Consider the following 551,082-nt stretch of genomic DNA (forward strand, 5'->3'; position numbering starts at 1 on the left):
AGTCTAACCCTATTGTCTCTCCAAGTTATATACTTTGCAGGAAATGTTACTTGTACAATATGACAAATAACTATTCCATGTGAATTAAAACAGGTGATACAAATTTCTTGATGCTGACTTAATTGTCTGATTTCAATATCTTTAGATAAAGAGGTAATTTCGGTTCAGATAGTTTTGTTTAATCCACCTGAGTCACCTCAGTCTGGGGTCAGGTGGTCATGGTATCCATTTTAAGTCAGTATTTGAAGTTTTCTATAAATCATTTTAATTCAAGAAACGTTGTATGTAAAACAATCAAATTATGAAAGTTAAAGTGCCAGGCTTGACCACTACCATAACATGTGATAAACTCTTTTTACTTCACACAATTTAATTTTGCTTTACTTTACATGGTTGAACTTTACACACTTAATCTCAAATCTGTACTTACAATGTTTAAGAATGCATGCTGAAAGTAAATTCTCGTGCATCTATGTGTGCCTTACTGAAACAGCTTCTGGCTGTCATCCATATGAATTACAGGATGCTTAGGTTATTCATAGATGACTTTTCTTACTTAAGCATAGTCTATTTGTGATAGTGATCACTTTGCTAAAATTAAACTGTACATTTCCCAAGTTAGACTCTCCACACATGCCATCTGCAGAATACATATTCAGTAAAATCTCAGGAGATACCAATATTGTCTGATTCTGGAGAAAATAGCAGAGTGATATTATAATTGCTTTATTGTTGTACAATGAACTGGATTTTCTGGTAGTGATGGAAACTAAATTGCTAGAGCAGTCCTTCATTTTTCTTTGTAAACAGACACCAATCTCTGGATTTCATACGTGCAGTTCATCCAGAATCTGCTGTCTGTAATTCTGCTTTTGACCAGAGGGTGCACTGTTGAGGTTCCTCCTGCAATCAATTAGAAATCGCTCAGAACTGATGAGCACATTCACTTTCTGTTTTTAGAATATACTGAAAAAAATCCTTTGCAAGAGTTAAACTTTTTTAAAATGAGGTGGAATTAGGATTTTAATGACATACTAAATCCATAATTACTGATGACCAGGCTCATTAGTGTGGAGGTGCCGGTGGTGGACTGGAATGGGTAAGGTCAGAAGTTACAAGGCACTAGGTTGGAGTTCAACAGGTTAACGTAAAATCACAAGCTTTCAAAGTGCTGCTCCTTTATCAGGTGAAGTGGAGAGATGATTTGGAGATGCCAGTGTTGGACTGGAGTGTACAAAGTTAATAAATCACACAACACCAGGCTATAGTTCAACAGGTTTAATTGGAAGCACTAGCTTTCTGAGCGCTGCTCCTTCATCAGGTGGTTGTGGAGTACACGATTGTAAGACACAGAATTTACAGCAAAAGTTTTCAGTGATGTAACTGAAATTATACAAAGAAAAATTTCTTGATTGTTTAAGTCTCTCATCTGCTAGAATGACCATGATAGTGGAGAGAGGCGCACAGGCATGGAATACATAGTTAAAATCACCCAACACCAGGTTATAGTTGAACAGATTTAATTGGAAGCACACTAACTTTCGGAGCGGCGCTCCTTCATCGAGTGGTTGACTCTGACGAAGGAGCAGCGCTCCGAAAGCTAGTGCTTCCAATTAAACCTGTTGGACTATAACCTGGTGTTGTGTGATTTTTAACTTTGTACACCCCAGTCCATCTCCAAATCATGGAATGCATAGGCAGAGAGATAATGGCAAGATAATTCCAGGTAATTAAGAGTATCTAGAGATAAATACAAATAGTGTGAGTAGAGTGTAGACAGGCTGAATAACAAGCCTTTGCAGGTAATCAAGAGTGTCAACAGATTAATTCAAATAGTGTGAGTAAAGTGTCAACAACTGAGCAACAAGTGATGACTTATGAATTGATTAATTAAGGCAGAGAGATAATGAGAAAACCATCTCACTTTTGATTATCTTTCTGCCTTTATTAATCAGTTTGTAGGTCATCCCTTCACTTGTTATTCAGCCTGTTGACACTTTACTCACATTATGTGTACTTATCTGTGGATATTCTTAATTATCTGGAATTTATCTTTCCATTATCCTCTCTGCCCAGACATTCTGTGCCTATGCACCTCTCTCCACTTCACCTAATGAAGGAGCAGTGCTTTGAAATGTTGTGATTTTAAATAAATCTGGGAGAAAGTGAGGACTGCAGATGTGGAGATCAGGGTCAAAAGTGTGGTGCTGGAAAAGCACAGCCGGTCAGGCAGCACCTGAGCAGGAGAATCTACATTTTGAGCAAAAGCTCTTCATCAGGAATGATTCCTGATGAAGAGCTTTTGCTCAAAACATCGATTTTTCTAGTACCACACTCTCGATTTTAAATAAACCTAAACCTAGTGTACTGTGACCTGACAGACTCATTAGATCTAAAGGACTACTTTTATTGAATGCTAAATCTCTACATTAATTTTAATTAAATGTACTTTTAAAACAATCTTATTTTTAGTTTTTTTATGATAGCTAACTTTCAGTTTAATTTTCTACTTATTTTCCAATATTTGTAAAATATAAAAATTAAAAGTGAATTATTTCTTAAAGAAGAATTATTGGTGATTATTTCTTGCTGGTTTGATTGACAGTGTATCCTACTTGATGACATCATTGTTGCTGAGCACTTTAAGATCCCCTTGAATTGATGCTAGATTCAAACTGATGCTAGGAAAGGAAAAATGTGCATCACAGAGAATGCTAGACACTTGTGGGCAGCTTTCATTGAGGTCTGTGGCAAACACATTGCTCTGCAGCTGACTGCAAAATTGAAAACATGGCTGGATAAAATCAAGTTGTATTGTGTAACACTGTTGCGCCAGTCAATGAAGATTTCTCCAAAATGAGTTAAGGATTGTTTTTTGTAAGAAAAAAGCCCAATTATTTAACTGGGATAGTATTTACCCACAGAGATACAAAGGGAAGAGAAATCCCTGCCTTCTGTCCAAATCAGACCATCTCCTTTGTTGACACTTCCTTTGTTCCTACATTAAACAGATATTTGGACCAGATACATGAATAGGAAAGGTTTAGAGGGCTATGGGCCAAATGCAGGCAAATGGGACTAAGTTTGGGAAACTTGCTTGGCATGATTAGGTTGGACCAAAGGGTCTATTTTCATGCTATACGACTCTATGTCTCTGCCTCTTCGCCTGCTCATAATGTTTTATGTCTCTTACATTTTCCAGTTCTGATGGAAGCTCATCAACCTGCAAGTTAATGGTGTTTCTCTCTCCTTCGATGGTGCCAGACCTACTGAGTATCTCTGGCACTTTATGTTTTAATGACAAGCCTCTCAGTTATATTAAGTCACAACAAAGAGTAGTTCAAGAAGGTTATAGAGGAAAATAATGAATGGGAAGTATATCTAGTGCTGGTCACTGACATTCACATTTCATAAATTAATTTTAAAATGTAATTTTCTTAAGAAGAAACCAAAAGCTGGTGATCTACATGTTCTGTTTTTATTTACGTAGTGGTATATAACCAGTTAAAACTTTCTGCTTCTCTGTCTCACCAACTTGTGTATTGCTAACATAAATTGACAAAAGATTGATCTGCTGACATTTTCAGCATGACAGGATGAAGCTTCACATCACCTGAATTATGAAAATCCAGAAAGCTTTTCTTCATTCCCAGTATAGTTCAAATGAATCAAAAACTATTCTATCTTACATTCTTTTCCAGAATTCCGATTTAACCTCAAAATTTCCCTTGATGCACGTCATCCAAGCAAGAGACATCTTTCTAAAACTGAAAGAACCACGGCTGCTGTAAATCAGAGACAAGCATGGAAATTGCTGGAAAAGCTCAGCAAGTCTGGCAGCATCCAAGGAGAGAAATCAGAGTTAACGTTTTGGGTCTAGTGACCCTTCCTCAGAAACTACCAGAGTAATTGACAACAACAAAATGCCAAAATGTAGAATTAGAATTCTTTAAAATTGAATGGACATCTTTTTATTAAATAGTATTGTTATGAGAAATTAGTGATAATTAAGAAACAAGGAGAGTACTGAAAATTGCTGACTGAGTGACTGTTCAAAGAATAGTTTCATTACTGAGAGTCATCCTTGAGTTAGTGACATCCATAAAACAGGATAAAGAGAATAAAACACATTTGACCATGCGTTTACTTTTTCATTGTTTCCTTAAAACATATCCATAAACTCATGCATGGGAACAGGAGGAGGCCATTCAGCCTCTCACACCTGTTCTAGCATTCGCTTTGAGATTAGCTGATATTTATTGCGATTTCATTCACCACCTCACATATTTTGGTGTAACTAATAGCCCTACTCAATCTTACCAATATTTATTCTTTATGAGTACTTTGCAAACTATTTTGAGGCTCAGTTGGGAATAATGAGAACCTAAAGGAATTTAGGCAAGGGCAGTGGGGAGTTGAAGGGGAAGGATGTTTTAGCATCACTGTTGAAGTTAATCCTTCTTGTCCCTTATCCTTCTCCACATGCATATACATTCCAGATGCCCATCAATGGATAGTCAAGTCACTATATCTACAGGACAGAGACAGAGCAAGCCTGAGTGCCATATGCAAACTAAAGTGATATTAGAAGTATATCATTTAAGGATACATGAAACAAAACATGTGTTAGGATGCAACCAAGTAACCTTGGTCAAAGAAGTCATGCCTAGGTCATCTCAATCAAGCAGAAGAAAATGAGGACTGCAGATGCCGGAAATCTCAGAGTTGAGAGTGTGGTGCTGGGAAAGCACAGCAAGTCAGGCAGCATCCAAGGAGCAGGAGAATCAACGTTTTGGGCAAAAGCCCTTCATCAGGAATAGCTTGAGGCAGAGAGATTAGAAAATAGATCAAGGATCTTGAAATTGAATAGCTATCACTCACTGCAGGAACAACACAAGAATGGGACTCATGGATATGTGGTGTTCAGTTTGAAAGAACTTGGGCATAATGAACTGAATGTACAGAGCTGAAGGGCTTTTGCCCGAAACGTCGATTTCGAAGCTACTTGGATGCTGCCTGAACTGCTGTGCTCTTCCAGCACCACTAATCCAGTACATTCACTGAAAGGAACTTGAAAGAAATAAATGATCAAAATACTGAAAGCATGGTAGTTTCATTAGCAACAAAGAGGGAATCAAGGAATTTAACGCTGCTCAGGTGGAAGGATGCAGAGTCTGACATGGACTGGTTTAAGTTAAAAATCACACAATACCAGGTTACAGTCCAACAGGTTTATTTGGAAGTATTAGCTTTCGAAGCACTGATCCTTGCTGATTTTTAATTTTTTCCACCCCAGTCCAACACTGACACCTCCACATCATGGACTGGTTTAGGTAGACACCTGAATTTATTGTTACGGAGAAGGTCAAACTGTACAGTATGAGCTTCGGATAATGAGGCTAGAATAAAACACACATTGAATGTGGTGAAAGATGTACTGAAACTTTCTTTCAGATCCTTAAAATCTAGTTTGTAAACAATCAACAAGGACAACTCTGGAATCAGAGCTGGCAACAATTCTAGGCATTATTCAGCAACATGAAATCTGATCATGTTCATGAGAATGGCGAGTGATAGAATGTAAATACAATACTGAATAGGGTATGTACAATAATATAGCCAAGGATACATATTGGAGGTGAAATTACTACATTCAGACATATGAAACATAAATCATGAGAGAACAGTAATACCATTAGAGGACAATGGAAAATCAACAGTGGATCAATTGAAAAGGAAAGTACATAATACTCATAAAATGAAAGAACGCACGTAAAATGTTTTAGGAATTTTTTTTAAGTAAACAGGATTTTTCATACAGATAAAAACTCAGAATACTTACAGATCATAATCCCATCCTGAGGGGTCCCCACCACCCACATGTGGCTGCCACACTCTGAGCCCACTCTCCAGCTTGTTCCAAACTGTCAACAGCTCTCCTGTGGACCTCAGTTTCGGACCTACTGAATGAAAAAGTGGAAATGGGGCCAGTGACCTGGGATCAAATGAATGTAGAGGAGCACTGAAAACTCACAACACAGAAGGAAAGCATTCCTGTCTGTACTGGCTGATAAAAAGTTACAGGATACACACCTTTCCAGCTGTTGGTCATTAGTTCCAAAGGTTACAGGACCGCAAGGCCATATTAAGCTGTTTTAAATGGAATGAAGGCTTCTGACTCCACCACCCTTTTAGACAAGTTCAGACTTCCACCACACTTTGCAGGAAAAAAAATTCTTACCTCCACTTTAATCCTTTTGCCAAGATTTTCAAATCTGTGTCCCTTGGTTATTGATCCCTCTCTTCTCTTCCATCCATTTTAACTAGGCTCCTCATAATTTTATATCTTCCAATCAACCTGTTCAATTGTGTTATTGCACACACAAAAAACAGAAGTTGCTGGAAAAGCTCAGCAGGTCTGGCAGCATCTGTGAAGAGAAATCAGAGTTAATGTTTCGGGTCCCTCTTCTGAGGAAGTGTCACCAGACCTGAAACGTGAACTCTGATTTCTCTTCACAGATGCTGCCAGACCTGCTGAGCTTTTTCAGCAGCTTCTATGTTTGTTTCTGATTTACAACATCCGCAGTTCATTCAATTTTTGTGGACCAGGTGGGACTTGCACTCAGGCCTCCTGGCTCAGACATTACCACTGTATCATGAACTCTCATTCATAATTGTACATACATCATTTAAAACTGCTCATAGCTGCCTCTGTTCCAAAAACAACAATCTTGGACTATCCTTCACTAAAATCCCTCATTCCAGTAAATTTCTGCTGTACCCTTTCTAGTGCAACAACAGAATAGCATTGCTACCTATCACCAGGATTTCTTAAATTACAGGAGTGGTTAGCAGATCATTTGGAGCAATTCACATATGAAGAGATTAAAGGTAACATGTAGTTGTTTGCAACTTTCTTATTTAAGAATCTTAAAAAATATTAATTTGAGCTAGGAAATAGAGAAGGCAGTCCAGGGAATTGAAAGGAGTAATTTATAAGGGGTTTGGAAACAAGCCTTGATACAGATTAATCACATCAGTAATAAAAACAAATAAACTGCAGATGCTGTACACCCGAAACAAACACTGATGATGTTGGAGAAACTCAATAGGCCTGGCAGCATCTGTGGGGAGAGAGAAACAGTTATGATCTTATTGGAGGAAAATTCATAGAACAGGCGTAAACAAGAGTAAATCGGAATCGAAATGTTGTTTGCATATCTCTCCACTGATAGACCTGCTGAGTTTCTCCAATTCTTTCTGCTTTTATTACAGATCTCTTTGTTATTTTTGCCTTGAGGAGATGATGGTGACCAGGACCCAAGACAGAGGGGTATATTAAGTACCTATAACTATGGCCCCAGGGTCTTACTAAGCTCCGGTTAGGGGTGGGGTCGCTGTGCTGGGGTAGAATAGGTCAGGGGTCGCATTGGGGCCCTTCACTTCTGTCCCAGGTGGTGAACCACCTTCTGGAACCCCTGCTGTCCACAGGTACAAGGACCAGGGAAACCAGGCAGCATTTCCTGGATTTTGACCGCACAACAGCGAAGGGAACTGAGATACAGTTCCAGGTCAGGATGGTGTGTGTCTGTGTGGCAATAAGAGGTGAGTGTGCATTTGGTGGCACCACCTTGGGACGCTTCTACTGCTAGAAGTGTCAGTTCTCGAAATGCCCGCTGTTGTGGTCAGATTGGTTGCAACAGGGTTTGGATTAGAGTGGTGCTGGAAAAGCTCAGGAGGTCAGGCAGCATCCGAGGAGCAGGAAAGTCGACGTTTAGAGCAAAAGCCCTTCAAAAAGCCTCATTCCTGATGAAGGACTTTTGCCCGAAACGTCGATTTTCCAGCTCCTCGGATGCTGCCTGACCTCCTGAGCTTTTCCAGCACTACTCTAATCTTGACTCTAATCTGCAGTACCCACTTTCGCCTGCTACAGGATTTGCATTACTGGACTATCTCCTCCTTCAAGGTAAAAACAATGACTGCAGATGCTGAAAACCAAATACTGGATTAGTGGTGCTGGAAGAGCACAGCAGTTCAGGCAGCATATCTCCTCCTTCAGTTGGACTGGCTGGGATACTATTCACATGTCTGACTGACAACAGTTTTGACTCCACGTGCGCTGGTTTCACTGCTCAGTTCCAAGTTGCTCTGAAACCAATGACACCTTGGACCTGCCTCAGTCCATCCCAGGCCCCCTGGCTGCCTGCAGATGGCAGCTGTGCCCTTGTCCTTCCACGGCAGTGTGTCGGCCTCGCACGGTTTGGGGTTATCCACCCAATGTCCAGCCGGACTGTCACAGCAGCTCGGAGCACCGCTGGCATCTGATTTCGGAGCACGGCTCACCGGCCCGTTTCCAGGGGGGTTGTGTGTGTGTGTGTGTGTTTGGTTTTCGAAATAAGAAATTCTGCGCCCCTGCTACAGCTTAGACAGAGAGCGCCAAATCGTAGAAAAATGAGTGAGAGGCAGCCAAGAGGCGGGGTCTGCAGCAGACTTTCGGTTTGACAGCAGAGAGAGCGAGAGAGAGAGAGAGAGAGAGGGGGGGAGAGAGAGAGATCAGGACAAACAGATACCAGAGGTTGGAAGAGTTGACGGCAGGGTTGGGGTGGGGTGGGGGGAGGGAGGGATGGGGGGGAAGGTTTACAAAAAGGAGGTTCTAAGTTTTGACATTACAGCGCGGCAGTAAGTGGCCCTGCTCTTCGAAACCCACCGCGTCCCTGGAAGGCCAACGGCGATACCACCGCGGGTAAGTACAGAAACGTCTAGTGGAGTTTTTGCTTGGCCCAGGGAAATGACACAAGCTCGAAGTGAGGAGATTGAGTTTGCCAGGCGCGAGGTGCGGTCTGTCCTCCCTCCCTGCCCCCCTAGGAGATTTTTGTTTCTTGTTAGTGACAACGGAACTTGCTACAGTTTTCCAATCTTGTTACATTGCCCAATTTCCTGAATTGATACTTTGTCTCTCCCTCGTGTGTGTTTTCCTAACTTTCTGTTTGAGTGATAGACACACTAACAAGTGTCACTCGCTCTTGTTCGCTGGTTATCGGAAACCGAATGACTTTTTTTGTTGTTGTAACCCTCCCAACTTCGTGTGTGTTTCTTTTTTTGAAAAGTTGGGAATGATATAGTCCACGCCAAGGCTTAAACCCTCCCTCCCGCGGCTCGCATTGGCCCTTGAGAGAGAGGTACACAGGGAGGCTCGCTGTGTTGAATTTCTGCCGAGGGCTGCGTGTTGACAGTTCTGTGGGAGATTGATGTCAGTGTCCGCTGCTCGTGAAGGTGACAGAAATAAAGCCACCACATTGTGGGAGGTGGGGGAGAGAGTTCAGAGGAGTGTCTCACCTCTCGCGAAAAAAAAAGCCATTAAAGACTTCTTTCCAGATGCTAGCACAACTGGTGTCTTATTTCAGATTTGCAGCCCTTCATCTACTTTTCCTCTTGCCCCCCCCCCACCCCCTCGCCAGCCCATAATGCCAACCATTTGCTTCTTTCTATCTGTCGCCATGGTTAGTTTTTGTTTTATTTCCCCCTGCCCCGGGTCTGTCAGGGATGCCACACTGCCTAAGGCCCGGGTTAAACGGCAGTTTATCCAGCTCTTGCTACCTTCACACGCAGATTGTTACATTGTCACAGGCTGACCATCGAACTGTTTGGTCAAGTCATGAAGGCACCTTGAGCTGTCACTAAACCCTGGCTCGGGGGCATGAACCTGTAGCTCCCAGCTCAAAGCAAGGGCCGCTAGACAAGATGATGTTGGCACTGACTGGTCCATCATTTTATAAACCAGATAATGTGTGATTCTGCTGCTAAAGGATGAGGATGTGTACAGTTGTGATGCCAGTTTGAGGCTGCTGGGGAAAAGAATTGCTCTCAACATCGGTTCTCAACATTATTTAACCCTATTGCAGAGAAATTCTGACCCTTCTTGAGAAAAGAGATTTCTGATACCAAACGTGTAAATTGATTGATGCGTCAACAGTCTTGGATGTATATTACATTGATATAGCACCTTATTCTGCTGAAGTTCTGCATGCCAGGATTGTAGATATTGGATGCAGCTCTGCTGGGAGAACTCACGCCCTTGGGTTGGGAGGTTTCTGGGTTTGCAGCCCACTCCAGAGATCTGAGTCTGAAAGCAAAAGGCTGACAGTCCTGTGCAGGACTGTTGGGTGCTGCGTTGTTGTAATTGCTGTCTTTCAGGCAATGTGTTAAACTGAGGCCTTGCCTGCTCTCGCAGGTGGACACGAAAAGATCTATTGGTGTTAGTTTGAAGAACAGGAGGGGTGTTGTCAGAAATAGGACACAGGACAAAGAATATTCTGCTCAGTGGCAGCAACACAAAAAAAATTAGGAAACGGTTGGATTCTGATGGATGAACAGTAGCTATTTCTTGGATTGATGATTCAAATTGCCTATGTAATTTGCAAATACCCTTTGAATAACACTAGAAGTTGATTACAAATGTTAAATTTGTCTGATCTCAATAAAAAAAGGTACTGACACCAATGGAAGGCTCCTAGGGTAATATAATCAGGTATCATATAACTAACACTTCATTCAAATTTTGCAGGAAATGTCAAAGTATAAAATCAGAACTAAAACCGTAACCCCTTACTAATAGTAAATCATAAATTCATTAAGACTGTTTCATAACTTAGCGGCCTGATGATTGAATTCTTGCATTTATGTTCTCATGCTGATACATCCACGGACTGCTGCATGGAAAAGCACAGCGATTAGTGTTATAGAGGGAAATGGTCGCTGCTGAGTAGTAGTTACTGCTTACTTTCAGCTTAACTGTTACCTGTTGTAGTATCTTTTCAACTGTTTGGTACTTAATCTCAGTGGGGTCATGCAGTCACCAATTTTGACACAAAATTAAGTTGGTTTTCTAAAATTGAATAATGGCTCAATTTTCTGCTCATTGACATAAGCACAAATGTAGCGTTTTCCATGAACCAGCATGATGGGACAATAGAATAGAATAGTTTATTTCCTTTTCTTGCATGCTAAGGTATTGATTGTATTAAAAAGTGATGTGTTGGTGAGGTTTTACTGATAATGCTAAAAATGGGTTTATCATTAAATGTAAGCATTTTTAATAAGTGGGCTGGCCTCTACTTGAGAGTAAGCTGATATTAAATTGCTGAAAATTACTTTTAAAACTATACTGAATCATTTAACAGCTTTATTAGTGCATGCCAGTTTCCTAATACATCAATTACTTTAATATTTAAAAACCTGTAAAATTTGTTTTTGCATCTAAAAGTGCAAGATTAATTTGAAGTTTACTCAAATATTCAGAACTTAAAGCATTAGGTGGAAATTTACCATTGTGCATTATTTATGCTTATACGAATTAGATGCTGAAGTTGGCCATTCCATCCTTTAATCCTGTTGTGCCATTCAATAAGATCATGGTTCATATGTTAAAATTAAAATTTCTACATTCCCACCTACTCCCATTGCCATTAATTCCATAAATTCCCTTGCCTACCAAGAAAAATCTACCTCTGCGTTGAAAATAATTAATGGCTCTGCAGTGATTGTAACAAGGTCAGCCAGGTGGACCTCATAGAAAATGAGTTCCCTGGTTGGAGCTGCTAATCTGGTCCAATCAGGGAGCCCTGGCTGATAGATATAAACAGGAACATCATGACATGGGTACGTTGGAGCTGTTAGGCAGTAGTCTGGGAGAAAATCAAAAAAAAAGAAAAAATAAGCAGGAGTTTCCATTCACTCTGAGGGAGCTGGATCAGTGGTGACGGACTCTCCATTTTGTGTTAGGGAGGGGACTGACCTCTGTGCTGTCTTGACTACAGTCAGTGCTTTATTATTACCATTGGGTTTCCTACTGAGGAGGACAGTTTTCTTTATTCTCTTCCCCCTTGCTTCAGGCAGACATTTTTGATTTTTGGTTCTCCTTATTTATTGTGTGATTGTTTTTTCTGGGTTTTCTTTCTGTTTATTAAATAAAACAAAAGAAAAAGATTTTAAAAAAAGAACAGGTATGTCAGATATCCTGTACATTCTGAGAGCTGGCTCTGAGGGAGCTGGATCGGTGCCAAGGACTCTCCTCGTGTAAATAAAGGTGACAAGGCACCGGTCTCTGTGGAGTTATTTGAGATTCCATCTCCACCTTCTTCTGAGCAGAGAGTTCATGAGCTGCTTAACAACAAGAGAGAAAAAAATTTCTGAATGTCTGTTCTAGCAGGGTGTCCCCTAATTTTTAAACAGTGCCCCTTAGTTCTTCACTCACCAACAGGAGGAAACATCCTAACCACATGCGCCTTATCATCAACCAAGGAACCCCTCACACTTCTAAACCTCAATGGAAACAAGCGCAGTCTGTCTAACCGTTCCTCATAAGACAACATATTTCAACTGGGATATAGGTGAGGTCAGCTCTTTATGCCATGTTTTTAAAACCAGCGTTCGAGATCACGGAAACTCAATTTAATCTTGACATAACATGTGCTTACGATTCCTCTATTGCTTACCCTGGTTTGGATCATTTCAAACTAATTATCAGCCACTCTAGGTGTAACTACAGAGAAGAGAACTATTGATCATTTGAGGATGCAAACCACTGTGAGAATGTGTTAATACTTTGTTAAAGCAAGAGGGTTTGCAGGTTGATCTGGTAAAAGAAAGGACCTGCATGTAAAACTTAATTTTCTTCAATTTTTCTTGGGATGTGGGCAATGCAGGTAAGGCTGCATGAAGCTCCTGTCCTTAGCTGTGTTGGGAGTTAGTACTGTGCTTTATTGAATAAGACACTCCCTGTTGTGATGGCGCTCCCACATTATATTACGCAAGGAAGAAACTTTTATCTAGGAGAATACTTCAAAAATACATGTGCCATAGGTTTCTGAGGGTTGTTTGGTAAGTACGTTGCCAGGTTGCTGAAGACCAGGTGGACAGTTATTTGGCAAGCCAGCTGTTTGTGGGTTGAAATATCTGGTAGCAGGCATGCTCAGCTGGGAGAATTCCCACATCTGAAAGTCATAGGTTCAGGCCCCGCTCTCGGACTTGAACACACAACCCAGGCCAGTACTCCAATGCAGCACTGAAAGAATTGTGCACGATCAGAGGTGCCATTTTTTGCATAACCAATGGTGTTTCAGGTATCTGTAAAAAAAAATCCTGATTTCAAAAAGCAGCACGCTGTAATCCAAATGTTGAGGCTACTATTTATCCCTTATGCAACATCCACAAAGCAGACTGGTAATTAACTGTTGTAGAATCTTGTCATGTTAAAATAAAATTCCCACCTTACAGCAATGGCTATACTTAAAGTATTTTAATGGCTGTTAAATGCATCAAGGCATTCTGAGGCCGTGAAAAACACTGCATAAATTGAATCTTTTGGTTTACTTTTCCTTTCTGTCCATTATTTGGATAATAAGGAACACAGTTTTTGGCCTTTAGGTTCCTTTAGGTCAAGAAAGAGAATAACCAATTGAATTCCCGCTGACTGCTGCACAGTGATCCTGGTGAAAAGAATGTATGCAGCTGAAAAAAAAATTCAGGTTTGGATGAGAAACCCATGATGAGTAGATAGCCCGCAGCACTCATTACGCAGGTTCACACACCTGTTGAACTACCTTGTGGGCAAAATATGGAATGACTGAACTGTGGTTCAATATAAAAATCAATACCTTAAGATAAGACAAGTAAACTGGAAACCTCTTGTTAAATAGGACAGATTCTGTGACTTAGCAACAAAAGCTATACTCTGATTAAATTCAAAAGTAAGATATGAGAAAATATGAATAATTTTGATTAATGACATGTGTGTGTTTATTGCTTGAGTTTTGAAAGGAGTGTCAATCTTTAATGCTTCACCAGAACATTTTAGCATCTGTGACACCCAGGGAAGTGTTCATCATATACACTGAAGTTAAAAATACATTATATTAGCTATGTTACCCTTGCTAAACCAGATCTCAGAAAGCACAAAACCAAATAGGATCTTCGATAGTATACTCATGCCTTTTTTTGCAAACCACACAATATCTGATGCATATCAATTATCTCACTATATCCTGGCTTCTCCTTTGATGTGGAATTTGTAATAACAAGTGTTTCGGAGCAGGGATATCTCGAGCTTGAGTGCTCCTTCTGTCCGTGTGATGTTGTCCTAAGTTATGACTGAACAAAAAACAAAAGAAGTTCCTGCTCCCTTCTGCCAATAACTAACCCCATGTTTGGCACAATAGTAATGCAACCCATGCTAAAGTAACCTGACTTACAAATATAAAGGAAAACACCACAGATGTTGGAGGTCTTAAATAAAACAACAGAAAGTGCTAAAGAACCTCAGCAGGTCTGACAGCATCTGTGGAGGGAAAACAGAGTTAACATTTCGAATCAAATGTGACTTTTCTTGGATAGTCGTCTGACTTACGATCTTGGTTTGACCATGAAAAATATCATTGGATTAGGTTAGGTAAAGGAATGCATCTGTGACCAATGGAGTTATATCCCATCAGGAGAAGAGAGCAAAAGGTTGGAATGAAGTAAAACTCTTTCCAGCCACAAACCCACCTGTATTATGAAAATGACACTTACTGATAGCACAGTTTTGCTTAAAATAATGTTGATAAAATGCATAAGTTGAATTCAGTGTGACAGTGTACAACATCTTCTGAAGCCTTCAGTAGGTTGCTGCATTGAAACAAACCCTGGACATGTTTTGTTTGGGAACTCAAACAAAAACATTCTATTTATTTCTTACACAATACACCTAGAAATTAACATTGATATTTAGTCAAATGCTTAGTGCATTTCTAGCATTTTATTTGTTATTCCAATGGTGTTACAGACATCTTTGTTGAGAGTGAACAACACATGAACACCTGAAGCCATCAGCCATCATTACTGGCACAATGATTTCCAAGCTGCTTTTTCCAAAAGACGTCTGTAACTTCGATAAGCAGAGTGACCACACCATCTTGAACAATAACGAAAGGGAAGACTTGAGAAAAATTTTGCCCAGAAAATTATCCACCTCTCACTTACTTTTCTTTTGCATTCCTTAAAACATTGACAAATCTGGGGTACAATTTGTCAGGCGCCTGGCTTCCTGTGGTGCCTGGCTAAAATAGTTATTGTTCTTGTGTAAGTCTTGATAATGACTGTTTCCAAAGTTGGCATCAGAGCCAAGCCAGCTCCTGTCCTGTTCAACATCATCACTGCCTTTATACCTGATGAAGGGCTTTTGCCCGAAACGTCGATTTCGCTGCTCGTTGGATGCTGCCTGAACTGCTGTGCTCTTCCAGCACCACTAATCCAGTATCAGTAGATGCATGCTCACCAGTAACAGCTGCTGTATAAACATAGGTTACTTTCACCTCCTCATAGTTAGTCGAGGCAAGGGATATCAAGACCAATTTCAGTACCTTTTATTGCCACAATCCCCTGGCACACTTTGCTGAACTGGCACAAGCTGGACATCAAACATGGGACATTCCTAATGTGCATCTGCTCCAAACTGAACAGTGCATTTACAAAAAAAGCCATATTGTGTTCCCACTGTTGTCTTATAAGAAGAGTCTATTATAACCAAATCTGAAAACTTACACTTGCCAAAGCTGTTGGTTTAACACTGTTTAATCTGAATAGTTTAATTCATTTAGCAGAATAATGCATTTCTCATTCCTTCTGGATTATTATATGCATTTGCAGTTGATTTCTTCCAAATCATCACATTTCTATACAAATGCCTATAAACATTTGTCATAGTATATTTATATTTTCACATTTCATTCCTCTAGTTCCAAATTCAAAAACTATATTAATTTGGAAACATTTTTAAAGATAAGGGTTTGGTACTGGGAAAAACTAAATAAGAACTGGCTGCATTTTAATTTATTTACAAATTCTCCTCCGATATTATAGTACAGAATTTAAAAAAAAAGGTTGGCAATTCACAAATCATGTTCCAGACAAATCACATTTAATAAACACACGTTATAGGAGAACTACCTGCATTGTTAGTTATACTAGTCCCACTTGCCTGCATTTGGCCTACATCGCTCTAAACCCTTCCTATTCCGATACCCATCCAGATACCTTTTAATTGTTGTAATTGTACCAGTCTCCATCACTTCCTCTGGCAGGTTATTCCATACACGCATCACCCTCTGCATGAAGAAGTTGCCCCTCTCACCTTAAACCTATGCCCTCTAGTTATGGACTCCCCAACCCTGGGAAAAAGACCTTGAATATTCACCCTATCTATGCCTCTCATGATTTTATAGACTTCTTTGGCCTCTGACACTCCAGGGAAAACAGCCTCAGCTTATTGGTGTTTTTAAGAAGTAATATTTTTGAGCGAATATCATGATCCTGAATGTGGTGGCACTGTGGCTCAGTGGTTAGGACTGCTGCCTCACAGCTCCAGGGATCCAGGTTCGATCCCTGCCTTGGGTAACTGACTGTATGGAGTTTGCACATTCTCCCCGTGTCTGTGTGGGTTTCCTCCGGGTGCTCTGGTTTCCTCCCACAATCCAAGGATGTGCAGGTTAGGTGAATTGGACATGCTAAATTGCCCATAGTCAGGGGTGAATATGGGGAGTTGGTCTGGGTGGGCTACTCTTCGAAGGTCGGTATGGGCTTGTTGGGCCGAAGGGCCTGATTCTATACTGTAGGGAATCTAATCTATTCAGCCTCTTCCTATAGGTCAAACTATCCAACCTCGGCAATGTCCTTGTAAATCTTTTCTGAACCCTTTCGAGTTTCACAACATCTTCCCTGCAGCAGGGAGAGATGAGGGTAATTTTTTTCTCTGAATGTTGTGCAACAATGGAACTCTCTTCCTCAGAAGGTGGTCAAAGCAAGGTCATTGATTATTTTTTGAGATGGAAGTAGATAGATTCTTGATAGGAAATATAATGAAAAGTTATCACCAAATAGGGATTTGAAATACAAACAGATCAGCCATGATCTTAATGAAAGGTTAAGAAGGATTGAATGGCTGAGTGGCTTACTTTTTGCTCCTATTTCATATACTCATGTGGGTAGGAGAGATTATGGACCATTTTAGACAAAGAATGTTTAGTCAAAGGAAATGGGAGAAGAGAAAGACTTGTATTTTTGTAGCTTTGTTTTGTGACCACAGGAAAATCCCAAGTGCTTTACAGTCAATTATATATATTTTTAAAAATGTAGTTACTAATATAATGTAGAAAACACAGCCAATTATTCTTAGGGAGAAAATCGCCACAAATAGCAAGGTGTGTTTTGAGTTGTTGGTTCATTAATTGGCAGGGGCAGTGTGGGTAATACCTCATTCTTCAAAGTGGCATCCGTGACTCTTTTTATTTGTATCCACTCAAGATGGCAGATGGAATCTTAGACAAATATTTCATCTGAAAAATAGCACCTCCACCAATGCAGTACCCTCTTGGTGTAGTGTCAGCCAGATTTGTTGCAGTCAGGCCCTGGAGTAGGATTAGAACTGAAGACCTGCTGATTTTGAGGCAACACATGCCACTAAGTGAGCCATGGCTGACATTTGATTCCACTTGCCTGTGTTAAGTACGATAGTGGGAGAAGCTTGCAACGTGGTGGATCATTTCTACTCACATTACTTTTACAAACCTGCTGAAGCATTTTGCAAGACATTTAAGCACATATGTCATTCTATCCAGAAGATACTCAGGCACTTAGACTATGCTATTTGTGTTCAAGTAGTTTCAGCACTTGGTGTTCCACCGGACAGTCACGAAGTTAAAACTCCAGTGGTGCTTGCATTTCAAATTCATCAGGTTCTTGTTGTCTCAATCCTTCAAATTAGGTTAGTTTTACTGGATGAATAACAATGCCATTGCCTGTCTTAACTGTTCTGTTCCCTTTCAGTGTTGCATAGCTACCTTTCAATTGCCTTGGATTGAGTACTTGACATCGATTGCAATCTTACCTTTTGATTTGATCAAGGTAAGACTAACTTCCAGGATGTTCGAAATAGAAATTATAAAGATAGATTAAATAGTAGTTTAACAGAAAAAAATACAGAGACCTTAAATGAATTCAAGACTGGCGCAGAGTTCACCCCAAGTACCCGTTGGGAGTGAACATTACATAATTAAGCAATGTATGTAAGAATCCCTCAGAAGGCAATAAATCTTGGTTCACCGATAATGTACCATACCATAGTGTCACAGAGGTGTACAGCATGGAAACAGACCTTTTGGTCCAACTCATCCATGGTGCCCAGAAAGCCTAAATTAATCTAATCCTATTTGCCAGCATTCAGCCCATGTCCCTCTAAATTCTTCCTACTCTTCCAAATGCCTTTTGAATGTTGTAATTGTACCAGCCTCCATCAATTTCTCTGGTAGCTCATTCCATAAATGGACTACTGCATGAAAAGGGTGGTCTTTAACGCCTGTATTAAAGTGTTTCCCTCTCAACTTAAACTTATGCCCTCTAGTCTTGGATGCCACTTCCCTATCCATGCCCCTCATGATTTTATAAACTTCTATTAGGTCACCCCTCAGCCTCCGATGATCCAAGGAAAACAGCCCTAGCCTGTTCAGCCTCTCACTATAGCTCAAACCCTCTAACCCTAGCAACATCCTTGTAAATCTTTTCTGAACCCTTTCAAGTTTCACAACATCCTTCCTTTAGCAGGGAGACCTGAATTGCATGCAGAATTCCAAAAGTGGCCTATTCAATGTCCTGTAGAGGCCTCAACATGACCTCCCAATGCACTCTCTTCACTCAATGCACTGACCAATGAAGTAAAGCATACAAAACACCTTCTTCGCTATCCTGTCTACCTACGACTCTACTTTCAAGGAAGAATGAAACTGCACTCCAAAGTCTCTTTGCTTAGCAACACTCCCAAGGACCTTACCATTGTGTGTATATCCTACCCTAATTTGCCTTTCCAAAATGCAGCACCTCACAGTTATGTGATGAAGCTGCTCCTATAACAAGGATATGTTGTCCTTGGCTATTTTCTTTCACAGACTCTGAAAAGTCTGGGGTTGAAGGGTTTCAGGGCCAATTTGATAATAGCTAACAGATACTGCCTCAGGCAGAAGGCTTTCGAGTTTAAAAAAAACTGCTTGTACAGTGAAAGGGGAATGGCCAGTTCCCCCAGCTTGGCTTTCTCTGGTTTGGTTTGGTTTGGCTTTTAGCAGTAGTGGGGGAAAAGCTGCTGGACCTAAAGAAGCAGGTCCAGGCTGGTAATCTCTGACTTCTGTTCTATGTTTGATTTTACCTTTTGTGCCAAGGGGTGTTTATGGGGCTTGTCGCAAGTATTTGGAACAGCATCATTAAGTTGGGATGATCTGTTGGGTTTTCGGAGAGGCTGTTATTTGGTATTCTGTTTTCTGTTGTTTGTGTTTTGTTCAGTAATCTTGTAAATAAATTCTGTTTTGTTTAAAACTAAATGGTTTGACCAGCAGCATCTCTCCTGGAGAATCTGCTGTACACCTGATTTAAACAATTGGCAAAGTTAGGGTCTGGGCTACCTTACATAAAACATAGAAAAGTACAGCACATAACAGGCCCTTTGGCCCACAATGTTGTGCCAAGATTTAATCCTAATGTCAAATATAGTAACTTAACCTACGCCCCCCTCAACTCACTGCTATCCATGTGCATGTCCAGCAGTCACGTAGTTGTCCCCAATGACTCTGCTTCCCCCACCACAGCTGGCAAAGCATTCCATGCATTCACAACTCTCTGCGTAAAGAACCTACCTCTGACATCTCCTTTATACCTTCCTCCTAATATCTTCAAACTATGATTTCTTGTACCAGTCAATCCTGCCCTGGGGAAAAGTCTCTGGCTATTAATTCTATCTATTCCACTCATTATTTTGTACACCTCAATCAGGTCTCCTCTCTTCCTCCTTCTGTCCAGAGAGAAAAATCCAAGCTTGTTCAACCTTTCTTCATAAGGCAAGCCTTCCAGTCCGGGCAGCATCCTGGTAAACCTTATTTGCACCCTCTCCAAAGCCTCTGTATCTTACCTTCTTGAAATGTTTTGAGGGGGTCTGGCCTGGTCCATAACATTTATCTAAATTAAATTCCATCTATCACTCCTCAGCCCATTGGCCCATCTGATCAAGGTTCAGTTGTACTCTGAGATAACCTTCTTCTCTGCCCACTTCCTCTCCAATTTTGAAGTTTCCAATCTGGAAACTTAATAACCATACCCCTATGTTCACAACCAAATCATTTCCTGTATTTAAATGACAAAAAGCAGTGGACCCAGTATCAATTCCTGCCCCTGAGTGTTCATTCAATGAAGCATTTTGTTATAATTAACTGCAGTAAATAAATATTTGGTGTAAGTAACTAGAAATTAAAATATGCTAAAGCATGTTTTGCTGGGCCCAACGTTTGACCTGTGTGGAATTGAAACCATTGTGAAATGCATCCATATTTCTATAACGCCACATAATGCTACCAAATTTGTTGTTTGCGTTCTGCATGTGTGTATTCACACAGACACACAAATGCACATGCACTTACGCAGATACACACATGTGCACATATGCACAAACTCTCTAAGCAAAACAAAAGACAATTCACACTCTTTCCTCTCACTAAAATGATTAACAAGTAGTTAGTGTCAGTTGTGAAATCATCTCCTGATGAAACGCCAATCAAATCAGTTGTGACTTAATGATTGAGAATCCAAGGCACACGTGTGAAAACTATTGGAGTTGTGTTGCAAGCAGCACACTTTTGATACCTGTATTGCATTTGAGAAATTTCAGGGCATCCCTTTCCAATTTGTGCTGTTTAGCCAAAAGGCTAGCTGGCACCCGATCCTGGTGATTGAGAGAAATTGGCAGGAGGAATAGCTTGATCTTGGACAGCAACAATTGAATAGGAAAATCCGAAGGCATCAGTTAAGAGGTTAAGAGGGGCAGATAAGGAATAAAACAGTGTGTTCAAGGATGCAATCCACCTTTGGTGGTGTGCATTACTAATTTAAGTCCAACATGTCATAATGGTTTATGACACCAGCTGTATCCCAAGCAAGTTTTAAAGTCTTGTAACACGCACTCTGCCACTTGTTGTTTTCTATCATGCAGTTGATGTGTGGACCAGCGCAATTAGATTATAATACTGACTCTCGTCCTTGCTCCTGTCAGAGTGCAGCTCTGATGTTCATCTTTTTGTCCCACATCCCTATTTGACCTTAATATCCCAGTTTATTTTCGAAAAGCAACCACACATCTTTTAAATGGTATTGCAGTCTGCGAGAAATTTCTCATGACCTAGAAGGAGTTTTCTCCAACTTATCTGGCTGACCTACATTAGCTTTTTGTCCCAAGGAGCTCAAAAACAAATTTAAAGCAAAAACAGAGGTTGCTGGAAAAGCTCAGCAGGTCTGGCAGCAGCTGTGAAGAGAAATTAAAGTTAATGGTCCGGTGACCCTTTCTCAGAACGTTAACTCTGATTTCTCTGCACAGATGCTGCCAGACCTGCTGAGCTTTTCCAGCAACTTCCACTTTTTTTGTTTCTGATTTACAGCAGCCGCAGTTCTTTCTGTTTTTATTTAGCAAAAACAAATTTAGTCTTGTTTCTCAGCATATTATTGGAAGGTGCTGCATCAAAGCTCAATCCAGTATTTATGGCACCATCTTCTGTTTGGATCTCTCTCTTGGCTTAACGATGAGGCCAAACACAGGCCTTTGGTTATTGTGAATTTTAGCTTGATAGAATGAAATTGTGAATAAGTAACAGTGCATAAACAGTCAAGTGAGGTGCAAGTCAAGAGTATCTCCTGTTTCATGGAGTAAGCTGCAGGACCAGATTGGTAAAATAGGTTGGAAGCTCAGGAATAAAACAGTGAGGTCTCCAAAAAAAGTAACGTCAACAGATAGCTTTAAGTTCTGTAATGAAATTCTCCCACAGGAGATCACAAGATTACCTTAAAATAAATCTTCAGTAAATAACATTTAAAATAAACAGGAATTTGGATTTTATGAGCAGCAATCTTTGCTTTTGCCAGCAACGTTTTCATAATTGTAGCCTACTAAACATGTGTTCGGCCAGTCTTGGAGTATGCAAGTTGTGTTTGGGATCCTTACGTGGCAAGAGATACAAATGGGATGAAGTGATCCAAAGGTCTGCTATATGTCTCTGCACCACATGATATGGGATACACATCAATGTCAACCTTTATCAAATTGAAATTGGAATCAAGAGTGTGGTGCTGGAAAAGCACAGCAGGTCAGGCAGCATCCGAGGAGCAAGATTTCTGATGAAGGGCTTTTGGCCAAAACGTCGATTTTCTTGCTTCTCGGATGCTGCTGATCTCCAGCATCTGCAGTACTCACTTTCGTCAGAAATTGGAATCATTACAGCAAAGATGGGAGAAAATAGACAGTTCATGTTCTGTAAGATATAATCTGGGCACATGGGAAGTAACTGAAAAGAAATAACTGGTGCCCTCCAGCAATGACAAACCATGAGGTATTCATCCACCCAACTGTAAAGACCGTTTATTTCCAAGAGAGTAGAGCACCAATCTTGCCAATGAAGGAAATAACAAGAAGGAAATCTGCTGCCTGAAATCTTCACTAGTCATCTTTAGATTATTCCTGTCTGGAGGCTTTCACTTTCAGGACTGCTTTCTCAGCTAGCTAGCCAGCTAGCGTGAACTATGTAATTGTTGGCAGGATACAGATATGAGGCTGCAATGCTGGAACAACCAAGACAGAAGAAGCAAAAGCAGTGGTAACAAATGCAGTGGACGTCTCACTGAAAATCAGTCAGATATTCTGCTAAAACACCCAAGTTTGGAACAGGCAAAAAATAAAATGAGGAATTGTAATTTGGTAATCGGTGGAGAAGGTGGGGGGGGGAGGGGGCGGGGATATGAATGGCTAACTTTCTGCTATCCTAAGGACCTCCAGAATCCAACTAATGCTGTTCATCTTTTTGCAATGTGTCCTGTCTCCTGCTTCCAGTGATTATTGGAGTGAGTGATGAGCTAACATACTCTGCTTTCCAAGTCTGAGTGAGAAAATGACTTGTTCTTCACTCTTCTATCGTCTGTTCTTGGGACCCACAACACTTCCCACTGGGGCCATGATGGTCAGTCCATGCCAGCATGGAATAAGTAACTTTGGAATGATGATATCTGGAAGTGAATGCTATGTAAGTTACTCTGTCTCAGCAATATTCAACCCTGAGAACTGAAATCAGGTGGATTACAACAGAGTTTGGATCTTTTAGACTGTCGAAAGTATATGTTGATCTACAGGGAGATATAGCTGTTTGCCAAATCTTTCAGGCAAGTTTCACAATTCAAAGCAAACGTAACATCATTTAAAAAAAAACTTCTCAAAGCATAGAGATAAGAGGTTAGTGGCATTATAAATAAAACAAAATAGACCACAATTTATATAATTGTCCAGATATCAGCTTGACAGAAAATATTACATGCTCAAATGCAGACTAGTTTATTTTAAATCAAACAGTTCATGACTGGATGTGCAAGCAGTTAACATTTCAATTGGTGTTGTAAATACTGGAGACCCTGTGTGCAAGGCTGACTCCAATTGTTTACAGATATTTCGTCCATTGATATATTCTAAGTTGACTCCGGCATACAGGTGAGCCAGTGTAACACAAACGTTTGGTCAGATATTGAGATGAATTGTAAAGGTTGAAAAAGTCAGGCTTAAGATAGAACCTTTTCATAAATCCTTTTTGGACTATATGTTGAACTTGGAGGATAGCTAATGGATTGTATGGTATCGTGTTGTAAAGCTTTGCTCATCGGTTGGCTGGGAATGAAAAGAAAGCATAAACGGTGATCAATAGAGATTTACTGTGAAAGGACAGATTGAGCATTTGGACTGGGATAAAGAAAGGAAATGAATGGAAAGATGAACCTGCAGAAGAGTGGAAAGCAAGTGCCAGGAAGGTCAAATATACATGAAGAAGGAACAACAAATGATGTCACATGTTTTATCCAAAGAACATCAGGTGATATTATTCTCAACTGTCCTCTGTAAAAATTCTGTTTAAATACTGTACTGTTTGTAACTTCATAACTACTTATTTGACATGATGTAGAGGTGCTAGTGTTGGACTGGGGTGGTCAATGTTAAAAATCACACAACACCAGGTTATAGTCTGATGGGTTTATTTGGAAGTATAAGCTTTCAGGGCACTCTGAAAGCTGATACTTATTTGACATCAGTATTGAAGAATTGAACAATGTAGAACTTTTATTACTTAGAGTATTCAGATCTACTGAAGCAAATTTCATGGAAAGAGTTAAGGTACAGAGAAGCCATTATTGAATGGTGGAGAAAGCTTGAGGCTGAATAGTCCCCTCCTGCCCTATGTTTATTTCTAGGGTTTGCCCAATCTGGTACACCCTCACGCAGTTACTAAGCTCTGCAGGAGATTGGTTTTTCCCTTGCACCAGATTGCAATATTTCAATTTGACTAACCTTTATGATATTATTGATTTCTAACTTTTTGGAGGAGGTGGGGTCTAACTGCAACTTGGGAAGTGTCCAGAACACTAAAACACTGATCCGAGCATAGGGATCAGATTCAACAATTGCTTACCCAGGGAAGATTGAATCACCACTGATGAAAGAATTACTCCAGTCATGGACCCAAGAAAGAAATGTAACATTCTAAAATTAAAAATGGAATTTAAAAAGGATTGAGAAGAATTTAAGAGAATGGATGAATCAACAGATTGGGTGAACACATTCATAACTGGAGACAAAAGGATTTGCACTTTGTATGTTTTTGAAGTTCGAAGACCTTATGTTATTTGCAGAAGTTAAAGCATAGTTTTCATGAATTAATGTGTAATAGAGTTTCGTGCAACTGAAATGGAATGAGGTATTTTCCAAGTTATTCATATTTGATGTGCCTTACAAGAAAATGCAGGTGTTTATTGTTGCTGGTTGGCAATGGCATTAGCTCCAAGGAAGAACTAAATAACATCTGACGGCTAAGTATACTGTACACTGTCTCTGTACACAAATAGCATAGGTTTCATTAGAAGAGGGCGATGACTTCATACTTTTGAAAGTAGAAGAGTTAGCCTGAACGTTAAAAAAACATGTTTTTCAATGTTGGTTACGGCATTTAGTATCTGCTGGTGATTATTACCATATGAACTTGTGAAAAATTAGCAGAGGTAGACCATTCTGCCCTTTGAGGCTGTTCCTCAATTCTACAATATCATAGCTACTCTGTTTGTTGCAAATTCCACATTCCCATAGAATCATAGAATGCCTACCGTGCTAAGAGAGGACATTCAGCCCATCAAGACTACACCAACCCTCCAAAGAGCATCCCACCCACACTCAGCCCCCTACCCTATAACCCCACAGTTAACATACCTAGCCCACCTAGCCTGCACATCTCTGGTGGACACTACAGGACAATTTAGCATTGTCAATCCATCTAACCTACACATCTTTGGACTGTGAGAGAAAACCGGAGCACCTGGAGGAAACTCGAAAGTGTTTGTATCTCCAGTAATATTTGTAGTTTGTGATAAAGGGGCAACAATAATCAATGAATAAACAATGAATATAATCATTTATACTAGAAAAAAAGAGATTAGCAGTTGAAGCCTGGATGAACATTCATTGAATGCTCTTGAAATAGTTTCTTATCGCAGCATGCTCTGGGAACTCATTGTTTCAGATTTGGTATTGTGTAATGTGATAGGATTAATTATTGACCTCAGAGTAAAGGCACCCCTCAACAGCATCCTGAATTTTATATCCAGATTGAATGGGAGTAGATTGGGTCTGAGATTAGTATTTCAAACTTAAAGAAAGAACAATAATTAGATTCCCTACAGTTGGAAACAGGCCCTTCGACCAAACAAGTCCACACTGACTCTCCAAAGCGTAACCCACCCAGACCCATTTCCCTCTGACTAATGCACCTAACACTATGGGCAATTTAGCATGGCCAATTCACCTGACCTGCACATCTTTGGACTGTGGGAGGAAACAGGAGCACCCGGAGGAAACCCATGCAGACACTGGGAGAATGCGCAGACTCCACACAGACAGTCTGCCCGAGGCTGGAATCGAACCTGGGACCCTGGTGCTGCGAGGCAGCAGTGCTAACCACTGAGCCACCGTGCCACCCTGACTGAGCCACTGTGCCACCCTGTGGGCATAATGTGGGCATGAAAGCTGAGCTAGATGAAGTGAACTGATATAATAAAATAGGGCTGGTTCAATAGATGCAAAAGCAGAAATCTAAAAAGGTTTTTTAGAATACTTAGAATACGCTTATTCCTAAATTCTAAAAGGAGGACCCACCATCCATCGTAAAAGCAGTCAGGGAAAGCATCAAATTGAGGGAAAATTAACTTCACAAGGATGAGAAACAGACAATTGGTCAGAATATGAAGAATGACACAGAATGACGAAAAGCTTAATCTGGATGAAGAAATTAGAGTATGAGGAGAAACAAGCTATGCATGTAAAAAATATTTTCTGTGGGTATTTATAGAGGTGGCAGGTAAGTAAGCTGAGTGTTAGTCCTCTAGAGAATTACTGATAGGTAACAAGGAAATTATAGATTGGATGAATGAATATTTCAGTCTTCCCTTTGCAGGATTTTTTTTAAAAATCAGGAGATGGAGGGGAGAGAGGAACTTAGAAAAATTACAATCACAAGGAAAGAGGTACCAAACAAACTGATGGAATTGTGAGCTGACATAGTGCCTGGTTCAGATGGATTTCATCCTAAAATCTTTAAAAAAAAGGCAGCTAATAAGGTAATAGATGTGTGCCATTAATCTTCCAGAACACTCTCATTTTGGAAAAGGTTCTACCAGATTGAAAAGTAGTAGATATAATGCCTCTATTCAAGATGAGAGGCATGCAGAAAACAGGAATGTATAGGTTGGTTATCTTGACATCTGTAGTGGAGTGGGTGTTAGAATGAATCATTAAAGAGGTTATTGCTGGACACTTTGAAAAACTCAAGATAATCAGGAAGAGTGATCATGGTTTTGTGAAAAGGAAATTAAGTATAACCAATTGATTGGAGTTCTTGGAGGAATAGCATGCGCTGTGGGCAAAGGCAGCCTGTAGGTGTACTATGCTTAGCTTTCCAGAAGGCATTTATTAAGGTGCCACATCAAAGTTTTGGGGAAGATAGATGTAATAACAAGGGGGGAATCGTTTTAAAAGATTAGCTGTCTGGCAGAAAACAGTATGCATGAATGGGTCTGTCTGATTGGCAGGTTGAAATGAATGGACTTCTGTAGGGATTTACTGCTGTGGCCTCAATGTTTACAAATTACATCAATGATTAGACAAGGGAAGTGAAGATATGTGAAATAACTACACAGAGGCTGGTATCCCATCACCAAGTCACCTTTTATTGACATGTGCAGAGTACATAGGCTCTGACCAGCCAGCTCAGAGCCAGTCCCTAGAATCAGGAGACTCTCTGAATCTCCTGTTTATATCTGTCAGCTAGGGTTCCCTAACTGGTCCAGGGTAACAGCCTGAATCATTGATCTCATTGTCAGTGAGATCCACCTGCCCCCATTCCAATCAATACACCTCATAGCTAAATTCACAGATGACACCAGGATAGGTCAGAAGACATGAGGTTGCAGACAGATTGAGTGAGTGAGCAAGAATCTGACTTTTAGAGGAATGTGGGAAAATATGAAGTTGTTCATTTCGGTAGGAAGAATGAAAAAGCAGGTGAAGGAGAATGAGGAATCTAGGTGTGCAAGTGCACGAGTCACACAAAGTTAGTATGCGGGTGCTGCAGGTAATTAAGAGACCCATGCTCCTCTTCATTACAAGTGGAGTACCTTGTGAGGCAAACTGAAGTTGGACAATCCTCTGGGAGAAATAGTTTCCTCATCATCTCTATCCTAAAAAGGTAACTCCTAATTTTAAAACAGTTCTTCTAGTTCTGGATGGATCCTCAAGAAGAATTTTCCTTTCCAGGTCCGCCTTGTCAAGACCGTTCAAAAACTAATATAGTTAAATCATGTCACCCTTTAGTCCAGAAAACCCCAGCGGAACCAAGCCCATCCTGTCCAACCTATCTTCAAAAGACCATCCACTCATTCCAGGTGTCAATCTATTAAACCTCCTCTGAACCACCTCCAAAACATTTATATCTTTCTTTAAGTAATGAGAACAAAACTGCAGACAGTATTCCAGGATGTGGTACCACCAGTTGTCTGTATAATCGAAGCATAATTTTGTTACTTTCATGTTCAACTCCACATTGTTCTGCAAATGGTGATGGAGGCAAAATCTTTAAATAAACTTAAAGGCAGAGGTCAGTAGATTCTTGTAGACAAAGGAATCAACGTTTATAGTGGCCCAGTGGCTAGCATTGCTGCCTCATAGCATCAGCCCAAGTTCGATTCCAGCCTTGGGTGACTGTCTGTACGGAGTTTGCACATTGTCTATGTGTCAGTGTGGGTTTCCTCCCACAGTCCAAAGATGTGCACACAAATGTCAGTCGTGGTTAACAGAACTACCCTTCCACCTTCACCCAGATTTCTATTCATCTTGCATGTTGTGTATACCTCAATAGTCAATACATCTAATTCTGCAGCCGCATCCCTGTAATGACCATCAGATCATATTTATTTACTTTAATATATGTTATCAAATAGTTTGCGTTGTTATGAATGCTGCTCACATTAGATATACAGCCTTTAGTCAGTTATGTTGTTACCTCTGTAACATCTAGTCTTGATTATTGGTGCATTCCTACGTTTTCTCCCTGTGTCCTTTCCTGCCATTCTCTAATTCTCATCTCCCATAATACTATTTTCTTCTCTTACTTTACCCCAATCATTGACATGCTATATCTTTCCATATTTGATCCCTTGCCCCCATTGTTCTGTGTAAAACCCTCTCTACTTCGCTGGTTATGTGGTTCATGGGTACACTGGCCCCAGCATGGCTCAGGTATAGACCATCCCAATTGTGCAGCCCCACTATATCCGTTACTGATGCCAATGGCTTATGAACTGGAGACCACTTCTTCAACATGGTATTTGAGTCATGTATTCATTGCTTTAATTTTATGAAGCCTATGCCAATTTGAATTGTCAGGCTGAAGGCTATATTTCCTAACTTTCTGAAACATTCAGACATTGAGCATTTCTTATATTCAAACGAGCAGAAACGTGGCCAGAGATTTTTGACTACCTAGATAGAGTCATAACAGCCTTTCCAGGAAAAATTATGATTTAGTAGAAAATCCTTAACGAAGGCTGCTGGGTTCAAGAATGGAAAAAATATGGCAGCTGTTATACACTGGTTATACTAGCGACATTTATGTGTTCCCAAAAGACCAAACAGAAGTTTCATCTAGTAATAGACACAGGATAAGCTGTGCATTAGTGTGCTGAAACAATCTGTATATTTTATTGTCACAGTTTTGAAGAAGTGCCAACAGTTCTCCCTTGTGCCCAGACCAATATCTTTCCTTCAGCCTGCATAACTTAAAAATATTCAGATTATCTGATCATTGGCACATTGTTATTTATGAGAGTTTCTGATGTGTAAAGTGATTGGGGTGTGCCCCGCATTATAACTGTAAGTAAAAACAAAAGTGGTCTCAGTAGCTACAAAGCATTTTGAGATGTCATATGGTCAAGTGAAAGGTACTACATAAATGCAAATCTTCTGTTTATTTTCTTCCATGTTCATTGACATAGTAGACATAGGTAAGTTAGTAATTAAACTTGGAAAATAGAAACTGAACTCATAATGGAGTCATACTGGACTCAAAACGTTAACTCTGTTTTTCTGTCCACAGATGCTGCCAGACCTGCTGAGTTTTTCCAGAGTTTTCAGTTTTTCTTTCAGGTTTCCAGTGTCTACAATATTTTGCTTTTAATACAGATAGGCCAGGAGAATTTTGTGAAAAGCGAATGCCTGTGGTCATACCATCAATATCCAAACAGACTACAAGTTGATCACTTTATATGGTTGCTAAGTAATTGAATTGTTGTCCTTTTATAAAACCACAGAATTATTATATGTTAGACCTGCGATCTGAAGAAATCAGATTGTGAACACTGATGTAAAGGCCTAACAATTGAGTTATCATTTTCTTATAACCATCACCTGATATAGTTGTACGCAGGACGGTCTGTATCGCCATTAAAATAGAAATGACACACAATAACACTACACAATAATACACAATAATACATGAGCAGGGGGGGAAATGATGGCATAGTGGTATGATCATGGGATTGTTAATCCAGAGACCCAGATGATGTCCTGGGGACCCAGGCTCGAATACTACCATGGCAGATTGTGAAATTGAATTCAATAAAAAAATCTGGAATTAAGAGTCTGATGATAACTATAAATCCATTGGCAATTTTCAAGAAAAACGCATCTGGTTCACTAATGTCCTTTAGGGAAGGAAATTGCCATCCTTACCTGATCTGGCCTATATGTGACTCCAGACCCACAACAATGCAGTTGACTCTTAAATGCAGTTAGGGATGGGTAATAAATTCTGCCTAGCCAGTGACACCCTCATTCTGTAAATGAATTTTAAAAATCTGTATTTTAATAAGCTTCTTTCTTGTATATCCATCTTTCCTTCCCTCCCCCTTCTCCTTGGCCAAGAGCTGGAGCAATCACAACATATTAGCTATTCCCTCAGGAACATTACTGCCTATATTTTGCATAGTACGTTTAAGCGAATTATCACTGAGCTTGAGCAGGAAGAGGCCTTTGGGATTGTCGAAATTCATAACATAGGGATGGCCATATTTAAAACCACATTGCTCTCTATGGATTCAAAAGTATTCAAATAGCAATAAATAGTTTACAGCAATAAGTGGAATACAGAAGGAAGGGAGAAAAACAAACTACTGCAAAAAGTGCATCAGAGTATACAGAATGGAAACATGAAAGGAAATCATGAGGTGTGAGATCATACATGTAATGTAATTAATTTAGACAATTGTTTATGTTGAAATGGCCGAAAATATAAACCAACCCAATAAGCAGAACCACTGACAGCTCACTCTGTGCCATACCGCTCTACAGAAGCGTTTGTGCAGATTCTAATCAAGCTGTCGGGAAAAGACAGTTTCTGCCGATGCAATATTTGAGGAATTGTCAGTTGCATCCAGTTAAGTTTGAATTGTACAAAAGTGATCTTCTCCAGCTCGAAACTACTGCAGAATCTTTAGTGAGAATCACCTGTGAAGTGCAAATTTAAGCTGAGGCAGCATGGTGGCTCAGTGGTTAGCACTGCTGCCTCACAGCGCCAGGGACCCCAGTTCAATTCTAGCCTCGGGCAACTGTCTGTGTGGAGTTTGCACGTTCTCCCGGTGTCTGCGTGGGTTTCCTCCCACTGTCCAAAAGACGTGCAGGTTAGGTGAACTGGCCAAGCTAAAATTGCCCATAGTGTTCAGGGATGTGTAGGTTAGATGCTTTTGTCAGGGTAAACGTCAAATAATAGGGTAGGTGAATGGGTCTGGGTGGGTTACACTTTAGAGGGTCAGTGTAGACTTTGTAGACAAAAGAATAAAGAAATGCAGACTGATTATTTTCAGAAGCCAGGATCAAGAGGATTGCAGAGTCTCTGGCATGACTACCTTAGATTTGGTTTCACTGATTGGCTGCGACTTGGCCCACTGTTGATTTAAGCCCAGTGGGTGGATTCTTGAGGTTGAAGTTCTGATCTGAGTTCTCGCAGCCTTAGAGGCCTGGCAATGCTACCTACTGGGAGAACTGGGGGCTTGAGATGGTATGGGGTGGGGGGTGGGGGTGCTCCTGAGACAGTCTGGGATCTGTGTGGGAACCTGAAAATGGTAGTGCTCAAAATAAGAAGGATGCAGGCTGGTATGGGCACCAGAAAGAAGATAAAGCCCTCTGAAGAATTGGCTTCAGCCGCAGGCGTGGCCATTCATGCTCGCTGTCTGTTCCTGAGGCATGGCAACTAATTCCCTCGCCCCAATTCCCATCCCTCCTCGTGTACCACTCCATGAGCTACTGTTCTTGGCACTCAACACAAGTCCTCTCCCATGGAGTCCTCTGTGTTCCTCCAGTTGGAGATTAGATTCCCTACAGTGTGGAAACAGGCCCTTCAGCTCAACAAGTCCACACCAACCCTCCGTAGAGTAACCCACCCAGACCCATTTCCCAACATTTTCCCCTGACGAATGCACCGAACATTATGGGCAATTTAGCATTGCCAATTCACCCAGCCTGCACATCTTTGGATTGTGGGAGGAAACTGGAGCACCCGGAGTAAACCCGCACAGAGATGGGGAGAATTTGCAAACACTACACCGACAGTCAGCTGAAGCTGGAATCGAACCTGGGTCCCTGGTGCTGTGAGGCAGCAGTGCTAACTACTGGACCAATTGGCCACCAAACACTGGACAAATAACTGGTATGAAACTAACCCTGGCATGATCTTCTGGAGGTAGAAATACATCATGCTGCCAATCTCACACCTTATTTTCAATTTCTCACCCAGACCCACCTTCAGAGTCTCCTCTCTGGTGCTGGTAAGATTCAATCCATTAATGTTGCTTCATTTTCTACAGATACTGCTTGACCCGTTAAATATTTCCAGCATTTCTGTTTTGGTTTGGAACAGATAATCCGCCCACCTTCACTACAAACATATTGTATTACAGAATTCCTATTAATGTCTGAAAGGATAGCTGTGAATCATTTAGTTATAAATAAATGTACTCCTCTGTTTTGTAGAAAGGAAGATGTAAATGACAAGAATTTTTGAATTTTGAAGTATTCCCTTAACAATGTTGTTGCTGTTGAGCAGCAAACAGTTCATTCAAATTGGCAATATCAAAAAGCTGAAAAACAATGTTGCTCTGGATCTGAAAGAAAAGATAGGATGTTATTTGTGCAAATTCTGAGACAGGTGGCAGAATTGTAACATTGCCAGCTACATAATCTTGCACATTAGATGGAATTAAATGTAATATAGTACAATGTTCAATTTGCATCTAAGAAAGGGAGCTGGAAGAAATGGAAGCCGAGATCAAACAATGTGTGAAGCAAATAATTAAAGGGAAGGTAACTGAGTCGCAAATGCTATTATCATTATTATGTAATATTATATGTATATATATATACACAATAGAAAATACAAGAAAGTGAGAATCAAATTAGTCATGAGTTTCTTCCAGTATCCAATTTGAAACATCCTTTATCCAAATCTTTTCTCCCATGCTTGGCAAATCTTATCTCTAGCACAACAAAAATAATTTTCAGTTTGATCCTATCACAGCAAATAGTGCAATTTAAATTCCATTGAATTGTATTGTAATGATAGTTTTGTCATCATTTATTGCAAAAATACATCTCATTCATTTGCAACCTTTAGGGAAGGATATTTTTCAGCCTTACATGTGACTCCAGAACCACAGCACTGTGGCTGACTCTTAGCTACTTTCTGAAATGGCCAGGCAAGCCACTTGGTTCAGTTATAATGAGTAACAAGCCTTGTCAGAGATGCTCACATCCCATGAAAGAATAAAGGAAACAAATAGCAACATATCTATTTCAAAACTCTTGTCCTTCTTTCCAATATGCTATCCCTTGCATCTCCCTATCATTGTAATCTCCTCCAGCACCACACCTCTCTGAGATATCTGCACTTCTTCAGGCATGACATAATTCTAATCACTCTGCTATTGGCAGCTGTCCCTTTGTCTCATTGCCTTTCTTTTCTCTTCTAAGATGCTCTTCAGAGTCGAATGCTTTGACCAAGCTTTTTATTATGTGCCTTAATATTGTCTTAATGTGAGGTTTCATTTGATAATGCACCTGTGACACATACTGGGGTGTTCTACCACATTTAAGAGCACAATATAAGTGCAAGTTATTGTTGAAGTTACTGACCACACAAAAGAATCCCCCACATTTTATTACGTTCTCTTGAGCTGTTAGCATAGCTGTTCACCACATGGTAAAATGAATATAATATGCACTACTCTCACTGTCTTACTGTCAGAATAGAGCCCTGATTGATATGAAAACAAAAGGGAAGAATAATGTTGATAAAAATGGAAGAATATGTTCAGAATTATATTGAGTAATAATGATCCATAGAGGATAGAGCTTGTCACTTAGTATGTTGCTGATGGGGTTGTTATATGTGCAACTATTAAGTGAAGGTTTTGAGCTGAGATCACATTCCTGGTGTAGCTAAAGACAAGCTAAGAATCTCTGTATGTTTCAACTCTTCTTATCAGCAATAATTGTCTCTTCTATTTAGGAAAGTGAATTGTTCTAACAATTTATTTTCAAAATTCTCGATGTTGTACTGTCTGGTGAATATTGTGACTTGCCTTTCTCTCTCTGTAATTTGATGTTTTGCACAATAGAATCAGTGATCATTGGTTCAACCACAATTCTGCTTTTTGTAGTTGTCTGCGAAGACATGACATCATCCAGAGGCACTGAAAAGGGAGAGCAATGGAATTCTGTAGATTTGGCTGAATATCAACTTTGTGAACTTTTTTATATAATGGCTTTCAGTTTCTTTAAGTTACTATTGATTTTTCTTACCTTTTTCACTGTTCTCTTCTTTTGATCTATGATTTTGCCTTACAAGACCTCCTTTGGAAATTCACTTGGAAACCAAACAATGCAGCACAGGGACTTTCTACTGTTTTCAATCATCCTGTTATCACCAGCTATTAGTTCTTTGACAGCATTTCCCAAACTTGAAAACTCTGTCACTTTGTTGTAAAAGGTCATACCACGACTGCTTTAGCAAGTCACACACCACCCCGACTCCGATGTATTCTACCCTTGCTTCACTGTTGTTGGGTCAAAACCTTGGAACCCCTTACCATATAGCACTTTATGAGTACTTTAGTGCAAGGACTGCAGAAGGACTAGACGCCAGCTCAACTCCACCTTCTCAGGGATAACAGCCTTACGGACAATGCCCATATCCCAAGAATGGATTAAAAAAAATTGTACATGCCAATGTTTGGAAGGAAGGAATCATCAGTGACCTAAAATTTGCGAGATATTCCCTCAACTTAGTGGTGACATCGCACTTAGCTTCACTTTGAAACTAAGTGCAGTGTCTCCACTGATAAGCAAACTGAGCATGAATGAGAGGTTGGATTTGAGCCTTTTCTGGTTACCAACAGAAGAAAATTGCATTTCAGTAATAATTATGACACAGTAAAATGTCTGAGTGCATTTTAGAGGAACATTAACAGACAGAATTTATTGTTAGATCACACAATGTGCTATTCGGAGAGTGAGCAAAACAGTTTTTAAGGCGCAACAAGAAATGAAACATTTCAGGAAGGAAGTTACACAGCTTAGCTCCTTAGGAAACGAAGGCATGACCACCCATGATAGAGTCATAGAGATGTACAGCATGGAAACAGACCCTTCAGTCCAACCTGTCCATACCGACTAGATATCCCAACCCAATCTAGTCCCACATGCCAGCACCCGGCCCCTATCCCTCCAAACCCTTCCTATTCATATACCCATCCAAATGCCTCTTAAATGTTGCAATTGTACCAGCCTCCATCATATCCTCTGGCAGCACATTCCATACACATACCATCATCTGGGTGAAAAAGTTGCCCCTTAGATCTCTTTTATATCTTTCCACTCTCACCCTAAACCTATGCCCTCTAGTTCTGGTCTTCCCAACCCCAGGGAAAAGACTTTGTCTATTTATCCTATCCATGCCCCTCACAATTTTGTAAACCTCTATAAGGTCACCCCTCAGCCTCCAACGCTCCTTTTTGTCATTTACATAAATGTTTTGGATGCGAGCATAAGAGGTACAGTTAGTAAGTTTGCAGATGACACCAAAATTGGAGGTGTAGTGGACAGCGAAGAAGGTAACCTCACATTACAACAGGATCTGGACCAGATGGGCCAATGGGCTGAGAAGTGGCAGATGGAGTTTAATTCAGAAAAATGCGAGGTGCTGCATTTTGGGAAAGCAAATCTTAGCAGGACTTATACACTTAAAGGTAAAGTCCTGGGGAGTGTTGCTGAACAAAGAGACCTTAGAGTGCAGGTTCATAGCTCCTTAAGAGTGGAGTCGTGGGTAGATAGGATAGTGAAGAAAGCATTTGGTATGCTTTCCTTTATTGGTCAGAGTATTGAGTACATTAGTTGGGAGGTCATGTTGCAGCTGTACAGGACATTGGTTAGGCCACTGTTGGAATATTGCATGCAATTCTGGTCTCCTTCCTATTGGAAAGATGTTGTGAAATTTGAAAGGGTTCAGAAAAGATTTACAAGGATATTGCCAGGGTTGGAGGATTTGAGCTACAGGGATTGGGGAGCTACAGAGCACTGCTGTCCTGTAGATGCATATGCCTGGAGGAGATTGCAAAGATAGGGAGAGAGAAGGCCATGGAGGGATTGGAAAAGCAGGATGAGAAATTCTTCCATTCAGCAACAAACCCAAACAAACAGACAAAATGCGCCCAGAAACCCATGCCACTCTCCCCTACATCAAAGACATCTCAGAAATGACTGCCAGACAACTCAGACCTCTTGGCATCATGATAGTCCACAAACCCACCAACACACTTAAACAGCAGCTAATGAACTTAAAGGACCTTTTACAGACAACAAGCAAAATGAATGTCATTTACAAAATACCATGCAAGAACTGTAACAAACACTACATTGGACAAACAGGCAGAAAACTAACCACCAGGATACATGAACATCAACTAGCCACAAAAAGACATGACCTGCTGTCACTAGTATCCTTACATACAAATGAAGAAGGACACCACTTCGACTGGAACAACACAACCATCCTTGGACAAGCCAGACTGAGACACGCATGAGAATTCCTAGAAGCATGGCATTCCAACCAAAACTCTATCTACAAACACATTGATTTGGACCCCAAGTACCAATCTCTCAGAATAAGAACCAGAAATGACATCACCAAACACCCAAAGAAACCTAAACACATAAATAGAAAATAGGACATAACACCAGTGCTTCACTGGAGGCTCACTAATGATGTGACCTAGGATGGTGACGAAAAGACTGAAACCAAACCTTCCAGCTCAGTGAGCAACCCTACATCCAAAACCTCAACCTGAGCTACAAATCTTCTCAAAACTCACTAATTCTTCCTTCAAACTCTGTTCCCTGCCCACCAGCTTCATCCCTCCCTCAGTAAATGTTCGAGGCTGAATCAGATTCCTCGTAATCCTTGTGTCATATGATGAAGTTTCAACCACATATCTGTATATTTCCAACCAACTCCTGCATTGTAACATTAATTTCACCCTCGACTCATTTCATCTGATACTGTAACCTCCTTATCAGCGATACCAGGCTGTACATTTTGAAAGATTTGACAAATTAGTTTCACTAATGGGCTGACTGCCTGATTTTGAAATGTTCACTATTTGAATTATTTCTAACCAATCTTCTCGTGGCATGCCAGAGATTTCTGGCAAGCGTGTTTTGCATTCTCTTTAATAACTTGGCTCATAACAGGCCCAATTAATTGATTGGTGCTGCTTTATTTACATTGGCTTGGGTGAATGTTCACAGTAATACAGCACGGTGATGGACACATTAACTTAGAGACTCGAGTTTACTCTGGCTCAATTTGAAGGGAGCATGTCAATGGATTCAACTGTGCTGACAGATGCAAGATCTGGAAAGGGTGTTCATGTCCTTGAGAAAAATGAACAGAAATCAAAAATAAATGTTGCAGTTAATCATAATTATTTATTGTTTTCCTTCCTAAAGAGCGGACTCTTGAAGGTTGAAATAGAAAAAGCTTAAAACTGTAATTTCACATTTTCATCTGTGGCTGACCTACGCCAATGGAGGGTCGTTTGTCACACTGTGAGCTTATGCTATGTAAACACTTGACAAGGGTATGGAAACTTGCAGAATTTGGCTGTTGGCGGTTCACTCTGCCGGCCTCTGCACTCCACAGTGAGTGAAGTCACTGGGCTCACGCTGCAGAGGGCCAATGGTACTGTTATATAATACGGTTATGCAAGAGCTAGTGCAGTTAATGCTCCAGCTCATTCAAATGTTCAAGGTCACCAGTGGCTACAAAGTAAGCACCGTGCTGAATGAAGCAGTTCATTGGACGCTGTGGGGAAACACGTTTGGAGTGGTGCTTTTACAACCAGCGCTGGGATTCAGAGCAAGCAGCGATTTCTGCAATGTTTGTACACCATCTGACCACTTTCTTATCTTCTGCAGCTGGCGACGTGAGGATAGGGGTCAGAAATGCATCCAGGTTTAAAAGCCTCCTGTTATCACGTTAGTTTTTACAAGAACAGCTTGTGGAAAATGATGTTCTAAACAGTCTCAGACCGCAGCTTCCTTCTGCCCGTGAAAAACTCATTAGTCTGGCAGTGTTTCACCTCAGAGATTTGTGGAAAATCTTCAGGTTATCAAGGCATTCAGTTCAATCTTACCGCACAGTAACTGGTTCCCCGATTTGGTTCAATAGGGATGTGCAGAGGGCGAGTTCTTAGATAATTTAGTGAAAAATGTCGAAACAAGCTTTAGACCGCTGCTAACCTTTGTTTCCCTCAAATAAGAAATCCAATCTGTTTTTTCCTCGTCTCAAACAGGGGCCTCGCGTTCTGCTCCAATTCCAGACACTTGGCAAAAGTATTCTCTCCCCTTGCCCAATGTTGCATTTCCATTCAACTGCTGTACGTCTCCGCCAGTATCCTGGACCACACATAATCCCGACTGTGGACGAGCTAGTTTTTACCTGTTAAAATACTATAAGTGATTTTACAAGCAGAGGTGCTCAGTAACTCCACACATCATCGCCACTCGCTGTCAGAAAGTGGGGAAAGTGTGCATTGCTGGTGTTGAGGTAGTCCCAAGGACCCTGTTGGTTTTCTCTTCTGGGAATATTTTCCAGCCAATTCTACCCCGATGTCCTTACATAGCCCCCTCCCCTTTTCTTCTGATGGTTAACAGCTAGATCGTGAATTGGCAGTATGTGTGGTTTAACTTTTCATTTTAAAAAAAAGATTAAACAATACAGTTGACAAAACAATTAACATTAACAGCTGTAGACAGAGAAACAGCAATTTATAAGGGAGAGGATTGGCAAAGCCAGGCCCCAAACTCTACCGTTCAACCAGTTTTCAGGGAAATGAGGACAGGCCTGGAATCCCACTTTCCGTCGTCACAAAACAGTAACTATAACAATTACATATAAGACAGTCTAATGACATTTTAAAAACAGTGCATCAATTCCTGACTCCCCCGCCCCCAGCAACCCAACAAGCCATCTGTCCCTCCCACCTTCTAGCCACTCTTAAGGCAGCCTACCCTGACACACCTTCTGGCTCTCAGACCACCCTGACACACCTTCTGGCTCTCAGACCACCCTGACACACCATCCGGCTCTCGGACCACCCTGAAATACCTTCTGGCTCTCAGACCACCCTGACACACCATCCGGCTCTCGGACCACCCTGAAATACCTTCCGGCTCTCAGACCACCCTGACACACCTTCTGGCTCTCAGACCACCCTGACACACCTTCCAGCTCTCAGACCACCCTGACACACCTACCAGCTCTCAGTCCCCCCTGACACACCATCCGGCTCTCAGTCCACCCTGACACACCTTCTGGCTCTCAGTCCCCCCTGACACACCTTCTGGCTCTCAGACCACCCTGACACACCATCCGGCTCTCAGTCCACCCTGACACACCATCCGGCTCTCAGACCACCCTGACACACCTTCCGGCTCTCAGTCCACCCTGACACACCTTCTGGCTCTCAGTCCCCCCTGACACACCTTCTGGCTCTCAGACCACCCTGACACACCTTCCAGCTCTCAGACCACCCTGACACACCTACCAGCTCTCAGTCCCCCCTGACACACCATCCGGCTCTCAGTCCACCCTGACACACCTTCTGGCTCTCAGTCCCCCCTGACACACCTTCTGGCTCTCAGACCACCCTGACACACCATCCGGCTCTCAGTCCACCCTGACACACCATCCGGCTCTCAGACCACCCTGACACACCTTCCGGCTCTCAGTCCACCCTGACACACCTTCTGGCTCTCAGTCCACCCTGACACACCTTCTGGCTCTCAGACCACCCTGACACACCATCCGGCTCTCGGACCACCCTGAAATACCTTCCGGCTCTCAGACCACCCTGACACACCTTCTGGCTCTCAGACCACCCTGACACACCTTCTGGCTCTCAGACCACCCTGACACACCTACCAGCTCTCAGTCCCCCCTGACACACCTTCTGGCTCTCAGACCACCCTGACACACCATCCGGCTCTCGGACCACCCTGAAATACCTTCCGGCCACCTCTAGGACAGCTTGTCCTGTTTCCCCAAACCCACCAGGATGACAGCGATCAGGAAGGCCAATGGTTTTCATTGGAAGTTTCACCTTTGTTAATCGACTTTATTGAATTTCTGACTCATAGCCATGGATTACATGGTCACTTAAGCATCCAATATGGAAGGCAGTAGCCTAATGGTATGATCACTAGATTATTAATCCAGAGACTCAGATAATGTTTTGGAGATGCAGCTTTGAATCCTGCCATGTCAGATGGTGGCATTTGAATTTAAGGAAAGGATATCTGGATTTAAGAGTTTAATGATGACCAGCAAACCATTGTCAATTGTCACAGCATTCAGTTCAATATTACACCACAGAACAGTAACTGGTTTCCCCATTTGGCTCCAACCCATGTTTGGTAGGGAAAGAAATTGCTGTCCTTACCCAGTCTAGTCTACACATGACTCCAGAACCACAGCATTGTGGCTGACTTTGGGCCATTTGGGCTGGGCATTAAATGTAGGTCCACATCTGAGAATGAATAAAAAAAAATTTGCAGAAGTTGTCAAAGGCTCCTCGTGGATCTCTGACCTCTATTACCTGGAAGGACAAGCAGCAGATGCACAGGACCACCATCACCTAAAAGTTCCCCTCCACCCATTCACATCCTGATTGGCTGCATTCCTGTTGCTCCATTATCACTGGGTCAAAAGCTTGGAACCTCTCACATGATTGTGGGTATATGCACAACACCTGGATTGCAGCAGTTCAAGAAGGCAACACCCCACCACCTTCTCCAGGGGAATTTGGGATGGGCCCACACTATGTAAAAAACTAAAACTTCTCTCCCTTCAGACTGCAAACTTCCAATCATGTCGTTTTACATGTACACTTAACTCTCGCCCTCACATTTCTGTCCTCAGTCTCCTACACTACTCCAGTGAAACTCAACATCAACTGGAGTATCTCTTCTCCTCTGCAGATGCTTCCAGATTTGACCACTTTCAGATTCTAACTTCCAAACCCCCTCACCTTGCCCTTGTTTTCCATTTGTGTATCTTTCTTCAGTTTTGCTTTAGGACGGCAACTGTTGGTGATAATTCTGCTTTTCCAATACACACTATCTCTAGATCCATCCCCTGTATTTTATCCCATTACCATTTCCTTTAGCCTTGCACCATCATCCTTTTTATCAATTAATTTTGAGAACTCACCCGCAGTGTTTATAAGAACCAGGTATTAGGGACGGAACTTAATTATGGCATTGGGGGCTGTGATAATGAAGCTAAAATGTCAGGCAACTTTGGACCCTTCACCGCCTGCCCCCAAACCAAGCTATATTGTAATGTCATCTGGGGCAGGATGTTGTGATGTTTCTGCCCATTGGCACTGGATGGCAACTCCATGAGGTACAGAGTGCCAGATCAGGAAGGTCTTTCCAAGTCTGCAGGAACCCTGTCCAGCAGAGAGCCAATCTGCCAATGATAAATTGCCTGCAGTAAAAAAAGATTCTTAACTGACCTCTTGCATGGTTCAGTCAGCCTCTGGGGGTGAGAGGTGTAGTTCCATCTCCATCTTCTTCATAACTTGTGGAAAGCCATTGAAGCAAAAAGGCATCTTGCCACAGCATTTTATCACGCCCCCACTGCTTCCACTACCACCACAGTACTTTGAATCTGTTCCCCGAGGGAGCAAAACCCAGCCCTAGGAGACAGCACCATCATTCCCTGCAAGTACAATCAACCTTCCAAGCTTGAACAGCCTGTTTTGTCAGTGAAAAAAAAGTTAATTAGGATGTCATGAAATACAATGATCCCCAGTTCCAGAAGCTCTCTACCTGTACATTTTCACCTCAGATTTGAGGTGAAAAACTCAAGGAGTTGCTTATCAGAAACAGCACTTTGGGTGGAACACGAGTTTCATGTTTATTTTCATATGTTCTGGCTCAAAGAAGTTGATTTTCAAAAAATACCTTTCTAACTTCTCGTTTAAATTGCTGACCTATAGCCTAGTGTAGACTCATGATAACCTGAATTGTGGGGTGAGTTTCAAAACCCATTCACGAGGCAAAATTTTGAAAGTCTATGTTTAATGTATATTTTAAAGATTTAAACTTTTGCACAACTTAACCAGTTGAACACTAAAGATTAATTCAGGTCTTGGTTTAGGCAGCCCAGTTGTTACTGCATTGTGGCAAATTACTTACATTTAAATTTCATTTCTCACAGTAAATAATTAAATGTGATCAAATATCAGTCCAAGGTAAGAGGACATGTCCACTACTCTCTGATCTTTTCTTCCATACCTTTTTGAGAAAATGCCAGTGGGAAAGAAAAAAATAGAAATTGAAGTGAAATGCTAAGAATATGGAAGACATTTAGCAGAAGGACAAAGAAATCCATATTTACTTTGGAGAAGGACATGGAAGCTCGGGAGCTTGGAAAAATAAATAGTGATTTCTAGAGAAGTGTCCACATTACAGAAGAGGTGCTGGATGTCTTAAAATGCAAAAAGGTGGATAAATCCCTGGGACCTGATCAGGTGTATCCGAGAACTTTGTGGAAAGCGAGGAAAGAGATTGCTGGACCCCTTACTGAGATATTTGTATCATTGATAGCCACCAGTGACGTACTGTAAGACTGAAGGGTGGCTCACGTAATGTCATTATTTAAGAGAGATGGTAAGGAAAAGCCAGGGAACTATATACCAGTAAGCCTGACATCAGTGATGGTAAATTGTTGGAGGAGATCCTGAGAGATAGGATTTACACAAATTTGGAAATGCAAGGAATGATTAGGGATAGTCAATGTGGTTTTGTGTGTGGGAAGTTGTGTCTCACTAACTTGAGATTTTTGACAAAGTGACAAAGAAAATTGATGAAGGCAGATTGGTAGATTTGTCTATATGGACCTCAGTGAAATGTTCAGCAAAGTCCCACATGGTAGACTGGTTAGCAAGGTAAGATCACATGGAATCCAGGGGGAGCTTTCCAATTGGATACAAAATTGGCTCGAAGGTGGAAGATAAAGGGTGGTGCTGGAGGGTTGCTTTTCCAGACTGGAGGTCTGTAACCAGTGGTGTCCCGCAGGATTGGTGCTGCATCTGCTGCTTTTCGTCATTTATATGAATATTCTGGATGTGAATATAGGAGATATAGTTAGTAAGTCTGCAGATGACACTGAAATTGGTGTTATAATGGATAGTGGTCAGATGGACCGATGAGCTGAGAAGTGGCAGATGAAGTTTCATTTCGGTAAATGTGAGGTGCTGCATTGTGGTAAAGTAAATCAGGGCAGGACTTACCCAGTCAATAGAAGGGCCCTAATTTGAAAAGCCAGGGTCTTTTTCCCAGAGTCCAAAACAAGAGGGGATGGGTTTATGGTGAGAGGGGAAAAATTTAAGAGGGACCAACTTTTTCACACAGAGGGTGGTGCATGTATGGACTGAGCTGTCAGAGAAAGTGTGGAGGCTGGTACAATTACAACATTTAAACTGCACCTGGATGTGTACATGGATAAGAAAAGTATAGCAGGATATGGACCAAACATAGGCAAATGTGATCAGTTCAGATTAGGAAACGTGGTTGGCATGGATGAGTTGGGCTGAAGGGCCTTTTTCCATGGTATACGATTCTATGACTTGTGCCGGTCATGTTGGCCAGATTCTAAGTTATTGCAGTCAAAATAAGACTTGAAGGCAGAGGTATAACTACTAAAGAGATGTGAAGGACAAATAGAAGGGGTTGCATCTCCTTTCTTGCTCTGGGTGCTCTGTAAAGGACTGAGGCATTGATGCTACAACCTTCTTGTTTAATTTTTCTCAAATATACTAATTTTTTTCAACAACTTTCAGAATAATAACTCGTTCTGTCAAGATATTGCAAGCTGAGAGTTTAAAGGGTATATGAGAGTGTTACTTGCTCAAATAACTTCGATAGGTAAAGTGTCCATGTGCAAGTTGACCTTTCAGTTCTCAAAGCCAGAAGCATTGAACTTAGGAGCACTAAATTCCAACCGTTGATATTTTCTCCAGGCGTAGAGTTTTGCAAAGGGTATGTTCATACAACAGTTTCACAGGGTGTGGGTGCTTTGTCACCCAGTGTTTGTCACCCATATTGAATTACCTTTTGAACAGAGTGGCTCCCTTGGCCATTTCAGAGGACAGGCAAAAGTGGGTACTGCAGATGCTGGAGATTTGAGTCAAGATTAGAGTGGTGCTGGAAAAGCACAGCATGTCAGGCAGCATCCAAGGAAAATTGACATTTCAGGCAAAAGCCCTTCATCAGGAACGAGCCAGTTAAGAGTTAACCACATTGCTGTGAGTCTGGAGTCACAATTCGACCAGTCAGCTAAGGACACCAGATTTATTTACTGAACAGGCATTGCAGGAGAGAATTATATATTTTTGTCTGGTTTTAGTGTCAGCCTCACTAAGTGGTAGCACACTGAGATCTGAATCAGAATGCTGTTTGTTCAAGCCTTAGTCCAGAAACCTGAACACTTCACAATTCAGTGCAGTGATGAGGGGGAGTGCTGCGCAGTTGGGGATGCTGTGGAGGAGACATTAAACCAAGGTTCTGCCTGCCCTCTTACATAGATATAAAAAATCACAGGAACTGTTTGGAGAACAGCAATGCAGATCTTTCCAGACTCTAGACCAATGTCTAGAGGATTATAAAACAGACCCCACCACCGAGGATATATTTCCCTCCCCTCCCCTATCAGCATTCTGGAAAGACCACTCCCTCCGTGACTCCCTCGTCAGGTCCACACCCCCCACCAACCCAACCTCCACTCCCGGCACCTTCCCCTGCAACCGCAAGAAATGCAAAACTTGCGCCCACACCTCCCCCCCCCACTTCCCTCCAAGGCCCCAAGGGATCCTTCCATATCCATCACAAATTCACCTGCACCTCCACACACATCATTTACTGCATCTGCTGCACCCGATGTGGCCTCCTCTACATTGGGGAGACCGGCTGCCTACTTGCAGAACGTTTCAGAGAACACCTCTAGGACACCTGCACCAACCAACCCAACCGCCCCGTGGCTGAACACTTTAACTCCCCCTCCCATTCCGCCAAGGACATGCAGGTCCTTGGCCTCCTCCATCGCCAGACCATGGCAATACAATGCCTGGAGGAAGAGCGCCTCATCTTCCGCCAAGGAACCCTCCAACCACAAGGGATGAATGCAGATTTCTCTAGCTTCCTCATTTCCCCTCCCCCCACTTTATCTCAGTCCCAACCCTCGGACTCAGCACTGCCTTCTTGACCTGCAATCTTCTTCCTGACCTCTCCACCCCCACCCCCTCTCTGGCCTATCACCCTCACCTTAACCTCCTTCCACCTATCGCATTCCCAATGCCCCTCCCCCAAGTCCCTCCTCACCTTTTACCTTAGCCTGCTTGGCACACCCTCCTCATTCCTGTAGAAGGGCTTATGCCCGAAACGTCGATTCTCCTGCTCCTTGGATGCTGCCTGACCTGCTGCGCTTTTCCAGCAACACATTTTTCAGCTCTGATCTCCAGCATCTGCTGTCCTCACTTTCTCCTAGTGTGGAAAGAGATAATTTGGTCCATCACAAAACAAGAATTGAACCCCTGCTCTTGGTGTTCCTCAGCATTGCAAACCAATGCATTGCTGGCAAACCAATACTCTGCATTGCTGACAGAGCTAACTGAACCCTGATCACGGTAAATTAATGTCAACTGTACCCATCGCTTTCATGAAATTAACTTATTATCTAAGACAAGTCCGTCTTCTATTCAGACTCATCAGTCATCCACCTTCTATCATTCAAATTAGACAGGCCCTTAACTCAGCACAGAGGGAGAAGGATTGGTGGCAGTGAGCTATGCAAATTGAGTACCGCATGCTGGTGTCAGAGAGACCTGAAAATATAATGCAAGGTGATATCAAAATATCACTGGAACTGTGTTCAAATGTCATCATTTCATGTGGCAAGGAGAAACTGGTGGTATTCGTCCACTGTCAGCTGACTTTGATTTGGGATAAGGCTTAATCCCCAAAGAGGGAAGGTGATGACAAGGAAAGGAATGTAGATCTGTCCAACTTTTTTTTAATTTCAAAAATATACTTTATTCATAAAATAATTTGATGGTCTGTACAGTTGGACATGCCATACATATGTAAACATTCCATTTCTTTGCATCCCGAAACAGAGTAATCATTCCTATTTACAGGTCTGTACAATTACATTTTTAGCTGAGGCGTTAGCAGAGCCCAAATGACTGTGTGGGCCCCCTGTTCTTCTTTAGGCAGGCAGATGTTACACAGTGGTCTTTCCCCACTGCACCTTGGGGACAGCTACCCCAAGCTTCAGCGCGTCCCTCAACACGTAGCCCTGGACCTTGGAATGTGCCAGTCTGCAACACTCAGTCGGGGTCAACTCCTTCAGCTGGAAGATCAACAGGTTTCGGACTGCCCAGAGAGCGTCCTTCACTGAGTTGATGATCCTCCAGGCGCAGTTGATGTTCGTCTCGGTGTGTGTCCCGGGGAACAGACCGTAGAGCACGGAGTCCCGCGTCACGGCGCTGCTCGGGACGAACCTCAACAAACACCACCGCATTCCTCTCCAGACTTCCTCTGCATAGGCACATTCCAGAAGGAGGTGTGTGACAGTCTCGTCCCCACTGCAGCCGCTTCGAGGGCAGCGTGCAGTGCGGCTGAGAGTCCGGGCGTGCATAAAGGATCTCACAGGCAGACCCCTTCTCACCACCAGCCAAGCCATGTCTTGGTGCTTGTTGGAAAGTTCTGGCGATGAGGCATTCTGCCAAATGGCTTTGACAGTCTGCTCAGGGAACCGCTCGACAGGATCCGCCCTCTCCTTTTCCCAAAGGGTCTCAAGGACACTACGTGCTGACCACTTCCTGATGGACTTGTGGTCAAAGGTGTTTTTCTTCATAAACTTCTCCACGAAGGACAGATGATATGGAACAGTCCAACTACTCGGAGCGTTCCGCGGCAGCGAGGCCAGGCCCATCCTTCGCAACACCGGGGACAGGTAGAACCTCAGTACGTAGTGACACTTGGTGTTTGCGTACCAGGGATCCACGCACAGCTTGATGCAGCCACACACAAAGGTGGCCATCAGGGTGAGGGTGGCATTGGGTGTATTTTTTTCCCCATTGCCCAGATCTTTGTACAGCAAGTCCCTTCGGATCCGGTCCATCTTTGACCTCCATATAAAATGGAAGATGGCCCGGTTGACTGCAGCTACACAGGTTCTGGGAATAGGCCAGACCTGTGCCACGTATAATAGCAATGACAGTGCCTCACACCCGATGACCAGGTTTTTTCCCGCGATGGAGAGCGACCGTAGCTTCCATCTGCCCAGTTTCTGCCTCACTTTGCTGATACGCTCCTCCCAAGACTTGCTGCACACCCCAGCCCCCCCCGAACCATATACCTAGCACTTTCAGGATTGGTCGGCCCAGTTCCTGAAGAGCATGGCCTCGCTCTTGCCTCGGTTTACCTTGGCCCCCGAGGCCTGTTCGAACTGGTCACAGATGCACATGAGTCTGTGCACGGACAGCGGATCCAAGCAGAAAATGGCGACGTCATCCATGTACAGGGAGGCCTTAGCCTCCAGGCCCCCGCTGCCAGGAATAGTCACCCCTCTCAGGCTCGCATCCTTTCTGATGGACTCGGCAAATGGCTCTATGCAGCACACAAACAAGGCAGGGGAGAGAGGGCATCCCTGTTTGACTCCAGATCTGACTGGGAAGCTATCTGATTCCCACCCATAAATTGAGACTGCACTGACAATGTTGGTGTAGAGCAGTCTGATCCAATTGCAGACTCACTCCCCAAAGCCCATTTTGGAGAGAACATCTCTCATATACCTGTGTGATATCCTGTCAAAGGCTTTCTCCTGGTCCAGGCTGATCAGGCTAGTGTCCAACCCTCTGACCTGCACGTAGGCGATCATATCCCTGAGGAGTGCGAGACTCTCAGCGATCTTCCTGCCTGGTACAGCACAGGTTTGGTCAGGGTGAATCACCGACCCCAGAGAAGACCTGACCCGGTTGGCGATTACCTTTGACAGAATTTTTAATCTGCATTCAACAGTGAGATTGGTCTCCAATTATTGAGTTCCTCCCTCTCCCCCTTCTGCTTGTAGATGAGGGTGATGATGCCTTTCCTCAAGGATTCACTCGTGGTACCTGCCCGAAGCATAGATCTGTCCAACAGGTTAGAATTAAGCATACAGTCCAGGAAGGTCAGAGGTCAGTTCACACAATGGAGAGAATTACACAAAAGTACAACCCAGTCACTTGTTTTCCCTTTGTTACTTAGAATTAAATGCAAAACTTGGTGATCCTGGAGAGATATTTAATTTAAATTTGAATAGACCGAACAAATTGTCAAGGGTTGGCAGATTTCAGGCAATGAATTTGTAACTACTGGATAATTTGCAAATATCGGAGGTCGCCACTGATTTTTTTTTCCCATTTGTGGTAAACTGTTCCTGGTGATGTGGCTAATTCTGCTTCATGGCTCACCCACTCTGACACCATACTTTATTCTGCCATTAAAAACTGACACATTTCTGCACTGTGCCATTAGAGAAAGCTGTACCAAGAGAAATCCCCTTCAGTGCAATGGACAAGTGCCAGAAAAAAAATATTTTGAAGAATTTGTATGGCTGGGAGTCTTAATAGCATCTTGAAGAAAATGCAGAGATAGATACTAATTTCTATTTCTAGGGGATGTGGAGGTGCCGGTGTTGGGCTAGGGTGGACAAGGTCAGAAGGGAAAAAGTGAGGACTGCAGATGCTGGAGATCAGAGCTGAAAATGTGTTGCTGGAAAAGCGCAGCAGGTCAGGCAGCATCCAAGGAGCAGGAGAATCGACGTTTCGGGCATGAGCCCTTCTTCAGGGCATGCCTGAAGAAGGGCTCATGCCCGAAACGTCGATTCTCCTGTTCCTTGGATGCTTCCTGACCTGCTGCGCTTTTCTAGCAACACATTTTCAGCTCTGATCTCCAGCATCTGCAGTCCTCACTTTCTCCTAGAAGATTTTAACCTACTGTGAATCCTCTTGCAAGGATGCCTTCCTTGAAGAAGCTCTCTTCCTCCCTCTACAAAGGATTCCTGAAGAAGGGCTCATGCCCGAAACATCGATTCTCCTGCTCCTTGGATGCTGCCTCTACACCTCCAATCCCTCTACACCTCCATCCACCATGACCAGGGCCTCCAAGCCCTCCATTTCTTCCTCTCCAGACGCCCCAACAGTACCCTTCCTCCGACACTCTCATTCGTTTGGCCGAACTGGTCCTCACCCTTATCAATTTCTCCTTCAAATCCTCCCACTTCCTCCAGACCAAAGGGGTAGCCATGGGCACCCGTATGGCCCCCAGCTATGCCTGTCTCTTTGTTGGCTACGTAGAACAGTTGATCTTCCGTAATTACACCGGCACCACTCCCCACCTCTTCCTCCGCTACATTGATGACTGCATTGGCACCACCTTATGCTCCCGCAAGCAGGTTGAGCAATTCATCAACTTCACCAACACATTCCACCCTGACCTTAAATTTACCTGGACCATCTCTGACACCTCCCTCCTCTTCCTGGATCTCTCCATCTCCATTTAATGATGACTGACTTGACACCGACATCTTTTACAAACCCACCGACTCCCACAGCTACTTGGATTATACCTCTTCCCACCCTACCTCCTGCAAAAATGCCATCCCGTATTCCCAATTTGTCCACCTCTGCCGTATCTGCTCCCAGGAGGACCAGTTCCACCACAGAATACACCAGATGGCCTCCTTCTTTAGAGACGGCAATTTCCCTTCCCACGTGGTTAAAGATGCCCTCCAACGCATCTTGTCCACATCCCGCACCTTCGCCCTCAGACCACTCCAACTGTAACAAGGACAGAACACCCCTGGTGCTCACCTTCCACCCTACAAACCTTCGCATAAACCAAATCATCCGCCGACATTTCCGCCACCTCCAAACAGACCCCACCACCAGGGATATATTTCCCTCCCCACCCCTTTCCGCCTCGCGAAAAGACCGTTCCCTCTGTGACTACCTGGTCAGGTACACACCCCCTTACAACCCACCCTCCCATCCTGGCACCTTCCCCCGCCTCCGCAGGAATTGCAAAACCTGCACCCACATCTCCTCCCTCACCTCCATCCAAGGCCCTAAAGGAGCCTTCCACATCCATCAAAGTTTTACTTGCACATCCACCAATATCATTTATTGTATCCATTGCTCCCGATGTGGTCTCCTCTACATTGGGGAGACTGGATGCCTCCTAGCAGAGCGCTTTAGGGAACATCTCCGGGACACCCGCACCAATCAACCAAACCGCCCGTGGCCCAACATTTCAACTCCCCCTCCCACTCTGCTGAGGACATGGAGGTCCTGGGCCTCCTTCACCGCCGCTCCCTCACCACCAGACGCATGGAGGAAGAATGCCTCATCTTCCGCCTTGGAACACTTCAACCCCAGGGCACCAGTGTGGACTTCAACAGTTTCCTCATTTCCCCTTCCCCCACCTCACCCCAGTTCCAACCTTCCAGCTCAGCACTGTCCCCATGACCTGTCCTACCTGCCCATCTTCTTTTCCACCTATCCACTCCACCCTCCCCCCCCAACCTATCACCTTCATCCCCTCCCCCACGTACTCTATGCTACTTTCTCCCCACCCCCACTCTCCACTCACTTATCTCTCCACCCTTCAGGCTCTCTGCCTGTATTCCTAATGAAGGGCTTTTGCCCGAAATGTCAATTTTACTGCTCCTCGGATGCTGCCTGACCTGCTGTGCTTTTCCAGCACCTCTCTAATCCAGACTCTGGTTTCCACCATCTGCAGTCATTGTTTTTACCCAGATAGATCAAAAGGTCATACAAATGGTGTGAGTGGAGAGTTGATAGGTTGGATAATAAGTGTCTGCAGGTGATCAAAAGTGTCAGATGGTGTGAGTAAAGTGTCAGTAGCTGAACAGTAAGTGAAGGGGATGACCTATAATCCAATTCATTGAGGCAAAGAGTTAATTACAACAAAATAAAAAATAAGATGCTGCCAGAGGTGAACCAAGCAGCTGGAATAAGGTAGAACAGTCACACGTCAAGGTAACAAGTAATCCGAAATAGTACAATCTAATTAAGATAGAGTGATCATTATAAGTTATCAAGATGACAGTGTTAAAACATGACAATAAGGAAGATTTTATAAATACAGAATAGCATGATGGAGTCACATGTAGCACGACATGAACCCAAGATCACGGTTGTGGCTGTGCTTATGGGTATGCAACATGGCTATAAGTTTCTGCTCAGCCATCCTGCATTGTTGTGCATCTCAAGAACCACCTTGGTGGATGCTTACCTGAAGATCAGAGGCTGAATGTCCTTGACCACTGCAGTATTCCCACCTGGGAGGGAAGATTCATGTCTGGTGATTGTTGCATGGTGCTATAGCGTCTGCATGGTCTTGCCAATCTACCATGCCTCAAGGCATTCTTGCCTGTAGCATACGAGGTTGACAACATTGGCTGAGTGGCATGTGTATCTGCTATGTATGTACTGGTTGGTGTTCCCCTGTTGTGATGGTGGTATCCATGTCGATGATTTGACATGTCTTCCAGAGGTTGCTGTGGGAGGGTAATGTGGTGTTGTAGTCGATGTTGTACTGAAGGCTGGATAGTTTGCTGTGAAGAATGATCTCTTGAGGGTTTGGCAATTGTTTGATGGTGAGAAGTGGGGACATAGGGATGATCTGGATGAGATGTTCATTGTCATCAGTGACATGTCGAAGGTTGTAAAGAACATGGCATTGGTTCTCCACTCCGGGGAAATACTGCGTGACAAAGGGTACTGTATTGGCCGTGTCCTGTGTCTGTCTTCTGAGGAGGTCCTTGCGGTTTTTTGCTATGGCTCATCGGAATTGGTGATTGATGAGTTGAGCATTGTATTCCTTTCTTATGAGGACGTCTTTCAGCAACTTTCGGTGTTTGTCGCATTCCTCCTCATCTGAGCAGATCCTGTGTATACGCCAGGCTTGTCCATAAGGGATGGATGCTTTAACATGTTTAGGGTAGAAGCTAGACAAATGCAGCATTGTGAGATTATCCGTGGGCTTGCAGTAGAGTGAGGTATTGATGTGTCCATTCTTGATGGAGTTGCGTGTGTCCAAGAATAAAACTGATTCTGAAGAGTAGTCCATGGTAAGTCCATGTTGCTATCATTGCGTCGTTGTTTCAGTGATTCCTTGCCAGGAGTCCAAAGGGAGAAAATGTCATCGATGTATCTGGTATATAATGTTGGTTAGAGGTTCTGTACAGCAAAGAAATCTTGGTCAAACGTGTGCATGAAAATTTTGGTATATTGGGGTGCAAATTCTGTCCCCATGGCTGTTCTGTGTATCCCCATGAAAAATTGGTTGTCAAAGGTGAAAACATTATGGCTGAGGATGAAGCAGATGAGTTGTAGGATGGTGCCTGGAGATTGGTGGTTATTAGTATTGAGTACTGAGGCTGTTGCAGTGATGCCGTCATTGTGGAGGATGCTGGTGCAGAGTGCCAAAACATCCATTGTGACGAGGAATGTTCTCGGTTCGACTGGTCCGTGGGGGCTGAGTTTCTTAAGAAATCTGTAGTGTCACAACAAAAGCTGGGGTTCCTTGTACAATTGGTTTCAAGATGCCCTCGGTATAGACAGAGGTTCTCACACACTGTTCCATTGCCTGATATAGTGGGACATCCAGGTGTGTTGGCTTTATGTATCTTTGGAAGGCAGTAGAAGTCTCCTAGGCGAGAAGTACGCGGGATGAGAATGCATGGGATACTCTGAAGGACTGCTCAGTCTGTTGAGTTGACAGGTGTGTTATTTGGTCAGGTATCTGTCTGGTGTGTCCCTGGTTGTTCAGTTGTCGGTATGCCTCTTTGAAGCAGTCCATTCTATTCTGTATGGCAGTGGCGGTGGCGACGAGAGAAAAGCATGCTCCCAAAGTAATTCACTCACAACTGTCATCTTTGACATGGGGTAAGCATTTCTGGCATCATTCTGTGATTTAGGAAGCTTGACCCATCCATCCCACTCCTCTCAGGTCTGAAGAAGAGTCATAGCGGACTTGAAACATCTGTTTCTCTCTTCAATGCCAGACCTGCTGAGTTTCTCTAGTGTTCTCGGTATTCTTCCTCTTCCTCACCTTCTCTCGCCATTGTCCTGCAACGTTTTTCTCTCCATATTCCTTTTCATCGACTTTTTAGGCAGTGCATTCCAGCTTCTAAACTGCCTGCAGAAGAATTGCTTCCCTCATGTCATCTTTGCTCCTTTTGCCAATCACATTACATTGGTGTTCTCTGGTTCTTGGCCCTTCTGCCAAATGAAACAATTTCTAGAGCTCTCTCAATTTTTATCACATCTATTAAATTTCCACTCAAACTTTTCTAATCCAGGGAGAACAATCCTAGCTTCTCCAATCCACCTAAAGTTACTGAGGTCCTTCATCCCTGGAAGCATTCCAGTAAATTTCTTTTGCACTCATCCGAAAGCTTCCACATCCTTCCTGAAATGTGATGTCCAGAATGGGACATGTCAGAAATAGCACCACAGACATGAGGGATAATTTTGCAAGGTTCAAGTGCCAGTGTGAAGCAAGTACAAATTGGGAAAACAGGAAACAGTATTGTTGCTCTGTCCCACCTGGCCCTACAATTGTAACTGGAGCCTCACAAAGTAACAATACTTCAACACTCTACTCTTACTGCCTCTCTTATTGCTGTTACACCAACTGAATGTCCTTGTCCCAATGAGATCCTCATAACATTACTAAATCTGGATTGAAGGATATCGCAAAATGGTCATCTGATTAGATTACCTACAGTATGGAACCAGGCCCTTTGGCCCAACAAGTCCACACCAACCCATTTCCCTCTGACTAATGCACCTAACACAAGGGGCAATTTAGCACGGCCAATTCACTTGACCTGCACATCTTTGGACTGTGGGAGGAAACCCACACAGACACTGGGAGAACGTGCAAACTCCACACAGTCACCCGAGGCTGGAATTGAACCCAGATCCCTGGCACTGTGAGGCAACAGTGCTAACCGCTGAGACACTGTGTCTTCTGGGTGATGTACAAAAAATCTAGAATATTTTACAAATGGAATATCTACTGCAAAGAAATTCACAACCACTGTCCCACCCGTTAGTCCTGAAACCCCTTCTTTTGAAGCATAGGTCAAAATGTGGGAAGCTGGCACACGTCTTACTCATTAGCCAATCCAGTTGGCACGAACATTTGGTGCAATTAAGATCGTAACATCAGCCAGCATACTTGGCATGTTCCTAAGAGCGACATGGTTAGCGTTCAGAATTAGGAGCAGGTGGGTATTAACAGATTTGTAATATGTATGCAAATATGAAGGTGCTTCTCACGCACATAAGTGCATTGATCTAATTCTATTCAGGATAATTTAACCTGAGTGGCTTCTGTTGGTTATGATTAATCCATTCTGTTGTGTGGTTGAGATCTTAAGCTGCTTCCATGTTTATTAATTAGACAGTAATTGTTTATTTTCTTTCCTTTTGCTGACTTATAAAACAATCCATATTTTCCTTTGAATAATGAAGATTAACATACTCGAAAACAATTCTGCTATTTGATTTTCTTAATGTATTTGTGGTGAACATTAAGAAATATTTGAGCTGGGTCTGCCTGCATATCTTCAGACATTCAGGACACACTTTGTAATTATCGCAATTTGCCTATAATATGACTAGTGTTTTATTTGCAAGGGTATTTAGGACATGTACACTTTAATGGCACTATCAAGTGTTGGCATGTTTCCTGTTGTAAGTCCCAAATATCCAGTTTACACTGTCAGCTGATGACAATTGGCAAACCCACACAGATGATATGTTGTCTATTGTTGTTTTACATTTGTTTGACTGTGGACTCCAGCGTCCCCAGCCAGATAACATTCCACTCTTCCCAAATCAAGCCAAATTCCTCAATCACAGATTCATACAGTGCAGAAAAGACCCTTCAGCCCATCAGGTCTGCACTGGCATACTTACCACGAAAGGTGCACTCATCCCAATTTCCTGAAATTGTCCCAATCATTCCTCTGTTTTAAAACATCAAAAAAAACACACAAAATCTCATTGACACAGGAGACTAGAGGAAGTAAGTTTGAATTGTCACTCCAAAGTTAAATAAACATTATCTTTTATAGAAGCTGTTTAATTTTACCCCTCACTATGTGACCCACAATGACAGTGCTGGTGTTTACCCTTCAGTGGTAGGTTGATTGTTACTTGCTGAATGTCTGTAATTTTTGAATGATCATGGGGAGAGAGCTAAATTAGTAATTGTAAGGGATATTAATGTATTCAGGCAGTGGATATTCAACAGATACTCCCCTCTGCTATATATATTGGAGCAGACTGGAACTGTGCTTTGTATTAAGTTGTGCATGTTTCTCTGCAAATAAAAAAGTGTGGAAAGGGTAGGCTCCAGTTCTCTCCTTCACTGTTTGGTTCTCTCAAATAGAACAAAATGGGCCCTATAAATGACTGAGTAATGTCAAGAATATCACACTTTAAAGGTAGCCATGACTTGCAGGTGCCAATGTTGGACTGGAGTGGACCAAGTTAAAAATCACACAACACCAGGTTATAGTCCAGCAGGTTTATTTGGAAGCACTAATTTTTGGAGCGCTGCTCCTTCATTAGGTGGTTGTCCGAAAGCTAGTGCTTCCAATAAACCTGTTGGATTATAACCTGGTGTTGTGTGATTTTTAACACTTTAAAGGGACCTACACGTGTTCCCACAGCAGAAGTAAACTCCATTGTTTATTACAATCTGCACCTCACTGGCTCAATGCTAAATCAGGCCAAGCCTCAATATTGGATACACTTTGGGCTCACCATTCTCCCAGTGCATGGGGTCATAATTTCTTGGCTGTAGCGTGTTACAGTGCAATGCATTTTGTAACTTACTACAAGCAATGGCACTGGAGATCTGCCAGTTGGGTGAAAATCTTGAACAGCAATCTCTTATGGATCATCCTTTCTATTAAATGCATTTCTAGTTATATTTATGGTACTTATTTGAGTATGATCAGATAGCACCACAGTACAATTAAGTTGTAACATTTTGGTAACTCATTTTTTTGAGTTTAGCTCCAGCTGGTTATTTCAGTAGGTAGTACATTTCAAAGGTAGGTGTAGTGAGTGTAATGAGGTCAGCTAGGTGGACCTCATAGTTCCAACAGAGTTGCTCGTGGGGAACAAACTTAAATGTGATCTTCCTGGACCTGAGGGTGAGGGTAAAGGGGTATCAGGAACATCAATGCCAACAGAAGACTTCTCTAAGCGCTTTACCTCAGGGGATGACGATTAATGTAGGAACAACAGGAATGGTCCTCCATGGATAAGAGGTATGGTCATTGCAAGGTCAGGCCCAATGATGTATAAAATTTGGGTCAGTGCATTGGTCCTGAAGAAGCACGTGGACCATATGAAAGCTGCAAACTCGCAAACTTCCATGGTGTGGGAGCAAAACATGTCCTGCGCCTTGACTGCCTTCCAGAATTCCGGAACTGTGGGCTCTCTCTCTCTCTGTCAAGCGTTGAAGATACCTCGGAATCTGAGATGGACACATCTGAGTGTCACCACTTTGATGCCTTTGCTGCCTGAAGAAGAGAATGAATTTCTTCTGAGCTGCTCCAGGTGCAAGAGATGAGATACTGTGCATTACACACCGCCCGTATCAGAGGCAGTGTTGGAGGAACCTGACCCGATGCTAAAACAGCCCGGGAGAAGCTACAAAAAAAAAGAACTGGCCTATGTCCTTGGATTCAGAGGGAGAGGGATGTTGTGATTGCAACAAGATCAGTCAGGGAGACTTCATAGAATATGAGTTCCCTGATTGGTGTTGTTAATCTGGTCCAATCAGGGACCCCTGGCTGATAGGTATAAACAGGAGTGTCAGAGGTTCTGTTCACTCTGAGAGCTGGCTCTGAGGGAGATGTATTAGTTTCAAGGACTCTCCATGTGGAAATAAAGGGTGACTTGGTGACAGTATACTGGCCCCTGTGGAGTTCCTTTTGTCAGATGTGGCTCTCTGCACACACTTAGGAAATAACGTGCTTCATATCAAATCTCCAAAGGTTTTTGAAGGTTGTACTAGTCTATCTTAATACTGATTGAAAATGATGCTTTCTGGTTAAATGAAAAGTCTGAGCTCTGAAAGGCAGAGCTAAATTTTTTTATAGAGGCTGCACACCATGGCTCGAGAGAATGGGGGAGTTGCTCACACTGAGGGACTTGCATTTTGGTGCAGGTATATTTAATCAGCCTATTCAGACATGCCATGACACAACTCTAGAGCAAGTGGCACTTGAATTAATATCCTTTACTTTAAAGGTAGGGACTGTACTACTGCACCATAAAAACTTCTGCATTTTGGTGCATGCACTGTCTGATTGCTTATCTGACAAATTTTAGATCTGAGAATTCTAAATTTTATTGCCTAAACTTTTAATTGAAATCTCTGGTGGCAATGCATTATCTGCCAATAGTTTCCTTTGGACAAAGGATGTGTTTGTTTCTTTACAGAGAAAAAGCACTGAGATTACTGCCATCTTTCTCTCTTTAATCTTCTTCTGCAAGGCTGTGTCTCCCTTATATCAGCCTTTAGTTTCACACATGCATGGAACAAACTCTTTGACTGTTCATGAACAATATGAAGTTGTTGCATCAACAAATTTTTATTTTGCTAAACACTAAAATTGCATTACACTTTTTCAGATATTTCTATCCATTTGACTTATCCCTTTTGCAATCTGTGTGAGAATTGAGACTGCTTGAATATAAGAATATTTTGGAATATTGTGTGCAATTCTGGTCTCCTTCCTATCGGAAGGATGTTGTGAAACTTGAAAGGGTTCAGAAAAGATTTACAAGGATGTTGACAGGGTTGGAAGATTTGAGCCAAAGGGAGAGGTTGAACAGGCTGGGGCTGTTTTCCCTGGAGTGGCAGAGGCTGAGGGGTGACCTTATAGAGGTTTATAAAATCATGAGGGGCATGGATAGGATAAAAAGAAGTCTCTTCCCTGGGGTGGGGGAGTCTAGAACTAGAGGGCATTGTTTAGGGTGAGAGGGGAAATTTATAAAAGAGACCTAAGGGGCAACTTTTTCACGCAGAGGGTGGGTCATGTATGGAATGAGCTGCCAGAGGAAGTGGTGGAGGCTGGTACAATTGCAACATTTAAAAGGCATCTGGATGGGGATATGAATAGGAAGGGTTTAGAGGGATTTGAGCCAGTGCTGGCAGGTGGGACAAGATTGGTTGGGATATCTGGTCGGCATGTACACGTTGGATGGAAGGGTCTGTTTATGTGTTGTACATCTCTATGACTCTATAAATGTTCCTGAATTGAAAAGCAACTTTGCTATAGGGGTAGCTTTACTAATTATGCAACAGTGAAGAGAAATTTGTGCAGGAATTAAAATTTAGAGCTGAAGAATTTTGTATTGAAAATCTGAGTGTAATCCTTCAGGCAAACTTTTACGGAATAATTATTGAAAACCTCAATGCATGTTTAAAAGCTGTCTTGTCACCCGTGGTCAGGAAATCTCACAATTGTCAGCTGGCATTCAGGCGGGAACACACAAAGGAGATTTATGATCAGCAGGAGAGTTTGAGATTGGGGAGCGAGAGCAAATTATGTTGCTTTATGCTACGCTGCTTTGTGAATGATGCTCTGTAACTAGAAATACAGCAGCAAAAACAGAAATTGCTGGAGAAGACTACTATATCAGAGCTTTGTCACTAGACCCAGAATGTTAACTCTGATATCTCTCCACGGATGTTGCCAGTCCTCCTGAGCTTTTCCAGCAATTCCAGTTTTTGTTTCTGATTTAAGGCAACTGTAGTTCCTTTAGTTTTAGATTTACAGCAGGTTCCCCTGTGCTGGAGGCTCCTAATGTCAGCACACTGCTCTTAGAGAAGGCTGAGTTTGACCACTGCCAGGTAGCACCTTTTGTAGAGTCTGGTGGAGGAGGGCTGTAGCTCCTCACTGTTTCTGTATTGAGCCATTTCCATGTCCTTGCTCTCTGGAACCACATTCAGGGAAATACTTTGTTTCTTTTTACTCACTTTTGTGACAGCTTCCACCGATCCCTTCACCTCACCTAAACAGAGGTCCACTTCAGAACATACTTACAAACCGCAGTCTGTGAGGTGGGTGATAGTGACAGAGTATTTGAAGGGGCTTTGGACTTGCGCAGGCAATGGGTCCATATGTATCAGGAGGCATGCAACTGTGGTCACTGGCCCTCACAATATGACATATTGCCCACGCTGCCTGCCATATTGGACCATATTTCACCTGCTTTGTCTCACCCAGAAAGTTGGTGCTGAACAATCCCATTTCCAGGCTACGCTATTGAGCTGTCAGAAACTGTGGATGTTATTTGAACTCATTCAGGACCTAGCCGCTTGCACATGTAAGATCTGGTCCATCTTCTTTGAACCGACCTCAGTTCATAGTTTCAGACATTTGGTACCCAGTACCGTTTCTTAAAGGAAGGAGCCCGAATGTGAATAAGACAAAATGGTATAATCTGCCTGGAAAGCACGTAAGACAACACTTTTCACTGTTCATCAGGACATATGACAACAATAATTCAAATCGACCAGTGATCCTCCACTGACCTCAGACATAGATTACAAGCCGCAATACCCCACCCCCATATTGAAATATAAAATGTATGTGTTTCCATTGGTGGATGTAGTCAGTTTTGTTAACAATAAAACTTGATCCCTTGCACAAAAACCCGTTCTCAACAAAGACCTCTCTGTTTTTGTCTCTACTCTAATTATTGTGCTGTTACACAAAGCCACTCGCTTAAAAGAACAAAGGAGTACATGTTTTCTTTTTGTGCTGTCTTATAGCATTCCTGTCACTGTGTCACACCAACATCTGCTTAAGCTACTGTCTGCAATGTTGGAATCTTGCAATTACTTATGAAGGGTCACGGAGGAGTACAAGTTGCAAAGACTTGACAGATTCCTTGAGGACGGGATTTGAACGCTACGAGGATCTCTGGATTAATAGTCTAACAATAATACTCCTAGACATTTGCATGCACATGAAGAATTTCTGCAGGCAACCAAAATTGAGAAGGGCATGCTGAAGTTTCTCCTGTTTGACAGAGTTGAAGGCCATTGTGAGATCAACGAAGACCATGTATTGAGGTTGCTGTTGCACCCTACACTTTCCCTGAAGTTATCTTGCTGTGAAGATCATGCCCACTGAGTGAGTTGTGTGGAATCTGCATTGTGACCCTGGTATGAGCTCTTTCATCACTAAAAGGAAGTGACATAAAGACGAATTTTCACAATGAGCGTTCCTGTAGCAGACAGCCAGGATATCCCTGTAGTTATTGGTTTTCCCTCTATCCTTGAAGATGCCAACAATTACAGGAGTTGGAAGATCCCTTAGCGCACTCTCCTCTTTCCAAATGAGAAGGGAGAGGGTGTTGATGCCATGTTTGCAAGAGTGCTTCTCCAGCTTATTTTAGTGTCTCAGAGGAGATTCCATCAGTGTTTACAGGGTCTCATGTGTTCTCAGCTGTCAGCTGACCTTTTCAGCCTCATGTTGGACTGTGGTTGTGCTGAGATAGTGATGGGTTGCAGGCTGTGGGATATGGTTGAGGGCACTCACAATGAGGGCAGAGTCTCAGTTGAGAAAGTCCTTGAAGTGCTCCTGCCAATGAGCACTCACCATCTCTCTGTCCTTGATGAGCTCCACTTCATTCTTAGCTCTCAGTGGGGTTGATTCCTGTGGTTCTTTGATCTTGACTGAGCTGAAGAATTTGCATGTGTCATGGTGGTTGGCTATTTTATGTATTTCCTGCACTCGTTATCTGTTCTAGTACACAATTAACCCACTTTAATTGAAACATCATTAATTAGAACAAAATGAAACAATCAAATTAATTGCAAGGAATCCTAGAGTTAAAGAAAAAAGGAATCTTATTATTTACCATCCTAAAGACAAAATAGAAATACAATTTCAACATACACAAATACAGTGAATGAATTTACAGGGAAGGGCTGAGGTGAACATCTATACAGATAGGAGGGCACAGCAGTTCCACGTTAAAATTGTTAGTGTCCTTGAGTTGTGAGAATGGTCTAAATCCTAACTCTTTAGGTGTTGTCTTGTTTCTTCAGCAGTGGCAAGTTTTGCAGATCTTGAGTTCCCAATGAATGCTAATTCTTCCAAGTTGCTTTTCCACCAGGTATTAACCTTTAAGGGTAAAGAGAAGAACTTTTGGTACCCTAACCCATTTCAGCCCATGTTATTTTCCTTTCTTCACTTCGCTCCTGAAATATGGTATGTGTTCCAGTTCTTGATCCATTGTTGTTTTCAAACCCAATACTCCAGAGTAATCTCTCCTCTCTCAATATGTGAAGTTTTCATGCAATATGAACAAAACAAGAAAGTTGAATATTTGTAACCAAGACTGATTACCATCATACTCCAGATATGGCTTAACCACCACTCTGTATAACAATTGCAAAATCTTCTGTTTCTATATTGCATTCCCTTGTAATACTGTAAGTGTCAACATTCCATTTATTTTCCGAAGAAATTGCTTTACCTGAATGTCAACCTTCTGTGAACTGCAACGAGGAGGCATTATGGTTAGACTGTACATTAGAGTGGTGTTGGGAAAGCACAGCAGGTCAGGCAGCATCCAAGGAGCAGGAAAATCAACGTTTCGGGCAAAGGTCCTTCATCAGGAATGAGGCAGGGACCCTCCGGGGTGGTGAGATCTCTCCACCCCAGAGGCTCCCTGCCTCATTCCTGATGAAGGGCCTTTGCCCAAAGTGTTGATTTTCCTGCTCCTTGGATGCTGCCTGACTTGCTGTGCTTTTCCAACACCACTCTAATCCAGATTCTGATCTCCAGTGTCTGCAGTCCACACTTTCACTTATTATGGTTAGACTGTCAACCGAGAGACCCAGATAATGCCTAGGGACCCATGTTTGAATCCCACCACAGCAATGGTGAAATTTCAATTCAATGAAAATATCTGGAATTAGGAATCTAATGATGAGTCGATTGTTGGGGAAAAAAAATCTGGTTCTTTAATGTCCTTTAGGGAAGGAAGCTGCTGTCCTTACCTGGTCTGGCTGACATGTGACTCCAGACCCACAGCAATGTGGTTGACTTTTAACTGCCCGATGGGCAATACGTGCTGACTGGTCAGTGACATGCTCATCCTGTGAATGAATAAACAAAATTACCCAGACACCTGTACCCTCTGTACCTCAGAGTTATGTAATGTCTCTGTATTTAAATAATATGTTGCTGTTGTATCATTTCTAGCAAAACTGAGAAGTCCACATTTTCCCACATCATACTTCATTGCCAAACTTTCACCTGCTCACTTATCCTAGCTATGTTCCCCTGCAAGCTCTCCGTTTCCTCTTCATAATTTACTTACCTAGCTAGCTTTCTGTCATCAGCAAATTTAGCACCATACATTCAGTCACTCATCCAAGTTGTTGATGTAACTTGTGAGTAATATAAATAAACAAAAGTCCAAGCTGATCCCTTGGGACTTAATCATTGAGTTTTACAAACCTGAAAATTGCCCACTTATGTCTACTTTGGTTTCCTGTCAGCTAACAAATCACCTAGCCATGCCAATATGTTAGCTCCAATGTCACGAGCTCTTAATTTGCATAGTAACCACAATGTGGCAACTAATCAGATGCCTTGTGAAAATCTGGTTTTCCATTGTCTTTGCTGGTGGTTACTTACTCGAAGAATTCAAATAAATTAGACAAACATGATTTCTTTATCACAAGAACACACTGATGTTACATGACTATGTTGAGATGTTCTAAGTGTCTCAGAATAATTTTTGTGAAAATAGATTCCAGCAATTTTTTGATAGATAGAGTCATGGAGATGTACAGTATGGAAGCTGACCCTTCCGTCCAACTTGTCCATGCTGACCAGATATCCTAAATTAATCTAGTCCCGTTTGCCAGCATTTGGCCCATATCCCTCCAAACCCTGCTTATTCATGTACCCATCCAGATATGTTTTAAATGTTGTAATTGTACCAGCTTCCACCACTTCCTTTGGCAGCTCATTCCTAGCATGCATCATCCTCTACGTGAAATAGTTGCCCCTTAAGTCCCTTTTATATCTTTCCCCTTTTCACCTTAAACCTATGCCCTCTAGTTTTGGACTCCCACACCTCAGGGAAAAAATCTTGCCTATTTAGCCTATCCATGCCCTTCATGATTTTGTAAACCGCTATAAGGTCATCCCTCAGCCTTTGACGCTCCAAGGGAAAATAGCCCCTATTCAGCCACCCTCTGTAGCTCAAACCCTCTAACCCTGGCAACATCCTTGTAAATCTTTGTTAAGATAACTGGCCTGTGGTTTCCTGCTTTCTGCTTCCTTATTTTGAGTTATATTTGCTATTTTCCAAGTTAACGAGGTCTTTCCAGAATCAAGGAAATTTTGTAAGATTGAAATCAATGCATCTGCTATTTCTTCTTTGGAAACTGTATGTTGAAGATGTGAGTGAATTCCTAGGTGAATAGGCTAATGATAAGCCTTATAATTTCAATGGTGACCAGTTGAAATTGGTTACTGATGTCTCCAAAGAGATAAAAAGGCATTGGAGGATACGCTGAGAAGAGGGAAAATGAATGAATGGACAGAGTGGATGTTTTGGAGTGAGCTACTGTGTTGGTGAATGAAGCTGCAGCCATCTGCAATTTGACAAGATGTCAAGCATGGATTAGTGGTGCTGGAAGAGCACAGCAGTTCAGGCAGCATCCAACCAGCAGCGAAATCGACGTTTCGGCCAAAAGCCGGCTTTTGCCCGAAACGTCGATTTCGCTGCTGGTTGGATGCTGCCTGAACTGCTGTGCTCTTCCAGCACCACTAATCCAGTATTTGGCTTTCAGCATCTGCAGTCATTGTTTTTACCAAGATGTCAAGCATGGCATCTGGGGAAAGGATTAATTTGACCATACTGGTGAGCCATGCATTTTGTTTCTGATTGTAAGGGTCAATTGGATTGGAAAAAATGGCTTTTCGTCCAGATTGACAAAATTGGTTTCTTGAAAAATCATGATGCCAGGTGCTGAATTGTGATGACATAAATAAAATTTATAATCCTAACTGTCATCATAACATACACAATAATTAAAATAAAGTACATATTATTATCAGGAGTGAACAATATATAAATAATCAGTCTTAATTTTAAAACAGAGTAGAAATGAAATTTCAGCTTCAATCTGCATTTTGTTTTAATGTCCATAAATCAAATGTTGTCAGGTTAAGTTTGTTAAATTCTCAATCATTTGCTTACTATTTGTGACTTTTATCCACTAGGGGATTGTCTCTTAGATTAAGTAGATACTTGTAGAATTTAAAATTTGTGTTTTTTTTTAAACTTGCATTTTATAGCTTTCATACCCACAATGCCCCAAAGCTCCATGAAGTACTGGCGAAGCACAGCCTCTCTTGTAATGCAAAAACTGCAGCAACGAATTTAATCAGAACAAGTTTCCATAAACATGAAACATAACAAGGAGCTGATAAAGTATTCTCTATTCGTGTTGTTAGACATAACTAATGCAAATGCGACTAGATTAATTTAGAATACGTGGCATGGATGAGTTGGACTGTAGGGTCTGTTTCCGTGCTGTACATCTCTATGACTCTAAGACATGAGGCACAACACTGCCTACCACCGACCTACCCCTATCCCAACCTTTAGATTCTGCGTTTTAGATTCTAAAACTATCTAAAACTTCACCGTTCATTTGGTAATCTACCTCTTACTAAAGTTCAGTTAAATCTACTGGGGTTACATCTAATAGTGCAAACTATTGATTGTCAACTGTAGCATGTTCAAAGTCTGATCTGTCGAAGACAGCTGTTGATGCATTGCAGTACCTTCTGCGCTTTGATGCAGGCTCCACTGACAGTGAAGCATTAACGCGGATTTTCAGTGAATGTTTTGCTATTATCCAGACTCACAGTTCCACTTGTTCAATTGTGTGCAACTTCTGCTTTGGAGGTGAACAGCCTGCAGTTCCATTAACTCGGTACGAGCACTATCAAGACTGACCAAAGGGTCACTGCCTGCCACGCAGAACTGCTGGTATCAGCAACACTCCATGCCGGCAGTGAAATGGCATTGAGTACTTTTTCAAATCTGTCCTGTGTAACTCTTTGTGAGAGCAGTGCACTGCTTTCACGCAGTGCAGTGAGCAAATCATGTATGGTGTGCAGAAATTGGAGGTGTCTGTGGTGTACCACGAAGGAAGGGGTGGGGACATATCACTGGCAGAACTGCTTCATGTTCAATGAACATTCTGTGCTCTGACATGTTCAGGAGTATCGACATTCTCTGACAACAATTCACCTTAAGGCAAGTCTTAGAATGAGTGGCAATTGATTATCTGATTATTTGATGCTGGTGAGCACACTGTTGTTGCCCTGATCCACATAGATAGCAGCATAGCCGCGGTGATCTCGCTGATTTGCCTGGTGAGGTGTCAGCATCACTTTAAATCCAGTTTGCGGGAAATTCCAGCGACCTTTTCCCCTTTGCCACACGTTACACTAGCCTGAGCAAAATGATCATTGTTCTTAAGAAGCACTCCAGTTTTGATTCTTCTAAAAATCCGTATTGAGTAAAAAAGAGAGCTAAAGAACTTTGAATTTTAATATAATCTTTCACGATCTCAGGTGATCCTACAGCACCTTGCACCATTTAAGTAGTTTTCGTTGTAGTAATTCTGGTAATATAGTGAACAATTTACACAGAGTATAATATATCTAAAATGTGGATACATTGCAGGAATTTGTTTCTTTTTTTTTCCTGAGTCACGACTTTTTCATGAAAAGTTAATAATTAAAATACATGAGCCAGTTAGATCCCTGATCGGTGACGGAAAAGGTAAATAGTTGTTTAAGAAATCGCTTGTACTTTTACATATCGATATGACGCTTGGAAAATGTAACTCTTGAGGTGTCAGAAGCTAGCAAATGTACAACATTATGGCAATATGTTTAGGTTCAAGATTCCTGATAATGACCTTGCAGAAGTAAAAATACCTGGAACAGAATTGGTGACTTAGCTTCAAGACCATAGGGCCAAAACATTTCAAAGTCTCCCAGTTGCATTCTTGATTTGCAGTCACCTCATTGAGGAAGACGGTCAGGAAACTTTGTGCTGATTTCTCTTTTCAGTGCTCACAACATTCAGTCAAGTGTTAACCACACTGCTGTTTACCTGCTCCTTATCAGTCTAATATTCTTAGTATCATTGTACTGCTAAAGAACTTTTACAGAGTCTGTTCTGAGGTCAGGAAATGCATTAACTTTATTAAATAATATGTGTTTGAGCCTTTTGCCGCTAGGCTACAGGAGAAAGCAAGATCACATGACATTGCTTCATTTCTTGTGATGACCGATATCATGCCTCATTAGCTTTGATCATAGTCATATCTATAATGCTGGGAGAGTCAGATGGTACTAAAATAGAGAATAATAAATTAATGGGGGCATTGAGTATGGTAGAAAATAATGAAGTCTAAATCAGGCTTACATTTCATGTATGCGAATGCACGGAGAACAGTTAATAAGACCAGGGAGCTACAGGCACAGATTTCCTTGCTGGATCATGATGTTGTGACGATAATGGAAACCTGGTTTAAGGAAGGAGAGGTCTGGTATTCGTTGTTATGAGGTGTTTAGAAAGCAATAGGAAAGAATCAAAAAAAGGAGAGATGGCTTTTTTTGGTTAAGCAGTAAAAGAATGTTTCAGAGGATTCAAGGACTGAAACAATTTAGCTATAGCTAAGGAAAAAGAAGGATGGAATTACATTGCCTCGTGTAATCTGTAGACCACAGACTAGTGGGAAGGACATCAAAGAACATATCTGCAAGAAAATTACAAAGAGGTGTAAAGATCATAGAATAGTTAAAATGGGGCTCTTCAATAATCCACTCACAGACGGAGCTAAATGGTGGTGCGTGGGGGAGGAAGGGATTCTTAGACTGTGTTCAGAAGAACTTCCGGCAGCAGGATGTGTCCATTTCAACAAGAAAGGGAGTACTGTAGAACCGGTTTCTGGGAATGAGGTGGGTCAATTAGATCAATGACAATGGAAAAACAGAAACCATTTTACATTAAAAATTATGATGGTGGGAGAACATCGCATTGGCCAGTCTAGAATAAAATGTACGATCAACTAGTAGCAAGAGAAGACTTCAATGGAGCAAGAACAACGTTGGACCGGAGACACTGGAACCAAAGACTGTAAAATGGAACAGTAGCTGAGCAATCTACGCCCTTCAAGGAGGAGATCTTTTGGGTTCAGTCATGGTAGATTCCCTCAAAAAGCAAAGGTGGGATGAACAAATGCTTGCAAGCTTGTTGGGTTGGATATACAATTGGGAACCAAGCTAAATACAAATGTTTCAGAGGAAAGTGATAAAGGCAAATGCGAGAAACAAAGGGGCTTTATACAAAAAAAAGTTGGTAGCCAACATTATTAGAAGTCCCAAAGCACATTGACAATAAAAGATGGTAATGGAGGTAATTAGGGATCAAAAAGGTGAGGAAAGAGGCATGACTAATTGGCCACACTATAGGAAGGATGTGTACACACTGGAGAGAATGCAGAAGAGTTTCACAGTACTGGTTTCAGGGAACTAACTTCAGTTTGAGTTACAAAGATAGCTTGGAATTGGGACTGTTCGTTAGGGAGGTCAATGCTAAGATGAGATTTTATACAAGTTTTCAAAATCGTGAGGGTACTGCACAGAGCAAACAAGGACAAACACTCATGAGAAGAATGAGAGCCCGAGAGCATAGTTTTAAAGTGTTTTTCAAAAGAAGCCAATCAGAATAAACTTCTTCACACAATGAGAAGTTAGGGTATGGGATGCACTGCCTTGACATATTGGGGGGGGTCAGTTTCAAATGGGGCATTCAAGAGCGAACCAAGTGATTATTTGAAGAGAAACATGTGTGAGGTAATGGGGAAAAGACATGATATTGGCACCAAGTTAAAATGTTCAGAGAGCTGGTACAGACAGAATGGGTCATTTCTTCTACATTGTAACAATTCTGTGATTTTGCGATTGTGTAAACCTCTTATAATACAAAACAAGGGCTCTGGTCGTGTTCTTGGCAAACTACAGTTTACCTGCACCTCTGAAAGGAGAGCTGCACTGATCGTAAGGAAGCTGCTGCTGACTCTGTGGGAATTAACAGGAAAAGTAAGCACACTACTTCCAAGAAAGGAGAGGTCTTCTACGTTGCTGGATACAGGATTGGAGACAATATTCCAGGAAGTTGAAAGTAGAAGATCAGTTGTGCTTTGGAGGTCCAGGAGGACTTAAAGGGATTCCCTGAGAAAGGAATATGGGAAAGATGGCAGTTCATTGACCCTGAGGAGCTCACAGCAGTGTTGAAAGATAGATAAGGGTAGTCAAGGTCAATGAATGCATTTTCAGATTGCATTCCCTACCCTTTGTGCCAACAATGTCTCACTTACATAAATTATTTGAATGTGAATATAGAAAAAGTGGTTAGTATGTTTGCAAACAACACCAAAATTGGAGGTCCAGTTGACAGTGAAGAAGGTTACCTCAAAGTACAACAAGACCTTGATCAGATAGGCCAATGGGCCGAGGAATGGCAAATGAAGTTTAATTTAGATAAATATGAGGTGCTACATTTGTAAAGGCAAATCAGGGCAGGACTTATACACTTAGTGGTAAGGTATTGGGACTGTTGCTGAACAAAGAGACCTTGGAGTGCAGGTTCATAGTTGCTTGAGATTGGAGTCCCAGGTAGATAGGATAGTGAAGAAGGCATTTAGTTTGCTTGCCTTTATTGGTCAGTGCATTGAGTATAGGAATTGGGAGGTCATGTTGTGGCTATATAGAACATTGGTTAGGCCACTTTTGGAATACTGCATTCAGGTCTGGTCTCCCTGCTTTAGGAAAGATGTTGTGAAACTTGAAAGGTTTTGAGCTATAGGGTAAGGCTGAATAGGCTGATGCTATTTTCCCTGGTGCATCGGACGCTGACGGGTGACCTTATAGAGGTTTATAAAATCATGAGGGGCATGGGTGGAGTGAATAGCAAGGTCTTTTCCCTGGGATAGGGGTGTCCAAAACTAGAGGGCAGAGGTTGAAGATTAGAGGGGAAAGATTACCTAAGGAGTAACTTTTTCATGCAGAGAGTGGGGCATATGATTAGATTAGATTCCCTATAGTGTGGAAACGCCCTTCGGCCCAACAAGTACACACCGACCCATTTCCCTCTGACTAATGCACCTAACATGATGGGCAATTTGGCATGGCCAATTACCCTGACTGAGCTTCCAGAGGAAGTGGTGGAGGCTGGTACAATTACAACATTTAAAAGGCATCTGGATGGGTATATGAATAGGAAGGGTTTAAAGAGATATGGGCCAAATGCTGGCAAATGGGACTAGATTAATTTTGGATATCTGGTCAGCTTGGACAAGTTGGATCGAAGGGTCTGTTTTTGTGCTGTATATCTCTATGACTCTAAAATCTTGTTGAGTGTATCACCGCTCATCTGTCAGCTAGTAACAGCATCTAACAGTCAGGGCTTAGGCTCAACACTCAAAGAGTCAGAGCCTATTCCATGCATGCACCACCCTCTGCATGAAAAAAGTTACTCCTTAGGTCCTTTTTAAATCTTTACCCTCTCACCGTAAACCTGTACCCTCTAGTTCTGGACTCCCCTAACCCAAGGAAAACTTTGTCTGTTTACCCTATCCATGCCCCTCATGATTTTATAAACCTCTATAAAGTCACCCCTCAGTCTCTGACGGTCCATGGAAAACAGCCCCTGCCTACTCAACCTCTCTCTATACTTCAAACCCTCCAACCCTGGCAACATTCTATCTCATCCTTACATCTGACAGAGGAAACATTGAAAGCTATCTTAACATATGATCCAAATATTAGATACTAACTGTGTTTCAACTGAGGGACAGTTGCACTGTCTGAAGTGCCACCTCTTGGAAACATTGTTAAACTGAGGCTCCACCAGTTTAGATTTAAATTATTAAATAGTTCTGCTTCAAAGAAGTAGAGAGGAGTTGAATGTGGTGTTCCAAGGGGATATTTAACCTTCAGTTACCAAAGAGACCTTGGAGTGCAGGTTCATAGCTCCTTGAAAGTGGAGTCACAGGTAGATAGGATAGTGAAGAAGGTGTTTGGTATGCCTTCCTTTATTGGTCAGAGTATTGAGTGCAGGAGTTGGGAGGTCATGTTGCGGCTGTACGGGACATTGGTTATGCCACTGTTGGAATACTGCGTGCAATTCTGGTCTCCTTCCTATCAGAAAGATGTTGTGAAACTTGAAAGGGTTCAGAAAAGATTTACAAGGATGTTGCCAGGGTTGGAGGATTTGAGCTATGGGGAGAGGCTGATCAGGCTGGGGCTGTTTTCCCTGGAGAGTCGGAGACTGAGGGGTGACCTTATAGAGGTTTACAAAATTATGAGGAGCATGGATAGGGTAAATACACAAAGTCTTTTCCCTGGGTCGGGGAGTCCAGAACTAGAGGGCATAGGTTTAGGGTGAGAGTGGAAAGATATAAAAGATATGGGGCAACTTTTTCACACAGAGGGTGGTACGGGTATGGAATGAACTGCCAGAGGAAGTGGTGGAGGCTGGTACAATTGCAACATTTAAGAGGTATTTGGATGGGTATATGAATAGGAAGGGTTTGGAGGGATATGGGCTGGGTGCTGGCAGGTGGGACTAGATTGGGTTGGGATATGTGTTCAGCATGGACAGGTTGGACCAAAGGGTCTGTTTCTGTGCTGTACATCTCTATGACTCTATGGTAATCGTCACATTGCTGTTTTTGGAAGCTTGCTGTGTTTGAATTTGCTGCTGCATTGCTAGTATGATAATAGTGTCTACACTGCAAAAGAACATTATTAGAAGTGAAATATGTTTGGAACACCTCAGTGGCACAAAAAGCACCATGTAAGTGTCTTGTCCCTTTCAGATGAAGAACGATGGGAGTCATTCAGATCCAAGCCAGCTGGTGAGGCAGAAATGAGAACTTAGTTCTTTCTCGATGAAGTTTATTAACTACTCAGCCTAACTGCTCCTTCCACACCCTGTGCCATCTGTGTACCTCTTTATATAAACACTATAAATAAATAAATAAATAATTTAATCAACTGATTAATTTATAGTCTGTATATAAAGGTGTTTTATTTAAAATTAATTAACCCTAATCACTTAACTACTTACTTTAGTAGCAATGGAATGCTCCGATTATCTTGTGACATGTAGAGATATGTTATGTGGTAAGTTGTGTTGATTCTGTCAACTCGCAGCAATCATATTAAATATGCAAAAACTGCAGGGTGCTGTTAGCTGCTGATTGATGGCATTCTTTGTTCTACAATTCAAGCCAGCTAGTTCCATTGAAAACCCCCGTAAGCTTGGTTTTGCAAATGGTAATTGCTTATTTGCTTACATGTTCTGGTCCAAGAAAGCAATGAATGACTTTGCATTTAATAACATATATTACAAGGGCATTCTATTTGTCTCACTGTAACTAGTCCAGCCATTGCAACAGCAACCCTTTACCAAGGAAAAATAATTGTCTGACTGCAAATTAATACACTTTTAGTGAAAGGAATTCCTTTTCCATTTTACCATTGTGCATTTTCATGCCCTCCCCACTCTCTACCTCCATGTCACCCACCTCTATCTCTAAACAGGAAACCATCACCCCCTTTGCCCTCGAGAATACACTATCAAATTCCTCTGCCGTGCTATATTTTTAAATAACTTAAACTAGCTCAGCCATCTGGTTACTTTGTAACTTAGGTAATAGAATCCATGCAGGCATGATGGGCTGAATGGCCTCCTTCTACACCATAACAATTCAGTGAATTCTGTGAACGTATTCCGTATTCGCTGCTCAATATCTGATTCCTCCACTAAGTGTAGTGTCTTGGGCTGCTGATGAATGTACAAAGATAATTGTTAGGAAACAAATCCACCAAGCCCACCCCAACCTACAGCATTGTGGCTGAAAGTTTCCTGCTTCCACAGACAAACTGCCTGGAAACTTGACCAGTGCTGGTAGGTTCCAAATTACCCTGCATCCTTTCCTGAGCCTCCCTTTTTTTGGAAACGAACCAACACATGTCTACCTGATAATTGTTCAGTCACTAATATCCTCAACGGAATTTCTAATTCTATGATTCTGTGAGATAAATAGCTTCAGGTCTTTGCAGAAACAGGCTGCAGCTTCTCTGGTTCTGCTTCCGATCCCAATAACACACACACCAATGAAGAGATTGTACATTTAAAACATCCTTTCACCATTTTAGCTAGATTCTGTAGCTGGAATCCAGAATTGTTCGTCACAGGCAAACTCAGCATCAGTGCTTCGGGATCGCCCCATTATAAAAGAAATAATTGTGTTTGTTTGGGGGCTTAGATTATCGCAAAGAACTTTTACACCAAACTGAACACTTTGGTGTTGCAGGCATATCAGCCTCTAAGTGTACAGCAAAGTCCCACAACCAGTGATGGAATAATGATGGTACAGTTTAGGGAATGTAGATTGAGGCATAAAAGGTGGCCAGGGCTCTGATCAAAACAGTGACTTGGGATCTTTTATATTCTCCTAAAGGGATCCCCAGTTGAAAGTTTCATGTTAAAGATTGCACCTCTGGCTTTGCAGCACTCCTACAGTACAACACAGATGTGTTGCCCAATGTTTACACTTCAGCTCTGGAAGTGAGATTTGAACCCACAACTTTCCGACTCAGAGACTGAACTGCTATCGTGTAGTGATTGGAATGAGGTCAGCCAGGTGGATATCAGAATATGAGTTCCCTGATGAGGGCTGTTAGTCTTATCCAATCAGGGAGTCCTGGCTGACAGATATGGGCAGCACGGTGGTTAGCATTGCTGCCTCACAGCGCCAGGGACCCAGGTTCGATTCCAACTTCGGGTGACTGTCTGTGTGGAGTTTGCACATTCTCCCCGTGTCTGCATGAGTTTTCTCTGGGTGCTCCGGTTTCCTCCCACAATCTAAAGTTGTGCAGGTCAGGTGAATTGGCCATGCTAAACTGTCCGTAGTGTTAGATGTAATAGTCAGAGGGAAATGGGTCTGGGTGGGTTACTCTCCAGAGGGTCGGTGTGGACTTTGTGGGCCAGAGGGCCTATTTCTCCACTGTAGGGAATCTAATCTAATATAAACGGGAGTGTCAGGGGTTCTGCTCACTCAAGGGACCAGCTCTAAGCTAGCTGGGTCCATGTCATGTAAATAAAGGGTGACTTAGTGATGGGCTACCAGCCTCTATGCAATTATTTCAGCCACCAGCTGATAATGTGGCATCTATTGTCTGAATTCATTCAGTCTCAACACTGGTATTAAAATATTGGGCTTGCATTGCAACAGGACATTTGTCAAATGCTCAACCTCTCCTTTAAAGTTGAAAGACACCAAGAAGATAAGGCTTAATGCAAAAATCATTTTTGCTATCTTATGCACTGAAACATTTCACATTCTATGCAAACACGTTTCTTTTTTCCACCGTTGGCCATGAACTAAATGCCTTACAATTTTTCTCAAAGAAGACTTGGAATGGATTTCAGAGTGGGGTATTGGATTCAATTCAGGAATCTTTTGGGAGAAAGAACATTGATTTTTGTGGGGAGGCTGGTGAGCTAAATGGCCCACATTGCCTCTCTGACCCGAAATTTATTACTTTGAGATAAAGCATAGCACTTGAGTCTGATCAGTCTGTTATCCCGGTTCCTGACACACACTGGCCCAGAGTTTCAGGGTCATCCATGAATAGGTTTTTGGGGCAAAGTGCAAGGGCCAAATCTTATTATTTTGGCTAAGTATCTGTTTTGTCAAGTATATTGTAGGGTTTTTTTGTCATGCAGCCTAGCAAGATCTCATGCCATATCTTACCTAAGCTCACCTTGTTAACTACCAATGTTGCCCCTTGGCTTCCCTCTCATCCAATTCTAGCCCCATCTTACCAAGTGTCATTTCTGCAACGACTCACCACTGCCAGTATATCCTGGGATTGATCAACATCCCTGGCTTGGCTGCCATCTTTAAAACACTGTCAGTCCGGTCCCTGACATGGAAGACCAGGTTTGTGGGCACAGATGTGAAAACCCTCATGGACTGGGTGATACCAAGTGGGATGTTACATCGGAGATGCAGTGAAGTTGCTTCTGACATCAAGACAGGGCTCACCCGATTTACATCTTAGTTTGCCACAAAATGCGCCGTTACCTTTGTCACTCAGACCCTTATAAGATTATGTCGTAAGCATCTTGTGCAGGGTGAGTGACGTCCAAGGTGCTCTTGGTATTAGAACTTGGGCATTGTTGTCAAAATCTAGGCTGGCATGGGGCTGTAGGAGTGACCTAAAGAGTTGGACAATTTGAGGCCAGTAGGTTAGAAAGACTGTGAAGGAGCAGGCTAGGTCAAAAGAGTCCTTTAATGTTAAGTTGGGATGAAGCCTACTGTTCCTCGTGGCTCTTCATTTTGCTACACCACTTATATTCGTCAGCAGGCTAGTTTCCCTCAGTGTAGTCCATAACAGCACTGATATTCTAAGATAAATCGCTCTTGGAGTGGGTCTCTCCAAGTAAGGATTGGGCCCTTTATTTGCAGACTTGGAGAGTGTAAACACGCTTCAAGTGTGAGTAGAAGTCATCTGTTGTTGTCTTTATTCACGCTTCCCATCCGCTATTTCGGTGTCACGAGAAATGAGTACCCTGGAATGAAGTTTCTGCATTGCTGTTATTCCAAGGAAAGTGCTTGAAACAGAATCTATATCCACATTGGTCTGACTTCAACTTGTTCAAAGAACACTAAGAACAAAGAAAATTACAGCAGGAACAGGCCCTTTGGCCCTCCAAGCCTGCACTGATCCAGATGCTCTATCTAAACCTGTCTGTATCCCTCTGCTCCCTGCCCATTCTTTTGTCTGTCTAGATAAGTCTTAAATGACGCTTTTGTGCCTGCCTCTACCACCTCCGCGTGCCTGGCAATGCATTCCAGGCACCCCATCAGTAGGTAACTTATTTTTGAAGGAAATATGGCCCACTGGACAACCATTATCTGTTTTTCTGTCCTGATCCTGTAGAATCAAAACAGGTCAGATCTCATTTATTTATGACTTCTCAGGCGACTGACTGCGTGGAGTTTGCACGTTCTCCCCATGTCTGCGTGGGTTTCCTCCGGGTGCTCCGGTTTCCTCCCACAGTCCAAAAATGTGCAGGCCAGGTGAATTGGCCATGCTAAATCGCCCATAGTGTTAGATAAGGGGTAAATGTAGGGGTATGGTGTGGGTTGCGCTTCGGCGGGGCGGTGTGGACTTGTTGGGCCGAAGGGCCTGTTTCCACACTGTAAGTAATCTAATCTAAATGAAGATTCTTAAAAACATATGGCTGTGCAAAGTGTTCAAATTTGACTTTTTAACAAAAAAATGTTACGGGATCTGAGCATTGTTGATGAGGCCAGCATTTATTGTCTATTACCAGTTGCCCTTCAGAAAGTGGGAGGTGACCTGCCTTCTTGAACCACTGTAGTCCACGTAGTGTACATACACCCATTATACCATGAGACAGAGTTTCAGGATTTTAACCCAGTGATACTGAAGAAATGATGACATGTTTCCAAGTCAGAATGGTTTGCAAGAGGACTTGCAAGTTGTGCCATGCATGTGCTCCTAATGTTCTTGTAGGAGGTAGAGGTCTTAGATTTGGACGATGATGTAGATGGTATCTAAGTGAGTTGCTGCAGTCTGGCTTGAGCTAGTAGACATTGCTACCACTGTAAAGGTAAAGTAACCATAGTCCTTCAGGACCATAATGTGCCCTCTCATTACATATACATATATTAGAGAGAGAGAGAGAGACATTTGGTGGTGGTTTAACCTGAGGGTCATCACCCCTCAGGTGAGGGGAGTGATTGAGAGGGAGCATCCTTCACAGCAACACTAACGGTGTGAAAATTGAACCCACACTGTTGGCTTCACTCTGCATCACAACCTGACCATTCAGCCAACTGAGTTAACCAACCCTCATCTATCCTGGATGGTGTCAAGCTCCTTGAGTGTTATAGGAGCTGCTGTCATCCAGGCAAGTGGAGAGTAATATTCCATCACACTCCTAATTTGTTTTTTGGATGGTGGCCAGGCTTCAAAGATTCCAGAGTGACATACCTACTTCCAGAGTGAATTCCCAGCCTTTGACCTACCCTTGAAGACACAGAATTTAAATGGCTCGACCAGTTAATTTTCTGCCCACAGTAACACCCAAAATGTTGATGGTCAGGGATTCAACAAATGGTAATGCCAAAACATATTTGTGTTCCTGGTTTAATGATGTCGGCACTACAGACAAATTTTACCAATGTTCATATGATTAGTGCTAGTTAAAGCAGACAATTCAAGCAGAAATGTTTCTGTATACCTGGAGATGGTCATTGCCTGGCACTTGTATGATGTGAATGTTATTTGTTGCTTATCAACCAAAGCTCGAATGTTGTCTCGGTCTTAGGGTAGTCCTTGTCCACATCCATTATCTGAGGGGTTGCAAGTGGTTAACACTGGTCGGTCATCAATGATCTCACACACAGATGGATAATGGGGTACACTCAGGGTTACTTGTGACCTTACAAAGGAGGCAAACTCGCTGAAGAAGCACTGGGCCTTGGACACTACCCTGAGGAACTCCTGCAGGGACACCTTGTGCTTGGTGTGATTCCAAAGAGTGGAGAGCTCCCTCCCCACCCCACTATCCCCCTGATTTTCATCTGTCACCTGTACATGCTAGATTGTACAGATTGAACCAGGAATGGCAAATTCTGTTGGTCTGGCTGTCTACAAAACCAATAGAAGATGTAGTTTCATTTTCCCTCACATTCCAGCCAGTAGCTTATTTACGGAATGTTTTGGTTTTGAGGTTTCGGTTGAATGACCTGAAACTTCTCGAATGTTTGCTGCAGCCTTTTGTAGGACTGGAGAGATTTACCACAGATATGAAGGCTTAGGCTTTCATTAGTTGTATAGGAAGTCAAGATCAGAATTTGGGATCGGGAGATCCTATTCATCCCTGAGGCAGAAATGGTGCATTGACAGCAGTGTTTACACATACTCCTCCGGGCTTCCAGCACAGTTTGACTTTGTACAGTTTGTGAGTGTACCCCATTATCCACCTGTGTGTGAGATCATTATGAAGAAATGGTTTTCCTGTATCACTATGCTTACTGTGAAGGCTTTTACAACCTCATGTGGTCATAATAAATCTAAATGGAGATCCAAAGGCACTTTCAACAAAGTAATGCTACTGGAGCAACCCTGAGTAATTTCTTGGCTCGCATTGTTTTGTCGCATATTGATGCAGTATGTCATGAGTTTTATATAAACATGTGCCACATACAGCTCTCCACTTAAAACATTGGAACAGATGAGGTCGTTTGTCCCCTCAAACCTATTCTACGAAATCTTGTATCCTTCTTGTATTCGCCCACCTTGGCTCCATACCTGTCAATGCAGTTGACTGGCAGTAGCACAGTTAAAATTTCTCCACTGAGCTGGTATTTACTGCATTTTGTGAGAGTGAGCTACATGTTTAGCATGTGGAAGACATACTTCCCAAAATAACTTGTTTGTTATGCACCCAGTCATTGCAATTTTTCCAACTCCTACGCCTCCTTCTACCTGGAGCATAGGCCTTCCAAGTTCACTCAAGGCTTTCTATTTTTGCAAGCTGGTGTGTTGTACTTTATCTATGTCTGATTAATGTCCCAGAAATACAGAGATGACACTAGCTGTAGGTCCACAACAAGTTTATTTACAGTGCTTGAAAAGACCAAAGAATTCCAAATGCATGTTCACAGCTTCTTTCCAGAGTTTCCATTGACTTTTTCTCTCAGAGGTTACACATAGGCTTAACCAATCAAGCAAGGTAAACAAAGATCAATCAGTAGACTAACATATTCAAACACAGAATAATTGAACCATTGAACACAACACAAGTCTTCTTCTGTTACCCTGGCTGCTTTAATCCCAACACTGTTGAAATGTTGTTCACCAAATCCAGGAAGTGAGTTTGCAGTTTACATTTAATTATTTAGGGGTGACTTCCAGCCATCAGTTGTTCAGGAGCAAGTGTCCCATAAGGTAAATGAATACCCATCGCTTGTTAATAGGGCCCCTGTGAAAAGCCATCTTCTGTAACTTGAAAGTATTTGAGTTGACCTCATTGAAGTTCATGGTGTTTTGGTTGAGGCTGGCACACAGGTCATTGACAACCCCATGGCTGGCATGCCAAGAGGCTATGCTCATAGAGGTCATAGAGTCTTACAGCATGGAAACAGACCCTTCATCTAACTCGTCCATGCCAAACAAAACCCCCAACTAGACTAGTCCCAATTGCCTGCTCCTGTCCCATTTCCCTCCAAACCTTTCCTACTTTTCACCTCACTTTCTGCTGTGGCTTGTTTGGCCACAGTGGATGGTTTTGCTTTTGCTGACGGCCCCGTTGGTGTGTGCCAGCAATCAGACGTGATGGTTTAGTTTGCCGTCGATCTTTCGGTTTCGGTTGCCATGGGCACCAGGAGCCCACAGGCTGGATGTGAAAGCGGCAAGAAGTCCAACCACAATGCCAGCTCTGTGAAGCTCTGCACTCCCAAACGGGTTCACTTTCCTTCGCTGAGTTTCATACCAGGAATTTGGGATGCAGCGCAGCCAAAATGGTTGACAGATTGATTGCCACATCGGCTCCATTCGCCCTGTGCCGCCTCCAGCTGTCTGCTGGCCGCTGGAAACGGAGGAGGTGCATGAGTTTTAAAAGGCAACAGCAGTCACACTGCTGCTCTGCAGTAAGCTATCCATTTCATACATAATATATGTATAATGTAAGTGAACAATTCTACTCAATCCACACACATATTGAGCCCAGATTACTGTTTTTGAGACTCTTGAATAAACAGGCACAAGATAGATGGAGTTTCCAGTGTCTGCAGAAAAGAATCCAAGAAATCTTAATGCGGAACAGGATCCTAGTGAGGGTGGAGTGTTGACAACCACAGTGTCTGCTCTTTGACGTTACTCGATTCAAGGAACATTCTTATATAATTTGCTGCTAGTCAATCCCTTGCAGTTAGGCAACAATTAATTCCTCTTTGCCAACTGGGCGGTTGCTGCGCTAGTCTTGCCTGCAGTGACACTACGCGATAATGCCGGAGTCACGTCCATTTATTTTGGGGGTGATTTGGGTTGCAGGACCAGCTCGCCTCTTTGCAGAGAGGTGGGTGGGTAGGTGAACTGGAGCCAGCCTTGCAGAGATAATAGTATGATCCACGTCTTTGTTTAAGGGGCACACTGTGCCGAGGCTCACTCCCAATTTGAAGCCAGTGTGGACCAGTTAAGAGGAGGAGCAGACCATTTCTCCCGTCAGTGCTGCTGTGGCATTTCATCCAATTGCGGCTGATCCCATTGAGGCCTCGATTTTACTGTTTGCCTTTTTTCACCTGTTAATGCCTGTGTAACTGTGCCTTGGGGCCCCTTGGCATGGTGGTAGTGTCCCTAACTCTAAGCCAGGAGACCTGGGTCCAAGTCCCAGCTGTTCCAGAGGTGTGTGATGACATCTCTGAACAGGTTGGTTACAAAATCGCTTAATTTTAAAAATATCCTACGACCCTGCCTCCACTGCTTTTTGGGTGAGAGTATTGCACCATCTAATAACCTTCTCTCTTCACTTCTTAAATGGGAGGCCTCTATTTTTAATCTGTTCCAGATTTTCCAACACAAGACACCATTTCCTCAGCATCCACCCTGTCATGTCTTTCCAGGGTTTCTATATTTCAATACCATCTTGCCTCATTCTTGTAAGCTCCAATGGATGTAGGTGGAATCAGTCCAACCTCTTCTCACTAGAGAACTTTTTCTTCCTGTTCACCATGACCAACTATTTGTTTACAAATGTCCATATGGCATCTCAGAATCCAGAGCAAGATCACTGATCGAGTGCTGATGTTGATAATTATCAGGAGTCACTTGTAAATTCACAACTTAAACGCTCCCCCTGACACCCCCTTCCCCTTTACCAATCTGTTCTCAATCCTTCTGAATGCAATCTTGCCCTTCTATCATCGATTACTGTCCCTGTGCAGCCCCCTGTCCTCACTTATTTCTGTGTGCAAAAGAAGTGTTTAAAAAAATATCCTGCACACATGTTCCATATAGGCAAACATTTGGTGAATGCAGTGTGTGTGCTCATTCACACACACAGAAAGCGTTAAGAGACTGGCCTCTTACCTCCCGAGACCTGGATTTTTTATCCAGCCCAGTTGATGGGAAGAGAGACTCCTTTATCTGTCTGTTGACTTTAAGGGTCCTACCTGAAACAGAGTTGAACAGTCTCAGCTTAGTTCAGCCCAGTCCTTGATAGGTGCGGCACTAATTTAGCTCTAATAGTGTTTGCACCTTCTCATGAACAGAACATGACTCCGACCATGAACCTCTTGCCTGCTGAACTGCAGTGGAATTGCAATTAATCCAAACTAGCAAACACTTACCATGGATGGACTGAAGGAGGATTCGTTTCCTTAGAGCAGTGAAGGCTAAGAGAGATTTGGAAAATGATATTTAAAATCCTGCGTGGTTTAGATCCAATAAAGGGTGAGATACTGTTTCCAATGACCTGAAGGCACAGATTTTAGACAATTATGACAAGAGGAAGGACATTGAAATATACACAGTGAGACAAGAGGGTGGAAACATTCATAGGTAGTCTTCCAATGGAGATTGGATAAATATTAGAAAGAAAAGATTCCAGGGAAATGGGGAAAGGGCTGGAGGAGTGGGATTGATTTCATTGCACCACGCTTGATGGATTAAGTGGGCTCCTTCTGTGCTGTGTCAGTCTTTTTTCTTCCAATAGATTAGCGCCGGCAATGTCAAGTTATTGATTATGTACCCTTGCCAATGCCACAACAAAATATATATAGCTTTAAACCTTTATTGACTCTTTTGCCTGGCAATATAAAATGTTTCCTTCAGACCCACAGAATCACATCTCTCAGTACATTCGCCCATGTGAAAACTGAAAAGGGACTGCACGCATTTAGCCTTGGTGCATAGTTGAACTGCATTTAAGTCAGATGTAAATCAATAATGTAAATGCATCAGTAATAAACTGAGGAAAAAACAGTTTGGACCAGTACTGTCTGATACTTAACTATTATTACAGTCAGTCCTATTGGTCTACTGTTGGTATTAACCTATTACCAGTAGTACTGATACTATAACCAGTATTACTGGAAATCAATATTGGTTTACTGGTCGTCTTCTGGTGGAATAATCATTAAAATGATTAAGAGCTTCAATACAAGAATTGCTTTCTCTGGTAGAAGAATGTTGCAAATTGGATGAGCACTTGAAATGTCAAAAACACTCAAGGCTATGGGCCAAGTGCCAGAGGTGGTACTAATGTAGATTGGTCAGTACAGACTCAATGGGCTGAAGGGCTTCTTCTGTTCTGTATCACTCAGCTGTAGAGCAAGAGAGCCCAATCTCAGTATTAGAGTTGGGCCATTGGGGAATAAAATCAGGAAGCACTTTTTTCATTTTCAGGGCTGTTGAAATCTGGAAATTTTCATAAGGCTGGGTGAAGTGACATTTTCAATAATGAGAGTGACCGATTTTAGTTAAATACGGATGTCAAAGTACTGCAACAATGATGGGTTGAGATGGAGATTAGCCATGGTGTAATTAAATGGAAGAACATGCTCGACAGGTTGACTTCTTTTACTACGCATTGATTTCTAAAAACTTAACTCAGCAAACTATTGGTTCTATGAGTTCAAAAAAAATACTCTTGTACTTTGAAGTAGATATCAGCAGAGAAAATTCCAAGTGCTACAAATCCGAATTGGGCGGCACGGTGGCACAGTGGTTAGCACTGCTGCCTCACAGCGCCAGACGCCCGAGTTCAATTCCCACCTCAGGCGACTGACTGTGTGGAGTTTGCACATTCTCCCCGTGTCTGCATGGGTTTCCTCCCACACTCCAAAGATGTGCAGGTTAGGTGAATTGGCCATGCTAAATTGCCCGTAGTGTTAGGTAAGGGGTAGATGTAGGGGTATGGGTGGTTTGCGCTTCGGCGGGGCGGTGTGGACTTGTTGGGCCGAAGGGCCTGTTTCCACGCTGAAAGTAATCTAATCTAAAAAGAATACGATTTTCTGGAGATAGACATTAATGACTGGGAAGAGAAAACATTGGCTCTAATTTTAGGTGCATTTTTTAAAAATTCACTTGTGGCAGGTGAGCATCCCATTCGTAGTTGCCCTGATGAAGGTGGGGGTGAGCTGCCTTCTTGAATCACTGCAGTCCATGTATGACAGGTAGACCCACAATGCCATTATGGAGGAAATTCTGGGATTTTGGCTCAACGCTAATGAAGGAATGGCAATATATTTCCAAGTCAGTTTGGTGAGGTGCTTGGAGTGGAACTTGCATGTGGTGTGTTCCCACATATCTGCTGCCCTTGTTCTCCTAGATGTAAGTGGTTGTAGGTTTGAAAGGTGCCATCTGAGGATCTTTGCTGAATTTCTGCAGTGTATCATGGAGATAGTACACGCTGCCACTACTGAATGTCGGTGATGGAAGGAACAGATGCTTGTGGATGTGGTGCCAATCAAGCGGGCAGTTATGCCCTGGATGATGTCAAGCTTCTTGACTATTGTTGGAGTTGCATCCACCCAGGCAACTGGGGAGTATTCCATCACACTCTTGACTTGCGCCTTGTGTACAGTGGATAGGCTTTGGAGTGTCTAGGGTAATTTAGCAACTAAAACACAAACTTATATTAACAGACAGACATTGCCAGAATTTGTCAAGTTTATTTCAGAAGGACTATATGTGATTCACATGAGGGTGAAAATACGTGCAAAATCTAATGGTATGTCTCCAAGCTCATTCATCTCAAAATCTCACGGTACCACACCTCAGTGCAACAGCACTTTGTACTTATCTTTATAACGCCATCAATGATAAGTCCAAATACTTCTGCAAGAGGTGACTGTTGAGCCTTATCGTGGGAGAAATAGACAAGGCCACTTGGTTGTGGAGATTAGTTTTGAGAATGCTTTTAAAGGTGATGAGCGAATGAGGAAGATGCAAAGATTAGCGAAGGAGCTTAAAATAGGAGTTGAAAATGCTTTCCCACTCTCAGTGGAGAAAGGACAGTGAGTTGCGTGAAATGTATTTGAGATCAAAATCAGAGCACTAGAGAACAGGGAAGGTAATGTAAGGCACTTGGACAAAGACATTGCTGTCATCACATTGAATTGCCAAGGAGAGTGCACAGAAGACTCGAGAACTATGGTCGTGGTTGGGAGGGACATTTGTACACGATGCGAGAAAGGTAAATCCTTCTACATAAGTGCTGTGATATTTTCACAGATCTATTTGCAGAATCAGGTTCAACTGATGTAATCAAAATGCGTTGTTAATGTACTTTCTTCATGGTTAATGCAGATCAAAAGGCTAGCTGGAGTGAAGCCAGTCTCAGTCTGTTTGAGAACATTAAAAGGCATTTTTGTTAACACAGAGTAGGGGAAGGGGCATTAAAGCTGCAGCAAACAAACATTTCCTGTGACATAGGTTTAAACCTGGATTGCTTCTGATGTTGGTTTGTAAATTATTGTACATCAGTCTCTAAATTTATTTGCTCTGCTAATCAGTTTAAAAAGCACTGCAATTCCCTAGGATGAGGAGGAGGCAGATTTCAAGACTAGAGGGCATATTTTTAAGGTGAGAGGAGAGGGATTTAAAAAAGACATGAGGGGCAAATTTTTTTTACACAGGCAGTGGTTCACATATGGAATGAACTTCCTGAGGAAGTGGTGGATGTGAGTACAATTACAACTTTTAAAAGACCTTTGGGTCTGTACACGAACAGGAAAGTTTTGGAGGGAGATGGGCCAGGACTAGTGGGACTAGTTTAATTTGGGATTATGTTTGGCATGGACTAGTTGGACCAAAGGGTCTATTTCTGTGCTATATGACTCTATGTCTGTAAAATTAAATATCTTATATATGACCGGTGAGAGTAATAAAATGTACTGTAGTTAATCCTTTGTGCGGTAAACTCAGTGCAGCGATTGTAAAGAGGTGAGCCAAGTGGAACTCATAGAATGTGTGCTCCCTGATTGGGCTGTTAATTTGGTCCAATCAGGGAGCCCTGGCTGATTGATATTAACAGGAGTGTCAGAGGTTCTCTTCACTCTGAGAGCTGGCTCTGAGGGATCTGGAGCAGTAACTCCACATGTAAATAAACGGTGACGAGTGACCAGATTCTGGCTTCAGTGGAGTTACTTCACTGAGAACTAATAAAATGGAGTATACATTCAATGCCAGGATAAAACTTTGTATTAAAATCTCATATTTGGATGTGAAGTCTATGCAATATGAGAAAATGGGAAGCAGTTTTGTCTATTGGGATTTTGCAACTGGATCGGAATTTTCCTTCAGCTATTTGTTTGCCTAGACTCCACTGTAATGCAAACAAGAATTGTATTCAGTTTACGTCTTTGCTCTTCAGATTCCGTTCTCATTTTAAACTAATGTCGCCTTCCCTTCTTAGGGATTCTGATTCTTTTCCCTCTTTCGTTACATCTCCTAGTATCTTACGTTCTGCTGTAGAGGCAAGTCAGGCAGCATTTGAGTAATGGACACAAAGTTGCTCCTTGTATTCTGCACTGATTGGTACAAGCTTGGCAGTCACCCTACAGAGAGGCCACATTCTAGTCTGGATGGGAAATGAAACATTTCACACCAGTGCAGCATGGGGCACTGTTCTGGGGTTGGAGCTGAGGTAATTATTAGGGTGGAGCTCGGAGGACATCATTCCAACTATTCTGACGTACCTCAACACTGATTCGGCACCATATCTGCCTTACCTTCAGCATAAGTCTCAGGAAAAGTGATAAAATACACACCAGCAACATCTTGTATTTTTTTTAGATTACTTACAGTGTGGAAACAGGCCCTTCGGCCCAACAAGTCCACACCGCCCCGAAGCGTAACCCACCCATACCCCTACATCTACATTTACCCCTTACCTAACACTATGGGCAATTTAGCATGGCCAATTCACCTGGCCTGCACATCTTTGGAGTGTGGGAGGAAACCGGAGCACCCGGAGGAAACCCACGCAGACACGGGGAGAACGTGCAAACTCCACACAGTCAGTCGCCTGAGGCGGGAATTGAACCCGGGTCTCAGGCGCTGTGAGGCAGCAGTGCTAACCACTGTGCCACCGTGCCGCCCAAATTACTGCACCATATTTTAAATGTAAAATTCTGTTCAAATAACTCATTAGAAATAATTAATAGGAAAATTATGGTGAATAGACCATCTTCAAATCAAAATGTGATTGACTTATAAAACACTGCACAATTTTTAGAGGAGAAATTAATCTCATTAAGACATATTTATCAGGACGTCAGTTCAATGCAAGGCTCATCATTTTAGCTGTAGGATGACCTGTGGCTAACCTGGTTCTATGGTGGTGATCACATGGACCTTTCTTTCTGACTTTGGTATTCTTGAAAGGGTTAGTCTAGTTGGTTGGTGGTGCAGAGTGATGCCAACAATATGGATTTTATTCCCACTCTGGTGGAGGTTGTTGCGAAGAATTTTCCTTCACAACCCCTTGCCTGAAGCATGATACCTCTCAGTTTTAAGCCAGTATCAGTTGCCTTTCTCTCATGGGAGAGTAATCCTATAGTCTGGTAAGATTATGGCGACTTTCCCTTGAATGAATATTAAATGGCACTTATTCAACCCCTTGGACAAATAAATCAACTTATGATTCTCAGGATTGTTCAGCAGACCCCTGGGGCTGCCAAGCAAAGGTCAGTTTATGATTTTTTTTTAGTGTTGGAAGTGCCATCCAATGGAGGGAGGAGATGCAGGACTCCTTCCCTGATTCTCCCTGTGATCGCACTTCAACGACACTGCTGTGGCACACCCCCTCCCCCCTGCCCAATATCCCTCCTGCTTGCTGCGGTCAACTCCTACTCCCTTCCTGGGACTTATCAACACATCTATGAGAGTGAGGTAAGCTCTCATAGTGAGGTAAATGTGAGGTAAATCAATGTGAGGTAAATAGGCTTGCAGTGTTGAAAACACGCTCTAATTATTCTGATTAACTCATGGCCTAATTCCAGTAGAAACGTGAACCACTTAACTTGGGCAGGTACTACCTTTTATGAAAAGCATTTTGTTCTAAAGGCTATTGTGGGACAGTGCAGTATTCCTACCTCTATGCAAAAGTGAGGAATGCAGATGCTGGATATTTGAGTCGAGAGTGTGGTGCTGGAAGAGCACAGCAGGGCAGGCAGCATCTGAGGAGCAGGAGAGTCGACGTTTCAGGCAAAAGCCCTTCATCAGCACTTTGCCCAAAACATCGATTCTCCTGCTCCTCAGATGCTGCCCTGACCTGCTGTGCTTTTCCAGCACCACACTCTCAACTTCCTACCTCTAGGTCAGGAAACCCACTTCTTCCAGAGGCGTGTCATAAAAAGTCTGAGCAGGTTAATTCAAAGTATCTTCCCACAGTCTAATCCCTATACCTTTGTTCTTCGTGTCCTTAAAGGACTTTTTGAATTGTATATCAGTCACTGTGCTTAATAATTATTGCACTATTGGGATCAATAAAGGGTGATGAATTAAGGGTTCCAGACAAGCAAAGTATTGTATAACATAGAAGTGGATGACTTTATTACTGTGTATTGTCCACTGGTATCAGTAACAACTGTAGGAAGTTGTGTTTACCTTGGCACCAATATACTGAGCAATATCACTCAATAACCCAAATAAAATGTGACCCTGGGCCATGTAAGGAGATAATCAGACAGATTTGGTCTTTGTTTTCAGGACCAAAGGAGGAAGAGCTCTAGAGGGTGGAGACAATTGGGAGAGAATCCCATAACTTAAAGCCCGAGGCAGTTGAAGATCGGATGGCAAGTTTTGAGGCCAATTTTGGTTGAAAATCGTTAATGACCAAGAGGCCAGAATTCAGGAGCACAGAAGTCTTGAGTCTTGCCCATCTAACAACGGCTACAGAAATTGTTGAAAAATGAATACTCTCGTTGGTCACGTAATCTGACTATGACCCTAAATTTCCACCAGATCCACTCAACCTCCTCCTTTAGTTCCAGGGGAGATCCACAGATATCTCCCCTAGTTAAAAGTACATGAAAGGCCATTGTTAGACATTTCACCATTTTTAGTGTTTGTTTGTGTGTGTGTGTGTGTGTCCTTCTCCTGCTGAACACCCTAAGAATCGCAGAGTATATTTATTTTCAGATAGCTCAATAAAATTCATGGGAGTTGCTGTTAAATTGTAAGAAGTAATCTGAAAGATCGATCTGAACCACACAGGAAATCAATGAGGCTTTGTCCAGGGCCAAGGAACTATGTAATGAAGTAAAAGTATCGAACAGGAGGGAAGAAAAAAATTGCCAGAGCTGCAGCTCCCACTAGGAAAAAGACACGATTGAAAGAAAAGTGGCCCTGAACCTTTCTTCCATCAGTTTTACTGGCAGTAAGGTTCACATCTCCAGTATTATTAGACCAAACTTATGGTGCAACACAGAAAGGATTATTCCCTTTCTCCTTGTGTCATACATTGCCAAGGCCCGAGTGTATTTCCACTGAACAATGTATGTCATTAGGAAGTTCTTTTCTGCCTTGTTCTCATCCCCATGGCAATGAAAGGTTATTGGACATTTGGTGCCTATTGTTGCTGTGTAATTCAATGTTGGGGTGAATCCAAAGCTATCTTCACTCATAACGCTTTAGGTGTGGTTCATACTTTTGGCCTGTTCTTATGTAAGGAATAAGCTCCCAATAGCATATCTGCAGATGCCCCAGGATGCAAGGTGCAATTTTGAATTTTGAAAGAAAATGCGTACTTTTTCAATGCTATCAAATACCTGATGTACAGTGAATATTTATGTAATAGGGCGTGTTCTATGCAGTATATTTTACTGGCAGAGACCTACAAAGCAGCTGCAATTAAATGAGTAACTTCATTGCAACCAGGACTTTTTTTGTATATACAGGATTTCTACTTATTCTTAAAAACTGCAATTCAAATGTCTCATGCCTGAAAAACCTACATAAATCTGTTTGAATGTACAAACGTGACCAAGAATATAAAGCTAAATATTGTCAAGATTGCTACCTTGTGGCTTCTTTCTAGTCACCTGATCAGGTGTGCCCTCGAGCACTGTGGGAAGCTAGAGAAGTGATTGCTGAGCCCCTTGCTGAGATATTTGTACCATTGATAGTCACAGCTGAGGTGCCGGAAGTCTGAAGGTTGGCTAATGTGATGCCACAATTTAAGAAAGGTAGTAAGGACAAGCCAGGGAATTATAGACTGGTGAGCCAGTCGGTGGTGGGCAAGTTGTTAGAAGGATTCCTGAGGGACAGAATTTACATATATTTGGAAAGGCAAGAACTGATTAGGGATAGTCAGCTTGGCTTGGTGAGTGGGAAATCATGTCTCACAAACTTGATTGAGTTTTTTGAAGAAGTTACAAAGAGGGTTGATGAGGGCAGAGCAGTGGACATGATCGATATGGACTTCAGTAAGGTGTTCAACAAGGTTCCTCATGGTAGACTGGTTAGCAAGGTATGATCACATGGAATACAGGGAGAACTAGCCATTTGGATACAGAACTAACTCAAAGGTGGAAGACAGAGTGTGGTGATGGAAGGTTGCTTTCAGACTGGAGGCCTGTGACCAGTGATGTGCCACAAGGATCGGTGCAGGGGTCCACTCCTTTTCGTCATTTATATAAATGCTTTGGATGTGAACATTGGAGGCATGGTTACTAGGTTTGCAGATGACACCAAAATTGGAGGTGTAGTGAACAGCGAAGAAGGTTATCTCAGAGTACAACGGGATCTTGATCAGATCGGCCAATGGGCTGAAAAGTGGCAGATGGAGTTTAATTTAGATAAATGTGAGGTGCTGCATTTTGGGAAAACAAATTTTAGCAGGACTTATACTCTGAATGGTAAGGTCCTAGGCAGTGTTGCTGAACAAAGAGACCTTGGAGTGCAGGTTCATAGCTCCTTGAAAGTAGAGTCACAGGTATATAGGATAGTGAAGAAAGCGTTTGATATGCTTTCCTTTATTGGTCAGAGTATTGAGTTGAGGAGTTGGGAGGTCATGTTGCGGCTGTACAGGACATTGGTTCGGCCACTGTTGGAATACTGCGTGCAATTCTGGTCTCCTTCCTATCGGAAGGATGTGATGAAACTTGAAAGGGTTCTGAAAAGATTTTACGAGGATGTTGCCAGGGTTGGAGGATTTGAGCTACAGGGAGAGGCTGAACAGGCTGGGGCTGTTGTCCTTGGTGCTTTGGAAGCTGAGCGGTGACATTTCAGAGGTTTACATAAATCATGAGGGGCATGTATAGGATAAATAGACAAGTTCTTTTCCCTAGGATGGGGGAGTCCAGAACCAGAGGGCATAGGTTTAGGGTGAGAGGGGAAAGATTTAAAAGGGACCTAAGGGGCAACCTTTTCACCCAGAGGGTGGTGTGTGTGTGGAATGAGTTGCCAGAGGATGTGGTGGAGGCTGGTACAATCACAACACTTAAAAGGCATCTGGATGGCTATCTGAATAGGAAGGGTTTAGAGGGATATGGGCCAAATGCTGGCAAATGGGACTAGATTAGTTTCGGAATCTGGTCGGCATGGATGAGTTGGACTGACAGGTCTGTTTTTGTGCTGTATATCTGTATGATCTATGTCTCTATAATTGGCAGCTACTTCTTCCTGCATTGCAAAGATTACATCTGGGCTCAATATTATTCAATGAATATAACTTCCTTGAAATCTGTTTGTGCCATCTCAACATGTGTCATTAGAGGTAAAAGCTTCCTGAGTTGTAGTCCTGCTCCACAACAAAGTCCTTGATTTTCCATAGGAAGTGTAACTGCTCCTTTCTTGATCTAGGTTTTCACAGAGATGTTGTGGTGAGCAGAACCAAGCTACAGAAATCTTGCCTCTGTTTCAAGCATGTTCAATATTTAGCTGCCTCTATTTAAGAAAGGTAGTAAGGAAAAGCCAGGGGATTATAAACAGGTGAGCCTGACATCAGTGGTGGGCAAGCTGTTGGAAGGATTCCTGAGGAACAGGATTTACATGTATTTCGAAAGAGAAGGACTGATTATGGATAGTCAGCGTGGCTTGGTATGTGGCAAATCATGTCTCAGAAACTTGATTGGGTTGTTTGAAGAAGTAACGATGATGATTGATGAGGGCAAACCAGTGGATGTGATCTATATGGACCTCAGTGAGGTGTTGACAAGGTTCCTCACACATGAGGGAAAACCAAACTCAGCAGGGCTAGTTCAACATATTGTTGAGTTTAAGCAAACTTTGTTTTTCTTGTTGAGAGTTCCTCAACCTACAGCAAGGGAGTCACAAACTGATGGGGGTACGTATAAATGCTCATAAAGTGGAAGTAAGGTCCGTCATTGTCTGTGGTGTCATGTTCTGAATGTTTCTTTTTAAATCCCCTGCTCTTTAAATATGAGAAAAACAGCTGAAACTGTCAGTGAGAGTTTTTTTTAAGATCTTAAAGACAGCTGGCCGAGAATAACCAAAAAACATTGCCATCTGGTCCTGCAGTTTCAATAGAGTTCTTTTTGTGACACTTCCCTTAGGACTACTTTTATGCAATTATGAATTCTTGGCTGTCATCTCAGCAGACGTTTCTGAGTTCACAGTTTGATCAACAGTTTAAAGAGATGATTCAAAACAAGTTGCCTTTGATATGCACCTGAACAAAAGTTTGAGATCTAAAAAACTTTAACTGCATTTTTTGAATGGTAGTCTTTCATTCTCAAGAATGTACGAGTGAGAGGTGAAGTACATTGTTGAAAGTTTATTTATTTTCATCGCCACATGGCCCTTGGGGTACACGTATGGTGAATACAGAATGAGTGCCAAGAAGAGGGCTGTGGGAGCTGGTAGAGAAAGTGAGTTGGCATGGAAAACAGTGTTGAAGTTGGCAGAGACCTAGACAACCAAAGTGGGCTTACGAATCAGAGGGGCATGGGAGGACTCCCCCACCTCGCCCCAACACCTTGACAATCATGGATCTGCTTCTTGTGTTGGAAGGCTGTTCTCAATCCAAACCCCAACTCTGAAAAAAGTGAATTGGATCTAATGGGACCTTTTAAACTGAGATGGTAAGCTCATGTTGGGAAATTACCTGACTCTGCAATGTTCTCAGAAGCCACACCCTAACAGTCGTAGCCACAGTTTACTTTCAAAAGTCTTTATAGGGTCTCCGTTTTGAGGGGCCTTCTCAGTCTCCCAACTTTATAACCCCCACCTAATCCAAGGGATGGGGTTTCCAGGCTGTCCAAAGTACCTCCTATTGGTACTTTGGTCTGTGTAGCCCGCCCGCCATTCTTAATTGGACAAGGCACCCAGAGGCAGGCTGCTAATAGGCCATAGGTTTATGTGGGCGGGCAGTTTCTATAAACCATGGGGTCGATTCCAGTCCTAATGGTCCTGATTCAGGTTTAAAACCTCAGGCTGTAAGATTCTGCCCAAAACCTCTGTTATCACAGTAATGTCCATCCATATACATAAACAAGTAAGTACACATATAAATGCCTCTTCAGGTAGTCCCATGAGAGAGTGTCCCTACCACTGAGCTGGAGCCCTTGAACATCTTTTGAACTTCTCTGTACGTTCATGTCTCATTTGCCCTGGAGGTATGTCATAACAGATTGACTAGAAAATTAGTGACATATTCATCTTTGGCCTGGCACCACAGCAGCTAATGGGCATCTCCCCCACAAGAATTATATTTGAGTTTCATGTATTGAACCATCCCCTAAAATCTTGGTTTTCATCACAGTAATCTTGCTATTTATGTAGTTTATTTAAGTACTTAACGTAATATATAAAGGCATTATTGCTGGGGAGCCTGTGGGCTGGAGTGCAAAATTATTTTAACTTATTCACATCCAATTAAAATTTTTGCTTTCATTAACAGTTTTTCCTTTTTGTTAAGACCTTGATCAATATATAAATTGCTTATTTTATTGGTACTGCTCAAAAATGTATAAACTCATCTTACTCTTTAATGGCTACTCTAATGATGATTGTGTAACCATTGTCAATTGTAGGAAAAGCCCATCTGGATCACTTTAAGGAAAGAAATCAGCCATCTTTACCTAGTTGGGCCTACATGTGATTCCAGACCCGCAGCAATATGGTTGGCTCTTAACTGCCCTCTGAACCAGCTTAGAGAGCCAACAGTTCAAAGGCAACTCACGATGTGACAAATGCTGGCTTTGCTAGTGATGCCCACATCCCATAAAAGCCTTAAAAGTACAAATTTTCAATCATTATTTATTACAGCAACAAATTGTGCATTATAATGTATTAGATTTAACGTGGAAACGGTTGCAAGACATAGCATAGAAATGTTTTCCGAGGCATCAATAGGATTGACTAATTCCTTTATTCGGAATGTGTGCTTTGAGGATAGTCTTAGAGGATCATTTGGAGGCTTTAAGAAGGGGATTTATGGAAAGGATTCTAGAGCCTGAGACCTGGGCCTCTCAAAGCATTCGAACTAGTGGTGAGTTGAAAGTGGGGAATGAACAAAAGACAGGAAGAGAAAGTTCATTGTGTGTGTAGTAGAAAAAGGAGGAAGTTATCAAGATGAGGAAAAGAAGAGGCAATGGATGAATTTACACATAATGGTGCGAATTTTAATTTAGAGATACTAAGGGACTAATGGCCAGTATATCTCAGTCAGAAATTCAGGACGAGCATGTGAAACTCAGTGTGAGTTCAGATATAGGCTGCAGATTATTGGATAAATTGAGGGTTACAATGAATTGAATAGAGGGAGGAATGTTGGCTTGGAGGTGACAGCAGTCAATGGTTTGAGGGTAATGCTAATGGCAATGGTGGGTGGTGCTACAGAAGCAGTGGAAAGGAAATGGGGTTGGAAGCTCAGCTTGTGGTCAATGGTGGAAGTTGAAAACAGACTTGTTCAGTTTGAGGTAGCGGCTGGGAAGGAAGATGCAAGAGTACAATTGTTTCTGGCGAGAACAAAGGTAAAGACTTTGCTCTCCCCAACATTTCATTGCATGGGCATATTAGAAACATAGCCAGGCTGATTCTGCTTTTGTGTACGAAGAGAGTTCCGTTCAGTCCATCCCAATGTTTTTCTCAAGATACTGCAGATGATGTCCGATCACCAGAAAGCGGCCGATATGGGGAGGTGGTAACTTTGTGGTAATGTCACTGGACTAGCAATCCAGAACGCCAGGTCAATGTTCTGGGGAACAAACACAGTGAACGCTGGAGAAGATCAGCAGGTCTGGCAACAGCTGTGGAAAGAGAAACAATGTCAATGTTTTGAGTATGGTATGACTTTTCTTCATAACTGAGGACTGCAGAAGAGTTACATTAGGTTCAAAACATTACCTCTGTTTCTCTTTCCACAGATGGTGGAGTTTCTCTGTTGAGTTTCTCCAACATTCTCCGTGTCTGTTTCAGATTTCCAGCATCTGCAGTATTTTGCCTTTATTCCAGCATTTTGGGGATATGTGATTGAATTCCACAATAGCAGGGGGTTAAATTAGAATTCAACAAAATCTCAAATACAGAATTGGCCTAATGGCAACTATGCCACTACTGTTAATTGTTGTTAAAACCTACTGGTTTCACTAATGTCCGTTAGGGAAGGAAATCTGCCGTCCTTACCTGGTCTGGCCTACATGTGGCTTCAGACCCACAGTAATGTGGTTGGCTATTATGCTGGACAAGCTAGTGACATCCACATCCCATGAGCAAAGATTTAACAGCTTGTGTTAAGTATTATGGTGTGAACATCTTTTGCTGGTCTCTTCCTACCAGAAGAATACATGAATAAGTCCTGATTTGGAGATGCCAGTATAGGACTGGGGTGTACAAAGTTAAAAATCATACGACACCAGGTTATAGTCCAACAGGTTTAATTGGAAGCACACTGATTGGAAGCATCGCCTGATGAAGGAGCGTCGCTCCAAAAGCTAGTGTGTTTCCAATTAAACCTGTTGGACTATAACCTGGTGTCGTGTGATTTTTAACCATGAATAAGTCCAGCAGAGATTGAAAGAAAGTCACCCTGGTCATGCTCACTATTTGGGCTGCTTCGGGAGGAAATAATTAACAGGAGTGATAATTAAGGGAAGGGATAGTTAGGGACATTAGGGAGGTTGAATCATGAAAGAGAAGCACAAAACAGTGCATGAATCCATGCAAGATTAAGTTAATTTTTTGAGAAGGAATTTCCATGAGTAGTAACTAAGGGGAGGGACAGCCAAAGAAATGAAACAGAGTGAAGGCCTATATGAGGATGATATAGAAATATTAATAAAAGAACGAATGAGGTCACAAACAGTACAAGAGAATTTAAGGAAGTCTGAAAGATTATTGAGAAAGGAAAATTGTGTAACTGTACTGGAGGTTCAGAACAGAGTTTAGACAGCACAGAAGAGCAACATCTGGCTGACTGAATAAACAATGAGCAGACTTGTTGGCATTCTCCACATCCTCCAGCTGTGACCCACTTTACTTCAGCAAGTGATTCTCCTCTGATTGGTTGAAATCTTCCTGGCAAAGCACCTCAGGTCACAAAAAGACCTCACCCCTATGTACATGGTCTATGCTGCAAGCTGTATCTTTGCAGGAGAGCATCCGTTCTCTTGTACCACGATTGAGAGTTTTGGGGAATCCCACAATAACTTGGCCTCTGGTTGAACCTTTGCTTTGGGGCATGAAATAGGAGCCAGGTCTGCTCCAGGTGCCCCTGGCAGTGTGGTGAAGATGGCACGCTTTTGCTATTTTGACTCAGATTAGGGCAGACGATGGCCTAGTGGTAATATCACGAGACTGTTCATCTAGAAAACCAGTTAATGTCTGGGCACCTGAGTTCGAATCCTGCCATGGCAGATGGTGGAATTTGAATTCATTCAAAATCTGGAATCAAGAGGTTAATGATGACCGTGAATCCATTGTTGATTGTCAGGAAAATCTCATCTGGCTCACATTGATGTCCTTTAAGGAAGGAAATTATCATCCTTACCTGGTCTGGCCTATATATGCCATGTGGTTGAATTCTAAACTGCCCTATGGGCAATAAATGCTGATTTAGCCAGAGATGCCTTCAACCCATGAATGGATTTTTAAAATGCCTACTTAATTAGAATGGGGACTAATTCTGAAATCTGGACGGACAATCTGAGGCCATACCCCATTGGAAGAAAAACAGACTATTGAAAAGCTTTCACATAAAGCTGCCTCTCCCCACTCTGTTCAAGGCAGGTCTCTCACTGCCCCTGTGCCCAGTCAGGCATGGAGCTGTCAGGGGTATTGCCAGGCCTTCCATCACATCAGAAAACTAGATGCCCATAGCACCGATCTTCACCCCTCCTGCCACTAACACTAATACCGCCAATGCAAGGAACGGGGAGTCAGCGAATCAGAATGTCAGCCCATGCTGATATTTGTGGTCTTGGCACAACCCAGAATTACTACTCTGCATTTACGTAGCCCCTTATGGGGGCTGAACCAGAGCTGTGACAAATAACTGACAAATTGGAGAGCAGACCCACTCAGGGAGACATTCACCCTCCTGCTTCAGTGTGGCATCTGCTATGATGGGCCTAGGCTGGTATACTGTACTTGTGGACTTAAGGATAGGGGTGGGCCCCAGTCACGGGATTCAGGTCAGACAAATGCTATGGACCATTAATGATCTCCAGTACTGTTGCCTGATAAAATGCTTTAAAGATTGGCTCAATTATTCAGCTTGGAATGTAGTGACTTTAAAATGGACATGGGTCTTTACAAAGCTGGGTTGTTAATGCTGTGTAGTACATATCAAGAGTTTGTGATTCAATTTCTACTTGTCTCTGAGCTCCTCTGGATGTTGTCAAAACTTAAGAATGTCAATGACCATCAGACTGGTTTCTGAATAGTTGAAAGCAGGAGAGATGATGTCTTAGAAGTGATGCGATGATCTTATTGTTGAACCTAGTTTAAGAATTGTGATGGTTAATTGAAAATATCATGCTGTGACACCCTTTGGCATTTTCACCTTGCCAAAGAGCTCAAACCCTGTCAGAGTATTTATATTTACTGTGAGAGTAAATAGTGATGTTGGCGGTGGAGCAGTTTGTGAATGGTTCCACACGCCTCCTCTATCAACACTCTGTTGGCAGGAAGATTTTTGCAAGAGTTGCTCATTTTATTTCTGATTTACTTTCAGTGTCAAGAGGCTCTGACAGTTGGCAAGTTGTTGATTTTTGTATCTGTCTTGCTGGGTGTAATTGTTGAACAAAACTGAAAACAAAAAGACTGATACAAATTTAGGTTAGAAGACCAGAAAGAATGCTAAAATTTCATCTGAACCAATAGGAATGCTGAAGTATTTAAAGTGTATTGAATTTTTAGCTTCACTAGAGATGTTCGTTATTTTAAACACAAGTAAAGATTTGAATGCTGATGCATATTCAAACAGCCTTATTTAAAAGCAAAATAAATTAGTCCAAATATTTCTGTTATTACATATGGTTTTATTTTATTTTAAAAGCTGTTTTCTATGATTTTTACCTCGCTATCTGATGCCTTGACAATTGTAGTCTTTGGCCACATATATAATCCTAGGATAACTGAGCTTTCTCTGGTTGGGGAACACCAGACTTTTATGGTTTGTGTGGGATTAATGAGTTTGCAGGAGCACAGGATGTGCTGCTAATCTGTAAAGTCATAGCTTGTCAGGAAAATCAAAGGAATGCAAAAGACAGTAGACTTGGCAATTACCAATTGGCGGCACAGTGGTTAGCACTGTTGCCAAACATTGCCAGGGACATGGATTCAATTCCACCCTCAGCCAACTGTCTGTGTTGAGTTTGCACGTTCTAACCTGTGTCTGCGTGGGTTTCCTCCAGGTACTCCAGTTTGCTCCCACAATCCAAAGATGTGCAGGTGAGATGGATTGGCCATGCTAAATTGTTCACCCTGTCCAGGGATGTCCAAGCTAGGGTAATAGGCAGAGAGGAGGTGGTGGGTCAAGGTGCACTTTGGAGGGTTGGTGTGGGTGTGATAGGCTAAATGGCCTGCTTCCACGCTGTCGGGATTCTGTGATTAGTTGGCTGCTGTTTATCACTAATTAGTTATTGTTACTTTTTCAATTTCAGTGTGCTCTAGCTGAAATGTTCGTCGAATTTGGCATCTTGTTAACAAGGAAGGGGACATTTATTGGGACCATTTCAGACCATTTATTTTCTGTTGCTGGCTTTGCAATTTTGAAACTCAATTCGACCGAAAGCAAAACGATCATCCTCAACTCTCACACTTCATAAAGAGGCACCATAAACAAGGGCCTTTCCAACAGACACTTTAATGTGAATGGTTTCAATTCAGACCCTCTATTGCGAGCAAAAGTTGTCTTTGAAATGGGAAATGCCAGAAAAATACAGCAGTCAGATCGTAAAAGGGAAAAGACAAACTAACATTACAGGTGGAAGCTGCATGAGCAAGCCTGTGAAATCTTTTTATTACACCCAGACTTTTCTATAAAAGATTTTGTGCTCTTAAATCTGCTGAGAAATGTCACAAGGTCTTTATTAAAATGAGAATAATTTTGGTGATATTCAAATCTTACGTTTCAAGGGGGAGCTTGTATTTCATTTATTCTTTGCTTCTGTAATTCTGGCATTAACCTACTTTATTGGTAGTCGGTATTGAGCAAAGCCAGTTACATAACTGTTGTTCCAATGCCAGACTATAATCTAGGAGATTCTCTTGTGGTACAATTTGCTGTTGGGATTAGTTGATTCAAGAATTGTAACCTTGACTAATAGCTCAGTAATTGCAAGCCTGTGAGATGCGCTTTACTGAAGGTTTCCGGAAAAAAAAAACACTCATGAGGAATGGCTGCAATAAGTTAGAATGTATTGCGTTAGACTGACTGTGTGGAGTTTGCACATTCTCCCTGTGTCTGCATGGGTTTCCTCCAGGTGCTCCGGTTTCCTCCCACAGTCCAAAGATGTGTAGGTCAGGTGGATTGGCCACGCTAAATTGCCCGTAGCGTTAGGTAAAAGAGGTAAATGTAAGGTAATGGGTGGGTTGCGCTTTGGCGGGTCGGTGTGGACTTGTTGGGCCGAAGGGCCTGTTTCCACACTGTAAGTAATCTAATCTAATCTAATTATCAACAGACTCTTAATTCCACCACCTGCCATGGCAGGACCCAAACCTGGTCCCCAAAACATTACCTGGTCTCTGGATAAATATTCCAGCAACACTACCATGAGGCCTGGCCTTGTTTTCGGTTATGGCAATCCACATCGTTAGAATACAATTGGGGTGTTAATTCTAAAATTGGACTGTCTTAGAGTGTACAATATTTTAATGTTTGCTTGATGCGGGAATATAATTGCCCAGTTTAGGCATGACACCCACGCATCCCTCAGTGAGCCAAGTTGTAGAAATAGACTGTAAGTATTTTCAATTAATTTGATAGCTCGTGGCTGCATCACTTCATGAGCATGTGACTTTTAACTTGTCAGTGTTGCTCCAAGCAATGCCATGCTAGCCCAAGAAGAATATTCCAACTGACAATCTGTCTGGAATTCAGATCTGAACTCTATTTTGCTGTGTGTGGGTTTGATTTTGCATTTTAGTTTGCTTGCACCTTGGGAAAGCAGGGAGACAGTATGTGTTTTGTACCACATGTTGAGAAGTGAGTGGACAGCAGATTGTCCAAATGTAATTTGATGCTAAATTTCCTACTTATTGCTGATGAGACTAACTCAACCTGTTTGTTAAAGTTTGTAATCTGGATCACATTTGTCATTTTCATTCCTGAACAATTACTCGAAGAACCCAATGTCTTGAGCAGTCTGTTGCCTCTGGGATATTGAGACAACTTTCAGGCTGTAGTGGTTAGTGTTCAGTGTTGCGTGCATCTCTCTACAAGAACAGAAGGGATTTATACTGAGACCTCAACCATGGAAGTTGCCATGTATGGGTTTGGCTTGACCAGAACCTGTTTAGTGAGGACCACCCTGCCTGTTTATATGTGGTTCAAAGCCTGCCATTTCACAGATGGGATCTGACACAAAGAGCTGGTTAATGACTTTCTGCTGTTCTTATTTCCTTAATCCAAAGGAATCTCTGCTGGTAGGTCTTGCTCAGGAAGGCCACACCAAATGGGGCACCCAGGTGGAAGGCAGGCAGTAGGTGAGTTCAGCAGGTCACTATGAAGTGGAGAACTGAGGTGCAGCATGGGTAGGGTGTCTGTCAACTTCTGAGTTTTTGTGGTTATTGGTTTGCTCGCCAGGCTGATGGGTTGTCATGCCAACATTTTGTCACCATTGCAACGTGACATCATCAGTGCTACTTTGATGAAGCACTGTTGTTCTACTCTGCTTGGTATTTCTATGATCTGGTCTGTTAAGGTGGGTGCTGTCATTTCCGGTTTTTCTCTGCAATGGTTTGTACTTGGGGTCTATTTCTACATGCTTGTTGATGGTATTCCAGGCTGAAACCCTGGCCTGTAGGAGTTCCTGTGCATGTATCTGGTTAGCTTGTCCTCAGATGGTTACGTTGCCCGAGTCAAAGTGGGGGGTCCTCTTTGCCTGCATGTGTTGAGATAAGGGAGAGTTGGTCATACCGTGCTACTGCTAGTAGGTGTTCGTGTACCCAGATTGCTCATGTTCTGCCGGTCTCCGGCAATGTATATGGCTGTTGTTACACGGCATTTTGTATGTTGTGTTCATTCTGGGTTTCTGGCAGGCACCGAGGTGCTGGGGAATGATGTTTGCAAGATTAGGAAACCAGGAGAAGGAAGGGGGGAGGGGGGTGGTGTTGAGTAGACAGTTCCAGTTTTTAGTCAAGATTAGAGTAGTGCTGGAAAAGCACAGTAGGTCAGGCAGCATCCAAGGAGCAGGAAAATCGATGTTTCGGGCAAAAGCCCTTCATCAGGAAGTCAGGTTTCTAGTTGAAGGGCTCCTGCCCGAAATGTCGATTTTCCTGCTCCTCGGGTACTGCCTGACCTACTGTGCTTTTGCAGCACCATTCTAATCTTGACTCTAATCTCCAGCATCTGCAGTCCTTACTTTTGCCTGTTCTACTTTTTATACATGTTGCTGCATTCAATAGAGTGTCCTTACAATGTGTGTGTGTGAGGATCTTTACCAGAAATGTATGTGGTTCTCTTCAGTGCGGAATGGCAGGGCAAGGTCTGTAGCACTGTCAAGCAGACCCAGCAAGTTTAGTTAAGTTTTATATTAACGAGGGTTCATGCAGCTTCAGCAGAGTATATAAGAAAGTTAAGAGGTGCTTGTGTTCAACACATCGGATCTGAAGTAGGCCATTCAGCCCATCGAGCCTACTCTGCCATTCATTGAGATCACGGTTGATCTGATCGTCCTTAACACCACTTCTCCCCATATTCCTTGATCCCTTACTGATTAAAAATTTATTTCAGGCTTTTCACATTCTCAGGAATTCCCACATGCATTGCAAGTAATGAATTATTATAAAAGTCCATGCCATCATTTTAATGGAGGAAAATAAGACAACCAATTGAAACATAGTAAGGTCCCATAATAGCAAGCTCCTCTGATGATCAATCTTCAGTAATGTTAGTTGGGAGAAGTGTTGTGGCCTGGTCAGCAGGAGAACGCCTGTTGGAATGGAGTCCAGCCGCCAAGTGTAACCTTTAGGGCAGTAACATCACCTAATGGCAAATAACCTGGTGAATAGGCTTTGACATGAAGTGTTTATGTATTATCCTCTTCAACAAACATATTTTCAAATCAGGACAAGATTCCTTCTGAAAATCTCCCTGTTCAGTCATAATGAAAGATTGTGCACGTGAACCCATTTGGCAATATGGTGACCAAACATTGTTAGGCAGGTTTCAGACTGGAATGTCCTGCTGCATTGATTTACAGATGTGGTGTCAGGGTTTGAAAGTGGTTCTACCTGTAAATGACTGTTAATCAGAAGCACTCACATCAGTGTGCACCTGGTAGATGTTCCTGTTGTCCCACTGCCTGTGTTTTTACATGTCAGACCATGTCCATATCCCCTGATAGGAATGTGAGTTTTAATATATTCAAAAAATGAAATTAGAAAAGACAGAGGGCCATTGATCTGCAGAGTAAGGCAGCTTGGTCTGTACCCCTTCTGATTGTTCCTGAGCTGTTTAGCATTGGGATCTGTTTATCTGTTACAGAGTCAAGGAGAGATGTACAGCACGGAAACAGACCCTTCGATCCAACCTGTCCATGCCAACCAGATATTCCAGCCTAATCTAGTCCCACCTGCCAGCACCCAGCCCATATCCCTCCAAACCCTTCCTATTCATATACCCATCCAGATGCCTTTTAAATGTTGCAATTGTACCAGCCTCCACGACATGGAAACAGACCCTTTGGTTCAACTTGTCCATGCTAACCAGATATCCTAAATTAATATTGTGTGCAATTCTGGTCTCCTTCCTATCGCAAAGATCTTGTGAAACTTGAAAGGGTTCAGAAAAGATTTACGAGGATGTTGCCAGTGTTGGAGGATTTGAGCTATAGGGAGAGGCTGAACAGGCTGGGGCTTTTTTCCTTGCAGCATTGGAGGCTGAGGGGTGACCTTATAGTGGTTTACAAAATTAAGAGGGGCATGGATATGATAAATTGACAAAGTCATTTCCCTGGGTTTGGGAAGTCCAGAACTAGAGGCCATAGGTTAAGGGTGAGAAGGGAAACATATAAAAGAGATGTAAGGGGCAACCTTTTCACACAGAGGGTGGTATGTGTATGAAATGAGCTGCCAGAGGAAGTGGTGGAGGCTGGTACAATTGCAACATTTAAAAGGCATCTGGATGGGTATATGAATAGGAAGGGTTTGGAGGAATATGGGCTGGGTGCTGGCAGGTGGGACTAGATTAGGCTGGGATATCTGGTTGGCATGGACAGGTTGGACCGAAGGGTCTGTTTCCATGCTGTACATCTCTATGACTATGACTCTAATCCAGTCCCGTTTGCCAGCACTTGGCCCATACCCCTCCTATTCATATACCCATCCAGATGCCTTTTAAATGTTGTAATTGTACTAGCCTCCACGACTTCCTCTGGCAGCTCATTCCATGCACGTACCACCCTCTGCGTGAAAAAATTGTTCCTTAGGTTTCCTTTATATCTCTCCCCTCTCACCCTAAACCTATGCCCTCTAGTTCTGGATGCCTGCACAAAGTAGATATTTTGCATTTAAACACAAAAGAAGCCTTGAGGCATTTTGTTATGTGGTTTAAGTAAAGTCACAGTTATTAGGAGAGGCAGAGTAAGTATATCCATTGTGCAGTTGACACCTGACTGAATGCAACAGTAGTGCAAGAGAAAACAGGCGAGTTCCAATGGTGATGATTCACAATCCTTTGGGGATCACCTCTACAGTTGGCAATATCCCAAGAAGAATATTCTAATCCAGAATCTCACCTACTTTCTATTGTTCTGGACTGTTGTTATATTTTGAAGAATTTACCAGCTGTTCACCTTAGTCTCGACACACCTTGAGAAACAAGCCAGTGGAGGGTAAAGCGGGGCTAGAACAGGCTTCTGCTCCTGGTACCTCTGGTGGGGGAAAGAGCAAGCAGTCCAAGTGATATCCGTCTTATTGATTTATTCACTGTTTAACATTGATCAAACTTACTGAGTCTGTCTGTAGGAGTTTGTAAACTGGATCATTATTATTCTTCTTTCCATTGATTTGTGCTTCTTGCTCCTGGTGCAGGTCACTGAACTATTGAACATTCGGCTGTGAAATGAATGCATGGACAATGTAGAGTTTGCTCAAATCCCTCCATGACCTCTCCCACTGTAACCGCTTCAAAAATTACAGCTCTCCCAAAACTCTGTGCTCCTCCAATGATGGCTTCTTGTACACTCCCAGATTTTCGCTGCCATATCATTGGTGGCTATGCTTTCAGATGCATAGACACTGAATTGTGGAATTTCCTCTCTAATCCTCTTTTCCCCTCCTTCAAGATTTTGTGTAAAACCTAATTCTTTCGGTCATCCACTCTAATATCTCATTATCTGACTCAGAAGTAATCATTGTCAAGAGCGTGTTGCTGAGAAAGCACAGCAGGTCAGGCAGCATCCAAGGAGCAGGAGAATTGCTGTTTCAGACATAAGCCCTTCATCAGGGTTGAGGCTCATTCCTGATGAAGGGCTTATGCCTGAAACGGCAATTCTCCTGCTCCTTGGATGCTGCCTGACCTGCTGTGCTTTCCTAGCAATACACTCTCAACTCTGATCTCCAGCATATGCAGTCCTCACTTTCTCCTCAGAGGTAATCATTAGCTGCTAACCTATCTGCAACACACCTTAGGACACCTTATTAAGTTAGACCACAGTTGAAATGATAATTGTTCAGGTCCGAAGTCACATTAATGTTTTTGTTCAATTGCATCTTCTTTTGCTTAGTTGGTATGATACTTGCTATGAATCTGCCTCCAACCATTAATGTAGTGCTTATATTAACTTCCATAACTTAAGGAAGCAGATGTAGATAGTGCTGTAATGAAGAATCCAACAGACATTTTCTACAATTACTATCGTGTACAATAATTACATTCCTTGGGCATAGAAGTGTCTGAGCTAATATTAAGCTATTCAGTTACTGACAGAGAAGCATGTCATGCTTCCAGAGATTAAAGATATGGTGCAATTTGTGAACTTTATATCATCAGGTCACATGCAACAATACCATGACAATATCTTATAGACTTTCTTTATTCATTCATGGGATGTGGGTGTTGCTGGCTAGGCCAGTACTCATTGTTCATCCCTTAATAGCCCAGAAGGGAGTTAAGATTCAATCATATTGCTTTGGGTCTGGAGTCACATGTAGTCTAGACCAAGTAAGGATCGTAGTTTCTGTCCCTCAAGACCATGAGCGAACAGGATTTACTGACAACCAACCCGTGGTCATCATTAGACATTTTATTCCAGAAATTTATTGGATTTAAATTCCACCACCTGCCATGGTGGGATTGAATCCAGATCCCAAAGCACTACCTGGGTCTCTGGATTAACATCCCACTGATATTACCACTAGGCCATCAAGTTCCCTCTTGAAGGCATCTCTTGAAAGTACACTGACATACTGACTGTGATACATAATGCGTCAGCCCTTGTCACAACTGTCCATCTCTCAGCATTTGATGTGCAGACGTTTGTGCAATGTTTGTGGCGTGGCATTAACATCTTGGAGATCTCATCCTAGAAAGTTCTTATAGTCAACAATAAAAACCGGAAAGTGCAAAAGAAACTTGGAAGGTTTGGAAAAATCTGTATTGTTAAGAACAGAATTAATGTTTTGAGTCTAATCTGACCCTTCATCAGCACCATTCGTTGGAATACTACCCTCTGCCACTTGATCAAATTCTCCTTTAACTTGTTCAGTCTCCTTCAAATAAAATCTGTTCCTATGAGTACCTCGCCCTCGTTGTGTCTGTCCTTTCGTAGGGTCAATGGATCATTCCCACATCCAGTCTTACTCAGGGCTTGTCTCAAATTTCCTTTTGGTACGTCAATGAAGGCAAAAAAAGAGTTACGAAGAACAGTCATATCGGACTCAAACTGTTAACTCTGTTTCTCTTTCCACAGATGTGGAGGTGCCACTGTTGGACTGGGTTGGACAAGGTCAAAAATCACATAACACCAGATTATAGTCCAACAGGTTTATTTGACAACAAAAGCTTTCGGAACCTTGCTCCTTCTTCAGGCGCTAGTGAGACCCGAGGAAAGAGCGGGGCTCTGAAAGCTTGTGTTTGATGCTGACAGGCCTACTGAGTTTCTCCAACACGTTTACTTTTACTTCAGATCTCCCAGCATCCACAGTGCTTTGCTTTGATTTGCTTACAGTCAGCATGTTTAATGAGTTTTATATTTTAAGTCACTGGCACCCTTTCCTCGAGCTGCCCACGTTAACATTGGTGTTATAAACCAGTATGGTGTTTCTGTAATATGGTCATGGACTGGTAAGGGGCAGTGCATTTGATTACAAGGTTACCTTTCTTGTCCTTTCTGATTGGCTGTGGGAAAGCATAAATGAAGCATAATAATTCTGTTTCATCATTCCAAACACTTACTATTTGAACGACAATGAGTACTGTTTTTACTTTACTGGTAAAAGGAGTATACGAGTGTAGCAGGATTATTTTTCCAACAAATGTGTGCCATCTGTGAACAAAAAACAAAGAATTGTGTCAATGGGCTGAGGAATAGCAGATTGTTTTGGATATATGTGAACTATTGCATTTGGTAAAACAAACAAGGGCAGGACTTATACAGTTAATGGCAGGGCCCTGGGTAGCATTGTCGAACAGAGAGACCTCGGGATTCAGATACATAGTTCTTTGAAAGTTGCATCATAGGTAGGTGGGCTGGTGAAGAAGGCATTTAGCATGCTTATCTTCATTGCTCCGACCATAGACAATAGGAGCTGGGAAGTCATATTGAGGTTATACAGGACGTTGGTGAGACCTCTTCGGGAGTTCTGTATATTGATCTCTTTGCCCTGTTGTAGGAAGGATATTATTAAATTTGAGTGGATTCAGAAATGATTCACCAAGATATTGCTGGGACTGAAGGGTTTGAGTGATAATGATAGGTTGAGACTTCTTTCACTGGAGCATAGGAGTTGAGGGACAACTTTTTCGCACAGAGGGTGGTTCATGTGTGGAATGAATTGCCAGAAAAGTGGTGAATACAGGTAGAGTTAAAACATTTAAAAGACATTTGGACAGGAACATGAATATGAAGGTTTTGGAGATTTTGGAGCTGAAGGCAGGCAAGTGGGACTAGTTGAGTTTAGATTAGATTACTTACAGTGTGGAAACAGGCTCTTTGGACTAACATGTTCACACCGACCCTCCAAAGAGCAACCCACCCAAACCCATTCCTCTACATTTACCCCCTCACCTAACCACGGGCAATTTAGCATGGCCAATTCACCTAACCTGCACATCTTTGGACTGTGGGAGGAAACCGGAGCACCCGGAGGAAACCCACGCAGACATGGGGAGAATGTGCAAACTTCATACAAACAGTTGCCTGAGGCCGGAATTGAACCCGGATCTCTGGTGCCATGAGGCAGCAGTGCTGACCACTATGCCACAATGCCGCCCAAAATTTGGGAAATTTGGTTGGCATGGATGAGCTGGGTCTGTTTCCAAGCTGTATGACTCCATGGCTCTATAACTGCAGATGCTGGACTTCTGAAACAAAAGGTAAAAACAATGACTGCAGATGCTGAAAACCAAATACTGGACTAGTGGTGCTGGAAGAGCACAGCAGTTCAGGCAGCATCCAACGAGCAGCAAAATTGACGTTTCGGGCAAAAGCCCTTCATCAGAAATAAAAGCTGATGAAGGGCTTTTGCCCAAAACGTCGATTTCGCTGCTCGTTGGATGCTGCCTGAACTGCTGTGCTCTTCCAGCACCACTAATCCAGTATTCTGAAACAAAAGCGTAAAACGTTGGGGATGCTCGACAGGTTTGGTAGCTGCTGCAGAGAGAAAGCACTCTTAATGTTTCGGGTCCAGTGACTATTCTTCAGACACAGCACCAGCCGTGTTTCAGTTGGTAGCACACTTGCTTTTGGCCTTCCCAGTTAAGTTGAAGTTCAAGACCCTAGCATTAAAATCAAGGTTGGTATTCCAGTGCAGTACTGAGGGAGTGCTGCATTGCTAGTGGTGCTACCTTTCGGAAGGGTGTTTATGAACAGAAACCTCTCCACTGAATGTAAGAGCTCAGTTTCAAAGAAGAGCAAAGGTGTTGCTGATGGCCAATGTTTAGCCCACAATACCACAGAGACAGATTCACACTGAGACCTTGCTGTGTGCAAATTAGCTCTTGTGCTTTCTAAATGGAAACAGTACCTCCAGTTCAAAATGCTTCATTAGCTGTGAAATGCTTTGTTGTAAGACATGCGCTATATATAAAGGCAAGAATTTTCTTTTAAGTTGCAAAGTACAGGAGTAGGGGTTAAAAGAAAATCAGGGCCCATCCATCTTACCGACAGTTATGAAAGAGTTGCTCACCAGGTAACAAGGGAAAGGGATCTCACACACCACCATAACCACTAAAGTAGCAGCTGAGACAGAGGTGGAGACCACCCATTTTCACTTCTCCCCTATTACAGTCATAGAAATGTACAGCATGGAAATGGACCCTTCAGTCCATCTTGTTCATGCTGACCAGATATCTGAAATTAATCTAGTCCCATTTGCCAGAACCTGGCCCATATCCTTCTAAACCCTTCCTATTCATATGCCCATCCAGATGCCTTTTAACTGTTGTAATTGTACCAGCCTCCACCACTTGCTGTGGCAGCTCATTCCATACACGCACTGTCCTCTGCGTGAAAAAGTTGCACCTTAGGTCCCTTTTAAATCTTTCCCCTCTCACCTTAAACCTATGCCCTCTAGTTCTGGACTCCCCCACCCCAGGAAAAAGACCTTGTCTATTTATCCTAACCATGCCCCTCATCATTTAATAAATCTCTATGAACTCACCCTCTCCAGGGAAAACAGTCCCAGCCTTTTCAGCCTCTCCCGATAGCTCAAACCCTCCAACCCTGACAACATGCTTGTAAATATTTTCTGAATCCGTTCAAGTTTCACAACATCCTTCCAAAAGGAAGGAGACCAGAATTGCATGCAGTATTCCAAAAGTGACTTAACCAATGCATTGAGTGAAGAGAGCTAGCAATGGCCCATTACTGCAGGAACTATAAAGAACTGGGTGGCCTTGAGCAGAATCTCAGCTTCCACTTGACAGAATGCTGTTACAAACCTGTAATTTGGGCTGAGTGACTACACAGATTCTTTTATTGAATGCTTTCAACCCAGAATAACCTAATGGTTAATTAAGTGGCCTGCACTGCAGGAAGTCAGCAATTGTTAGCATTTACCAGCAATTAAGTCTTCAATTTGGCAGACCTTTAATTACAAGATGATTGAGCTCCATGCTTAATATTCACTGGTCGACCATTTCCCAGGTGAGTTGTATCAGAGCTGGCTGCAACACTGAGTCAGGTCTTAGATTCCTGAACCCCAGTCAATTCACAACAGTTTTGCTTTTTTATTTTCCATTCAGAATGTGACTTATGAATTTTCATCCTGAATTGAATTTTCTGTTTGAAATGAGTTCAATTTGACCTGCCCTAACAAATTCTAAGAATTGCTAGCATAATTTAAACACTCAACATGGAGCGATCATAATGAATTATGTTACATGTCCCAGCATGATGTACAATAACAATGTCAATTGATGCTACTTTCAATTGTCAATCCACACTCTTCTTAATGGTTGAGTGTCTCAATGTTGCTACCCTTTGAACAGCATTGTTGTGGCTATGAAGCCCCCATATGTCATTGTCAGCTCAGTGGTAGCATGCATGCCTCTTCAATTGAAGGATGGTTGGTTTAAGAATGTAACATTGACTTCTTTTTCCCACTTTGACCCCGATTATGAGGCGTGAGGATTGTCATGATCCCTAAACGAGTGGGGGGGATAAAACCTGCAAGATGGTGGGGTGCTTTTTAAGTTGGAAGTCTCCCTGTGGATGTCGGATGTGGTTATTATTACTCAGTCAGAAATCCATGGAGAAAGTGAGCACTGCAGATGCTGGAGGGTCAGATTTGACAGATGTGGCACTGGAAAAGCACAGCAGGTCAGGCAGCATCTAAAGAGCAGGAGAGTCGATGTTTCAGGCATAAGACCTTCATCAGGGATGTTGAGCTTATGCCCGAAACGTTGATTCTTCTGTTCCTCGGATGCTGCCTAACCTGGTGTGCTTTTCCAGCACCACACTTTCTAAGTCAGAGATCTGTCAAAGTTTTTGACAGTGGCGACCCCAAATCCACCTGGTTCACTTCAGGGAAGGAAATCTGCCATCCTTACCTGGTCTGGCCTACATGTAACTCCACACTGACAGCACTGTGGTTAATTCTTAACTGCCCTCCAAATGCCTTCTTATTGCAGACTTGTCAAGTGGTCAATGCCACGCAGTTCTTTTTAATTCACACAGTAATGGCCCAATGCTCACTCTCACCACTCCATAAGGATGTGGGATTGGAACAGAATTGGGATCTGCAGTAATGTCCTGCCACTGACAGGGTGGTCTGTCAGTATTAAAAGCTGGAAATTATCTTATTGGCAGATTTACTAACTTTCAAGCTGTTAGTGGTATAGTGATTGTTTTGTTTGGTCGCTACATGTTCCTCAGCACTATTATTACACTCTGTAACTGAAATATGCAAAATTGTGAAAGGGCTTGACAGAGGAGATGTTGAGAAGTTTGATTCTCTTGGCTGGGGAATCTAGAATAAGGTGGCGGGGGGGGGGGGGGGCAAAGTGTCAGAATGTGGATCAATTATTTCGAAAGATGAGGAAAGCTTCTACACTCAAAAGGTTATGAATCTTTGGAATTCCCTCTCCCTAAGATGTTGGGGATTTCCCTTGTTGACTGTATTGATGTTGCATTGGGGTGCAAAAGTCTGAAAGGGTTAATACTGGGTAGTATTAACCTTAAGGGCTACCTGCTGAGTTAATATCACATGGACTTGTGGACAGAACTGTGGAGGATCTGGAAACAGAGAATCCCAACATTCAGGTCTTCCTCATAGTCTGTCCAACAATGTCTGTTGAATCAATGTAGCATGTAACTAGTTGCTGCCAGGTACTAAACTGCTTATTTTTCAATACAAGCACCTCTTTAAGGACTGTTGTGGTGCAGTGGTAGCGTCCCTACCTCTGAGCCAGGAGGCCTGGGTTCAAGTCCCACCTGCTCTAGAGGTAACATTGCTGAGCAGGTCGATTAGAGAAAAAAAAACCCAAGAGAGTTTTGCTTCATGAAGCCAGCCAATGCTTTTCCTCAGCCTCATGAAAGCAAGATGGATCCACAGTTCCTTGTATCTAGGTAACTGCAATCCCAGCACAAGGTAAGGTACAGCCTCCACTTGGCCACACTGTTAACAACTGAAAGCTGAAAGCTGGTCGCTCAGGGAATCGAGGGGAATGCAGAGTGAGGGGGAAAGTGTAGTTGAGACACATGGTGAGCCATGATTTTGTTGAGTGATGAATCAGACCCAAGGGGCCATCCGACCTATTCCTGCTCCTACTCCGTGCAGAGAAAACCCAGTCTCACTTTCCCTCTCTCCACTGGAGGTTAGGGCAAGTCTTCAGGAACCCCCAACCATTCTTTTCCGGAGGAGATCATGATTTTTTTGCAGTGTAGTCTTCCCACAAGAGATATCGATCCATTTTGTCAAAGACAGGAGAGGTGCAAAATGATTTAAACTACATTGACGGGGCGAGTAAGGAGTTGCAGCATAATTTCTGAGAGTTCCGCTGGTTGTGAAGGAAAGCTACAACTCAGCAGGTGTCAGAATCGAATTTGTTGCCAAATGGGGAATTGTGATGGGAGGGCTGATTTGGCAGCGTACTTGGAACTTACTCAGTCAAAGTCCCTCATCCCGAGCTGTGCTTGCAGCTGTCTGGCAGCTGCAGGAGTTCAATTCCAGCTCTGTGAGCGAGGGTTTCTGAAGCTCTGTCCGTGTATCATGACTGACTGCTCCTGCAGGCGTGAAACCAAAGGACTGCAGAGGCTGGAAATCAGAAACAAAAAATGGAAATAGCTGGGAAAGCTCAGCAGGTCTGGCAGCATCAGTGGAGAGAAAGCAGAGTTAACATTTCGGGTCCAGCGACCCTTCTCCAGAACTGATTGTCACTTGGAAAAGTTGAGGTATCTGCTGAAGGGGAGGGGGTGGAGTAAACAAAAGATGGAGGTGATGCCTAGAGAGAGAGAGAACCGTTGGACAGATGGGGGATGAAGGGTGACTTTGGGGAATCAATAGCTGCTAAGGGTCATTAGCTACCTTTCCACCACCTCTAGCAGAATGCCACCACTAGATATACATACCCCGCCCCTTATTGTCAACCCTCTGCAGGGACCTCTCCCTCCAGGACATCCTGGTCCACTCCTTCTCCGAGTGCCCCCACAGCCCCTTCCACTGCAATCGCAGTTGGTGTAACACCCCTCCCTTTGCTTCATCCCTCCTGACTATCCGAGACCCCAGACACACCTTCCAGGTGAAGCAGCAATTCTTCTGCACTTCACTCAATCTAATCTACTGCTCCCCTCTACACTTGGGAGATGAAATGCAGATGGACAACCATTTTGCGGAACACCTATGTTCCATCGCAAAAATAACCCTGAGCTTTCCACTGCCTGCCAATTTAACATACCGCCACGTTCCCTGGCCAAGACCTGTCTCAGGCTTGCTGCAATGTTCCAGTGAAGCTCAGTGCATGCTGGAAGAACAATACCTCATTTTCCACTTGGGGACCCTGCAGCCTTCAGGACTCCAGATCGAGTTCAATAATTTTAGAGCCTGAGCACCTTCATTCTTGTCTCTACCCCAACCCCCAAACTCCAGGCCTTGTCTCCAGGGCTGTGACCACACAACACATTGACAGTCACCAATGGTCCCCATTAGCAGTTCTTGATTCTCCCAGGCTGACATTTACCCATTCCTTTGTCTGTCTATTCTCTTTCTCTGGGCTCCATCGCCACTTGCCATTTACTCCTCCACCCACCCCTCCTTCAGCAGATATACCAACCTTTTCTGAGCTACAGTCAGTTCTGAAGAAGGGTCACTGGACCTGAAATGTTAACTCTGCTTTCTCCCTCCCCAACCACAACCGATTCAGTGGCCAATCAAAACCCAGTAAAGGGCCTCAACCAGGAGTAGCCGCATGTGGGTCTGCTGATGCGCAGCCGTCCCAGACGCTTTGGGCTGGGAGGGGTCACGGGACCATCAGTGCCTGATCGCCGGTGTGAATCTGTCCTTCCCAAATCTTTTCCCTCTGCAACTCCACTTCGAAGCTTGAAAGCTGACACCACTCCTCAGCGTGGAGTGAGGGAGTGAGAGGGGAGCACCATGAATGTAATAACTCTGTCTGAGTTCCTTGGGGTCTATAGCTGCCTCAGAGTTCACAACCCCAAAGTTTCAGCTCAAGACTCCATTTGGGGCCATGACCCTCAGTCTGGGAATGTCTTAGATTAGATTACTTACAGTGTGGAAACAGGCCCTTCGGCCCAACAAGTCCACACCGCCCTGCCGAAGCGCAACCCACCCCTACCCCTACATTTACCCCTTACCAAACACTATGGGCAATTTAGCATGGCCAATTCACCTGACCTGCACATCTTTGGACTGTGGGAGGAAACCGGAGCACCCGGAGGAAACCCATGCAGACACGGAGAGAACGTGCACACATTAAGATTCACCCCCACCTCTGCAAACCACATGCAAAGTTCCTCAGTACACGAAAAGAAATTGCTGGAGAAACTCAGAAGGTCTGACAGCATCTGTGTTGAGAGAAACAGAAGTAATATTTTGAGTCCAGTATTCTGAAGAAGTCACACAGAGTCACATTGCAGTCCATGTGCTATAGGAAGACCCATAATGCTGTTAGGGAGGGAATTCCAGGATCTTGACTTAGTGACAGTGAAGGAACAGTGATATATTTTCAAGGCAGGATGGTGAGTGGCTTGGAGAAGAACATGCAGCTGGTGGCACTACTATACATCTGTCCTTCTAGATCGAAGAGGTCATGGGCTTCTTGAACTGCAACATTTCAGGGCAGCAGCCCAGGGCCAACTAGAGGTGGGCAATATATATTGGTCCAGTCAGGGATGCCTTGAACCCATAAATGAATAAAAATGTAGCTAGTTTGCCCATAATTTTGGACCATGAATGGGAATTGAAATTTTCATTGGACAGTGTTTCAGATTATTGGTATGTGTTTGACAAGTTTTCCCTTAGACAAATAGAAGCCGTATCGTGGATGTGGCTGTTAAGAAAAAGGAAACTTTCTTTCAGTTTATTAATTTGAACAAGTCTAAGAGGTTGTATTAATCCTTACACTTTGAAAGTCGTCAGTGGAGGGCAAATTAAGAGCTTTTCAGAACTCCCCCAATGTTCTAAATTATTTTTCATTCTGAATTTGGATCCAGACAATCTGTGGCTGGGATTTTGCTTCTGAAGCCTCTGTTAGAAAATGGAGCAGATTGGCACTGAGTTAACCTCCTTCATTCTTCACAAAGATTCAGTATGTTGTTGTGCTGAAGGAACACCGATAGTAATGAAGGAGAAAGTGTTCTTTCTCTGCGAAAGGAAAGTGAGACATGTTCTATATTTTGAATGAGAGAATTGCTCGTTTCTAGGCAACGCATTTTGTGGCTTCATAAATATCAATGTGTGCAGGGACAGATGCGCGTACAAATGTGCTTTTAAATTCTTTATTTTTTTTATTGCAGGAGGTTGCTTCCGAAAGAAGAAGGAAGACTCGGAATATCTGAAGGTTTGCAGTCAGAAGGTATGTTTGTGTTTGAATGCAGTCTGCTTTTGTTCTTCTGAAAGAACGTGGAATGGGAAAAGGCAATTCAGCAACCAAGCCTGCACTTTTCAAAGAATGTGCATAACCCATTTTAATCCAAACAAATGATCTATTGAGTGGAGGTTTGTCAAATTTCTGCTGATGCTGATGCTCTTGACGAGCTGTAAATGAAAGAAAAATTCAGCTTTGTTACTTTTTTGATTCACCATGGTTTCAATCCAAATAATTTAAATTGAGTTCAGTTTCCGAAGTCTGATCTGACATTTTCGATGTCAAGCCATTGTTACTTTAGAATTGAGCTCTGGTGGTGCATTGGTAGTGCCTCAGCCTTTGGGCTAGAAGCTCTGGGTTCAAGTCCTACGACAGGACTTGCTGACCATTGAAGGTGCCTTTGTAATGTGGCCAAACAGATTGGTTGCCAGCTTGTAAATCCCTCCGATACATTTTGATGGTGGGTGGTAAGAACGCCATAGTTTCCGGGGTACTGCAGTTTTTTCCAGGGGAAAAAATTGCAGTACTTTGCTCATAAGCATGGACCAATCTCATGAATGTCTGTGGCCCAACCTTTTGAAATGAAGACAAGAGAAAAGGCAAACTTTGAGATTGCCCGGGGATGATGACATCCTGTTTTGCTGTTGTACCAGTTATTCCCTGGTTTTCCTTTAATGTGTGAGCCTAGAGACATTGTGCAATGAGTGGGGAATATTGCCTTCATTGCTCAATCCTTTGAGTATAGGAGTTGGGAAATCATGTTGAGGTTATACAGGATATTGGTGAGGCCTCTTCTGGAGTACTGTGTCCAGTTCTGGTCGCCCTGTTATAGGAAGCATATTATTAAGCTGGAGAGGGTTCAGAAGAGAGTTAGCAGGATGTTGCTGGGTGTGGAAGATTTGAGTTATAAAGAAAGCTGGACAGTCTGGGGCTTCTTTTCACTGGAGTGGAAGTGGTTAAGGGGTGACTTTATAAATCATGAGGGGTATAGATGGATTTAATGATAGGTGCCTTTTCACTAGAATGGGGGATTTCAAGAGTAGGGGGCATATTTTTAAGGTGAGAGGAGAGAGATTTAAAAAAGACATGAGGGGCAATTTTTTTTACATAGAGGGTGGTTCGCATGTGGAATGACTTCCCGAGGAAGTGATGAATGCAAGCGCAGTTACAACATTTAAACTTAGATGAGTACATGAATAGAAAAGTTTTGGAGCGATATGAGACAGGAGCAGGCAGGTGGAACTAGTTTAGTTTGGGACTATGTTCGGCTTGGACTGGTTGGACCGAAGGGTCTGTTTCTGTGCTACATGACTCTGTGACTGTATGACAACTGAATGGGAGATCTTATCTCATCCTATACATCGACCTTGGCGAGAATGGGACCTTGATAATTATACAGTTCCAGATTAGATTCCATTCTCAGCTATTTAGAACTTTAACACTACTAATTGGCGGTGGTTGAGTCACTGTTTGGACATTGGTGGACAAATGAACAAATATGGTATCAAAGAGAACTCATTTTCATCTTTCAGGGCATAACCAAAAAGCTCAAATAGATAATCTTAATAGTATTGAAACTATTTTAATTTCTAATTAAATGGACACTGATGCCACTGTCTGTGATACAAATGTAGAAATTTAGAAAACAGCTTGAACATATAAAGAAAATAGTCATTTAAAATAAAATTAAAATATAGGGATTGCTGTACACCCTATTCATGTCTTTTGGAATGGAATCACAACATGTTGGGGACTGTAGGGTCCCACACTGTTGAAAGGTAAGAATGTTAACTTTGGGGATCACTGCATTGCTTTGAGTGTGATTCAAGCAACATTTTATCAGTTTGGTACAGTGAGGATGTGCAGTGTGACTTTATTTAATAGTATGCAACTCCAAAGCTCGCTCTAGGACATTTTAAGACTTTGTTGTGAAGTGTTTAACATTTAATTTGATTTGACTACTTTGGGATGTGAGGACAGTTTTTTTTAAAAATCCTGTATGAAAAGTCTGTGTGAATAGCATGTTGTCTATCAAGTCTGAAAACAGTAAAACAGGAGAAGAGGTAGTGGTGATTAAATGACCCAGGGCTTGGCTTTTAAACAAACCTTTTCTTGATAGCTAATTATAAAGCGGCTTTGTCTGAAATGCGGGATTCAGCTGCTTGTTTTGCTTTTTGGCTGGAAGATGCTTTGGATAGAGAAGACACCCCTCTCCTCTTTCCTTCCCCTCCTCTCCATTCCATCACAACTCTCATCTCCCAAAAAAACCCTAGAGCGACACAAGGTCATTAAGGTAATATATTTCAAAGTCATCCCCAAGAGACAAATTTATTCTGAAAGAAATATTCCTTTCTCAGAATTTTGATTCAACAAATAGTGTATTAAGGAGATAGAACTTTACTAATAAGGAAAATAATTGAGTGCAGTTTAAGGTGGTATCACTGGATATGGTACATACTTTAGCGAATCCTAGTTAATCTGATGAGAGTGTGACAGGGCAGATTTAATTTGCTTGATCAAAATATTACTGTGTTTGTGATCTCAACAATTCAAACTTTTTTTCGGGATGAGAGTGCCGTCTTTTCTATTATGCTGCTTCTTCTGAAACTTAAAATTCCCCTCTTCCCGACCTACCTTTTAAAATAATTACATAAAACATTGGTTACTGTATGATTTTCTATTTATTTAAAGCATACTAAGTTGAATTGCTTTCAGTTAGATTTTTGTTTTAAGTAAATTGTGACTGTGGCTGATCTTTAGAACCACTGTGACTCATGGACTCTCACACTCCTGGTTTAACAGGGTGGGGATTTGGTCAGATATTAGTTGGATATATAGGGCTCTTTCCATAGCCTATATCGCCTTGCAGACATAATGCACAACACAGTGAAATTACCTGGAAAAAGCCCGGGCTTTGGATATTTTAGTGAAATAGAAAATGCTATCCCTCCCTACTTTCAGGCCTTCACACAAAATCAGCATTCACCCATGAAAAATGCCCATTTGCAGCAAGTGTCCAGCAGTTGCTAGGCAGCTGTGGGAGGTATGACAATCTTTTTCCATCACTTTAAAACAGGGGAGTCTCGGCTCGAAAGGATGCTTTGTGAGTGCTTCTGTGAAATACTGTTTCTGGCACCACCAATTGGTGAAAGGGTTTTGTGCTTGCAAGCTCCGATAGTCGGTTTCTTTCTGGAGAATTTGCACTTGCACTCTCTCCAGCGTAAGGAGACAACTGAGATTGCTCCAAATGAAATCTGAGACCATCACTATCACCTTGCCAACCAAATAGTCAGGGAGATGTCAGCTTTACCTAAAGAAACATTTCCCTATTAGGTAAGATTATTCAAATAAATACATTTACAAAACAGCACCTTTCAGGATGACAGGACTTCCCACAGTACTTACCAGCCACTAATGTACTTTGAATGTATAATGGTTATTCTGTTGTATGTAAAGAAATGCAGCAAGACCTGGAGAACATCCTGATAAGTGGCAAATAAAATTTTTACCATACAGGCAATGATCAAATCAGGCAAGACAGACTTTAGCTATCTCCAATTGGCTATCATTGGCATTACCATCATTGAATTCCCCTACTATTAATATCCTGCATGTTAAAATTGACCAGAAGCTGAACTGGACATGCCATACATGATGTAGCTACAAGAGCAGCTCAGAGGTTGGGAATAATGCGGCGAGTAACACACCTCCTGTCTCCCCAAAGTTTGTCAAACGTCTCCAAGGCACCAGTCAGGAATGTTCTGGAATAATTCCCACTTGGCCAGAATAACCATATCTCCAACAACACTCAATAAGCTCATACCATCCAAGACAACTCAGTCCACTTAATTCACTTTCTTCACCATGGATAAATTATGGCAGCAGTGTGCACTTTTTGCAAGATGCATTGCTGTGATTCAAAAAGGCTCTTCCAACAGGACTTTCCGGACTCACAACCTCTATCGCCTAGAAGGACAAGAGCAGCAGATACAGTGAAACAATGACCAGTAATATGCATAAGGATCCTGGGATCTGGTACCTCTCGTCTAATCGAGCAAATACCATCACAGGTCAATCTTGCTTCCTACCAGTTCCAGTTACCAACCCAATTGGCTCCACTTGATCAACTTTATTGAATGAGCCTTTCTAGCAACTTCAGTTTTTGTTTTAGATTTATATAGCATGTTTAAAAGTAAGGTGTCAGGGTGCTTCGCAGAACTGCTATGAAGCAAAATTCATCACCAAGTCAATAAAATGAGATTAGTCAGTCCGATCACTAAAAGCTTGCTCAAAAGAGATGGTTTTAGTCATTGCCTTAAAGGAAGAAAATAAGTTATGATTTAGATTAGATTCCCTATGGTATGGAAACAGGCCCTTCAGCCCAACCAGTCCACACCAACCCTCCAAAGAGTAACCCACCCAGACCCATTTCTCTCTGACTAATGCACCTAACACTATGGGCAATTTAGAATCGGTAAAAACAATGACTGCAGATGCTGGAAACCAGATTCTGGTTTAGTGGTGCTGGAAGAGCACAGCAGTTCAGGCAGCATCCAAGTAGCTTCGAAATCGACGTTTCGGGCAAAAGCCCTTCATCAGGAATAAGGCAGTGAGCCTGAAGCGTGGAGAGACCAATGGCCAATCCACCTGACCTGCACATCTTTGGACTGTGGGAAGAAACCGGAGCACCTGGAAGAAACCCACGCAGACACGGGGAGAATGTGCAAACTCCACACAGACAGTCACCCGAGGCTGGAATGGAACCTGGATCCCTGGCGCTGTGAGGCAGCAGTGCTAACCACTGAGCCACTGTGTCGCCTGATTAGGAAGGAAATCCCATAATTTGGGAATTGGGACTTATGTCGCTGAAAACTCAGTTGCCTATGACAGAATAATTAAAGCGGAGGTTCAGAAGTAGAGGAGATTCTCAGAGGGTTGTAGGCCGGGAGAAGATTTTAGAAACGGAGAGGAGTGAGGCCATGGAAGGGTTTAGAAACGAGGATAAGAACTTTAAAATCCAAATATTAAAATCAAGAATATACTATATTTTATTTACTCTGGCTAATTTTATGTGTGAATCTAGCAGTTTTGTTGCTGAAATTTGAGGTGTGAGGAGGCTGGATTTTATAGTCAGTAAAGCAGTCAGCTTCACTGTCCCCATCTCTGGTGGAGGGCCTCTTCCTTGGAACAGCTCATTGTGTCTGAATCCCATGCCAAAACTGAGCTGAGCTGTGGCTAAGGGTGGAACAGTCAACTCAATAGTACTATTCAGCTGCAGAGAAAATATTCAAGATTGTTGTTCCCTGTAGCCATCAGCTGAGGTACACAGGAGTTTTGATCAATGTGGCTTGACCTAGAATGCGACCTTATTCTTCAGTTCTTAGTGAGGAACTAAAAGCAAACAATGCACTACATCAGACTGTACGCCTCGGCTACTTAGGTAGATAATGTGTACATGGGTTATACATACAAATAGTCTTAATTTCTGACACAATAAAAGGTGTCAGATTGTGTGTCTAATCTAAGAGTATCTAATATATAATCCAATTGATTGTGAATATTCATCCGTGAAAAAACAACTAAAAATAATAATTATCAAGTCATTATTGCATCACTGACTTGGCTGCATACAGATTGACTCTGGTGTTTCCTATATAGCACTTCAAGACCACTTAAGTGATTGAAAAAGCACAAAGGGATGTCCTAAGCCTTCAAGTGCTGTTAGATGGATGAAAACCTTTCCCACTTCAACACAACATTTCATTCAGAATTAGCATTTATGCACCAATTTGGGAAAAATGCTTATGTTCAAATTCTGAAAATTTCAATGAGCTGCAACGTGATACAAATTAATGCAAATTCGAATAGCCACAACTCCTTAACTTAAGGCTGTAGTTTTCACAATGTACAGGCCAATAAATTTATGGATGTGTCTGGTCAGGCACATGTTTTTTCACTTCAGCAGAATCCCTGAATGAAAGTTTTAGGGATCTTACTCATCAAAGTGAAGTTTCTGGAAAAAAGTCACCAAAGAACAAATTTTACCAAATGAAGAAAAGCAATTACAGGAAGTCCCTGGGTTACGAACGAGTCCCGCTTTTAAGTCTGTTTGTAAATCAAATTTGTATGTAAGTCGGAACAGTTATGTGTGATTCACATCTATCATCAATTAGTCAAATGTTTGTCTTCATATACAGTATATATTTTACCCAAAACATCTTAAATATAATAATAATAAGTGTAACTACAGTACAGTATTTATAATTGAGAGAGAGAATGTGTGTGTCTGTATAGGTATAAAAAGAATTAAAGAAACATTTCTTACTGTTTAGATAGAAAAGATAATGATAAAAGGTTTACACATGCTCTCGTTCCAATTGATGTCTTGCATACCGAAAGGAGCCTGAAGTAATAATTAAGATGACTTTATTAATTGGATGATGGGCCCAGTGCTGGAGAGGATGGGCCTGCTGCTGGAGAGTCAGGGTCTGATTCGGCTGCTGGAGAGTGGGACAAACTGCTGAAACTGTGCAGTGTTTTGCGCAAAGTGGTCCGCCCATTCTTTAGTACAAACCATTGTATGTGACTTGATTTTTTAAAAATAATAGGCTTTACGGACGTCAATTTGTAAGTCAGCCGTTCATAACCCAGGGAAAGCCTAGGTTGATTTTGTTGTGTTTTAGGTTCAAAGTTCATATTTTGTCTTCTTTACTCAACCATGTGAAAGTGATTTGGAGATGCCAGTGTTGGACTGGGGTGTACAAAGTTAAAAATCACACAACACCAGGTTATAGTCCAACAGGTTTAATTGGAAGTACACTAGCTTTCGGAGCGACACTCCTTCATCAGGTGATAGTGGAGGGCTCGACCGTAACACAGAATTTATAGCAAATTTTGCTATAAATTCTGTGTTACGATTGAGCCCTCCACTATCATCTGATGAAGGAGCGTCGCTCCGAAAGCTAGTGTACTTCCAATTAAACCTGTTTGACTATAACCTGCTGCTGTATGACTTTTAACCATGTGAAAGTGGTTCACTTGAGTACAGATCATTTGGACACTTCATCATGCTTATATAATTTAAATATTTTAGATTTATTCCATATATGTCAAGTAAAATTCTTTATTAAAGAAACTTGCAAAAGAAATACCTCAGGTTGGTCCGAAATACTGTTCAGTCACCAAAGCACTTGTGTTGTATCATCACTGTTTTAAGCCGTATCCCCTGAACATCATTGTTTTTAAACACCATTGTTGTTCACAATCTCTTCAAAATCTTGCTTTCTCTTATGACATGTGTTCCAGCCACTTGGTTGTAAATATCCTTGTTAATATTTCAATACATTGCTTGCTGGACCAGGTTTTATTTTAAGTTTCTCTTTATTCAGTTTCATGGAAAGGTTTACTCTTTGGCAATCTGAGACTGTATTCCTCTAAGTGCGATTAGACAACAATTGGAATACAAACATGAAGCTTCATTCGCTGGTGTGGTAAAATACCTCCAAAGTGATTTGTACCTCTATCATTGCTCATTCAAATGCAGATTCCATAACTGACCTGTCCATTTTTGCAATCCTATTGTAAATGTATTCTGCTTTAATTTAATGGTCGTGTGGTGAGCCCTAATTTTGAACAGTATTGCTATTGACCATACAGAATTGCTGAAGATGGCTATCTTATTATAATACCACAGGTTGCAAACGAATTAGTATTTATATCAACAGATCAAAATTTTGAGGTATCAATTAATTGCAAATTAGAGAAGTTTGGTGTTCTTATGGTTGACCTTATAATATTCCATTCTTATGATTAATTGCATTTTGAAAGAATGAAATTCCTCCATGTTTGACATAGGCACTGGAATTTTCACAAGGGACATTTCTTGTGATAAATGCATTTCGAACGCACCCTACGTTTTAGCACTTCTACCTTCCTACTTAGAATTTTTTTGAGGAGAAATTAATTAAATATGATGAGTACTTCTGGGCATTCCGCTCTGAGCACTGCCAGGACACATCAGCCAAAATGTGGAAAGAAGCCTCTTATAATAACAGTTCGAGCTTTGTAGCTTTTGCAGCCTCAGAGCAGTAGAGTCAGCATGAAATGGCATGCATTCCTATAGAAATCGAAGAGCAATGTTTCTGTGTTAACCTCCTCTCTAATCTAAGCCTCTTCTCAAACTCCTGATGGAGTACTTAATCATTAACCTGTCATTCTTTCCAATCTTTGTTCTAAATCATTCATGGATTGAGGGCTTCAGTGGCTGGAGCAGCATATATCACCAATGCCTAATTGCCCTTGAGAGGTGATGGTCAACCAGCTTCTTGAACCACAGTAGTCTGTTGGTGTAGCTAGACCCACAGTGTTGTTGACAGGGAATTTCTGGATTTTGGCCCCATCACAGTGAAGGAACAGAGTCGTACTTCCAAGTCAAGGTGGTTGGTAACTTGCAGCTGGTGGTGTTTGCATGTATCTGCTACCCTTGTCCTTCGAGATAGATTGATGCAGCACGTAAACAGACCCTTCGATCCAACCAGTCCACACCGACACGTTTTCAAACTAAACCAGTCCCACTTGCCTGCATTTGCCACATATCTTTCCAAACCTTTCCTATTCATGTACTTATCCAAATGTACTTTAAATGTTGTAACTCTACCCGCATTCATCAATTCCTCTGGCAGTTCATTCCACACACGAAACACTCTGTATAAAAAAGTTGCCTCTCACTTTCTTTTTGAAATTTTCTCCTCTCACCTTAAAAACGTGCCCCCCCCCCCCCAGTTTTGAACTCCCCCAACCTAGGGAAAGCATCCTTGCTATTCACCTTATCTATGCTCTTCATGATTTTATAAACTTCTATAAACCTTGTATGTTCCCAGCCAGTCCAGCTTATTTTTATAATGCAAACTCTCCATTCTCAGCAATCTTTACTGAACCCTCTCCAATGGAATAATATCCTTCCTATAACAGGGTAACCAGAACTGTCCACAGTTCTGCAGAGGAGGTCTCATCAATGGCCCAAACAACCCCAACATGATGTTCCAACTCCTGTACCTAAAGGCTTGAATAATGAAGGCAACCGTGCGAAATGCCTTCTTAACCACCCTGTCTACCTGTGATGCAAATTTCAAAGAATTATGTACTTGAACCCCTGGTCTCTCTGTTCAACAACACTACCCAGGGCCCTATCGTTAAACTATATAAGTCCCATCCTTGTTTATTTTACCAAAATGCAGTACCTCACATTTATCCAAATTAAACTCCATTTGCTACTCCTCAGCCCATTGACTCAATTGAGCAAGATCTCTTTGTAACCTTAGATAACCTAACTGTGGGGCCTCCATTTGCAATGGCTCTCACCCTTTCACTTAACTGAGACTTGCAGACAAGCTTCATGGATTTGTGTCTGCACTAAAGGGTAAAGCTATGTTGTAGTACCGTGAGCCACATACCCCTGACAAAGAGCAAAAAAAAAGCAGGGCAAAGCAGGGATGCTTTGAGCTTCCAGGTTGTCTCAGAGGGAGTGAGCGTGATGACAGTGAGTGAGGAGCCTGGAGCTACAGCTTGGTCCAGTCCATGAGCTGGGAGTGTGTCCCTGAGCACATATTATAATGTATTACAGTAGTATTGCAATAAGAGTTACCAGGGCACCCTGAGGTGCAGGCCTGAAGTGGACTGGAGACATTCTATGAGGGTTCATAGAGGCTGGCACATGTCAAATGCCAATGTCTTGGGAGATGGAGCCAGTGCCCATTGTTGTCTAGTGCTTCCTTAAAGCAAGTTAGACAACTCCAACTCAAACGTTGTGAATACATTTGCCCAGAGGTCATAATAGCAAAGCAGTCAAATCACCACAGACACAAGCCAACACCAATGCAAAACAGTCCCAACTTTATTAGGAAACAAGTTGCAGTAGTTTTTACTATAAAAAAAATTACTTCTAATCCTATTCAGCCCCTTCAGCTTCAATATTTCCCAAGTCTCTTGTAGATTTGCGCAGCCACACTCTCTCCATCCCTGTGGGACGGCAAAGCCCCTTTCTCTCCTCTCTCTCTCTTTGGATGCCCAGTGGGTGTCTGCCTTTTGCCATGCCGATCTCCTCAGAAGGTCCAAGAGGGTCGAAGTGATTGTCGTGATTGTGGGTTTAAAATACGCTAAGTGTATCTTGGTGAAGTGCTTGATGAAATCTAATCCTGTGTCTCTTCAATATCAGAATGCAGACAAATTGATGTGAATATTTCCAGAGATAAGTCTCAAAGCAGCATAACCTGCTGTGCTGTGGCTTTGAGGAAAGACTGTTGTTTTGAATAAAAGAAAGCTTGTGTTTAAATTTCGCATCTTTCATAACATCACAAAGCACTTCATAAACAGCAAACAACTTTTGGCTTGTAGTCACTGTAGTAAGAAATTACGGCAGCCAATCTGTGGATTGGAACTTCTAACAAATAACATAGAGATAAATAACCACAATAGTCTCTTGGCATTGCTGACTGAGAGATAAATGATGGCCAGTGTCTCAGGAAATCACCATCTTTCTTCTGTGAAGAATATCATATTTTACTTACATTGAGGGTGCGGAGAGGGCTTTGATTTAATATCTCATCCAAAGATTTGATTTGATTTACTATTGTCCCATGTACCAAGATACAATGTTGTTTTGTGTGGCCTTACATAAGCTCATCAGGGTAATGGAACAGAATGCAGAATATAGTGTTACAGCTACAGAGAAGGTGAAATGAATGATCAACTCTAATATATAAGAGGTTCAATCATAAGTCTGAGTACAGTGGGGGAAGAAGCTGTTCTCAAAGCACAGCACTCCCAACGATGCAGCCCTCCCTCTGCCCAATAGCAAGACGCTGGCCTAGATTATGTGTACAGATTTCTGGAGTGAGGTTTGAACCCACAACCTCGTGATTCAGAGCTGAAAGTGTTAGCACTGGACAACAGCTGACATCCTAGATCGGCTGTCTTCAGTCAGCTGTAATGCGAAGAAGTTCGAAGATTCCAACAAGTTTGAAACTGATTTGATCCGGCCTTTAATGGTTGGCTATGTGCCAGGCTACAGCAGCGGAGAAAATGTTGTGCACCCACACAATCCAAGGCAAAACCTTCAATCCAGAGGATCTATCAAAAAACTGAAAGAACTGCGGATGCTGGGAAGCAGAAATAAAACCAGACGTATCGAGTTTGCAATTGAGTGCAAAGTGGGCAAAGAATTTACTGACACCTGAAAACTCAGTAACTACTGATAAACATTTTCTTCTAAGTTATTTGCAGACCATAGCCATTAACCTCTTGTTTTTCTCTTTCTATTTTCAGAGAGGGCAGCTATTCATAACTTTGCCATTCATGCCTCCTCCAGATGCTTTTTTTTGTTTCTTTACTTGTTCTTTTACCACTCCCTTTGGCCTTATACCAATTAGTCTTTCATTATTTCATCTCTCCCAGCTTCTATCTTGTAATAGATTTTTTTTAGATTACTTACAGTCTGGAAACAGGCTCTTCGGCCCAACAAGTCCACACCGATCCTCCGAAGAGCAACCCACCCAGACCCATTCCCCTACATTTACCCCTTCACCTAACACTATGGGCAATTTAACAAGGCCAATTCACCTGACCTGCACATCTTTGGACTGTGGGAGGAAACCGGAGCACCCGGAGGAAACCCACGCAGACACTGGGAGAATGTGCAGACTCCACACAGACAGTTGCCTGAGGCAGGAATTGAACCCGGGTCTCTGGCGCTGTGAGGCAGCAGTGCTAACCACTGAGCCACCATGCCACCCTTTTGTTACTTTTTTCCCAGTTTTCACCCATCATCAACACCTCGTCTTCCATCAATTGTTCCAAAATCCATGACATTTCTGACTTTGTCACAGTTCTGATGAATGATAATTGCCCTGAAACATCAATTCTCTCTCTCTCTCTCACCTCAGGCACTGACAGAACTACTGGGTATCGTTTGGCAACACAGATTGATGCCAACAGCGTGAGTTCAATTCCCACACTGACTGAGGTGACCATGAAGGACTCTCCTTCTCTCATGTGACCCTCAAGTTAAACCATCACGTCATCTCTGAGGTAAAAACAATGACTGCAAATGCTGGAAACCAGATTCTGGATTAGTGGTGCTGGAAGAGCACAGCAGTTCAGGCAGCATCCAAGGAGCTTCGAAATCTCCTTAGATGCTGCCTGAACTGCTGTGCTCTTCCAGCACCACTAATCCAGAATCACATCATCTCTGTCTAGTGAGAGGGCAGCCCTATTGGGCTATGATGACGTTACCTTTACTTCTGGATATTTATTTTGTTTCTTTATTTGTCCCTTTAGCACTCCCTTTGGCCTTACACCAACTATGTGGTTGTCATTAAATCTCTCCTAGCTTCCGTCTTATCGCAAACCTTCCCTTTTTATTCTTCTTTCCAGCTAGCACCCATCTGCTCGCCACAACCAGTTGCTCAAAATCCATTACATTCCAACTTTTCCACAATGCTAATGAACAATAATCACCTGAAACACTGATTATCTTTTCCTCGCACAAAACGCTGCCAGACCTGTTGTGTGTCTTTGGTATTTTCTGTTCTTACCTCAGATATCAGGCACATGCTGTGCTGTTGTGGATAATCAGTTGACATCATAAACTATAGTGGAAAAGTTGATCAGTTCATGATCATTAAAAAGCACGTCAGTAACTCACTGGAAAATGCAGTTCATTCGGAAGAATTTTGTAGCAGAATGTCACATTTATTCATCCCCATAAAGGATTCTTCCTTTTTTCAGGAACTAAGGTGGTATTTACAGAGCCTGAGTTTATGATGTAAGAACTCTAATATTGACAAAGTGTTTCTATTACATACTGTGATGTAGAAATTGTAGAGTTAGTTAACATAGCAAATGTAACTCTTCTCTGCAAACTACTTTTGATCAAGATTGGAATACCTCAGTATTTCTATTCATCCGGTCCAAGCAGTAACTTGCCAACACTTAATTTAACAAGGAACTCTTAATGAGCACTCTGTTACCACAAATTGGCAGCAAAGTGAAGCTTGATGCATCTACTGCAGTGTGTTTGCATCACTGAAGTACTGTACACATTCAGTAAAACTGATAGCTGACCGTTTTATTGGTTTAAAGCTTTGGAAAGTTTCTTAGAAACCCCAGGTCAGAATGATCAGAGTGGGGTTGTTCAATAAAGTTGGAACACTTACATATTCTTGAGCAGCATGTTTTGTTATATACTTGGATCCAGTGGTAGAATAAGATCAGGTCTAACAAGTTTAGTGGAATTATTTCTTCTCATGACTACTTTGAAAGGTATTTGTAGGGGAAACGTCGGCATTTTGTCCTTGAACAGCTTTTAAACTTAATGCACTACTCTTATGTTTGTCGAGGATGGTTCCAGATGAGAGTTGTTATAATGTGTTTTTTCTTTTTGTTGTGCATCATCTCACTCTTCAATTGTCTCTTTTCTCAGCCTTTTCGGTCCATCCTTATAGTCATAACTTCTCAGGTCTGGAACCATCCTTGACAAACATAAGGGTAGTGCGTTAAGTTTAAAAGCCGTTCAAGGACAAAACGCCAACATTTCCTCTACAATTGCCTTTCAAAATAGTCATTAGAAGAAATAGTTCCACTAAACTTGTTAGCTCTGATTTTATTCTTCATACCATCTATCCTAAAAGTGTAATACCCTGTTGAGTAATGTAAAGATAACTTTACATACAAATGTGGAAGGACATCACTTTGACTGAGACAACACATCCATCCTAGGACAAGCCAATCAGAGACACGCACGAGGATTCCTAGAAGCATGGTACTCCAACTATAACTCTATCAACAAACGCATTGACATGGATCCCATTTACCACCCCCTGAGACAAAGAACAGGAAATGGACATCCCCACAGGAATTGATATCACCAATCCAAGGAAACCTAAGCACATAAATAAAAAGTGGGCCATACCACCAGTGCTTCAATGGAGGCTCACTGATGATGTTATCTAGTGTGGTGATGAAACGTCTGAAACCAAACCTTCCTGCTTAGCAAGCAAACTTATATCCAAATCTTCTCAAAAGTGGGAGAATGTTCCTAAAGTGATTATCACAACTGAATTTCACTAACTATTGTGAACGATTGCTGGAATATTACCACTACTTGCTGTTATTTGTGAAAGGCATATTTTGCTCTGTCTAAATGTTGACCATCTAAAATAGTGTTCATGGTTGACTCACTTTCCAACTATGTCTGAGCTACAAATGATTTCATCTCCCAGGGGCTCCTCTCATGATATAGAAGCCAATAAGGATTGACACGGAACCCAGAGAATTGGCAGTGCACATATATCATGTCTCCGATAATAATTATGCAATTTTGCATTACTCAGCAAGGTAATACGCTTTCAGGATAGAGGGTATGAAGCAGAATAAAAAGAAAAGACACATTCTAACCACTCTCATGGATTTCGGATAAATGGTGCCTAGTTTTGGAACCACCCCCAAATGGAGCATTTTCTCCAAGTTTAACTTTACCAGATTCTTTCATATTTTTAAAAGATTTCTATTATGTCACTCCCCAATCCTCTCTTTTCTCAGCTTGTTCAGTCCATCCTTTATAGTCATAACTCCTCAGGTCTGGAACCATCCTTGACAAACATAAGGGTAGTGCATTAATTTTAAAAGTTGTTCAAATGCTTTTCAAAATAGTCATTAGAAGAAATAATTCCGCTAAACTTGTTGGATCTCATCTTATTCCAATTGCCTGCCATTTCAACACATGACTGTGTTCCCTGGCCAACATTTCAGTCTCAGCCTGCTGCAGTACACCAGAGACTCAGGTAGAAGACCAGCATCTCATTTTCCACATGGAGACCCCACAGCCTTCAGGACTCAATAACAAGTTCAATAATTTTAGAATCTGAACACCGTCCATGTCCTTTAAACAATTCCCACCCAGGCCCTATCATCACATGGGCTGCTTTCAGCACAGCCAACCTATTTTCACCTACTATGGTCCCTGTTATCACCATTCCCCCCCCCCGCCCCCCCCTCCTCCTGGCTTACCATTATCCAAGCTTTTGACTGCTTTAGTGTCTTTCTCCTTCTCTGGGCTCCATCTCCATCTCCACAATCACTCATTGTCATCACATATCCACCACCTTTTCCTCGTCACTATCAGTTCTAAAGAAGAGTCATTGGACTAGAAACATTAACTCTGCTTCCTTTACACAGATGCTGCCAGACCAGCTGAGTTTCTCCAACAATTTCTGTTTTTGTGTCACATTTATCATTGTTAGTGCTTGAGGCCATCTGGATATCAAACCTACAGCTCAGCGAGCAAACCTACACCCTAAACCTCAACCTGAGCTACAAACCTTCACAAACCTTGCGAAAACCTATGGGCGCAACACACTACAACTGGCCCGAAGATGGGAAAGGAATGCCATCCGAGAGAGTTCCACCCACGAACAACTGTACTTCCTGCATGAATGTTTAAGAAAACAGGTACTGCCAAAATGTCTCCAATATAAACCGCCGATAAAAACACCTCAAGCCAGAAGTTTAACAGAACAAAATGGCCGCAGAATGCTCCAAGAACTAATCAATGACACCCACCACAGACTCCGAAAATACAACGGAGAAATTGAGCGCCAAAAACCGTTATTCAAACAAGCAACAAATCAAGAATGGACAGATACAGTAGAACGAGGCATAAACACCAAACAACGATAAAGAAAAATCGGGACCTGAAGAAAAAACTTGACAAACTCACAAACAAAGACAAAACCCATAACACAGGGGCATGGATAAAGAAGTTATCAGACCGGACCCTATCAGACACAGAAAAAGCGGTACTAGTAAAAGGACTAAATTTCCATTACCGAGACGCTGACAAGAAGGATTTCCTAGTGGCATTAGAGACCACATTGAAGGACAACAATCTCATGGAAGAAACACAGCAAACGATCAGACAGACAGTTGCACCTACTCTGAGCCGAAAGAGGGAAGGAAACAAACTGAACACACAAGAAAAGAAAGCCCTAGAAACCTCAAAAAAGACAAAAACATGGTTATATTACCTGCAGACAAAGGTTGGCTCACAGTCATCCTGAACAGAAGGGACTACATCGAGAAAGCCAATGCACTACTCACAGACACCAACACCTACCAAAAGGTGGCGCTAGACCCGACCCCACAATTAGGAAACAAAATTACATATCTTCTAAGAAAATTACACAATTCCGGACAATTAAACAAGACGGAATTCCAGAAAATGAAACCCGACGGGACCAACACCCCACAATTCTACGGACTACCAAAACTCCATAAACCAGGAGCCCCCCTCAGACCTATCGTCTCACTACCCGGAACACCAACTTATAGACTGGCCAAAGAACTACACGCAAGACTGAAGTACCTAGTAGAAGAGTCACGGCACTCCATCCACTCCACCAAGGAATTCCTGAAAATCATCAAAAACACCAAAATAGAGGAAGACGAAGCAATGATCTCATTCGACGTATCAGCACTGTTCACCTTCATCAACATTGACCTAGCAAAGGGAACACTCGCCACAATCTTAGAACAGACCACCACACACACACACACCAACCACCATTAATCACATTACCAACAAAAACATCATGAAGCTAGTGGACCTGTGCCTCACCACCCACTTCACTTTCAACAACATAGTCTACAAACAAACCAACAGCACACCCATGGGATCTCCGCTATCAGGATTCATAGCAGAAGTGGTAATGCAAAGGCTAGAACAAACAGCCCTACCAATCATCAAACCAAAAATTTGGGTTCGCTACGTAGATGACACCTTTGTCATCACAAAATGAAACAAGATAGAAGAGACATTTAACATCATCAACAACACCCTCACAGGCACAAAGTTCACCAAGGAGGAAGAAACTGACAACAAACTCGCATTCCTGGATGTCACAGTTGAAAGAAAGGACAACGGAGAACTACAAACCTGCGTATACAGAAAACCGACAAACACTGACCAAATACTTAACTACACCAGCAACCATCCCAACACACACAAATGAAGCTGTATCAGAACACTATTCCAACGAGCCACCTCACACTGCAGCACAGACAAACTTCGGAAAACAGAGGAGAACCACCTATACAACGTATTCAAGAAGAACGGATACTCAAAAAATACAGTGCGCAGATTCCTCAAGAACAAACCACGACAAGCAGACCAAACACAGACAGAAACCCTAACCACCTTACCATACATCAGAGAAGTTTCAGAAATGACAGCCAGACTACTGAAACCCCTCGGAATCCTAGTAGCACACAAACCCACCAACTCTCACAAACAAAAACTAACAAACTTAAAAGACCCAGTACAACCCATGGACAAAACCAACGTCATCTACAAAAGAACTGCCACAAACACTACGTAGGACAAACAGGAAGAAAGTTAGCCACCAGGATACACGAACACCAACTAGCCACAAAAAGACATGACCCTCTCTCCCTCGTAGCCCTACACACAGATGAAAAAAACCCACCATTTCGACTGGGACAACACATCTATCCTGGGACAGGCTAAGCAAAGACATGCCAGAGAATTCCTAGAGGCCTGGCACTCCAACCACAACGCCATAAACAAGCACATAGATCTAGATGCCATCTATCAACCCCTCAGAAAATGAACAGGAAATGACATCACCACAAACCCCAGGAACACCATCCAGGAGAAAGATATAAATAGAAAGCAGGAGACAACAGCTTCGCTTCACTTGGAGGTCGCCACTGATGATGTTACCTAGCCAGGTAATGAAACATCTGGATATCAAACCTACAGTTCAGCAAGCAAATGTACACCCTAAAGCCATCTATGTAGCCATAACATCCCTGGCGTTCCACTGGTTTCTTTTATTCATTCGTAGCATATGTGTATCACTGACTGCGTCAGCATTTATGGCCCATCCCTAGTCGCCCTTGAGAAGGTGGGGCTGAGCTCCCTTCTTGAACCACTGCAGTCCATGTGCTGCAGGTTGACCCACTATGCCATTATGGAGGGAATTCCAGGACTTTGACCGAGTAACATCGAAGGAATGGCAATATATTTCAAAGTCAGGATGGTGAGTGTTTTGGAGGTGGTGGTGTTCCCATGTATCTGTTGCTCTTGATGGATGTAGTCATGGGTTTGGAAGATACTGTCTAAGGAGCTTTGGTGAATGTCTGCAGTATATCTTGCAGGTGGTACACATTGCTGCGACTGAGTGTCAGTGGTGAAGGGAGTGGATGCTTGTGGATGTGGTGCCAGACAAATGACTGCTTTGTCCTGAATGGTGTCAAGCTTCTTGAGCGCTGTTAGAGCTGCACCCACCCAGGTAAGTGGGAAGTATTCCATCACACTCCTAACTCATGCCTTGGACAGGCTGAGATGTTTGATAGACCTTGAAACCTGCTGAAATGGATTACAATGCTTGCCTTCACAAGGGCCAGACAATTGCAATGTTTTCTCAAGGGAAATAGCCTGCGATGCAGAAGTTTCAGCAGGTTCATTTTTAAGATGTCCTTTGCATTGAACTCCTTGATACCATTTCTCCTGAGTCAGCTCCTTATAGAAGATCTGCTAGAGGAATCAGTAATCATCCATGGGAGAATCGTGGAGCACCCATCACTATTGAATTTTCTGAGCAGTGGTCCCCATGCTGTTGACCCCAGCTGGATGGAAAACCCCTTGTTTGTGATTCTCTCCTGCCATTGAATTCTCATGAAGCATCTCGTGGAAGTGTTCCAGACCCTGATGTCTGCGCCATACAGCAGGGTAGTAAGGCCAACAGCTTGATTTTACTAATCAGTGCCTCAAACCAAGGTTTTATTTCTTGGCCAAATCCAGGCATTACAATGTGAAAGGCATTCAACATTGAAAGAGTCTGTCGGTGCTCAGAATGAGACATTGCATATTTTTGAACCCAGGCTTTGATTTCACCGGTAAAAAATGTTCTGTTTGGATTAAAGTGGAAGGAAAAGAAGTTGTTTGCCCATTTGGCAAGCAGAGTGTGGAAGGGTGATGGTTTATATAAAGCAGGTAACAAAACAGAGTTTGCTCTTCCTATGCCAGATGAATGATGTTTAACTTCCTTATGGGGTTGGCCAGGGCAAGGAGACCCTTCCTTCACTTGTTATTTTTATTGCTTCTCTTCCCATGGGGAAGAGCCTGCCGACCATTCAAGTGCTTCCTCATGAAGGCGTGGTGGGAATACAGGACTTCAGTGAGTGGAGAATGGGGAATGTGGATCCGCACCTTGCCTTGATTTGTTTCAGCTCCAACTCAGTCCTTTGGTTACTTCATTGCTTGTGTTTTCTGCTTCCCTTGTGTTAGATGACACACTCGTTTGTGAGTTTTTCTGTTCGCCAAGGTAAAGGCTGACAGTGTTAAGAAATGAAACACTTCCACACAGAGCACCTGGTGTCAGCAGTAAGGTCAACACAGTTTTGAACAGAGACTTTGCAATGCACTTCTACCCCCAAACTCAACCTTGTGTGACATTTTTACTTTTAATAAAGCAAACGCTGTTGTCAGGTTCATCACATTTTTTTCTTGGTTGGGAGTCTGTGCTCACTTTCTTATTTGTTTGGATCAGAGTGAAACCGCAGAGATCCAGTGATTAAGAACACTCACATTCAGCCTCAAACTAATTTTTTTTTAAGTCCAGTTGTTTCCATTTTAAAATTCTCATCCTGTTTCCAAATCCTTCCACAGCCCTTGCCTTTCCTAGGTCTCGGAGCTCCTCCAGCACTATAACAATCTGTGATCACTGTGCTCCTCCATTTCGGGCCCCTTGGCATAACTCCAATTGTAATCTCTCCATCACTGACGGCTGTGCCTTCAGCTGCCATGGAATTAAGCTCTGAATTTGATCCGTTCTGCACCCCTGATTTACCATAGATGCAGTAATGAACTTTTTACCTTCAGCAATACTTATGTTAGTTCCCAAATATAAAAGCTACACATAGTAACATAGAATTGAAAGACTCAATATACTTTTCTTGCGCTTTCCTGGTATCTATATCTACATTATAATCACAGGCACAGTATTGAACAATTTGGTTACGAACAATAGCGTGTTTCCCTCAGTGTGTCATGCTGCAGGTGACCCCAGTAAGATGAAAGCTGAGACCTTGATACCATTAGGTCACATGCTATGATACGATTATGGTATCTTAAAGGTATATTGCATATTGATTCTGAGACAGAACATGATAGATTCACTCCGTAAATCTCTTATTCCTTCTACTTCTGCTTCCGTACTTTAAACCTCCCTCTTCAACCGAGCTTTGGTTATCTTCCCAAATACCTCCTTATGTGGCCTGTAAATTCCTTGTAATGTTTTTTAACAGTATTTATATATATGCAAAAAAAAACAAACATTGTGGATGCTGGCAAAGACTGTGGAGAATGAAACAGAGCTAAACTTTTAAGTCCTTTATAACTCTGTTTTGGAACGGGCCCTTCTGGAGCAACAACTTCACAATAAAGCACCTTGACAACATCTGTTTTGTCTGTCTTAATACAACATTTGAGCACAATATCCAAAGTCACACTAAGACCCATTTCCCTTCAGCACTGAGGTCACTGATCTATGTTAGCTTCCAGATTCTGGATTAGTGGTGCTGGAAGAGCACAGCAGTTCAGGCAGCATCCAAGTAGCTTCGAAATCGACGTTTCGGGCAAAAGCCCTTCATCAGGAATAAAGGCAGTGAGCCTGAAGCGTGGAGAGATAAGCTAGAGGAGGGTGGGGGTGGGGAGAAAGTAGCATAGAGTACAGTGGGTGAGTGGGGGAATTCAAGGAGGAGAGGGTGGAGTGGATAGGTGGAAAAGAAGATAGACAGGTAGGACTAGTCCGGACAAGTCATGGGGACAGTTACTGAGCTGGAAGTTTAGAACTAGGGTGAGGTGGGGGAAGGGGAAATGAGGAAACTGTTAAAGTCCCCATTGATGCCCTGGGGTTGAAGTGTTCCGAGGTGTTCTTCCTCCAGGCATCTGGTGGCGAGGGAGCGGCGATGAAGGAGGCCCAGGACCTCCATGTCCTCAGCAGAGTGGGAGGGGGAGTTGAAATGTTGGGCCACGGGGCGGTGTGGTTGACTGGTATGGGTGTCCCGGAGATGTTCCCTAAAGCGCTCTGCTAGGAGGCGCCCAGTCTTCCCAATGTAGAGGAGACCACATCGGGAGCAACGGATACAATAAATGATATTAGTGGATGTGCAGGTGAAACTTTGATGGATGTGGAAGGCTCCTTTAGGGCCTTGGATAGAGGTGAGGGAGGAGGTGTGGGCACAGGTTTTACAGTTCATGCGGTGGCAGGGGACAGTGCCGGCCTCCTTCACCGCCGCTCCCTCACCACCAGACGCCTGGAGGAAGAACGCCTCATCTTCCGCCTCGGAACACTTCAACCCCAGGGCATCAAGGTGGACTTTAACAGTTTCCTCATTTCCCCTTCCCCCACCTCACTCTAGTTCTAAACTTCCAGCTCAGTAACTGTCCCCATGACTTGTCCGGACTTGTCCTACCTGTCTATCTTCTTTTCCACCTATCCACTCCACCCTCTCCTCCCTGACCTATCACCTTCATTCCCTCCCCCACTCACCCATTGTACTCTATGCTACTTTCTCCCCACCCCCACCCTCCTCTAGCTTATCTCTCCACGCTTCAGGCTCTCTGCCTTTATTCCTGATGAAGGGCTTTTGCCTGAAACGTCGATTTCGAAGCTACTTGGATGCTGCTTGAACTGCTGTGCTTTTCCAGCACCACTAATCCAGAATCAGGTTTCCAGCATCTGCAGTCATTGTTTTTACCTCGTATGTTAGCTTCCAACTAAGTGACACCTGAATTTTAAAGCTCTTCTCCTTGTTTTAACAGGCCTGTAACTCCCCCAGTCGTACACCTCTACAAGACCTCTGTGCTTGTCCAGTTCCGATCATTGTATATCCCTGATTATAATCATTCCATCATTGATGACTGTTCCTCCAGTTGCTTTGACCCTAAGTTCTGGAATTCCTCCCTAACCTTCTACCACTCATTCATTAAGATGCTAGTTAGGGCTGACACTTTGGCCACACTATTGGTTGCCTGTGTTAATGTCTCTTTATGGGGTCATGACGCAAATTGTGTTGTTTGCACATGATGTCAACATAAATAAAAACAAAATGATATACAGCTCTTTGAATTTTATTTCCTCCCAACCAAAAGGAAATATTGACCAAATACTTATATTTCATGAAGACTGCATTTAATTAAAGGGCTGTTTGGCAAGCCTTTTGTTATTAGTAAAAAACACATTAACGTAATTGCATAGTTATGGGGCCTGTTATGTCAAAGTGACATTATTGTATTCCGCTGTGGTTCGAGTACTGTGACTTTGCGCAATTTATACAAATTGATTGGGTTTATTGCAATAAGGAAAAATGTCTCTGATGCCAGATCAAGAACTACGCTGAGCTGAAACCCAAGAGCTTCCGAATGACACCACAACATGAACAAAAGTCCTGTTTTAATTCCAGGAATACTTTACATGAAGATGTTAACCTATTTACTCCAAGGACTCAGAGTCTGGCCCTCAAACCCAGGAAACTCAGTCCCATTTGTGCCTATATTTCTCTAGTTAGTTCATCCAGTTTGAAAATTACTAGACTTGAAGTTTTGCAACAGGGATACTTCCTGTACATTGGCGAATGCTTCTTGAAATCCAGAGTTTATGTAGTGTTCTAGAGTAGCAACAGGCCATTCAATTTAACTGGTCCATATTGCTGTTTATGTTGCACATGAACCTCCTGCCATCCTACTTATTCTAAATGTAATAATATATTTCTTCTATTGTTTTCTCACTCATGTTGTTATTTAGATTTCCTTTAACCATAGAAAATAGCAGCAGAAGGCCATTCAGCCCTTCAAGCCAGCTTCACCATTCAATAAGATCACGGCTGATCATCCAACTCAGTCCCCTGTTCTCTTTCTTTCTCAATACCCTTTGCTCTCTCCATCCCGAAGGACTATATTTAACTCCTTCTTGAAACCTTCAGCCTTTTGGCCTTGACTGCTTTCCACACGCTCTGGGTGAAGAAATTCTCCTCATCTCAGTGCTAAATGGCTCACCCCCAGCCATGGGGAACATCCTTCCTCATTTACACTGTCTGCTCCTGTTAGAATTTTATAGGTTTCTGTGAGATTCCCCATCATTCTTCTAATCTTCAACAAATATAGTCCAAACAGATCCAGTCTTCCTTCATATATCAGTCTTGCCATTCCGTGAATCAGTCTGGTAAGCTTCCATTGCATTCCTTCCATAGCCCAAACATCCATCCTCAGATAAGGAGACCAAAAATGCACACAATACTTTGTCGTTCACCTCAATCACTCCTTGGTATGTAATATTTTCAAACTAATCTGTCCATAAAATATTTTCTCCTGCATTCCTTTTTTGGATTTGACTATCCAGTCATCAGTTACTTTTTAATACCAGTGGAAACGTCTTCTTTAAGCCTATAACACTACTGAATGCCTTCATAGTTTTAGAGATGTCTCTTAGATGCTCAGCCTGCTCACTTTTGAAGGAGGGGTGGTGATTACAGTTCAGTCAGTGTGTTCAAATTGCTGTACCAACATGCACTCCTTTGTGCATATTGGATTTTGGAACAATAGGGAATGATTTCTGCAGCTCTGATTTTTTTTTCCCCCCATTAGATAGTTGACCAGGAAACTCCCCCACTCTCCCCACCAGTCATTGATGTGGATTGGAAGGATTTTCAGGATGACATTTAACCTCTTTGGCTGTTTCATGAGTGCACCTTCTTAGACCATCAAATTCTCAAGTGGGGCTTGAATCTCTGGCTCAGAGACACGCACAATATCGACTGCAGCACAAGATGGAGGAGCCAATCCCAACCTGAAAGCCTTTACTAATCGTTACAAACTCTTAACTGTGCTTTCAGTCTAGTAATTATTTTTTGCACATCCTACAGGCACTTTTATATCCTCTATGTAATCAGGAAATCAGATCTGTGCACGGTACTCCAAGGTAAGAGTTCATACAAGTCCCCAAATTTATTATGATTTCAGTTGGGATACCACAAATTGTCAAGCTCTTGAGTGAGGAGGGATGAATTAAATCCCCTTCTTTATTCACCCGCTGCCTTGTTTGGTCACAACAAAGTTAATTTAGAAAGGATTCCTTCCCTTGTGAATGACCCCCTTCCACACTAAATAAATATATGTTTGAAAAGTTAGCCAGACCTTCTTGAGTTAATGAAAGAGTTAGTTTATCAGTCTATTTGTTTTTATTTTAGCTTATTGGCTTATTAATGCAACAAACACAAGAATAAATAATATGTGATACACATACAATAGAAACTAGGGGTGAGTCCAAAAAATAGAAGTTTATAAAGATATACACACGGGTGTCTAACTCTGTGAGATTAGTCAATGGAATATTGCAGCTGTTCCATTGATTAGGCAAGCAATCGATTTTGTGTGGCTTAGTTATGAGGAACAACAATCCTGTTTTATTTTTACTGTAGTTTCACTTGCTTTAATTCCACTTGCATTCCAGCAAAAAGTGAGAGTTCCTTTTTTTTAACCTGCAGTGCCCATTATAACCCATCTTTAGTATACCCAGACCAGAGTTGGAACTAGTACTTAAACCCTATTCTGGTGTATTCTTGAAATAGCCCAGACTGAAGTATGTTCCCCCATTAGGTTAATAGTCTGAGGTGTACACAGAAGATTACAATTTAGCTTGTGGTGCACTTCTCGCTTTGCAGTCCTCCCTTCTCTTGGAAGCTTCCTTGACACTGATATGGCATGACATTCAGGATCTTCCTTCAGACTGAGGATAATCCTGCCTTCCAGATACTCACTGAATTACATTGCTCAGAATTTACATTCACAGTTGTTTATCGGATTTTTTTTAATATATAAAAGAGCGTGTTTTTTTTAAAGGTTCCATAGTTAATTCGGAGTTATGATTGTTGTCCTGACCTTGAATAGTATACTGTTTCAATCCAGTTCAGTTATGTAGGTGCCCTGGAAGCTGCCTCATACATATCAATGAGCTATGTGAAAGCAAAGGCATGGAAATTTAGAGGTATAGAGTCATTGAGATACACAGCACGGAAACAGACCCTTTGGTCCAACCCGTCCATGCCAACCAGATATCCCAACCCAATTTAGTCTCACGTGCCAGCACTTGGCCCTCCAAACCCTTCCTATTCATTTACCCATCCAAATGCCTTTTAAATGTTGCAAATGTACCAGCCTCCACCACTTCCTCTGGCAGCTCATTCCATACACACACCACCCTCTGTGTGAAAAGGTTGCCCCTTAGATCTCTTTTATATCTTTCCCCTCTCATCCTAAACCTATGCCCTCTAGTTCTGGACTTCTATTCGACAGGAGCAAACTTTATAAATACTTGCAACATAAAGCAACAGACAGGTTCCTGGCAAAAGCTGACTCTCTATGGATGTTTGGGAGTTGAAACTTTGTTGGATATATCTTAATGATCAATAATTAAACACAGTGAGGCAGCCTTCATTCTAAAACCATGGGCCCTAGTTAGCTCACAAGACTTCTGTGGCAAGGTAGAACTACTGATACATTCCAGAAGAAATCCCCTTGCCTAACAAACCCTACCCATTATTTATGAGAGAGTTGTCTTTTAAAGAAATCTCAGATATAATAAGCTGACTACCTCATGGTGGTATAATTTTCCTTTACATGCATTTTCCACTTTACCGCATTCTAAATCGCTGTTGTTGTAGGTTGGCATATAGTACTTGTTTACTTTGGCTCTATTCTTGTTAAAAGTCAATTTGTAATGATGCCAGAAGTGAAATGCATCCAAACATCCTCAAATAAAACAATATACAACTGCCCATATTAAGATGCACTCACTTTTTTTCTGATGTGAGCTCTCAATCCTTTGAAAGTGGGCGATGCTAGTATTCAGAGGGACCTGGGCTTCCTAGAGCAAGTGACACAAGGTCAATGTGTGTCTGCGTGTGTGTGTGTCTGCGTGCGTGAGTGTGTGTGTATCTGTGTGCGTGTGCGTGTCTGGGTGCATGAGTGTGTATGTGTGTATCTGCGTGCGTGAGTGTGTGTGTGCGCGCGTTTGTGTTCGTGTGTATGCGTGTGCGCGCGCATATGTGTGTGAATGTGTGTGTTTGTGCACGCGCATATATGTGTGTCTGTGTGTATGCTTGTATGTGCACGCATGTGTGTGAATGCATGTGTGTATGTGTGTGTTCATGTATATGTGTGTGTGCACGTGTGTGTATCTGTGTGAGTATGCACGTGTGTGTGTCTGTGTGTGCACGTATATGTGTGTATGCGCGTGTGTGTGTCTGTGTGTGTGTTCCACTTTGATCAAGGAGTCCTCAAGGCTCAAAGAGTCAGAGTTTTTAACAGCACGGAAAGAGGACCTTCAGCCTGTTCTGTCCACACTGGTCATCAACCATCTGCCTATCGGAATCCCATTTGCCTGATACACTTCAGCATTTCAACTGCTCATCTAAATAGTTCATAAATGTCTTCAATGTTCCTGCCTCTACTACCCTTTAAGACAGTGAGTTCCAGATACCCACAACACTCTGAATTTTTTTTCGTCAATTCACTTCCTTAAAATTATGTCCCTTGTTATTGCCCCCTATACTGAAGGAGACAAGCTCACCGCTCCCCCCCCCCCCCCACCCACACCTACCTTTTTTAATATCCCACAGGCCTTAGTACACTTCAAATCAGGTCCTGACTCAGCCTTCTCTGTTCTAAGGAAAACAACCCCAGCCCCTCTCATCTCCCTTCATAGCTGAATCGCTCCAGTCCAGCCAACATCCTGGTGAAACTCTTCTGCACCCTCTCTCATGCAATCACATCCTTCCTACAATGTGGTGACCAGAACAGCACATAGTACCTCAACTGTGGCTTAATGTTACATTCAGCTCCAACAATCTCTTCATCTCAGCACAAAAAAACTCTCCAGTCTTACAGTTTATCATCAGCATATGTTGGAAGGATTTCAAGGTTGATGGTCAACCTGTTTCACCACATTACCAGCACACCATCCTTGGTCATCAAGTCCTGGGATGGTCCTTGAATCCACTGTTTCTGGAGTTGAATTCCACACACTGTGTCACAAGACAACATGAACGTTGGAAAGCACATGATAACTTAGTCTTTACTACAAAAGGATTAGTTGTTTACGAGTGAATAAATCTTAATGCAATTGCAAGCAGCCTTGATGAGGCTACATCTAGAGTAATGTGCACAATTTTGGTCTCACTGTCCAAGGAAGAATGAGGAAAGAGTGCAGGAGAGGTTGGCTGGATGAATTCTTGGAATGAGGAGAGGTTGAGAAGTTTGAAACTATATTCCCTGAAATTTCGGAGAATGGAAGATGATCTCATTTGTACATACAAAAAAAACATTTAAAGGGAGTTATTGTGTAGATGCTGGAAAAATGTTTCTGTTGGCTGCAGAGTATGGACAACATAAGGGTCTCAGAATATTAGGTTGGCCATTTAGGACTGAGGTAAGGAGACATCTCTTCACTTGGAGAGGTGTCATTCTTTGGAATTCCATATCCCATAAAGAGTTGTTAAAGATCTTCAAAATAGATAGATTGATAGATTTCTGGAATCTGCAAATGATGAAGAAATACAGAGATCAAAACTTGAATGTTGCTGTACAGCACGGTATGCTGGCAGAGCCTTTTGCCAGCACAATTGCAATTATACCAAATTTCAAATGATTTCAGATCTGATATCAACAACCACTACAACCAATGCAAAAGCTGAGGCTAGGTGCCCAACATACACTGGGCCAGCAAACAAATGCACTCCCAAAATCCCCAACTCCCTCATGAATACTCACTCGCCAGGGTGAGCAACCAGAGGAAAATCACGAGTCAGCCTACCGCTCTCTCACCACCAGACGCCTGGAGGAAGAGCGCCTCATCTTCTGCCTCGGAACACTTCGACCCCAGGGCATCAATGTGGACTTCAACAGTTTCTTCATTTCCCCTTCCCCCACCTCACCCTAGTTGTAAACTTCCAGCTCAGCACTGTCCCCATGACTTGTCCGGACTTGTCCTACCTGCCTATCTCCTTTTCCACCTATCCACTCCACCCTCCCCCTGCCCCCGACCTATCACCTTCATCCCCTCCTCCACTCACCCATTGTACTCTATGCTACTTTCTCCCAACCCCCACCCTCCTCTAGCTTATCTCTCCACGCTTCAGGCTCACTGCCTTTATTTCTGCTGAAGGGCTTTTGCCTAAAACGTCGACTTCGAAACTCCTTGGATGCTGCCTGAACTGCTGTGCTCTTCCAGCACCACTAATCCAGAATCTGGTTTCCAGCATCTGCAGTCGTTGTATTTACCTCTATCAGTAACAAATGTGGGAGAGAATTAATGTGCGATTGGAGGAGCGGTGAGCAGTGAGGGAAGGAAGTCTTGGCAGAGATGGAGTTGCCGAAGAAGGGCTTGGAGCTGGAGGCCAGGCCTGGGCTGATAGGTATCTGCTTGTTTGTGAAGAGTCAAACATTGTGGAGCTGGAGAAGCACAGCTGGTCAGGCAGCATCCAAGGAGCAGGAGAGTCAACGTTTCGAGCATTAGCTCTTCATCAAGAATGTGGGGGTGAGCCCAAGGGGACTGAGAGATAAATGGGAGAGCAGTGGGTCTGGGGGAATGGTAGCTGGGATTGCAATAGGTAGATGAAGGTGAGGGGGGGATGATAGTGATAGGTCAGAGTGGATCTGGAATAAGGTGGGAGGAAGGGAGATCAAGAAACTGGTGGAATTAACATTGATCTCATGTGGTTGGAGGGTCCTAAAGCAGAGAATGAGGCCTTCTTCCTCCAGGCGTCAGGTGGTTAGAATTTGGCGGTGGAGGAGGCCCAGTAGTTGCATGTCCTTGGTGGAGTGGGAGGGAGTTGAAGTGGTCAGCCACAAGGTGGCGGGGTTTTTTTAGTGTGTGTGTCCTGGAGATGTTCTCTGAGACATTCCACAAGTTGGCGTCTCTCACCCCAGTGTAGAGGAGGCCACATTGAGAGCAACAGACACATTAGATGAGGTGTTTAGATGTGCAGGAAAATCTCTGCCAGATGTAAAAGGATCCTTTGGAGCCTTGGATAGAGATGGGGGGGGAGGGGCTCAGGCTTTTGCACCCCTTGGGGTGGCAGGGGAAGGTGCTTGGAGTGGAAGGTGGGTTGGTGGGGGGTGTGGAACTAACAAAGGAGTCCCGGAGGGAATGGGCTCTCTGGAACACTGATAGGGATGGGGCAGGGACTATATCCTGGTGGTGGGGTCTGATTGGAGGTGGCAGAAATGGTGGCGAATGATGCGTTGTATCCGGAGGTTGGTGGGAGTTTCCATCCTTGTTGCGATTGGAGGGGTGGGGTTAAAGGGTGGAGGTGTGGGAAGTGGAGGAGATGCACTGGCCAAGGGCTAGCTGCCTTTTCACTGCGGCCGTGGCTGGGAATCAGCTGCCTTTTCTGCTAAAGGCAACCGTCTGTAGGGTCTGGGGAGGCTGGGTTTGGAGGGAGGGAGGAAGGGAGGTGGGGGTGTCACAGAGGTGGAGGTGGGTGCAAAGAGGGTGAGGCTGCAAGGAGGTAAGAAAGAAAGAGGGCAAGTCTGCAAGGGGACGTGAGAGAGAGGGTGAAGTCTGCAAAGTGGTGTGGAAGAGACAGCAAGGCTGCAAAGAGTCAACAAAATGAAATGTGCCAAGACAAGAACACTCAGCTAACTTTCAGCCAGGAAAGCCTGAAATCACTGAAGTACTGAGCTACAATAAACTGGTTTATTATCTGGCACCTATGGGACAAGAACATGCCAACTGATCAAACATTCTATTTGATCAAGAGGTCCACATAATGAATGTAAAAGCATGCAATAAGTAATAGAAAGGTAATACAAGGAATTATATAGATCTGTTTACTTTATTTATAGCATAAATCACTTAAGTAATAATGCAATTTTACCTGAAATAAAACTTACCAGCAGAGCCTTCTCACTCGCACTTTCAACTGACTACTCGAAGATCACGATAGAATGACTCAAAATTGAATTGACCGACGATATTTCATGTGACCATTCGATTGAACAAGTATATTTTCATTGAGCTAAATAAATTTTAAAAACTATAATAATTGGACAGAATAATACTGTAAAACTCCGTAGTAGTGAAGGTAAATAATTTTTGCGGATTTATCGAGGGTGCTGGTACATTAAGGCACCGGTTAAAGCAAAGTTTGCTGTACTTACAAATGAATGTGAAATCTCTACCGTCAGGCAACAATGCTCTGGACCTTTTGTACGGATAGCTGCAAAAGGTACAACTGTGATGGACACTGTCATGTGGATGTGGATGTAGGTTTGCTTGCTGAGCTGGAAGGTTTGTTTTAGAATGTAGAACATAGAACAATACAGCGCAGAACAGGCCCTTCGGCCCTCGATGTTGCACCGACCTGTGAACTATTCTCAGCTCGTCCCCAACACTATCCCAAAATTATCCATGTGCTTATCTAAGGGTTGTTTAAATCTCCCTAATGTGGCTGGGTTGACTACATTAGCAGGGAGTGCATTCCACACCCTTATCACTCTCTGCGTAAAGAACCTGCCTCTGACATCTGTCCTAAATCTATCACCCTTCAATTTGTAGTTATGCCCCCTCGTACGCATTGACGTCATCATCCTAGGACAGTTTCAGGCGGTTTGTCACCACACTAGGTAACATCATCAGTCAGCCTTCAGATGAAGCCCATGTCTGTGTCATGTCTTGAGTTAAATCTGAGATTGAGATCTGAGATGCAATAAGTAACTGCCTGTATTTGTGAAGACATGGCAGAAATACATTAACCGCAATCTCACCGATGATAGCTTCGCCCAGAAATCTGCGCCTGTTATTTGGAAAAAAAATGCATCTGCTTCTTAATTATGCTTGTGATCTTGAGAAAATTTAAATACTGTGGAGTACAGAATATCAGTGCTTTCCTTAAGTGTTGTGGCATAAAACCAATTGATTACTGTCAGTGCCCTGAAGGCAACCTGCACATCAAACGTTGGAGCTGAAGAAATATGAGCCTGAGAGCTTGCTTTGCCAGTCAGTAACGCCACAGCTACTCTGACGTGGCCTTAGCTCCACCTTCCTCCCTGTTTGCTGCCCATAACCCTGAACTCCCCCGTCAGTCAAAAATCTAACTAACTTTAGCCTTGAATATATTCAGTGAACTAGATTTCACTGCTCCCTAAGAAAGAGAATTGCAAACACTCCAGTGCTCTGAGAGGAGAAATTCACCGTCGTCTCTGTCTGGGATGGGAGATCCTTAATTAAGGAATAAATCCCTTATTTTGAACTGAGTCGCCTAGTTCTATATTTCCCCAAAGGAAGCAAATTCTCAGCATCCACCTTCGAGCACCTTCAGAATCTGATGTGTTTCAATAAGTTCACCTCTCATTCCTCAAAACTCCAAAGGGTATTGGTCCAACATGCTCAACATTACTTCAGAATTCAAGCCCCTCATCAGAGCAATGGAGTGAACCTCCTCAGAACTGCTTTCAATGCAAATATATCAGTCTTTTTATTACATAACGTAACTAAAGTTATAGATTGTACTGTAGGTGTGGGCCTCACCCATGTCTTGCACAGTTGTCGCCAGATTTTTATGTGCCACCCTCCATGTGACAAAGACCAGTGTTCCTTTTGCCCTGCAGTATGGCACTGCCAACCATTGTGAGAGCCACTGAAGGCTGCTTCCGGGTGTCCTGTTTGACAGAAAACGGCCCCCTGTTAAAGTTCGTGCTGGACAAAAGCAGCTGCCTGGCGTGTTCTTGCTGCTGCACTGCAGTTTCAACACTCAGTACATTAAGTGGTGCTTAGTCTATATCTGGTTCCCCATCACAGTGACCTAATTGGCATTGTTCTTCACACTCAATTGGATTACTTCCATATCCTCTTGTGATGGGACAGGACTGTTTATAAAGAGCCTTGATCTGTGGTCAAGAGCTGTTCTGTTTATACAATTACTTGCAAAAGCTTCCCCTTAGATTGTTTTTATTTAAAACTGTATTTGTAATCATGTTAAGTAGTTCCAAGTATTATCTTTCCACATTTACTTGAGTTTATTTAAACATAGTTAAAAATCACACAACACCAGGTTATCATCCAACAGGTTTATTTGGAAGCACTAGCTTTCAAAGTGCTGCTCCTTCATCAGGTGGTTGTAGAGTATAAGATCGTAACACTTTTGCCATAAATTCTGTGTCTTATACTCCACAACCACTGATGAAGGAGCAGAGCTCCGAAAGCTAGTGCTTCCAAATAAACCTGTCGGACTATAACCTGGTGTTGTGTGAGTTTTAACTTTGTCCACCCCAGTCCAACACCAGCACCTCCAAATTATTTAATCATGACATTGAAGAAATATGAACTAAAAGATTAGGGAGTAGATATTCAGTGGCAGTACATGGCAGCAACTTGTCCTCCTGTTACACATCATGTCTGTTCTGAACTGTTACCATGAACCCAAGAAACAGATGAAGTTGGGGACAGTGGACATTAAAATTTCAAAATCTGGACAAGTTGCCAAATGGATGAGGAAGCACATGATCCATTAGCTGCAGAAGACAAATTGGCCAATTAAAAATTAAAGTGTTTCTCATATTAACCTGAGGGAGTTGGCGGTGGTGGAGGGGATACTTAGTAAATCCACAGCCCCACACCCTCTAAACATCAGCATATTGTCCTCCTGATCACTGCTCTCCCCACAACCAGCTCATTGCACAGGATCTGATTTGGGAGTAAAAATAGAGCCCTTCATCCTGTATCCCTGGTGTTGTACTGTGCTACTGACCTTGCTTTTTCAGTTTAAGAACTGATGATGGAAAAAAATGGTTGTGGGCATTCTGGTTTCCTTTTGTATATGTGCCAGGCTCCTATATCCTGCTCATCTGCCGGTCTGGATGGAGAAACTTAAAGCCAGCGCCCATGAGCCCTGAGCTGTGCTGGGTGTTCAGGCAGCATTTCTGACTGTACGGCTCAATTGGATGCACAGAATTGTATTAAAGCAAGATGCACAAACGAAGTGAGATCATGCGTAAATAATAAGAGCCAAATGTCGCAGGATTACCAAAGCATGAATTTTGGATGACTCCACTCTGGGAAATTTGGAGAATTGGATGTCTGTAGTGGTTCATATTTTTGACAGATAGTTCGGCAGTAGAACACAACTTATGAAGTCATGCTATCGCCCACTTCCATCATACCATCAGTCGCATTCAGGATACAAGCCTAATATCCAGGGACTTCAGTTCACTCTTAGACCAATTATTGGATGTTAATTAGCATGAAGCAAGTGGACAATTTCACTGCAGTTTAGATCAGAGTGGTGCTGGAAAAACACAGCGGGTCAGGCAGCATCCACATGCACGGGGGCAGGGAAGGTTCCTCAGCTCAGACCCTAACCTTTCTGCATTGATGGTCAAACTGATTATTAGACTTGAAAGTGAAGGTCCATGTCTTTGTGAAACTGTCCCAAAAACAACTTTATATCTCGACAGGTGGTGCCACTTTACTTATTTTAAAGAGATGATTAAGTAACTGGAGGGAAAAACAAAACAACCTACAAATATGCATTTGATTCATCAGTTAATTTAAAGCCTTCAATGTAATTATTTTGGAAGAAACTAATTGCATTGGATCCTTTTCTCTTCCTGGCATGGTTTACTCTGGTTTTAACTTAAAAGTCTTTTGCTTGAGAGCTGGTATTGGGTGCATTGACTCAGACATAGCGACCAGCCTGAGGCTTGCTGTGAGCAGGATTAGGCCCTTCAGCCCCTCGAGCTTGCCTGCCCCTCGATAAGATCATGGCTGACCTGCTTATGGCAACTGCTTTCCTATTTTTTCCCTATACCCTTAGATTCGTTGATCAAGCAATCCTAGGTAACTCAATAGTGTTCGCGATTTTGAATATCATGAAAAGCAGCATTTCAAAATGAACATGGTACTTCTTCACAACAAGCTAAACATGCAAATCAAGCTATAGAAAAGGGAAGATTGATTGTGCCCTAATCAGAGATTTGGGGTGTAATTTTAACATGAATCAGAAACGGTGAAGCCTTTGGATTGTATGGAAAGTTCATTTTAGCTTTGCACAATCGTCTGGCATGACAGCGATGGGCTGAATAGCTGCATTGATGGTCAAACTGATTATTAGACTTGAAAGTGAAGGTCCATGTCTTTGTGAAACTGTCCCAAAAACAACTTTGTGAGATATGTGAGATAATTACTTTAGTACTTTACTTTCCAATTGAGAGTAAAGTGAGTTGGAGAGTTAATGTTGCACGTGATCCCTGCAGCTTTCTGACCAGTCAGTTGGGTTACAGTTGCACCTACCATCTCTGCTCCATTAGACATTCCTGCAACTCATGTTATCGTTTCCCAGAATGTATCATTGCTCCTGGGATTGTAATTGCCTTGTTCATAGAATCCCTGCAGTGTGGAAGCAGGCCATTTGGCCCATCAAACTCACACCAACCCAACAGCATTCTACCCAAGCCCACCCTATAACCCTGCATTTCCCATGGCTAATCCAGGTAGCCTGCACATCCCTGGACACTGTGGGCAACTTAACATGGCCAATCCACCTAATCTGCACATCTTTGGACTGTGGGAGGAAACCAGAGCACCTGGAGGGAACCCACACAGACACAGGGAGAACATGCAAACTCCACACAGACAGTCACCTAAGGATGGAATCAAACACAGGTCCCCGATGCTGAGAGGCAACAGTGCGAACCACTGAACTACCGTACTGCCCCAGTGACATTGTTTGCTGACTGTCAACACACAAATGAATAACTAAAAGACTAGAGGATTTAAAGAAAAAGCACGTGGTACGTGAAAGCAGCAATGGGTGCACGCAGCAGGAAGTTTGCTAAGGATGAGATCAGGAGGTTTGTAAAGAGGTAATCCTTGTTTTATTGAAATCAAGAATTGCTCTGTCTCCAGCTATTGCCAGAGTCCTTTAAAAATGGCAGGTGGGACCTGAATCTAGGATACCCATTCCCTTTCCTAGCAATTTTTGCCAACATGGGAGAAAGGTAAGTAAGGAGCCAATAGCTGGGTAATGCAATTGGGGATGGGATAGGCAAATGAAAGGCCGACTAACACCTGGCAATTTTTCACAGGGTAAGTCCAATTTCTCAACGTCACATGGTTCATGGTCACTCAAAGATGTTGTGAACATAGTAGAATTGGGAAATGACCACAGCGAATACCATTGAGAAGGACAAGGGCCACAGATACATGGGAACACCTGAGTGAGTGAGGCCCCTTTCGGACATAGTTGACCATGTGTTTCATCCTCGTTGTTCTAACTTTCCACTTCCCTGAAGCACGTCACTTGTGACTGAAGAGACCAATGCTGGAGTGACAAACCTGGTCACAGAGGTCACATCTGTCTGTGGTCGTTGATGTGCTGGAGCTGCTGCACTCCTTCCTTCGTGCCCGCTTGTCTGCTGCAGCGCTCCTCGGCTTCATTTCCCCTGTTTTGAGGTGTTGGTTCAGGTTCCTTCTCCATTGCGTGTGGTCAGCTGCAAGCCTTTCCCAGGACTCCGTAACGATATCAAGCACCTTCAAGTCCCTCATGCAGACGTCCTTGTAGTGCAGCTGGGGACACCCAGTGGGTCTCTTCCTGGATACGAGCTCTTCATAGAGGATATCCTTTGGAATGTGGTCATCCTCCACACGGAGTCTCCACTGTCTGAGCAGAGTGTACATGTGGGAAGGCCTGAGTGAGATAGGGCCGCCGCATTGGACACTCTGTCTTACCAGGATATGCCCAGGGTAGAGTGGATAGTTCTCATTTGGAAGGGGTTCAGTCTTCTGGGTCCTCTCTAGCATTTGTAGTCCATGTTTCAGTTTGCTTATGACACAGACGTTGTTGACTGACATTTTTGTATTCTGACAAATGACTGACTGACATTTGGAACACCACCGACTGCAAGTTCCCCTCCAAGCCCTGGCTTGGAAATATATCGCCATTCCTTCAGAGTCGCTGGGGCAAAATCCTGGAATTCCCTCCCTAATGGCATTGGAGGTCTACCTAAAGCAAATGGACTGTAGCAGTTCAAGAAGGCAGCTCATCCCCATCTTCTCAAGGGGGTATCTAGGGACAGGGAATGAACGGTGGCCCAGCCAGTGAAGTCCAGATTCCTTCGGCGACACTATGTTTTAAATGCCTTGCTGTTACTCATGTCCTCTTCCTGGTCTCCATCCCATTTCCATGTCCCTGATGCTCCTTTGTGGCTCCCTGAACCCTTTGTGGCTCCCTGAACCCTTTGTGGCTCCCTGAACCCTTTGTGGCTCCCTGAACCCTTTGTGGCTCCCTGAACCCTTTGTGGCTCCCTGAACCCTTTGTGGCCACTCACCCAGCATGGCGAATCAATGAGCACATCCCAACAAAGGCAAGTCTTGGAGTGCACTTTTAGAAAACCATTCCGAAAAGCCCCTCAGAAACTGCTCTTCTTCCAAGTGGATAGAAATGTCAGGCAGAACCATTAATAGTCGAGAGTGTGGTGCTGGAAAAGCGCAGCAGGTCAGGCAGCATCCGAGGAGCAGGAGAATCGACGGTTCGGGCATAGGCCCTTCATCAGGAAATGCCCGATACGTTGATTCTCCTGCTCCTCGGATGCTGCCTGACCTGCCGCGCTTTTCCAGCACCACACTCTCGACTCTGATCTCCAGCATCTGCAATCCTCACTTTCTCCAGAGCCATTAACAGTTACAATAAAAGACTTTACATCTTTTAACTCTTCTCAATCTAGTGCAAATAAATATACAGAAAAGATCAAAGAAAGAGCAACTTTTTATAACCTCTTAAAAGTATCAATCAGTCAAAGCAGAAGTATGAAGGTGGCATTGGCAGTGTGTGGGGAAGGTGAGGACTAGACTGTCAAACAACTTTTACTACAACTGGAGAAAGTCCTAGAAGCAGGCCGTTCATCAGCACGCCTCAGTGACCTTATCTGAACTGCTTCTGACTTCTGTGGGCTCAAATTGATCAGGCTTTCACAACCCCAACCTTACTACAGCACTGCCCTGCAGCAGAATTAGAGTGTGCAGGGACTATTGAATGAGGATGGGTCTGCCGAGTTGGGGGATTTCCTGACTTGAACTTCCAATCTCAGTGGGGAAAACCCACCCTTGAATGTCTGATTAAGGAGGTTGGTCCGGTGGTGGTGGTGGTGATTGGGATGGGGGCGTGGTGGTGGGGAGGTGGAGGTAAATAGGGATGGGACCTGAAGAACTAGATGTGCAAGGCATTGAGCACACTTGCATTCCTCAGTACTTTGAGTATAGGAGTTGGGAAGTCATGTTGAGATTGTACAGGATATTGGTGAGGCATCTTCTGGAATATAGTGCCCAGTTCTGGTCACCCAGTTATAGGAAGGATATTATTAAGCTGGAGAGGTTCAGAAGAGATTTACCAGAATGCTACCAGGTAGGGAAGGTTTGAGTTATAAAGAAAGGCTGAATAAGTTGGGACTATTTTTCCACTGGAGCATAGGAGATCAAGAGTTGACCTTATAGAAGTTTATAAAATTATGTTGGGTATACATAGGGTTAATCGTAATTGTCTTTTCCCTAGGATGGGAGAATTTCAAGACTAGGTGACACTTTTTTAAGGTAAGAAGAGAGAGATTTAAAAAAGACGTGAGGGGCAAATTTTTCACACAAAGGGTGATTGGCCTGTGGGACAAACTTCCAGAGGAAGTGATGGATGTGGGTACAATTACAATGTTCAAAAGACATTTGGATAAGTACATGAATAGGAAAGGTTTGTAGGGATATGGGCCAGGAGCAGGCAGGTGGGACTAGATTAGTTTGGGATTATGTTTTTCATGGACTAGTTGGACCAAAGGCTCTGTTTCTGTGTTGTATGCCTCGATAACTGTAAGTGAAGAATAACAGAATTGAAGGACCATTGGACATAAGCTAGAGGAGGCGGCAGAGGTGGCATACCTGAGGTCTCAGTGGAGTTTAAATTGTTCCAGATTTGTCCAATGGATGATATTATAAATTAGAATGAGGAAGCCTCCTTCCACAGCAGTGAGATTCAATTGGCCAAATTCTCACATCTAAACTGAAATGTTCAAGTCCCTGACCAGAGACCTCAGCAGGGTCTAGCCTGATATTCCAGTGCAGTGCTGAGTGAGCTACCGTCTTCAGATGAAGTTAAAAATCACGCAATACCAGGTTATAGTCCAACAGGTTTTATTAGTAGCTCTAGCTTTCGAGGTGCTGCTCCTTCATCAGGTGGTTGATGAAGAAACCGCGCTCCAAAAGCTAGTGCTTCCAATTAAACCTGTTGGACTATAACCCGGTGTTGTGTGATTTTCAACTTTGTCCACCCCAGTCCAACACCGGCATCTCCAAATCATATCTTCAGATGAGACATTGAGTTCAGACTGTCATCAAATTCCTCAGGTGAATGTAGCAACAATCCAGTGGCAATGTTTCAAAGAAAGACATGGGAGTGTGGCCAGTGTCCTGGCAAATATTTATCTCTCAATCAACATAACTAAGTGAACAGATTATCTGATCATTATCACTGTTTTAGGAGCTTGCTGGGTACAATTGGCTACCTGCAACAGTGTCTACATTTCAATGAGTGCCAATTTTGCTGTAAATTACTTCAGAATATGCTGAAGCTGTGAAAGATGCCTCAATAATGCACAGCTTTCTTTCTTCTTCAGGGATGGTTATTTCATAGCTTACGACTATTTCTTGCTAAATACCGTTCAGCTTTAACTGCTGAGTGTCATGCGAGCATTTAATAATTCCTGTGAATTGAGTTGAATTGAATTGAATGATTTATTATCTCGTGTACTTTGCCATGAAAAAAAACAGTAACACACAGTGAAAGGTTTTTCCAATATCACCATGATCCTGCGCCATTTTAAATAATTTAAAAATAAGGAAAAAAGGTAGGAAGAAAGAGCTTAAAGAGAGTATGTGAAGCAAGGATAAGATAGCCAAGTAAAGGGAAAAGTCAAGTTAACATTGCCTGCCTTCTCCAGTGCTCAAATCACTCCTGAAAAGGAGGTGTATTTTCAGAGAATGTTAATAACATATTCAGAAATGCTGGCATGTGCAGAGCTTGGCTGTTGGGAGTTTCAGTGTTGCTTCCTGTGATTAGGCAGCTCCAACATTGGCGTGGCTAGAGCTGAACTTGTTCCCAGCCACTAACTTATCTGTAAAGCTCCCATAAAATGGCAAGTACCTGAAAGTTAATGATTTCTGAGTTCTACCAAGAGCCAACAATCATGTGCCATCACTGTAACGCATGCAACACGATGGAACATTGGGTATCTCAGCTGATGTCTTTAAACTGCACACAGCCACTGTTACTGATAATACAAACTGCATGGCTGACAGTACAAAACAAACCAAAGATTTGTTCTATGATGGATTCAAGCAATTAAATGGGTCTTACTAGGGTAGTTTGGACAAAAAATGATGACAGAATTTAAAGAATTGTGAAATTGTAACTTTTTAGTTGTTTCTTCTAGTTGCTTACAGTGAAATGGGATTGAACCAGAAAGGTGTGATTTAGTACCATGTCAGAGATTGAAATGCCAAGTGTTTGGAATAGGAAATGAACCTGCTGACTGCCAGTTATGATGGAGGCAGAGGAAGGAACAGATGATCAACCCACTCCCACCAAGTGTTCGGTCATTTAAACAATAAATGCTGAATCCAAGAGACAAGTGCTATTACAGCACTACTTATGGGCCAGGAGCAAGCAGGTATCCTTCCTCCAATGCCAGCAATATGCAACAAAGCATATTGGTCCTCTGTGCACAGTCTGCTCCCACAACTTCAACCACCAATATAACCTTTACTGAAACATGGGACTCTCTCCTGTGATTCAGACCCCCAGAACATGACTACACCTTTTTCTCCATGTTCTAGACAACCCACTGTCTGGATGCAACCTCTCCCAACAAACCCTTGTTTCATCCCATTAGCTCTTAGAAATATCTGCCAAGTGAATCAGTTCCAAGAAGTTGCCAGCCAGTAAGGGTCTGTTGTATAATTTACATCCCTGCTCTATGCAGACATTACACCTGTTTCTGTGCATATATGGATTTTTTTTTAGGTTTGATAAGATTCCCTAGTGTGGAAACAGGCCCTTCAGCCCAACAAGTCCACACCAACTCTCCGAAGAGTAACCCACTCGGTCCCATTTCCCTTTGACTAATGCACCTAACACTACGGGCAATTTAGAATGGCCAATTCACCTGACCCGCACATCTTTGTGACTGTCGGAGGAAACCGGAGCACCCAGAGGAAACCCACGTAGACAAAGGGAGAATGTGCAAACTCCACACAGACAGTCACCCAAGGCTGGAATTGAACCTGGACCCTGGTGCTGTGAGGCAGCAGTGCTAACCACTGAGCTACCGTGCCGCCCTGAGAAAGTAACTGAAGGGATGAAGTGCCAGGCAGCACCCGTAGTTAACTGGACGCGAACACTACTGAGCTAAAGCCTGCTCTAAAATGTCCAGTCCATGCTTCCAACGCCTGATAGATAGTTTCTAAACAAACTGTTCAACAATGCTATGCTACACCACTGGAGCAGGTGGGACTTTGAACCCAGGCCTTCTAGCTCAGAGGAAGGGACAGTACCACTGCACCACAAGCTCGGCCCATCTTCTTATTGTCATAACTAATGAAGCACAGGGAGAATCAACAGCAAAGACTTATATCATCCAGCACAGAAGAATTGTACTTTACATCTTTTTCTTGTAATACTGAAGAACACAGTTAACATTAAATCATCTCAAATAACATACACCAACACTTTGAGTTATTCCTTACACTTTAGGTTTTCATTACCTCAAAGTGGGCTGGGACCACAGTCAAAGTAAGCTTCACGCAGCCATTCAGTGACATGTTGCAGGGCTTTTGGGACAACACTTGTCCAGCCCTGCCCAACAAAAAGCTCATCACCTTCCCACCACCTTTCCTTCAGTACTCCTTGCACTGAATTTGACTCTGGATTAAAACCCAGTGCATAAACCTTGCCTCAATATGTATCACAAATAACCGTGGAAAGATCATCCGAATCACAGCACAGATTTTGGATGTATCATTGTGTGCTGTATAAGGAAATGTGGAACTCTCTCCCTCAAAAGGCGGTGGTCGCTGGTTCAGCTGGAGATTTCAAGCCTGAGGCCGGGGTAAAAGGGATGAAAAGATATAGAGCAAGCACTATAATATTGAACTGTGCAGATCAGCCATTGACTGATTGAGCAGGCCCAAATGGTGAGCTGGTTTTTCTTGTTACTATGAAGAACTTACCTGTCAGAATATTTTATAGTCTGGACTTTTCCACTGTGAGAAAATCTGGATTTAATCAGCAGTGGGGACCATTACTGGAACGAATGGCTTGCATATTTAATCCATGCATCTGTGCTTAGCTGTATAGCCCCCTCTTTCTGGCAAGCATTCAGTGACAAAGAACTGAAGTCAAAAATGTGAGTTTATGAAGTATGCAATAATGAAATTGGATTCTGCCACATAATATCACTCTTACTAATAGAAGCTGTGTGGAAAATGATTTTTTTTGTACAGTTATCAATTATAAAGTTACCAATTTATGCTGGTTCAATTCCTTTCTCAGAGATAAAAGCAAAACCACTGTAGATGCAGGAGATCTGAAGTAAAAACAGAAAGTGCTGGAGAAACTAAGCAGGGCGTGCAACATCTATGGAGAGAGAAACAGGAGTGAAAGTTTGAAGTCCAATGTGATTCTTCTTCAGAATTGCCCCTTCGTTTCGAAGGAAAGTCATCACTGAACTTGAAAAGTTAACTCCATCTCACACTCCACAGATACTGTTGGGATTCTCCAGCACTTTCTGCTTGTATTGTTTAGTCTGAACGTTCACCGTGCTATGGAAGAGGGGGGGAGGTTTTATTTTCAAACTGCGATTTTGCCTGAGTCTTGTGAATCTTAGGTTTACCTCGATCAGTAGTTCCTTCATCTCTAATGTTAAAACCATGAAAGTTGCCTTTGCACTGCAGGTCTTGGCGTACGTTATCGACACTGACAATCCAGTGCAGTAACAAGCAAAGAGAGACTTACATTTATATAGCATCCATCAGGTGTCTCAAAGTGGTTTACAATACTTTGAAAAAACTGGCCATTGTGGTACTGCAGGAAACACAGCAGCCAATTTGCACATAGTAAGTTCCCACAAATGGCAATGACGAAAACCAGATAAATTGTTTTCAAGAAGGCGATGGGAAAAAAATCATTGGCCTGGACACTATGGATAATATAGAGATTTATAAGATCATGAGAGGCATGGATAGGGTGAATAGCCAAGGTCTTTTCCCCGAGGTGGGGGAGTCCAAAGCTAAAGGCACAGGTTTAAGGTGAGAGGGGAAAGACTTAAAAGGGACCTAAAAGGCAACTTTTTTACACAGAGGGTGGTGTGTGTATAGACTGAAGTGCCAGAGGAAGTGGTGGAGGCTGGTTTAGTTACAACATTTAAAAGGCATCTTAGTGAATATATGAATCAAAAGGGTTCTAGAGGGATATGGGCCAAATGCTGGCAAATGGGACTAGATTAATTTAGGATCTCTAGTTGGCATGAATGAGTTGGACCAATTGGTCTGTTTCTGTGCTGTACAGATCTATGACTCTATGCTCTATAACTCACTTGTTCTTCAGATTAGTGGCACAGAATCTTTTTGCAGCAGAGGAAGTTTTGGTGCTAATGGCTTAGTAATCCAGAGACCTGGGGATTCATGTTCTAACCCCACCATAGCAGCTGGTGAAAATGCAATTTCAATTCATAAAGCTGAAACTGAAACCAGTCTCAGTAATTGAGATGGTGAAACATCATCGATTGTCATAAAAATCTATCTGATTCACCGATGTCCTTTAGGGAAGGAGATCTGTCTGTTTACCAGGTGTTCTGCAATGTGACTCCCAGCTCCACAGTAATATGCTCAACTATCAAATACCCTCAGAAATGACCTAGCAAGCTAGTTGGTTCAAGGGCAATCAGTTCTGGGCAACAAATATGTGACCTCGGCTTCATGTCTTTCTTCAAAAGACAGCACCTTTGACAGTGTAGCACTTGCTCAGTGGAGTATTGGCATTGATGATATTGTTGTGCTCAATTCTTGGAGCAAGACTTGAACCACAACATTCTGACTCAGACAAGAGCATAACCAACTGAGCCACAATGGACACTAGCCTTATTGTTTAGAGTCTTTTGGATGAGTCACGTAACCAAGATCCTGTTGGTCACTTCAGACACTTTGAAGGAGAGAGGAGCTTTCTCCTTGTGTCTTGGCCAACATCCTTCCTAAACCAACATCAACTGAAATTTGATTAATCATTTATCGCCCTGCTGTTTGTAAGTTTTGCTGGGGTGCATGGCAACTGTTCAGTTTGCCTTTACAACAATAGTCCTTATATTTCCAAGTAATTGTGGAGCCCTTGGAGTTGTTTGCAAAAAACATGACATAGCATGACATTTCAGAGAGACATGATAAAGCACCACTCAAAAATTCAAGTCTGCCTTTTCCCATACTGGACTCATTATCTTTTGACGATGATTGCCCTGTCTCCTAGTATTCTTCTATCCTCCAGAACAAAGAATACATGTATTTGTTAGAGGCTTTCTTCATAATTTAGCCACCAAAGACAGGAGACATCCTTGCCACAATTATCTGGTGTCTTCCTGATGCGTCGTTTTTCTTTGGAGGTAGGGTTATCAAATGTTTCCCGTACAACAACAAGTTATATAGCACCTTTAATGGAATGAACCATCCCAAAGCGTTTCACAGTTGCATCATAAAACAACAAGACACCGAACCACACAAGGGGATGTATTAAATCAGAAGAAGTTTGCGTACATATAAGATAGGGTGGTTAAGCAGGTGTTTAGCACACTTGCCTTCATTGCTCTGTCCTTTGATTATAGGAGTTGGGATGTCATGTGGAGGTTATACAGGACATTGGTGAAGCCTCTTCTGGAATATTGTGTCCACTTCTCGTCACCCAGTTTTAGGAAGGATATTACTAAGCTAGAGAGGTTTCAGAAGAGAATTAGCGGGATGTTGCCTCATATGGAAAATTTGAGTTATGAAGAGAGGCTAGGAAAGCTGGGACTTTTTTCACTGGAGCCCATGGGCACAATGACAATGTTTAAAAAGACATTTGGATAAGCACATGAATAGGAAAGGTTAGGAGGGATATAGGTCAGGAGTAGGCAGATAAGACTAGTTTAATTTGGGATTATGGTCAGCATGGACTGGTTGGACCAAAAGCTCTGTTTCCATGCTGTGTGAATCTCTGACTGTTATGACCAAAGACATGTTCAAAGAGGTTGGTTTTAATGAGCTTGAGATAGAAGAGGGGGAGATGTTTGAGTCAGGAATCCCAGAGCTCGGAGGCTAGGCAACTGAAAGCACAGCCACCAATGTGCAATTAAAATCAGTGATGGTCAAGAAGCTGCAAATACAGAAGCACGGATATCTTAGAGGGCTGTGGGACTGAAGGAGATCACAAGAATAAGGAGGAGCAATGTCATGGAGGTATTGGGAAACAGGGATGAGAATTTTAAGATCAAGACATTGCTTGACCAAATTGTGTCAGCAAGCGCCAGAATGACACTTGAAGTGGACCTGTGCGTTAAGACACTAGTGACAGAACTTTGGATGAGTTCAAGTTTCTGGAGTTTAGAAAGTAAAGACCAGCCAGGAACGCACTGGAATACTCAAGTCTGGAGGGAAAGAAAGTATGAATGAGGGATCTCGTGAAATTAATCCTTTAATCTGGACAATGTCCATTTTACTTGCATTGACTTCCAGTCCAATGCCTTTCAGTTAAATCATAGTCCAATATTTACTTTACTGACAACTGCTCATGACTTATGAATGCTTTCAACGACCAATGATCACTCCCAGAATCTTCCCTTCTTTCTATTAAGCATGGCTTCAAGTTCTGTGAGTATTATTCATTACTTACTCTCATTGATAAGCATCCACTTTACCTCAGCTGCTTCTTCATAACTGAACCAAGTCTTTCCGAATACAACAGGAGATTGAATAAAGATTTGTCATCTCATCAGCCCACATGTCAAATTATAATACATACACTGCCTATATACTTTATATCATCATTACATTTCATAATATTGCATTAGGAACACCATGTCCCATGTTACCCACAAATATTTTGATAGGAATTGCTGAGTCATTGGTAGTAGGCCTATTTCTTAAGTAGTTTTACAACTGTGTGGTTGAAAACTCTTTTCACATTAGACAGGATAAGCATTGGCAGACTCTCTTCCTCTGTAGTGTGCCAGTGAATCCATTGGGTTTTTTTCATAACTGTCAAAATCATATTTTGCCTAAAAGCTTACGCTTTACCATGTTTAACAAAAAAAAACTGGATGCTGGAAATCAGAAACAAAAATGGATATTGCTGGGAAAATTAAGCAGGTCTGGCACTATCTGTGGACAAAAAGCAGAGTTAATGTTTTGGGTGCAGTGACCCTCCTAAACTCTGCTTTCTCTCCACAGACACTGCCAGACCTACTGAGTCTTCCCACCATTTTCTGTTTTTGTAACTCACCATGTTACTTCATTTCAGTCTTAGAGTTTGGCAGATTGTGATTTGAATTCGCAGCAAGAACCCAAAACTGCTACCCTGGCACATCCTTTACATCATTATTATTACTGCTGTAAAATGCTATCATGCACCTTTGTTCATGTAGTGTCAGGCTAAGACGCCTGTGGTTAATTAAACTTGCACCTTAATTTTTTTTTCTGAATATGGAAATACTGTTATAATCCTGAAATCCTCAGGCAGTATTGCAGTGGTTATGAAGTTTTGAAAAATATCGATTACATTATAAGTAATTTCCTGGAATTCTTTAAGGATTCTGAAATGTGTTCTCTCTGACTCTGGTTAATATTTAATCTTCCCAATTCTGCCCAACTTCATCATACTGCAGTACCTGTTTTATTCTGCCCCTGTGAGGCACTTTTGTTTTTTTTGTATCAGACATGGTATTAAGGTGCAAGTTTAATTAACCACAGGCGTCTTAGCCTGACACTACATGAACAAAGGTGCATGATAGCATTTTACAGCAGTAATAATAATGGTTTGCTTTATGTGCTGTTTACAAATAGAAGTACATTTATAAAGCACATTTAACACAGTAAAATATTCCAAGGCACTTTTCAAAACAAAATCTGTCAATGATATATTAGGGCAGATGATCAAAAGCTTGGCTAAAGAGTTGGATCTTAAGGAATGTCTTAGAGGAGAGAGAGGTAGTGGAGTGGTTTGCAGGGTGAAATTCAGACCTGAAGCCTTCAGTAATGGAAAGCATGGACAGCAGTGATGAAATTATTGCAATCAACAATGTCCAAGAAAGGAGGAGAACAGATACCTCAGATGTGTATGGTTGGAAGTTCCAACAATAGGGAGAGATGGGTCATTTGAAAACAAAAATACAAATTTTGATATCAAAGCATTGCTTAACTGGGAGCAATGTAGATCATTGGGAACGGGAGTGATGGGTGCATGGGACTTGATAAACGCTAGAATATGGGCAGTAGACATTAAGAAAGACGGGAGGCTGTCCAGGAGTGCACTGCAAGAACCAAATTCAGAGATAACCAAAGATGGATGAGGGTTTCAGTAGCAGATGAGCTACTACATTAAAGGTGTGTGATTATGAAGATGGAAATGGATGGAATCAGTGATACCATGGGTATGTAGTTGGTGGCTCACCATGGAGTCTGATTTTTTTTAAAATTCATTTACAGGATGAGGGCATCACAACTTGGCCAGCATTTATTGCCCATCCCATAAAGCAATTAAGAGTCAACCACATAGCTGTGGGTCTGGAATTACATGTCAGCCAGACCAGGTAAGGATGGCAATTTCCTTCACTAGAGGATATTATTGAACCAGATGGATTTTTCCCAACCATTTTCCAACAGTTTCATGGTCACCATTAGGTTTTTAAGTCCAGATTTTTTTTTTGTGAATTCAAACTCCACCATCTGCAGTGGTGGGATTTGAACCCAGAACATTTCCTGGGTTTCCTGATTAGCAGTCCAGCAATAATACCACTACACCATTGCCTCCCATACCACATAAACTTTGCCAACAATCTTCCAATGGTGGCTAGTAAGAAGGATGGGTTGAGTGACCAGAAGGCTATAAGACATAGGAGCAGAAATCACGCCATTCAGCCCACCGACTTCGCAATTAAACTTGTTGGACTATAACCTGGTGTTGTGTGATTTTTAACAATGATCTCCAGGTTCTTCTGTCAGCCCCAGTCACAGGGAAAGCGCAAAATCTGTACCAAAAGGGGTTCTGATATATTGTATGTGAAAGCTGGCATCCAATACTTGTATAGCAGGATAATTGATCTCAACAAAAGGGGATAGAATTTTTCCTGCTCCACACTGTCACATACCCATAAATTAGCAGCAATGTTGTTTTCAAAATGATTTGCAAGACACTTTGAGCCATCACCAGGACACATGAATAAGAACTGAATGAAAGCTGATACTTGGGGGCATACACTTATGGTGAGAGAGGGAAAGTTCAAAGGAGATATGTGAGGGGCAATTTTTTTACCCAGAGGGTGGTCAGAGTCTGGAACATGGTGCCAGGCGGGGTGGTGGTGGAGGCAGATACAATAGGGTCATTTAAGAGACTTTTAGAGAAGCACCTGAATATGTAAGGAATGGAGGGATATGGGCCAAGGGCAGGCAGAAGGGATTAGTTTAATTTGGCGCCATGTTCAGCACAGCATCATGAGGACCTGTTCCCGTGCTATGTCCTTTTATGAAGAGTCTACTGAAGAAAACTCAGGTCTATTTTACTGTCCCTCCTCTCTTTGTGCTCCAGCCGTGGCTCAATTGGGTGTGGTGGAGTTTGAAGGTTGTGGGTATAAAGTGTCGTTCCAAGCCTCGAGTAGTAAAGATCCAGTTTAATGCTCCGGTACACTCACTCAGGGAATTGCCGTTGTAGGTTTTGGTGTTTGCAGAACACACCAACATAACAATCCCCTGATGCTACTCTGAAGACCTGCAGGATAGTTAGCTTGTGGTTCCCGGCCAACATTTGTCCATCAATCAACATCAAACAAAAACAAAGCAGATCATCTCGTCAAAAAAAACAGAACGGTTCAGAAGATGGGTGATCGGACCTGAAACACTTAACTCTGCTTTCTATTCACAGATGCTGCCAGACCGTTTCCCAAGTAATTTGTGTTTCTGATTTCCAGCATCCGCAGTTGTTTGGCATTTTTTCTTTCAGGTTATTGTCACATGGCCGTTTGTGGGAGTTTGCTGTTCATGCAAATTGGCTGCCAAGCTTCCTCCAAAGATAGTGACTGCATTTCAAAATGCAGTTCATTGGTACATGTGCAAGGTACAAAAATGCTTTTGGATAAATGCAGTGTCGTCACAGCGAGGAATAGCCAATGGTGTCAAAATCCAGCCCAGGGCGACTTGGACAGACTTAGAATGGTTAGTGAGACTGTGAGGTGATGATGTGTCACGAAACTGTAGCACAAAGTCCCATGGAGCAAAAGTAGCTTAATCTATCTCCAAACCAGACTGCTTCGAATACACCCGTCCTATTCACAAGAAGCATATTATCTTTTCTGACTGTGCAAGGCCTGATTTAATGCTGAACAATGAGACTTTGTGAAAATTGACTGTCACAAGGTTTAAGCGTCAATCTGGCAGCAATGTTGTTATTGAATTTCCATGTCAGGGGGGGCACACGAATCAAGGGAGTTGTTGATAAGAGACTGAGATGTGGCTTAAATTCCTTGTGGAATTGCGCCTGACTTGGGGAACTGGAATTTGTAACACCAAATTGACAGCTATCAGATTTCCCGGTCATTTCTGTGAAACCCTTCTCTGTTCACCCCTTACGTATGGCAAACTCTCATGTAAATTCGTCAGAAATGTGAAAAGCAGGAGAGATGGAAGACTCTTCCATCGCTTAGCGTCCCTCGAATAAAAAGTAGAAAGAAAAGGAGATGCCAGAGACAGCTGCGAATTAGATCTCACAACTCCCCTTTGAAACGATGATTCGGAGATGCCGGTGTTGGACTGGGATTTTTCCCCTTTGAAACATTCGCATATTATTTCAAAACGTTGAGCACATTTCTTACACTTCCCGACACAGGTCAGCTCTTACTTGCCACTAAGTTGTGACTGATTGCAGATTTGCAACAATTTGCAAATTGGAAGCTGGGCTGAAAATCGCACTTCAGCTGCTGGTTTTGAATCGATTGAAAAAAATAGGCTGGGAGTAGTCAGTCATTAACACAGCTTCCTCGTTATTCACGCAAACAGCTGGAGGCGGGTGAAAATTGCTGCAACGTTTTTCAGAGAATTTACTCTGTTGTTGGTAATTTGAAGCCTTTTCAAGAGGATTGTCCATCTTTAGGCATGTTTTTGTATGTGCATGCGTCTGCAAATCAACAGCCTATTTTACATCTCTGCCAGTGGCATTAGTGGAAATAGTAATGGGGAGAGATTTAATAGAATCCTACAGTGCAGAAAGAGGCCATTTGGCCCATCGAGTTTGCACTGACCCTCCAAAGAGCATCCCACCCCCTACCCTATCTCCGTAACCCCGCATTTACCATGGCAAACCCACCTGGCCTGCACATCCCTGGACACTACAGGACAATTCCACCTCATTTGCACATCTTTTGATTTGATTTATTATTGTTACATGTACCTAAGTACACTGCAGTATAGGCAGATCATAACAGACAAAGATCATAGGGTGATTAAACAGAGCAGGAAATACAAACTTATGGCTGCACAGGAAGTGTACAAAAAGCACGATCAACATTAAGTAAAAAAATCACACAACACCAGGTTATAGTCCAACAGGTTTAATTGGAAGCACTAGCTTTCGAAGCACTGCTCCTTTATCAGGTGGTTGTGGAGAATAAGATTGTAAAACACAGAATTTATAGCAAAAGTTAACAGTGTGATGTACCTGAACGTATACATTGAAAAATACCTTTAAGTCACTCATCTGTTAGAATGACAATGTTAGTTTCACTTCTTTCATATGTAAATCTCTATATCAAGATCAACGTTAGATCCGAAATTTGAGAGATCCATTCAACAATCTAATAACAGCGGGGAAGAAGCTGTTCTTGAACCCGTTGATATGTTTGTTTAAGGTGTTGTATCTTCTGCCTGCTGGAAGAGATTGTAACCGGGGTGGGAGGGGTCTTTAAAGATGTTGTGTTTCCGAGGTAGCGAGAAGTGAAGCTGGAGTCAGCGGATGGGCGGTTGGCTTGCGTGATGGTCGGGGCCGTGTTCACAACTTTCTGTAGTTTCTCATGGTCCTGGGCAGAGCAGTTGCTGTACCAAGCCATGGGTGCATCCAGTCTGAATGCTGTCTACAGAGCATCTATCAAATTTTGAGAGGGTCCTTTTGGACGCGCCAAATATCTTTAGCCTCCTGAGGAAGGAGAGGTTTTTTGTGCCCTCTTGATGCAGATCAATGTGGGTGGTCCTGAACAGATTGTTGGTGATCGTCACTCCAAGGAACGTATCACTCTCCACTGTCTCCATTGATGTAGATAAGGGTGCATCCTCCTCCTTGCTTCCTGATGCTGATGATCAGCTCTCTAGCTTTGCTGACATTGAGGGAGAGATTGTTATCTTTGGACTGTGGGAGGAAACCAGAGCACCTGGTGAACACCCATGTAGACACAGGGAGAACAAGCAAACTCCACAAAGACAGATACTCTCCCAAGGCTGGATTCGAACCCAGGTCCCTGACACTGTGAGGCAGCATTGCTAACTACTGAGCCACGCTCACAAACCCTCATTTTACACAATCACACATAGTCAAGACCTATCCTACATTTAATGAAAATTGAAAGAATGGTGGATGCTGTAAATCAGAAACAAAAACACAAATTACTGGGTGGTACGGTGGCACAGTGGTTAGCACTGTTGCCTCACAGCACTAGAGACCTGGGTTCAATTCCCGCCTCAGGCGACTCTCTGTGTGGAGTTTGCACATTCTCCCCGTGTCTGCATGGGTTTCCTCTGGGTGCTCCAGTTTCCTCCCACAATTCAAAAATGTGCAGGTTAGATGAATTGGCCGTGCTAAATTGTCCGTAGTGTTAGGGGAATGGGTCTGGGTGGGTTGCAGGTCGGTGTGGACTTGTTGGGCCGAAGGTCCTGTTTCCACACTGTAAGTAATCTAATCTAAAAAATTGTCGGGAAAGCTCAGCAGGTCTGGCAGCACCTGTGGAGAGAAATCAGAGTTAATGTTTCGGGTCAAGTAAGCCTTCCTCAGAACATATCCTGCATTATCTGTGTCCATGTCTGTTAGTATCTGCAACCATTTGGACACACATAGGTGTACATGCATTTCTGGCTGAGAGTGCATGCGTGCATATTTTGTCTATACACTCATGTGTGGGTGCACATGTGTCTACATCTGAGTGCAATTTCCTGTGTCCCTTTGTTGTTTTACATTGAAATACTGACCACTTGATGTTCAACAGCAGGTAAGCAGGGCAGCAGTTCCAACCATTCCGATTGTAACCCTTCCCAACCTCCTGGATATTCTCTCTGATGGCTTTTGAAAGAGGAAACCAGTTTTCCTGACCTTCTGCTGATTGTGGCTCTGCTGAGTGACCACCTGATTTTGCTTTGTACTCATTGACTGGTGGAGCTGATGCTAGCAGGATTCACTTCAACCCAAAGGGGACTTTGGGTCAAGTGCAGATCTATGCTATGTGTAACTGTGTGTGTTTTGGCTAGATGCGTCATACTGCTCAGGGAGTGAACTGCACCAGGAAAGAGGACTCAGTCTGTACAAGGGTGGCTGATGAACTATCATCTTATGACAGCAGAGCCCGATAAACCTGAGATAACCAGGTGACTGCTGTCCAAGTGAGCTTGTCCCTTTGAAGGATAAAATGTGAATTGTCTTGTTTTGTATTAACACAATTCCATGATCAAACAGTTTGAAATTTTAGTCTTGTATATAATGTGATTCCATAGGCTGTGTGAAATAACTCCACAGAGGCCAGTATCCTGACACCGACTCACCCTTTACTCAAACGTGGAGAGTTCTTGACTCTGATCCAGCTGTCAGAGTGAACAGAACCTCTGACACTCCTGTTTATATCTGTTAAATCTGATTGGACCACATAACAGCCTTAATCAGGGAACTCATACTCTTTGAGGTCCACCTGACTGACCTCATTCCAATCACTACATCTATCTCCCTCTGAGTCTTAAGGACAAAGGCTGTTTTTTTTGTAGCTCCTCCCAGGGTGTTTTAGCACCGGGTCATGTTCCTCCAACGCTGCCTCTGATACGGGCGGTGTGTAATGCGCAATAGCTCACCTCTTGTGCCCAGAGCATCTTGGAAGAAATTCAGTCTCTTTTTCAGGCGACAAAGGCATCGAGGCAGCGATACCCACCATGCCCATCTCAGTTTCTGAGATATCTTCAATGCTTGACAGAGAGGGAGTGCCCCTGGGATTCCAGAACAGTCAGAAAGGCTGTCGAAGGGCAGCTGGTGTTTTGTTCCCACACCGTTTGTGAGTTTGTAGATTTCGTGTGGTCCATGTACTTGTTCTGAACATTTACCCAAACTTTATTCATCCCTGGACCTGACCTCGCCTCGACCGTGCCTCTGATTCATGCAGGGCCATTCCCGCCATTTGTGCACCAAATTTCTCCCTTGAAGTAAATTGTCTCTCTTGCTTAACTGAGCCTTGCATCTGACATTGCCCTTCCTGATGCCATTTCACCCTCCCCCCACCCCAGCTGCAGGAAGATCAGATTTAACTCGGTGCGGTGCCTTTCCCCATTTACAACGCTGATGGAGCTATCCCTGTAGTTGCATGAGGGGTGGTCCTCCAAGAAAGTCGGAACTGGGACAGTTTGGTATCTAGTGAAGATTTAAGCTGCTTCTTTAAGAGGGTCTTCAAAATTTGCACTGCTCTTTCTGCCAGAGCATTGGATAATGGATGGTATGGACCTGTCCTTATATGTTGAATGCCATTAAACTTTAGGAAATACTCAAATTCGTTGCTGGTAAACAATGGCATCTTATCTATGACCAACACACAGGAGTCCATGTATTTCAACAGAGGCACCCAGTTTTTCTATTGTTGTCCCTGTATTTGACGAATGAACTCTATGCAATTCCAACCATGTTGAGTGGGTGCTACAGTGACGAGGAACATTGAGCCCATGGAAGGACCTGCATAGTCAATGTGTAACCGAGTTCAGAGTTTACCTGGCTATGCCAATAAATGTGGGGAGCTGCTGCTGGTAATTGTTGTCCTTGTTGGCACTCTGAGCACTGTCTCACCAACACTGTTATTTCTGCATCTAGTCCTGACCAACATCTTCATTTTGGACACCCCTGGATGATCCTGGTGAAATTCAGCCAGTATCAGGTGGTGGCCTTTGCTCAGAGCACTCACTCTTGCTCCCCATAATTACCCTTTAGGTTCTCCCATTACCACTAGCTGTTTCAACTTTGCTAGGACCAGGCCTTTCTGCAGCTAAAGTCTGATATTGTCAGCTGCAGTGGGTCCAGAAAATTTAAATGGATTCTCCCAGTGGCGATACCACCAGCTCTATACATCTGCATTTGCTACTTGTCCTCCTGAATGGGTTCCAACTTGTAAATATACACACTTAGTGTTAGAGCCCACCACTGAATTCATCCTGAAGCTATGGACAGCACAGACCTGTCCTCTTTAAGTCAACCTAGCTTGGGTTTGTGGTCTGTTATTATTACAAACTTACATCCGTAAAGGTGTTGATGGAACATCCTGACTCCAAATATGACCATAAAACCTTTCTCCCTTATCCGGGCATATTTACGTTCTGCATTCGCCAAGCCCTGGATGCATACACTATGAGGCATTCCTCACCATAGGGCCATCTATCAGCTAATACTACCCCAGTGCTGTACAGAGAGGCATCGCATGTCAAAACCAGATCTCACTCCGGATCATAGTATGCAAACACCTTCGAGAATGACAGCTGTTTCTTCACTTCCCTGAAAGCTATGGTTTGGCTACAAGACCATTCCCAAGGCTGGCCTTTTTCTTAAAGAGTTGATTTAAAGGTGCTAGGATGGAGGCCAGGTTATGTATGAACTTTCCATAACAATTCACCAGCCCAAGGAGAGATCTAAGCTCCAGTATTGATGTGGGGGCCGGGCACCTTTGATCACCCTCATTTTATATTTCAATGGGTGTAACCCAGTCGTGTCAACTTTGTAGCCCAAACAGGTCACTTGGAGTGCCCGGTACTCACATTTTTCCCTCCTAAGGCATGCACCTACCTGGGAGAAACATCAAAGGACTATATCCAAATTCTCTAAGCTCCTTATTATTAGCACATAATCTAGATAAAAGGTGTGCCCAACTGCAATTCACAACTCCCTGGACTGAGAGTTTGAATGACTTTTTAATAGCTTGAGAATGGGAGTTGGATGAAAGGTTCCAACATCACCTCCCCTTCTCCTCTGATGCTGCTTGACCTCTGTGCTTTTTCCAACTCCCCTCTTTATCCACTCTGACTCTCCAGTATCTGCATTTCTCACCATCTCCAATAGCTTGAGAATGCCAGGTTTAATGAAGTACCTCAGATGCCCACTTGTAAACCAGATTCTGGAACATCAACTCTATGAAATGTTTTTTGGTGAGGATTTTACTTTGGTTTGACGATGAGACAGTCTGAAGTTGAGACCTAATGGACGATGCAGCTGGACTCAGGCTGGTGCATACCTGACACTGTTGGTTAAGGTGAACATCACAGCCACATAAATAATTCAGAGTGCAGGCCTGAAGTCAGTAGCTTTCTCTTCCTACCTTGTATTGGAAGCCAATATGCTCAGTTGGCTTGATTGCTGGTATGTGGTTCAGAATAGTGCCAATAGAGTGGGTTTGATTCCTATTCTGGCTGAAGTAGAGTTACACTTGCCTCCTCACCACTGACAAAAATCAGCAGACAATGAGCCAAGGACTTGCTGTTAGGCAGAAGGCACGTGAGAGAATGAACCACTTATAGCATTTATCATTCACTTCATCCTTTTACACTTGCTGCTTCTATCCTTTGAATGTAAGGAGAAGTCAACTTGCCCATTACTTGTTAAAACCAAGCTTCTTTCTGCCAAGTCAAGTCTGTTTTGTAATACTTAATTCAATTAGTTTAAGTGAATTAATTTTGAGTAATGCAAACATCATTGAACCTACAGAAATTCTAAATCATTCAGATGACTTACTCCTGGATCTGTGATCCATGTGACCAAAGTCATGCCATGAGGCAAATTGAATTTATAAGAAATGCCAAATTACCTCTTGCTGCTTCTGCCTATAGCACAATTAAGAATGGTTTGTTAACATTTATGTCAAACTTAGCTATAACTCATTATTGAAACAAATGTTCTGTCCCTCCAGTGAGCAGTGCCTTGAAGTGTTAGTTAATAACTAGATTTTATCAATTGAGAATCTTATTAAATTAACATTTTCATGACTGTGGCTAGTTCCATCAATTTTGAACTGTCTGTATTTGAAGCAGTGCATTGCTATTGTATTCAACCATGATAGTGTTCAAGTGTTTATTACTTGGTTATATGTGCCTGATAACCCTTCTGGGCTGGTCTTTAGTTATAATACAGTTTACTGTGGGGGTCAGGTGTGTGGAGCTGTAGTTTGGATTTAGTTTAAATAGGAAGCATGTAGGAGATGGTTTTACTGTTTAATTTTGATGCCTAATTTGAGGTGGTTGCCTGTGGATCTGAATTTCTTAGAATCCCTACAGTGTGGAATCAAATCCACATCAACCTGAGCTGCAGGTACAGTTAACATTTAAAAGACATTTGGATGGGTGCACGATAAGGGAAGGTTTAGAGGGATATGGGCCAAATGCAGGCAAGTAGGACTATTTTAGTTTGGAATAATTGGTCGCCACGGGCAAGTTGGACCAAAGGATCTGCTGTATGACTTTACAACTGTAAATGGTTCCCTGGGGTAGACCTTGTAGAATGTTCTCCATCGTCTGCTGCAAAGTTGTACAGGCCAATGATACCCCAAATGGCAGTCACGTATATTGGTACGACTCTTTATGGGTATGAAGTGTAGCATACTTCTGGGAATTCTCATCTAACCGCAACTGCAAGTAAGCAGTGATCATGTTTAGCTTTATGACGGACAGCCCCTGTCAGTTTTGTGTGTAAATCCTCTATGTGAGAGATTGGGTATTTATCCAACTAGGAAAAGCAGTTCGCCATTTGTTTAAAATCCCCACAAAGGTGAACTGACCCACTAGGCTTCACAATCAGTACAACTAGTGCTGCCCATTCTACGAACTGAACTGTTTTGATGATTCCTTCGCTTTCCAGCCTTCCAATTTCTGCCCCTACTTTTGCCCGTAAGGCAAGTCGCACTGGCCTTGCAAAATCATGCAACTGCTTCCTGGTCAACTTGCAAAGTGGTCTTTGCTTTGTGATAGTCCTTAGACCTTCCTGAAAAACTTCCAGGTATTTAATCAGGGCTTTACTCAGGCAGCCATTTTCTAATCAAAAAATATTGAGCCAATCTACGTGAATCTTTGTCAACTAATTTTGTCCCATCAAGCTTGGGCCCAAGTCTTTTACTGCAATCACTGGAAACTGACACAGCAGCTTCTCATAAGGTACAGAACGCATACAGTGTTGAAACAGGCCCTTCAGCCCAAGAAGTCCACACTGACCCTCCAAAGACCCATTCTCCTACTGCTTTGCATTTACTCCAGACTAATACACCTAACCTATATATCCCTGAACATTACAGGCAAATTTTTAGCATGGCCAATTCACCTAACCTGCACAACTTTGGATTCTGGGAAGAAGCCCAAATAGACCCAGGGAGAACGTGCAAACTACACGCAGACAGTAGTCGCCTGAGGCGGGAATTGAACCCAGCTCCCTAGCACTATGAGGCAACAGTGCTAACCACTGAGCTACCATGCCACCCTGAAGACATTGAAACCGAAGTTGCACCCTTAATCTGTGAAGGATTCCCAGGATCCGAGATCTTGTGCAAACTTAAGAGTTTGAGTCTAGCCCGAATTTTGTTAAAGACTGTTCTTGCAATTATTGAAATGGCCACGGCAATACCAACCTGCACTCAAGCCATGTGACCCATTTATTTTGATTGGTTCTGATTTGGATGTTGCTAAGCAATTTAACTGTTCCAAACCAGACAAAGGTGGATTTTCCTGGAGAGAGGCAAATGAGTTGTCTTACTGAATTCAGGCATAGTGGAACTCATTTGTTGTCTAGAGTCCCCATACCAGCAGCAACTACAATGGCTTGCTGGCTCAGATCCTGAAGAAAATGTTAACGAATTCATCAAGGCTTGGCTCTGGGTTTTACTGTGAGCTGACCTAGAGTCCCTGTGCTCAGGATATATCCTGAGTGAGATGATGCAATTGCCTTCACTCAATGTTGTTCTCCAAATTCAGTTGGATTGGCGAAGGTGTCCACTTTGACCGGATTAGCCTGCAACCCATATGCTCCAATTGCTGCATTTTCCATTGATAAAGCCGGTTGTAGTGCCTGTTGGAAGTACATTTAGACTTTACCTAGTAAGCGCTTTTCCATGGTTACATCATTAATCCCACATACCAAACAATCTCTCAGCATCTCATTAAGAGTTCAACCAAAGTAACTGCCTCTGCTAATCATCTTAACTGAATCAAAAATCCTGATACGGATTCCCCAGGTTCTCGAATTGCTGAGTAAAACTGATAGTGTCTCAGAATTGGAGGAGGCTTGGGGTCATAATATTCCTTAACTGAATCCATCAGGTTTGAGCATCTGGTGCCTCAGAAAAAGTTGGGCTCCTAATAACCAAAAACGCTGCGGGTCCGCAATCTGCCAGGAGAATTACTCTTTGCTTTTCATCTGCCTCAATGTCATTTGACCAGAAAAAATCATGCATTCCTTTCACGTTCTGGACACAGTCTTTGACAGTACAAGTCAAGCTTCCCAAATAGCGGCATGATGCCAGAAATACTTACTCCAACTCAAACCGACTGTTGGACGTGAGTGTCTTCAGGAGCATGTTTCCTCTCGTTGCCACTGAAATAATTCCACAGAGGCCGGTATCCCAACACCAAGTCACCCAAATATTTACACATGGAGAATCCTGGACACTGCTCCAACTTTCTTCAGAGCCAGCTATCGAGAGTGAACAGAAGCTCAGACACTCCTGTTTCTATCTGTCAGCCAGGGCTGGCTCCCCGATTGGATTAGATTAACAGCACCAATTAGGGGACACATATTCTGAGGTCCACCTGGCTGACCTCGTTACAATCACGACAATGTATTAATGTAAAAAAAACTCAAGCTTCTAACATAGAAAGAAACCTTATAAGGAGTGACATTTCTGTATACCTCAGATACCTGGACATGAAATAAATATCTGTGGAAGAAAAGAGAGTCCTTTGAAATGCAAATACTAAGACTTGTACTTAAAATTTGACACACAGGCCATGAGACAATTGTAGCGGTGCTTGGCATTTTGGAAGAAAAATAACTCTAAAAGCATGACAGCAGACAAAAGAATGTTAGTAACAAACACAGAGATTCCCAAAGAAATTCAATAGGTCTGGCAGCATCTGTGGGGAGGGAAACAGGGATAACATTTCAAGTCCACTATAATCCTATCACAGAGTTGTAGAGATGTACAGCACAGAAACAGACCCTTCGGTCCAACTTATCCATGCGGACCAAATATCCGAAATTAATATGGTCCCATTTGCCAGCACTTGGCCTATATCCCTCCAAGCCCTTCCTATTCATTTACCCATCCAGATGACTTTTAAATGTTGTAATTGTAGGAGCCTCCATCGCTTCCTCTGGCAACTCATTCCATACACGTACCACCCTCTGCGTGAAAAGGTTGCCCCTTAGGTCTCTTTTATCTCTTTCCCCTCTCACCCTAAACCTATGCCCGTCTAGTTCCCCCACCCCAGGAAAAAGACCTTGTCTATTTACTCCATCCATGAGACTCCTCTTTAATTCTGTTTCCTGTCCATAGATGCTGTCAGACCTGCTGAATTACTCCAGCCTCTAGGCTTTTGTTTTAGATTTCCAACAAACACGGTCTTGTGCTTTTATTCGAGAATGTCAGTATTGTGGCCGTTTGATCGGAGCTGAAAGGCTGCAGAGATCTCTTACCTAGGTCAATCTAGGGTGGGGGCAACAGAAAGAGCTGTCCTAAGGCCACTTGGATAACAGATGTCACAGAGTGATTGCTGACGAGCTACTGTAGGTGTGAGTGGATGGTGCAGGACAGATAGTCTCCTGGCAGGAATGTGCACAAACAGCAGCAGCTTGATGGTTAAGTCTGACGATGTCTTGATTTGGATTGTAAGTGTACCTTGTGATGCACATAGGAACCTAACCAGAACAACAGGTTGTGCCTCTTTTCCCTTTTTTTTCTGTCTTTTCTTCTTCCTCCTCACTGTACACTGGCTGTGGCCAGCCGGCTTGGAGTCCTATATCTAAACTGAGGAGATTCTAATCTCCTGGTTATTTGTTTTTCCCCTTTTTCTTAGCACCCATGGTGTGTGTGTGTGTGCAGGTGTGAGACACAGTGAAAGACAACAGGCGTACAAATCTTTATTCAATTTCGATCACCAGGAAGAAGGGAAACACCCGAGTGGTCAGTGACAAGCAGTGCCCTTCTCACCAATGGGCAATGCTGCGTGATCAAAAAAGTAAAGGGGAAGACAGGGATTAAATCAAAATAGAGTTGGAGGGGGAGTTTATGCTTTTTATGTAACAAACCATCTCAAGGCGCTTCATGCAAATGATTATCCAACAATATTTGATAGTGAGGCAATAAGTTAACTAAATGAAATGAGGAACAAATACATTGGAATAAATGAATAATATGCGAATTAAGAATTAGTAAAACAATCATTAAAACAATTTAAGTGTGGATGGCAAAACAACAAAGCAGAGCAAAGAAAAATAAAAGTTGCCTTGAGCAACAGGAAACTTGAATTGAGGTGAAGCAGAAACATTTGTAGTGAATTAACCTATAAATAGCTGATAAGATCTTCATCATGTTGTGTGGTAATGGTGGATTTTCTATCACTTTGCTGATGGTGAATAGGAGTATATGTACTTTGAATGGAATCATTAAAGAAAATGACATACAATACAAGATCCCCATAGGATTGTTTGTGGTGAATTTCAACTTTCACTAACAGTATTATGTCATTGGGACTGTTATGTTAGGTTAATAAATGTGAACACGTGCAGAAACTGCATACTATACAGTAGACAAAACTTTATATTGTTGGTGTATATGACAATTTTTGGAATGTACTGTTTTAGAACAGGAATGCTAAAGGAACTGTGCTGAGGAATGAATTACCCAAAGTAGTTGTGACTATCATAGAAGGGATCTTCACTGAGGTTCAGGATCTCCTGTTGCAATTCATTTCTTTGCAGATAAAAATCTTTAAAGTATCTTATCAGATTAGATATTTATTGTCGTGTGTACCCTAGTACAAGAGGAGTTCAATGGAAAGTGTACAGTCTCTCTGACACCATCTTAGAATACAAACGTTCGAATTAAAAACAAGAGCAGAAACTAAAGAAACAGAAAGAAAAGGAAATGGCACTTTTTTTAAATCTGTGACCTTTTATCAGAACCGATGATATGTGATGAAAAGACGCAGACCTGAAACATTAACTTTATTTCTCTCTTCACAAATGCCATCAGACCTGCTGAGTATTTCCATCATTTTCTGTTTCTTTTATTCCTATCTGTAGTTTTGTCAAAAACACATAGTCTATCTCCATGTTAATGTCAGCCAAAGAGGCCCCCTCACACTGAGAATCTCAGTGGCTCCACTAGTGCACTGCAAGACCTCAGGATGGGCTTTTGCCCGAAACGTTGATTTCCCTGCTCCTCGGATGCTGCCTGAACTGCTGTGTTTTTCCAGCACCACTCTAATCTAGAATCTGGTTTCCAGCATCTGCAGTCATTGTTTTTACCTCAGGATCTCTGCCTAATTCCAGAACTGTGCCCAGTCATGGAGAAAGCTAATAGAATACTAGAATTAGAATCCCTACAGTGTGGAAACAGGCTCTTTGGCCCAACAAGTCTACACTGTCCCTCCGAAGAGTAACCCACCCAGACCCATTCGCCTACATTTACCCCTGACTAATAACCTAACATTATGAGCATATGAGCATGGCCAATTCACTTAAGCTGCACAGCTTTGGACTGCGAGAGGAAACTCACACAAGCATAGGGAGAACATGCAAACTCCGCACAGACAGTCGCCCAAAGCTGGAATCAAACCCAGGTCCCTGGTGCTAACCACTGAGCCATGTGCCACCCCATTCTGATTTATTGCAAGAGGAATTGAATTCAAAAGTGAGGAGCTTATACTTGTTATACAGGGCATTGGTGAAACTACAACTGGAGCACTATGAACAGCATTGCTCACCTAGACACGAAAGGATGCAAGTGTGTTGATAGCAGTTCAGATAAGGTTCACCAGACTAAAGCCTGCAATCAGTGGGTTGTCTCATAAAGAAAGATTAGACAGGCTTCTATCATAGATAAACAGGGGGCTGGAAGAGCACAGAAAGCCAGGTAGCATCAGGTTGTCATCATTTCCTCAGCCTTCTATCTGCTGGAGTTTAGAAGACCAAAAGGTGACTTGATTGTAACATGCAAGATTCTGAGAGGTCTTGACAGGAGAGACATGGGGAAACTGCTAGGGTGGCATAGTGGCTCAGTGGTTAGCACTGCTGTCTCACAGTGCTAGGGTCCTGGGTTCAGTTTCACCCTTGGGTACCTGTGTGGAGTTTGCACATTCTCCCTGTGTCTTTGTGGGCTTCCTCCCAGAGTCCAAAGATGTGTGGGTGAGGTAGATTGGCCTTGCACATAGTGTCCAGGGATGTGTAGGATAGGTGGATTAGCTGTGGGAAACACTGGGTTACAAGGATGGGATGTGTCAGGTGGTTTGCCTTACTGAGGGTTGGTGTGGGCTTGGTAAGCCAAGTGGCTTGCTTTCACACTAGGGATTCTACAGATCCCCTTTCATGGGAGAATCTAGAAATAGGGATCACTGTTTGAAAATAGGAGTTCACCAATTTAGAACAGAGATGTGGAAAGTATTTTTTTCTCACAAAGTTTGGACTCTTTTCATGTAAAAGTAATGGAAGATTTTGAATGTCTTTAAAGGCAGAGGTAGATAGGTTGTCATTAAGTGGGGGAATGAAAGGTTATTGGGTGAGGTGGGAATGTGCATTTGAGATTACAATCCAATTGGCCATTAACCTACATCTGCTCCTTGAGTGTCTCACAGAGTCACAAAAATATGATGGCTCAAAAGGAGGCCATTCAGGTCATTGTGTCTGTACTGGCTCTTCAAGTGAGCATCATTACGTGATGCCAGTCTTCCACTTTTCCTTCAGTATCCTTGCAGATTATTTGTATCCAAGTAATCATCTATCGGTTCTTGAATGTTTCTGTTGACTCTGCCTCCACCACAATTCCAAGAGTGTATGAGGAATAATTAAGGCGAGACACAAAAAAGGATGATCAAATGATACATTTTAAGTCTTAAAGAAGGAGAGAGCTGGAGAGATTTAGAAGGAGAAAGTGAGGATTGCAGATGCTGGATGTCAACTTCTCCATTTCCTGATGCTGCATGGCTTGCTGTGTTCTTCCAGCATCCTGCCTGTCTAGTCTGAAATGATTGAGCAAGTTATTCAGGGATACCACACCCTACGAAAAACATAGAATAAAATTGGGTGGACTTTCTGTCATCCAGCTAGGTACTAGCCTTAACAAAGGCACACCTCTGGGACACCCGGACCAACCAACCCAACCACTCCGTGGCTCAACACTTCAACTCCCCCTCCCACTCCACTAAGGACATGCAGGTCCTTGGACTCCTCCATCGCCAGACCATAGCAACACAATGGCTGGAGGAAGAGCGCCTCATCTTCCGCCTAGGAACCCTCTAACCACAAGGGATGAACTCAGATTTCTCCAGTTTCCTCATTTCCCCTCCCCCACCTTGTCTCAGTCCCAACCCTCGAACTCAGCACCACCAACCTAACCTGCAATCTTCTTCCTGACCTCTCCGCCCCCACCCCCACTCCGGCCTATCACCCTCACCTTGACCTCCTTCCACCTATCGCATTTCCAACGCCCCTTTCCCAAGTCCCTCCTCTCTACCTTTTATCTTAGCCTGCTGGGCACACTTTCCTCATTCCTTAAGAAGGGCTCATGCCCGAAACGTCGATTCTCCTGTTCCTTGGATGCTGCCTGACCTGCTGCGCTTTTCCAACAACACATTTTCAGCTCTGATCTCCAGCATCTGCAGACCTCACTTTCTCCCAAAACAAAGACACACCCAGCCCAGTCAACACTGCAATATTCTTTTCCTTACCATCTCACCACTTTGCAGGGAAAAGCAAGCAGCTTGATTGGCAGCTAACCCATCATCTTAAATGCTCTCTGCCCCCATTAACAACTCTTAGTCTCCATCTACAAGGTGTGCTGTAGCCATCTTCTAAGTCTTCTTCAACAGTACCTTTCAAACAACTAGCTCTGCTACCTAGAACAACGCCAGTGTGCATATCAGAACGTTACCAGCTTCATCTCTGAATCATAGATTACACATTATCGTGATTTGGAAATACACTGATGTTCCTTCATAGTTCTGGATTAGTGGTGCTGGAAGAGCACAGCAGTTCAGGCAGCATCCAAGTAGCTTCGAAATCGACGTTTCGGGCAAAAGCCCTTCATCAGGACCTCGTTCCTTCATAATTGCTGTACCAAAAGTTTGTGACTCCCTACCCAACAGAAATGTGGCTAGACCTGCACCACATGGACTGTTCAGAAAAGTGGCTTAGCACAACCTTCTCAAGGACAATTAGAAGTAGGCAGTGAATGTTCAGATCCCATAAATAAATGAAACAAAAATGTTGCCATTGTAATATCTGTCACACGTTCCCTCCAGGATCTTATTAAGTATTGACATCCACACATCCATTAGCCATTGAATCTTACTTTTGTAAATGGAGAGCTACACAGAGTTGGAAATAGTTACTCAGATAATTATTAAGGGTCAGTAGTTACCTTAATGTCTGTCAATGTGGTCTCTTGGAGCAGTTTAATAGTAGCGAGTAACTATAGCAACAGTGATAGCTCCAAGTAGTCACAGTTCTAATTTTCCATCCGTGAACTTTCTGAGTTTATTGTATGAGTCTGTTTCCGATAGCAGACTTTAGTCATTCATTGAAATATAAACTGGAGTCTCTTTTAAGGTTGTATTCAGGCTTGGAGGGGGAAGGGGGGAAATGGACTGACATGGTTTGATTTAACTTGTGTGATTTATATATATTAAGATCAGTCTTCCAGAATGATGACCTAATTCAGTACGTTTCAGAGAGTGAGAGATTGTGAACTCCTGGAGTTGGAAAACTTATTGTACTGTAGTGGTTTACAACAAGGAGAGTAAACAGTGAAGACTATTAGTTTGCATTTTGGTTCAGAATAATCAAGGACTAATTTTAGCTTAGAAAAAAACAGAAGAGTAAACTTTTAGGCAGTTGTTGGAGGAAACCTAACTTGGGTCAGAAGCAAAACCAGTCTCTTTCCTAGAAAAGAATGTAAAATAGTTCAAGGAAAGATGGAAACATTCCTGATGAAGGGCTTTTTCCCAAAACATTGATTTTCCTGCTCCGCGGTTGCTGCCTGACCTGCTGTGCTTTTCCAGCACCACTTTAATCTAGACTCTGATTTCCAGCATCTGCAGTCCTCACTTTTGCCTAGTTCAAGGAAAGGGCTGTTAGCTCAGTTGGAAAAATTCACCATGTACAACTTCCAGACCTCCAGTATTTGGCTAAAAATATTCAGGTTAAAAGAAGCTGAGAAAGTCAAAGCTCTCTGTTTTGTGACTATTCTTGAAAGAAGACTTGACAGTTTACAACACTGAACTGATAGAATCAGTTTAGTTAAACTTGATATTTGGTGTAGAGTTATGATTTCTCTAGATTTGAATTGCTACAAAGTGATGGTGTTGGGAATAGATTGAAATATGTGTTGCTGAATGTTTTAAGACTTTCCTAACTCTAATGTATATCAAAACAGCTTTTTTTTCTGCTTTTGTCTTTTATGTAATAAACATGTGTCATCAACTCTGTTCTGAGAGAAACTCTGCAGCCTTGTGTGACCATGTTTCAGTGAATGACTACCACTTCAACCTAACTTTCTTTAAAATCAGCTATCAGGTCATAGTTCAATCTTGAATCTGATTTGTCCAGTAGTAACAGAAGCTGGGATCAAAATATTTGACAAATCCCGAGGAAGCCTTGGTGCATTGTGTGGCATACTCATCAATCTTTCAGAAAAATGTTAATAGTATATCATGGATCTGGGAAAAAAATGGGAGATTAAAACCTGTCATCCAGCATATGGGTAGTGTTGATGGAGCTATAGAAGAGTTTTGCTAATGCTGAATTAATAAGAAAGGCCAAGGAGTTAGATTTATATTAATGCGCCTGGAGGCAGGTTTCCGACTGCATGAAGATGCATCTGGTATCACGTTCCCACAGCTTCCCTTGCCTAGCTTTAGGGATTTCATGCTGGTTGGCAATGTAAACATTTGAAAAGATATTTGGCATGCCTTTGGAGCTTTAAACTGACTCGCTCATAACACTGGACGAGTTAGCATCTTGAGATTAGTGAAAATAAATGCCTTTAAACACTTGACATCTGGAAAGGATCAAACGAGTTTGAACAACTCAAATTTAGATTAGAAAATGTGAGCCTCATCATTCAAAAGTAATGAGAAGGCACAGCATTGAAGAACTTGCCTTTGAACATGTTCTAAACCATTATTAACATAAACATGATAGGTAACTGAAAACTGTTCATATGTATCAGCCTGTTTTATCAGATTCCTGTTAGAGCTGACGCCAGTTTGTTTTATTTCTCTAAGAAGAAAATAATATGTTGTTCCTTTCAAAGTGATCAACTGAGCCTACTTTCCCCGAAAAAGCACCTGAATATGTTTCTCATTGGTTGGATTTGTTGTATAACTCATTCTGAAGGAATTAATGGTCATGTTGCTTTGGCTCTACCCATTCTACTGATGTCACACAATGTGTAGGTGGAGACAGAGGCTTCACTCTAGCTTTCGGAGGGAATAGACGTTATTTACTAGAGTGAAACCCGGAATGAAGGATTTTCAATATAAGGTAAGATTAGAGAAATGGGCTTTTTCTCCTTGTAGCAGAGAAAATTAAGATGTGACCTTATTGAGGTACTCAAAACTAGTGAAGGGATTCCATGGTGGGCAACCAAAAGCTTCGTGAGGTACAGTGTAAGGTCCCTCAGGGAAAAGATAATAACTTTATGAACATTGGTGCAAAGACCAGAAAGGGAAGACATGGGAGTTTTTTTTAATCACTCATGGGGCATGTGCATTGCTGGATCTGCAGGATTTATTGCCCATCCTTAGTTACTCTTGAGAAGGTGATGGTGAGCTGCCTTCTTGAACCTCTGCAGTTCATATGCTGTAGGGTAGACTCACAATGCCGTTAGGGAGGGAATTCCAGGATTTTATCCCAACAACAATAAAGGAATGGCAAAATATCTCCAAGTCAGGATGGTGATGGCTAGGATTGGAAGTTGCAGGTTCCTATGTATCTGCTGCCCTAGTCCTCCTAAAATGGTCGAGATTGTTAAGCACATTGAGAAGAAACAGAAAAGGAGATAATCCTTTCCTGTGTGTTTTCAAGTTCAAAGAAGGTCCATACAGAACACAAGATTGGACTTCAGCGAGACAATAGTTCTTTACACACAGGATTGCCTCAAAATCAAACGATAGGTGCAGAAGTTACATAAAGTTGCAGAGTTACAGAACAGGAGGACATTGCAAGCACAAACACCATGACATAGTAAAGCTATCTCTTTTAGAAAAGATAGCTAAGGTATCATCACAACCATCTATAAGGTACAGGTTAGGAGTGTGATAGAATACTCATTTGCTTGGATGAGTGCAGCTCTTGACAATATTCAAGATATTTAACACCATCCAGGACAAAGCAGCCCCTTTGATTGGCATCTCATCCACTGGCTTCAATATTCACTTCCTTCAATATCGGCGTACAGGAGTCATCTGTAAAAGTACTAAGGATCACCTGAAGAACCTTCAGAGACCACCGTTAGTCCACAGACAACAACTTTAGGATAGTCCAGTTTTGTCACATAATGGGATCTAATATTGGATGCTACATTCTTAGTTTTGCAAGCACAAAGCAGATGAGGTTAGTTTTGTTTGGGAAACCTGGTCAGCATGGACGAGTTGGACTGAAGCATCTGCTTCCGTGCTGTGTGTCTCTATAACTCAGAAACTATTGCTATTGTTAGCTGTAAAATAGAACAGAAGCTGTCCCAGCCAACATTTCATGAACAATTTTCTGTTTGGTGCAAACTTTTGCAGTCTGCAATCAAATCCCAAAGGAAGAATTGCTTTTCCTTCATCTGTGTCCACTTCCACCCACCCTGCACTTCACACATTTGCTGAAAAAAAGCATAATCTTTCAACCATTGATCAAAGTGGTAGATTTTAAAAATAGATTTGCATTTATGTTATGTTTTCCAGAACTAGTGCTATTTCAAAGTGTTTTTCTGCCAATTAAGTACTTTCAAAGAGTCATTGATATAATCTAGGAAAGACGACAGCCAGTTTGAGTACAGCAAGCTCTGTCAAACAGCACTTTCCAAACTGATGCACCACTACCTGAAGGGAAAGGGAAACAGGTACATGGGACAGCAGAGCTTGCTAGCTTTCCTCTGTTGAGTTATGTCTCATGGTCAGTGTGCCTTTAAGAGACATAAGTATGATGTCATCACATGAGGGTCAGATGATCTCATACTCCATCATATCACCAATCACTTGAAGCATGACATTGACATGGAACCATGCTTGTAGCCTATTAGCTTAATATTAGCCCATACACTTATGTACTGAGAAATATTTGTATATAATAGGTGGTTGTAATGAATGTCTGTTCAATTCTTCAGTATCGTGATGCCACACCTGGTTACTAATGTTGAGATATCTTAAGCATTGCCACATCAAGTAATGCACCCTGTTAGAGGCAAATTCACACAACCCTCCAGGTTATACATCATTCTGGCGAAAATATATTGGCTACTCTGTCATGGTCACAGGCTGCAGCATTTTAAGAATGAGGGACTGGCAATCAATGTTGGCCTTGCCAGCAATGCCAATGTCCCATGAATAATTTTTTAAATGTATGTATAGAGTCTGCGATTCCTGCTTGGCTAGAGATACCTCTGTCAGTGTCAGCCTGTTGATCTATATGACAATATAGCTGCAATTTTAAAGATCCAATTTGAAGAAATTCTCGTTTTGAAATCGAGAGAGGGCAAGATAAAATTTGCAATTGTTATGCAAGGTGTTAGAATCCCTGCAGTGTGGAAGCAGGCCATTTAGTCTCTGAAGAACATCCCACCAAGACCCACCCTATAATCCTGCATTCCCCTTAGCTTGCACACTTTAGCATGACTAATTAGACTGCAGGTGTAAACCAGAGCACATGGAGGAAACCCAGACAGATAATTGCCTGAGGCTGGAATTGAACCCAGGTCCCTGGCACTGTGAGGTAGCAGTGCTAAACACTGTGCCATGTTGATGTTGTTGCCTTCATGCTGGCATAGTGGTAATGTTGTTAGGCTAGCAATCCAGTCAATCAGGCTGATGCTCTGGACATGAGTTCAAATTCCATCCTGACAGCTGAATGCATTTACATTGTGTTGATAAATCCTGAATTATAGTTTTATTACAATTGATCATTTAAAGCCCCTCCGATTTATTCATGCCCTTAAGCAGATGAAATCTGCCATTTATATTTGGCCGACATGTGACTTGAGTTCCACATAATGTGTTGGTGACACATATTTTCTAACTGTGGTAATACTGCTGCAGCAAATCACCAACACCACACAGACTGCAGTGGTTGAAGGCAAAAGTAGCTCACCAGCACCTCCTCGAGGGCTGTTAAAAGTGGCCTTACCAGTGAGACAGCCCTCCCAAGAACAAACAAAAAAACTGTATATATCATGTGAATGCTCCCTCTGCAATCCTAGTAGGTGACCAAAACTCAAAGGGACCAGAGGATTATCACTGCTGATCTTGAGCCCTCCCATCGGAAAACATTTGGACTTCAGAAATGTTCAGTTTTCCCCAAAGTTATGAGGTACTGAAGCAGAAAACTCTCCCATGCTGCCCATCGAAATTGCACATTTTAGCGAGAGAGTAGGGTTGATTACAAAATTGACATTCCACTTTAAAAGGGCACTAACTCAATTTCCAGGAAACAAGCTTTGAATTGTCTCTGTATTAGACTTCATCATTAGTTCTGTATTGTCAACGATAAACTAAAATCAGAATAAAGTGGTTCTTGTGACCATTATAGTGAATACTATATCAACTGAGTATTCGCATCAAATGCTGCTCAGATCAGTGACACCCACATGCATTGAAAGAATCTTTTGCAATTGTTAAAAAAAAAATTGTGAATGAGTTGCAGTTTTATTTTCTTTGGCACCGTTCACAACATTATCTGAGTCTCTCAACGTAATTGCTCTTTTACAATTCTATCTGATTATCCATTATTCTCCATACTGCCTCCAGACAATGAAGTGAATGATGTAAAATGTTTTAGTACAATAATGAAGCCATCAAGAGTTTACATTAACTGGCAAATATGGCATGAATGATACAGTTGGATTAGACACAGACATGTACCTCTGAAATGTGTTTGCAAATCCAGTAAAGGTTGACTGGAGGTCTTTAAACTGTTCATAAAGATCTTCCATGTAACAAGTTTGGATAATTTCAATCCCATTAGAAGGCTTGAGTGGATCACTGGCCTACTCCTGCTCCTAATTTGTATGTTAGATGGTATGTCCTATAGCACCAGATTGGACTGACCTTGCCAGTAAATGGATAAACTAATGAAAGAGACTAAAAGCAGTTTCTTGAGACCACCACCTTCCCCAGTGCTTATGTATCCCACTACAAAACTCACCAACAGGAAACACGCCACTACATTTCAAAGCTAGAATCAGAGACAGGGGACTTATCCTTTTAATTGGGTGAAGTGCCTCTTTGCCTCATGAAGTACGTACTTAGTTTTATGATTTCAATAGGAATAACATACAGTGGAAATCAGCCCCCATAGACAGCGCTTTAAGTGTAATTTTAAAATAAATGTATGAAATGCTGAATTAAAAGGGCTTGAGTGTCTACCTGACTGTAAATCTAGCTGAAGTAAGTTAAATGTATAAGGCTATGGGGATCATTTGGTAGAGTAGGATTAGCTACTCTTTCAGAGAGATAGCATGGACACATTGGGTCAAAGAGTCTCGTTATGCGCTGCACCCATTCTGTGATTCCACGAGTAGATACTTTAGCCACCATGTTTATTGCATTTCTCTGTGCTCCTCAGTCTTTATGACTTGGTCTGACAAAAAGAAGTGGGTAACTAATTGAAGTTGAAGTTATTAGTATTCTGCAGTCTTACCTTCCATTTCATAAGGTATTGGTGATCTCTTCAAGTCTTACTCAATCTCTCAAGAAATCACAAATGTGCCATCAGGCATTTGAATAAATTTTTAAAAACTGTGTATGCTGGGAATCTGGAACAAAATTGGAAATTTCAGGAGAAACTCGGCAGATCTTGTAGCATTTATGGAGAGAAAGCAGAGTTAAGGTTTCGGACTTCTAAAGGATGGTCACGTTTTTTTCCCACTGTTTTCTCTCCAATAATGCTGCCAGACCTGGTGACTTTCTCCAGCAATTTCTGTTTTTGAACCAGAAATCTGACTTGTTTAACAGACCTGTTGAAATCTCCATCTAGGGAAAATATGGCCTATTTTCATTTGTTATTAAGAGTCAATGGGACTTACAGAATACTGAACTGTCTGGGCAGACTGGATGTTGGGAAACTGTTTCCATCGGCAGGAGAGAGTAGGACCTGAGGGCGCAACCTTAGAGTAAAGGGAAGATCTTTTAGAACGAGGACAAGGAGAAACTTCTTCAGCCAGAGAGCAGTGAATCTGTGGAATTAATTGCCAGAGTCATTGAGTATATTTAAAAATAGAGATTTTTAAATTGTTCTTGATTGTCAAGGAGATCAAAGGTTATGGCAAGAAAAATGGGCAGGAGAATGGGGTTGAAGAAAACTTACTGAATGGCGGAGCAGACTGAATGGGCTGAATGGCCTACTTTCTGCTCCTATGTCTTGTGGTCTTATGGGACATTGCCAGTCTTGCTCTTTGTGATGTGATTGGGTCTTGCATGTTGCCCAAGGATGCTTGGAGATGGACTGACGTTAAGACACAGACACAGCAGCTAGCTTTTCATGGTCAGCACGGACAACGTGAGTCATGCAAGTACTTCCAGATGCAACACCAGCCTCTCCTTAAGTACCTTATGCAGCCAAAGGCTCCATCTCTTGGATTTTTGCCTGTCAGTGAAAATCCGGCCAACTGAATTGGAATTGTAATTGAGATTGTCCAAATTGCAGTAATCTTGGAAGTGGAGCCAGATGCTTCTCCATCCCCTGTGAATTGAAGATATGTAGCCACAGCATCCGTTCCCCTTTGTGATGACAAAACCAGGAATACGAAGCATATCAGTAAGTATCTGAAAGGAGAGCAATCCCTTTGGTTTGAACCACGAGATAAGTTCCAAATAAGATGTGCAATCTAAAGGGGATATGAATTGGAGATAGGGTACAGCGCTGGTTACAAAGGCCCAACAACATCTCTTCTTCCTCAGGCAGCTGAGGAAATTTGGCATGACGGCCCAAATACCCTTGCCAGCTTTTATAGACATTTTGTCTGGATGTATCACTCCCTGGTATGGCAACTGTACCATTCAAGATCGGAGGTGGTTACTGAGAATGGCAAACTGCGCCCAGACAATCACAAAGTCCAACCTCCCATCTATAGAATCCATCTACCAGGCCCACTGTCAAGGAAAGCATTCTCAAAGATTCATCCCCACCTGGCAATGTTTTTCTACAACCCCTACCATCAGGGAGAAGATACAGAAGCCTGAACACAGATTCCAGCCGGTTTCACAACAGTTTCTACCCTCCTGGTGTTAGAATACTGAATAGACGCACAAACTCTTAACATTCGCCTGTAACTGTGTTTTTGTTTTTGTCGCTGTTTACCTATTATTTACTATCTATGCTACTTAACTCTGTGGTCTGTCTGTATTGCTCACAAGACAAAGCTTTTCACTGTGCCCCAGTACACATGACAATAAATTCAATTCAATTCAATTCAATACTGTAGCACTGAGTATTTCTGGGAGCCCAGAAATAGCTTCTTTACAATGAGTTTCCAATTTATCCATCCACTTAGTGAGCAAATATATAGAAGGGTAGATCAAAATCTGAGCCTTACTTTACCTAAGATTTGGGGGTGCCGGTTTTGGACTGGGGTGTACAAAGTTAAAAATCACACAACACCAGGTTATAGTCCACTTGAGAATGTAATTTTTTAAAAACATTTTGCGATTTACTTATGAAAGAACTGAAACTAACATGGTCATTCTAAACGATAAGACACTTAATAAACAATCCAGGTCTTTTTCAATATATAATTTCAGTTACATCACACTGTAAACCTTTGCTATAAATTCTGTGTCTTACAATTTTATTCTCCCCAACCACCTGATGAAGGAGCAGTGCTCCGAAAGCTAGAGCTTCCAAATAAACCAATTGAACTATAATCTGGTGGTGTGATTTTTTACTTTGCCTAATCATCAAGAAACATGTTTCCTCTAATACATATTTTTAAAATAGGATTATAGGTTTACACCATTGAAAGGGGTCTGTTAGCCCATCATATCCAAGCCAATCATCAAGCACCTATCTGCTCCAGTCCCATTCCCCAATGCTTGGTCTCTAGCCTTGTATAATATAGCACTTCAAGTGATCATCTAAATACTTCTGAAATGTGATGGTTCCTGCCTCTCCCACCCTTTCAGACAGTGAGTTCCAGATTCCCACCACCCTTGGGTGAAAACATTTTTTTTCCCCTAAATCCTCTCTAAACCGTAAGAGTCAGCCTTATTTTCTTTCACCCCATGGTTAGTCTGAAACATTCCAATAAAGGCACCGAAGATGAATCTTTATCTTGTGGATTCAACATCACCAAAGCACAAATATTTCATTTGTGAGAGAGAGCAAGCTGTCATTGGAAGCTGAGCAATCAGGAGGCTTTGTTGGACCTTCTACAGGAAAGATGTTGTTAAACCTGAGAGGGCGCAGAAGATATTTACAAGGATGTTGGCGGGCATAGGAGTTTTGAGCTGAATAGGGAGAGGCTGAACAGGTTTGGGCTTTTTCACTGGAGCATCTGAGACTGAGGGATGACCTTATAGAGGTTTATAAAATCATGAGGGGTATAGCTGCCAAAGGAAGGGGGGGAGGTGAGTAAAATTACAACATTTAAAAGGCACCTGGGTGGGTAAATGAATAGGAGGGGTTTTGAGGGGTATGGGCAAAATGCTGGCAAATGTGACAAGGTCAGATTGGGATGTCTGGTCAGCATGGATGAGTTGGAACAAAGTGTCTGTTTATGTGGTATATAACTCTATGATTCTTTAACTGTATGAATGCCACTAATTAGCCTCATAAAATATTCTCTTCTCAGGGAGTGCCCCTTGTAGATGATGTTAATTGTACAGTAAAATATATTTCACGTCAAATTTCAACTGTCCGTTTAGCATTAAATATGACAACAAAGTGGCTCACCTCCTGATTTCCCCAAAGCCTGTCCTTCGTACAAAGGTACAAGTCAGGAATGTGATGGAGTATTCTCCACTCACCTGGATGAGTATTGCTTCGTGAGAAAGTCAACATCATCTGGGAAAAAGCAACCCACTTGACTGCCGTTCCAAACACCTTAACTGTTAACTCTGTTCGCTGCTTGAGTGAAACATCCTGAAACCGCTCTCTGAACAGCACCGTATGGACCGCAGGTTCAAGGTGGTGGCACAGCACCATTTTCTCAATGCAAGCAACAATTGCTGGAGAAACACAACAGATCTGGCAGCATCTGTGGAGAGAAAGCAGAGTCAATGTTTTGGGTCCAGTGAAGCTTCTTTAGAACTGATTGTAGCTAGGAAAAGATTGGTATAATGCTGAAAATGGGAGTCGTGGGGTTGGGATGCAATAGACAAGTAAGTGATAGGTGGAAACAGAGCCCAGTTGAGAGAAAGACAGGGGCAAATGACTGCAGATGCTGGAATCTGTACTGAAACATTAAATACTGGAGATCACAACGGATCTGTCAGCATCCCTGGAGAGAGAGCAAGCTAATGTTTTGAGTCTAGATGGCTCTTCATCAGAGCTGTCTGACCCACTGTGATCTTCAGCATTTGTTGTTTACAGGAGAGAACGACAGTTAGGCAGACAAAGGAATGGATATTGGTAAGTCAAGTATGGAGAAAAGCTGCTAAAGGGAACCATCAGTGGGTGAAAAATGGGTTGCCTGTGCTGAAAGCAGTTAATGGGATGACAGGGGTGTGGGAGAGGGTAAAGGACGTGGAAGAAGGGATTCAGGCTCTAAAGTTATATTTGTCACCTTCTTACGGCAGTTAGGAATGGGCAACAAGTACTGGATGCACCAGTGATGTCCGCATCCCACAAAATGATCAGAAACAATATCAGTAGGGACATGTTGTCTCAAATGGCCTGTTCCAGAGCTGTGAATACTCAGTAATTCTATGTCCTGGAGGTAACTTGTGGATTATTGTGATAATGTTTCTTTTGTATCTTTGAAGCCACCTGATGAAGTCTCAGAGGTGACCAGTGTGTTATGGAAACGCTGTACAGCGAAGACCAACACCCATTTGTGAAGAGGAACAATAAAACAACAAAACTGAAAAAGACACACACATGTTTAAAAACAAATTCCTAACTACGACAGAAAGTGAATGGAAAGAAAATGAGAAAGAACAGCACAGATAGAAAGGAAGAAGAAAGAAGATTACTTTCTATTTAGAAGGAATGAACTGAAGAGATTTCAGGAGCCTTAAATCCCACTCTTTATTAAACAAGTTTGCTTTTCAGTCTTTGCGCTGAATGGTTGCCAAAGTGCTTGTTCGAACAAAAATTTTCACAAGTTAGCAGCTGCCAAATGGAAGAGAGTAACTGAATAGTTGTTATGTAAGTAAAGTAATGTTTAGTTTTCCAATAAATCCGGTTCAGCTGACTTGCCATTTGGCCTAGATTTTAGAAACTAAAGGCCCCCAAAATGAGCATTATTTCGAACTTAATTTTTTTTTGCTCTCTACACATGATCAGTAACTATAGATCCATTCATCCATATTATTATTTCTATTAACATATTGCTATTGTGGCCATCTTTAGTCTGATATGGGACGTTTGCAGTTCTTAAGTTATGGTTCTGGCTCTTTCATATGCCAGGCTAGATCATGTTGGTTGAGTATAGGTGAGGGTTTTTAGCTTGATTTTATGATTGCAGGTTGTTCCTCCCACATCACACATGCTGTCATTAGGGAACATAAATTAGGGAATATAAAGTAAAGTCTGGAGGCCACAATTAGAAATGCATGATAGTTAGGATAAGTGATTTATTGCCACTAATATATCTGCGCAGGCACGGGCATTTCCAGTGCTTCCAAAGCCTTTCATGTAAGACTGTGATACACCAAGTGGGATTTGTCTGACCATGTTATGCTGCATGAAATGATTTGTAGATATTGAAAACGTATCACATTGCTGAACCAGCGTAATGTGGTAGGCTGCAGTTTACTGTGTAGCATTCTTGTCTATGAATCTGGTTCACAATCCTACTGCAGGACTTGGAAAACACAAGGTTGTACTGAAAGAGTTGTTGGCATTCCCTTGGAAATCAAGATGACATCTGTCAGGTGAGTTGGGTTTATGGATGATTGATGAGGCTGACTTCAGATTATTTTCCACAGAGGCAGCATGTTGTTGGTTGGGGAAATGGAATCTACAACCCTGTGTTGGCTTCCTCCTTCCTCTAAGACTCCCATTCCATCTCATGGTCAAGTCACTGAGCTTCAAAGTGCTTTGTGCCTTGATGGATCAGGAGTTACCATGCTGAGCGGTTGGAAACTTCCTCCTCCCAGCCAGGGGTGTCACTGTCTCCATGTATTAGGACAGCATATCCCTTCGCCTTTTCCTTTGGGTATCCACTGAGCTTTGGCCAACAGACAGCTGGGAGAAGAGAACTTGCTGAGAGAGATGATTTCTGGGCATCTGTACACAATGGCTCATCCATCTGAATTGGTTCTTCAGGAACAGGGCTTCAGTGCTGGTACATACATCTTTATAATAGATGCTTACAATGGTCAGGCCAATCTCTCATTTGGTCTCTGGAATTAGACAGGGGCACCACTGAGGGATTGCTGCACCTTCAGAGGTGCTGTCACTTGGATAAGGTGTTAGTGTCCTGTCACGTGGATGTGAAAGTTCCCGTGGCGATGTTTGAATCAACATCACAGGAACACCTTATCTTCCCATCACCACAGTGCCATTTGTGGGAGCTTGCTGTGCAGATTGGCATCTGTGCCTCCAGCATCAAAAGAGTAACTGCACTTTGAAATTATCTATTCGGCAGTAAAGCACTTTGGTACATTGGCGGTTATGAAAGTTGCCATATAAATACAAACTTTTCTTTTTTTAGAATGAAGATGTGACAAAAATTATGTATTCTTTTTTCTCAGAGTTAGCTCGATTTTTGCTATTTAAACCTATCACAATAAACAGCTACAGAAACCATAATGCAACATCATAGCAATTGGGTAGCCAGTGTTTGGCAATTCGGATAAAGGAGGAGTCGTCAGTTTCAATTCAAACATGCAAAGACTCTGTTTTTCAGATAACAGCAATAAGCATCGCCATTTATATTTCATCTTTCTCAGGCTCAAGACACCTCACAGCCGATTAGTCAACCTCAATGTGGGAAAGCACAGGTGCCAATCTCACTCACTCATTCTCTCTCTCTCACACACACACACACACGGACACACTCGCACACAAGACGAGATGAGCAACTGATAAAATAACAACTGTTTCAGAGATGTTGGTTGAGGCGTAGATATTGGGTGAACATGATTTGAGGGAGTCGTTGGACTGGGATGGACAAAGTTTAAAATCACACAACACCACGTTATAGTCCAAACTGACAAAATCACACAACCTAACAAAGGAGCCGTGGTCTGAAAGCTTGTACTTTGAAATAAACCTGTTGGACTATAACCTAGTTTTACCTTAATTGGGTGAACACGTTGGTGCCTCCTTCTGTCATGGCAGAGAATCTTCTTTGTTCACATCCTCAGCAGGCAGGAATGTGGGAGCCATGGGAGTTCAGTGCTCCGTGTACTGCTCTGGAATGCCAGCTGAGATCTCCTGGATCAGCTTTGGAGAGGGGCTTGTGCTCACGATCTTCTAGTTTAATTTAAGATGAACGATGAACCAATGGCAGCATGAAGAAAGATGTTTTTAATAGCAGGTGATTAGGATCTGAAACCCACCGCCTGAGAATACAGTGGAGGTAGATTCCACCATGGTTTTTAAATGAGGATCAGATAAATGCCTGAAGTGAATTAGGGGTTCAGTGGATGAGCGGGTCTAGCTGAGTTGCTCTTGCAGAGAGTTGCAGCACTAAACACAGTGGGTATCTGTCTGGCCTCCTATGCTTTAACTGTTCTGTGAATCTGTGATGTGAAGAGTCACTGAATTGAGATTGCTGCTTTGCATCAGGTATGGGGCATCATGGTGGCTCAGTGGTTAGCACTGCTGCTTTGCAGCGCTAGGGACCCAGCTTTGATTCCATCTTTCGGCAATTGTCTATGTGGACAAAGTTAAAAATCACACAACCTGATGAAGGAGCTGCACTCTGAAAGTTTGTATTTCCAAATAAATCTGTTGGACCATAACCTGGTGTTGCGTGATTTTTTAACTTTATCCACTCCAGTCTGATATTGGCACCTCCAAATCATTTCTGTGTGGAGTTAGTACATTCTCCCTGTGTCTACCAAGTGCTCCAATTTCCTCCCAAGTCCAAAGATATACAGACTAGGCAGATTAGCGATGGGAAATGAGGGGTTACAGGGATAGGTTAGTGGGGTGGATCTGGATGGGATGCTCTTCAGAGGGTCAGTGTGGACTCAACGGGCTGAATGGTCTGCTTCCAAACTGTAGGGATTCTATAATGACGTGACTTGTTGGCATCTTTTTGAGTTCTACATCCTATTTATTTAAAATCTTGCTCGCTCCAGATGTTGTTTTTGAAGGAATTTATTTGCTGACCTTTCCCAAACACTATAACATTTGCGGTTTTTGAAAGGACAAAAAAAAATTGCCTGTAACATTTTTTTAATAAATCTATCTGAAATCTCTGAATATTGCTCGTTAACTAGCCATTTCTGCACTTGGTGAGAAGATAAAAAGAATGAGCTATAGATAAAACACAATTAATTAAGCATTGATGCTAAGCAAATTATTCATTGTTTTCCTAGTTTGGAAACTACAGTTAAATTTATATTGGGTGTTGCTGGGTGATATACTTACACAATATATTTATTTTAATTTCAAAAATATACTATGTTCATTAAAAAATACTCTTGTCACAAATAGTCACAAATGCAGTTCGGTTCTGTGCATGTCAAGGAAACAAACAAACATTGAGATTTGACTCTATCCAAATAAACCAAAGACATTTCTTACACATACAAGGCAATATCGATCCATTTAGGGTACTGAGAGGGTCTGATAACTGAACGGACCCTCAGTTAACTTCAGCACGAAGACCTCAGACAGTGGTCTTTCCCCATGGCGTCATGGCAACAGCTGCCTCAAGCTTTAGTGCTGACACAATAACTATGTTTGACAGAAGAAGCCAATCACTGTATCAGATCCGTGCCTCTGTCAAGTCCTAAGATAAACTGCTGGGAAGCTTTGGTTTAGTTGCAGTGGCGGTTTTTCACTTATCGCAGGAATACTGTAAACTTGCCATGATATCACGCAAGCAGGTGCCAATTGAGATGTCCTGATGTTGTGAAAGGTGCAACATAGATCCTCATCAGTTCCTTTAAGTCAGAATAAAGGGGCAGGTCATTTTAGGATTCAAGTGAGGAGGGACTTCTTCACTTGAAGGATGGTGAATCTTTGGAATTTTCTACCTCAGATGTTTCAGCTGTCGAGTGTGTTCACAATTGATATCGTAGATGTCTATACATTTGAAAATATCAAGGGACATGGGAATACAGAGGAATCTCAATTATCAAAAGGACACGGGCATGGAGTATTTCGTTCGGTTAATCGAATTCCAGATAATCAAATGCTGGAGAATATAGTTTAGCCGAGCATTGGGACCTTGTGATCTTGCCGGATAATCCGATATTCGGATAATCGAATACCGAATAATTGATGTTCCTCTGTAGTTAGCACCCAACCTAAATCGACTGTCAGAAAGCTGCTTCATCTATAATGGTTCACACAGTCAATCCGAAACATGGGCTCAACGGGTTTCATTTCATGCCATTTTTGAAGCCAGAAAAAATAACTCAAGTACTCTGTAGGTTACTGCTAATGAAAATATTTCATTTTCAATCAATTGTCTCTAGCTATCAGTAAACCTCACTCTGTGGAGAAATGTGCTATACAGATTTCTGATTATTACAGAGGCACATATGTTGGTTACTGCATGAGCACATGTTCTCCTTTGACAGGAGTATAATGCCCTGTGTATAAGTCTGACCATTTAACTTGTCTCCATTGTAAGACAGCAGCTGCTGCTCAAGCAATCCCATTCAACATTTCCTGTCAATGCCACATTCCTTATCATTTTATTCTCCTTTACCTGCATTCCTGAAGGAGGTGACTCTGCTCTGGGCCCATAGGCACCGAGTGTCCTCTAACTCATTCAGTTGCTCCATCTCACCTCACCTGCTGCGGAAACCCTCAGTTGTGCCTTTGTCTCTTCTAAATGTAACTATTTCAACACACTCTTGGGTGATATGGTGCAGTCTGCAGTCTAGCCCACCTATACAATGCACTCAATCTTCCTTAGAAGTATCTTCCAAATACTTAGGAGGAGGATGCCAGGAGATACATGGGAATGCCTCCAGATTTAGTCATTAGTGTTACAAGAATGTCCTAAGATGCATCACAAAAGCATGATGAAACAGAATGTGCTGCCAAGTCTCATAGGGAGCTATTAGTGCAGTGGTGTTAACGTAAAGGTGCAAGTCCTGTGGTGGTAGTGCAACATTGCTACTGGGTCACAGATTCCTGCACCAAGGGGTTGGGGGAGGGAGGTAGAGGTGGCAAGCACAAATGTGAAACTGTCTGCTCCACTTTTACTTGTGATGATGGTGAGGTTTGGGACGATACGGTGCCTCGGCGGTTAGCAATGCTGCCTCACAGAGGGTTCAATTCCAGCCTCAGGTGACTATCTGTGTGGAGTTTGCACATTCTCCCCGTGTCTGTGTGGGCTTCCACCCACAGCCCAAATGTGAACAGGCCCCAGGTGGATTGGCCATGCTAAATTGCCTTCAGTGTTCAGGGATATCCAAGCCAGGTGGACTGGCCATGGCAGCAGCAGCAGTATCTGGGTGAGATGCTCTTTGGAATGTCCTCTTTCTGCACTGTACTGATTCTATGGTGTCTGGAAGGCTAGGAGATTCCAGGATGCTCAGCTATCTTGGAACGAGCAAGCCCCAGTTTCTGCTGTGCTCCAGCCATGAGGTCAGATTTGGGCTCCACAGTCACTCTACATGGGTTTAATGTTGTTGAGAAGCTGCCACATGCTCAATGCCAGGTAGTGGGCATGCGTTCAAATATCAGGGAAGCAAAGGGCATACATGGTGGCAGCTCAGCACCACCTTCTCAAGGACAACCAGGAATGGGTGAGACATGCTGGTCCAGCCAGTGATGCCCACGTCCCCTGAATAAGTAATAAAGAAAATGGATCTACAGCTCCTTTCACATGATCTAACTTCTTCAGAGGATCCACGTAAAGCATCCGACACGTGCACACACTCGCATAGATCGAGACTACCAAAAACAAATCAAATCAGCTAATCCGTATTCTGACATTCCTCTCAATCTACCACAGAGTATTCTGCCAAACCACAATGCTGTGTGATTTGTAATATGTGAGAACTAGAGCATTGTTGGTCAGTAAAGGATTTTGCTGGTATGTACGAGAGGCAATTCTCTTATTTGTATTCCGCTGGCATGAGCTGTACCATTGCCAATAGCCAATTGCCTGTTGCCAGAAGGAAATGTGGAGTTGGAAATGCCTGTTTTATCCTGTAATTAGTCACTCAACACTGCCACTGGCTTCAAATCCCACATAATGAACTCCGTCTTATACTTTCAGAACAGACATATTCTCATTGTTTCCCAAATGTGTAAAGCATATCCATGACCGAGGTTGCTTATTTGTTGGGCTGGGAATTGCTGTTCCTCTCTTTTCATTTTTGTCACGTTGAAGATGTAAGATTCAAAGTGGAGCTTGCTGCATTTTATTGCCAATGTTCGACCGAGCCAATTGCCTGGGTTATACCCGTTGCTTGTACAGCCATCCTCAAAGAAATCTTGCCGCCACTTCACTGTGACATGTTCTTCCTCCAATGTCGAGCCCATGTTTTTACCAGGAGAGGGGTGACACAGCCCATGGCTAATAATTTGAAGGTCTTCCCCCCCCCAAACCTCTGGCTCTACTTTAGACCACGCTCCTGATCTTGGACTACCTGGTGGTCAAAGGGGCTTTGAGGTGTAATTGTGGATGTGATGAGGAACTTCCTTTTGTCTTTCTGCTAGGTCAGGCATCGGCGATTGTCAACAGAATGGACACAATCTTGCTTCCATGGTCTTATCTTGGCCTTGGAGGAGGAGCTTCATAAGCCTATCTGAACCTTTAAGACCCTCTACATCCAATAACAATTTCATAGTTTTCCACTGTTACTGTTCAATGATGTGGGGGGGTGGGGGGATGGATTGGTGTTCACCATTATCTTCAACTCAAAAATCTTATCATCATTGGGTCAAAGTTCTGGAACTTCCTACCAAACAACACTGTGGGTCACATCCTCACGATAACTTAAAGTTTTATAAAAAAGGTGGTATGTCAGCTCAGACAATGTATTAAAGGTGTGAGGTTAGAGTCTGTCTGTAACCCAATCTTGAGTCAGGCTGGTTCTGTTTCCAAATTGGGAATTTATAAAATGTTATATGGATTGACTGCCAGCAGGTTGTGTGCTTTTATCTCAAGAATGTGACTTAAAAGAAACATATTAATGAACCAAAATCTACAACCCATTCTAAAAGAGGAAGGACTTAACAGTAATCTAGGTTTGTTCAATATATTGTTTTAATTGCATGACACTGCAATCTTTTGCTATAAATTCTGTGTCTCACAAACCAGCCCCACTTGTTACCTGAAGAAGGAGTGGCACTCCGAAAGCTAGTGCTTCCAAATAAACCTGTTGAACTATAACCTGATTTTTTAACTTTGTCCACCCCAGTCCAACACTGGCACCTCCATATCATCGTTGTCAATAAAGGTGATTCCCCCATGGGTTGCTGTGCGGTGTTCCATTCCACATAGGAGTTTTCTTGGTGGTGGGGTGGAGAGTGGGTGATCAAGGCATAGCTGACAGTGTGGCTATGTGGTACCACTTGTAGGTGCCTCAAAAAGCACAGCAAGACTACAACGGACATCTACTCCGGTGTTTTAGCAAGCACTGAGGGTTGCAAATGGGCACATCCAGATCCTCAACCTCAGCTACAAATCTTTACAAAAACTCACTGGCAGTAATTGCTGTTATGGTCCTCTGCCTCCAATGCCTGTTGCAGCATCAATATCGGCTGACAGCTGCTAATGGGGAATGCTGTTTGCAGCTTTTGAGAAATTTAAAGGAATATTTTGGCATCGGGCATTCCAGCCTCCAGACGTGCTACAACAGTATGAGGCTCCAAATATTGTTGTGCTCTGATAAGACATTAAGCTACCTGAGAGTGTGTCCCTTGGCATTACGCCTAGGAACCCTCCAACCACAAGGGATGAACTCAGATTTCTCCAGTTTCCTCATTTCCCCTCCCCTCACCTTGTCTCAGTCCCAACCCTCGAACTCAGCACCACCTTCCTAACCTGCAATCTTCTTCCTGACCTCTCCGCCCCCACCCCCACTCCGGCCTATCACCCTCACCTTAACCTCCTTCCACCTATCGCATTCCCAACGCCTCTCCCCCAAGTCCCTCCTCCTTGCCTTTTATCTTAGCCTGCTAGACACACTTTCCTTATGCCTGAAGAAGGGCTGATGCCCGAAACGTCGATTCTCCTGCTGCTTGGATGCTGCCTGACCTGCTGTGCTTTTCCAGCAACACATTTTCAGCTCTGATCTCCAGCATCTGCAGTCCTCACTTTCTTCCTTGGCATTACCTCTATTGCAGGGAATCCTTCCTCCTTCAGTGACACATGGACTGGCTCCCTCTTTCCCACCTCTCTTCCATACGGCACTAACCATGGTCTTTGTCATCAGTCCCTGGCCCATTTGGTTACTGACTGTGCTGGAATACAATTCTGCTGCTGCTGCTGCTGGCCCACGGGGCCTCATGAGTTGCTAGCTCTGTACAAAATATATTCCATTCAGCACAGCGGTGGTGCCATCCAGTATATTGGAGAGTACCCTCAATGTAAAGACAGGACTCACTCCCAACAAGGACCGTGCAGTGGACACTACGACCAAGGCTATCATAGACAGATGGATCTGTGACAGAAAGACTGATGAGAGAATAAGGTCAAGTAGATTATTACACTGACTGCCATAGGCCCAGTCCTTCAGGACTCAGCTGCAGTTAATCAGAAATGATGCTACTAACCATTCTTGGTGATAGACATTGAAGTCCCTCACCCAGAGTATATTTTATGTCCTTGCCACCCTCAGTACTTCCTCCAATTAGTGTTCAACATGGAGGCATTCTGATTCCTCAGCTGAGGTGATGGGGGCAGTACATGGTGATCAGCAGGAGTTTTCCTTGCCTGTGTTTGGCCTATTGCTATGAGACTTCATGGGGTCAGGAATCAATGGTGAAGATTCCAGGGCCAACAACCTCCCATCTCTGCGCCTCTGTCTTTGGAGGGGCCAACCTACCAGTGAGAGCAACCTGCCAAGGGATACTGATAGTTGTGCCTGGGATACTATCTGCAAGGTATGACTCTGTCAGTATGCCTATGTCAGGGGCTGTTGTTTGACTGGTCTGTGAGATAGCTGTCCCAGTTTTGACACAAGTCTCCAAATGTTAATAAGGACCAATTTTGCATTTTTTGATAAAAACTTTGTGAATAGTGGGGCTTATCCCAGTGAGAAGTGACAATGTGCACAACCAACAATAAAACAGGGACTGAACACATCCAACACGGCCACCTGGCACACAAGTGACCCCTCAAAACCTCACCTGGCTGCAGTCATGGAAACCGTGACCAAACCTTGGAGCACAGGTTAACATCTTGCGCCTAATTCAGGTTTGAAGGCAAGATCCTGGAGTTACCTTTGCTCTCCACCTGGGCATTGGACAGCTTAAGGAATTTGATGTTAAGACTGTGACAGCTTCTGCTTCTAAAGCTATGGAAAGGTGATGATCATGGACTGAGAGGGTCTACTCGGTGGTTAGACGAAAAGGACATGGAGAGACTGAAGGTTTCACGTACAGAGGTTCCCACAAGATGTAGGCCCCTGTATATAAAGTCAAATGAGAGAAAGAAATAGAGAAACTGACTGATAATAAGAGATAGATACAGAAACAGAGAGAAATCTTTGTAATTTTGCATTGATTTTCTCCCAGTTGCACCGTCACGGTATTAGCCTATCACGCACCATTTTCTACCTTCAGGCCAGAGATCAGCGAAACCCATATCTCCAATGCTGTGCTGCCCAAGCAGTTGAGTAGTAAATGTAGGGTCTGCTCAAAATATTTCCAGACAGTTTGTGTTACTGGACTCTGGATTACTGGACTGGGGAGGTGGCATTAAAAATGGAACTCCTATTCAAATCAAAATAAGCAGAGTTTGACCAAATAAATGAGGGCTAGTATTTCCAATTCCGGTAATACAGCCTCCTGCATTACGAAAGCCTCTTTTTTCTACTTATTGTTTTTGAGCTTCAAATTTCATTCATATGCTTGCATTTATAATAGCAAGCCCGAAACCTCTCTGTACAGACTGTCCCTGGCAGCTTTCCAAACAAACACTGTCTTCTCCACAATTAAGATTCTGCAGACATTGGCAACGTGAAACAGCCCAAAATATTACTTCAGAAAGATCGTAGAATTGGTGCAGTATTTCTTAATATTCCCTGGATGTGTTTTGAAAATTCTAACGTTGAACCAGATGGTATTCCTTAAGTACATCAAAGATTACAGTACAATTTTAAGAAAAGGCCTTCATGGTTGAAAACCACTAACTGATAGTTTAAGGTGGTCTTAGGCGGGGAATACAGACTTGTGAATGCATGCTCACCACAGTTATCTGTTGCCTAGAGACAAACCCCACCAACTGCTGCTTATCCAATCTATGAAAGAAAATCTTTGGCCGTTGACATAGGGCTGTGTGAGCTGAGTGTTTACAGTACTGGCCAAGCGACCCACGAGGCCGAGAGTTCAAATCCCACACATCGCAAGTTGGTGAAATCAAATTTGTTAAAATTATTGGTTTGTGGGCTGTGCAGGTCTGGGAGCATCTGTGAAGAGAGAGAAATAGTTAATGTTACAGGTCAGGTATGACTCTTCTTCAGAAGTGAAGGTGGGAATGTTGGGGCCTAAAATCCACAGAAGAGCTATATTGGACTCAAAACATTAAGTCTGTTTCTGTCTCCACAGATACTGCCAGACCTGATGAGTTTCTCCAGCACTTTCAGTATTTATTTCAGATCTCCAGCATCCGCAGTACCTTACTTATATTATACAATCGGGAAAGAACCCACCTGATTAATTAATGCTCTTCAGGGGTGAAACCTGTTGCACTCACATGATTTGACAGCGTGCTACGCGGTGATCTAAATGTTCACAGAGATGGGAAGTAAATGTGGCCTTCTCAGTGTTACCTCCATTCACAGGATCCAGGAAAAAAGCAACAGTGATATGTTGGGGAGAGGTGGAAGGTGAAAGAGACAGCTTTATGAACTCTCCTTTAAAGGAGAGCATAAGACTATAATTCTTCCTTCTTAGTCAATGCAAGTCTGTTGATGTCAGCTGCGATTTAGTTGGTAGGACTGTCACTCAAAAGGATATGGTTTCAAATCCTTCTCCAGAACTTGAATGCTGAATACTAGATTAACACTCTCCCGCATTACTGATGAAATTATGCATTACTGAGAGAATTCTGCATTATGGAAGGAGTTCTGCATTTTTGAGGGAGTTCTGCATTACTGAGGGAATGCTGCATTACTGGGAGAGTTCTGCATTGTTGAGCAAGTGTCGCATTACTGAGGGAGTGCTGCATTACTAAGAGAGTTCTGCATTACTGAGGGAATGTTGCATGGCTGAGGAAGCGCTGCATTAATAAGGGGATGCTGCATTACTGAGAGTTCTGCATTACTAAGAGAGTTCTGCATTACTGAGGGAGTGCTGCATTACTGTCAGAGTTCTGCATTACTGAGGGAGTGCTGCATTACTGTGAGAGTTCTGCATAACTGAGGAAGGTGCTGTCTATTGGACAGGATGTTGAAGCAAGGGCCAGTTTGGAGCTGTCAACATTTTGGAATAGCGTTCAGTCTGCTGGTTTTCCAGTTCTGTGTGTATGCAGGTAAAATAGGAAGAGATACAAGATTTTTTTTTACACCTGAGAAACGGCAGCTGCACGGGGTGAACCTGAATAATGGGTTAGTACAAAACTGCAAAAGTAAAGCACTCAATGGGGAATTTCTGGAACAGCTTCCAACCTCTGTACAAGGATGCATACCTGCCACCTTCTGGTTAAACTTATATTGCAAAATGAAATGAGGTGATCTGGAAGAAGATGGAGGAACTCCTTGCAACAGTTCCGCACTTTCATTTTTGCCCTTATCCTCAGTTACACCCTCCTGTAAGGACAGAGAGTCATTGCCTCTAATAACTGGTGTGAGGAGATAGGGAATGTGCAGATTGTGTAATGTTGAGTAGATTTTTCCTGACATGCTTAGCAAGCAGAGTTTACTATTGAAGACAAGCTTTCCTGCAGGGCATCTCAAACTTGTGTTTGTGTTTTGTTGCTTCAATGAGAGGGATCACTCACCTGATCACTGAATTAACAGGAGTACACCTTGTGGTATGAACTCTCTGCTCCAGCTGCGTGAAGATCTTCAGATTAACATTTTTTAACACCAATTCCTCAACACACCCAAGAACTAAATGTTCCAGGCGTGTAAAACTTTGGGACACAACAATTAGCAATGGAACTGGAGTGGGTCATAAAGTAGATCACACACTGACAATACGTTGTGCCATAAACTGATAAACTGAAAGACTTCGGTGCCTCTATCTGTGTTTCCTCTGTGCAATCAATGCATTTCTCTTTACTCCTTTTAGCTCTGTTGCTGCTTGCTGTATCTTTCCCAAGTTTAGTGTTTGATTTCCAGTATCTCTGTATTCTGACATCCCCTACTTCGCAATGTGCTGATATAATTTGTTCTTGACAAGTGAACAACAACATTCTCTCGCTCAGTTTTTCCCTTTCTGTTTTTCTTCCTTTCCCCGTTGTCCATCCACAACCAGCACCTTTGCACCCTCCTGGTCATCCATTCAAAACTCTTCGCAAGTTTTGAGAAGATTTGTAGCTCAGGTTGAAGTTCTTGATGTAGGTTTGCTCACTAAGCTGGAAGGTTCATTTTCAGACGTTTCGTCACCATACTTGACGCTCACTGAAGGTGTTACCTAGTCTGGTGACGAAATGTCTGAAAATGAACCTTCCAGCTCAGCGAGCAAACCTGTATCCATTCAAATTCTTCTCACAGGCAGTCTACCATCCCAATTTTGGTCTAACCTTTCAACACTGGTCAGAATTCTCAACCTTGTTTTCAGTCCCTCGCCCCACCGTTTCTCAGTCATATCCTCCAAACCTCTCCACAAGCTGAACACACATTCAAACTAAAGATACACGTAAGCTTACAGGTGTATGCAAGCTTACAGGTGTACCAACCTTCTATTACTTACCGAGTGAAAGAAATATACGTCTGAGTAACTCTGAAAAATAACACAGAGTTTCCTTTCAAAATGTTTTAAGAGGTTCCAAGTATCTAAAATATGTTAAAATGAGAATTTCTAAATATGACCTCGGTTGAACCAACTGGATTTCTGCCAGTTAACTGAAATGTTTATAGCTTTTTTTTAGAAGACTTTTTTTCTTCTTCAATATTATTTTCTTTCCCCCAAACTGTCTTTGATTGCTTGGTGGTCATGAAAGCAGCTCTAGAAAAACAGTCGAGTCTGGCTAATCTGTGCACTTAGCTGTCGATGCCAGTGCTCTGAGAAAACCTGAAGCAGTTGGATCTGGACAATGGCCAGGGAGAGGCACAGGGTGGGTAACACACTGAGCTGACACGAGGAACTGCACATAAGTTGCAGTTGCTCATTCCTAGACGGCTCGGAGGAGATCAGAGCCTTTCCCTTCCAAACAGTTCCCCACCACTCACACTGTGGCTTATCACATGACCCCCAGTCTGTGCTAGATTCAGGATGCAAGAGACAAGCAGCGAGAGGCCCCCAGCTTTCGCTCAGATGTGCTGGATCACATGAAGCCACGGTGAAATGCAGTTTATTTGATCTTTCTAAACTAAAGCGACATGCCATTGAAGCTTTTAGTCTTGCCCTGGACAGGACAGAAAATCGCCAGAATACCAAACCTCCAAGGTTTGGAGGAGCCTGTGTTGGGCTGGGTGGACAAAGTTAAAAATCCCACAACACCAGGTTGCAGTCTAACAGGTTTATTCGGAAGCACTAGCTTTTGGAGCACTCCTCCTTCATCAGATAGCTGTTCTTGTTGTCAAGAACAACCACCTGATGAAAGAGCAGCACTCCGAAAGTTGGTACTTCCAAATAAACCTGTCGTACTATAACCTGGAGTTGTGTGATTTTTAACTTTGTAAATCTCCAAGGGAACACCAATTTATGCCACATGAAGAAAGAGGGCTGATTGGTCGGCAAATAGACCATAACTTGTCAAGGCATCTCCATAGATGAATGAAAGAACAGAAACTTGAATAGAGTGTCTCTTCCTTGAGGTTCTGTGTGACCAGGCGACTATTAGTTTACTTCATAAGTTTCCCTTTTGAGTTAGTTGATGTCAAATGAGACATGAAAGAGGCACTGCTGTCATCTCTGGAGTTGTTAGTAAAGCAAGGGTGAAAAGATCAGACACAGCTCCTACTCCTGACCGTTGACTTTCTCAAGGTTGTACACATGAACAGAGCCAGGTTGATTCAGAGGGTTGACGTCTTGTTCCCCTCCACCACACTATTCTCTCCATGAAGATAGGCTCTAGCACAGTTTAGGCTCACACATGGCTATTTGACATGAATTGGTGGAGACCTTTTGGTATCTGTGAATCTGTAAACCAGCCAAAGTTAGGAGAGAAGAAAATGAAAAGAAACCTTGCCTCTCCCACTCAGGTATAATACACTCCAACAATTCAAACATTTACAGTAGCAGCAGTGTGCACCATGTACAATATACTCTGCAGCAACGTGCACAGGCTCCTTCAGCAGCACCTTCCAAACCCACAACCTCTGCCATCAAGAAGGATAAGAGCAGCAGATGCATGGAAACACTACTCCCTGTAATTTAAGTTTTCTTCCTTCTGCATCGCTGGGTTAACATTCTGGATGTCCCTTAGGGTATCTGCACCCAATGATTCAAGAAGGCCAGTGCACTACCACCTTCTCAAGGGCAATTAGACATGGACAATAAACCCTGGCCTTCCCAACGATGCTCTCATCCAATAAATTAATGAAATAACACAGCCAGATCTCATGAGATTCCAACAGCTGTAGTTTTCAAAACAGCTGCGTTGAAAGGAGATTAAGACATCAATGAGAACATGTCAAAATTCCTAGTTGGCTGTGAAGTGCGTTGAGATGCCTCAAGGTTATAAAAGGCAAGGTCATTTCCTAGTTTCCATAAAGTGTTGGGTGCTGTCTACTGTTGGTGATGTAAGTGTGGAAAATCAGCCAGAAATGGAATACTGTTGCAACATGAACACAGCGGCTTGGATTTTACCTGGAGATGAACTAAGCCACCCATGCACCAGAGTTAAAGATTTTACTGCAATAAAACCAGGCTGCTGTGCAGGCAGAACCCCCAGAGGAAGAGGTGGCAAGGGAAGGCACAGCTTCAGTCACTTAAGTGCGCGACTTCCGCCCCGAGGCACTGGGTGTTCTGCTCTAGACAGCTGGCAGTCAACCAGCAGTATGCCACCTCCAACCTGTGCCACCCTCACCTCCATTCACCTCAGCCGTTTACCGCATTGACAGTGCCCACTACCCCCCACTTTGGAGACTCTCATGCCCACATCCTCAGGTCAGACTTTGTCTTTAACTGGGTGACCCGCTCAAAGACAGCTTCTTTATTTGGTCTCCTCTGGGACCATCGCACCAAAGATTCCCGAGATTGATCCCCAAAGATGAGAGGTCTGTCTTATGAAGAGGGGCCTGTACTCTCTGGAATTTAGAAGAAAAAGGGAAGATCAAATTGAGGTATTCAAGATAATAGAAGGTGTGGATAAAATAGATGTGGAGCGGAAGCTTCTTTTTGTGGGGCATTCTAAGTCAAAAGGTCATAGTCTTAGGATAAGGGGCAGCAAACTTAAACAGAGTTTAGAAGCAACTACTTCTCCCAAAGGCCTGTGAATCTGTGGAATTCGCTACCCCAAAGTGTGGAGGATGCTGGAACAGTGAGTAAATTTAAGGAGGAGTTAGACAGATTTTTAATTGGGAATGGGTTGAAGGGATATGGGGAGAAGGCAGGAAAATGGAGGTGAGGAGCATATCAGTCACAATCGAATGGCAGAGCAGACTCGATGGGCCGAATGCTGCTCCTACATCTTATGGACTTCTGAACAAAGCTCCCACCATATGCACATCTAGATTCAAGATTCAGGCAAATCAACTCAACATTGGGTTTTAATTCTTGAACAGGAAACTCAGTCCATGTCTAATAAAGAGAAACTCGACCAGTCTGACAGCACTTGTGCAGAGAGAAACGGAGGTAACATTCTGAGTTCCAGTATGATATTTTCTGAACTCCTTTGGCAGAGTCTATGGATTTGAAATGTTAACTCGGTTTCTCTCTCCACAGGTGCTGCCAGACCTTCTGAATTTCTCTAGCATTTCTGTGTTTTTTATTTTAGATTTCCAGTATTTTGTATTTATTTCAACCCTGTGTGTTTGTTTGTGTGAATGTGTCTATGTGTGTTTTTCTGTGTGAATATGTATGTATGTGTTTATGTGCTTAGAGAGATTGTGGTGTAGTGGTAATGTCACTAGGCTAGTGCTCTTGTGGTTTGTGGTGATGTTCTGGGAATGTGGGTTCAAATCTCATTTTAGCAGTTGGTGGGATTTAAATGCTGAATAAAGCCTGCAGTTGAACAATATTCTCAGTGATAGTGAAGCTATTGTCAATTGTTGCAAAAATCCATTTAGTTCACCGAGTAAAGGATAGGAGTCTGCTCTCCTTACCTGGTCTGGCCTGCATATACCTCCAAAGAGAAAAAAAACTGCTGATGCTGGAATCCAAAGTAGACAGGCAGGAGGTTGGAAGGACTGAAGAAGGGTTATAATCAAAATGTCGACTTCTCCACCTCCCAACGCTGCTTGGCTTGCTGTGTTCTTCCAGCCTCCTGCCTGTCTGCTTTGCATATGCCTCCAGGTAAGTATGTGGTGACTCTTACCTGAAATGACCTAGTGAGCCACTGCGTTCAAGGGTCATTAGGAATGTGTAACAAATGACACTTACACCAGTCATCTCACATCCCATCAAAGGATTCATGTTAGAAATGTGAATTGTGTGTGTGTATTTATGTTTGTGTAAGATTCGATTAGATTAGATTTCTTACAGTGTGGAAACAGGCCCTTCGGCCCAACAAGTCCACACTGACTCTCCGAAGAGAAGCCCACCCAGACCCATTCCCATACATTCATCCCTGACTAATCCACCTAACACTACGGGCAATTTAGCATGGCCAATTCACCTAACCCTGCACATCTTTGGACTGTCGGAGGAAACTGGAGCGCCCAGAGGAAACCCACACAGACACAGGAAGAACGTGCAAACTCCATACAAAAAGTCACTCAAGGCTGGAATCAAACCTGGGTCCCTGGTGCTGCGAGGCAGCAGTGCGAACTGTTGCGCCACCGTGCCACCCTGGCATGATATATGTGTACATGTGTGTGTGATTGCTTCTATGTGTTTTTCATTACTCGTTCACTAGATGAGGGCATCGCTGGTTGGGCCAGCATTTATTACCCAACCGAAACTGCCCAGAGCACACTTAAGAGTCAAACACATTGTTGTGGGTCTGGAGTCACATGTAGGCCCGACTAGGTAGGGATGGCAGTTTCCTTCACTAAAGTGAACCAGTTGGGTTTTTCCCCAATAATCAATTCACAGTCACCATTCCATTCTTTTTTTATTAAGTTCAAATTCAAATCTGCCATGGTAGGATTTGAGCCCCAGAACATCATATGGGTATCTGGATTAATACTCCAGCAATAATGCCATTAGGCCATGTGTTTATATATCAGAGTTCATCTCAGTGCATCTTTGCTGGTATCCAATCTGTGGGACCATAGAGTGTATTGAAGTGATTTTATGTCGCCTTATTTTTAATGTTTCTTGTGCAGAATTTTGCTGTGTGTTTTCCACATGCAAAGCGAGTACGGTCAGCTGGAAAATACTTATTTTGAAACAGAGAAACGCATGTCACTCTAAAATTAAGGACATTCAATGCTGGATTCAGAAATGAGTCTGGGTTTAAAATGGGAATTGCTTCAAGCAGACATCACAGTTGGTAAGAATACTGCGTTTGCTTTTTTCACAATGTGAGCTTTACCAAATGACTTGCAGAGCTAGTTAGACATGCTCTGAGATTTGTTGAGATTCTGAGTGTTTGCTGAAGCTGACGGTGATGAAAAGGGAAGTGCAAGGACCAAAGGGAATGTGGTCCCCATAAGCAGAAATACCCCTGTCCAAGCCACAACATCCAGCATGGGTTTGTCAACATACATCCATACTGAACACTGTGCAGTGATCCAATGGAACAGGTTTGAGAGGCTGAATGGTCTACCTCCATTCCTGCAGAGTCATACAGCACAGAAACAGAAACTTCAGCCCAACCAGTCCATGTCAAAAATAATCATAAACTAAACTAGACACACCTGCCCACTCCTGGCCCATATCCCTCCAAACCTTTCCTATTCATGTACTTACATAAATGTCTGTTGATTCAAAAAAATCTGGCTAAATCAGAGACAAAAAGAGAAATTGCTGGAAAAGCTCAGCAGGTCTGGCAGCATCCATGGAGAGAAATCAGAGTTAATGTTTCAGGTCAAGTCTGATTTCTCTCCACATGTGCTGCCAGATCGGCTGAGCTTTTCCAGCAATCTCTATTTTTGTCTCTGATTTACAGCATCTTCGGTTCTTTCGTTTTTTTTTATTTACTGGTTAAATTGGCTCCTTTTTAAAGCATAAATTAATCTGGGTCTGAGAGAAAGGAAGGTATTCTTTTTAAATGGACCTCACTGCAATCAGCTAAGAGACTAGCTGATTAAAGACGTTCCTCAACTGGGAACTTAACAGTTTAGGGGAATACAGTTGGGAATGTAGTAAATGGGTGAATCTTTCCTGAGCTGTGGTTCTTGAAGAGCTGAATAGCTGTCCAGGAATTTGTCCTGAATTGACATCTGCTTTTAATTAGAGGCACTGAGTAAAAGGTAAAAGTAGAATGGTTGCTTTACAACTCTGTCAAGCGGGACAGCCTATCCTAGAATAAAACTCATGAATGACTTCCAAATTCCTTTTAATCACCATCTCCAGCCAAACCTGCTGTTACAGATTCTTATCAGGACAGACAAGCCCTTATTCGTTATTGCTAGGTATTGAACTCGATTGTTCATGTTGGTACTATTTAAAAGAATGGAAAATATGTTGAGATGATAAAATTGTTTGAGTCTGACTGTTGATCAGAGTAACATTTATTCAAGGTGAAACTCTTCTGGTCTAGCCAGGTACAGGCGGGCTTTTCAAAAACGCTGGATTGAGACATTTCTCTGGCGTGTGGCTATTTTAGAAGTATCTTGTCATTTGACTTAGAAACATGTGAGCAATGAAAGATATACAGATACTCTATGCTTCACCCAGCCTGTCCCTAATTACTGTGAGACAGTTAGCGCTTGACAGGGTTAACTGACATCAGACACAATGATCTCCATCTATCAGCACATCAAGGGTCATTCCTGGAAGGAGGTGAGGGGGTACCAGGGTGTCAATCCCAGTTACTTTAGTGCTACAGCCTAACCGTAATAGTTGTGCCTCATAGCAACGAATATGTATCTTGGATGTAATGCAATTAATCATCGAGTGTTATGCAATAAACTGTTTATTGAGATGAAGCGAATCTTGTGCTGAAGACTTGTATGGGTATCCTTCCCACTTGGCACCAGTGACTAAAACCAATGGCAATAGGAAGGATCAGTGATAGTGGATCTTTCTAGGCCATCCCAGACAGTTCAGGCACACAACTACGACATTAGCTGGCCTGACAATTGCGATGCTTTGTGCACAGCAATTTAGTGACTCTCCATCCCAAAAGGTGAAATTACAGGTAGATTTAAAAACAGAGTTAAAAACCGGGTCAATTTAGGGAACGACTGGAAAACTTCCTGGAAATTCCTATCCAACCCTGTGATCACTCTGTGCCTTGCCCTGAATGCCAGAGTTGGCTGGTAGGCCACTCTGCCAACCTGAGGCACAAACCATATCGACTATGGACTAGCTAAGACTTATAGAGAGGCTCTGGTTTTTGGTGGTTGTTCAGGCAGAGAGGAGGGGGGTATCAGCAGGCAGCTCTTATGCTGAGGTAAGGGATGCGGGAGGGGGGGCGCGACTGTTGTTGGGAGATGAACCTGAGGTTTTATGGGGGGGGAAGGTTGGGGCTCCTAACTAGTCAGGGCCACAAGCCACAGTTTAATTTTGAGTCCAAATAAAAGACTCCTCCTTCTGCACCTTCACAAATAAAATCTGTAAGCTTCCTGAATTCCACCTTGCCCCCATCACACCTCCCCCCGTCTCTCAGTAGTATCCATAATCTAAAACGTCACAATCCTCCATTGAGAAATGGATGTTGATTGGTTAGTTTTGAAACTGTAATCCATCTGAGCCTGTCAAAAAAACCAACATATAAAGCGAAGCATTTATAATCAACAAATGGCTAGCACGGGCATTATGGGCTGAAAGGGCTTTTTTCAGTATTGTCTCTTTATGTGATGACTCATGATATTAATGGACAGATCAGGCGGCCCACATTTCTCACAACATAGCTTGTTTTTCAAGGTGCATTTATAGTATTGGGTCGCTACCCTGCTCCCATTGTCCTGTTGTTCTGTTAATTTCAGCATTAAATAGGCACTTGGAGACACGGAGGCACGTTTGGCAGTGCAGCACATTGCGCAATCATGAAGGAGATCTTGTCTGAGAGTTGGTGTTCCATTCCTGTTACTCTAGGGTAAAAAAAATGAAAGATGTATGAGCCCTAGACTAACCACTCATTCCCCCTTATTGACATTAATTATAATCTGTGGGACATCTAATGCGAATATTTTGTGTCCGTGTAATGTGGATTTTCCATTGAACTGACTGAGGTTATTTTTAACTTTATCCTTGAAGCAACTCATTCTTTCTACTATGACCCTGAGTGCTGTTGCTGCTGTTCTGTGCAAACACTTTGTAATACCGTCTCTATCTGTGATGTACAAATTGATTTAATTTTTATTGTGAAGTCTAAATGGCCATGATCAGGAGAAAGCCACACCTGTTGGATTTAGAAATGTTCCCTTCTTACAGTGAAGTACTACTGAGAAGGTTAAATAATTGAGTGGAGTTCACATTAAATGGTCTGAGGGAGGAAGAGTTTGATGTGTCAGTTGTCATCTCAATGTTCCTTATATGTGTTTAGATTAGATTAGATTCCCCACAGTGTGGAAACAGGCCCTTCGGCCCAACCAGACCGACCTTTCAAAGAGTAACCCACCCAGACCCATTTACCTCTGACTAATGCACCTAACACTATGGGAAATCAAAGTTTGGTAAAAGATTTGTAGCTCGGGTGCTCATTGTTGTGGTTCTGTTTGCCGAGCTGGGAATTTGTCTTGCAAACGTTTCGTCCCCTGTCTAGGTGACATCTTCAGTGCTTGGGAGCCTCCTGTGAAGCGCTTCTGTGCTGTTTTCTCTGGTATTTATAGTGGCCTGTCTCTGCCGCTTCCGGTTGTCAGTTCGAGCTGTCGGTGGCCGGTATATTGGTACACTATGTAGTGTACAAAATCCCATGCAAGGACTGCAGAAAACACTACATCGGACAAACAGGAAGACAGTTAACGATCCGTATACACGAACACCAACTAGCCACGAAACGACACGACCAGCTATCCTTAGTAGCCACACACACAGACGACAAGCAACATGAATTCGACTGGGACAACACTACCATTATAGGGCAAGCCAAACAGAGAACAGCCAGGGAATTCCTAGAGGCATGGCACTCATTCACAGACTCTATCAACAAACACATCGACCTGGACCCAATATACCGGCCACTACAGTGGACAGCTAGAACTGACAACCGGAAGCGGCAGAGACAGGCCACTATAAATACCGGAGAAAACAGCACAGAAGCGCATCACAGGAGGCTCCCAAGCACTGAAGATGTCACCTAGACAGGGGACGAAACGTTTGCGAGACAAATTCCCAGCTCAGCGAACAGAACCACAACAACTATGGGAAATTTAGCATGGCCAATTTACCTAACCTGCATATCTTTGGACCGTGGGAGGAAACCGGAGCACCCAGAGGAAACCCACGCAGAGACAGGGAGAATGTGCAAACTCTGCACAGACAGTCACTGAAGGCTGGAATCGAATCTGGGACCCTGGTGCTGTGAGGCAGCAGTACTAACCACTGTACCACTGTGCCGTCCAATGCTTTGAAATGGAAGATTGGTCACAGCCTGGAAGCTCGGTTCCTGTGGTGTGCTTCAGCTCAGGTTTAATAGCACATCAGTTGCATTATGAAGGTGAGAGTAGGTCGTGAACACAGATCTTCCATTTAAGTTGGGCCATCATTGGGCTCAGCCGGATTCTCATATGTAAAAGTGTCAATTCAAAGGAGAGTTATCCTTGAGCTTCAGTTAGCTATAACACAGTAATGCCATCAATGTGTCACCAACTTACACTCTCAGGTCAGGGAGACTTAAGAGTTTTTCGGATGAGGAGGAGGCTCAGCGATATTTGGGACAAACGAGATGAATTTGATAGCAGCACAAAAATCACCAAACAGAAATGACAGCAGCTAAAGGCTTTGCTTGACTTCTCTTTCCCCATCAATGATTAATGTTAATATATTGTACGAGACAGTTGCTGTGTATATAGATTCCCATGGCTTCATAATTCTATCCCCCAAATGTTAATGTGCAGGAGCATGACACTTTCCATCTCGTCAAATGGTCCCACGATAGCGTTCGTGCTGTGTGATCGCTCGTTATCATGGAACAATTGTGCCTCCCCTTGCTGCTGTGTGACAAAAACCTGATGAGAAATGAACCAGGTGCAGTTCGTGGTCGATGACAGGAGTTAAGAAATCAGCCTCAAACCAGCCTCTGGCATATGGGTTGGCACAAGTACACCTGGGAAATGAAAGTCATCGACTGAAAACCTTAGAAACCTTCCACCCTGCTCCTTCCTTCCCCTCCGACACACGCACCCAAAAAAAGGGGGCACTTTGTTTCCAGTTTTGAAATGGCCAGAGCATCGGGCAACTTGCATCAGCCCAGTTATTCTCATGACATTGTAATGTGAATTGTGGGATGGGTCCTACCCCTATAAGGCAAATGTATTACAGCAGGTTGAGAGATCCTGTGAATTCAGACTCCAGAACCTCAATGCTTACACTCATAGAACCCCTGCAGTGTGGGAGCAGGCATTTGGCCCAATGGCTTTACACCAATCCTCCAAAGAGCACCTCACCCAGACCTAGCACCCCCATCCTCATACCTCCATATTTCCCATGGTTAATCCACCTAGCCTGCCTGGACCTTATGGACAATTTAGCACAGCAAATTCACCTAACCTGCAGATCTTTGGACCGTGGGAGGAGACTAGATCACCCAGAGGAAACCCACGCAGACACGGGTAGAATGTGCAAACTTCACACAGATAGTCACCCGAGGCTGGAACTGAACCTGGGTCCCTGGCGCTGTGGGGTAGCAGTGCTAACCACTTTATTGCCTTAGACTAAATGGAGATTGATTTGTAAGTTGTGTCATCATCATGTGAATTTTTGTGGCCAGTATTCTGTGATCGGGATTTTGTAAGTGTGCATGGAGAGAAGTGGAAAAAGGAGAAATCAGAATCGGAGGCCACTGACTCCTCTTATTGGATAAGGTTCCTTTTGTTTGATATATAATCCAATGCAGCAGTATGACCAACCTTTGGAACTATTTATGTGATATCACAGCATCCACACGTCTCTTCATTTATCTAAAAGCAAAATACCAAGGATGCTGGGAATCTGAAATAAAAACAGGAAATGTTGGAGAGACTCAGTAGGTCTGGCAGCATCCGTGCAAAGAGAAACAGAGTTCACATTTCAAATCCAAAGACTATTCTTCAGAATCAAAGACTCGTCAAAGAACGTTAACTCTTCTTCTTTTTCCACAGAAACTGCCCGTGCTGCTCAGATTCTCTAACATTTTCTGCTCTTATCTCTTCAGTTAATCTGTGAGACCATGGGTAGGACAGTTGACTCAGATGGAATGGAACAAAAACTAACTCAGTCTTTGGGCTTTATGATAACTCAATGCTCTGACTTTAGTTAATTTTGTGATTTTGAAAATGGGGTGATGTTTTCTTAAACCTGACACGTTGCTTGATTAGGAGCCAGTGTAGATTAACAAGTCTGGGGTGATAGATGTCCAGGACTTGGACAGAATCCGTGTTTGGGATGACCTGAGATTTATTGGGAAGAGAAGGTAGCAGGCTAGTTGGGGGTCCGTCGGAATCGTGAAGTCTGGAGATCACAAAGGCACAGCCGAGAGTGTCAGCAGCAGGTGCAGTGAGGCAAAAATGGATTCAAACGATGCTGTGGAAGTCTTCATGACAGTGCCAGTATGTAGTGAGAAACCCACTTTGGGATCAAAAAGAGCACTGAGGTGACAGATAGTCTAGTTTAGAGTCATAGAGATGTATAGCACGGAAGCAAGCCCTTTGGTCCAACTTGTCTATGCTGACCAGAAATCCTAACTTAATCTAGTCCCATTTGCCAGCACTTGGCCCATATCCCGCTAAAACTTTCCTATTCATATACCCATCCAGATGCCTTTTAAACATTGTAATTCTACCAGTCTTCACCACTTCCTTTAGCAGTCCATTCCATGCACGCACCACCCTTTACATGAAAGAGTTGCCCCTTAGGTCCCTTTTAAATCTTTCCCCTCTCGTCTTAAACCTACGCCCTCTAGTTCTGGACTCCCCTACCCCAGGGAAAAGACCTTGTCTATTTACACTATTCATGCCCCTCACATAGTTGCCAAGGAGATGGATGGAGTCAGTAACTTGGGATTGCAACCAGTAGCAATGGTAAAAACAATGACTGCAGATGCTGGAAACTAGATTCTGGATTAGGGTGGTGCTGGAAAAGCACAGCAGTTCAGGCAGCATCCGAGGAGCAGGAAAATCGAGGTTTCGGGCAAAAGCCCTTCATCAGGAATACAGGCAGAGTGCCTGAAGGGTGGAGAGATAAATGAGAGGAGGGTGGGGGTGGGGAAGAAGTAGCATAGTGTACAATAGGTGAGTGGGGGTGGGGATGAAGGTGATAGGTCAGGGAGGAGGGTGCGGGAAGGTAGCAAAGAGTACAATGGGTGAATGGGGGTGGGGATGAAGGTTATAGGTCAGAGAGGAGGGTGGAGTGGATAGGTGATGGTCAGAGAATGTCAAGCATCAACAGAACAGTATGAGATGTAATCATTGGCATGAAAAATGGTGGAGGTGGCGGGAGTTGAGATATTTGAAGTTAAGAGAATTGTTCGGCATCAATGGTGTTCTCTCTACAACCAGAATTTAACATGTTGGTAACAGTCTGTGTTTTGCTGTCCTTCTGAAGGATTTCATTGCTCGCCATTCCGACTGGGCTGTGTCAGCAGGTGGGAATTCTGTCGCAAGACTGAGACACAAGGGTGGTCGGTCACAGTGAGAAGAATGTGCGTGGCCGCTTGGCTGTGGACATCCACCCTTTTGAGACATTTTGAATGGAAGAGCCCTGAATGGAACACACATCCAGCGAGCTCCCAGCTCTTTTGAAGGAGGATGTAGATAGGTAAGACATTTGAATTTTAAGCAAAATAATAAAACAATCTTTTCCTTTGATTGGTAGAGTGGAAATAGTATGCCAGAATTAGGCCAGACCTCAGAGACAACAAGAGTGGATGTGATGTTGAGTTTCATTGGGAGATGGGAGTATAGTTTCAACATTATTAACCAAGTAATACAGAGGCCCAGACTACCATTTTGGAGACATGTGTTCGAATCCTGTCATAGTAGTTGGTGGAAATTAAATTCAATTTTGATTTCTTTTTACTATTGTCACGTGTACCTAAGTACAGTGAAAAGTTTTGTTTTGCGAGCAATACAGATCATAACATACAAGGACATAAAGATCATAGAGTGCTTACACAGAGCAAGGTTATGCACAAAAGGAGGTGCACAAAAGCAAGAGCAACATTAGTTTTGAAATTTGAGAGGTCCATTCATCAGTCTAATACCAGCGGGGAAGAAGATGTTCTTGAACCTGTTGGTACGTGTGTTTAAGTTTTTGTATGTTAAGCCTGATGGAAGAAGTTGGGAGGGGTCTTTGATGATGTTGGCTGCCTTTCCACAGCAACAAGAAATGTAGGTGGTGTCCATGGATGGGGAGGTTGGCTTGCGTGATGGTCTAGGCCATTCAATGGATTAATCTGGAATATAAAACGAATCTCAGTTATGGTGACCACATTCTCATCAGTTGGAAAACAAATCCATTTGCTTCACTAATGTAATTTCAAAAGGAAAACTCCTGCCCTTAGCTGGTCTGGTCTGTGGATGTCTCCAAACCTGCAGCAACGTCGCTGACCCTTCACTGAACTCTAAAATGTTGAGCAGGGCCCCTCAGATTAAGGTCAATCAGGGATGGGCAACAAATGGCTAACTTTGGTTGCCGGGATGATAATTCAATAGTTCCAGCAATATCCACATCCTATGGAAGAATAAAATAAAAGACAAACATGGAGGGTCCAGGAATCAGAGTGAATAAGAGGAAGGATATTGATTAACCCTACTGATACGTCATGTACTATCCACATCGGTAAGATCATTCTAACCTTTTCTATCTATCATACTGATGATGTGCCCCCCTCATATATCTTTCTTCTTCCAATGCCCCTTCTCCATGTCTCTGCAATCTCTAATGTTCTCTCCTTCACTTACAAACCTGTTCATCGTCTTCAAAATCCAGCCTGGCCCTTAGCTCCCCAATCCCAGCTACGGTTATAGAGCTGGATCAGCTTAAATTGTCAAGAATCCCTATTTGACATGATGCTATCAGTAATGTCCAGTGTCACTTACCAGCCAGTAGCAACGAACCACGAGCTTTCAGTATTCTTGACTTGTTTTCCTCATCAAAATGTTCAAAGTGCAAAGGCTTTTGAGTAACATGGGGAGAATTATATCAGTTACAGGGAACAGTGGTGCAGACATCCACCAGAATGCAATGCATTTGTGGTGTAACATCTGAAAATGTTATGAGCAAGCAGCATAAATATTTTGTGATGGGTAAGGAAGAGGTCATTGTTTTGTTAACATGAGTATTGGAATATGTGTTTGCACAAAACTTTTGCTCATGAAACTTTGTGTAAACACAACTTGGAAACGATAATTTTTACTGGCGTTTCTTACTCGAGGATAATGGATGAAATATTGATTGTGTTATATACAGGGGAACCGCAATTATCTGAATGAGATGGGCGGGCTCTATTTCGTTCAGATAATTGATTATTCGGTTAATCAATTCAGTGCCTTTTCAACCCCAAACCCTGTCCAACACCGCCCCCTCGCTCCTGTCCAACACCCCCCCCACCCCTGCACCCATCCAACACCGCCCCCTCGCTCCTGTCCAACACCCCCCCACCCCTGCACCCATCCAACACCGCCCCCCCGCACCCGTCCAACACCGCCCCCCCGCACCCATCCAACACCGCCCCCCCGCACCCATCCAACACCACCCCCTCGCTCCTGTCCAACACCCCCCCCACCCCTGCACCCATCCAACACCCCCCCCACCCCTGCACCCATCCAACACCGCCCCCCCGCCCCGTCCAACACCGCCCCCCCGCACCTGTCCGACACCGGCCCCCGCCCCCCCGCCCCGTCCAACACTGCCCCCTCGCCCCTGTCCAACACCACACCCCCGCCTCTGTCCAACACCGCCCCCCCCGCACCCATCCAACACCACACCCCCGCACCTGTCCAACACCGCCCCCCCCGCACCCATCCAACACCACACCCCCGCACCTGTCCAACACCGCCCCCCCGCACCCATCCAACACCGCCCCCCCGCACCTGTCCAACACTGCCCCACCACAGCCATCCAACACCGCCCCCCCCCGCACCCATCCAACATCGCCCCCCGCTCCCGTCCAACACAGTCCCCCGCCCCTGTCCAACACTGCCTCCGCCCCCAAACCCCATCCACACCGCCCCCGCCCCAAAACCCTGTCCAACACAGTGCCCCTGCCCCCAAACCCCATCCAACACCCTCCCCTTGCCTCCAAACCCCATCCAACACCGCACCCTGCCCCCAAACCCCGTCCAACATTGCCCCCGCCACCAAACCCCATCCACACCGCCCCCCGCCCCAAAACCCTGTCCAACACAGTGCCCCCGCCCCCAAACCCCATCCAACACCGTCCCCTTGCCTCCAAACTCCATCCAACACCGCACCCTGCCCCCAAACCCCGTCCAACACCATCCCCTGCCCCCAAACCCCATCCAACACCGTCCCCTTGCCTCCAAACTCCATCCAACACCGCACCCTGCCCCCAAACCCCGTCCAACACCATCCCCTGCCCCCAATCCCTGTCTAATACTGCCCCCGCTCCTGTCCCTGTCCAACACCGTTCTCCCGCACCCAAACCCCTTCCAACACTGTCCCCACCCCCAAACCTGTTCAATACCGTCCCACCCCAAACCCCGTCCAACACCGCCCCCAAACCCTGTCAAACACCGCCCCCTCACACCTGTCCAACACCGCCCTCCTGCACCTGTCCAACACAGCCCCCCATCCACCCCGCCCCGATCCAACACCGCCCCCCCGCACCCGTCCAACACCGGCCCCCAAACCCCCATCCAACACCAACACCGTCCCCCCCGCCCCCAAACCCCGTCCAACACCACCCCCCTGCCCCCAACCCTGTCCAACACTACCCCCTGACCCCAAACCCCGGCCAACACTGCCCCCCCGACCCCGTCCAACACCGCCCCCGCCTCCTGACCCCATCCAACACCGCGCCCCCACCACCAACCTCATCTAACACTGCCCCCACCCCCGACCCCGTCCAACACAGTCCCCCGCCCCCAAACCCCTGTTCAACACCGCCCCCGACCCCAAACCCCGTCCAACACCACCCCCTGCCCCCGACCCCGTCCAAAGCTGCCCCCTGCCCCCAAACCCCATCCAACGCTGCCCCCCCACCCCCAAATCCCGTCCAATGCTGGCTCCCACCCCAAACCCCGTTCAACGCTGCCCCCCCTGCCCCAAACCCCGTCCAACGCTGCCCCCCACCCCCAAACCCCCGTTCAATGCTGCCCCTCCGCCCCAAACCCCGTGCAATGCTGCCCCTGCCCGCAAACCCTGCCCAACACCACTTCCCGCCCCCAAACCGCATCCAACACTGCCCCCGACCCCATCCAACACCCCCCCGCCCCCAAACCCCGTCCAACACCGCTCCCTGCCCCCAAACCCCGTCCAATGCCAACACCGCCCCCCCGCAACCGTCCAACACTGCCCCCCACCCCTGTCCAATACTGCCCACAACCCCCGCCCCTGTCCAACACCGCCCCCAACCCCCAAACCCCATCCAACACCGCCCCCCGCCCCCAAACCCCGTCCAACACCGCCCCCACCCCCAAACCCCGTCCAACACTACTCCCCGCCCTCAAACCCCGTCCAACACCGGCCCCCTGACCCCAAGCCCCGTCCAACGCTGCCCTCTTCAGCCAAACCTTGTCCAACACCGCCCCCCTGCCCCCAAATCCTGTCCAACACCTCCCCCGCCCCTGCCCCTGTCCAACACCGCTCCCCCACACCCAAACCCCTTCCAACACCGCCCTGCCCCCAAACCCCTTCCAACACTGCCCCCGCCCCCAAACCCTGTCAAAGACCGCCCCGCCCCCAAATCCCTGTCCAACACCACCCTCGCCCCTGACCCCGTCCAACACCGCCCACCGCCCCCCCAACACCGCCCCCAACCCCATCCAACACCGCCCCTGCCCCCAAACCCTATCCAACACTGCCCCCGCCCCCGACCCTGTCCAACACCACCCCCCCCAACCCCGTCCAACACCGCCCCACACCCTGACCCCGTCCAACACCACCCACCCACCCCCAAACCCCCATCCATCACCGCACCCCCGCCCCAAACTCTCGTCCAACACCGCCCCCGCCCCCAAGTCCCCGTCCAACACTGCCCCCGCCCCCGACCCCATCCAATATTGCCCCCCAACCACGACCCCGTCCAACACCGCCTCCCACCACCAAACCCTGTCCAACACCGCCCCCCTGCCCCCAAACACCCGTCCAACACCGCCCCTCTGCCCCCAATCCCGGTCCAACACCCCCCACCCCCACTGCCCCCAAACCCCGTCCAACACCGCTCCCTGCCCCCAAACCCCGTCCAATGCCAACACCGCCCCCCCGCAACCGTCCAACACTGCCCCCACCCCTGTCCAATACTGCCCACAACCCCCGCCCCTGTCCAACACCACACCGCCCCCAACCCCCAAACCCCATCCAACACCGCCCCCCGCCCCCAAACCCCGTCCAACACCGCCCCCAACCCCCAAACCCCATCCAACACCGCCCCCCGCCCCCAAACCCCGTCCAACACGCCCCCCACCCCCAAACCCCGTCCAACACTACTCCCCGCCCTCAAACCCCGTCCAACACCGCCCCCCTGCCCCCAAACACCCGTCCAACACCGCCCCTCTGCCCCCAATCCCGGTCCAACACCCCCGACTGCCCCCAATCCCGGTCCAACACCGCCCACCCCCACTGCCCCCAAACCCTGTCCAACACCAACCCCCTGCCCCCAAACCCTGTCTAACACTGCCCCCTGACCCCAAACCCCATCCAACACCGCCCCCCCGCACCCATCCAACACCGCCCCCGCCTCCTGACCCCGTCCAACACCGCCCCCCCACCCCGACCTCAACAAACACCGCCCCCATCCCCCGACCCTGTCCTACACCGCTCCCCTGCCCCCAAACCCCATCCAACACCGCCCCCCACCCCCGACCCACTCCAACACCGCTCCCTGCCCCCAAACCCCGTCCAATGCCACCCCCACCCCCAAACCCCATCCAACGCCGCTCACCGCCCCCAAAACCCATCCAACGCTGGACCCCGCCCCAAACCCCGTTCAATGCTGCCCCCCCACCCCCAAACCCCATCCAACGCTGCTCCCACCCCAAACCACATTCAATGCTGCCCCCCAGCCCCAAACCCCATCCAATGCTGCCCCTGCCCCCAAACCCTGTCCAACGCCGCACCCCTGCCCCCAAACCCCCGTCCAACACCGCCCCCGCCCAATACAGCCCCCACCCCCTACCCCGTCCAACACCACCCCCCCGCCCCCAAACCCCCGTCCAACACCACCCCGCCCCTAAACTCCCGTCCAACACCACCCCCGCCCCCAAACCCCATCCAACACCACCCCCGCCCCCAAACCCCATCCAACACCGCCCCCGCCCCTAAACTCCCGTCCAACACCGCCCCCGCCCCCAAACCCCGTCAAAGACCGCCCCGCCCCCAAACCCCTGTCCAACACCACCCTCGCCCCTGACCCCGTCCAACACCGCCCCCAACCCCGTCCAACACCGCCCCTGCCCCCAAACCCCGTCCAACACCGCCCCTGCCCCCAAACCCTATCCAACACTGCCCCCGCCCCCGACCCTGTCCAACACCACCCCCCCCAACCCCGTCCAACACCGCCCCACACCCTGACCCCGTCCAACACCGCCCCCCCGCCCCAAACTCTCGTCCAACACCGCCCCCGCCCCCAAGTCCCCGTCCAACACTGCCCCCGCCCCTGACCCCATCCAACATTGCCCCCCAACCACGACCCCGTCCAACACCGCCTCCCACCACCAAACCCTGTCCAACACCGCCCCCCTGCCCCCAAACACCCGTCCAACACCGCCCCTCTGCCCCCAATCCCGGTCCAACACCGCCCACCCCCACTGCCCCCAAACCCTGTCCAACACCAACCCCCTGCCCCCAAACCCTGTCTAACACTGCCCCCTGACCCCAAACCCCATCCAACACCGACCCCCCGCACCCGTCCAACACCGCCCCCGTCTCCTGATCCCGTCCAACACCGCCCCCCCCACCCCTTACCTCAACAAACACCGCCCCCATCCCCCGACCCTGTCCTACACCGCTCCCCTGCCCCCAAACCCCATCCAACACCGCCCCCCACCCCCGGCCCACTCCAACACCACCCCCCGCCCCCAAACCCCGTCCAACACCGCTCCCTGCCCACAAACCCCGTCCAATGCCACCCCCACCCCCAAACCCCATCCAACGCTGGACCCCGCCCCAAACCCCGTTCAATGCTGCCCCCCACCCCCAAACCCCATCCAACGCTGCTCCCACCCCAAACCACATTCAATGCTGCCCCCCAGCCCCAAACCCCATCCAATGCTGACCTCTGCCCCAAACCCCATCCAATGCTGCCCCTGCCCCAAAACCCTGTCCAACGCCGCACCCCTGCCCCCAAACCCCCGTCCAACACTGCCCCCGCCCAATACAGCCCCCACCCCCTAACCCCGTCCAACACCGCCCCCCCCGCCCCCAAACCCCCGTCCAACACCGCCCCAACGCCCAAACCCCTTTCCAACACTGTCCCCCGCCCCTGACCCTGTCCAACACCGCTCCTGACCCCATCCAACACCGCCCCAACCCCCCGATCCCGTCCAACACTGCCCCACGCCCTGACCCCGTCCAACACCGCCCCCCCGCCCCCAAACCCCCGTCCAACACCTCCACCAACGCCCCCAAACCCACGTCCAACACCGCCCCCGCCCCTAAACTCTCGTCCAACACCGCCCCTGCCCCCCAACCCCCGTCGAACACCACCCCGCCCCGACCCCATCCAACACCTCCCCCGCCCCCAAACCCCAACCAACACCGCTCCCCTGCCCCCAAATCCCCATCCAACACCAACACCGCCCTCCGCCCCCAAACCCCCGTCCAACACTGCATCCCTGCCCCCAAACCACATCCAACACCGCCCCCTGCCCCCAAACGCTGTCCAACACTGACCCCTGACCGCAAACCCCGGCCAACACCGCCCCTGCCTCCTGACCCCGTCCAACACCGCGCCCCCACCCCCAACCTCATCTAACAGTGCCCCCACCCCCGACCCCATCCAAACACAGTCCCCCGCCCCCAAACCCCTGTTCAACACCGCCCCGACCCCAAACCCCGTCCAACACCACCCCCTGCCCCCAACCCTGTCCAAAGCTGTCCCCTGCCCCCAAACCCCGTCCAATGCTGCCCCCCGCCCCCAAATCCCGTCCAATGCTGGCCCCCACCCCCAAACTCCGTTCAACGCTGCCCCCCTGCCCCAAACCCCATCCAACGCTGCCCCCCACCCCCAAACCCCATTCAGCGCTGCCCTCCGCCCCAAACCCCGTGCAATGCTGCCCCTGCCCGCAAACCCTGTCCAACACCACTTCCCGCCCCAAACCGCGTCCAACACTGCCCCCGACCCCATCCAACACTGCCCCCTGACCCCAAACCCCGTCCAACCTCACCCCCGACCGCATCCAACACCGCCCCTGCCCCAAACCCCATCCAACGCTGCCCCCGCCCCCATACCCTGTCCAATGCCACCCCGCCCCCAAACCCTGTCCAACGCTGCCCCCACCCCCAAACTCCATCCAACACCTCCCTCCGCCCCAAACCCCGTCCAACACCGCCCCCGCCCCAAACCCCATTCAACAACATCCCCACCCCAAACCCCATCCAATACTGCCCCCCTACCCCAAACCCCGTTCAACATCGTCCCCCACCCCCAAACCCCATCTAACACCACCCCCTGCCCCCAAACCCCATTCAACACCACCCCTCACCCCCAAAACCCCATCCAACTCTACTCCCATCCCCAAACCTCATCCAACACCAGCACCCCCGCCCCCAGACCCATCGAGCACCATCACACCACCCCCACCCCAAACCCCATCCAACACCGGCCCCCGCCCGCCCCCAGACCGATCCAACACCGCCCCCTGCCTGCACCCCACCTGCCCTCAAACACCTGGTGGCCCCCCCCACCCTTCCCCTGCACGCCACTGCCCCCTCTCCAGGGCAACCGTAGTAGACACCCACAGCAAGATTGTTGCTGCTACAGCTTTTGGGGGTGAGTCTCCAAATAGCGCACACGTATGCGCACAGACACACACAGACACACACACACGCATGCAACTTTTTACTGCAATTTATTGACAGATTCCACGTTTGCCCTGCTCAGGACAATGTTGGAGAGATTACCTGGGGGGTTTAGGGTACACCCTTGTGTAGAGCTCCAGGGAAAGTGTGAGGGGAGTGAGAGAGAGGGGTGGGAGGTCAGTCATTTAAAGACGGTGCCTGCACTCCCATCAGTCCAGGGCTGTTCTCGGCAGCACTTTTAATCACTGTAAACAAAAGACGCGATTGGTGTTGGTCACTCACCTTTGATGTAATGTTTCTGTCAGGACTTCGAGATCTCCTTCGGATAATCCGATGATCCGATAATTGGTATTCGGATAATTGAGGTTCCTCTGTACTTTAGCATCCCAAGGCGCACCGAACATGTTACTGCGTTCCATTTGATGTAGTGATGATCCATTCTTTCCCCAGTAAAATAACTTGAACCAAACCAGCTTCATCTTATCAATAATTGGGAGAAGTTATTTTCCACATTTTTATACACAATTGCCTCAAAATTAGGCTGGAGGATATCGGACTGTCTACTCCCAATGTAAAAATGGCCAAATTCATCAAATTGTGCAGGCACCGTTGTACACGTGACATCACACCAGCACAAGATTAAAGTTTAAGCTAATTGTAAAATGGAGGGAAACTCTGCAACAATTATAAACAGCCTCTAAATGTATTTACAAGTTGCACTTCTGCTAACTGTAAAATAGCCTCTGAGTTAAATTTTAATGTTGTAATACCCCTATGTAGAGATTTAAAAGTCATCAGAAGCATCAGATTGCAAAGAAACGTACCAATTGTGTTTTCCATATTTTAAAACTACATTAAAATTTAATGTAAGAAGTCTTTGCAGTCTTGTGACTTGTTTATCGCTTGCAATGAATTTTGACACAACAGACTTGTTGGTCCTTTTTGCCTAACATTCAGTTAGGTGCTACTCCTACCTTTCACAATTGCAAAGCTCCACTTAGCGGTGTTCTTGCCAATAAATGCAGCTCTACAATATCACATTCTTGCTGTGTCATTGTGCTGCTTCAAGGCACTTTGGGCCCTTTTGTTACAGTGATGGTCCGACATAAAGGCAAGTTGTTGCAGACACGTTGATGTACTGGCAGTGCGCTGTTCTCCCTCAGCTCCACCAGCGTATGACCCAGGAAGAGGGGGCTGTTGCACAAAGCTAAATCATAGGGCACTATGATAGCTCACTGGGTTTAACAAGTGCAAAGCTTAGCTTTCCAGATTCATTGTATCCTGTGTTTAGTTAGTTGATCTCAGCCTTTGAGAGCAAGAGAAAGAAAGAAATGTGCATTTGTATAGTGCCTGTCACAACCTCGGAATACCCTAAATCCACTGAAATAACATTTCTTTTTGAAAATGTAAATCTTATTATGTCAGCATATCTGGTGGACAAAATTAGACACAATAAGATATCAATGAAGTAAATGTCCAGCTCATCTATTTTGGTGGTGTCGGTTGAGGGTTGAATGTTGGTTCGGAACAGACTTGTTTCTCTTTGGGTTCTTTCACGACCACCTAAGGGACAGTGCCTTTAGAAATGCAGCACTCCCTCAATACTGCCCTATAGTGTTGGCCTGGAGTGGTTGCTTGCTAGATTTCGATTGAAACCCATGATCGCCAGTGTTGGGGATGAGGGAAATGTGGTGCAGATTTTGGCAGAGAACGGCATTAAGCAACAATGTCATGCCTCAAATGTGGCGTGCATATGTTAAGACTTCAGCAGTGGTAGTGCCCACCTTTTCACACACTACCCCAGAATCCAAGGAAGAATTCTATGCTCAGCCATGACTAATGACAAAACCAAAAAATGCTCAGTGGGGTTGGCAGAAGAGGTGGAATCACAAGGTACAAGGTACAGTCAGAGGACCCTTTGGGAAGTGGGTTGTGTTTCCTTTAAATACGTATGGGGAAGGAAACAGGAAACAACCTCATGGAATCTTTTCTCCAGTCATATTGGTTATTGGAATTGAAAATGCAAGGCACCCTATGGGCAACCGAAGAGGAAAGTGTAGGAGCTTGGAGAAATAAACAGACGAGCTGCTTCCGGGAAATAACTGGGATCACTCAAGACTAGGACCTAACTAATGGCCCCTCATGCAGTGTCGCCCTTTGAACCACAGTGACAAGGAGTTAATACTTTCATCAGGAGAAGCTACAGGAAAAAAGTGTTAGTAAATGTTAGTACCAGGTCTGAAGGCCAACTTATAACTTATCGGTTAGTTTTCCAAATTCCAAATCCCACTGTGACTGCACACGCGTGGCTGGAAAGACTCAACTTGTCAAGCTGTTTTCAATTGTACGAATGATTCTTCCAAGGGAACTTCATGAGCTGGACCGTTTCATTGGAGCTGAGTTCACTTGAGGTGAACCTTTCTTTGCTCTTAGGTAGTTCTGCAGAATTGGGATGACTTGCTTCTATTCTGGTTTGATGGATTCAGGGAAGGCTGATAAATCCAATGCATGAAGTACAGGCTCTGCCGCACATGGGGTTCCCCTCCAACTTACTCACACCATCCTGACTTGGAAACATATCACTGTTCTTTTCCTGACACTGGGTCAAAATCCTGGAGCTCTCTCTGTAAGAACAGTCTGAGAGTCCCTACATCCCAAGAACTGCTGTAGTTCAAGAAGACAGGTCCCTGCCACCTTCTCCAGAAGAATTTGGGGTAGGCAATAAATGTCGAGTAACCTGAAACGTTATCTCTGATTTCTTTCCACAAATGCTACCAGACTCGCTGAGCTTTTCCAGCAATTTCTATTTTTGTTTCTGCTTTACAGCATCTGCAGTTCTTTTAGTTTTTATTGGCTTAAAGTATGTTTCTTTATCATGGAATACAGAAGGTGTCAGTCCCTTAATATTCAGGGAGTGGACCACAGGGGTGGGGGGGAGGTGGCGGGGGGGGGGGGTCTAGCACTGATTTGAGGTCCCCTCCCCAAGACGGGTTTGTCCTGGGGGCAGTTCAGAGAGAAACACACACAGAGCCAATCAAGTAACATCGAGGTTCCATCTTATGGTGTTGCGGTCAGCACAGTCCCATTGCTGTTAAAAAGAAAAACTGGTACATTAACACTTTTCACAACTACTGGACATAATCTCTTCAGAAGTGTGCTCACTATTTTAATGTGGGAAACACAGCTCACTATAGACTTCCACTAAAGCAATGTGACAATGAGCAGAGAATCTCCACGTCAATGACCGAGGAATAAAAATCAGCCAGGACACCAGACCTAACACTCTTCCTAGAAATCGTGCCATGGAATCTTTTAAATCCAGCACAAGATGGGGGTAGATTGGATCACCCAAAACACAGCATCAATGCACCGTGTCCTCAGTTACTACACTCAGCGTCAGTCCTGAGCTTTAGGGATATGTCCTGGAGTGGGCCTCGTACCCAGAGCTTTGTCAGTCAGAGATGAGAGGACTCCCAGCTGAAGCACAGCTGTTCCCCTGGAATCTTTGCTGCTTAATGTTTTTGAAGCTAAGTCGTGTAATCCGAAAGCTTTATTAATGGATATTCCGTTAGCACAGTGTGATTTAATTGTTCTTGTAGTGAATGCTTTCAAAGCAGATACATGATCTCAAGAAATGAAGGCAAGAGAATATTCATTAAATTCCTGAAAGAGTGAAAGTGAGGTGAATTGAATATCTCAAATTGTCATTTCTTTGCAACTGAATGTTGATTAATTGACAAAATTGATTAATTTACAGATAAATTAAAGATAAATTTTAAATCTTTAAAGCTGCTTGGGAGCATTTCTCGTTTCAGATGAAAGGTTAAACTGTCACTTTACATTGACAGACCACGCATTAAATACCTGGATTGATTGACTGGGAGCAACATGAGAAATGAAAATGGGGACAAACAAAAACAGGAAGGGCTGGAGAAACTCAGCAGGGCTGGCAGAGAGAAACAAAGTTAATGTTTCACATGAGATATGACCCTTCATCAGAATTGAGGAACTGGAATCCAAATGTTAACTCCTGCAATTTCAGGTTTTTGTTTGTTTCAGATTCCCAGCATGCACACCCAAGTTTTCATTTTACTGTAATGAAAATTGAGAGTAATGCTAAATGGATAGATTGTCACAATTATCTATTACTGCCTGAAGTTAAAACTGTCTACTCCTTTCCCAATGATTGCGGGGTAAGGAATTGCTCATGTGCTGTCCCCCAATGTCTTTGCATCAGATTTCATAGAGTTTTCATAGAATCCCTACAGTCTGGAAACAGGCCATTTGGCCCAACAATCCACACCAACCCTGTGAAGAGTAATGTACCCAGACCAACCCCCCACCATATAACTCTACATTTACCCCTGACTAATGTACCTAACCTGCACATCCCTGAACACTATGGGCAATTCAGCAAGGCCAATTCACCAAACCTGCACATCTTTGGATTGTGGGAGGAAACCAGAGCACCCAGAGGAAACCCCCCCCCCCCCCCCCCCCCAGACACAGGAAGAATGTGCAAACTCCACACAGACAGTTGCCTGAGGCTGAAATCAAAGCTGGGTCCCTGGCGCTGTGAGGCAGCAGTGCTAACCACTGAGATACCGTGTGTTACTTGTTGACATTTCACTGTTCAGAGAATCTGCAGTGCACCCAACGGCCCATCAAATCCATACCGACCTTCTGAAGAGCATCCCACCCAGACCCCACCAACCTACCCTATCCCTGTCACCCTGCATTTCCCATGGCAAACCCACTTAACCTACACATTCCTGCACAGTATGGGCAATTTAGTATGGCCAATCCAGTTAACCTGCACATCATTGAATTGTGGGAGGAAACCAGAGCACCCGGAGGAAACTCACGCAGAGACAGGGAGAACATACAAAATCCACACAGACAGTTGCTCGAGGATGAAATCGAACACAGTCCCTGGTACATTGCTAAACACTGAACCACCGTGTCACCCTCATGTGAGCTTTACCCAGCTGCTAGTAAGTCTGCCACGTTGCTGAAAAGAGAAATACATTGATGAATCTTTCTGTCTGGTACACACTACGGCTAGCATGAGAATGTCAGCAGTTTACACTACAGGAGAAAAGGATGCTGATTGGTCAGCAGTTCAACTCTGATTGGCTTAAGTATTGCTATGAGGAAGCAAAGGGAAACTATAGCTATAGCGAACTGGCTAGAAGCTTGGCCAGCCAAAGTATTTTGCATGGCAACACCTCAGCCAGGGTCAACTTATTAACCAATCAGCTCTAGTCTCTCTCATGGTATAAATTGTTGTGACCATTTGAAATTTAGCTTTCGTGCATTTGTCCTGATGAATATAAGATGAAAAACTCCAGCAACATCAGTGTTAAACTCTTTCAACATTTCCATAACATAAGGTTAAGATTGAAAGCTCTGTTTGTTTGGCTTGCATGGAGACCATGGACCAAATGGCCTCTTTCTGTGATGTAAATCTTCCCAGTGATAAGTTTACATGCACATATTCCAGCAGGCATTATTGGACAGCGATCCGACCTGGGAACTCCAGGACAATTGCTATGAACCTGAACGTAAGTGCGAGCAAATGCTTGGCAGGTGAAGTATGAGGTTATCAACTTTGGTAGCAAAAACAGAAAGATAGATTGTTCAATGCATTGTGATAGATTGGGAAAGTGGTAAGTGCAACAAGACCTGGCTGTCCTTATATAGCAGTCACTGAAATTAAGCAAACAGATATGCGCTAAGTCATTTAGAACTGCGTTGAGGAGACATTTCTTCACCCAGAGAGTGGTGTTCCTGTGGAAATTCTCTACCACAGAATGTGGTTGAGGCCAAAATGAGTGCTTTCAAGGAGCCACATATAGGTCTTGGGGATCAGGAGGTTCGGAAAGAAAGCAGAAACAGGACACTGAGTTGGATGATCCGCTACGATCGTTTTGAGCAGATTCGAAAGGCTGAATGGCTTATTCCTGCTCCTGTTTTCCTTTTATTCAGCTTTACAGTTGAAAGCTACTCATTTAAAACAGACTGCAGAGCAATGCAAGGAACTTGCTGTTTTGTCTGGTTCATGGTCACATGGAGACTGCACCTTCATACTGAGCAGCCACATTTCCTTTTTATTGCTAAAAGCTTGGAAACACTTTACAAAATAGCATCACTCTATTTATTCTGTCCTTGCAGATAATGTGAAAGCAGTTCTGAGAGAAAAGGATCTGTAATTACTCCTTCTACATTGTCATCTCAAAAAGACAGCACTCTGTTGATGTTTGTCAATAGCATGAATTTTTCTGAAGCCCAATTTGTCATTTTCCTTGTTAAAAAAAATCACCTTGATTCTTCTGCAATTTCCCCTACCCACCCCTGCAACTCAGCTGCATTCAAATTGTTTGGGACATCTTGTCAGTCTACATAATAAAAACTGACAGGTTCAGTAGATGGAGAATATATTTAGACTCTGGCTTCATCTGCACTATTTTTTAAATTCAAACCTCTGTGAGCAGGAAGGTGTGTCTGCTTGTACATAGCGTCCCCACCAGATCTATCCCTCAATCTACAGCATCTGGTCATTATTATATCGCTGTCTATTGAAGCTCACTGTAAACCTGTCACGTTTCCTCCAAGATGGAAACATTGGGACGCAAGTAAACCATTCAGCCCCTCAAACTTGTTCCGCCTTTCAATGTAATCATGGCTAGTCTGTGCCCCAACCCCATATACAGTGGAAACTCGATTATCCAAACGAGATGGGTGGGCACTATTTCGTTCAGATAATCGATTATTCGGAAAATCGTTTAAAAGCCTTTCCTCTCGGGCTCGGTGCAGCAGCATGTATTGTACGACACCCCGCCCACCCACCCCCATCCTACCCAACCTTGGTCCCAATCCACCCCCCGCCCCCATCCCCGTCCCCACCCCCAAACCCAGTCCAACACCGCACCCCCAACCCGGTCCAAACCCACCCCCAACCCGGTTTCTATCGGGACCTCGAGATCTCTTTCGGATAATCTGATTTTCGGATAATTGATATTCGGACAATCGAGGTCCCCTTGTACCTGCTTTTAGACCATATCCCATCATGCCTTTGGTTAACAAAACATTATCTATGTCAGATTTAAAATTAACAACTGATCCTGCATCAACATTGTTTGTAGGCAAGAGTCCCAAATATCTATCACCTTTTGTATGTAGAAATGCTTCCTAATTTCTCTCCTGAACGGTCTGACACTAACTCTCAGACTGTGCCCCTAGTTCTAGAATCTCCAGCCAGTGGAAATAATGACTCTGCCTTTTGCAACAAGGTGCTGGGACATGCCTAGATTATGAAAGGTGCTTTCAAAATGTAAGTCTTCCTTTTTAATTTGATGCTTAGAATGGGCCGGTTATCTATTTTGTAAGTGTTCATTTCCCCCAACTGCCAGATTGTTTGCATGATTAGAATGTGGAGCTCATTACCATTGAGCCTGGATTAGATTAGATTAGATTACTATTCTCTGGGAGTTTTGAAGAGTTGGATGTAGATCCAGAAAGTTACACTAGATTCCCCACAGTGTGAAAACTGGCCCTTCGGCCCAACAAGTCCACAGCAACCCTCTGAAGAGTAACCCACCCAGACCCATTCCCCTACCCTATATCTACCCTTGACTAATGCGCCTCACACTGCAGGCAATATAGAATGACCAATTCACCTGGCCTGCATATCTTTGGATTGTGAGAGGAAACTGGAGCACCCAGAGGAAACCCACGCAGACACGAGGAGAATGAACAAACTCCACACAGTCACCCAAGGCAGGAATCGAACCCGGGTCCCTGGTGCTGTGAGGCAGTAGTGCTAACTGCTAAGCCACCGTGCCACCCCTAAAACCATATTAATTTTTTCACAGAAGACCATCCAGGATAGAAGATGAGAAGCTTGTTTCACTGATTGGACAGTTGGAAACCAGATTCAAATTTTCAGTATAAGGGGGCTAGCTATCTAGGACAGTGATGAAAACTTTCTTCACTCAGAGAGTTGTGAATCATTACGCTTCGGTGCCCCCATAGACCTGTGCAGGCTCAGTCATTGAGTCTCTCCAAGGCTGAGGTGATAGATTCTAGGGCACTAAGGCATATGGAGGCAAAAGGGAGGTCATGCAGAAAATCACCCATGACTTTATTGAATGTTCGAGTAAGCTTGAACACACAACATGAATTAGGAGCAGAATTAGAAGATTCACTTGAAGGTTGCCTGGGATGAAGCGATGAAGAATGGCTGGATAAACTCAGGTTGTTTTCTTTGGAACAGAGAAGATTGAGGGGAGACCTGGTAGAGTTGAATGAGATTATGAGGGGCATGGGCAGAGAGGATAGAAAGCAACTGTTCCCCTTTGTCAAAGAGTCAATAACTGAGGGCAGGACAAAATGTTATCTGAAACCCAGGAGGTTTAGAGAGGAATTAAGGAAAAGGGGGGTGGAAATCTGGAATGCTCTGCCTAGGAGTGCAGTAAGACAGGAAACCTCACAACCCTTAAAAAGTAACATTCAAGACAATGGGCGAAGTGTTGGGAAGTGGGATTGGTATGAATAGGTTAGTGCAGATTCAATGGGCCAAAGGACCTCATCTGTGCTGTGCTACTCTGAAAAAAAAGGTAGGTTGTCAGCTGTACACGCAGTTCTTGTTTATCTTGTGCTGACATTCTTACCACAAATAGTATTTGAGGTGAATTGTTTAGATGCATTTAAGAGGAATTTATATAATTACAGGAGAAAGAAAGGATTAGATGATTATTTGAATGGATCATACAACAGTGAGGCTTGCTTGGAGCATAAACACTTTTCCTTGTACTGTCTGGCCTGGTTTTGTACTGTACATTCTGTCGTGATTGTAATGAGATTAGCCAAGTGGACATCATGGAATATGAGTTCCCTGATTGGGGCTGTTAACCTGGTCCAATCAGGGAACCTTGTCTGACAGATATAAACAGGAGTGTCAGAGGTTTTGTTCACTCTAAAAGCTAGCTCATGTAAACAAAGGGTGACTTGAAAACGGGATTATAGCCTCTGGGGAGTTATTTCACATTCCATGTAATAGCAATGCCATTTCTCAGAAAACATATTTACAGGACTCAATATCACACATTGAAAGATATGTTTGTACGTGTCAGGATACCACTTCAACAGATAACAATGCATCATCATCATCCTCATCAGTCATATTCGCTTGGTGGCCATGCCTTCAGCTGCCAAAGCCCGAGCTCTGGAATTTGCTCCTTACAGTTTTGTACATCCCATTCTACTTTGAGGTTCTTCTTAAACGTCATCCATCAAGCTTCTGTCCAAATGCCTTCACATGTGGCTCAGTGTCACACCTTGATTCATGAGGGTGAGGTGGGGGGAAAGGTGTCGGCTTCTAAAAGCCACACTCCGGCCCTTGCCTCCGATCCCCCAAGACCTGCGTCCTGTGATAAGAAAGTTAAAATGGCTTCTTGTCGCTCGACCTCCATAGGGTAGGGCCCTGGTTGGCAGACATTGATGGGGAGGCATGAACAGAGTTCTGCAGCAAGCATTGTTGTGCTCAGAGCTTAAAATGCCCTGGTCTCAGCTCAGGAACCCGTTGGTGCACCCCACCTCCCCCCACAATTTTCAAGGCATTGTCATAGCCAGGGGAATGGGTGGGGTTTGGATGAGGACATCAAGCAATCTGGTGGCTGGAGTGGGGGCAGGGTGTGGAATGGGAAGGAATTAAAGCCAGGGCTGCCTCTTCTTAATTCCAGTCTTTGGGCACAGAGGTCTCTGATGAGTGGTCCTCCCCCATCCAGGGACGCTGTTGGCAATCCCACATCCTGCCACACCATTCAGGGGGATCACGACTGGATATTTACATAATTTTCACTTTCCAGTCCAATTGCCCTACCTCTTCACTGCTTCAGTGTACAGAAATCTATCTGACTTTGAATATCTTCATTGACTCCATGAGCATGCACTGCCCTCTAGGGTGGCGAGTGTGAAAGTTTCAGAACTCTCTAGGTAAAGAAACATCTCCTTAACTCAGTTCAAAATGGTTGGTCCCTTATCTGGAGATGATGACTTCCTAATTTTAGGTTCTCCAGCAAAGGGAATAGAGTCATACAGTCATAGAGGTGTACAGCACAGAAACAGACCTTTCTGTCCAACTCGACAACACCGACCAGATATCGTCAATAAATCGAGTCCCATTTGTCAGCACTTGGTCCAATATCCCTCAAAACCCTTCCTATTCATATACCCATCCAGATGCCTTTTCAATGTTGTAATTGTACCAGCATCCACCGCTTCCTCTGGCAGCTCATTTCATAAACGTACCTGTGTGAAAAGGTTACCCCTTAGGTCCCTTTTAAATCTTTCCCCTCTCACCCTAAACCTGTAGTTTTGGAATGCCCACCCTGGGGAAAAGTCCTTATCTATTTTATAATCAAGCTCCTCATGATTATAAAAACCTCTATAAGGTCACCCAGCAGCCTCCAATGCTCCAGGGTAAATAGCCCCAGTCTATTCAGCCTCTCCCTATAACTTAACCCACCAACCTTGGCAAAACACTTGTAAATCCTTTCTGAACCCTTTTAAGTTTCACAACATCCTACCTATAGCACGGAGAGCAGAACTGCACACAGTATTCCAATAGTGGCCTAACCAGTGTCTTGTTCAGCTACAACATGACCTCCCAACTCCTATATTCAATACACTGACCAATAAAGGCAAACATCCCAAATACCTTCTTCACTATCCTATCTACTGCGACTCCACTTTCAAGAAACGATGAACCTGAACTCCAAGGTCTCTTTGTTCAGCAACACTCCCCAGGACCTTACCATTAAGTGTATATGTCCTGCCCTGATTTGACTTTCCAAAATGCAGCACCTAACATTTATCTAAATTAAACTCCATCTGCTGCTCCTCCGCCCATTGGCCCATCTGATCAAGATCCTGTTGTAATCTGAGGTAACCTTCTTCGCTGTCCACTACACCTCCAATTTTGGTGTCATCTGCAAACTTACTAACTATATATCCTATGTTCACAAGAGTTCAACCTTTCAATATCTACCTTCCCAAAGGGTTATACCTCCTCTGTATGTGTAATACTTTACATTAAGATCACTTGTCATTTTTAGAAATACCTGTACCCATTTTATTCAAATTCTCAATGGTCCTCTGCTCTGTAATGCCTCCTCTGATAACACAGCAACAACTGGGACTTCACTAAATGGGAGACTACATGATAATGAGCTCATGATTATACTCACGTGGCAGTATAGGACTCAAGTACTGCAGAGAAAGAGACATCATGTCAAGGTTTTTTGTCTTGAATTCATTAGGACAAAATTGCAAGAATACCAAATCTGAAACGGAACAACAGTTTATAATCCATGATAGCGAGTCTAATGCTGGAACATGGAACTGGTGTAGACTTAGTGCAGCTTTGGCAGTACAGATGTGATGGTTCAAAGAGCCTCTGTGCTATATGATTCTAGAATGCTGATTGGTTGACACCCTCTTCTCAGTCAGTATAAATTATTATTCACCTTAAGATTTGGTGTTTTTGTAATTGTGTCCTGATGAGTGCAAGACTAAAACCTTTGACAGAAAATCTCTTTTCACAGTGTGTCCGCATAACAAGGTCGTAATGATGAAATTACACGTGTTTAAAGCTGCAAAATAGACAGTGAAGTGGGCTTAAAATGGAAATTGAAAAGCAGCAGGGAACACAGGGCATCTCAAAATTACCATTGGAGAATAAAATGGGTACAGGTATTTCCACACTTTATAAAAATGGGAGGTGCTGTTAATGTAAAGTATAACATTTTCAGAGGAGGTAGACAGCGAAAGATTTTTTTTAGCCCTTGCTGGAGCACCAAAACTTAAAACTTCCAGCCTCATCTTCGTCAAGGTGAAGGCCAGTGCAGTCTGGAGCCAGGGCCCAGTGTGGACTGGAAGCTAGGGCCCAGCGTGCTCTGTCATTCCGAACTTTTATTCCTGCAATGGTGGACATTTTATTTCTCAATTGTCTAAGATCTTGTAGCTAAAGAAGCTGTAACTAGGTACCTTTGGACCTAAGTCAGTGCTGTAAGTGGTAATGTATAACTGTTTCACTATACTCATTGAGTATATGTGACAATAAAGGCTAATTCTAATTCCAAAAACCCTTTTATTCAACCCTTCCTCTTGGTTCTATTGTTCCCCAACTTCATATTCCTGGTTAACCTCCCCTTACTGTTTCTGATTCCTAATCGTTATCTGATCCCGCCTTTTGTGATGCTTCTTGAGAGAGCTTGAATTTGCATCAAAAAGCACAGCATTGTTGGACAGAGTTTAGACAGAAAACCTGAAAGTATCAATGATTTCCAAATCTACAAAGCTAGTTTTAATTGAGGCCTTTCTCCTCTGCATACAGAAAGGCATTCACCAACAGAGTGACCTCCCTTGCCAGGTTCTGCTGGGAGAGATGTTCAGATCTGCTGATTTGATAGGGTAACTATTCAGTAACAACATCTGTCAGAGTGTCAGTGAGGGAAATGACGAGGCCACGGGACAGGAAATCTCTGACAATCAGCAGTCACTGTAAGTTTAAGCTGTGCACCCCTCAGTGCTGGTCACAGACTGACTCTCTGGCGACCCAGTGTGGGAGGAAGGATAGACTGTCCTATTTTACAAGTTTCACGGTGTCAGCCTGGCCAGAGTGGAAATTGTCCTGAATCGTTAATCAGAGGCTTTCTTACTGCAGGACACTGCAGTACTGAAACAAATCATTCAGCTGAAGTGAGAGAGGGGAGGGTGGGACTACATCAGTGGTAGCTTCCAGTTCGAGGATTTAGACAGGCTTTGATCATGACTAACAGCTGAGGTTCCGACGGTACATGAAGAGGTGGGATTACACTTGGAGGCGGTCCCTCCAGCCGTTGACTTATATGGAATTGTGCCTGCATTTACAAAAACAGGGAAAATAAGTTACTGACAGGCCTGTGAAGTGAGAGGGACTATGTTTTGACTTTAATACTTTCCCAGTATTGACCGCAGTGCTGTCAGGAGTCGGTGTAAACAACACGCGAAGAGCCAATGTTGGCTGGTTATCAAGGAGGCTGCATTGAATTATTCCAGTAAGTAAACGGAATCCAGTCAGGATGCTGTGTTTGTTGGCTGTGCCACGTATAGAAATATGTCTGAGCTTCGCCACCCCCAGCACCCCCTTGTATTTTGTTTGTTTTATATCAAGAGTGCAGAAATAGCAGGGGGACTTTGCCAAAAACAAAATGTTGATCCAAAGTTTGAAAAAGAAAAAAATTCTGTTTTGAGTCGAACAGCCATTTGAAGAGGGCTTTTCTTTTTGGTTTTAACCTATTTTGACTGGCTAAGAGATTGCCTTGTTATTTATCTGATTGCTACTCAGGGACCTTTTACATAAACTGGATAGGTGCCTACCCCACAAGCACACTTCAAAGCCATTTATTATGTGTGATGTGCTTCGCAGTGTTTCTGAGAGATGTGAAGAGATAACTTCATATGTGTATTTCTTTTCTGTCCCTTTCAGAGTACTGAGTGTTTACATGAAGTTTATAATCTGTCTGCTGATTTTTATTGACCGCCCCCCCCCCCCCCCCCCCCCCCCCCCACCGACACTGACTACTGATCCCTGACCTCCAGGGTTTTACTTGTAATGTGCCAGCTGTGGCTCAGTTGTTGGTACTATCTGTTTTGAATTATAAAGTCTTCAGATCCTACTCAGAATTTGAGTGCATAAATGTTAGCTAACACTTCAATGCAGTATCGAAGGGCAGAGTGCTTTTTTAAAACTGAGGCTCCATCCACCGATCGATATAAAAGACCACATGTGTATCATTTAGAAGAAGGTCATTGGGTGTTATCTCCAGCGTCCTGGCCAATATTTATCCCTCAGTCAACATTCCGAATGAACAGATTACGTGGTCGTCACCACACCGCTGTCTGATGGAGCTTGTCATGGGCATGTTGTGGCCACATCTCCTACATTACAGCAGTGACTACACCTCAAAAGAAAGTTAGCTTAGCTGGCTGGACAGTTGGTATGTGATTCAGAGTGATGCCAAATGCACAGTTTCAGCTGACGTCACTATAAAGTCCTACCTTCTCAACCTCAGACCTCACCTGAGGAGTGGTGACCATCAGATTAAACCACCGCCAATCATCTCTCTCTAATTGGCACTATGGTGACTTTCCTCTTATATCCCAAGAAATATTGGCTGTAAAACAGTTGCATACAATTTGTGCTCATGGAATGCACTATATAAATGCAAGTGTTGCTTTTCAGGTAGATCTGAGATTAACAAATGAATTTCGACCGAACTCAGTGGGAAGCATTACAACTTGATCAGGACATGAAGATGGTCATATATTACTTGGAAAATAAGAATCTAAATTGGGGAGAGATCTGAATGGATCTGGTAATAATGAAAATACAAAGTATTAAGAGTTGTGCCTTGAGTTATTAACATCCAAAAAAATACAAACAAACCCCGAGGGTTTATTAATAGATTGCATTGAAGTGCAGTTCAGCTAAAGCTATATTGAACCTTGGTTAGACCACAGTTGGACTACTAGGTATAATACTAGTTACAATTTCCTGATAAGGTACATAGAGATAGTGGAGAGAGTGTGATAAAAGATTCTCAGGATGATACTGGAATTGTGAGATTATATCCATCATGGATCACCTCATGTCTTGGAAAAAGAAGGTTGAGGGGTGACTGAATTCAGGTCTTTAAAATTCTGAAACGTTTTACAAAGGTTGGTGAGCAAAATATATGGACGGTCACCAACAAGATCAAACAGAAGAAACTGCTTTGCCCAGAGTGCGATGCAAATGTGGAACCATAGCACCATAGGGCAGTTGAAGTGAATAGTATGAAAGGAGATGAAATATGTATATGGCAGAAATGGCAATAGGGTAACACTGATTGAGTAAGACATGGAAGATGGGAGGAGGCTTAAGAATATGCACACCAGAAGGAACTAGATGAGCTGAATTGCTTATTCATAATATTAATATTAATTATTATATAATATATCTTAATATATAATTTAAAATCTATAACTTAATTCAGAACTGACTATTGTTATTAAATGGTAGACACAGAAACCCTAATACATATTATTGTTATGTCAAAGTATATAATGTTATGAGCCAAGTGCTGGAAAATGAAATTCCAATAATTAGGCGGTTGGTTTTGAGCAGCACAGACTTGGTGGACTAAATGGTCTTTTTTCCTTGTTGTAGACCTCTATGATTCTATAGTTTGCTGTAATTCCACACATTCTGAAGTGAAATCTTCTGATCATGCAACATAGTTGCTTGGAATGGACGATGTGCGGGAATATGGATCAGTGACACTTGGTGACCTTGGGTTTTTTTATTGACTATAGCAGCTGCACAGCCAGAGGATCTTGTGGGCAACTTCATTCCAGTGAGGGAAGAAGCTGCAGTCCATAGCTTTTATTTTCAAGCTGGTATCTCTTTCCCAGATCCTTGGAAGGGATCCTTGCAGGGGAGAAAGATTTCTGACCATCAGCCAGCAGATAGCAAAATCTCTCCGTATTTGTAACACCTGCATCTCCATTTTAAATCCAACCCCAGACAGAAATAGAAGTCAGTGGTAAGGGGTTGAAATTAAGATCTCGATTAAAATGATGCATCCAGACACATGAACAGGGAATAGAGAGAACAATACTTTGGAATGACATCAGGGTCAGCAGAGACATGATGGACCGAAGGGCCTACTGTATCTGTCCAATGTTCAATGACATAGTGTATATTCCAGTCCTGAAAAATTACACTAAAATTGACCAGGGCTTTTTAAAAGTTAAAAACATACAACATAATACGAATGACGAGTGAGGAAAGTCTCACTGGTCAAAGGAGATCGAAGTAAGCTTTAAAAAAGTCTTTCTCTGTGAATTGGGTGGGTCTAGAAAGAAGGGTGTGCTCCCTCCCCAGAATCCTCCAGGAATTCTTAGAATCCTGGCCACCCCTCAGCCATTTAAAACAGAATACCCAGCCATGGCTGCTGCCTCCCATTGTCTGTGGAGGGACCCTTGATGCATTTTAAACTCAGATCACAAAGGGTGGTCAATGTTTGGAATGATCTATTAGGTGAACAGTAATAGGGCTTGCTTAATTGGAAGCAAGACTGTGAAAACTCATCAAAAAATGAAGAGGATGTGTGGGTCTGGCAGCATCTGCAGAGGAGACCTGCTGAATTTCTCCAACACTTCCTGATTTGATTTACATGAAAACACTTCCCTGTCTTCAAATCTTACCATGGACTCACCCCTTCACTATCTCTGAAATCCTCTCCATCCCCAGATCCGTCCTAGATGTCATCTTCTGGCCTCTCGCACATGCCCGACTTTTAATACTCCATCAATGGTAGCTACACCTTCCCCTGAGTCCGTAGGTTCCTGATTCTATTTTTACAATCTCTCCTCCTCTCTCACAGCCCATCCACTTTTAACATGCTCTGTGAAACATCTAGCTTTGATCAAACATTTGATCTGTGCCAGGATCTTCTTCGCTGACTTGCCATCAAATTTTCTTTGATAATGCTCTGGTGAAATGCTTTGGCACTACATAAATGCAGGTCTGTGAAACTTACAGCACAAGAGGTGACTGTTCTGTTTCTGTTGGTCCCTTGCAAGAGCAGTCCTGCTCGGTCCTACACCCCCACTTACTCTGCCTGTGACCCAGGAAGTTCCTCAACATCAACTTGCTGTCCAACTCCCTTTTAATATTATTCATCAATCAGTTTCCAGGTATTGTTGAGATTTAGTCAATTGTCAGTTCTCCTCCATCACTGCTTGCATAATGAGAGCGATGGACACTGTTCAAGTATGTCAAATTGTAAGGATGTCACACTGACTACGGCTGAAGGAGAAAGTGACGACTGCAGATACTGGAGAAGTCAGAGTCACAAAGTGTGGCACTGGACATTCCTGGTGAAGGACTTATGCTGGAAATATCGACTCTCTTGCTCCTCGGATGCTCCCTGACCTTCTGTGCTTTTCCAGCACCACACTCTTTACTCTGACTAAGGCTAAACCCAGACTGTGGAATGTGATTCTAGTGCATTGTGGGTCCCATAATGTCAGCTCCTTTCACATAATCCCAAAACTGAGGATGATCCACAATATCTGATTAGCTGGACAGTGGTAGTCGCTGACTGGAACAGGGTCTGTTTTTGCCATTTATCACAGACCACTGAGGGTTGCCAATCGTAGCTGATTCCTGATGAAAGGCTTTTGCCCAAAACATTGATTTTCCTTGGATGCTGCCTGACCTGCTGTCCTTTTCCAGCACTACTCTAATCTTGACTCTAATCTCCAGCATCTGCAGTACCCACTTTCACCTAATCATCGCTAATACCCCGAACTCACTAAGGGACAAGAGGATGTGGTCAACTCCAAGGATAGCATGGTGGCTCAGTGATTAGCATTGCTGGCTCACAGCACCAGGGACCTGGATTCAATTCCAACTTCAGGTGACTGTCTATGTGGAATTTGCACATTCTCCCATGTCTGTTTGGGTTGCTTCCTGGTGCTCTGGTTTCCTTCCACAGTCCAAAGATGTGCAGGTTAAGTGGATACACCATGGGAAATGTATGGGGATAAGGTTGGGGGGGGGATGGGTCTGGGTAGGATGCTCTTCAGAGGGTCAGTATGGACTTGATGAGCCAAATTGCCTGCATCCACACTGGGGATTCTATGAGAATGATTTGCTGACATCTGAGAGAACCAGATATAGTGACTTCTCTGATATGCAGAATCTTTCACACAGGACTGCATATAGATCAATACCAAATGCAGATAGTGCTGAGAAAGAGGCTTTAAAAAATAATAAAAAGGTCACCAGAGGAAGTGGTGGAGGCTGGTACAATTGAAACACTTAAAAGGCATCTGGATGGTAATATGAATAGGAAGGGTTTGGAGGGATATGGGCTGGGTGATGGTAGGTGGGACTAGATTGGGTCGGGATATCTGGTCGGCGTGGACAGGTTGGACCAAAGGGTCTGTTTCTGTGCTGTACATTCTCTATGACTATGACTCTATCAGGTAAGATCATGCAATTGTCAAAAGCACAAATCCAATAAATATAAATTGTCTGCCTGGCAACAAGAGCATTTCTAATAATCCAGCCTTCTTCCATTTCTCTTTACTTTTTAAGTAGCCTTTTTATTTTACAATTTCCTTGAACAGGAATAAAAATAACAATTAAATCACTGAGCTGGCTTACATTTTAAGTCCTACACCAGAATCTAATCTGTCAGAACACAAAATTGTAAACCCGCCAAATGCGGCTTGTAGCCAAACACTCAAACACTTAGCTAATATTAGGACAACATTTGCTTGTCTTGTGATTATGGAGACATTGGTGGTAAGTTTTGGCTATGGTTTCGTATTCTGGTTAACCGCAAACGGGGAACACTGGAGGCACAACGATGTTACAGGTCAGTTACTAACGTGAAAAAATTAAAGTGTCAAGATAACCATGGAACTGTTCAGATCTTGTTCCGTCTTGTGCCAGGACATTATCAAGAGGAATTGTACAAACGCTTAATAAAACTGTCCCTCCACTAGCTCAAAATAACCAGATTAAAGCTTTCATGAAATTAATGAAAAGGTGAATACAATAGAGATATGTTAAAACCTTACAATAACATCAGTCATATCCAGCTTTTTTTTGTATTTTAACAGAGACTGTATTTAAAAGTGCCTAATTGGCTGTAAAACGTTTTGGGATATCTTGAGGACTTGAGAGGTGCTATGTGAATGCAAACCTTTACTTCTGAGCTTTCAGGACCTCAAGTGACCTCCTTCTGTAATGGGTTACTCATTGGAATGCTGTGGCTGTTGTTGCAAAACTAACAATAAAACACACAAAGCTAACTAAAAACCCAAAGAACTGTGGATGCTGTAAATCAGAAATAAAAACAGAAATTACTGGGAAAGCTCAGCAGGTCTGGCAGCATCGGTGGAGAGAAATCAGAGTTAACATTTTGGGTCCAGTGACCCTCCCAACTGAAGTGAATTGTTAGGCTGAAACCCTAATAGCTACTGGTGAGAGATTATTTACTAGTAACTTGTCTCTGTTCGCACAAATACTTTTAAACTTAGGGATAGACCAACTAGGCTGAACTGCCCACTCACTTCTGAATCTATTCACTCCACGTACACCGTTTTACTTTAACATTATTCATTATTGCTCTTTCTCCTACATTATGTTCATAGTTTACGCTGAATACTCCCCCCACAATAGACTGCAGCAGCTCAAGAAGGCAAATCACCACCGCCTTCTCAAGAGCAATTAGGGACAGGCAAAATATGTTCGTCTAACCAGAGAGTCCACATTCCATGAAAACATAAACTAAAATGGATATAGGAATGTAGGAATAGGAGGAGGTCTAACTCCATATACCTGCCTTTGGCCTATACTCCTTAGTACCTTTGCTTAATAAAAATTTAACTATCCCAGATTTAAAATTAACAATTCATCCAGTAACCACTGCCGTTTGTGGAAGAGAGTTCCAAACCTCTACCGCCCTTCGTGTGTAGAAGTGCTTCCTAACATCTAAGGCACCACTTCCACATTTGGGGCAGCACAGTGGTTGGCACTGTGGCCTCACAGTGTCAGGGACCCAGGTTTGATTCCACCCCTGGGCGACTGTCTGTGTCGAGTTTGCACATTCTCCTCGTGTCTGCGTGGGTTTCTTTCGGGTGCTCCGGTTTTCCTCCCACAGTCCAAAGATGTGCAGGTCAGGTGAATTGGCCATGCTAAATTGTCCGTAGTGTTAGGTAAGGGGTAAATGTAGGGGTATGGGTGGGTTGCGCTTCGGCGGGGCGGTGTGGACTTGTTGGGCCGAAGGGCCTGTTTCCACACTGTAAGTAATCTAATCTAATCTAATCTAATCTAAATTGGCCATGTTAAATTGTCTATAGTGTTCAGAGGTGTGCAGGTTAGGTGCATTAGTCAAGGGTAAATGTAGGACAATAGGTTAGGGTCATGGATCTGGGTGGGTTATTCTTTGGAGGGCCAGTATGGACTTGTTATGCCGAAGGGCCTGTAGGGATTCTATGATCTCTCCTGAATGGTCTAGCCCTAATTTCCCAGACTATGCCTCTTAGTTATAGAATCCCTAACCTGTGGAAATAGTTTATCCATCCTGACCTTTTCCTGTCAATATTTTAAAGACCTTGGTTAGATCACCCCTTAACTGTCTAAACTCATGAGATATAGTGTCGATGTAATTTGTATCTTGATATAGAGGAGAGGCGTGGAATGGGAATGCATGCCGGAGAGAGTGAGGGGGGTGGATATGGAGCCTGGATTAGTGGTGCTGGAAGAGCACAGCAGTTCAGGCAGCATCCGAGGAGCAGCGAAATCGACGTTTCGGGCAAAAGCCCTTCATCAGGAATAAAGGCAGTGAGCCTGAAGCGTGGAGAGATAAGCTAGAGGAGGGTGGGGGTGGGGAGAGAGTAGCATAGAGTACAATGGGTGAGTGGGGGAGGGAATGAAGGTGATAGGTCAGAGAGGAGGGTGGAGTGGATAGGTGGAAAAGGAGATAGGGAGGTAGGACAAGTCTGGACAAGTCATGGGGACAGTGCTGAGCTGGAAGTTTGGAACTAAGGTGAGGTGGGGGAAGGGGAAATGAGGAAACTGTTGAAGTCCACATTGATGCCCTGGGGTTGAAGTGTTCCGAGGCGGAAGATGAGGCGTTCTTCCTCCAGGCGTCTGGTGGTGAGGGAGCGATGGTGAAAGAGGCCCAGGACCTCCATGTCCTCGGCAGAGTGGGAGGGGGAGTTGAAATGATAGGCCACGGAGCGGTGTGGTTTATTGGTGCGGATGTCCCGGAGATGTTCCCTAAAGCGCTCTGCTAGGAGGTGCCCAGTCTCCCCAATGTAAAGGAGACCGCATCGGGAGCAACGGATACAATAAATGATATTAGTGGATGTGCAGGTAAAACTTTGATGGATGTGGAAGGCTCCTTTAGGGCCTTGGATAGAGGTGAGGGAGGAGGTGTGGGATGTGTTCCTGCGGTGGCAGGGGAAAGTGCCAGGATGGGAGGGTGAGTTGGAGGGGGGCGTGGACCTGACCAGGTAGTCACGGAGGGAACGGTTTTTGCAGAAGGCGGAAAGGGGTGGGGAGGGAAATATATCCCTGGTGGTGGGGTCTATTTGGAGGTGGCGGAAATGTCGGCGGATGATTTGGTTTATGCGAAGGTTGGTAGGGTGGAAGGTGAGCACTAGGGGCGTTCTGTCCTTGTTACGGTTGGAGGGGTTGGGTCTGAGGGCAGAGGTGCGGGATGTGGACGAGATGCGTTGGAGGGCATCTTTAACCATGTGAGAAGGGAAATTGCGGTCTCTAAAGAAGGAGGCCATCTGGTGTGTTCTGTGGGGGAACTGGTCCTCCTGGGAGCAGATACGGCTGAGGTGGAGAAATTGGGAATACGGGATGGCATTTTTGCAAGAGGTAGGGTGGGAAGAGGTGTGATCCAGGTAGCTGTTGGAGTCGGTGTGTTTGTAAAAAATGTCAGTGTCAAGTCGGTCGTCATTAATGGAGATGGAGAGGTCCAGGAAGGGGAGGGAAGTGCCAGAGATGGTCCAGGTAAATTTAAGGTCAGGGCTTGCCTATCTCCTTTTCCATCTATCCACTCCACCCTACTCCTCCCCCCCCCCCCCCCCCCCCCACTCCCTGACCTATCACCTTCATCCCCTCCCCCACTCACCCATTGTACTGTATGCTACTTTCTCCCCGCCCCACCCTCCTCTAGTTTCTCTCTCCACGCTTCAGGCACACTGTCTTTATTCCTGATGAAGGGCTTTTGCCTGAAACGTCGATTTCACTGCTCCTTGGATGCTGCCTGAACTGCTGTGCTCTTCCAGCACCACTCATCCAGAATCTGGTTTCCAGCATCTGCAGTCATTATTTTTACCTCGTGGGTATGGAGCCGTCCAGTGTTATTTCTTTAGTTGAGCTAAAGACCACGGGAAGTCTGCTGCTCAGGAGAGGGTGCTGCTGCTGTGCATTCCTGGACTCGCCTGCTGTGTCAGTGCATTGATCATAATCTTTTATTTAAATCGTTAAACTTCCACAGTACTAGTAAGTCTTTCCTCCACCAATTGAGGTCATTGCTTGTCATTGACGTGAATGCTAACTGGCATTGCAGTGTACCGTTAGGCTTTCAATCTGTGCACCAGAAGTAAACTGTTCTGATGTTAATGGTCATTTGCTTTGCATGAGTGTGACAATGTAATCAGCCTGAATGAAAATGCCACCCGTCAGCCCTTTCTGAGCTGGTCTGGATAGTAATAAGCGCTGAATTTGGCCTAACTTCTTTCTCAACCCATCCCAACTGCATTCCTACTTATGGATGACCAGAAACAAAAGGATAGATTAACAAAAGGACAGAACTGCGGGTGCTGAGCATCTGACTTCTATGAATGAACGAAACAATGCAAAGTGTCAGGTTCCAAGAATTGTGTCAAGATGACGTGAGAAGTGGTGAACCAAGCTGTCAACAATAGTAAACATGAGACCTAAAATTGAGCAGCTGCCAAATTATGGTGTTGTACAAGGGACAGTCAACAGCTAGAACAATCAATTTGAATGGCTCAAGAGAACAGTTAATTAATAAATGAATAGTTCTCTTCTTGGAGAATAAACAAGAGCTGAGCATTGTAGAACAAATATAGCCACACATGAACTCCTACCGTACTGATTACAGGGAATTCTTTAAGAACTTTAGCAAATCATTTTAAAACTCACCCTGCTGAAATCATGGGAGTGTGACTATACATAATGTATATGCAGTATTTCACGGTACCGATAAGCAGGACCTCCTTGGGGTTTGATGCCAATTACCTGACCAGAAGTGTAACCCTTTGTTGGCTGAATCGTCAACAGTTTTTGATGGTAAAAAGGAATGTGGAGAGCTGGAGATCAGAAATAAAAAATGGCGTGCATAACAAAAAAAAATTATTCACCCTTGATCGAAGGTCGCTCTGAAGGAAGGCAGTATTCCCTCAAAGCTGCACGGGTGCATAGCCATGCATCAATCTGGGATGTTCTCCCCAGGAAACAAACAGGCTCTAGACAAACAGTGTTACCTTTAAGATCCACATGTACAATAATGCAGCAGTCCTGAGGGAACTGTGTGGTACAGTGCAGCAAAAAACAAAGAGAACTTCAAGGGAACTTTGCCCAAGGCAATCTTGTGAAGGCGCATAAAATATTAAGTGCAGAGCTTTACTTTGGCATAAACTGTGTGCCTCAATGGTTTATGGTGAAGTGCAAATTTAAAGTGAAATCTCAGGGCATTCATTACACAGAGATTTCTTTCGGAAATAGCTGCAGCATCCTAGGTCATTGAGAACAGCAAGATGTGTTCGAGCTCAACAAAGATCGAAGAGGATGAATGAAACCAGCAAGTAAGAGTTTGATAAAAGGGCGTGGAGCCTTTCTCTTTCCCCTCCCTCTCAGTATTCGGCAAAACTAAATTACATGATGGACATCAAGTGTGCACAAATTAACCAAGGAACCATCACAGGTCCCTGACTGGTCATAAAATATGTTGGGTTAGACATGTATACTTCTTCAATGGGATGCAGAACAAAAAGAGGCGCTTCAATCCACCCACTGTGCTGACTCCTTGATAGAACTAGGCAAAAGTGAGTAATACAGATGCTAGAGATTAGAGTCAAGAGTGTGGTGCTGGAAAAGCGCAGCAGGTCAGGCAGCATCCGAGGAGCAAAAAAAAATCGACGTATCTGGCAAAAAGCCCTTCATCAGGAATGGTCATTCCTGATGAAGGGCTTTTGCTTGAAACGTTGAATTTCCTGCTCCTCGGATGCTGCCTGACCTGCTGTGCTTTTCCAGCATCACACTCTTGACTCCTTGATAGAACTTCCTCTCCACCCCGATACACAGAGACCATTCCCTCCGCGACACCTTCATTAGGTCCACAACTTCTACCAACCCACCCTCCACTGCCAGCCTCTTCCCTTTCTGCTGCAAGAGGTGTCAAACCTGCGCCCATACTTCCACCTCACCTCCATCCAGGGCCCCAAAAGATCCTTCCATATCCGGCAGAGATTTTCCTGCACATCTCGACACCTCATCCACTGTGTCAGTTGCTGTCGATGTGGTCTTCTCTATATTGGGAAGACAGGATGCCAACTCACAGAACATCTCTGGAATACACCCACCGCCCTGTGGCCGACCACTTCAACTCCCCCTCCCACTCTGCCAAGGACATGAAAGTTCTGGGCCTCCTCCACTACCAAACCCTACCCACCTGACGCCCGGAGGAAGAACGCCTCATCTCCCGCCTTGGGACCCTCCAACCACACAACTTCAATGTTGATTTCACAGTTTCCTCATCTCCCCTGCCCCCATCTCATCCCAGATCCAATCTTTCAACTCAGCACTGTCCTCTTGAACTGTCCCACCTGCCCATCTTCCTTCCCACCTCTCCGCTCCACCCTCCACTCTGACCTATCACCATCATTCCCTCACCTCATCTACCTATCACCTTCCAAGCTATCTTACCCTCCAGCCCCACCCCACTCTTTTATTTATCTCTCAGCCCCGTCCCCCCTCCCCCCACATTCCTGATGAAGGGCTTACACCTGAAATGTCGACTCTCCTGTTCCTCGAATGCTGCCTGACCTGCTGTGCTTTTCCAGCACCACACTTTTCAACTCCTCGATAGAACTACTCAATGATTGTCTCTGCAAAACCCTGCAATGTTATTTTCCCTTCAGATATCTATGGAATGGCATTTAGAAGCCTACAATTTAGTCAGCCTCTGACACCCCTTCAGGCAGCGCATTCCAGCTCAGTACTGCTCGCTTTGTAATGTTTCTGCGTGTTTGACATTTTTTGTCAAAACACCTTAAATCCATGTTCTCTGGTTCACAATTATGCTCCCAACTCAGTCTGTGCAATCCCTCAAAATATCGAGTACTTCTGTCAAATCTAATTCACCAGCTCTTTTCCTTTTACTCTCCTGTGGGATTTGTTTTTTTCCTTTAATCTTTCATAGGATGTGGGCACCACAAGCAGAACCAGCATTTTTTCTTTGCCCATCGCTAATCACCTTTGGTTTGCTTGGCCATTTCAAAGGGCCTAGTTTTGAGTCACTCCATTTTGCTGAAGGCCTGGACTCACACATAGGCCAGACCAGATAAAGATAACAGATACCTCCTTCCTAAGGGAGTGAACTTTTTAATGACAAGCAATGATAGTTGTAGCTGGTCACATGACGATTTCTGAGGGCCGATCCCTTCTCCCACCCCCACCCCAATTCTCATGTCAACATGCCCGTGGATGACATAATTTGAAGCCATGTTTTCACACGAATACTGATGACACCCAGCTCCACCACACTTTTCCTCTCTTACCTGCTCCCTCCACTGTCAGACCACTTGTCAGACCACTTGTCAGACCACTTATCAGACCACTTCTCTGACATCCACTCCTGGGTGAGCAGAAATTTCTTTCAAGTAAATGTTAGGAATGCTGAAACCATTACCTTCTGTCCCCTTCATGAATCTTGTTGCTTAGTTACTGGATCCATCCTCTCTCCCTGGCAACTGTGTGAGGTTGAACCATAGAACAAAGAACATTACAGCGCATACAGGCCCTGCGGCCCTCGATGTTGCGCCGACCTGTCATACCAATCTGAAGGCCATCTAACCTACACTATTCCATGTACGTCCATATGTTTATCCAATGACAACTTAAATGCACTTAAAGTTGGCGAATCTACTATCGTTGCAGGCAAAGCATTCCATACCCTTACTTCTCTCTGAGTAAAGAAACTACCCCTGACATCTGTCCTATATCTATCACCCCTCAATTTAAAGCTATGCCCCCTCGTGCTCGCTGTCACCATTCTTGGTAAAAGGCTCTCCCTGTCCACCCTATCTGACCCTCTGATTATCTTATATGTCTCTATTAAGTCACCTCTCAACCTTCTTCTCTCCAATGAAAACAGCCTTAAGTCCCTCAGCCTTTCCTTGTAAGACCTTCCCTCCATACCAGGCAACATCCTAGTAAATCTCCTCTGCACCCTTTTCAAAGCTTCCACATCCTTCTTATAATGTGGTGACCAGAACTGTACACAATACTCCAAGTGCAGCCGCACCAGAGTTTTGTACAGCTGTAGCATAACCTCATGGTTCCAGAACTCGATCACTCTATTAATAAAAGCTAAAACACAGTATGCCTTCTTAACAACTCTGGCAACTTTCAAGGATCTGTGTACCTGGACATCGAGGTCTCTCTGCTCATCTACACTACCAAGAATCTTACCATTAGCCCAGTACTTTGCATTCCGGTTACTCCGACCAAAGTGAATCACCTCACACTTGTCCGCATTAAACTCCATTTGCCACCTCTCAGCCCAGCTCTGCAGCTTATCTATGTCTCTCTGTAACCTACAACATCCTTCGTCACCATCCACAACTCCACCGACCTTAGTGTCGTCTGCAAATTTACTAACCCACCCTTCTACTCCCTCATCCAGGTCGTTTATAAAAATGACGAACAGCAGTGAACCCAACACCGACCCTTGCAGTACACCACTATTAACTGGACTCCAGGATGAACATTTCCCATCAACCACCACCCTCTGTCTTCTTTCAGCAAGCCAATTACTGATCCAAACTGCTATATCTCCCACAATCCCATTCCTCCACATTTTGTACACTAGCCTACTGTGGGGAACCTTATCGAACGCCTTACTGAAATCCATATACACCACATCAACTGGTTTACTCTCATCTACCTGTTTGGTCACCTTCTCAAAGAACTCAATAAGGTTTGTGAGGCATGACCTACCCTTCACAAAACCATGCTGACTATCCCTAATCAAATTATTCTTTTCTAGATGATTATAAATCCTATCTCTTATAACCTTTTCCAACACTTTACCAACAACTGAAGTAAGGCTCACTGGTCTATAATTACCAGGATTGTCTCTACTCCCCTTCTTGAACAAGGGAACCACATTTGCTATCCTCCAGTCTTCTGGCACTATTCCTGTAAACAATGACGATTTAAAGATCAATGTCAAAGTCTCAGCAATCTCCTCCCTGGCTTCCCAGAGGATTCTAGGATAAATCCCATCCGGCCCATGGGACTCCTCTATTTTCACACTCTGCAGGATTTCTAATACCTCCTCCTTGTGAACCTCAATCACACCTAGTCTAGTAGCCTGTATCTCAGTAATCTCCTCAACAACATTGTCGTTTTCTACAGTGAATACTGTCAAAAAATATTCATTTAGTGCTTCCCCTATCTCCTCTGTCTCCACACACAACTTCCCATTACTATCCTTGATTGTCCCTAATCTTTCTCTCGTCATTCTTTTATTCCTTAAATAACTATAGAAAGCCTTAGGGTTTACCCTGATCCTATCCGCCAGCAACTTCTCATGTCTCCTCCTGGCTCTTCTGAGCTCTCTCTTTAGGTTTTTCCTGGCTACCTTGTAACCCTCAAGCGCCCTAACTGAGCCTTCACATCTCATCCTAACAAAAGTCTTCTTCTTCCTCTTGACCAGAGATTCTACTTCCTTCGTAAGCCATGGCTTCTGCATTCCACAGCTTCCTCCCTGCCTGACAGGTACATACTTGTCTAGGACACACAGGAGCTTTTCCTTGAATAAGCTCCACATTTCTAATGTGCCCATCCCCTACAGTTTCCTTCCCCATCCTATGCTTCCTAAATCTTGCCTAGTCGCATCATAATTGCCTTTCCCCCAGCTGTAACTCTTGCCCAGTGTTATACACCTATCCCTTTCTATCACTAAAGTAAACACAACAGAATTGTGATCGCTATCACCAAAGTGCTCACCTACTTCCAAATCTAACACCTGGCCGGGCTCATTACCCAGTACCAAATCTAATGTGGCTTTGCCCCTTGTTGGCCTGTCTACATACTGTGTCAGGAAGCCCTCCTGCACACACTGGACAAAAACTGACCCATCTATATTACTTGTACTATAGTGTTCCCAGTCAATATTTGGAAAGTTGAAGTCCCCCATGACAACTACCCTGTCTCTCTCAATCCTATCGAGAATCATCTTTGCTATCCTTTCCTCTACATCTCTGGAACTATTCGGAGGCCTATAGAAAACTCCCAACAGGGTGGCCTCTCCTTTCCTGTTTCTAACTTCAACCCATACTACCTCAGTTGACGAGTCCCCAAACATCCTTTCTGCAAATGTAATACTGTCCTTGACCAACAATACCACACCTCCCCCTCTTTTACCATCTTCTCTGTTCTTACTGAAACATCTAAATCCTGGAACCTGCAACCACCATTCCTGTCCCTGCTCTATCCATGTCTCCGAAATGGCCACAACATCGAAGTCCCAGGTACAAACCCATGCTGCAAGTTCAACCAGATTGAGCACAACCTCGCTGATGTACTCCTACCAGGTATTCACAACTTCACTGAGATCATCCATGTCTATCTCCACCATATCACCAGATTCAGCCTGTCCACTACTGAAACTCTTATCCTTGCCTTTGTCACCAGAATTAACGACACATTATAGCACCCTAATCTGGTCTAATACCCAAGGGTCCAACGGTGGGACTGATGTGATTGGGACGGTGGGGGCAGGGCTGCTGTGCCCAGGCTTGGTCCTGGAGACATATGACCTCCTGTGCTCCCAGAAATTATCTGCTCCAGCAAAAGTCCAGTCCCAAAACTGCCAGAAGTTCAACCTGTATCTCAACACACTCCTGATCAGTCTCCCATTTTCCACCCTCCTACCTTCCACTCTCCTTCATTGTATCATCATGCCAAAACTCTGCTGCCTGTATATAAATTCACATCAAGTCCCATTCACACCTCCCCCATTGCACCCTCTGACCTTGATGGCCTATTGTGACTCCTGATGCCTTGTTTTTAAAATCCTCATGCGTTCTTATCTGTCCCTGTCTCTCTGACCTCTGCATCTCTGATTTTATGATGTGGAGGAGCTGGTGTTGGACTGGGGTGGACAAAGTTAAAAATCACCCAGCACCAGTTTATAGTCCAACAGATTTATTTGGAAGTACAAGCTTTCGGAGCGCTGCTCCTTCGTCAGGTAGCTAGTTTGTAATTCCAAATAAACCTGTTGGATTTTAACTTGATGTTGTGCAATTTTTAACTCTGACTTTAGTCACTCCACCACCGTGTCTCCAGATGTCCCAAGCTCTGAGATTTCTTCCTACACCTCTTCATCTCTCTACCTCACTTTCCCACTTAAACACGCTCCTTAAAACAGAGCTCTTTGACCAAGCTCCAGGTTTTCTATCCTAACATCTCCCAGGGGTCTGTTTTTAAGATTCCTTGTTGCACTAGCCAATGGGATGGTCAGACACTGCGAGTTAGGAGCATGGCACAGAATGCGAAAGCATTTGGGCTTGTGTGAGATTGACTTGCGATTGTGTACTGCTACTGATACACTAATTAAACCTGGTGATAAAGCCATCTGCTCTCTGGAGATCAGCATCATGATACTGGATTGCAATTGAACCTGACTGCAGCTCCAGTGTTTATTTTGGGAAGTGGCTGGGCTAGGCACATGTTAAATTCTCCCAGAACTCGAGACGTTAATGTGTTTGAGATGTGGAAGTGTGGCTAGCATTGCACAATGTGCAGTGATGTGAGGCCGTTGAATCACATACACAAGTTATTTACCAACTGTGTCCTTAATTATCTTAGCTTATGTCGTGCCCTGGTAAATAGAAAGCGTTACCAAAGCCAATTTGCAATGATTCTCGCTCAACACTCTCACATCAAGACTCATGACTGAATCATACTATTGTATGGTTGAAAATGGAGTCAAGCCAGCTTGCACACAAGCTCCAATCTCAGTTTGTTCCAGCTCCTTTCACTGTTGATTTTTCCACCTCCTGTCTGCGCCCCTGCTGGCCTGGACTTCCATCCACAGCCTCAGGCTACTCTGGTCCCTCACAATCATCTCAAATGTTGCACGGTCACTTGCTGCTCAACCACATGGAGCATCACTACATGGGCGGGGATATTCTAGGCCTTATGCCAGCCCCCCTCCCCCCAGGCTAGCATGGCAGAAGGGAAAGGCCAACTGTGTGACTTGTATCTCTCAACTACCCATTGCTTTATTGAGCTAAGAGCTTGAGAGAGTTCAGAGGACTTTAAATTGATGCAAAATTATAATCTTTTTTACCATTGATTATAAAACCAATTGACAATAGCTTACTACTAATGTGCAAGTAATCCTTTACTTTATATTCTGAAGTTCAGCAAATTAAGTTAATCTAAATTATGAGCAGAGCCACAGGTTCAAACCAGTGAAAAGCAAATTTTATATTGAGGATTGATGTCAAGTAATCTTCTCACAGTAAGTGATCAAGCCTGAATCTAATCCAAACCGCCTTCTTCCCTTCATCTCCTTGGGAAAGCAGCCAACATAATCAAAGACCCCTTCCACCTCGGTTAGTCTCTCTTCTAACCTTTTCTGCTGGGCAGAACATGCAAAATCTTAAATACACAGACCAACAGATTCAAAAGAACAGCTTTTATTCCCCGCTCTTATTAGACTCCTGAAGGGACCTGTCAAATTTTTAATTTAATGTTGATCTCGCTCTTTTAGCACCTTCTCTACAGCTGTAACATTGGATTCCCTGCTCTGTTCTTTTATCCTAAAGCACTTTGTATGGGATCTCCTGCCTGTTCTGCACACAAAAAAAAATTTTCACTCTACCTAGGTATATGTGACAATAATAAATCAAATCAAATCAAATCACCTTCCCAATAAAAAAGTTGACTTTTAGGAAGATTTGAACTTAACATCACAAAGGTGAGAGGTCAGTGGTCAGTCTAACCCATTAAAGCGGATTGTTGCTCCTTTAAGGGTTCAGTATATCAGTGAAGCGAGTCACAGCAGAGCAAAATATACATGCAGTTACTCCCTACAATTTGATGTTAGCTGATGGGGGCAGGAAAACAAAAATTGGGTTTGATGTCCTCAGGTGCAGAGGACAATCACTCTCAAGTGATTGCAGTTGAAAGTTCCTCTGTGCAGATGTCAGATGAAGTTAAATATTCGGCTTATCTGCGTTGTCTCTGAATGGCCTCTCGGCACTTGACTTTTTAAAGTCACACATGAAGATCAACAACATTGGCACTTTCCTGGAGCACAGTTGTCTGTAGAATATGACTGCAATATGTCCCAGTCCTTGGGAACAAAATAACAGTGGGACTGGATCATTATATTTGTCTTCCAGGTTTGAATGAGTAACACGATTACAATCCCAGGCCCTGACAATTTTCTCTCAGCTTCATCAATTCATTTTAAAATGTGGAATTACAGCAACTGTGTTGTGCACTCTTATCTGATGGTAGAATTTCAGTGTCTTAGGCTCCAGTCTCTTGATCAAATCTCAAACTTATTTTGCAGATTAGTACAACATGTAAAACTTGTTAGATTACTTACAGTGTGGAAACAGGCTCTTCGGCCCAACAAGTCCATCCCGACCCTCTGAAGTGCAACCCACCCAGACACATTCCCCCCTTCACCTAACACTACGGGCAATTTAGCATGGCCAATTCACCTAACTTGCACATTTTTGGACTGTGGGAGGAAACCCACGCAGACACAATTTGCAAACTCTACACAGTCAGTTGCCTGAGGCGGGAATTGAACCTGGGTCTCTGGTGCTGTGAGGCAGCAGTGCTAATCACTGTGCCACTGTGCCGCCCACTCTTAAGCCCACACTGATCTTCCAAACAATAATCCATCCAGGCCCATTTCTCTCTAAATGATACACCTAACACTATGGGCGATTTTAGCATGGCCAATTCATCTTACCTGCACATCTTTGGACTCTGGGAAGAAACCCATGCACACACAGGGAGAATGTGCAAACTCCACACAGACAGTTGCCCAAGAGTGGAATCAAACCTGGGTCCCTGCACTGTGAGGCAATAGTGCTAACCACCGAGCCACTGACTTAATGCCCTGTTGGCCTTTCATACCATCCATCTGACTAAGTTTTACTCAATCTAAAATTGAAATTGAGCTTACATGCCAAGGAGGGGAGAATATTAAACAACAAACAGAAATTACTGGAGAAACTCATCAGGTCTGGCAGCATCTGTGAGGAGAAACATTTTGAGTCTGATGAGAATGATACTTCATATATCACTGGACTCACAATGTTAACTCTGCTTCTCTCTCCACGGATGCAACCAGACCTGCTGAGATTCTCTCGAAATTTCTGTTTTTGTTTCAGATTTCCAGTATCAGTGTTTCTTTGTCTCATTTGAGGAGAGGATATGGGTTGAATGGACTTGTTGACCAATAGTTGAACTCAAACACCTATAACAAAAATGCAGCACCCAGACCCAGAGTCTCTCGCAAGGTTTTGGCTTTGAGTTTATTCACAAACTGTTGGATCACATCTCCCTGTGTAAAACCTGTAAGTGTAGTGTATCCTCGGATCATCATGTAACTTTAAGATAGTGGCTGGGCGATGTCATTCTAACATATGTTCAGCCTTTTCTCCATTCAGTTCACAATAAATATTTCTAAATTAAAACAGAAAGTTCTGGTGAACCTCAGCAAATCTAATAGCTTCTGAAGAAAAGTCATATCGGATTCGAAACATTAGCTGTGTTGCTGTCTCCACAGATGCTACCAGACCTGCTGAGTTTCTCTCCAGAATCTGCATTATTTTGCTTTTATTTTAGTTAGCTCTAAATGTTTCTTTTCAGTTTAACGACACAACAACATCAAAGTGTAGAACCATTAGGATTACAGTACAGGACTGGAGGCAGCTTGTGCACCTTTAATATTCCCAGTCTCCTGTTGAGAAGATTAGATTCTCTACAGTATGGAAACAGGCCCTTCGGCCCAACAAGTCCACACCGACCCTCCAAAGAGTAACCCACCCAGATCCATTTACCACTGACCAATGCACTTAACACTATGGACAATTTAGCACGGTCAATTCACCTGACCTGCACATCTTTTGGACTGTGGAAGGAAACCGGAGCACCCAGAGGAAACTCACGCAGACACGGGGAGAATGTGCAAAATCGAACCTGGGACCCTGGTGCTGTGAGGCAGCAGTGCGAACCACTGACCCACTGTGCCGCTGAAACAGGGAATATCATCCTGAATCCAGGCATAGGGCTCCCTCTGCATTTGCCATTCAGTGAAGGACATTAGGTGGGTTCCCAAAGCAGGAGGCAAAATATGAAGGCATATAGAACTAAACAGCCAATCAGGAGAGTTGGGCTCTTCTGCAGTGGGTAGGGAAGCACCTCAAATAATGGAGGCATCATCGGAGCCCTGTGAACAGAAATGCCCACAGCTGTTAGGGCCAGACATGGTCATGGCCCAGGAAGTGGCCCCCTGTAGCTTCATAATGAGACCAATGAGTGGTGGAGATCTGTGGCTCTCTCTGGCTGCCTGCTGAGGGGACCTTGTCTCCTAATTGCTGTCAGCCTCCAGAGTCAGTGTGGGCAGAGAGGGGAGCAACTCAGTGGTATCTGCACTTTTGCCCTGATAGCTTCTTCATTGCCCCAGATTGGTTACCTGCCCCCTGCTGGTTCACAACAGTGTCTACAGTTCAAATATTACTCACTGGGGTTGTAAATCACTCTGGGACATTCCAGTATCATGAAGAGGGCTTAATAAATGCAAGTCTTTCTCTCTGTCCCTGGTCGACTGCAAATAACTACTTTTAGGCCACCTTTTTTCTAAGTGGTTGCCAAATTCCCTAAAGACAAACGTGACTTAAACAGCAATGCTCACACAGCCCCAGATTGGTGGCGGGGAGGAGGAGGGGGCGGGGGGGTGATGCGTGCCTTCCACAGGATTACCATGACACAGGCTTCTGTCTCACTTGGCTCAGCTAATGAAGCCAATGGGAGAGAGGGTTCACTGGGTCAATGCTGGGGCTATGCCTCCTGATTCAGTGCAAGCTGAGGTGAGGCCGGTGTGCTTCAACTCTGGGAGGAACCCAGGGGCATCTGCACGTTGGCACCAGTGACTTCTTTATTGACCTGAACTGGTTAGCTCCTTAGCAATGGGAGCCAAGCATCTCTTTCTTCAGAGTACATCCTGGTTGGTAAATTCCACACAGTCACATGAACAAGGAACAAGAGTTGACCATTCAGCCCTTCGAACCTGCTCTGTCATTCAATAAGATCTTGGCTGATCTGATTTTAATCTCCACTATACATTCCTACATATCCCTGATAATCCTCCAACCCTTCGGTAATCAAGATTCTATCTACCTCTCCCTTTAAAATACTTAAAAATTCTACTTCCACTGCCTTTTGAGAAAGGCAATTCCAAAAACTCAACCCTCTGAGGGAAATAAATTTTCTTCATCTCTGTTTTAAAAGCCCCATGCCCCCAGCAATTTTATAAACTTTGATACCTGGTTATATGTTCTCCTAATGTCCTTTCAACAGGTGGCACAGTGGTTAGCACTGCTACCTCACAGCGCCAGAGACCTGGGTTCAATTTCCACCTCAGGTGACTGACTGAGTGGAGTTTGCACATTCTCCCTGTGTCTGTGTGAGTTTTCTCCCACAGTTCAAAAATGTGCAGGTTAGGTGAATTGGCCACGCTAAATTGCCCGTAGTGTTAGGTGAAGGGGCAAATGAGTCTGGGTGGGTTGCGCTTCGGCGGGTCGGTGTGGACTTGTTGGGCTGAAGGGCCTGTTTCCACACTGTAAGCATTTTAATCCACACAGTCAATTGCCCTCAGGATTGTATATGTTTCTCTTAAGTCACCTCTGACTCTTCTAAACTCCAGAGGATACAGGCCTTGCCTATCTAGCCTATTCTCATAAGGCAACCCTGCCATTTCAGATATTAATGTAGTAAACCTTGGCTGAACTGCATCCAATGCGTGAGCATCCTTCTGTAAGAATGGTGATGACCAGTACTCCAGAGGCAGTCTCACCAAAACACCTTATCAATGAAGCATAACCTACCTCCTCTTGCATTCCATTCCCCTCGTGATAGACCACAATGGTCTATTAACTTGTGCAAGTACTTTTACATAAAGTAGCATACAACAACAACTGCCCTCCCAAGCGATCTGTATCCCCATATCCCCTTGCTCATTCCGGATTTCATTTATTCCATTGTCAGTGGCCGTGCCCTCCACTGCCTGAGCCAGACCCTGCTGAATTCTCTCTTCAAACCTCTCCATCTGCCTCCCCCTTTATGGCGCTGCAAACACCTACTTCTTTGTCTTGGCTTTCACTCAGCTGGACTGATCTCTCCTTGCGAGGCTCAGTGTCATTTTCTGCCTTAGGATGCTGTTGTGTGCAGCTCCTCAGGATGTTTTACTGTATTAAAGGAGGCTAGATAAATACAAGTTGTTGTTGCTGTACAGGCATGGACCAATTACACCACACTCCCTGCAGCTATTAATACACAAAGGGCTGTGATGCCCACTGTGTCCAGAGGTTAGTCATTGATACAAAATGCTCAGCAGTTGTGTAATAAGGAACAAAGCAGTTGTGTAATAAGGAACAAACTAAGGATCACACCTATTGGGATTGAGAGTGGTTATTTAGTGCTGTCTAATTTAATACATTGCTTCTGGCATGAGCTGTACAGCATCTGTGGGTCAAAAGCAAATAATAATAAACAGAACACCATATCTACACTCCTGGCAGGGAGCTCCACTCATGCGGAGCAAACACTGAGAACTCAGCAGCCCACAGTTTTCCAGTTGTGTGGAGCCAAACACCAGGGGTAGATACTAATAAAACTACCTTTTGTACCACCAGATACTATATTAAGTATGTGGTAAAGCGCAAAGAGTCTCCATGCAAATGGGGTCCCACCGTGCTTTCAGAACGTAAATAGGAAACTTGATACGGTTTTCCTTTTGACAACAAAAGATTTAACATTTGGACAGTTCTCAACATATTTAAGCTTCTGAAGGAGACAAGAAACCACAGATTTAAATAAAGCTGTGGAAGGAGAGCACTGATATCAAAGACAAGTCAACCAGAGTCTTGGGACTATTCCAGCTGCATACTTCAGACTATTAAGCCCCCAGCACTTGTATGACGAATGAACAAAGTCTTAGGGAATTGTTGTCCTCTGTACAATATTTACGTTTCTATCTCTGTACCCTGCAGGACAATCTGAGTCTTTTAAATGTCACTACAGCTTGTATCCAATTCAAACATCTTAGTTTTATCCTTCAATCTTGTGTCTCAGTCAGATGTTAGCTTGTTTTTAACTGATACAATATAAACCATTTCTTTGATTATGTTTCACGTATCAGCTTTGACTTAACAGACCTCCCATATCTTGAGACACAAGGCAGGCAGATTTCACGGCTGTGTCTGTTTTCCTTGGCTCACTTTGTTTCCCCTGGAACAGGTCACTGCAGAAGCCAAAGGCTAAAAAGCTTAGGCCATTAATGGCCATGAGACTTTCTCTGCTCTTACTGCCTGCCCACTTGGGTGGATTATGAGCTCTTCAGCTGCCAGGTCCTGGAGTAGAACCCAGGATCTCCTGGCTCAGAGGACGGACTCTCCCACTCCAATATAGCATGATTTGATGCCACACTGAGTTTGAGTTCAAGAGAACCTAGATGAAGAGAGTGAAATGTCAAGAAATTTATTTGGGCATAGACTTCCAAGAAATGATAATCTTTGGACATTATTAGTGAATACTTATACACAGTAATCATAGATATAACAGGCTCTAATGAGTTACAATAGGTAACGACTATGTTTTTCATGTGTTTTGTGTCCATGTGCTCTCAAGACTCTCTGCAGTTCTAATCTAGTGTAGTATATTCTGGGATAGTGTTCTGTTCTAACTCCGCCCACACTGTGCTGTTTACACTCAGTGATCTGCAGCTCTGTGTTATCATCACAATTATGCTCCAGGGTCTTCAAGCCCTCACACATTACCAACTGCACCACAAGACCCTCCCTTCTGATATCTACTGCTGTATGAGAAAGAAATCATTTGGGCATTTTGTCTTACTTGAACTTGCCAAACCTAAGTTCAACATCTTCAGCTAAAATTACATAATCTCATCTCATCCATAGTTTCCAGCATGTTTAAGAGCTAGCTCACTGATTTTTTTTATTGTTCTTTCCCCAAGTGGAAACTGGAACAATTACTTTGACCTGTTGATGTATCTTAAAATACTGAGTTCCAGAATTATGCATGTTCTCTTCAAACTCTTTCAGGATAGAGTTGAGGAGCCAAAAGAGAAAATGCTGGAGAATCTCAGGAGGTCTGACAGCATCTGTAAGGAGAGAGTTGAGGAGGACTTTTTCTTTTAGACAGTTGTATGACTTTGGAATTCTCTGCTTCAGAAGCAGAAGGAGATGGAATCATTGAATTTTTTTTTCGACTGCAGTGGATAGATTTTTATGAGACAGGAAATCAGTGGTTATCGAGAGTAGGTGGGAATGTGGAATATGGAAACAGATTAGGCATGATCTTATTAAATGAGGAAGCAGATCGAGGAGCCAAATGGTTTATGTTTGCACCCATTTCATATGTTTATGGCCACCTCATACACCCTAATAAAGGTAAGGTGGGTGGATTTGCACAGACTTCTTCCAATGGTGAAATAAAACCTTTCATTCTGTAATTCATTGTTGTCAAGGTTTGAACTGTGTTGTTGCACACGCCTAACGTGGGACTGACTTGAGACAGTTGCTGGAATTGTAAGGAGAGCTCGCAAGTTTGACAACAGCATTCATTTGCTGATCTGGTGTGGCAGTACAGTGAAACTCAGGGCATGCCTGAACTGTCCAACATGAACCTGAGGTTTGGAACAACTGTGGATTGATGGTGGCATCTGTCTCAGTTCTGGATTTACAGTGACAGCACTGACGTGAGGGACAGGGAAAGGGCCTGACACCTGTCATTCAGAGGATGGGAGTGTGTGGCATATGTCAGATGGACAGCAGAGCAATCCTGTCTATTAGTGCAAGCTTTCCAACGGATTTAAGAGGGTGAATGAATTCATTTCTTCACCCAGTGGTTGCAACAAAGTTTACTTTTTGAAAAAGAGAAGTGACATTACAAATTTATCAGATTGCATATAGCCCAGAAACAGAATTGTGCCAGCCAGGTTCCTTAATTAACAAATAAAGAACTACTTTATTGCAATCAAAACTCAAAACTGAAGCGAAGATGTAAAGATTATTCACAAAAGGGGCTAATAGAGTCATAGACTTATAAAGTATGGAACCAGACCCATCGGTCCAACTTGTCCATGCTGACCAGATATCCTAAACTAATTGAGTCCCATTTGCCAGCACTTGGCCCATATCCCTCTAAACCCTTCCTATTCATGTCCGCATCCAGATGCCTTTTAAATGCTGTAGTTGTTCCAGCCTCCACCGCTTCCTCTGGCAGGTCATTCCGTACACGTACCACCCTCTACGTGAAGGTGTTGCCCCTTAGGTCCCTTTTAAATCTTTCCCCTCTCACCCTAAACCTAGGCCCTCGCGTTTTGGATTTTCCTCCCCGGTATAAAAAGACCTAAGCTATCCAGGGTCTAGATTAGAGTGGTGCTGGAAAAGCACAGCTGGTCAAGCAGCATCCAAGGAGCAGGAAAATTGACGTTTCTGGCAAAAGCCTTCATCAGGAATGAAGGCGGGGAGCTCAGGGGTGGAGAGATAAATGGGAGGGGGGGTGGGGCTGGGGAGAAGGTAGCCAAGAGTACACCAGGTGGATGGAGGTGGGGATGAAGGTGATAGATCAGAGAGAAGGGTGGAGTGGATGGGAGGGAAGGAGGATTGGCAGGTAGGACAGGTCATGAGGATGGTGCTGAGCTGGAAGGTTGGAATTGAGGTAAGGTGGGGGGAGGGGAAATGAGGAAACTGGTGAAATCCACATTGATGCCCTGGGGTTGAAGTGTTCCAAGGCGGAAGATGAGGCATTCTTCCTCCAGGCGTCTGGTGGTGAGGGAGTGGCGGTGAAGGAGGCCCAGGACCTCCATGTCCTCAGCAGAGTGGGAGGGGGTTTTGAAATGTTGGGCTACAGGGCGGTGGGGTTGATTGGTGCGGGTGTCTCGGAGATGTTCCCTAAAGTGCTCTGCGAGAAGGCATCTAGTCTCCCCAATGTAAAAGAGGCCGCATCGGGAGCAACGGATACAATAAATGATATTGGTAGATGTGCAGGTGAAACTTTGATGGATGTGGAAGGCTCCTTTAGGGCCATGGATGAGGTGAGGGAGGAGGTGTAGGCGCAGGTTTTGCAATTCCTGCGGTGGCAGGGGAGGGTGCCAGGAAGAGAGGGTGGGTTGTAGGGGGGCGTGGACCTGACCAGGTAGGCAGGGAGGGAACGGTCTTTGTGGAAAGGGGTGGGGAGGGAAATATATCCCTGGTGGTGGGGTCTGTTTGTATGTGGCGGAAATGTCGGCGGATGATGTGGTTTATGCGAAGGTTGGTAGGGTGGAAGGTGAGGACCGGGGGGTTCTGTCCTTGTTATGGTTGGAGGGGTGAGGTTTGAGGGCGGAGGTGTAGAACATGGATGAGATGCGTTGGAGGGCATCTTCAACCACGTGGGAAGGGAAATTGCGGTCTTTAAAGAAGGAGACCATCTGGTATGTTCTGTGGTGGAACTGGTCCTCCTGGGAGCAGATACGGTAGAGGCGAAGGGATTGGGAATATGGGATAGCATTTTTGCAGGAAGTAGGGTGGGAAGAGGTGTAATCCAGGTAGCTGTGGGAGTCGGTGGGTTTGTAAAAAATGTCAGTGTCAAGTCGGTTGTCATTGATGGAGGTGAAAGGTCGAGGAAAGGGAGGGAGGTGTCAGAGATGGTCCAGGTAAATTTAAGGTTGGGCTGAAATGTGTTGGTGAAGTTGATGAATTGCTCAACCTCCTCATGGTAGCATGAGGTGGCACCAATGCAGCCATCAATGTAGCGGAGGAAGAGGTGGGGAGTGGTGCCGGTGTAATTACGGAAGTTGCCCATTAGAGCCCTTTATATCTTTCCTCACTCACATTAACCTTATACCGTGTAGTTTTGGTCTTGGTTACCCTGGGGAATAGACTTTGCTATTCACCCTATCCATGCCCCTCGTGATTTTATAAACCTTTATAAGATCGCCTGTCAGCTTCTAATGCTCCAGGGAACACAGCCCCAACCTGTTCACCATATCCCTATCGCTCAAACTCTCCAAAACCAACAACATCCTGGTTCATCTTTTCTGTATGCTCTCAAGTTTAAATCTTTCTGATTGCAGGGAGACCTCCAGGCAAGTTATTTCTCTGTCTGTCTGTGTTCGACTATGATAGCTTTAGTAAACCCACAAACTGGTTCATGTGATGATAATTGTAAACTCAATGACTCCTGTGAAGCAGCCTGTATTCTTTGCAAATGCAATATTGTTTTCTTCCAGCAGCTAGTTTCCTTTGCTTTATAAAATATCCTTTCCAGAAAAACTCAAGATATGTCCAGTAAATGATATTCAAAATTAATATTTAAGATAACGTATCTTCATAACAGCTGGTTGTGATTCTGTGTAAGATTTCAGTAAACATTTAATCTAATGTTTTGTCAATGGTTCACAGATGTGCATATGTGCATCTCCATATCTCATTGTTTCAACCTTTAAAAATATGTCAAAGTTCAAATTAATGTCACCAAATGGACCTTTCACACTTCTAATTAATTGTTTTTAGTTGAAAAAAGCTCAAAATAGGTTGCAGAAAGACACTCTGCTCTCCCTTTCTGACATATTAGTAATTAGATTGGGTATATTCTCCAGCTACCCACATAACGCACAATGATTAGATCATTATTTATTGGATTTTCTAAGTCAAGAAAGCAAAATGCTAATCAGGTCAAAAGTTTGCTCTTGAAAGTTAACTCATCGCAATGATGAAAGAATGTTCTCAGCTTAAAGCTTTTAGTGATGTTTATAGAATGCAAAGCAAAGCTAGAAATTTGGAAAATTAATCAACCATTTTCTTGATTATTCTAAAAAGGCAAAACTCAGAAGAAAACTTTACCTGAATAAAGGGACATGAAGCTTGACCAGCTTTTCCTCAATTTTGAGAAACAATTGAGCAAAGAACGCTTTGAGTTAACGAATATTCAATTTATGCCGCTGCATTAGCGGTACGTTTGGGAAATTAAGTGAGTTAACATTCTCGGACCTCACAATGTAAGTTCAATCTCTTAGTACCACAGCCAAGACCAAGAGTAATGAACTTCAAACCTTAAAACCTCAAGATCTTTAAGAGTTAAAGGCATTTGGAGTGATTTATGGCAGGAAGGTGATTAGAGCGCCACCCATTGGGTAAATGTTGTATTTCTGCACACAAACAAGGTTAAGCATCGATATATTGTGATAGAGTGGATTCTTGTGGTGTGGAGATAGTGTCTGAATCAGGTACATCTGGATTCAAATCCCACCTTATCCAGAGATGTGTATTGGTATCCCAGAACAGGTTGATTAAAAACTATCTATAAAATAGTTCAGTTTTGTGTGATTTAAAATCAGGCATGAAAATAGCAACTTCAAATGGAAAAAGATATAACCAGAAGTAATGCTTTGTTATACAAGATGTGATATTTGTGAATAGATATAGACATGTTACAACTGTAATGCCACGCCTAGACTGCTGTGTACAGTTTTGGTCACCTTACAGAAGAAGAGATCTTTTCACTGGAAGCCATTCCGAGTGGACTCACTGTCTGACTCCTACAATGAGGCTTTGTTATAAAATGAAAGGTTGAGCAGGTTGGGCCTCTACCCATTGGTGTTTAGAAGAATGAGGAACTTATTGAAACCTGTACAATTCTGAGAATGCTCAACTGGGAGATGATTGGAGGATGTTTCATAGATAGTTATGACTCCAGCCAGTGTCATAGAGTCATACAGCATGGAAACAGACCCTTCAGTTTGATAAGTCCATGCCAACCATAATCCCAAACTAGACTAGTCCCACCTGACTGCACTTGGCCCCTATTCCTCCAAACATTTCTTATTCATGCTCTTACCATAAAAGAATCAAACATGAATGAAATGAAAAGTCTTATACTTCTGAAATGTAATAACTGTAAGAAATGTAGAATTAAATCTAGAAATCTGAGGAACAGTTGCAAGATCCACGCTACTCTGAGTCCACCATTTAGGTAGCTTTCCCTTTAATTCCCAGGGAGTTTACTTTTGTTTGAGCACCTTAAATCCCCATTTGGTTAAACGCTGCCTTGATGTCAAGAGTCACCTCTGGAATTCAACTCCTTTGTCCATGTTTAAACAAGACTGTAATGAGGTAAAGGGTTGATTGACCCTGGCAGACCCAAACTAAATGTCAGTGATTAGATTGTTGCTAACCAAGTGCTGCCTGATTGAACTGTTGAAGGTCCCTTCAACACTTTACTGATGACCAAGAGTAGACTGATGGAACAGTGACTGGACAAGTTGGATTTGCCTTGTTTTTTGTGTATATCGTATACCGAGGCAATTTTCCACATTGTTGGGCAGATGCCAGCGATGTAGCTATACTGGCACGGCTTACAGTCATAGAGCATGGAAACAGACCATTCGGTCCAACCCGTCCACACCGATCAGACATCCCAATCTGACTTGGTCCCACCTGCCAGCATCTGGCCCACATCCCTCCAAACGTGGCACTCCACCTCCCCCACACACCCCCTACTCATATATCCTTCAAGATGCCCTTCAAATGCTGCAGTTCTACCCGCCTCCACCACCCTCTCCGACAGCCGACACCACACAAGCATCATGCTTCGCGTGAAAACGTTACCCCTCAGGTCTCCTTCAAATCTCTCCCCTCTCACCTCAAACCTATCCCCCCTAGCCCTGGACCCCTTTCTTGGGGGAATCTCGAACTGGGGATGCAGTTTAATATTGAGCGGGAGATGAGGAGGAATGACTTACTTTCAAGGGTTGTATACCCCAGTGAACCATAGAGTCTGGTTGAATATATTCGAGGCTGAACTAGACTGACGTTTGTTTGAAAAGAGATCAAGAGTTCTGGAAGAGCAGGCAGGAAAGTGGAGTTAAGGTCACAAGGTAGTTGTCTTATTCAAAAAAACAAAAATGGTGGGAAAATCTCAGTGGGTCTGGCAGCACCTCTGGAGAGAAATTAGAGTTAATGCTTCTTAACATTAGGAACAGTTCATAAGAAAGGTCACTGGACATGAAACGTTAACTCTTGATTTCTCTCCACAGATGCTACCAGACCTGCTGAGATTTTCCAGCAATTTCTGTTTGTGTTGTCATAGTCTTATTGTTTGAAGGAGCGTGTTTAACGGGTGGCTGACAGTATTTATTATATTGGTCTGACATTTAGAATCCCTCAAATGGGTGTGTTGAAGTATAGTAATTGTGGAGACTGGATTGTGTGAGTTTGGAATTGTAAAGTGGGGGCAGCAGGGCGTTGGTAGCCCTGAACTGAAACAAATGCTGGAGGTCACAACGGGTCAGGCAGCATCCATGGAGCGAGAGCAAGCTAATGTTTCGAGTCAAGATGACTCTTCATCAGAGTTTGTGAAGAGTCATCTAGACTTGAGATGTTAGCTTGCTCTCTCTCTCTAAAGATCCACTGTGATCTTTAGCACTTGCTGGAATCTGTACTGAAAACAACATCTGCAGTAATTTGCTTCTACATTGGTACTAGGAGGAGGTGAGGACTGGCAGATGCTGGAGATCAGAGTCGAAAAGTGTGGCGCTGAAAAAGCACAGCAGATCAGGCATCCGAGGAGCAGAAGAGTCAACTTTTCGGGCATCAACCCTTCATCAGGAATGTGGAGTTTATGCCTGAAACATCAACTCTCCTGCTCCTCAGATGCTGCCTGACCTGCTGTGCTTTTCCAGAGCCATCCTTTTTGACTAGATTGCCCATGGTCTTTGTATTTTGGACAAGGCAGAACTTCTGACGGGTAGCACAAGGAGATGGGATTAAGCCTGCTGGGAGAATATTTAGAACCAGCTGTACTGAAGGGGATAGGTGCCTGAAGAGGTTAACAGCGAGAAAGGTAATGAAATTAAAATGTGAAACTTTAGAGATTGTCAGAGCACTTAAAGAAGTGGCAATTCACAAGGTGCCCTACGTTTGTTTAATGAAATCAGAATAGGAGAGTTGGAGCTATAAAACAACAGGTGGCTTTACTTTGCTAAATAGCTGGAGACATCAAGTCTGCAATGTTTGAAGGAAGTGCAGTCCAGAGAGATATTTTATTTTGACAATTAGAGATAAATTAGTTTAAAGTCATTCAATTAATCCCATTTACCTTTCCAGATCAAAAAAATATAAATGTGGGATATGTAGTGATTGTAATGGGATCAGTCAGGTAGATCTCATAGAATATGAGTTCCTTGATTGGGGCTGTTAATCTGGTCCAATCAGGGAGCCCTGGCTGACAGATATAAACAGAAGTGAACGTTAGAGCCCGGGTGTCCTTGGAGAAGGAGCATGCGGTGTCCACCAACACCCTGGAGTTGTTCAGGGAGAGGTGGGCGCCACAGGGAGTGGAGTGTATTATTTCCCCGTCCAACTCTATTTTGATTTAGTCCCTACCCTCCCCTTCACTATTTTGATCACACAGCATTGCCCTTTGATGAAAAGGGCAGTGCTTGTCACTGGCCACTTGGGTGTTTTTCATATCTTCCTGGTGGTGGCAATTGAATAAAGATTCGTGCACTTTGTGTCTCTCACTGTGTCTCACACCTGCACACACACACCATGGGTGCTGGGGAAAAATAAGCACTACCGCAGTTAAGCGGTAGTGTGGGGGTTAAATTTTTTAAAAAGGGGAAAAAAAGAAAAGAAAAAAAAACAGGTGTGTCTGATCACACAGCATTAAAAAAAGAAAAAAACAAGAAAAAAAAATAAACAGAAGTGTCAGAGGTTCTGTTGACTCTGAGAGTTGACACTCAGGGAGCTGGAGCAGTATCCAGGACTCCCCATGTGCAGATAATGGGTGACTTGGTGACGGGGTACTGGCCTCTGTGGAGTTACTTCAGGACACTTAACATGAAGGTTGGTTTGAGAACAGTCCAGAACAGGCTCTGTTCTCATGCCGGTGGGTGCAGCATAGATCGGTTTTCTGATTTTGATTTGTTGGGTGATTGCTGGAAACGTTATTTTACAGTCTGGTTCTCTTGTATTTTACAGCTCTAGCAAACGTAAATGACAGTTAGAATATCCTGCACTGCGGGCAGAGTAAAATACTAATCATGTGAGATGCAGTCATAAGATAGCCTCAGTTTGAATCTTGTGATGGAACCAAAGCTGGAGGTTTGCTTAATTTGAAACTAATGGGAGAATCTACGGTGCTCTGCCATTCCTGGTGCCGATCCGATGGAAGTAATAGAGAAGTACTCAGAACATGGGGCTGGAGTATCCACAGTCTAGAAATGGTAAATGGGAGGTTGACTCTGAGAATAGCTGAACCTGTCACAGGGAATAATCATAACATTATGATTGAAGGGTCTAGTAAGAGACTTCTGTGGGGAAGAAGAAGGGAAACATGAGTGTATAATATAAGCAGTTACAAAACATATTGTTCATTTCATTGTGCTTGTTTTGTTTAAGTGCCTTATATAATCAATGTTGTGTTTTTGCTAGAAAAAAGTGAAATCTTGTGGCATAAGATTTGGTTGATTAACATGTTTTATTTGGATTTTTAAATGTGACTGCATCGTAACAACAATGACACAGATTGGTTTTGAAATCCTCTTTCATGTTTTCCAATCCTTCCATGTTCCCATGCCTCCCTGTTCTCTCCTTCAACTCCTCAAATCTCTGAGACCACTCTCCAATTCTGGCCTTTTCCAGTCGTTGGTTCTAGTTGCTCCACCATTGGAAGCCCTGCCTTCAGCTGCCTAGGCCTGAGCTCTGGATTAGCCTCTTCTGTCAAATTTTCTTTGATACTTCTGCATTTTTAAAAGTTGATTCATTAGATGTGGGCATTGGTGGATATGCCAGCATTAATGGCCCTTGAACTTGGGAGTTTGCTGGACACCTCATGGGCTAGTTAAGTATCAACCACATTGCTGTGGTTCTGTGTCTGCTATGGGTGATATGGTGGCTCAGTGGTTAGCACTAGCCTCACAGGGCCAGGAGACCCAGGTTCAATTCCAGCCTTAGGCTGGAATAGAGTTTGCACATTCTCCCTGTGTCTATGTGGGTTTCCTACAGGTGCTCCGGTTTCACCCCACAGTCCAAAGATATATAGGTCAGGTGAATTGGCCATGCCAAATTGCCCATGGTGTTATGTCCATTAGTCATGGTTAAATATAGGGGTAAAAACAATGACTGTAGATGCTGGAAACCAGATTCTGGATTAGTGGTGCTGGAAGAGCACAGCAGTTCAGGCAGCATCCAAGGAGCTTCGAAATCGACGTTTCGGGCAAAGCCCTTCATCAGGAATAAAGGCAGTGAGCCTGAAGCGTGGAGAGATAAGCTAGAGGAGGGTGGGGCTGGGGAGAAAGTAGCATAGAGTACAATGGTGAGTGGGGGGGGGGGATGAAGGTGATAGGTCAGGGAGGAGAGGGTGGAGTGGATAGGTGGAAAAGGAGATAGTCATGGGGACAGTGCTGAGCTGGAAGTTTGGAACTAGGGTAAGGTGGGGGAAGGGGAAACGAGGAAACTGTTGAAGTCCACATTGATGCCCTGGGGTTGAAGTGTTCCGAGGCGGAAGATGAGGCGTTCTTCCTCCAGGCGTCTGGTGGTGAGGGAGCGGCGGTGAAGGAGGCCCAGGACCTCCATGTCCTCGGCAGAATGGGAGGTGGAGTTGAAATGTTGGGCCACAGGGCGGTTTGGTTGATTGGTGCGGGTGTCTCTGAGATGTTCCCTAAAGCGCTCTGCTAGGAGGCCCCCAGTCTCCCCAATGTAGAGGAGACCGCATCGGGAGCAACGGATACAATAAATGATATTAGTAGATGTGCAGGTAAAACTTTGATGGATGTGGAAGGCTCCTTTAGGGCCTTGGATAGAGGTGAGGGAGGAGGTGTGGGTGCAGGTTTTACAGTTCCTGTGGTGGGAGGGGAAAGTGCCAGAATGGGAGGGTGGGTTGTATGGGGGCGTGGACCTGACCAGGTAGTCACGGAGGGAACGGTCTTTGCGAAAGGCGGAAAGGGGTGGGGAGGGAAATATATCCCTGGTGGTGGGGTCTGTTTGGAGGTGGCGGAAATGTCGGTGTATGATTATGTTTATGCGAAGGTTGGTAGGGTGGAAGGTGAGCATTAGGGGTGTTCTGTCCTTGTTACGGTTGGAGGGGTGGGGTCTGAGGGCAGAGGTGCGGGATGTGGACGAGATGCATTGGAGGGCATCTTTAACCACGTTGGAAGGGAAATTGCAGTCTCTAAAGAAGGAGGCCATCTGGTGTGGTCTCCTTCCCCCACCTCACCCTAGTTCCAAACTTGCAGCTCAGCACTGTCCCCATGACTTGTCCGGACTTGTCCGACCTGCCTATCTCCTTTTCCACCTATCCACTCCACCCTCTCCTCCTTTACCTATCACCTTCATCCCCTCCCCCACTCACCCATTGTACTCTATGCTACTCTCTCCCCACCCCCACCCTCCTCTAGCTTATCTCTCCACGCTTCAGGCTCACTGCCTTTATTCCTGATGAAGGGCTTTTGCCGAAACGTCGATTTCGAAGTTCCTTGGATGCTGCCTGAACTGCTGTGCTCTTCCAGCACCACTAATCCAGAAAATGGGTAAATATAGGGTAGGGGATTGAGTCTGGATGGGTTACTCTTCGGAGGTTGGTGTGGACTTGTTGGACCGAAGGGCCTGTTTCCATGCTGTCGGGAATCCAATCCAATCTAATCTAGAGTCACATGTAGGCCAGACCGGGAAAGGAAGGCAGATTTTATTCCCTGAATGCAAGGGTGAAACCAGACAAGTTTTTCACAACAATTGTAATCATGGTAACACGGTTGCCATTCAACTTGCTTTTAATTCCAGATTTTTACTGAACTCAAATTTCGATCTGCTATGGTAGCATGTGAGCCCATTTCCCCAGAACGTTGGCCCTGTAGTTTGTTTTATTTATTCACTCATGGGACATGAGTGTCACTGGCCGGCCTAGCATTTATTGCCCGTGCCTTGTTGTACCTTTGAGAAGGTGGGAGGGAGCTGTTTCTGGAACCGCTGCCATCTACCTGCTCTAAATAGACACACAATGCCCAGATTAATAGTCGAGTGACATTACCACTAAACTATTACCAAATGTGCCTTGGGTCATTTAACGGTGCTTTATTTATACACAGTATTGTTGTATCGAAAGGAATGTAGTTGGATAGTAACTCACCATATGCTCAGCTGCCAGAACAGAGCCTGTGTGTTGGTGTGTGATCAAACTTCTCACTTATGAGTTGGCTCTGTCGTCCAGCCCACTGGCCATAATGTGACAGAAAATGGAATGGCTCTCAAATAGTTCGCACTGCAATCACATTACAGCCACCGCTCACAATATATACAGAGGAAGATTTTGTTCTAATGAGCCTCTGGAATGCCAGTGATTTTCCTGCCATCAGTTTATTACTGCAGGACATTTGAAACCTTAATAAGCTATGGGGAAAATTTACTACAGCCGATGAATGATCAAGGCAGTGAACCAGAAAACACAAATCTATTTATACTGTAACTCTGACCAATCCTCGAGGGACTTTGTGACCATTCAAAGTGATTCATGCGAAAGTTCATCCAGTGCACTGTAATTAGATGATACATAAAAGACTTACACTAAGCTTGTCAATGTGCTTGCACTGTGTGAGTACAAAATTCTTTGCACAAGTTGCAGAAAAAAGCTTTTATATCCAGCAGCTGTCCACAATTAATTGCATCAACCACAAAAAAAACTTCATTAACCTGTTCAGAATCTGTGGGCGTAGATCAATGAATTAACTTCCTTTTCTCAACTCAGTTCCTGAACCCACTGACTGTGTTTGTGTGTGTGTGTGTGTGTGTGTGAGAGAGAGGGTGAGAGATAGGGTAGAGTTCCTATGGTTACCAGCTGTCCTCAGAACCAGAGAATACCTACAGTGCAGAAAGAGGCCTTTAGCCCATCAAGTCTGTACTGACCTTCCGAAGAGCATCCCACCCCAAAGAGTATTGGCACACACAACTCCAGCCTCCAAGATTGCGTTGGTCAGCTACAATTCACCTACTCTCACAATTGGTTCACGGCAGACATCATTTCCCCTGGCCCTACACTCATCACTGGAACATCTGGATGACAAGGACATCTAAATTGGTCTCTATTTATTGACTTTCGCTCCACCTTCAACACCATAATTGCAACAAAACACATCTCCAAACTCCAAGGACTCTGCTCCATGCTCTGTGACTGGATCCTCAACCTCCTGACCTGCAGACCCCAATCAGTAAGGATAGGCGACCACACCTCCTCCATCATTATCCTCAACACCGAGTGTCCTGCAAGTGAATCAAGTGCCCGGTTTCACACAATTCCACTGAGTGACAGTCTGGGTGGGATTCTCAGAGGACCTTTTCATTGTCTTCTATTCTCTCTTAAACTTGGGCTGGTTGGGATCAGACCCTCCTGCCCAGACCAGGAAGGGTTAGCTCAGCAGGCTGCAGACAAAGCCTGAGGAGCTCTGTGGACTGGATGACTCACTATCCTCCTGGATGGTGTATTGACTCAGGCACAGGGAGGGATATCTTGCTTTAAGTTGTTGCCAGGAGCAAATTATGTCGTGGCTAAAGAAAAGGTGCTTCAAACTTTGGTTGAAAAATCACATTCAGTCCATGATTCATAGAGTCATAGAGAATGTACAGCACAGAAACAGACCCTTCGGTACAACCCATCCATCCTGACCAGATATCCCAACCCAATCTAGTCCCACCTGCCAGCACCCGGCCTATAACCCTCCAAACCCTTCATACTCATATACCCATCCAAATATCTTTTAAATGTTGCAATTGTACCAGCCTCCACCACTTCCTCTGCAGCTCATTCCATACGCGTACCACCTTCTCCATGAAAACGTTGCCCCTTAGGTCTCTTTTATATCTTTCCCCTCTCACCCTAAACCTAAGCCCTCTAGTTCTGGACTCCCCACCCCAGGGAAAAGACTTTGCCTATTTATCTTATCCATGCCCCTCATGATTTTATAAATCTCTATAAGGTCACCCCTCAGCGTCTGACGCTGCAGGGAAAACAGCCCTGGCCTGTTCAGCCTCTCCCTGTAGCTCAGATCCTCCAACCCTGGCAACATCCTTGTAAATCTTTTCTGAACCCTTTCAAGTTTCACAACATCCTTCCGATTAGGAAGGAGACCAGAATTGCATACAATATTCCAACAGTGGCCACTGTCAATGTAACCCACGAACTTCAGGAATTTCATCTCTCCAGGACCTTGGTTCTGCTAATGCTTCAGATTAATACAGTGAGAAAAAACAGTGTTAAAAGAAAATCATCCAGATAGAAATGAACATACTGGCACCTCCATTTTGACATATAAAAGACATCTCATACCAGTATGTGTCACTTGCAAGTTTTGTTGGGTTTTTTTTGTAAATTGTCATGACTACTGTCTTGTATTTAAATTTAGTAGAGCCTTGAGATTTGGGAGGGAGTTCTTAACAACATCACTTAATTAATGAACAAATCCTAAACTAGAATTTTTTTATCCACTTAGAGGACAGCACAGTAGCTCAGTGGTTAGCACTACTGCCTCACAGTGCCAGGGACCCGGGTTCAATTCCCACCTTGGGCAACTGTGTGTGGAGTTTGCACATTCTCCCTGTGTCTGCGTGGGTTTCCTCCAGGTCCTCCAGTTTCCTCCCACAGTCCAAAGATGTGCAGGTTAGGTGAATTGGCCATGATAAGTTGCCCGTAGTGTTAGGTGAAGGGGTAAATGAGTCTGGGTGGGTTGTGGGTCGGTGTGGACTTGTTGGGCCGAAGGGCCTGTTTCCACACTGTAAGTAATCTTAAGGGCATTATAGGCTGGCCAGCATTTATCACCCATCCCTATTTGCCCTTGAGAAGGTGGTGGTGAGCAACTAGGTATAGGCAATAAATGCTGACCAATAAATAAAGTGAAGGAAAAAATACTCAAGTCTGTGGACTTTTTATTTGTTCATGATGGACCTGCATCACTGGTTAGGTCAACATTCATTGCCCATTGGGCAGTTAAGAGTTAACCACATTGTTTGGAGTCACATGTAGGCCAGACCATATAAGAAAGGCAGATTTTCCCCTCCCTGAATGGACATTAGTGACCAAGATAGGGTTTTACGACAATCAGAAGTGGTAATATAGTTGCCATTAAGGCCAGCCTTTCCTTCCAGCATTTTCTGGGACTTTTTTGTATTGAATTAAAATTTCACCGTCTGCCATGGTCTGATTCAAACTCATGTTCCGAAGAGAAAGTGAGGATTGCAGATGCTGGAGATCAGAGTCAAGAGTGTGTGGTGTTAGAAAAACACAGCTGGTCAGGCAGCATCCGAGGAGCAGGAGAATCAATGTTTCAGGCATTTGCTGATGAAGGGCTTATACCCGAAACATCAATTCTCCTGCTGCCTGACCTGCTGTGCCTTTCCAGTACCACACTCTCAACTCATGTTCCCATGATATTGGCCTGAGGTTCCGAATTAGTGATGTTGTCCTGACACTGTCCCATTTGTGGGCGGCACGGTGGCACAGTGGTTAGCACTGCTGCCTCACAGCGCCAGAGACCCGGGTTCAATTCCCGCCTCAGGCGACTGACTGTGTGGAGTTTGCACGTTCTCCCCGTGTCTGCGTGGGTTTCCTCCGGGTGCTCCGGTTTCCTCCCACAGTCCAAAGATGTGCAGGTCAGGTGAATTGGCCATGCTAAATTGCCCGTAGTGTTAGGTAAGGTGTAGATGTAGGGGTATGGGTGGGTTACGCTTCGGCGGGGCGGTGTGGACTTGTTGGGCCAAAGGGCCTGTTTCCACACTGTAAGTAATCTAATCTAATCATCTCTAAAGCTAAAACTTTCCTTCCAGTGAATCTCAGACGCTCAGTTGGTAGCAATGATTTGGTTGAACCAGAGGGGCCCAGGTTAGGACCCCATTCTGTGGGTGGTATTTAATGGCAGCCGGAGAAATATCAACAGTCCTACATCCTCCCTTCTTGGGAAGACCCACCCAAGAAAGTGACCTTGCTGAGTGGCATGGGCACAATTTCCTGGGATCAAGGAACCTCGGGGAATGGACTGCATTGATAGGCACCACAACTGGAGAGATCATTACTTCACCCACTAGGAATACCATGGAGCCAGGTACAAACTGAGTGATGCGAGTGTAGGAGGGGACTGAATGACAGAGTGGGCACTGTGAGTAGGGGCCCTGGCGGTCAATGGACAATAGACAAAACAACAACTTGCTCTCTATGTCCCATGTCATCTGGACTTGAACAGATAGATATATATATATATATATATATATCTATAACCAACCATTTATCTTGAAAGTCAGAACAATTTCAAAGCAAAAGCAGAAATTGCTGGAAAAGCTCAGCAACACCTGAGGAGAGAAATCAGAGTTAACATTTCCTCTGAGGGTCACCGTACCCAATACTTTAACTCTGATTTCTCTCCACAGATATACCCGCTGAGCTTCTCCAGCAATTCCTGTTTTTGTTTCTGATTTCCAGCATCTGCAGTTCTTGCGGTTTCAGTCCCAGATCAACATATTCTAACAGCAGTGTAAGAGCATTTTTATCGCATGTACTGCAACAGTTCAAGGAATTGACTCACCAACGTCTACTGCTACACTTCAAAAACACTTCATTTGTAGGATGATTGTTGTGGTAGCTCTTGAGTTTTTAATGACAGTTCTTTCTTTAACTGAGGCCAGGGATTAAATTCTGGCTTCGCTGGTGAAACAATGTTAATGAATCATGCAAATTATTAAGGCACAATAACTACAAGAAACCCAGGAGCCGCAAAGGCTGGATGGGCATTCTTGGAACAGCGCTCGTTCCCTTACAAATAGATGCACCTTGGGTTTGACTGTCAGAGCTGCCGAATCAACGGAACCAGTTCACATCTGAACCCCCACCCCCCCCGGCCCCCCTCCTCGCCCAACCCCCAGTGGATTAATAGTGTGGTCAGATCAATTGACTGCTCCAGGAAGGGTGTTGTGAAACATGAAAGACTTGCAAGGATGTTGGAGGATTTGAGCTGCAGGGAGAGGCTGAATAGGCTGGGGCTGTTTTCCCTGGAGTGTCGGAGGCTGAGGGGTGACCTTACAGAGGTTTATACAATCATTAAGGGCATGGATAGGTTAAAGAGACAAGATCTTTTCCCTGGGGTGGGGGAGTCCAGATGAGAGGGCATAGGTTTAGAGTGAGAGGGGACAGGTTTAAAAGGAACCTAAGGGGCAACGTTTTCACGCAGAGGATAGTGTGTGCATGGAATGAGCTGTCAGAGAAAGTGGTGGAGGCTGGTACAATTACACCATTTAAAAGGTATCTGAATGGGATATGAATAGGAAGGGTTTAGAGGGATATGGGCCAAGTGCTGGCAAATGGGACTAGATTAGGTTAGGATATCTGGTTGGCATGGACGAGTTGGACCGAAGGGTCTGTTTCCGTGCTGTACATCTCTTTGACTCTATGATAGCCTCAACTGTGCACATGCCATAACAATCTCTCACTCCTGATTGTAGACCCTTACCACATGCACAGCCTGGAAATGTGGGGAGGGCAGGTTCAGCTGAGACACTCAAGAGGGAACTGGATAGAATTGGTGTTCAGGGATATGGGGGAAAAGGCAGGAGATTGGCATGAGGTCATGGAACTGGTGCAGACAATGATGGGCTGAGTGTAACTGTAACAACTCAGTGATTGTGGCAAACAGTCAAATCCCACTAACACTATCCCATCATGTGATTGGTCTTTTGACTATGGCTGAGTTCCCTGGACAGAAGAGTAACCCATATCCTGACCCTTTTTCTTCTTTCCCCCTTCGGTTCCAGACTTCTTTTCACCTTCTGGCACTGAGCTAGAGACACAGACAGGCTTCGTCCCCCCAGTATGTGCACACTGTCACTTGAAGTGGGGAGGTTGTCCACCAGCTAATGACCGGCAGGGCTAGATTGGGCTGAATCCCCACAGTAACCCTCTCCCCCCATCCCTGCTGTGGTGGTTAGGAGGAGGGCTGGGGAGTACAGTGAATGACTCATAACAAACTGGAAGGAAATGAAAGAGACTGGAGTCCTATAATCCTACCGAGGTATGTGCTGGCAATGGCAGACCAGAGGATTTACTTTGCATAAGGCAGCAGCTAAGAATGGATCAATGTTCCAGAATTCTCTGCATGTGGGTTAAGACTCTCTGAGTTTACTCTGGATCACAAACAATTCTCAGGCACTGCAAACGAAAGGATGTTTGCTTTCAAAAGGAATTATCTCTGTGTTGTTGAGGACAGCCTGTTCTGCAAAGGAGGAAGCTCTATTTTAGTAGATATCACTCTATTTCCAATAAGACTGGAGAAAGAAGAGCAGGCTTGTTAGGTCACTTTGGATTCCAAGATGGCGGCAGGGTGACACAGCTGTGTGTGGGCTCTTGCTCGGAGCTCATCCACTCCCATCCGCTTTCTTCCTTTTTTTCTTTTTATTTCTCCTCTTTGTCTTTCATTTATTGTTTCTTTGGCATGTTAGTCAGCGGCATTGGCGCGCCATTGAGAGCAGGCAGCAGCCTCCCAGCAGTCAAAGGCCACAGCAGCAAGGACGCCCTTATTCAGGGGCGGCAGTGGCAAAGCTCCTCCGGTAATCAGCGGTGGCAGCCAACCCTTCAATATGGCAGCATCAGCAAGGCAACATCTCAGAGGAGAGTGGCCAGAGTAGGACTCTTGGCGCAGTGGCAACCTGGCCTGACAGTGGAGCCAGGTACACCTGGTTGCAGTAGGCCCAGAACGGGGACTTCTGGTTGCAATAAGCCCAGAGCAGGGATTCCTGGTTGCAGTCAACCCAGAACGGGGACACCTGGTTGCAATAGGCCCAGAACAGGGACACCAGGTTGCAATAGGCCCAGAATGGGGACTTCTGGTTGCAATAGACCCAGAACAGGGACACCTGGTTGCAGTAGACCCAAAGCAGGGATTCCTGGTTGCAATAGACCCAGAACGGGGACTCCTGGTTACAATAGGCCCAGAATGGGGACACCAGGTTGCAATAGGCCCAGAATGGGGACACCAGGTTGCAATAGGCCCAGAAGGGGGACTCCTGGTTGCAATAGAGCCAGAACAGGGACACCTGGTTGCAGTAGGCCCAGAAGGGGGACTCCTGGTTGCAGTCAGCCCAGAACGGGGACACCTGGTTGCAATAGGCCCAGAAGGGGGACTCCTGGTTGCAGTAGGCCCAGAGCAGGGATTCCTGGTTGCAATAGACCCAGAACAGGGACACCTGGTTACAATAGGCCCAGAATGGGGACACCAGGTTGCAATAGGCCCAGAATGGGGACTTCTGGTTGCAATAGGCCCAGAATGGGGACTTCTGGTTGCAATAGGCCCAGAATGGGGACTCCTGGTTGCAATAGACCCAGAACAGGGACAACTGGTTGCAGTAGACCCAAAGCAGGGATTCCTGGTTGCAATAGACCCAGAACGGGGACACCTGGTTACAATAGGCCCAGAAGGGGGACTCCTCATTACAATAGGCCCAGAATGGGGACACCAGGTTGCAATAGACCCAGAATGGGAACACCAGGTTGCAATAGGCCCAGAACAGGGACTTTTGGTTGCAATAGGCCCAGAAGGGGGACTCCTGGCTGCAATAGAGCCAGAACAGGGACACCTGGTTGCAGTAGGCACAAAGCAGGGATTCCTGGTTGCAGTAGGCCCAGAACGGGGACACCAGGTTGCATTAGGCCCAGAAGGGGGACTCCTGGTTGCAGTCAGCCCAGAGCAGGGACCCTTGGTTGCAGTAGGCCCAGAGCAGGGACTCCTGGTTGCAGTCAGCCAGAGCGGGCTCTCCTGGCATGATCGAAGCAGCAGCGGAGCCAGAGGCTTCTGGTTGCAGTCCTGGTATGCCCGGAGCAGGGATTTCTGGTTGTTGGTGAGGCAATGGCAGTGTGAGGCTGGGGACTGCTGTTTGTGGAGCGAATGTGAGTTCAACAGAGACTTGGTGGCGGTGAGGTAGTGCCGAAGAAAGGCAACTCTTACGTTGGTGGGTGCAGAGTATTAGGCAGCGATGTGATGGGGGAGGGGGTGACAGTACAGGTGTCACTGGTGAGCTGGCTCAGGAGTCATGGTGGGGGCCAAGATGGACCCTCTACTAGTTAATCTGTTTACTCTTTACATTCTTAAACTTCAAAATGGCATTGGAATGTGACAACAGTTGAAGCTTTTCACTGTATTTTACTGTCTTATTCATAGTAAAATGCAAGTGATAATAAATCATTCAAAAAGATTGTTGGGGCGATTCCAACGGGGGCAGTCCTTCATTGGCGGAAAAATAGCACTGGGCCGCTGTCCAAGAATGACAGCAGTCGGATTGTATTTATCCATGTGGAAGCATCTCCTCCAATCTGCACGCTGGCCTCCTGTTCTAACCCCATCTTAGGGACCTTTACCAATATCTGCTGGAGCCCCTGGTCTCTCACACTTGCTTTCTCGGTCTTATGTTGCAAGTTCATGGAGAAAACAGGCAGATTGACTAATTTCAGGTTGAAGCCAGAATGGGAGGTTTTTTGTTTGCTCTGTGCTCTCCTATGCTGGCCCTAGCACCAGGAATGCCGAAGACTATGGGTCCTCTCAGAGTGTCTCAGCTCAGCTCATCTCATCATCTCAGTATGGTGATGGGAGCAATAGCTTCCCCGTCTTGTGAATTTGAGATTCCCAACGAATGTGGAATCGCATTAGTGCCATTGTTGTCTAACTGTCCCTAGCAGAGTTCATGGTGGTCAATTGCACAGCTATATACACTCGAGAGATGTGGATTCTAAGTGTTTGCAGCATTGCCAGAATTTTAAATACTAGCAGGGAGTACATATTTGATATAAATTCTTCTCTGCCTGTTGTCACAGTGTACTAAGTTTTACTGGTCATTAAATTTACTGGGGAGTATTGGTACAGGGAAAAGCAGGGGTATTGGGTCTGGGAAAGGTAGGGATATTGGTCCAGGGAAAGGCAGGGTATTAGTACAGGGAGAGGCAAGTGTATTGGTTCAGGGAAAGGCAGGGTTATTGGACCAGAGAAAGGCAGGGGAGTTGGGCCAGGGAAAGGCAGGGGTATTGGTCTGGAAAAGGCAGAGGTATTGGTCCAAGGAAAGGCAGGGCTATTGGACCAGAGAAAGGCAGGGGTATTGGTCCAGGGAAAGGCAGGGCTATTGGACCAGAGAAAGGCAGGGGTATTGGTCCAGGGAAAGGCAGGGGAGTTGGTCTGGGAAAAGGCAGAAGTATTGGTCCAAGGAAAGGCAGGGCTATTGGACCAGAGAAAGGCAGGGGTATTGGTCCAGGGAAAGGCAGGGCTATTGGACCAGAGAAAGGCAGGGGTATTGGTCCAGGGAAAGGCAGGGCTATTGGACCAGAGAAAGGCAGGGCTATTGGACCAGAGAAAGGCAGGGGTATTGGTCCAGGGAAAGGCAGGGGAGTTGGTCCAGGGAAAGGCAGGGGTGTTGGTCTGGGAAAAGGCAGAAGTATTGGTCCAAGGAAAGGCAGGGCTATTGGACCAGAGAAAGGCAGGGCTATTGGACCAGAGAAAGGCAGGGGTATTGGTCCAGGGAAAGGCAGGGTTATTGGTCCAGGGAAAGGTGGGGCTATTGGACCAGAGAAAGGCAGGGGTATTAGTCCAGGGAAAGGCAGGGGAATTGGTCCAGGGAAAGGCAGAGGTATTGGTCTGGGAAAAGGCAGAGGTATTGGTCCAAGGAAAGGCAGGGCTATTGGTCCGAGAAAAGGCAGGAGTATTGGTCCAAGGAAAGACAGGGATATTGGTCCAGGAAAAGGCAGGGATATTATTCCAGGGAAAGGCAGGGGAGTTGGTCCAGGGAAAGGCAGGGGTATTAGTCCAGGGAAAGGCAGGGGGGTTGGTCCAGGGAAAGGCAGGGATATTGGTCCAGGGAAAGGCAGGCGTATTAATCCAGGGAAAGGCAGGGGTATTGGTCCAGAGAAAGGTAGGGGTATTGGTCCAGGGAAAGGTAGGGTATTGGTCCAGGGAAAGGCAGGGGTATTGGTCCAGGAAAGGCAGGGGTGGGACAGATTTCCAATAGTCTGCCATCATGCTTCTCTGTTTTGTCATGGGTGTATATTTTTTATACCCTGGTGACCAGCTTCTTTCCATACCAAAGCTCAATTTGGCATAGCTGCAGCTCCAAAGATCCAACAAGGAGGAGAGAGCTGTGTAGCGATTGTGTCGCCAGATGGCAATCCACATTACCCGGGCTTAATTTTGAGACCTGTGGGTTCAAATCCCACCACAGCAGCTGAATTCAAATTCAGTTATTAAATCTGGAATTGAAGGCTAGTCTCTAATGATGCGACAAAACCATCAGCGAACGTTGTAACTATACCCAACCTGTTCATTAATGTCCTTTAGGGAAGGAAATCTGCCATCCTTACTTGGTCTGGCAATGTGGTTGACTCTTTACTGCCCTCTGAAATGACCCAGAAAGCCTCTCAATTCAAAGGCAATTAGGAATGAGCAACAAATGTTAGCCCTGCCAGTGATGTCCACATCATAAGAATGAATGAAAGAATATGAAGAGAGAGAGATTCTTTGGTTTATGCCCTTTTGTCTCAAATTGAGATCAATTAATTTATGTTCCCTTTTGTCTTTATTTGATTTTACAGCAATTGATTCCTTCTGTGGCATTGTGATTCTCTGTATTCGGTTTAATCCTGAGAATGGTTTTTCCCTGGCCGCCTGCTTTGGGACCTGCTGCTTGCATTCTTTCACCCAATTTTAACTCAGCAGGTGATGGACCTTCTTTTTGGAGTTCTGCCCCTTCCTTCCAACATTTGGTGATTATGATGCAAAGTGCAACAACTTGTGCTATCTGAGTGTTTACAGGGAGGTGCCTCCTGTCCTAACCTGTCCAACGGGAAAAAAAAATAGATTTGGCCGGTCTGTAGCCATTTCAAGACCTCCCAAAGTGCTGAACTGCTAATTAAGTACTTTGAAATGTTATTATATCTTCTGATGCCAATAAGTTAGAAATAGTCACTCTTTAGAGTATGAAAAGTTAGATCGCCTTGAGTTTAATACAGCTTACGACTGCTATAGAGTGGTATCCTGTTAGACATGATCTGGAGATGTCAGTGTGGGATTGGGTGTACAAAGTTAAAAATCACACAACACCAGGTTATAGTCCAACAGGTTTAATTGGAAGCACACTAGCTTTCGGAGTGACGCTCCTTCATCAGGTGATTGTGGAGGGCTCGATCGTAACACAGAATTTATAGCAAAAATTTACAGTGTGATGTAACTGAAATTATACATTGAAAAATTGATTGTCTGTTAAGCCTTTCATCTGTTAGAATACAGTGATAGTTTCACTTCTTTCATGTGTAAATCACAAAACCTTTTTAAAAAAAAGTTGCATTCTCGGGTTAACTGTTAACAATGGTGATAGCTAGACAATATGTTGAAGGTATTAGCCCCCTGTGTTCTCTGTCTATGCCATGATGTTTAGATTGATTCTAATCTAAAAAGTGAGATAACAGAGTTTTACATAAATGCATACAGTTTTTGAGCAAAGTACAATGTAACCCTTCAAGTACAAATTCACCCAACAAAATATATGTGTGCATGTGGGTCTTTGTCTGTCTGTGTGTGTATGTGTCTGTCTGTCTGTGTTGGGGGTTGTAAGTGTGAGAAAGTGAATGTGTGTGTGTAGTAAGTGCAAAGTGTCTTAAGTCTGTGAGAGGTGCATGTGTGAGTGTGGGAGTGTGTGTGTCTGTAAGGGTGTGTGTGGGTGTCTGTATGCGCGTCCCTGTGTATGTGTGCCCGTGTGTATGTGTGTATGGAGTGCCTGTGTGTGTGTGTGTACGAGTGTCTCTGTGTGTGTATAGTGCAATGGTGGTCACCTGTAATGTGACATGAACCCAAGGTCCTGGTTGAGGCCTCCCTATGGGTACCGAACTTATCTATCAGCCTCTGCTCGGCCACTTTCCTCTGCTGCCTGTCCCGAAGTCCACCTTGGAGGATGGTCACCTGAAGGTCCGAGGCTGAATGTCCTGGACCACTGAAATGTTCCCCAAATGTGAGGGAACATTCCTGTCTGTTAATTGTTGTGCGGTGCCCATTCATCCGTTGTCGTAGCCTTTGCTCGGTTTCCCCAATGTACCAAGCCTCCGGGCATCCTTGCCTGCAACGTATAAGATAGACAACGTTGGCTGAGTCACATGAGTACCTGCCATATACAAGGTGGGAGGTGTCCCCACACGTAATGGTGGTATCTATGTCCACACTCGGACATGTCTTGCAGCGCCTACCGTGACACGGTTGTATGGAGTTGTCCTGAGAGCCGGGCAGCTTGCTACGAACAACGATCTGTTTGAGGTTTGGCGGTTGTTTAAAGGCAAGTAGTGGAGGTGTGGGGAAGGTCTTGGTGAGGTGCTCATCTCATTGGTAATGTGTTGCAGGTCACGAAGAACATGGCGTAATTTTTCAGCTCCTGGGAAGTACTGAACAACGAAGGGTACCCTGTCAGTTGCAGCACATGTCTGTCTCCTGAGGAGGTCATTACGGTTCCTTGCTGTGGCACATCAGAACTGGCGGTCGATGAGCTGGGCATCGTACCCCGTTCTTGTGAGGGCATCCTTGAGTACTTCCAGGTGTCCGTCACGTTCCTCCTCATCTGAGCAGATCCGGTGTATGCGTAGGGCTTGTCCATAGGGAATGGCTGTTTTAATATGTTTTGGGTGGAAGTTGGAGAAGTGTAGCATTGTGAGGTTGTCTGTGGGTTTGCGGTAGAGTGTGGTGCTGAGGTGTCCATCCTTGATGGAGACGCACGTGTCCAAGAATGAGACAGATAGTCGAGAGTAGTCCATGGTGAGTTTGATGGTGAGATGAAACTTGTTGATGTCACTGTGTAGGTTTATCAGTGACTTCTCGCCATGGGTCCAGAGGAAGAAAATGTCATCAATGTACCTGGTGTACAATGTTGGTTGGAGATCCTGCATAGAGAAGAAGTCTTGTTCGAACCTGAGCATAAAAATGTTGGCATATTGGGGTGCAAATTTGGTCCCCATGGCTGTTCCGTGTGTCTGGATGAAGAACTGGTTGTCAAAGGTGAAGGCGTTGTGATCTAGGATAAAGTGGATGAGTTGTAGGATGGTGTTTGGAGACTGGCAGTTGTTGGTGTTGAGTACTGAGGCTGTTGCTGCGATGCCATCCTTGTGGGGGATGCTGGTGTAGAGTGCGGAAACGTCAATTGTGACGAGGAATGTTCCCGGTTCGACTGGTCCGTGGGGGCTGAGTTTCTATAAGAAATCTGTAGTGTCGCGACAGAAGCTGGAGATCCCCGGTACAATAGGTTTCAAGATGCCTTCCACATAGCCGGAGAGATTCTCACATAGGGTCCCATTGCCCGACACGATGGGACGTACCGTGTACCAACAACTGAACAACTAGGAACATTACAGGTAACTACCAGCTGATCCAACTAAAGAACACACTCGTGAATTAAACACACTGATCAGAACTTTAGATCCAATCCTTCAAAGTTCCCTATGCGCCCTCATCCCATGTACTTCTCGTATAGGTGACTTCTACTGCCTTCCAAAGGTACACAAAGCCAATACACTGGGACGTCCCATCGTGTCGGGCAATGGGACCCTGTGTGAGAATCTCTCCGGCTATGTGGAAGGCATCTTGAAACCTATTGTACAGGGGATCTCCAGCTTCTGTCGCGACACTAAGGATTTCTTACAGAAACTCAGCCCCCACGGACCAGTCGAACCGGCAACATTCCTCGTCACAATGGACGTTTCCGCACTCTACACCAGCATCCCCCACAAGGATGGCATCGCAGCAACAGCCTCAGTACTCAACACCAACAACTGCCAGTCTCCAAACACCATCCTACAACTCATCCACTTTATCCTTGATCACAAAGTCTTCACCTTTGACAACCAGTTCTTCATCCAGACACACGGAACAGCCATGGGGACCAAATTTACACCCCAATATGCCAACATTTTTATGCACAGGTTCAAACAAGACTTCTTCTCTATGCAGTATCTCCAACCAACATTATACACCAGGTACATTGATGACATTTTCTTCCTCTGGACCCATGGCGAGAAGTCACTGATAAAACTACACAGTGACATCAACAAGTTTCATCTCACCATCAAACTCACCATGGACTACCCTCGACTATCTGTCTCATTCTTGGACACGTGCGTCTCCATCAACGCTGGACACCTCAGCACCACACTCTACCGCAAACCCACAGACAACCTCACAATGCTACACTTCTCCAACTTCCACCCAAAACATATTAAAACTGCCATTCCTGATGGACAAGCCCTAATCATACACCAGATCTGCTCAGATGAGGAGGAACATGACAGACACCTGGAAGTACTCAAGGATGCCCTCACAAGAACAGGGTACGATGCTCAACTCATCACCGTCAGTTCTGAAGTGCCACAGCAAGGAACCGTAATGACCTCCTCAGGAGAGAGACATGTGCTGCAACTGACAGTGTACCCTTCGTTGTTCAGTATTTCCCAGGAGCTGAAAAATTACGCCATGTTCTTCGAGACCTGCAACACATTATCAACGAGAATGAGCACCCCACCAAGACCTTCCCCACACCTCCACTACTTGCCTTTAAACAACCGCCAAACCTCAAACAGATCGTTGTTTGTAGCAAGCTGCCCAGCTCTCAGGACAACTCCATACAACCCTGTCACGGTAGGCGCTGCAAGACATGTCCGAGTGTGGACATAGATACCACCATTACGTGTGGGGACACCTCCCACCTTGTACATGGCAGGTACTCATGTGACTCAGCCAACGTTGTCTATCTTATACGTTGCAGGCAAGGATGCCCGGAGGCATGATACATTGGGGAAACCGAGCAAAGGCTACGACAACGGATGAATGGGCACTGCACAACAATCAACAGACAGGAGGGTTCCCTCCCATTTGGGGAACATTTCAGTGGTCCAGGACATTCAGCCTCGGACCTTCAGGTGACCATCCTCCAAGGTGGACTTCGGGACAGGCAGCAGAGGAAAGTGGCTGAACAGAGGCTGATAGATAAGTTCGGTACCCATAGGGAGGGCCTCAATCGGGACCTTGGGTTCATGTCACACTACAGGTGATCACCATTGCACAATACACACACACACACACAGGCACTCCTATACACACATACACACGGACACCCACACACACACTCCCACACTCACACATGCACCCCCTCACAGACTTAAGACACTCTGCACTCACTACACACGCACACATACACTCTCTCACACTTACAACCCCCAACACAGACACACACACACACACACACACACAAAGACCCACATGCACACATATATTTTGTGGGGTGAATTTGTACTTGCAGGGCTACATTGTACTTTGCTCAAAAACTGTATGCATTTATGTAAAACTCCGTTATCTCACTTTTTAGATTAGAATCAATCTAAACATCAGGTCATAGACAGAGAACACAGGGGGCTAACACCTTCAACATATTGTCTTGCTATCACCATTGTTAACAGCTAACCCGAGAATGCAACTTTTTAAAAAAAGGTTTTGTGATTTACACATGAAAGAAGTGAAACTATCACTGTATTCTAACAGATGAAAGGCTTAACAGACAATCAATTTTTCAATGTATAATTTCAGTTACATCACACTGTAAATTTTTTTGCTATAAATTCTGTGTTAGGATTGAGCCCTCCACTATCACCTGATGAAGGAGTGTCACTCCGAAAGCTAGTGTGCTTCCAATTAAACCTGTTGGACTATAATCTGATGTTGTGTGATTTTTAACTTTATCCTGTTAGACCTCATGTGACTCTCCAGTGCGGCCATGATTGTAGCTCCTGAAACATTTACGCATAACCATCGATTCCTGGCTAATTAGTTCCTAGCTCTTTATAGATTGTACAGTATATAACAGATAGCCCGTACTCCACAGTCAATAATGTACAATAAAGTGTTGTTTATGTTCGAATGTAGGTAGCAATAGAGGCAACTTGTGCACAAACTATAATGCAATAATGTTTTTACAATGTTCATTGAGGATTAAGTATTGACCAGGATACCAGGGATAACTCCCCTGTCCTTCCATGTTATACCATGGGATCTTGTATGTCTATCTTGTATGTCGATTTCGCTGCTCGTTGGATGCTGCCTGAACTGCTGTGCTCTTCCAACACCACTAATCCAGTATTTGCTTTCCAGCATCTGCAGTTATTGTTTTTACCTTAGCTCAATATCTCATCTGAAGGGCAACAGCTGCATCAGCGCAGCACTCCATCAGGTCTCAAGTTGCTGGGGTAGGACTTAACCACACAATTCTCTGACTTAGACATGTTGTGGGGAAAATCACTAGCCTCAGAGTCAGAGTCGGGGTTCAATAACAGAGTTTATTGTACAAGCTCCAGAGAGAGAAAGACACCAACAGCACAGTGGTTAGCTGTGAGTCTTCTCTCAACCCAGAGAACATGTCAAGACACCTTTATACATTTTGTAATACAATAGGTCAGTGATGAAGTTATTCTCTTTGTAACATAATTTGTTTATTATCAACATTGCAGAATTGTTGATAGTTTCGATGCAATCATTGTCAGACCCAGCGCAGCCTTTTTAATTTCAGCGTAGTTGTTGTCAGTTTCAGTGCAGTCGTTGTCAGTTTCAATGTCTGGGCAGAAGTCCATGGCTGTAGTAATGGGGCACTAATCGCTCTTCCTGAAAGGGACGATTACTGCAGCCCCTGGCTATTAACCCTTTGTATTGAGTCTGTATCAAGCTGTTAGCATTTCTATCAACTGCACCCTGACACTTTGGTGGGCAGTATATGCTACTCAAGTGTATTCTCTCCCCCACCCACCTTAAACTAATCAACTAGGTTGTGACTGCATTGTGCTGGCATTCTGGTGGCCCCAGGCAGTGTCTGTGTTTGCTCTGTTGTCTCTCTCCATATTGTGGCCTGGCAGACATCGTGTATGTTAAGTGTCCAACTTATGACTCGGCAGCCATCTTGTGTGTCCATGTGCTTGTTGTCACCCTGCCCTGTGCCATCTCCCACTTCAGACATTAAGTGTATTACACAGTCGATATCATTCTGGGCACTTGCACCATTGTGTTGAATACAAAAAATCAAACAGAGTTCATCACAGACTGAAAATCTAACTGATTTACCAGGAGCAGTTACCACCAGTTTCAGAGATGATAGCACACTAAAATGTTTGAAAAGAGTGTTCCTTCGTGGTAAAACAACCAGAATTAATCATTTGAGTCACATGGTTTTAGTGTCCAGTGAAATACCATTGTAGGCAGTCAGTGAAGAAAGCACAGATGAAACAAGATATGAAAAGAAAATAAGAAAAGAATTGTGGATAAAGTCAAGGAAAAGTGGACAGGCATCAGATTTGGATCACAAACAAAATTTCTCACTGATAATTGATGGTGGGGTTTGCTAACAATTAATTTAGAAGTACGTGTGTAAATATGAACATAATAGTGGTAAATATGGCAGCACTAAATCCTTTTAACAATGGGTTATGTGAGAGGATGCTGGAAAAGCTCCTTGGATGCTGCCTGACCTGCCGTGCTTTTCCAGCACCACTAATCCAGAATCTGGTTTCCAGCATCTGCAGTCATTGTTTTTACCTTATGTGAGAGGAGCCATTCAGTAATAGACAAAATGGCTCATAAAATTTTGACAGTTCAGCCAAACTGCAAATTATTGTCTTTGCTAGTGTCGGCTGTCCATGCTAAGATGGTTGGAGAATATAGACCATACCAGTCATTTCTTGGTAGGAAAAGCTCCAACAGTAATAAGTGATCAGCCTCCAGTTTGGGAAGGGGCAGCAATTAATGCTACAGTATGAAGTATTTGAATGCACTGCATGTACACAGAAAAATTTGCATCAGAATTGAAGTGTCAGAAAGAACCAGTGAGGCTTAAGATGTAAGGTAAGATCAGGACAAACCATTTGTTCTGATGAAGAGTCACCAAACTCAAACATTAGCTTTACTTTCTCCCCACTAATGCTGACAGATCAACTGAGTTCCCCAGCAATTTCAGATCTCCACCCATCGCAGTTCCTTGTTTCATTTCAATCAGAGAGCCAGTTTATTACAAGAGAGAATGTCTTCTAGAAAGGAGACGCCCAGGGAATGTTATTGGGAAAGATAGAAAATTAATGATTGTTTAGCATGGGAACCAGACTGGTTGGGGTCTGAGGTTGCATGGTATTGATTAGGAATTTACAGATTCTGAAGGGATTGTAGAAAATAGGAAGGAGCCAGGGACTTTTCTGACCCAAATGTTGCTCACCTATGAGAATCAAATTGTTGACTGATGAAGGACAAATCAATTCCAATGTTCAGTGTGAGGCCATTAGTCTCAATGGACAACTGGTAGAAGTGGATAAAAGCAAATTACTGCGTATGCTGGAATCTGAAACCAAAAGAGAAAATGCTGGAAAATCTCAGCAGGTCTGGCAGCATCTGTAAGGAGAGAAAAGAGCTGACATTTTGAGTCTAACTGACCCTTTGTCAAAGCTAAAAAAAAAGGGAGAAAGAGGGAGGTATTTATACTAGGCTCAGAGAAGGTGAGTCATGGCTCCAGAAGCAAAGGTAGCAATAAAGAGGTGATGATGACAGTGCATAGAGAGATTATAGGGAGATCAGGAGGTGTGATTGACCAAGGCTGAAGCCAGTGCCATGTGACAAAATATATGGGGGATGGGGGGGAGGGGTGAAGCAGAGGCAAATGGAAAACAGGGGAGAAGGGTAGCAAAGGGGGAAGAGGAGAGGAAAAAGGTGATGAGAGAGTGGGGTACGAGAGAAATGAGGTACAGAACAGTGACAAAAAATATAAAAAGATAAATAAAATAAATGAAATAAAATTATCTGAAGTTGTTGTCACATGTATTTTACTACAAAATACAGTAGAAACTGTTATATAGTGTCATCACTCTCCACTGCCATCTTAAAACACAGAAAAATGAACCAATATAAAGGCAGAAGAATAAAGAGATAAAGTGTTTGACTTTACAGTCCTTCTAGTTAAATGCTCCACCGTGGGTCTGGTGGCCAGGCACATGTCTCTTCACTGCTCTGTCCCCACTGGAACATAAGTTGCCACTCTTCGGTGCCATCTCACTTGCATCGATGCCCTCGCCACTATGGGTCCTTGATAGACCTCACCAATGGAGATGCCACCAATGCCACTGGGTACCACAACTGCCCAAACTCAGTCTGGGAACAAACATGCTCCTGAAGGAGATAAAAACCATTGAAAGAAGTCCTATTAATACGAGGGGGAAGTCAAACAGTAGCAATTTGGAAACAGTTAGAAACGGTAGTTTAACAAGGACAGAACGTAGAACATAGAACACTACAGCGCAGTACAGGCCCTTCGGTCATACCAATCTGAAGCCCATCTAACCTACACTATTCTATGTACGTCCATATGTTTATCCAATGATGACTTAAATGTACTTAAAGTTGGCGAATCTACTACCGTTGCAGGCAAAGCATTCCATACCCTTACTTCTCTCTGAGTAAAGAAACTACCTCTGACATCTGTCCTATATCTATCACCCCTCAATTTAAAGCTATGCCCCCTCATGCTTGCCGTCACCATTCTTGGAAAAAGGCTCTCCCTGTCCACCCTATCTAACCCTCTGATTATCTTATATGTCTCTATTAAGTCACCTCTCAACCTTCTTTTCTCTAATGAAAACAGCCTCAAGTCCCTCAGACTTTCCTCGTAAGACCTTCCCTCCATACCAGGCAACATCCTAGTAAATCTCCTCTGCACCCTTTCCAAAGCTTCCACATCCTTCTTATAATGCAGTGACCAGAATTGTACACAATATTCCAAGTGCAGCCGCACCAGAGTTTTGTACAGCTGTAGCATAACCTCATGATTCCGGAACTTGATCACTATTAATAAAAGCTAAAACTCTGTATGCCTTCTTTACAACTCTGGCAACTTTCAAGGATCTGTGTACCTGGACATCGAGATCTCTCTGCTCATCTACACTACCAAGAATCTTACCATTAGCCCAGTACTTTGCATTCCGGTTACTCCGACCAAAGTGAATCACCTCACACTTGTCCGCATTAAACTCCATTTGCAACTTCTCAGCCCAGCTCTGCAGCTTATTTATGACTCTCTGTAACCTACAACATCCTTCGTCACTATCCACAACTCCACCGACCTTAGTGTCGTCTGCAAATTTACTAACCCGCCCTTCTACGCCCTCATCCAGGTCGTTTATAAAAATGACGAACAGCAGTGATCCGAACACCGACCCTTGCAGTACACCACTAGTAATTGGACTCCAGGATGAACATTTACCATTAACCACCACCCTCTGTCTTCTTTCAGCAAGCCAATTACTGATCCAAACTGCTATATCTCCCACAATCCCATTCCTCCACATTTTGTACACTAGCCTACTGTGGGGAACCTTATCGAACGCCTTACTGAAATCCATATACACCACATCAACTGGTTTACTCTCATCTACCTGTTTGGTCGCCTTCTCAAAGAACTCAATAAGGTTTGTGAGGCACGACCTACCCTTCACAGAACCGTGCTGACTATCTCTAATCAAATTATTCTTTTCTAGATGATTATAAGTCCTATCTTTTATAACCTTTTCCAACACTTTACCAACAACTGAAGTAAGGCTCACTAGTCTATAATTACCAGGATTGTCTCTACTCCCCTTCTTGAACAAGGGAACCACATTTGCTATCCTCCAGTCTTCTGGCAATCTCCTCCCTGGCTTCCCAGAGGATCCTAGGATAAATCCCATCCGGCCCAGGGGACTTATCTATTTTCACATTCTGCAGGATTTCTAATACCTCCTCGTGAACCTCAATCACACCTAGTCTAGTAGCCTGTATCTCAGTAATCTCCTCAACAACATTGTCGTTTTCTAGAGTGAATACTGTCAAAAAATATTCATTTAGTGCTTCTCCTATCTCCTCTGACTCCACACACAACTTCCCATTACTATCCTTGATTGGCCCTAATCTTCCTCTTGTCATTCTTTTATTCCTTATATACCTATAGAAAGCCTTAGGGTTTACCCTGATCCTATCCACCAACAATTTCTCATATCTCCCCCTGGCTCTTCTGAGCTCTCTCTTTAGGTCTTTCCTGGCTACCTTGTAACCCTCAAGCGCCCTAACTGAGCCTTCACATCTCATCCTAACATAAGCCTTCTTCTTCCTCTTGACCAGAGATTCCACTCCCTTCATAAACCACGGCTCCCGCGCTCTACAGCTTCCTCCCTGCCTGACAGGTACATACTTGTCTAGGACACACAATAGCTTTTCCTTGAATAAGCTCCACATTTCTAATGTGCCCATCCCCAACAGTTTCCTTCCCCATCCTATGCTTCCAAATCTTGCCTAATCACATCATAATTGCCTTTCCCCCAGCTGTAACTCTTGCCCAGTGGTATACACCTATCCCTTTCTATCACTAAAGTAAACATAACAGGATTGTGATCGCTATCACCAAAGTGCTCACCTACTTCCAAGTCTAACACCTGGCCGGGCTCATTACCCAGTACCAAATCTAATGTGGCTTCGCCCCTTGTTGGCCTGTCTACATACTGTGTCAGGAAGCCCTCCTGCACACACTAGACAAAAACTGACCCATCTATAGTACTCGTACTACAGTGTTCCCAGTCAATATTTGGAAAGTTGAAGTCCCCCATGACAACTACCCTGTCACTCTCACTCCTATCGAGAATCATCTTTGCTATCCTTTCCTCTACATCTCTGGAACTATTCGGAGGCCTATAGAAAACTCCCAAGAGGGTGGCCTCTCCTTTCCTGTTTCTAACTTCAGCCCATACTACCTCAGTTGACGAGTCCCCAAACATCCTTTCTGCAACTGCAATACTGACCAACAATGTCACATCTCCCCCTCTTTTACCATCTTCTCTGTTCTTACTGAAACATCTAAATCCTGGAACCTGAAATCACCATTCCTGTCCCTGCTCTATCCATGTCTCCGAAATGGCCACAACATCGAAGTCCCAGGTACCAACCTATGCTGCAAGTTAACCCACCTTATTCCGGATGCTTCTGGCGTTGAAGTAGACACACTTCAAATCAACTTCTTGCTTGCCGGTGCTATCTTGCGTCCCTAAAACAGAAAGATAGTAATAACCGGGAATACCACCAGGAGCCCAGAAATTCTTAATCACCATGAATAAACCAGAAATAAGTTAAAAGATGTGACAAAAAAACAAGAAGAATAAACCTGGAGAGAATTTGAGGTGTCCACAGAGGTGCCAGGGAGGGGATAACCTGCCGTATCACATAGGTCGAAAAGTGTAGTGCTGGAAAAAACACAACAGGTCAGGCAGCATCCGAGGCGCAGGAGAGTTGACTTTTCAGGCATAAGTCCTTCATCCTTTCCAACGCCACACTTTTTGAGTTTGATTCCTCAGCACCTGTAGTCCTAACTTTCTCCTAGTATCACATTGGCGAATATGCACAGAGAAGGTGTGTCCTGGTGAGAATTATAAGGCAAAAACAGGGTCAATGGCATGAGGTTTTGTAGAAAAACTGGAGGACCATGTTACGAGCAGATTCACCTATAACAAGAAAAGAAGTTTTGAAAATGTTTATGCTCTTATCAGCACGGGGGATATAGATAAATTGATCTTACACATTTTAGCAAGTAGCTCAGCTCAAGATGGAAGGGTTTCTTTACCCTCCAAAAGAGGCACCAAATGCAGTGAGGACTCCCTGGAGATTAAATAATTGTGAATGTCATGTGAATGATGCCTTTATAGTTTAGTACTTCTCAGTAAGGTATGTCTTATTAAAATCAGGCTGTCTAAAAACAGACCCTGCTATATTTTACTGGCACCATAAGGATTAGCTTACAGGCATCTTTATGATGCACATAAGATTTTTTTAAGAAATGGCAAAAATGAATATGAAAACGTTGTCATAAATAGACTTAAAGCAAAATTCCCAGTTGGAGGTCAGGTTTCTGAGGCTTTAAAGTCCATTGGATTATAAATCAGGCAGAGTGGATCAACTTTTCATCAGCAAGCTTACCTGAAATATGTTCATCCCATTGTTTTTGGTCAAAATAAGGCCTCACAAAATATGCAGCAGTTTGGAAACTGAAATGGAAAAATGTCAAAATCTAATTGGCTGGGCACCCAAGCTAATGACAGTTTTGAAGTAGAGTTGAGTGCAACTGTGAAAAATCCCAAGAGGGAAAATAGTATTCAGGTAAACAAAGAATTAAAATAATTAAGATTGGGACAATGTGCTTTGAAGTTTCCATCTTGAGAGTTGTCAGGAACTTGGTGTTTTTAGTGATGGTTTTTATTGGAAATCTCTGTGATGGGTTCTCAATTAGCTTGGGAGGCTGAAAAGAGCAGAAAAGTAGTAAATGGCTCTTAGTGAGGTGAGGCATTTTTGTTCGCCAAAAGAGAAGAGAAATGGGAATATAACACATTGTCACCTTGTCCTGTTTCATAATTATTACTATATGTTGATAGAGTCATACAGTCATAGAGTCACAGAGATGTACAGCACGGAAACAGACCCTTGGGTCCAACTTGTCCATGCCGACCAGATATCCCAACCCAATCTAGTCCTGCCTGCCAGAACCCAGCCCATATCCCTCCAAATCCTTCTTATTCATTTACCCTCCAGATGCCTTTTAAATGTTGCAATTGTGCCAGCTTCCACCGCTTCCTCAGCCAGCTCATTCCACACATGTACCGCCATATGTGTGAAAAAGTTGCCCCTTAGGTCTGTTTTATATCTTTCCCCTCTCACCCTAGATCTATGTCCTCTAGTTCTGGACTCCCCCACCCCAGGGAAGAGACTTTGTCTATTTATCCTATCCATACCCCTCATGATTTTATAAACCTCTATAAGCTCACACCTCAGCCTCTGACACTCCAGGGAAAACAGCCCCAGCCTAATCAACCTCTCTCTATAGCTCAAATCTTCCAACCCTGGCAACGTCTTTGTAAATCTTTTCATCCTTTCATGATGTAAAAATAATTTTTTTTTAATCACTCACAGGATGTGAGTGTTGCTGGCTAGGCAAGCATTTATTGCTTTCTCATCTTATAACCTTATTTAGCTTTTTGGGCAGCACGGTGGCTCAGTGGTTAGCACTCTGCCTCACTGTACCAGGAATCCGGGTTCGATTCCAGCAACTGTCGGGCAACTGTCTGCATGGAGTTTGCACATGTGTCTGCGTTGGTTTCCTCCAGGTGCTCCGATTTCCTCCCACAGTCCAAAGATATGCAGGTTAAGTGAATTAGCTATGCTAAATTTTCCGTGGTACCCAGAGGAGTGGAGGATAGATTGATTGGCCATGGTAAATGTGGGGTCCCGGTGCTAGGTTAGAGGTCTGGGCGGGCTGCTCTTTGGACGGCCAGTGTGCACCCAATAGGCCGAATAGAATTCCTCCCTCGGTCCAAAGATGTGCAGGTTAAGCGAATTGGCCATGCTAAATTGCCCGCAGTGTGCAGGGATGTGTAGGTTAGGTGCATTAGTCAGAGGAAATGTAAAGTAAAGGGAAGGGGAATGGGCCTGGATGGGATGCTCTTCGGAGGGTCAGTGTGGACTTGTTGGTCCAAATGGCCTGTTTTAGGGATTCTATGATCAAATATGATTTGAAGGAATGTCTGAGACTTAATGGAACGAGGGAACAAGTAATAGATTTATTAATGAAAGGATAATTGGGTGTGAATTGGTTGTATAAATATGGGAAGCTAGTAATTAGTGAGATATTAGTTTTATGAAATCTAGTTTAGTGAAATAAAGTTCTCACTAAAAACATGGACTGGGAGGCTGGTTAAGTACAGTTGTCATATGGTATATAACAGTGACTGACATGGATCTCTGACAGACCTATAACAGCTATGCTCCTGCTGTAACAGACCCCAGCTCTGAAGCTCCACTCCCCAACGCCCAGAATGTCACTACTCTAGCCGATCATTTAATGTCCACTGCTTTGGCAACCAAGTGCTTGAGAACAGTAAGCTTACACTGTCCAGGCTGTATCCAGTCACTTAATGATATTTGGAAGAAAATCTCCAAATGAACCCTTTATGGAGGAAAGTTCAAACAGGTCATGAGTACTTGCACTGGGTTTTAAGAAAATGAGAGGTGATCTTATTGAAGTGTATAAAATTATGAGGGGATTTGACAGAATGGACACTGAGGACATCTTTCCTTGTGAAAGAATCTCGAATGGCTCCACCAACAGGGCACGATTCAAAATAAGGGGTCTCCTTATTTCAGAAGGAGATGAGGAGGATTTTCTTTGCTGAGGGGATCGTTGGCTTTTTGGGATTCTGTCCTCAGTGAGTGATGGAGACTGCGTCATTGACTATATTCACAGCTGAGTTAGACCGATCAACGAGGGAGTCAACAAGGGGTTTGGAGCGCCGACAGGAAAGTGGAGTTAAAGCCACATCAGATCAGACACATTGATTGTCAGGGCAGACTCAAGGGGGCAAGTGGCTTACACTTGCTGCTATTTATTACTTTCTTAATTGGACCTAATGCTTGTTTGAGGCACGGGCCCTGAATTCTGATTACAGCACTTTTACTTACACAAAGTATAACAAGACAAAGCTCCAATATTGTCCAAGCAAAAGTATCTAACTCAGAATGAAATGGAAAAGTGCTGGAGTAAAAGAATCATACAAATTTTTCTGTTTCCACAGCAACTAAAAGTGCCTTGTTCCACCACATGCTAAAGGGATTACAGAATATTTTGCATTAATAGCTCACATCCCTCTGTTGCTCAAGCAAGTGCATAACCCCCTTTCTTCATTTGACCTTTTGGCTCACAATCAGAGACTGTAACTTTGTTCTAACGCGATGTGACACCGTTCGTTTTTAATCTTGTCGGCAGCGGAAACCACAAACTGTATCTCTCCCACAAGCAAACTCCGTGACTCAGTTTTTAAAATAAACTTGAGAACAGAGGTTTATTCCTGTTGACGATTGTACAAAAAAAGTGAAGTGATGCAATTGTCGAGGTGGTTGGTCAGTCAGAAGGTGAAAGTACATTCCAATGTTTTTTTGGGGGATTGATTGTCTGTAGACTCAGAAATTGGAAGAGAGTGATGGAAGAATGGATTGAGTAACAGAATACTTCTGAACCAATTCAACCTTGAAAATTACATTGATTAAATCATATTGATTTTGGAGATTTCCTTTTCTTTTAGTCATTACTTCAGTATTATCCAGTGTTTGAAAATATTACAGCAATTCACTTCTCTCCTTCATTGTATTTTCCTACCATTTATACTAAGGGGGAAAAGAATGCTGGTTGGTTGGCTAGATATTTGGCATTAGAAACACCAAAGTTTAGACATTTTGATACAGAAAACGAGTTAATGCCCTTTAACTCTTCATTCCCCATTTAACCCACACCCCCATTTCAACTTCACTCCTTTCTTGAAATGACCCAATGGATAGCACACTCACTTCCGAGTTGGAAGCTTTTGGGTCCATGTTCTACTCCCAAAACTTGTGCAGAAAATCCAGATTGAAAATCCACAAAACCATAAGACATAAGAGCAGAAGTCAGCCATTCAATGCTAACTTGAACAGTGCTGTAACAAGGGAGTCCTGTACTGTTGGACAAGCTGGACAAATATTACCGTGAGGTACCATCGACCCTCTTGGCTGGCTATAGAAGAAGAGAGTTCTGCCCAGCATCTTGCTGACTCATAGCCTGAATGTCACAAACATTGTCAAAGTTTTTCATGTTGTACCCATCAGAGCTAACACAAGAATGCCCAATTTCAAATCATCACAACAACATATACAACAGGGGAAAGAGATGCCAATTGGGTTGGCAATATCTTTAGCATTCTTGTGCTTGTAATGCCAAGTATATGACCAACCAATCAGCATGCGTTTCCCAGAGTATTAATTGGTATGATCATTTGAAATTGGGCATTCATGTGTTTGTTCTGATCATTGCAACACAAAAAGCTTCAGCAACATGTCTCTGTTTCTCACAGTTCAAACTCTGTAACATATCCCTCAATCAGCATCGCTGAAAGAAATGGATTATCTTAGCCATCGTCTTATTGCTGTTGATAGGAGCTTGCTATGGCGTTTTGCTAATATTGCAACTTGAAACATCTGCCATAAGGTACTCCAGAATAACCTGAAGTTGGAAAGATGTTAAATCTCTGATTTAAGAAGCATTCCTAATAAAGGTGGGGGCAGAAGCAATCCACATCAAGCTTATCTGCTAACAGGAATCTCCTATTCTTACCACTTGCTGTTGATGTATTAAAAGGGTCTACAGGTCAATAGTCAATCTATTTGGCTAAATTCCACTTACAAAGTATTGAGCTATAGAGCATGGAAACAAACCCTTCGGTCCAACTCGTCCATGCTGACCAGATTTTTTTTTTAATTTCAAAAAAAACTTTATTCATAAAATGATACCCTGAATAAATTGAGTCCCATTTGTCAGCATTTCGCCCATATCCCTCTGAACTCTTCCTGTCCATATACCCATCCATATGCCTTTTAAATGTTGTAATTGAAGCAGCCTCCACCACTTCCTCTGGCAGCTCATTCCATACACACACCACCCTCTGCATGAACAAGTTACTCCTAAATCTCTTTTAAATCTTTTTCCTCTGACCTTAAACCTATGCTGTCTAGTTTTGGACTCCCCCACCTGGGGAAAACACCTTGACTATTCACTCTATCCATGCCCTTCATTATTTTATAAAACTCCAAAAGGTCACCCCTCAGCCTTCGACACTCCAGGTAAAATAGCCCCAGTTTATTCAGCCTCTGTCTATAGCTCGAATCCTCCAACCCTGGCACATCTTTGCCAAGCTTTCCTGAACCCTTTCATGTTGAAAAACATCCTTCTATAGCAGGGATACCAGAATTGCATGCAATATTCCAATCATGGCCGAACCAATGTCCTGCACAGCTGCATCATGACCTCCCAACTCCTGCATTCAATTCTCTGACCGATAAAGGAAAGCAGGCCAAATGCCGCCTTCACTATCCTATCTACCTGCGACTCCACTTTCAAGGAACTATAATCCTGCACTCCAAGGTCTCTGTTCAGCAACACTCCCTCGGACCTTACCATTAAGTGTGTAAGTCCTGTCCTGAATTGCCTTTCCAAAATGCAACACCTCACATTTATCTAAATTAAATTCCATCTGCCACTCATCGGCCCATCTGATCAAAACCCCATTGTAATCTGAGGTAACCTACTTCACTATCCACTATACCTCCAATTTTGGTGTCATCTGCAAACCTACTAACCCATACCTCCTACGTTCACATCCAAATAATTTATAAAATGACAAAAAGCAGTGGACACAACACCGATCCTTGTGGCACACCACTGGTCACAGATCTCCAGTCTGAAAAGCAACCCTCGACCACCACTTTCTACCTCCAAGCCAGTTCTGTATCCAAATGGCTAGTTCTCCCTGTATTCAATGTGATCTAACCTTCCTAACCAGTCTACCTTGAGGAACCTTGTCAAACACCTCACTGAAGTCCACAAGATCACATCCACCAGTCTGCCCTCATCAATCCTCTTTGTTACTTCTTCAAAAAACTAAATCAAGTTAGTGAGACATAATTCCCCATTCACAAAGCCATGTTGACCATCCCTAATCAGTCCTTGCCTTTCCAAATACATGTAAATTCTGTCCCTCAGGGTTCCCTCCAACAATTTACCCACCACCAACATCAGGCTCACTCTGTAGTTCCCTGGCTTTTCCTTACCACCTTTCTTAAATAGAGGCACCACATTAGCCAGCCTCCAGTCTTCCAACACCTCACCTCTGCTTTTTGATGAAACAAATTTCAGCAAGGGGCCCTATCATGGAGATCAAGTGGGGGTGACACAGTAGCTCAGTGGTTAGCACTGCTGCCACACAGCACCAGGGACCCAGGTTGGATTCCAACTTCGGGCGACTGTCTGTGTGGAGTTTGCACAATCTCCCGTGACTGCGTGGGTTTCCTCTAGGTGCTCCAGTTTCCTCCCACAGTCCAAAGATGTGCAGGTTAGGTGAATTGGCCATGCAAAATTGCCCATACTGTTCAGGGATGTATAGGTTAGGTGCGTTACTCAGGGGAAATGTGAGGTGTGGGAGTGGGTCTGGGTGGGTTGCTCTTCGCAAGGTCAGTGTGGACTTGTTGGGCTGAAGGGCCTGTTTCCACACTGTAGAGATTCTAATTCTGAGGTCCCAGAGTGAGACTCAAATCTCCTTTCTAGCTTGGAGGCAGGCGCTGTTATGTACCGCAATACCTCTTCTCATATTTAGGTCATATCTAGGCCTAGTTCCTGCGTTTCTCACGGAAGCTTTATGGCTTTCCCATACACTTACCATTGCTATTTGTTGACTATTTGTTGACTGATTCACTTCTATCTAATCTTCCCTCTCTGTGAGTGACTATCTCAGCTCAGCTCAGTCACTTCAATGAGAAGATTATCCTCAAAGTGGAGTTGACTGAGCACCCATGGGTACCCGATGGGTTCTGAGACAGGGGATACCTGAAGTGCTAGGCTTCATGGCACCCAGAGAGAGGTGGAAGGAATACACTGGACTGAAGAGCAGGGTACGCTATTTGCCCCTGCAAATTTGCTTTGCCCTTTGGAAAGGCCAAGGCTGATATGTTTGTGGTGTCAGCTTCATTTTCCTTTGATCTATCCCTTCCCAAACATCCTTGACTCCTATGTCTACTAAAAATCTGTCTCACTTAGTCCCCATTGCTTTCAGGGGAAGAAAGTTTCACAGGCAACTAACCATCTGAGAGAAAGCATTCCTCCTCATCTCTAACTTAAAAAGATCCCTTGGCCTTAAACTGTGCCCCCTTTTAGATTAGATTAGATTACTTACAGTAGATTAGATTAGATTAGATTACTTACAGTGTGGAAACAGGCCCTTCGGCCCAACAAGTCCACACCGCCCCGCCGAAGCGTAACCCACCCATACCCCTACATCTACATCTAGATCTACCCCTTACCTAACACTACGGGCAATTTAGCATAGCCAATTCACCTGACCTGCACATTTTTGGACTGTGGGAGGAAACCGGAGCACCCGGAGGAAACCCACGCAGACACGGGGAGAACGTGCAAACTCCACACAGTCAGTCGCCTGAGGCGGGAATTGAACCCGGGTCTCCGGCGCTGTGAGGCAGCAGTGCTAACCACTGTGCCACCGTGCCGCCCCCTTGTTTCAGTCTCCTGCACAAGAGAATACATTCTATTGTTTTTCAGATAAGAAGAGCAAAATAGTACACCGTACTCCAGATGTGGTCTTACCAAGACCTTGTACAGCTACACTAAAACTTCCCGACTTATGTAAAACAGAAATTGCCAGAGAAACTCAGCAGGTCTGGCAGCATCTCGGGAGAGAGGAACAATCAGTGTTATAAGTCTGGTATACCTCTTATCCTTTCAATAGAGCAGACGTATTTTCTCTTTCTCACACCAAGCATTTTCACCTATCTCACATGCTTAACGTTCCTTTATTTCTGCATTCACAGTATCTTATGTTTGCTTTTATTTACCACTTTTACGTTCACTTCACTTTCCCTTGCAATGAACAGTAACATTCCACACTCCTTCCTAATCACATTATCTGGAGACTAATGTTTTGAGAATCACCCTGGGGATCCCTTCAGATCTTATTTAGTAGAGTTTTGACGTGGATCACTGAAATGGGATTGTAACTTATTGCAGATCTTTTCCTTTTGCTGTCTTTTCCTTTTGCTGTCAATGACTCCTCCAGGTAACTTTAAGGACTGCTATGTCCACTTCATCAGATGGTCAAGCCAATTGATTTATCTTGTCACAGTCAAATTTTAAAATGCATGGTTTGCATTTTAATTTTTTTAGCTCAAATTTGGAAACATCCAATCCAAAACCAAAGAGAGAATAATCTTTGTGCCAATATGAGCTACTCATTGGGTGGTAAACTCAAGACTAACCCCAAATGTTATTCATTCCTTTCACTAATCTCAAATTACAGCTAGAATAAACAGTTACAATGTGCAAACAATCAACGTTACACATTATCGTTACCAGGAATAGCCTACCATTTGCAATTTCCTCCTATTTTGCTTTCATTGATGTTATTCTAGCCAAACTGCAAGGGTACATTCCCTCATTCAAAATTAGAAGAAACAAGATTGAAATCTAGAAACTGTTATGAGTAAGGGGGCAGGAAGAGTTCACGACAAATCTACTTAAAAATAAAGTGAGGCTTGTCTTGCACCTAGGCTTCACTTTATTGAGAGATTCCTAAATCAAGGGCCCAGCTTTAACTCATTCACTTTCACACTGTGAACACCGACTTAATGATGTGAAATGGGTTAAAATCGGGCCCTGAACTTTCTCTTCTTTCTTTCTTTTTTCCATCCTTCCAAGGAACTGTGTGATTATAATATGTAAAAACAGCCTTAGCGAGTTTTGAGAAGATTGTGGATCAGGTTGAGGTTCTGGATGTAGGTTTGCTCGCTGAGCTGGAAGGTTCATTTCCAGATGTTTCGTCACCCTAGTAGGTAACATCTTCAGTGGGCCTCCGGACAAAGCACTGCTGATGATTTCTACTTTTTGTTTAAATGTTTGGGTCTCTTTGGGTTGGTGATGCCATTTCCTGTGGTGATGTCATCTCCTTTGATGATGTCGGTTCCTGTTCTTTTTCTCAGGGGGTAGTAGATAGGGTCTAACTCGATGTGCTTGTTGATAGAGTTCTGGTTGGAATACCATGCTTCTAGGAGTTCTCATGCATGTCTCTGTTTGGCTTGTCCTAGGATGGATGTGTTGTCCCAGTCCAAGTGGTGTCCTTCCCTATCTGTAATAGGTTTCATTCATTTCCAGAAGCTTCTTCAGGCCATTGGCTTCTTGAGTGGGACTTACAATGAGAGTTTACAGCTGGATTCAGTGATGTTACTCGCTACACCACCAGATCTCCCCTCCAAAGTGAAGTCTCTTGTAATGTCAAAATCTTGGCAACCAATTTGTGCAGAACGAATTGCCACAACCATACATTCAATCATGGTTTAATGATAAATATAGGACAGGTCTCCAGGTAGAATTCCCCTGCACTTCCTTAGGGTATGCCAATGGAGTCACCTATGGACTTGTGAGAGGGAAGTCAGGACACCCATTTAATCTGATTCAAAAGACACGTCCCTCAGGACTGAGGAACGGAATATTGCACCCTCTTCATGGCGGGTTGATGAGGATATGATTTTTAATCACGTGGGAATGTGGCAAATGAGCACCCTCTCATCTTCCAGTCACCTTTCCACGGCAGTCCATGATGAGAATTTGTGCATTCAGCTTTGCCATTCAGGCTCCTGGGACAGGGGGCAGTGTGAGGGTGGGGGGAGGACGTTACTGATCATTCTCTGATGAAAGGACCCAGCATCGGGGCATGGGGCTGTGGGTGTTCTTTCTGCTTACCCCCTAAATCACTCACCCGCGACCCAGGATGCAGAGACCACACCAGGCCTCAAGTCATTGCAGCACCAGTCACCATCTCCGCTGTGGCACCGTTACATATACAGGAGGGACCAGCCTGTGATTAGCCAGCAGCTTTCAGTAGGTGGTACTTTCTCAAGGTGTGCAGCTGGAAGCCAAGATTCTCATGGCCTCTGGAATTCCACTCTTGTGAGTAGAATTCACAACCAGTTAGTCACTGAGACACACACACACACACACACACACCACCCCAACAAAATAGACATTAAAGAGTGCCTTAAGGTAGAAGAAGCTCTTGGGGTGGCATGGTGGCTCAGTGGTTAGCACTGCTGCCTCGCAGCACCAGGCACCCAGGTTTAATTTCAGACTGCGTGGAGTTTGCACATTTTCCCTGTGTCTGTGCGCGCTTCCTCTGATGCTCTGGTTTCCTCCGACAATCTAAAGATGTGTAGGTGAGGTGGCTTGGCCATGCTAAATTCCCCATTGTGTGCAGGGTAAGTGTACCAGCCATGGGTATATACAGGGTTACAGGGATAAGATAGGGCTTGGGTCTGCATGGGATGCTCTTCAGAGAGGTTGTATGGGCTGAAAGGTCTGCTTCCACACTGTAAGGATTCCATGATCTGACATGGTTTCAGATGGAACCCAATGATTCTCAGTACAGCACCATTCATCAAACTAGGGGAGAGAGTGATTTAAGTATTCTCTGCTCATTTATGTTTCAACAATTCATCCATTTTGTATTGCTGATCTGGGAGAACCGGATTGATAAGCGTAATACACATATTCTTTTTTTATAAAATTGCATGTTTTTATGCTATGTCATTCAGAATGGTGACACAGGTGTAAGGAAAATCTCTGAATCTGATTCCTGACATGTATTAATGGCACAATGTTATTGTGAGAGAGGCTACCCTGTGTAAAACTAAAAGCCTTGTTCAAAATCATGATTGGCTTTTAATTTTGTTGTTTACCATACCTAAACTAAAAATCTACATGAAGATTGGATGTGTAACACCAACCTCCACTTCTCGTTTAGGTGGGCAGCACTTTACTGAGGGAGTCAAAGTTGCTATGGCAACAAGCAGTATTTTTTTACCTGCATGTTGCAGCCTAGTCTACGGATAGCAATGTCAGAGACTCCAGTTTATCTCCGTCGTCTGACTGAACAGGAATCCTTCCCCACTTTTAACTCTACTATTGTCCCACATTGGAAAGGTTTGTAGTTTGATCCTTGCCCTATCCTGAGAATACTCAACAATCAAGTCTGGGGATAGGACTCAAATGCAAAGCTCCTGGCTTAGAGGCAAAAACACTACTCACTGTGCCACAAGGTCTCCCTTCTATTTGTTTTGCCACCTTTAAGCATCCCAATGTACTATCCAGATTTATCCAGTTGAGCACGATGAGCATCAATCGTAAGCAGACCCACATAATCAAACACAGAACAATTTAACACTATACACCAGATTCAGTTAAGTATTTCTGATTAAATATATCTTTCTGTTGGTGACCTCCAACTCCCACTTGAAGATTGCAGGTTTAATGTAGACATGTAGACCTGAGACTCGGAGCAAGTATGTATGGGGGGGCGTGGTGGGTGGAGGAAGTTGTTATAACACACAAGTTGTAGTTGTCATTAGCAACTCCAATATACTTGTTCATGGCTGTAGACTTAGTTCATGCATGCCAATTGTTATTGTGTGTACTGGACACTACATATATGAATTGCAGGGCCCTGATCTTTATAATCAGAAAGAATGTGTCCACCCACTGCATCTGTTTCAACTCAACAAAGAAAGTAACAGCCACCCTGTGGTTTATTTTTCAGGACAATGCTTTAACCAAAACTTGTCTTGCTCAAAATTAAATTAAAATAGGCAATTAACTGTCAGTTATCATTAAATGGTTCATTCTCCATGGGAATACCTCTACCAATCAGAATCCTTTTACCAACAAATCAGATCTCTCCTTTCATACAGTATACATATTGTTTTTTTCTTTTCCTTTGGTATTTCTTACGATTGTCCTAACAGATGCAACTCAGATACCTTTGACAAAATGTGTCTTTTTCAGCAAAACTGAAAAAGCTCCGTACAAAGAATTGACCATTTATTTTTATTTGAGAGTGTGGTGCTGGAAAAGCACAGCTGGTCAGGCAGCATCTGAGGAGCAGGAGAATAGACGTTTCAGGCATAAGCCCTTCATCTTGAATTCCTGATGAAGGGCTTATGCCCAAAACGTGGATTCTCCTGCTCCTCGGATACTGCCTGACCGGCTGTGCTTTTCCAGCACCACACACTCTCGACTCTGATCTCCATCATCTGCAGTCCTCACTTTCTCCAATTTAATTTTATTGCCTTTCCCTGCGATGTAGATGATGGACTTCTGAATCATTATCAGCCTATCCTTCCGAAATAAACAAGACTTAAGTTATAGCAGAAAGAAAAAATACTGACAAAAACTGTTCAAGTAAGCATTATTAAGGAGCAAAAATATATTTACAGGGTTTTGAGATTTTTTCCAAATTGTACTATTCCTTTAAATCTAATGAGTATTTGAGTATTTTTTTAAACACTGAATTGAATGATCAACAGATAGAATGTTAGAGCACCTCACTCCCTGACTTGTGTATCATGGTTGAAATATTCTTCCAGCATCTACAGACATGGCACTAAGCCAATATGTTCAAATCAACATTCATTAATTTTCTGGCTAATATTCCTGCAGTGACCTTTAAGATTTCCCTCCCAAAGTTAGGTGCATTTCTTCTTGATCTGAAAATAAGGACTTTTATGTTTGCTCAACTCAAAAAGATCATTTCCCTGTCGACTTCAGGCAAAGACTGTCAGAACGAATCAAATGAGTAATTTGTCCATGGTCGCCAGTGTGCACAATGTGTGGAGAGAGGAAAGTAACGGGATTAAACAGTGGAAAGCTGCCCAGCAGCAGGGATTTGTAATTAAAACTGAATTTTAATAAAGCTATGAAGAAGATAAGAAGTTTATCTCCTAAAGGGTTGAAGAAATGAACCATGAACTTACAATAAGTAAATTGAGCATAGTAGTTAGATTTTACTTTTATTTTCTGAAGTCACTTCTTAAAGAGGAATCATCAGTGTATCCTCTCCCCTTAATTTGTTGTATGGTTGAGTGGGGTTTCCAACTCCAGATGGACATATTCCTGGAGCTTTGATCTCAAAACCTTATTAGATGACGAGTTTGCTGTCATAGTTTGCCGAGTGATGGTTGGGACCTGGGAACTGAGTGGCATTGCTGCAGTTAAATGGAAAACGTTTGCTGAGTCTGGGGACTGCATGCACAGGTGAAAGAGATACTCAAACACAATGACACTGTAGTCCAGCCACATCTAAAATATAAAATCGCTGGTGTGAAACCTCCTTTCACTGCACCTCCCTTTTTGCCTCTTAACTCAAGACTTCAATTATAGGAGAAAGGAAAAGTACTGACAACAATTATTTAAATAAGGAGCAAAAATATATTAACAGGTTTTGAGATTTCTGTAAATTATACTATACCTTTAAATCCAGTGAGTTGTTTTTTAAAACACTGAATTAAATTATCAACATATGGAGAGCATGTTTGAACACCTCACTCCCTGACTTGTGAAACCAGCAATAGCAATTTATTTTTATTGATGTGATGCTAAACCTGATTGTAATTCGCAGCTCTGTACAGATAGAGTCATACAGCATAGTAACAGACCCTTCGGTCCAACTTGTCCATGCTGGCCAGATATCCCATTCTGACCCAGTCCCATTTGTCAGCATTTGGCCCATGTCCCTCCAAGCCCTTCCTATTCCTGTACACATCCAGATGCCTTTTAAATATTGCAATTGTACCAGCCTCTACCTCTTCCTGTGGCAGCTCATTCCATAAACACACCACTCTCTCTGAAAAATGTTATCCCTCAGGGTAATCTTTCCCATCTCACCTTAAATCTGTGCCCTCTAGTTTTGGACACCTCCACCTTAGGAAAAAGCCTTGGCTATTTACTCTATCCATGCCCCTCATGATTTTAGAAAACTCAATAAAGTCTCCCCCCAGGGCGAATACCCTTACCAACTTTCATAGGTGCGCCGTCGAGAGCATTCTGTCTGGATGTATCACTACCTGGTATGGCGGCTGCACCATTCAAGATCGGAGTCAGTTACAGAGAGTGGTGAACCCGGCCCAGACAATCACAAAGGCCTAACCTCCCATCTATAGAATCCATCTACCAGGCCCGCTGTCAAAGAAAGGCTGCCAGTATTCTCAAAGATCCATCCCACCCTGGCAATGTTTTTCTACAATCTCTATCATCGGGGAGAAGGTACAGAAGCCTGAACACATGCCCCAGCCGGTTTTGAAACAGTTTCTACCCTCCTGTTGCTAGAATACCGAATGGACTCTCAAACTCAACATTTGCTTGTCCCTGTGTTTTTGTTTTTGCCGCTGTTTACCTGTTATTTACTACCTCTGCTACTTAACTCTGTAATCTGCCTGTATTGCTGCAAGACAAAGCTTTTCACTGTGCCTCAGTACACGTGACAATAAATTCAATTCAATTCAGCCTCCAACGCTCCAGGGAAAACAGCCCCGGCCTATTCAGCCTCCCCCTATAGCTCAAATCCTCCAGTCCTGGCAACATCCTTGTAAATCTTTTCTGTACCCTCTCAGGTTCAACAGCATCCTTCCTGTAGAAGGGCAACCAGAATTGTACATGGTATTCTAAAAGTGGCCTCACCAATTTTACCTACCACATTATTTATTTATTTGATCATTATCAATGGTGGACATCGGAGTGCATCTGGGGAAATTAACAAACAGTGAAATTCACAACTAATCTTGGAGGAACTGCTGGGTGAAGTTCACAGCACAGAATCAGAGAAGTTAATTGTAGTTTTAAGTCTGTCCAAGAGAAAGGCTGCAGTAGTATAGTATAGTGGATTCTTTCTTGATTATATGTTTTTGGAGATAAGTCTCTTAATTAAACTTAAAATATAAGCCATAGCTATTAACTTAACCTGGGACAGTGCTTGTAGAGGAATAAGACGGTGTTATTTTCTGGGTCTGTAGATTGTGAAGAAGCAAAAATGGCCTTTGCAGTGATATGTACTTCTTGTCAGATGTGGGAGTTTAAAGAGAGTTGAAGGGTTACTGCGGATTATATCTGCCATAAATGCTGTTGGATGCAAATCTTATCAGATCGAGTGGATCGGTTGGAGAGACAGATAGGAGCGATGAGGAACTTGCAACAGCAACAGTATATGATGGATGGCAGTTATAGGAAGGGGGAAAGTCTCAGATACAGTCACATAGATGGGTTAACTCCAGGAAGGGTAAGAGAGGTAGGCAGCTAGTGCTGGAGTCTTTTGTGGATATACCCATTTCAAACAGGTATGCTGTTTTGGAAAATGTAGGGGGTGATGGATTCTCAGGGGAACTTAGCACAAACAGCCAAGTTTCTGGTATTGAGACTGGCTCTAATGCAACAAGTGGTATATCGACTTCCAAGAGATCAATTGTGTTCGGGGATTCTGTAGTCCGAGGTACAGACAGATGTTTCTGTGGCCAGAAGAGAAAAAGCAGAATGGTGTGTTGTTTCCCTGGTGCCAGGGTCAGGGATGTCTCAGACAGGGTGCAGAATGTTCTCACGGGGAGAGGGGCGAGCAGGAGGTCATTGTCCACATTGGAACCGACGACATTGGAAGGGAAAACGTTGAGATTCTGAAGGGAGATTACAGAGAGTTAGGTGGAAATTTAAAAAGGAGGTCCTCAAGGGTAGTAATATCTGGATTACTCCCAGTGCTACGAGCTAGTGAGGGCAGGAATAGGAGAATAGAGCAGATGAATGCAAGGCTGAAGAGCTGGTGTATGGGAGAAGGATTCACATTTTTGGATCATTGGAATCTCTTTTGGGGTAGACGTGACCTGTACAAGAAGAACAGATTGCACCTAAATTAGAAGGGGACTAATATACTGGCAAGGAAATTTGCTAGAACTGATGGGAGGATTTAAATAGTAAGGTGGGGGCGGGGAACCCAGGGAGATAGTGAGGAAAGAGATCGATCTGAGACAGGTACAGCTGAGAACAGAAGTGAGTCAAACAGTCAGGGCAGGCAGGGACAAGGTAGGACTAATAAAGTAAACTGCATTTGTTTCAATGCAAGGGGCCTAACAGGGAAGGCAGATTAACTCAGGGCATGGTTAGCAACATGGGACTGGGATATCATAGCAATTACAGAAACATGGCTCAGGAATGGGCAGGACTGGCAGCTTAATGTTCCAGGATACAAATGCAGGATAGAAAGGGAGGCAAGAGAGGAGGAGTGACATTTTTGATAAGGGATAGCATTACAGCTGTGCTGAGGGAGGATATTCCTGGAAATACATCCAGGGAAGTTATTTGGGTGGAACTGAGAAATAAGAAAGGGATGATCACCTTATTGGGATTGTATTATAGACCCCCCCAATAGTCAGAGGGAAATTGAGAAACAAACTTGTAAGGAGATCTCAGCTATCTGTAAGGATAATAGGATAGTTATGGTAAGGGATTTTAACTTTCCAAACATCGACCGGGACTGCCATAGTGTTTAAGGTTTAGATGGAGAGGAATTTCTTAATTGTGTACAAGACAATTTTCTGATTCAGTATGTGGATGTACCTACTAGAGAAGGTGCAAAACTTGACCTACTCTTGGGAAATAAGGCAGGGCAGGTGACTGAGGTGTCAGTGGAGGAGCACTTTGGGGCCAGCGACCATAATTCTATTTGTTTTAAAATAGTGATGGAAAAGGATAGACCAGATTTAAAAGTTGAAGTTCTAAATTGGAGAAAGGCCAATTTTGATGGTATTAGGCAAGAACTTTCGAAAAGAAAGTGAGGACTGCAGATGCTGGAGATCAGAGCTGAAAATGTGTTGCTGGAAAAGCGCAGCAGGTCAGGCAGCATCCAAGGAACAGGAGAATCGACGTTTCGGGCATAAGCCCTTCTTCAGGAATGAGCTGATTTGAGGCAGATGTTCACAGGTAAAGGGACGGCTGGAAAATTGGAAGCCTTCAGAAGTAAGATAACAAGAATCCAGAGAAAGTATATTCCTGTCAGGGTGAAAGGAAAAGCTGGTAGGTATAGGGAATGCTGGATGACTAAAGAAATTGAGGGTTTGGTTAAGAAAAATAAGGAAGCATATGTCAGGTACAGACAGGATAGATCGAATGAATCCTTAGAAGAGTATAAAGAAAGTAGGAGTATTACTTAAGAGGGAAATCAGGAGGGCAAAATGGGGACATGAGATAGCTTTAGCAAATAGAATTAAGGAGAATCCAAAGGGTTTTTACAAATATATTAAGGACAAAGAGTAACTAGGAAGAGAATAGGGCCCCTCAAAGATCAGCAAGGTGGCATTTGTGTGCAGCCACAGAAAATGGGGGAGCTACTAAATGAATATTTTGCATCCGTATTTACTGTGGAAAAGGATATGGAAGATATAGACTGTAGGGAAATAGTTGGTGACATCTTGCAAAATGTCCAGATTACAGAGGAGGTAGGGCTGGATGTCTTGAAATGGTTAAAGGTGGATAAATCCCCAGGACCTGATCAGGTGTATCTGAGAACTCTGTGGGAAGCTAGAGAAGTGATTGCTGGGCCTCTTGCTGAGATATTTGTGTCATCGATAGTCACAGGTGAGGTGCCGGAAGACTGCAGGTTGTTTAATGTGGTGCCACTGTTTAAGAAGGGTGGTAAGGACAAGCCAGGGAACTATAGACCAGCGAGCCTGACCTCGGTGGTGGGCGAGTTGTTGAAGGGAATCCTGAGGGACAGGATGTATGTGTATTTGGAAAGGCAAGGACTGATTCAGGATAGTCAACATGGCTTTGTGCGTGGGAAATCATGTCTCACAAACTTGATTGAGTTTTTTGAAGAAGTAACAAAGAGGATTGATGAGGGCAGAGCAGTAGATGTGATCTATATGGACTTCAGTAAGGCGTTCGACAAGGTTCCCCATTAGAGACTGATTAGCAAGATTAGATCTCACGGAATACAGGGAGAACTAGCCATTTGGATACAGAACTGGCTCAAAGGTAGAAGACAGAGGGTGGCGGTGAAGGGTTGTTTTTCAGACTGGAGGCCTATGACCAGTGGAGTGCCACAAGGATCGGTGCTGGGCCCACTGCTTTTTGTCATTTACATAAATGATTTGGATGCGAGCATAAGAGGTACAGTTAGTAAGTTTGCAGATTACACCAAAATTGGAGGTGTCCTGGATAGCAAAGAGGGTTATATCAGATTACAACAGGATCTGGACCAGATGGGCCAATGGGCTGAGAAGTGGCAGATGGAGTTTAATTCAGATAAATGCAAGGTGCTGCATTTTGGGAAAGCAAATCTTAGCAGGACTTATACATTTAATGGTAAGGTCCTAGAGAGTGTTGCTGAACAAAGAGACTTTGGAGTGCAGGTTCATAGCTCTTTGAAAGTGGAGTCACAGGTAGATAGGATAGTGAAGAAGGCATTTGGTATGCTTTCCTTTATTGGACAGAGTATTGAGTGCAGGAGTTGGGAGGTCATGTTGCAGCTGTACATGACATTGGTTAGGCCACTATTGGAATATTGCGTGCAATTCTGGTCTCCTTCCTATCGGAAAGATGCTGTGAAACTTGAAAAGGTTCAGAAAAGATTTACAAGGATGTTGCCAGGGTTGAAGGATCTGAGCTACAGGGAGAGGCTGAACAGGCTGGAGCTGTTTTCCCTGGAGCGTCGGAGGCTGAGGGGTGACCTTATCGAGGTTTACAAAATTATGAGGGGCATGGATAGGATTAATAGACAAAGTCTTTTCCCTGGGGTCGGGGAGTCCAGAACTAGAGGGCATAGGTTTAGGGTGAGAGGGGAAAGATATAAAAGAGACCTAAGGGGCAACATTTTCATGCAGAGGGTGGTACGTGTATGGAATGAGCTGTCAGAGGAAGTGGTGGAGGCTGGTACAATTGCAACATTTAAGAGGCATTTGGATGTGTATATGAATAGGAAGGGTTTGGAGGGATATGGGTCGGGTGCTGGCATGATTTGAATAGCGTTACCTGTGTTTCTGCATTAATAATCAAGGATTAACACCATTTGGACATCAGCTTCTTGGTTATTCAATGTGCATCAATACTACTCATTACTAACAATCAGAATCTCAAGTTTATAATCACAAAACAGTAATAAAAATCTAAGAGATTGAAACAACAAAATTGGAATTTTGCTCGTGTTATTTTGATGAGCATGTCGTCCTGACTATGTGTGAGGTTGGCCCAGAATGGTGCTTTTGTGGCAATGCCAATCAGCAGCAACTGGTAGCTGGGGTAGTTTGCTGCCACCATGTTCGTTTCTTGACTGAGTCTAAGAGCCTAATTGGTTTAGAGAGGTGTGAGGACTGAGTTGTGTTAAACTCTCGTTTTTCCATTGCAGATGGCCTAATGGAAAGAGAAGACGGAAGAACAGTCAATCCTCAATGAAATCCACCAGCATGTCAGGTACTGTCACTGCTAAGTTTCAGAAAGGAAGAGTAAACTGTGCAGGGTGGGCTATAGAGTCACAGATTTCCTGGATGGACTAAGACAGTAGCATTGCTATTGCCAGGGATGACTAAGAGTAGTCGAGTTTTGTGAAAGAAAGCAATTCCCTTTGAAAGTGACCTCATAACATAGATCAACCAACCTAATGGGACAGCACGGAAGCTCAGTGGTTAGCATTGCCGTCTCATAGCGCCAGGGACCCAGGTTTGATTCCAGCCTTCGACAACTGTCTGTTTGGAGTTTGCACATTCTCCCCATGTCTATGTGGGTTTCCTCCGGGTGCTCCGGTTTCCTCCCACAGTCCAAAGATGTGCAGGTCAGGTGAATTGGCCATGTTAAATTGCCCATAGTGTTCAGGGATGTGTAGGTTAGGTGCATTAGTCAGGGGTAAATGTTGGGGAATGGATTTGGGTGGGATACTCTTAGGAGGGTTGGTGCAGACTTGTTGGGCCGAAGGGCCTGTTTCCACACTGTAGGGATTCTAATTCAGGCATGCAATGTTCATTCTTGGAAGATGAGGAGTGATAGCAGGACCAGCATTTACTGCCCATCCCTAATTGCCCCAGAGAAGATTGTAGTGAGCTACCTTTTTGAACCACTGCAGACCATGTGGTGTTGATATATGTAGAGTGACTTTATGGAGAGTATTCCAGAGTTTTGACCCAGTGAGAGGTCACAGGTATGTCAGGTGCTTTCAAAGGAGCCTGGGTAACTAGCTGTAGTGCATCTTGTAGATGGGATACACTGCTGCCATTGTGCATCAATGGTGGTGAGGGAATGAATGTTGAAGGTGTTGGATAGGGTGCATGTCAATTGGGTTTTATTGCCTTAGCTTGTGTTGAGCTTACTGAGGGTTTTTGGAGCTGCACATGTCCAGGCAGGTGGGAAGTATTCCATCTCATTCCTGACTTGCGCCTTGTAGACAATGGACAGGCTTTGGAAAGTCGGAAGTGAATAACTTCCTGCAGAATTCCGAGTCACTGACCTGCTCTTCTGTCACAGTATTTGTGTAGCTGGCTCAGTTATGTTCCTGGTTCATAACTTTGATGGAAGTTACAAATGAACAGCTTGGATACTTCCAACAAAATCTCAAATGGAAGGGAAATCCTCAAGAGAGACATTCAGCCAAGGTCTGGTTAGGTGGATCCTGCAGCATATTAAGTGTTATAGTGCAGAAGGAGGCCATTTGGCCCAACATACCTGCATCGGTTCATTAAATAAGCACCATTACTGAGTGCCAATCTCCCACTTTTCTCCCCAAAACGTATTTTTATCCAAATACTCATCCAATGCCCTCTGGGCATGGCTGAACTGAACCTGCCTCCACCACACTCCGAGGTAGAACATTCGGTAGCCTGATGACTCGCTGAACAAGGGTAGTTACATACTGTCAGTTTCTTTAACAATATTCCTCTCTCACCAGACAAACTGAAAACGGACTTCATTGCTTTTTACTGGGTCTTGTCGTTTGTAAGTTTGTTGTTGTATTTGCCCATAGCTTGTCACTACACTTGAGAGCAATCCATTGTACACAAAGTCTCCATGGAGCTTCTTGAGTGATATAATCATGTTCACTAAAATTGCAAAACATCCTTTTCACATTTTAGGGCTTTCAACCCAGTAAAAGAACATATAACCCCTCCAACCCGTTCAACCATTCAATGAGATTGTGACTAATCTGTGACCGAACTCCATTTACCTGCCTTCGCCCTGTATCCCTGACAAACATTGGAAAGCAAAAGTCTTTCAATTTTGATGTTAAAATTAACAATGATCTAACATCAATAACTATTTTCAAAAGAGAGCTCCAAACATCTCCCCTTTTTTTGTGTGGAAGGGTTTCCAAAATTCACTCCTAAAATGTTTATCTTTAATTTTTAGACTCGGCCCTTGGAATCAAGGGTAATGAGGATATGGCAGGAAAAGGACAGTTGAGGATGATCAGATCAGCCATGATCTCGTTGAATGGTGAAGCATACTTGATGGGCCAAATGGCCAACTTCTGCTCCTTCATATAATGGTCTTAATCACACACTCTGCAGCCAATGGAACTTTTTCCCCATCTACGCAACTGTTCCCCTTAATATTTGGAAAACTTCGATCATATTACCTTTCTAATACCAGGAAATACTACCCTAGATTGTGTGATCTCTTATCCTCACTTAACAAATACCATTGTAGCCAAGAGTGTGGTGCTGGAAAAGCACAGCAGGTCAGGCAGCATCCGAGGAGCAGGAAAATTGACGTTTCGGGCAAAAGCCCTTCATCAGAAATACCATTGCAGGCACTGACAAAACTTACAGTCAGGAAAATACTGAGTGCTGTTTTAATTAAGGATTGGGTTTTATTTGCAGATTGAACCCATTGGATCCTTTCAATGAATCCATTATATTGTGAATGAGAAACCTGAGTCAAAAGCTCTCTCAAGCGTAAACTAGCCTGAGAAATAATCTGAAGTTTCTAGAGAGCTCACATCAATTTCACTGAAAAAAAGTTCCCACTTGTCATTGGCAAGGTCTGTTCTGTATGCTATAGACATTTATGATTTCTGTTTGAAATATCCTTCTTGAATTTCTTCTCCCTCTCAGCTACTGAAAAGACTTGATGATTTTCATTATATTGTGATTTAAAGGAGTCTTTCCTGTAATTATGCCTCATGGTTTAAGTTGCTACTTCCATTGATGTTGTCCTCCTTATTTCCAGTGGGTCCTTATCCAACCCCACTGTGGTTTAATGTAGTCTGTTCCAGATATCAATTCATCCAATTCTCTGGGATAGTTTGAATAGGAAGAGAGGAACAACATATGTTGGCAATAACATCAAATGGAACTTGAAAACAGATTTACAATGAAGAACCTACAAGCTGTGTGAGGAGGTTCTTCCATTACACCAAGAGTGATTCAGAGATAGGCAATTTTCTGTCTCTTCCACCTTAACAAATGAAAGCCAGTCTGGATCTCTTTGTTATGAATCAAGGAGGTCACAGAAAGGGTTGGAGGGGGTAGTGTGGTTGATGTTTTGTGTATGTCCCTTCAAAAGGCATTTAATACATTACCACGTAGTTTCTCACCAAACTGAAACCCATGAAATTAAAGTTCCACTGGGTTTTGTTGGGAGATGGTATTGAAGTGGTAATGTTACTGGTTTAGTCATCCAGTTGGACCAGGCTAAATCTTTTAGGTACATGCATTCAAATCCCACCATGGTAGCTCTTGGAATTGAATAAGGATGGGAAGGAAATCAGATCTGCCATGTATTAAACTGGTGGAGTGACAGATGGCAATGATTATTGGTCAACGGTTTAGCACTCAGGAAGAAAATACAGGCATATCCCAAATCTAGCTGTCTGAAAACCTAAATTTTCCAAGAAATAACATTTTTAAATCTCGGTTAATCAGTGATGATTTACCTGTTTACAGTAATTCACACACATTCCGAGGCAGATGACCACATGTAATATTGCTACCAGACACGAAAGAGACTCCAGGGCCTGTGCCTCAAACAGTCACAACTGTACTTACATCTCTCAATAAAAGGCCAAATCCCTATTGTATACTGTGCCCTCTCTGTATGCATCCGAGGAACAGGAGAGTCAAAGTTTTGGGCATATGTCCTTCATCATTCCTGATGCTGCCTGATCTGCTGTGTTTTTCCAGTGCCACACGTTTTGACTCTGATCTCCCGCATCTGCAGTCCTCATTTTCTCTCCCTCTCTGTATACAATTGATTTGTTCTGAATGCAGTTGTCAAGGGCAACATGCAATTTGAGTAACAGTCTTTAAAGGTTCTTCTTTTGCCCTGATGAATGGTCACTGCACTCAAAACATTAGCACTGTTTCTCTATCTACAAATGCTGCAGACCGGCTGTGTTTCTCCAGCACTTTATATTTTTGTTTCAAATTTACAGCACCTGCAGTTGTTTTATTTTACATTTTCAAGGGACCACTACCAGCACCGAGCAGAGAAGGTAAACATGTACATTTGTGCAGAAAGTGAAGGGGTGCTTTAAAAATATGGGCTCCACTTAGCTACCAATTGCCCCAATTTCTGATCACTACCCTCCCTTCCTGGTCACTCAACCGCGTTTTCTAGACCACCCCAACTTTCAACACCTGCCCAAAAGACCTGAAATTTTCCAAAGGCCTGTACCAAGCTCCAAAGCGGGTATAAGCAGTTTGCTAGTTTGATGTCAGATCAGATAACAGATCCCATGTCCAAAATAAAGGAAGTTCCAAACTCCAGCCCAAAAGTGCTGAATGTTGGATATCAGACCTTGATACAGTGGTACCCAGTGGGGACTAGTGTTCAACTGACAATGTTCTGGATGGACATAGAAAACCTGGACTTGAGTGTATAGGGAATTGCTTCAAAATTTGAAAGTGACAAGAAACTTGGAAACGTATCAAACAATCAGGCAACAATTAACAGATTTCAATCTGAATTCTCACCTTAGAGTCAGGAAACTGGAGACAGGACTATTTTTGGTATCCTGCCCACTGCCAAGGTGAAGTGGTCAGTGTTTGGGATTTTGACCACGCTAACCTCTTCAGTGGCAAGAAGATAGGTTCCCAGTCCAATTGGGGGCGGCAGACGGACTCCTGAAACAGAAAGATCAATCAGAAGCCCTCTCTTCTACCTTTGTAAAATGGTAACCAAAATGGGAAAAACAGCCAGGTCGCCCAATGGAGGTTGTTACTATAAAGGCACCAAGGCTGGCGCAGAGGGATATGTAGGGCATGGAGACCTGGCACCATCCCCTCCTGCCCATTTAGTCTTTTCCGTTTATTCTCTGATGGGATCTGGGCGTCACTGGCTGAGTCGGCATTTATTATTCATCTTCTGTTGTCTTTGACGAAGTGGGGAGTGTGCTGCCTTCTTGAACAGCGATAGTCCACCTGCCATTAGGGTGGGAGTTCCAGGATTTTGACCCAGCGACGGTGAAGGAACTGCAACATATTTCTAAGTCAGGATGGTGAGGAGCATGGAGGGAAGCTTGCAGGTGGTTCTGTTCCCATGAATCTACTGCCCTTAACTTTCTAGATGGAAGTGGTCATGGGTTTGGAAGGTGCTGTTTAAGGAATTTTGGTGTGTTACTGCAGTGCATCTTGTGGACAGCATACACTGCTGTCACTGAGTGTCAGTGGTGGAGGGAGTGGATGCTTGTGGATGTGGTGCAAATCAAGTAGGCTGCTATGTCCTGGATGGTGTTAATCTTTTTGAGTGTTGTTGGAGCTGCACCCATCCACGCAAGTGGGGAGTATTCCATCACACTCCTGACTTGTGCTTTGTAGGTGATGGGCAGGTTTTGTGTAGTCAGGAGGTGAGTTAATTGTCCCCATTGATGCTGACCTCAGACCTCATGAGGCCCAAGAATTCTGCAGCAAGAGAACAGTGGTGCAATGTACAAATACACAGACAATGAACTTTAATGCAGTGAGGTACAAAGTGATTCATATCAGTGGGAAAAGTGAGGAGAGACAATGATACAATTTTAAATAGGATGTAAAAACATGCAAAACCAGCTTTCCCTTTGAACAGGTGCTTTGGTGAGCTCTTGAACGAAAAATAAACAGCTCAGGGGATTAAACTGAAGTCACCTGAAGGTTGATGGCACTCCTTATCTCTAGGTCAGAAGGGTGTGATGAGTCCCACAGCAAAGCGTAAGCATACCATCCAAACTGCTACCAGTGAATTCATTGCCACAGAGGGCTGTGGAGGCCAGGTCATTGAGTATATTTAAGATGGAGATCAATAGGTTCTTGAGCATCAATGGGATCAGGGGTTAAAGGAGAAAGTGGGAGAATGGGGTTGAGAAATTTATCAGCCATGATTGAATGGAAGAGCAGACTCAATGGGCTGAATGGCCTAAATTCAGCTCCTATGTCTTATGGCCTTAGGTTCTTACAACACCGAGGGAGTGCAGCATTTTCAGAGGTGTCATATTCCAGCTGGAATGTTAAATTGGATCCTCATCTGCCTGGGTGGACACCACTGTAAAAGTAGAGAGTTTCCACAGGTCGAAATGCTATCCCTTTACCCAGTGCCACCAAATAAATGACCTGATTGTTTATTTACATTTCATGGGGCCTTGTTACTTGCAATTGAACTGCCTGATCTGCATGCACAACATCCGTAGACCCAGCCTTTGTTAGTTGCTTCATCAATAACCTTCCCTCCATTATAAGGTCAGAATATTTGCCAATGATTGCACAATGTTCAGCATCATTTGTGACTCCTCAGATAGTGAAGCAGTCTGTGTCAAAACGCAGTTGGACCTGGACATTATCCAGGTTTGGGCTAACACGTGACAAGTAACATTAATGCCACACAAATGCCAGGCAATGACCATCTCCAGTCTTCACAACTCCACAAGAATCCACCGCAAGTTGCAGAAGAGAAGAGGAAGCTGAGAGAGGCCATTGAAGATATCCGGTGAGGAAAGATGGCAAGAATTTCACGTAAAATACATATTTCAAATTATCTATGTAGGTGTGCAAAACATTGAATTAAAATCAAAATTACTCACGTTAATTTTGCATCCATCTTAAACCTGTTTAGACATTTTTTATATTAAAATAAATTCTGAAAATATTATTTTTAAAATGTAAATGTTTAAGATGGATCACTGCCTCACTACGTTACACTATTGGGACACAAAGGCTAGGAAGGTTACAGATGGAAACATTGGCTTGTACTGATCAGGCTTGGGGGACTGATGAGGGAACAGAAATGCTGGCCTCGAGTGACCCTGGATGAGATGGTGCAAAAATCCTTCAACGTTCCTGCTTCTAATGATAAAGCACTGACCTCTGCTGGAGACAACATTGCAAGGTGCTGGGATCTATCCAGGAAACAGCAGCTGCCATCTAGCCTCAGACCTGAAGCATTAATACCTGGGCAAGATACCAGACAGCTGCCAACAGCGTGGAAACTATATACAAGGAGAGAAGGGGTGCATAAAGAATATCCATACTTATCACCCCCTGTTTTTATATTTTGATCAGCTTTTGTTTAACATTCTAAGTATAACTTTTTAACATTCTAAGTATAATTGTGTTCAATCCTCAAAAAGCAGTGACTAGTCAGTGTCACTGATGACCCCAGCTGATTCATGCTGCTAAGGTCGAGTCCAATAGATACTGTATTCAATATTGAGTGAGACAGTGTCATGTCAATTTTAATACAATTGTGATCAGGTGCGACTAGTGATTAAACTGTCTCATGTAAAATTTTGGTTCTGGACTCATTTGTGGCAAATTCAGTATCATCAGTGTCATTTCAATATGATTACCTGTAGGGCAAGGGTGTGAAGAACCCAAAAGGAAGTCACATTTCAATGTGCACTGAGAATATTTTGCATCCAGAGCAGACATGAACCTGTGACTGGTGTTGCATCCGTTGGTTAACCCAGTCAAAGCAACCACAGAGGTTTGATGTCCATCTTGGGACTCCCAGTGCCTTCCTAGAAATCGGTCAAAAGTTCTCTTGAACTGATAAATGTCACCAATTTGCTCATTCCTATTATAAATAGATGGCACTCACTTCCCGTATAACGTTGGTCAGCACAGTGTGTGTGGTGAGATCCAAAATGTGTAATAATCGAGGATGACTCAACTTAGTGTGAAAGTACTTTTGGAGGTCCTCGGGGAATTACAAAGGCTGCAATTATATTCACTGTTATTATTCAAAACTAAATTTAAGGGTTTATTTTTCTGGATGCGTAAACGAACTGTAACTGTTTCATTGAGTAACTTCTGTCCACTGACTTGCAGGATTAGTCTTGAAATCACACCAGAAATCTCCCAGCTTTAGTCCATAGTCTTTGATAAATGAACTGGGGAGATGATGGCCTAGTGATACACTGTTAATCCAGAGATAGGTTCAAATCCTGCCGAGGCAGATGGTGAAATTTGAATTCTTTTTTTTCTGTAAATCCAGAATTAAGAGTCTAATGATAACCCTGAATCCATTGTCATTTTTTGGAAAAACCTATCTGGGAAAGAAACTGCCATCCTTAACCTGGTCTGGCCTACATGTGACTCCAGACTGACAGCAATGTGGCTGATTTTTAACTGCCCTGTGGGCAATTAGAGATGGGTAATAAATGCTGGCCTAACCAGCGATACCCTCATATCATGAATGAATTAAATGAAACTCATCCTGGTCAGTGTGTCTCTTTATGAATTTAGCCACATTATGTGACATTGCTGGTAAAACAGAATTCGTTACCCTTTGCTTGTTGTCCTTAAGAAGGATTTGCAGAGGCCAGCTTTTTGAATACAACTTGGCTTGTTCAGCTGTTTCAAAGGGTGGTTAAGAGTCAGCCACATTACTGTGGGTCTGGAGTCACGTGTAAACTAGACCGAGTAGGGACAGCAGATTTCCTTCACTAAAGAATGTAAGTGAACCATACGGGTTTTTTTACAACGATCATGTAGTTTCATGGGTCAACCTGAATAATGAAAGCTTTCCATCCCAGCTTTTTAGTTAATGAAAGGAATTTAAACTCCTCAGCTGCCACGATTGGATCTACAGTCATATCACCACATCATCAATCTGGGCCACGGGGTTACTAACAAAAGCAGAAGTTGCTGGAAAAGCTCAGCAGCTCTGGCAGCATCTGTGAAGAGAAATCAAAGTTAACAATTCGGGTCCACTAAGCCTTCCTCGGTACTGAATCCGCAGTTCTTTTGGTTTCCACTAGATTGCCAGATCAGTAACGTAATGCCATTACCATATACAGTCATAGAGTCAACAGGCCCCTTCGGTCCAACCCGTCCATGCCAACCAGATATCCCAACGCAGTCTAGTCCGACCTGCCAGCATCCAGCCCATATCCCTCCAAACCCTTCCTATTCATATATCCATCCAAGTGCCTCTTAAATGTTGCAATTGTACCAGCCTCCACCACTTCCTCCAGTAGCTCAGTCCATACATGTAACACCCTGTACATGAAAAAGTTGCCCCTGAGGTGTTTTTTATATCTTTCCCCTCGCACCCTAAACCTGTGCCCTCTAGTTTTGGACTCCCCCTCCCCAGAGAAAAGACATTGTCTATTTACCCTATCCATGTTTTCTCCGGGTGCTCCGGTTTCCTCCCACAGTCCAAAGATGTGCAGGTCATGTGAATTGGCCATGCTAAATTGCCCATAGTGTTAGGTGCATTAGTCAGAGGGAAATGGGTTGGGGTGGGTTTCTCTTCGGAGGGTCAGTGTGGACTTGTTGGGCCGAAGGGCCTGTTTCCACACTGTAGGGAATCAAATCTAATCCCCATCTAGTCATGTCCCTCATCATTTTATAAACCTCACTCAAGTAAGTGCAATACAGTTGGTGACATTGCTCCCCAGTGAGATCACAGATTCATAGGCATTTTATGAAGCAGAGGAATGCATTCAGCCCATCCTACCTATACTGGCTCTTCAAATGAGCATCATTACCTTGTGCCTATCTCCGGCTTTCACCCAAAGCATTGCACATTATTTTTATCTAAATAATTGTTCAATGCCATCTTGAATGTGAGGATTGTCACCCATCAATCCTTTTCCTATAATGGGCACAGATGTGGAAGTCTTTGGACTGCAGTCAGTCTGGTCTGTGATACAGTGTGTGCAGTCAGCTTGCACCCTGACACTCAGTGATCAAGGCACACACATGAAGGATGACCATGAGAAGCGAAAGAGCAGTGACACATGTGAGAATTTGTCAAGGCACTGCACAAAACATCAAAGGAGAAAAACAGCACGTCAGCTGAGTAGTGACTTCCCTCCTGTCAAAGATCTGGGACCGCCAACATAAAAGGAGTAATTTAATATTCCACAGGCTTGCTTCATTGGTTTTGAAAAGCTTCCTTCGGGGAGATTTAAACGGAAGTCAGGGATTAGTAGAGCTATTTGATCAGTAGAGGCTCACCGCCCCCATTCCATCCTGTAACCATTTCTGAATATTTCCCCTCTAATGCCCACCCTGCTTGATTATTTCCAAACACTGTGAATGATTACTGAGGCTGAGCCAGGAGGCTGTCCTGAGGAATTGTCCAAGGACAATTGACCTTCAACAACAACTCTGCATCGAGTCGATATTTTCCTAATCGACCTGTTCAGAGAAATTATGGCACACCTCTGGAGCAGGTGGGAACATGAAACCCAAACCTCCTAATTTAGAAGTAGGGATACTACCACTGCACCAGGTACAACTCTAGCCACTGAATGGTATCAACTAATTCCTGTTGACCTCCATTTTCCTAGGATTCCTTTGTCCCACACTCAGCCAAGTGCTGTCTTCATGTCAAGTTATTCTCATTTCAGTTCAGGGAATGCAGCCCTTATGCCTCTGTTTAAGCTAAGACTGTAGTGTGGTCCTGGGACAATTGATAGTGGTAGAACCCTTAACCACCCATCAGTGAGCGAGGATTTGGTGAGTGGAAGTTGCTTCATGCAGCTGTAATGTTGGAGACCTTCATCAGGGCTTTTGCCTGAAATGTTGATTCTCCTGCTCCTCAGATGCCACGCTTTTCCAGCGCCACACTCTCGACCAGAATTTATTGCCCATCCCAGACAGCTATTAAGAGTCAACCATGTTACTGTGGGTCTGGAGTCACACGTAGGCCAGACCAGGTAAGGACAGCAGTTTCTTTCCTCAGAGGACGCTAGTGAACCTGATGGGTTTTTCCAACAAACGACAATGGATTCCTAGTCATCACAGACTCTTGATTCCAGATATTTATTGAATTCAAATTCCATCATCTGCCATGGCAGGATTCAAGTCCGGGTCCTCAGGACATTACCTGGGTCAAGAGTCTAGCGATAATACTACTCGGCCATTGCCTCCTTGTGAATTTTATGACTCAAGAGGTAAACGTGTTCCCACTGAGCCACAGATGTAATCTCCATGATGTGCTAGACTGCTTACTTTAGCACAGGACCCATGATAAAGTACAGTATATACAGCTAACTGTGGAGGATATATTGCTGAACCATAAACCCCTCACTCCCTCAGTGAATGCTCCTATTTCCAGCTAATGCCAGCTGTACAAGCTGAACCCAAAGTGCATGCCCCTGTATCCTGTAGGATCAATCGGTGAAACTCTTGCTACTGAACTGACCTTACTGATCATGCAGCTGGGTTTAAGTGTTTGTTGTCACCGCGATGGGGAGTTTTGTGGTTTCTTGCACACCCAAGCCACCAAGGGCCAGGACAATCAGGGTAGCCCCTTGCTCCTGTATCAGGGAGTAGGCAAACATGCACCATTGCCCTTTTTAACTGATGGCATCTGATTGCTGTGTTGAGTTGAATGATCAACTTGCACTGAGAAATCAGCATTAAGACCCCATCCCTGTATTTGTATAATAGATACTCAGGCTTTAGAAGTAGCTTACTGTACCTCTACAGAGAGAGGTTTGGTGAGACCACACCAGGAGTGTTGTGTGTCGTTTTGATCTGCCTATCTCCGTACCTAAGAAAGGACATACTTGCCATAGAGGCAGTGCAGAAAAGGTTCCCTTGGTTGATAGAGGGTATGATGTGAAGGAGCTGGTGTTGGACTGGGGTGCACAAAGTTAAAAATCACACAACATTGGGTTATAGTCCAACAGGTTTATTTGGAAGCACTAACTTTCACGGAGCTGTCTCAGGTAGTCTGGCAGAATTGTTGTATGAAGAGAGACCAGTTTGACAGGGCCTGTATTGACTAGAGTTTCAGACACTGAGAGGGAATCTGATTCAAACATATAAATTTCTCACAGGGCTAGACAGACTAGAAACAGGGAGAATGTTTCTAGAATCAGTAGTCACAGTCTCAGGGTATGGTGTAGGCCATCTAGGACTGAGATGAGGAAACATTTCTTCACTGAGGGGGTGGTCAACCTGTAGACGTCTCTACCACAGACAGCTGGAGAGGTTTGGTCACTAAATTATTCAAGAAGGAAACTGATAGATGCTTAGATATTAAAGGCAGTGATGGGTATGAAGAGAAAGCAGGAATATGACATTGAGGCGAGTCAACGTCATGATCACATTGATTGGCAGAGCAGGGCTCAACAGACCAAACAGCCTACTCCTGCTCCTATTTGCTATGTTAGCTGGGCAAATCATAGAGTGACTATCATCAAAACAGATCAGACACGATGTCTAATGTTGCTGCAGTGTTGCCTATTGAGATGGTGTCAGGATGGAATGGGGCATCCATAACTCCCTTTCGAGTATTAGATTGGAGACCTGTCTGTTCCTGGTCCTTCCTAATTCCACCTAGTTACCTACCACAGGCTTTACAACCTCGTACTTTACAGGATTTCATCCCACTCATTTGTTGAATTTCTGATCCAATAGCACTTTAATACCATTTTGTTTTGATCAGTCTTGGCTATTATCTTTCATCGTTGTCTACACTCCATTGACTTAGCAACAGAGGAAAACTAAGCTGGAGTTCTAAATGGGCAATCCTCTGTAATATTTCAAGGTTGTCTAGAATTGGCTTCAAGTAAAACATATGTCAAGTCTCTTCACTGACATTGTACTACACCATCTTCACCATCACTTGTACGTATTCTCCATCCAATAACTCACTCTCTTTTCTCATCTAACTCACTGAAAGAGAATACTTTGAGTTTTTTTTAATTGAGGAAGATGAGGTGAATGTGGGGATGACTATATATCACACTGTGATTGGAAGGTTGGTGGCAGTTATGAATGTGAGATCAACGTGTAACCCAACCATTAAATGGATTGTTTTGGAGTTGAGGATGAGGGGGTGGGGGGAAGATGGGGAGGGGTTGCATTGTTGCAGCAGCAATGACTACAGGTGAAAACAATGAGCTGGAGGCAAATTCTAGATGGTCTCCATCACTGCCTTGTCATTGAATCAAAATTAATGAAATGATCCTTCCATTAGAGGTCGGAATTGTGTGTGCCACCCACTCTCCATCATTTTCTTTTGCTCCTGGGGACAGTTCCAGAACAGATTATTTTTCTTTCACCAGTCTCAGTGCCTGACTGATGATTGTGGCTTTGCAAGACTGTACCTAACCCAGCTGTATGGAGAACTGCAATCCCCATTGTTTTAGCAGCAAGCTGACATCCTGAAACATTGAAAACATGTAAGAGTCTGTGCTTACCCTTATTTATCTTGCTCTTCCATTTAAGTATTGTCCTTTTTGTGACCCCTTCCAGTTTGTCACTCCACCAGAGAAATAAATAGGTAGATGTGACCTTATGGCCTTGTAGCCAACTGAATTTATCTGATTTAATACCATGTTTTTCACTTGCACCTGTTGTTGCATTAACATTAAAATCCCCAAGCAAAGCAAATATTAAAATTACTTGCAGATACAGGACTTGAACTATGGATGGGATTTTCCAGATGGCATGTTTAGGAGGAGTTGTGGGGAGGAGGGGGGGGGGGAATATGTAGTCACCAATCACAGCAGCTCAATGACTGTCAAGAAATGTTGATTGGCTGGAGATGAGAACTCCATCCATCACTCAGGCAGGTGTCCTACCTCAGAGAGCTTTGGTCAACCTCATTGGTCAACTTAGCTGTAGGCCCAACAGCACCAGTGGCAGCAGTGGCCATGACAGGGACTGCAAGCTGTCCCCACTTTCTCCTCTTTCTGAATAGACAGCCCCTAGTGACAAACAAAATCAGAAAAGCTTCATGGAGAGTTATAACAGAAGCTCATAAATTAAACTAAACTTGCATTGCCAGGGGTATTGATGCATCCCAACTCTTGTGAGATCGACCAATCCTAGAGACCTTTATTGTGCTGGTGGACTCTGCATGCTCTGTGTCTCCATGGCCACCTGAGCAGGGGCGTAACCTCAGGAGAGAGGCAAACAGTCAGGAACACCCAGGTGTCTATGTCTGAGATCAGATAAGTTCAAATTGTGATGGGAGAGGGAGGGCAAGGCAGGAGGGTGAGGTTTGAGTCGAGAGTGTGGTGCTGGAAAAGCACAGCAGGTCAGGCAACATCCGAGGAGCAGGAGAATCGACGTTTCAGGCAAGAGCCCTTCATCAGGAATGAGGCTGTGAGCCAAGGGGGATAAATGGGAAGGGGAGGGGAGGGTTGGGGCTGGGGGAAGGAGACTGAGAGTGGGATAGGTAGATGAAGGTGGGGGTGATGGTGATGGTGATAGGTCAGAGTGGAGAGTGGAGTGGATGGGTGGGAAGGAAGATGGACAGGTAGGGCAGGTCATGAGGGCAGTGCCAAGTTGGAAGGTTGGAACTGGGATAAGGTTTGGATGTGACAATGGAGGAGGCCCAGGACCTGCATGTCCTTGGCAGAGTGCAAGGTGGAGTTGAACACACCGAAATCTCCACAGCATTAGTATACTTCTTATGGAGTGGGCTGTGTATCTTGTTATGCCATACATGTAAAGTCTGGGACCCTAACATTTTACATAATGTGAGTCTTTAGATGTTGACTGCTGCTTGGTTCTAGGCCACTAACCCAATATAGTTAGGTTACTTACAGTGTGGAAACAGGCCCCTTCAGCCCAACCAGTCCACACCGACCCTCTGAAAGGTAACCCACCCAGACCCATTCCCCCTAACTCTATGGGCAATTTAGCATGACCAATTCACCTGACCTGCACATCTTTGGATTGTGGGAGGAAACCGGAGCACCCAGAGGAAAACCAGTCCATGCCAAACATAATCCCAAACTAAACTAGTCCCTCCTGCCTGCTCCTGGCCCATATCCCGACAAACCTTTCTTATCATGTACTTATTCAAATGTCTTTGGCTACAAAGCGTCTTGAGATTATGAAAGGTGCAATATTGAAAGGTACTACCAATAAAATAGAGGAACTTAAGAGCTCAAGTTTGAATTTCTCTCTATAACTCTATGGTGTGTGTTGTCTTTGTCTCATTCTCCATGAGAGATTCCTTCCATCCATTCTGATGCTTTGTGCCTTTGTGTTTCAGGGTACATTCCCAGCTATCTGGAGAAAGATGAACCCTGCGTAGTTTGCGGTGATAAAGCAACAGGATACCATTACCGCTGCATTACATGTGAAGGCTGTAAGGTGAGGCTGGAGGCAGATAACCCTACTATACTCAGCTAAACAGATGGTAACGTTCAACTTGACTTTAACAGCGTCCAGAGTTTACATTTTTTCATTCACGTTTGCTGTGTTTTCCCTTATTCTATCATGCAGAGTTGGCAGTTTCCCCAGTAGCAAGGTGTGCATTTGTCAGTCTTTTAAAAAAAAGACCCACTGTTTACACAATGGATTCAGTTCCTTATTTGGTAATCTCCATTGCCTTACATGAGTGAGCATCCTTCATACAGGATTGTAAGCAGTGCCAGCAAAGTAGTTAGACCTTAGTAAGTGTTGCCCTTAGACCACGTCAACCATGGGAGCAGTCCCATCATGGTTATGTCACTGTGAGAGTATTGCTGAGTCAAATAGCACCACAGCAGTTAACTTCAGTTAATTAATCACATTCAGAATAAAGAGCTGATCTCAGTCATTGCAACCATACAATGACTGGATTCTTATAGAAAATAAAAATCCTCCTGGTTTACTGATGACATTGAAGGAAGATCTGTTGGCCTTACTTGATATGTTTTATATTAGACTCCAGGCTCATTGCCTAGTAATTATCTTTCAACTGTCCTCTGAAAGGCCTAATCAAGCCTTTTAGGAAGATGGGTTCACACATCCCATGAGCAATTTTCAAAAGCCTCACTCTTTGAGCAGGTAACCGTGAGATCATGATCACAAGTTACAATTCTGGCTAACTTTATTCCCTCTTTTTTTTATTTGCATGCACGTTGTGGGCATCAGTGGCTGGGCCAACACTTATTTCCCATCCCTAATTGCCCTTGAGAAGGTGGTGGTGAGCTACCGCCCTGAGCCCTGCAGGGCCCATGTATTGTAAGTAAAGTCACCATGCTGTAAGAGAGGGAGTTGATTCAAAAGCCTGATTCAACAACACTGAAGGAACAGCAATATATTTCCAGGTCAGGATGGTGAGTGGCTTGAGGGGAGACTTGCAGCTGATGGTGTTCCTATGCATCTGCTGCTCTCGTCCTTCTAGACAGTCGAAGTCACGGGTTTGGAAGGTGCTACCAAAGAAGCCCAAGTGAGTTGCGTCTTACAGGTGGTACCTGCTGCTGCCAGTTGGTATTAACAATTGAAGGAGTGTCATAATTGTAGTATTCCTGAAATCAGATAACTCAACATTAATCAAAGAATTATTGAAATCTTCTGTGTGGTTCAGAGTTCTGGATTAAAGGTGCTGTGTTCAAATCTTCAAAACAACAACTGGGCTACATTTTCAAGACCAGCATTAATACTAAAGTGTCTAATCTATATCCATACATTGTCAGACATGGTGCCCTCTGAAAAGAACACTAAAGCAAAGCCCTTTCTGCCTGTACATGGACGTGTAAGAGACCCCCATGGCAACATTTAAACAAAAGCAGGCAATTCCGGTTAATAGTCGTTCCTCAACCAACAAATCAGATCATTTAGTCATTCTGCTTGTTTTCAGATTGTGGGATTTTGCGACTTGCACGTATTGTGTCTGCAATTGCAACATACCTTGAAAGTAATTCATGAACTAGAAGGTGAATTTGGAGGTGGCAAAGGTGCTACAGAAATGCGTTTGTTCTCTGTATTTTTCTCATCGAAAGTGACACATGAAGAGTGGCCAACTTAAATGAGGTAGATTCAGGACAATAGGGAGAGAAATAAACCTATGATCGCTGCTAATTATATGGTATTAGTGAATTATACTTTACAATTTAGAGATAAAGAATGGAACCAATCTCCTTTCTATCACTTCATGCATTTCCAAATGAAATGTAACAAGTGCTGGATGTAGGTCAATACTCCCTCTGATCTTCACAATGCAGTTGCCAAATTTCTTATACCAGACATCTTTGTAACCTTGCTGTGTGAGACTGTTAAATTATGAGCCTTATTGGAACTCATAAGCAGTACAACCTAATTCAGACTCACAACTACAATATGATGTTCTGTTAAACCTATTGAGTAAGAGATTAAAAGTTTGGAATGGGTGTTTTATAAATTACAAAGAGATGAACTTTCCAATATCCAGACATAACCATTGATTGCTTTTTCAAAAAGACAGCACATACATTCGCAGGAGCTGAATGGCCTTCTTTAGTTTGGATTGGATGCTCTTGACTTTCCAAAGGATGTCGAGTCATAGAAGCCCTACAGTGTGGAAACAGGCCCTTCAGCCCAACAAGTCCACACTGACCCTCTGCAGAGTAACCCACCCAGACCCATTCCCTTACCATCCTATATTTACCCCTGACTACTGCACCTAACATACACATATCTGAACACTATGGGCAATTTACCTAACCTGCACATCTTTGGACTCTGGGAGGAAACTGGAGCACCCAGAGGAATCCCTTGCGGACATGGAGAGAATGTTCAAATTCCACACAGTGGGCAGAGGTTGGAATCGAACCTGGATCCCTGGTGCTGGGAGGCAGCAGTGCTAACCACTGAGCCACTGTGTATTTTGTGAGCTGACATAATTCCTTCAAGTGGCAACACTGTGTTTTATTAGTAAGGGAGAGAAAGAATTTGACCAGTTAGAGCAACATTTTACCTGTTGGCTGGTATCAGCTCTAACAATATATTCCACAAATACTCAGAGTTGCACTTGTTACCCAAGTGTGCCATCTACAGAAGGCAGGTGATACAGCAACAAGAAACAAAACAGTTTCCCAAGGTGTGGCCATCATGAGTAGCAATCTTGACAAGGACTACCAATGACCACAACATTCCAAATCCAACCTCGAGAAGGTTTGTGACATGGTGGGGCTGCCTAATGAAACTAGATAGGCCTGCTGTCTTTTATTATCCAAAAACACAAACCTTATCTGATTGCATTAATGATCACTGTCTTCCTTTAGTTGGGTGCAAAGTTTCAAAGACTGAGCCTTTTGTGGGAAAAGCATAAAGTGACATCAGTCAGTTTCGTAGGAAAAGCATAAAGTGACAGGCATTTGCTGTGACTGTCCAGACCGCCACTTGGTTAAGACGTTCCAGAATGAACTAGACTTCCAATCTTCATAATGCAGTCCACAGCCTGACTTACAGGAAGACAGCAGTCAGTAGCAGCCACACCATGAGGCAGCTTTCAGTAATCTTGAACTGAATTCTCAGATTTACAGCAAACCCAGATTAACCAAACACGACATGAGATGTACAGATCATGGGCACCATTTTCTTAGCTTCCTACTCACATTGGTTGACCCTGAGGCAATGGTCAATGTTGGTCTTCCCCAGCTCCCAGACATGGGCTATGATTCTGAAAATAAAAGTCAAGAGTCACCTTTGTGGTTTATATGTTGCCACAGTTATGTGAAGGACTCTCAGGGCTATGGAATACAGATTCAATGTGACATTCAGAGAAAACATATTCCTCAGATGCATTACCTCAGGATAAATCTGTGATTTTAATCAATTGAATATTGATTGTTGTAGCTTTGCTAATGTAAGTATAAGTTGCTTCTGTTGCTTTCACAGACCAAAGCTGAGAAATGGTCTTAACTAGTGTTGATAGCGCCAAAGGGCAACAAATTTGGACACGTGGGATTTAGGTTGAATGGTATCAACAAGTCAATAGTGACACCATCCCATTTGGAGAATCTATGCCATTAGAGACATGGGAAAGAGTTGGGGCAAGAGAGTGGAGTGAACAGAAATATTAAAGAGAACCCTGACTTCTGAACCAACATTGCATTGATGCTGCTATTGAGGGAGAAGGAATGGCACTACTTAGGCAAGGGAAAAAAGACCAGAAGTCCAGATGTGAAGCCATTCCAATACTTGGCAGATGCCAAAGTTAAAAATCACACAACACCAGGTATAGTCCAACAAGTTTAATTGGAAGCACACTAGCGTTCAGAGCACCGCTCCAAAAGCTAGTGTGCTTCCAATTAAACCTGTTGGACTATAACATGGTGTTGTGTGATTTTTAACTTTGTACACTCCAGTCCAACACTGGCATCTCCAAATCATGGCAGAAGCCAGTCTAGCTACAGGCTGGACTGACTTCGGGTATAAATCTGAATGCCTGGCCACTCTAATCAAAACAAGTAGTTAGACTCTGCAGTGCTGTTACCACAGTGAGCAATGAACAAAACTACTGGCAGACCTGGAATGCTGTTTTCATCACCTGAGACTTGGAGTTAATTGAAAATGCCAAAACTGAGTTGATGCATTTTGCAGCTAAAAGGGTTAACGGTTATGGAATCAGTGCAGGTGGTTGAAATTAAGGTGCAGGGCTTATCTTTTACAGAGTCAGTTCATAAATTACAGATATGCAGCCAATATTTACCAAGTCTTACATTTATTTACAGAGTTAAACATTACAAGCCCATACCTCCTAATGCAACTGCTGCACGATGACAATAAGTGTTTCCTTACATGCGCTCAAGTAAAAGCTCGGTTTGTGCCCACTATCTGTACTTAATCAAACACGACTAATGTAAAATCAAGCTGAGGTTGTACAAGATATTGTTGAGGCCTCTTCTGGAGTACTCTGTGCAGTTCTGGTCACCCTTTTACAGGAAGAATATTATTTAACTGGGAGAGGGTTCAGAAAAGATTTACCAGGATATTGCCAGGAATGGAGGGGTTGAGTTATTAAACTAGGCTGGATAGGCTGGAATATTTTTCACTGGACCATAGGTGGTTGAGGAGTGACCTTATAGTGATTTATAAAATCATGAAGGGGCATAGATAACTTGAATAGTAAAAGTCATTTTCCTAAGGTGTGGGAGTTCAAAGCCAGGGGGCATATTAGATTAGATTAGATTATATTAGATTACTTACAGTGTGGAAACAGGCCCTTCGGCCCAACAAGTCCACACCGCCCCGCCGAAGCGCAACCCACCCATACCTCTACATCTACATCTACCCCTTACCTAACACTACGGGCAATTTAGCGTGGCCAATTCACCTGACCTGCACATCTTTGGACTGTGGGAGGAAACCGGAGCACCCGGAGGAAACCCACGCAGACACGGGGAGAACGTGCAAACTCCACACAGTCAGTCGCCTGAGGTGAGAGGAGAAAGATTTAAAAAGGACATGTGGGGCAACTTTTTCACACAGAGAGTTCATGTGTGGAGTGAACTGCCAGGGAAGTGGTGGTTGCAGGTAGAGTTACAACATTTTACAGGCATTTGGATAAGTTCATGACTGGGAAAGATTTGGAGGGTTTTGGGCCAAACGCAGACAGGTGGGGCTAGTTTAGTTTGGGATTATGGTCAGCATGGACTGAGGGGTCTGTTTCCATGCTGTATGACTCTATGATTCTATGACTATGATTTTATAACAGCCTTGACTAGCAGAACATACCGAAGAGGCTGAGTACCCTACCCCTCATCCTTTGTTCCACACAGGCCGAAACAGTGAAGCAATTGGAAAATGAGAATTGGTCTCGGTAGGTGGGAAATGTCTGTGTTATTCCATGCACTGGAATTTGGGATTAGTAAGAACTAACTCAAGAAATTAATGCTGGGTGAACTGTCGGCAAATAGTAAAATCTTAGCGGCCCTAAAAAGAGAGAATTTACCGTATGAAGTTAGTTTTTATATAAATGTTCTTTCTGAGAAGATGTCAGTACAAGTTATTAATGTTGTCATTGTGGGAACATAGAAACAGGAGTAGATATTGTGTTGCTGGTGTTTACACCACAATTAAATCCTGGCTGATCTGTATCTTAGCTCCATCTACCCACTTTGGTTTCATAACCTTTAAGACCCTTACCTAACAAAAATAATTGAATCATTCAATCTTGCTGCAATTTGCTTTGTGATTAGCACTGAGGGGGGAAGGCTGAACTATAATATAGCAGAATTAATAACACTGCAGAGATTGCAATCAGTCACAGCACAAATTATTTACAGAAAGGAACAGCAAAATGGCAAAGCACAACAGAAGTTATGTAACTCAAATTACAAAAACCTAATTATCCTCACAATGACATGCCATCTGATGAACACGATGCTAATTTGTTACGCGCAACACTCAAATGACAGGCTGCTTTTTTTGAACATACTAATTAAACAAGGAATCACAAAGTTTTGATCATTAAAATTAGGGAAAGAACAAAACTAATCTCATGGCATTTCCAGAAGCAATTTGGGGAATTTGAATTAATAATTGAACTGGAAACCTGACTTGCGCCATCTGAATCAAACTCTCAGCAGTGCTGATGCATGGCCAATTGTCACTGCAGTAATGGGATATGGAGCCTTATTAAGCTCATGAAGGTTAACCTCTTCATTCATCTCACGCCGCCCTCCCCCCCCCCCACCCCCCACACCAACCAATGATCTCTTGTGTTTACCTCAACACCCATTCACTACCAAGGATCATTGTTGCTGGACTATGGGTGAGTTTGAAACCTTGTGGGTGGAATTTCCTTCCGTAAGTCCAATCTGCACCAATTTAAATTCAGCCTCAGTTTGTTGTTACTGGAGGACAAACTTGTTGAATGTTATTCAGTGCAACATGACCTTCCCTGCTGCTGTTGGGGGGCAAGGTGGCGTTTCGAATACACCTCAAGTTCGGAGGTTCTGCCTGACCCCACTGTTGTGAAGGAAAGGATTGGCCTCATGGCTGCAGAATGCTCCAAGTGATTGGGCTCTTTCGTATCACCGGTCCTTCATAGAGAAATTTGCAGACAAAAATACCTTTGACCACAAGTCCATCAGGAAGTGGTCAGCACGTCACATCCTCCAGACTCTGCGGGAAAGGGAGAGGGTGGATCCTGTCACATGGTTTTCTGGGCAGACTGTCAAAGCCATTTGGTGGAATGCCTAATCGCCAGAACTTTCCAGCCAGCACCAAGATATCACTTGGCTGGTGGTGAGAAGGACACTAGCTATGAGATCCTTCCTATATGCCTGGTCAGTCTGTGCCACAGCCGCTGCCCTCGAAGTGGCTGTGGGGTGGGGTAGAGACTGTCACACACCTCCTTCTGAAATGTATTTTTGCAAAGGAAGTCTGCAGAATGATGTAGTGGTGTTTGTCAGGGTTTGTCCCAAGCAGCTCCGTAAAGTGGGACTCTATGCTGTACGGTCTGTTCCCCAGGACACACACAGAGTCAAACATCAACTGTGCCTGAAGGTGAAAGACTCTTTTTGATTTGCCTGAAACTTGCTGGTCTTCCAGAACCAGGAGTTAACCTCAAGCGAGTATCACAGACCAGCACATTCTAAGGTCCAGGACTACGTGCTGAGAGACGCACTCAAACCAAGGTGCAGTGGGGAAAGGCCACTGTCTGAGATCCTCCTGCTGAAGTTAATTGGGGGTCTGTTCAGTTATCAATTCCTCCTAGTGCCTCAAGTGCTTTAAATATAGTAATGTATGTGTAAGAGAGGTCTTTAGCTTTTTGGATAGAGTCAAACACAAATGTTTGTTCACTTCATATGCTACTGTACAGAACCAAACTGCATTTGTAACCATGTACATGTGCAAAGACGATTTTTTATGTATATTTTTGAAATTTTTTTAAGAAGTACACCAAAATTCAGGCCCCAGAAACATTTTTTTTAATACATTTGGATTCACCCCATGAAAGTGACCAAGAGGCTATGAGATCATTACCACGACCAAAGTATCCTTCAATGAAAATGCAAATCAGAAGAGCCATCTAAGAGGCTTCTGGTTACACTTTTCTCTTCTTCCATTTTTTCAGGGTTTCTTCAGGAGAACAATCCAGAAAAACCTGCACCCCACCTATTCCTGTAAATATGATGGCTGCTGTGTGATTGACAAAATCACTAGGAACCAATGCCAGCTCTGTCGATTCAAGAAATGCACTGCCGTCGGCATGGCGATGGATTGTAAGAGCCGCCTTTCATATTTCTGGCTTCTAGTGTTGTGGACTTGTTGTTTGTACTTTGAGCAAAATGACAATGGGATATATTGAAAGCTTCATTCAGTGAATGCGATTTGCTGTGCCAGTTTTGATGAAGAAGACTTTGCCAAATGCACCTTTTCCCCTTTGTTGGAGTAGTTGACATAGATGCGTTTCACAGGAATCTAGTTAAACACATGAGGATATGCAAGAATAGGCTGATAGGATTAGCTGGGGAGATGTAGGAGCCTAGAAACTGGTATGGACTGGTTGTGCCACACTGGTGATAATTGTGCAGTCTCTATAATTTCTCTCTCTTCATCTCTCCCTCTGTCTCATGGGTTTCTTATTTCTGCCATCAGTATTGTTACATCTGGAGTTCCTCAGAATGTTCCGGAAAGCTCTTCTACCTTTGCTTCCTCCTTTCTAAAGCCTCTGTCGATTCAAATTAATTTACCACATCTTCGCCATAGTAATTCATTCTTTCCCAGAATGTCAGAATTGTTAGCCTAATTTTAACTCTGTTTCAGTGGAAGGGTTTGAAGGAGTTAAAATCTCATCCTGTGTTTGTCAGTTTAATTACAGATTTTAAAATCCAAACTTAGAACATAGAACATAGAACAGTACAGCACAGAACAGGCCCTTCAGCCCACGATGTTTTGCCGACCACTGATCCTCATGTATGCACCCTCAAATTTCTGTGACCATATGCATGTCCAATAGTCTCTTAAATGTCCCCAATGACCTTGCTTCCACAACTGCTGCTGGCAACGCATTCCATGCTCTCACAACTCTCTGTGTAAAGAACCCGCCTCTGACATCCCCTCTCTACTTTCCTCAAACCAGCTTAAAACTATGACCCCTTGTGTTAGTCATTTCTGCCCTGGGAAATAGTCTCTAGCTATCAACTCTATCTATGCCTTTCATTATCTTGTATACCTCAATTAGGTCCCTTCTCCTCCTCCTTTTCTCTAATGAAAAAAGTCCGAGGCTCAGTCAACCTCTCTTCATAAGCCCTCCAGTCCAGGCAGCATCCTGGTAAACCTCCTCTGAACCCTCTCCAAAGCATCTACATCTTTCCTATAATAGGGCAACCAGAACTGGATGCAGTATTCAAGTGCGGTCTAACCAAAGTTTTATAGAGCTGCAACAAGATCTCACGACTCTTAAACTCAATCCCCCTGTTAATGAAAGCCAAAGCACCATATGCTTTCTTAACAACCCTGTCCACTTGGGTGGCCATTTTAAGGGATGTATGTACCTGCACACCAAGATCCCTCTGTTCCTCCACACTGCCAAGAATCCTATCCTTAATCTTGTACTCAGCTTTCAAATTCGACCTTCCAAAATGCATCACCTCGCATTTATCCAGGTTGAACTCCATCTGCCACCTCTCAGCCCACCTGTCAATGTCCCGCTGCAGCCTGTCAACGACACCTCCAACCTTTGTGTCATCTGCAAACTTGCTGACCCATCCTTCAATCCCCTCATCCAAGTCATTAATAAAAATTACAAACACTAGAGGCCCAAGGACAGAGCCCTGTGGAACACTACTCACCACAGACTTCCAGGCAGAATATTTTCCTTCTATTACCACTCATTTCTTCTGTTGGCCAGCCAGTTCTATATCCAGACAGCTAAGTTCCCCTGTATCCCATTCCTCCTGACCTTCTGAATGAGCCTACCATGGGGAACCTTATCAAATGCCTTTCTGAAGTCTACCATGGGGAACTTTATCAAATGCCTTGCTGAAGTAGACCTGATGCAGTATAAGTTTTCTCTCTCAATTAATACAATTCGCCTGGATTTCTTTCCTGTTTTATTAGTTTTGCTATTGCCCTCCTTTATAGATCTTCAGAAGTTCACTTATCCTTTTGAGCAAAAAGTGAACTATCAGCCAAATAAGGAGTAGGAATTCCCCATGCAGCTACCAAGATGTCTTAGAAACCCCTTCCCTTCCACTGATGTAAAAACTATCACACTCTTAGTTATATTGGTTACGATGATTGCACTATACTCATGTTAACAAATATTAATTCAATAGCCCCAGCACAGATGGTTAGCAGGGCTTTAGTTTGCATTTCCATATATTCTTGAAGGCATCAGGACAGGTAGATAAGGTGGTGAAGAATTATGGGATTATGGGATACTTGCCTTTATTAGTCAAGGCATTGAATACAAGAGGAAGGAGATTATTATAGAGCTGTATATAACATTATTTAGTCCACAACTAGAGTGCTGTGTGCAGTTTTGGTCGCCACACTATAGGAAGGATGTGATTATACTAGAGAGTGTCCAGAGGAAATTCACCAGGATGTTGGCAAGGCTGGAAGGTTTTAGCTATGAACAGAGACTGGGGTTATTTTCCTATGAGCAGAGATGGCTGAGGGGGCTGGATCTGACTGATGTGTACAAAGTTCTGTGGGGCAGACATGTTAAATGGTAGCGAGTTTTAAGAAGATTTGTAGCTCAGGTTGAGGTTCTGATGTTAGCCGAGCTGGAAGGCTCCAGCACAGCGAGCAAACTTACATCCATGGTAGATGGTGACAAACCTTTCCCCTTAGTTGAGGGATCAGTAACCAGAGAACAGTTTTAAGGTGAGGAGCAGGAGGTTTAGAAGGGATTTGAGGATTTGTTTTTCACCCAGACGGCTGTGGGTAACTGGAACTCATTGCCTAAAAGCTGTGGAGGAGGGAACCTTCACATCATTTAAGAACTATTTAGATGAGCACTTGAAATGCCACAGCACACAATACTGCAGGGAGAAAGTGGGGACTGCAGATGCTGGAGATCAGATCGAGAGTGCGGTGCTGGAAAAGCACAGCAAGTCAGGCAGCATCCAAGGAGCAAGAGAATCAATGTTTTAGGCATAAGCCCTTCATCAGGAATCCTCGACACAACACCACACTCTCGACACAATGCCATAGGCCAACTTCTGGAAAATGGGGATAGAATCGTTGGATGTTTGATGACCAGTGCAGACATGATAAGGGTTTTCTGAGCTGTAAAATTCTATGACTCTACCCACCAAGGAACCAGCACAGAATTGATGGGCTGAATGTTTTCCTCCTGGCCTGTATTGCCCCATGCAGCACTATATGTCTTTGCCTTGATTTCACTGGCACCATATGGAAAGGATTAATCATTGACCTGAAGTCTGCTAATGTTTGACTGCTATTACAATTGACTTCTATTTGTGTCCACCCCTTTGTGGGCAGGTAAGAGTTAATTTAAATGCAGTGACCACCAAACCATGTGATCTTTAATCAGTGGCCAGTTGAGTCACTGCAGTGATGACATGCCAGTGTGTTCTGCAGAGAACTATCCCGTTAAGACATTGGAATAGACTTGTGTGGAATGGATTAAATCAGAGATGGCTAGAACTAAAGGTTTCATTTGGTGAAATAACCCCTATCTGTATCAGGATTGTAACTTCGACAGGGCAACCAAGTAATGAATCAGCCACTGGATAAAGGTTCTTGTTGAAACCAAGTGAAAGGTCAAGGCAGTCGTCTTTTTGAAATCTGTGAATGTGGAGCTGACCTACATAATGCAGAATTGTGTAGATTGTCCTGTGGTAGAGGAAGAATATGGAAAAAGTAGGTGTTTTTAATTAGGATTTAGATTGATAAAGTTTGATCAGCTTGCATTCTGACATCGGAACAATTGAGTCTCTCAAATAATCGCGCAGGTTTTTTTGCAAGCACAATGTTTGAAGGGAATGTTAACATACTGTATACTTAATTAACGTGTGACAACTGCTATTCATTATTTACAGACCTTATTGGTTTGAGAAGTAAGTTGTTTGTGCGGGCAGACCAATAGCTTTCAGGGTAAATGTCTTTGTACCAAATCTGTTAAAGTTCAGGCATCTTTGTCATGTTGAGTTCTGTTTTGGGGAATGCAGGAAGGCAGTGCTTTATTGCTTTAGTCCTTCTCTATTTTTCTCTCTGTGACTGACTGCCAGCTCAAAATGATGACATTTTTCTTGGCAAGAACATGTCCTTGTCCAACAATTGGGTTGAATTTCAGCCAAAACCAAAACTTAACAGCCAGAAAGTCCTGTTAAATCGCCTTCAAAATTGACCCATATTAAACATAAATCAGATACAAGTGTATAGACCAGAGAGTAGGGAACATTTGTTCATCTCTTACCTGGAGAGTTCACTGGCCTCTCATGTGGGATAGCGCTGTTTTGAAAGAGAGAAGACAACTCTTTAACTCAATATATAGTTCGGAACAGAATTAGGCCATTGAGTCTGCTCTGCCATTGATCATGACTGATATGTTTCTCAACCCCATTCTCCTGCCTTCTCCCCACTACCTTAGATGCCCTTTATTAATGGCGATCCTTACTATTTCTGTCTTAAATGCACTCAATGGCTTGGCCTCCAGCCTCCTGTGGCAAAGAGTTCCCATAGATTCACCACCCTCTGGCTGAAGAAATTCCCTCCTGTCTCAGTTCTAAACCATCATCCCTTCACGCCGAGGCTGTGCCCTTGGTTCCTGCTAGTGGAAACATCTTATCCACATCCACCCCATCTAGGCCTCTCAGTATTCTGTAACTTTCAATGAGGGCTCCCCTTCATCCTTCTAAATTCCATCATGTACAGACCCAGAGTCCTCAACTTCTCCCTCATATAACATCCCTGGGATCATTCTTGAGAATGATAAACATTGTCATCATGGCTACAAAGAGAGGTAAGTTTAGTTTTATTCATTCATGATGTATTGGTGTCACTGGCTGGGCCAACATTTAGTTACAGTCCCTGATAGCCCTGGAGAAGGTGGTGATGACCTGCCTCATTGAGCTTCTGCAGTCCATGTAGCATTGCTGTCAACAGAGTTGCAGTATTTTGACAGTGAATTTAGGTTAGATTAGAGCCCCTACAGTGTGGGAACAGGCCCTTCAGCCAACAAGTCCACATCAACCCTCTGAAGAATAACCCACCCAGTCCTATTTCCCCCTGACTAATGCACCTCGCCTTATGGGCGATTTAGTATGGCCAATTCACTTGACCTGCATATCTTTGGATTGTGGGAGAAAACCCACGCAGACATGGGGAGAATGTGCCAATTCCACACAGACAGTTGCCCGAGGCTGGAATCGAACCCTGGTCCCTGGTGCTGTGAGGCACAGTGCTAACCACTGAGCCACTGTGCCACCCCGTATCTCCAAGGTCTCCAGTCCCGAAGGTGCAGCCCCGAGGGAACGCGTTCCTGAAGCCATCACAAAGAAAGCTCACACAGAATTGGTGGAGAATGTAAGGAAAATGAGGTCAACAGGTCAACAGCCTGATTACTCTTTTTAAAAATGCAACATGACTGCTCATCTTCCAGGCTTATGGAAACCAACCTGTCACAAAATCACAACATCAGCCTGATAGATTAATATCAAGTAGAGGAAAAGTCTCGTCTCAAAAGAACAATGTATTTTAATGTGTAATTTTAAGGAAGTTCTGAAAGTCTGTGGACCCCACCAGCCCACCCCTTTCACTTTGTGGCATGAGCTGTCCACGCACGGTCAACTTGGCCTCACTGCTCAAACAAACCCTTTCTTTTCCAATCTGAGGTAAAGTTTGCAATCTGAACCCTGGGCATGAGCCAGCTGTTACTTGGCAGATGTGATCACACCAGCTATTTGCAAAAACAAAATGTGTGAACGGTCTCCAGAACATTCAGTCCACAAACATTCCCGCAAGCTGTGCGTATCCTAGTCTGGAAAGGGTTTGGTTTAGATTCGGGTAATGTCTGAATTTAAATCTACTTAAAGTGCACCCATGCATAGTATTAGCATTTTAATCCTCTTTAGATTTGAGCGCAGTGGGACAATGCAAGCTTTTAGAGCACTTATAAATTCTTGAAGCAACAGATGAGAGAATCACAACCAGGGCCGTTTTTTTCATGTATATCTGTGAGCCAAAATTGACTGCAAAAGATTGGTCACAGGCAAAGAACTCTTACAAGCATCCACAGAAAGACTGAAAAGTCCAAGTATTTCCATGGGCCCTGAGTGCTGGACTCTACAAGTGCATGTTGTGCTGCAGAGTCTCTCAGTTATAAACATCCCCAAGAATCTGTGCTGTATGCTGTCTCTGAGGAGAGAGAAACAGAATTAACAGTTCAGAGTGTGACGCTGGAAAAGCACAGCAGGTCAGACAGCAGCCAAGGAGCAGGAGCATCAAGTTGAAGGGCTCTTGCCCGAAACGTGGATTCTCCTGCTGCTCGGATGCCTGCCTGACCGGCTGTGCTTTTCCAGCACCACATTCTTGACTCTGATCTCCAGCATCTGCAGTCCGCACTTTCTCTGAGAATTAACAGTTGAGGCCAGGGATCAATTAGCAGAACTGGGAAAAGTTGTGGATGTGAACCAGCTTTAAGCAAAGGGCAGAAGCAAAGAAGGAAGGAAACAGAAGATCGATGATAGAATGGAAAACAGGGGAGGCTACAGCATGAAGGCTCCTGCATGAAACGTCGACTCTCCTGCTCCTCAGATGCTCCCGGACCTGCTGTGCTTTTTCCAGCACCACACCCTATCTACTCTGAGGAGACAGCAAAGCCAATATCGATCATCCAAAAAAAAGAGGAGCCCCAATTGTGTATTAGAACACAAATTTAGGGGGAAATTCACCAGTATCTGTGGAAAAAAAAGCAGAATTTATGCGCAGTGTCCCTTCATTTTGTTTCAGATTTCTATCATCCACAGTCCTCTGGCATTTTCACTATTGTATACGATTACTTTAGGAGCTGTGTTGCTTTAAGGTATGCTGATGAGAAGTTGGAGGGGAGTTAAAGTGTACTGCAAAAGTTTCTGTTGATGTGTGAAAGGAAGAAAGATTAGCAAGAATAATCTTTGACCCAATGCAAGTGGGGAGTTGAGAATTTACAGTGAAGAACAAGGGCATGGTGGAGAAACTTGCATGGTGGCTCAATGGTTAGCACTGCTGCCTCGCAGCACCAGGGTCCCAGGTTTGATTCCAGCCTCCAGTGACTAGAGTTTGCACATTCTCCCCGTGTTTGTGCAGGTTTTCTCCGGGTGCTCCGGTTTCCTCCCACAGTCCAAAGATGTGCAGGTCAGGTGAATTGACCATGCTAAATTGCCCACAGTGTTAGGTGCATTAGTCAGAGGGAAATGGGTCTGGGTGGGTTACTCTTTGGAGGGTCAGTGTGGACTTGTTGGGCCGAAGGGCCTGTTTCCACACTGTAGGGAATGTAATCTAATTTTGTGTCTATCCACACGGGAAAATCACCCAGAAATATTAATTAACTGAAGAACTTGTGGAAGGATAAGGGTTGGGCTTTCTTAACCGAAGGGCTAAAAGAAATTAGTATTAGCAAAGAGGAAATATTAGCTGAATTGAGAGTAGATAACTCTCCTGCATCAGACCAAATTCATCCAAGAGATTCAGGGAAGTAGCATTAGATGTTGTGGATGTATAGGTAGTTTTTATTTGTAATTCCTTAGATTCTGAATAGGTTCCTGCTGACTGGAAAATGGCAAATGTAAACCCACTGTTTAAGAAGGGAGGAGAGGGGGAAGGTGGAGAAGGACAGAACTGTTATTTTGACGTCAGGGGTAGGGAAAATAAGAGAATCCATTGTAAGCAGGGTGGTAACTGCCCTTTGTGAAAACCATGGCAAACTGGGCAGATTCAACACGGATTTATGAAAGCTAAATCATGTTCAACAAAGTCATATTAGATCTTTTTGAGGATCCCAGGTTTGGAGAACTTGAGTTATAGGGAGAGGTTGAACAGGCTGGGGCTGTTTTCCCTGGAGAATTGGAGGCTGATGGGTAACCTTATAGAGGTTTATAAAATCATGGGGGGGCATGGATAGGGTGAATAAACAAAGTCTCTTCCCTGGGGTGAGGAATCCAGAACTAGAGGGTATAGGTTTAGTGTGAGAGGAGAAAAATTTAAAAGGGACCTCAAGAGTGACATGTGTATGGAATGAGCTGCCAGAGGAATTGGTGGAGGCTGGTACAATTCCAACATTTGAAAGGTATCTGGGTGGGTACATGAATAAGAAGGGTTTAGCGGGTTATGGGCTAAGTGCTGGCAAATGGGACTAGATTAGGTTGGGATATCTGGTCGGCATGGACAAGTTGGACTAAAGGGTCTGTTTCTGTGCTGTACATCTCTATGACTCTGTCATTTCTAGCATAAACAGCCAATAAGAGAACCAATTGAAATGATACCAAATTTGCTGATGACACTAAACCGAATGGGGTCTTAATTTATGAAGAAAATGGAAGGAGCCTTGTAGAGAACTTGGCCAGCAAGTTTCACATCTTTACCACTTTGTCTGGATAAAGAAGTAACTCCTGACTTCCTTCCTTAATTGTTTAATGATGATCTTACAGTGATGTTTTCTAGTTTTATACAGGACCTTCAGTGTTCACAGTACCCCAAGGGTAATCTAACTAATGTTCAGCAGGTCTGGCAGCATCTACAGAGAGAAATCATTTTGGGTCCAATGACCTTTCTTCAGAACTCTCTGCAGATGCTGCCTATTGAGCTTTTCCAGCAATTTCTGTTTTTTGTTTCTGATGTACGGCATCCGTAGTTCGTTTGGTTTATATTTTGTAACCTAACTAACTTTTGATTAGAACTACCTCCCCTGCTTATTAATTCTGTCCCTCACAAAAGAAATGCTAATTCTGTCTTGCTTTTGTTTCACTTTACTGGCCGATGTCACAATTTTTACTGCTTTAGTCATTTGATATTATAGGACTTTGAATATTTCTGGAAAAAAGAGTCAACGATCAAAGTGTTTCATAAGAAAACAAATTTTTAAAGAAGGAACAAAAATTTGTACTGTGTTATGATCCCAAGTCAGATACCAGATTGAAATCTGGTTTGATAGATCATCTTTTGGTTTTGTTTAATGTAACCAGGTGATTTGTAACTGAAATGCAAGCACACAATGTTACAGATTTGGTTTTAACGATAAAACAGGAGTTTATCCATCAAAGGAAAAGAAGATAAGATAGAATGAACCAAGCTATTTATATAATATACAATTTGAACAATTTCAAAACACATAATAAAGCAAAAGCCTATCAATCCTGACATTAGTTACTTTACAGTACTTAAATACCAGAGAGTTCCCTCATCTATTGCATCTATAGGTTTGATTTAACTTGTTTCTTTCAATTCCTGGTTTGGAGAGCTTGACAGCTTTTTGCTTGCTTTGTAACACAAATTAGTTTAAACTTTCTAAGCTTCAAATAAGCCCTTCAGAGTTCTAACTAAACACTTATGGTTCTGGAATAATCATACCAAAACGTTTACACTCCGGTAAGCTATTGTTCTGAAACAGTTCCTTTCTGCAGAATAAACTGTTCTTACATCTAACCTCAAACAGTCTTCTATGAACTGAAATCAAACCTATGGGTATTTCTCCTAAGCAATAAAAGAAATCAATTCCTGATTCTTCTAAACCAAAAGCAAGCTAATGGTTTTAATCTTTACTCTGTTTAATTGTAAAACTTTCATAATGCAAATAAATCCCCATTATCACTCCAGGAGATGTTCTCTCTCACACATGCTTGTTTAAAAATCATGGCTCCAGAAAGACTGACAAGTGAATCATTAAACCCCACCCTACCTTATATATGGACCAAACCCACATGCCACTAGTTCAAAATTCAAACTCTTAAAATAAATGGTAAGGGTATACAGAACAACCTCGGTTATCCAACCATCAATTATCCAAATATCAGATTATGCAACCAAGATCTCAAGGTCCCGTAAAAATGTTATCTGTTATCTGAACAATCAGTTATCCGAAGAAAATACACCCCACCTATCACATTTGGTTAATCGGGGTTGTTCTGTATATAGATCACACAACTGCATGAGAAATATAATGCTGATTTGTTGGCAAGTAAACTCTGATTGTTCAACGCATTTATTTATGTCAAAGAGCAGTCATCCCTAAACTTTTATACAAATCCAAAAACTAACACTTTGAACATTTGAGACCAACCATGGGACTTGGGTGCTTTCACTCCTTTTATCACCCTACCCCATCATGATTTCCATTTACAAATGATTTGTGAGCTTCTTCCTTCACTCATGGCCCCTCAGTCCAGTTTTCTCACTGGTGATTAACTGCTTTGATATTTTTCCTTCACTCACTGTCGGCGCAGACTCCCTTGAAATGCCGGACACAAGGACTGACGTGAGCTGGTTTCTCTTTTCCATTCCACTGTCTAGTGGTTCTGGATGACGACAAACGCATCGCGAAGAGGAAACTGATCGAGGAGAACCGAGAGAAGCGACGGCGGGAGGAGGTGGTGAAGACCATGCAGAACAAGCCCGAACCTACTGCAGAGGAGTGGGAGTTGATCAGGGTTGCCACAGATGCGCACATGACAACCAACGCACAGGGCAGCCACTGGAAACAGAAGAGGAAATTTCTGGTAATGTTTAATGATTGAATGAATGTTAAAATTAACACAGCCTTGCAACCCTAATGCTGGCACATCCTTGATTTCTCAGGTTCCACCAAATGCAGGAAAATGTGGAGGCCTCAGTGAGGGGCCAGGAGGGGTTAACAGGGATCCTGCGGCTTGAGGGAGCCAAATTTGCTTGGGTCAAGGGTCAGGCAAGGAATAACACTCGGGCCTTAGTGTCTATCCCTGGCCTTGCTCTCTTAGCACCCCCAATTTCCCAGCATGCTCTATGCCCAGGTTCAATGGCTATGGTAGCAGCCCTGTATGTTCTCCAGTCTCAAATTCGGGGAATAAAATCCCATGTAACAGATAAGCACAACTCAAGCAGAAACTGCCAGTACATTACTAACCACGAGCGTCCAGATGACGCCAGGAACCACAAAAGGATCAGACTAAAGTTCACTTGAAGGCCAAAGTAAGATGATTACGTTTTAAAGCAGCTTCAAGCCCCAATTATTTTAAATGCGTTGGGCTCTCCTTAGTCTCTGTGGGAATCGTGCTGCTGTCTGTAATTTTTCTGGTTCCAATCCTGCCTCCGATGGGATTTCAGCCAGTGGGAATGTCAGTTTTCCGGAAGGTTAGCAGACTGATGCCGGTTGGTCAGGTTGCACCAGAGGATTCTACATGCCCACCTGCTGAAACTGTCAAATGCCCCTACTGCGGATCGCGATGCTGTATTTCCCATTGGCAGAGGATAACTGGTGGGTACAGGTTGCTGCGCCAAAGTAGGGCATCACCACACAGGGACAGGTGAGGCATGACATGTCATGTCATTCCTTTAGAATGGTTTGCATTTGCGTGGCACCTTTCCACAATGCTCAGACTTTCAATAATACGCTATGCTCAGTGGGTTACTTTTGAAGACCACTCAGTGTTGCAATGTCAGGAATGCAAGCAGCAACATGATAAATAGTGGGAATGGGCTGCCTGTAAGGGTGAAGGAAGTGAAGATGATTAATGATTTCCAAAGGAAATTGGATAGGCACCTGAAGGAAATAAAGGACGAATGGAGACAGGACTAACGAAATTATTCTACAGAGAGTTAGCATGGATTGAATGGGCCAAATGGCTTCCTTCTAAATGGTATTAATTCTGATACCAAATAATCTGTTTTATTTATACTGATTGTTGGAAAAATATTGGCCAGGACACTGGGGTGAGCTCAACTATTCTTCTGTCAAAGAATGTCATGGAATCTTTCATCTGAAAGGGCTTGGGATTCACATTCACTTGGTATAGTATGTTTCAATGATGGAACAAATGGCCAACTCCTGCTCCTGAGACAGCATTCCTGCAATACAACATCAGTCGACAACTTTTTAATCCACGTGGTAGTTATTAGCCATCCCTAATTGCCCAGAAGGAAGTTAGGAACCACCCATTTTGCTTTGGGTCTGGAGTCACATGTAGGCGAACCAGTAAGAATGAGACAAGACCTTATTGAAATGAGGAAGATTCTGAGTTTGTTTCCCTTTGTGGGAGAGTCTAGGACCCAGAGGGCATAATCTCAGAATAAGAGGCTGCCCATTTAAATCAAAGATAAGGTGGAAAGGTTTCTCTCAGAGGTTGACAATCTGTGGAATTCTTTGCCACATGGGTGTATTGTGGCTGGGTCATTCCATGTATTCAAGCCTGAGATAGCCAGGTTTTTAACCAGTAAGAGAATCAAGGGTTATAGGGAGAAAGCCGGGAAGTGGAGGTGAGGATTATCAGGTTAGCCCTGATCTCACTGAACGGTGAGGCAGACTCATGCCGAATGACTTCTGCTCCTACATCTTGTACTCTTCGAGGAATTCCCAGGGTTAGATCAATTAATGACCTTTTGATTCTTCATAGTCTCTTTTATTGTCTGTCACCTGAGAAAGTGTGAAAAATAAGCAAATGACAGATGCAAAATAATTGGGAGTTGGTGGCCATGTGATATTATCACTGGACTATTAATCCAGAGATTTAGGTAGTATTCTTGGCACCCTGGTACCAATTCTGCCACAACAGATGGTAGAATTTGAATTCAATGAAAATAATCTGGAACTCAGTATTATGGTGACCATGAATCTGTTGCCAATTGTTGGGAAACCCTCCTGATTTACTAATGTCCTTTAGCACTGCTGCCTCACAGCGCCAGGGGTCTGGGTTGATTCCAGCCTCGGGCAGCTGTCTGTTGGAATTTGCACCTTCTCCCTGTGTCTGCATGGCTTTCCTCTGGGCTTCCTGTCACAGTTCAAAGATGTGCAGGTGAATTGGCCGTGCTGAATTGCCCGTAGTGTTCAGGGATGTGTAAGTTAAGTGCATTAGTCGGGGTAAATGGAGGATAATAGGATAGGGGAATGGGTCAGGGTGGGTTACTCTTCGGAGGGTTAGTGTGGACTTTTTGGGCTGAAGGGCCTGTTTCCATGCTGTAGGGACTCTATGAAACTGTGATCCTTACCTGGTCTGGCCTCCATGTGACTCCAGACCCACAGAAATGTGATTGACTCCTAACTGCCCTCTGGACAATTAGGGATGGGCAATAAATGCTGGCCTAGTCAGTGATGCCCTCATTCCCATGAATAAATGAAGAAAAGCTGATCATTTCAATAAGATTTGCAACAGTGCTTCACCATTTTAAAGCTCTAACTACAGAACACAAAAACTACCTTCTCACTTCCTGAGACAGATCAATGAGAACAGAGAGCAGAAGGTAGAATACTGAGATACATAACGACAGGAGACTTTTGCAGGGGGTGCTCCTCCAACCACTGGTCTCTACAATGGTTTCTGGTTTCTGCAAGTTACACTGCTTTATTAAGTTTCTCAAAAAGTCCAAAGGTGCAGAAACTTCTTTCATGTCAGGGTATATATTTCTGAAGACATCAAAGTCAGGTTTTGCAGTGAGTTAATTTATACTCAGAGAATAGACTCAGGGACCTCTGACAGACGAGCAGCTCAAATTAAGAGCACAGGAAGTGATCAGGCATTGAAGGCTCTGTTCCATTTCAGAGGCTGAAGACCACAGACCTGTGCCAAGCTCAACTAACCTCTCACTTATCATGATTGAGTAATCTAATAGCCCCAATTCCACCTCCAGTTTGTTACAAATTTGAAGCAGATAAGGACTGGAATAAATAAAAACAGTGAGTGAACATCCCAGGGAGGCTGGCAGCTGCTCAAATTACAGCATCAATCCTTTCCAACTGACAAAGTCTCGAATTTCTTTTCTTTAAGCTATGGTAGAGGAAATCAGCTAGCCAATTAATATCCAGGTGCTGATTTAAAATACAGCACTGGTGAACCTACCCATTTTGTCTTCATCATTGTGTCTGGGGAATGTTCAGTTCCCAAAAACATTGAAGAGCAAATGGAGGACAAAGATCTGTCTTACACGGCATTGCTGCATCACAGCGCTAGGGACCTGACTCCCATACCTAACTGTCTGTGTGGAGTTTGCGCATTCTTCCCGTGTCTGTGTGGGTTTTCTCCAGACGCTCCGGTTTCCTCCCACAGTCCAAAGATGTGGAGAGTTAGGTGGATTGGTTTTGCTAAATTGTCCATAGGGTCCAGGGATGAGCAGGCTGGGTGGATTAGCCAGAGGAAATATGGAGGTATGGGGATGGAGGTGCTTGGTCTGAGTGAGATGCTCTTCGGAGGATTGGTATAAAGCTGGTGGGCCAAATGGCCTCTTCTGTACTGTAGAGATTCTATGAAAGGCAGAATTGATAGCACAGAAACAGGCCATTTGGTCCATCCTGGTGATGATGACGCCTTCTGGAATTGCCAATGTTCCCAGACTGCCCAGGAGTGTCCAGAAACTGAAGGTTGACGTCCAAAAACAGAAACTTGGAGAGAAAGCACAGGGTCGCTAAGATAATTAATTTATTTTTCAATTTTTCTTTTTTTATGTTTAGTAGTTATTAAAATATTGGGATGGGTTTTTTTTCTGTGCAGAGCAGTGGCAGTGTCCTGAGACCTCTGTGAATGTGTTCAATCAAAGTTAGGTCACGCTACCCCCCACTCCACTTCATCTGCTGCTGTCCCCAAATCCTTCCATTCTTCCACACACCCCAACACCACCACCACCTAAAGTTGCATCAATTTCTGAAGCTTCATCTGCAAAACAAATCCTCAATTTTTTTTAGTTGCTCTTTGGCAGAAATGTTCTGAGAGAATTTTTGATTGGTTCATAGAGTTCATCGATTCAAACAGCATGAAAATAGGTCCTTCGACTCAACCCGTCCATGCTGACTAAGTTTCCTAAACTGAACTAGTCCCATTTGCCTATGTTTGGCCCATTTCCCTCCTAGCCACGTACCTATCTTTTAAATGTTGTAATTGTACCCACCTCTACCACTTCCTCTCGCAGCTCGTCTATGCACGCACCACCCTCTGTGAGAAATAGTTGCCCCTCAGATCCATTTTAAATCTTACCCCTCTCAAATAAAACATATGCCCTTTAGCTTGTAAGGGGCCATGATACCCTAGGCAAATAAAAAAGGGCCTTACTTTCATTGTCTTCAAGTAAGTTATCACTTGGCTCTTTATTAAGTAGTATAAGGAGCTCTCTGTGAAGGTCTAGTGGTGCACTGACCATAAGATGTGGAAGCAAAAGTAGGCCAGACAGTTTGCTCTGCCGTTCAGTGAGATCATGGTTGATCTGATAATCCTCAACTTAATTTTTCTACCTCATAATCTTTGAATCCCTTACTTACTTAAAAATCTACCTTGTTCCTTTGTTTTCATCTACAGGTCAGCACAGTGGCTCAATGGGTAGCACTGCTCCCTCTCAGTCCAGAGACCCGGGTTCGATTCCACCCCTGGGTGACTGTGTGGAGTTTGCACATTCTTCCCCGTGTCTGCGTGGGTTTCCTCCGGGTGCTCCAGTTTCCTCCCACAGTCCAAAGATATGTAGGTCAGGTGGACTGGCCAGTGTTCAGGGATGTGCAGGCTTGATGGATTAGCCCTGGGAAAGGCAGGGTTACAGGGATAGGGTAGGGGATGCTCTTTGCAGGGTCAATTTTGACATGATGGGCTGAATGGCCTGCTTCCACATTGTAAGGATTCTATCTTCAAAAGAACTACTTGGTGAATCACAGTGATACCTTTGAGAGACTTGTAATGTTGAACCCCACATTATGAGAGACCCAATTTGCATCAATGCACATCAGAATCCTGTAGAGGAACAGGAATTGGTCATTTGTCATTTTTGACCAGTCCCCAGGTGAAGTTCCCCAAGTTATTATAGCTCCAAATGGGATACCCCAAACTGTCAAGCTCCTGGGTGAGGATGGATAAATTGGCTCCCCTTCCTTATTAACCACCTTGGTTAGCTATAACAAGGTTAATTTACACAGGATCCCTTCACTTATGAAGACCTTTCTCTCAGACCAAGTGAATTTATTTTTTACAAGTAACCAATTTGACTAGGTTTTCTTAAGTTTATTAATTACTCAAAAAGAGAATAAATAATATCACTATGTAGATACACACAGATTTGAAATGAGAAGTAAGTCCAAAACAAAGGTAAAAGTCAAAAAACATTAGGTCCGGGCTTTGTGAGCCATTTGTGAAGAGTAGATACTGAAATGTTAACAGTTGACCAGTTGGTTTTAGAATTATTGCCTTTGTAGGTTAGTCAAAATCTTTTTGTCCTTCCTTCTTTTGAAAATCATTGCCTGATAGTACTCAGAGCCAGGCCCTCCTCTTATCCTGTTTCTTTTTGACTGGCTTGCTGGCTTCCAGCCACCAAAGTGAGAGAGTCCGTTTCTTGCACCGCACAGCTGTCTATGGGCAGTTCTTCGATTGCGACCTTCCCAGCTCACTAGTACACCTTCTCCCACGAGCACACATAGACTAGAGTTATCAGTTGTGGTGTAATCTTGGAAGGTGAAGCCATACGCATCTCTCACCCAGATTGCTGTCTTTTTTCTGACATTTTCACACTATGAAATAACTGCTGTCAGTTTGTATTATATTTTTACCTTTTAAGTCCATCCCTTTGAGACTTCCTTGACACTTTGTTAGGCATGACATTCTAGGATCTCTCTCATGCTTCAGCCAGCCACTAAATTTATACTCGTAGTCACCTTGACTGAATCAATCATCTTTTAACAAAAATGTAGATGAATTAAAATTCGATGTGTCTACATGTAGTCTGAGTCATGACAGTTTAGCCCATTGAGTGTATTCCAAGAGTTCCAAACCTCTACGACCCTTTGATACGCAGACGTGGTTCCTAACTTCATTCATAGAGTCATAGAGATGTACAGCATGGAAACAGACCCTTCGGTTCAACCCGTCCATGCCGACCAGATATCCCAACCCAATCTAGTCCCACTTGCCAGCACCCGGCCCATATCCCTCCAAACCCTTCCTAATCATATACCCATCCAAATGCCTCTTAAATGTTGCAATTGTACCAGCCTTCGCCACTTCCTCCAGCAGCTCATTCCATACACGTACCACCCTCTGCGTGAAAAAGTTGCCCCTTAGGTCTCTTTTATATCTTTCCCCTCTCACCCTAAACCTCTGCCCTCTAGTTCTGGACTCCCCGATCCCAGGGAAAAGTCTTTGTCTATTTATCCTATCCATGCCCCTCATAATTTTGTAAACCTCTATAAGGTCACCCCTCAGCCTCTGACGCTCCAGGGAAAACAGCCCCAACCTGTTCAGCCTCTCCCTGTCGCTCAAATCCTCCAACCCTGGCAACATCCTTGTAAATCTTTTCTGAACCTTTTCAAGTTTCACAACATCTTTCCGATAGGGAGGAGACCAGAATTGCATGCAATATTCCAACAGTGGCCTAACCAATGTCATGTACAGCCACAACATGACCTCCCAACTCCTGTACTCAATACTCTGACCAATAAAGGAAAGCATGCCAAACGCCTTCTTCACTATCCTATCTACCTGCGACTCCACTTTCAAGGAGCTATGAACCTGCACTCCAAGGTCTCTTTGTTTAGTAACACTCCCTAGGACCTTACCATTAAGTGTATAAGTCATGCTAAGATTTGCTTTCCCAAAATGCAGCACCTTGCAGTTATCTGAATTAAACTCCATCTGCCACGTCTCAGCCCATTGGCCCATCTGGTCCAGATCCTGTTGTAATCTGAGGTAACCCTCTTCACTGTCCACTACACCTCCAATTTTGGTGTCAACTGCAAACTTACTAACTGTATCTCTTATGCTCGCACCCAAATCATTTATGTAAATGACAAAAAGTAGAAGAGGCCCAGCACCGATCCTTGTGGCACTCCACTGGTCACAGGCCTCCAGTCTGAAAAACAACCCTCCACCACCACCCTCTGTCTTCTACCTTTGAGCCAGTTCTGCATCCAAATGGCTAGTTCTCCCTGTATTCCATGAGATCTAACCTTGCTAATCAGTCTCCCATGGGGAACCTTGTCAAACGCCTTACTGAAGTCCATATAGATCACATCTACTGCTCTGCCCTCATCAATCCTCTTTGTTACTTCTTCAAAAAACTCAATCAAGTTTGTGAGACATGATTTCCCACGCAAGCCATGTTGACTATCCCAAATCAGTCCTTGCCTTTCCAAATACATGTACATCCTGTCCCTCAGGATTCCCTCCAACAACTTGCCCACCACCGAGGTCAGGCTCACCGGTCTATAGTTCCCTGGCTTGTCTTTACCACCCTTCTTAAACAGTGGCACCACGTTTGCCAACTTCCAGTCTTCCGGCACCTCACCTGTGACTATCAATGATACAAATATCTCAGCAAGAGGCCCAGCAATCACTTTTCTAGCTTCCCACAGAGTTCTTGGGTACACCTGATCAGGTCCTGGGGATTTATCCACTTTTAACCGTTTCAAGACATCCAGCACTTCCTCCTCCTTAATCTGGACATTTTGCAAGATGTCACCATCTATTTCCCTACAGTCTATATCTTCCATATCCTTTTCCATAGTAAATACTGATGCAAAATATTCATTTAGTATCTCCCCCAATTTCTATGCCTGCACACAAAGGCCACCTTGCTGATCTTTGAGGTACCCTATTCTCTCCCTAGTTACCCTTTTGTCCTTAATATATTTGTAAAAACCCTTTGGATTCTCCTTAATTCTATTTGCCAAAGCTATCTCATGTCCTCTTTTTGCCCTCCTGATTTCCCTCTTAAGTAATACTCCTACTTTCTTTATACTCTTCTAAGAATTCACTCGATTTATCCTGTCTATACCTGACATATGCTTCCTTATTTTTCTTAACCAAACCCTCAATTTCTTTAGTCATCCAGCATTCCCTATACCTACTAGCTTTTCCTTTCACCCTGACAGGAATATACTTTCTCTGGACTCTTGTTATCTCATTTCTGAAAGCTTCCCATTTTCCAGCCGTCCCTTTACCTGCGAACATCTGTCTCCAATCAGGTTTCGAAAGTTCTTACCTAATACCGTCAAAATTGCCCCTTCTCCAATTTAGAACTTCAACTTTTAAATCTGGTCTGTCCTTTTCCATCACTATTTTAAAACGAATAGAATTATGGTCACTGGCCCCAAAGTGCTCCCCCACTGACACCTCAGTCACCTGCCCTGCCTTATTTCCCAAGAGTAGGTCAAGTTTTGCACCTTCTCTGGTAGGTACATCCACATACTGAATCAGAAAATTGTCTTGTACACACTTAAGAAATTCCCCTCCATCTAAACCTTAAACACTATGGCAGTGCCGGTCGATGTTTGGAAAGTTAAAATCCCCTACCATAACTACCCTATTATTCTTACAGAAAGCTGAGATCTCCTTACAAGTTTGTTTCTCAATTTCCCTCTGACTATTGGGGGGTCTATAACAAAATCCCAATCCCAATATTTGTCAGTTCCACCCAAATAACGTCTCTGGATATATTTCCAGGAATATCCTCCCTCAGCACAGCTATAATGCTATCCCTTATTAAAAATACCACTCCTCCTTCTCTCTTGACTCAGACACCTAGTCCCAAATTATTTATTCCTTTGTCTTAGATTTCCCAAACCAATGGAAATTGTTTCTCCTCATCTGTCTTATTGGTTCCCCTTAATACCCCTGAGATCTTCTGTCTTGATCTTTTAAATTCCAAGGAATAGCTATTCGAGGTTATGTAAACTGTATGGACACACACAATATTTCTGTGGTATTTTATCACATGGCATTTCATCAGCATCTGGCAACTCACTGAAGGCAATGATTGATTCAAAGGTTACAAGGAATCATCATTAAATGCATACCAATCTGAGAATTTGTTGGTTCTGTTGATTTCTTAACTACCTGTGGAGAGAGTACAACAGGGCTGAATGAATTGCTAAGGACAGAACCAAGAAATGTACAGCAGATATTGTGTAGAAGGGATGGGATATGCCCAGGGTTACTACAGGAAGCGAGCAAAGAGATTGCTGTGACTTTGGCGATGATCCTTGCATCCTCACTGTCCACTCGAGTAGTGCCAGATGATTGGAGGGTGGCAAATGTTATTCCCTTGTTCAAGAACGGGAATAGGCATACTCCTGGTAATTACAGACCAGTCAGTCTCACATCTGTGGTAGGTAAAGTATTGGAGAGCATTCTGAGAGACCAGATTTGTGATTACTTGGAAAACCATAGATTGATTAGAGCTAGTCAGCATGGCTTTGTGAGGGGCAATCATTCCTCACAAACCTTATTGAATTATTTGAGGATATGACAAAACACCTTGATGAAGGTTGGGCAGTAGTTGAGGTGTACATGAATTTTAGTAAGGTGTTTGATGAGGTTCCCCATGGTAGGCTCATTCAGAAAGTAAGGAGGCATGGGATACAGAGAGATCTGGCTGTCTGGATACAGAATTGGCTGGCCCATAGAAGACAGAGGGTGGTGATTAATGGAAAATATTCAGCTTGGAGTTTGGTGACCAGTAGTGTTCAGCAGGGATCTGTTCTGGGACTTCTGGTCTTTGTGATTTTTATATACCACTTGGATGAGGAAGGGTGGGTTAGTAAATTTGCAGGTGACATGAAAGTTGGTGGAGTGATGAAAAGCGTAGAGGGCTGTTGTAGGTTGCAACAGGACATTGACAGGGTGCAGAGCTGGGCTGATAAGTAGCAGATGGAGTTTAACCTGGAAAAGTGAGAAGTGATTCACTTTGGAAAGTCGAATTTGAATGCAGAATACAGGGTCGAAGGCAGAATTCTTGGCAGTGTGAAAGAACAGAGGGATCTTTAGGTCCATGTCCATAGATCTCTCAAAGTTGCCACCCAAGTCGACAGGATTGTCAAGAAGACATATGGTGTGTTGGCATTCATTAGCAGGGCAATTGAGTTTAAGGGCCGCAAGGGTATACTGCAACTCTATAGAGCTCTGGTTAGACCACACTTGGAATATTGTGTTCAATTTTGGTTGTCGCATCATCGGAAGGATGTGGAAGCTTTAGAGAGAGTGCAGAGGAGATTTACAAGGATGCTTCCTGGACTGGAGTACATGTCTTATGAAGAAAGGTTGAGGGAGCTAGGGATTTTCTAATTGGAATGAAGAAGGATGAGAGATGACTTGATAGAGTTGTCTCAAGATGATGAGAGGCATAGATAGAGTGGATAGCCAGAGACTTTTTCCTCATGGCAGAAATGTCTATCATGAGGGGGCATAATTTTAGGGTGATTGGAGGAAGGTTTAGGGAAGATGTCAGAAGTAGGTTCTTTACACAGATTGGTGGGTGCGTGGAATGCACTGCCAGCAGTGGTGGTAGAATCAGATACATCAGGGACGTTTAAGCAACTCTTGGGTAGGTACATGGATGATAGCACAATGAAGGATATGTAGGTTAGTCTGATCTTAGAGTAGGATAAAAAGCCGGCACAACATCATGGGCCGAAGGGCCTGTATTGTGCTGTACTGTTCAATGTTCGATGTTCAATAATCTTGAGTCCTATCAAGTTTCATTTCCAGGGAGAACCTCATTCTATCCACCTTATGCCCACAGCCAGAAGACATCGGCCAATCTCCAATGACTTCTACACCAGAAGGAGACAAAGTGGATCTCGAAGCCTTCAGTCAATTCACCAGGATCATCACCCCAGCCATTACCAGAGTTGTGGATTTTGCCAAAAAGCTACCAATGTTCTCGGAGGTATTTTTGTCATTGAAAATGTTCTTGACTTTGTTGGTTGTCAGGAGGGAATACAACTTCTGTTAGGCATTCTAATTCCCAGTCATCCATAAAACACTGTGATTGCCAAAATGGAATTTGGTGATATTTCAAAGACAGAATTGCTAGCACTCATGGTTGACTTGCAACTGACAGGGTTTACAGTTTCAGTTTATGCCATTTCCAACAAGCCTGAATTTCCCTCATCAATTTCTTGCACAACGAAGAGAATGGCCACAAATCTTGGAACCTGACAGTGAGTCATTACCTCTGGAAATAATCAGTGACTGAACAATCATTGCAATTCAAGTGCAAAATTCCATTGCAAAGTGCCCCGGAAATTGAGAAAGGTTGGTTGTTGGGGCTTTTTGACAGCTTACTGCCTCCAACACTCTTCACCCACCCCCAACTGGGAATTTCCTCTTCCCAAACCTCACCACTGTAGTCAGTTACTATCATCTTGAGTCAATGATTCCCCTCCTTACTGCAGTTGCTGTTGCCTACAGGTCCCATCCCATGGAAGATGACTGCAGATTCCAGGATGTGGAAACAGAAGCCCAGGTATTCCTTAGTGGAAAGGTCTAGGCATTGGAAAGCTCTCCCCTCCCTTCAGCCAGTCCCACAGCCAGAAGCACTGAGTGCTTCAGTCATGGGAGATCCTTCCTTCTCACCAATGGGCAATCAATCCTGACCTGTAAAAGTTCCCTCTGACAACCTTTCTGAATCAGTGCCTTATCGAGAGAGGCCATTCCTTCAGAACTGCCCTGAAGTCTTCAGGAATGAGAGATTACATTTTGAGAGAACAGAGGCAGGCAAGCCAGGAGGAAAATCACAGAAGCATTCAGAACTGTGGGCTTTTTGAACATTTCCTTTGAATGCTTTTGGTTTCCAAGTCGATGAGAATATGCAGTCTGCTCCAGCAGCCAAGTAACAGAAAGTCTGCTCTCTTTCCAATTGGCTGTGGGAAGGCAGCGGGACGTGTTGAGTGACCAATGGCAGGAGTTTGGGCCGGGGGTAATTGGAGAAAGAAAGTCGTGTGGCAGATTTTCCTGGTCTACGTCCAACCTGAGTTGGCACCTGAGCAGTGGCATCCATGGCAAATACATAATTACCACCAGAAGGTGATGAATTGGCTGAAATAGAGGAGGATCAGAGGGATTAGCCGTAGTAAATGAGGGGCTACGGGGTCAGGGAGGGGCCCTGGATAGGATGCTCTTCAGAGGGTCAGTACAGATTCAATAGGCTGAATGGCCTCTTTCTGCAATGTAGGCATTCTATGATTCTAACTGCTGCAGCAAAAACTTTACCCACACTTCAAAGGCAGCAAGTAGTGAACCTGCTCAAACCTTGTGCTAATGGGCCTCTTGATCAAGACACAGAGATAAGAAATGGCAACATCACATTATTTATGATTCAATAATGTTTTCATGCGCTACAATGACAGCACTGCTGATTTTATGCACTCACGGAATATGGACATCACTGACTAAGCCAGCATCTATTGCCTACCCCTAATTGCCCTGAGGGCATTTTAGAGTCAACTACATTGCTGTGGAGAAAGTGAGGACTGCAGATGCTGGGGATCAGAGCATAAAAATGTGTTGCTGGAAAAGCGCAGCAGGTCAGGCAGCATCAAAGGAGAAGGAGAATCAACGTTTCTGAGGTAGAAAGCTCCACACATTAGTAACCTTATGAGTGAGGTAAGGTCTCCTCATCTCAGTCCTAAATTACTAATCCCTTATTCTGACTCTGACTGGGTAATTTAAGGGGATCATGGTCCCACTTGAGCCAAATCTTTGGCAAATATTATATATTTTAATAAAAATGTCAAAGAAAACCCTTCTGAAGAAGGCCTCATTCCTGAAGAAGGGCTTATGTCCGAAACGTCGATTCGCCTTCTCCTTTGATGCTGCCTGACCTACATTGCTGTGGGTCTAGGAGTCACATGGAGGCCAGATCACGAAAGGACACCAATTACCTTTCTTAAAGGATGTTAGTGAGTCAAAATAGATCGGTTTTCCTGACAATTGACAATGCTTTCTTGGTCATCATCCAATTCTTAATTGCAGATCTTCCTTGGATTCAAATTCCATGATCTGCCATGGCAGGATTGGAACATAGGTCTCCAGAACATCACCTGGGTCTCTGGATTAATAGTCTAGCAATAATAGCACTTCACCACCCACCTCGAAATATTTACATAATTTGTTTAGGAATGCAAGAGGAGAGGAGCTGGAATAAGCTGTTCAGTCCTTCAATCCGATTCCATCATTCAATAGGATCATGGCTGATCTTTAAGCTTCCCGCATTATTCCCATATCCATACGTTTATCCTTAAATTTAAAAATCTACTGATGTGGTTTGAATATACTCAATGAATGAACGTCCACAGCTCTCTGAGGTAGAAAGCTCCACACATTAGTAACCTTATGAGTGAGGTAAGGTCTCCTCATCTCAGTCCTAAATTACTAATCCCTTATTCTGACTCTGACTGGGTAATTTAAGGGGATCATGGTCCCACTTGAGCCAAATCTTTGGCAAATATTATATATTTTAATAAAAATGTCAAAGAAAACCCTTCGGAGAAAGTCAATAGTCTCACGTCTGACGGTATTTCTCCCTGTTCCTTTGCATGTGCTCTCTCATCTCAAATGATTTCCTTGCCCTGTTTGGTAGCCTCTCCTCTAGGAGAGAAATGGAGATATAGGACAGAAATAGTGCGCACACTGACAGGTTTATCTGTCGTAGGGCATTGCCAGATACTCTGCCAGATTGCTTTATAGAGGCCCAGCCAACCATGTGAAAAGTAATGCAATTGGCAATTCACAGATCAACATTCCTCAGTCACTTCAATGAAATGAGATACAGGAACAATAATAGTGCTATGGATACACACTGTCTTTGTTGCTCACCGTAGTGACCAGGGAGTAGACATCAGCAATCACCAAATGCATCCTGACCAAATTTCAAGCCGAACTCATAGAAAGGGAGCAGCTGTGGCTAGTGGATGAGGGCAGCATCAGTTAGGGTGTGGTCTGTCAGCCTGTAGATAGTTACCATCTAGTCTTACCATGAGATGGCGTGTCATTGGGCCCAACGGGCAGCTGGTGTCCCAGTTTAACTCAGCAGAATAATCTGGAGTGCAGACAAAAGGGGAGTACAAGTCGACATTTCCACAGAAGTGCATACCTGTGAAAAAATGGGGGAGTAAGATGCCCAATCAGGAAAGGCTCCATGTGCAAAGCCACCACTGATTTTTATAGATGACGTTACTCTAATGACAGAAGGTAGTCTTCACCCTAGGGCCAAGACAGAAAGACAGCCCTGTTACTGATTGACTACTGTTGAAGCAACTTTTTTTGTTTTACTTTGTTGTGTTCTGCCTTGTTCAGCTGCCTTGTGAAGACCAGATCATCCTTTTGAAAGGCTGCTGCATGGAGATAATGTCTCTAAGGGCTGCTGTCCGTTATGATGCAGAGAGCGAGACACTGACACTAAATGGAGAAATGGCCGTCAAGAGAGAGCAACTGAAGAATGGAGGACTAGGGGTCGTCTCAGACGCCATATTTGAGCTGGGCAAATCCTTAGCCGCCTTCAGTCTGGATGACACAGAGGTGGCACTCCTCCAAGCAGTTTTATTGATGTCCTCAGGTAAAACTGCTCACTGTTAAGTATTACTGTTGGATAAGGTGTTTTTCTTTTAACTCGGAGTGTTCTATACTGCATTGTCATAACTCCAAAATCAACAATAGTTAGACTGCGAGAGTCTAAAGATAACAAGGCAACAGCTGCTCCAGCACAAGATATGCATTCTCTTGCAAGTCCCAACAGATACTCTAAAAGTAGATGAGAACTACAAGCAGGAGTGGACTATATAGCTCCCCAGCTCCCCACACCATTCAGTAAGACCATAGAAGATTTCTGACTCAATTCCATTTTCCCTTCCTATCTTCACACACCTCAATTCTTTTCCTGTCCAATAAACGAACAATCTCAATCTCAGATTTCCCTTCAGAATGGAGGATGACTTGTTTTTGAAGATTTCTGAGATGCTGATAAGCCCAATACACCATCCAGACATACAAACACAGAGAGCACTGGAGAAACTCAGCAGGTCTGGCAGCATCTGCAAAGAGAGAAACAGAGTTAACATTTTGCATCTTGAATCTTCAGCTCTGAAGAAGAGTTATATTGGACTCAAAACATTAACTCTGTTTCTCTCTCCACAGGTGCCTCAAGAACTGTGGAGTTTCTCCAGCAACTTTTGTTTTCGTTTCAGATTTGCGGCTTCCATGTAGTTTGCTTTTATTTGAGTGCACCATCTTCACTCTCTGCCATTTACGAGGCACATGGTGCATGGGGACGTTGAGTCGAAGGGTTGGTTGACGGTTCTCTGATGTCTCAGCTTTTCCTCTCCCTATTCCTGAGCAAACTCCTCAACATGTTTGGAACTTTCCCAAAAGAACATTCCCAGTTTTGCTGTGCCACACACAAGGGCCTCCCATGAGCTGATGGAGATGGGTGAGCTCTTCATGGAGGCTTTGAGGACATCCTTAAAGCTTTTCCACTGTCCTCCTGGATCTACACAACAACTGAGAATCCACAGTTCCGTGCGTGAAGAATTCCAAAGATTCACAGAACCCCAAGTGAAAGTAATTCTCCTTCCCTAAGCTGTGAATGGCTGATCCCTTCTTCTGAGTCTTTGACCCCTATTTGGAAGCTGTCCTGTCAGCTTCATGCTTCTCAGAGTGTGGCATCAGTGTCGAAATTACTTTTAAGGCCCATACAAATGGCTAAGCAGAGAAAGTGAGATACACCTTTGTAGTGAGCCTTCTGACTATAATGTATTGAAGGATGTGAACAATCATAGAATCTGGATGCAGGTTTGCTCGCTGAGCTGGAATATTCATTTTCAGACATTTCATCACCATACTAGGTAACATCTTCAGTGAGCCTCTGGATAAAGCACTGGTGGTGTAGCCCGCTTTCTATTTATATGTTTGAGTTTCCTTGGGTGCATTGGTTTCCCATTTTCGGGCCAGTTTTATCATATTGTGCCATATTTGCACCCAAGGAAATTCAAACATATAAATAGAAAGTGGGCTATACCACCAGTGCTTCATCCAGACACTCACTGAAGATGTTACCTTGTATGGTGACAAAATGTCTGAAAACGAACCTTCCAGCTCAGCGAGCAAACCTACATCCAGAACGTCAACCTGAACTACAAATCTTCTCAAAACTCGCTTATCATAGAATCCCTACAGTGTGGAAATAGGCCCTTCGGCCCAACAAGTCCACACTGACTCTCCAAAGAGTATCCCACCCAAATCCATTCCCCTAACCTATTGCTGTACATTTAACCCTGATGAATGCACCTAACCTACACATCCCTGAGCACCATGGGTAATTTAGCATGGCCAGTTCACCTAACCTACACGCCTTTCAATTGTTACTGAGCCACCATGTCACCCGATAAACAAGCCTCATAAATAACCACAAATACTTTCATACACACAGCCTCGTGAAAAGAGAATTCACTTCAATAAACCGAGTTGAGACAGGGACAAAAGCAAAGAGTTGGATTTCATTATAGGAGGCAGTGCGGAGGAGTAAAATTGAAGAGGGGTGCCCTACTTTGAGGGTGGGGAACTCAGGTAAAACAACAAACAGACTGCAATCATATAGCACCTTTAAAAAGGAAAGGGTGTTGCAATGCTTCACAGAAGCATGATCAGGCCAGAGAAAGTCCACTCAAACTTCTTTCTTTCTAACCTCAATGTTGAGGACAATGGAGCAACAGTAAACCTCCACAGAATAGCAGATAAAACTGAGTGGGAAGAAAACAGGATCTTGGCATTCATGAAAGATAAGACCAAGGAGACTTGACAAGGTGGGTGCTGAGAGGATGTTTCCCTTATCGGTGGGAATAGAATTAAGAAACGCAGTTTAAATATGAAGATGTAAATGAGGAAAACATTCTCTCTCAGAGAGATGTAAATCTAAATTTTAATTTATTCAGGGGATTGGGGATCCACTGGCTGGGCAGCATTTAATGCCCGTCCCTAATTGCTCCTAAGAGGGTGGTGGTAAGCTATGTCCTTGAACTCCTGCAGTCAGTTTGGTGAAGATGCCCCCAACAAGCTGTTCAGGAGGGAGTTCCAGGATTTTGACCCAGCGACACTGCATGAACAGTAATATGCATTTGTTTTTACCCAGAGAGTAGCAAAAGAGTCATTGAGTGTTTTTAAGGCAAAAATAGATAAGTTCTTCACTAACGGTTGTTCATTAACAATTGATCAATTAACAATTGTTAATCTTTATGTTAATTGACACTCTTAAGGGAGACAAAGATTATCTGGGCCAAGTGGAGTTGAGGCCAGCTATGATCTTACTGAATGGGGGAGGAGGCTTGATGGGCTGAATGGTCAACTCCCTGTCCATTTCTTACATTTGTACAACATCAAAGGTTGACATTGTTCCTGCCCCAGTTTCAAACAGGCAAAAGTAATGAACAGTTTGGAAAACCCCTGATTGACAAGTGATTCTTGTTCTTGCTTCCAGATCGCACAGGACTGACTTGCATTGACAAAATAGAGAAATGCCAAGAGGCCTACCTCCTAGCGTTTGAACACTACATAAACTATCGCAAACACAACATTCCACACTTCTGGCCAAAGCTGCTGATGAAAGTCACAGACCTAAGGATGATCGGGGCATGTCATGCCAGCCGCTTCCTCCACATGAAGGTTGAATGTCCCACAGAACTCTTCCCTCCATTATTCCTGGAGGTGTTCGAGGACCAGGAAGTGTAGGCCTGAGCGAAAACTGGCTGAAAAAACAGAACACACGCACACACACACACACACACACACACACATAATCACCGGCTAACTGCCTGGCGTCATGTCCATTGTGGATCATTTTGTCTATCTAAACTTGGCCGAATCTCAAAAGAACCATTCCATTAATGCGGGTACCAGGTGCAAATATTTTGCAAGTCATAGTAAAGTGTTCCTTGGTCCTTGTGCTCTTGTCTTGCAAAGGAAGGTCGTGCTGCCTAGCTGTGCGTTGCTGCTTTAACAGCTGATTATATAAAACAGCTAACTCCAAAACAAAATGGCCAACCATCGCATCTTCATTTTTTTTACACGCTCAACTTGGTGCAACCTTTTTCCAGTGGTTTATCATTCTGCAGTCAATGTTGTCCTGTCTTTGATCACTGCAGCTCTTGGAAAGCAGTGTTACTTTACGACTGGCAACATTTGTTTATTTACGATCAACGGTTCGAGAGAAAAAGAGAGAGAGCTGGAAAGTCAAGGCATGAACTGCCCTACCTCAGCGTCGCATGGGAGGATCAGCAGTGTGGGAATTCAAGAATGCAAGGGGATAGAAAATGGCGGAGAGGAATTTCAACGGGAGGTATCTGCTACGCCTAGCAACCGCAGTCGAGTCTGTTTGCCCGCACACCCATCTGCAATCCACTGCCATTCTCAGTGGGAGGAGAAGGCGAAGTCTCCTTCCTTCTGAAGCATCTGAGATCCTCCTGATTCCAACAGCACTGAGGCCTCCTTTGGCCAGGTGACCCCCACCTTTGTGGCACAGACCTCAGTTACCCGCGGAAAGTGAAACTGACCCGTCGTATGTTTTATTTTTCATAAGGAGCACGGTCAGAAAGGGCCGTGCAGAAAAGGAGGGGGAGACAAAGACCAAGAAGTGGCACCTGAGACTACCCAGGCTCACTGGCGACAGGGGATTCAGCTGCACAAAAAAAAACATGGGAGGAAAATTCAGAGAATTTTTATGCATGTGTTAGTACTAACACTTAAAAATGTGTTCATTGTGTTGGGGGTTGGGGCGATGGGGAGGGGGTGGTAGGGAGAGGGTTTTAACCCCTGCATTCTGAGCCTGAGTGGTTTCCTTGGTAGCCCCTTCAGTTAACCCTTTAGTGGCTATTCCACCCCCTCCCCCGTGATTCTTTTTAACCACATTTGCACTTAGCTCTTTCCCATTTCTCCCCTTCCTCAATAACTCAACCAGATAGCCTCAAAACATCTCCATATCTACCTTCTCTGACACTCTACAAAGGTTGTCTTTTGTTGACCATGTGACGTTAAAGGCAGTGAAACATCCTCAGACAGGGGGGATCCACTGCCCAAAAGCAAGAAAACCACAAACCAGTGATAAGCGACCTTTGACTCTGAAACACGTTTGCATTTACCAAACAACCTCATGTTTTAGATGTTCGACAGTAATTTTCAAATCCCACAGAACTGAAACTGAAAATCTATGTTCACGTTGTTGTATACGTTTTATGAATGTCACTTTCGCGATATTCATAAACCATATTCCCTGCTTCTAAATTTCTCCAAAACAATACAGAGGAACCCCGATTATCCCAAGGGCACAGGCGGCCAGTTAATCAAATTCCAGATAATCAAATGCCGGGTAACACAGTTTAGCCGAGCATCAGGAACTTGCGATCTTGCCGAATAATCCAATATTTGGATAATCGAATGCCGGATAATCAAGGTTCCTCTGTATACGGCATGTTACACCCAAACAGTTAAGGAGGGAAGTTTCTGGCTCCTTATTCACATGGTAAATTTTGTCAGAGCTTGGTGGAGACTCAGTATCTAGATGCCCTAATACAGTATTATCTGATACAACACAGTGGTATTCCCACGCTACAGGCCACCAGTGCCTTGGGCAACTTTTCTTCTGTATGTTTGTGTCCATAGGATCTTCAGCCAGTTTTTAATCCCTCATCGCTCCAACTGAATGACTCGTTCCACCATTTCAGAAAGCAACTAAAGAATCAACTACACATTGCTGTGGTTCTGAGTCACATCTAGTTCAGATCAGGTACACAAGTCAGATGTCCTTCCCAAAACCAACCTTCGTAAAACCAAATCTGTTTTGAACAACAATCAATGAGAGTTTTGTACCTGCATCATTGGGACTAGCTTTTAACTCCAGATTGATTTTATTGAAAAGTTGAGTTGTTTGAATTGAATTTAAATTCCACCCAGCTACCTATCCCTAGAACATCATGGAGTACTAATCCAGTGCCACTCGCATAATCCGACCATCTCTCCCCCTCACATTAATGCTGCTTTTATCATGTTTGAATGTTGTGAGGGGTTTTGAAATGAGTTATTTGAGCACTGGCTCCACACCGCTGAGTTGAAACGCCAAAAGTCTGTTCCCAATCAATCAGAACCTGGAAACCTTTGATGCATAAATCATTGATACACACCATAATGACAGTGAGCTGAGTCGGTTTGGGAACAGAGGCTGTTTCAGTTCTGTGTGGTCTGAGAATCAGAAGCAACAAGTGATAGGCTTACCTCCTATTGATTGAAGTTTTCTGGTCAAGACAACTCAGGTACACATAGATCCCTCCTCCTAGACTGGACCACCTCAACAGCAATCTTCTATAATAGTAGAAGTCAGGTTTTCTCAAATATCCACATACTACTTGAACACACAACGATGAAATATTTAAACCAGGGACTTACTTTCATGATACACTTCATCACTACATGTAAAACCACACATTGCCAAAGAGCTCACATGCTCTGTCGGTATCCTTCAGGAATGCTGCTGCTAACTGATAACCGAATAAGGCCACTCAAGGGTTAACGGTGATATTTGGAAGTAAAGTGAAGGATCTACTCAGGTATATTCAAACTGAATACAATTGTTATAAGTATATATTATTGATAAATATTTCATTTGGAGCTGTAACGAGGTTTTGAACACAGAAACCATGTTTGTTTTTCCCATTATAATGTGAATATGCCCCTCGTATAAATGAGAAAGATTTGCATTTGTATAGCACCTTATCATATTGCTGAGCACTTCGCACAGTTCCTTGATGTAACTGCCTGCTGTTGTCTAAGCAAACCTAGATGCTGTATTGCCCGTAGTAAGACCCCCACGGAAAGCAGCAAGGTGAGACTGCTTCTTGTGGTTTGAGGGAATATTGTTGGCCAGGGGCATGAGCTGCAGAACGCCATCTTATCAGATAGTACTGTGGGTTCTCAAGTGTCGATTTGAACAGGCAGACTGGGCTACGGTTCAGCATTTTAGTCAAACGCACCACTTTTGTCAATTAAGTGCCCTCAATACATGAGCTGAATGTCAGATTAAACTCCTGGCAGGAAATTCTGAACAGCAGTGTGGGTGTCCTGACACCGTGTGGACTGCAACAGTTCAACAAGACTGGTCTTGACCACCTTCTCAAGGACATTTGAGGACAGGCACTTAATACTGGCCCAGCCAGTGATGCCCACATCCTGTGCAAAATAATTTGAAAAAACTCATTCCCACAACCTAGAGACTGAACAATGCTCCATGATAATCACAATGGCATTTTGGAAGTGTTTGGTTTCAGTGAAAGTAATTTGACAACAAGTCCGAAACAGCTAGCATTTTGCGTGAATATTTGTACAGATTCATTTTAACCCTTGGGAGCTGATTTTTAAAAAATCTGTTAAAATATACAGAAATGTTGCTGCATATAGAAAATCTGTAAAGGAAATGACTTTAACTCCTGTAGTCATGATGATTCTAAACAGGCAATGGGAGGCTCCACAATATTTGTAGCATCTGTAAAATTAACTTTATATTTTAGTCCATTCAGTTAGACTTCATAAACTAGTATTCTCAGTACAAGGTTTTATTTGATGGGAATTTGCACTATTGCAGTGTAAGTGTGTTGCAAATAGTTAAAAATCACACAACACCAGGTTATAGTCCAACAGATTTATTTGGAAGCTCTAGCTTTTGGAGCGCTGCTCCAACAAACCATCTGATGAAGGAGCAGCGCTCCAAAAGCTAGAGCTTCCAAATAAATCTGTTGGACTATAACCTGGTGTTGTGTGATTTTTAACTTTGTCCATCCCAGTCCAACATCCAAGTCGTGTTGTAAATAGTACATCAATAGCCTGTCTTGCAGATCAGTTATAATCTGAAAGAAGGAAATCAGTTTTAAAATTTCAAACAGAGATCCCTTCACCTTAATCTCGGATCCAATGTAGAGACATGCTGGCGGTTTTAATTTTTTTATCAGTCTGACACTGACACATCTAGTTGGCATTTCCAGGGATTTTTCCGGCCTTGATTTCCAAGATGATTTCATGATTTTTTTTTCCGTGTTTGATTCTGGGTGGATTCAGTGCTTTTGGAATTTGCCTAAAAGTGACTTCCTGAATGACTCTTTCACTGCTCTTTCATAGGGGTGGTGTTGGCTTTTCTACGGGCTGTCCTATATAAAATTAAGTTGTTGTTATTGCCCAGCTCCACTCCTGAAGCCCCTCATCTTTTAGGATCAGTTTCTCTTGGTGTTATCTACTTCTCCTCAAGGGCCTCGACTGATCCAATTTGCCAGGCCCCTTAAACAACAGCCACTAGTATTTTATGAGGGGGCCTAAAAATAGAGAAACACAGCCAGGGCACCTCAACTGAGGCATAATCTGGAATTAAACAGAAGCAACCCCTTGAGTTACCTGTTGGGACTTTCAAATCCTTACCCAACTCCTTTTTAAGTTGCATTGCAGTCTCAGCCCCAATACCCAGCTGTGGTGGTGACCCAGTAACACGATGTGAGATATGATTTCTTCTAACTTTTCCCTTATCTTGTGGGTGCCCTGAATCCACACCTAAGACACCAACAAAACAGTCCTTTAATGCCTACCTTTTGAAATAGAGAAAATAGGACCAGGAGTATACCACTCAACCTTTCAAGTCTGGTCTGACTTCCTATATTATCATCATTGATTTTCCAACTAGGTGCCCTGTTCCTGCTTTCATCCTAACCTTTTGATCCCTTTAGCCCTAAGATCTAGATCTCATTCCAAAACATTCAACACGTTGGCCTCAACTGCTTTCTATGGTAGAAATCCCACAGGTTCTCCACACTCTGAGTAAAGAAATGTCCCCTCATCTCAGTCCTATATGGCCTACCATGCATCCTTAAAGTGTGAGCCCAGTTCTAAGATTCCCCAGTCATCGGAAACATCCTTCCTGTGTTGCCCTGCCTAGTCCTGTTAGAATTGCGTAGGTTTCCATGAGATCACTCCTCATTCTTCTAAACTCCAGTCCTAAACTTTTCTGTATCCGGCCTGCGTGCCCAGGAATCACTCTGGTAAACCTTTGCTGCACTCCCTCCACAGCCAGCACATCCTTTCTCAGATAAGGAGAGCAAAACTACATGCAGTACTTTAGGTGGGGTTTATTCAGGGCTCTGTGCAATTGCAGAAAAAGATCCCTGCTCGTGTATTCGAATCCTCTCACTATGAAGGTCAATATACCATTCACCCTTTTCACTGCCTGCTTCCCCTGCATGCCTAATTTCATCAATATGGGTACAATATTCATCCAGGTCTCATTGAACCTCTCCCTTTTCCCAATTTATTGCCATTCAGACTATAATCTGCCTTCCTGCTTTTGCTACCTGACATTTATTCACATTATATTCCATCTGCCATGTACTCCCCTGCCTTAGTCAACTTGCCCAGATCAGATGGAAACATCTCCACAGCCTTCTCCCAGCTCACCCACCCACTCAGTTTTGTATTATTTGCAATCTTGGAAACGTTATATTTCATTCCCTCATCAATACACTGATGCATATTGTGAACGGCTGGGCTCCAAACATTGATCTCTGTGGTACCTCACTGGTCACTGTCTGCCTCAGATAATGACCCATTTCCTCCTATTCTTTGTTTCCTGTCAGCCATCCAGTTCTCTATCCATGTCAGTACTCAACTCCCCAAGATTTCACACGTTAATTTCACATGCTAATCTCTTATGAGGGACCTTATCAAACTCCTTGTCGTAGTCCAAGAAACCCCATCTACTGGTACCTCCTTACCAATGTTACTGATCACAGCTCCAAAAAATTTCCAATAGTTTGTTAAGCATGATGTTCCCTTCGTAACTCCGTGCTGATTCTGTCCAATTCTGTCACTGCTTTACAGGTGCCCTGCAATTAAATCTTTTATAGTGGATGCCAGCATCCTCCCCATCACCAGTGTCAGGATAACCAATCTATAATTCCCTGTTTACTTGCTACTTCCTTTTTTAAATAAGATTGTTCCAGAGCCCCTTAGAATCTTGAAAGATGACCAGCAATGAATCCACTATTTCTAGACCCACTTTCTTAGTCCTCTGGAATGTGGATTATCAGGCCTGGGGACTTGTCAGACTTTAACCCCATCAGTTTCACCAACACCATTTCCCTACTAATACCTTGACACACCTTGGTTTCAGAAACATGAGTCAGTTTCTTAAAAACTGAGCACACATCGACAATAAGGTTTATTGCTGATATAAGTTTGGTCAATACCTACTGAAAAGTCCAAATGTTTCTTTTAAAGTTAAATATTTCTGACTCATCCCCATAATTTATGTTGGCTTATATATCATAGATAGAAGTTCACATTTTGTGGTAATTTTAATTTGCACTTTTGAAGAATTATCTGCCAATAACACTAACTACAATCAGATAACTACCACAGTTTGAAATGTCACCCTTTGTTAAAAGCAATCACAGCATTGAATGTAGGAGCAGAGGTACACCTGGTGGTATCTGCTGCAGAGGAAGCATGAATCTGATTGTGCTGTAAAGCTATTTTACTTAAAGTAATATTTTTACTTAAAAGGACATCATGTTGAGGTTGTACAGGATGTTGGTGAGGCCTCTTCTGGAATATCGTGTGCAATTCTGGTCACCCTGCTATAGGAAGGATATTACAAAATTGGAGTGGCACGGTGGCTCAGTGTTTAGCACTGCTGCCTCACAGCGCCAGGGACCCAGGTTCAATTGCTGCCTTGGGAAACTGTCTGTGTGGAGTTTGCACATTCTCCCAGTGTCTGCGTGGGTTTCCACTGGATGCTCCAGTTTCCTCCCACAGTCCAAAGATGCGCAGGTTAAGTGAATTGGCCGTGCTAAAGTGTCCATAGTGTTAGGTGTAAGGGAATGGGTCTGGGTGGGTTGCTCTTCAGAGGGTTGATGTGGACTTGTTGGGTCGAAGGGCCTGTTTCCACACTGTAGGGAATCTAATCAGCATATTGCCAGGAATGGTGGATTTGAAATATAAAAATAGTCTGGTAAGACTGGGACTTTTTTCACTGGAACATAGGAGATTGAGGTGTGACATAATTGAGGTTTATAAAACAATAAGGAGCATAGATAAGATGAATGACATGGGTCCTTTCCATAGGGTGGGGGAGTTCATAACCAGGGGGCATATTTTTAAGGTGGGAGGAGAAAGTTTTAACAAGGGCATGAGGGGTAACTTCTTTACCCAGAGGCTGGTTCATTTGTGGAATGAAATGCCAGAGGAAGTGGTGGATTCAGGTAGAATTGATTGGAATGGAAATTTATTGTCATGTGTACTTTTACATGAAAAACAGTGTTTTATAAGTCACCCCACCACAGCATTTATATCAATGACAGAAGTCATACATAATGATTTTAAAAAAGTACAATTAAGGCAAAGTTCATTACAGTTCAGTTAACTTCTGCTGGGCTCAGGGAAAGCTGATCAAGGAATAGCCTGAAGACCTGACCAGGACGAGACTGTCATGGCCGGGCCACTGGACACTACGCTAGAAATCTCCACTGAAGAAGACCGCTGTACCGGGCCAAGACCACCCACTGGAACACCTGGACGCCAAAGTCGAAGAAGACCTCCACACAGGGACGAGACCTCCATGTCAGGAGAAGCCTGCCGCACAGGGAGACTGACCTCCTCCTTCAGGCGCTCAGGCCTAGCTGTGGATCTGGACCCTCAGCCTAGCCTACGGGTCCAGGCCGGGAGAGTCAGTCTCAGACCGGCTCCTCACTTACCAGGAGGCCCTGGGCTGGATGGAGCCATGTCCGGCTTGTCCCAGTACTGTCACTGCACCCTGTAAGGAAAAGAAAGTGAAGAATCAAAGAAAAAGAGTAACAACAAAAAGAAGAGAAAGAAAGCCACCAGAAGCAGATGAGCCCCGGGCTCAGTATCCCCCACCACCCCACCCCATCCCCACTTTCTTCCACAAACAGTAATAGATACTGGATCTGTTGTTAATTTTAAATCTGAGAGAGATACATTTTTGGTTCAGCAAAGGCATTAAAGGACATGGTCCAAAGGCAGGTATAGGGACTTAGGCCACAGATCACTGAATGGTACAGTTACAACATTTAAAAGACATTTGGATACAATCATGAATAGGGAAGGTTTGGTGGGAAAAGGGCCGAGTGCAGGCAGGTGGGACTAGTTTAGTTTAGGAACATGGTCGGTGTGGTCTGGTTAGATCGAAAGGTCTGTTTCCATATTGTGTCACTCTATGACTCCATTAATCCAGAAAACCATCTCATATACACTCCAGGGATCCCTCCTCCGTGGTATGAATCCTGAGATCACAACTTTTGAGCTCCCACTTTTTAAGGTGCTTTCCAACTTCCTGAGGGGCAGTTCCTCCAAGTGGTATCCAGAGTGGTATACCTGTTTTGTAGGAGATCCTTGCATTGGCTCCCTAATCTCCTTAATCTTCTTGGTGGTCATCATTCCCTCTCTGCTGATGTCTGCCTCTCTGTATGTGCTATCCACGATATTTTCAGCCTTACGGATGTTTCATAGTGTCACCAGCAGTTGCTGCAGCTCCGTAAATTCGGGTTCAAGGAGCTGCAGCTAGAGACACTTCCTGGTGCTGAGAACTGGGACTGTATCCATCTTCCCACATAGGGCAGGAAGAGCACAATATGGCTTCGCGCTCTCCTTCCATGACCTACCCCCTTAAATAGAATTATTAGATTGTCCTTGAAGTTAAATAATATTAACTACTCCAGGACTGTCTTTCTCTGGAGCTCTGCAGTATTGCCTTCACAAACTGTAAACCCAAAATAAAGATCTTACAAGCTGTAAGTGAACATACTCACCTAATATGCCTCTTTGCGATACTCATTGCAGGTCACTCTTCCCAATCAGTGTTATAGTGATGACTATTTCCTGTAATTTTGGCAACACCTGTTGGCTCATTCCTTAGCTTCCCCCCTTCATAATGAAAGCCTCCTAATTTGTCTGAGCTTTCTCATCACGGGAACTTCTAATTCCTGGTACCATTTTAGCCATGCTTTTTATTTTCTGTACTCTTTCCATAACTCCACGCTCTATATGGAGAGTCAATGACTTCACACAAAACCCTCTGTAACCTCACCAATCTCTTGTATATATTCAGTATCAATTGTGTTGTTTCAACGAATGGTGCATTTCTGACATTAAAGACCTACACATCTGCAGCTTTTAAATGCTCTTCTGGCACTCTGTTACAAATATTACGTATTTAGTTGGATCCTTTCTAAGAATTTCTAACATATAGAAAGCAGTCAAATTTACAGAGTTCGAGTGCTGTGTAAAAGCTAAGTCACACTGTAAAAGGATACATTCACTAACAACATTAGGCCCAGTACATTTCCCCATTTATTGCTGCAAGCTTACACTAAAGGCCCAGAAAACTCTTCTGGAACAAAACACAGAAATAGATTAGATTACCTACAGTGTGCAAACAGGCCCTACCAGTCCACAGTGAACCTCTGAAACGTAACCCACCCAAATCCATCTCCCTCTGACTAATGCACCTAACACTATGGGCAATTTTATATGGACAATTCACCTATCCTGCACATCTTTGGATTGTGGGAGGAAACTGGAGCACCCGGAGGAAACCCACGCAGACACGGGGAGAATGTGCAAACTCCACACAGACAGTCACCCAAGGCTGGAATTGAACTGAGGCAGCAGTGCTAACCACCGTGCCACCCCCAAATAGGCAGACAATTGTGGACATGTTGAAAACATTGGGGGTTTGGGGATGGAAAGAGTAGTTCTAAGTTTCAAGAGCCCTTTGGCAGCTGGTGGAATAAGCAGATACAGGGCAGATAGAATCCACCACAAAATGTGAACTGATGCCTTTATTTAGGAAGATTGAGAAGAGCCAGGATCTCCCAAATGATCCCATTTTAAAGGAGGTGCAAGAAGAGAATGGCCAGAGGGTCTTGATGCACCAATCCTCAAAAATGACAAGACAGGTTAACAAAACAGTTAGTAAAGCATGGGGAATTCTGGACATTATAAAGTGGAGGTGCATAGTGTGCACAAACCAGGAATTTATGGTAGATCTGTGTAAACCACTAATTCAGCCCCCTTGCTAGAGTGGTCATTCCACACCCAAATGAACATGAAGGTTTTGGAGATTTATTAGGTTGGTTCCAAGGCTGTGGGAATACAGTTATGTGAATAAGGCAGCAACATTAATGGTTTTTGAAAGAACTGACAAGGGCTCAAGGACCCAACTGCTCCACACTGTCATATGATGCTGTAATTCACCCCCTCCTCCATCAAATATGCAAGCTCCTAATATCGATACAAAAGATAGACCTTTGTGTTACTTGTAATATATGACAAGGTAATATCTTTGTGGGAATCTGTTTTCTTTCCTCCGACTGTGCTAACCACATCTTTACAGATTCCAAATTCTTCACAAGCTGAAGAAACCAGCTTTCAGCAGTGCTGAAGATGGGGAGGAAATCAGAAAATACATTGAACAAGGGCAAGTTATTCATTGAGGCCAGGATTAATTCTATTTTACTTTCACTCCTTATTGCCCGAAACATTGATTTTCCTCCTCCTCGGATGCTGCCTGACCTGCTGTGCTTTTCCTGCACCACTCTAACCTTGTCACTGCAGTGCTGTCTGCAGGTCACTCTTCCCAGTCTGCCTCAGCTTGTCTCGCCAGTGAATGAAACTTCCTCCACCTCATACTGTCACCACCGGCATCTCTCAGTCCTCAATCTGCACGGGAGTGTCAGACTCTCTCAGACACAGGCCATTCAGCCCATCGGATCTGCTCCACCATTCAGTGAGATCGTGGCTGATCTGTTAATCCTCAACTCCACTTCCCCACCTTTTTCCCTTGATCCCCTTACTGATTAAAAAAGAATCTGTCTATCTCAGCCTTGAATTGACGTTGCCATCCCGCCTCAGCAACCTTCTGCAGTAAAGAATTCCACACATTCACTACCCTCTAAGAGAAGACATTTCTCCTCAGCTCTGACTGAAACCCTTATTCTGATTTCCACAGAGCTAGGAAGCAGAATAATTGCAACAACATCTAGAACATTCTGCCATCTTTGAGCAGCAGTTGGAGTGAGAGATGCAATTTAGAATGCACTCCTTATTAAACTCAACGTGACCGGGGATGGGGGGTAGTGGAAATGGGAGCAAAAGGAACATCCCAACTCCATCACAAGGCCTTTGCCTGAGTTAAAGTAAATTGCCAAATCTATTGACAGTGCTCATGGTTCTTTTGTAAAATTTGTGCCATCTAAACATGAAGGAGAGCCAAGCTGTTAATTGGACAGGTGCTACATTGGTGACAAAATTATGGTTGATGACCCAAAACTTCATTGCAGCTCCTGAGTTAATGATCAGTCCTCATCCTCTACAATCTCAACTTAGTCTGTTTCTCTGTGTTTTCCAGTTGTTTGTTACCAGCTGTCGAGATGCGAATTGTTAGGTGATGTTAACTATTGTAAATCTTTGCTTTAGCTCTGTCCGGATCAGACGTGTATCCTAAAACGACCGTAATGTCCCTTTTTTGCAACTTAGGTCTGAGACGGGGTAGACTTCCACAAAACATCTTGCAGAGGGTTTCATTTCTTAGACAGTTTTTTTGAATACCCTGGCGCTTAACATTGTTTGAGAATAAAGTTTCAGAAGCCTGAGCATTCTCACTAATGAGCTTTAAGCTGTTTCACGAGCAAGGAGGTACTGGGAATAGCTGGTATAGGAGAATGCAAACCAGCCTGTGGGATGAATTTTTCACCATCATTTAAATCAGTGAGCAAGCTGACCCAAGCGTAAAGTGGGAGCTGATTGTGTCTACCTACTGCTTAATGAAAGCTAGCAAAAATTAGCCAATTCCTCCCATCCCTCATCTGAGTTCCTTTTTCCAGCCACCATACGATCAGTTATTTCAATTGATCTGCTACCTTGAGCTGTGGTTGGGAGTAGGACTCAGATTCTGAAAGGTAGGTCCTTCATTTGTGAGAATTCATTGGAAACGTTTTACCAGAACGTCCTCACACTGTGACAGACGCAAGGAAGACCTGCATTTATTGATCACTTTTCACATCCAGCAGATGTCCCAAAATGCTTTACAACTATCGAAAAGCACTTTGAAAGTGTAGACACTGTTATAATGCAGGAAGCAAGCAGCCATTATGGACATAGCCAGCTCCCACAAACAATGTGACAATGACTTGGTAATAGTTACTTTTTGTAATGATGTGAGATCTTTTGCATCCACCTGAACAGGCAGATATTGGTTGAGTTTAAAATCTCCATCTAGGAGCTGCACTTCTGACAATGCTACACCTTGCTGGAGAACTAGGCTTGATCTTTTGGACTCGAACCATAGAGTAGGAATTGAACTGAAAACTCATGCTCTCTTTAACATGAGAGTGCTACTAACTGTGCCGTGGCTCCCAGGGAGGGGAAAGTTACCTCAATTTTCCAGATTGGCACCGCAGTTTATATTTCCACAGACAACCTGCAAAATGAAATTTAATGTTGGATTCAGAATTGGGTAGGTAGCAGTCCTAAATGTTTGTTCATCGTACTATTTCCTGTCTGACCAATCCCTGGAGGATGCCTGAATGGATTCCAGTCTCAGTGGGAGCTTTGTAACTCTCAGTGAAGATATCTCAGAGTTTGGTTGGAAAGTTGGTTCTGACGCAGACTGCTATGAAGCTGCTATATCTGCTGCAGTTACGAGTTGGAAGGCTGAAGAAAAGAAGATTCTCCTCCAGCCACTTTGTAATTTCTCTTGCACTAACCGCGCGCCATGTTTACGTGTTGACCAATGGATCGAAGCATTTAGTTTGGTCAGACTCAGTGCAGTGATCTCCCCTGTATCCAGAATGCAGGGAATGGAGGGGAGGGTTTGCTGAATCTATCAGTTGCATTTTAAGTACTTGAGATGGCTGGAAGAGGTCAACTAGGCCCTACCACAAGATGAATGTGTGATGTAAAAACGCACAGCCATTAATACCAATGTACCTGGCTGCGACGGGTGATTCTCTCCTTATCGATAAGGTCAACCTTGAACTAGTTTTCAAAAAGCATCTGACCCTTTCTTCCCTTCCAATGACAGTAAAGTCCCAATGATCCAGACATTAAGCACCTGGACTTCCCCTTTGGAATCCCGGATTTGCACGAGAATTCCAGATACTTGGGATTTAGCTCCTGGGGTCTTGACTTAACCCAATTCTTGTTAGGAGGTCAGAAGATCCATCGCATTGCCCACAGTTTTCTCTTCTGTGTACGTCTGATACCAAGCTGATCCGCAGGCTGTGAGAAACAAATACATTCAGATCACTGCTACCTGGCTGACGTGTTCCCCTACCTTCCTAAAGAAGAGATTCAAGGTCTCTCGTGCTGTTGTGGAAGAGGGTAAGCTAGATATGTCTGGAAATCAAAAGCATTCATCAATAAAAATGACTGAAACCGGTAGATTGTTGTCAAATCCAACTCGCTGACCAACGAGATGGCAACCTGGTATCCTTAGCTACTCCAACCTCTGTCTAATTCCCATGCCAACCTGGTCGCCTTTTAGCTGCCTTGAAGAGAGTGGCTAAGCCAACGATATAATTGTGTGGAACCACTACAGAAAATCTGGCAACAGTTCAACAGGAGGGCCAGCATTACCTTCTAAAGGCAAACAGCATGACCCACGTTCCAGAGGAAGCTTTTCTATTGAGAAAGTTGATATGAACCAGTCAATTCTGGTGTGTCAGAGCCTCAGTCAATAGCCTTCAGAGTCTCTTATTGGTTCGTTATAGGCTAGTCCTCCACTCAGAAATTCGCACCTTTCATCTGAATGTAGAGGTTTAAATACTTTCTTGTGGTGTAGGCACTAAAATTAATTTATTTATATTTTTGTAAAATGAGCTCTTACAAGTTCTCCCCTTTTCCATGCTAACAGTGGATGGTAGATAAGCTATAAATATTGACAGTTTCGTACAATATGACCTACTAGTAAAGGTCAGCTTCAGTCTCATCTCAGGCAGTGGGTTATGACCAGCAGAGTGACTAGTGTGTCCAGGGTCTGTATTGACCACCAGCTGAGTCAACTAGTGTATCCCATGAACTGAGATCAGTGCAGCTACAGTTAAAAAGTCCAATGGTTTGCTCGCCAACATCTCTCCTGATTATGTCTCCATCAACGCTGGAAAGGCAAATCGATCCCTTAACCAGTAAAATATGATAGAGGCTGGGGGTATCCCAGCTGTGCCCTCACCAGCCTCACTTTTCCTGATTAGTAAACACAAGAGTGGGAAAGCCCCCAAGCAAAAAAATGGAATCTCAGCCTTTTCTGACATTTTCAACTCTGGTGGCAGAGTTGTGCCACTCTTTTGGAGTTGACACTAAGGGGCTTCTTCACTAAGGGAGCTATAAGGGGGGTGGGTAAGGGGTTGACGGTGGGTGGGTGGGTGGGGGCAGTGGTCATAAAGGAACACTGGCAGATTTGTGTCTGTTATTCACTGCTGGAGGCTATGGCAATGTCAACAACACAGATATGGGAAGCACAATGGCAGAAAAGATGGTTGGAGAAGGGTGGGTGGGGGTTGGGGTGTTGGGGGGGGAAGGGGAAGAGAATGGCTTGCACTTTGTAGATTTGAAGGAAAGAATGTGACAAAGTTTTTGCCTTAAGTTGGGGGGGGGGCAAAACCAATGACCCCCCAAGACGTACACAGGAAGTGACCACATCAGTAGATGAGATGACATCACTTCTGAAGCTGGGTTTGCTTGAACGGTGAATAAATCATGACCAAAGAGAGAGAAATTAGATATATTTTTCTGAAAATTCTGTTTTGAGCTGAATGTTTTTTACTAGTGAGCACTAGGTTAGAACAGGAAGTGATGTCATGAAAATGGCCACTGTAGAAAGCACCTTGACTCCTCCACAAGCCAGTGGTGAATGAATGTACCAGAGTTTGATTAAACATGAAGAGCATTTAATTTGAAAAGAAAACTGTATTTTGATCTGATTATGTTATGAATCAAAATGATTACCTTGTCTCTCAACCCCTGTGGACTTTAAACTACATAACTAAAAGAGGGGATATGATAGTATGTTTCTCAGTGAATCAGATCAGTAACATTTCATAAACTTGTTATCTTGTATTTTTGTAAAGGATTAACTGTGGGAGTGTTTGTTCTGAGAACGCTAACTGTGACAAGTCTGAGATGTCAAATGATTGGTCAGTGACGGAATAAATGGTGCACTTGGTTTACCCCCAACAGGAGCTCCGTGATTTTTTATGGTGAATTGTTCCCATCTTAAGATTTCATCTTTCTATCTGCCAAGATGGTTTTTCCACTCCTTCTGAGATCTTAGAACGGAGAATGCAATGAGGGGGACAGATATTTAGAAGGTTTTTTTCCCCTCCCTTTATGACTGCCATGGAAACTTTGAGTCATCTATGTGTCTCGGAGGATGTAGTTCATGTGCAAGGAAATATTGATCCTTTATTTTCCATGCAGAGGTGGGAGGGCAATGTTTACTCCCCCTGTGGAGAGACAGCAAGAGAGAGAGGCCTTTTAAAAATTCCTCCTCCAAGGACACTGTGGTGTGGATGTCTAGCTATGCATTTGTCCCCATTGAGAAAATAAGAGTTAACTTTGCTCCACTGAGGCCTCTCCCAGTGTTGATGCCATTATCCTGAAGGTATTCCACTTTGTCAGCTCTTTGGGGTTGAGTAGAAAGTGCCTCTCCTCTGCTTTGGGCTTGATTTGCTGATCCCAGGGCCATAAGGATGTTGTTGGATTAGAGTGCACCAGTTATTCCCTCCAGGAGGTCATGTGCAGCCAACACTGGGCCAACAGGATTCATTTCCTCAATGACTTAAGAGGGAAAGGAAGCAAGGGTGGGATGTACATGACCTCCTAGTGTTACAATCTGCTCTGTTTCATGATACACAACACTCCCGAGAGCACAGCGAAGATTAATGCAGTGCCAGAGAAAACTGACCCAAACCAGTTGTGAGCGTACTTTTGATTCTCCTTTTTTTGGTTTGGAGAGGTGAGAAAATTAAAGGAGCACTGGTCCCCAGTCTCCACGTGGAGTTAGTAAACAACTGATACTATAGTTTAGGTAAAGCTTAATGTCGTCTCACTTTAATCTCGATAAGGATTCACAGAAAAAAAAGCACCTTGCGGCGGGGGGCAGGGGTCGGGAAGCCTCTGCTCTGTGTAAGCGGGCCCTCCCCATACCCAGGCCACTACAGTCGGGCTATCAGCCCAGCACAGCTCCACTCAAAGAGAACACACCACCTTGTTTCCGTCATTTCGGAAGCTGGCTCGTGTGTCTGCCACCTAAGAGCCTAGGCCACGTGTTGCTTCTCCTGGCAAGCATTTTATTTTAGGAGCAGGGTCACCAAAGGCCTCAGGCTTCAACAGACCTCATCTATCACAGGAACTATTTCTTCTGGAGATGCTGTTGGATTTATACATGTGCTAATTGCTTATTGCAGGCCCTGTCCAATGAGTTGTTCTTCTATAACTATTGCTCATTAAAATGAGTCTGTGTCCTTTTCCCTTCACTGTGATGTAAATAAGGTAATGAAACTGCTGGGAGGGGAAGGCTGCTATGAGCAGGTTCCCACAATAAAGATTGTGTTGTATGTCAGATAGCTTTGGCTGGGAAACATCACTGAAGCTATTGACAATCACTGAGTGTGTGTAACATGCGATTAAATCTTTGTTTATGGCTAGGATTTTAAAGGAAGATATTTTTATGGTTAATTGTTGCTGATCTATTTTACGATATATATTTATGTAATAAACATGTGACAGAAACACTTCTTTTTACGTCTGTGGTCTCAATTCCTCACATGCATATCAAAATACAAATGAATGGGAGTAGGCAAAAGTGAGGACTGCAGATGCTGGAAACCAGAGTTTAGATCAGTGTGCTGCTGGAAAGGCACAGCAGGTCAAGCAGCATCTGAGGAGCAGGAAAATCGACATTTCAGGCAAAGGTCCTTCATCAGGAATAGAGGCAGGAAGCCTCCAGGGTGGAGAGATAAATGAGAGGGGGGGGGGGGGGCTGGGAAGAAGGTAGCAAAGAGTACAATAGGTGAATGGGGGTGGGGATGGAGATGATAGCTCAGAGGGGAGGGTGGAGCTGAGAGGTGGGAAGGGAGATTGACGGGTAGGACAGGTCATGAGGACAGTGCTGAGCTGGTTGGTGAAGGTTGGAACTGGGGTAAGGTGGGGAGTAGGTCATCGGGCCTTCTCTGTCTTTCAACAGGATCGGATTGTGGCCTCAGCTCCACTTTCCCAGCTGCCTGCAAGAACCGTTGGTCTTCTGGTCAGTGAAGAATTTGCCAACCTACATCTTTAAGATAGTCAATGACCCCAACTCCAGTGCTCTCTGGAGAACAGAATTCCAAAGACTCTCACTCTTCTGAGAGAAAGAAAGCAAATCCTCCTTATCTCTCTCTCAAATGGAAAACTTTTCTTTTTGATTTGGTTTGATTTTGATTTATTTATTTGTTGTCATGAGCATTCTGCATCAAAATCCCATGCAAAGTGTTGTATAGTGCCACCACTCTCCAGTGCCATCTTACAACACGGAAAAATAAACCAAAACACAGAATATAAAGCCAGAAGAATAAATTTTACAGTCCTTCTTGTTAAGTGCTCCCAAGCACGAGTCCCCTTCGCCACCGCGAGAATGTAAGTCTCCACTCTTTGGCGCCATCTTTCCTTCACTGATGCCCTTGCCACGATGAGTCCACGCCAATACAGACACCACCGATGCCGCCGGGTTCCGCACCATCCCAAACTCGACTCCGCCACCACCAGGAGTCTACTTCGGGCCCACCTTGCTGATGAAGCTGCTGCCAATGCCCCAGGTCATATACTGGGTCCAAACTTACTGCCGTGAATCTGTGCTTTTATAAACCTGTTCGAGTCCTCTCGTTGTAATCAGCTGGGAGAAAGTGAGGACCGCAGATGCTGGAGATCATAGTCAAAGGGCGTGGTGCTGAAAAAGCACAGCTGGTCAGGCAGCATGAGAGTCCACACACTGAACAAACACCATCACAGTTTAAACCTGGACAGGACAACCAGTACCTACAACAAATCCAAAGCCTCCAGAAACGGTTCTCCTTCCGGATCCTCCACTCTACACTGAAAGCCACGTGCTTCCACCTCCTCTTCCTGCAGTCAGCTCTGCCCCAGCTCAGGGCTACACTCTCCCAGACCTGCAAAGGACCCCTGCTGTTCTCCATCCTCAGAAGAAACCACACACTGAACAAAACATTCCAGATGAAGAGCTTATGCTTGAAACGTTGACTCTCCTGCTCCTGGGAGGCTGCCTGACTGGCTGTGCTTTTCCAGCATCATACTCTTCGACTCCTCTAGTTATAGCCTCTCCCACAAGGAGAAACATCCTTTCAGCATCCAACCTGTCCAATCCATAAGACCAAAAAACATAGGAGCAGAAATTAGGCCATTCAGCCCATCAAGTCTGCTAGCCACTCAATCATGGCCAATAGGTTTCTCATCCCCATTCTCCCACTTTCTCCCCGTAACCCTTGATTCCTTTGACAATCAAGAATCTATCGATCTCAGTCTTAAATATTCTCAATGGCCTGACCTCCATAGACTTCTGTGGCAGTGAATTCCATAGATTGATTACTCTCTGGCTGAAGAGGTTTCTCCTTATCTCAGTTCTAAAAGGTTTTCCCCTTACTTTAGTGCTGTGTCCTCGGATCCTAGTCTCTCCTGCCAATGGAGACAGCTTCCCAACATTCACTCTGTCTAGGCCATTCAGTATTCTGTAAGTTTCAATTAGATCCCCCCTCATCCTTCTAAACTCCATTGATTATAGACCCAGAGTCTCAAACGTTCCTCATATGTTAAGCTTTTCATTCCTGGGACCATTCTTGTAAACCTCCTCTGAACCCACCCCAGGGTCAATATATCCTTCCTGAGATATGGGGCCCAAAACTGCACACAATACTCCAAATGTAGTCTGATCAGATCCTTATAAAGCCTCAGAAGCATATCTCTGGTTTTATATTCAAATCCTTTCAAAATAAATGCCAACAGCACAATTCCCTCAAGGTCTTGTGTTTCAATAAGATAGTACTAGAGGAAAGAAATGACTTCCATTTATCCAACAACTTTGGGACATCCCAAAGCACTTTACAATCAATACTTTTGAAATGTAGTCACCAATGGAATCTGGTCATCAATTTATACACAGCAAGTTCCCACAAGCAGCATTCTGACAGTGACCAGGTGATCAGTTATGGTGATTGAATGTTGGCAAGGATGTCCAAAGATGTGCAGGGGAGGTGGATTAACCATGGGAAAGGTAGGATTATGGGGATAGAGTGGGGGTGCTGGGTAAGGGCAGGTTGCTCTTTGGAGGGTGTGCAGACTCAATAGGCCGAATGGCCTCTTTCTGCAATATAGGGGCCCTATGATTCTAAGGACCCTGGGAATAAAGCCACTGTCTCCTTAACAATCGTGTGTTCTTTCACGTGTGTGTGATAGGGCAGATGCAAGCTCAGTATAACTTCACCTCTGAGAGCTGGCAGTTCTCAGAGTGCCAGTCCAAATAATCTGCTGGAGTCTCCAAAGTGAGCCTTGAAACCGAAACCTGCTGATGCAAGAGGGGCAGCTCATGTATGGAAGGTTCCTCAGCAGATTGAGGGCAGAGTCAGGGCCAGGTGATGTACATTTGGAACCTGCTGCTATGCACCTTCTGGTTTTAAATATGAAGAAGGTGAACTTGGTTACCCTGAGAGTCAACGCTCCAAGCATAAGCTCTTCATCATGTCGACTCTCCTGCTCCTCGGATGCTGCCTGACCTCCTGCGCTTTTCCAGCATCACACTTCTTGACTCTGATCTCCAGCATCTGAAGTCCTCACTTTCTCCCAATTTGGTTAACATACCAGGATAATAGTGCCTTTGCACACAACTTCAGGCTGAGAAAGAAAACCAGCAACAAATCTGAACAAGATCAATTGCTGGAAAACCAGCAGGGCACAGATTGTCACTCTCTCCCTGTTTAGGTAAGAGTGAATATTTTGTCTTGGCCACTTCATCGAGGAAAATAATATAGGTTCACACAATAACAGCCTGAAAAAGCAATCAAACTGGTCCACCTCCTCGAACCGAATTCTGTCAATATGGGGCAACCTAACGACAGATAGAATGTAGAACAGAATCCACATCCACTGCAGCGGTTCATAGAAGACAGCTCACCACCACCTTCTCAAGGACAACCAGGGAACGGGTGACAAATTCAGCTTTCTCTTCCAGCAAAGCCCACGTGCCATTATCTGGACTCCAGGCAGTTCACAGGGAGTGACGGAAGGCCATCAGGCCACCAAGGATGGCAGTTTCCTTCCCTAAAGGACATCAGTGAACCAGATGGGTTTTTCCTGACAACGTCATCTCTTATTTTCAGGTTTTTATTGAATTCAAATTCTACCATCTGCCATGGCAAGATTCGAACTCTGGATCTCCAGAGCTTTAGCTGGATTAACAGTCCAGTGATAATACCACTCAGCCCCCATTGACCTCATTCAAAGGCCCTCAATGCCTGCTTAAAGGACCCAGGATTGGTAAGGGGTGCAATTCACCACCCCCACCTCCATTGCCCTTACTGCTAACCTCATTTCCATCCCCTGTGACCCTCACCTCGCAGACTCTTGACCCATCGTCACTCACCTGGGACTCTCAGCCATCTTGTGCCTTGGGTACATGGATAACCAGCAGCAGTCCCCTTCACCCCCAGGGTGTGGCCCATCGCTGCCCAGTTGAGTGCCTGATGGATATTTTATTCAGAGGTCCTTCCTGAACAGAACAGGAGGTGGATCTCGCCTGCTGTCCAGTCAGCAGCTGAGACCCCATCTGTCACCCGGTTCAATCCCACTAAATGGTCAATTCACCTAACTGCACATCTTTGGTTTGTGGGAGGAAATCAACACAGACACAGGGAGAATGTGCAAACTCCACACAGTTACCCAAGGCTGGAATCCAACCCAGGTCCCTGGTGCTGTGAGGCAGCAGTGCTCACCACTGAGCCACCGTGCCAGCTCGTTGAACCTTCTGTTTTTTTATTTCACTGACCAATCCCCTGTGTTACTTTGAATTAAATATATCCCACTCCTCTCATTTTGCATGAGAAAACATAAATTGTTCTTCCCTTTGAATTTTGGCATTCTTGCATCAGTTCTGATGAGTGCAGGACCAAAACCTTCTACTGCATGCCTCTATCCCTCAATAATACTCAAGTTCTCTCTGACCAAGCAACTCTTCTTTATGTGGCTTAGTGAAATGTTTCATCACAGACCTGTGACGCGTGCAGGGACATTGTGCTCGGTTAAAGGTACGACATAAATGCAAGTTGTCGGGGGCTTGAACCTACAACTTTCCAACTCCTAATTGGAAATATGAGCCGCTAAGGTACTACCTGCTGTGTAGACATATTTAAACCTGGAGGCTGATTTGAAACTGAAGTATAACATCAATATCTGATTTCCTGTTAGTTACTGGGGAGAAACAAAGTTAGTGGTCCTGGTTCGGAGAAAGTCACAGCGGCCTTGAAACATTAACTCTGTTTCTCTTTCCTCAGTTCCCGTCAGACCTGCTAAGTTTCTCCAGCACTTTCTGTTTTTGTTTCAGATATCCAACATTCACGGTATTTCATTTTAGTTTAGGCCTTATAACTATCCTGCGATTTGGGTTAAGCTGATCAGAAATAGCACACCTTGCAATTTGATGATTAAAGTGCAGACTTCATCTTGACTTGGAATGGTTCCAGACCATGTGCCACTGAGCAATTAAATAGCATCTTATCAGAGCACTGACCTTCAGTGTCACTGTACAAGACACTAGGAGAGGAAAGCATAGCAGAGGAGATAGTTTGGTCATATTTCTTCTATAGACTAAATACATTCAACCTCCTTGCTTGTTCCAGATCACCTGAGGAGTTATGTTGTCCCCTCCCCAAAATCTGTCTCACAAAGCTTCAGAATATCTGTATGCTTTTTTCTGTTTTTTAATCCATGCTTTATTTTTTTGAAATAAAGGCATTACATTTTCTTTGCCACAGCTTTGCAACACTGCCTGCCAGTGAACTCTGTTTATACTCTCGATCCTTCACTCTTTTTTTTTGTGTTTTCCCTTTTCAGTGGCCCCTTGGCTCAGGACCCAGAGCTAATGGCTGCCCTGATTGCAATCCACACTGTTGGAAGTACACTTATCCTGAAACATGAACAAACATTGATCAAAGCTAATCCAAGCAGAAATAACAAGCAAAGAATGTTTACTTAAAAATCAAATGCACAAGGCAATATCCAAACCAGGCTTATGATTGGGCAGCACTGAACAATGCAATTAGCAATTAAATACACGCAAAGTCCACTCAGGTTTGCTTCTCCCCCAGTTTTTGAATTGTTTTGCTGATGATGAGCAGTCAGTTTTACCGCAGACATCCTGAGTACATTGTTGCAGTCTGCTTTCCCTTGATCCCTCACTTTGATGATCAAGATTAGCAAGCAAGCTCCTCAGTAGTCTGGAATCTTTCTGATGCCCTGTTTCCACTCCCGCTGAGAATTCCCAGTTAGGTTTAAGCAGTACAGTAGACCCCCCCCACACCCATCCCCAGACCCACAAGGGATACATTCCAAGTCCTAACGTTGTAGCCTGAAACCGTGGATAGGAGCGAACCCATTCATTTCAGTGGGAAACGTGCCTTCCTGGCAGCCTCCTGGTCCCTGGTTCCAGAAGGTTCCTTAAAACATGCTTGGGCCGTGGTAAACTGTGAGTAACTGAAACCGTGAAAAACGATTCCATGGATACGGGGGTCGCCCTGCACTGGACAAGGTCAACATAATCAAGAAGCTGGTAATGAGCCAAAAGGATTAATATATAGGACCCTCAAAGATTCAGGTTTGCACTCCCTCAAATATAGACTGGAGTTTTGATACTTTTGTGAGAGCAGTTGGCAGCAGCTGTCTTCGAGTTAAAACAAAAATGACCCAGGAACAGTTCTTGGTTTGATTTTTAAGTAGCAGGTTTGTCACATGGTTGAGAATGTATTGGGATGTCAAACCTCCAAAAGCCCGCTGACAAGTCACGTCTCTCTCCATCTCCCTGTGAGAATGAAGAAGAAATAACACTGAAGAATCTAAAAAAATTTTAAAAATATAGATCCAGCTGATTGGCCGACGATTTGAGGATTGCCACAATTGTCTCAACAGTACAATAAAGGCCAAAGATTGAAATAATTATTTGAATGTAACTTCACGCCATCCACTATCATGTCATCTGTTGATCAACAAACTTTGTTCCTGCTTGTCTATATTTAACACTGGGTAGAGTTGGATTACTTGTTTAAGATTGTCATGACCCTGAGGGGAGGAGCGAGCTGGAATTCAAGCCCCACTATTCCAGGATAAATATGACCAATATCTTCACCAGGAAGGCAAGTTTGCCTGACTGTGACCACTACCTAAGATAAAATAAATTCACACCAGGTTTCATTGATAAATAAGAAAGTGAAACACTTCTTTACTTTAACAAATTTTCCTTTTAATAGGTGGCAAGGATGGATTGTTAATTATTAAATGCAAACAATCTGCACCACCTTTGAGATAACCTAATCACTGCCCACTACACCACCAATTTTGGTATTATCTGCAAACTTACTAACTTTACTTCCTCTGTTCATATCCAAATCTTTTATATAAATAACCAAATAGTGGAGCCAGCACCGATCCTTATGGCATACCACTGGTAACAGGCCCCCACTCCAAAAAGCAATCCTCCACCACCACTCTCTGTCTTTTTTTTTCTTCTTCTTTTTTTATTATTTTTTTTTAAGTTTAACCCCCACACTACCGCCTAACTGCGGTAGTGCTTATTTTTTCCCCAGCACCCATGGTGTGTGTGTGTGCAGGTGTAAAACACAGTGAAAGACACAAAGTGCACAAATCTTTATTCAATTGCCACCACCAGGAAGATAGGAAACCACCAAAGTGGCCAGTGACAAGCACTGCCCTTCACATCAAAGGGCAATGCTGTGTGATCAAAACAGTGAGGGGGAGGGTAGGGACTAAATCAAAATAGAGTTGGACGGGGAAATAATACACTCCACTCCCTGCGGCGCCCACCTCTCCCTGAACAACTCCAGGGTGTTGGTGGACACCGCGTGCTCCTTCTCCAAGGACACCCGGGCTCTAACGTAACCCCGGAAGAGGGGCAGGCAGTCAGCCCTAACGACCCCCTCCACGGCCCGCTGCCTGGACCTGTTGATGGCCAGTTTGGCCAGGCCCAGGAGCAGACCCACGAGGTGGTCTTCAGACCTGCCCTCCCTCCTCCGTACCGGGTGCCCGAAGATCAGGAGCGTGGGACTGAAGTGCAGCCAGAAACAGAGGAGAAGGTTTTTGAGAAAATCAAAAAGGGAGTGCAAATGCCCACACCCAATATATACATGGTCCACGGACTCCACAGCGCCACAGAACAAGCAGTTGGGCTGGGAGTCCATGAACCACCGCAACCTGCGGTTGCAGGGGACTGCTGCGTGCAGCACCCTCCACCCCAGATCCCCGAGAGAAAGGGGGAGGACTCCCGCGTAGAGAGCCCTCCACTGGGGATCCCCACCGCCCGGTGGCAAATGGGCACGCCAAGGCGTGTCCGGACGGTGGATGAGGGAGAAGAGGTGGACGGTGTGCAGCAGCAGTCGATACAGGGCCTTCCTTTTTATATCCCTTAAGGGGACAAAATTAAAATTCCAGAGGCGGCTCAGGTTGTGGGGCACAGGCTCCCGTGGGAAGTACGGGACCTTGGGGCCAATGTGAAATTCCGTCCGGGCCGGGGTGAGCGCGGACGGGATCCCACCGCACACCTGAGCGTCCTCCAACCGGTGCACTACGTCGGGTCCGAGCACCGCCGTTTTAAGGCGTCGGATGGCGGTGGCCACGTACCGGACGTCTACCGCTGCCCTGCTCGCTATGTCCTGCGGCAGCGTCCAGCCCAGGCCCCCGGCACCCAGCACGTCCCCGACCCTGGTCGCCCTCGCCGCCACGGCCCTCCCCTCCGACAGCCACTCGAACCCGCACCACTCTCTCTCTGTCTTTTTTTTTTTCTTTTCTTTTTTTTTCTTTTCTTTTTTCTTTTTTTTTTTCTTTTTTTTTCTTTCTTTTTCCCAAGTGGGCAGTGACAAGCACTGCCCTTCACACCAAAGGGTAATGCTGTGTGATCGAAACCATGTATATTTATATTTTTTTTTTCTCTTTTTTTCTTTTTTTTCTTTTTTTGTGAAACACAGTGAAAGACACAAAGTGCACGAATCTTTATTCAATTTCCACCACCAGGAAGATATGAAAAACACCCGCGTGGCCAGTGACAAGCACTGCCCTTCAAACCACAGGGCAATGCTGTGTGATCAAAACAGTGGAGGGGAGGGTAGGGACTAAATCAAAATAGAGTTGGAGGGAGAAATGATGCACTCCACTCCCTGCGGCGCCCACCTCTCCCTGAACGACTCCAGGGTGTCGGTGGACACCGCGTGCTCCTTCTCCAAGGACACCCGGGCTCTAACGTAACCCCGGAAGAGGGGCAGGCAGTCGGCCCTAACGACCCCCTCCACGGCCCGCTGCCTGGACCTGTTGATGGCCAATTTGGCCAGGCCCAGGAGCAGACCCACGAGGAGGTCTTCGGACCTGCCCTCCCTCCTCCGTACCGGGTGCCCGAAGATCAGGAGCGTGGGACTGAAGTGCAGCCAGAAACAGAGGAGAAGGTTCTTAAGAAAATCAAAAAGGGAGTGCAAACGCCCACACCCAATATATACATGGTCCACGGACTCCACAGCGCCACAGAACAAGCAGTTGGGCTGGGAGTCCGTGAACCACCGCAATCTGCGGTTGCAGGGGACTGCTGCGTGCAGCACCCTCCACCCCAGATCCCCGAGAGAAAGGGGGAGGACTCCCGCGTAGAGAGCCCTCCACTGGGGATCTCCGCCGCCCGGTGGCAAATGGGCACGCCAAGGCGTGTCCGGACGGTGGATGAGGGAGAAGAGGTGGACGGTGTGCAGCAGCAGTCGATACAGGGCCCTCCTTTTTATGTCCCTAAAAGTAACAAAATTAAAATTCCGGAGGCGGCTCAGGTTGTGGGGCACAGGCTCCCGCGGGAAGTACGGGACCTTGGGGCCAATGTGAAATTCCGTCCGGGCCGGGGTGAGCGCGGACGGGATCCCACCGCACACCTGAGCGTCCTCCAACCGGTGCACTACGTCGGGTCCGAGCACCGCCGTTTTAAGGCGTCGGATGGCGGTGGCCACGTACCGGACGTCTACCGCTGCCCTGCTCGCTATGTCCTGCGGCAGCGTCCAGCCCAGGCCCCCGGCACCCAGCACGTCCCCGACCCTGGTCGCCCTCACCGCCACGGCCCTCCCCTCCGACAGCCACTCGAACCCGCACCACTCTCTCTCTGTCTTCCTACCTTCAAGCCAATTTTGTATCTAATTGGCTAGTTCTCCCTGGATTCCATTTTTTTTTTTTTTTTTTTTTTAAAATTCAACCCCCACACTACCGCCTAAGTGCGGTAGTGCTTATTTTTTTCCCCAGCACCCATGGTGTGTGTGTGCAGGTGTGAGACACAGTGAAAAGACACAAAGTGCACAAATCTTTATTCAATTTCCACCACCAGGAAGATAGAAAAAACACCCGAGTGGCCAGTGACAAGCACTGCCCTTCAAACCACAGGGCAATGCTGTGTGAGCAAAACAGTGAAGGGGAGGGTAGGGATCAAATCAAAATAGAGTTGGAGGGAGAAATGATGCACTCCACTCCCTGCGGCGCCCACCTCTCCCTGAACGACTCCAGGGTGTCGGCGGACACCGCGTGCTCCTTCTCCAAGGACACCCGGGCTCTAACATAACCCCGGAAGAGGGGCAGGCAGTCGGCCCTAACGACCCCCTCCACGGCCCGCTGCCTGGACCTGTTGATGGCCAGTTTGGCCAGGCCCAGGAGCAGACCCACGAGGAGGTCCTCGGACCTGCCCTCCCTCCTCCGTACCGGGTGCCCGAAGATCAGGAGCGTGGGACTGAAGTGCAGCCAGAAACAGAGGAGAAGGTTCTTAAGAAAATCAAAAAGGGAGTGCAAACGCCCACAACCAATATATACATGGTCCACGGACTCCACAGCGCCACAGAACAAGCAGTTGGGCTGGGAGTCCGTGAACCACCGCAATCTGCGGTTGCAGGGGACTGCTGCGTGCAGCACCCTCCACCCCAGATCCCCGAGGGAAAGGGGGAGGACTCCCGCGTAGAGAGCCCTCCACTGGGGATCCCCACCGCCCGGTGGCAAATGGGCACGCCAAGGCGTGTCCGGACGGTGGATGAGGGAGAAGAGGTGGACGGTGTGCAGCAGCAGTCGATACAGGGCCCTCCTTTTTATGTCCCTAAAAGCAACAAAATTAAAATTCCGGAGGCGGCTCAGGTTGTGGGGCACAGGCTCCCGCGGGAAGTACGGGACCTTGGGGCCAATGTGAAATTCCGTCCGGGCCGGGGTGAGCGCGGACGGGATCCCACCGCACACCTGAGCGTCCTCCAACCGGTGCACTACGTCGGGTCCGAGCACCGCCGTTTTAAGGCGTCGGATGGCGGTGGCCACGTACCGGACGTCTACCGCTGCCCTGCTCGCTATGTCCTGCGGCAGCGTCCAGCCCAGGCCCCCGGCACCCAGCACGTCCCCGACCCTGGTCGCCCTCACCGCCACGGCCCTCCCCTCCGACAGCCACTCGAACCCGCACCACTCTCTCTCTGTCTTCCTACCTTCAAGCCAATTTTGTATCTAATTGGCTAGTTCTCCCTGGATTCCATGTGATCTAACCTTGTTAACTACCATGTGGAACCTTGTTGAATGCCTCGTTAAAGTCCATATAGAGAACATCTGCTGCTCTGCCTTCATCAATCTTCTTTATCACCTCTTCAAAATATTCAGTCAAGTTAGTGAGACTTCAATTCTGAGCCATGTCATATTGTTGTGTCAGTCACAGCAATCCTCAGTTTAGTAGCCAGTTAGTTGGACCTGGATCTTGGCTTGTGTCAGAGGTTGTTCTCTTTGTAGAGTCTTTGAATGTTATTTCTTCTTCACTTGCAGAGGGAGAAATGACTTGCCAGTTTGAGGTCCACAACACTCTTACCTCAGTATCCACAGAATCCCTACATTGTGGAAAGAGGCCATTCAGCCCAACAAGTCCAAACCAACTCTCCAAAGAGCATCCCATCCAGATTCACCAGCCCCCTTACCCCTACAACATCCCTGCACCCTGCATTTCCCATGGCCAATCCACCGACACACCCTTGGACATTATGGGCAGTTTAGCATTGCCAATTCACCTAACCTGCAGGTCTTTGGACTGTGGGAGGAAACTCATGCTGACATGTGGAGAATGTGCAAACTCCACACAGACAGTCACCTGAAGGCAGGAATTGAACCCGGATCCCTGATGCTATGAGGCAGCAGTGCTAACCACTGAGCCACGGTGGCACACTGGGCGGCACGGTGGCACAGTGGTTAGCACTACTGCCTCACAGCGTCAGAGACCCGGGTTCAATTCCCACCTCAGACTGTGTGGAGGTTGCACGTTCTCCCCGTGTCTGCGTGGGTTTCCTCCGGGTGCTCCGGTTTCCTCCCACAGTCCAAAGGTGTGTAGGTCAGGTGGATTGGCCATTGCTAAAATTGCCCGTAGTGTTAGGAAAGGGGTAGATGTAGATGTAGGGGTATGGGTGGGTTATGCTTCGGCGGGGCGGTGTGGACTTGTTGGGCTGAAGGGCCTGTTTCCACACTGTAAGTAATCTAAATCTAATCTAATCTAACCATGCCATTCTGCAAGTATCTACTGATCTGTGCATCCACTATAAGCATTAGTTCCTTTGTCTAGCAAGAATCTACTGACCTCTGCCTTTAAATTTATTTAAAGATTTAGCCTCCATCATCATTTGTGGAGTTGAACATGAAAGTAATGATATTATGCTTCAGTTAAACAGACAACTGGTGATACCACATCCCGGAATACTGCCTGCAGTTCGATAAGATCAATCCAGAAGCTCTTACTGGGCAGTGTTTTTTGTCTCAACCCAAAGGCAACTGGTTCCAGCTAGTCTCACAAAAGTAGGACAATCCAATGCCAGCAGAGTTACATGTGCTTGTATAATAAGTGAACAAAATACCGTTTCACATTTTGTAAACAAAAGTATTAATTCAAACCTCCATTTTCCAGTTTCTATTTCCAGATCAAATATTGAAGGTTTTTACAAGATTATGAAAGGAGTCGATAGTATAAGTCAAGGAAAGCTATTTTCACAAAGGTGGAGTCCAGAGCTAAGTGGAATCATGTTAAAATTAGAGTAATTGAGGTTAAAATTTGACAAATTGATCTTAAATCAGACTAAGACACTTCAACAGTGATGTTAAGAAGCAATTCTTTATACAAATGGCAGTGAAAATCTAGAACTGTCTCCCTCAAAATGCTTTTGAGGCTGAGAGTTAATCAGAAATTCCCAACTAGAGATTGATGGAACTGAGCAAAAGTGAGGACTGCAGATGCTGGAGATTAGAGCCAAGAGTGTGGTGCTGGAAAAGCACACTAGGTCAGGCAGCATCTGAGCAGCAGGAGAATCAACGTTTCAGGCAAGAGCCCTTCATCGGGAATTGAGTTGAGTAAATAGGAGTTTAGATAAAGATCAACTGTAATCCAATTAAATGAGAGAACAGCTCAGCGAGCTGACTAACCGGCTCCATTTCCTGAGGCTGCAATTCACAATGAGCAATTTCCTTCAGGAAGTCAGGATGACCCTGGGGATCATGGTGGTGGTGAATAGGTGGAAATTGCCACAGGTGACCTCATGGTGGAAAAGTCTGTTTGATTGTGTGAGGTAGAACTTCCAGACATAAGGAAAAGAACTTGCAATGACTCCAGAGTCATTTGTAAGTGCCATTGTCCATTTTGGGAAGGTGCGGGATAGGTGCACAGTGAGGCTGCACTTTGATTCCATTACAGGATGGTGTGGATGGAGGGGATAAACCATCAACCTAGACCCCTACAATGTGTGGACAATTGTGGTCTTATCTCTCATGGCTCCTCAGAGAGACTCATGAACCATTGGGCTTCCAAGGAGAACAAAGAAAGCAAAGAAAATTTACAGCCCAGGAACAGGCCCTTCAGCCTTCCAAGCCTGTGCTAATCCAAATCCACTGTCTAAACCTATTGCCCAGTTCCTAAGGATCTGTATCCCACTGCTCCCCACGTACTCATGCATCTGTCCAGACGCACCTTAAATGAATCTACCATGCCTGCCTCTACCACCTCTGCTGGCAACGCGTTCCAGACACCCACCACCCTCTGTGTGAAGTACTTGCCGTGTATATCCCGCTTAAACTTCACCTCTCACCTTGAACGTGTGACCTCTCGTTATTGAATCCTTCACCCTGGGAAAAAGCTTATCTCTTTCCACCTTGTCCATACCCTTCATGATTTTGTAGAACTCAATCAGATCCCCCCTCAATCTCCTTTTTTGTAATGAAAACATGCCTAACCTGCTCGACCTCTCTTCATAGCTAGCACCTTCCATACCAGGCAACATCCTCGTAAACCTTCTCTGCACCCTCTCCAAAACGTCCACATCCTTTTGGTAATGTGGCAACCAGAACTGTACACAGTATTTTAAATGCAGCCGAATCAAAGTCTTGTACAATTTTAACATGACCTGTCAGCTCTTATACTCCATACCCTGTCCGATGAAGGCGAGCATACCATATGCCTTCTTGACCACTCTATCCACCTGTGCAGCCACCTTCAGGGTACAATGGGCCTGAATTCCCAGATCTCACTGCATCAACTTTTCCCAACGCTCTTCCGTTACAGTATAGTTTGCTCTAGAATTAGACCTTCCAAAATACATCACCTCACATTTGCCTGGATTGAACTCCATCTGCCACTTCTCAGCCCAACTCTCCAGTCTATTTATATTATCCTGTATTCTTTGACAGTCCCCTTGCTTTCTGCTACTCCATCAATCTTTGTGTCATTTGCAAATTTGCTGATCATACTAACAGTGCCCTCTTCCAGATCATTTATGTATATCACAAACAACAGTGGCCCCAACACTGATCCCTATGGAACACCACTGGTCACCTTTCTCCATTTCGAGAAACTCCCTTCAACTACTACTCTCTGTCTCCTGTTGCTCACCTAGCTAGACCACCCTACACACCATGTGACTTCACTTTCTCCATTAGTTTACCATGGGGCACCTTATCAAACACTTTACTGAAGTCCATATATATGACATCTACAGCCCTTCCTTCATCTATCAACTTGATCACTTCCTCAAAGAAATCTATTCAGTTGATAAGGCACAAACTCCCCCACACACAACCATGTTGCCTATCACTGATAAGCCCATTCCCTTCCAAATATAAATAGATCCTATCCCTCAGTACCTTCTCCAGCAACTTTCCCACCACTGACATCAGGCTCACTGGTCTGTCGTTACCTGGAATATCCCCACCACACTTTTTGAACAGGGACAACGTAAGCAACTCATTGGTCCTCCAGCACTTCACATTGTTTAAGGATGCTACAAAGTTATCTGGCAGGGCCCCAGCTATTTCCTTTCTCACTTCCCTCAGCAACCTGGGATAGATCCCATCCGGTCCTGAGGATTTGTCCACCTTCAACCCACCAGTTCCTTTGCATTCATCTGCTGTCTGCCTACTCTTACCTTTGGTAATGCTAACTTCATGATCTTGTTCCTTACAGTCTCTAGTTTCCACCTCACTGTCTACTAGCCTTCTCTTCTGGTTCCCAGTCCCCTGCCACATTAGTTTAAACCCTCCCCAACAGCAGTAGCAAAAACTTCCCCAAGGACATTAGTTCCAGTCTGGTTCAGTTGTAGACCACCCAATTTGCAATAGTCCCACCTTCCCCAGAACTGGTCCCAATGTCCCACAGATTTGAACCACTCCCTCCTATACCATCCCTCAAGTCACGTGTTTATCCTGCTTATTCATTCATTTCTACCCTGGCTAGCAAATGACACTGGTAGCAATCCTGAGGTCACTACCTTTCAGGTCCTCCTCTTCCTTATATTCTCTCCTAGCTCCCTGAATTCTGCTTTCAGGACCTCATCTCATTTTTTACTTATATCATTGGTGTCTATATGCACCAAGACAACTGGCTGTTCACCCTCTCCTTTTAGAATGCTCTGCAGCCAATTGGTGACATCCCTGACCCGAGCACCTGGGAGGCTACAAACCATCCAGTAGTCTCATATCATCCAGTGGTCACAGAACCACCTATCTCCTCCCTTTACAATAGAATCCCCTATGATTATGGCCGTACGAGTCTTTTTCCCGCCTTTCTGAACAGCAGTGCCCTGTTTTGGAGGGAGATGACCACAGGGGACACCTGCACTGCCTTCCTACTCTTCCTCTGCCTTTTGGTCACCCATTCCCAACTCCCTCAGCAATTCTAACCTGCAGTGTGAACAGTTCACTAAACGTGCTATCCACGACCTCCTCAGCATCACGGATGCTCCACAGTGAGTCCATCTGCAGCTCCAGAGCCATCATGTGGTCGAACAAGAGCTGCAGCTGGACACACTTCTTGCAAGTCTAAGAGTCAGGGGCGTCAGTCACGTCCCTGAGCTCCCACATCAAGCAAAAGGCACATGCCACGGGTCTGAGGTCCCCTGCTATTGTAAGCCTTAGCTTTAACTCAACTAACTAAAACCAAACAATGCACTTAAATATATTAAAGAAAAAAAAACCTCACCTTACAGTATCCTTTTCTTCTGGTTAGAGGAGGGGGCAGGAGGGAGATACTACACGTGTAGTATCTCGGGATTAGCCGCTGCCCAAATATATACTAAGTATATATACTATACCTTCCTGGCAAGCTCCTGGTCTCCAATGTCACCTCCACTCTGTCTCCCATTGCTCCGGGTTCTTGAATGCAGAATATGTGCTAATGTGGCCTCTTTGTTCTGTCTCCCCGTGGCTCCTGTTCCTCAGGCTCAAAGGGCCTGAATGGTCTACTTCAGCTCCAACTCTATTTGTTTCATATACACTCCATCCAACTCAATGCCACGCATGCCCACTCAAAGCCTGTCCATTGTGTCTCACACTGAGCCAGAGACTAACAATGGTAAGTCTCAAAGGAGAGCCCCTCCCCACCACCCCATTCAGAAATGTTTTTTTGAATAAAGAGACAAAGTCAGCTATTCCCTTCACTGGGCCAAAGCATATACCCACTGAAAGCTCAAACCTGTATTTGTGTGGGCTCTCTGCCAAGCGGGCAGAACCCCACCCCCCCACCTTTACCCTCCAGAGCCTTCTGCTGACACCCACAGTTGAGGAGAGAGGTCGACCCCGATCTGGAAGAGCAAGTGTTGCCCTGAGAGTCATTGGCATATGTGCCATTGGCTACCAGGTTAAACCCACAGACATCTGGATGTGCCCAGTGCCCACTAAAACTGTCTGTATGTCGGGCAATTTGGTGATTTGGTGGGGGGGGGGGGGGGTGGAGGTGGGAGTGACTATCCTGGCTCCCTCTCCCAGAACCTTGCACTGGGATCATAGGCACCTCGGGTGACCAGAGTGACGATGAACTCTCACTTTGTTTGTGTTTCAGTTTGAAAGTGGCAAGTCATCATTAACTCAAAGTAGCTTTGTGGAACAATAGTTGATCATTCTAACACTCCGGTTCCACACACACAAACACTGAGATTTTCTCACTTGCTGAAGGCCTCTCACCTCCTGTTCTGGTTCCTCTTCCATTCCTGTTCAGCTTTCTGTTATAAGTAACTGGATCTCGGTACCACCTTTCAGCCTGGTGTTCATCTCCCGCTGTTTCGTTGTACATTTCTCACACGCTGCACGATCGGTTTCTGTACAAACCCCATCGGTTTCGGTGATCATGGTGAAGCGACTCAGTCATCTCCCTTCACTGAAATGGAAGGAAAGGAGGACAGTCCATGAGGATGAAGGGGCCCAGTATGGTTTATCCTGGGGAGTGCAGTGGCGTGAGGGCAGATTATGCCTTGGACAGTGGGATTCACCCACACCGCTCCTCAGCACAGCTCCCATGCCCACATGGTCTCACCAACCCCCAGGGGAGATGGATGATCGGGACTCAGTAAGGGTCGGGACATGGATATTGAAGTCTGAGCTCAGACTTACAGAGGTAAAAGTGAGGACTGCAGATGCTGGAGATCAGAGTCAAGGTTAGTGTGGTGCTGGAAAAGCACAGCAGGTCAGGTAGCATCTGAGTAGCAGGAAAATCGGTGTTTCGGGCAGGAGCTCTTCATCAGGAATGTGACTTGCTGTGTTTTTCCAGCACCACTCTAATCTTGACTCAGACTAACAGAGCCTACATACAACAAACAAGGAGAGTGGTTAGGTTCATTGTCATTAAAGGTAGCATTGGTTGCAAGGGGGCTTTCGGCAGTGGAGGAGTTGAAGCTGATGTGAGCATGAATAACTTTACACAGATGCAATCTTCAGAGAAAACAGGGTCAGCACCTTGGGGTCAAATAGAATGGGATTGACAAAGCTGTGAACAACCCAGTTCAGGCTCAGACGCTTAGTAAGGAGGCAGATGGAGTCATTAGCAAAGGAAGGGAGTTTGTGACAGGGATGAATGTCAATAGTCTTCAATATTTAGTTGAAATTAGTTTCTGCTTTTTCAATGCTGGTTAAATAGCAGTCTCGGTTTAAAAGTCCGAAATTGCCCATTTCAGACAAAGACAAAGAGAAATGCTTTCTCTGAGAGAATTGAGAGTCTTTGCAAATCTCTTCCTCAAAAGGCACCAGAAGCAGAGCATGTGAATGGTTCAAAGGCAGAGGGTAACTAGATTCTTGATAAATGATAGGCTGATAGGTTATTAGGGTGAAAGGTTATTTGGGGGTGAGAGGTTATCAACAGTAGACAGGAATTTGGAATGACCTACTGAGCCATGATCATATTGAATGGTGGGACCTAGTGACCTACTCCTAATACAGATGTTAGTGTGGTTATTCCGTAAGCAGATTAGGGGATATCACAGTGTGAGCAGCAAAGGTCAGACACTGCTTCCCAGTACACACAGAGGGTTATGTGAGGAGACTTGGACAAGGTGGAAAATACCTGAAAAACCAGAATCATAGAGACCCTTGGGTCCAACCAGTCTATGCTGACCATAACCCCAAATTAAACTCTTCCCACCTGCCTGCGCTTGGCCCACATCTCTCCAAACCTTTCCTTTTCATGAACTTATCCAAATGTCTTTTAAACGTTGTAACTATGCCAACATCCACTACCTTCTCTGGAGGTTCAGTTCAGTCCACACACGAACCACCTTCTGAGTAAAAAAGTTGCCCCGATGTCTTTTTTGAATCTTTCTCCTCTCAGTTTAAAGATGTGCTCCCTAGTTTTGAAATCTCCAATCTTAGGGAAAAGACCCCTGCCATTCACCTTATCTATGATGTTATAAACCTCTATAAGGTCACCCCTCAGCCTCCTATGCTCCTTCCAGCCTCTCCAGTCTCTCCTTATAAAACAAACCCTCTATTCCCAGCAACATCTTGGGAAAGCTTCTCTAAAGGAGGAGAAAGTGAGGACTGCAGATGCTGGAGACCAGAATTGAAAAGTGTGGTGCTGGAAAAGCGCAGCAGGTCAGGCAGCATCCGAGAAGCAGGAAAATCGACGTTTTGGGCATAAGCCTTTCATCAGGAATGAGGCTGGTGTGCCAAATGGGCTAAGATAAAAAGTGTGGGGGGGGGGCGGAATTTGCGGGAGAGGTGCTGGGAATATGATAGGTGGAAGGAGGTGAGGGTGAGGGTGATAGGCCGGAGAGGGGGTGGGGGCGGAGAGGTCTGGAAGAAGATTGCAGGTCAAGAAGGCGGTGCTGAATTCGGGGGTTGGGACTGAGATAAGGTGGGGGGAGGGGAAATGAGGAAGCTGGAGAAATCTTCCCTAAAACCCTCTCCAGCCTTCCTATTAGCAGTGTTGTTAAATACCCTCCTCAGGACACCTTGTGCTGCAGTGGCTCAGTGGTTAGCATTGCTGCTTCACAGCACCAGGGTCCCAGGTTCGATTCCAGCCTCAGGTGACTGTCTGTGTGGAGTTTGCATGTTTTCTCTTTGGGTGCTCCAGTTTCCTCCCACAGTCACAAAGATGTGCAGGTCAGGTGAATGTGCCCATTGCCCTTCCTCTTTCACCTTCCCTGGGGGTGGATGGAACATCACTGTGGGTCAGACCTGCCTTTATCCAAGAACTCAAGCAAAAGAAATACGCCCCCATCTGGTCACATTCACCGACTGGAAAAACATGAAAATTCTCATTGAAATACACATACCACAAGAGGGCACTCTAAGCCCAGATAACAGAATCAGACCAGATCCTGGACAATTGGAGTTTAAACTCCAGACAAAAAATAGAAATTGTTGGAAAAGCTCAGCAGGTCTGGTAGCATCAGTGGAGAGAAGAGAAATCAGAGTTAACATTTTGGGTCCAGCATCCTCAGATTTACAGCATCTGCAGTTCTTGCGGTTTTATTTAGAGTTTAAACTTGGATCTGATCACAATTTATGATTTGATCTCCTTTTTTTTCCCAAATTTTCTTTTGCATTTCCTCTTAAATTATTATTCTTAAATTATTATTTGCAGCACTTTGGGATATCCCAAGATTATGAACTGTATCATGTAAATAAAAGTTCTTTATAATTAACCCTTTGCAATTAATAATGCTTTATTTTTCTCCGTGCCTCTGGAATCTCACACCAACACTGAAATTTCTGGGCTTGGATTCCTCAGACACAGGTCACCATCTGAAACCTCACCCCAGGATCCCCTTATATATTCAAAGTCTTAACTGAAAGAGCCAGGAGCCTCATGCAAACACATTCACTCACATGATGGAAGGGTTGGGGAATTTTAACCAGCTACAATAGACTGACCATGTTGTGCGCATGACCAACACCAGATTCCCCGAGCAGGTGCTCTACACCCAGGGGTGGCACGGTGACTCACAGCATCAGAGACCCGGGTTTGATTCCAGCCTTGGACAACTGCCTGTGTGGAGTTTGCACATTCTCCCTGTGTCTGTGTGGGTTTCCTCCGGGTGCTCTGGTTTCCTCCCACAGTCCAAAGATGTGCAGGTCAGGTGAATTGGCCATGCTAAATTGCCCACAGTGTTCAAGGGTGTATGAGTTAGGTGCATTATTCAAGGGTGAATGTAGAGTGGAAGGGGAATGGGTCAGAGGGTGGGTATGGACTTGTATGGGCCAAAAGACCTGATGCCAGGATTCTGTTCTATCCTGGCTCCAAAACGGCAGGAAAACCCCAGATAGACAAAGGAAGTGCTTCAGGAATACCCTCAAGAACTCAGTAGGGAGGCGTGGCATTCCCACTGGGAATCACTGGCCCAAGACCATCCAAAGAGGGGCAGAAGCATCCAGGAAGACATTGAGCACCTCGAGGAAAAGGTGGAATCCCCATGCCGCCACACTAATGCCCCACCTACCCCTTCCCTTCTGCCCCCAGTGTAACAGAGCCTGCCGTAGCTCCATCAGTCTGTACAGTCACCTACAGACTCACCCTGAGAGTGGGAGAGAGTCAGCTTCATCTGTGAGGGACCACTCAGGAAAATGATGCTGATTTTTTGTTTCGATTCCCTACTGTGTGGAAACAGGCCCTTCAGCCCAACCAGTCCACACCGACCCTCCGAAGAGTAACCCATCCAGACCTATTTCCCTCTGACTAATGCACCTAACACTATGGGCAATTTAGCATGGCCAATTCACCTGACCTGCACATCTTTGGACTGTGGGAGGAAACCGGAGCACCCAGAGAGAACATGCAAACTCCACACAGGCAGTCACCTGAGGCTGGAATCGAACCTGGGACCCTGGTGCTGTGAAGCAGCAATGCTAACCACTGAGCAACTGTGCCACCCCTGGGGACAGTATTCAGCAAAACAGGACGCTGGAAATGTTTTCCCTTCCGATTGTGACATATTTGATCCCCAGTTTGGACGAGAACAGCATAGAGCAAGAACGTGGTGGAGTTTTTGTCCAATCTCAGTTACTCCCTGACAAATAGCCCAACTCATCAAAGTGCGCCTGTAGCCAATTATAACAATGAGATAGAGTGGCTCTTAGATTGCCATTGGGGTAAGGCTGAAATCCTTTCCCCTCACACAGTCGGGGGTCTTTGGAACTCTCTTCCTCAAAGTTCAGTGCAAGGTAGGTCTCTGATGATTTTTAAGACAGGTAGATTCCTGCTGAGGGGCAGACAGGAGTGTAAGTTTGAAGTTCCAAACAGACAAGACATGATCTTATTGAATGGCACAGCAGACACAAGGGGCTGAATGGCCTACTCTTCTTCAACATTAGGGACACTCAACTCTGCCTGCAGCCAGTGAAACTTGATAACTCAACAACTCCCATCAAGAGGAAACATATTAACTTTACTATGGGATGCAGGTATTGCTGTCTGGGCCAGCATTTATTGCCCATCCCTTGTTGCTCAGAGGGCAGTTACGAGTCAACCACATTGCTGTGAGTCTGAAGTCACATGTAGGCCACCAGGATGGCAGATTTCATCCGTAAAAGGGGGATTAGTGAACTAGACCAGTACTTCCCTTCAACAATGATCCTCAATAAATCAAAAGCGCACCGTCTGCTATGGCAGTTTTGAATTCCAGGTCCCCCAGGCATGACCTGGATTAATAAGGTCCAGTGATTGTACCACTAGACCATCACCTCCCCTATAGCTTGCTGCTTGCCATTGTGAATTAGTCACTTCTTTTTGGAACAGCCTGCAGCAGATTTCAAGTCAAGGGGGCATATTTTTAAGGAAGAGGAGAAAGATTTTAAAAAGACATGGAGGGGGCAACTTTTTCACAGAGAGAATGGTTTGTGTGTGGAATCAACTTCCAGAGGAAGTGGTGAATGCAGTTACAGTTACAAAGTTTGAAAGACATTTGAATAAGTACACGAATGAGAAATGTTTGGAGGGATATGGGCCTAGTGCAGGCAGGTGGGACTAGTCTAGTTTGGGATTAGGGTCAGCTGAACATGCTGTATGACTCCGTGACTCTATGACAACTTGAAGGACCCTCTGAAACCACCAATCACCCACAAACCACCCTGGATTAGAAGCCCCCAGGTTTAATTTTTCTGAGGTCCCCAAACCCAGCTTCACATCTTGGCTGGAGGAATAAATATCTTTCTCGGGACCCATATCCAGTGATTCCTGTTACAATACAGACAATGACTGAGAGCTGCAAACAAACTTGGTTTGGGCTCAGATGCAAGGAACACAAGTCATTTTGGAGAAATTGGATAGCCCAGCATGCCCTCTAAGGTGGATCCCACACCACTATTTCCAAAACGATCACATGAATGTTCCCCAATATCACATAACTGTCTGGTCTTTGCAACGTTAAGCTTGGTGCTGCAGATTGATTGTTACATTTCCTACATTACACCAGTGACTGTACCTTCAGAAGAGTGGACCCAGCACCAATCCTTTTGGCACTCCACTAGTCACAGGCCTCTAGTCTGAAAAACAACCCTCCATCACCCATGCCTGGGCTATTTTCCCAATCCCATTTCCATCTCTTGATGGATGTTGACTGGGCTACCCACCCGACGATCAATGAGCCCCCCCCCCCCAGTGGAGGAAACAAAGTGCCAGGTAAGACTCTCAGAGGCTGACTGGAATTTTCCAGGTTGGACCCAGACCCCCACCTCCCTCAGAGTGCTGGGATTAGGCCTGAGGCAGTCTCCCAGAATCAGCACTCCCAGTAGCCTTATGTTCTTTCTAAGCCTGCCTAAGGTCTTTCTAAGGTCTTCTACCTTTAAGCCAGTTCTGTATCCAGTGAGAGGAGAAAGATTTTAAAAAGACATGGAGGGGGCTTTTTCAATTTATTCTTCAATGGGACATGGGCCATCATTTATTACCCTTCACTAGTTGACCTTGAGAAGGTAGTGGTGAGCTGTCTTCTTGAACCACTGCAGTCTATGTGCTGTAGGTAAACCCACAATGTCCTTAGGGAGGGAATTCCACAATTTTGACCCAGCAACAGTGAAGAAATGGTGATATATTTCCAAGTTGGGATGGTGAGTGGCTTGGAGGGGGACTTAAACGTGTTGCTGTTCTCATGTATCTGCTGCCCTTGTCCTTCTCGATGAAAGTGGGCGTGGGTTTGGAAGGTGCTGTCTGAAGATCTTTGTGAACTTGGTCTGTGCACTTTGTAGATGGTACTCATTGCTGCTACTGTGCGTCAGTGTTGGAGCAAGCAAATGTTTCTGAATGTGGTACCAATGAGGTGAACCTGCCTTGACCTGGATGGTGTCAAGCTTCTTGAGTGTTGTTGGAGCTGCCCCCATCCAGGGAGGTAGGGAGTATTCCATCACACTCCTGCCTTGTGTCTTGTGAACAGGCTTTGGGGAGTCAGGAGATGAGTTACTTGCTGCAGGATTCCTAACTTCCAGCCTGCTCCTGTAGCCATAATATTGAAATAGCGAGTCCAGTTCAGTTTCTGGTCAACTGTAACTCCCAGGATGTCGATAGTGGGGGTTTCAGTGTTGTTACCACTGTTGAAAATCAAGGTCATATCCAGAGGCCATAGAAAGTGCTGTATAGGTCTGATATGAGTCTTTCTTTATTCCTGAAATGATCACTCCTATGAACACAAGATAATTCCTGGAATAAAGGAACATTCCCAACGATTGTGACTGCTCTCTCCATAGATGATATACAATGTACTCCATTTGTGGACTCCCATTAACATGGTCCTCCTTCCAGCATCCCCGAGAGATTTGGAGCAGGATTGTTATTCCCAGATGTGTATAGAAAGGACAAGACATGAAAATTCAAGCTGCTAGACAGTGTGGAGTTTTCTCAGTGGAATCCCACACCTGGGCTATTTTCCCAATCCCATTTCCATCTCTTGATGGATGTTGACTGGGCTACCCACCCGACGATCAATGAGCCCCCCCCCAGTGGAGGAAACAAAGTGCCAGGTAAGACTCTCAGAGGCTGACTGGAATTTTCCAGGTTGGACCCAGACCCCCACCTCCCTCAGAGTGCTGGGATTAGGCCTGAGGCAGTCTCCCAGAATCAGCACTCCCAGTAGCCTTATGTTCTTTCTAAGCCTGTCTGGCCTCAGCTATAGACTGAGGGGAGGATCTGCTTTTATTTGGGGAGTGGGGGAGGGGGTGCTGGGGAGGCTGCAAATTCCATTCTTTTGGAATGTAACGTTTTTGGGAATTGTGGAAAAAGCGCCTGAAGTTTGGAAATTCATCAGGGTTCCCATTCCTGATTGCCATCCAAATGACTTCTTCCAGAAGTGTGCACAGGCACGTTTCCATGACAACTCATCCTGATTCTCCCATGACGCTATCTCAGCTTCATTAGGGCCATTTTGATGTTGCACGTTCCAGAAAGGAGGCAGCACCTTTGAGAGAGAAGAAAGTCAGCATTGGCCTAGTTGCCTGTCTGTTAATCCAGAGAGCAAGGTAACGTTCTCAGAAACCTGCTTTGAATCCTGTCGTAGTAGCAGGTGGTATTTGAATTCAGTAAAAATTGAAGTCTAATGAGGATCCACGCAATGACTGTTGTGACTCTCTAGTGCCCTTTATAAAGGGAAGTTAATGGCCTACATGCAATATGGCTGATTCTTAATTGACCTCTGGGTAGTTAGGGGTGGGCAAGGAATGCTGGTCTAGCCAGTGACACTCACATCCTGTTAATGAATCAAAACAAACAATAACTTGGCACAGTCACTGAAAGCTGTAATGTTCCTTAGAATGTAGCCCTATGTTTGAACAACCCCTTCACTCTTACAGCTGTGCACTTGTCGATTGCCCTATTGACTAATCCAACCCATGTATTTATTGATCATTGCTCATTGACACTGAATTCCTGGAAGGTGGTTTGTACAGAAAGGAGGGCTCACAGTTAGATCATGATGTTCCAAACTCCTGGGACGTCGAAGGGTGCTTTACATCCCGTGAATTCCTTTATAGGGTGAAGTGACGGGGTAGCCAGTGCAAAGGAAAGTGTGCACATAGGTGAGCACCCAAGTCTTTCTTTTCCAAATAAATACCTTACTCATAGAGCACTTGAGGCACAGTAGTAGTGTCCCCAGCTCTGAGCTAAAAGGACTGTAGAGGGGAACCATAAAACCCGAGGAAATTGAGCTATAATACCTATGCCTTATATAGTAAGTGGATCTGAGGTAATGTCCCTGCCTCTAGGATGGAAGACACAGATTCTGGGCGTGGTAGGACTTGAACTTGTGTCTCCTCATCCAGAGGTGTCATAACATCCCTGAATAGGTTGTTTTAAAGCATCCATTCTTTATTTATAAAAAATTGTAAGCAATACATTGCAAACCATTTTGTCTTTAATATTGCAGAACTTGCAATAAAGTTCAATTGCCAGCGTATAGCATATTTCACTCAATATAACTGCAGATGTCAATATTTGCAATTTTTATTCTGAGTCAGTATGCAGTCTGAGGACAAAATAGGAGAAAGTGAGGACTGCAGATGCTGGAGATCAGAGTCGAGAGTGTGGTGCTGGAAAAGCACAGCAGGTCAGACAGCATCTGAGGAGCAGGAGAATCGACGTTTCAGACATAAGCAATGAGACTGTGAGCCAGGGGGGCTGAGAAGTAAATGGGATGGGGGTGGGGCTGGGATCAATGTGGATTTCACCAGTTTCCTCATTTCCCCTCCCCCCACCTTATCCCGGATCTAACCTTCCAACTCGGCACTGCCCTCTTGACCTATCCTACCTAAGCATTTTCCTTCCCACCAATCCGCTCCACCTTCCTTTTCAACCTATCACCATCAGCCCCATTTTCATCCACCTATCACATTCCCAGCTACCTTACCCCCAGCCCCACCCCCTCCCATTTATCTCTCAGCCCCCAGGCCCACAAGCCTCATTCGTGATGAAGGGTTTATGCCCAAAACGTTGATTTTTCCTGCTCTTCGGATGCTGCCTGACCGGCTGTGCTTTTCCAGCACCATACCCTTGACTCTGAGGACAAATTATTCCAATGAGAAATTACTGGAAGTGCAAAAGCAATGATCTTGTCTCCATGCACCATGTTCAACTCTGAAGTTCCCCAATACATTATCAATGATCATCACAATTATAGAGTCATAGAGTCATAGAGATGTACAGCATGGAAACAGACGCTTCGGTCCAACCCGTCCATGCCGACCAGGAATCCCAACCCAATTTAGTCCCACCTGCCAGCACCCAGCTCATATCCTTCCAATACCTTCCTATTCATTTATCCATCCAGATGCCTTTTAAATGTTGCAATTGCACCACCCTCCACCTGAGCTTCCTCTGACAGCTCATTCCATACACGTACCACTCTCTGTGTGAAAAGGTTGCCCCTTAGGTCTCTTTTATATCTTTCCCCTCTCACCCTAAACCTATGCCCTCTCGTTCTGGACTCCCCGACCCCAGGGAAGAGACTTTGTCTATTTACCCTATCCATTCCCCTCATGATTATATAAACCTCTATAAGGTCACCCCTCAGCCTCCAATGCTCCGGGGAAAACAGCCCCAACCTGTTCAACCTCTCCCTATAGCTCAAATCCTCTAACCCTGGCAACATCCTTGTAAATCTTTTCTGAACCCTTTCAAGTTTTACAACATCTTTCCGATAGGAAGAAGACCGGAATTGCATGCAATATTCCAACAGTGGCCTAACCAATGACCTGTACAGCCGCAACATGACCTCCCAGCTCCTGTACTCAATAGTCTGACCAATAAAAGGAAAGCATACCAAATGCCTTCTTAACTTTGCCTATCTACCTGCGACTCCACTTTCAAGGAGCTATGAACCTGCACTCCAAGGTCTCTTTGTTCAGCAACACTCCCCTCTGCAAGGCACACAGCTCGAGGATTTCCACAGTTTCTAGACCCTCATCACATTGCAGCCAAAAACCCTTCGGCAGCGACCTCTCCTCATTCCAGCGTTGCAGTGGCTGCTCCAAGCTCTGTCTCTCAGCACCCAGCTCTGCACCTGGGAATATGCCAGTCTGCAATACTCCACATTGTAACTCTCAGAGGGTAGAGAAGAACCTAACTTCAGTCAACACCGAGTTTGAGGGAACTTACGCCAAAGTGAACGGTGAGGTCTCACCCTTATCCGGGCAGCAGTCAACATCTTCCTGATTTGTGTCTTGGACTCTTCATTGGCTGATTCTCCATATCTGCAGAAGCGAGATCAACTAATTAGCTCTCTGATTTTGAATGAGGAATGGGAGAGGCTCCTGGGGAGCGTAATCCCTGGCGTAGACTCAATGGGCTGGATGACCTGTTTCTACACTGTATACAATTCCCAACAGCACTGGAGTGGGAGGTGGGGACTAACCTCCCAACAAAACAATACTTCCCAAAGCACAATGGGCGCCAACTGGGAGACAATTCTAGAGCAAATGGAAACTTTAATCCCAACTGACACCAGCAGGGGAACCTCAGCCAAAGATGCTTTCCACAATCTGATTTCTCTCATCGAATCTCCCCTTTCCTTTGTTATGTTGTGTTGCTACCTAAGGCAAGGTGTAGAACAAAAATATTTGGACTTTAGAGAAAATATTTATCATTATGCCTCCAGTTTTGGCCATCAGTCTGTAAGATGAATAGGGGTATTCAAAATTGATCAATATCACCACAGTTTCCATTAAGGGGTAAACCATGCGGCAAGATGTTAAGACAGAAGTTCAAACAGGCAATTATTCCATTTTGGAAGGAGATGTCAATGGTTTACACACCAAAGAGTATTTTTGAAATTGGTAATGGAAGGCATAACCATGGTGTTATTCCCAATATAGTTAGATGTTGTGGGCTTTTCATGATAAAAAACTAAAATAGGGAAAATAGACCCTTTATACAGATGTTGGGGGAAGTGCAGAGGGAAAGGGCCATGAGATTTTCCTGCTCGTTGTCACTCAGCGACGAGCTCAACACTTCGGGTTCATGATCTTCACTAGTTTTGAAAAAGGGTTACCATTTTGATGAGGTGCAGTGCCGGACACAATTGCCCCACCGAAGGCAATTAAGTTTGAAATGTGAATTCTGAGAAATGTGCAGAAATCAGATCAACCCAAGACTTCCTCACTCACTGGATAATAGCAATTAACTTCAGCAGCACTATTAACAACATGTGATTCATTGGAAAGGGTGCGAAAAAGCTTTCACAATTTGTAAATACAGAAATATTTATGGTCCTGAAAGGAATGATTCAACCCATGAGGTTCATACTGATCTAAAAAGAGCCATTCCAGGTCTTAGCACTTGGTTTGTGAACCTGTTGGATCACAGCCAGTACCCAGAGAGAGGTATTACAGATGCTGGTGCTTCTCCTGTTTCTAGGCTCCTTTCACCTGCCCTCCTCTCCCAGAGCACCCTCCTTCAGGTGCCTAGAATTGAGAACCATAGTTACCATGGGGTGGAAATGCTTTAAATAGATTAGCAAACACTCTCGGCTTTTGCACTCTTTGTGTCAATGGGGAAGTATTAAAAGCCAAAGTTTCAATACGACACACTGTACAAGCACAGCTTTGTCAGACAAATGCACACAACTTGGTCATTCATATTACTCAACCAGATCCATATCATTGAACCTGGCCCGACACAAGACCCACAAGACAAAGGTTTTGTTAACTCAAAAATAGCACTTTGCTCTGAATGCCAAATATTATATTTAAATTAACCATACTTACAAATACCTAACATGGAATATGCTTAGGAGAATAAAATACCGCGGATGTTAGAAATTGAAAATGATAGAATTACTGGATGTTATGGTGCAGAAGGAGGCCAGTTGGCCCATCATGTCTGTGCCAGTTCTATCAATACTGGGCTGATGAGAAACTTGTAATACAGAGAGTTTAGAAGAGGGTAAAGGGAGAGGTAAAAATTAAAAGTGATGTTGATAGATTGTTTTTATGAAGAGAAAATGCTGGAAATACTCAGCAGGTCAAGCAGTGTCAGTAGTGAGAGAAACTACACTCACGGCCTTCACTAGGTTTGACAAGGAGTTGTTGTTTTTTACCCACAGAGCTGCCTCCATGCACGCTGAGCATTTCCACTGTTTCTGGTTTCTCTTGGCACAAGTAGAAATTGTCCACCCTCCACAAAGAAGCCAAGCTTCTCCTAGGCTTCCCCTTTCTTTAGCAAGAGACCAGCAGCAGCCTGAGATTGGGTTTGGCATAGCATTCAATGCAACTTTAAAACTGAGCAAAATACTCAATAGATCAATTAAGTCATCATTTGAAACAATGAGTAATTAATAAAGATGACCATTAAAAAAATGTGCTTTATTTTGCCTTTTCTCTTAAGACCTGAAGCTAGAGTGGGTGGTACAGCACAAACACAGACAGCCCAACATACTAACTTTCTATCTCTGCATTCTCAACACGGTAAAGCAAAGACTCCCAACGTTGACTCTAATGGTTTCCAATCTGACATTTGAATTATCAACATTTTGAGCATAACCTCTTCAGAGCTTATGCTGGAAACGTCAATTCTCCTGCTCCTCGGATGCTGCCAGACCTGCTGTGCTTTTCCAGCAACACACTCTTCAACTCGGATCCCCAGCATCTGCAATCCTACTTTTTCCCATTTGAATTATCAATCCCAGACTTTGCTGATAATCAATTCCAGACAGCTGTCTGCATTTTAACAAAAGACTTAGCAATTCATCAACAATACAGTAACTTCAGCAAAGTAAAATTAAACAGCAAAGTCATCGAACTGGTTTATGGTTTAAAACCAAAAACATTTGTTTTCAGCCATTCACACAAAAGACACGCAGACAAACACAATTTAGGAATAAATAAAATAAACGAATAAAACTGGCTAAATTATAGAATAGAATTCCTACAGAGTGGAAACAGGCCTTTTGGTCCATCAAGCCCATACCGACCTTTCAAAGAGGATCTGACCCAGATCTATCCCCCCATAACCCTACATTTCCCATGGCTGACCCACCTAGCCTGCACACCCCTGAACACAATGGGCAATTTAGCATGGCCAATCCATCTAACCTGCACATCTTTGGAGTGTGGGAGGAAACCGGAGCACCCGGAGGAAACCCACGCAGACACGGGAAAAATGTGCAAACTCCACACAGACAGCCGCTGATGGGTGGAATCGAGCCTGGGTCCCTGGTGCTGTGAGGCAGCAGTATTGAGCCACTGTTTTGTCCAAGATTATTTGTGAATTTCACAATGTGCTGTTCTACAGGTATAGATGATGATTTCTGTGTTGATTTTCTGAAGATGTCGATCAGGTCATCTTTACGGTTCACTCAGATAAATTGCTTTCTATTCTCTGAGCTTCCAAGAGCTGCTTCTGGGAGGTTAGGCAGGAAACTTGCAATTCTTCGTGCTGTAGCATCAACAGCCAGACTCCTTCTCACAGTCCAATACTCAATTCAAATTCTGACCATTCTGTGAAGGACTCCTCCAAATCCCAGTTCTCACTGAAACATCTGCCACCTGCTTGGGCAAGAGGCCTTTTCCAGACTTGCTGGAACCAATTTCCAGGGACTGACCGCATTAATAACCCAAAATTCAAAGAACCGTGAATGCTGAAGATCTGAAACAAAAACAGAAATCACTGGAGAAACTCAGCAGGTCTCGCAGCATCAGTGGAGCGAAAGCAAACTTAATATTTCTGACCCTTCGTCAGAACTGGAGACTAGAAACTGGAGTTCTGAAGAAGGGTCATTGGGCTCAAAACAATAACTCTGCTCCCTCCCGCCAGATGCTGAGTTTATTTATTTGTATTATTAGCCACTTCTATTATTTATTTAAACATAACACTCTACCCCAATGGCAAAGCACCTGCAGAACCATTTGATCAGGAACCAACCCACTGTTAACTTCCAGCCCTGATCTCCCGAATAAACAAAAGCTTGTTTGTCTGTTTTCCTATTAAGACAAGCTGTTACCCACAGTCCCAAAAGCTATCTTTAGCTCACGGTTCCTAATTCACACTTCCAACCAAAGTTGATAAAAGAATAAAATTTTTAAAAAATCAGAAAGGGTTCTAATGAGAGTGATTAAGCTTGTTTGTGAATCTTGGTCACTGGGGAGGAGACAGGATACAGGGCACATTAAGGAAGTAGGTATAACAAATGTCAACTTGATGTTCACCTCCAGTTGTGTCACTCTGGGGTGGTTTTATTTAAATAGAGGTTGGGAGCTTCTCAGCCTGTGTTTTCCTCCTCTCCCAGCCCCAGTGCAGAGATAGGTTTCTGGCTGAGAGACTCATACCGAGGAACACCCACTCTTACTCCTTCACACACTCACATTTCCACATGCAGCATATACATTCATTCTCATTGCCTCGCATGCTCTCACTCTCTCTCACACACATAATCAGACACATGTCCATACTCAACACACTCTTAACTCACACACACACTTACTCTCACTCTCACACGTGCACATTCTCAATCGCACACATTCTAGCATAGATACTCTCTCGCACGTAAACACTCTCACTCTCACACATATGTGCTCACTCGCACTCACACACTCTTGCACAAACACTGTCTCACACACACACACTTATGCACTCACTCAGTCTCTCTCACACACACACACATTCTCTCACACACACGTGCTCACTCTCTTCCTCACAAACACTCGGCTCTCGCTCCCACACAGTCATATATACACTCACTCTCACCATTTCACACACTCACTCACATGAACACTCTCACTCTCACACACATTTTCATTCTCTCTCACACATTCTCACTCCTTCACATGTTTTCACTCTCAGACACTCATTATCTCATGCACACTCGCCATCTCTCACACACTCGATCTCACACTTTCACACCTACTCACTCTCACATATTCATTCTCATTCACTCACACACTGATTCCCTCATACATTGTCACTCTTTTATACAGACTATTTCCTGTACCACCTGCTCTATTTGCTGCTGCTGCTGCTGCTGTGTCATATCACTGGATTTCCAAAAGACATTTGACAATGTGCTGCACAAAAGGCTAATAGGTGGACTAATGGCTCATGGAGTCCGAGGTAATACATCTGTATGGATAACGGATTCATTAACAGGCAGGAGTAAAGAGTAGGTAAATGAGGCATTATGAAGTTGGCACACTGGTACACAAATGTATGAACAAGGGGCAGGAGAAAGCCATTTGACCCTGGAGTCATTCTGCTGTTTAATAGGATTGTAACCTCAACTCTACTTTCCACCAAGCCCTGATAACTTTCCAGCCCCTTACTTACACAATTCTACACCTGTCTGCCTTCAAAATATTCAGAGACTCCGCTTCCACTGCTTTTTCAGGGAGACAGTTCCAAGATTCACAGCCCTCTGAGAGCAAGACCTTTCACCTCATCTCTGTTTTAAATGGATGACGCCTTATTTATATACAGTAAGCAGGGATGTGATGGACTCATGGTACTATCGCTGGTCTGTTAATCAGAGAACTAGGTAATGTTCTTGGAGCCCAGGTTCGAATCCTGTATTGGCAGATGGTGGAATCAATAAAAATCAGGAGAGGTCAATGATGACCATGAATTGAATTTTGTGGGGAAAAAACCCATCTGATTCACTCATGTTCTTTAGGGAAAGAGGGTCTCATCCTGACCTAGTCTGGCCTGTAAGTAACTCCAGAGCTACAGAATGTGGTTTGTTCTTAACTGCCTCCCTGGGTGTGTAGAGACGGCAATAAATGCTGATCTAGCCAGCGACACACTCATCCCATGGATGATTACAAACTAGCCCCTGGTTCAAGATTCTCTCATTGGAGGAAACATCTGTTCCACTGCTATCCTGTCAAAACCCCTCAGGATCTTACAGGCAGGTGGACAAGATGGCCGATGGTGTATAATGTGGGGAAGCATGAAGTTATTTGGCCATAAAAATAGAAAAACCAAATAGTTCTAAACGGTGTGAAAATTATGTGATCAGAGACTTATGGGTGCTCCGACAAAGAACATAAAATGGTCACGTGCGGAACAGCGAGCAATTAGGAAGCCAAATTGCCTGTTACCTTTTACTAGGAGAAAGTGAGGACTGCAGGTGCTGGAGATCAGAGTCGAAAAGTGCAGTGCTGGAAAAGCACAGCAGGCCAGGCAGCATCCAAGGAACAGGACAATCAACATTTCGGGCAAGAGCCCTCCATCAGGAATTTCGAAGAGATTATGCCCGAAACGTCAATTCTCCTGCTCCTTGTATGCTGCTTGACCTGCTATGCTTTTCCAGCGCCACACTTTTCAACTGTCATCTTTTATTGAAAGGGCTTTGAAGTAGAGAAATTAAGAAGTCTTATTATAATTGTACAGGCCTTTAGTGAGAGCATACCCTTTGAGTACTATGAGCAGGTTTGGTCTCCATGTTTAAGGAAGGATATCATTTCATTGGAGAGAGGAAGGGTCTTCTCGTCCTTCTCTTGGGATGAGAGTGTTGTCCCAAACTGAGAGGCAGAGCAAATTGAGCCTTTGTACTCTGGGATTTTGATGAATGAGGATTGATCTCGTTGAAGCATATAGGATTGTGAAAGGGATTGACGGGGTCAATATTGAGTTGTTTTCCCCCTGGCTTGGGAACCTAGAACACGGGGGCATAGCCTCAGAATAAGAGGCCAATCACTTCAGAGTGAATTGAAGGGAAAGTACTTCCCTCAAAGGCTGGTGAATCTTCAAAATTCTCTACCCCAGGAGATTGTAAATGCTGCATCATGGAATACATTTAAGACTTGGATCGACAGACTTGTAGTTTCTTGGGGAATTAAAGGATATGGAGAGTGGACAGTCAAAGGGAGTTGAAGCTGATGAACAGTTATGGTCATAATAAACAGTATAGCAGGTAGATGGGCTGAATGGTCTAGTCCTACACCTATTTTGTGTTCTAATGTTCTAAGCTCCTAGTGCACCATGTTATAGTCTCTCCTATCACCCTGCCCTGTAAACTATGCTTCACACTACTGCTGTATAGCCCAATACCTATGTTTGTGCTACAGAATCTTTGAAGTGCAGGTTTTCTAGATGCAGAGGTGTTGCCATTGAGTGCCTCAGTGGGTAATACTCTGACCTTGGAGGCAGAAGGTTAAGGGCTCGAACCCAGTCCACAGGTAATTGAGTTGATACTGATCAATGATAATGATAATTGCTGCTGTCCAGAGATGCCACTTGTCAAATTGTGAGGTGAAGTGAAAGTCCTACCCTGCCCTGTCAGGAGAGGTAAAGACTCCTGCATCACAACTCAAAGGACAGCAAGAGTCCTGTCCTGGTCTATTCTTATCCCCTGACCAGCATCCCAACAAAAACCTGACCACGCTGTCTTTAAATTGACTGCTGTGAAACCGACATTGTTTTTAAAAGTGCAGTCACCGCTGTAAGTTACCGTGTTGGCTGCTAACCGCTTTGGGAAACCCTGAGGCTGTGAAACGCACTTTATAAATGTGAGTTCTTTTTCTCATGCAGCTGGCTAATTCTAAATATAAAACAAGGACTCACTAAGGCTGGCTGCTGGGAAGATCTATTTTTAGAGATCTTTATGAGTCCTCACAGTTTTATTCATAATCACTGTGTTACAGGAACCCTGGGGCATTGGCGCAAGAAAGGAAACTATTTGTGGCTCAATCTGTGCCTTACACTCTTAAACTCTTCTTTCTCTGAAGTCAGAATGGTGGATTTTCAGCTGCCTTTGGCTCCCTGCACAGAATCCTCACTGCTCTAGAACATCTACGTTTGTTTAACGAGATGGTTTTCCCTCCAAATCTCGTCAACCTCAGCTGCTGTTTTGAACCCTGCCCTCTGACCTTTCACCTAGGGTTGCCCCAGTTGGAGCCAACGCACAGAGGTGAAGGGATCTCAAATCTGCCTCTGGAGGGCTACCGTTATCCCAAGTGACTGAAACGCTCAGTGGTGTGATATCCCTTCACTGTTACCACCGTAAAATGACACAGAGATTCATTTTGTTATTTAACTCAGTGCATTCATTCTTTTATTCTGAGAAACTGTTAATGATTTCATCTGAATTCACAATACACATCAATTATTGAACTATATCGAGACAGATGCAGTAAATTTATTTATCGAAAGCAGGTTCTGCCCTGCTGCAGCGGCCACACAAGTTTATGGAGTTTTTCTGTTAAGAGTTCAAAATACTTCAGTTTTCACGCAGCTCCTCCCCCTGATGCTGCTGGGAGATGGTTCCATGGACACTATCCTTCAGTTGGAGACCCAAAGGGAACCTGGATAGGGAGTGTTCTGATCTAAACCTTGCTGAACATGCTGAGATGCCGTCAAAATTTCTCATCTCGCCTTCAGTATGACAGATGCAAGAATGCCAAACTTTAAAGGACTAAAGTCATGTCCAATGTCAGGCTTGGCCCAGTTGGTAGAACTTACATCTGAGCCAATGGTCCGGGTTCAAGACCCACTCCAGGGCGTGAGGGAGATAAAAAGGAAGGCTGGTATTCCAGCACAGTACTCAGGGAGCCCTGCAATGTTGGAGGTGCAATCGCTCACCTGCGACATTTAAGCAAGGCCTCACCTGTGTGTTCAGGTGGGTGTGAGAGATCCCAGGGCACTGTTTCGAGGAGAAGCAGCCAACAACTTGATCATCATGTTCAGATAACAAAGCTGGAGGATTTTACAGATATCAGTCCGTGGCAATTCAACAGAAGTGTGAGGGACAATAGTCCTCTCATGGGAAGAAAACAAACAAAGAACTGCGGAAGCTGGAAATAAGAAACTGCAGGAAAAACTCAGCAGGTCTGGCAGCGTCTGTGGAGAGAAAGCAGAGTTAATGGTTAGGGCCCAGTGACCCTTCCTCAGAACTACTCAGACCAGCTTCAGTTCTCGAGTGGATTCTTCTTGGCAACACCATGACCAATCAGAACCTATTTGCCAGCCAAACAGGACTCTTTTCTCACACAACACAAATCGTTGTTCCCTTAGAAATTTGGCATTCTTGTGTCTGTCCTGATGAGTGCATGATGTAAAATCTCAACAGCGTTCTCTTCTTTTCAGCAATGCTTGACTTTTCGACTTATCAAAATATTTAAACTACCCCCAATACTCAACATGTATTTTCCAACAGAGATAAAAACTCTTGATCGCTTTCCTCCTTAGGCCACCCACCTCCTCCACCAGCTTCCCTCACCCAGTTGTAGGCACCTCGGCCAATGGATTCAGCAGACCAAGGGTGGGTCTCCTCACCTCTTGAGCTCATGGGTGCGTGGCAGGGATAAAGCGAGTAGAGAATGACAGCTGGTCTGTTGAATCTTCAGTAGAGGTCTCAAATACAAGTAAACCACAAAACATGCAGCAATCTCCTCTCAGCCAGCTCCCGTCGTTTCAACGCAGGTTTCAAGGGGCGCACGTCACGCCTTAAGTTTGATCAGCTTGCTTGCTTCTTATACAATGTCTGGAGCGGTTTGAGGCCCCAGGCTGTTCCACGAAGTGAGGTGAAACATCACTTCTGTTCAACAAAGGAACAAAATGCAACAGATGAGATGGGCATCAGCTGCTGCCCTCTGGTGCTGAAGCTGAAAATGGGGAACATCACGCTCAGGCCGTCAGTCAACTCCTCACCTTTCACCTTCCACCAGAGACCAGCCAAAACTTCAAGAAGAAGCGATGTCACCTGCTCTGCTTCCGTTGCTAAATGGGATAAACACGTTTAACGAGAGTATGAGGCTGGGATTTGATATGGGTTCGGACATTGAAATGTAGACATGTAGTTAGTCAAGGAGGACATTGAGAGAGGCAACAGAGCAGAGGGCACTGCAGATCATTGCCTGCTCACTGTTCAGAGTGCACAATTCTTCAACTGCCTTTTAGATAGTACTCCAAAACAGCAAGCAGATATCCTCGTGGTGAGTTCCACCAACAAGACCATTTTGCAGACATATCCTCAGCCCTACAGGACATTTAAATCTATTAATTTGTAGAACATTCCTTAGAAGAATATATTACACTTCCTTGACAGCTGAAATATACACATTTTTACAAAATGCAATATGTCACCCAAACGTTCATTGAAATATAAATTAAAAAAATGCTCTAAAATGTCACAGAGACAAGTCTGGTGTGGCTGCGGTTTGGCCGGAGATTCAGGGATCTATCCGAAAGGCCAGCAATTTCTCCGAGTGCATGTTGTTCAAAGTGCGGAGGTCGGGCAGTTTCAGGAGGAGTTTGGTGAAACGCGATGCCTCATTGGGATAGTTCTTCATTACCAGAGCTCTCAGGACTCGGATGAGAGTCTCCTGAAGCTGCTCCACTGAGCCGACGTTTTCGATTCCTGAACGATCTGGAAGCAGGAGGACAACGAGGGATGGTAAAGTCATCGAACAAACAGCTTAAAAACCCGGAAATGATAAATGAATGGCTGAGCTCCCAGTTATTTTTCTTCATAACAGTCTCGTTCCCCTCCACAGACTGGGAGAGGGGTGGGCAATCTCATCTTGCCCCCACCAGACGGCTGCTGGTCATTCAGGAAAACAACACCATCAGGCCTTACTGATGCTACTCCCAGGGCTGGGCACATTCACCATCATGATACTACAGCCCTCACCTGCTCAGTGGGTATGCTCCAGTCAAGGGACGGGAGGGTGGGGGGAGTATTCCATCACACTCCCCCCCCCTGTTTTTTAAAATTTCTTCAGGGGATGTGTGTCACTGGCTAGGCCAGCATTTATTGCCCAGAGATCTGGAAGAATCAACCACATTGCTATGGATCTGGAGTCATGTGTAGGACTGACGCCAGGTAAGGATGGCAGATTCCTTTCCCTGAAGGGCAATACTGAAGCAGATAGGTTTTACAATAATGGTAACCTGGTGATCATCCCATTTGATTCCAGGTTTTCATTGAAATCATACTTCACCACCTTCCACAGTGGAATTCCAACCCATATCTGCAGAGAATTAGCCTGGGAGTCTGCATTCCTAGCTAAGTGATATTACCACTGTCTCCCCACTTGGGCTTTGAAGGAGTCAGGAGGGAGCCACACATTAGAGTATTCCTAGTTCCTGACTTGGTCTTGTAGCCACCGTGTTTATATGGCTAGTCCAGTCACTTTCAATGATAACCCCCAGGATGTTGATAGCAGGAGATTCAGTGATGGTAATACCACTGAATGTCAATGAACAATTGTTAGATTGTTTTGCACTGGAAATGGCATTTGCGTAGCACAAATGTTACTTGCCACTTGTCAGCACAAGCCTGGATATTGTCCAGATTTTGCTGCATTTGAACATGGACTGCTTCAGTATCTGAGGTGTGCTGAACACTGTGCAATCACTGGCGAACATCCCCACTTCTGCTCTTATGACGGAGGGAAGGTCATTGATGAAGCAGCTGAAGATGGTTGGGCCTAGGACACTACCCTGAGGAACTCCTGCAGAGATGTCCTGGAGTTTAGGTGACTGACCTCCAAAAACCATAACCACCTTCTAATGTGTCAGGGGTGTCTCCAACCAATGGAGAGTTTTCCCCAGATTCCCACTGATTCCAGTTTTGTGAGGGTTCCTTGAGGTCACAAATGTGGCTTTGACGTCGCTATCACCTGATTCAGACCAGTTCAGGTAATTAAGGCGAAGGGGGTTGAGAACTCTTTAATTTGTTGGGGAGGGTGGAGGACAGGGTGTGGGGGGATTTCTGTAGATTTACCCAGGCTGCAGGCACTGCAGATGAAGGGAGGCAGGTACAGAGCAGGATGTCAGTCACTGGCAACCTACAGACCCACAGAAGGATGAATGATGAAGGGGAGAGTTGGGTGAGACACCACCACTGATAAGAACAGGTGCCCCTTGATGTGGCACAGTTGGCATGGAGAGTGGTTGGCTTAGTGATCATGCAGTACCGGGGCATCGCCCTCCTGGCACTGCAGGGCCGGAAGGTCAGAGGACAAGGTTAACACGGCAGGCAGTCAGGTCTCGGAATTTCTCAGGGGTTCTATACTCAATGATCTCTGAACTCTCCGCAATGTAAATACTGACACAGGGCCACCCACTCAGGGGGTCACAGGCCATGGGATGACGTGCTGCTGTTCAGGCCTCCGCAGCCGCTAACTGGCTAACAAACCCATCACAACGTCAATTACCTGGTTTCCGTGAAAATCCTTTTCACACAGTGAGTAGTTAGGGTCTAGAATACACTGCCTGGAAATGTGGTGGAGGCAGGTTCACTTGAGACATTCAAGAGGGAAGTGGATGATTATCTGCATTGAAGTAGCGTGCAGGGATGTGGGAGAAAGCAGGAGAGAGGTAACAGATTCAGTGCAGGAACGACGGGCCAAATGGTTTTCTTATGCACCGTGACAGTTCTGTCATTCTGTGAAACTGGAGGTTAACTTCAGTTTCTCCTCCAGGTCAGGCTCGGATACATACAGCCCATTGTGAGTCGATAACTAGCTTATTCTCTGTGTGTTAAGACATGATGACAGGAACACGGAGCTTCTGGATTTTTTTATTGGAAGGTTATGAAACTTCAAACCTGCTCACAACAGTCATGTTTTTCTATGCTTCCTGGGTACAGCTGTATACCAGACGTCAGGGAATTTCCCCATCCAGTTGTTGTTTCCAGACATGCTGACAAACTTAGTGCTGGCACGGAACCCAGAGGCAAAACATCAGGGCAGGGCTTGCCCACAGGCCCAGGGGGTTTAGCACACCTATGGCGTGCTGCCGAGGTGAACATCTCACATTTGACACTCAGTCTACACTGCTCTCAGCTGAGACACCAAGGAGCCCCATGCCAGTTTGGCTTCAGGGCCCACACAACAAACAGCACGATTTGTGTTTCAGTTCACTCACGGGATCTCAGGCTTGGTTATGAGTGAGTGGCTTTCTAGGCCATTTCAGAGTGTTTGGAGGGGAGGCGATAGCTTATCATTTGGCTGTTAACCCAGAGACCCAGGTAATGTCCTGAGGACCCGGGTTTGAACCCTGACATGGCAGATGCTGGAATCTGGATCCAATACAAATCTGAAGTGAAGAGTCTAACGACGGCCACAAATACAATGTCAATTGTGTCCAATGTGCTTTAGGGAAGGAAGCAAACTACACGTGACTTCAGATGCACAACAAAGTGGTTGACTCTTAACTGTCCTCCAAATTGGGCAATAAATGCTGGCCTGATGCTCTCATCCCTAGAATGAATTTCTAAGGACAGCAGTTCCTTTTCCAAAAGGGCATTGATGATCCAAATTGGTCCTTGTGACAATCATTGAATGGGCATCATTAATTCCAGATTTTCTTATTGAATCCAATTCCCATTCCACCATTTGATGCAGTGGGAATTAGACCCAGGACTTTACTTGAGTCTCTGGATCAATAGGCAAGTGACAAAACCACTAAGCCATCGCCTTCCCTTAGCTCAGCCAACATTGGCCACTCTGCCCTGGGAACCAATGCACTGACCCGGCCCTGTCTGATCAGAAGTGAGTCCTTACCTGCAGAGACCAGTACAACGGCAGTGAAGAGACCCAGCTCTTCCTCACTGAGGTGCAAGGAGCTCAGCTTCTCGCTGAAGTCAAACATAGAGTTGAGCAGGTCTCCCATCCTCATGCCCCGCAGTTCTTCGATGGAGTAGGTGGTTCCACTGATAAAAGTGACAGTCTGTTCCTTCATGTTAAAGAGTGATGCAAATCTCACCATCAGAACCTGATACAAAGAGGAGCAAAGCAATCAAAGGGAAAGCTTTTCAGACATTTCCTTCTGTTTCACAGCGCTGAGTAAAAACAAACAAACTGCCCTTCTGATGATTCCACACACTTGAGAATTGATCCGCTTACATGAGGAATTGCTTTGGACCCCTTTACAGCAAAACATGTCCTTGATTAGCCTTCATTTTACTCCTTGATCTTCTGTTTTGTCATTCATCTCCTTTCTGCCGCTCCCCTCCCCCCAAAAAAACCCCAACCCCCTGCTTTGGATTAGATTATATTAGATCCCCTACAGTGTGGAAACAGGCCCTTCGGCCCAACAAGTCCACACCGATCCTCTGAAGAGTAAGCCACCCAGACCCGTTTTCCTCTGAATGTTTAGATTAAACAGAAGGCACTGCTCAGGTTTTCCCTCAGCTACTTCCGCACAGGAATGTCTCTTGCCTGGTTCCTGAGTATTGCTGGTCAGGATCCTATGCCCTATATGTGTTAACATAAGAAACAGGAACCTGTCAGAGCTGCTTTGCTATTCCACACCACTTCAACTCCACTTTCCTACCTCTTCCTCATTTCCCTCGATTCCCTGAGAAACCAAAAATTGGGATTATCTCAGCCCTAAATATATTCAACAATGGAGCATCCTCAACTCTGTCAGGTAGAGAATTTCAAAGATTCACAACTTTGTGAGGGAAGTACTTTCTCCTCATCTCAGTTCTAAATGATCAGCCCCTTACCCTGACACGGTCTCCCCAAGTTTTAGATTCCCCTGCTAGTGCAAGCTATCCCAGTGTCTACCCTGTCAAGCCCCTTCCGAATCTGAAACGAAAACAGAAATTGCTGGAAAAGCTCAGCTGGTCTGGCAGCATCTGTGGACAGACAGGGTCGCTTGACCGGAAACATTAACTCTGATTTCTCTGCACAGATGCAGCTCGACCTGCTGAGCTTTTCCAGGAATTTCTGCTTTTGTTTCTGATTTCCAGCATCCGCAGTTCTTTCAGTTTCCCTTCAGAATTGTGGTACTCTCCAATGAGATCAATCTTCTCAAAGCCAATATGCTGGAGGTGGGGTGGGGGGGAGGCATCAGTCCACATATGGACTAAGTTGTCATAGCAATGATACTGCAAACTGCTGCAAACCAGATCACAGGGATATCTGATTCAGCACCCAAGACACCTGACAGTGTATATCTGACATCACTTCTATACTGTGCATGGTTGATATTTATCCTAGTAACACTGTTCAGCGTGATTCCAAATTCACAACAGCTTGGAAAGTCCCATTACCCAAATGAAATAAAACTCCAAATCAAGCAGACTGCACTGAATAGACTCAAAACTGACCTTGCTCAATTACTGCCATTGTCTTCACTGTTTCTTGAGTGCAGTAAACTAGATTGAGTAGTTGATTAACTTGCGCTTTCCCAACCTATCCTCAAATGTTGGAATCTACCTTACCTCTAGTATCCAACCTTCACAATCACAAGATAGCATTCACCTCAAACATAGATCTGCGAATCCCCAAAACCTACCTCGAAAGTGCCGGCTTTCAGCAGAATGACCTGGTCGTGCTGGGACAGGTCCTTGAAACCCGGAATAAGTTTTGCAAACTCGACCACTTCTTTGACAGCTGGTGTGAAACTCAAGGAAAAGTCCTCCCAGATCTGTTGCACTGACCGATTGCCATCTACATGTGGCCGAATGTTCATCGGGCAGGCCTACGAGGTGAGAAACAAATGTGACACTTACTTTATCTTGACATTTCCAGCCCGTCACTAGGGCTCACTTCTTTGAAGGCTCGCTCAAACAGCCTCAGTGCAAGAGGTTGACCAGCTAATCACAATGCCACTGTCTAGCCAAGACAGGCTTACAACAAAGTGAGCAGGACAGTGAGTATCCTGTTACTCAGAACAGGAATAGCTCCCTTCCACGCTGTATGACTATTAGTTGGCTGGTTGACTTTGCAAAGCCACTGCGAATATCAGCCACCAATGGGAATTTGCTTTGCGTTTTCAGAAAAGTGAAGCAAGCCCTTGATCTAATGCCAAAACCCTTCAGAGCCAAGTTAAATTATTCATGAATGGCTGTAAAATGGAGGTTATTCTCTCTGAATCATGCTTGCAACTCCTGAAAGGACTGAACAACATGGAGAAATGGAACATTCCAGAAAACATACGTAACAGAAGAATGTCATTCAGTCCTTACAATCAATGTTTAAGTGATTATGCGAAAATTACTGATCAAAGATTTGTCAAAACAACAAATCGATTAGAACGCATTTCATGAAATTCTCTTAAATCAAAATAATTGCAATTTTAAGCTCTTTTTCTCCTAAAACCACCTTTGTGCTTTAGGAGAATCAATATTCTACCTGACAAGTGTTCAGAGTGTAATTGGACAATTGCTAAAATATAGATTACAGAGGTTCATGAAGAGAACTCACTAACATCTACTCTAGGAAACTAGGGACAGGCAAGAAATACGGGCTCAGCTAGTGATGGACACATCCCATTGGTGAATGAAAAACAACTGATTCCAAGCCTAGGGAATGACTGCACTCAACTGTCATTTATGGCCATTGAGTAATTTCTACAGATTGAGCCAGTGAGAATAAAGAATTTGAGCGAATATGCTAAAAATTACATCTCATTGATCAGAGCTTCTGAAATTAATGGCTTAATATTGCTTTTACATTCATTAAAGGGAGCAACATTTCGACAGCATTGGAATTATGGATTTCCCATTTATTGTCTCTTCAGGAAACACATTAAAAACAACCGGAATTTGTTAAAGGTCGGAGGCTTTGAGCTATAGGGAGAGGCTGAACAGGCTGGGGCTGTTTTCCCTGGAGCGTCCAAGGCTGAGGGGTGACCTTATAGAGGTTTACAAAATTATGGGGGGCATGGATAGGATAAATAGACAAAGTCTTTTCCCTGGGATCGGGTAGTCCAGAACTAGAGGGCATAGGTTTAGGGTGAGAGGGGAAAGATATATAAAAAAATACCTAAGGGACAACTTTTTCACGCAGAGGGTTGTACGTGTATGGAATGAGCTGCCAGAGGAGGTGGTGGAGGCTCGTACAATTGCAACATTTAAGAGGCATTTGGATGGGTATATGAATAGGAAGGGTTTGGAGGGATATGGGCTGGGTGCTGGCAGGTGGGACTAGATTGGGTTGGGAATATCTGGTCGGCATGGACGGGTTGGACCGAAGGGTCTGTTTCCATGCTGTACATATCTATGACTCTATCTCAGATCAAGAGAATCAAATAAGTAAATACAAATTTCAACTTGTGTACACTTGCAAACAGAAAATTTTCGAAGGTATGAGAATAAGGCAGGGGAAGGGAATGGGTCTGACTAGATTACTCTACAGAGAGCCTGCAAGCACCCAAAGGGCCAAAAGGCTTCTATTTGTGTCAGTATTATTCCATGACTTTGAATTTAATAATTATGGAACAAATTGAAATTATTTTGTAGGAAATAATTAGCTACTGGAAAAGAGAAATAGGATATAATAGTAACACAAGGCATCTGAGCTGTTTCCAACATGGATGTGAAGGAACTCTTATGACAACATTAGGTTCACTTCTCAAATCCAATATTTCAGGTTAAACTGCCACCAATAGTCTCTGTAGGACTAGAGCACCATCCAGTGAAGCTGATTAGCTCAGTTGGCTGGATAGCCATGTTCTAATACTAACAACGTAGGTTCAATTCCTGCACTGGCTGAGGTTACCATAAGAACTCTGCTGCTGAACCTCTTCCCCTTGCTTGAGGCATGGTGACCCTCAGATAAACAGTTACCAATTGTTTCTTCCCCCTGCCTCTAATTAGAGACTAGCTCAACTTACTTTTTTTTTAAAGTATAAATTAATCTTTTTTTTTAAAGCAGAATAGAATTCAGTCTTCCTTTAAAAGGGTTTGTACTTTAGGAAGGTTAACTGAAAGAGACAATATTGAGAGGCTCATTGCAAAAATAGATGTTTTTGGTGAAATGATTAAAGAATTTAGCGCACATATAAATGAGTAGCTGGATAAGGGTGATCTATAAAGAAAGGATGGGCTTATGGTATACCCTTGTTCCATTAATCTGATTTTAAGAGTTCCTGAGAGGTTTTTAAAATAGGTAATCCTGTTTATATTATCATTGTGGAACGACACACTTCCATTATTTATGAAGGCTGTTTCATCATAGCATACAAGATTGTGTCTCTGTGGAGATGTCAATTTTATGTTCGATATCACCGCTTGGTTTGTTAGTAGAGAGAACCATTCATTATCTATAAACATATGTAATGGGGTTTCTGCTCAAAGAATTCTTTTAAATGCCTGCTATGTTTCACAACATCAGAGTATAAGGTGTGCAATGTCATACCAGGATAACACTGTTTGCTCCTTTCCATGGGCAGGTCCTCCCATTGCCAGTCTCTATCTCGTCATTGGCACTATACGAGTTTCTAGTGTGTAATTTGTTTCCGTTGATCTGGTTTTGGTAATGTCCACTCATGTGTCCATTAGTGTGACCATTTGAGAAAGAAGATGGGTAGCACATCTTCTTCAGTCCACTGTTATTAGTTTTATGGAAAATGTTGTTCTCCTGATGATAGATGGTGTTCATCCCATTGACGTGGTACCCATTCAGGCAGCAATTGGCATTGTGGTTCATCAGTTCACTGTTGTGTCGGCAGACAGTGCTTGTCTGCTTTAACTTGTCATGGGCATAAGTGAAGGTCTCCTTATGTGCCCTGGAAATAGAATAGATGACTTCTTCCATTGAGGCTTCAGTGCTGGGACAGTATAACTGCTGTGGGTTGTGTTGTTGCTGGGGATGGAGACTGGGGGATGACCGCTCCTGCTGAGGTGGGTGGACAGGAGCTGCCAGTGGAGGCTGGTGTTGCCAGTTCTGCTGCTGGGGTTGGATATCATTCTGTAGCTCCCCATTCAGCTGGTTGTTCACCATATTATTCATGGCACTCTGCATTTCCGCCAGCATCCGTTGCTTCTCCCTCTTGGGAATGCGCCCAAAACGCACAGCTAGGGGGGAAAACAAGGGAACACATTACCCTTTATCGAGCTTGCATCTTCACGGTTTATGATATCACTTCGCACTTCTGTTAGCCATGCTGAATCCAGTCAACCCAACAACACACAGCACACAGACTCTCTTCTCGTTCTTAGGTGGGAGACTCTGTATAATCTGGTGGTGAATTGTGCAACCTTCTCAAAATCAAAGAAGTTAATAAGAATCATTCATTACAGCTTAACCTGAAACCACCAGAGTGCACATGTTGGAGCATGCGCTTGTCAACTTGCACACAGTAAGCACAAGTAAGTGATTTAAATGAAAAGCCAATTGTGGTATTAAAGTTAAGTTTACAAACTGAGGTGCTTGGCATATTCTTGTCAAGGTGTTAGTATCTCACCACTCAGGGCTACAGAGATATCTGGGGCAGGAGATTCCAACTGTGATGGCAGAATACATTGAAAAGATGGAAAGTTAAGGGGGAAATGGAGGAAATCAGGGAAATGAAAACTTATCGAATCTACGCATTCAGGACTACCATTCAGCATCAAACATGTAAACACACAACAGGAGAATTAAGCGGATACACTCGGAACAGTTTTGAAATACTGCATTCAGTTCTGGCCTCCTTGCTCTCGAAAAGATATTGTGAAACTTGAAAGGGTTCAGAAAATATTTGGAAGGATGTTGCCAGGGTTGTAGGGCTTGAGCTATAGGGAGAGGCTATTTTCCCTGGAGCGTCGGAGGCTGAGGGGTAACCTCATAGAGGTTTATAAAATCATGAAAGGCATGGATACGGTAAATAGCCATGGTCTTTTCCCAGGGTAGGGCAGTCCAAAACTAGAGGGCATAGGTTTAAGGTGAGAGGGGAAAGATTTAAAAGCGACCTAAGGGGCAACTTTTTCAGGCAGAGGGTGGTGCATGTATGGAATGAGCTGCCAGAGGAACTGGTGGAGGCTGGTACAATTGCAACATTTAAAAGACATTTAGATGGGTATATGAATAGGAAGGGTTTAGAGGGATATGGGCCAAACACTGGTAAATTGGTATAGATTAATTTAGGATGTCTGGCCAGCATGGTCGAGTTGGACCGAAGGGTCTGTTTCCGTGCTGTACATCTCAATAACTCTATCATGAAGAAAACTGTGTCCCGCCACACAGAAGGAGAGAGAACTTCTCCCTGGGACAAAACTTATACGTATTCCATTAAGAAAGAAAATTAAGCCATGAATTGCAGTTGAATCCGATCACTACTGACCATTTCAACAATGAGGTTAAAAACAAGGACTGCAGATGCTGTAAACCAGAGTCTAGATTAGAGTGGTGCTGGAAAAGCACAGCAGGTCAGGCAGCATTCGAGGAGCAGAAAAATCGACATTTCGGACAAAAGCCCTTCATCAGGAATAAAGGCAGGATCCCTACCTCTATTCCTGATGAAGAGCTTTTGCCCGAAACGTCGATTTTTCTGCTCCTCGGATGCTGCCTGACCTGCTGTGCTTTTCCAGCACCACTCTAATCTAGACCTCCATTTCAACAATGAGTTTTTATTAGTTCTCAATCTAAACCATAGCAGACCTCATTGAAATGTTCTCGCATGGGAGAAACTAAAGAGAAAATAAAACTCATGGGGAAAGAAAAATTTTATTAACTTTTACCTGCCCCAAAGCACCTTACAGCCAATTAACTAAACAATTAAATAAACTCCAAAGAGAAATTCCTATTCTTTGTACATAAACATGCCACCATAGAGCCATAGAGATGTACAGTACAGAAACAGACCCTTTGGTCCAACTCGGCCATGCCAACCAGATATCCCATCTGCCAGCACCCGGCCCATATCCCTCCAAACCCTTCCTATTCATAAACCCATCCAAATGCCTTTTAAATGTTGCAATTGTACCAGCCTCCACCACTTCCTCTGGCAGCTCATTCCACACATGCACCACCCTCTGCCTGAAATTTGTACACAGCAAATTTGCAGAATTAGCAATGACAGAAATAATCCGATAATTTGTATTCGGTGGGTTTTGGTTGATGGATAAAAGTTGGCCAAACGACTGAGGGAGCTTTCCTACTCTTCTTCTTATCGTACCTTGGGATCATTCAGTCCTGGTTAAGGAACGGAAATGTTTAACACCCCACCTTCAACAGCACCTTCCAAACCTGTGACTTTTACCATCTAGAAGGACAAGGGCAGGAGATGTGTAGAAATACCACCAGCTACAAGTTCCCCTCTAATACCCACACCATACTGCTTGGAATTCTATCACCATTCCCCCACTGTCGCTGGGTCAAAATCTTGGAACTCCTGTTCTAATAGCACACACAGCTGGTGGTATTTCCCATGGACTACAGCAGTTCAAGAAGGCCACTGTCTAGCACCTTCTGAAGAGAAATTAAAAATCAGCATTAAATGCTGGCCTAACCAGTGACACCCGTTTTTTTATTTATTCACAGGATGAGAGCATCATTGCCCAGAGGGCACTTAAGAGTTAACCACATTGCTGTGGGTCTGGAGTCACATGTAGGCCGGATCAGTAAGGATGGCAGTTTCCTTCCCTAAGGGTCATTAGTGAATTAAATGGGTTTTTCCAACAATCGACAATGGATTCATGGTCATCATTAGACTCTCAATTCCAGTTTTTTAAAATTAATTGCAAATTCCAGCATCCACCAAGATGGGACTCGAATCCAAGTCCCCAGAACATTACCTAGGTCTCTGGATTACAGTCAAGCGATAATAGCACTAGCTGTTATCTTCCCTACATGTATGAACAAATATAAAAAGTCTCAAAGACAGCATCCTTAACAATGCAGTCCTTCCTCAATGCTGCCTTGAAGTCTCAAGCTAAGTTATGAACTCAAGTAGTTCATTGTGGTTCAAGCCCACAGCCTTCTGACTGAAAAACATACTGAAGCCTCAGTCGAGCTAATATGGAATATCAAGGTACATTGCCACTGCTTCATCCAACAATCTCAAGAAGTTAGTAAAGCAACAGTAAATTCCTTAAAATATATGCACTAAACGTAAAACAGGAGGGAAATAAAGACTCACCATCCCTGGACATGCCAACAGCAAGACACTTCTTGAAGCGACACTGCTGGCAACGGTTCCTGTTGATTCGCATGATAGTGCAGTTCTCATTCTTGAGGCACTTCTTGTACTGGATGTTCTGCTGAATACTCCTCCTGAAGAAGCCCTGAAAGGGAGAGATGTCCTGTGTAACACAACCTCCATAAACATTTCTCGCTTGCCTGACCCGCCAATCGATACAGAGGCTACTTGTAGAAAGAAGCCACAGTGAAGTATGAATGCCCAAACTGCAGTTCAGCAATATGGTGTACAACAGCAATGGGAGAGCCAAGCCAAGTGGCACTGGTTAAATGGCAGCACAAATTGGTTTTAAAGACCATGAAGTATCACAGCAAAAAGCAGCTGTCACTATCAGGGCTATTCATAGAAGATGACTGTAATTTTTGTGCTTGTTTGTAATCACGCAATCAGCCAAATAAAAAAAAATCTGGGCAATGCAAATGAGTAGAATCTTTACCTAAATTGGCAATGTAATTCACGTTCAACAGTCTGGACTACATCCCTATGACATTTTGTTCTTTTCATTCTCAATCTCTGTATGTAGCTGGGACAACATGAACCATGACTGCAGTCCATCTGTTGCAGGTACGCCTGCTGTGTTGTTAGGAAGGGAGCTCCAGAATGCTGCACTCTTTATGCTCAGCCATTTAGCCTGCCAAAAGGCTGACCTGCCTTGTACATGAGGTTATTTGAATACGTTATTAACGATCAGACATTTATATAGGCTTTAGTGCATGCATATACATTTATGCATATCTACATGTTTGTACTTATGCTGTGTATGTGCCTTAACCCTAATACCTTTCTGAAAACAGTGACGAATGCTGGGGTACAGTTTCAAAAAAGAAGCAGATCTCTGACATATTGGCACATTGCCATTCAGTTCCGAAAAGGTTATATTTGACTTAAATGTTAACTCGGTTTCTCTCACCACAGATGTTGGCAGATTTGCTGAGTTTCTCTGGCACGGTTTGATTTTATTTCAGTCCTCCAGCACTCGCATTAGTTTATTTTTGTTTTGCTGTTCTTCTTGTTTGCTGTATTATTTGTGCCCAATAAATCAACTATGGAGGCCGTGGATTTGAGAATTTTTCCCTATAGCTCTCTGATTCACAGTCCTCCATTAAGACACTCCTAGAAACATACCTCTCTGACCTGATTTTTTGCCAGCAAACCTTATATTTGGGTCATAATTTGTTTTATAAGACTTATGCAAAGCTCTTCAAAAGGCGCTACCGCATTAAAGGTGCTATATAAATCTAAGTTGTCATTTAGGGAATCACATGTGACTGACACGTCCTGGCCTCACCTGACATTTCCACATGGGCACTTCTCACTAGGGTTCCGTTGGCTGTGAGTAGGAAGCAGAAATCTGGCAGATTTTACTTTCAGATTCATGGTCACTGGAACCAAGAAAAGGTAATATCCTCCTCAGCTGGGATGGGATGAAAGCTGGAAATCTCTTTGAATGGTACAGGAGTATCTCACACGATATCTTTGCTAACTAAGCCATTAGGAAGTATATTCTGTCTGGGGAGATAGTGAGAGACTTTTCCCTTTAGTAGAGGGCTCAATAAGCTGGGGGCACAGTTTGAGATTGGAGGTTGGGAGGAGACTTCAGCATTGTTCACTTTCAACTAGATAATGGTGGATATCTGGAACTCAATGCCTAAAAGGATTGCAGAGGCAGGAATACACAAGATGATTAGACAAACACCTGAAAAGCCATAGCTGCAAGATGATGGACCAAGTGCTGGAAAATGTATTTATCTATTTATTTATTTATTCGAATAGATAAATATTTGATGACCAGCACAGGCACAATAGGCCAAAGGGCCTCTTGCATGTTGTAAAAACTCTATGACACTGTGTATCCACACATTGATATCTGTGCACATGCATGTATTTGTCTGAGTTGCATATGTAGATGCATGCTGGTATGGCACAAGTTACCTTACAACCTTCACAGGCATGCACTCCATAATGGAAACCAGAGGCTACATCACCACACACTTTACACAGCAGAATCATTCCACTGATTTCTGGAAGAAATGAAAACGTGCAGAAGTAATGAGAGATTTATTCAAAATATAAACTGTTCATTATGCAATCATTTATAGAGAACTCTCCATGTCTGATGTCTGATGGCTTTAAGCAGGGGTCAATGAGAGTAAAGCCCCGCAATCAAGATGTGATCTCATTGCCCTGACACAGTATGGAACTTGGCCACTTGGGCTAAGAATGACGGCCAGGAATGAGTCCTTGATTTGTGCTGTTGGCTGACCTCAGGTGGAGTAGCTGAAGGGTCATTACAAAAGGGCACAGTGACTCCCAGGATAAGGAAGCCAGGATTCCTGTTCCCAATTACTACCCAGCTTGACTGGAAGATGTGGTGAATGCATGTCTGCTACCAGGCTGCAGTTCCCACTCCTGTATGGCTAACTGCCCTGCCAATTCCTGTAGTCTGATCTGCGTACTTATGACAGAATACTTGGGCAAGGTGCAGGCCAGCAGCATTGGAAAAGCACCCAGCAGAGATGGGGTCGAATTGATAATAAGGAAGAGAAGATTTTTCTGGTAAACAATCTACAAAGCAACCTTTGAAGTCTAACTGCAGCCATCAGATAATAAACAAGAATTAATATTTATTCAAGATACTGTCATCGCACTAAGTGCTTTGCCTTCTGTTATGCTTATTAATTCATCTCCTTGATAGTGGGAAAGGACCTCCAGTTAAAATCACGAGGCCCACCGGTGTTTGGAGGACAATTTTCTATATTGTCAAAAGTTGGAATCAACATCTTCATCAGGCCTCCCACTGGTAATGATCCCTTGGAATGATGTGTATGTGGATCATTCTGGATGGATCCCAGTATGTTAAACACTTAACAACATGCTCCGTTCCTGACTTGGATGCTCTTTTCCAGCAGGAAGACAGAAAATGGTGGATCTCCAAAAGGTTCTCCCTGACCCTGGTCCTATTTGGACATTTTTCTCTCAGACAAGAGAAGTTTGTAAACTCTTACTTTCGAGAGAGTATTTTCAAATTCAGTTTCAGAAGGCTTCATTGAGAGAGACCAAGTGTTTCTGATGAAGGGAATGAGTGCTCAATTCCTCTCTCTTACTTTACGCAACTTACATTTATAAACTAATTAATAGTGTACAACTGCACACCACATAAAAGATGTCTCTAAGCACTTACAAGACTGAGAAGAGATAACTAAAGGAGGGGACAGGATAGAGAGTGGGTGTGGGGCCAGGGAAACTGAAAACACAGCTTAAGATGTCAGTTTCTTTTAGAGAAAAGGACGAGCTAGAAAAACCATCTGGTTTTCAGAGAGCTTCAAATAGCAGAACATAATGATTGAAATGACCATACTTCAACATATAACTGTCTGAACAAATCAAAAGTCATTTTTAATTGAGAAAATGGAGAGGCCATTCCATTGAATTAGCTCAAACAGAAGGAAGAAAAGACACTAAGATTACTTACTGGTAATGCTAGAGCTATTTTTTGTGGTGGAAATGGTGTTCCCATCATCAGTGGAAAGCTTCAGGTTGCTGAACGGCCCGATGGTTGGACAATCCTCTCCAGATCCTGAAGAGTTACTCTTGTAGTGTTTGCCATCCTGGGAGCCAGAACTGTTGGGTGATGGTGGTAATGGGGAACATGATTGAGACACAGACTGGAAACTGCTGTTGGAATTATCACTGTACAACAGTACTGGACTTGAAGAGGTACTGTTTGGTCCAATGTAAGTGATCACTCCACCTGCAATGGGATGATAGGAAGATAAGCATTTACAGTAGAGTTATAGAGTCATACAGTTACACAGCACAAAAACAGACCCTTCAGTCCAATCAGTCCATGCTGATCATAAAAACTAACCCCATCTGCCTCCAAATATTTCTTAGTCATGTTATACTACTGATATGTAATAACTGAAAGAAATCTAGAAGTAAATCTAGAAAAATGCCTGCAAACTCACGAGCAGCTGCAAGATCCACACTACTCTCAGTACACCATTTTAGTTTATCAAGTCACACGTCTTTTTTCAAAATAATACAATGCTTCTTCAATTGTTCGACTCTACTGGGTTAGGAAATCAGCCAGACTTCAACGTCAAAGATGGGTTAACTCCAAGAAAGGTAGTAGAGGTAGGCGGGTAGTACAGAAGTCTTCTGTGGCTATCTCCATTTCAAACAAGTTTGCTGTTTTGGAAAATGTAGGGGATGATGGACTTTCAGGGGACTGCAGCACAAACAGCCAGATTTCTGGTATCAAGACTGGCTCTAATGGAATGAGGGGTACGTCATGTTCTAAGCAATCAATTGTGACAGGGGACTCTCTAGTCAGGGGCACAGACAGACGTTTCTGCGGCCAGCAGTGAAAAATCAGAATGGTGTGTTGCCTCCCTGGTGTCAGGATCAAGGATATCTCAGAGAGGGTGCAGAATGTTCTCAAAGGGGGGAGGGATCAGCAGGAGGTCATTGTACACATTGGTACCAATGACATAGGAAGAGAAAAGGATGAGATTCTGAAGGGAGAATACAGAAAGTTAGGCAGCAATTTAAAAAGGAGGTCCTCGAGAGTAGTAATATCTGAATTACTCCCAGTGCTACAAGCTAGTGAGGGTAGGAATACATTGGAATCAACATCTTATCAGGTCTCCCACTGGTAAGGATCCATTGAAATGATGTGTACAGTGGATCGATCTGGATGCATCCCAGTATGTTAAACACTTAGCAACATGCTCTGATCCTGCATTTGGATGTTCTTTTCCAGCAGGAAGACAGAAAATGGTGGATCTCCAATAGGTTCTCCCTGACCCTGGTCCTATCTGGACATTTTACTCTCAGACAAGGGAGGATAGAGCAGACGAAGGCATGGCTGAAGAGCTGGTGTATGGGAGAGGTATTCACATTTTTGGATCATTGGAATCTCTTCTAGGGTAGAAGTGACCTGTAACAAGAAGGATGAATTGCACCTGAATTGGAAAGGGACTAATATACTAGCAGGGAGATTTGCTAGAGCTGCTCAGGAGGATTTAAATTAGTAAGGAGCGCGGTTGGGTCCCAGGGAGATACTGAGGAAAGAGATCAATCTGAGATTGGTACAGTTGAGAACAGAAGCGAGTCAAACAGTCAGGGCAGGCAGGGACAAAGCAGAGAACAAGGTAGGACTGATATATTAAACTGCATCTATTTCAATACAAGAGGTCTAACAGGGAAGGCAGATGAACTCAGGGCATGGTTAGGAACATGGGACTGGGATATCATAGCAATTACAGAAACATGGCTCAGGGATGGGCAGGACTGGCAGCTTAATGTTCCAGGATACAAATGGTATAGGAAGATCAGAAAAGGAGGCAAGAGAGGAGGGGCAGTGGCATTTTTGATAAGGGATAGCATTACAGCTGTACTGAGGGTGGATATTCCCAGAGAATACATCCAGGGAAATTAGTTCGGTGGAACTGAGAAATACGAAAGGGATGATCACCTTATTGGGATTGTATTATAGACCCCCAAATAGTCAGCAGGAAATTGAGAAACAAATTTGTAAGGAGATTTCAGTTACCTGTAAGAATAATAGGGTGGTTATGGTAGGGGATTTTAACCTTCCAAACATAGACTGGGACTGCCATAGTGTTAAGGGTTTAGATGGACAGGAATTTGTTAAGAGTGTACAAGAAAACTTTCTGATTCAGTATGTGGGTGTGCCTACTAGAGAAGGTGCAAATCTTGACCTACTCTTGGAAAATAAGGCAGGGCAGGTGACTGAGGTGTCAGTGGGGGAGCACTTTGGGGCCAGTGACCATAATTCTATTAGATTTAAAATAGTGATGGAAAAGGATAGACCAGATCTAAAAGTTGAAGTTCTAAATTGGAGGAAGGCTAATTCTGATGGTATTAGGCAAGAACTTTCAAAAGCTGATTGGGCGCAGATGATCGCAGGCAAAGGGATGGCTGGAGAATGGGAAGCCTTCAGAGATGAAATAACAAGAATCCAGAGAAAGTATATTCTTGTTAGGGTGAAAGGAAAGGCTAATAGGTATAGGGAATGCTGGAGGACTAGAGAAATTGAGGGTTTGGTTAAGAAAAAGAAGGATGCATATGTCAGGTGTAGACAGGAGAGTTTGAATGGATCCTTAAAGGCAGTAGGAGTATACTTAAGAGGGAAATCAGGAGGGGAAAAAGGGGACATGAGATAGCTTTGGCAAATAGGGTTAAAGGACAAAAGGGTAACTAGGGAGCGAATAGGGCCCCTCAAGGATTAACAAGGCAGACTTTGTGTGGAGCCGCAGGAGATAGGGGAGATACTAAATGAGTACTTTGCATCAGTGTTCACTGTGGAGAAGGACATGTAAGGTACAGAATGTAGGGAAATAGATGGGGACATCTTAAAAAGTATCCAAATTACAGAGAAGGAATTGCTGGATGTCTTGAAACACATAAAGGTGGATAAATCCCCAGGACCTGATCAGGTGTACCCTAGAACTCTGTGGGAAGCTAGAGAAGTGATTGCTGGGTCGTATCATCAATAGTCACAGGTGAGGTGCCGGAAGACTAGAGGTTGGCTAATGTGGTATCATTATTTAAGAAGGGTGGTAAGGACAAGACAGGGAACTACAGACCGGCGAGCCTGATGTTGGTGGTGGGCAAGTTGTTGGAGGGAATCCTGAGGGACAGGATTTACACGTATTTGGAAAGGCAAGGACTGATTAGGGATAGTCAACATGGCTTTGTGTGTGGGAAATCATGTCTCATGAACTTGATTGAGTTTTTTGAAAAAGAGGATTGATGAGGGCACATTGGTGGGTGTGATCTATATGGACTTCAGTAAGGCTTTCGGCAAGGTTCCCCATAGGAGACAGGGTTAGCCAGGTTAGATCTCATGGAATACCGGGAGAACTAGCCAATTGGATACAGAACTGGCTAAAAGGTAGAAGACGGTGGTGGTGGAGTCTTGTTTTTCAGACTGGAGGCCTGTGACCAGTGGACTGCCACAAGGATCGGTGCTGGGTCCACTGCTTTTCGTCATTCATATAAATGATTTGGATATGAACAAAGGAGGTATAGTTAGTAAATTGCATTAGTGGTGCTGGAAAAGCACAGCAGTTCAGGCAGCATCCGAGGAGCAGTTTTGATTTTACTGCTCCTCGGATGCTGCCTGAACTGCTGTGCTTTTCCAGCATCATTAATCCAGAATCTGGTTTCCAGCATCTGCAGTCATTGTTTTTACTTAGTAAGTTTGCAGATAACACCAAAATTGGAGGTGCAGTGGTCAGCAAAGAGGGCTACCTCAGATTACAATGGGATCTTGATCAGATGGGCCAATGGGCTGAGAAGTGGCGAATGGAGTTTAATTCAGATAAATGCAAGGTGCTGCATTTTGGGAAAGCAAATCATAGCAGGACTTATACACTTAACGGTGAGGAGAAAGTGAGGACTGCAGATGCTGGAGATTAGAGCTGAAAAATGTGTTGCTGGAAAAGCACAGCAGGTCAGGCAGCATCCAAGGAGCAGGAGAATCGACATTTCGGGCACAAGCATTCCTGAAGAAGGACTCATGCCCGAAACGTCGATTCTCCTGCTCCTTGGATGCTGCCTGACCTGCTGTGCTTTTCCAGCAACACATTTTTCAGCACTTAACGGTAAGGTCCTAGGAAGTGTTGCTGAACAAACAGACCTTGGAGTGCAGGTTCATAGCTCCTTGAAAGTAGTTGCAGGTAGATAGGATAGTGAAGAAGGCGTTTGGTATGTTTTCCTTACTGGTCAGCGCATTGAGTATCAGTGTTGGGAGGTCGTGTTGCGGCTGTACAGGATGTTGGTTAGGCCACTTTTTGAATATTGCGTGCAATTCTGGTCTCCTTCCTATCGAAAGGATGTTGTGAAACTTGGAAAAGTTCAGAAAAGATTTACAAAGATGCTGCCAAGGCTGGAGGATTTGAGCTATAGGGAGAGGCTGAGTAGACTGGGGCCATTTTCTCTGGAGCATGAAGGCTGAGAGGTGACCTCATCGAGGTTTATTCAATCATGAGAGGCATGGATAGGGTAAATAGACAGTCTTTTCCCTGGGATGGGGGAGTCCAGAACTAGAGGGCATAGGTTTAGGATGAGGGGGAAAGATATATAAGAGACCTAAGGGGTAACATTTTCACGCAAAGGGTGTTGGGTGTATGGAATGAGCTGCCAACAGAAGTGGTGGAGGCTGGTACAATTGCAACATTTACAAGGCATCTGGATGGATTTATGAATAGGAAGGGTTTAGTGGGATATGGGTCAAGTGCTGGCAAATGGGACTGGATTAAATTGAGATATCTGGTTGGCAAAGACAAGTTGGACCAAAAGGTCTGTGTCCATGCTGTACATCTCTATGACTTTATCAAATGAGGATGTTACCATACTTATCAGTGGTGCCTTCCGTGACCAAGTAACCTTTGGCTACTTCCTGTAAAGATCCTTTACTTACTGCTTCTATAGTTTGGTTCCCAATTATCCATATTGATGAGTCAGTTGACCCTTACTTTCACAAACTACTTGCCTTAAAGCGTGAAATAGCTTTCTAGGTCTGGTAGCATAAAGATACTGAGCAGGTGTTGATGTTCAGGCAACAGAACTACAGAGGTAGTAAACGTTAAACCAAATGTTAAAGCACTGTATCATGGCCAATGTGGGCAAGATATCAGTGAATTGCCCACTGTCATGGGAAACTATAACCACATAAAACAGTCAACACCATCAATGGAGGAAGAACAAAATGGACAAAACAAAAATTGCTAATCACAAAAATTGACTTCCATTCTTTGAAGGAAGGGCAGGAACAATGAAACTTGCCCCAGGAAAAACAACACAGAACAAGATTTGGCATGACTGCTTTCTTCTTTGAATGAGAGTGCACTGGCAAACAAATTGACTGTGATATAAATTTTAAAGCTTTTGGTTTGAAGTTAACCCAATCGACAAAGTAACCAAAACCCAACCAACAAATTACCCAAAACTAGTTATTGCTGTCTAAATAGTGTCCTGTTATTAGTCTGTCTAAACCAAAGAAAATGGAGAATCAGCATTGACACAGATGCACTGCAGATACTGGAAGTGTGAAAACAAAAACAGGAAAAACCACAATTATTTTGCAGATCAAGTCGCATCAGTGGAGGAACAGAAATCAGTAAATCGACGTTTGAGACCCGACGTGTTTGCCTGCAGATGTTGCCTGATCTGATTTGTGTTTTCTGTGAACAGAGATGGGGTTTTGAGGGCCCCCACATATCACTGTAGGATTCTGATTATGTCTGGTCATCATTGCAAAATCCCAACCTGAATCCGAACATAAAAGCTCATGCACCCTATTTAGCCGTGCCAAGGCTTACATGTTTACAGTTTCACCAATGGGATTGCTGCCAACTGTTTGAGGCTCATTTGCTGCAAAACAAAAGTGCAGCAAAACAGTTTATGGGGCACATCACAAAACTGGGTTTGGCTGCAAACTTGAGTATTTGAGGTTTGTGCAAAGCTCGCTGTTCTGCTGCTGAAAACCTCATCCATGCCTTCATTACCTTGCGGCTCAATTACCCACAGTGGTCCCCTAGCTGACCTCCGACCTTGCAGCTTTCCTAAACCTGAGTTTACCTAAATTCTACTGCCTATATTCTCATCCTGTTTATCCATTACACTTGTGCTCTGTGACACACATTGGGCCTGGCCTGGAGAGACCTTGAATTTAAAATTCTCCTCAGTGTGTTCATATCCTTCAATGGTCTCAGCCCTTCCTATGTCTGCAACCTCCTCCAGCCCTGCATTCTTTTAAGCAGCTCCAGCTATCTGCTGCCGAAACATTTAAGATCTTTAATTCACTTCTTGAAGCACCTCAACATCTCCTTTAAGAGTCTGTGCTAACATCACAATGATGAGATATTTGCGGAATTAGTTTCAATTCTCTCTCTCCCAGAACATCAATAGAGCCTGGGTCATTGAATTCATTCAAGGCTTAGTTTGACAGATTTTTGATAGACAAAGGAGTCTAAAGTTTGGGAGGGGTGGTGCAGGCTGGAATGGAGTTGAGGCTACAGGTATGTTCATATTGAATGGTAGACCAGACTCAGGGCTAGATGGCCTACTCTCAATTGAAATCCCATGCAGAATGACTGCGTAGGCAATGTACCAGAGGGCTATTTGCACACAGGGAATGGTAATTTAGCAGAGGCTTAACATCTACAATGTCACACGAATCAGAAAAGTCACTCTCACTGTTCCACGTGGCATTTATGTTTTGAGCATCACCTTTATCATTTCCCTCAACTGCTGTTGACATGTTAGTGCAATTTCATTGTTTGTGCTGCGGCTCTAACCTAGTCAGCATAGTATTATTCATGAGATAGATTCATACAGCATGGGAACAGGTCCTTTAGTCCAACTAGTCTGTTGCGGCTATATTCCCAAGCTGAATTAGTCCCATTTGCCTGCACTTACCATATTCCTCTACACCTTTCCTACTCATGTACCTGTCCAAATGTCTTTTAAATGTTGTAACTGTACCTGCACCAACCACTTCCTCAGGCGGTTCATTCCACATACAAACCACCCACTGTGTGGAAAAAGTTGCCCCTTAGGTGTCTTTTAAATCTTTCTCCTCTCACCTTCAAATATTGTGTCAAAATCATTTCTCTAAGAACTATAGCCTTTGGTTTGAATTCAATTTATCTGGATTGAGTCTAGTCAAAGGTGAAATGATGAGGGTGCAGGATAGTTTAGATGGGGTTTTACTGAGGGAGCAGCCAATTCTCTGAGCCATTGACCCCCTTCTCCAGACACATTACTTATTTAACCCACTTTGAATTGTAGTGAGATTGCTATACCTGTACGGGTATATGGGAAGCTGTGGATACAAATCTGAATCTTCTACTAATGTGGATCATTTCAATCACCCCAAAGCATTGCAAAACACATTCTCTTGTACTAATATTGTCTATGCTTGGGAGATGCTGGCACAATGGTACCATATCTAGAATAGCAATCCAGTGACTCAGCCTAATATCCTGGAGACATAGGTTCAACAATTTGGAAACTGGAATTTGATTTTTAAAAATTCTGTTCTGGGAAGCTGCCCAAATGGTGACCGAGCACAAGTGTTGATTTCCATCTAGTTCACTGATACCCTTTAAGAAGGGCAGTCTGTGACTCCTAACCCACAGCAATGTGACTCTAAACTGCCTTTTGGGTGGTTAGGGATGGACCACAAATGCTGGCCCAGACAGTGATCTGCACATCTTGGAACTAATAATAAGAAAAAGTGAATTATTTTGTTGCAGACTTTTGTTAATACTTCAATTTAAACATTACATCCTACGTTGGATATGTGCCTAACTTGAAATGTCGGTCAGCTATTTGACCTCAACAGGCATCACCAATTCCATTTAACCGAATCTCCACATAACATGCCTGCCAGTGAGACTCACTACATTTGAATTTCCTTTATTTCCTGCCAAGTGCATAAGGCCAGCAGAAGCAGACCAATCGGCCCATCAAGACTCCTCTGGCAATCAATGAGACAAGTCAACATGAATGCTCTTCAAAGGGATTCTCTGATATTGCTTACCCCTTTGTGTAGTTTGTACCACACCCTACATAGCAATCTATATTGCAGCAACAGTGAAACAGTATTCTATGTTTATAATGGGTATCTCTTCCCCTTAATCATACAAAATCCATCAATGTTGGATCACAGGAAAATAGTACAAAATGCTTACGAAGGCTGGAAGGATTATTGTGAGTATTCTCTCCTGGCCCCAGACACCCATTTACTGTCTTGTTAGTCAAGAGATCATCTAGCTCTGCCCTAAAAGCATTCAATGAAATTATAATTATAAGGAAGGATCATGGTCCCAAAATTAACTCTGCTTCTCTCTCTTTACATATGCTGCCAGATTTAGATTCCCCTACAGTTTGGAAACAGGCCCTTCGGCCCACACTGATCCTCCGAAGAGCAACCCACCCAGACCCATTTCCTTCTGACTAATCCACATAACACTATGGGCAATTTAGCAGGGCCAATTCACCAGTCACCTTTGTGACTGTGGGAGGAAACCAGAGCAAACCCACGCAGACACGGGGAGAATGTGCACACTCCACACATACATTGCCCGAGGCTGGAACCAAACCTGGGACCCTGGCGCTATGAGGCAGCGGTGCTAAGTGATCTGTTGAGTTTCTCCAGCAATTTCTGGTTGGTTAAATCGTCAATACTTTCTGAGTGTCAATGCCCAGAAACGTTCTGGACCTGCAATTGAGTCATGAAATATTAGTCAGGGAGCCAATCTGGAGGGGAATGAGCCAGTCACACGGGTCAGGGCTCAGGTACACGTTTGCTGTGAACGCTGGTGTGACCCAAAAGCCGCTCTATGTTTGTTTAATTTCCAGCTTTCCAGGGCTCTGGCAGCACAGTGCGTTTATGTAATAAGCAGCAATGCCGCACATTGCCTCGCTCTCCCGGTACCCAGTGAAGAAAGGTTATTCCTGAGTCGAGGATATTAATAGCATTTCTAGGGGTTGAGTCACGGGCTGATCCACGTGTTGGCCGCAAACTCGCGTGTCTCAGCAACGGGACCACCCCCGGCTTCAGAGAAAAATGCATGTTGTTAGGCAAGTGAAAGGAAGATGACTCACTGGAGCTGGGTCCCCTCCCCATTGAGGGAAACATCACCAGCACCATTCACCTGTACCGTTTTATAAAAACTCTGTAGTTTTTATAACGCTGCGCAAATGGTGACCGAGCACAAGTGTTGATTTGATGCCCTTTAAGAAGGGGCAGTCTGTGACTCCTAACCCACAGCAATGTGACTCTAAACTGCCTTTTGGGTGGTTAGGGATGGACCACAAATGCTGGCCCAGACAGTGATCTGCACATCCAGGGTCTAATAATAATACTGTTCCAGGAAATATACATGTATGGTATTCCAACTAGAAAGAGGGGTGTGGGGCTGAAAAGATGGGCTGTGGGTGGGGGTGGGGGAAAGGAGAGAAGGGGAGGGGGGAGTGGAGAGGAGAGGGAAGCGGGAAGGGGAAGGGTGGGGAAAGGGGAGATGGGGAGGGGGAGGTTGAAGAGGTGGAGATGGGGGTGAGGGAGGGGGAGAGGAGGGGAAGGTGTGGGGGAGGGGAGGGAAGGTGTGGGGAGGGGTGGGGGAGGGAAGGTGTGGGGAGGGAGGGGACGGAGGGAGGGGTGGGGGAGGGGACGGAGGGAGGGGTGATGAGGAAGGAGAAAGGGGGATGAGGAAGGAGAGAGGGGAAGGGAGGGGGGGAGTGAGGGGAAGGGAGGGGGGGGAAGAGGGGAAGGGGTGGAAGGGGAGGGGGGAGGGGGAAGAGGGAGGGGGAAGGGGTGGAAGGGGAGGGGGGAGGGGGAAGAGGGAGGGGGAAGGGGTGGGGGGGAGGGGGGAAGGGGTCGGGGGGAGGGGGGAGAGGAAGGGGAGGGGGAAGGGGAGGGGAGGGGGGAAGGGGAGGGGGAGGGGGAGGGGGGAAAGGGGAAGGGAGGGGGGAGAAAGGAGGAGAAGGGGAGGGTGAAAGGGGGAAGGGAGAGGGGGAAAGGGGAGGGGAAGGGGTGGAGGGGGAAAGGGTGGAGGGGGGAAGGGGAGTGGAGGGGGGAAGGGGAGGGGCGGGGGAGGGGAAGGGGTGGAGGGGGTGGAGCGGGAAGGGGTGGAGGGGGAAGGTAGAGGGGGTGAGAGGGGGAAGGGGTGAGAGTGGGAAGGGGAGGGGGTAGGAGTGGGAAGGGGTGGAGGGGGAGGTGGTGGGTGGAGGGGGAGGGGTGGTGGGAGGGGGTGGGAAGGGGTGGGAGTGGGAAGGGGAGGAAGGGGGAGGAGAGGGGGGAGGGGAGGAGAGGGGGAGGGGGAGGAAGGGGGAGTAGGGAGGGGAGGAAGGGGAAGAGGAGGAGGGAAGGGGGTGGGGAGGAAGGGAGAAAGGAGGAGGGAAGGGGATGGGAGGAAGGTGGGGGGGAGGGGGGAGGAGGACGGGGGAGAGGAGGGGAGGGGGACGTGGGGGAGTGGGGAGGAGGACGTGGGGGAGGGGGGAGGAGGACATGGGTGAGGGTGGAGGGGGATGTGGGGGAGGGGGGAGGGGGACGTGGGGGAGGGGGAAGGGGGTGTGGGGTAGAGGGGAGGGGGATGTAGGGGAGAGGGGAGGGGGATGTGGGGAGGGGGAGGGGGAGGGGGACGTGGGGGAGGGGGAAGGGGAGGGGAAGGGGGGAATGGTGTACGGGAAGGAAGGGGGAGGGGGGAATGGGAGGAGGGGGGAATGGGGAATGGGAGGAGGGGCAGAGGGGGTAGGGGAGGGGGCAGAGGGGGGAGGGAGGAGGAGTGGGGCAGAGGGGGATGTAGGGGAGTGGATGGGGAGGCGAAGGGGAGCGAGTGGCTGGGGGATGAGTATTGGTATGGGAAGGTGTTGGCAGTGGGGAGGGGGTTGGGAAGTGAAGGAGGGTCGTGAGGGGAGGGGGGAGGCGTTGGCAGTGGGCAGGGAGAAGGGAGGAAGTTGGGAAGGGAAGGAGGGTCGTGGGGTGAGAGTGGGGGGCGGGGGTAGGGGGAAGGGGGAGGGGGAAGGGGAGGGAGGGGAAGGGCAAGGGGAGAGGGAGGAAGGGGGGAGGAAGGGGGAGGGGAGAAAGGAGGAGGGGAGAAAGGGGGTTGGGGGGAAGGGGTGGAGTGGGGGGGAAGGGGTGGAGTGGGGGGGAAGGGGGGTGGGGGGGAAGGGGGGTGGGGGAGGGGGAAGGGGGGTAGGGGAGGTGGGAATGGGGTGGGGAAGGAGGGGAGGGGGTAAGGGGAGGGAGGGAGGTAGGGGAGAAGGGGAGGGAGGGAGGTAGGGGAGAATGGGAGGAAGGGGGAGGGGGGAAAGGGGATGAAGGGAGGGGGGGAGGAAGGGGGTTAGGGGGGAAGGGGGCTAGGGAGGAAGGGGAGTGGGGTTAGGGAGGAAGGGGGGTTAGGGAGGAACGGGGAGGGGGGTAGGGAGGAAGGGGGAGGGAGGAAGGGGAGGGGGAGGAGAGAGGGGAGGAGGGTGGGGGAGGGGGTAGGAGGGTGGGCGAGGGGGGGGAGGGGGAGGAGTGTGGGCGAGGGGGAGGGGGGGAGGGAGGGGGAGGGTGCGAGGGTGGAGAGGAAGGAGGAGGGGGAGGAAGGGTGAGGGGGAGGATGAGGACGAGGAAGGGAGAGGGGGTGATGGGGGGGTGAGGAAGGGGGGAAGGGAGGGTGAAGGAGGGGTGGGGCAGAGGAGGGTGGAGGGGAGTGGATGGGGAGGCGAAGGGGAGCGAGTCGATGGGGGATGTGTATTGGTATGGGAAGGGGTTGGCAGTGGGGAGGGAGAAGGAGGGGGGTTGGGAAGGGAAGGAGGGTCGTGGGGTGAGAGTGGGGGGTAGGGGATGGGTGAGGGGTGGGAGGCTGCTGGTTAGGGTAGGGAAGTGGGAGGTAGGGAAGGGGAATGGGGAAGTGAGTGGGGAGGGGGAGGTGGAAGGAAGGGAGATGAGAGTGAGAGGTGGAGTGAAGGTGGGGAGTAGTTTGAACGGCCAATGAAGGGATGTGAGAGTGAAGGAAGGAGGTTTGAGAGAAGAAGGGGAAAAGGAAGGGCGGGGGTGAAGAAAGAGGGAACAAGGGTGGGGAGTGAGGGGGTTAAGGAGTATCTTTACCTAACTCTTAATTAACCACCTCCTGAAGATCATGTCCCCAGAAGCAGGAATAAAACAAGAGTCTAACAAAGATACCGCTGCACGGGGGAAACTATCCGAACCTTTTTTTATAGTTATTCTTCAGTTCTCCCGCCCCTTTGACCTAGTTTTTTTTAATCTCTCTGTCCATTTCAACTCTCCAGCCGGGCTTCAGAAAGTGCTACCATCACCCGACTGAAGTCACCCCCACATTCCGCCCAAAGCCCAGTCTCAGGGACGGCCTTCAAATAACAAGGGGTGGTCAAGAGGCACATTGCCCGCCTCCTGACCTGGATTACTGCCGCATGACAGGCTGCCAGTGCTGACAGCAAACACAGTCCAACAACGCGGTTAACTGTGGAGGCGCCGGATGCCGTGAATTGGACAAAACACCCCTCGATAAATATAAACCAAGAGATCCGAGCTGCAGTGTGCTGCAATACAACAACATTCCCCTCTCCCGCCAGCTTTTAACGCTTCTCGTGACACAGTTGGCAGTGTCTCTACCTCTAGGCCAGAAGGTCTGCATTCAACTCCCACCTGCCCCAGATATGTGTCTGAATATATTTAACGCAACAATTTGCTGCGATCCCAGAAATGTTTTCATTTTCACGAACGCCCATGCTGAACACAAAGTCAGGGTTCTTCTTTAAAATTGACATAAAAGTTTTGTTCACACCTCCTCTTCCCCCACTGGAATTCTGGTTTGCAGCGCCAAGTAAAAAATTGACGGGGCAGGTTTTCAGGGGAAGTTCATCCAAGCCTGTATCTAATCAGACTGACCCCTTACATTTGTACAGTGCCGGTTGGGGACACAACCGAATCGACTGAATGGAGTTTTGCTCGATCTCAAAGTAAGGCAAATATGACTAACTCTAAATTACACCCTGTGTAATTAAATACTTTTTTTTGACGACGAGCAAACTAACTGAAAATTCAATTTCCAACAATGCCCCGAACTAATTTACTTCAAACCACTGGCACGCTGTAGAGAAAATTGCGCTAATTTTCTATATTACACAAATTTAATAAGGTTTACTTAATCAAATGCCACACTGTAAACCCAAGTTGCAAATTAAGTGTGCTTGGTGGTTTATCTGACCTTAATTTTGTGAAGGCAGTTTAGCTTTTAAACGTGCAGCACTTAAGACGCTTGTGGGGCAGCGGTAGTGTCCCTATCTCTGAGGCAGGAGACCTTGGTTCAAGTCCCACCTGCTCCAGAAATGTATAATAGCATCAACAGAAAGTATCGTGTTCAATACTTCTAAACTGCTGTACTATTGGGGGAGGGGTGAATGTGTCACAAAACATGTGGAGGTTGAGAAATGCATCTTCTTGAACCTAAGCCCCGTTCTCTATCGTTGGACGTTACGTCAGCAGCTAAACAGACTGTCTTGTGAGAACCATGTTTATCTAATAAATATAAAACAAGTAGTGTCCCGTAGCCCTACAAGGCTGTTCTCTTATTAGGGAACCAATGGCGTTTTAAACTGACGGTCACAACACCTCAGACGAGGGGGAAGAGTTCCTCATGGCGACCTGAAGCTAGTGTGGGGAATTGAACGGTAACCGCTAGGATCACTCTGCGCTGCACACTAACCATCCTGAGGTAATCGACCCCACCCCCCCCCCCCCCCCCCCCGCCTTGTGGGGAAGAGGAGGAGTAACAAACACAAGGTGCACATGGCTAGGAAGCAACATCCATGTGAGTATCTGCAAAATAACTTGCACCTCACTCAGGATGTGACCTACTTTATGAGCTTTGGAAAAATCAACACGGGTTGGTGGGGAGTGGGGGGGGGGGGAGATGCAAGAGACAGGACGAGGTACAGTAAGATCCCAGTAACACTAGAGTCGAGCTGTCACCTCCTAAAACACAGAACACTTCAAAATAAGAACTAATCAGAACTATTCGTGGAGGGTATGACTGACTGCACTAGAATTATATCTCGGTGACACCAACACAGAAATGTCAGTCAACAACACATTTTACTCTCTGGAACGAGAGATATAAAAATGTGAATCCCTATTAATAGCTGATCCCGCCAGCAAAATACAGCCGAGTTATCACATAAACAGTGGCGGCGACTGTCTAAGTAATCATTGCAATGGGAAAACTGGGGGAGATAATACTGATGTAGGCCAACACGTCCTGAAAGGTTTGTACAGATGTCGAGGAATTCTAATCAGAGAGATCTGACTTCAAACACCAGCGAATTGAAAACATTAACGACCAAACTCTAACACAACCGGCTTATGCTAGTGAGTTACACAGCAAGCCCCAATTTAACGGTGTGCTATCAAAACATATCACAGTGACTATGTCAAAATGGTGCTTTAAAAAACATTTTCAATAGGTATCCTCACTTACTTCAGGAACATAACTAGCAGGGGTTAAATGGCTCTGACACAGTTTAAAAGTAACACAATGTATCATTTTCTTTTTTAAAATAAAAAAAATGGGTGTTTTTCATACCTGTGTTGTTGGAATCCATAACTATCTTCCTTCGGGATTTTTGATCCTTCTACTGTCAACGAACTATTTCCAAGCGGCTTGCAAACTGCTGGACAATTTGCCTGCAGCGTCCTGTTTTGGCTGCTCGATCTTGCGTGTTGGGCAGGAGTTGTTGAGTTGCTGTTTTGAGCCAGGAGTTTCTGCTTGTCAGTGCAGTTTTTGTTTTTGCACAGTTCCTGACGAAGGTGCTAAAATCCTGCCGTAGGGGACAAAATTCCCGCAGCCCAGTAGCAGCTAAGACAACCTCCCACTACTGTTGACCGGCCCTGTCCAATCTTCCCCCTGGTTGGGGTCCGGGGCGGGGGAGGGGTTTTGGGAAGCGAGGGGGGCGGGGGGGGGAGGCAAGATAGCTTTAGACCACCTCGCCCAGGTCCGGTACTCTGCAGGAATGCAATATACCGAAGAAAACAGGAGTCTGTCTTCCAGCACAGCAAGAGGGTCTCTTTTGCAAATCCCCTCCAACAGGGCAGCCAAGTGCCGGCTGCTGACTGCAAGACATGTACACTGACACAACAGGAAGAGTTACTTACAGCAAAGAGACACACTGCGGTGGAACAGGCCGAGCAGCAGATGAAACAAGCTCTCTGATTGGAGGCAGTTATTGTTTCCAATTTTTTGATTGAGACCCGGAGATCAGGCAAAGTACAGAGGGCTGTGATTGGCTCACCGTCGAATACTGGCATTTGGTGCTGTTGGAGTAAAGGTAAATAATTCTCAGCTGAATGCCCAACCTGGGAGCTGCTTTCGGATATATTTTAGCGTTAATGTTGGTGAATCCGCACTTGGCATTTCTACACCCCCACCCCATGGTCAGAACTGCACATGTGCTATGCAAAAAGAAAACTTCAGCTGTTCATAGATATTACAAAAATAGTGCAATCAAAACGATTCCATGAACATCTTTTGATCTGAGTCCTACTGCTGTGATTTGAACTCGGAGGGAAAATATCCCACTATTTTTGGTCGGCTCTTCCATCTTTTATCAAGATAAATGTTACTCGTTCATGACCTCAGGGCATCACAGCTGCCGCTCTGATGCAAGATCATTGATGTTAGGAAATGGATCTGTAAAGCTTCTGTCAGACCCGACTCTGAGGAAAAGGAAGTTGGTACTTATGTATCAGGAGGAATTCCTCGCTTCAATTCTAAATTAGAGTTAGGAACTAATTGAAGTGATGAGTTAAGAACAATATTCAGTGGGACTGACTGCATTGTTCTACAAAGAGCTGGCACAGGCTGGATGGGCTGAATGGCCTTCCTTTGCGATTTTGCAGAAGATTTGTAGCTTAGGTTGTGAATCAGGTTGTAAGTTTGCTCGCTGAGCTGGTAAATTTGTTCTCAGACATTTTGTTACCATGCTGGGTAACATTATCGGTGAGCCTTCAATGAACCGCTGGTGTTTACCTGTCTTGGTCTGTTGTAGCGTAATAAAATATTACATTGGACGGGTGGGGCAGAAAACTAGCCATCAGGATACATGAGATACCAACTAGCCACCAAAGACATGACCAACTATCACCAGATTCCATGCACATAGACAAAGAGGGACACCGGTTCAACTGGGACAACACACCCATCCTGGGACAGGCTAAACAAAGACATGCGTAGGAATTTCTAGAGGCCTGGCATTCATACCGGAACTCCATTAACAAAAATATCGATTTGGACCCCATTTACCAACCTCTCAGAAAAATAACCGGAAGTGATATCACCCACCACAACAGACCAAGACAGATAAACAGCAAGTGGGATAAAACATCACTAAACATCGTTAAACAACAGGTACAGCCTACAGGTCATGAGCTTCATCGGTGGCTCACTGATGATGTTACCTAGCATGGTGATGAAACATCTGAGAACAAATCCACCAGCTCAGCAAGCAAACTTACAACCTGGCCTCCTTCCTTCCCATAATGTTTCTTATGACCACTATCTATGACCAACTCTCGAGACTGCATTTTAAACCCACACAGTTCTGACTCAGTGATAAGAGTGCTGTTGCTCTCACAACATCCAGCAGTGAAATGCTTGTCATTGTTAGAGAAATACTGCACTTGTTATATTGTTAATGATATGATAGCTTTGCTACATTGTAGTTACAGACACTTGTTATATTGCCCCTCTGAGGAAATAGCTGATATGCTTGGAAAACCATGTAATGTTGATATGAAAGGGAGCCATTTGTTATTTATACTAAAACTTTTATGAACAAAGCATAAAGCTGCTATCAATTTCAGCAGTGGTCCAATTAATTTATCTCCTTTCTGCTCTGACAAGAAGTCTGGATCTCTTGATCAGGCTTGGCCCAATCCATATTTAGGTCAATGATATCAACCAGTGACAGACCCACCCAATGCATTATCCTTTGGAAGTTTTCCAAGTCAGTAAAACTGTAGTTAGTCTCCATTAGAATGCCTTACTTAAGAGCAAAACAAATAACTTCTCTCAGGGAGGAGACATGCATTATAATTTGCCATTATGCACTCTCTCCACAGCAATTATAGGTGAGCTGAGAGCTTCATATGAAACTACACTCAGTTACTGGAATAGTGTTCACCCTTAGGAAGTCTGAAAGTGAAACAATCCTGCATTCGATGAGTTTTAGGGAGCTGGGCTTGACTTCCTGCAAAAACCATGGAATAACTGCTGGCAAAGAGTATAACTTTACTAAAAAGAAGAAACTGAATATCTTAGAAAAGACCTGAGCTGTCAAAAACCTGAGAATCATGGTTCAACTTCTGTGAGCTAAACTGTACGCTGGTCGGTCTAGTGTTTTGATCTCTGTTGTGCTTCAGTGTCATTTCAAGTGTTAACGGAGTGTTCAAACACTCTGCTTCTCATTAAACAACAGATACAGCAGTCAGCCTACAGGTCATGCACTTTCTCCCATATACATCAATGCCACTATCAATTTATATTCCTTCCAAATTGATTTAGCAAGATAGTAAAAGGATAGAAACATGCAAATGTATATGAACAGCTTTACCGCCAGACATTTAAATCACTTTGATGGAATTTAATCTCTTACCAAAAAAAACATTTCAAGCAATGATGTAGCCAAATATATTTATATGGGCATTGCTCTTACTGACTCCTTACATCCCTACTTGATTTAACACTTACGTTGGTTTAAATATAAAACGTTTGCGAAGTAGTTTGAAACTACTTTCCTTAATGGTATTATGGGTCTACCTACAGCTTATGGACAGCAGCAGTTCAAGAAGGCAGTTCACCACCACCTTACGGGTAGTGCGGTGGCTTAGTGGTTAGCACTGCTGCCTCACAGTGCCAGGGACCAGCCTCGGGTGACTGTCTGTGTGGAGTTTACGCATTCTCCCTGTGTCTGCGCGGGTTTCCTCCAGGTGCTCCAGTTTCCTCCCATGATTCAAAGATGTGCAGCTTTGGTGGATGGGCCATGCTAAATTGCCCATAGTGTCTGGGGATGTGCAGGCTAGTTGGATTAGCCATGGGAAATACAGAGATAGCATGGGTTCAGAGAGTCAGTATGGACATGATGGGCTGAATGGCCTGGTTCCACAATGAGGGGATTCTGTGATTCTCAAGGCAACTAGGGATGGACAATAAATGCTGGCTAACAAGTGACTCCCACATCCCAAAAGCGAATTTTTAAAAATGACTGCAATCATTCTAATTGTTATACATAAAGGAGAGTTTAGACTGACAAGCAAGCACTTGTCTCACAGAGGCATTCTTTCTGCAGTTCATAATCTCAGTCACAATCTCCTTTTCCCCCAGAACCAGCCAGTATGCAAGTTACTGTATTTTAGGGTCATTGGTGACTAGAAGTGACTGTGAATACAGGATTCAATTGCCTTCTGTAAATTTCAGCCCAGCCAGGTTACCTTCCAGAATGTTCCAGAAACTTTCCAGTTGTTGGTCATGAAAGGAACCATCTGTAAAATACCTGAAGCTATATCAACCCTCCCACTTGGTTATCACATCTTGACTTTGCCATGCACTTAGAGTCATAGAGTCATAAAGATGTACAGCATGGAAACAGACCCTTCGGTCCAACCTGTCCATGCCGACCAGATATCCCAACGCAATTTAGTCCCACCTGCCAGCACCCGGCCCATATCCTTCCAAACCCTTCCTATTCATATACCCATCCAAATGCCTTTTAAGTGTTGCAATTGTACCAGCCACCACCACTTCCTCTGGCAGCTCATTCCATACACATACCACCCTCTGTGTGAAAAAGTTGCCCCTTAGGTCTCTTTTATATCTTTCCACTCACACCCTAAACCTGTGCCCTCTAGTTCTGGACTCCATGACCCCCAGGGAAAATACTTTGTTTATTTGTCCTATCCATGCCCTATGTCTCACAAACTTGATTGAGTTTTTTGAAGAAGTAACAAAGAGGATTGAAGAGGACAGAGTGGTGTGATCTATATGGGCTTTGGTAAGGCGTTTGATAAGGTTCCCCATGGGAGACTGGTTAGCAAAGTTAGATCTCACAGAATACAGGGAGAACTTGCCATTTGGATACAGAACAGACTCAAAGGTAGAAGACAGAGGGTGGTGGTGGAGGGTTGTTTTTCACACTGGAGGCCTGTGACCGTGGACTGCCACAAGGATCTGTGCAGTGTCCTCTACTTTTTGTCATTAATATAAATGATTTGGATGCGAGCATAAGAGGTGTAGTTAGTAAGTTTGTGGATGACACCAAAATTGGAGGTGTAGTGGACTGCGAAGAAGGTTACCTCAGATTACAACAGGATCTTGACCAGCTGGGCCAATGGGCTGAGAAGTGGCAGATGGAGTTTAATTCAGATAAATGCGAGGTGCTGCATTTTGGGAAAGCAAATCTTAGCAGGACTTATACACTTAGTTGGAAGGTCCTATGGAGTGTTGCTGAACAAAGAGACCGTGGAGTGCAGTTTCATAGCTCCTTGAGGGTGGAGTCACAGGTAGATAGGATAGTGAAGAAGGCGTTTGGTATGCTTTCCTTTATTGGTCAGAGTATTGAGTACATGATTTGGGAGGTCATATTGCGGCTGTACAGGACATTGGTTAGGCCACTGTTGGAATATTGCGTGCAATTCTGGTCTCCTTCCTATCGGAAAGTTGTTGTAAAACTTGAAAGCGTTCAGAAAAGATTTACAAGGATGTTGCCAGGGTTGGAGGATGTGAGCTATAGGGAGAGGCTGAACAGGCTGGGGCTGTTTTCTCTGGAGTGTCAGAGGCTGAGGGGTGATCAATTATTTCAGTGAAATGATGGCTTGATGACAGATCTTTTCTGCATTATGAAAGCTACATTAGTTGGATGGTGTTGCTCTTGATGTCAGCTAATAACCTTATCCATACTGGTAAATTCACACCATAGTACATGTGAACAGTTGCACTGTAGTCTGCATTAACTGGAGTACGTTGATGTTCATGGCAGCATCTTCAGTTATATTTTATCCTGTTCAAAAATAGCATAACATATACAACAATAATTTGTATTTATATGCACCTTAATTTTTTTTAAAAGCCTCAGACTGTTATATAGAAGAATAATCAGAAAAAAATGATAAAGGGTTATTAGGAGAAACGAGTGAAAGCATAGTGAAAAGAGTGGGTTTTAATAAGGTTCTTAAAAGAAACTGCAAGCCAGAGAAGTTTAGAGAGGGAATTTCCAAAATTTGATAATTCCAATCAAAGACATGGCCACCATAGTGAAGGAAACAATGTTAGACATGGATAATTCAGAGCTTTTGGAGGTTTTTTGGGATGGAGAAGGTCACAGGTGGGAGCTGGAGGGATCTGAACACAATAAGAATTTTTAATTTGCGGCATGCATGCACTGTCAATCCAAGTAAGTAATGGGGTGACTTGAGTGTCGGTTAGGCAGGGTTTGCAGAAGATGAAAGGCCATCCAGGAAGAATTGGAATCATTGATCCAGGGACAGCACGCATCCAGGCAAGTGGAGTTCTTTCCATTGCACTCCTGATTTGGGCCTTGTGGATGGTGGAAAAGCTGTAGGACGTCGGCAGGTGAGTCACTTTTGGTCAAATCATAGAATGGTTCAAACACAAAAGATCATTCAACTGAACCTGTGCACATGACTCTGTGAAAGTTAACCCAGGCAATTTGACTTCTCTCCATAACCCTGCAATTGTTTTCTTCAGTTAATTATCCAATTCTCTTTTGAAAGCAATGTTTGAATAGTCATCCAGCCCACTCTCAGATCCTAACCAACTGTCCTGTCAAAACATCATTCCTATTGCCTCCTTTCATTCTTTTGCTATTTAGCTTAAACTAGTGTCCTCTGGTCCTCAAGCCTCCACCAATGGACATAGTTTCTCCATTAGTATCTACTCTATCTTGATCCTTCATGACTTTGATGACCTCTATCAATTCTTCTCAACAGTCCCTTATCCAAGGGCAACAGTTCTTCAAACATTTCACAACCTTACAGCCCTTATTCACAGAATCATTCCTGTAAATCTTTTCGACACATTCTGTAAAGCATTCATAACTTTCTTAAAGTGCACTGTTCAGAATTGGACACAATTTAGTGAGGTCGTCTTTGATGACATTGCCTTTTAATGGCAAGGGGGAGTGGCTGGAATCTGATGACCTGGCTAAGAGAAAGGGGAGGACACAGGAGAGAAAGGCACCGAAGTTGCTAAAGGGGAAAGAAAGAAAGAGCCAAGATGTTAGAGGAACAGGACTTTGATCTGGATCGGCAACCAAAGCACAGATATGAACGATCATAGAGTGTATTTGGATGAAATAGGTATGGCAAAGAGAGATACAGCCTTGTCATAAGAAGCGATTGGGAGGAACCTGTAAGTGAGCAGCCAAAGTTAGATTTAGCTTGGAGTATTCTGCATTAGGATAGATGTACAGGGACTGAAAAAATGCAGAAACAATTTATGAGCAAGTTTTCAAGGATGAGAGAATTCAGTTATTTGGATAGATTGGTCAGTCTGGGGCTGTTTTCCTAATAGAACAGGAGATCTGGAAAAGGTATTCCAAACTGTCAGTCTGGACAGATTAGATAGAAAGAAACTTTTACTGTTGATGAAAGGGCCAAGATCCAGCAAGATATAATGAGGGAGAGACTGAAGTGGCAAAGTACCAGTGGATGCACTGCTAGAGGTTTTTGATTGACAATAGCACTACGTGGATAATGGACAATGAGTCAGTGTATGTTGATTCAAAAGTGCGATGGAGTTGCAAAGTGATTAGTAAAATATGCCAATGGATACAATAATACTAGCCGAGGGAATGAAAAATGACAGTGGCATGGGACATGGTCTCCAGGAAGCGTAAGAAACCGCACATTTTCTTCTTTTGCGACTATAAACTGAACTGGAAGTCAGACTGCTATATAACTGAAATATCAGGGGAGGTTTGCGATTTAGAAATTAAGTGCTGAATATGTTTTGAGCTGTGCAATACAATGCTGCTTTTTGGAGCAGAGAGCTCAAATTTAAGACTGAGCAACACCGAAAGTCTTTTGAGTTACGGATGTTAGGCCTGACAACACCCACTGCTTGGTTGAGCTGTGGAGTGCGAAAAACTGTAAGTGCCAGGACAACAGAGAGAGGTACACCAGCAAACAAAAACATCTATTTTTCTCTCTCTCTCTCTTTCTCTATGTGGGATAAAAGTTAGGAAAAAATAACCCAAGAAAGCCTGAAGAAAGAGTTCCAAAGGAATAAAAGATGTAGGTCTACCTGATCAACTATGAAACCAAAAAATGAACATCACCTTACAGACAACAGAATGTCAGTATTGCTAAAGTCAAAACAACAGAAGAAATTAACTTTCCACCTTGGAGTTGAGACTTTTAATCTTCAAAATTTTGTTTGCCCTGACTAATGGGATGGGGGTGTCACTAGCTGGACCAGCATTTATTGCCTTTCCTAATTGCCCAGAGGGCTGTTAAGAGTCAACCACATTGCTATCAGTCTGGAGTCACATGTAGAACAGACTAGGTAAGGATTTCCTTCCCTAAAGGACATCAGTGAAACAAATGGGTTTTTCCTGACAATTGGCAATGGCATCATGGTCATTATATGTATGAATCAAACCATTTGTTTTTGTCTGTCTTAATAGCAATTGAGTATATTTGTTTGGGTTTTTGAAGGACTATAAGTTGCATGTTTTCTCTGTTTTTTTGTTAAAAGTTAAACATGTTAAATAGAGTTATATTTTCACTACTGACAAAAGGTGGGGTGAATTGCCTTTGTCAGTCAGAGAAATTAGTAATTTTGGTGATTTCTTTGGGATTTATACATTTTTACATTTTGGCAAGATTTGTGGAACAATGGAGTGTAATTATTGGTACACTCTTCCCAGTGAAGGTATGAAATTAAGAGAATTTTACTTTAAGACTTCAAGGCACAACAGAGTCATAACAGCCAAATCTCTCAAGATAGTCCAGTAGAGTGTACTGCCTTGGCAATAGAGGATTCCAGGAGTCAAAATTAAATTTGAGCAGAACTCCAAGCATTGAGAAACAGCCCTAATAAACCAATGATTTGGAGATGCCAGTGTTGGACTGGGGTGTACAAAGTTAAAAATCACACAACATCAGGTTATAGTCCAACAGGTTTATTTGGAAGCACTAGCTTTCAGAGCGCTGCTCCTTCATCCTGACGAAGACAACCATCTGATGAAGGAGCGGCACTCCGAAAGCTAGTGTTTCCAAATAAACCTGTTGAACTATAACCCGGTGTTGTGTGATTTTTAACCTAATAAAGCAAGAACATGCTGATCCTCACGATGAAAAGGGGACTCTGTACAGTCTATTTTAAGTCCGTGTGTTGAACTTTTAGTGAGTGCATTTTAGCCCCACCTTCAAGAGTGAAAGGACTTTAAGCAATGGAAGGGCAGATCATGTTTAACACTGCTTTGAATGGCATTAAGCCCAAGATTAAGGTAAAGGATGAAAGCGAAGATTCAATTGAAAGAGCTGCCAACCCAGGATCCATCTTCAAAGAAACTCATATCAATTTTATAAAAATTTCTGAGACTTCTTTTCGATCACCCCATGGTTTCTGAAAGACTCATTTAAGCTTACATTGATATCAGTAATCTTTCACATAGAACGTAGGTGAAAAAATGGCTTTAAATTCATGGTTTGATTATAATGATAAACAGTTACCTTTTCTTAAATAATCCATTTCTGTATTGATTGGTATAATTGTAAAGGGCTGGGTAACTTAAGGGTTAAATTCAAAACAAATACATAACTCCTTTGTGGACTGTCTCTTACTCAACCCACTTTCAAAGAACTTCAGAATATGTGAATCACAGTCTAGCAAGTACAGGCTTTTGGACTCTGCTCTAACACACAAAGTTCTTGTTTACATTTATCTACTGTGTTTTTATTTCCAGTAATCTGTTTTGGATCATTATGATTACCATTTATATACCTCAATAAAAAAAACTTAATATACAACAAAATCCCTGAGTGTGTATATGTTTTGTAATGCTGTTTGATCATACCACATTTCTTCCAGCACCAGTTTCTGCCCAGCACCTTCTTGAAGGTGTGGGCTCCATATTAGGTTCTGTTTTCTGTGGGAGGCAGGCAACCAGTGATACATCCACGTGGCTACTATTCATGCGTTGGACATAGAGGGGGTACATAAATGTAGAGGTTTACAAAGTTATGAGGGGCATGGATAGGATAAATAGACAAAGTCTTTTCCCTGGGGTCGGGGAGTCCAGAACTAGAGGGCATAGGTTTAGGGTGAGAGGGGAAAGATATAAAAGAGACCTAAGGGGCAACATTTTCACACAGAGGGTGGTACATTTATGGAACGAGCTGTCAGAGGAAGTGGTGGAGGCTGGTACAATTGCAACATTAAAGAGGCATTTGGATGGGTATATGGATAGGAAGGGTTTGGAGGGATATGGGCCGGGTGCTGGCAGGTGGGACTAGATTGGGTTGGGATATCTGGGTTGGACTGAAGGGTCTGTTTCTATGCTGTACATCTCTATGACTCTATGTAATTTGCGCTGATTAAGTGAACTAATTTCTTCAAAGTCAGCGCAGAAACAACAGGGTTGTTTCTTAATGTTTGATTAATGGGGTTCTTAATGTTTGATTTCTTGGATTCCAGTTTCAGCACCTAGTTGAAGATACATATGGGGTTAAATTTATCTATGGCAGTAGGTGAAATGGAAGTCAATGGAAAGTAAAAATTGCCGCAGTGAACAAGTAGCTGCTATTTTGCTAGAAGTTCATTTATGCTACCGAAGTAGATTCCAGTCTTGTTTCTCCGTACTAATAAAACTAAGTTTTGCCATTGCGGATTTCAAAGCTGAATGAATAATTTGACTGAACATAGGAGTGCCATAGTATGGCAGTACACAGTGCAATCCTGGTAATTCTGAGGGGAGAGAAACAGAGACTTGGGAGAGAGTAATGGAGTTCAAAGGAAAGAATAATAGAATATAGGATAAGAGGAATGGCGACATAAGGAGAAAGAAATATGAAATGTTTTTGTAAATTTAAATGAAAGAAACTTCTACAAAAGTATGATTTAAACAATTAATACATGGTGTACAACAAATGTACATTTCAGGCAGGAAGTGTGATCCAGTCATGGCTAATGAGAGGAGTCAAAGGCCGTATTAGACCTATGAAAGTGGTGTATAAAGTTGCCAAAAAAAAGTAAGCCTGAGGATTGGGGGTATTTTAGAATTCAGCAAACAAGAGTCAAGAAACTAATAAAGAAAGAGAACGTAGAATATGAAAGTAAGAAACCATAAAAAACAGTAAAAGCTTCTACAGGAATGTTACAAAGAAAAGCCTAGCAAAGACAAATGTGGGCCCATTTCAGACAAAGACAGAAGAATTTATAATGTAAAATAAGAACATGGGTGAGACAAGAAAATTAACTGGGAATGTGAATTGTGAGGGAATGCAAAGAGACTAAGGTGAGTGGGCGAGAACAAGGCATATTGAATATAATGTGGAAAAAATGCAAATATTTCTCAAATGGTGTGAGATTAGGGAACGTGATGATATCTAAATTGACCTGAGAGCCATTGTTTATAAATTATTGAAAGCTAACATGCAGATGGAGCGAGCAATTCAGAAGGCATATTGTAAACTGGCCTTTATCACGAGAGAATTTCAGTACAGTTATAAAAAAGTCTGCTGCAGTTGTAAAGAGCCTTGGTGAAACGATACCTGGAGTACTGTGTACAGTTTTGGTTTTAAGGGAGGATGTACTTGCCATAGAAGAAGTGCAACAAAGGTTCATCAGATTAATTTCAGTGATGGTGGGATTATCCTTTGAAGAGAGATTGAGGAAACTGGGCCTCCTTTTGCTATAGTTATTAGATGAGAGATGATCCCATTGAAACATGCAGAATTCTTAGAGGACATGATGGGATACATACAAGAAGGACATTTCTTTTGATTGGAGAGGCAAGGTGAATTATCTAAAACCAGGAGACACACCATAAAAATAACAGGCAGGACATTCAGAAATGAGATTAAGAGGAATTTCTTTACTCAGAGGATGGTGAGTCCTTGGAATTTCCAATCCCAGAGGGCTGTGAAGGCTCAGGTACTGTGTATATTTAAAACAGGGATCAATAGATTTCTACATATTAAAGATATCAAGGGTTGGGGGGATGAGGCACAAAAATGGTATTGAGGTAGAAGATCAGCTATGATCTAGTTGAATGACAGAACAGACATGAGTGGCTGAATGGCCTCCTTCTTCTCCTATTTCTGATGTTCCCCATACTAATAAAAACAGATGGACCCACTCTTAATACAAATCAGGACTACTGTCTGTGTATGGTCCCATTTTACACTACTGCACAGTATATTCCTTTTCAGGTATATGTCATTCTGCGGGTATTAACTGAAGAAATAAATTGAGGATTATCGAATCAGCCATGCTCTCATTGGATGGCAGGGTAGGCTCGATGGGCTGAGTGGCCTGCTTCTGCTTCTACATGTTACAAATCAAATGTTATAGAAACGATCTTTAAACTTTTTAGCAACCTAGAAAGTCCAAACTGTGGTATAGTATTTATAAAATAACTTGCTGTCTACATACTGCGCCTGTTTCCTGCTGCGTTACCATGTGATTGGCAAACCAGCCACCATACAACAGCAGGCTGAGACTAGTTAAGTGTAATCCAACAATGCTCTGAAGGTGCTTCAGGTTATCCTGCATGCATTCATGGGATGCACAATGAACTTTGAATAACCCTCAGGATCACTGCTAAATTAGACAACCAATTAACACATTTTTTTCCCCAAAGCAATTCTTATTTACTTTTTCCAAACCTGGTATCCAAGCTTCATGATATAGAATTGTATTGAAAAGAAAAGTCTGAAACAGGACATTTGTCCCTGTTGATATTTTTAGGTGCAGTAGTTCTAATCCTATCTGCCTGTCCAGTTTCCATCTTCCTTTATCCCTCTATCCATAAACCAGTTATCTAAGGTATTGTTGACATGGCTTGAGGTTTTTTCACTAATTAGAGTCATAGAGTCATAGAGATGTACAGCATGGAAACAGACCCTTCGGTCCAACCTGCCCATGCCGACAAGATATCCCAACCCAATCTAGTCCCACCTACCAGCACCCTGCCATATCCCTCCAAACCCTTCCTATTCATATACCCATCCAAATGCCTCTTAAATGTTGCAATTGTACCAGCCTCCACCACTTCCTCTGGCAGCTCATTCCATACATCTACCACCCTCTGTGTGAAAAGATTGCCCATACTCTCATTATCGTACAAACCTCCCTGCTTTATGTTAAAATATAAGAATTAAATCTCTTATCACTTCCAACAATAAATGCAAGGAATTTATTTGTCACTAAAATTAAGACCATCTGTTTCACTGCATGAAATGTCTTTTATCCAACCCCCTTATCCTCTGAGCAAATTTCCTCTAAGGTCCCCATGCCTGGAATTTGCATGTTCTATTATTTTTCACTTATCCCCCCAGTAACCCTCTCCAAATTGTTGGCAAGACTTAACTCCTTTGAGGTAAAAACAATAACTGCAGATGATGGAAACCAAGTTCTGGACTGGTGGTGCTGGAAGAGCACAGCAGTTCAGGCAGCATCCAACGAGCAGCGAAATCGACGTTTCGGGTAACTCCTTTGACCCAATTCCCACCTGAAAGGTTGACCACCCACATTCCCTTCCTGGCTTCCATGTCAGTTGACATTATTAATAGTTTTCTCACTTCAAATATTGTCCCCCTCTGCTATAAATCTGCCAATATCATCTCCCTCTTCAAAACTAAAATAAAACTTTGACTCCATCTCCTGCCAAAGTCTTTAACGTTTTGTCCTGAATATCTGCCAAATCTGTGCTAATGATTCCCAGAACTCCATATTTGGATCTTTCCATAGAGGTTTCCATCTCCTTATGGAATCAGCATCACAAATTAAATTCTATGTGACTGCGACCATGGTAAATTATCCACTCTCATCCTACTTGATCTGATCACAACCTTGGAGATGGTTGACCACAATATTGTCCACTGTTTTTGTCAAGCTCCTTGTATGAGCAGAAATTTCCTCGAACTAAATAGTGAGAAGATAGAAGCTATTGTTTTCAGGTCTTGCTACAAACTCTATTCCCCAGCCCTTGACTCCATCCTTTTCTCTGGCAACTGGCTTATGCTGAACTGGGATGTTTGTCACCTTGGTGTCATATTTGACCCTGAGATGAACCATCCAGATATCCATTTCATCATTAAAACCACCCATTTCCTCTTCCAAATCACCACTACTCTGTCCCTGTCTCAGCTCATTTGCTGCAGAAATTTTGTCCATGCCTTTGTTATCTTCAGAATTAACTGTTCCAATAGAGCCATGGCTATCCTTCCACTTTCTACTTTCTATAAACTTGAGGTCACTCTAAACTGTTCTAACTTAAACCAAGTCCTGCACTCCTGCACTCACTCATCAACTCATGATTAAGCAACAACTTGATTTTAAAATGTTTAAAGGAGAAAGTGAGGACTGCAGATGCTGGAGATCAGAGCTAAAAATGTGTTGCTGGAAAAGCGCAGCAGGTCAGGCAACATCCAAGAAGCAGGAGAATCAAAGTTTCAGGCATGAGCACTTCTTCAGGACTGATTCCTGAAGAAGGGTTCATGCCCGAAACGTCGATTCTCCTGCTCCTTGGATGCTGCCTGACCTGCTGCACTTTTCCAGCAACACATTTTTAGCTTTAAAATTTTTATTCTTGCTTTCAAATCCCTCCAGTGCCTTGCCCCTTACTTTCGCTGTGACCTACTCCATCCTCTGCCATCAGTTTTGGCATCTTAAACATTCCGATTTTAATCACTTCACCAAGCATTGTATCTTCAGCTGCCGAGGCTGTGAGCTCTAGAATTATCTCCTTTAATTCTCTGCCTCTCTCTCCTCCTTTTAGATACATAAAGTCTACCTCTTAGACCAATCACCTCCCTTAACATCTTGTTCGGTTCCAAATCTTGTTTAACGATTCCTGTAAAACAGTTGGAGTTATTTTACTTTAACTGAATATAAATGCAAGTTGTTGTTTTATAAATATGCCCTGAATGCTGGAAACTGTAGATTTATATCTACCACATTCTCTTCATAATTTTAACCACTTTCATCAAATCAGTCAGTGAACATTATCTGTTCTAACAAAGAACTCTGAACCTGATGGTGACAGATGATTCTCTGCAGTGGGAGGTTAAGGTTTGGAAGACCACTATCAGGGTCGTGAATCAATAGTTCATGTTTGAAACCCTTGTCTGTGGGATGTTTCACATTGAAGTCTGATGGAAATATTTTTTAAAACATATTCATTCATAGGATGTGGTCTTTGCCTGCATTTATTGCTCATCTCCTAAATGCACCAAAGTGTTGCTAAATCTATTTGGATGTAGTTCTGGAGGTTTCATCAAATGATCTCCATCTGTCAGTGGTCAGCCTGTGTCTTTGTCTTACCAACAAACCCAGCCATCTTGAAATGATGACGGAATAGCAGTACAGTTTGCGGGATTGTAAGCCCAGCTTGTCTGCTTTTACCACTTTTGTCTTCTTCAGCTTTTCTTTCCATCTTTTATCTTCATTGTGGGGAAGACGGAACAGTGTCGGTTGGCTGCAAAGGTAGTGGTACTGCTTGGAGTGAAGATTCCTGACTGTAGTAGGCCCAGAGCCTGGACTTGGGAACTTGGTGGGTCATTGCTACAGTGATTCTTGGCAGGTCGTTGGCTGCTGCAGTGGCAGTCCCCAGAAGAGAACTCCTGGCTGCAGTAGGCCCATAGTATGGACCTGGGGACACGGAGTCTGACTCGGGTTGGGGTTCTTTGGTAGCAACAGTGCTTGAAGCCTGGATTTGGCTGTGGCAGAAGGAAGTGCCCAGAGCGAGGATTCCTAGCTGCAGGTTCTTGCAGAGACCTTGCAAAAGCCCTGTATTTGTGGCTGTATACCCCTCGTTTAGATGCATCCAATTATGTAATTTCTCTTTTATTCCTTTTGTGGTCTGGAGCTAGGTGCCCGCGCAGACTGGGGTAAAAGGACTATAATTCTGAACTGTTTATTTCTTAAGTTTTCTGTGTGATTCCTATGATTTTGTATTTTTCTAATTTAATCCTAATAATCTGTATTGTACCTAAAATGGCGTCGCAAATGGCAACTTGTAAACTTTCCACTGTAGTCATGTTGAGTACATTTTGACAATAAAGCTAATTTTAATTCTAACCTTGCAGTGCACAGCCTTCCCAATAACAATAACAATATACAGAGGAACCTCAATTGTCCGGCATTCGATTATCCGAATTTTGGATGGTCCGAACAAGATCGCAATGTCCTGATGCTTTGCTAAACTATGTTATCTGGCTTTCGATTGTCCAGCGTTCGATTAACCGAATGAAATACTCCCCTTCCGTGTCCTTCGGATAATCGAGGCTCCTCTGTATATGTATCCAGCACATTTAAAACATCCCAGAGTCCTTCGCAAGAATATTGTAAAGTAAAAGATGATGCTGGGCTACATTAGAGGATTTTAGAACAAGTGACCAAAAGCTTGGCCAAAGATATAAGGGTTCAGTAGTCTCTGAAAAGAGGAAGCCAAATAGAGAGGTGAGAAATTGTAGGGAGGGTTTGAGGCCTCAGCAACTGAAAGCCTGGTCACTGATGGTGGAGGGATAGAAACTGAGTGATTCTTAAGAAGCTAGATTTGGAGGCATGCAGAGTGCTGTGGGGCTGGGGGATATTACAGAGATTGGGAGAGGGTTAGGCCATTGAAGAATTTGAAAACGCACAAGATTTTCAAAATCAAAACATCGCTTGACCAGGAGACAGTATAGGTAAGCGAGCACTAGGGGTGAGAAGGGAATTGGATTTGCTGCAACTTAAGGCATGGGCAACTTAGGGAGGGTGTAATTCAGGAAAGTGGAATGTGTTGGATTAGGTGAGACGAGAGACAACAAAGGCATGAATAATGTTTTCAGCAAGGGAAGAATTGAGACAAGGGGAGAAGTTGGGCGATGTTGTGGAGGTCCAGGCCTGAATACAGAAAGTCATCACAGCACAAAAAGGTTGCAGAGAGATTGGCTTGATCTCAGACTGTTACCAGGGAGAAGGAAAGAGAAGAACTGGTAGCTTCTGAGAACGGAGTTTGGAGCGGGGACTGAAAGCAATGACTTTGGTCTTCCATACTTCAGTTCATCCAATACAGGGTGTGAGATAAGCATGAAGTCTCATCACCTTTGAAATTTGACATTCTTAAATCTGTCCCGATGACAGCAAGATATAAATCTTTGAAAGTCTGTCCTTTGTTTCACCAATGCTTAGATTCTCTACTACTCAGTAGCTGAATAAATAAAGTTGGGTTGACACGGCAAGGCAAGTGGAGTACGTAACTGTGATCTTTGATGGTGAGCTAGAGACAGGTATAACCAGAAAGCCATATTCGTACTAAGTGACTGCAGATCAAGCAGCTTTGGTTCAGAGTTCCTGAGCTGGAGTCAGAGCTGCAGACATCCTGGAGAATCATAGTTCAGGTGGGGAGTTATACTTGGGCATTACACAGAGGGTGGTTCATGTGTGGAAGTGGTGGATGCAAGTCCAGTTACAATGTTTAAAAGACATTTGGATAAGTACATGAATAGGAAAGATTTGAAGTGATATGGGCCAGGATCAGACTAGTTTAGCTTGGGATCATGGTCGGCATGGACTGGTTGGGCTGAAGGGTCTGTTTCCGTGCTGTATGACTATGACTCTGTTCAGCAACAGAGAAGATGTTGAAAGAGGTGGTGATGAGCTAGGGTTTAGTGATGAGTGCTTGTGGTACAGCGGTAGTGTCCCTGCCTCTAGGCTATAAGTCCCAGGTTCGAGTACCATCTCTATTGGAAATGTATGAACAAATTATGTCAAAATACTTACATATGAAAATGAAGCCATCAGATAATGTTGTCAAGAGGTGGTTTATGGATGAGGAGTTAGGAGGGGGAGAAAGATTGATCCAAATGGATAATTCCCACCTTCAATAAAAGCCTTTTTTTTTAATCCAATACAAGAGAATGTGCTCATCAAAAATGAAAAAATAAATTTTTCATGCCCTATGATTTTTTTCATCCAGATGAGCAGAGCCGTGGAATTTAATCTTCAATTGCTATAGGCTCAGGGCAGTCCTAAAGGGTGGACAAGTCTAGACTCCGTTTAACTCAATGTTGGATCCACATTCTCAAGTGTAGCACACAAATGCAAAATAATATGGGCACTGGAAATCTTCAAACAGAAATGGAAAATGTTGAAAATACCCACCAGGTCAGACAGCATCTGTCCAGAGAAGAAAAACAATGTTTGAAAACAATGCACTTTTCCTCAGAACCAGTTCTGATTCCCTCTCTGTAGGTGTTGCCTGAGTGCATTCACAGGATTTATAGTTATGCAGCAGGCCCTTGGGCTGGACTTAAGCCCAAGCTTCTTAGATTTCCCAAACTAAACTAGTTCCATTGGCCCATATAGAGTCATAGAGATGTACAGCAGGGAAACAAACCCTTCCATCCAACCCGTCCATGCCGACCAGGTATCTCAACCCAATCTAGTCCCACCTGCCAGCAACCGGCCCATATCTCTCCAAACCCTTCCTATTCATATACCCAGCCAGATGCCTTTTAAATGTTGCAATTGTACTAGCCTCCACCACTTCCCCTGGTAGCTCATTCGATGCACATACCACCCTCTGCATGAAAAGGTTGCCCTTTAGGTCTCTTTTATATCTTTCCCCTCTCACCCTAAACATATGCCCTCTAGTTCTGGATTTCCTTACCCCAGGGAAGAGACTTTGTCTATTTATCCTATTCATGTCCCTCATAATTTTGTAAACCTCTATAAGGTCACCCCTCAGCCTCCGACGCTCCAAGGAAAACAGCCCCAGCCTATTCAATCTCTCCCCATAGCTCAAATCCTCCAACGCTGGCAACATCTTTTCTGAATCCTTTCAAGTTTCACAACATCTTTGCGATACGAAGGAGACTAGAATTGTATGCAATATTCCAATAGTGGCCTAATCAATGTCCTGTAGAGGTGCAACATGACCTCCCAACTCCTGTACTCAACACTCTGACCAATAAAGGAAAGCATACCAAACGCCTTCTTCAATATCCTAACTACCTGTGACTACTTTCAAGGAGAGTCCCTCTAAACCTGTCCTCTCCATGTACCTGTCCAAATATTTCCATTGTAGAAACCTCTTTGCTGAGATCAATCCTAGACCTGTTTAATTATTATCTTATTATTGGGCTGTGAATACACCTATTCCATTTCAACATCCACAAAGACATAAATTTGACCAATTTAGGGCTAAATCCTTGAAGCAATAATCTGTTAATACAACGTTGCACTTAATTTTTTTTTGGTGTGAATGTTTGGAGGGGAAAGTGTAAATATTTTGCAGCTCGTATCATGAGGAAAGGCTGCTTGTTTTCAGAGAATGCAAGATTAAAGTTGACGGGATTGCTCCGTAGGCGGTTCCCTGTATACATTGCAAAACGAGGCAGTTGATTTCCGCGTTAACCAAAAAGGAGTCGTGTGTGTGTCCCCGTGACTGTAGACTGGCACTGCAGCCGCCGGGGGTCTACATGTGTCTGGGCTTGCATAAAAGCGAAAAGGACATGAGGAAACGCTGGTTGCACAAGCCAGTTGTTTGAAAAAAAAACATAGTTCCAGAAAAGTTATCGTCGAGATCGCAATGCGATGCCTCTTAAAAAAAAAGTATGTCAAGTGTAAAGTACATTGTGGAAGCATCTGGGTTTTACACAGACACTTTTACCAATTGGATTGCACATGCAGAATGTAAATGCATCAATGTGTTGGCATGGGGGGGGGGGGGGGGGGGTGGTGAGGTGGAGAATAATCACGTTGCAATGCAGAACACAAGCGTGTGGGCTTGTTAGAAAGAGGCTGATTTAAATGTAGGTCATGCTGCCGGATCCCTGCTCCTGCTAACCTACTGTTGGCGTGACTTGCATAAAAAAAGTCTCGTCAACACAGCAGCAACTGGGGCTGATGGTAAAAGGCAGTCCAGCCGCTAAACGGCTAGGTTTCACTTCCACGGCGAGAGCAAGGAAAAGAAAAACCGCACTCTTATAAAGAGAAATATTTTGCAGCATTCTTAGGCGAGTTGCCCAGTTTTGGGGAGGGGGGAAACAAAGTCTGAGGGAATGCACGAAGGTCAGCATTCTACATTTCAATCGCTTTCTGTGGCTTTTTTTCCCCCGCCTGTGCACACATGTGGAGTCGGTCGTTTTTTTTCTCTCTCGTGGGTTTCCTTAAAGAATTTCAACACTGCCCTCAATAATAGCGCCACTCAATGACTTGACATTAGCAAACAAGGGCCTTTTAAGGAAACTTTGTGTGTGAGCGGTGAGTGCTGACCACCCGCCCCCTTCTCCTGTTAAAAGACATTTTCGGAGGCACAGCCTTGAGATTGCTGCTTCACACGTGGCCCCTGCATGTGAGGTGACTGCGCCTGTTTTCCCAACAAGTTATTACAACAGCCTGCTGCAAGACGTAGGCGCTCCCGGAATAAAGAAGGCAAGTGGGCGTCTGGGCACTGACTCACGGCTGAAATCAAACCGAGCGGTTACGTCCTGCTCTTTACGCCCCACTTTCTGAAACCCCTTCGTTAAATCAGGTCCCGAAATCTTGCAGTTTTGTGATTTCTTTTGGGTGGGGGAAGGTTGTGCACTTGGTTGGATTGTCAAAACCAAAAGAAACTTTGGTACCATTGGCGTCATGATCAAAGTTGCAAATACAGCATTTAAGAGGCACCTGGATAGGCAATGTCAATAGGAAGGGTTTACAGGGATAGGGGCCAAATGCTGGCAAATGGGACTAGATTTAATTTAGGATATGTGGACGAGTTGGGTCTGTTTCTGTGTAAAATGACTGTCATGTTTCTATAAACAGAATTATTGATTCGTCCCCGTGGACCTCAGCTGCTTCCCCTGGATTTGTTCTTTTCATATTTTTCTGTACAGGATCGTTAATTTTACCACATAGCAGAATTTATTTCCAAATGACTTCAGTTAAAATTAAAAGTGCTGGAAATCATAGTGAGCTCCTCTGTTTTAAGTAACCTAGATTTAAAAGATAGGTTAGTGTGTTGCTAGATGATATAAAAAAACAACCAAGCTTCCCATTGAAGTATTCTCATAGATCTTCCACCCCATCCTACAATAACTTTGCGTCATCAAGTAATAGGGCCAGCAGTTGACTGTGTTCTTCCCAACAGCCCCTTTGGTTAGGTAGTAGCCCGCTGTACAATCTACAAAGGTTCAGAGTCAAAAATCCAACTCTGAACAGACTTTAAGGGCTATAAAATTTGACTTAAGCTAGAGGCTAGGGTCTGATCCTTCCTGAAACTCACCGGATTGATTTCCTGTACCAGACAGCTCTCCACAAAGAGAGGTTAAGTTGAATAATGCTTCATTCTCATGGATGACCTCATTGATATTAAATATTCATAAGATTCAATAGGGTAACGCTGAGAGGATGTTTCTGCTGACCAGAGTGTCTAGGGACAAGGGATTGGCTATTTAATACTGAGATGAGTTTCTTCAGTGGGATAGTACAACCTTGGAATTCTCAGGCCCAGAAGAGGATAGATGCTCAGTCATGGAGTTCAGCCAAGACAGAAGTTGATTACATTTTTTGGATCCTAGAGGGTTTTGGGAATAGGGCCAGAAATTGCAATTGAGATATAATAGCAGCTAAGACCTTATTAAATGGCACAGGAGGTTCTAGAGATTGAACTAAGTTGCTGTTGTCCACCACCTATCCCCATACCAGCTGGTAACACAAATGGCTACTCTAGTGACTGTGACGCTCACAGAAGAGCAATAACAAATTAATCAGAAGCAGTGCACCTCAATGATGATCCCAGAACTTTGATTGAGGTGAGGACCGTGTGTCAGAGCAGGACTCAAAAGAAAGTTATCTAGACTAGTTGCAGTTTAGCAATGATGCATTCCCTCCTGAGATGTGCATGACTACACAGGCAGACAAGATTGCTCATATATTTTTCAGAGCATTTAGCACGACCAATATTCTTCCCTTGATCAACACCAATAAAACTGGCCTGGTAAACTGACTGCTGGTAGACAACTGTTTTGTATAAAATGAACAGTTATGACAGAAATACCAGCTCTGAAACAGTTCGGGACACTCAGAGAACATACAGTACGCTGTATAAAAACAGAAGATCGCCTTCCTAATTATTACTTTCAGGAAAATACTGGAAAAGTGCAGGAGCTACTGATGATTTCAACTGTGTCAGCCAAGATAACAATAGCTTTTCTTGCAAGCTCACAAGGATATTTAAATGTATTCTACATATTAAACATAAAACAGTTCTGTGCAAGTATGAAACAAGTTTACTCGAGGAAAGTAACAGGATTACAGAAGTTACCTGCCATGTTTATTTGTGCATCCACCAAAACATAAGTTACAACATTTAAACTGGAGGTCTTTTAAAATAGATCTTGAACTAAACAGAAATTTTCCTGGAAGGCTCACCTAAACCCTACCTTTTCAGGAATCGTGTGTTCATAATGTGCAAGGTGATAGTGCTCAGGGAAAAATTAAAATCTCATTAAGCATCCAGTGATGATGCATCAACCACAGGTTGGGTATAGCAGGAATCTCAATAATTCAAAGCATTCCCTCTTTCAATACAATTTCAGTCTTCTCAGGGAAAGCCACTACCATTAGAAATGTCCATTCCTCTTTTTGAACAATACGGTCTATTGATCCCCACTCTCCCTTTCTTATTGCTGTTGCTTGAGGTTTGTTCATGATTTTACATCTACTGGATTCTTAAACATTTAAAATTAAATTTCACTTTGAAAATTCCCCTCGTGTTCGGCTAGATTCAAATAGATCCAAGCAGTGAAAAAACCCGGTTTTCTGTAGTCTATATTATTCCTTTGTCAGCCAAAAGACCCCTCTGTTTTCTCTCTTGCTGGGCTGAAACTCACCATGGGTTCCAAGTGAAAAGGGCAGCACATCACCCACTGTGAGAACAAAGACATTTACATCTTCTGCTTAACTCAGTTTCTAGCCCAAGTCCCAGCAAGGAGCAGTGGTCTGTCACAGTGAATTAGCCAACACTGTCTCAGGCAATAAGGAATGTTGGCAATTTTCAGGTCTGAACAATGGGTTCTGAGAGCTGACAAACAGGATACCATCTCTTTAATGTGTTGTTTTAATCAACTTGTTAGGGCAGGTATTATCTGAAAAAGAAACACAAATAACCAATTCTGAGGAAGTAGAGCTGATTGCAACTTTTTTTTTTACATAACACAAACTTTTTCTTAAAAAAAAAGGTGCGAGATTGCTGTACAAGATCTCAAATCTTTCTGTACACGGTCAAATTTGCAGAATGAACTAAAACAGACCAGAACGCTGTCTGAATTCAACAGACAAATACAGGAAAAATAATTGATTTCACTTCAGGAAGAGAAGCGAAAGTATAAAGGCAAGAGACGAGACTATTCAGTTATTGATACAGTGACAATCAATTATAAACATCAATATAAACACTGAATGAGATCGATCAGGCATGTGGTCCTTAAGAAAACCCACAGAGTATTCTACCAGTTGGTATCCCAAGTGCTGGCTTGCAGTACAATTTGCAACTCGGCAGCATAAAAGTCAACATTTTGTCCAAAGCATCTATTTGCGACATGTTCGATGTGGCGTCTGTTTCTTCTGTATGTCTATCCTGCATCTGCTGCGTTCATCCAACCATGGTAACTCAAAGTTCCTGCGGAGGAGGAGGAGGAGGATGACAGTTAAGTCCCAGGCTGATTTACTTTGGGATTTTCAAGTGTATTTTTTTTCTCCTTTAAGGAAAGGAGGGATACTTATTTTCAAATTGCTTCCAGAATGTGATGCCAATGCCTCTAGAGACAATCACAGATCACCAATACCAGCCCCCAAAAAAATTATTAATGCAGGAGGCAGGAGATGCCTGAACCCAGGTGATTTAATATGAGATGAGGGGGAAAATGTACGGAAACCATTAATTTGTATATTTTGAACTGAAACAACAAATACTGGCGATCAGAGCAGGTCAGACAGCATCCATGGAGAGACAGCAAGATAACATTTCAAGTCTCGATGATTCTTCAGAGTCATCTATGTTCTTTCCAATGGATATTGTATGACCTGCTGAGATCTCCAGCATTTGTTGTTTTCAATACAGTTTCCAGCATTTGCAATATGCTCCTACACTGTATAGATTGAAAGCATTTTTCATTAACAGTATTCAACTGATGCCTTTTGAATGTTCAACTACATTGTAAAGTAGTAAGAGAAAACAATTGGGATATTTTACATGTTCAAAAGAACGGTTTCTATGCACAAGACAGATGTAGATAAATGAGGCCAGTTAGACAGTCAACCTGATTCATCAAGAAAAATCACATCTAACTTTTTAAAAATGATTTGAGACTATTTTTCTACATCCACTGTTCTACTTACCACTCCATTCTGTGGATTGATCAAAATGAATGAAGAATTTCCTGAATACATCAGTTTTAATTTTAATTTTTTGATTAGTTTGATCTGTTTTGCCAGAGTTTAATTTGTATGTTATACAAAGTTTTTGTACTATTTGCAATCTTACATATCTGCAATATTGATTTATTATCTGAATAGCAAATTTTTTTTTTTTTTTAAACAGTATTTTCTGTTAAGTATGATTCTCCTAAAATGACAGGATTTAATTTCCTGACTCTCCTCTTAAAGAACAAATATCATACAGAATAGATTTGGGCTTTCCCAATCCAAGTACAAGCCATTGCAGTCTCATAGCACAGTTTCCCATTAAATGCCACTGTCATTCATAGAAGCCCACAGAGTGGCTAGTGCAAGGGCTAGAAACATTTACAATACAGAGGAACCTTGGTTATCCGACATTCGATTATCCAAATTTCGGATTATCCGAACAAGATTGCAAGGGCCTGATGCTTGGCTAAACGATGTTATCCGGCATTCAATTAACTGAGTAAAATACTCTCTGCCTGTGTCCTTTGGATAATTGAGGTTCCCTTGTACAGCACAGTAGGGGGTGTGTTGTTGAGATCAATGTCATGGGGTAGAGAGTAGTGTGTTTTATTCTTAATCTTGATCCTAAAAATGCACATTCAATATTTCAAATGAACAAATAACTCAACCATCATGCTGGCTACTAAACAAACATTTCCAGCACGTCAATGAGAAACTTACTGTTGTGATAACTTAGGTAGAGGTCTCCCAAAAGCCACGACGGGTAGAAATGGGGTGATTACAAGAGATTCCACTATGAAGTAAGGAGAAAAAAAATTATTATGTGAGAAATTTGGATCCCTCATATAAACTTCAGGTTTTTTTGGGGGTAGGGACCCTTAAGATTTAAGGATTTTGATCCCCAGATCTGGAAGCCAGTGATCCATTTGTAATGCATCCAAAAATTGATATTATCTATCGCTGCTTGGGATTCGTCGTATTTAAGCCTACCATCGTCGGGTTCAGGAAAAAAGGACAGGATTTCTGGCTCCGATTCCTGAATTCCTTTCTTTTTATACATGCGCAGTTGCAAACGTTGTAGCAGCCTTTGTTCCCTGATCCGCTGAATGTCCCACCTGAAGAAAAAAAAACAATAGAGGTTACAGATATCATCAGAAGGCCACAATTTTAACAAAAGTAGCTCCACAATGTCCTGCTGACCCAACACTGAAATTTTCCCCACTTACACCGTCGGATAAATTCCACATCACCAGTGCCAGGAAACTATAGGCCTTGACAGATACACAATCAGAAAAGTTAATAGTAGCAGCTGCTGAGTTATAGATAGAGTCATAGAGATGTACAGCACAGAAACAGACCCTTTGGTCCAACCCGTCCATGCCGACCAGATATCCCAAACCAATCTAGTCCCACCTGCCAGCACTCGGCCCATAATCCCTCCAAATCCTTCCTATTCACATACCTATCCAAAATGTCTTTTAAATGTTGCAATTGTACTAGTCTCCACCACTTCCTCTGGCAGCTCATTCCATACACGTACCATCCTCTGTGTGAAAAAGTTGCCCCATAGGTCTCTTTTAGATCTTTCCCCTCTGTCCTGGAGGACAATCCTAGAAAGCTACATTTCATCTAGCAGCTACATTCTTTTAGATTATAGAGCTATTATTAAAATCCAGGCTATGACAGCAGTGCTGAAATACTAATTTAAAAATCTCAAACAAACAATTAAATGGACTAGCCAGATCACGCTCAAATAAAATTAACTCACTTTTCCTAGTACATTCTAGATGTTGAACATCAAATTTCTTTGACTTTTTGCAATATTGAAATCTCCAAAATCCACTGAACTATGACGACTAATAGTCGTACAGGTAAATTTTTAAAGATTGAAATTTACAATGTTACATACAAATATTCCACACATTGTTTTTTTTTGGAATGACAAATTGTTCACATGTTGGATTCAAAGTCCCTTTAAGTGTGTGGAAATAACCTTCTCTGGAACCACTTTGATAAGTAGGACATTAGAATTAGGGCTTTCCCTTATCCCCAGTGGACAAGTGTACTAGTTCTCAGCCAAACCTCTAGACTGCGCGTCTCACAATTGGAAAGTATTTCATGTCAGTAGGATAAGAATGTTATCTGCCTGAGAGAAAATAGGCATCACCCTGCCTCTTAAAGCACACCTTCAGTCTTTGAGTGAATACAGCACTTAACACCAGAATGTGCAGACTTGTGCATCCTGCTTTCCTGATTAAAGGTCAGCATGGATGTAGAAACAATGTGGTACTAAAAAAAAACTTAAGCTCTCCACCTCCAAAAAGTATTTTATTACAATTTTTAAAAAACGTTATGTTTCAAAGTTGCAAGCCACATAATTATATTAACATTTATGGAAAATAGACATTTTCCTGTTTTCTAGATAATGGAATTCACTCCCTAGACTAACCTGAAATCCAAGAAATCTGGTTGAAAATGATGAGGCTTGGACTCTGGTGTACTGCTTCAATACACACAGTCAGGTTTGTGACAGATAACAATTTATACCAGTTCATTGGCATTAGCTAGTCAATCTCTTTAATCTTGCTACATTGCCTGAATGCGAATTACTTCTTCGATTAAGTAAACGTAATTTACTTAAAAGCTGGTCCTAAGATTGGCAATGTTCCTTTTATTACTTAAAGCAAGTTCTCAGGTACAATGTGATGTTAATTACCTTTTCCTTCTTTTCTCATCAAGCTCCAGTTTTGCATGTCGTTTCGCAAAGACACAGTCATCTAAGTTCTAAAATAAACAAAGTTAATGAAATATTTAATTTTTAAAGCACAACAATTAATAGTCAGACTTCCATACAATTCCAATGAACCAGCCTGTTGTGATAGCAGTCATGTTGGCTGTGGATAACTCTTTATGGATATAGCCTGGGCGGTGGGATGGAAGAGAACAAAGTAACAAGAACATCTGCTTGGCATGGAAAGTGTTACTATTAACAATCACTGCTATCCAAACAGACATTTACGTGAGGTGACACTAGTTGTTTTTAGCATTTAGTTAAATTTCCATTCACTGCGCGCACACAAATATCACAACTGTTTCAGTTCCAGGACTAACTATAATATTTGATGTTTTATCATTCCTGATTTCTATAGTCAGCTTCACTAAGATAACCACAACGAGCCAGTAGCCAAATAATTTCTTCTCACATTCAACTCTGAATATTTCAGTCACAGGTTTGATTCGATTACTTAGTGTGGAAACAGGCCCTTTGGCCCAACAAGTCCACACCGACCCTCCGAAGAGCAACCCACCCAGACCCATTCCCCTACATTTACCCCTTCACCAAAACTACAGGCAATTTAGCATAGCTATTTCACCTAACCTGCACACATTTTTGGACTGAGAGACGAAACTGGAGCACCGGGAGGAAACCCATGCAGACACGGGGAGAAAGGCAACTGTCTGTGTGGAGTTTGCACAGAGGCGGGAATTGAACCTGGGTCTCTGGCGCTGTGAGGCAGCAGTGCTAACCGTGCTGCTATGCAGTTTCTCTAAAACATAAGGTTGCAGAGACTCCCAGGCAACAATATTTGGAGATTGTTGATTTTCATTTCAATTTAAAAGCAAAAATTGAAATGACATTTAGTTAATCTCTCTCAAATTAGATTTCATTACGGAATTTCATCTGAGCATTCCAGTTCTTGACTTCTGTATAGTCACACCTTTGGAGAGATCAGACAAGGATAGACCTGTGGAGAGATATATTGTTGGACAGCCATCTGGCATTCATAATGAAGCATCAACTTTGGACAGGGAAAGCAGGCACTGTCTGTGCAAATGTACCCCAATGATGGATTCATTGACTTTTGGAGAAAGGTGAGAACAGTGCATGGTTGTGGGTGAAAGAAACAAAAAAATCATTTGCCACTGTAGAAGACTATAACAAAGTCATATTTGCAACCAAGGCTTTGGAAACCAAGGAGTTGTCATCTCAGGCATCCTACACCAATGTGGTAGCTCTGCAAAAAAGAACTAACTGTTCTGAAGAATGTTATAATTACTAAATGGATTGGCTGAAAGGCACACAGATTACTGACATTACAGTACTTAATTCCTGGTCAAAGATCAGCAAGTTCAGGACTTTATGACACCAGAATTCCATTAGCTGTACCTGGTACTATACGGGAACACTTCAGCTGGTAATGAAGGCAAAGAAAGGCCCAGTGTCTGCTGCTGAAAAGAACACTCACAAAGTATTGAGTTCAATGTTGGCACCGAAAGGTCATGATCGATGCTTTCAGTATGAATCAGCACTCCTGCATTATTAGGAACGTCTGTTAATTGTTCCTAAAACTGACCTCTTGATCTCCGAAAGCACACAATCTGAAAAGTGCACCCAGTAAGATTACCTATGCTTTCCCCTTTTTGTTTAAAATATACAAAGTATGAAGTTTAAATGTATGACATTCATGGAGATAGTGAGGACTGCAGAATAGTCCTGACCCAAAACATCAACTTTCCCGTTTGTGCAATGTTGCCTGACCTGCTGTGCCTTTCCAACTCCACTTCTTAAAATCAACCCTGTATGAAGTTCACTTTTTAACCAAATGGTGTTTTATCTGATATAACTGATCCAGATGATTTGGCGATACAGATACTTCAAATAAAAAAAAGCAGATATCCTTTGATGTCAATACAGGTTTTCTACCATAAACTGAAGGAAACAATATGATATCTGAAGTACTGTCAAAAGTTCTTTGTTCAAGTTGAAAGACATGACAAAAGGAAAAATTGAGAGATTGACAAAAATGTTATTCTGCTTCTGAAGAAATTCTACTCATACAAGCTGCTAGCAATGGGATTTCATCTTGGAACAGTTGGATATGGCTGATTCCCTTTGTGTTAGGCGGTGAGGAGATTCCAATGATTTCTGAACAGGGATCACCCAAAGGGTGGCACAGTGGCTCAGTGGTTAGCACTGCTGCCTCACAGCACCAGGGACTGGGGTTCGATTCTAGCCTTGGGCGACTATCTGTGTGGAGTTTGCACATTCTCCTAGTGTCTGCATGAGCTTCTAATGGGTGCTCCACGTTCCTCCCACAGTCCAAAGCTGTGTAGGTTAGCTGGATTGGTCATGCTAAATTGTCCATAGTGTTCAGGGATTTCTAGGTTAGGTGCATTAGTCAGGGGTAAATGTAAGGGAGCAGGTCTGGGAAGGTTACTCTTTGGAAGGTTGGTATGGACTTGTTGGGCCGAAGGGCCTGTTTCCACACTGCAGGAGTTCTATAATTCCCATAAAGCACTGCAGTTCTGTGGAAAAAAAAAGCTTAATTCTCAACTTCTGAGCGTAAGCAGCCCACGGCTATCATATTACAATCAAAGAACAATGAAAAGTGACACCTACTGCTGAAGGACTCTTTATAATCTGTATGCTTGAAGTCTGGGTTAAAACATTAAAAATCAGGTACAGTAACATTTAACAAAGTTTAAAAGGAATGTTACTCCATTTTCACTGGAAAATGAAGTGATATATTCATTTAGCATTTGTCTAGCCAACGGGAAATGAGACATCCTGAAAGGGACTGCTTTTATTGTTTTTACAACAGCAGACATTTTACCTCAAGAATATTTCTTATGTCATGTTGTAATGTTGTAGCAGCATATTCCTGCCACTAGAGGTTCTCCTAGTTATCCGTGTAAACAGAATTCCTTTACTACCAGGCGACCAATTCTGTTGCATTGCAACATTACACAAGTATCATGGACTTGAACATTGTTCACTGCGAACTTCAGGAATCCACCCAAAACTCCACTTTCATTACATAACATGACTTCAATCTGTGTCAAGTTATGATATCATGCACCATATCAAAATGATGCGATTTCATACATTTCACAGTGAAAATGTACTTTGTATTATGTTGCAAACACGAATGAAAAATGAGAAAAACGCCTCAGTGCAGAGTTAAAACCTGTACCAGTGGCAACCAGGTACATTCCCAACGACAGTGCCTGCTTTCCATTCATATTGCCACTGGATAATGGATACATTAAAGACTGCCAGTCAGCCTCACCTACCAGAGTCACTAAAATGGTGGAGTGTCTGCATTTAGTCACCTCACTCAGATGGAGCAGCCACCTTTTAATTTTAGATCATTGCATTTATGAAGGAAGGTGATGAGAATAAACTTGTGCTATCACAAGCCTAAAAAGAGGTTGCTGTTACCCCTCTTGTCAATAGCAAACTGCCCAATATGCTTAATTAAACATCTTCACTGCTCTTTACATTACGTGGTTCATGGTTGGGGATTAGGAAAGCAGTGAACACCACAGCAGAGGAAGTGACTCTGCATGTAGTAATGCTCAAAGCTAGGGAGGGAAGTAGCAGAGCTACTCCCAAAGTTACAATCATCAAGAGTACACTGGCCAGTACAACTATTCTATGATTATATTTCTGCCAGAAATGAACCTCAAGTTTTTAAGATGTTTCAAAATTGCATTTTTCCAAAAAACGCTAATTTTCAATTTAAATCAACAGCTTTTAAGTGAGCAAGTCTTAGAGAGGGGTACTTGTAGTATTCCAATCTATACAAAAACACAAACAATACTAACTTGCGCAATTCAGCTGCCCTTTTCCTCCCCTTCAGCACAAAAAAACTGCTTTAGAAAATTCTGACCAGGTGCAATATTTCTGCATTTAGGAAATATCAATTTTTATCCTTTTCCAATTCTCAAAGGTCACCATACAACCTACATTCCCAAAGAGGTGTTTAGAATACTGTCAACACTTGCACTGTGACTAATCAAAACCATTCATTAAGGGTAGCAGGAAGGTGCAGAATGCAGCAACCCCAGGTAAAATGACCAACCAGAACCAGGTCCTGTTTATCGCAGGTAATTCAGCATAGGGCAGCGCTTGAGATAAACTACGATAATCAGTCATGAAGGAACCAAAAGACAAATAACCAATAGACGCTCCCACATTTTGTTGCTATACCTCAATGATTTCATCAGGTTGCAGGTTTATGAGGGGTTCCGCCGAGTGTTCCTTCCAGGATGGAACTACAAAGAAACAAGATTTAAGGAAACAAAAAAAGACCAGGTTTAAATGTCTGTTTCTAAACAGTTCACTCCAGGACTTGGAGAAGCGTAACTCTATCAGCACGGCTGATACTTTATAGAATGGGGCATTATTCAAACCACAATACTTCCTGCCTTTGATCACACCGCTAAACCGCACAAAGAAACGTGCCCCAGCTCACAAAAATCAGGAATGCTGGTGAGTATGTCATCCTATGCATCAATTTCACCCACCTCTTATTCTTTCAGCTTACTCAAAGACAGCATTCCAGCATTTTTGTTTCACTAATATAGATTCTAAAACTCAGCATATGGCTAAGACCATAAGGACATTGGAGCAGAAACAAGCCAATCGGCCCTTCGAGTGAGCTCAATGAGGATCATGGCTAATCTGTTAATGCTCAACTTCACTTTCAGTATCACCCTTGATAACAAAACAAGGTAAGAACGTTCTGCCTCTTTGTTTCCGTGAAACACAGGAAGTTTTCAAACTGAGAAAGGGATCTGTTGGACTCACTCAATCTGCTTGAATTTTATGATTCAAAAAAATCATACTGGTGGCTGAAGGCTGGGAAACATCACTCTGATTGTGTGCACAAGAACTCCATCTTTTCCAAAGCAGGAAACAGAATTGGGTTCCAGCTTGTACGGCCCCAAAAAGTCAAATTGCTGTGTGAATTGGGTAAATTCTGTATATCTGGGAACAATGCAGAAGCAACAGTAATAAAAGCAAATTGCTGGAGAAACTCAGCAACCTTGACAGCATCACTGGAGAGAATGCAGACTTAACGTTTCAAGTCCAGTGACTTCAGAGAGTCTGAAGAAGAAGTGTCACTGGACTAAATATTAACTCTTTCTCTCTCCATAGATGCAGCTGGACCTGCTAAGTTTCTCCAGCAATTCCCGTTTTTGATTCAGAACTTCAGCATTCAGTGTTCTTTATTTTATATACAAGCAACAGCAAATGCTTCTCTACTTTCTGTTGGGATTTGCACGACAGCACTTCCCTCCGCGCCTCCCCAGAAAAATAATGCTACAAACTTTGTAGTTTTAATTTGGCAGCATTACCTCTATGGTGGTTAGTCGATTTGCCAGATCTGCCCACTATTCTCTTGCATTCTATCTGGATACTTTCTGCATGTGCAAGCAAACTATTTTCTTTTTTAATTGTTTCAGTTCACCTAACAGCACACAGAATTTTTCTCCATAGATAACTAAGCAACTCATAGCAACAAAGCTGTAAGCTCAAACCTCTATCTTCTAGATTAGAGTGGTGCTGGAAAAGCACAGCAGTTCAGGCAGCATCCTCAGATGCTGCCTGAATTGCTGCGCTTTTCCAGCACCACTCTAATCTAGAATCTGGTTTCCAGCATCTGCAGTCCTTGTTTTCACCTAGCTCAAACCTCTAGCTTTGCTGAACATGGATTATCACAGTCAGAACTGAATAGGTTTGGGAGCGAGGGGAAAAAGGTAACTTGAAAAAGCTGGGACTGACATTGGTGGTAGCTATCCAGCAACCGCTTGCACTAGAGGGGTGAAAGTCAAGGACTGACAGGACTTGTCTCGGCAATACACCAGACAGCCCACTGACAATCACTGCATCCCACTTTTGAATGTGGAGTTCATTTGATGCACAACAGATCATTTGGGAAAGGTACCTACTTGGTGCTCACATCAAAACCTTCAAAGACATGGAGGGGAATGAAAACACAAAGTGAGGTTATACCAACCAACCTTTGACACTGGAGCTAGAATGATGATTTCTGCTTCTTTAAGTACAAGACTAGAGAGTTCTATTACAACTGACCAAATTACACAATAAAGATAATGATAGACTGCAAGGTCTTTCTCTATTGCCTTGCATTGTGATAGTTGACATACTTCTATAATATAGTACATGTAGATGAAAGAGATTAACAACCATCTCAAAAAACAAATCTGAACCATAATCTCACCATTCTGTTCTGGAATGACTTAGCCAATGCTTAAAAGAAGAGCCACCTACTTAAAAATCTGAATCTTTCCCCTCATTATCAGGTCATTTATTGAAGGTGTTAAGGCCTCTAGATTGCCACACTCTTTATACTAACTTGCTACAGTTTCTTCCTTCTTTGGTGAAGGTTCTCGTAGTGGAGAGGGTGGCCGGTGGTGCCACCGACACAGGTACATCTCAGTGGTGCAGAGGTATGGCTCCTCTTCTATGTCATTAGAAACAGGCTGATCTTTGCTGGTGGGCAGACCTGGAGTCTTTAATATGGTTGAAGGTTTGTAGACACCCTCAGTCTGAGATTTGGATTTCTCTGGAGTTTCTTTACTTCGCAGTTCCCGTTTTGAGACTTTGTCGGGCAACGGGCTGCTCGACGTCTGTCGCTGCGGAGAAGATTTGACCAGTTTTGTCCGTACTCTTGAAAATTCAGCTGCAAGCTTTTTTACTGGTGCTTTTCTTTCCGTTATTCCTAGTGCAGATTTCCTGAATACAATCAGAATTATATTGGTTTTATAAACAGTTACCAAGGTCCATGCTGTACATAAATCCATAAGACAGGACATTGATTTTTTAAGAATGGGTTGCAGGTTTCGGTTCATTAATATCTAAATCCCAGAACTTGTTTTAAGTCATATTCTTGAGATAACTTAAGGTTTTATTTTTAAAAAGTCAGGACGACTAACAAAAACTCCTATTCTGTAATCATTGTTGAGAAGGAGAAAGAAATTTCTAATTGCTTAAAAGTTCGTTTTCGCAATTATTTTTTCTTGTCTGATAGTGAGGCTGTGCAGTAAAAGGTGTGCCAATAGATTCAAGAGAGAGCAATGATGCATTTTGCCAAATATACAGTACGCCTCAGGGGTTCCAATGTTTGTGCTGAGGGGAGAAAAGCAAAAGGTGAAAAACCTCAGAACGATAACATGATTTTTACAAATGGTAAATTGAAAGTGTGAATTTGTATCCCCTGTAATGCTTTGCATATTGCAATTTTGGACAAACTGGCAAGAATCCACATTGGTAACAATAATCTATTAGCATGGTTAATGAGATCCCTTACTCCCAACTGCTTGGATCACCTGGTGAAATTCTACACCACTAACCACATGGTGAATTTGACTAAGTGTAAGCTTCACTGTTGAGATACTCTACCTGAAATAGTAGAGAAATCAACATGAGATTTTTTTCTCTTGACCATTTGTTCATCTTTCCTTAAGATATTATGGCCAGCCAGCACAGGTAAGAGGGAAGAATAGGTACACTAAGTAACAAAGTCAAATGCTAAAAGACTACATGACTTATATTCATGCCTGATTAAAAACTGAGATGTGGCAATTTGAGAGAAAAGTCCACAAATCCACAAAACCCCAAGCAGCGTCCTGTCGAGGAGAGGGGAATGTTAAATTCTGGTTACAACAAAGGCTTTTAGATCCAAAAGATATACTTTCACTTTACCTTCCTATTTGAATTGCTTGTGATCATTTCAATTGCCTCTCCCATCACAATTGAAATCAATTCTTAGTTCACCTTAAAATATTTGGGGAATTCTTCATCTGAAACTGGTAAAAATTACTATAATGTAAATTTTCTAATCCTAGTCTAAAGCAAGCTGTCTTTATGGAAATTACATCATAAATTACACCACTGTTGTAGTTAATGAGTGCTGCATTTTTTGCAATACTGAACAGTCAGGAATCAGACATTTTATATTTACATTTGAGTGTTATTTTCTCAATATTGTTACAAAATATTTTCCTTCTTGTAACCCATAATAAGCATTTCACAAATTTGGTGGAGGGGCTGGAGAGGAATACTCCCACTATTTGCTACAAACTACAAATGATCTACTAGCAGCTCCATACTGCCTTGATTGAAACTATACTAAATTCTGGAGTTTACCCACAAAGTTCAGAGTACCTTTTGTAACCCTTCCCAGAGTGTGTTTCCGTTCTATTGCCCTGTGCCTGAACAAGCGATTGTTCAGGGGTGATTTGTTGATGCTCTGGCTGGATCTTCTCCACATCTGTTGCATTTTTCTCCTCTGTCCCATCCACTGTTTGAACAAATCGGTGCTTGTCCTTTTCATTCTCTTTTTTCACCAGCTGCATCCTCCTTTCCATGCGCTCAAGACGAGCCAGAAGCTGTACACAAAATATCTTTTAAAAATATGATCTGAACTGCCTGGTATTTTAAAACAAGAGCTTCTCATATGACCTGATACCGTCCTTAGGATTGCACACAGTTATCAAAATCAAGCCTTTAGGTGAAGCAGAATTACTGGGCTAAGAAATGAAGCAACTCAGAGTATATATGTAACTCAACCCTATTACTTTCATATTTCTGGAGAAAGGGCAGCATGGTGGCACAGTGGTTAGCACTGCTGCCTCACAGTGCTAGAGACCTGGGTTCAATTCCCACCTCGAGCAATTGTCTGTATGGAGTTTGCACGTTCTCCCAGTGTCTGCATGGGTTTCCTCCCACAGTCCAAAGATGTGAAGGTTAGGTGAATTGGCCATGCTAAATTGCCCGTAGTGTTAGGTGAAGGGGTAAATGTAGGGGAATGGTTCTGGGTGGGTTGCTCTTCGGAGGGTCAGTGTGGACTTGTTGGGCCGAAAGGCCTGTTTCCACACTGTACATAATCTAATCTAAAAACTTCTATGCAGTATACACAGTTAATACTGAAACTGCTTATGTAAACATATGAAGCTGAACTTGCACCCTCCCACCAATGGTGTCGCCATTTGGTCTTCACTAACAAAACCATATCTATATAAAATTGTACTAATTATAATTTGGTATATTCATCCATTATGTTTAAGCTTGACAGGAAATTCTGATAATAAGTATCATCTGAATACTCATCATTTTCTGCTTTAGTCTAGATTTTCAGCGCTTTTTTTGTTTTATACTAAACAAATTTAACAGCTAAAGCAGCATTATATAAAGATTAAGATACAAAATGGCTGTTTATCACCTACCCTCTGCTATTGCTTTTCGTGTTAAAGTCAGGATCTTTTTCAGCTTTGTACAACTAGCACACAGCAATCAGCTACAAGTATTGCAATATTTGGCACCATCTGCAATTAGCCATTTCATGGGCATGACAATTGAAAAGTATACAAACCATTTTTAAACACTGGAGTTCTAATATAGACTGAATTTCTGCTGCTGGGGACTGCGTTCTTGAAATATTGCAAGTGCCACATACAGCTTTTCATTTGCTCATTTTTAAGCCTTATAGGAAACCAGTACTGCTGGTTCAAATAGAACCTGTAAATATAATACTGCAGTATATTGTGGTCAGCTTTAGAAAAGTAAATAATACAAATTATTACAAAATATTCATCAGGCTATTTCCTTTCACACAGTACACTATTAATCCATGGGAAAAGTGCTCAAGTCCTTAACAAACACAAGTCCTTCCTCTTCATTCAAAATTTATTTGGAGTTGCCAGTGTTGGATTGGGGTGAACAAAGCTAAAAAAAAAATCACAACACCAGGTTAGTGCCCTACCGGTTTATTTGGAAGCACTAGCTCTTGAAGAACTGCTCCTTCTTCAGGTGGTTGCAGACAGCCCTTTGAAAGCTAGTGCTTCCAAATAAACTAGTTGGACTACAACCTGGTGTTGTGAGATTTTAAACTTCATCAAAAAGTAAGGCAAACACATTTCATAGGTGATGCTGAACTTTCAACTGATAAATCTTCTAACTGGATTTTTCCAAAAGTGTATGTTCCTACTAACATGCAATACTTATGTGATATTCCTCCTGGAAAGATAAAAAGCACATAACACTTGTTTTCTTTTAATTATCTTGCTAAAGTTTGGTTTTGCATTCAGCAAGTGCAAAGAGATCACACATATTTGATTTGAGGTTCTATTGAGCATTTAAGCCTAAGTTTCAAAATTTGTGGTACTTTTGAGCTATGGTCTGTTCAGAGTCAAAGAGTCTACAGCACAGAAAAAGGCCCTTCAAATCATTGAGTTTGCACCGATCAAAATCAATCACCTGATTATATTCTAATCCCATTTTCCAGCACTTCGCCCATAGTTTTGTAAGTCTTGGCATCACAAGTGTTCATCTAAATACTTTTTAAATAATGAGGGTTTCTACCTCTAATACCTTTACAGGCAGTGAGTTTCAGATTCCCACCACACGGTGAAAATAAATTTCTTCACATCTCCTCTAAACTTCCTGCTCCTTTACATTTATGCAGCCAACAAGAGGAAATGTTCCTTCCTGCCTTCTCTGCATGTGCCCCTTGTATTTCGTAAGAATCAATCATGTCCCCACTCAATCTTCTATGCACCAAGGAAAACAACCCCAGTCTATCCAATCTCTTCATAATTAAAACTTTTTAGCCTACGCAACATCCTGGTAAATCTCCTCTACACTCCCTGCAGTGCAATTACATCCCTCCTATAAACCAACCCAAGAATAGGAATGAGACTCTTTAAGCACACAATCATTGCAAAAAACAAAGAAAAGCAGGAATAAATGATTTCACCCCATTAAGCAGTGTTGAATTGGAACACAAATTAATATTTAACCTAACAACCCTGTTTCGTGTCCATTTTATCTCCTGTCAAATTGACATATAAAAGGGACGTTCAATTGTGTAATGTAGGTAGAATTAATTCACTTTTCCAGCAACATGCACAATTGTGGAGAAAAAATCCTAACAGCCATATGAATTATGATAATTCCACATTACTTACTTTAATTCCAATATTCCCGCCTAAAATAGTGTACGCAATATATCTTAACCTCCGTGATTAAAACTTTCTGAAAAAGCTGATACTAATACTTGTTCACCACACAATCTCATTATGAATGTGCATTACAATAATAAGTTTCAAACCTACTCAGGCCACTAATGAAAGGCTTCAAGATCAGCCTGAATGCCTTTCCTTTTAGAAGCAGAATTACTAAGAATTCTCAGAATTTAGGATTAACAATTTAACAAAACGCAATGTTCTTTAATTTTAAAATTTTGCTAAACCAATAGACAGCATCCATTGAGCATATTTTTGAGCACAAAGCAGATTTCGAAGGAACCGCTTACAAAGATCTGCTGGGATCTAATTGGAATGAAACTGAAAATGGTATTAAGACAAGGTTGACATTTGAGAGAAAGGCATGAAAGACCAATATTACACCTTAGAGAGCAATTTTTTATATATATAAAATGTCAATTTGCTAAAATAAGACTTACTGTCAGTGAACACATTAGCATTGTGATAAATTACACCGCTGACAACACACTGTACTTGTACCCATATTTATTCCTTAGAAATAAATGTAGCCAGGTCTGGTGGACTAAATCATTCCAAATACTCTATTGCAAAATAGGCAATACAACAAAAAAAGTGTTCCATGTTTATGGATGACTGGAACACAAATCAATCAGTATTGTTCAATTTTCAAACACAACAGTTGAAGCAACATACTTGTACATATGAGGCATCTCTGTAAATGGCAAAAATACTGAAGAGCACCATGGGCAGTGCTAATTAAGATCTATAGAGAGAAACATATGTGCAGAAATGTAGCATCTGAAGCCGCCCTTTCATCTGGGTCTAAAAGAAAGAAATGGAGCTTTCTTTCCCCCAAAGACTTTAAATTATAGGCCAGGCAGGAAGGCTGAGGTCTGGTGACGTCATTGACGCGCGACGGCCTGACCATCCAGTTTTGTCGCTCGGCTCACCGGGTGGGACCCCGGGGGAGTGGGAAGTGAGCTTGGGAGGTGTAGTCCTAGCCATGACGTCAGGCAGCAATCACCCAACGTCAGTGGGGGTGGCCCAAAGACTACAACTCCCGGCGGGCCCCGCGGCAGCCAGCGCCGGACGCCATTTTACACCCTCTAAGATGGTGGCCCGAAGCCCCAGCACCGAACCGCCCGTCATTGTTATCACCGGGCATTTTAATGCGCCTCCGCCATTTTATTTTCTTTTTTTTCCCACCCCCCCACTACTTTTTCCCCCCCTCCCCTCCTCACCGTCTCTTTCTCGGCCTTCAGCTCATCGATCTCCCTCTCCTTCAGCTGGAGCTGTTGTTGTTGCTGCTCGATCAGGTCGAGTTGCAGGAGGACGATCTGTTTGAGGCGGGCGCTCTGAGTGGGGCCCGGGCCTTGAGGCTGAGACGATGGCGGCTGCTGGACCTGCTGCTGTTTCTTCAGTTTCCCCCAGGGCAAGGCCTCCAGGCCGGACAAAGGCGCGGCGCCATCGCCGGGGCCCCCTCCTCCTCCGCCGCCGCCGCGGCCCACACTGTCCCCGGCGGGGACCAAGGCTGCACCCCCTCGGCCCCAGGCCGCCCCCGCTCCAGCCCCTCGGCTCCCTTTGGCCGCCTTGGCCTCGCCGCCGTTCATCCTGCCTCGGCCGCCTTTGGGGGGAGCCGCGTCGCCGTCGCACCGGAGCGTCTCTCCTCCCGCTTCCCCGCCGCCGCCGCCGCCGCCGCCGAGCTCCTTGGTCGCCACCATCGAGTAATCCGCCACCGCCGCCGCCCGCTTCTCGGCCTCCGCCATCCCGCCCGGTTGCTTCAGTAAACCCGGCTTCATGGTCATGGCCTGCCGGGGGGCGAGCCGGCTGCCGCCCGCTCCTGGCGGAGGCTCGCTCCCTGCCCGGCGGGCGGCTGCTTTCCTTCGGCGGCCGATCTCCCCTCACGGGAGGCTGGGAAGCCGGGGCGCGGCTCGGATACTGCGGCCCGGCCGCTTGAGTTCAGTGTCTGCTCTTTTATTGTTAATGGGTATCATTCATTCAGCGGTGTCTGTTCTGTGCAGGTTGTGGCCCGGACCCTCCCGGTTTGTTTTGTTTCCCCCCCCTCCTCCCCTCAATGTCCCCCCTCCCTCCCATCCCCCCACCCCAGGGCCCGGCACCGCGCAGGCGCTGCCCTGTCCTAGCGTCACCCGCACGCACTGACCACGTGAGAGGAAGTGACTCTCTATTCATCCTCCATGAGGAAGCCTCACACTCATTCCCTGTCCAGGACAGTTGACTAGGAGATTGCAAGACGCACGCTCAATTCCTGTCCAGGAGAGTGGGGAATCCTCACACTCACTTCCCATTCAGGATAGTGAGGAACCCTCACACTCATTACTTGTACAGGAAAGGGGAAGGACCCTCACACTCAATAATTGCCTAGGAGAGGGGAGGGACCCTCAAATATCACCTGTCCAGGGGAGCGGGGGATACTCTCACTCACTCCCCATCCAGGACAATGAGAGACCCTCACGTTGACTAGGAGAGTGCATGACACTCAATCCCTGTCCACAAGAATAGGGGACACTCACCATCATTCCCTGTGCAGGACAGTGAGAGACACTCACTCCCTGTCCAGGATAGTGAGGGACCCTACACTTGCTCCCCATCCAGGACAGCAGGGCACCCTCGTGTTCACTTCCCATCCAGGACAGTGAGGGACTCCCACACCCCTGTTCAGGACCTCAACCGACCCTCACACTCACTTTCTGTTCAGTACAGTGAATGACCCTCACACTGATGCCCTATTCAATATAGTGAAGAAGCCTCACACTCACTCTCTGTTCAGTACATTGAAGGACCCTCTCAATGACTCTGTCCAGTACAACAAGGGATCCTCACACTTGTTCCCCATCGAAGATTATGAGGGACCCTCACACTCTCACCCCGTCCAGGACAGTGAGGGACTCACACGCTCACACCCTGTCCAGGATAGCAAGGGACTCTCACTCACTCCCTGTATAGGTCAGTGAAGTGCCTTCATGTTCTCTCATTGTCCAGAACAGGGATGAACCCGCTCACACATTGCCTGACTATCACAATGAGACACATTCACTCCCAGTTTAGAACAGTGAGGGGCCCTATTCACAATACAGTGTCTACAGTAGAGTGTGACACCACTTCCCCAAAACTATGGAGTGGGAGACCCAATAATAAAAAATGAGAGATCCCTTTCCTGTCTTAGTCTGAGTGAGAGGACACATTCTGTCCCTAACACATTGAGTCATCCCCTGTCTGTGACCTAGTCTCCCCTGTCTGTGACCCAGTCTTTGTGTGATCTATTTTGACTTTTATACTGTGACGCTCAACCATAATGTCCCTGTTAGAGTTTGAAGGTGGCCTATACCGTGTCCCTTCTGCAATATCAAGTTAATCGATGCAGTATCTCTGATGTAGTCTGAAGCTGATATAATCAGTCATTTCCCTTGCTGCATCTCAAGTTGATAGATTCACTCAACGTCCTTGGTGCGGTCTCAGACTAATGTATTCACTTAGTGTCCCTGCTGCAGTTTCGGGTTGTTCTCTACAATGCTCCTGCTATCATATGAGCCTGATCTATTTACTCATTGTCCTTGCTACTGTCTGAAACTGACAGTGTATATTCATAGACTGTCCCCACAGCTGACTTGATCTTCTGTTCTCTACAAGCATACTGTAATCTTGAGGCTGATATCTTCATTCTGTGATGCAATGCACCATAATAGTCCAAAGCAGCATAATTTATTCACTTTGCTGGGGAAAATATTGAAATTCAAGAAAGCAGAAGTGATTTTGTTATGATATTTGTGGGAATGACATAATCAGGCAAATTTGTCAACCTGGAAAATAAATGGTATGTTTCCTTGAAAATTTCCCTGATTTGCTATTATTATTTTAGCAGAAGTCCAGCTTAGTTGCATGAATAAGGTTCCTTTCAACTTCCACTGCTGATTTATTCACCGTGTCCCTTGTTGCAGTCTGAGGTTGATTTATTCACTCTGGGTCCCTACTACAGTATAAGGCATTCAGTGTCACTGCTGCTGTCAGAAGCTGAGTCATTCACACGTTACCCTTGCTGCAGTCTCAAGTTGATGAATTCATTCACTGCCTCCGCTGCTGTCTTAGGCTGATGCATTTGGTCACTGCCCTTTGCTGATTTCTGAAACATACATTTAGTTGCTACCTCTACTATAGTCACCATTGATGCATTGAATTTCACTTAGCTCAACTTAGAATAAGTTGCACTTTCAGCTTTCTGTCCAGTTATTTGCTCTCTCCCAACCTTAGAGTTCAATAGGACCTTGAACAGATGGGACGAAACGTGGCTGATGGAATTAAATTCTGATAAATGTGAGGTGCTGCATTTTGTTAAGGCAAATCAGGGCAGGACTTATACACTTAATGATAAGGTCCTGGGGAGTGTTGCTGAACGAAGAGATCTTAGCATGCAGGTTCATTGTTCCTTGAAAGTGGAGTTGCAGGTAGTCAGGGTAGCGAAGAAGGCATATGGTATGCTTGCCTTTATTGGTCTGTTCAATGAGTATTGGAGTTGGGAGGTCATGTTGCAGCTGTACAGGACATTGATGAGGCCACTTTTGGAATACTACGTTCAATTCTTGTTTCCCTGTATAGGAAAGATTTTGTGAAACTTGAAAGGATTCAGAAAAGATTTACAAGAATGTTGCCAGGATTGAAAGGTTTGAGCTACAGAGAGAATAGGCTGGGGCTATTTTCCCTGGAGCATTGGAGGCTGAGAGGTGACCTTTAGGACATTAGGATGAGTTGGATGGAAGGATCTGTTTCCGTGCTGTACATTTCTATGATTCTAAAATGTTTAAAGTCTGAGCCAAACCGGTCAGGCAACATCCAAGGGGCAGTAGAATCAGCGTTTCGAGCATAAACCCTTCATCAGAAATTAGGCTTGTGGCCCAAAGGGGCTGAGAGGTAAATGGGAGGGGGTAGTGGGGCTGGGGGAAGGTAACTGGGAATGCAATAGGTAGATGAAGGTGATACATTGGAGAGGAGGGTGGAGAAGATAGATGGGCAGGAAGATGGACAGGTAGGACAGTTCAAGAGTGCAGTGCTGAGTTGGAAGATTGGATCTGGGATAAGGTAGGGGAGGGGAAATGAGGAAATTGATGAAATCCACATTTATCCCGTGTTGTTGGAGGGTCCCAAGGCAGAAGATGAGGCTTTCTTTCTCCAGGCTTCGGAATGTTAGGTTACGGCAGTGGAGGAGGCCCAGGACTTGCATGTCCTTGGCAGAGTGGGATGGGGAGTTAAAGTGTTCGGTCACAAGGCGGTGAGGTTGTTTTAGTGCATGCAGAGATGTTCTCTGAAATATTCCGCAAGTTGGTGTCCTGCCTCCCCAGGCTAGAGGAGACCACATTGGGAGCAATGGACACTGGCATGTGCGGAAGTACAGGTAAATCTCTGTCAGATGTGGAAGGATCCTTTGGGGTATTGGACGGAGGTTTTGCATCGAAGTTCTCTGACCTATCACCTTCATCTACCCATCGCATTCCCAGCTACCTTCCCCCCAGCCCCATTATCCCCATCCATTTATCTCTCAGCCCCTTTGGGCCACACACCACACTTCTGATGATGTGCTCAAAATGTTGATTCTCCTGCACCTCAGATACTGCCTGATTGGCTGTGTTTTTCCAGCACCAGTCTTTGAATCTGATCTCCAGCATCTGCAGTCCTCACATTCTCTTTAAAGTCTGAGCCAGTTTCTACTGCTGACACTTGGACCCAGGCTTCTCCTAATGCTATGGTGCAGCTCAGCAACATAATTTACAAACACAAGATTGGTTTCAATGTCCATGACAATGATTCCTAACTGTTCCCATCTGGCAACATCCTTAATTCCATTACCATAGTTGCTCTGCCATTCCAGGACTGAATTTTGCAATGGTATAATTAAACAGGAATAGTTCAGGAGGGAGGAGGAATACAGCATACAGGTGTAGGCTATTCGACTTTTTGAACCTGCTCTGTCATTCAATATGATCTTAGCTGATCATCCAATTCAGTATACTACTTCTGTTTTCTCCATTCGACAGTAAAAGCGTTGACAACAGAATTTTCGAAAACTGTCTCTTTATGGTCATTAGTTCACTCTTGCCAGAAACGTTATATCACCTCATTTCTAATCATCTCGCACACATTAATTTTGAGTTGCAAAATTAAAAATAGCTACTAGTGATTCAAATGTTTTGGAAGAAGTTGGCAAGTGTCTCATTTAACACTTCTCATTTGTCATCGACCTTTTTGCTCCATCAAGAGAAAGCTGAGATTTAATCATACATGAACTGTGATATGAAAGTATCTGGTCCTACTAAACATCCAATTGTTAGTAATGCAGAATCTCACTGAACTTTGCATGCAAATGGTATAACCTCTCCCTATCTCTGATCTGCAACTCTGTGTCAGCTCTTCTAATTCTTTTGACTGTACCTGATTTAATTGCTCTATTACTGGTGACCATGACTTCAGTTATCAAGGTCATAAATTCCAGAATTCCCTCCTTAAATCTCTCCATGTCTCTACCTCCATCAAGATGCTCTTCAAAATCTACCTCTATGACTGAGCTTTTGGTCATTTGCCTTCATTTTCTGAAGATGTAATTAGTGGGGCAGAGCTGTTCTGAAGAACTCAAAGTGTTAACTTTGTTTCCCTTTCCACAAATTCTATCAGACCTGCTGAGTTTCTCCAGTCTTTTTGGTTTTTAGTTTAGATACTGAGAGATTGTTGTCCGGCGAATCTAGAATACAGGATAGGGAACAGTCCAGGTCAAGGGCTCAATTGCATAGGACTCAGATGACGAGAAATTTCTTCAATCTGAGACTATGAATCTTTGGAATTTCCTTCTTCAAAGGGTTGTGGATGATCCATAATTGAATATATTAAAGGCTGGGATTGACAGATTTTACTGGTTGGCAAGATGTTATGAGTGATGTGCCACAGGGATCAGAGCTAGGACCTCTATCTTTTAATAATTTGCACATAAAACTTGGATGGAGGTACTCAAAGATATCATTGCTATATTATTTGCTGACACAAGGATAGTTAGGAAAGAAAGTGGTGAAGTGGATATAAGGAGGCTACAAAGGGATACAGATAGGTTGAGTGAGTGAGCAAAGATCTAGCAAATGGATCAGCATGCAGAAAAATGTGAAATTGTCCATTTTGGCTGGGGAAAAAAAAGAAAGCTCTGAGATGCAGAACAATCTGAATGGCCTATTGCATGAAAGGTTAGTATCTGTGTATGGCAAGTAATTATGGAGATTATAGAATATTATAGTTATATTTGAGGGGAATTTAATTCAAAAGTAGGAAGGTTATTCTTCATTTATATGGAGCATTGGTGAGACCAAAGCTGGAGTACAGTGCGCAGTATTGGTTTCCTTATTTAAAGAATTATCTAAATGTTTTCGAAGTAGTTTAGGGAAGGTTCACTAGAGTAATACCTGAAATGGGTAAGTTATCGTGTAAGAAAAAAATTGAACAGGACATGCTGGAATCCATTAATGGTTAGAAGAGTAAGAAGCAACTTGAGTAAGGTATGCAAGATCTTATGCCTTGACACGAAGTTTCTTAGTGTGGAAGAATTTAAAATCAGGGTCACCCATTTATGGCAGGGATCATGAGTTTTTTTTCTCTCACAAGCTTGTGAGCCTTTGGAACTGTCACCCTGAAAAGCCAGTGGAAGCTGAGCCTTTGAATATTTTTAAGGCAGAGGTGGATAGGTTTTTGGTAAGCAAGGGAATGCAAAGTCATCATCGGTAGGAGGAATGTGTAGTAATCAGATCAGCCATGACCTTGCAGAGCAGGCTTGAAGGGCTGTGAGGCCCATTCCTCGTTCAAATTTTCCTGTGACCGCTCATGTTCTGAAAGGAATCAAGGGACATAGGGAGCAGTTGGGAAACTGAAGTTGGAGGTAGAAGATCAGTCATGATTGTACTGAATTGTGGAGCAGGCTTGAGGAGTTTACTCTTGGCTTGCTTCATAAAGAGTCATGAAGATGGACAGCACGGAAACGAACCCTTCGGTCCAACTCGTTGATACCAACCAGATATCCTAAATTAATCTAATGCCATTTGCCAGCATTTGGCCCATATCCCTCTAAACTGTTTGTACTCATATACCCATCATTCTCTTTTCAAATGTTGTAATTGTCCCAACCTCCACCACTTCCTCTGGCAGCCAGTTCCATACACACACCACCCTTTGCATAAAACATTTGCCCCTTAGGTCCTTTTTAAATCTTTCCCCTCTCACCCCAAATCTGTGCCCTCTAGTTCTGGACTCCTCCAGGGAAAATACCTTGTCTATTTACCCTATATATCCCCCCCTGATTTTATAACCCCCTATAAAGTCACCCCACAGACTCTGGCACTCCATGGAAAACAGCCCCAGCCTATTCAGCCTCTCCCTACAGTTCAAACCCTCCAGCCCTAGCAACATCCTTGCAAATCTTTTCTGAACCCTTTCAAGTTTTACAACATTCTTCCTATAGGAGGGAGACCAGAATTACATACAATATTCCAAAAATGGCCTAACCAATGCCCTGTACAGCTGCAACATGACCTATATGTTCTAATCTTGTTATGTGTTCAGTATCTCACATTTTATGGAACCTATGAAGCATCTTGGTATATTTTATTATGTCAAAGAGGCTTTATAAGTACAAGTTATAATGCTCCTGTGAAGCAATTTGGTCCATTTTATTAAGTCAAAGTCATTGCAAACACTGTATTAAACTCATGCTACATGTGCACAGATGCATAACATGTTTGTACCAGTTAATTTCTTATGATTTTGCCACACAGAATAAGTTCTAGTTAATTATATCTAACGGTGTTCAACTGTCTGAAATTAACTTGCAGGTGGTTTCGGTTTGGTGTCTCTGAAACTACTATTTCCAACAGTGAAAGGGCCAGTTACAGCTCAAAGTGGGTTTCTGGCGGTATTGTTGTATCCTGTTCTCATTGTGGAAGTAATAGAATTGTAGACTTGTATGATGCATTTTCTTCTGTCAATAAATTGACTAAACAATGTGAGTGCTAAAAGGCTAAGGGTCCTTTCTGAAAAATGATTTACTGAATTAATAAAATTCCTGTACTTTTCAGTTTTCAAACACAATTGACTTACTTCTTAAAACGCATTACATTTTCTATGTATGTCACACATTCATTACTGGGGCTTCAATCTTTTAGACTATGTACCAAGATGTTCACCACGAGATCAAAGTTCTCAAAATTCCAGAAACTGAAGATCCCTTTATAAAATCTAGTATATTAGTGCATTGAGTTGGCGTTATCTTGGTAAAGCTGTGGAAAATCAACGACTGCTTTTACCAATATTTGTTAATATTAATGTTTATTTCCTTTTGTTTCCATTGCCACTCCAATCTACAGCACTTTCATAATGGTGATAGTTTTCAGACAATTCATCTTGATGTGGCTGTTAGCATTCAGGTCTTTGAAGAAAAGGTAGTGGGTTCTCATCCTATTCTGGGATTTGACCAGGCTTTCTGGACTTCCATTTCAGTCAGCTCTGGTACCACCACTGGCTGGTCATACAGCAAAATTTGGAGAGAGTTGGGTGCAACAAAGGCACATTTTAACAAAATATTGGAACTGAAAGTCAGACAGAAACCCATGCAGCTGCCCGAAAGTCAGAATTAATTTACTGCTCTGTCAGTTTCTGACACAGGTATAATTACATTATCATCAAATTGCTGATGGATAATGTGATTAAGCATTTTCTCTGTTAGTATAACTGATTCACACATTTGAACCCTTCTCGTTCCTTGATAGTTATTTTAAGCAACCTGTTGTGACACACTATTACACACCTGTGGAGCAAATGAAACTTGAACCCAGGACTCCTACCGTACATTGCCACTATTCCACAAGACTCTTAAAATATTGTTTAGCCAAACTGTTCAGACACACTTCTGGGGCTGGGGAAATCTTCAACCCAGCTTTCTGGCTGGGAGGTAGGAAAATACCTCAAAATTATCTGATCTCTTTATATCTTCATCTTAAAAGACCAAAATCTGACTTGGAAAGTGACAATCAAGCTTTTCTCTGATAATCCAATGTAATAAACAGAAGATATTGTAATAATTGTTCAGGATTAATTTTCAATCTGACAAACACCATACCCCAGTTATTAGGTCTTTGATTGTATGGAATCCATAAAACATAAAGGTTAGATTTAAAATTGCTGAAGGTGATGATGTTTTGGTAACTATTTTAGTCCAAACCAAAGGTGTGCCATTACATATCTAAACATATCAATTACAAATGGATAACACTGTTGTGTTATTTGATGGGAGTTTTTCTTATTCTTAGAAGATGCTGCACCTTGAATCCTTCCATGCACAGGTAGAAATGTCATTGTGAGTTCGGTTTGTGTTGTTAATCACTATTTATCAGTTGCTGGTTCCAACTTAGCAAAAATAAAGTGATTGTAGGAACTGCTCACCCATATCTCCAACCTTTAGCCAAACCAAACCAAAATCTGAACACCAATCTGGTGGTTTCTCCAATTCATGGACAAGGTGATCCTGAATTCATTCATACTATCCTTAAAGCAATATTGTGTCTTATAAAATGTGATTGGCAAATCTTTATGGTATCATTCCCTCAACTAGAAAAGCCTAGAACAAAGAGATTTTGACAACACCACACCAATTGCTAGAAGTTGTTCTCAGAGTGACTTGGGATGACAGTGACAATCTTGCCAATTTGCAACTCTCCGTTCAGGAATTATTGTTTAAAATGATTTTTAAAGACAGGGTTACCCCAGCAACGGTAATTACACTGTTCAGTGGCCTTGAATATGTCTTGGTGTGAACCAATTTTATGTCCACATTGTTACTCCCCCAGATTTTGAAAACATTTATCAAATCTTCTCTCCAAGAAGAATAAGTTCCACCTTATCCATCTTTGACCAAAGTGCCTCCTGTAATCAAACCTTTTTTGCATTCACATCTTTCCAAGAGAATGCTGCTTAGAATTGTAAACAACACTCAGCTACAGTCTCACCAATGATTTGTGTTTCTCCATTGGAACATTCTGTAAAATGATGGGACCTTCGACATCCGATGGATACCACAAAATGGATTGTCTAATTTTATAAGTTTCTTCTTTTTAATGGTATTGCTTTTCTTTGAGGTGGGGCCCACTTCAGAATCATGGAATCCCTATAGTAGGCCATTCGGTCAATCGATTCCACATATACCCAACCCCTATTCTATCCCTGTAACCCTGGATTTCCCATTGTCAATGCATCTCAACTGCACGTCTTTTGACTGTGGGAGGGAACCCATGCAGACACAGGGAGAATGTGATTCATGCATTTGTTTTGTTCCATGACACTAGGGCAATTCAATAAGTCCTTTTATGAATATTTTTTAAAGGAAAGCAGCACTATCTTTTAGATTGGAGAATAGTAGCCACAGGTTTCGAACTTTGTTGACTACAATTTCCAGGACGCTCTAGCCAGTGGGCAGTCTCTCTCTCACACATATACAAAATGACGTGAGGCATTCTGGGAGTTGTAGTTTTGACCGCCTGACCACACCCCAGTGTTGTCGGAGCAAATTGTGGTTCCCGTATGTGGGAAATGCGGGAATTGTAGTCCCTTCAGGCCCGAAACGGCACTTCCTGCCTACAACCTCCGACATGCACCGCGCCAAGAGACCTTCCGGTTGCCTCCATAGGGGAAGATGGCGGACAGGCGGCGGCGACGCGCCTCTCAGGACACCGATGAGGACGATGAGGACGTGCCCCGGTCGGACGTGGAAGCCGCTCCTTCCGTTGCTTGCATCCTGGATTTATCCGGCGTGCAGGCTCGTGAGGCCGAGTCTGAATGTGTGAGTGTACCGCGAGTCTCTGTGCGGCGGGAAGAGAACAGGGCCTGGAGATGTGGATCCAACCAGGTCGGTGAGGGCGAGGGTTCCGGTCTGTGGTCACCCACCGGGCGTTGGGGGCCGGCCTGTGGTCACCCACCGGGCGTTGGGGCCGGCCTGCGGTCACCCACCGGGCGTTGGGGCAGGCCTGCGGTCACCCACCGGGCGTTGGGGGCCGGCCTGCGGTCACCCACCGGGCGTTGGGGCCGGCCTGCGGTCACCCACCGGGCGTTGGGGCCGGCCTGTGGTCACCCACCGGGCGTTGGGGCCGGCCTGTGGTCACCGTGGTCTCCCTCCTATTGGATGGATATTGTGAAGCTTGAAAGGGTTCATGAAAGATTTACAAGAATGTTGCCAGAGTTGGAGGATTTGAGCTATAGGGAGATGCTCAATAGACTGGGGCTGTTTTCCCTGGAGCGACAGAGGCTGAGGGGTGACCTTATAAAATCATGATACCCTGGGGTCGGGAAGCCCAGAACAAGAGGGCATAGGTTTAGGGTGATAGTGGAAAAGTTTAAAAGAGACCTTTTCACATAGAGGGTGGTCCGAGTGTGGAATTAGCTGCCAGAAGAAGTGGTTCCGGCTAGAGCAGTTACAATATGTAAGAGGCATCTGGATGGGTATATGAATAAGAAGGGTTTAAAAGGATATGGCCCAAGTGCTGGCAAATGGGACTAGATTAGGTTGGGATATCTGGTTGGCATGGACAAGTTGGACTGAAGGGTCTGTTTCCGTGCTGTACATCTCTATGACCTACCAGGATTTGGGTCCGACTTGTGGTCTATCACTAGGGTTAGGGACCAATTTGTGGCTGGTGACCAGGTTTGGGGTCAGCCAATGGTTACTCCCTGGGCTGTGGGTCCACTCTGCGATCACCTTTGGCAAGTGTGCTTAATTTAATACACCGCTCAGTATGTCCGCCAAGTAGAGTGTGGGCTTGTTAATTTTATAAGTTATTTTGTTGAATTGGTTTTTATTATTACACTGATTGGAAGGTTTCAGGGTGTAAAGGTAATGGAGGTTAATTCCGTCTCTTTATGAAGCTTTTTCTTGTCTGACAAGTGACAACAGCCTTGAGCTCTAAACTGGTGTATGATCCTGAGTTTGGCCTCGATGATTTTTATTATTTGTGTTATAAATTGAGCATTAGGGTTGGATTGGAATTGCTGAAGCTTAATTTTAGAAGGCAATCAATCCACATTCGGTACGCACCCATTTCTTTACTCCTCTCCATTGAAATTTGTTTAACGTTGCATGCTACAGAATAGAATATTTGTGTTCCAAGTTTTGTCAACTTTATACATAGCCTTTTTCTTTGTGGAATATTGACTTGTCAATCTTAGTTGTCCTGTTGGGGCTGAGTTTGACGAAAGCTGATTCTATCTTGGGTCATATTTATCATCAATTTAGCGTGACAATGATAAGGGACTATCTGCAGTTAATTTGGCTCATGGTTACATGAGCTGGTGACTATGGATGAAGTTTGGGGAGCGACTAACTAAAAGATCAAATTGTTATCGACAGCTTAAAATAACTTGTGTGTTTGAGTTTTTAATAGGATGCATTATACAAATATAATGGCAGGTTTTCAAGTTTAAAAGGTTTTTTAACTGAAGAGTTCTGCTAATGCTCTGTCAAATTAGAGTAATAAGATGGTGGTTTTTTGGGTCTGTAAATAGTGAAGGAGCAAAAATGGCCTTTGCAGTGATATGTACTTAGAGTCATAGAGATGTACAGCATGGAAACAGACCCTTCGGTCCAACCTGTCCACACCAACCAGATACCCCAACCCAATCTAGTCCCACCTGCCAGCACCTGGCCCATATCCCTCCAAACCCTTCCTATTCCTATACCCATCCAAATGCCTCTTAAATGTTGTGATTGTACCCGCTTCCACCACATCCTCTGACAGCTCACTCCATACACGTACCACCCTCTGCGTGAAAAATTGCCTCTTAGGTCTCTTTTATATCTTTTCCCTCTCACTCTAAACCTATGCCCTCTACTTCTGGACTCCCTGATCCCAGGGAAAAGACTTTGTCTATTTATTGAATCTATGCCCCTTATAATTTTGTAAACCTCTATAACGTCACCCCTCAGCCTCCGACGCTCCAGGGAAAACAGCCCCAGCCTCTCCCTATAGCTCAAATCCTCCAACCCTGGCAACATGCTTGTAAATCTTTTCTGAACCCTTTCAAGTTTCACAAGGAAATGATGTTAGACCACAGAGAGATTTATACACAAGGAAGAGAATTTTAGAATTTCATTTGTTAGATGTGGGAGTTTAAAGAGAGTTTAACGGTTACTGTGGATTATATCTGCCATAAATGCTATTGGATGCTAATCTTATCAGATTCAGTGGGTCGGTTGGAGAGACAGAAGCAATGAGGAATTTGCAGCAGCAACAGTATGTGATGGATGGCAGTTATAGGAAGGGGGAAACGTCTCAGATACAGTCATATAGATGGGTTAACTCCAGGAAGGGTAAGAGAGGTAGGCAGCCAGTGCAGGAGTCTTTTGTGGATATGCCCATTTCAAACAGGTATACTGTTTTGGAAAATGTAAGGGGTGATGGATTCTCGGGGATGTAGCACGAACAGCCAAGTTTCTGGTATTGAGACTGGCTCTAATGCAACGAGGGGTACGTGGCTTCCAAGAGATCAATTGTGTTCGGGGATTCTGTAGTCCGAGGTACAGACAGACATTTCTGTGGCCAGAAGAGAAAAAGCAGAATGGTGTGTTGTTTCCCTGGTGCTAAGGTCAGGGATGTCTCAGAGAGGGTGCAGAATGTTCTCACGGGGGAGAGGGGCCAGCAGGAGGTCATTGTCCACATTGGAACCAACGACATAGGAAGGGTTGAGATTCTGAAGGGAGATTACAGAGAGTTAGGCAGAAATTTAAAAAGGAGGTCCTCAAGGGTAGTAATATCTGGATTACTCCCAGTGCTACGAGCTAGTGAGGGCAGGAATAGGAGGATAGAGCAGATGAATGCATGGCTGAGGAGCTGGTGTATGGGAGAAGGATTCACATTTTTGGATCATTGGAATCTCTTTTGGGGTAGAAGTGACCTATACAAGGAGGACAGATTGCACCTAAACTGGAAGGGGACTAATATACTGGCAGGGAAATTTGCTAGAACTGCTTGGGACGATTTAAACTAGTAAGGGGGTGGGGGGGGCGCGTAGGTAGGACCCAGGGAGATAGTGAGGAAAGAGATCGATCTGAGACAGGTACAGCTGAGAACAGAAGTGAGTCTAATAGTCAGGGCAGGCAGGGACAAGGTAGGACTAATAAATTTAACTGCATTTATTTCAATGCAAGGGGCCTAACAGGGAAGGCAGATTAACTCCGGGCATGGTTAGCAACATGGGACTGGAATATCATAGCAATTACGGAAACATGGCTCAGGGATGGGCAGGACAGGCAGCCGAATGTTCCAGGATACAAATGCTACAGGAAGGATAGAAAGGGAGGCAAGAGAGGAGGAGTGGCATTTTTGATAAGGGATAGCATTACAGCTGTGCTGAGGGAGGGTATTCCTGGAAATACATCCAGGGAAGTTATTTGGGTAGAACTGAGAAATAAGAAAGGGATGATTACCTTATTGGGATTGTATAGTCAGAGGGAAATTGAGAAAAAACTTGTAAGAAAATCTCAGCTATTTGTAAGAATAATAGGGTAGTTATGGTAAGGGATTTTAACTTTCCAAACATAGACTGGGACTACCATAGTGTTAAAGGTTTAGATGGAGAGGAATTTCTTAAGTGTGTACAAGACAATTTTCTGATTCAGTATATGGATGTACCTACGAGAGAAGGTGCAAAACCTGACCTATTCTTGGGAAATAAGTCAGTGCAGGTGACTGAGGTGTCAGTGGGGGAGCACTTTGGGGCCAGCGACCATAATTCTGTTTGTTTTAAAATAGTGATGGAAAAAGATAGACCAGATCTAAAAGTTGAAGTTCTAAATTGGAGAAAGGCCAATTTTAATGGTATTAGGCAAGAACTTTCAAAAGCTGATTGGAGGCAGATGTTCGCAGGTAAAGGGCCGGCTGGAAAATGGGAAGCCTTCAGAAATGAGATAACAAGAGTCCAGAGAAAGTATATTCCTGTCAGGGTGAAAGGAAAGGCTGGTAGGTATAGGGAATGCTGGATGACTAAAGAAATTGAGGGTTTGGTTAAGAAAAAGAAGGAAGCATATGTCAGGTATAGACAGGATAGATCGAGTGAATCCTTAGAGTATAAAGAAGGTAGGAGTATACTTAAGAGGGAAATCAGGAGGGCAAAAAGAGGACATGAGATAGTGTTGGCAAATAGAATTAAGGAGAATCCAAAGGGTTTTTACAAATATATTAAGAACAAAAGGGTAACTAGGGAGAGAATAGGGCGCCTTAAAGATCAGCAAGGCAGCCTTTGTGTGGAACCACAGAAAATGGGGGAGATTCTGAATGAATGTTTTGCATCAGTATTTACTGTAGAAAAGGATATGGAAGGTATAGGTTGTAGGGAAATAGATGGTGACATCTTGCAAAATGTCCACATTAGAGAGGAGGAAGTGCTGGATGTCTTGAAACAGTTAAAGGTGGATAAATCGCCAGGACCAGATCAGGTGTACCCGAGAACTCTGCACGAAGCTAGAGAAGTGATTGCTGGGCCTCTTGCCGAGATATTTGTATCATTGATAGTCACAGGTGAGGTGCTGGAAGACTAGAGGTTTGCAAACATGGTGCCACTGCTTAAGGAGGGCAGTAACGATAAGCCAGGGAACTATAGACTGGTGAGCCTGACTCAGTGGTGGGCAAGTTGTTGGAGGGAATCCTGAGGGACAGGACGTACATGTATTTAGAAAGGCAAGGACTGATATGGGATAGTCAATATGATTTGGATGCGAGCATAAGAGGTACAGTTAGTAAGTTTGCAGATTACACCAAAATTGGAGGTGTAGTAGACAGTGAAGAGAGTTACCTCAGATTACAACAGGATCTGGACCAGGTGGGCCAATGGGCTGAGAAGTGGCAGATGGAGTTTAATTCGGATAAATACAAGGTGCTGCATTTTGGGAAAGCAAATCTTAGCAGGACTTCTACACTTAATGGTAAGGTCCTAGGGAGTGTTGCTGAACAAAGAGACCTTGGAGTGCAGGTTCATAGCTCCTTGAAAGTGGAGTCACAGGTAGATAGGCGAAGTTTAAGAAGGCATTTGGTATGCTTTCCTTTTATTGGTCAGACTATTGAGTACAGGAGTTGGGAGGTTATGTTGCGGCTGTACAGGTCATTGGTTAGGCCATTGTTCGAATATTGCGTGCAATTCTGGTCTCCTTACTATCGGAAAGATGTTGTGAAACTTGAAAACGTTCAGAAAAGATTTACAAGGATGTTGCCAGGGTTGGAGGATTTGAGCTACAGGGAGAGGCTGAAGACGCTGGGGCTGTTTTTCCCTGGAGCGTTGGAGGCTGAGGGGTGACCTTTATAGAGGTTTACAAAATTATGAGGGACATGGATAGGATAAATAGACAAAGTCTTTTCCCTGGGGTTGGGGAGTCCAGAACTAGAGGGCATAGGTTTAGGGTGAGAAGAGAAAGATATAAAAGAGACCTGAGGGGCAACATTTTCACGCAGAGGGTGATACGTGTATGGAATGAGCTGCCAGAGGAAGTGGTAGAGGCTGGTACAATTGCAACATTTAAGAGGCATTTGGATGGGTATATGAATAGGAAGGGTTTGGAGGGATATGGGTTGGGTGCTGGCAGGTGGGACTAGATTGGGTTGAGATATCTGATCGGCATGGACAGGTTGGACCGAAGGGTCTGTTTCCATGCTGTACATATTTATGACTCTAAATGTAAGGGTGGTAGTGAAGGGTTGCTTTTTAGACTGGAGGCCTGTGACAGTGGTATTCCAGGATCGGTGCTGGGTTGACGACTTTTTGTCATTCATATAAATGATTTGGATGTGAACATATGGTTGGTAAGTTTGCAAATTGGAGGTGAAATGAACAGCGAAGGAGGTTACCTAGAGTACAACAGGATCTTGATCCAACAGGCTGAGTGGCAGATGGAGTTTAATTTTGATAAAATGTGAGGTATTGCATTTTGGAAAGGCAAATCACGGCCGGACTGAGACACTTAATGGTAAGGTCCTCGGGAGTGTTGCTGAACAAAGAGATCTTGGAGCGCAGGTTCATAATTCCTTGAAAGTGGAATCCTAGTTAGTGAAGAAGGCATTTGGTACGCTTTTCTTTGTTGGTCCGAGCATTGTGTGTAGGAGTTGGGAGGTCATGTTGCAGCATTACAGGACATTGGTGTGGGTAGTTTTGGAGTATTGCATGCAATTCTGGTACCTTTCACTATTGAAAGGATGTGGTGGAGGCCGGTACAATTACAACATTTAAATGGCATGAATAGGAAGGGTTTTCAGGGATATGGGTCAAATGATAGCAAATGGGACTTGATTTATATAGGATATCTGGTTGGTATGGATGAGTTGGACAAAGGGTAAAATCATCTGTATGGTGGGTGGCACAGTGGCTCAGGGGTTAATGCTGCTGCCTCACAGCAGTAGGGATCCAGGTTCGATTCCTGCCTCGGGCAACTGTCTGTATGGAGTTTGCACGTTCTCCCCACGTCTGCATGGCTTTCCTCCGGGTGCTCCGGTTTCCTCCCACTATCCAAAGATGTGAAGGCCAGTTGCCCCTAGCCTTAGGTGCATTAGTCAGGGGTAAATATAGGGTGGGGGAATGGGTCTGGGTGAGTTGCTCTTCAGAGGGTCGGTTGGACTTTTTTGGGCCGAAGGGCCTGTTTCCATAATGTAGGGTATCTAATATAATCTAGGAGTTTAATTTGACCTGAAGACTGATTTTATTACACTGCAGCTATACAGAGCTTATGTATGGATCTATACCTTACATATGGCTTTTCAAATGCATTAATTTGCAAAAGTTGATGTACCCACTTTCTGGTTACTTGTGTATTTTAATGATTGAGAAAGTGTAGACTGGATACAAATATTTTCTGACTAGCTTTGTTTCAATTAAATATTTGAAGCTTGGAAATAGAGTTGAATAATATAATTCAAGGTAGAAGAAATAAAGCCAGAATATGTTAAAATGAATTGACATTATCAATTTAAATAGCAAAAAAAAAAGATATTTTGTTTGGAAGCTTTTCGTGTAAACTGACAATGTAAGGCCTGTGCGTCTTTATACAAGACTGACTAAATCCAAGGAAAAAATATAAAGCAGTTAAAGGCATTCAAGCTAACTATAAGGTAACAGCTAATTATTTTCGAGTTTTTATTTAAAGCAAGGAGCTAGAAGCTCCGAGAAAAGTCTGGGTGATATGTATGTCAATTTAAATCAGCCATTCATGACTTTTTGCATGCATTAAGTGGTTAGCCCTAAAGAAGTATGAAATGGTTTACTGGGCTTTGGATTTAATGAAGGTTTTCAACTGGAAATAATAATCTTTTTTTACTTTAATTGCTGATGGAGTTGCTGTATATTTCTAGCACTTCCTGTTTCTATTTTCACCCTTTACATTTTAATTCCAGAGTAAAAAGATTACTGATAAATTCAGAAGCATCAATCAATCGATTTCAAAGGATAGTGAAGAAGGTGTTTGTTATGCTTTCCTTTATTGGTCAGAGTATTGAGTACAGGAGTTGGGAGGTCATGTTGCGGCTGTACATGACATTGGTTAGGCCACTGTTGGAATATTGTGTGCAATTCTGGTCTCCTTCCTATTGGAAAGATGTTGTGAAACTTGAAAGGGTTCAGAAAAGATTTACAAGGATGTTGCCAGAGTTGGAGAATCTGAGCTACAGGGAGAGGCTGAAGAGGCTGGGCTGTTTTCCCTGGAGCGTCAGAGGCTGAGGGGTGACCTTATAGAGGTTTACAAAATTATGAGGGGCATGGATAGGATAAATAGACAAAGTCTTTTCTCTGGGGTCGGGGAGTCTAGAACTAGAGGGCATAGGTTTAGGGTGAGAGGGGTAAGATATAAAAGAGACCTAAGGGGCAACCTTTTCACGCAGAGGGTGGTATGAGTATGGAATGAGCTGTCAGAGGATGTGGTGGAGGCTGGTACAATTGCAACATTTAAGAGGCATTTGAATGGGTATATGAATAGGAAGGGTTTGGAGGGACATGGGTCGGGCGCTGGCAGGTGGGACTAGATTGGGTTGGGATATCTGGTCAACACGGACGAGTTGGACTGAAGGGTCTATTTCCATGCTGTACATCTCTGACTCTGACAAGAATAACAATAGAAATCATACTATTGTGGGGGTGAGAGGTTGCTCATGTTTGTAGTTGGTCCAATCTACTGTAGCTTTTGGTTTATGAAAAATTCAGTTTGGTTGTTTGTAAGGTTGGTGGTCGGGAGGGTGAAGCCTGATGATATACTAATGGTTAGGTAGGTAAGACTTGTTAAGTATTCTGGTATTGAACTTTTTGGTGTTTAACAAATACAAGGGGTAAAATCGCCTATCATTAGTGATGTGATTTGAGAATCTGCCTTGTGCCAAGGAAATAAAATAATGTGAGTGATACTGTCTCAAATCACTAAACTCATGATTTGCTGTTTGTTTGGAAATGGTCATAGCATCTCTCCCTTCCCCTGTCAGTCCAGCTCCCATACTGACTATTTCAGTAGAAATTTCTGCAGAAACAAGCAACATTGATCCATGCATTTAAAGCTGGTAAACAGATCACTGATGGTGAGACTTGTTGTTTAATAAGCACTTCTAATTTATGTTACATGTTGCAATGATTTGTTTTTCATGTAATTTGTTGCATCTGAAAAAATGCATGACGAAGATAACTTGATTTGGACTTGGGACAAATCCAGTTGTTTAGAGGAATGTCTTTTAAAACGTACACGTGGTGATTATATCTAAAGATCTGACATGAGAGATTAAATGAAAAGACCCAGCAAACAACTGGGCCTGATTAACTTGGCTGATTGACTTGGACAGAGGGCTGCAAAATCTGCTCTGAGCACGTTATCTCTAGTAATGTGTGACAAAAAAGCGTTCTTTGATTTTGTAACATTGTGACATTGTTGCATTTGTTGACATTGATAAACTACTGCTATCCACTATTGATTGTTTGAAAGTTTCTGTGGACTTTGATGAAGTTTGACGAGGAAGACTTCCATGGCTTTCTCTCAAATCTCCGTGTGTTGAGAAAAAGCTAAGCTGGAAAATTGGAAAGCCATCAGTTTGACAGCCAAACCATCTTGCTTACTCCAGTGCCACAAGGAGGAATTTTTAATATGAAATGCACGTGAGAGCAGAATTAATAGCCATAACCCCACAAGTGGGAAATGAATATCATTTAATTGAATTGACTTTAATTGTGCAAGGAGATGTTGAAACAAACTACTCTTCACTGGTCAGTTTCTCTTTGGACATAATTATGTTTTCAGTCTCTGCTGTTTCAGCAGACAGTTCTATTTTAGTTTGGATCAGAGGCTTTTGCAAGTGTTGCTCGTAATACCAAGAGTTTGCTTTGGAATCATCGATGGACATCTTTGAACACTGCACTTAAGGGATATTCTGTAATGGAAGCTCTCCTAATAAATTTAATATAGAGAGGGAAAGCATTCACCGTTTCACTTGCAGTACTTCAGACCAGTTGTAGTCTGCCTTTTTTTAAACCATTATGATGGAGCATAGACACAGTCAGCAATTCAGCAAGTTTACCCTGACAAAATCTTCCAAACAATCTTAGTTTTGCTATTTGTGAGGTGAATTAATGTATATGGCTCGTCATGCTCCTTTGAACCTCCCGCTCCAACAATTTGTAAACATATCAATCAGCTTTGCTCCATTATAACACGTAGGGTTAGGAGATGTTAACAACGTGTGATGTACAGTTATGTTGTGCAAGACTGCTGTGCTTTGAAATTTTGACTTTTTCTGGAATCTGTTAAACCTCTTAGCACATGGGGTTCAATCGCTTGTTAAATATTTCTATACATATGAGGGATCCAAGATGAACTGGGTTTTGAGAACCACAGGTGCAGGTAATTTGTTTTTTTTAAACTAAAATCCAATACAAAATGTTATTTGTGTATTAAAGTCTGTTAATAAGATGATTAAACAGGAGCTTCTTTAAGAAATGTTTTCTGGTAAATATATTAAGATATAAGGTGTCCTCTCATGCAGTATCTGTGTGGTGAGATAATGATTGTTCCATGTTTTGGAGAGTAAAATATTGTGCTTGGTAATTAGTAAATGCAGTTTTACTAAATATTATTAACCTCTGAGCCTTTGACTCCCATTGTCATTATTGTGATAGTATTTTATAATGATCAAAATATGTTTTCTGTGTTAAGGTTCTGGCTGCTGGAATTCTACTGTGTATATTTAATTCAGATTTAAAAATTTAAAATCATTAATTCTGTAAAATATAATTTACGTTGGCTGATTTTAAATCAGTAGTTATCACCTGGCAATGAGAAATTGTAGTCCATTCCAATTAATGTCAGTTTTGACTATTTTTTAAAATGAGATTTGGATAATTTGTTTACATGTCATGCTTTGAAGTGTGATATGATTCCGTGTCTGAGATGTTTCATGTTGTGTAGAGTTCTATGAAGAATCAGATTTTCAGGTTTGACCCCAGAATTAGATTAGATTAGATTACTTAGTGTGGAAACAGGCCCTTCGGCCCAACAAGTCCACACCACCTCGCCGAAGCGCAACCCACCCATACCCCTACATCTACCCCTTACCTAACACTACGGGCAATTTAGCATGGCCAATCCACCTGACCCACACACCTTTGGACTGTGGGAGGAAACCGGAGCACCCGGAGGAAACCCACGCAGACATGGGGAGAACGTGCAAACTCCACACAGTCAGTTGCCTGAGGTGGGAATTGACCCCGGGTCTCTGGCGCTGTGAGGCAGTAGTGCTAACCACTGTGCCACCCACGGTGAATTTGATCTGAATCCCAGAAAGACAATAAGCACAGCAGGGTAGTCTGTTCTGTTGTTTACTGTTGCAGGGGTATAAATTATTTAGAATCAAGTAATCAACTTAGAATCAATTACTGAATACATGAATTCCAAAGTTTGGAAAAGCTTTTGGATAGACCAGTGCAGCTGCACAAATTTGGTTTAAATTTTTGCTGTGTCCATTTTCTTGCTATGGTAGGTCTTTTTTCCAAGCTTTGCTAGAGTTGCTAATTTATAATGTTCCATGTTGCTCAGTATCTCGGCAGTTGTTAGGTGGTGATGGGGGCAATATACTTTCTTACTCATCTTTGTTACTGGGAGGTATGTATGCATGTTGGTTGACAGCAGTGAAGAATTGGTGGAAAATATGAAACAAGTAATAATTTTGAGTCACAGACCACAGAGCCGATGCATTAAATTTAAATGTAATAAATTAACATAGGATTGATATTAATAAAAGTTTGTTTCTTTCACAGGAGAGTGAAGATGGCATAGAAGGTGATGGTAAGTATCATGGTTGCATGTGAGCTTTATTGATTTCATTTAAGGCGCTGCATTCTTGTCCCCTTGTCTCCCAATCCCTAATCAAATGCAATGCAGTTTGTCAATAATTTATCATTTTATGTAGAGGAAAAACACTCATCTTTTGGCACAGAAGTAGTGTTCCCCATCTAAGCCAGAATGTCTGGTTTCAAATCCTACCTGCTGTGCAGATGTGTCATAATATCTCCAAGCAGGTTGATCAAAAATAAATTATAACTGGTCTATCCAAACACAGTCGAAAACATTCTGACTAATGCAGTGGTACCTCATGCAGGGATAATGAAGGTTGTCAGGTAGCTTTATCATGGGAGGTTCTTGCAGCACAACATGAACCTGTCCTGACCTAATGTGAGCAGCAGTTTCTAGCAGAAAGCATTGCTTAGTAATGAGCACTGCTTGCTGCTTTGGTACATCCTATATCCTGTCTCTCTCACTTCCTCCCCCACCCCCACCCGTTGCCCTATTCCTCGTCCCATTAATTACATTGCTCCATATAACAAACCAGGACTTGAATCAGGCCCTTTAGTCCCACAACAGATGGTGAATTAGCCATTGACCAACCAGACAAATCTATCCATTATGTTTTCTTATTAATGATTAGGCTGTTGGGTTAAATTAAAAAAATCACTAGTTGGCTCTTTGTTTCTAGGTACTGATAGAATGTGTTGTGGTACTTTGATTACAAATTTGCTAATTTTTGTTCTTTGTTTTCAGCTGTTGTGCTTTCAGACTATGAAAGTGCTGAAGAGAATGGTTCTCAGAAATCTGTAAGTCCAGTAATTGATAGCTGCAAAGTGGGAGGGAAGGCATTGTTCTATTCTTATGCTGGTAGTGGGCAGATGGTATTTTGTGAATATTGTGCTGCCAGTGACAAGGGAGGTTCTATTGTTGTGGTGAAGATACAGTTTTGTCAATTTGTACTGATAATATGAAAGTTACTGTTCTCATTTTCTCTGAGATACACAACCAATTTGCAGGCTTCCTTTAGGCTTCCATTATTTTTGGGTGTTGGCGTGAGCGACTAAAAGTAGAGTTGTCCTGTGGGGCATTCACTCTCTGTGACCTTCCAACAAATTGTTACATTCCGCACATACACTCGTCCCTCCTTTCTCTCTTGACTCTACAGCTCCTTTTCCTGGACCCTGTTTCGCACCTGAGCTCCTTCCTGTCTTTCTCTCCTTTGGTGAGAAACTGCTTGCTGACATGGCTTCCTTGAGTCTGCTTGCTTTCTTCTCTTGCTAAGCAGTCCATTTTGTCTGATGTCTCCTGAATAGTCTCTGCTATTGTTTTGGCTTCTTTTTGATGAGCTTTTCTGTCTCATCTCTTCAAGTTCGTGTTGGCTTATATTCATTCAGCGACTCAGTTGCACTTGCCTCTAACTTTTTTGTAAACAAGATCCAACTTGATTTGCTCTTGATTTGTACTTCATTTGGCAATTCAATATATGGTCATCAACTTGGATTTCAGTGTTCCTCTCTCTCTCTGTTATACAAATATAATGTCATCAAAAGTTTTTGAATTTTTTTTAGTTTATCTGTGATTTTTGTAGAGTCCAGCTTTCAATGGAAAGATTTTTAATATCGACTTGGTCAAGCAGCTTGGTCACAAAGAGGAGGCTTGCTATAGTGGTATTGTTGCTGGACTAGTAACCTGGAGCATCCAGGCTAAATGCTTTGGGCATATGGTTTTGAAACCCACCATGGCAGATGGTGAAATTTGAATTCCATATCATCTGGAGTTTAAAAAAGCTAGCCTCATGGTGACCATTGTCATTTTTAAAAAAAACTAGTTATTTAATACCCTTTAGTGAAATAAATATGACATCCTTAGCCAGTCTAATTAGAAATGGGCCTAGCAAGCAATACCTTATCTCATATAAGAATGGAAAGGAACGCATATGTTTTTAAGTTGAATATATGTACTAACCAGTGTCACAGATGTCAGAATGGTGGGGTTCAGAATGAATATTCCCTGGGGGGATGGGCATTATCCTTGAATAAATAAAATGATAGGCAGATGGAATCTGTGACAGTGTATCATGACCTGAACTAATGTGTGATGGAAAATTTTACAATGGTTGCATTCTTGAAATCCTCTCCCATGTTGCTGGATGTCTATAACTGTGCAGATGTGAGTGGACATGTGTTCAGACACTGGGGAAGAGGAAAGAAAAGTGCTGACTATTGAGCAGAGCAACCATAAAAACTATGTACTGTATTTCAAATGAGGATCTGATCAGTTGTACATATAGTGTGAATTATTTAGCTATATTGTCTGTAGGTTTCTAATCAGGATAAGTTTCTGTTTAAAAAATAATTTAAATGTAAATTGTTGTAGGATTCCTGATGTTCCTGTTGGTCCAATTTGATCATTCCTGTTTTGCTGTCTCTTCGATGAGGTATTTGTAGATTGATATTGCCTTAATACAGGCCATGTTTTATAGTGACAACGTTCCTGCTGCTGCAGTGACTGGTTGTTAGATAGTTGGACTCTGATATAACACTCCTCAAAGTTCTGTTGCCAGGTCAATGTTTTGATTCACCCACGAACAGTGATGTGCAGAAGGATAAAGGTTTGCCAGTGAGCTGCTAGCACCTGTAAAGTATACCAATGAGAAGAGGAGCAATGGGGGAAGAATAAAGTGTTACAATTTGTTCAGGTTTGAGGAAGGAGGAGAAATATTTGTCCAATGATGGTGTTGAATAAGAATGATATTCATCTGATTATATCACATTATATTGTACAAGTAACATAGCTTTCAAAGCTTTCTTTGAAGGCAGTTAACCCTCAGAGTTCTTGCAAATTCAGTGTACTCATATCCTTTAGGCGTGAATAATTTAATAATTTTTTATGGTTGGGTTATAACTATTGAACAAATGCATTATGCGTAAAAGTCCATGTTAATTTAATTGATGCAGTTGGCAAAGTGTTATCACTATTCGGTTTTATTTAATGGATTTTGCTGTTCTTAGTTTTGATACAACTGTGAAATGGTGAGTTTATCTGCAAATCAAAAAAACTGACGCAGCTTTCCTACAGTGCTGCTGGGACTCTCCATTTTGTCTCAGCATCCTTTTGAGGAAATATCAGAGCATTGGCCTATTTGTCTACTATAATAGTGTAGCACATGAGTTTGAAGGCAGTACTGTTTCTTCTGGTAGCAGTGCTGGCATCCCTCCAGCAGTAGACACTTAATTGTCAGAAGAAAGAAGTAAGCCAGCTCGCATGATGAGGCCCGTGTTTTTTTTAATCTCTAAAGGCCAACTTCAGATACATGCGAAGGTAATGCAGTTAGAAAAAATGGCTATGACATTATGACATGATTAAATCCAGATCTGCAGTTGTATTTATTGTTCCTGTGTTATGGAATAAAGATTTCCACATAAGTCTTGCACAGCTATTGTTTTTCAAAGTGACCCTGCAATGTAAATATATCTATTGGAAAGGGAGTATGTAGATCTATTCTGATTTTGTTTGTCCCCAGGAGTGATAGTGTGGTATTCTTGTGCAAGCGTGATTCCTATCAACTGAAGGTAGCGGCTTATTGGGATTGATGTTGAGAGGTTTGGAGAGGCCAGTGGACTGTTGCTTCAGTTTTTAAAATAAAATGTTCAGTTGCTAGGATCATATTAAAAAAACGTTTGATTTCATGTTATTGAAGTCTGTCTTTTTACCAACACTTGACAAATCTTTGTCTGCAGGGAGATGAAGAAGAAGTGGAATATAGTGAAGAGGATGTTCCAAAAGAAGAAATAAAATCAAGCAATGAAGGAGATAAAGATGAGTCCTCTAAGGAAGGAAAAGCTGAAGACAAAAGAGAGATTACTGGAGAAAGACAGAGTGGAGATGGACAGGTAACAAAACCTGTCACTGTTGTTCTGATATAGATGGGGAACAGGTTTACATTTTTAATAAACCTGGTAGAATTAGAGGAATTCATGTACAATGAAACAATGTACCAAGGAATATTGGAGAGGTGCAGAATACCACAATAGTAGAGGATTACAAGCACATATTGACAAAATAATTGAAGACTTGTATTTTTATACCTACAAAATGTCCTTTGTAGACATTTCAAAATATTTCTCAACCGGTGAATTATTTTGTTCTGTTGACTTTTCATGTAGGGAAATACGGCCATTTGACCAATTAATTCGTTTCTGCTAAGACTCGTGTTTGCAAAAGTTTTGGGTGAACTCTATTCTGAGTTGCTGTATGGGATCTTAACATATGTTACCTAGTACGGTGACGACATGTCGAAAACCAGACCTTCCAGGTCAGCGAGCTAACTCAGACATATTGTACTGAATTGTTAATCTAGTTTATATGTTCAGTTCTTGGAATGAAAAATAGACAGGCAGGAGTCTGTAAGAACACAGCATGCCAGACAGGATCAGGTGGTGGAGAGGTTGACGTTTTGGGTGTAGCCCTTCTTCAGGCCACAGGCTGGGGATAGGGGGAGCTGCAGATAAAGGGGCTGGTGGGGGCAGTGTGATGAATTGGGGATAGGTAGAGGATGCGACCTGGTTGGTAAATGGGAGGAATGAATCCGATAGGTGGCGGAGGAGGGGGAGAGGCTGGGAAGGGAGTCGAGGAATGGGAAGGGAGGTTATTTGAAGTTGGAGAACTTAGTGTTGAGTCCTCTGGGTTATAGGCTGTTCAGGTGGAAGATGAGGTGTTGTTCCTCCAATTTGCAGTGTGGTTGGTTGTGGCAGTGGAGGAGGCCAAGGATGGTCATGTCAGGAAAGGAGTGGGAAGGGGAATTGAAATGAGCGGTGACTGGGAGGTCTGGTCAGCCCTTGCAGGCCCGGCTGAGATGGTCAGTGAACCATTCCCTAAGTTTTCTCGATAAATTCTCATTCTGACCAGTGTTTTCAAATGAACCTGATGAATGTTATACCTTTACACAATTAGGATCTCACGTCAAGAAGGAAAAATGGCCTATAAATTTTGTAAAGAAATTTAGAAATGTATTTGAAAAAACAAAATCAGGTACCTCTGGATTGTTATATGAATGCAGGAGTTGTATAGCTGGAAACCCGTCATTAAATTGCTGGACTTAAGCAGCTACGGGGAAGATCTATTTTTAGCATATCTTTGAAAGAAATGTGGAGAAAGTGAGGACTGCAGATGCTGGAGATCAGAGCTGAAAAATATGTTGCTGGAAAAGCGCAGCAGGTCAGGCAGCATCAAATGAGCAGGAGAATCGATGTTTCGGGCATAAGCCCTTCTTCAGGAAAATCCTGAAGAAGGGCTTATGCCCGAAACGTCGATTCTCCTGCTCATTTGATGCTGCCTGACCTGCTGCGCTTTTTCAGCTTTGAAAGTAATGTGTCTACTTTAGATGAAATGATGATGTAATCATAGCTGTATCTACTGGAGATGTCTAAATCCAGAGTGAAACCTCTGGCTTGATAGTGCATACATTTATTGTTTGCAATTTGGTTATGATGTTGGTCAGGCACTGAATGTATTAACAAGAGGCTGTAGCTGTGCATATTAAACAAGACATCAAAGTTTATTACATACAAGAAAAGGTGGGGGTGAAAGCCAAAATACAATTTGGAAAGATTTTCTAATAAACAGCCAAAAGAAAGATTTAACACTTTTCCCCAGATCTATCATTTACAGGTAAGCACCCCAGCAAAATTGCTTAAACAATGCATTTTTTGACTTTCAAAAACAAGTCACTTTCACAGAATTGAAAACCATGAATCCATTTATTCTTTTTTCAGAATGCAAGTTCCTACATAACATCATAACCCTTCATCAGAATGGTAATATCGAGAAATAGGAATGCCTTCATGTGAAAGCTAGCTTCCCCAAAGGTTCAATTGAACCATTGGTTCAGGAAGACCCCATTCTAGTCTGTGTGTTGAGTTAGCTTACATCACATGGAGTGCTGTGACTGAATTCACTTATTGAAGGGGAAATTGGCTGCGGTTCCTGCTTCTGATTGCTAGGCATTGACTGTTAGTGAAAATGCACATGTGAAAGATCATTAGCCTAGGACAAGATTAGGTGACGATGCTTGCATTATTATTGCCAGTGGACACGTGTTGTCAAACACATACATAAGTGCACACTAGCATAAGCCATGTGGCCCTATTATCTCCAGGGAATCAGTGGCTTTAAGGGAATAAGATTTTAAAAAATATGTTGGAGACGATAAGAATCCATTTGGCCAATTTACAGAAATTGGTTGCAGCTACAGACTTCTTAAAGACAGTCTAAAGCTGCTTAGTTGCTATTTTACAGATTGTTGATTTTATGCTAGGTCCTTGAGCCTTTCCTCTTTCCTTGCAGGAAAGTGCAGAACCTATTGAAAATAAAATAGGTAAAAAGAACAGACGGCAACTAGATGATGATGAGGATCGAAAAAACCCAGCCTATATCCCACGGAAAGGACTCTTCTTTGAACACGATCTCCGCGGGCACACTGAACCCGAGGAAGTGAGGTTTGTAACCAGTTGTAATCCTGATTATTACATTTAAGTCTGAGCTTTAAGTAAACCAGAAAAATTAGGGACTTGAAATTACTATGTTAATATTGAGATAACCATAACCCTGTGGGATAGGGCCATTCAAGAGGAAAATATGTAAACTCTGGAACTAAATTTGCAGGATATTCGTATCCCTCTTTTGACATCAGCAATCCAGCAATTTCTCTTCCAGTAAATATCCATACTGACTCAGGATTAACGTAGAATAAACCATTTCACATAAAATTGATTTTTATTGAGTAAGCTCTCGTTAGCATGCATTTTAGCAGTGTCCTAAGGTAAGAGCATGTCTCAAATGGCTGATTGGATTAATACTGATTTTTAACCTAAGAAGCAGATATTAGCTGTTTAGTCCAAGAGGTAGGTTATAAGGAGAGTTCCAGGGGAAAAGAAGGTGTTTGTGTTTGGGGATTAATAAAGAAATTCCAGGTAATGGATCCAAGACAGTGGAAAGTGGACCAAAGTGAAGGGGATTAATGAAGCCAGCCTTGGTGGACTGGCATATTGTGGAATGATAGGGCATGTGAAGGAAGGTAATTTATGAGAATTTTAAGTTGAGGGCTTAGTGAACTAGGAGCCAGTGTAGGAGGTCAGCATGAAAGACAATGTTGGGTAAGTGGAAGTTGGTGTGGGATTGGATTTAGGAAGTAAAAATTTGAATGATTTGCTTTAGAGTATGGGAGCTGGTCACAGGGCCTTGGAATATTTGAGATTGGAGATGACCAAGGCACGACTCAAAGCTTCAAGAGCAAATGTGTTGTGGCAGATGATGTCACAGAGCTGCACGTAAACCGTCATTATGCTGAAGAGGACGTGGAGTCAGAAACTCAGTTTAACAGAGCAATAATGTTGTAAACAGTTTGGTTTAATCTGAGAGGATGGTATGAGAAGGAGCTGAAATCTGTGTAAAGGATCCACAGCTTGTGGTGGGGACCAAAGATAATGAGGTCAGTTCCTCCGGTATTTATCTGGAGGAAAGTGGTGCACAGCCCACGCTTGATATCGAATGAAGAATAGCAAAATGGAAGGGTCGGGTTGGATATTGTCACAGTTGTTGGGAAGCAAGCCTCCTGCCTTCAGCTGATACCACAGAGGGGAGCATGGAAATGAGGAAGAAGAATGGCCAAGAATAAATTCAGGTCATGGAGCTGGCATTTCTGACTTTGAGACCACTCCATTGCTGAAGAATATTGACCATGAAGAAGCAGTCACAGTTATATTTGTTATCTTCAGATCGCTCCATAAGCAATTATTCCAAACCTTGTAATTATATTAACAAACAAACAGGTTTTCTATAGCATTTCCCAACCGCTGGATTTCTAAAAGCACTTTATAGCAGGTGAAGTCCTTTTTTTTTGTAAATATATTTATTAGCAAAAAACATTTTTTGACTTTACAAACATGTAAAATTATTGAAAAATGCAACCAATAACAAATACCAGTATTATAAAGAGAAAAAAGTAAAACACAAATTACAACACAACTCTAAATAAGTAAATGACTAATAAATCAAAAGAAAACACAAAATACAAAATAGCTATGCTCGCTATAAAGCTCCCAAACCAAAAAAAAAAGCATTGTGTATATTTACCCATATTAACTCAGGCGTTCCCCCCTCCAGGGCCCAGGGTTAAACAATGCCCTAGTTTAAAATAGCTGACAAATCTATATCCAAATAACTCAAGTAGGGCTGCTGTGTCTTATAAACATGGTCTGTTGTGTGGTGCACCATGTTTGTGAAAAAAAATCGAGGGGAATATGCTCCATAATTAATTTCCGCCATCCCAGCAAGCCTAGGGGGTTCTCAGACACCCAATTCATCAGAATATTCTTCCGTGCACAATATGCAAGAATATTAAATAGTTTCTTCTCATGCCCGTCTAAAGATGGTAAATTTGGTAGACCTAAGAGGAGAGGTGCTGGATCTACTTTAACTTCAGTCCTCAATACCCTCCCGATCTCTCCCACCACAGCGCTGGAATAAACACAGAGCCTGTGGCATGTCCAGGAGCAATGGGTAAGAGTACCTACACTTATTCTACATTTGGGGCACACTGAAGATGCCCCTTTTTTTTTAAACCTTCGCCAGATGGTCTGGTGCCTGGTGAACCCTGTGCAGAACTTTTAACTGCATAGCGCATGTCCTGTCTTTCACATGTTCTTCCATATGTCCTCCCATGTTTCAGAAGAGATCTCCACTCCTAGCTGTTGCTCCCAGACCTGTCATAACTGGGTAATGACCTGCCAGGCCCTGGCACCCAGCAGGCTATAGAAAGCACTAACTGAGAGGGTGCTTGTGAATGTAGCGACAACCTCTCTGTATCAGGGTTATAGGGCTTAGTGAGAAGCGTAGTCCTCTTCTGGATGAAATCCCTAACCTGAAAAAAACGCAAAAGGTCTCTGCTGGGCACTTGCATTGTAGGAAACACTGCTATCGGTTACCCAATTGTGAAGCTGTTCTTCTGGAATCTTGAGTCAGGCACGGTTAGTACCAACTATTACCAACCTTTTTAGTTTTTAAAGTACTTTCTCATACGTTTTTATCATGCGTACCAATAAATGGATGCGTCTTTCTCATTTGTCTTTGATATCTATCTATCTTGTATTGAAACAAACTGCCCAAATGCATTGCCCTTAATGTACCATACTGTTGTATTTAGCTAATGTCAAACAAAGCATGGATTTTGACCAGAGCATTTGATTTTATGAGCATGTTTCTAATTACAAACTCTTTGATAAATCAAACACAGTGCAGATGTTCGCATTTGTCATGTGCACTCAAATTATTTATTATATCAGCAGCTCAATATATAACAATAGGACAGAAACAAAATAGAAAACAAGGCAGGCTGGTGTTGAGATGTCTTGCTGGAAAATTTGTGCTCACTCTTGCACTCCATGTACTAACCCCTTAAATTGTCATTCCAAAAAATCAAAAAGGGGTGGAGGTGTTCCCGAGACTACAGATTCTAGGCATTAGACATTCCTCATTGAAAATACATTAAAGATGCTACACATCTACCAAGTTCAACTGGGTTGGCCATGAGATTCTAATGCTAATCCAGAGTGCTGCAGTGTTTTGAATACTCAGGGTTTTTCTTAAGGTGACTTCCAGCGATGCTGAATATTTGAAAAAGTTTGCTTTGAAGTTTTGAAGGAGTAATCCAATGTTTTTCTTTCCCACATATTGACTTTGTTTGCTGCAGGACTTTGAGATCTTCTTAGTCCTGCCATGAGTGTAGAATTTAAGATTGAGTCTTATAGTGTGTTCATCTCATAGCTCTGGATCAAGGTATAAAGGTATTCTAAATTTGTTCTGAAATTCTCAGTGCGTTTGCTCTTCTCATTTTACAGACCCAAAGTCCGCCAGCGGAAGCTCTGGAAAGATGAAGGACGATGGGTGCACGATAAATTCCAGGAGGATGAGCAAGCACCTAAATCCCGAGATGAACTTATTTCCTTGTATGGTTATGATATTCGATCAGACAGAAATCCTGATGAAATAAGGTCACGAAGGATAAGGAAGCCAAGGTTTGAAAAATTTAAAATCACTAAGCTTTCAGTACATTGATGGAATGATACCTATGTAAAACTGTGCAGGCCTAATCTCTCTCATATATTGCACATTAACTTCAATTTGAGTATGTGAACAAATTGACATTCTCCAGTCTATCACTTCTTCAAGTCTTCCCCCACAACTACTACTTCAGCCCTCAACCTGTGTCCCTTCCTTACCACCCCCCACCCCCTGCAACTAGAGGCATTTGAGAGATTTGCACCATTGCAAGATTTGGCAAATGGACTGGAAATTTCATAGCGTCTTGGTAGTATGTTGAACATGATGTTGAACATCTGTGGTGCTGGGTGGGAGCTCCCTGTTATGGTGTGCTGACGGGCAGTGATATTTGAAAAGATCTGGTGTCAGTGTCTGGTGAGATGAAATGCTTAGGCTTTAACCACATCAGAAAGAAAAGCTGTCATCCATTAGCAATTGGTCCTGGACTCCAGCAAAATCCAGGAGACAAATTCTCGAGCCTGGCAACACAGAGTTGGTTCTGTAATGTATGAAAGCTGCTGCTGGGAAACTGCTGATTTCTAAGGCCATTTGAGAAACTTGTCTGTTTGAGGTACAAACAAATAGATAGCAGGAGGGAATGGTGGAAATGTGAATAGGTGAAAGGCAAAGATTATTTTCACATTTTAGATGACTTTACAAATAGAAATGATGTGGGAAAATATATTGCCAAGAGTGCAGAATCCTCAGCTAGATGCCCAGAATTCCCCTCCTTTTTGTGAATAGAGTTTTCATAGGTAAGTAGCTAACTGCATAAGATTATCTAAGACTTTTTTTTTGTTAGATTAGCTTGCTTAGATTACTTAGTGTGGAAACAGGCCGTTCAGCCCAATAAGTCCACACCGACCCACCGAAGCACAACCCAGCCATACATTTACCCCTTCACCTAACACTACGGGCAATTTAGCATGGCCAATTCACCTGACCTGCACATCTTTGGACTGTGGGAGGAAACTGGAGCACCCGGAGGAAAGCCATGCAGACACAGGGAGAATGTGCAAACTCCACACAGTCAGTCGCCTGAGGCGGGAATTGAACCCGGATCTCTGGCACTGTGAGGGAGCAGTGCTAGGCACTGTGCCACCGTGTGTATGTAAAATCATCTTTGTTTTTGTCAGTTTCTAAGTGTCCAGTATGAATTGGAAGAATAGGCCTGCCTGCACAGTTTCACTGCAAAATATTTTTAATGTTAACTTGCTTCATCTTAACCTTTGGGTGTGTAATTCTGCTTTTTAAAAGGTTTCGAAGTCCTCAAAATAGAGAGCCTGATTGGATGGATGAGCCACCACCACCAAGAACGTACATGCGGAAACTTGGCAGTAGTGTTCCTTCCACAAGAACTTTTAACCGAAGAGTGGGAGGTCCAGAGCGGAGATCTCCAGCGAAGAGCTACTCAAAAAATGCTGCTTATAATGAAGACCGTATTAATATGAAACCAGCTGAAATAAATAACTCAAGAAGTTATCACTCTTCAGGAGAGTTGTCCATCAGTGAAAATAAAATGGATGTGAAGAATGCTGAGCAGAGTCATTTGAGGGAGAATGTGATTGTGACAGACAGCGTGCAGTCTATGAAAAACAATGGTCTAGTAAAAGAAGATACCATTGTGCAGAATCAGTCTGTCCCGACTGAGGATGTGCCACAGGTACAGGAAAAGATGATTGAAAAGAAATCTTATTCTCGTATTCGAAGGACCAGGAATAAGGTGCCCGAGGTAGGAAAGCCAGTGGTGGTGGAGGACAGTTCTGTACCAGCTTTGGTGTCTCCAGCACAGCAGGTTCCTGTTCAATCTGTCCCTCCTCCAGTACCAAAAGCAGGCTCGTGGGAAACTCCACCTGTAGACCCTACAATGACGGGGCTGGAACGTGAAATGACCCAAATAAATTTATCAGGGAAAAACTGGCCAGCGAGCACTCAACCACAATATGTACAACCACGAGAACTTCGAGGTAAGTTCTGGTTGACATTTCTGTTTCCTATTTGACCATTTTCAATGTTATAACTTTGAGTATTGTTGGTAGGATGATGGATTCAAACCTAAATCTACAAATAACATGGCAGTGTTGAGTAGGAGTGATTGATTGTACTTGATAAAAGTTGGGAAATGCTAAATGCCCCTAAAGTGGTACAATGGCCAAAATTTGGCTTTCTCCAAGTCCTCTCTCTTTACTCCTCTAGCATGTTTACCTTTTCTGTGCACTGCATCGAGTCATGGCATGTTACTGCTGCCACTCTACTAAGTGGGTCCTCTTAAAGCCTTCACTATAGTCAGGCATTTGACAGCCTCCCATTTCTGCTGCAACCACCAGTCCCTCAGCACATACATTCAGTTGTGGACTGCGTACTTCCAACTGTAGTGGATGAACGAACCTTGTCCTACAAATCTGACTGTATTATAGCCTCACTGTCCAGACCATTTCTTTTCACTGCAGGTTAATCCAGAACTGCGCTTGTCAACAGCAACCTGTTGCCATCACTCCTGTCTCTCAGTAATCATTGCCATGTGACGATCTTATAGATATTCGGGTTTAGCGATTCATGGGTCATCCATATCCAGCTTAGTTTAATAAGATTTTGGGGGTCAGTTAGCTCAGTTTGCTGGATGGTTGGTTTGTGATGCAGAGTGACACCAACAGAGTGGGTTTAATTCCCACACCAGCTGAGGTAACCACGAAGGACTTTCCTTCTCAACCTCTCCCCTCACCTGAACTGTGGTAACCCTCAGCTAAAAAGCGAGAACAGCCGTCTGGTCTGGTAGTGATCTGGCAAGTTTACCTTTTTCTTTTAATAAGATATTCCTGAAATGCATTTTTTTTAACATTTGGGGGTCCAATAAACCATTGCAAGTCATTAGAACTGCAGGTCATTAAAATAATCTTTTATTTAATCAAGTTCATTTTGATTTTCTGTCCCTTCCAGTATATAGTCCTAAATGGTTTGTGTTGCCCTCCTCACAACATATTTTTATTACTATTCCAAGGTATTTTTATTATATTTAATATTAGATACTATATATTCGATATTTTGTATATTGTGTCCTTCATTCTCTTAGGCAACAGTACAATTAAATGTACTTGTAAAAGAAATTTTGTTTATTTGCCAATTCCGTATGGACAGCTTTTTTTACAAAAATAATTGTATCGGCAAATGAAATGAGCATTGATGGCTTGCATTCATATTTGCGTCACCTTTCGTGATCTTGATGCATCTCAAGGGTTTTCACAGCCATGAGGTTCTTTGAATTGGTTTTACTGTCTCACCATAGGAGTCACAGAAGCTAAATTGCATGCAGCAAAATCCCAAAACAGCAATCTGCTGATCATTGCAAAATATTAAGAGTAGGCGATCCAGTATTCATCAGCAGAAATGCAACCCACTGTTCGATATTAAGAGAATATGCCACATTGATGGAGGTAAAGAGTGTATACAGCACAGAATGAGAACAATACAGCTCAACATTTTGAGATTATAGAATGGTTTTCCTTATATAAGGGAATAAATGTAAAAGCCTCCCCTATTAGCCTAGCTTGCTGAGCACAGCGCAACATTTTATTAAAGTTCATGTAGGGTAGGGTGATTAAAGATCAGATTTTAAATAAATATGTAAATGTGTCCTTTAGTTTATACAAATAATTGGATATTTCAAATGTGATCTAAAGGAATAGCTGTGCTACATTTAATTTTTATTTTGATGTTGATCAAATGTTTCCTCTTAATTGGAGGAATGCAGTCCATGATGTGATTCAACATCAGACTGTGTAATTTGGACAAAACTGTGCCAGTGCAGCAAGAGTTCAAAGCTGAAATTTCTCATTGAAAGTGAGTACAGGCTGATAGACTACAGTTTACATGCTGTTTGTGGGAAATTTAATTGGTGTTGCAGTGATATAAATACCAATCAAAAATAAATGGAACAAAATGGTCTCTAAAACTATCAACTTCCAAGTCTTTTCGTAAGTAAAGAATAATGGTGACATTTTTAAAATGCTATTTACAAAAATTATACAGCTGAAAACCTTTCTTACAGATGATCAATCAGCACGGTATATAACAGGTGGGAATTGACTATTGTGTTTCTTCCAGGAATCCCCAATTCATTACACATTGGGACTGCTCCAACCCAGTATAATCGGGTGGAAGACATGGTAAGTCAAGTAGAGTTTGACTTTAACTTTTAGGCTATGGCATTTGAATGACTTGGATACAAAATTGTTGTGATTACCCATATATACCCTACATTATCAGCATATGTTTTCCAAGAAGTAACTTGCTCAAGTATTTAAAGCACTGGGCTAGCAGATCCTGATATTCTGGGTTCACTGAGCAACAATGGTTGCAATTGAAATAGGTGATGTGAACAATCATTAGAAGCATCCTACATCTGAAAGTTTATGAAAATATAGACTTATGATTTTAACCTGGATCCATACTTGAGGGGCTGCTTCATTGTTACTACTATTTGTGATTGATAGAAACACCCAGTGCATTTTGCAGCCTGGCCTCACCAGTTTAAGGACAGAAATGTAGTAGATTATCATATTCTGAAGTAAGATGTCATACCATGATTAGTGGCTTAATGGAGTTTGGGTATGTAGCTTACACCTTTTTTTTTTGTAGAGTTTAACTTAAAATGATTGAATGTGTTACAGGGTAACCAAGGAAGACGGGCGAAGCGTTACTCATCTCAACGACAGCGGCCACTACCAGAAGCACCACCTCCACCGCCACCCCCTCCTCCTCAACAACCAGCACCAGCCCCAGCACCAACCCTCGGACCAGCGCCAGCTCCAGCCCCTGCACCTATGCACATCGGCCTCATGGAAGGACACTATTATGACCCACGTAGGAGGATTTTTTCTCAATTTTCTATCTGACATGGTCTTCACAACAACACACGTTTAGAATGTTGGGATCACAAAATACCCACTAAGATTATTCTCGTCTGGTTTCTTTTTAAACTTCTCCATTTGTCTAATTTTAAAAAAACCTTTAAATGCATTTATCCTTGGACTACATATTACAGAAATAAGTAACGTTTAGAATTATTCCTAGTATGTATTAATGGATTGGAAGTTGCAATGTCTGTTTCACAACATTTGATAAACAATAATTATTTTTGTATTTTGACACATTCCCACTTGCTGTTTGGTGTTTCCATACAGAATCATCAAATAGAAGAAAAAATTGAAAAGCAACCAATTTACATCTTGAGGGGCAAATTATTTTTCTTGGGCAAAACTCGTTGTGTTGTGAATTAATTGAAGGTCGTTACTTTAGGCAGCAGTGCAAAAGTCAGCATGAAAAGCAAGTTCCAAAGGATTGTTATATTATGCTAATGTTATATCTTTGCAAAGACTAATTTTGCAGAATTTTATTGTGAATTATTATTACCCGTAAGCAGTTTTTCAATGCTCTGCTGCCAATGCTCTGACCTATCACCATGATCTAAACTATGATTCCTGTTCACAGTACAATTTCAAGGACCAATATATACCCACAATGAAAGTCCAGCTCCTCTACCACCTCAAGGCATGATTGTACAGCCAGATATGCATCTTCCACATCCAGGTATATTAATTTTTAAAATAAGGATTGTTATGAAGATGTGGGTATACTGTACTTTTAAGGGAGTTAAAAGTGAGCAGAACTACCTGACAGCACCAAGTGTTCTGAACAAGATACAATATAACCTTTTGGTCCAGCAGCCAGTGTAGCTGGTTGTCTGAAGAAAAAAAATGCAAATTCAAGTTAGGCCAATCAGTTTAAACTACACCCTGAAAAAATACCAAACTCCAATCCAGTTCGAATTGAGTATGTTGACATTATTAAAAGCCAATGACACAGTCTGATGGTTTGGGGGCATAAGACTGGGAAAAATTTAACAGTTGGGGGAGAACTGCCAAAAGACCAACAAAGATAGGCTGCTAGTCAAAACTCTGAGACACGCTTGTCTAGAGAAGGAGTTTACACAGAAAAACATCAATACCAACCTGGAGAGCAAATTTACAGAAGATATAAAGAGAAGATTTGACTGCTGGCTGGTTTTGAAATGTGAATTTTTCAGTAAATCTTAATTGGGTTTTCTCGGCCTAGTATTATAGAAGGGAAAGTAATAGGTTAGAGGAAGGAGTTGTAAATTGCTGGTAGATAATTATTCTCTGTTAGATTTTAGGAAATAAAGTTAATTTTTACTTTAAATAGTGATATTTGGGATAGTTCTTGACCTCTCAAATTTTCACAGATTACCACATGGGTAAATCTTTCCTATGTTGTTGGTTTAATATAGTAGGGGGGGTGGTGTTACTCTGTTGTCATAACAGGATGGACAATTGACTAGTGTCCACTTGTACTCGGTAGGCTGAGGGAGGAAGATCTTAATTGAAAATCCATACAGATAGATTAAATGGTTGGATTCGCATTTGATTAGTTGGAGGGCACCTCCTTACTGAAACAAAAATAGAAAGAGCAATTCAGCAGGTCTGGCAGCATCTGTGGAGGGAAAGCAGAGTTAAAGTTCAAAGTCGGGTGACCCTACTCCAGAACCGATAACAGTTGGAAAAGGTGGTATTTACGCTGAAGACAAAAGGGGGAAGTGAGCAGGTAGGTGATGGAGCCCAGAGAGAGAGAGAGAGAATGAGTGTTAAACAGACGAAGATATGGTAAACCAGGGAAAGAAAGAAAAGCTGATAATGAGACGCCATAACTAGGTGAAAATGGGTGAGCATTGCTCAAAGCAGCTCGTGTCGTGACAGGTCCTGGGGTATGGGAATTTTTAAAGAACATAGAATAAGGTGCTCAGGTTCTGAAGTTATTGAACTCTATATGGAGTCCTAAGGGCTGAAGGGTCCCCAAACAGAAAGTGAGATGCTGTTCTTCTAACCTGCGCAGAGCCTCACTGAAGCATGACAGCAAGCATGAGGCACGAATGTTGGCCATGAAACACAATCGTGTGTTAAAGTGGCTTATTTTTGTGGACAAAATATTGGTGTTCTACAACGCAGTTACCCACTCTGCGTTTTGTCTCCCTAATGTAGAGGAGACCATCTTGTGAACAGCGAATGTATTCGAGTAGAATTGAGCAAAGTGTAGGTAAATTGCTGCTTCACCTGGAAGGTGTGTCTGGAGGCTTGGATAGTGAGGAGGAGGAGGAGGGTAAATGTGTAAGAAGTGTTGCACCTTCTGTGATTGCATTGAGAGATACTGTGTGGATGTGAATGTTGGGAGGTATTGGGAGTGGATGATGAGAGGACCTCAAGGATGCTCCAGAGGGAACAGTCCTAACAAAATGCTGACAAACCTCACCTCTGAATTCTTTCATTAATGAATTTTTACCTTTTATCCAAATTTCTCTATATCTATTAATTTATGCTGTTGACCTTTTCTTTTAAGCTTTTAGTTCTTGTGGCAGTCCATACTATATAGTTTAATAATGTTTAATATTTATGAATTGTTCCTTGGAGTCTTTGTGGATTATCTTTGGCTTGTTCATCATCTAATTGCTGATCGTTGTCAGTTCCAGGTTTCAATCACCACCAGTCGCCTGGTCACCTCACCAATCCAGGTCTCTATGCTCCGCAAGTCCAAATGCCAGCTGGGCAACCACCGCCTCCTCAGGTGCTGCCCCCTCCCTTCTTCACACCAGGAATGATGAACTATGGGAACCCCAGTTATCCATACACAACTGGGAGCCTTCCACCTCATATTTATCCAACCACTCAGGTGAGAATGCCTGCAAGGAATGGTTGGTGTGCCAGAGTTTACAGATCAAAACGTATGATCCTTTGATTTATTATGTGGTGCATTTTGCTATCAGGGCAAAAACCTGAGTACATGCTTGGAGCCAATTTAACCAAAGCGTTTTGCTTTTTTTTAAAGTAAGGACAGTAATTTCAGTGCAGTTTTCAGTATTTTTGACAGAATGGAGAGTAAACCAAGCATATGTCATTCTTATGCATTAGTGACTGGTGTATATCCAAAGTAAAATATCTGGATTTAAACCAATTTGTGGGATCTAGTGAGACAGGTTAAAATAATTCTTTTGAGAAAATGTGTGTGTTCCCAAAGCAATGATAAAAATTAGGTTGCTTAACCTTGCTTGTCTTTTGTATGCATTTCCTTTTGTACAAAATTAGCATAATTGGCACCAATTGATCATAGCCACCGAGGTTGCCTTTGTATTTATTTGCTCTCTACATTGAATCAGTGTCATTTTGAAGCCGCTATCATGCCATGTTTCACCCACCACAAAAAGTGAGTGTCCAGTGAGGCAAAAGCAACTTTGTGAAAAGTAGCAAGACATTTTACATTTGTCACATATCCTGTTTGCCATGGAATTAAGAACGTTTTGGAAATATTAATCATTTGTTGTGTATGGTCAGGCCCAGTCTCAGGTCTTTGGTGGAGTCACGTACTACAACACTGTACAGCAGCAGGCCCTGCCTAAACCATCACCTCCACGGAGACAATCGCAGCCTGTTACTGTTAAACCACCGCCACCCGAGGTACTTGATACATCCGTCATCTGGTTTCCATGCAGCTTAGGTACAACACCATCTGAAGCTGCAAAATATCATGTAATACCACGATAACTTGTATAGATCTATGTATCACAATCTCTACTATTGTCTAGTTAATTTGTTTTCTGAGAATTTTAGTTATTTTCATTTGCTTCCTCTTTGCTGAAGGTTCATTCTTTCACTTCCTGTTCTCTTCTGTGCTGTCCCTAGCTACTTGTGTTGTTCTTGTCCCACTGTGTCCATTTTTCTATATTTTTCCCTCCATTTTGTTTACTCTTTCACTAGTTTTTATAAATCTATCAGTCAATATGAAGATTATTGTATGGCTTTTTGTTTCAATGTCATTTTAAACAAAACCACAATAAAAGAAACTTCATTACAATTCAGTATGTCAATGCATTTTTTGCACAGATCTGAGAAATCGTGTTTAAGGTTCTCCAGTTTTCTTTTAATACCTGTTAAGAGGTGAATTGTCTTTGGCTTGTCTGGATTTGAAAGTCCAAAATTTAGCCAGTCTTATCCATGTGTCTATGTGTGGACTTCAAGCATTAAGGTTTTCTCTGAGTAGCTCAAAGTAAATAACTTGCTCTCCTCCATTGTTAACCATTCCTGCCATGTGGCCAATAGTCTGGTTAACACTTCCTGTGGTTCCACAATTGGATATCAGTCTCATATCATGTACGCTGTCCTAAATGTGTTAACAGCTGGAATGTAGTTCTGCAACTGTCTGAAACCACTAAGTAATTCCCTCAAATTTGGAACATTAGCTGTGACTTTTGAGAAGCAGATAGTGAACAGAAACACAGCTGAGTTATCATGCTGACCTGAGATGTGTTTGTGCAGCTTCCAGCAATAGTCACTCAGCAGTGATCAGGATTAGAAGCCCAGGTTGATTTTCCTTCTGATCCCAAAGATCTTTGTATTGCCTGGGAATGCTCATATTTTAAGTAATGAAAGATGTTAAAATTTAATAGGAACACAATTTTGTTATTTATTTGCTTTAAAAGTTATCTCTTGTACCAGCTTGTTGAGTTTTGATGTTCTACAATTTATTTTTCCAGGACACCCGAAGTGAAAAGCTGAAAGAAAGGAATGAACCTTAATGACTGGAGAAGTCTTTCTATGAAGTGAAACAGAGCAGATTGCATGTCGAAGTGGACAGAACTGGACTGATAGCCAGAGTCCTCTGTTTGTGGTGCTGGATGTCCTGCTGGCCGAGCAGCTTTGTGAATGTTCACGGCTATTGTTTGACTCCAGCTGCAGAACTTGAGTTCTCGAGGCAGGGCAGTGAGCAATTTGACGCCTTCAACATTTGTCCTGCATCTGTTCATGAGTTGTGGTTCTTTCGCCACTGTCTGCTAGCTGTGTGAATGGTAACTGCAGCAAACCAGCTGTTGGTTCCACCAAGGTCTGATTTTGAATGAATCCCATGTGATCAAGTGCAACTTAGTAGTTCCTAAAAAGTACAGCAATAACCTCCTGACCACTGAACCTTGACATTGATCAATGTTGACTGATCTGTGGGTCAGTCTGCTCTGGCCTTGTCTTTCTATAACTGATAGTACACATTTTTCAATATATGATCCAATTATTTCTTGAGTCCGGTGTATGGTAATACCTAATATGGGAAGACTGAACTGATTAACTAAATGGGAAAAGAGGAAAGATGTAGCCATATGCATTTTATGTACTGTTTAGGTTTATGCCTGGCTTTAAAGGTGCTCCTGTAGAGTATTAGTTTGGAGAAATTATTTGTCTGTGTCTCATTTTGCTTAATCTTGCTCTTTCTTTGGAAGAAAAAAGCTTCATTGACCAGCTTCACCCAAGTCAGGTGCCAAGGCCAGAGGGCCATGTTGCACACCTTCCTACGCGTGTGCTTAGTGAACGGTCCTTTCATTTCAAAACAAAGTCAGTAATCAAGGACCTGTTGTGTCCACTAAAGTCTTTTGCTTTGTATGAACTTTTGAAAGAAAATGCGTGTTTTCTCATGCTGGAAAATGTGAGGTGCGTGCAAACTGATGAAGTGCAGTTGGCTTATGCTATTTCAAATCGGATTGTATTTCAATTAATACCATCTGCTACCTACTGAGGGAAAGATGACTTTTTTTTTATCCCAATGGTAATTACAATACCAATCTGAAATCTTGATCTGTTCTATAAATAATGCATTGTGCATTTGCTGTACAGGATAGAGCTGGCATGAGCATGTGACTACACTCTGTGTCAACTCATCTATATTATAGCATTCATGTTGTATAAGAGCACTTTACTTAGGGATAGCCTTGACTTGTTGGTTTGTGGCAATGTGACCATTGTTACAGTAAATAAACACGAGCAGAGAAACATTTCAGAAAGGGGCAAGCCAGGTCCAGGTGTTGGAATTTCCACTGACCAATGATTTTTAGGTCAAGACTGTGAAAATTATTGTAAGTTTAATAAACAGTTGGGGATTATGAGTAGTGAATTGTAGTGTTGCATTATCCATTCTGCCATATGCCATTGCTTCCCAGGAGGCTGCAGAGGCTAAAATTGGATATTGTATCACCACATTTACCAGGCCACAGGCCTATATGTTTCTTTGTGTTTACAAATCTAAACATTGATGCTGTTAACCTGGATTAATGTGTCTGCTACCCTTGGGGTCTATCTAGTCTGTATCTGTTAGGCTGCTTTTGACAGGTTGTTTATATGTTAACTGCTGACTAATAAGTGTGTAATTATTCCTTATAACAGACATTTTCTAATTTGAAAGAAATGTGTCAAGTATTGCCGAGTGTAAACACTTTCCAAAATGTTGCATTTAAATGTAATAAAGTTTTTTTTTCATTTTTTGCTTTAAAAAGATTGAAATGTATTTGTCATCTTCACATATCACTTGTGTGACTAATCTAGACCCCCAGAACACTGTGATGGCTAGTTTTTAACCTTCTTAGAAATTGAGATTTGTAATCAATATTTTTGTTGCCATTTGGTGGACACTGTTTAATAAAGTGTGAAAAAAAATAAAACTTCTTACATTGAAGCTTGTTTTAGCAAAGCAGAAAATTCAACCTTTTCATGTTTCTTGAGTTAATTCTATGCCTGCAGTTCTTTGCCAGTTAGTTTCTTTTAATTGTAAATGCGGCCAATTACTTCTGTACTGGGCTGTTCAGACAGCTGTAAGAGAGCAATTATAAAAACAGATTGCTGGAACAGCTTAGGTCTGTTAGTGCCTGCGGAGTGAGCAATAGAGTTAGTATTTGGGAGTAACTCCTCAGAAGATATTGTACTCAACACTCATTCTGTTTCTCTGTCCACAGATGATGCCTGTCCTGCTGAGTTTCTACATTTTTTTTGCTTAATTTCAGATTTCTAGAATTTTTTAATATTTAGATATCTTTCTCCTGGCTGAAGTCGGGTCTGACCCACTGAACCACAATATCCACTACGGGGCTGGCAAGGAGGCAGGTCCTGAATCCACCATCTCATACCAGCCGACTGAGCCAACCTCCACTCTCCCCTCACTACCCAAAAAACGTCAGCGTCAACGTTGCAACATACTGTACATTTTTAATTGCATGTTGTCACCTGCGTAGAGATGGTAAAGGCTGTAATTTCTTTCCATGTTGCTTGCCAGGAAAACCACCTATTCCATTTTGCTTTTGTGTTATAGCAATGAGTGCCTTCGAGTAACTTGTCACTCATTAGTCTTCTTGAACCGAGACTATAGAGAGAGGCTGAATAGGCTGGGGCTGTTTTCTTTGGAGCATCAGATGCTGAAGGGTGACCTCATAGCGGTTTATAAAATCATGAGGGGCATGGATATGATAAATAGACAGGTTCTTTTCCCTGGGGTTGGTGAGTCCAGAACTAGAAGGCAGAGGTTTAGGGTGAGAGGGGATAGATTTAGAAAGGACCTAAGGGGCAACGTTTTCAGACAGAGGGTGGTGTGTGTATGGAATGAGCTGCCAGAGGAAGTGGAGGAGGCTGGTAAAATTACAGCATTTAAAAGGCATCTGGATGGTTACATGAATAGGAAGGATTTTGAGGGATATGGACCAAGTGCTGGCAAATGGGACTAGATTAGGTTAGGATATCTGGGTGGCATGGACGAGTTGGACTGAAGGGTTTGTCTCTATGACTCTCTGACCTCAGGAGTTTGCCACTGTTGCTGAACAGCACCATACAAGTCTTGCCTAAAAAAATGCAAGAAACCAGTATTACCTTTACCAGTGTTTCGGTGAATTAAGGTGCGGTTTTGTGAGAATTGCACACAAGACCTTGGTTTCTTGCTTTCTGCTGTAGAAGCTGCTCATGTCCACAACAGCAGTTGACCAGGGATTAGAATAAAAATCTGCAATCACCTACGTTCAGTGACTTTTGAGTGCCCTCTGCTGGCAATGCAGTCCAGGGCCTGTAGGTCAGCTCCGAAATTAGCATTGCTGTGATGCCACCTACTGTGGAATAGCTTACTAATGACAATAGAAACAAGAGGTCATTCAGCCTTCTGAACCTGTGCCACCATTCAATTATTGCTGATCTGTATTTACTAACCTTTGATCCTTGTCATGTGATATCCAACAAAGGGAGTCATGGTATCATTGACGTCCACAGCACAGAAACAGACTCTTTGGCTTATTGAGGTAAAAACAATGACTGCAGATGCTGAAAATCAAATACTGGATTAGTGGTGCTGGAAGAGCACAGCAGTTCAGGCAGCATCCAACGAGCAGCGAAATCAACGTTTCGGGCAAAAGCCCTTCATCAGGAATAAAGGCAGTGAGCCTGAAGCATGGAGAGATAAGCTAGAGGAGGGTGGGGGTGGGGAGAGAGTAGCATAGAGTACAATGGGTGAGTGGGGGAGGAGATGAAGGTGATAGGTCAAGGAGGAGAGGGTGGAGTGAATAGGTGGAAAAGAAGATAGGCAAGTCGGACAAGTCAAGGAGACAGTAACTGAGCTGCAAGTTTGAAACTAGGATGAGGTGGGGGAAGGGGAAATGAGGAAGCTGTTGAAGTCCACATTGATACCCTGGGGTTGAAGTGTTCCGAGGCGGAAGATGAGGCGTTCTTCCTCCAGGCGTCGGGTGGTGAGGGAGCGGCGGTGAAGGAGGCCCAGGACCTCCATGTCCTCGGCAGAGTGGGAGGGGGAGTTGAAATGTTGGGCCACGGGGCGGTTTGGTTGATTGGTGCGGGTGTCTCGGAGATGTTCCCTAAAGCACTCTGCTAGGAGGCGCCCAGTCTCCCCAATGTAGAGGAGACCACATCGGGAGCAACGGATACAATAAATGATACTGGTGGATGTGCAGGTGAAACTTTGATGGATGTGGAAGGCTCCTTTAGGGCCTTGGATAGAGGTGAGGGAGGAGGTGTGGGCACAGGTTTTACAGTTCCTGCGGTGGCAGGGGAAAGTGCCAGAATGGGAGGGTGGGTCGTAGTGGGGTGTGGACCTGACCAGGTAGTCACGGAGGGAACGGTCTTTGCGGAAGGCGGAAAGGGGTGGGGAGGGAAATATATCCCTGGTGGTGGGGTCTTTTTGGCGGTGGCGGAAATGTCGGCGGATGATTTGGTTGATGCGAAGGTTTGTAGGGTGGAAGGTGAGCACCAGGGGTGTTCTGTCCTTGTTACGGTTGGAGGGGTGGGGTCTGAGGGCGGAGGTGCACCACTAATCCAGTCTTTGGCTTATTGAGCCTGTCCCATTCAAAAGCAACCAAAAAACTATTAGAATCTGTGTGTAGAGTTGTGGAGCCACGAAAGAAATGAAGACCCTGGTGAGAGTTATGTACAGCCTATTAGTAGTAGTCAGGATGTGGGGCAGAAAATAAATCAGGGGATAGAAAATGCATGGGGGGGGGGGGGTGGCAGCGGCGGGTGGGGGTGGGGGGGTTGGGTGGGGTGGGATGGGGTGGGAAATCCATGAATAACTTCAGGGCCTGAGCACCTTCACACACACCAGGCATCCTGAGAGAGGCTACTCTCACCAATGCTAACCCATTTCCATCCTGTGATGGTCCCTATTAGCAGCTTTTCTTTCTCCCTGATTCACCATTATCCATTTCCTTGCCCAATTGCTGTTCTCTTTCTTTGGGTTCCACCCCCACCTCTCATTCACTCCTTCCCCACTCATCTTCAGCGGATGTACCAACCTTTTTCTAGCCACAATCAGTTCTGAATAAGGGTCTCTTGACCTGAACTGTTAACTCTACTTTCTCTCCACTGATGCTGCCAGTTTTTCTAGCAATTTCTGTCTTTGTTTTAGATTTTCAGCATCCTCAGTTCTTTTTGTTTTGTTCACCTTATGATGACTGCATACCAAAGCTGTTTGTGGTGAATTAGCCAAACTCGCAACCTCCTGGATGTCCATGCAGCACCATAAGGGCACAAGCAAATGGGATTTAATGGTGACAGCGGCTGACGTGACTGTGAGAAAGTCTTTGATATCTATGTCCTCTGCAGGCTGACTGTTCAGAAAAGTAAACAGAAGCTGAAAGCTCAGCTGGTTGAGGAGAAGACAGAGACCAACAAATCATGCATCTTCTCAGTGAACTGCCTCCCTCTGCAGATATTTCAATGAGATTACTTTCCTGAGCCACACAAGGTCATGTTTAACAGAGGGCTGACCGCCACAGCACAAAGGTAAAAACAATGACTGGAAACCAGAGTTTAGATTAGAGTGGTGCTGGAAAAGCACAGCAGTTCAGGCAGCATCCGAGGAGCAGTAAAATTGACGTTTCAGGCAAAAGCCCTTCATCAGGATTACAGGCAGAGTGCCTGAAGGGTGGAGAGATAAATGAGAGAAGGGTGGGGAGAAAGTAGCATAGAGTACAGTAGGTGAATGGGGGAGGGGATGAAGGTGATAGGTCGGGGGGAGGGTGGATCATCTTACAAGATGGAAGGTTGCCACTTTCAAAAAAACAATCTCACAGTTTAGATTGTCCCACAAGAGATGGGTCACGGTGGCTCAGTGGTTAGCACTACTGCCTCACAGCACCAGGATCTGGGTTCGATTTGCAGATTCTCCCAGTGTCTGCGTTAGCTTTCTCAGGGTGCTCTGGTTTGCTCCCACAGTCCAAAGAGTTTCAGGTTGATTGGCCATGCTAAATTGCCCATAGTGAGAGGGATGTGCAGTCTAGGTAGATTAGCCATGGGAAATGTGGGGTTGTGGTGAGGGGTAGGACTGGGTGGGATTCTTGTTGGAAGCTCAGTGTGGACTCAATCACCTGATTCCACACTGTAGCAATTCCAAGTAAAAATAGCTTCTCTGAATGTCTACTATAAATATTTTCAATGCTTTAAACACCACATTGGTTCATCCTTTGACACTCTAAATTTAAAAACAAGCTCTTTTATGTAATCTGACCTCTTTAACCAACCCTTTAAACTAAGATATCATTCTAATGATTCTGCAATGTATCCTCTTCAGTAATTTAGAATTTATTGCACATTTCTAAATGCCCAGAGGGTAGTTAAGAGTCAATCACATTGCTGTGGGTCTGGGGTCACATATAGACCAGACCTGGTAAGGTTGGCAGTTCTTCCCCTTAAAGGACATTAGCAAACTAGATGGGTTTTTCTGACAATCGACATCGGATTCGTGGTCATCATTAGACTCTTAATTCCAGATTTTTATTGAATTCAAATTCCATCATCCGTCATGGCAGGAATCAGACCCGGATCCCCAGAACATTATCTGGATCCCTGGATTAACAATGCAGTGACAATACCACTTGGCCATCACCTCCTCTCTTTAGTGAGGGTTTGTATTTAAAAAAAAACATTTGAGGCAAACATGTAGTTAGTTTGTGTATGATACCAATTACACTTAACAATGTAAAAAGAGAAGTCTGCTTTAAAAATAATTGATTGGAAATAAATATGCCTCCAATGGGAGGCAGAGTAACAAGAAAGTGCATGGTAGAGGGTTCACAAGAGATTTACCATGATGTTGCTGGGTATGGAAGGTTTGAGTTGTACAGAAAGGCTGGACAGGCTGGGACTTTTCTCACTGGAGCATAGGAGGTTGAGAGGCGACCTGATAGAAGTTTGTAAAATAATGAAAGGTATAGATAGAATTGATGGTAGTTGTCTTCTCCCTAAGATGGGGTTTTCAAGACCAGGGGGTACATTTTTAGGTGGGAGGGGAGAAATTTAAAAAGACATGAGGGGCTAATTTTTTGTGTGGAGGTTTTTGTGTAGAATAAACTTCCTGAGGAAGTGGTAGATGTGGGTATAATTACAACATTTAAAAGCCACTTGGATAATTACATGAGTATGAAAGGTTTAGAGGGATATGGGCCAGTAGCAGGCAGGTGGGGCTAGTTTAGTTTGGGATTATATTCAGCTTGGACTGATTGAATGGAATGATCTGTTTCCGTGCTCTATGACTGTACGACCCCATGTGTCTCCCAGAACAGTTATTCTGTGCTGTGTTTCTTTATTTTCAGATGCCCCATATAATTAAGCAAGCGTGAGAGTTCTGTTTAGAGACTGGCTTTGCGAAAGTGAGGACTGCGGATGCTGGAGATTAGAGTCGAGAGTGTGGCACTGGAAAAGCACAGCAGGTCAGGCAGCATCCGAGAAACAGGAGGGTCAACGTTTCGGGCATAAGCCCTTCATCAGGGAATGGAAGCGTTATGCCCAAAATGTCGATTCTCCTGCTCTTCAGATGCTGCCAGACCTGCTGTGCTTTTCCAGCACCACACTCTCGACTAGAAACTGGCTTTGCCTTTCCCTCTAAGTTTTAAAACAAAAACATGCTACTCACACAACAGAACCAAGTTACATGCTCAAAGTATAGAAATTTGCAGGATTTGTTGTGCAATGACTTGCTCAAGACATTGCGAGCTGCCTCTCTGACAGACATGTCGTTAGCCTTGGTGCAATTGACCTGCAGATTCCTTGCCCATTACGAAGAGCCTTTCGTCAGAGTTCACTGTTCAGGACTCCTGTCCCTCACAGGTACAAAATAATCAGAAAATACGGCGAAATGTTTTACAGCAGCTACAAGTTTTATCTAATCGCGAAATAAGCAATAAAGCAATGTATTGAAACTAAAAGCAATCCAAAGTTTGCAGTAGAATATCAAAATAAATATTGCCTACTTCTCTGCAAAGTAACACGTTATTATTGATACAGCTCAGTGGATTTGTGATTAAAAACAGATTCATTCCAGTTAAAACTGAGATGAGAATTATTTTCTCTCTGAAGTCGATGCTCTTTGGAATTCTCTTCCACAGTGGAGGCTGAATCACTGAATAGAATCTTGGCTGAGTTAGACCATTTTGTGATTGACAGTGGAGTCAAGAGTTATGAGGGACAAAGAGGAAAGTGAAGTTGAGGACACAACTAGCTCAGCCATAATGGTAGAGTATTGTGAAGCAGGCTTGAGGGCTGAATGGCCTATTCTTCTGAGATCCTGTATTCTCTGGAATTGATCTGAAAAGCTAGAGGACATAGGTTTAAGGTGAGAGGGGAAAGATTTAAAATGACCTAAGGGGCAACTTTTTCACACAGAGGGTGGAACATGTATGGAATGAGCTGCCAGAGGAAGTGCTGTAATTACAACATTTAAAAGGCATTTAGATGGGTACACGAATAGGAAGGATTTAGATGGATATGGGCCAAATGCTGGCAAATGGGACTAGATTAATTTAGGATATATGTATAATTTAGGATTAGTTGGACCAAAGGGTCTGTTTCCATGTGGTACATCTCTATGACTCTCTGTCACTGTCATCCTACTGTACACCTGCTTTGTTCTATACAAACAGGTAGAAGGGGGTGCCATTTTAAGAGATATTAACCAATCATTTTCTATTTGATCCCTTTGAGAGCAGTAACAAATGCACTGTGTGCATTCCTTTGTCATTGTATATTGGAGATTTTAAAGTCCTGATGTGGAAGGTTCACACTGATATTGTATTTCATATGTTGTCAAGTCAAAAGTCCATTAAACAATGAATCCTGAAACTAATGAGTCCCACATGTGGTAAACTGAACTGCTCTGTCCAAAAGGGAGTGAGTTAGCACAGTATGATCACTATATGCACAAATCACTTTTCGGATGATGAAGGAAAGTTGCTCAAGTTTAACTTAGACAGAAACATACAGTAAGACTTGCTATTAGGAGAAAGATAGTCTCTTTTATTAAATTGAATTGAATTATCTTTATTGTCACATGTACTCAGGTGAAAACAATGAAATGTTTACAAGTCACCACTCACAGGTTCAAGGTGTCTAGGTACAGATCTTTAGTACACATTCTTAGGGAAAAAAGATGAAAATAAAGAAAAAGAAAGTTCAGAACAACAGTCCTTCCGACCCAGTCCACAATGGCACCAAGTCCCCAGACCACGCTGGGCCTTTACACCAGACCAAACTGGGCCTTGACTCCAGGCCACATTGGGCCTTGACACCAGACCATGCTGGGCCTTGACTCCAGACCACGCAGGGCTTTGACTCCAGACCACTCTGGGCCTTGACACCAGACCACGCTGGGCCTTGATTCCAGACTGCGGTGGGTCTTGGCACTAGGCCACACTGGGCCTTGACACCAGACTGCGCTGGGCCTTGACACCAGACCACGCTGGGCCTTGACACCAGACTGCGCTGGGCCTTGACTCTAGACCACGCTGGGCCTTGATTCCAGACTGCGCTGGGCCTTGACTCCAGACCACGCTGGGCCTTGATTCCAGACTGCGCTGGGCCTTGACACCAGACCATACTGGGCCTTGACTCCAGGCCATACTGGGCCTTGACTCCAGACCACGCTGGGCCTTGACTCCAGGCCACGCTGCGCCTTGACCCTAGACCGCACTGGGCCTTGTCTTCAGTCCTCACTGTGCCTTGACTCCAGACCACGCTGGGCCTTGACTCCAGGCCACGCTGGGCCTTGACTCCAGTCTGCTCTGGGCCTTGACTCCAGATTATGCTGGGCATTGACTCCAGGTCATGCTGGACCTTGACTCCAGACCACGCTGGGCCGTGACTCCAGGCCACACTGGGCCTTGACTCCAGATCACGCTGGGCCTTGACTCCAGTCCGCACTGGGCCTTGACTCCAGTCCGCACTGGGCCTTGACTCCGGGCCATGCTGGGCCTTGACTCCAGATCACACTTTGTCTTGACTCCAGGCCACACTGGGCCTTGACACCAGATCACGCTGGGTCTTGACTCCAGTCCGCACTGGGCCTTGACTCCAGTCCGCACTGGGCCTTGACACCAGACCACGCTGGGCCTTGACTCTAGACCACGCTGGGCCTTGACTCCAGTCTGCAGTGGGCCTTGCGTCCAGACCACATTAGGCCTTGACTCCAGACTGTGCAGGGCCTTGACTCCAGACCGTGCTGGGCCTTGACTCCAGTCCGCACTGGGCCTTGACTCCAGTCCGCACTGGGCCTTGACTCCAGACCGCGCTGGGCCTTGACTCCAGACCGCGCTGGGTCTTGACTCCAGACCACACTGCGCCTTGACTCCAATCCGCACTAGGCCTTGACTCCTGATCACACTGGGCCTTGACTCCAGTCCACACTGGGCCTTGACTCCAGACCACGCTGGGCCTTGACTCCGGGCCATGCTGGGCCTTGACTCCAGATCACACTTTGTCTTGACTCCAGGCCACACTGGGCCTTGACACCAGATCACGCTGGGTCTTGACTCCAGTCCGCACTGGGCCTTGACTCCAGTCCGCACTGGGCCTTGACACCAGACCACGCTGGGCCTTGACTCTAGACCACGCTGGGCCTTGATTCCAGACTGCGCTGGGCCTTGACACCAGGCCACACTGGGCCTTGACACCAGACTGCTCTGGGCCTTGACTCCAGACCACGCTGGGCCTTGATTCCAGACTGCGCTGGGCCTTGACACCAGACCATGCTGGGCCTTGACACCAGAACACAGTGGGCCTTGACTCCAGGCCATACTGGGCCTTGACTCCAGAGCTGGGCCTTGACTCCAGGCCACGTTGGGCCTTGACCCTAGACCGCACTGGGCCTTGTCTTCAGTCCTCACTGTGCCTTGACTCCAGACCACGCTGGGCCTTGACTCCAGACCATGCTGGGCCTTGACTCCAGGCCACGTTGGGCCTTGACCCTAGACCGCACTGGGCCTTGTCTTCAGTCCTCACTGTGCCTTGACTCCAGACCATGCTGGGCCTTGACTCCAGGCCACACTGGGCCTTGATTCCAGTCTGCTCTGGGCCTTGACTCCAGATTATGCTGGGCATTGACTCCAGGTCATGCTGGACCTTGACTCCAGACCACGCTGGGCCTTGACTCCAGGCCACACTGGGCCTTGACTCCAGTCTGCTCTGGGCCTTGACTCCAGTCCATGCTGGGCATTGACTCCGGGCCATGCTGGGCCTTGACTCCAGACCACACTGGGTCTTGACTCCAGGCCACACTGGGCCTTGACTCCAGATCACGCTGGGCCTTGACTCCAGGCCACACTGGACCTTGACTCCAGGCCACACTGGGCCTTGACACCAGACCACGCTGGGCCTTAACTCCAGACCACGCTGGGCCTTGACCCCAGACCATGCTGGGCCTTGACCCCAGACCACGCTGGGCGTTGACTCATGACCACACTGGGCCTTGACTCCAGTCCGCACTAGGCCTTGACTCCAGACCACACTGGGCCTTGACTCCAGACCACGCTGGGCCTTGACTCCGGGCCATGCTGGGCCTTGACTCAAGACCACACTTTGTCTTGACTCCAGGCCACACTGGGCCTTGACACCAGATCACGCTGGGTCTTGACTCCAGGCCACACTGGGCCTTGACTCCAGGCCACACTGGTCCTTGACACCAGACCACGCTGGGCCTTGACTCCAGACCACGCTGGGCCTTGACCCCAGACCACGCTGGGCCTTGACTCCAGACCACACTGGGCCTTGACACCACTCCGCACTAGGCTTTGACTCCAGACCACACTGGGCCTTGACTCCAGACCACGCTGGGCCTTGACTCCGGGCCATGCTGGGCCTTGACTCCAGATCACACTTTGTCTTGACTCCAGGCCACACTGGGCCTTGACTCCAGACCACACTGGGCCTTGACTCCGGGCCATGCTGGGCCTTGACTCCAGATAACACTTTGTCTTGACTCCAGGCCACACTGGGCCTTGACACCAGATCACGCTGGGTCTTGACTCCAGACCACACTGGGCCTTGACACCAGTCCGCACTAGGCCTTGACTCCAGACCACACTGGGCCTTGAGTCCAGACCACGCTGGGCCTTGACTCCGGGCCATGCTGGGCCTTGACTCCAGATCACACTTTGTCTTGACTCCAGGCCACACTGGGCCTTGACTCCAGACCACGCTGGGCCTTGACTCCGGGCCATGCTGGGCCTTGACTCCAGATCACACTTTGTCTTGACTCCAGGCCACACTGGGCCTTGACACCAGATCACGCTGGGTCTTGACTCCAGTCCGCACTGGGCCTTGACTCCAGTCCGCACTGGGCCTTGACACCAGACCACGCTGGGCCTTGACTCTAGACCACGCTGGGCCTTGACTCCAGTCTGCAGTGGGCCTTGCGTCCAGACCACATTAGGCCTTGACTCCAGACCGTGCAGGGCCTTGACTCCAGACCGTGCTGGGCCTTGACTCCAGTCCGCACTGGGCCTTGACACCAGACCACGCTGGGCCTTGATTCCAGACTGCGCTGGGCCTTGACACCAGGCCACACTGGGCCTTGACACCAGACTGCGCTGGGCCTTGACACCAGACCACACTGGTCCTTGACTCCAGACCACGCTGGGCCTTGACTCCAGTCCGCACTAGGCCTTGACTCCAGACCACACTGGGCCTTGACTCCAGTCCACACTGGGCCTTGACTCCAGACCACGCTGGGCCTTGACTCCGGGCCATGCTGGGCCTTGACTCCACATCACACTTTGTCTTGACTCCAGGCCACACTGGGCCTTGACACCAGATCACGCTGGGTCTTGACTCCAGTCCGCACTGGGCCTTGACTCCAGTCCGCACTGGGCCTTGACACCAGACCACGCTGGGCCTTGACTCTAGACCACGCTGGGCCTTGACTCCAGTCTACAGTGGGCCTTGCGTCCAGACCACATTAGGCCTAGACTCCAGACTGTGCAGGGCCTTGACTCCAGACCGTGCTGGGCCTTGACTCCAGTCCGCACTAGGCCTTGACTCCAGTCCGCACTGGGTCTTGACTCCAGACCGTGCAGGGCCTTGACTCCAGACCGTGCTGGGCCTTGACTCCAGTCCGCACTAGGCCTTGACTCCAGTCCGCACTGGGTCTTGACTCCAGACCGCGCTGGGCCTTGACTCCAGGCCACACTGGGCCTTGACACGAGACCACACTGGGCCTTGACTCCAGACCACGCTGGGCCTTGACTCCAGACCGTGCTGGACCTTGACTCCAGACCTTGCTGGGCCTTGACTCCAGACCAATTTTGGCCTTGACTCCAGGCCACACTGGGCCTTGACTCCAATCTGCTCTGGGCCTTGACTCCAGACTATGCTGACTTTGACTCCAGGTCATGCTATGCCTTGATTCCAGACTGCGCTGGGCCTTGACTCCAGACCGCATTGGGCCTTGACTCCAAGCCATGCTGGGCCTTGACTCCAGACCGCACTGGGCCTTGACTCCAGACCGCGCTACAGTCTTGACTCTAGGCTGGGCTGGGCTTCCCCTTAAGGCTCTCAAGGCCGGGAGATCGCTCTGGAATCACCTTGGACATCCATGGTGGCCCTGAGATCACCACGCCAGGCCACGAGGTTACCGCCTAATTATAAAATGCTGGCCCAATCACATCGCATTGAAGGAATAAAAACATGTTTGATGGAAGTGTTCCAAAATGAGAAGTCTGGACACCAATTCAGAGAAAGGAATAAATTTTCCCATTGGTGGAATTATCAAAAATCTGGTGGCACCAATTTAAGGCAAATGCCAAAGAACCAAAGACAAACCATGAATTGTTTTTTATTTATACAATTATTAGTTTATTAAAGATATATCCCTTTCAAAATTGAATCCACGTTTCTACTGTTTTCTGTAGATTGGATCCTGGCAGGGAAGTGTAATACACTGAAGTATTCCCATCATGTCCCATATATATAATTTAGTCATTGCAGGTACGTCCAGGCACTACATTATACTGGTAGCTGCTGGTCTTTCTCTTCGACAGCCCTTCTTGGTCGATGGTGACTTGTTTCCACATTAAAACAAGAGTTCTCAGGTGACCGAAGAGTCCACCACATGATCTAGAGTCTCTGTCCCAGGAGGGGCTGGCGGTGGTCGGGGGAATGGGAGGGTGCTCTCTCTGGTGAAGCTTGCCGTCAATGAGAAGCTTCGAGGTGGACAGATCCTCCTTCAGCTGCTTTCCCTTCATCTCCGGCTGTGCTGAGCAAGAGTTTCCCAGGACTCAATGGGAACGTTGTATTTTTCTAAGGAAGGTTTGAGGGTGTTTCAGAGGCATTTTCTGGGGCTTGTTTGTAGCGTTGAAGCTCTGAGTTGAGCATTTCTTTCGTGGGTCCCATGATAGGCATGTGGGCAATGTGGCCCAGTCGGTAGAGCTGATTGAGGGTGTTGGTCTAAGTGGGAGACACTGACGGGTGCACCTTTCCTGAGAATGGACTGGCAACATCTTGCTAGAGGCACATCCCCCAGTGCCCACTGTAGAAGTCCACATCACTGAGCTATAAAGGCGTGCAGGTAACACTACTGCTGTTTAGACCATGATAATTTTGTCAGGTTTGAGGTCCTGGTGTTTAAACTCAGCCTTCCTCAGGCAACTGGGACACTGAAGGCCATACTCATTTGCTGTTCAAACATGCGTTGTGCTTGCGGCTTTTTCTTTGATATTTGCTCATGAGATGTGACTGGGTCTTCCATTGCCCATCCCTAATTGCCCTTGAACCTTGGCTTGCCAGTACCATTTCAAAGACCAATTAAGAGCCAACCACATTGCCATGGCTCTGTAGTCACATGTCGGCCAGACCATGTGAGGATATCATTTACCTTGACCACAGGTCATTACCGCCAACCCAGAAAGGTATTTATTACAATAACCAATGTCTACATGGTCACCAAAGTCTTATCAACCTCATCAGCTCTTGGATCTCCTGGTTGTTCTTATTGAGGCAAGTCAGTAGCAGGTTTTGTTGGTGTTTCCCGGTCAAATAACCAAGTGTCACTTTGATTATGGAGTCCTTGATGGCAGATGAGGCGCTGTGACTCTGGGTCACCAGGTTGGTTGTGAGGTGTTGGCTGAATAAGGCTCTCATTTCAAGGTCTTGAGTACCCCAGCATAGATTTTCCTGTAGCACTGTTTCTATTACCATCGCTGCTTCGGGCCAATGTCTTCCTTCACAAATCAGGCATTCCTAGAATGGGATGTAAGCTCTTGGCCCTCATGTGCCTTAATTTCATGCTCTTAATCAATTCCTTCTTCCAGCTGCTCAAGCAAAAGGTGGCAGAGGTTTGGAATTCACTTCTGCAGATGTCAATTAATGCTTGATCCATTGTTAATTTTGAATCTGAGATTGATAGAATAGTCATCAACCAAGACTTGTTGGACCAAAGGACCAGCTTCCATACTGTAGGGAATCTAATCTAAAAACAAAGCTGGTAAGGGATCTGGGGAAAAGATGAGTCATTGAATTAGGTCACTGATCAGTCATGATCTGACTGAATGGAGGAACGAGCTGAAAAAGGGCACTTTCCTCTTCCTATAGTTCTCCAAGGTATTCATTTGCCCCTCATGAAATGACTGTGTTGTTTATCTTTGAGGAACAATATAAGTGGAAACCAAAGGCTCTATAACGTACTGATAGTCCTCCTACCTTTGAATCCCACCTACTCCAGGGATGTATAATAACATCTCTGAACCACTTGACTGGATTAGATCTACTAGTCAGGAGTTGGGGAACAGTAGTAGTGCCCCACCCCCTGAGTCAGGAGGCCTTAGTTCATGTACCACCATTCCCAAGGAGTGAAATAACATTTCTGACCAAGTTGATAAAGAAGTATCTACAAGTATAAACTCTTAGCCTGAGGAGTTGAATTTATCTCTTTCAACAGCTTTGGCTTTTATTTCGCACTGTATCCTTGTAATGTTTTGTGGACTTTGGGAACAGCATGTTCAATTCTTTCTTCACTCTATCCCTCACAGTATTTATTTTTGAAGTGTTTAGAAATGCTGTAATATCAAACAAACTTGGCAAACAAGATTGTTAAATAGGGATGGCTATGGAAAAATAAAATCTTATTTACGGTCACTGTGGCTTTGCAGTTTTTTTCAATAGTATTTAGCAATGTGACATCTTAAGTGTTGAAAAATAATTTGGAACCTAATCCTAGATTATTAAAAATGAAAAGTAAGAAAAATGGAATTCAGCTTTTTCTGTTCATCAATAAACCCGTGGCCTCTTGAATCACTTGTTAAATTGCTAAATTACATTTTTATCTGTCATATGCTGCACCTAATGCTATGTGTGTACAATTCCCAGCGGAATAGTCAACTGAAGGATATCAGGTTGAGCTACACAATGGGGAACAATTGGAATGGAAAGAAAAAAACTGCAAGTGCCGGAAATCTGAAACAGAAATAGTGAATACTAAGAACACAGAGCAAGTCGAATCAGCAACTATGAAAAGATAAATTACCTGAAGGAATACTTAGTTTTCCCTCAACAGATGCTAACTGGATTTCCTGCAAGTCAATTTTTGTTTCGCAAATCCATTTTAAAATGGTTAAATGTGATGTATGTTGTTCTTATTTTTTTAAAGAATTTATATCATTTGTTTTATAGAGTTTGGATTTTGAACTTGTGGCATGTGGGCTTTCATCTCTGTTTACGAGGGAGCTTAACAATTAATTTGTCATAATTTCTGAAGTCATGCTTTACTTTAAAGAAATAAAGGTCAGTATTCCATATGCCATGCCTATTAGCTGCTAACCTTGGATGCTGACGTTTTGTGATTCATGCATGAGGACCTTCAAATCTCTTTGTCTTTCTCCATTTAAATAATATTCAGCTCCTCTACTCTTCTTGCCAAAAGGCATAACTTGATATTTTCGCACATTATATTCCATCTGTTGAGTTTTTGGCCATGCAATTAACTTTTGTAGACACTTTGTGTCTTCCTCACTGCTTGCCTTCCACTTATTTTAGTATCACCTCAATGATGATAGCACATTCACTTCCCTCAACCAAATCATTAAGATATTATAAATAATTGTAATCCCCAGCACTGATGCCTGTGGCATGTGTCTAGTTAAAAGTTGCCATCCTGAAAGTGTCCCCTCTATCTTAACTCTCTTTCTCCATTAGTTAACCAATCCTTTGGCCATGCTAATGTATTATCTCCAACACCATGTCACTCTAATCCTACTAAATAGTATTACGTCTGGTAACTAATTAAACACCTTCTGGAAATCCAAATATATTACATTTATCAGTTCCCCTTTATCTATTATGCTTGTTATCTCTTCAAAGAATTCTAATAAGTGCATCACGTGTGTCAAGGCATGATTTTCCATCGTGAAGTCAAACTTGATTAGATTATGCACTTCCAACTGCTCTGTCCATTACAATAGACTCTAACATATTCCCAATAGCAGATGTTACATAAACTAACAGTTATCTGTTTACTCTCTCCCTCCCATTTTGAATAAGGATGTCACATTGAAAGTTCTTCAATCATCTGGGACTTTTCTGTAATCTAAGGATTCTGGAGAAATTTTTATCAGTGAATCCATGATCTCTGTAGCTAATTCCTTTAGAATCCTAAGATGCAACCCATCAGAAGCAAGGAACTTATTAAGCTTTAGCCCTATTTGTTTCCTGAATACTTTTTGAAAAATAGTATCGCAATAATGTGGAAGCAGACCATTCAGCCCATTGAGTTCACACCGACCCTCCAAAGAACATCCCACCCAGACTCACTCCTCTACCTATCCCTGTAACCCTGCATTTTCCCATGACTAATCCCCCTAGCCTGCACATTCTTGGACAAAGAGGCAACTTAGCACGGTCAATCCCCCTAACCTGCACATCATTGGACTGTGAGAGGAAACTGGAGCACCCGGAGGAACCCCACACAGACTTGGGGAGAATGTGCAAACTCCACATAGAAAGTTCCCCAAGGCTGGAATCGAACCCAGGTCCCTAATGCCTTGATGTAGCGGTGCTAACAGCTGAGCCACCTTGCCACCCCCAGCAACAGTTTTTGTATTTGCCTCCTCCCCATCTGTTGCCTGTTAATTTGCATTTTTAGCATGTTCTTTAGATACTGTACCATGAAGACAGAAACAAACTATTCATTCAACTTCTCTGCCATTTCCTGGTTTCCTCCGGGTGCTTTAGTTTGCGCCCACAGTCCAAAGATGCACAGGTTAGGTGAATTGGCCATGCTAAATTATTATTGTGTTCAGGGATGTGTAGATTAGGTGCATTAGTCAGGGGTAAATGTACAGTAATAAGATAGGGGAATGGGTCTGGATGGGGTTACACAAGTTGGTGTGGAAGGGCCGAAGGGCCTGTTTACACACTGGAGGGATTCTACGGATTCTATGAATTATTATTTCTTCAGTCTCATTCTCTAAGTGCCCTAATTCATTTTGGCCTCTCTCTTCCTTTTTATACATTTAAAGAAACTCTTACTATCTGTTTTTATATTATTTGCTATTTTCTTCCTCTTTATTACATTTTGGTCATTTTTTGTTCACTAATAAAACCTACCCAATCTTTTGGTTTACCAAGAATCTTTGTCAATTTGTATGTTATTTTTCTTTTAATTTGAAATTATCTGTGACATCTTTGGTTTACAATGGTTGGTTTATGCCCTTCCTAGAATTCTTCTTGCTCACTGGCAAATGTCTGTGAATTATTTCCTTACATGATTGCCATTGTTCATCAACTAGACTCCTTTCAAAATCTCCGGGACACCCACACCAATCAGCCACACTGTCCCGTGACCAAACATTTCAACTCCCCCTCCCACTCTGCCGAGGACATGCAGGTCCTTGGCCTCCTCCTCCACCACTCCCTCACCACCCGGCACCTGGAGGAAGAACACCTTATCTTCCGCCTCGGAAGACTTCAGCCCCAGAGCATCAATGTGGATTTCACCAGTTTCCTCATTTCCCCTCCCCCCACCTTACCCCAGTTCCAACCTCATCCTCATGACTGGTTCTACCTACCAATCTTCTGTCCCACTTATCCGCTCCACCCTCCTCTCTGACCTATGACCTTCATCCCCACTCCATCCACCTATTGTACCCTTGGCTACCTTCTCCCCAGCCCCACCCCCCCCTCCCATTTATCTCTCCACCCCATGGGCTCCCTGCCTTCATTCCTGATGAAGAGCTTTTGCCCAAAACATCAATTTTCCTGCTCCTCAGATGCTGCCTGACCTACTATGCTTTTCCAGCATCATTCTGATCTATACTTCTTTCCCAGTCCACTCCAGTCAACTGTGCCTTCATTCATTTGCAATGACCATTTTTACAGTCATTTTACATTCAAGTTTTTTGCTGTCAGACTGAATGCTAAATTCTTCTATGTTATTGTCACCGTTTCCTGGGAGATATTTTACTCTGAGATCACTTGTTACACATTACTATGTGTTTTGAAATCTTTCAAATTGTGTTATATGTAATAGCTTGGTTCATTCTGTTTTATCTTTTCTTTTGTGTAATAAAGTTATGTTTTACTGTTTAAATAAAAATGTGGATCATGTGTTTCAGTGAAAAAACACCTCATTAAATTAAGAAAAAAAATCCACCAAGACAGATTTTAGCATGGGATCTGACTTGACCACTATGAATATCAGCTATTATTATAACATTGCCATTTATTGTTGTCATTTTTGATAAGGTTTATTTTGTCATTTATTAGAAATTAAGTGTTGTTTTTGCTCTTTACGAATTATGCTCTTTACGAATTGAGTTATTAGCTGTTTTATTCAGAAGTTTTCTGTTCTTAGTTTGATCTTAGAGTAGGATAAAAGATTGACACAACATCCAGGGCCGAAGGGCCTGTACTGTGCTGTACTGTTCGATGTTCTATGTTCATATGAGCTCAGCTTAGCCTTCTGAGTTACTCTTAAACAATGTTCATTAAAAAATCTCGTACATGATGTTAAGGCTCCAAATCAGCATGCACAGAGCTGTACTAGTTCCAAGGTTTCAACAGTGTCTCATCTCAATCATATTTTACAGGTCATGTTTAATGAATACATAGATGAGCTTCTGAGGTCACCTTTACACTGCAACACACCTCAGGGCTTATCTACATATTTATTACGCCTATCTCACCTTTGAGCTCACCTTATCACAGAGCTTATAACCAGAAAAAAACAGTGGCATTTCTTAACATCCAAACACAAAAGCTAGTGGGAATATCCTAAATCACAGTGCCACCCAAATCCTAACCATTTATTTCACCCCAAGTAGCTGTCACTGTATTTTGAACTTACATCATATTGATGGTTTCATAAGACTGAAGGGTCATCTGTATATTTATTTCCTAACAGTTATCAATGATCGGAAATTCTGAATGTCCTTATGCTGAATCTTTCAGCATTCTGGCCACTTTTATTCTTGAGGAGAAAGTGAGGACTGCAGATGCTGGAGATCAGAGCTGAAAATGTGTTGCTGGAAAGCCGCAGCAGGTCAGGCAGCATCCAAGGAACAGGAGAATCGAAGTTTCGGGCATCAGCCTCCTGAAGAAGGGCTCATGCCCGAAACGTCGATTCCCCTGCTCCTTGGATGCTGCCTGACCTGCTGCGCTTTTCCAGCAACACATTTTCAACTCTTATTCTTGAGCCCTATGAATCATCATGAATGCTTTTTCCATTTGTCACCTTCACTGTTGTCTTTGAGAGGCTTGATTTAAACAATGATTCCTAACCATTCCAAAATTTTGTTCCCGTCAATCCTTCCTTTTTGCTCAAGTTGCAACTTGTCCGATTCCTTTTCTGACTTCATTCCTGGGCGTCCTCCATCAATTTGTTTCCAGTAAGTTGGAGGATTACGGTGTATCACATTAAATGATCCATCAGACGTACAGGTGTATAACAGCTTAAGATTTAAAACAACTGAAACACCTTCAGGCTCTATGTTACTACACATCACTTATTCATATTTCCTCAGCCAAAGACCATTGGATGTGTTAGCGATTAGCGAGAACAGGACAGTTTCTGGATTAGTGATGCTGGAAGAGCACAGCAATTCAGGCAGCTTCCGAGGAGCAGTAAAATCAACGTTTCGGGC

At 43.7% G+C, this 551,082-nt stretch overlaps 4 protein-coding genes and 1 long non-coding RNA gene across 13 annotated transcripts; 2 read left to right on the forward strand and 3 right to left on the reverse strand.

Moving 5' to 3' along the window:
• Positions 1-620: 620 nt before the first annotated feature.
• On the reverse strand, positions 621-6,418 carry LOC140465543 (uncharacterized). Its single transcript, XR_011955121.1, has 3 exons — positions 6,242-6,418; positions 5,843-5,960; positions 621-903 (listed from the first exon to the last, which is right to left on the reverse strand). It is a non-coding gene; the product is annotated as an uncharacterized lncRNA (long non-coding RNA).
• Positions 6,419-8,627: 2,209 nt separating this feature from the next.
• Positions 8,628-368,637, forward strand: LOC140465746 (thyroid hormone receptor alpha-like). Of its 5 annotated transcripts, none has more exons than XM_072561447.1 (11): positions 8,628-8,743; positions 113,924-113,982; positions 214,660-214,872; positions 313,367-313,431; positions 315,355-315,441; positions 328,390-328,490; positions 336,169-336,316; positions 346,554-346,759; positions 357,714-357,860; positions 361,271-361,529; positions 364,443-368,637. In XM_072561447.1, the coding sequence occupies exons 3-11, from the start codon at positions 214,820-214,822 to the stop codon at positions 364,691-364,693; spliced, it is 1,317 nt and encodes a 438-aa protein (XP_072417548.1). In that variant the 5' UTR covers positions 8,628-8,743; positions 113,924-113,982; positions 214,660-214,819; the 3' UTR covers positions 364,694-368,637. The 5 variants fall into 5 exon arrangements, with proteins under 5 accessions (XP_072417548.1, XP_072417544.1, XP_072417547.1 ...); XM_072561444.1 differs by lacking the exon at positions 315,355-315,441 and adding an exon at positions 17,860-17,937 and having other exon boundaries at positions 8,647-8,743; XM_072561443.1 differs by lacking the exon at positions 315,355-315,441.
• A 48,383-nt stretch (positions 368,638-417,020) lies between these two features.
• nr1d1 (nuclear receptor subfamily 1, group d, member 1) lies at positions 417,021-449,571 on the reverse strand. 2 transcript variants are annotated; one of them, XM_072561441.1, is made up of 8 exons: positions 448,985-449,571; positions 434,329-434,607; positions 432,789-432,877; positions 430,797-430,941; positions 427,094-427,752; positions 424,248-424,433; positions 422,507-422,717; positions 417,021-419,364 (listed from the first exon to the last, which is right to left on the reverse strand). In XM_072561441.1, the coding sequence occupies exons 1-8, from the start codon at positions 449,001-449,003 to the stop codon at positions 419,168-419,170; spliced, it is 1,785 nt and encodes a 594-aa protein (XP_072417542.1). In that variant the 5' UTR covers positions 449,004-449,571; the 3' UTR covers positions 417,021-419,167. The 2 variants fall into 2 exon arrangements, with proteins under 2 accessions (XP_072417542.1, XP_072417543.1); XM_072561442.1 differs by lacking the exons at positions 432,789-432,877; positions 448,985-449,571 and having other exon boundaries at positions 434,329-434,504.
• Positions 449,572-470,900: 21,329 nt separating this feature from the next.
• LOC140465748 (male-specific lethal 1 homolog) lies at positions 470,901-488,911 on the reverse strand. Of its 2 annotated transcripts, none has more exons than XM_072561448.1 (8): positions 488,098-488,911; positions 484,017-484,240; positions 482,206-482,585; positions 480,033-480,097; positions 475,755-475,822; positions 474,029-474,153; positions 473,759-473,831; positions 470,901-472,292 (listed from the first exon to the last, which is right to left on the reverse strand). In XM_072561448.1, exons 1-8 carry the CDS (start codon positions 488,659-488,661, stop codon positions 472,202-472,204), a joined length of 1,590 nt encoding a protein of 529 aa, XP_072417549.1. In that variant the 5' UTR covers positions 488,662-488,911; the 3' UTR covers positions 470,901-472,201. The 2 variants fall into 2 exon arrangements, with proteins under 2 accessions (XP_072417549.1, XP_072417551.1); XM_072561450.1 differs by lacking the exon at positions 488,098-488,911 and adding an exon at positions 487,550-487,744.
• A 9,637-nt stretch (positions 488,912-498,548) lies between these two features.
• casc3 (casc3 exon junction complex subunit) lies at positions 498,549-531,864 on the forward strand. Of its 3 annotated transcripts, none has more exons than XM_072561451.1 (13): positions 498,549-498,725; positions 510,197-510,224; positions 510,978-511,030; positions 513,965-514,117; positions 516,570-516,721; positions 520,121-520,297; positions 521,580-522,289; positions 524,424-524,485; positions 524,990-525,182; positions 525,810-525,908; positions 527,854-528,059; positions 528,719-528,913; positions 529,918-531,864. In XM_072561451.1, the coding sequence occupies exons 1-13, from the start codon at positions 498,579-498,581 to the stop codon at positions 529,957-529,959; spliced, it is 2,217 nt and encodes a 738-aa protein (XP_072417552.1). In that variant the 5' UTR covers positions 498,549-498,578; the 3' UTR covers positions 529,960-531,864. The 3 variants fall into 3 exon arrangements, with proteins under 3 accessions (XP_072417552.1, XP_072417553.1, XP_072417554.1); XM_072561452.1 differs by having other exon boundaries at positions 528,719-528,881; XM_072561453.1 differs by having other exon boundaries at positions 528,719-528,841.
• Positions 531,865-551,082: the final 19,218 nt, after the last annotated feature.

This window comes from Chiloscyllium punctatum, chromosome 42, assembly GCF_047496795.1.
Source record: "Chiloscyllium punctatum isolate Juve2018m chromosome 42, sChiPun1.3, whole genome shotgun sequence".
NCBI lineage: Eukaryota > Metazoa > Chordata > Chondrichthyes > Orectolobiformes > Hemiscylliidae > Chiloscyllium > Chiloscyllium punctatum.

What these genes read in the sequence shown, in the direction of transcription:
- LOC140465746 (XM_072561447.1), top strand. Translation starts at nt 214,820, where the DNA reads ATGGAACACACATCCAGCGAGCTCCCAGCTCTTTTGAAGGAGGATGTA. An exon ending in AACAGAAGAGGAAATTTCTG is followed by an intron (nt 346,760 to 357,713) that starts GTAATGTTTAAT and finishes TTATGCCCACAG; the next exon opens with CCAGAAGACATCGGCCAATC. An exon ending in AGTTTTATTGATGTCCTCAG is followed by an intron (nt 361,530 to 364,442) that starts GTAAAACTGCTC and finishes TCTTGCTTCCAG; the next exon opens with ATCGCACAGGACTGACTTGC.
- nr1d1 (XM_072561441.1), bottom strand. An exon ending in TGTTGGCATGTCCAGGGATG is followed by an intron (nt 427,753 to 430,796) that starts GTGAGTCTTTAT and finishes TTTCCCCCCTAG; the next exon opens with CTGTGCGTTTTGGGCGCATT. An exon ending in TGAAAGCCGGCACTTTCGAG is followed by an intron (nt 422,718 to 424,247) that starts GTAGGTTTTGGG and finishes TCTTTGTATCAG; the next exon opens with GTTCTGATGGTGAGATTTGC.
- LOC140465748 (XM_072561448.1), bottom strand. Translation starts at nt 488,661, where the DNA reads ATGACCATGAAGCCGGGTTTACTGAAGCAACCGGGCGGGATGGCGGAG. An exon ending in GAAGGAAGAAACTGTAGCAA is followed by an intron (nt 480,098 to 482,205) that starts GTTAGTATAAAG and finishes GTTTCTTTGTAG; the next exon opens with TTCCATCCTGGAAGGAACAC. An exon ending in TTTTCCTGAACCCGACGATG is followed by an intron (nt 473,832 to 474,028) that starts GTAGGCTTAAAT and finishes CTTACTTCATAG; the next exon opens with TGGAATCTCTTGTAATCACC.
- casc3 (XM_072561451.1), top strand. Translation starts at nt 498,579, where the DNA reads ATGGCGGACAGGCGGCGGCGACGCGCCTCTCAGGACACCGATGAGGAC. An exon ending in ATATTTATCCAACCACTCAG is followed by an intron (nt 528,060 to 528,718) that starts GTGAGAATGCCT and finishes GTGTATGGTCAG; the next exon opens with GCCCAGTCTCAGGTCTTTGG. An exon ending in CTGAAGCTGCAAAATATCAT is followed by an intron (nt 528,914 to 529,917) that starts GTAATACCACGA and finishes TTATTTTTCCAG; the next exon opens with GACACCCGAAGTGAAAAGCT.